This window comes from Brugia malayi (assembly GCF_000002995.4).
Source record: "Brugia malayi strain FR3 genome assembly, contig: Bm_v4_Chr2_contig_001, whole genome shotgun sequence".
NCBI lineage: Eukaryota > Metazoa > Nematoda > Chromadorea > Rhabditida > Onchocercidae > Brugia > Brugia malayi.
The window spans coordinates 9104615-9602174 of NW_025062476.1; the positions used below are offsets into that span (position 1 = coordinate 9104615).

A 497560-nucleotide genomic window follows, 5' to 3' on the forward strand; every position below is an offset into this window, starting at 1 on the left:
GTAAGAAATATGTTGTATTAACTCTTCGAAAAATAATGTCTATACTTTAAACTCTTTGTTTCCAATTTTAAGTTTAGGTTTATGAAGTTTCCATTTTAACTTCATACATTGTTTACACGTATCAGCTCGTTATTTAGTTAATCTCACTGTTGTTTCATCATTAATTGTTTAAACATACGAGATTAAACTTAAGTTGCCTCCTTTGTGGCTTGTCAACTAGTAATTAGATTTGCTTGTAAATCAGATCAACAAATCTTTGTTAGACTGATTACACTTTCGGAAGCTCAACTTCTTATTGTAAATCATATAGTTTATTTATGTATATTGCTTGTTATATAAAGAGCCAGGAGAGTTCAGCCATGAGGTAATCCGACTACAAAAAGGCATTTTCGCTACTTTTATCTCATTCTTTTTTATAAAATTTATTGTACTATTGCTTCTCTGCCATAACATCACCTTAATCTCATTACTAAAAGATATTAATAAAATAGCTAAAGTGAAACAAGTCAAAATGTCTAACAATCGATAGCTTAACTGATTTACCTTTCTAATCCGATTAATAGAATGTGGAGACCTGGAGATTGCCAATAATGAAAAATATGCACTAATTTTTGTTTCGCTATTCTTTTCTGTTTGTTTGCTTTCTCTGAGTAGTTTTAGAACAGTCACAGCTTTACATCGCAGATAGTTCAAAATGTCTTACTTCCAAAACTTCATTTTCGGATGTTAAATTCTCCTAAGTTATTCAAGGTCACATCGTTCCGCTATATCACCAGTTCTTCTACCAATAGGTATAAGACTCTTTCAGCTTATGAATTCACTTCTCATCATGGCCTGAATTGAAATCATTTATAAGAATCAGATTTATTGAGATAAGGTACCTTGACCAAATGAAATTGGGTCCCATTATACAACTACAATGATATCTTTGGAAATTTTGAAAGGTATGAATCTTTTTTTCCATGAATATCATCAAGGCATCTTTTCAATCCACCTTTTCTGTTAACGTTGTGACACAATGTAATTCGATTTATGTAGTATAATTTTTTCTTCCAATTCTCTAAGCATTGTGACCACGCAAGGAATATTTGACCCAAATATTGTTTGCTTGGCTCAAAAATTTTTTAATCTTTTTTCTTCCGAGTTAAGAAATCCACCTCGAATTTGAAAGAAAATAAAAAGGATTTTTCATTATTATTGTTATTATTATTAATTATTTTGGGCAGATTTCTGAAGTATCGCTTATGTCACCATATATAGAAAGCTTTTACTGCTGTAAAATAACCGATGATTTGCTTTTATTCAGAATTGTTTTGAGATTTGTAATCTCTAAATTTATCAGATGATGTAAAGTAGAAGCAGAATGTGACACTAAAATGCTTCATAGGTGGTTAGTGAATTAATTTTATAAATAATCTGTGCACATTTTTGTAATTTGAATTTTTCAACAATTACATATTGTTTTGCTCTACTTTTTTGTATAAATCATATGAAAATTTATAACATCGAAAGTGTCAGTTATAATAAATGTGTGAAAGGTATCATAGAAGACAGAAAAACTGATATAATAAATAAAAGATGCCTGTAGCGGAATAGTCTTGAAATGCAACTTGCACTAAAATTGATGAAACGCACTAAAAGTGATTGAAAAAAGACTTCAACCTTTCTGTAAAATGACTAGAATGAAACTGAGCGATTCTGAATTTGATGCCACAGTTCACCATTTTTAGTACGAGAAGTTATAATGTGATTACAAGATCTGTGATGAGTGATGCATGAAATAGTCACTGATATTAAGATAACTGATAAGACGATAACTCCGATTAGAGCCAAGAAAATGAGCTGCGGCATGCATTTCACCAAAGAGCGCCTCACAGTATCTGTAATGCCAAGAATAGTTGTGTCGTGACGAGTTCCAGTTAATGGATATTTCTTTTCTGCAAAAATTAATATGCAGAATGAAGGACTTTATTGCCCTAAAATTTAAGAACTTCAGAAATTGAACTTTCAGTCTAACTAGATGTGTTTGGCTAGTCCTCAGATATGTTTAACTTTTATGAGGTTATTATAACACATGCAGAGCTCATTTTATTCAGTATATAAAAAAGCACAAATTAATTTAAGTAATTTTTTTCGGCGTTTGGATGACTGTGAAGGATAGTATATTAAATCCATAAAAGTTGTTTTCCACCAGTATGTTCAATAAATAATTTGAGTTTTAGTATCCAAAAAATGAAGTAAAGTAGCAAAATGTTTACCAAAATAGGCAACTTGATTAGGTGACTCAAGAACTGTTATGACACCACTTACGTCATATGAGGAATAATGATTTTTTTTTGATGAATCCAAAAAAGAATCTTTTTTTGTTAATCTATTTGTGAAGGAATTTCGTTTTGCTCGTCGTTCATAAATGCTAAAATAGATAAACAAATACATAGTAATTTTTATATATTTCCAAGAAAAATACGGGAAACGGAATTAGATTCCACTTTTCTTTATTTTACTATAAGCAAATACATCAAGGTAGCTATATCTTACCTAGGTTCTACTTGTATTTCTTTTTCAGAGTTCCTTGGTAGTGGTTGCACGGATGGAGGCATCGCATCGCTACTCTCCGAATAAAACCCATAATCATCAGTTGCCGATATAAAAAACGGTTCTTCTGTATCCGATGATTCTGTGATCGTTGTCGTTGACAGTAAATGTTGTGGCGGTGTTATCAAGTTGAGCTTTCTGGTTGTTACATTCCAGGATCCCTTACCTGTTGTTATTTCGGTTGATTTTTCTTGTGCTGCATCTGCTGTTGATGTTCCGTTTGCTGGTATCATCGGGATAAATGCACCGCTCGAGTTGTTGCTCTCTCTATCATTTTCTTCTCTTCTTGGACATCGAACATATGGCTGAAAAAAAATTTTTTTGTATCATATTTGTTACATTTTCTGAATCATATTTATTACATTTTTCTGAATCATACTCAGAAACCGGAATATGACTGTTTGATGAAATTTAAATTATTACTTTTAAGAAAATTAACAAATTGAATAAAGTTAACAAAGTGAGATGACATAACTAACTGCAGACAAATGACAATTATCACTTGACGGTGCACAAATACGGATTTGACAAGTAAAACGGGTTATTGCCTTCCCGGCAAACTTGAAAACATGCATCACCTGAAAGATATCAATTTCGGATGCATATTGTAAAGTTATTTATAGTTATTTCACGAACACAACCAAGCATAATCAATGGAATTTTGTATTAGAGTAGATGCTGTAATTAACTATCATAAAATTACTATTTCTAATGTATATAATTAAAGCTAATTAGAATTAATTTTATATGATATCAGAACAATAACCACCAGCTTATCATTGCTGCAATTTATAAAGTCAATTTTATTTTCACTTGTGAAGCAGTTCGTCGGTCGAGTGAATATACAGGAGTTTGCAGAATATACTGATCAACACCGCACCTATATAAGTCATATTTTAATCGCTCTAGTTCTCTTTCCTTAAATATTCCAAAGTTTTCAAAAACTGTCATATATTAAATTTATATGAAATCTTATTACCCGTCACCACTGATAATTAAAATATGATTTCCTTCGCCATCTTCCACATAACAATTTTGTACCAGTATTTGAAAGTTTTCTGAAATATTCGATCAGAGGTGGGGAATTGAGGTTAAAAAGTAAAACGAAAAATATTCACGCTACTTACCACCATAACATTTCCAAACATGATAAACAGTTTCTCCAACTAATGCGTAACGTATAAGCGGTCCATCGATTGAATTCCGCCTGATCTGGTAACTGCATCTAGGTGTTACCAGATCAAATTTTGGCTCTAGATCAGATGATGTCGACTCGCTAAAACTTACTTAATTGGAATTATTTGACACACACAGAAATACTCACAATTATAAGAATGAAGATTGTTGTGAATAACTTTCTTCAACTCATAGATGTCAAATGTCGCGCTTACCTTACTGAAAGTGACTGTTGAAAATTCTCAATGATATCTGTACCCAGGTAAACACATTGGGCGCAATAGGAACGGTCATTATCAGTGATGAAAACAGGGTGTAGCTGTACAGTTATGCAAATCTTATAAATGACAGACGACGGGTTTTTCTGAAGTTGTTTAAAAGTCATAAAAAAAGAGAGTCCGCCATTTTCTTGTTTTCATAAAAGAAGTGAAACAGAATAATAAGTTGATTAAAAGTCAAAAAAGCTTCTCCAAGCAATTTTATACCGTTTTCTTGATTGTCATACCACAATTTCCGAGTAGCAATGTGAGCTGACTTGCGTCCCTAGTGGCACAATCCGGATCACCAATATGGTCTTCTGCATAAATATGCGACGGATTTGATTCATTCGTTTGGATCTAAGATAAACAAATTTTAACTAATAATTATTGCCGATGGTAGAAGATGACTAATAATAATTGAATTTAATATTCAAACACAACACATTAAAAATAGAACTTATTTGCAAATTGTATGACTTATAAAACAGAAGATCTTGGCCAAAAGCAGAAAATATAAGCTACCAAGATTAGAATCTTAGATTCGTATCTTTTCTATATAAGAATGTAAATTTCTAATAGCAAATAAATGAATTAGTGATAAAATTATTTTGCGATCGTATCATATATGTCAAATAACAAAATTTATTATTACCGAATTACTTATTTATATTAAAAAAGATACTTGAATATGAATTCTTTCTGGTTCGCATGTAACGATCGGTTTTTCCAGAATTGCATTTGAATATATTACGCTGAAGTAATTACTACTCAGAATCTGCAATTTGCGCTTCTTAAGAAAGAAAAAATAATTTATAACTCCATTCAATTCCAAATCTTAATGTGTTACTAATTATATTATTCAAATAATAACTTATTTCTATAGTATTTACCAACTACTATTATCAACTAATGTGATACTCATCAGACCATTATTATCAATTAACTTACTGTTATGCTCATCAGCAGATCAAGATTTAAGCACATATTGATAATCCTGAAAAACTTTACCAAACATGTACTTATTTGTTAATGGCTTCATAATTGAAGAATCATATTAAATGCCCAATAACTCAATTTTAAGCAAATATTTACTAATAAAGTAATCCAATATAACTAATTATTATCATTACAAGAATTTACAAGTGTAAACTTAAAATTCTTTTCAACGTTGTACATCAACTTTAATTCAAAAATAGATCATTGGCTTAATTAAAACAATTCATTAACGATATTTGAATTTAATAAAGTACAAATCAAGGAACTGAGGTTGTCACTTAAACTTTCATTGACTAGACTAAGCAGTGTTCCACGATAATATATTCGTGTCATCGCAAGAAATGCAAAAAAAGGCGTGCAATGAAGACCTTTTATAAAATCTTAATCAATTAAGGCAGTTTGTCCGAGCACTCATCAGGATGAATGCTACTACTTCAGAAATAAAATTCGACTTGTTTAGACTCGATCGAGAATTAATCTTCATCTCCATATCTCGTTCATAGCAATATGTAGGCATTACAACCTGTTATTTCATTATTATTATAAAGTATTTGAAGATGCTGTAACCACTTATATAAAAAGCAAGAATCTCTTCATCACCTTTCACATCTACCTTCTTTTAAAACCCTTTGAAAAATTTTCATCCCTCAACTCTTTATCTTTTGTATATCTCTTTCTTCTTCATTTTATTGAAGTACTAATATCAGCCATCCACATCCTCTTCTAACTTTATTAGAAATTCCTCAAATTCAATTGTATTAATCTAATAAACCCAAATTTTTTAATTTCTGCGTCTCAGTTCTTTTGAATTTTAGAGAAAGGCAAATGATTCCATCATTTTTTTTTTACATTATAATCATGTGGAAATTCTTGAAACTTTGTAGAGAACTTTGTATATTATATATTTCTGGAATTTTCGTTTTCTTAATTTCCGAATTGTGTAAAACCAGAAACAATGAGGTGCCATTATTTTTAATTAAAGAACAATCAATCGATTTTCTCCAGAATTTTGCTGATGAACTTGAAGATAACTTATGCTGTGACCTAACTTTGCTTTCATTGCAAGCCTTGTTTTAGCGGACAGATGAGAAAAACAGGAGATCTGTTACGTTACGTGGGTTCAGTTCACGTTTCCGAGAAACTGTTATTGTCGCTATGATTATGTGATAAAACTTTTTCTTACTCTTACAAGGAACGAAGACATTTGTTAAGTGAAATATTTGCTTAATCATTGCTTCTATTTCGTTTAGGTGTAAAATTCGCATTCTTCAAATTGTTTAAAGAAACGCCATTGATAAAAGTTAGCCAAACAAATTCTTTATCTCTCGAAAAGAGAACCGGACTCGGAAAAATTTTTAATTCTTATTTTGTTTATTCCTTTTCCGTTTCAACAAGTAATCTCCAGTCAATGGCTCAAGCAGTCAATAGATAAATGTAATTAGAAGAGAATTCTCTACTTCTGCCATTTTCTAAGAAATCTTCTGAATTCTCTCCGCTACCATTTTGTTATTCCTCAACGAGTTTGGACCGTTTTAACTTCTAATAAAACAGTGCTATAATCAAAATATAAGAATAATGAAGAATTTTTTTTTGAAAACAATAAATGAATGAATATTTGCTAGCGTTCTCAGTTTAATAAAATTAATGAAATTTGAAGATTAACGAATAAGTAAGATGACAATTGCCAATTCCGACATTCTAAAGAAATTAAAATGCTAATGGTAATATCAAAAAGAGCATAGATGTTTAAGATTTCAATTTGAAGGAAGATTTGTGACTATGCAGCACTATAAACTTTGTTCCTATAAATATGTACCTTAAGAGAATTCAAATGCAGAAACAGAGAAGCAAAAAACTTTGAGCAAAATGTCCTCTTAAATAAATTTTTATGAAGAATTTCACCTTCTTAACAGCATTCTCAATTTATATACTTAGTTTTTTTTTTTCAGAACATTATTTTCATCTTTCTATTAGACTTATAATATGAATGGATTTTCCCTTTTTTGCCTACTTTTCAACATTTCTAATCACCACTTTTTGCTGCAAACTTTCGTAAGCAGATTTTCGTAGTCCTCATTGATCGATACCAGGTAAATTTAAGGTGGTGATATTGCATAAAACTGAACAGAAGGAACACATGCTGATGCCAGTCAGTGTAGAGAATATCTCTGCTAATTTGAGAAGGACTTATTGAAGATCGTTGACGAATACTGAAAATAAAAATATGAATTTTGCTTTTTAATTACATTAAAATAAAATCAGTAGCTTTGAAAATATCGTACTTCATTGTCTTTTGCCATCCTTGTTTACTTTAATAGGATATATTATTAAATTGATGAAATGTTGAATAACCATTTTTTGTGAGCTCTCTTGAATTTAGTAGCATTTTTAAAGTAAAATGATAGTCGAAATATGTATAAATTATGCAAATTTCTTTCATTTCTTTCATAAGCATTTGTACTTTTTCTATGACAAATTAATTCAATTTAAACGTTGTTTACAAATTTCATTCAAAGAAGCGGTTAGTTCCTTTCCAATGCCACCATTAAATTCGCGACAAAAATTTCCACAAGGTATGAAAAATTAATTTAGGTATCATACATTGTATTCACATTATCACTGCCTCGAAAAGCAATGCAATTGTGAAATCTTAGTTCTTTAAATTAACTTAGGCATTAATTTAGTCGTAATTTAGAAACTGGTTGCTTGTAACTGTTAACAGGTAGTGCTTGAAAATAATGGGCCATTTGCAAAATATTCAATCTAAAACCGAAAGCGGAAAAAAAACAGAAGGCTTTTGTTGATAAGAATCGGACGAACGAAAAGAGTTGCCTAATGCTACTAAAATATATACTGTCATTATATTTTGTTCTATTTCAGAGAGCAAAGGTCAAAAGATTCAAAAAAGAAAAAATTCTTCTATTTTTCAGAAAAACTTCACTGTTGGTAATACATCATCAACTGTTTTCTATACTTTATAAATATTTCTAAAAACATTTAAAAAGTTTCCAAATCAGAGACTTTTGAATTTCTCTTAGAATTATGAATTAAAGTGAAAATTAACAGTCCTATTATTAGTGATGGTTTTACTGTTTCAGAACAAAAGAACAACAGTGGTACTACTATCAAGGCGATCCGAACGTACGTTTAATGCAATTCTAGTATTATTTTATTATTATTATTTAGATTCCATTTTGATGAATTTGTTTTTCTCATTAAACAATGGCTTTTAATTACTGATTAATTTATTTTGTGACTCTCTTTTTTCTGATTTAATACAGATAATTCATGAGTCTGAAACAGGCATGACTTATTTGATATTTTTAATTGGCTCTGCAAATTATTATCTCAAAATATATTTCTAAAAAAGAACTTTCGTGTTTTTTTTCTGATATTGTGCAAAGCAAGTTTGCAAAAATGATGCAATCATGCTTGACAAATCGAGCCCAATTTGTGTGGTTTTTTTTTAAAATTTCAACTGGACAATAACTGCTTATATTGGAGCAATATTGAATTACTGATTCCTAAAGAAAATCATCGATTAATTTTTTAAAATTTTTAATCGGTGATTTTATTTATCAAAACATTCAAATAGTTTCCCTTTGCGTTTGTTAAATTTTTTGGCTGTTTAAAAGCAAATATTTTTAACTTTTAAATTTATTGATATTTCAGTATCGATGAGCATTTCAGTATCGATGAACACCATGTTATCTATACAGGTTGTTGAGATTCGCTCAGTTTTCTTCTATAAGTATAATTAACTGTTGGCTTGAAATTCGGATATTGTCTTAGGAGAACGTCATAGAAACTTACCTATCATCTTTTCGATTATCATGATTAGTGATTTCAGCATTATTGATAATCACTTTCAGGTATCTCAAACGAGATTGCAACAAAGCTAGTGCTAATGTTGATGGGCTTTATGGTCACTCTAATCTTATTGTGCATATTTTTGATACTTTCTATATATATTTATTACAAAGAAAAAGATGAAGAGTTTTTTCTGGACAATAAGGGTGAACCAGCAAAGGTGAAAGTTGACAAAGGTAAAACTAGAAAAATGTGAATGCTATAAAAGCAATAAGTTTGAAATTCGTTTGCTGTTTACAATACGAATAATGTAGAAAATTTTTTTACACAACTTTGAATTAGACATTTTTTTGATGCCAGCACTGCAGAAATTTGTGTAGATGAATTTTAATTGAACCAGTCGATTTCAGCTCATTCGCCATATATTATAACTCCGGAACAAAAGATCACTCAACAATTGCTATCCACCGAGGTAATAAGAAAGAAAGAATTTAGTTCAAGAATTCCATTATAATTCCTATTTCTAAAGTTTATTGAATATTCACAGATGGTGACATCTATCGGGTGTTCAGTAGATGATATCGCTCAATTGTTGCGATACATAGCTTTATATGGTGAATTATCAGAAGATGAAATTTACCAAACTCCGCTAACATTTATCCGTTTAGTGGTGCGTGGTAAAACAAAATTCGATAAGGACGGTAGGTTCCATTTGCACCTTTGTGTTGTAATCTCTCATAGAATTATTAGAGTGACCATCTTTGACTGTAAGTGATTCTAATGGTCACTAACTCGTTCAATATTTTTAGTCAGTGATCGTAATTTTTTTCTTGCAAATATTTTGCTAATGTAATTGTTTTGAATAGCAAAATTTGTGACGAAATAAACTGAAGAGGTCATTAAAACGTTGACCTAACAGTTTTAAAAAATTCACAATACAAAGAAATAAGAAATTCGCTTAAAATTAAGATTTATTGTAATATTCAGTTCAACTACGCAATGAAAATTACAGATTCTAAAAGGGAGCAAAAACCAGTTCCGAAATCAGAATCAAAGCTAGGCTTGTATAATGACAAAGAGGTTCGCCTCCTCTCCATTACTGTATCTGTGCATTCATACTAATAAAGTAGATTATAAAATGCAGGATAATAAATAGTAGCGATGAATTTTCAAAAAAAAACAATAATTTCTTCTTTTAAATGCAATAATTTTCAGATTTCAGACACAATGAAGAAATGGAAAAAGTGAAATCACTTAATTTATAGCATCATTTAACTTTATTAAGCTCTTTTTTCTCTTTCTAAATACATTTTTTGAAGCTTTGCATCAGTTTATTTAATTTAATATACTCTGAAAAATTCTCAAATTTCAAATTTTTGAAAAATTTCGTGTTTTTTATTGAAAACAACAAAAGGAACGAGATTTTTGGTGAATAATTTTAGGTTCTATTTACAGAAACATGCAACAACGACAAGTTATCTCACCCTCTAAACCAAGTCTGTTTTGGCATTTCTGAAATTTTCTTTCAGTATCTTATCAAACGTTATAATACTTCAGCACGTTATATTCCGCAAAACTTTTGTAACTCTTTATTTCAAGAGAAAAAAACTCGTGGAAATGAATTATCCAACAGATTGATTAGTGACAATAAAGTAAAACGAAGCTCGAGAAGAGGCAATGCTATGGTAAATAATTAGTCTCGAGAAATGTTAGTTAGAGTTGACATGACACAGATAAGAAAAGAATTGGGATAAGGAGACCTTGTGGACATTTTACAAGACCCTTTGAAAAATAATGGAAAAAAAATAAGAAATTAAGTATTGCAATTTGTGGAGAAAAAATTGACTGTTAATTGCTTAATGAGTTGAGATTAATAGAATGAAACTGTTGATGTGAAATAATTTAAACTTCAGAGGAAAGGTAAAAGGAAGAAGAATAGGAAGAAAAAAAGTTCAAAGTTTGTTTCAATTTTATATTTGTCAGCATTGATCGATTCAACTATTTTCTTTAGTGCAGAACAATAATTGGTATTTGCTTGCACTAGCTACTTTTTTTCCACAAATTATCGTTTATTTACAGCTGCAATCCTCAATAAATATGAAATAATGCATTGCAGATCGCGACTAAGCCGCCAATTGGTTGAGGCGGCATCTCCACATGCGCACGAAAGAATGCTAAATAAGGGTTCCTCAATCCTTTATATTTTTTATCCTGTGTCACCTATGACAGCTATGCAACACAACAAAACAAATAATTTTTTTTTAGTGTATTTAAAAAAAATTTTAACTGCAGGGCTAAGGATGAAACGGTCAAGAAAAGTACGGGGTCTTCGTAGGAAAGAAAATGGTAAACATTTCAATAGTTGATTGTCAATTTTTTATTGAATGAGTAAATTCATAAATATTTAGATGATCAATGAATTTCTCTTTTCCAGGAAATTAATGTTAAAAGAATGAAAGTTTTGTTTATTCAGATGGAATACAAGTGAAAGCGAAAAAGCGCAAACATTTGAAGGAAAGTAAACATCGCAAGAAATACGAATTTCATTAAACGTTTTGTGATTTTCATACCGAAAATTATTGTTTGTACTTGAAACATGTTCGAAAAAGTTGTTCTGATGATAAAACAGAAACTTCGAGATCGACTTATTCTGATATTTTGCACATTAATTTAATTAGTATCATGTAGTGGATTACATTTCGAGGAGTAAAACTGTTGAAAGAATTATTCTGTTCTTCTGCTCCTTAAGTGATTACGGTAACCTCACTCACTCTTTATACAAATTTCGTTTTGAATTTGTGATTCTTCTTGCTTCTCTTACTTTTTATCTTATTAGCTGTCAAATACTTTATGTGAGACAGAATTTCTGAGTGGTTTTCTCATACAAAAAATACCTTCCTTTGATATAATAGATCATAACAGCTGTTGAAAGCAATTCATGGAAGTATCTTTTTCACTGATTTCAATTGATATCAAAAAAGATTTTAATTTTTCATTTGAATCCGTCAAGTTTGTTTATAATATTCCTTTTCAAAATGGCTGGAAATTCATTACCAAACAACTATAATTCCTTGCAAGCATAAGGCTGTTGGAATCAGTGATAAATGAATGTACAAAGTTGTCACCGACAAGATAAATACACCTAGCGATTCTTGCAATTGAGAAAACTATTAGCAGTATAATACGAAAGATTTTTTGATCTACTCAGTTTTAATAATTGCAGGTAAAGGCTTCAATTAATACAAATTAAAAGCGTTTATTCTTATTTAATCAAAATTCACTTTAGATTAATGGAAAGATTGCGAAGTATTTTTGCCAAAACTAACTTGTATAATTAACTTCCAACAAATGACAGTTGCAATTTTTGAGAAATCAATGGAGAGCCAAAATTCACATTTGTATCTTTAACAGGTTATTCTACCAAGAAAAGATGCTATTTGGAAGGAATGGTACATAAAAATAGATAAAAAAATAAAAAAGCAGATATTAAACTATGCACAAAAAGCAAAAAGAATTTTGTTGTAATTTGCATTTTTTGATGGACTATAAAATAATGCTAAAAATTGTTTCATAAAAACTATTTTCATTTGCAGTTATTGTAATATTCCAAAAAATTTTCTTTACTGAAGAATTAAAAGATGTCGGATAAAGAATTCTTGGAAAGCGGAGAGCAAGAGGGAGCATGCCCAAGTTATTTTTGGTACTTGATTGGAAGTTTTAGTATTACAGCGATAATAATCGTATTTCTGATCGCTTATTTGATCATGTATTCTGATCATTTCATGTGGGCATTACGACGAAATCCGAGACCGGTCAGTTTAATAATCAAAAAAAAGTTATTTAAACTGTTGATTAAATTTTCGGTTTTGATATTCATTATTACGATCTGTTACGTTATTTCAGTCTATAAAGACGAAAAGTAAGAGCAAGGGAAGCAAACATTCAAGTGACAAAGGTGAATCAACTACAAAGGGAGGTTAATACTTACTTCTTATTTGAATCAAAATATATTTGAAAGCAATACTGATTAATTATTTAGATTAATTACGTGTGGCAAATTTTTCAATTTACTTAATTAATTATAGTGAGCCAAATGGATGAAGTAAGCCAACAAACGAGCGCACAAAAAGATGCGCCGCGAGATGTGACAGTATAATTACTTCATTGGAGAGAAGAAAATGAGTTGTTTTCTGTTCGTTTGATACACATAAATTTGCTAATAATGTATTGTGATATTACACTTCTAGTGATAACGATTTACATTCTAATTGTGTTTAATAATACAAAGTTTTGATCGTAATCCAACGATTATAAAGAAAAATTGAAAGATATAGCTATTTGGACAGCACATATCAATAGATTGAACGGTTTAGAAACGGGTATTGAAAACAGATTAAGATTATAAGGACAGATTATTTTAAGGTTGCTAGGAAATTGCTTCAGTTTCCATGTGATTTAAATCTTTTAGGATTAATTTTCTAAACCAATGTAAATAAAACAGAATTACTGTTTATGGTTGCATATGAATCAAAGACAAGCTGAGAAAACATATGTGATTAAATTAATTTTAGATAAGATAAAAATTTCTCAGCTTGAATGAGAATAAAATTCGAAAATCTTCGAGATAAATCAAATGCCTTAGAAGTGGTCCCAAGTCATAGATTTTATAATTCTCTGCAGAAATCTTTCCTCAACCTAAGATCTAACCTATACCCTTAACCAATGATTAATGAATGCACTGCAAATTCCAATGTGAGATTTGCAATTGGTGAATTCAAAATATAAATCTCAATTTTTTACTTTGTCAATTATGACAAAGTAAGAAAGCTAGGATCGATGTCACATAACTTTATAAAAGCAGAAATTCGTACCAAATATAACAAACAACTAAAATGAGGTACAAATGAAATCTAGGTTTGACCTTGATATCTTGGTAATGAACGACCCAGCATGAAGTTCATCTGTTCATTAAACACAGATTGATTATAACTCCAGTAAGAAAAGCCTTGCACTCAATGCTCAAACCTTTTTCGTCGTGAAGAAAAATGCAAAGTCATATTCTTGGCACTTTCAATTTTTCAATTCAAATTCACTGCCCAAATGTTGTGATATGAGATTTAAGCTGTCTTGGAGAAGATCTAAGAAAGAAATCAAAAAATAGGAGATCCAATACTTGAAACTTTATTTATTTGATTGGTAAATCTTAATTTTTATAGTCAAATCTTCCAGTTAAAGTTTTGTCATCTTTGTGCAACGGTGTGTGAGATGAACAAAGAGTGATAGATCATTTGTATTATGTTATAAACAAAGCATTAGATATAAATTGGAAATGAATAATTTGCATTAGCATAACTCGCCACATTAATGATATGAGATATCATTATCACAGCATTACTAACCATTTCTGATCAAAGTAAACTGAAAGAAAAACGGTTAAAAATTATCTGCGACATTATCCCATTCAATATAATTTAAGATATTTTTTTCTTACGTTCATTGCTTTTTGCATATTTGCCAAGTTTCTCCGTCAACTTCTTTAGTAGCATTTGTTTCAGCACATCCATATTTAATGCCTCAACAGCTGATTTCACCGGAATGTCTAGTCCGAGATGTTCCATCGTGAACAAATCATCATTATTTTCATCAACTTCTGGTCCATTTTCTTGAGCGCTGGTTTTTTTCTCTGCAATTTTCCCATCTTCCACTGTATTCATTGTTTCTTTGAATTGTTCCGCATCCGCTGCTTGAGCATGTGTTGCTTCCGCTTCTTCCATGTCTTCTGCATCCGCCACATCGATTTCTGCTCTCTCCGTTGCTTGTACCTTTGCTGTATCCGCTTCTTCGATCTTAATTTTCTCTGCTTTATTTATCAACTGAGTAGTATTTTCTGTGTTTGAGGACTCATTCGTGTCACGTTTTCCTAAAGTTTTGTCACCTGGATTTTCTGCTTTTGTAATAACAGTCAGTAACAACAGCGCAACAAGAATCGAAATCTGAAATCCTCTTTCTCGCATTTCCGAAATACGAAAAGAATAGTACCACTCTAGTTGACTTCTTAAAACCACTTCCAAACAATGTAAAACTTGAAGCAATCGACTGCGCTCTTACAAGTCAGAAATGACAGTAAAGGAAAATTCAGAAGAAATAACTTTTATTCACTTTTTTAATTGGTATAACCGTTGATTGCTCATTTTAACTATAAAAGATGGTCCATTTAAACATATAGAACTTATTCTAATTATTAAGTTTCTTTGAGGCAGTAGAATTATTTATTAATAAGTATTATTTATTAATGAAATAATAAATTGTTCATAGCTTTTTGATATCTTTTTTATGCTAGGCTTATTTTAAAATTTATTTTGCAAGTAAACTTCATTGAAGTTAAAGTGGGATCAAAGGATATTTCTTTCCGGTGTAAATAGTGTATTAGATTTGCTGACTAATGATAACAGGTAAGAGCACTTACGAATTATACATAAAACTATCATTTACTGAACACCGAGTCTACTGAATAAGCTAATTAGCTGCTTAAAATAGAAATAGATGCCAAATTTTTAATAATAAAAGAAATGAAAAAAGAAGAAAGACTACACGTAGAGATCGTATAGATGTAGTAGAATCAGCGTGAGAGAACGCATACGATTGTGAACGGAATTGATAAGTTACAACCTTATGACATGGAACTGATAAAATGATCAGTAGAACGAAGAAGGTAAAGCTCAAACAAGTTGTTCTTCCGGAAAATTCATCAGGAAAAAGTCAAAAACGATTTTTCCATTTGAAGGTTCTTTGTACAGCAGTACTTTGTATTTAGTTATTATCGGTTTTCCTAACCAAATGTACTCATAAAGATCATTCTGCTGCTTTGCAACTAATTATGCTAACATTTTTCGCAAATATATTTGAAGATGAAATCTCAAGTTCGGCTACAAAAAGAAATTTACACTCCGGTACCTCAGATCGTTTACTTAAAACACATATTTTGTTAATTATCCATGAAGTTAACTTTATCAGTCAATCAGTACGGGACATCAATTACAAATTACAAAGCTGACTTTAAACGAATTACAAGTTGTCGGATGGAATGAGATTCAATTCTAATTTTGGTCGTTCCGATTTCTCATTTCTTCGATTCAGATTTCATTCCTAAAAATTATGATATTTCGTCTAAAAATTGAAGGGAAATTAAAATATTTAAAACACAAAATAAATATTGAAATACTAACATGCATGAAAATTTTTTATTTTATACATAAAATATGTAAAATATAAAACTGAAGTATTTCTATTAAGAAAATACAGTTTCAAATCAAAAAAATATCCAAATTTCGACCCATTTCCATACTAATATCGCTTATAATATCAAAGGTATTTCATCACAGCTATATTGTGTCAATAAGATGAGATCAAACTGAAGATTGGGGAGATATGCTTAATAATATCAAGTAATTAAGAGCTTTCTGGCATCTGCGAGGTCTAGAAAATTTTCCATCATTTCATCCTGCGACTCCTCGGCATTCTCAAATCAATGTTATTTTTGAATTACGATTTCTCTTAGATCATTATGATGTCTTCCATGCAAGAATTTAATTTTTTTTTTTGTATTCTCTAAAAAGGTTAAAAATATAAAAATAAAGAAAAACTAAGAGAGGAGAACTTGAATTATTGTTATAGTGAACAAAGTTAACCTTTCATATTCTTTCCATTGCTTTTCCTCCTTTTTCTTTTCTTTTTTTCTACATCATCGTTTCCTGATGATGATACTCTAAAATTCAAGTGGTCCAATGCATTTATTCTCACAAATTGAAAAAATGCAGGTTCATTTTGTTTTTTTTTTTTTGATTTGTATTTAGGATTTAAATGATTGTTCAGAAGAAAATTTTAAAACAAACGAAGTAATGAGCAATGCTGCTGTCTTAACATCATTTTCTGGCTTAGCTTGCTGAAAAAAATCAAAATGCATTAGATAAAACATTTATGTTGATAATCTCTCAGTCTACTAGTAATTGAATTCGAAATGATCATGGAAATTTTTGAATCTATTAGCCATAAATAATTTAAATCTGATAATCAAGAACCTTTCCTCTTTCGTTACTGCTCATCGGTGTTGTTACCTTAGATGTTTCTAACTTTTTCATTTCAAGCGGTGCAACCTTATTTTCCACAACTACTTGTTCGCCAAGTGGAACACTTTCAGTGGTCAATTTTTCAGCAGGTGACGATTCATTACTCACCTCAAATTGTCAGCTCTGTATTTAAGTAAGAATATTCTCAAAGTTAGAACAAGACAAATTTCTTAACTAAGCTCGATTTCAAGAAGCAAGGGCATCAAATTTATTGATAGTAAAAATAGTGAAAAAAGATGTCAAAAAGGAAAAAAAATATGTTATCTACGATTTTGAAACTCTGTTATGATGACAAATTAGTATGAGCTCATTTTTGTAGTTTTCGATAAATTGAATAAAGTATAGGAAATGAACTCTAATTGATGCTTTATAATTACTAATAGTAACCATTGTAAATATTAGTAATACAATAAATTTTTTTAATTTAAACTGGGTTAAAAGATCATTAACAAGTGATGTAGAATGAGAAATGCATAAAATTGAAAGCGAATCAGAAAATAATTGACGCCTGTGATTTCTCAAACAGTAATATGATAGAGAAATTAAAGTATATGTTATTTTCCTGTGTAATCTTTTACCCACCAAAAACTTGTATAATAATAAAGTTGAGGTGAAATAGATTATAAAGGTTAAAAGGTAACAGTTAGATATATTTCATTATAATCGCAAGCAATTTGCAAGCGACAGCTAGTAAAATACAAACCTCGCCAGCAGAAAGCTTTGAAGAGGATTTCTTTTTCTTTTTCTTGGATTTTCTCTTCTTTTTTACTGGCTAAAAGCTTTATTTTTTTTCGTTTTAAAATTACCGTTCATCTATTATTTCCATGAATAAGCAAGCATCATTTAACTGCGTATTTTTATGTTATTGTGACGTTTGTTTAATCGCTTAACTGAGTAAAATTTCAACTATGTATTTCCGCCACTCTTCCTTCAGTTGATGTAGAGGAACTCTTAGCCTTAATTTGTCATCACAAATTTGAATGAATTAACAGTTGGTACCACAGCCAAACGTATTTCGCCCTTTAACTCGTTTTCATCTTTCTCTTGAAGAATTGCTCTTAACTCATCAACCTGAGATGAAGTTGATTGTGGTGACTTCGTAGCAGTTAACGATTCAGAGTTTGGAATCGACTGAAATGATTGAAAGTCATATATTGCCGCGAGCTGCATGGATGGCTTCATGTAGTTGAGCTTCGATTTTTTGGCTTTGGCTACTGGTTAGAAAAATTCTAAATCGAGAGTTAGAATTTGGTTACTAGAAGTTCATCTGTTCACCTTCTTAAGGAAGTTAAAATGAAAAGAGCTTCAAGCGCATACAAATTAGAATATTTATAGCAGCTGCTAATATTCGATCTTAACTCTTCATTTAACAGGTGTTTGTCTACCTTATAAACTTTTTACACTCTACCTGACTTTGCTGTTGTCCTGGAACATTTTGCGTCCCTAATCTTCTGCTGCTCTAAAATTTTTCCCTTCTTTTGAAAATCATAAAGCTAATAGATGGCTTTGTACTTCTGCTAAGAATAAGAACAATAGTTCATTTCAGAATAATAATTTACCAGTTAAATGGTCGGTTTATATTCGAGTTAAATATCTGCACTCAAAATATATGAAAATGTGGTATTAGGAGATGACTGTTAATATATTTTATGAATAAATTTATATAAGAAACTTGATCTAAGTTTTTGGAGACTTAATTTTTTTGTATTTTTGTTATTTTTATATTGTGCAAATAATTTTTGTTATTTTTGTAATGCTTCCTGCAAAACAAGTCAGTCAATTGTACAGAAATCTTGAAGTTGTTGGCACTTGGATATTTAATTTTAGAAGTCAAATTGTCAGTTAAATGATAACTGACTTTAATGAAATAATAGCATGCAAAGGCGCAAGCTACAACAGCCACAACAAAAGCAGCTTTGACTTTTTCTATTTGAGGTAACCGTGCAGTCATCAAAAAAGATTTACAAAACGCCTAGAAAAGGCACTTTTCGCATTTAAGTAACATTCCTTGATCAATGTGTAATTTGCATAAAATTATTGCAACGATAAACTGTACGGAATGATTATTCTTTCTTTGAGTAAAATAAGTAAAACAAACTTTGATAAGAAAAAGTGACATGAAAAGATGGAGACGAAAGTACCACAGACGCTTATTTCTAATTTTTTCCAGAACCAATAGTGTCTTCAAATTTAATAAAGGGTATTTTGTTTCTGGCCTGCTGAATTAAATTTCCTCCTTCAGAGGTGAGAAGAATGTGAAAATAAGAATTTCAGAATATGCTGAATGTTTCAATAACAATTTTTTAACTTGAGCAAAATGTTTCAACCCTTATGTTTCTCTTAAATTTTTGGTAGGGATATATTTTTTTTCTTAAAGTATCGGTTGCTTAATAGCTATTGTTTAATACTGCTAATGCTTATGGTCTAAAGCCGTTCAAATTTGTGGTAAAGGCCATAATTCATTTCTTCCCGGTCCTTGCTTGAAAAGAAAAAAGAAGCGGAAAGAACAGCTGAAAGATTCATGATGACAGTATCCACTCTACCATGTAAATTACCCATTTAAAAGCTAGTTAAAAGCAAAATACCGCAATCGGCTATCCCATTCCGTTCATTAGCGAAGCACTTTTAGAGATGATGAAACAGTCAGGCGGGTGCTTCAAGTGGTTACTGAAATAGTTTCTGAGAAATGGAGATTTAGAGAATTTGAAATGAAAAACAATGAGCAATGAGTCAGTCAGTTAACTGCGGTTTTGAAATGATTTGCAAAATGGCAATCAATTCTTTTGGGTGATATGAGATCATTAATTATTAAAAAGAGTAGGGCATAAGACTAAACGGAAACGCAACCAACTGGGAGACACTCTAAATCATTACTTGTTATTAAGACTTTCAATAGCGATCGAGTCTCAAAACCTTCGAAGTGATACTTCCAAAATATAATTAAATATTTGTCTTTTTTAAATGCATCTATTTTGTTTATTGCTATATTCGCTTACCATTCTGTATTTAAGGGTATAAATGGATTTCAATCTTGAAAGAATCAATCCTAACCTTTTGAAAAAGCTGTCACCAAAAATCAGCCCATTCAAATTACTTCAGAGGTTAAAGAAAGGAAAACTTTCATCATGTCTTATTCAGTTTTACAGCCCTCACAGATAATCATGTGTACCATAAGTTGCACTCACCTGTAATTAGCAGGTGAATTTTATTCATTAGCTATAATACAATATTAGCACAATATTCAGGTTTTTCTCTCGAAATTCTTGTGATAAAAGAAGAAATATATTCTCTAATTAGATTTTTCGCAAATATTCTCCGTCTGGTCGCTAATGAAAGGTTAGAACAATAACAATTTAAAAGATCAAAGAAGAGTAGGAATGAATTAATCATAATGGAAAGGATGGAATGAAAGGTAGAAAGAGTTCAGAAACTGAGGACCATACCGGGAATGAAGTAAACAGTGGCTGTTGGACTCTTAGATTATAGGAACTGAATGTATAAGGAAATGACTAAGTCAATTGAGGAGTGAGTGCTATACATTGCAAAAATGACCAGCAATAAACATCGTCCATCTTAGGTCATACACATATATATATATATATAATTGCTGCAATGCATTTCACTTCATTATATTCAATAATTGCAATAAAAATTGTGATGTGAAATAAATTTTGGCAATGATTTCTATGAATATTTCAGGCTCTAGAAGTGCCTTTCATCCCATTACGCATGCAAATGTAAGTTACAACTTCGTTATTTCAATTACTTCATCGCAGACTACGACAAACCTATAACGAGAGATCTAGGAACAATTTTTATAAACAAGATATTAAGAATTATCCTTATAATACAGTAAAATACTATTTATACAAATTAACCTAATAAAATCTGTACATATAGACAGAGTAAAATATGAATTGGCACGTGTTACCTGCATCAGGCTTTGTACATTGATCTAGTTTTGCAGATTCACTTGCAATTATACTTGGACATTGATATACACTTTCATAATGAAAGAACAAATTGTAATACTTCATTATTCAACATGTTTACATAGCTTCTTGATTTACGAGTAGCCTTATTTGTTGATCGAGGAGTGGATCATGCTGTTTGTTTGCGAGACAGTTTGGTGAAGAAGAAGAGAGCAGGTAAAATGTGTTACCTGCTGTGAGTCTTTTTCCGATTTGCGGTATCACAGTATTTCGGTGCTACACTCCGACCGCTAACGCATTAGTTGCATTTCCTGTTTATACACTTCTTTCTTTCCGTTTACTTTTTGTAATGAAACCGCTGTTTTATTTTTCTAAATGTTTCTATTTCAACTATGCGACATTTAATGGATGTCACTTCCTTTCTTACCATTTATATTTTTATCAAAAAATGACGACAAAGTAATTAAACTTGAAGCATTTATTGTTTCAGAAATATTTACTTCCTTCATTAGTTAATAATTTGCCAATTTAATACCATATTGTCTGCACTTTCATATTCTGATTATTTTTGTATTCTTCAAAAGATTTGAGCGCCAAATATGCAACATATACTGTTACACATACTTCACACTTCCAGACTTTCCTCTGCATAGCAAAAAAAAATCTGTGATTTGAATTTTTTTTTTCATAGTTATTTATTGATATTATTTTTATAATTGTCACGTTTCGATTTTAAGGAATTCAGTTTTAACCAGTGAAAAGTTCTCTGTGTCCTTTATTTTTATTGTTTTCAAACTTACTGTTAAATTTTATTAAATTTTGTTCATTTGTTGGCATTTTATTTTAGGAAATATTGCTCACTGTGAAATGATAATAAATAAAAAACATCAAACTGAGTAACAAAGTAATAGCTACTGGAGCATATGCAGAAAAATTCATTTAATTTCTGTTCTTTTGTAGTAATAAAATTTATTTAAACAATATTTCTATATTCCATTTATTTATAAGGTTATGGTAGAAAATCATTCTACTAAAATTTTGTTTGATTCTCAACATCCTGAAGGTAAATAATTATGAAACAACATTTATGTTCTAATTGTTTGTACCGATGAATCAGGAAGTAATTGAATTAATGAAAACATTTTTAAAAAGATTTTGAAAATGTAGTCGAATAATATAAAGATTTTTTGCAATATTGAAGGAGTGATTTGGAAATGATGAAAGAAAGTTAAATTTCCATTCATTCAAGAAATAATTTTGCATTTCATAATTTTCACAAACCTCTTTCAATTGCTAATCTCTTAGTAAGTTCAAATAGTCGGCAAAAATTAGTTCCGTAATTTGGAAAATCCGAATTTTTCGTGCAACTTTAAAAATAATCGGTTTCAAATTGAGCGACAAATAATATTAAATTTTATAATATGGCATCAACAGTAACCTCTATGAGTTTAGCTTTATTTGATTTTAAGATATCTTAAAATCAATGGTTCACATAAATGTGCAACCGAGTAATTCGGATAAGTAAAAAAGTTTTTCCTATGGTATCAATAGAAATATTCGTATTAAATTGGACTTGATTTAAATTTTGTTCATTTTTGTATTACAATTAATACTCAATAAATCACTTCAGCATTTCATTTTTTTGGCTGTTACAAAAATTAAAAGTTAAATGAAATTTGGATTGTTATAAATCCAACAATAATGCACCATCCATTAGTCTCATCGTTTAATCTTATAAGGAAATTATAATGGAAAAAATTGCAGAAGGTAGAAGACAAGCACTCTATAAAATACCGTTGAAAAATAAATATAATTAGGATGTAACATTAAACATAAAAATGTGACATTATGCAGTTTAAGCATTAATATATTTAAAGTTATATTAAGAAGTCGAAGTTTTAGTATCCATTTCTTCTTCTTTCTAGTATCTTTTAATATCTGACATCGATAAAGAGAAATAATTATTGTTTGGCATTGAGAAATGAATGCAATTCAAAGCATTTTATCTTTAACATCAATAGCAGAAGCAATGCAAGGTGTCTAAAGCTTCGAGAGATTTAGAGGTTAGCTTTGGACTTAGAAAACCTCAGTACTTTTGATATTATCCGAGATGAAAGGGAAAAGAAAAGCCTAATTACCGTTCATTTTGCTGTTGATCCACCCCTTCCGCCAAGTCTGTACAAATGATTGGCTAGAGTTTGGCACTTCAACTGCTGGGCTAACGATATCGATAGTTCAGCGTGCTTTTCACCCCGCCCACTTCCGTAACGAACCACAGATATGGTGTGTCCTTCTTGGAAGATGGGTTGGTCGATCATAATAGTTTCCAAGGCTTCCGAGCCAAGAAAAAGAAGGAAATCAGAGGGGAAGGAGATGCCGGACGTTATCGCCGCAGTACGGGAAGGAAACTGACTGCAAATGGATTCAAAATCGGATGTTCGACAGCAACCAGCTAATCCTAATTCTGCGCCACTACTGCCTGCATTACAAGTGGCAACATCGGCTCTACCTGGACCAGCTACTAGTACAAGCTCATCAGTAAGCAAAGATCCACAGCCAAACATCGCTCTTACCAATTTTAATTTCGGCGCTTTTCAGGTATTGAAGAAAATAATCGGAAATCCCGTCTTAACTTACAATGTCTTTCTCATTTTCCCATATTGGCTAGTTTTTATTTTCTGCTTTACAAATAATTCTAAACATTCATCACTCTTTCCCTCCAATCTAACCAGATATCTAGCTCATTATAGATTTCACCTTGCATATCACTAACTTTCATTACTCTTTTACTCCACTTTAATGTATCTTATAACTTTTGCAGCTATATGTTTAAAACATTCTACTGTATTCAATACATATTACTTCAAAGATTATGATCAACTCCTTCAAAAGTTTGATTAGTTCAGATGCAAAAATATAGATAAATCTATATCTTTTTTTTTTTAATTTGTTCTAAATTATTAAAAAATAGCTACAAATGCTTGCGCTGAATGCATTTTTGATCTACCATAGTTTCACTTTCCCAACATAATTTTATGATTTGAAATCTATGAAATCATTACGCCTGTTAAAGTAATTGTAATTTCATGAAGCTGCTCTGATTGCTAGAAGTTGCATTTTATAACCCATAGAATTAAAATCATATTATTTAGTTCAGCAAAAATTTGCCGCATGATATTTAAGGGTAGTAAAATGCTGAGCATGGTTTGGAAGATCTCTAGTTGCAATTACGGTTATTGACCGTTGTTAGCTTTACTTCCGAATTAGCTATTTTGTTGTTATATTCTGGGAACTAAATCATTTTTCTGCACTTACAGTAATGATAGAATTTAAGGTTTCGAAATAGATTAGCAAAATAAATTAAAAATCAAGAAATTTTGACGGACTAAAATTAAGCAAAAGGCTTGTTTATAACTTAGTAATTATGTACCACTTAAGTAGAACTATTCTATTGATAAGTAAAACACGTCAATTCTCCTTTCAGTTATCAGCAACCAATGCGAACGTTAACACTACAGCAAATATGGTTCCCATTTCACAGAGGAACATTTTTTATGACACAAGCAGTACTTCGATACAAACGCATAAACAGCAAATCACTCATCAAACCGGTAATTTTTCTTATTCAGTGCTTCGTTGTTGCTTGAGCACTTATTAGTTTTTTCTTGAATTTTAAATTGATCCTTTCATTTTATCATTCATTTCCCAGATTTCATATTCACTGATATGTCTTGCAATACAAAAGAATAGGGAAATTAATGATGACACAACGATCTGTTACTGTAGATGTCACGGTAACGCGATACTTTATCAGTACAACATTCCTTTTGTAACCTCTCGAAGACTCAGCAAGTACTGTGAAATGCACTTAAGACTGATTCTTTTTGCGCATTATCTCGAAGAAAGCTTTTGGAAACTAATTTATTATATTAAGCATTCTTTTCTCAAAGCAATGACTTCTAGAAATTAACTTTCGAAAATAAGTCCTTCGAAATGAGTCTTATTATTGATATGGATTTCAATTAACTCGTTTTGTGTCTTCCTGGAAATGCTTTTTAATCCCTCTAATACTTTCGTGATATAAGTAAATTAAAATATTCCAATTGTCTAGTTTGTTTAATTACTTTTTCTGATTCAAGAATAAACAAAAACGAAATTCCCTTCACATAGCATTCAAAAATTTATTTAAACAAGATTCGTCTGCATAGAAACTAACTCTATTTATTATACAAATTATAGCATTCTCTTGAATAATGTGCGCTTGAGATAGCTAATGATTTGTAAAGAAGGGAATTTTGAAAAGCTGACAGTTTTATTGATTTTTAGTTGGATTTTACATAGACTTGGAGGATAATGGTTCTTGATTTCCCGAATTCCTATGTGAAGCTGCAATAAACTCAAGCAAACATGTCTTGTTGATTTTTGTGCAAATTTCTAGTGTCAATTTTCTTGGAGGGATATTTTAATAGCGTTATTATTTGAGAAATGAGAACAGTAGCAGAACAGCAAGCAAATTTCATTACAAAAAGTTACGTCTATAAATTTGAAGAAAGAATAATAGTCAATTTGATTGGAGCGGTACAAATTTTATTAGGAAAATTTTGAAGTTCAATAGCTATATTTTTCAAATTACTTTTATCTCGAAATTTATTACATTTCAATTGCAGAACATTAAGGTTAAAAGGGACTGAAAAGAATTAGGCAGAATTGAAAGCCAGTTCTCGGGCAAAGTAATAAACTGATTTCCTTCCTCGGAGGCAAATGTTATTGCAGTCAAATTTGTAAAAAGAACAAATAAACATTTATCGAAATTTTATTTTCCAAACTTTTCTTTGATCTGTTGAATGTTGTTTGAAATTCTGACTCATGTCAAAAGTATAAGCTTATTTATTCATATTTTTTTCTCTTGCTTTATTTTTAAGTTTAAAAAAGAAATAAGTAACAAAACATGCAAATGTTATAGCACATATCAGATCAGGGATTCGGATTTCGTGAAGCCTTTTTGAAATATCACATACTGATCTTTTATATTGAGTGAACATAAATTTGATTTTATTACTAATTACTTTTTACTAATTTACATTCTCATATTGAGTTACTGTTCAACTTTCTGACAATGTACTTGTTATTTTATCCTGTCCTTCCTTATAGGGATGAATTTGAACGCTAATTCATTTCATGCTACGGCACCAACTCATTCGTCGACAACGACCACAACTGTAAAGGAGGAGGTAAAGGTATGTTTTTAAATCATCCGCCAATTAATATTACCACAGATTGAAAATTATGCGGTGGTATTAATCGGCGAATAATTTAAAATATTTAGTATTAATTTTCAACTTTCGATTTTTTAAAACGGTTGAAAAAAATAATTGAAATTCAATCAGCTGGGATATAATTTTGTTGTTCAAGGTTGTGTAAAATTTTAGCCAACAACGTTAAATTCATCGTGCTTCAGTTGCTCATCATTACGACTACCGACGTGTCATACAACAGCATTTGGACAACCTGGTTTGTGTACATTTTATTACAATGGGATATGATCCAATAATTCAAAGCATGCTTTTAAGCGATCAACAGGAGTCAATTTATGCTAAGCATTACTCACCGTTTTTCAATTTCCTGTTGATTTGCTTTGATTGGTTTTAATTAATCAGTCACTGAATATTCTTTCACTCCAAATTATCATCTCAATTAGGAAGTCAAAGTAATTTTATAAACACTTGAAATCTATAATTTCAGTCTGATTTTCCATGTATTAAATCTAAAAATTTTTTAACATTTAGTATTACATTTATATACAGTTATTAAAATCAATGAATTTAGAAATTTTTTAAAGTTCTAGAAAGTTTGATTAACAATTTTAAACTAATTGTGGCAATTCTATACGAAGCATAGTTTGGTTCATATACCCAATTACTCATTCTTTATTATAAGTGTAATTGTTATAGCTCCTAGCAAGAAAAGCGAAACCGATAATAGGGATTTCTTAAAGGGAGCTATTATTTTGTGGTAAATATTGGCACATTGGCAAATATGTTTCGAAAGCTTATTGTCGTTGTGTAGCCTACATGTGCGCTCAAATGAGAGTGTAGCAAGCGCTATTACATAGAATTAAACAAAGAAAGCCGACAGGATTCAGCCCAAGATTGTGTTGATAGTATCAAGGGGGCCAATATCGTTTACCTCTATCCCATCCCGTCACTGCGCTGTCTCTTCCTTTCGTTGAAAGCACTCTATCATACCTTCAAAAAGAATGCGTAATGAGATAATAGGTTCATAAGTATTATGCAAATTACTGTAATCGATATGCGGTAGTTGCAATATAATGACAAGTTGCATTTCACTTAACATCTCTGTCTTTCAACCACCAAAATGAAACGAGAAGTTAACTAGATTGATTTTTTTAAATGAATGAAGTCCTTATAATTTGAGTTGAATTGGTTTAAAAACAAAATAAAAATCAGAAAAAGTCTGACAACGCATTGAAGCAAATTTTCAAATTTATGACGTATCTTTTTATTTATGTTCATTTTCCCTACCTGTTTGACCTGTGGCCTTCTACAGAAAGGTTGCTTTTGTATAATGCTTATGTCTGAAAGAAGAAATTGGAAAAGAAAAAAGTCTTGTTCTCTATGCAATATACACAATTTATTTTGTTAGCAACTGAATTCTCTGCAGTAAGTAGGAGTGAATTACCGATTTACACTGCTGTACAAGGTGTCACATCCTTGTACAGCAATCTTAAAAACAAGAGACATATCATGAATAGAGTTGTTAAGACCTCATAATCTAACTTGTATCCTTGTTCCATTCCACAAGTGCAATTTTGTTTCAATAGGATGAACTAAAGCCTTTCAAAAAGTGTATGGACACGGCAAGGCTTATTAAAAGAAATTTTTGTTCAAACATTGTTAGGTATTTGTGGAAGAGGGCAGAAAGGTCATCATGGATCAGTAAAATTGGCTTTAATCTTATAAAAAAGCTTTTTAGTCTCTGCTTTCAAACGAAAAGCATGGAAATGAATGGGTAAGGAAAGGTAGATAAATAAGTGAAATCAAGGAATGGCAGCTGCAGCAGTCTAACAAAAACATAATGAGCACGGCAGTACCCGTACGACAATTTTACTGAAACGTCCATCATGTAACCCTAGTCCTTAACCCCACATCAAAATCGAACACTAATTATTTCCCTTCAAGATATAATTGATAGAACAATAAATGGGGCAAATCTGTACAATTTTATTTACCAAAATCAAATTCTAATTATCCAAATGTTTAAATGGAAAAATATTTGGTCGTTTTTTTTCTTTTTTTTTTTTATACTTTTGAAATTTGAAAACAATTCATCAAGTTTTGATAGAGTTGCTGAATTCACATAATATCATTAGTAATATTTACTGTTTGACGTAATTTTTGAAAATCTTTTTGAGTTAATAGGCAAATAAATATAAACATGAAAAGTGAATTGGTCATCAGTAATAAGTATTTTCTTTTACTTGCAAAGTAATCCGATTGAAATAAGGCCAAGACTTGCTGGTTTATAATGCCGATACTAATTGCATACTTTTCAACTACCGTAAACTTGACTTTCTTGTTATAGTTTGCTAGTGTACTACTAAGCTAATTAAGACTAAACCCTTCAAAGAACAAAATGAGTTTCTGTTCTGACTGTCTTAGCTGTGTAAGAATAAAGTAAGGGTCAACTGCTTTCTATCCTGTTCTTCTTCCTTTTCTCTCTTTCCCTTTAATTCCATCATCTTCAATTTAAGGCATCGCTAACTCCAATGTTTTCATAGTATACTCATTCAGGAGTCTGCTCAGCCTCAAATTCAATAAGCCTAATCAGAGGCTTTCTGTCCCTTGCTCTTCCTTTTGCACCTCTTTAACGCCAAAACTTATTTCACATGTCTTGAAAGATTCCAAAATGGAAATCATGACTTCATTTGAATGAATTATACAAAGAATGAATCAATCAAAACAAATTCAATCATCCAAATGGCGGTGCACATGCACGATAAAATGATGAAGAAATGATCATCAGTGGAGCATTTAAACAAACTGATTTTCTACGATATCTCGGGATTGTCGGGGAACATTCTTGGCACGCTAAAACAAATATTGGCAAAATATTTAATACTTGAAGAGTTGGAATGATAGATTTGGACTTACTCATAGTGATTTGATGTTTGTGTCTACAGAAATGTAACAGAAAATTGTTACTTATTTCATCCATCAGTGATTTGGCTGTTATGCTAATATCAGTATCATATTTTACTGCAATTACCTGTGTGAAAAATATATGGCAAAAAGTATGTACCTGAAAATTAACAGCTTGAAAATAATATTTTAAATAAGTTTAATAAAGTCTTCAGATCCGTATCAAATCTTGGGTCCGACAAGTAGTCGACTGGCAAGTGCAGGTTAGTTTTCACAATAACTACTTTTGTTTCGAAAATATGCGGTGGTTGTTTTTCAAATATTTCGCTAAAGAAGAATTTTGTAATCTATGAAAGAACTGCAATATAATGATTGGCAATGAAAATTACAACATATTAATTTAAAAATTTTATTCAGCTATACAAATAAAAACTATCAGGTAGTGGACAAATTCAACTTTGGCAGTTCCTTCTGGAGTTGCTGTCAGATAGCCGCTATGCGGAATCTATCACTTGGGAGGGTACGAATGGTGAATTCAAGTTAGTTGATCCAGACGATGTGGCTCGTCGTTGGGGTGAACGAAAAAGCAAGCCAAATATGAATTATGACAAAATGAGCCGGGCGTTGCGATACTACTATGATAAAAATATTATGTGTAAGGTGCATGGAAAGCGATATGCTTACAAATTCGATTTTCAAGGTTTGAAAAGAAAACTGATACTTTATTGTCTAACAAATTTAATAACTAAAGTTACTGTCGCAATTATTTTTGAAGAACAGTTATTTTAAGCAAGAATAAAGAAGTTTCTTATCATTTAATTCTCTTGTCGCATAAATCAAATAATACCACGGTCTCCTATTTCGCTTAAGAAAATTTGAAAAGAAGTTCTGTAAATTTTAGAAAAAGTAAGACACTATAAACTAAGTTTTAGGAATAGCGCAAGCTCTACAACCGCAAACAAATACCACTTCATCAGATCTGTTCCAGCAATCACGACTACATTCTTCAGAATTCATCCATGCACCGTGGGCTACCGCAAATTATCGCACACTTATGACACCTCAATTCCAGGTTCACTTATAGCATTTGTGATAGTAATTAAAACGAAACTAAGATAAATACATTTATTTACATAGCTTTTATTAATGAGAAATTAAATGCAGTAGAGGTGAAATAAGACTATAAAATGCTATATTTTATAAAGACATTATCTTATCGCACTTTCTTACGATTATCTTTTTTCGTTTCCATGTTTACAATTAGAACTTTTGGATAAATATATTTAAACTATTGTTTAATATTTCCAAGATCCTGATATTTTAAGAATGCGAGCTTTCAGGCATCTGCTGCAGCAGGGGCTTTGTTCAATCCACCGGTTGGCTATGCTAGTTTTGGTACATCCGGTAATGGTGCCCTGCAGGCACGTAATTTTCCGCTCTATGCGTCATCCAGTTACCCTAAATGTATATAGTACTAGTCGATCGATGTAAGATAATAGTCAAAAATGAAAATTACTGTCCATTAATTCAATTATAGATCAAGAATAAGAAGATTATTTTCTGAATTCTGATTTTACTTATTAGATTTCCCCATTTAACTGAAAGATGTTTATATAGTTCTTACGTCTGTGTATTTGATATGAATTTTTCTTGTGCATGCGCATTATTCCTGTCGAAACACTGATTTGTCTTTGATGTCAACTTCATAGTATTATGTTTCTCAGCATTTGAAGATTTTATAAATGAGCAAAGTTTCAGAGTTAGCTTTAATAGCAGAAACCCTTGAATACAAATATACATCATCATCATTCGTTTTTTTTTTAATGTAGATAATCGATAGTCTTTTATTTTTTGCGAATTTATTTTGTTCCTTATAACCGATCTCACTGTAATTTTATTCGCTTGAAAATCTCTAATTTCTGACTTAACGTATTATGGCAATGTAATAACACAAATTGAGATTCCATAAAATTTTTATATAAAAATTCAAAATGAAAAAATTGTACAAATCAAGAGGAAGATATTCAATAGTTTGTTTTTTCATCAATTTTTCGCCAATTGGGTTTTGGTTAGTTCATTTGCTCGGGACGAAGAAAACCAGGTACCACCAAAATGGTATTCTCGAATTTATCTAAACTTATTTTGAACTTATTTTAGACCTTACTTTAGATTTTACATTAGATATTCAAATTTTAGATCTTTGAACTTATTTTAGCAAATTTTATCGCCTAGCTGTTGAAGAAAAATACATCTTTAGAGATCTTGACTCCGAGGTGGATGAAATTATCGAGTACTATCCAAAAAAACTATAATTTTCCCTTTCACTGAGCAAAAAGTGAAATTTTTGATGTCAGCTTCTACCAAACAAAATTCATCACAAATAAGTTATCATCATTCCTTTTATAAGTTGATATAAGCTAACCATGGATAAATTAAAAATGAAAATTGCAAGTACAGACAATGGTGTCAACTATGTGTCAAAAGTTAAAAGGTTGATCATCCCTAAATTTCATTCTGATATCAACAACTGATAACTGAATGAAATATGCAAATAAGGCCATCTCATAACATTTATAAATGCTTTCTTAATTCATGTTTATTTATATTTGTGTTTATTTATTATCACTCACATAATAAAAAGTGATAAAGCTGTAATAGAAATATCTCTTCCAACAGATTCTCAAAAAAACTAAAATTTCCGGGTAAAATTGCAGTTTGAAATTGTTATACTATTATAGCAATTAGGTAATGCAACTTCTCATGCATTTGTAAATAATTTCAAGTGTTGGCGCTAAAATTCACTTTTTTACATCACATAACGCAGTAAAAGTTAACCTTTCAGCACTTGTTTTTTTCGAGAAAATTTGAACAGAAAAGACAAAGGAAATATCTCTGAACGACATTTTCGGGTTCCTTAGAAAGCAAACACTGAAATTCATGTAATCGAGAGTATTCTCTTAATAGCATAATTTGGTTTAGAACACGATCATTTTCTTCATATTTTCCAAAGCGATTTATATGATATCCTTATCGGAGCAAAGACTCAGAGATTACTGATATATCAAACAAAAAAAAAAAAATCTTGCCAACCACATTTTCAGCGTTAAAGAAGATTGTCCTTTCAATTAAACTTGAGTTAAAAATTAACCAGCTGATATGCCCAATTTACACTACGAACTTTCTCCGAAAATTTTTTTTTTCTGACATCAAATCGAATAGATAATCTGAAAATGCAAATAAAGTGTTGGCTTATTTCGTGATGAGATACTTAATTTCATTGAGGGCCAGAATAAAACCAGTAAACGAGCGACTTACTGCTTCTGGGCTTTTAAATCGCGTTCTCATTTCTTATGAGCTTTTTTTTTTTTTTGTTTAAGGAATTTATTGGCTTTATACGGATTAGATGAAGTAGTAAGGTATAAGACAACTGTTGCTTAGAATCTTTCAGAATGAGAACTTCATGTTGATGTGAGGGAGCATTTCCGAATAGATCAACGACAAATTGCTGTAACTAATTTACAACTTTGTGATGATCTGTGTTGCACACCTTTTGTACCACGTTGCAACCCATATATTCTTACGCAATTGCTAGTAGGATGCAGTTGTGCAAGTGACTTACTAAAGCAAACTGCATGTAGGACTGTGCAGTTATTATTTAGAGTGCTGGATTTTGTCGCCCCATCCACCGATGCAAACTGAGATAAAAAATGAAGCGCAATTTCTTGTTATTGATGTGTTGATGGGCGGAGCATTGCACCGTGTTAAATTCTGTTAGGTTGCGTACATGCATGCATAAACGTATACGTAGTTTGTTAATATAATTGTGTTGAAACATCGAGCATTTTAACGTTTCTTTGTTAGCGATGATTGCAGTTGAGAGGTAGAATACCAATCAGTCATGATTCAGGGCTTCTCTTTCACATAAAACATCTTACTGGTAGTTCCACTGGTGTGAATTAATAGAGATTTCTGGATTGTGTTCTTTTTTGTGGTCATCACTGACTTTAATTCTCCCAGTGTGATATACGGACCATTCTTTTATTTTTGTGTTCCTTAAATGTCCAATTTACTTACATCACTTCCAGTTATTGTTATCTAGTGTTTGATAACTTGAATATGCTTTTTTTTTCAATTTGAACTTCTCTAATTTCTAATGCTGAATGAATTCGTTTTTGAAGCATACGTATTTTTAAAGCATAAAGCGAACTTTAAGAAAATTGATGAGTGCGGCAGATAACTCTGAAGTTGTTGGTGAAGGAGGAATGCAGCTGATGAAGCATAGCAATCCAGATGCAGCCCTTGTATTACTCTTCGGATGGGCTGGTTGCAGCGATCGATATTTAGCAAAATATTCCAAATTCTATGAGAAAAAGTAACATTATCAATCCCGCATATTAATAAAGGAAAACCGCTTGTAAGAGCTGAATTGTTTTCGAATGGACAGACAATTCTAGAGAACAATTCAAGATCTTAGCTATTTTTTAGTTGTTTGAAACGCAAACGTCTAGTAAACCGGACCCGTAACATAAATATTATGTCTATAACTGATTTCTCAAAATAGTGAGGGATATTTCTTTCATTATATATGGATAAAAATGATTTTATTAGGAATGGTGGAAAGATTTTACGTGGAAAAAGTGTAGCTGGGTCTTGCAAAGGTTATAGAGTTTCGCGCATTTACTGATGCTTAGCATCTCAGCCACTTAAGTTGAATTATCAATTTATTTAGTTTTCTCATCAATTTTCCCTTTCTAACTTTCAGTTATTTGATTTCAGTTACTCAGTCTTGCGCTTTACGGCTGATATTCAAAAAATCCGGTCTTTCTCGTCTTATCGGAAATTCGCATTGGATATTTATGAGAAGATCCTCGAAACAACAACGGCACTTTCCATATATTGTCACATGTTCAGCATGAATGGTTGTTCAACATTTTGCGCCTTGTGGGATCTACTAGATACTGTCGCGGATTGCGAAGCAATGAAGTCGAAATTTAAAGGCTTGATTTTTGACAGGCATGTTGAATAACTTTGTCTTGTTCGAATCATATAGTCTTTTTATAATCTGAAAGGGGCAGAAAATTTTGATTGCAGTAGAGGGCAAAAACTGAAAATGTCGTATGTCCACGCTTCGCTTTTCTTTGATTAATAACTGATTAAGCTGTAATTATCAACTATCTGTCATTAGAACCGATTATAGAGAATTGAGGGCCTTCTCTCAATCCATCATGCCAGTGCTAGAAAACCATTGATGATGCTGCTGAGATCGAGGTCACAAATCAGAACTGGTGTTACGTAAAGGAAATTTCGCGTTGTAGAAATTTTGATTGTTGCAAAACCGAATTAGCGGTTTTTGGAGCGATGTCCTTTTGATGTGGTTTTCTGTGTGTTGTTGTGTAAACTACTCTTCAGTCACTCTGTATTAAAAAGTTAATAGCTCATATGTTAATAACTGACATTAGTAGTACTGTTTTTAATCCTAAGATTGTCAATTTTTAGTTCTCCAGCATACGTGACACCGTGGCAGGCAGCAGCAGCAATATCATTTGCTCTATTGCCACCGTCCGCTTACGGCAAGACTTTACGTGAAACTTATCGTCTTATGCTAGTTGGCTATTTTTCAATACATCGTTCTGTGATTTGGCTTCGATCTCAGTGGGACAAAAATGTTTATGAACGGAACTATTCTTATTTCCGGATGTTGGCAATGAAAGACTTGCCGAAATACCAACTTTATATCTACAGCTCTACGGATTCCATCTGTTCAGCTGAAAGCATCGAGCAGTTTATAACGCATGAGCATGAACGAAATGCAGTAATTTCAAAATTGTTTTTCAACGACACACTTCACTGTCAGCATTATCGACTTCATCCTGAAGAATATGAACAGGCTTGTGTAGAATTTCTCAATAAAGTATGATAAATGGTAATAAAATTGTTAAAATCAATCCCTTCCCTAGGTAGCACTACTTATTCAACTTTAAATTTTGATCATTCCAATCTGATATTCATTCACCCAATATTTATTGTTTACATGAACATTAATTAGCTCTGATATTATTATTTTATTTGTCAAGTAAATGTCTTTAAATTGCTTTTGTATGATAATCACTGTATTGTTCATTTATAAATTTCGTATGACCATTAGAACAGTAATATACGGTTCATAGCATTGTATTTCTGGATTTCTTCTGACCACTACAAATTTCCAAATCGTTTCTTATTTTTTATTTAATGGAGATTTATGTTGCTTTGTGTTTGGTCACATTATGCTTAGTTAAATTTTAATGATTTTTGTTGATTTTTTTCTAAATATTCGACCTACCGTAAGCATAGCGGAGATTATATGAAATAATTCTAGATTATTCTAAGAAAAAGGCTATATGCTACAAATTAAAATTTTTTAAGTTATCGTCTGTTCGGAGAATTATTTTAAAGAAATTTCAGAATTGATCCTTAATGTACGCTACTGCGACGTAGGTAGGTATTGGATAGCGTCTTAAATTTTCATAATAGTGATGACTTCAAACACTCGATAAAGTTTGTTGTAAACAACCGATGTATATTTTCTGTAATTTTCACCATGTATATGCTAGCTAGTAGATGTTATTATATGTAATATTAGTAATAGTATGAGAGAAAGAAACAAAAGGTAATTATGTGTTATTTGGTTTTGGAAGTAATAAGAAATTTTTGGCTTCCATCTTGACTTCTCGATCGCGCAGGAAAAAAATTTAATGAGTTTTGTTTTTTCTTATTTTCTCATTTTCTCTTTATTTTACTAACATTTTCTTATTACTCAAGTCGTTGTTTTTTTGCTTTAATACAGTGTTGAATACTCATCAAATAAACTTTCATTCATTGATTTGGTCTTAAGGAAGGATGAGCGTTTCGGGATGCAAAAGTAGAGTCCAGGAAGAAATTCTCTTCATCATCGATTAGAAAAAAGATGGAAATAAGTCAGTTTTAGGATATAAAATTCAGAAGTCTTTAACTCTTTACCTGAGGATGGAACTTTACAAAAAAAAGAAATTTCTCGTATGAGTTGTCTTTCTGCATTTATGCTGATCTCAATTTACTTTAGGATTAAAACAATTTAGTCACGTGTAAACGCTTTTTTGTTCATACCTTCTTTAAATAAAGGTTCAGTTTGAACTTCTCATTTGTTAAATTATTGATAAATGTCTCTTAGCCATTGTCTGTTTGTCATTATTCCTTATCACCCAAGCGTTTTTACCGGTGATTTCTTTCTTTTTCACATTAGTATCAATCAACTCCTTTTGCAGTAAATATTATTTGTTTTTAATTCTGGCGACTGTTTTTTCTCTGATGAACATAGTCAAAAGTTTGATATAAAAATTTACGCAGATTTACTTTGCGAACTGCCTATTAGGAAAATTCCTGTAACATGAGTTAGTTCAGTCTACTTAGTTAACTCAAATCTTTTTAAAAATTTTTTCTAAAAATACAATTCTTCATGGAATGTTCGTTTGTGTCATCCCCATCATGTCTCGTAATCGTAACAAACAAATAGAAAGTAAAGGGTAGCAATGTATTTAATGATTTTGGAGGTAAGACTGAATAACTTAGTAAAAATAACACTACCACTGTTTAATAATTTGAAAGTTTGCAATAAGTCTATGGGAAAAAAAGGCTGGTTGCTTGAAAGGAAAAAAAATGTTTTGAGTGTCTAAATTCAGGACGTAATTGCTGACAGTTCCGAACAAGATATCAGAATTTCCTGCGACCTTCAAAAGAGGCACCATTTGAAAGTCCAAGTCAGAAATGAGTTTCTTGATAAGTTTTCAATAGTGGCCCACTGTTCAGTTATCTAAAATTCTTAGTGTATAGATTTCTTAGAACTTTATAACTTTAGGTGAACCAAACGTGTAATGATTCTTACGCTTGACAAATCCATCCCCTCGCAGCTATGATGTTGCAAAATTGCAAAAATTAATTTCTAATAATATTGGACAAGATAGCAATTGCAGTTATTAAACTATTAGGTAGGTAATTTCCCCTATAACCTACAAAAAGCACAGTGTTTGAAATTTTAAGTCATAAGTGAATATATTTACATTTCAAATGCATTTTGAGAATATTCCAGATTACTTTGTGATCAGGTTGATATCTCAGAAGCATTTCCGAAGGAATAATGTAGCGCCATACTTATTGGTGTCATTAACTATTTAAATGAAGATGAGAATATCTTGAAGCAATGATCTTTGAAAGCTCAGATTGAACTGTTGGCAATACTAGTAATAGTGACGTATAACATGAGAAACTATTCCATTTTATTTTATCACTAACTAAGGCAACTTGTGCTTTTGAAGAAGTTCTCATGAATGCCATCTATTTATTATCATCTTCGTTTGAGAAAAAAAAAACAATTAAGGAAAGAGCTGCTATGTGAAGATGGATTCAATGAATTCAAGTAGTTCCAGTGAATGATTCATCATCTATATCTAGTTTCTCTCAAAAAATATCCCTGCGGTAATATCCTGTTCATATTTGTCGCCTTGTTTAATTGTCATCATTCGACTTCCTCCTACATGTTATTCATACTATCCTTAACAACTTCATCCTGCACATCACATTCCACTTACTACTCAGTATGTTCGTAAGTTCATCTCTCATTCAACAACGATTTTTCACGAACAATATATATTTTAGTCTTGATAAACTAGCATTGATTACTAACTGTTTTTAGTGTTAGTATTTTTGTTCAGGATTTTTAAGATTACATACTTATTTATGGCCATATAAATAGATTGTGGAAATAACAATGAGCACCGCTGCAAATGGTTTCTATTTATTTTGCTCTTTTTTCCATTCAGACAACAACCACTATTAGCTATCGGTTTGCAGTCAAAAGGTTTTCACTTCGTTTACAAATTACATATGCATATAAGGCTGTTTAGTCACCTGACGACGAGTTCTACCCGGCAATGTCATCGATAAGGCCGGTCCGGTCCCCTCAAAGATTTATTTCGACAAACGATATTTCTGTTCGTATCTTCCTTTGCTTCTCTGTTTCTTTTCTACCTGTCTTTGTTTCAATAAAGTTTCGTGAAAGGTAAAACAGACGAAAAAACTTTTTCAAGTCCTTTTTTCTGCTTTTCATCGCCTAACACTTTGATTCCCCCCATGATGACGTGGCGCCATTACCACTGTAGTGATACAAACGTTGAAAAAATGCTTCGTGTTGCTCTTTCGAGCTACTGATACTTTCCTTATCTTCTACTTACATAGTTCATCAGTTTGAATGCTTTGATGGGCGTTACGAAAGAAATGTCTGTAGATAGTTTAAATAGATAGAATCATTTGATGTCTATATCGGGAATTCATGAATTATCATCAAACAGTTTTAGTAGTGGGATGAGGTGAGCGTAGCAGTACATAGCAGAATGGAGAGAATATATAATTGAACACAGCAGAATAAGTGATTGGTTTTAAAGAAATTCCCCGCATAGTAAAAATATGGTAGATTGAACTTATTAGTTTGAGGACGCAATATGCGCAGTATGTAACGGCATATGGTAGCACTGATCGACGATTCCTAGCAGTGTGTATGTCTACTTAGGTTTATCTAATTCAACAAAACTACACTGACATACTCGGTTACTACTGTCTTTATTTATGTTCCTTGCTTTTTTATAGATATGAATTTACGTCATTTTGATACGAGTAAAATAGACGATGCTGTGCAATGAAACAATTGAGCATCGTCATGTCATCTTCGTTTCATAAATACTCATTGAATCACTAAATCTCCGTACAGTGATCCTTTCGTCGCTCTCTAACTCATCAGTGATCTCTCCTCCATATCACTGATAACACCTCCATCTTCACACACATACAAGAAGAGATGAAAATTGGGAACGATAGAAGTGGGAACTGTTTTAAAAATGATGACGTCATGCGGAGAGTGTTGAAGAAGTGCGAGAAGGGGAATCGCATAGCTTGTAAGTAGAGTGTACCTACCGACCATACGAAAGATCGCATACTTTGTGGAGGGCACCAGAGAGCATGACTCATCCCTCCAACTGACTCCGCACTGACTCATCCCATTTCAGGCTGAACCGACACAGCACAGCACCAACCACCGTCGAGTATATCTCTACTGGTGTTCTCCAGTGAACTGTATGCGTGTGACCGACCATCTGCTATACGTATCCGTGTGAAGCATGTGTACGCTGACAGTGTTTTTGGGTCTCTTTTGACTCTGTGAAGCAAAAAGCATCCCGCTAAGAATGCCTGTTGCAAGTGTTAAGCTGTCATTTCCTTCTCGAAATAATCTGGCTGGCCATAGCTTTGCATAATGGACATCGATTTTTCATGCCTTTTCATTTATTTATTTAACTCTTTCATTAGGAGCTTATTACGAGTAGTAAATAAATTTCATCTTTCGTGAAACTTGTCTATTTTAAATATTAGCTTCATAAATGATATTCACGTTAAACTATTGACAGCCTAAAGAGATTTTTCGTTAGTTATCCGATACAGAGAGGAGCTTAGATCAGAGTGTTAGAAGATTTCAATGATTTCCATATATGTGACATTTTGCTCAAATCTCCTTCACCAAATATCGATGCATTTCCAACACAGCGAAGACACGGCCATCCGCGTCCCTGTAGCCGTAGCACACGCCAGACAACGTAAATGTCACGTGGCACTACGGGAAACCCCTGACAATACCAAACATCCATTTCCTTATTATTTGTTTACGTAATGATCAGGGCGAATAATGGGCCACTATGCAAACTGCCATCTCAGTGTTGTTATCTGATTTGATTACTTATGCTGGTGTAGAATCCCGGGATGAACTGAGTCAAGTTTTGCTTCTAATGCAAGGTGAGGCAAGAAACTGCTGTGATGACCTAATCAGATAGACATTATGGATTATTCGAGAGTGGAAGGTTTTCTTTCAAAACTTTATTAATTTCAAGCAAATAACTCTCCCTTAGTTTTCTATTTCATATGGTATATCTTTAATACGATAATCCATATATTGCAAGAAGATTAACTAATAGAATATCTAGAGAAGTTTCTTCCTTCATATGAAAGATTGATTTGACCAAACTTGAATATTTCTTTATTATTGTAATCTAACTGTAAGAAAGAAAAATTTTTAATTTTTTGTCTATAGTGAGGAAATTTCTAGTTTTGAAAACTCCTGCTATGTTATTGTTCATAATTTAAACATTAGCAACTGTTTTATCCTGAAATAGGGAATGTTTGATACTTTATATCCTTTCAAAATAATAAGCTAAGTATGTTGTTCTTGAACCTCTTCATTGATATCCAAGCCGTTACTTCGACGCCTTTCATACCTTCCTTATAATTTCTTGAAAAGACTTAATTTTCCGGATTTTTTTGTTACTGAGCACTACTTTGTCCGATGTTCTTAAATTTTTAGGATTCCTGAAAAGAAATGTCAACAATGCCATCTTCTGCAGCCGGAACAACTACCGATTTGTCGACAACGAATACAACATCATTAAAACAGCTAAAAAACAGCATGCATCTCGATTTCTCGTCTCCTACATCATCAAAAAAACAAGTAATTAGTGCTGACCTGTTGGATATCATCAAAGCATCACCAACGATAGGGAAAATGTTTTCCCAAGGTAAGATTTAATATTTTATTAATCTTTAAATGTTCGTTACTGCTTTATATAAGCTTTCGGAATTGGCTCAGAAAACTTTACTGGAATATATGGCTAGATGAAGTCAGATTTATAATACTATTAAAAATATATATAATATTATTGAAATTCATGTTTTTATGAATTTGAACATTTGCCAACCTACTGATTTGTTTTTAACATTGAACGTGTTTATTTGTAAAGTTATTGTTTACTATAGGTACAGCTACGCCGACCCCAACGAAATTATTGTATCCTTCTGAAGTTACATTGGCACAGCGACAGTATGCTCAAGGTTTTATTGGTAAGAAAATTAACTAAGTTATAATTTTATTGACTTAGTTGCCAAAACTTGAAATTCTATCGATTATTCCTATTCTCATTCTACTTTATCGCTGTTTTACAGTGGCAGCAGGTTGTTTGTTTTCTGAAATCTCCCTAAGAAGATTAAGGTAGTTTTCCTTCACAAATATTACTAGATTATATGGACTATTCACTATTTTGTATAAGAAGAGTGCGGCTTATTACATTCTACTGAACTATCATAAAATTAAAACAATATTTCCCATATGAAGCAGAAAAATTTGTTGATAGATTGTAGTATGAACTGAAGCACCTGAAGTACATTTGTCGGCGAGATCATATTCATGCTGTAGAAGAGTTTGTTATTTCTGTTAAAAAGTTTGTTTAAAAAAATCTTAGAAATGTGTCATAGATATATTAAATCTAATTTTATTTTTCATTATTATATTTACAACTAAACTTACGTCTACCATCTCCTAAATTGTTGTAGACATCGTTATCCGTTATTGTTATCAAATGTTTTTCTGTCACTTCTCTCGTAAGCTCAAAAGTGATTTTCGATGTGTTCGTTATCTGTTTCGTCGAAGTCTTGCGTAGTTCTCCTGTGATAATCATATAGACTAATTTGTTAGTGATTTTTTTTTTTTGTATTTGATACCGCTTGTTACTTTCTCTCTCTCTTTCTCTCACTATCCTTCTTGCTTAGATGATATTAACAATTGTCTTTTCCGGATCAGTTTTGAGGATGAAGTTTCTTTTAGTAGATTAAGGAGAAAACTTGGTTTTGGGTTTTGAGAGCTTAAGTGATTCTGACGACAGGTTGAAACATCCAAACTTTTAAAGATTTCCGATTTTGAAGTAAAATCAATTTGTGTTACTTGTTTACCGCTTTCAAAGTTTAGAAATAGCTTTGTAAGAGATACTTCGCTACTTCATTGCTCTCTAGGAACGATTGATTTTACTTTAAGAGTTTAGATATTCTATCACTTAGCGCACTTGCTTGTATTCAATTAATGAAATTCTTCATGTTTCTACAAAGACACTTCTCAGTTACTGCATTTGTTTTCATTGTCATTAGAAGTACAACAGCATCATTAATATAAATAAATCCTGGAAAGGATATTCTCTATTATACATGGATTGTTGGGACTTCCCATCAGAATGTTGTCATAGAGAGATAGGTGGATTATACAAATGACTTCCATTCTTGTTTTGTTGCATTTTTTCAAAATATTCGTTCTAGCTTTTTCAATTTTCAAAGATCATTGTATATCACTTTAACTGACTTTTTTTATCAAATTAATTTCATAAATAATTTGACAACAAATGAATTGGAATGAAACAGCAAAGCCTAGTGAATTTATTTCCTAAATTAAAAATAGAAAATATATTTCGATATATCACAGCATAGACATAAAGCTTGATTACTCAATCATAACACTACTTCGTTATTCTATTTTCAATTTTTGAAATAAACTCGAAGAACAATGACAATGGCCTGTTTGATGGTACTGTATGCTCAATCCAGCATTCCCCGCTCAGCTCTTTCTTCAAGAAAATCAAACTTTTGATGTTATCGAACGATTGAGCGGTAAAGGAAGCATTTAGGAGTACAACAAAGATGTTTCAGATGCATTGACACAGGTGCAACAGTTGAACGGATTTGTGCCATCACCAGCACTTCTCAATTCCCCGAGTTTTCTGGCTCCTTTATTTCAGTCAGTTGCCGCATCAACTAGTAGCAACGACCAAACGAAAACGGTTACAAGCCCTGTGCTAACTAGTCCAAACAGGTAATCTCAAAATTTTTGAATTCTGCCAGTTTTTTGGCTGGAGTTTGATTTCTTAAAGAAAACAAGCTGGCAAGAGAACTTGTTGCTGAAAAGGTTATTTTTCTCCTAATTACAATTCTCTCACTGGCTTCGTTTATTTAATTTATTAAGAATGTGTTTCCTTCTTTATTAGCTGCTTGTAAGCTGCTTCTACCCAGTGCTGCTGCACTTTTAAAGGCAGAATCTGTGATTTGATTTTGACAGCCATCTTAACTTTGCTTCTACTTAAATAATATGGAAAAAGAGACAGTTTATAAATGCATTTTATATTCAATGTAGAAATATTTATGTCTTCCAGTTATTGGTTTTGAAGAAATTGGAATATGAGGATTAAGTGGAGAGACTATATTATACTGCAGAAGTTCAGCGTAATATAGGCAGTGGTGAAAATGTTTTAGGATGAAATTCACAAGGAGTAAAGTATTTCTGAGATAACAATTTGTTCGAATAATAACATCAAAGAGTTATTAACCACTAGAGCAGCGCTAGGGGCAGCATATATGACGAGACTCGAGAAAGGAACGGAGATGTGACTGCTGTATTGTTTGTGCCTGTCAAGCGGGATTTTGTAGGAGACTGTCTAGCTATCGCAGAGGGGAGAGATGTGCTGTAGATGCTGCAGCTGCAGCTGTTGTTGGAGGAGGAAGAGAGAGGTACAAGGCAGGGTACAAGGGAACAGGAATAGCAGCATCATAACACACCTGTGCTGTGTATTGCTTGCTCGTCGCCCCCGCCTTCTCCATTCCATCCTTCCGCTCCGCCCGTCTCTCTTTGCACTCCTCGGAAGTGCGCACGGACCGTTCGAATTTCATTCTCCACAAAAACGCACACAAATGCATTTCTCCTCTGTTTTGGCTTGCTTTGCTTGATGAATCAGCAAGCAGCAACAGTACCAGCTGCAACTTTGCATGTTACACCTCTCCCTCATCTGGCAAAGACACTGCACCCATACCGCCTATCTACCGTTGTAGTGCATTGATGGTTCCATCCAGGAATAAGCTTCTTAATCTTGGCTCAAATATTTCTAATTATCTTTGAGAACTGATGACAATATGTCGCTTCTGTGCATTCTTAGTGCAGCATCATCTTTTCTGCTTCATATCATTGATATGTAGTCCCAGATTTTCACAACTGACTCTAATATGTATTAAGTTTAACGATACTTGCCTGGCCTGCTTATATTATCTGCTAAGTGACTGATACTTTCCTCTCTCTGCTTTTGCTTTTGTAATTACTATATACTTTTTCTCTTTATCGTTTACTACCTTCAGTCCTATTTAAGAAAAGTTTCGATTTTGATGGCTTGGGGAATCGTTTTAGTCATGTTATTTATGAAAAGTTGAAGGCGATTAACTTTTTTGTCACACTTTCGATCTTCACTTCTTGAATTATTCATGCATCTATCTGAATGGTAGATCTGATTGAAACCCATTTTTTGGAATAAACATTTTTCTTTCCCATTTTCAATTATCTAAACTTCATTTGAATGCTTGGTTTCTCGTTTTCTAAAAAAGATATGTGCTTCTTCAGTTAAACATTTCGCTGTCCTTCACTTATCCAGTCTTTAAATTGTGTATCCTTATGCTGTAAAAAGATTTCATCTTTTTTGCTTCTTTATCAAAGTTCTTTGTTTCAGGGAATCGTTGTCAGTAATAATGCAGGCAGCTATGAGTGGTATGGGCTCGCTTGCGGGTTATAGTTTTACCCAGTTAACTCCAACCCAACTTGCTACTCCTTATGCTGTGGCAACGTCGTCTACGGCAGCAACAACAACAGCTTCTGTGCATCAACAATCGGTTGGTTCATCATCAACCACTACAGCTGTTGTGTATCCTGATGATATAGCCATGAAAAATGAATTACCAGGTTCATTGTTAACTTATTAATACCGCTATACATACCTTTTTCTTTTTTTACTAATATTGTACGTACAGCAACCTTCTTTTGAATATGGCTTATACTATCAACTGCAACATTGTTATTTTCCTCCGAAACATCTTCGTAATTTCAGGTTGCAGTTCGGTAACATCCCTGCAGTCGGAAAGTATTAACGATGCATCAGCTTATGATGCTTATACAACTAGTGAAAGCAATCATGAAATGGAAGCATGTACATCATCTATACGTTCAAGTGCTAGTCCTAGAAGTCAAGAAGAACATGTTTTCATGGGTCCATTCTCGTACGTTTCCTTTTGCAATTTAATTTTCATTTTTGGGGCGAATCAAGTCTAGAAGTTTTTGTTTAAATTTTCTTGAATGCACTTGGTGTGAAACAAGTTTTTATTTTTATGCTCTTGACGGATGGTATATATATATATATATATATATGCTTGCTGATTTTTTTCGTTTTTTTGCTGATTTGATGTTCTCGTGATAGTTTCTTCCCACTTTAGCCTTCAATTTTCTATCTCTTTTGTGCATTTCTGTCTTAGCTTTAACTTTTATCAAGAAGCATCAGGAAAAACAAAAGAAAGTGAAATAATTAAGCTAGGCACTGCAGTTAAAACATGGAGGTAAAGTGTTTTAAAATGTCACAGGAGCATCTGATTAGAATGGAAGAAATAAAGAATAGTTCTAACTATGAAGATGCTCTTTGCAAATACGAAGAATGATAGTCTGCTTTAAAATGTAAAAAGCTGATCTTAAAGAATGTACCTATCAATATTTTTAATATTAATATGAAATATTTAGAATTTGTCCTTGAAATTTCTTTATTATAATATAAGCTTTTTTCTTGAATATTTCAACATAATAGTTTGAAACTATTATGTTAAAAGTGGACTTATAGGTCAGACCAATAGATCTGTAAGGTGTTTCTGTTCGGTTTTGTACTGAAGTTGGGATAATTTTTTTTGAAAATTTTTTAAACCGTATGAATGTTCTGGCTAAATATCATTCCATGAGCAGCAAATTCCTTATGTATTCAATTATATGGACTCAAATCCGTTTTGAGTTGGAAAAAATGCATTGGCTAAAGAAATTTTTGGTAGCGTACTGCAGCATAAGGAGTCAGTGATAGGTGAATATAAATATATGGTGACATATGTGACAAAAAACCAATTTCCAACCTGTCTTTCATAAGATAAGTTAAAAATTGTTGGGAAATTTTGTCGTCGATCAGATTCACGGATGAGCATCATTAATATACAAAGTTATATAAATATTTTTAACAAAAACTCCAGTACATGTGTTATTTTGATACCTGGTCAAGCTTGGTCCTTATCACTAATTAATTGTCCGTTTCACAGCTTCTGTCTTCATTCAAAAAACTGAAGTTCAATCGGAAAATGAAATCTGAAGTGGAGGATGGCCACATTTTGTGAGGTAATTTGCTGCATTTTTCCTGTAATGTGAGAAATCCGAATATTTAAAAGACAATACATTTTGCAGTGGTGATAGTTATGATGCACTGGAACAGGAGAAGAAGAAGCTGGAAAGAAAGAGGGCACGTAACCGTCTGGCGGCATCAAAATGTAGACAGAAGAAACTGCAAAAAATAAATGATCTCGAGAAACAGGTATAGTATATAATGATTATTATTTTTTTTAGAAGGCCTTTTTTATTTGTTTATTTTACTGACAAAGTAATTTATGCTTTTCCTCACTTTTTTTTTTTTTTTTTTTCAAGAATATGAATGTTTTTTTACTGTGACTTCCTCAAATTTGCGCGTGCTCAGAAGTTTGATATGAATCGAGTAATTTTACATCTTGGAAATACCAAGCCTATATGGATTACGTTTAACTGGAATTAATCTTTTCGAACTACCTTGTCATTCTCTACATTTTTTGCGGAGATCAGTGGAGCAGATAATTTCTACAATTAGCTGTTTGTTTTGTCTTATATTTAGACTTTCTAGTGGAATATCTGACGTATTCAGAAGCAATGAGTAGAATTAATGTCACGATAATAAATGTTAAGTGTTTAAATGTTTGAGATTGAGGGTGGTCGTAATTACGTTGAAATATCCTGCTCCAATATACAGAAAAAAAAAAAATGTTTTATGTGCTTTGTATGCTGAGTAGTGTTGCCACACACTGTATTACATTTTAAAGATTTTTTTGTTTATTCGATTTCTGAGTTTAAAGTGGACAAAGAAAAGATTAAATTTTAGAAACAAAAGCACAACAATTTTGTTGGTTGTCTGGTATCATTGCAAGTGTGTTTTTTATAAATTTTCAAAGGATTTATTTTGTTGAAGTGTGAAAGGATTTGTTTGTTCGTTTTGTTGCAGGTGGAGGAAGAGAAGCTTAGAGCGAGTCGTTTGAATGAGGATCTTAAACTTTTGGAGACATCTATTGCTCAGCTAAGGCAACTGCTTCAGGAACATCATAACAACGGCTGTCCTGTATCTGCTAAAGTGATCTCAACATAATTTTAGTTAGCACAGTTTTTTTTTTTTTTTTTGTCCCTGCTAGTTTTTATTTGTAGTTTCACCTTCGAGGTCATTCATTGTTTCTTATGAAGATATTGTTTGTGTTGAATAATTTTAATTTTTTGGATATTTCCAATTCATTCCAGCGATTGCGGACAGTTTTGAATGTTAAATATCTGATTACCGTATTTTTCGCTGTCACGAATTCGAGGTTGAAAAGGTATATGTCTTCATTCAGATTGGTAACAAAAAGGAACTTCTCGATTGTAATTTAACATTATCTTTAGCAGTGAAATTTCGGTTGTATGCTGTTGAATGACTCTTATTCCAACTTCTTTTAAAATAGTTTATAATTCTAGTTGAATTTGAAAATGAAAATATGCTCTCTTGGGAATTCATTGCCAGTTTCCTGATTTCATGATGCTTTTCATCTGTATTTTGTGATTCTATTTCTGCCTTATACATTATGCATTTTATTTGCCGAGAAGCAAATAGGTGTGTTTTTCTTATTACTTTTCTATGCTATCCGGAATCATTCCTGAAGAATTATAGCGATATTGAATTGTACTAAAGCGATACTGCAGTAAGCAGGTCTTCATTATTCGAAGCGAATTTTCCATTTTGCTTTTTTGGTCGGATTCTACTCAAACTTATGAATCATGCGGTCTATCGTTGTCTTTGTTAATTTCTATATGTTACTGGGCTAGCCTCTATCCTAACTGACATATTATTTCTCTTCTTTAATCCGGTTTTATCATCATTTGCATTTGTAGCTGTTTCCATAACGGAAAACTTTAAATTCTGATGTTGTGCAAAGCTTCACTTTGGTATTTTTATTTCAAGCTTCCTTATGTTCTTTCATAGTGGTAATGAAATGATCTTGCAGAAACGGTGGTTGAGGTATTAGATGGAACTTCTGGTCTCCAATAGTGTTTAACATTGATTATCTTTGGTACTTCTGAACGGCTTTGTGATTCTGTTTGTTGTCACATACTTGAAAATTGATAAGTGCTGATATAAGTTTTTCAAATGGATAAATTTTGGGCATCATGTTGTAAATTTTCACAAATGCGAATTTTTAAGTGTATCGAGTTGGGGTGATTTTGCATAATATCATCAATTTCTATTTATGCGAACTGCAGTCATTTCTCAATTTATATTTCTGCAAATATATATACTCCTTGTCAGTGTAATGGGGGAGAGCAACTCGAGTACTCCAGTTTTATTAAGGGGCAACTAGGGAAAAGATTGGATTGTATGATAAGCAATTTGAAGTCATGAAAAAGGTGATTCCATTCCACAGTATCTACTGTAATGTAATGGAAAGAAGTCAGATATTAAAACTGATTTTGGTAAATTGACAAATTGTTGGGTATTTCTCTTCTGAAAATTGACATTAACAAATAAGGAGTTTAGTGAAAGACGTGCCGATTTGGGAAATGAGTTAATACAGGCATTTGGTGAACACTTCCTTGCTGTTGAATATGCATCGTTTAATTTGAGACTAATTTCCGGACTGGGATAGACTAGAAGTCTATCGTGATTCCGTACTTTTTAATATAAATAAAGTTTCACGATTCATAAATTCATGACATTTTTATCAGAAATCAAATTTTTAAGAATTTCTTCAACATGTGTGTATATGTTTTTTTTGTTTGAAAATTTTCATATTTGCTTCAGTAGATAATGCGAGATAACTTGACGAGAAATCATAGCAAAGTAATTTCCAGATGCGTCATATATAGACACCTTTTCATATTTAAATCTCAAATTCCACTTTGTTTTGTGGGCATCGCTCAAATTTCTGTCTCAATTGTTCATTTCAAGCCATGAAATTCTACATACTGATTTTGTGGTATCATACCGTTGATCTGTTATATCATTATTACCAATTATCAAAATAATTTTATTATCCTTCGGGTGACAAAATTGACAGATCTTTTATCGATAATTGAAATATAAGTAGCATATTGAGATGAAAAAAGGATAAACTGCGCACAGGAATTTGAAATATAAAAAAAAAAAAAATACATAGCAATTAAATAGTTTTGAAATCATAATCCTTATCGCCTGATATCAAATCATTATGAAAATGTTTTATGGTAAACTCTTAGCTGAAAAATAAGATAATTACTGATCTAATCTTATTCACCTCACCTTCTTGGCGCCTGCATACTTCCTTCTAATTGCCTTGAGTTCCTTTAGTTTTTAGAAATTTGTACAGCTTGATTAAGCAACTTACTTTGTTGATGTTTTTTCTTAACTATTTATTGGCACTAAAACTGATGTAGTGATAAGTATTCCTACTTAAAGTATTGCTAAAAGAATTAAGTAATTCCTTCTTTTTTTTTATATGTCCTTTGCTCTTTTATTCTTTCAAATTAATCCATTATTTCAATTATGGTAGAATAACACTGTTCAGCAGTTGCAAATAATCACATTTTTATCACATCGTTATCGCTATCTTCGCTTTAATCATTACTTCAATCATAGCACAAACATTTCTTCAATCACTTTCTTTGAAAGTATTTGGAAATATTTCTTGAAAACTCGGATGAAACTGGCTTATGTCTAATTGTTTTCATTTGATTTTTTTGAGCTATAATGTTCATTCAGATGTATCCATAATATCTTACCCTATCTTCAAGGTACATCGGAAAGAATATGAATTATTTATTCATAAAATGGTAGCTGAGTAAATCATGAATGGTTTGACTGGGATCTTGAAAATAATCTGTTTATCCTAATTTGTTAAATGCGAGATTGAATGCTGCATCGATAGTAAGGACGAGAAAGAGTCTACAAATGCGACATTTCCACAGTTTTTTTAAAGTATCGGATTTCGAGGTACTTTTTAGGACAATATAACTTTGAGAGGCAAAAATCTGAACTTGTGATAAAGCTCTAAATTTCATATAAATTGGAGAAACTAAAATTTGGGTCTCTTTATATGTCCCAAAATCAACAATCACTTGGCCAGACATATCGTGGGTTCCCACAGACCAGAGAACTCCTTTTGTTCAATATCGTTGTGGGTGTGTCGGGTTGGATGGAGTTGGGGCGGAGTCTTTCACCTCCTTGACATCTTTGGACTATTAACTAAAGGTGTTGGGTTTGAACTGGTCAGGACTTCCTAGATAGAGATCGAATAGCCGGATGTTACTGATGATAATTCCTGTCCGGTTACTATTGCTATCATTAATAAAGGGAACACTAAGTTCTCATGAATCTCATAGCTGCGTATTTGATCCCGCGAAATTCAACGATTCGCTACAGAATGTACCACTTGTAATAAGTGCCACTGTATTAAATGTCACCACTGATCCCAAGGATAATCGCCTGCAGGTAATTTGAGATTTAATTAGTCTTTACCGCTCGTAACTTAAAGACTAGTTAGAACCGTTTACCGGGACTTTTGAACAATTTTTCTCTTTTTTTACTTAAATGCTTAGTTAAATCTCCAAATTAATTTTTAATTCAACTTATGTTGATACCAAATAACTACAACTATAATTTTCAAAAATCATTAAATCCATATCATCCAGAAATTTTTTAAAAAACTCTTTTCTTAGCTTCATGCACTGCCAATAGTAAAATAAATGGTTATTCTAAAATGACTCACTTCCCTCACAAATGTTCTACTCATTTATGGGAGAGGCTTTTTTCTTCGCTTCACAGAGCTATTTGTGCTTGTTGCTTATGCTAATTTTATCCGTTCAAACGATTATCCTTTCATTCTTTTTATCTCTAACCTTTGATCCACTAATTCTCACCTTGCTAAGTACCATCCTTTCCTCTCTTCCGTCCTTTCTTGGTTATGTTTCTCCCCCATTCTTTGACAAACAAAAAAGCTTTCGATAATACACAATATAGAACTGAGTCTCGTAGCAGTTAACCCAAATCAATAGGCGGTATGCTATACCGAAAGAATAAACTATTGATTTGAGTGCTTAAACTTTTAGAAGATCGAGTTATAGCAGTCATCCTGCACAACCGGATATTTATCGGGACGTTATCTGCCCCAATCAGGGTCACATAGTTGTTACGAATACTTGTAAAGGAAGATTCATTATTGGTTTTTTGTTTGGTTAAGGTTTTATTTTCAATTTAGGATCTTCTATTGATATCAAAAATATATGTTATTTACAGTAAATCCTATCCAAATGATATATCTAAAATTGGAAAGTTGCTCAGTTCATTGTGACTGCACTTTTTCTTCTATAAAAGCAGATAATTGTCTTCTAAAACCTAGAGCTCATCTATTCCTCATGAGATCAATGTCTTCAGCCAGCTATTATCTCTCTTCTGGATAACATGTTTGTAAAAAAAGTACAAAAACGGATAACAAATAAGCAAAGAAACAGTTCAATCATGCAAGTATTTAAAATAACAAATGCATTTATTTATTTATTTATTTATTTGAATACATTTTTGTGTATTGCTTGAATTAATTTATTCAGAAATAAAAAGGAAAATAATAATGGGTTCGGTTTTAGCACAGATGGATTCCCATAACTTACGATTGTCCTTGCCACCTTCTATTACTAACTTGTCGAGCAATTTATCATTGATCATCATCTTGTTTAAACAACACTTCTACTTTGTTTATCGCAAGCATTTTTATTTGCAGTTTATTCAAAAATTTTCTAAACTTTGAAAACAATGAAATGATGAATATTTCATTTTTTTATACTTCTACAGTCTGATAATTTTGATTGCAGAGATACAATAAAGTTAACTGCCATAATTATACATTCAAAATATTTTCACTTTATACAGTCAAACCATTCTTTTCTGGCCTATTTTCATTACATTAATTTCATTTCTTTGGTAATAGAAAAGATAATTTTCTTTGAATGCAACTGACTTATGCAACACATAACAATTATTTTTGTTCTATTTGCAGGCTGCGACAGTTAGAGTGAAAAGGATTTTTAAAGGTATCAATATTATCAATAATAGGAAGAAAATAGTCATTCATGGATTAGGCAATGTGCAGGTAGATATTTCCCTTTTGTATCTTTTGTCGAAAATTTCATTTTTTAAAAGCATTAAGAAAGAGTGTTGATCTTTTTTTTTTCTTTTTTTTGATCAATCCTTGTTACTGTAATTAATGATGTTAGCTTGCTTTAAATACATTTTGACTCGTTTCTAATCCTATTTTTCACTTTATCATTAGCTTAAGGATGGATTTTTAATTCTTTTTGTCAAATAGCATTAATAATAAAAATTTTTGAAAATTGCTGCTCGTATTTATCATTTTTCTGTATAAAGAACTTAGTTCAAGTAATAAAGGAGAATAAAAAGCAAATAAAATAAAATATGCAAAGAGAGAATAATGAGATGTTTAGTTGATTTATTGATAAATGGTAATATCAAATATATTAATAGAACCTTGATTCTCTTTTGAAATTTTGCAGTTCAAGGCTGGATTTGTTATCTGATTTAGTCTTTGTCTTTTTTTGTTTCTCTTAAGATATTTATTTATATGATTGCAGATCTGCCGAAGTGTTCTACATGAACGGGATACAAAGGTAATCCTCTTAAACGAACTTAATGGATTGTTTTATCTTAATTCATCCTTGGTTCCCATTAATCTGAATATTCTCGACCAGCTCAATGCTCGATTTCAAGGTAATCTTTTTTGTTCATTCCTCACTGTTTTAAAATGGACCGAATAATTGCTTTCCGGAAGCAACTGGAAGCAAGACTGATGCATTAACAATAATCTCGGTAAAACCAAACAGATATGAAGAAATTTTTATGAAAACGTGTGCCTTTTTATCCTCTTTTATTACTGACTGTTACCATTATGCTGAAGTTTAAAGTTAACAGTTAAGATGATCTAAGCAATCTGGTGTAGATTTTCAAAGAACCTAGTTGAAAATATCTTTTGAATAACTTGCAATTTTCTTTATCCATTTGCTTAACTATTTTGGTAGATGGAAAAATAAATTCCCTCAGTCAATGATTATAAAGAAAAAAACTATCTGCTATAAATCTTCCTTCCAACGAATTCTCCTTTTTCTATGTTCCACTTTTCGTATACTCAACATTCTGCAATGTTTCACTTCAATAGTTTTATTGCTTCTTTTCTCTCCATTTATCCTTATCCATTACGAAATAGCAATTTGCATAAATTTGTATTTGTTATTGGTGCCGAAGAAATATAGACAACAGCGCCTAATTATCGCAGTTCCCTACTTTTTTTTTTGAAAGAAATCGTTTTGTATCCATTTACAGCCGTTGTTCATTATTGACTAACGAATGATTGGTTCCTCGATATTTTGTTGCTTTTTCTTTTTTTTTTTTTTTTCGGTTCTCTTAATTGGATAACATTTGGAGTTATCGGAGGTATATTACTGGATTTTGTTTTTCCATTCATCTGCCAAATTTATAACAAATTTGAATTACGATCTTCTTGAAAGAATGAAAGGAAAGGGAAAATGCTTCTTTTTTGGATCTATTGGCAACTTTCTTTCTAGTGAACTTGAACTTTTATGACTGACTTTTGTATTCTCAGGTAAAGCAAAGAAAATAAGTCAGTGCCTAGAATGTAAGAATTCGAATATGAATAATTTTTCGAGCTTCTCTAAACCACTGTTGAAATTTTAATTAAATAAAGGCAATCATCAACCATATCTTTTTTATCCAGTTTAACAAGTGATAAATTGATATCTTCTGACAAATGATAAACTGATCTGGAAGAAATACTGATAGAGGTAGATTGATTGACCATGAAAATTTCTTTATCTATCAGCATCATCATTATTGTAATATAATCCTATTGCACGATATCTGGTTTAGTTCTCTGTAGTCATTAGGCATTAGGTCTAATTACTGGCCAGAGTAATTCCCAAATTAGCTCCAAAAAATATAGATTGAATAGAGCTTTGGTCAAATTTTATAAGGATTATCTCCTTGTATATTTTTGGTTTAAGTTTAAATCTTTTTAAATCTAACTTTGATCTCTCTAACTTTAAGGTTTAACTTTAAATCTCTCTCTTTAAGTCTAATTTAAGTCAAACTCAAGGTAATATGAAGTATTAATAATTACTTTTCTTAATAGAGACGTAAATACATTTTAGGATTATCTAGAGATATATATTTAGTATTCTTGGCTGCGATGAAATATTTGATTCCTTCAACTTTGATACTTGATTCATTATTCCATTATGCCTACTTGTGATTTTTTCAGGTTGGGTGCGCAAGAAGCAACGACACATAAAACGAAGTGAGGATTTTATTAAATACTCCAATTACCGGAAATTTCTGAACGTATTGAAATGAAAAATTGAAATTCAAAACGTATGATGGAATAAGGGAATTTTACTTAGAAGCAATAATCCAAATGAGTCGTAAACTGAATAAAGCAATCTTTTTCCTTGCTGACTTATTCCCTATTTGAAGCATTTTTAATTAAACATTTAAAAAAATGTTTGATTTGTGAATGTTTTATTAAACTGAACAATGATCACCATGTTGCTCAAAATCGTATGCATTTGATTAGTAAAAGATTTTTTCAGCAAAATGTGAAGAAGTACGATGTCCTTATGGCGCTAAGTGCCGGCCAAACAGGTTTAACCTTTCTGTAACCCTTAAAAATTTTGATAAATATTTGAAATCTGTCGGCAGCAGAACATTTTGGTGTTAAATATTATTGGTCTTTTATATGCAAGCTACCCAAATTAATGTTGATTAAGATCAAATTCTCAGGAAAAATTTAAATCTGTCAAAAAAACAACTGTTATCACAAAATACAACTACACGTACAGTACACTTTATAATGCAGACACACTTTCATAACTAAGTGTTGCACAGAAAGAGCAGTGCTAATATTTCAGATTTTATGAACTATTCGTTCAAATATTAAATTTATCTAGTTAAATAACTTAATCAAATGAGAAGAGAATTGCAGTGGTGAGTGCGAGTGTCGTTCTTTTTGTAATACAGCTGGTCCAACGGTGTGCGGTACGGATAGTGTAAGTTATCTCAGTGAATGTCACCTCGCCGTACGCTCTTGTCTTGCGCGTTCGGAATTGAAGTCGGAAATTAGAGTCAAACAAATTGGTGCATGTGGTGAGTCTTTCATTTATCGATGATTCCATTGGGAAATAGAACTAAACAAATTCTAAAGACAAATTGATTTTCTTTTACACTTCCAGAAATGAGAAGGGAATTATTGTATATATATATATATGGCAATACTACTTTTAATTATATCGTTGAAATTTCTCGATTTTTGATTTTTTACGTTGTGACACGAAGAGAATGACGATATCTACCTTACAGTCAGTCCACCGGTATCTATGTGAGTTTTACTCAGGAAAAGCTTTCTTACGAGATAGACGAGATAAATTATCCCACTTGCCATGGCCTTACTGATTTTTGTATTGCAACCTAAGTGGTAACTTTCATTTGTTGAGTGAAGGAAGTTTGATTTCTGACAAGAATTTTCCTTTTTTTTAGGTGCACACTACAAGAAGTGTAACAACTGTACTTTTTTCTTTAACTAAGTTTGAACTTATCGATTTTTTTCCTAGCCTTTAAATTTTATGTAATTTTTACTTGGATTATAGAAACGAAGGGAATTATAGAACCACTATTTTTAATTTCTGAGAGCTTGAAAACTTACTCTTTTTTGCTTCTTGAAAAAAAGAAATCAGATTTCAATGAGCTGAAAGAGTTACATAAAATAGTGCCTTCGAGTATTACTGAAGTCAAGCAGTGATTTCTTCTCAAACTGAAAATTAAAAAATTGAAATACTTCTCGTCTTCCATCTTATTAGGAATAGTCGGACGATGCATATAGCTAGAAATTGGCTATAGTTGTCGAAGCAAAAAAGCCCAGCAACTAACAACAACAACTTCTTCTTTTGGCTTCATCTTGCTGTAATCTCTCACTCCACTCCATTCCACTGCTTCAGTTTCAGAAATAAATGACTGAAGTGGAATCCTATTTCTTCAGTCAACAAAATATCACGTCCAATATTATCAATCTGAAATATCTTTACTAATATTTCACTTCAGCGCAATGGAATAAATTTTAAAATGATTCCTTTTTCTTATATTCAAAGTCCTATATTGTCTTCCTTTACAAGTAAACGATTTTCTACATTTGATTAGTAATTCATTGCTTATATACCATCTCTGTGTTCCGAGGATTTTAATTTTGATTCAATTCAGTGTTTTATTAAAACAACGCTGTTATTATCAGTATCAACATGTCGATTTACTGTATATTCGCTACTCTTTTTATTACATTGAATCTAAAATTAGTTCTAACTTGTTACAAATGGACAAATGGTAAGTTTTCGTATACCTGAACCTGACCTTAAATTGTTTTCATGCTACCGTACTTACTATCAGTTGACAGTTTTCCTCTTTTCTACTAGTCTATCGAGTTGAAATATCAACAGTGAAGTGCAACTTTGAAAGTATGGGCATAAAATATTACTCTTATATAAATTGATTATTTTAACTTTTCCGAAATATGAAATTAAGTTCTTTGCTTTTTTTTTTTTTTTACTTTTCCACTACCTTTTAATTGCTTATTTCAATATTGCATCGTTATGTTACTCACTTTCTGGTCAACCTCTTCATTACTTTGACTGAAGTATTCGTAGATGATCATTTTAGAAAAACGTAATCCCTGCGAAGATCTGCGATGTGGACCTGGTGAGCAATGTGTAATATCGGAGAATGGAAAAGGTTATATCTCAGCACATTGTGTATGCCCAGAACAGTGTGACAATTTTGGTGATAGTGTTGAATCGTCGCCTGTTTGCTCTAACGACGGAACCGATTATCCATCTTTATGCCATCTTCGAGCACATGCTTGTAAAACGAAACGTAATGAAAGTGTGAAATATTATGGTAAATGTGGTGAGTCCATCTTTATAAATTTTTCTAAAATTCGATTTTCATGTATTCAGGTCACTAAAAACTGGACAAAAAGTTTCTAAAAATTTTTTATGGTTTCCTAACTTGATGTCAAAATATTTAGGCAAAAGTGCAAGTAATGTTGGGATCTTTCGTGTCATTGAAAATATTTAAAATCGATCTGGTATTCGAATCGGTTCTAATTATTTAGGATCTTAGATTTTGATTCAGAACATTCTATGATATTCGTCTAATTTAGCTAGCAATTCCAAAATTTTTTGGATTTTTACCAATTTTAAATTATGTTAAATTGGGGATTTCAGATCCTTGCAAGGATTTCATCTGTTCCGTAGGTACAGTATGCAAGGTGACAGCCGATCGGCGTGCTGAATGTCGTTGTTCACAACAGTGCGCTATGCATTCTGATCCTGTTTGCGCTACTGATGGAAATACGTAAGTTATCATTAAGAAAATCAATTTCACAAAATACTTAGAAACAAATGGAAATGCAAAGATTTGAAAATGTGTGAGGAATTAAAATAAAATTTAAGTTTGTATCAGTATAAAATCGAAACAAAAACATTTACTTTTTCTGAATATTCTGAAAGCTGTCACCATGTGAAAATTGAATATTTTCAACAGTAACAAATGTTAAAGTGCAATTCATAATTTATATTGTTATAAGTCCTGATTTCTTTATCTGAGGTACGAAAATGAGTGTCTTATGTCAGTGTCAGCATGTCGCCATGATAATGAAGTCCTCACTTATCACAAAGGACGCTGCAAAGGTTTGTTTTCCAGCAATTGTTTGTCGCATTCAAAGTAACTTTTTGGTTTTTCATTTTTCTCAATACTGCTTATTCAAACTCTGACGCTTAGCAGAGGATATTATTGCCAAAGATCGGTTTATTTCCGCTTTCACTCTTCTTGGAATATTCTGTCAAGTGTCACGAATACACATCAAGAAGTTACGTCGATCTGTGTTATAATTCAGTTAATAGGCCTTTTTTTGTAGATGACAATCCATGTAAATTGATCCATTGCTCAGAATTGGAGACGTGTCACATTCAGGAAAATGGTAAAGCCGTATGCAGATGTATTGAATATTGTCCGCCTATTACGAAGCCTGTTTGCTCAATCGTTAGCATTTTGCTTAATATCAGTAAACTGAGTGTTTCTTAAGAATATTATTGATTTAGCTTTAGTGTCAGAGTCAACTACTTCAAATAACAAACATACATATAAAAAAATCTCAATAACAAATAACATTAGAGCTCATTAATCGTCTTCTCTTCATAGTTATTTATCTTTCTTAATAGACCCTTTTTTACAGATGAAAATCCATGTAAATTGATTTATTGCAAAAAATTACTCATAGTCAAAAAAAAAGTCATATCATATAAAAGAACTCTAAAAGAATCCTTTGCTTGAAAGGTTATTTACAATGTGCGCAGTTGTCAGACGCTTTTTCTTATCTTTTTAACCAATTTGATGACCCTTTTGTTAATATTCCAGAATGGGAAGACGTATGATAACGAATGTGTGATGCTACGTTCCGCATGCATGTCAAAGATGCATAATGCAGTACGGCATGCAGGTCCTTGTGGTAATTTCTTGTTGTTCTTGTTAGTAAATTGGAAATGCGTCTTTCTCTTTAAAAATATAAATTTGCTTTCATTGGAAGTATTAAAAAGATATTCCAATGCTTTTTCATAGAACTTTGAAGTAACAAGCAATAAGTGTAATTTTATTAATTAGTTTTTTAAGTGTAACTTTATTAATTAGTCTTGAAATTTTTGAATGTAGTACATTTTCTGCAAAAAATTAGGATAAATATGGAATTAGACTGAAGAATTTATTTGAAAAAGTGGCAAAAGAAATTGCTAGAGCCATTCTAAAAGCACTAAAACATAAATAATATGAAGATTTTGGTGTATGCGCTGGTTATGATGGTTGTCGACCATTCGAAATATGCATTGACCGAGATGGGCATCCAGTATGCGAATGCGAAACTTGCGACTCGCAACTCAACGAAGTTTGTGCATCCGATGGCATCACATATGCAAATGAGTGTAAAATGCGTCTCGAATCTTGCTTGACTAACAGATTCATTTATCAGAAGTATAGTGGAGTGTGTGGTCAGTTTGAGGAATATTTATTCATAAGCTACGAAGTATCATCGTTCCAGTTGTTTGTTTGCTTGCTTAATTAGTTAGTTAACTGAGAACCTCTAACAGCAAATTCTTTAAAACATGGATTCGCTCATGTATAAGTAACAAGTGTTATTTTAAAATAATTCTCATTTCTAATGAAACTTTCTGAGAATTAACCGATAAAAAATTGAATAACCTCTCAGTATTCTTCAGAAAAATGAGTGTTTTTATTCAATGACATGACAGCTGTTTTAGATTAGTTTGATTCCGAAAGAAGATCGTTCTAGAAAGGTTTAAATTATTGAAGCTTGAATTTCTAATGAAAAGTAATTTTCAAACTTAATTATAATAGATGGTTGCATCAATGTTCACTGTGAATTCTATGCTATCTGCGTGTCGGATGAAGCTGGCGGTGGTTCTTGCCAATGTCCAAATCAATGCGCTTATGATGATTCTGGTTTTCTATTGGCATTTTTAATATACTATAGGAGAAGATGAATTTGGAAATACTGTAAAAGAACCAGAATGAAAACACGTAACCTTAGTCTGACTTTCTATAATAAGTACTTAATCTGGTCGGATCTTTCTGATACAGATTTTCAGGAATAGTGTGCGCAACAGATGGTGTCACATATCGCTCAGAATGTCACATGCGCCAAGCTGCATGCCAGCAACAAAAATTCATAGTCATTGCTTTTCGGGGTCCTTGTGATAGTTGTTCGAACATCGCTTGTCTTGATGAACAACAATGTGATGAAAGCATTTGCTCTTGTCCAAGCAGCTGTCCGAATGCTACCGAAAATAGTATGGTATGATTAAGTCTTAAGTTTTCACTAGTTTAAAATACCGAAATCATAGTAACGTGACATCCAATTATGTTTAAATAATTCCACCCATATTCTTCACAAATGAAATAAAGGTACTAAAAACTATTTGTAAAATTCTTTGGCTGAATGTGATGCTCAATGCCTTGTTAATTGATTTTAAAGAGAATGAAATAATTTTTAGATATACAAATATGATCAAAATTTTAAGATATATTTAATGGAAAATTTCTGAAGGTGTGTGGGGCTGATGGAATGCTTTATCCATCGAAATGTCATTTGAAGATGGCAATCTGTCACAGTGGTTCTGAAATATCCCTCCAGAATCTCAACAATTGTAAACAGGCATTACGTAAAATTGGTTCGTCCGTTTTCCTTTTTTAATTAAATTTTTGCTTGTATGTAATACATCAAGTAAAGACAATAATATTGATGAAATAATTTAAATGAAATTCCTGCTGTGAAATCTTGGAGAGTATATCATTACAAGAATAGCGGCTGTTTTTAAATTTGACACATGGACTTAAAATAATCAGTGTTACACTCCCGGCAAAGGCGTTTGCAACATTTCTACATTAGCTTACATCATAATACATTGATCTGATTGTATTCGATTACAAGCTGAATGATTAATCCTTTGAATGAAGTTTAACAGGAATAATTGATAACATATGCGATGTGTTGGTGATATTATTGGTAATAGCATCTTTACTTTTCTAATCTCTTTTAATTTGTAAAAGTTCTTTTTTTTCCTATTTTTCCATCTATCTCTTTCTGTCTTTCACTTTTGTTGACTTTTTGAGTTTATTTTGATACAAAAATAACTGGCAATCTTCATGGTAAAATGATTATGCTGTTATATGGTGATTTATAGATAGATATGTGTCCGTCACGTTATTTCAGAGCAATTTCTCAGAGTTTGCAGACAAATCTTCAATGCTTTACTAAAAATAGTTCTTGCTAAAGTGACTTCATAACTTATTTCGAATAATAGCTGTAAGATTTAACAGGAATAGTAATGAGTCATGATGAGTCAGTATAACATCCCAACGAAAGGTGTGCATTGCTGTCTAATGTCCATTATGTTCAATGCTAATGTTTGATATGTTCTAATATGGCATGTAAAAGGGCGCTCATTGATTCTAGTCTTGGCTTCAGCGCTTCAAAATGAAACGTTTTTAATATTAAAAAAAAAAAAAAAAAAAATGAAATTTTTGAGGTGGTGGATAGCGATTCGACTAATTTAATTTAATGTATTGTCCTACTACAGTAATTTATGATCAAATAAAGGGATGTTTACAAACTCTAGCTGATAATTTTAAGCCAAAACTAATAGTAATGAAGTTAACTTCAAGTCATTGGTCTTCCTTTTGGCCTTCCTTTCTTCTAGGTTTTCATTTCTCTTTCTCTTTTATTTTTCTTTTCAGATGCTAGCTGTCAAGCCAAGTGATCTGCTAAAAAATTTCCATAATGTAGCTCCTTCGCACAGTGTGATTGTTTAGGTGAATTTTTGGCGATAAGTAGAAGCGACCAACAAACCTGTTGCTTCTGAAAAATTTGTGCAGTGCTTACCTAGAATTATCTCTTCGATGTATGCGTTGTAATTTCAATTGTCCCGCTAGAAATGATATGGGAGCCATTTGTGGCTTTTGTAGCTATGGAGAAGCCTATAATTGGACATGCTTCATAGATTTGGCGTCCTGTAAATAGCAAGAACCTATTTATCAAATGACACAGACACATCTTTGCATTATTACGGTAGCAGTAATACTGCCATGATTATTTCTGAAGTAAAATGTTGAATTAAAAGGAAAATTGTTGGGGAAAAGCAAATGATTCAAAAAAACCATCGTCAACATATTCTTCAACTCATTAACGTGACTCTTAAAATTTCATCACTCTTTTGTAGATTTCTTTAAACATTTATATCTCTAAGATCTTATAGCAACTTCCTACAAGCAAATTAACATCATTGTGAAATTTCGTCTTCACACATTTTTTCTGTATTTTTTGCAAATGTGCATTTCAACCGCCAGAAATACAATATGAAAATGCAATATAGATAGTATTGAATTAAGAAATGTCTTCAAGATATACTTTTAGCTTCTTCAATTGTTAATATGAAACTGATTAGAACTGCTGGAGTCTAATTACTATTAAGTTAGCGTTGTTTTACAATTCAAGATCTAGGAAGAACAGTTGTCGGGGAAGAGAAAAGAAAGTGAAAAATTGATGTGCAAAAGTTTATGGTTCGTTTGAGCTCAGACTGCATAATTTTGCAGATGAATGCAGCTGCAACCGCGTTGGATCTTACAGTAACATATGTGATCAGCATGGACAATGTCGATGCCTTCCAGGTGTTAGTGGGAAGAAATGCGATCATTGCGCATCAGGCTTCTGGGGACTGCATCTGATAGCGAAAGGTGCATTAGGATGTCAACGTAAGCTATTTTCTGTTCACGAAGGATATTTTTATTAAAACTTCATTCTATTCATTTCATCTTGCAGCATGCGGGTGTTCGGTATTTGGTTCTTCACGCTTTGACTGTGAGCAGTCTTCTGGTCGTTGTCAATGTAAATCGGATTCATATGGTATAAAATGTGACGCTTGTGATCCAGATTCTATTTTAACTTCAAGTGGCTGTTTGAAAAAAACAGAATTCCACGCTCCAAAGTAAGATAGCTTTTAGCAGCTGCAAATCTTTTTTTTCGACTTCAACTGGATAAAAATTTGAATAATTGATGCTTTATGTTTTATTAATCTCAGCGAAGTAAATTTCTGTTTTTATGAACTTTCAGATGACCTTTTTGTTTACTTATCAATAATAAGATACGAGGAAGATAACTGATAAATGGACCATCTTTTTAGTGACTATAATTTTAACAAAATATAAATGTTTGACTAATAGGAATAATAACAGATATAATGAAGTAGTGAGTATATAATCTACAATCAAAACTGTAATACAGCAATTAATGACTGATTATGTAGAGTAATTTGAAAATTATGATGAACTAAGATAGGAATTATAATTTAAGAGACTGCAGTGAACTAAGGTGTCATCATGGAGCTGTGTGCGTGATTACTTCATCGGGAATGCCGATTTGTAAATGTTCTAAGCAATGTTCACTGGACCACCTTGGAATAATAGCCGAAATGACTATTTGTGGATCCGATGGTAACACTTATGATAATATCTGTGAATTGCAACAGTTTGCATGCTTACATCAACTGGATTTGGTCCCTTCGACACTTGGAATTTGTTCACAAGGTGTCCCTTACTGTATCTATAATATATTTATATAAACTGTTGTCTAAAAGTTGTCGATTGGTTATCTCAACTTACAATAATGATAATAGCTACGGCACTTTATATATATATATATATATATATATATATATATATATAAAACAAGTACTTTTTAGATCTATGTGATAATGATAGCGAATTATTAGTGTAAGTGATAATAAGTAAGTACTGTAAATGACAGCATGCTAAACAAAAAACTTACAGGAATCATGCAAGGGATAAGAGTTACTGACCATTAATTTAAGTTTTCAGTGTGTCATATTTAAGATAGCAGAGAATCTTATTAGTTTTAATACTCCATTTTGCTAAATTGAAGGATATATTTCAGATGGTAATAATGAGATGCAACGCCGTCGAGAACGTAAATTAGATACAACACCAATTTTGGGAAATCTATGCGTAGATGATACTGACTGTCACGTTTTTAATACATATTGCGGTCAAGTGAATTTCTTAGAACTGAAGAACTGTAAGTGTAAGGAAGGATTCTTTCCGTCTAAGGATATGACGCAATGTATACAAGGTAAGAGGGCCTTTTTCACTCTGCTTCCTGATATTAATTAGTGTTTTCAAAATAAACTTTGATAAGTCTGTTTTATTTTGAAAAGGTAATATGAAGCAGGAGCTAAAATTTCTACTGTCTTCATTAGTGCTATCATTTTCATTTTATTACACTTTAATGATCTTTCCGTTTTTCAGTTTTCCAATCCGAAATTCGGAATTAATCCTAAAACTTGATGAAACAATATCTTAATTTACTACTCTTCCTTCGACAAACAAAATTAATGTTAAAATCATTGTACAATAATTCATAGGGCAAATATTAAATCATTGTTAGTTCTCTGAAATATTTTCTGGGTTGTAATTGTTTTAAAAAATAAGTGTTAAGTCCAGAGATCGAGATTTTCCAGAAATAATATTTGGAAAGAGAATGACACTATTTTTATAACACTTAGGCAATTTGTATTATAGAAAAGAATAATAGTAACACGAATTCATGGTTACTGGATGGATCTTCTGGAATGCAAATTATAATTAGGAAATCGTTGAATCACCTTTTTTCAATTCAAATGCAGGTGTGTGTTGTTTTTGAGGGATCACTCATTTGAAATTTATTAATGGTTAAGTAGAGTTGAGGGTTGTTTGCAAGAAAGTACGCATTATAAGTGCCTTTTTCAGTGTTGTAAGAAAATGTTTGATCTGTTATTGATTTTAAAAAGATTAAATCCTTGAATAGTTAAAGTTCATGAAAGAATCCTTGAGCACTGTGTTGCAGTTCAGCAGATTTAGTATAAAACCTTTTCTGAATTCGTCTTCTAACTTCAACAATCTAATTAATCAACAGGTTCAAACGTACAACACTTCGGGAGTGCTGCTATACAGTGGTTTGAATAAAATGAATGATTTCATCCTTTTGTTATTGTCAAATTTTAAACTTATATTCAGGTATTTTTTGGTTTTAATTAACAAAGACTTTTTAGTGATATGCTTTTTTGATGGTGTATACAACACCAAAAACACAAGTTTTCGTTTTGTATTCGAAACATTTCCACGTTATATGGTATTTAGATTCCACTCGAGTTAGCTACGTTTTATATTTGTCTTATGTTTACTGATGAACACAACTAACACTGAAATGTTTAAGTACAAGAGTACATTTTATTTGTTTTGATGAAGGGAAAAGTCTTACCCTGAAAATATCAATCGACAAGTTTCAATTGCTGCAATAATTTATAATTGGATGATATATTGGAGATTTTGTGGTCAAACAACCACTCTTTGTTACCATTATAATTTTTTATTGGTTAATCATCTGTCTATGTACAAGCCGTTAATCATCTGTCTATGTACAAGCCATCATCTGTCTATGTACAAGCCATCATCTGTCTATGTACAAGCCGCATCTGTCTATGTACAAAACGTATGCTTATTAGCATATTGATATTTATTTCAGTTTCTCTCTGAGTAATGAAATATTTGTCATGGAATGGAAATCATTATTGGACATAAATCGCTCATACATAGTTACACTTACTTTCTCGCATAATCAAATTTCTTTGATTGTTGATGACTTCGCTCCAGTAGTTTTCAAACTGCCACCTGCGGTCATCAGTCACCCACTTAAATTTGATACACCAGTATATCTGGGATACACACCGGTGCTGCTTCTCCGGTATGACTCATTAAATACAACTACTTGGTAAAACAAACCAATTTTCCAAAATCAAAAAGCATTTATTTTATAAATATCCTGTATGCTTCTCAGAAATTTTGTTAGATGAATTTTTTGTCGAGCAAGTTCTAAGGAAAAAGCGAGAAATTTAAAATTGGCAATTTCCTACACATTTTTCAATTCTTGGATTGGTTTTTTTTATGTGCCATACGTTTGGTTGCAGAAAATTTTTACTATAAATCTTAAATTACAGCTCGCATTCAATGCAAACGGCATTAAACAATTTTACGGGTTGTTTGTCGAATATTTTTATTAATGGGCGCGAAATATCGACAACAGACATAAGATTTTTGGGCGATATCGGTAAGATTGCTATATTAGACTGGGTTGCAACAAAGTTGTATAGGGAAAGAGGAAATTGAAGAGAATTCACATAAATTGTATTCATCGAAATCTTATTCACTATGTCATTTTCACCTCGTACAGTAACATTTTCTTCTATTGAATACTATTAAACTGGTCTGAATAAATAGAGTGTATATTCGTGGTGTAACAATTTTGAATATGGTATCTCAAAATGATACCAAAGAATCAAACAATCCGAGGGCGTATTGTGGGAGGTGCTGAAGCTAGAATATTAGAATATATTATTGCACGGTAACATTATTTTGGATATAATAACTGCTGAGTCACTATATGAAGTCTTTGTGCTCGCACAGAACTTGTATGCTTCGAGATTTCTCGAAATAATAGCTTCTGATTATTTGTTTTGCCAAATTGAGACTCCCATTCAGTATGACGTAATAAATCAATGTGGAAGTTTCGTTGTAATGATATATGACATGTTAAGATGTAAATCACCTTGCATAAGAAGGGATTAATTTTTGACTTTCTTGTTTTCAGAAACTTTCTTTCAGCTCATTGCTCACAAAATATATGTGTAAAAAGTTGCTTGAATGGTAATTCATGCCTGTTGGATGCGACAACTGATGATAAACCGTTATGTCAATGTATTCAACATTTTAATGGTTCTGTTCATTGACGATTTTCTTTGACTGATCCTGACATTACTTTTTTTAATTAGTAAATCTTAAACAAACTTCCCTCTCTCTTCACTAGCAACTGAAAACGCATAAATTTTGTTACAAAAAGTATTAGTGACAATGCAAATGTGCATTGCTTTATTGCAAGCACTTAAATTCCTAATATGCTTTGCAGCAATTTGATAAAATAAAATGTCTCCACTAATCGACCATTTTTGTTAGTAATATTTATCTTTTGCATGGATGGTTTTTTGTGATGAAAAGATTCATCAAGGTAAAAGAGTTGAAAATATTTGATTGAAATCGTATATTCTTCCCTTCCCTGACTTCCAAGCATCAACATAATCAGTTCATCCTGTCCTCAAATTTCCATCAAGAATTAAAATTTTAACTCTAAGAATTGCAGGCCAACTTTGTGAGCAGCAAATATGTAGAAGTAGTGAAATCTGTGGCGACAATTCATCTAATACCAAGATGATGAGTGAAGAACAATTAAGTTTGTTTAATTATTAAACCATTCAGAAGTGAAAATTTACAAGAAGTCCCAACGTTAATTCAGTGGCACGAAAACATGCAGAACAATACTATTGCATGATAACATTAATTTAGGATATGATAACTAATAACTTTCTGTTCGTATAGAATTTGTAATATTCGAGATTTCTTGGAATAACAACTCTTGGTTACAGATTAAAAAATTAAAAATTGATTTGTGATCAATTAGTTTGAGTTTTGTTGCAGATATGAAGTTGAACCACGCAGTTCCATTGTTTGCTGGTGATGGTTTTCTAAGCGAGAAGTTAGTGATGGATGTGAAAGAAAAGCTAGAAATAGAAATATGGTTAAAAGCAATGAATCCAGATGGCCTGGTATTTTATTGGACTAATTTAGACGCTACCACAAGGCAATATACGGACGGCTATTTTATAGCATTAGTGTTGATCTTTTCAAAGCCCCACTTCTTCTGGAATTTTGGCTCTGGGATCATTTATAGCAGGTTCATCAATATTTTATTCCTGATCACAATTAACTTTCAAAGAGCGCTCTTATAAATTTCAAATGTGCAAGGAATTATCAACCAAGTTGCATGTTAAGTTCGAAGATACCTAAGTGTCAGGATGTTCGGCATTCTTGTTAAATTGCATTTAGTTCAGAGAGCTAGAAGAAACTCTCTAGCGAGTTTCATCCTTGCTCCTTGATTCTTATAACAGAACACTTTTGATGAAATCGATAGATGAGTATCATTAAATTTGACTTATTCCAATCATTAGTTTATTCTCTGAAGGACTGATTTTGTCATGAAATTAAGCTGTCATTCTGTAAAATTGAGTAGCTGTGTCATTATCGGTTAATATAACCCGGTGAGTTTTAGTAGGATTATTTGTCTTCTCGATTATTACTTTTGGCATTATTGAAGGAGTCATCTAAAAAGAATTGATAAGAAACGAAAAGAAGTAAAGGCAGAACATCATCCAGTGACTTCACTATTTAAATAAAATATTACTGGACTATTGTTTTTGATTTAATATACTTTTTAGTATATTTATTATTTTTTAATAAATATTATATTATTTAATATATGTCGATCATTGAAACAGATTTACTAAATATTTAGATAGCTGAATATTGAGAATCGGCACTATGGTAATGATGTTTAGTTAGGTTTTATTTCACTAATTCACTTTTAAGTCGAATTTCATAGCTATCTCTTTCAAACTTATTTCGATAGTTTTAATGTTGCTTAGGTCCACTGCATCAGTTTTGAACGATCAATTCCACTCCATCCACTTTGAAAAATATTTCCGTAGTGGTTCGCTTCAAGTTAATGATGAGCAGTCTGATACCCGGATTTCTCAGGTTGTTTACTGGTGTTTATATTTTTTTTTTAAAAATGATGAGTTTTGAATCTAAGAATTGAATTATGAAAAAAATCGTTCTTCAAAACTAAAAATGAAGTTTTGGAAAATCTGGGTAGTAACAAATTTGCATAGAGTTTTCGATCAATTTTATTACGACTCATTTCAGATATTCGGTACAGATTTTCTCTTAGATCCACATATGAAAATATGCTTTGTTAGACGCCAAAAAATTTAATTCTCGAATTTGGGATCTTTAAGACTTACCAAGATTTCATATACTGTAACTTAGGTATTATTATTAAAAAAAATAATTGATAGATTGGCTATTCACCAAACAGTACAGTGATTTTCATCGGCGGTGTTCCAAACAAAACGATCCTACCAAGCGCGGTACCAGAACTTGGGATACCATTTCGAGGTGCAATACAACGACTGACTATTAATGGACATAGATTTTCTGAACTTTTCAAGGTATGTTGTGTAGCGCATATGTGATATTTTCGGACAAGGTTAAATTCTATTATTTCTTGTCAAGTTGATACAATGATATCGCTTTTTGTTCCAAATGAAATTACCTTAAATGAAATGAAAGATAACAGACAAGCCCTATTAGTAGTTGAAATAATTATATTGACTATTTTTGGCTTACTTTACAATTTTTTGAGCATAATGCCACACCCGTTCATTTCAAAAATTACCGAAACATAGCAAAAAAATCTTCAATCAGTGATTTCTCTGTTAGCATCTTTTTACTGTTCAATTTTTAGTTTTAAACCTTTCATGGGCCTCATGCAATTTTAATTAATTCTTGTAGTCTAAAAATCAATCAACAGCTAATGTTCAAATTTTATGTTCACGAAATGTTTGAAAATCCAAATTAAAATCTAACTTATTGTTTCACGGAAACGAAAACTAGACGTTTTGTTCGGCTACTACAAAACTTTTATTGAACAGGCAATGATCGATGAATAAAGGCTTATTTTTTAACTTATTAAGTAGCGGCAAATTTTAGAAGCTCAGACTACTATTATTGGAGTATTATTCAGATATACTAACTTTTATTAACTATAGAAGAAAGGCTGCACTTTAATTAGCGACAGTTAATTTGGAAGGGTTCACGTCAAATATAAGGACTTCTATTTACCTACGAATAAATAAAATGATATTGGAGATAATGTACATTGATTAATTGATGAGGTTTTTAAATTTTATTTTACTATAGAAATATAAATAATGCAAGTGCACAGCATCCTATCTTAGCAGTTATGGGTCTTTTTGAAATGATCCAAATTTTAAATTCAGAATTTCCTTTGCACTTTGTAAATAATGCCTTTGATTAAGGCTAATTGCTATTCATTTCATGAGACATTTGTAGGAATTTCAACGAACTGGTCGTATTATGCAGTATGATGATGTCCCATGTTCTAATGTTAAGAGTGGAAATAGGAACTGTCTACGGAATCTTAATAAATATGGTTGTCGATGCCTGAATGAATACCAACCACCGGAATACATCCAGCAAGGTTATTACACTGAACATGGAATAAGAATTGTAACAAATGGAAAAAGGAAAGAGAAAAATTCCTTGAAAGTAAACATAAGCTACCCTCTTCATTTTTTGTAGAAAGCCATTTTCAATCTGCATTAATATTGCAAAATGGCAGCTATATTCCTTCTTGATAAATTCTTCTTGAATTTCTAGAAATTTTTTTTTTTTTGATTTTTGTACAAAGCATTTTGAAATTCATATTTATTGGTTGGGTTTGGCAGTGCATAAATTTCATCTTTTTTCCACTTACCTTTCTTTCTTCTGTTTCTATTATAGACCATTTATTTTATTATTGCTAACTATGAAAGTTGGAGTTTTTAAAATTTTTAATTTGAATTTGGATTTTTTGTCAATTTCCATATCATTGCTTGGATGAAGGGAGTACCAAATATTTAAAGCACAATTAGTTTTAACTACAAGAAATTGATACAGTTATTTCTTCTTTACAACTCAAGTTCTGAAATCGAATAGTGAAATAAGGATGGGATTGAAGATTACTTCAGTATCCAATTTTATTCTTAAAAAATGGTAATAACTGGTTTTTTCCGTCATATTATTCTGATCAAATTTATCATTTTGCCAAGCATTGCCAAGAGGTCACAATTTTTATTTCGAGGTCTAAATCCTTTGATTTTTGTCTATGATCGTGAAAACAGGAAAAGAGGGAGCAGAGCTGTTATGAATATCTGAATTTTACATTTTTCAAGAAAAACACTATAAATATATTTGGAAATCTAAGTTTTCTTCTTACATCCATCGCTTATTAGATTTTTGGAAATATAGATTAATACCTGGATATATTCTACTTCCAATGAACGATAACTTATCAACAGACTTGCTGGGTCAGTTTTTTTCATATCAAAGTTCCAGTGTTTCAATTCTTAAAATTATTTCTAGATGAGAAAGCAGGTGCAGATCCGAACGATAGCCTCCTACTTGATGGACGAAACGAATATGCTTTAGTTAAAAAGATGATTTCAAAGTATGAATCATCGTTATTTGGTTATGAAATCATATTTTTTAATTCACTAGTTAAACATATTTTGCAGTGTTAAAAGTAGTACAAGTCTTATTGCAACCATCTTTTTTGTTCACAAAATATTATCCTGCGATCGAATGTTAGGAACATGCATTAAGTGTAGTATTCTCTACCAGTGTAATATGTAATCAGTTGATTATAGATTTATATTCACACATGAGTGAGTCGATAAAATAAAGTACTTGAAGTTAAAACCTGTTGACAAGTTTATTCCTTAACACTTTATAATTTCTTGGGATCGGAAATGACAGCAATGCTTCATGTTTTAGAGAACATCCATTTCCTTGCTGTTCTTGATAAAGCTTACACCAAACACAAAAATTTTTTTTTATCTCCTTTTTAGGAGACGTTCGAAAATATTGACAGACTATCAGTTTATGATCAAAACGAACAAATCAGAAGGTTTAATCTGGTGGGAAAGTAAGAGGCATATGATCCGTTCTAATTATATAGCAATATTTGTCCTCGCTGGACGACTTGGTTTTGCTATAAATTTGGGCAGCAGTCCAAAAGTTAAAGTAATTGGATCAAACACAATTGTAAATGATAATCGGTGGCACAGTGTTGCGCTTTTACGGTTTCTTTTCACTTTTCATTTTTACTCTTAATTTTCGGTTGAAAATTTCACTTATTTCTTTCATAACATCACTTATCCTGTGAGTTGATGTGACTGATCTTTGAGTAATTATGCACCATACTTTAAGTAATTTCAGGGAGAAGCGAAAGTCGTTGCTAATTGTGGACAATGAAAAAATAACTTATATTTCTCCATCCCGTACTGCGGAGTTAATGACTGATGGAATTATTTGGATTGGCAAGTTTCTTTCTTTACAGAAACTAAAGTTGTAACTCATTTTCCAAATTGAAGTTAATAAAGTTTTTAAGACTCAAAAATTTATGCATGTTTAGATTGTTAGTTTCATTTTGATGGTGATAATTGCTTCGCTTCTTCTTCCCCCTCGCTGTTGTTCATATCTGTATAAGATAGTTATTGCAAAGGCTTAGATGAACTTTCAGTTTCAGGTGGGAAAAAGAAAATACCGCGGAGTTTTCCAGTAAAAATACCGTACAAAGGGTGTTTACGAAACTTACGAATCTCGTCACAAGTGATTAATATACGACGGGAATTTTCATTAAACAAAACGTATCGAAGATGCGAAAATTAGATGTTCTATTAAACGAATAATTCAGCGTTTTAAGTTTAATAAATTCGGAAATAATATATTTTTTATGTCTGATAGCTATTGATAATTTAGGGTAATTTTGATCATGCTAAATATTTTTTTGGGCATTTCTTTCACTGCATTTCCAATTACATATGAATATTCAAATGATATTTTAATTTTTATTAAGTTTTTTTTTAAGTTTTTTTTTTTTTGTTTTTTTTATTTTTTTTTTTTATACAATTTTTTTTCATTTTTTTTTTCTCACAAATAACTCCTTCTTTTGAATTCATATTACATATATTAGCTTCAATTTATAGCAAAAACAATTAATTGGAAAGAGCAATAAATAAACAAATAGATTGAACAAGTGATATGATTAAAATTAAAGGTGACTATTACTATCCACGATATAATTTACAGAAAATTTTTGCAATGCTTCAGGCATAACATTTGCAGTCATTTTATCAGTTATTTTTCCATTCATTTATTTCGGTTATCATGTAATCATTTTACTGTTTAATTATAATAAGTATAAAATCGTTCTGATCAAAAAATCAGAATTATTGCTTGATAAATAGTACTTGTTTTATACATACTAGTTTAAAATATTTGATCTTTATCTCTCGGATTCTTCACCGATTTTTGTTTTGGATTTTTGCATGGTCCAACTTTTGTCATTTTTTTCTTCTATAAGTTCTTTATGTCTGTTTATCGTAATTTTTAAATTTTCAGCATAAAAGAACGTTTTGTTATTTATCATTTATTAGTGCTAATCAATGCGCTTATAAAGTTTTATTAAGTTGGTTGCTAATAAATTAACAAATTGATTGTTTCGATTCAGCCGTGAAAGAAATTTATGAGTGGCACATGAGAGATTAATGATTTGTTATGATGAGTAAATTAATTACACGACATGCGAGACATCAGAACTTATCCACTTTCACCTTTTATATCACTTTTGATATATAGATAGACTGTACAAAGGCAGTAAAACAGTAAAGCTGACAGTGATATAATTAGATGACAAACAGTAAAGCATTTTTGTTACACTGATAAAATGTGGTTTGATGACTCAAAACCAATTTAAAATATTCTGTGGTGATATTGCCCTAGCAGTTAATTGTCACGCTAAGGCAATTGTAATGGTTTTTATAAATTTCCTCTTTCAAATCAAAATCAATTATTACGAAAATACAGATAGGATAATTGAGTGCCCCGGTGCTTGTCGTTTTTGTAAGATGGAGAAGCAGCAAATTGAAATAAATCATTTTTCTAGGGAAGTAAATATTCCGAGTTAAGTAAATATTTCTTTTGAGCTGGTTTAAATAATAATGTTGTAAAATAAACTAAAAAAATCCGGTTTTAGAATCCTAGCAAAACTTAACCTTATTCTCTAGCTATGCAACACTTCTCATAGCTGACGAAAAAATAGCTTTTTCTTGTCACTCCATTTGAATCCATTTATTTACCAATTTGCTAACTTAAAAGCTACTGTTTTTGTAAATGGTTAGTTAATTTCAATCAATTGTAAAATTAATGATTAAAATATTTCCATTTTCAAACAGTCTGTTAAGGAAAAGTCATGAAGAAGAAATGAGGCAAATTCCCGTTATTAACTATAAGATAACTTTTATATCCAGTGCATTTGATATTTCACAGCTCATTTTAATGAAGTCCATCCTGTGTCGCTTCTATTGCAGGAAGTGACAAGTGATGCTACAGACATTCTTAGTCAACTTTCGCCAGAACAGGTTGAACGTATGGAAGTTTTCATAATTCTTTACTCAAATCATGCAAAGTTATTACTGTTATTATCAAATGCTCAAATGTCCATTTTCAAAATTCATTCAGGAACTAACTATTGAAACCTCTTCAAGTGCTATGCACGTTTCTTTTGCATACATTTAATAAACTAAATTTTATTTAGAATTTCGGAAATACTTCAATATGTTTGACAAAGAAAACAAAGGTTTTATCAAGGCAACACAGATCGGCCAGATTTTAAGAACTATGGGTCAGGCATTTGAAGAACGAGATTTGAAACAGCTTATTAAGGAGTTCGATACTGACGGTGCATCATTCATCATTCATAATTAAGATGACACATTGCAAAATATAGTTCTGAAAATTCGAACTTTTTTTTCTTTTTTTATCTTCTAGCATATATGAGGCTTATTCCAAAACTGAATCAGAATCATTAGTAATCATGTAGATGGGTGAATTAGCGGAAGAATTGGATAGAGAATACGACTCTGTTCAAAATATGCAATTGCTCTTAATTTGAATTGTGTTGTACATGCCGATTAGAAAAACTGATCACTTTCAAACTGGTAACATCTCCCTTTTACGAGATGAGTTTCAAAAGTCTTAAACATGCTTCTATTATTGGCGTCAATCATTAATTATAAAAAAAAATTATTGGTATCAGTTAATAAAAGTCAGAATAATTTAGAATAACTTTATTTTTTATATTTTTACAGGATCAGGTGAGATTGAATTCGAAGAATTTGCAGCAATGGTTGCTAGTTTTGTTGTTGAAGATGAAAATGCCGGTTTAGAGGAGGAACTGCGAGAAGCGTTTCGATTGTACGACAAGGAGGTAGTTAAGAAAACAGTCGATAACTCACAGTAGTAAAAAATTTTCGCTTTCAAGTTGAATTAATGAGGCGAGACAAGAATCTGATTATGAATTCACTTCAGAATTATGTTATTTCACATAAAACAATCCCTCTTCTTCCTATTTCTATTATATTGACCTTCCCAATAAGTATTTATAATTTTCAATATTTTCTGCTTCAATTCGTTAATCATAGCAGAAAACACTTTCACATACATAGGTTTAATTTCATATGCTTAACTGCAAAGGAATCCAACAACCAACGAAATGACTTCCGATATTGATTGAAATTAACTAACCATTTACAAAAACAGTAGCTTTTAAGTTAATTTTATCGTGTGGTTTTTGAATTATCCAATCATAAGGGCAATGGTTACATAGCAGTATCAGATTTGCGTGATATCTTACGTGCGTTGGATGAAAATGTCTCCGAAGAAGAACTAGATGAAATGATAGCTGATATCGACACTGATGGTTCTGGCACTGTCGATTTCGACGGTTAGAATTACATTACTGTTCTGTAATCTTTTTGAAATATGAATATGAAAGTAAATACCAGCGTTGTTTTATCGTTTACTTCCTACCTGACTTTTTAATATGTTTTCTCCCTTTGAACAATATACCTTCAGAATTTATGGAAATGATGTCTGGCGAATGAGCATTGTTCGAAAACATCGCAAATATAATGCAACACAGCTCTTGCAGTATATTATTGTCAAAGTCTTAAACGATGCAATAAATTGTTAAACGTAATCTTTGTTTCTGTTCTACTCATTCCACAGAATATCATGAAGTGTTACGGAATGCATTCATTACATCTGGTGGAAACACTCATACCTTTCATTTAGTTGCCATTCAGTGATTCCTAGATATCAAAGATATGCAATAATGTTGTGCTTTTCGGCTTCTGATTCAGTGAAGATAAGCAAAGAAAGTGTATTCAATTCAAATCATATCGAAATGAATCACTTGAACGGTGGAACTGATAGCAGCAATATACACTCTAGTCCTGAAATTTATTTAATCAAGACTATAGATTCCAGAAAAGGAGAGGAGAGTGCTAGACTCCTAATCATGCAATGCAAAGAACAAGAATAGTGACATGCTTATTAACTTATTCCAACATGAGACAAGGCTTTTTCAGTAATGGACTGCATTGAGATGACAGATAAAATCTCGGTTTGATTGCCGCTTTAATCTTTGGTTTTCGTCGGTACTGGCGTGATGTGTGTGAGTTGTTGGGGTTTTGTGGTAGTTATGAAGTAAGAGCGGAACGAAGGAGGTAGCTGCTTATCCATTAATTAGTTGGCGAGCTAAAGAAATGTTAAGGACTGCCACCAGACTGAAATACTCAGCTGGCAGACCGTCTATTGGTTTGGCATTATTTGGATGTAAAAATCGTCCTGCATATCGGATCGTTGTATTCCCAGACAAAGCATACGGACGTCATTACGAAGGAAGTATCATCGAAGAGGTAAATAACTGCTTTTTTTTTATACTGGTAACACATACACTCTGGAAGTGAACTTTTCATATCGAAAGTAGTACTCGTCAGATGTCATTTTTAAATGATGCAAGGAAATTGTTATCTTGCATCTATCCGCAAGAATTTAATGAAGTTAGTATGAATATATTTGGCAAACCTTTCAGTTTACTGTGGTTTGACTAAAATAAACATGGTCAGTTTATCGAAACTGTCAATTTAAGCTTGGCGTTTTCGATCCGTTGCCCAATTTTCGGAACGAGAAATTAGTTGCATGTGATATTACTCGTGTCAAATATTGGATTGGAGAACGCAACGCACATATATCGCCATCTCTTTTAGAACTTTTAGGTAGTGTCTTTAATTCAGTAATATATGTATTTTTTTCCCCTATTTAGTTACCATTCCATTTGCTTCAATCAACTCATGCCTATTTTAGAAATCAAACTTTCATATTTTTGTTTTGGTTTCTGTGAGATGTTGGATGGGAGATTCTAGAAGTTTTAGGACTTTGGGGTGTATTACCAATACATCCAAAGACATTCATCCGTGCGCGATATCATCTCGAAGAACTGGAAGAAGCCAAGTTAAAAGTTCATTCTTCAACATCTCAGTCAGGATCACCAGAAGTAGAATCGAAGAAAGAAACTGAAAAAAAAGAAAATCATCTTCGTAATTAATAGAAAATTCGGTGAACTTGAAAACCAGCAAGTTTCAAAGCGGATATTTTTAAAAGCGTAAAACAAGGTGGCCAATACTGATTTACATAAACTGTAGTGATATGTTACATATTGACGGTGGAAAAAAGAGAACCTCCTCGCCCATCAAGTATTTCCTGACAGCACCGTTTTATATATGGAGCATGTTTTTTGTCGATTACGCTTGTGCAGAATGTCAGGAAGAGGTTAAGATACTACCTCGCAGTTCACATGAGTTCAGAATTGTTCGAAGTCTTTATATTTTTGAAAATGATACAAAAAAGTGTGATGAGGCAGAATTTCTATTGGTACCATCCCGAGCTCCTTTTTGTGATTCCCATGATTTAAGTGTGACTTTTTCATCGGTTGCTGTGTTACCAAATGGAACCAACATGTAAGTTAAAATTTTTATTAAGGAGTGTAAGATTTCTACAAGAGTACATTTTCGAAAGTTATACAGGATAGGCATATGACTAATTTTTGGTGACTTTATTTTATCTGGTTCGAGTATTGGATTTAATTAAGCTATAAGTTCTTCTGAAGTAAACTGCAAATGCTTTAATTACATTGTTCCTCTTCACTCAAAACTTTATAGGCTGCCTTACATTTTACTTAATGTTTCCATTTGGGTTAATAATCCAGTCTCCTCTGTTTTTCTTCGTCTGGAGTGTTTGGGCGCTCCAAATATGGAAGACGATTATTGTCATAATCACGAGGTTTGTTAATGTTCCAAATAACTTTTACAGGAATATAACTATCACTTTATTTTTTCTTTTAATACTTATATAGAAGGTGGTGTGCAGTCCTTTTTCATTTGTTTTTCGAGATAATGTATTGTTTATGTCAAGTCTTACTTATTTATCAATATAAAAATTTGTTCGATACAGCATTTTTTTTTTCATTGTATCTTCAATTTAAATTGTTCTTTTTTCGGAAAATTTACTGTCAGGATTTTTTACATTAAAATTGCTGTGGAGCTCATAACTTTTCAGGAGCAGTCTCGGAGGTGGGGGCGTATGATATGGCCTTGTCGTTCTCTAACCCTTTCTGAACCCGATCTTGTCAGTTATCCATATTTTTTTAATTATCATTGTTTTCGACTTACTTCTTATTCACATTATCGTTTGAATGTGTCATATGCTCCAAATGCTTGCAGGTGCGTTATATTATTTTAATGAATAAATAAAAAATAAAACAATTTGGTAAATTAGTGACCATAGGCTGGTTTGTAAAAATCTCGGTCATTCAAGAGGTAATTCAGAATAAACTGCTGAAAGTTTCACACTGAGTATGGTGGATACTGGAATTTATTTTATTCGAATCACTATATTTACAGGAAATCGTTTATTGTCACAATACCGGAGGAGGCTCAAATGAACCCTGCTATAAGTCGTTTCTATGATAAAGATGCTGCAAGTGGTGGTAATTATTGGTCACCACTTGCTTCCGTAGATTTAACCTTGCGAGACGTAAGTTCATAGCTAAAGAATAGACGTTTATAATGATTTTTTGTGGGACTTCAAATTTCATATAATTTAAGGGTATATTATTGCTTTTGAAGTACTGTGTATGATTGTTATGGTTTCTGCATTTGTTTTGATTTTCATAAAGTGAAGATTCCACGTTTGAAACAACCTTAAGTAATTATAAACAATGTGTGCCATAAGGAGAACAAAACTGCTATTGCAGTAATGCGTGTCATGCGAACCATTGTTTTGATCTCTTAAGTTATTGCAGTTGTCTTTATTATTAAATTTCTTTAGCTGTAACAAATTGAGAAGGATTTTCTAGTCTTAAAAAAGTGTTTTTGAGAGAGTGGTTATTCGTTATGAAAAGCAGCCAGCTTTAGCGGCTACTCCAATCTCTATTGCTGTCTTTGAAACGATCGCTTCCTCTTCTGCCCATCTCTTTACGAATACATTAGATGCTGGCGTCGTTGAATATGCATGGAAGAACGTCCCAGCTGGGAACTTTACTGTATATTTATACGTTAGTCGCTTAGACTGTGATCTAATATGTAACAGCGATACTGTGGATAAATGTACTTTATGTCCAAGTACAAGAATTTATTTCACAGTTGAGGAAGATAAAATTTGGTTTTCGGCATCAGTGCATGGTTTATTATCTCATGGGACTTGCGTCGTTGGTTAGTTTCTGCTTTTTTAAATTGTATTAATTTCTAAGTTTGTTAACAAGTCAGAATTAACTAGTAGGAACAATGAAATTTAAAATACTGGTCCCACATTACATTCCAATATGTTATTCTGTATCTTCTAGGTTACAAAAGAATTTCTCCTATTTAAATCAGCACAGAAATAAGTTTGCTTTTAAGATAAAAGCACATAATTACAATTTTTGATGGAAATGCATAACGAAGTTCGATTCCGAATTATCGTCTTGATATTCGGAGAGCGTGAAACAGCTGAATTAATTGCCTTTTTCGCTTTATACTCTAGACGTAGTTTTTGTATGTATCTAAGTTTGTCTTTACTTTTTTTCAAGACTCTAGTTTCTCAGTGTCTTCTCTTGTTTCATTTGTCCTTCAAATCATCTTGTTATAGCGATTGTTACAGCGATTGTTTTAGTCAACGGGTAAGGTAAAGTCTTTAAATTTGCGTGCTTCTTTGAGAAGCTTATATTCACTTACATCTGATATTTAGTTATGGCATCTGACATTCAGCAGTACTACATGAATGTCATTCATTTATATCAATTGTTGTCTTTCATTGTTTAAGAATGTTTTCTTTTGGATGTGTTAGCGTTTTTTCCTCATCGTATTTTTTTCGGATAAAGTGAAATTATATTTCAGGTGCTTCGATGCTGTGTTTTGTTGTTACAATAGGTTTTTTGTTCTTTTTCTTGGCGATCAAATGCTTTCACAAAGTTCCATTACGAGAAGTATTACTTTCGCATCGAACAACAGTTTTTATCGCTTATGTAGACGACTGCAAACCACATTCTGATTGCATCGCTGTACTTGCAAAAGTATTGCAGCACAGTGCGAATGTAGATGTATTCATGGATCAATTTGAGTTGAAATATTCGGGTATGTACATTTTTTTAGTGCACTAAATTTATAAAAGTAATTTTTTTGAAGATAAAATGATTTCTTATTCAGACTTTTTGTGTTAAATGAATAACGAATTTTCATTAATTGTAGTTGAGTGCGTTTCGTTACTATGAAAATTCTCTCAGTCCTGATTTTTCTCTTGTTTGCTATTCTAATTTATCTTCATTCGATGCAGCAGAAATTTCTACTAAAATTAGTCGAAGTCTGGTTCAGTTTCTTTCTTTCTTTCTTTTATTTTCATCAACAAACTTTATTTGAAATTGACATATTTTAGAAACACTTCCATTGAGATGGTTCGTCAACAAATTTGCAGTAGCTAATCATGTAGTGCTTATTTTTTCTGAGGGAGCAAGTGTCATCCTTCATGGGGAAAGTCTTATTCAACGACAACCGTTTCCTGAATTCTTCTCTGTTGCGCTTAATATGTTGATAGCGGTTAGTCCAAAATAATATATATGTTTTTGGATTCTTGCGTAATACTTGCAACGAAATCTTAAACAATGCTTTGCTTAATCTCAAAGTACACTGAAATTAAGGAAATTCGATAAATTCATTACGTGTTTCTTATTACCTTCTTTCTTGAAAAATTCTAGGAATACAGTAAAGATGTCACCAAACAATCTGGAAAGTTACTATCAGAAATAAGGCCGCGCTTTGCATTTGCCTATATGACCTATTCTCCATCTTCAGTGATCCCCGAAGAGCTTACTACTTTACCGATCAATATATTTAAGCTGCCTGAACAGGTGTGCTTTTATTTTTAATACAAGTCTCTCTTTTCACTCTCTCGTTTCTTCACTTTTCCAAATGAATTTAGGTTCAGAATCTCATTTCATGGTTGCATAATCAACCGTCTGATATCTATGTAGATGTTTGTGTTGATATTTCGGATTTGAAAAGTGCCGTGAATGAAGTTGTGGAATACCGACGCAAGAACGCAATTTGGTTAACAGAAAGGTTGCAAGACAAGCACAAAGTAAAATTAACATATAATTCTATAGTAGCTATGTTAAAAATAATAAAATACTGTTAGTCGATTTCAATATTTTTGAGGAGATTGTTGAGTTTTATTGCAAATATAATTACAAATCATTGATTGATATTAATCAAAGTTTGACCTCTCTTCCTGTTTATAATCTTTTTTCACATGTTATGACAGAATTTTGGATCTGCTTTTGCACTACAAAATGTTCCTTTCCAATCAAACCGCTCGGTGTTAACACCTGAAGAACAAATTAATATTGCGGAAGTGTTGAATTTGGAGCCACCCGATATTCATTCCTCAATAGTTAGTTATTTCCATATGCCATTCTTTGATTTTTGGGAATTTATTTTTCGTGGTAAAATTCACTGGAATAATTTCTTCATTGCAGGAAGAAATTCGTTCTAAGGAAGATGACGTGTTTGCTTTAATAGGATCACCCAGTGATAGCAGCTTCGATTCTGATGATTCCACTTCCAACAGGAAGCATTTACAGTAATTCTTCACAGAAGAAAAAAAAAAGAATGGGTTTTTATAAAAAATCACAACCATTTCATGTAACGCATGTCATATGACTCTTTATAGCATTATTTTTTGTTAACAATTATACAGCGTAAGATATTACTTTTTCTATATTATTATTTTTTAAGATTTGTCTTTCGTTGAATTTTTCTTACATTGCTTTTTACGTGTACGTTTTAAAAATAGTTTTTATACTTTTTTATATGTTTTAGTTGACATGCTTGATCTCCTTATTTGAATTGTGCTGTTTTGTGCTTTGGTATTATTTCATTGTTTGAAGTTGTTTATTGTTAATGGAATTTTGCAATAGTTTTCAATAAATTCAAATTTAAATTGGTTATATCCTCTGTGTCTTACGGTATCTGTTTTCAAACTCATTACTGCTTCACAAACACCAGGTTGCTTAGTAAAACACTTGTGCTTATGGAATTAAAACTTATTTTAGATGAGCCGTGTGACAAAACATCGAAAAGCGATCGCAAAGCGGGTGGAGAAGAAGCATACTTGTCCAAGTTGCGATGCGAAATTTTCTTTTCCAAATAAATTACGGCTACATGTCAATTCAAATCATTCTTGTAAGTGTGTTGCGAAGTCTTCAAATTGCTATATGAGAATTTCAAACTATTTAGTGAGGTGTGTTTTGAGTGAGCGTTGTCCTTTTCTATTTCTTTGCAACAGACTACTGGTACAAGATAAGCAAATTAAAAAAAATTTTGTTATTAGCAAATTTTCATTTTCTTAGCATTCAAAATATGAATTTCATAGAATTTATGATTCTTAGTAGCGAATCTTTGTGAGCTGTGCCCCGAACGTTTTAATCGTTTCAATGAACTACGCACTCATATGCGTCGTGCGCACCGAATTATACATCAGTGTCACTTGTGCGCATACTCATCTAGTGTTAAGGCGGAACTGAGAAAGCATGTTGTCAAATGTCATGAAAATGGTGTTCGCTGCACAGTTGATGGATGTGTCGCAACGGTAGCTTATAATAGGTTTGTTAAAAGTTATATTTGAGTATAAATTTTTTCTTTCCTTATTCATGTAATTTTTTTCTCTTTTAATGGTGGGTTAGCAGATTCTTTGATGTTTTCTGTTGATGTGTGTGATTTGAATTACTTTGCACATTTCTTTTCTTGCAGATTGAGGCGGCACATCAAGGAAGTTCATTGCAATAGTTTTGAGGGTAATCTGATTCTAGATAATCACATATTAAGAGCATCGGCAGAATCTAAAAACGACCTCTCCGGAGATCTCCACACGGAGGCAAAGCTTACTCCGACAGCAGAGGGATCGGTTGCTACAAATGCTTCTTTTGGGATCGAATTCGTCAATATCCATGGTAGCCTTTCGTATGTTGTAATTAAGTTTACAAGTATAACTAATTACTGGTTTAATTAACTAGTTTTAACAATGTTTTTTTTTTTTTTTTTTTTTTTTTTTTTGTTTTTAACAGTTCATCTTTGAAGACTCGGAGGTCCTGTTGTGACGTTTAATCTTGATACTCATATTTTGTTGGAGTGAAACTGACATTTCCTTTTTTCCATGTCTTAAGCAAAAAAACCGTGGAGAATTTGTAATTTTTTATTTTTCAAGTTTTGTCTTTATTTTTTTGCAGAGATTAAACATTTTGTCAATAATCATGTTTTTCTGAAACCTTTTTTTTTTTTTTTCTGACTTTGCAGTAATGATTTCATAGTACATTTTCTACCACTATATTAGTAACTTTGTGGTAATTTTTTAAATTAAGATATTGGTAGTACTACGCTGTTTTATTCAGGTCAAATTTTTCCAATGTATTAATTTATTGAAGTGGTGGACAAGATGCAGGAACCTACTAACAGTCATGTTTCACCAAAAATACCATCACAGAATGCAGAGACGTCTAGTCATATATCCTCCGCAGTACAGCAGTATGGAGCGACATCTGGAAATGACTGCGGTGATTACTGTGGTGGGGCTAAATTTGGAAAGGTATTTAAAATGGAGCGAGATAATTCCAGAAATATCTGTCAGGAGAAATCTTTGGAAGTACCGACTCAGCTAGATAGTTTAGAAATGAAGGACCAAACAATGTCCAAAAAATTACCTTTCGATTGTACAGAAACAGGTATTTTTCCCTATATATAAAAAAGGAATATACTATTATTAATTTTCTCTTATTTTTAATTGTTTTCTGAATTAACACATGTAGATTCTCACTCAATAGAAAAGTTATACATTTTGACGTTTTTTCAACGGAAAAAATTAGGCAATTTCAAATGAACTGAGAAATGAGAATGATCTGTTTTAATCAGTTATAAGCATCTATTTTAAATAGTTATGTGGTTTTCTAAGTGATTTCAAGTACATAATTTGAGTTCTTGATTTTTTTGTTTAAAGGGGAATATGAATGCCAAAAATGTGGAAAGATTTTTCATAATATTTGTAATTCTCGACGACACTGGAATCGCGTACATCTTAAAATATATAAAGAAAGAGTAAAATTGAAAAAATATGCATGCGAAATATCGAACTGTATGCAACGTTTCTCATGTTCTTCAAAGCTTCAAGACCACGTATTGGCTGTGCATAATGGTAAATTTTTTTCATTTACCACAAAAAGTTACTGATGGAGTTTGTAATTTTAGGTCATAAAGGCTACATTAGTTGTTGTGGCTTCTGTTTGTGAAAAATGTAGTCTGAGCTGCAAATTTTCATGGAATTAAGGAGATTTGTTACACATTTCTAACAAAACAAATTGTCGCAATACCCGATTAAAATATTGGAACCCTTGCAGATCATAATGAGGCAGTGCATGTAATTTGTTTAATCGCTTGTAATGAAGTGAAGAAATCTTCTAGATTCATTTTCGAATTAAAAGTAAGAGTGTAGTTAAATTTATGTGTTTTGAGAATTTGAGAAGCATATACTTAACAGCAAATTTTGAGAAACACACAATAGCAAAACTTAAATTTTGGTATTCAAACTTAAATATTTCGTTGCAGAGGGTGTTCCATTCGATTGTGAAACATGTAGTAGAAAATTCAGCAGCCGTGCATCATTTGCTGTTCATTTGAGACGCTATCACTTGGCAAGTATCCGAGATGTACCACATGGGTTTACGGACAGAACTGTTGTTAATGCTACTAGCATCTCTGATGAAATTCACGTTACCGCTCATGATACTGTGAGTGAAATGGAGGCAGTTGCCGATAATATATTGGGAAAAGAATAATAAAGGAATTAATGGATTTATTAGCCGTTTCTATAATTTCTTTACTGGACTTTATGGAGGAAACTTTGTAGGAAGCTTTTTGTTCAATAGTTACCGGACATTTAATGATTTTCAAGGCTTCTGTAGAAATTCACTATTATTTGAAGGTTTTATACTGACAGATATGACTTAACATGCATTTCCACAAACAAATGGACCATTGCATGTTTTTGTGCTTAATGTCTATATAGGACTTTTGGTTTTATTGAGATTTAGAAAAATCTCTTTATCAAGAAGTTTTAAGAATGTTGGTTTCAGTTTTTTCAGCAATTTCTTAGCCTTTTCCGTTATGTAACTTTTTTAGCTTTCCACTATACTTCGTGCCTTCACCGGTGGTGCTGACTGTTTTTTATGGTACTGAAATTATGTTACATCCTCTCGAAATGTTATAATGAGAAAACCCCGATAAAAACTTTTATACAGTTTCTCATTGTAATAACATGTTCGATTCAACTAGTAGTTGTAAATGTAATTATTTGGTGGCATTAAAGAATCTGCTACTTTTAATCAATAGTGTAATGTTTGCCCATGAAGTCGCAATTTTTAACGTGTATGATCCACAACTGTAACCTTTCTTCTAATGAAAGTAAGGTTAACTGTGATCAATTTTAGTCCAAAAATGATACTGAGACTGAAATTATTGGATAAAAAGATGGATATGGAACTGAGGCTAATTGTTCTTCAAGGAAGCCGAAAATTTGCTGGATGTTTTTCAAATAACCTAAATGCGCAAATTTACATTCGACCAATTAATTTAAATTACTGCTTTATTAGACCTAGATCTCTCATGTGACCACATTATTTTTCACGGTCACTGACTTAACTAAAAGCACAAACTTGCAAAATAATACTCAAAAGGATCGAATTTCTTAAGCAAACCGTTTTGGAGCATAACAAACATCTCAAGCTGAATTAGGAAGAAGGACATCCTAACTTCTGTAAATATTACAAAAGTTAAATAGATCCGAACAGCATTCATCAAGAATTCAGGAAATTGAATTGGAAGAATCACAAATAACTTTATGTTTTCGAAACTTCTTCCAGTTTGAAATCCCTGCTGTATTCATCCAGTACCATATTCATTTTTATAAAACGTTCTAAACAACCCTGCAGTTGGAAGATAATAAAATAAAGAGAGAAGGTAATAGAAAGTTTAGAAAAGCAGGGCAGTAAAAAACAGTGTAATGAATAACTTTAAGGGAATTAGACCAAAACACTCTCTGTAAATAAGTTACTTCGGAACGATATCATACGCATAGGAAAAAGTTGAAACAAGCTTTTCTTTTCATATTGTCCGGAAAGGCTGCCATTATTATTATTATTATCATCCAATTACCCAAACTTACCACCAATACAATAGTAAAATATTAGAAAACGCACCTTCTGCTGGAACCGTTCCTCATATTCCAACTGTCTTTTCAAGAAGTCGCAGAAATGTTGCTTAGAGTGATTGTCAAGCTTTCCAAAATTTATTCTGAATTCATCACTCGTGAAATTACTGTTGTTTACATCCCTATCCACAATGTTATTCATAAGATAATCAAGGAAATATGAACATCCTTCGCTATCTGATGATAGCTGTAACGTCATCCGAAATAAAACGGACAAAATATTATACTGCCTCACATCTGTAAACGATGATTGATATTTTACTCTTAATTTGACTTCTCTATGTGATATTACTCGTCCTAATGAAATATTTAGCATGAGACCAAGAGCTATCTAGAAGTTCTCAAAATCTAACGACACTAAGTGATTAGTTAATAAACTATATGTAGCAGGCAAATGTAAGTTTACACTAAATCATTATCGGTCGGTTAGTTGATACGTATTGTAAGTAAAAATAACCCAGAAGAGTACTGCGTGGCTTAAGCTCAAGAAAGGCAATACATGAATAATAATAAATTCCATAGAAATCAAATAAGAATACGAATCGCTTGCTCGTTTTTGCTTAACAGTGCTCAAAAAGAAAACCAATCCTACGAAACATTCGATCAAGAAGTAACGAACAGAAACAAAATCAAATGATACCAGGTGCAACACTGATTGCTATATTTGTTGTAATTAGAACTGCTTTGTTAGCTACTCTTAAATGATGCGTATCTACTGCTTTCTGGAACACACACTCGATCCTCACTAGACCTTTTAGGTGATAGAACTGACTGAAAAAGACCAATAATTTTCAACTAAACTTGAATTTTTGGTAATAAGAAATTCAGATCTTAGTTATTTCTTAAATTTAGTTCTAGTTTAGTGCATAAGAATTAAATTTCTCATCTATTCTAGAAATTAATATCAACTAAACAAACACTTACCTGAATGCTTTTTCATGCCCCCGAACAATTGAGGATAAAGCGCTTAAAAATTTCACTAGCAAATCCTGCAAACAAACCAGAAGAATAGGAATAATTCGCAGCTTTAAAGATTGAAATTCTTTTGTTTTAAAAAGAAAAATGAAGCTACAAACTAATTGAGAAAAGGACAAAGTAACTTAAATAAACCTCAGATGCATTAATTTCTTCCAATGCATTTAACAAATAAAGCAATAAATCTGTTTCCAGCATAACATTCTGAACATACGGATTATTTTGTGCTAATAATGGTATTAATCGAGCCGCCTCACATCGAACTGGATCACAATCACTTTTCTGAAAGTAGCCAGAACAAAAGCTCGCACATCAATAATTTTGTTCATTCAAGGCCTACATATAAGTTAGATATGAATATTAGACCTCAAAACTCACCAAAAGCCTAATTACTTCAACGAGGCCACCCAACTTGCAAAAGTCTGCAGCGCAATCGATATCACAAATCAATTCTTCCAGATTATCTGCAATTTCCGCAACGCTATCAACGTCATTGTTTCTAATTAGTTTCAACTGCTCGATATGCTTTACCATATGTCTTACAGGATCTGCTGAATGCATCGATTCAGCCATAGCATTCTCGACGAATTTCTGGTTCTGAAAACTTTCACTACAAAGCATGCAGTAACCAAACAAGTAAAGGCATCTTCTCACTACAATATATTCAACTTAGATTTAGATTAAGGAAGAAAGCAGTACAAAATTAGCATATATTACTTGCTTAGACATGAGCTGATTTGATTGTCCATCATTTCCATCACTAGCAGACTGTGCTAAACAAAGGAGTTTCGTCCAACACTGAGGTGATACAATGTTTTGCTTGCTCATCCTTCAACTGTGCTTGTAAACATTAATACCTATTAAAATAAAATGATAGTTAAGACAATTTGAGGTAATGAAAAGAGTACAACAAATATTGCTACCTCTGGCAAACTTACTCCTTATTCATTAACTAATACTGCTACCCCTCATTACCGTTAATAGCAGTTACCTCACTAACATTCCCATAAATACACGTGACACAACCAAGTGCCAACACAAAAACTTCCTAGTGAACTGCGTTTAAACCTATTGGAAGAACTTTGTATGCTATCCTGCTCCTATTCAGTTCCCATACTCACTCATTTGTCTTTCGGTTTACCAGTCTCTGCTCGTTTTCTATTTTTCTCTATCTTCTCTATCTCGTAATGTTTTCATTTTTCGCCTTCTATTTTCTCCTCCTTATTATTGATATTATTTCAGTATTTCTTTTTTCGATTTTTATTTTTCACTGCTGCTAACTTTTGGAACTATATTTTCCCAAGTTTTTCTTGAACTCTCACTAAACTGAATAAACATACTTTTCACGCATTTTTAAATATGATTGAGAAAAGTGGGAGATTAAGCAGTTAATAGTACTCAGAAGCTAATATGTTTTGCTACAGCTCTTGCACTTGTTTCAGGAAGAACTACAATGAAACCGGACATTAAGGATCGTGACTATATGTATCGACTTATCATCGGGTAGTTAACGTTAATATTTGTTGTTGTTTTCAATTTATCCATTTTCTTTCTGTCCAAAGGATTAATTTGTTATTTTAAATCTTGTGTAATAAAATATGCCTTCTTATTATAGTAACCATTTCTCTAAAGGAGAGCCTAGAAAAGTTAGGTTGTTCGCTGTTTGTTCTGTAGTTATTCCATTTCTTCATACTTATCACTTGAGAACTAATCTAGCTGGCACTTTTTAACCTTACAAACGTCTGCGACAACTCCAGATATATAGTGATAACTGGTACGTAAGTAATAATGTAATAAGATTCTTTTTATTCTGAGATTGTCGCCTCAAAATGTAAAAGAGAATTTTGCATTTTTTATTGATTTGACTTTTTAATGAGGACAATATTTTATTCATATTCTGTTTGTAGACAGCTTTTCTATGATGGTCATCAACAGTTAGCGCTAAATTTAGCATCTGCAATCGGTTGTTCAGCGCAACCACCTCCACCTTCTGACAAACTATTTCGACTGGTGTCCATGGCGAAGCAGTTCGTTGATGAACCAGATCTGAAGGAGAAGGATGGTGTTATACAGGTAAGTCCATTAGAAATTTCTTTTCTTATTTGCGAAACTGTCGCAAATATTAAATACCGGCATCTATATAATACCAATTTCTCCAATCGCTCAATATCAGTGGTTGATTTTAGATGGATATATCCTCAGGTCTTGACCTGGAATATGATGCTGACATTGAGCCAACATCGCCAGAGCCAAGTATGTATGAAACAATTTATCTCACAGCCCATAAGTCACCATGTCGTGCATCGGCATTCAATTCTGATGGTATCACATTTTTTTCCTTGATTTTCATTTTTGATGATCCTACCTCAGTTCCTCAAGAGTTGTAGGAAACTGTAAAAGGAGTTAAGGTAAAAACATCAGACTGAAAAAAAAAAAAAATGAAAATATGTGAGGCTTAATATTTGTGCATAATTTTGTGACATTGGACATCTATTATGATTAGTCATTTTCTCGTAATCATTCCTTTGTAAGTTTAGTCGACTTGTTAGTTTCTTGGATATACACGCACCATTGTTTAATAAAATTACAACCTTCTTAATATCTCCAGGAATATCCAAATTGATTATTTCAACCTCCTTTAAAAGTGTAAAACTTCTTTACGTTTCGTCTGCCTTGGTTATTATTGGACTGATTACCTTTTATCAAATGTTTTTCCTCGATGCCTCCAAGATGTACGTGATCCTTATATTTGATATAATTGATTGATCTTTGCAATGGAAATATATACGTTTTTTTCTGTTGCAGTTGTTTGCCATATATCCTGATTAAAGATAGCTTAGACAGATTTCTCTTTCCAATCTTTATTTGAAACTAGGATAAGTTAAGCATTCATAAACACTTGTTTTTGTATATGGCTAAACTTATAATTCTTTTATTAGGTTTAAAATGTCTTTTTTTTTTTTTTTTTCGACTATATCTTTATCCTTTAATGAAGTCAAGACATGTTGAATATATTCTATTCGTTTTGCATTAGTAGTTTCGTGAAAGTGCCAATGTATAGCTCGAGGTGCATTAATTTCTCCTCGATAATTCTTTTTTCTGGCTTCATATGTGGACAGGTTTCTTCTGTGATGAGCATTTGATCCAACGGTATCAGATTCATTCCTTTGACTTTTTCAAGAAAGTTTTGTAATTTTTCCTTTACTAGTGGCTCGCTTTTAATTATAACAATAAGTATTCATGGTCGTAGCACCAAAATTTTAGAAAATAATGTATAAATGGTTTAAGGTATATACGTCAGATTGGAAATAGTATATACGTCAAACATTTGCACATAATTTTGCAGCGGAATTATCGGATACTTTAGAGTTTAAATATTTTAAAATTTTAGAGAGAGTTTTTTTACAATACTTTAAAGTTTGACCATTTTAGAATTAAAATTTAATATTTTAGAATTTTAGAGATATTAGAAATTCGCAATAAGAATAGAAATTTCATATTGCCTAAACTTGATTCACTACTTAAGATCTTCTAACTAATCATGATCACCTTAAATTTGTTTAAGAGTGTTCTTATTTCAGGAACGCTGTTAGCAACGGGATCAGCAGATTGTTCCATCAAAATTATGGATGTTGAAAGAATTATTGCTCGTGAAGTTAGGTACAGTTTCTTGATTCAAAACAAGTGTAATATGCGTAAAAATGATTAATATCAACCAATTCTTATCAGTTTGAAGTGTTGCAGAGGTGAAGTAAGTTTAACTGAAAATGGACCCGATGCGCAGCACCCAATTATTCGAACTCTTTATGATCACATTGACGTGAGTCTTTGTAATTCTCATATAAAAATTATTAATTTTTATATGAGAAATTTTTTTTTAATTTTTATTCAAATAATTTTTATTTACTCCACAAATAATTATAACGAAATTTGTTGTAGTACTAAAGTATCCATTTCCTTCTTGTATTTGTTATTTTTTTGGCAGGAAGTTAACTGTCTTGCTTTTCATCCGCGAGAACAGATCATTGTTTCTGGTGCTAATGATTTTACTGTGAAAATGTTCGATTTTTCGAAAACTGCAGTTAAGCGGGCTATGAAAACAATTTTTGTCAGTTTCTATTTTATTTTGATTTTTTTTTTTCCTAGCTCGGCTATTTAAAAGAACTGTTATTATGTGTTTAAGTCATCATCTCGATTGCAGAACCTTTTCACTTCATTTATTAGTTAGCACTCGCACAATTAACATGATACTTCGATAATACGTATATCTTCATATTTCTTTATAAGTTTAAAAGGCAGAAAATAGAGTGTTATTGTTTCAAGGAAGTGGAGCCAATACGAGCACTTTCATTCCATCCAGCTGGTGAATTTTTATTGGTAGCAACCAGCCATCCAACGTTACGTTTATATAACATCGAAACCCAACAATGTTATGTATGCAGTGTTCCTACTGATCAACACCGTGATACTATTATGGATGTTAGTTTTTTCATAATTATTTTAATTTTTTTCCAGAGTGAGATGCCAATCCCACATTCTGCTTATTTAAGACAAATTTGCAATTAATTTGTTTTGTAGATTGACTTATTTATGAGAACAAGGCATAAATTTGATTCTTTGTTCAGGTGAATTATTCAGAAAATGCCCGGCTATATGTGACGGGTTCAAAAGATGGGGATGTGAAAGTCTGGGATGGTATTTCAAATCGCTGTATTGAAACATTTCAACGAGCTCATGATGGTGCTCAGATATGCAGTGCTACTTTTACAAGAAATGGAAAAGTAAATTTTCGTTAATATTATATTTTGCTAGTTCGTTGTGCTCTTTTTCTAACTAAAAGTTCTAGATCATTAGCGAAATCAAATCCACTTCTTAGTCTATTCTTTTTTGATGAGCATACATTACAATTATTTATATTTTATATATCTAAGTTTTCGATATTTTTGGACAGATAATTATCTGAAAATATTATCTGCTGCAGTATATATTAACTAGTGGCTTGGACAGCATCGTTAAACTTTGGGAATTGTCAACAAACAGATGTCTTATAGCATATACGGGGGCCGGTGCTACTGGCGTACAGGAATATCCAATACAAGCATCTTTCAATCATAACGAAGACTATGGTTCGTATGCTTTGTTAATGTCTTCTTCTAAATTCTTCCTGGATTTAATATTTGTCAGATCTTCTTCATTACTATCCACAATACATGATGTTGGAATAACATGTGCTACTAATTTTGTAAAAAATGTACCTCGTTTTTCTTACTATCTGGATCGATTTTTACTTTTTTTTGTTTCATGTTTCCACGTAATTTATTGCAGTGCTATTCCCGGATGAAAAATCAGGCAGTCTTTGTTCATGGGATGCTCGTAATTCTGATAGAAAAAGACTTTTGGCACTCGGTAATTTATTTCCTTTTTGTACAATACTTCAAAATTTTGATTCATTTTCTCCCTAATTTGTATGATTTATGTGGTTCTTTTTAGGACATACAGCAGCAACAAGGACATTCAGGCATTCTCCAACGATGCCGGCTTTTATTACAGGCAGCGATGATTTTAGAGCACGATTTTGGTATAAGAAACTCGCATGAATTCTTGTGTCAGATTTGATCCATTTGTAGTAATTTTAAGTTTTTAATTTATTATTACTGTTTTTACCTTACTGAATACCTTTGAAGACTGTATATGTTCAAAAAAGTCACTAACAACAAGCTGGTAATTTTAAAACTTTGTTTTCGTAAATACAGATCTCTTCATTTTTTTGGTTTTTTGATTGGTAAGATTAATATTAGATTGATTTAAATTAAAATATGAGTAATTTTCGACTGTTTTAATTTCAAATGCATTTTGGGCTTTAAAATTTAGTACTTTATACTCTATCTACTTTTATATTTCCTCACGGGCAGTTCAAAAATTCTATGGTTCTTTTTATGCTGAATTTCTCTCCATTCACTTCATTTTCAACAGAAATTAAATTGTTTTTTCTTTGTAGCTCAACCTGTGAATATTTGATCTCTCTTTCCATTATATCTGTGAAGTCTAGAAAAGAAGTTTGTTGTTTGTTGGTTTTTGAGAGATTTCTTTTGGAGAAGTTTCGTGATCTTGGAGAAACTCTCTTGATGTAGATGTTGATAGTGTGTGGTGACACAGTAATATAATAATTCCTTTATTAACAGAAATAACAGTATAATAAATTTTATAAAGAAGAACTGAATTAACAGTAGTGGAAATCTTTTTATAAGTCGAACTGTCTTGTATGTTTCCATAATATACTTATATATAAGAAATAAACATTAAATCGAATGTAAAAACATATGATCTGAAAACAATTTCACATAAATTAATTTCAATTATTTACACAATATTCGCTACTCCTCCGAGTGGGAAATTTTAATGAGTATTTCCTGTGAAAGAAGTTGGCTTTATAAATAAGAGTGTGGATTAAAAGACGAGATTTGTTCTTTAATTATGAAATGAGTAGTAAGTTTGTGGGGAGAGTTTTTTTTTTAATTTGAAAATTTTATATGATATATACAGAAAATGAATCGGATTAATGTGAATTTCATTTAATAATAATCAGTATTGATATAAATATTTAATCAAGAGTAATTAATCTCAAGTGTGTAGTTGTTATTTTTGCATTAATTCAGTAGCCAGATTAAATTCATTTTCTATTTCTATTTGTTCTGCTAGTCCTTGTAGACTGATTTTTTATCAGACAAGTTCGCTTCTGTGTTGGTTTAACAATGGATTAATTGCTTCGTAGTTATGGACTAGTGCTTTCATTTCTGTCTCGATTCTTTCAATTTTATCCTTGTTTAAATTCGATAAATTCTGTATTGAACGGCCAGAACCCAAGTCAAAAGTATTTAACTTGATTTTCGATTTTTTTCCATGACCAGCCACTCGATATCTCCCATTAAATTTCGTTCTGCTTTTGTGAAGCCGTTTTAGCGCTTCTTCGTCATCATACCGACTAGGTCGTTCTTGTATGCTTATAAGTTCCAATTTCCAGAATCGGTCGATTTCTGGAATGTCAACATCAATAGGTGTAATTGTTAGTTTGATCTTCGTTTTGGATGCACAACATTTGGTATGCGTGCCATTTTGTTAACATCATGAAACTTCTCGTTGAAGTGATTACTAATCTATATATCTACTTCTAGCTACCACTGGATGACTACTGTGTTCCTGAATTTATAAGTTTGGTTTTCTGAAATGAAATAAACTTTAAAGAAATGGTCAATTCCAATTATTAAACACGCCGTTTCAACTTTCATTTTTCTCTTCAGTGGAAACTGGTTCGGAATATCTGTTGCATTGCATTAATTAATGGAGATTATTTTTCCTTACTTGTGAAATAGTCGTAGTTACGATAGGTACAATCTCTGATTTTAGATTTTTATTCCAATCCGTGCCTTAGCAAAAAAACGATTATGATAAGCGTTCTTATTATCAGATCCTACAAGTTGATATGCAAGCTGCTTGAGCACCATTATCAAATAAAACTATAATTTTTTTTGAGGCCTCAGGCATATTTAAATTAATTACTTTCCTTTCATTGTATCTCTATTGTTTTAATCCAACTTTGTTAAATTTGTCCTTTTTTTAATTTAGTTTAAATAAGATTTAATTTTAAATTGTTCTTTGTATTTATTATGAAGACTCTTGCAGTGACTGATTGTAAATGAACATAGCTTTGTTAATCTCTTTTGGGTTTGCTTTCGCTTTGTATTTCTATGCTGGTGGTGTCGTCATAACTAAGGTTGAGGTTTCTTCTGCAACATATAAAACTTATTTCTGGTTATTCTTTGTTCTTCCACAACACTAAGGGATTGTCTCTCTCGATTTCATTCCTTAGAATTAGTTTCACTAAGAACTGTCTTAGCTTAGCGACCGACCACATCCCTTGTTCCTCTTTTTGTTGATACATTCTTTACCAAATCCAAACAAGCAGTTTATTTCCAGTTATTACTTCGATGTTGGATTGTTCAAGGTTTCCGCTCACTGTTTCAAGTTGTCGAAGTATTCTTTCGATAACTTCGAGATTACTTTCTGTCCTCGGTCATTTTTCTCGATGGAATGTAACTCTCATTGTAGACTGATTTTTCAATGATGCGCGACTATCCAAATTTCTCAATAAAGATCTTTCGTATGACATCATAATTCCCTGGGGTTATATCATATTCAACAGCTAACATGGCGTCCCGGTTGAGACATGCAATTAAATAAATGAGTTTTGAATATCTTGTATATCTTATAAATGGACTGCAGCCTTGAAGCTACGCTGAAATCCTCTTCACAATTTTGAATTACCAATAAACGTCGGTAATGGTAGTTGTAGCAAATTTACCGTTGAATAACGTATTTCTTGAGTGTTGGTGAATTAGTTCCTCTTTCTTTTTATTTTGGTTTAAACATTGGATAATAAACTAAAAGTCATTTTGTACATGGTTGAAATTATAATAACTTCCTTAAAGTAAGAACATTACCCTTTATGAGGTTTAAAATACTCTGTTGTCCCCAACCATTTGGACATATTTGTCTTCTTCTTTCCTTTTCAACGAGGTCGAGACATATTCAATATTCTATCCATTTTTCATTAGTTATAGCTCGAGGCGCATTAGTTTCCCATCTATAATTCTTTTTCTGGCCATATTCTAATGTGAAAGTTGGAGTTCAGTCTGAATATAATATAATTTTTTATGCTCAAAGACCATCCTTGTTTGTTATTGTAGTTGGTGTAGATGAATGCATTGAATGATAGGTCTGTTGTTACGGTTTTATTTGCTAATACCCACAATATGTAGGGATTAATCTAAAGTAACAATATTGATAATTTCGTAGAATATCTACAAATTTGATGAAGAAAATGAATAAATGAATAAATTGATGGGGAAATGAACTGAGTTGTGAGTGAGGGAGAGCAGTTGAACTGTAGCTTACTGGTAAGGAAAAACTGATTGAGACAAAGGATTTAAATGTTTATACAGTGGGCATTGATTTGCAACAAAAGTATGATTATTGAGTAAGGGGCTATCAGATGATCTTTGCTCTCTATATAGTAAGAGATGGGTTTAGTACTGTAGTTTCCCGGTGGATGACTATTAGCTTAGAAGACCTTTAATATTTCGACATTGCAAGCACATTTGATTTGGAACAAAGGAGTAATTTTTAACATAACCTGTGTAAATACCCTTTGTTATCAGATAAAAATGTCTGGGCAAGAGATAAACTCAACTGCAATGGGAAGATGAGTGCTGCAAGATGATTGCTTACAATTTCCAATTTGAAATAGTTTTATATTTCTGGTGTTCATTTAAGACAAATTGTAGTATTATGGATTAATACAATTTTGTTTGATATATTTCGAGAGATTATTTTTGAATTTCGCGACATATCCTGCTGACAGATTTCTCCTCTCACCACTGTATGATTAGATCCGTACCTTTGAATTCTTCGAGAATTTTGCTTTGCTGGTTGTACGACTTTAATTGTAGCAACAGACATCCCGATTCGTGGCACCAATTTTATAATTGAGTTTCATGGTATGGGAGATTTGGCACTGTCGAAATTTGGTAAAGGTGAGTTGGATTTCTTTCGGAAACCTCCTGTTCTTGGGAGAAACAAGATGACAGACCGAGGAACAAAGTGGTGGTGATTGATGGAGTTTGAGAAACAAGGTGACAGAGATGAAGTGCAAATATTGATAATTCATTGAGGCTGATTTGATTACATCGTATCAAAGCATGAGATGATATAACTTAAGATGCTTCATTTCGGGCTCCAAATACAGCTCTGATTATTAGTTAGTATTTCGTGTTTCGTGTTCTTCATTATCTTGTGTTTTAGTAATTTGCATTTCTTCAGTTATAAAAAATTCCAGTTGAATCTTTCTACTCCATTTTTTTTTACATAATTTTTAATTCATTTGGTTTTCTTATCCCTGAATGAACAGGATAAGTTCATTCAGGACTATGAGCAGACGAAATTCCCATCCATCATTACATTTTTTCATCTGATCATTTCTTACTTTCTACATCCAAGAAATCTTTAATTATCGGATTTTAATGAAATCTTCCCAGTCCATGTTCAAACTTCATTAAAAGAAGCATAGATTGAGAATATTAATTTAACTACTGATCCTTTTAAGGTTGACCATTTTTGGCTATTCTAATCTATATCTGTTATTACGATATCACACAGTAGCTATCTGTAGTAAATATGCAACATTTTGCTCATCTTAATTTTACTCTCTTATTATAAGTTTATGACGTTAATGAATTATAATTTTGTGACTTTACTACCCATTAGTATTATCCTTTTTCGTTTATTCCATTGCATTTTTAATCCAGTATTAAAACGAACACTGCACACAAATAGTTTCCACTTAACTTTTCATTATTGTCTGAGAGCCTCTTGATGGGTTCCTTTTGAACTAATATCCATCCAGTTATCATTACAGAGACCGCCAAGATTCTCAGTTCGAATAATGTAATTTATCAAAATAAATGTTTGCTTCACTTTTCTAACTGCTCGCTTTTTTGTCCTCCTAAAAGACTGATCCTTTTCCCTTGGTTATCCACATTATTGGCTGAAATTTCAAAACCAAATTTTAACATAACTTTTCTTTGCTTGAATTCATTTCTGAACTAAGATTTTTTAATAATAATCATTTTTGTTTTTTCTTTGATCCAAATTTTGGTTACCGACAGAAATCCTTTTTCGCTAGTTGATAAATAATGATATTAACAATTTTTTAACACCGCTTAATTTTTTCTGAAGATTTGAGAATTGTGTACTTTCAATGTGTGAATTTGGATTGGAACTTTGTCAATCTGTAAAAAGTTTCCTGAAAAGAAATCGTCTGAACTAACATTAGTCTATTCATTCCTTTTAAAATATCAAAGTTTAATTGCTGAAATAAGTCTCGTTTCTTACAACAAAAAAAAATTTTTCCAACGGTATAATCTTTTACATCATCCAGAATGTTTTGTTGTTATTTTTAATGCCCTGCAAAAGCACCTTATTTCTTGCCTTCGTCCTGGCTCCAAGAGCTTGGAGCGCTCTGAACTGCACTCTCGAAAATGAATAGATAGAAGAGTGCCAGAGCGACATGAAGGAGTAGCCATTGTGACACTACATCAGAAGAGGAGGCCTCTGTTTCAACAACTACGACCTCATCTGTTCTCTCTTCACTTTGTCCCTAACTCCTGGTTATGAACTGAAAGCTCTGTTTCGTTGGTTAATTCATGTCTCGTGCACAATTCATGTTTTGTGCTTAAATCAATCAAATTAAATTACTCTTCCGGAATATTTCTTCTTGGAATTATTACTTCATCAGAAAATGTTGGGCACTATTGGGATAACAGATTACAAGAAGCAGTTCCAACGCATTCCTTCCATTCTTTGGTTAACTATTACCACTTTTTCCACTTACCCTTACAAAATCCATTCAATTACATTAACTTTTTACATTTAACTTTATCAAGCTCTTTTTGATTTAGAATAATGGTTGATTAATTCATTATTTCAAGAAATAAAATTCAGCAAGCAATTCGTATATGTCTAAACACGGCTCTTAAATGTAAGTTTTCCATATGATTCAGAATATTTGAGAGTGCATGTTATATGCATTCCTAGAAGTCTCCAGCAAAAAGAATTGACTTAAAACTTACTATGACGTTGAAAGTTTGCTATGATTAATATGTACCTTTATTTGATGTAAACCTGAATATCCACTTGATCTAAATCTTGTCAACTTAAACTTGAAATTTAGTTCTTAATTTTCATCCGTCCACTACGGACTATCTTTTGCCATTGTTTTTTCGTTAAGTTCATACGCACTTTGCCGAATGGCACTTTACAATTATGTAGAAATTATGGAATAAGTTGTGCTTTTTGTTTTTTTTCAAGGGAAAAAAGAGGGGAAGAGGAAGGCGATGAAAAAAGGGCTAGGCGTTTGGGTAAAGAAGTACCTTGGATCCTAAATTAAGGATTGGCTCGGAGTGACTAATTGGAGTTCATTTCTTTCCTGGCAGTTAATTTGGTAGAAAAAAAGCAAAAAGAAATATGACAATTCATGCAGTGAATCATTCACTCGTTCAACCATCACACTCACTTCGTTCATTTTTCAATCCGTTTCTCACTTGGGAAAAATATTATCAGTCATTGTCTACTGCGTAACCCTTCCCCTTTTCTCTCTCTCCCTCCCCCTCAGTCTCACTTCATAGTTATTTATTTCACGGAACAATGGAGGATTGTATTTTCTTTTTTCTTGAAAAAAGAAATTGCAATTACATATCCAACAAATTTCTTTTCCACACTTATCCTAATTAGGGGCAATTGTGCATCTCGGATCTTAACTAACTTTCTATGATAGATGAAATTTCTATTCGTTACTTGTTCGAAAACAAAAAATTAAATATACCATGCTGTTAGTTAAAGAGGTTTTATTATGTATTGCGATCAAATATATATCGTTTAGTAAAATTGCTGCATTTAATAAAATAATATTAAAAATAATTTCTAGTATCAACGACAAATAGAGTAGAAGGAATAAATTATTAATATTTTTGAAAATGTTACTTTATCTGCTAGTTATTGATTAGTTGACGTTTTTATATCTATAGATTTCCAACTCTTCGCTTTTCCTTTCTATTCATCTTTAATCAAATTTAATCTCTATTTTTTTGCTTTCTAATTGAAAAATTGGAAGAGAAGAGGTTGACGCGCTGTTTGTTATTCACCACTTAGAACAGTAATCAATAAAAGTATCTATGTGAATAAAAATTTTGTGAGAAGTAATCAGAATGTTTTTGGATGTTTGAAATCTTTTCTGCTTGGTAATTTATTTAAGGGTTGTTTGAGTAGATTTTGATGTTATTCTTTCTTTTGTTAAAAATAGCATGTAAAAAACGAGCAAGGGAATCACGTCATTTGAAAACTTAATTGGTTTATATTGAAAGCTCCGCATCATTTGTACCTCTTCATGATAAATGAATTACCTGTCTTGTAACAAAGACTTATCCCTTTGGTTGTAAATGGGTATTTTTGTTCCCATCAATTCTTTTCTTATAAGTCCACAGTTACCTGATTAAGAGTAGCTTCTACAGTTCACTTTTTTTTCATGCTATCAAAGAAACCAATGGTTAAAAATTATTCATTGTTTTTTTTGTGACCAATAACTGCTATGGATGTCACAACTTATTGTTTATTGTTTTATATAATATTTCAGGTGCAGATTTTCATATGCAACTTAAAATAATTGACTTTTTCTAAATGCATATTTTAATTTAATGAATTAAAAATCTGTAACTCAGCTCATTTCTTTCTTTTTTGAACATTTTTAAGCTTAGATCGTGCATATTTCCTAAAATTTTTGCAGAATTTATTCCGTTCTAAAGTTTTTGATACATCATTTCCTTAACATAAACATGCTTCTTTGCATGATACGATTGCAAATCTTTCAAGATTTCAGTTTTCTCATGACTGTTTAGCTAGAAATGCATTACTGTAAAGAAGTTCAGAAATTGTATGGACCAGGTAAACCAGTAAATATTGAACTTCGACAGATCAGAAAGGTCACACATTATCTTTAAAATTCTTTATAAATCTCTGGAACGTTCTTCAGTTTCGCCTCCATCTCTAGCAATATAGTTTCAGTACCGTAAAAGCAACTCTTCGCATAGATGCGACATTATTACGTTAGATCGGCACTTCCACTTATGTCATATTTCAGAGATTTATGTCATTATTCAATACAGTTCCGTTCAATTTTTTTTCCTATTTTTGTAATTCTTTCCAATTAAATAATGTTTCGGTTTATTAATTTCACAGGGAAGGCTTTCGCTTCCTTTCTTGTACTAATTAGTTTTCAATGTTAATTAAATTTACAAAAATTCCAACTTTGAGTTGTTTTGTTGAATCTAATTATGAGTGTAGTGAGAGCCGAATCGTTGTCGACTCATTTCTTCTTTACTAATTAATTTAGTATTCATATAATTTATATCCTTGCTCTCTGAAATTGCATGATATCATTTCATTTATTAGCATTATTTTGTATTACCTTATCGACATGACTTATTGGTATTTTACATTAATGCAATTTTATTTTTTCATTTTTGTTGCGTCCTCAGTGAACAAATATTTGTCCTCAGTTTTGAAAGGAAGTTATTACTATGCTTTATTTCTTTTTCACTTGTTGCAGCTATTAAAAGACAAAATTATATAAGGAAAACTGCAATTTCCAAAGTTGTTTGAGGCTTTCTTCAAAGAACCTCTTTATCACACTCTTTTTCAGAAAATCATTTAATGATTTACCAGTTCAAACTTATCATTTTTGTTTGAAAAATATTTTTTGTGTTAGCTTATCTTACACAAATGCAAGTTAGTTTCATTGCTGATCGCCATCAGTTAATGAACAAATGATGATGAATGACCTGTGAACTGTCGAACTGATCGAATTCCTCTCTTTCGGTTTATTTGAAAGCAGCATCATCGATTGTCCCTGTTCATTCGGATTTGTTGATGATGTAAGAAAAGAAGTTTGTTCCTCGACTTTAAAAAGCTTTTTAATTTGACAAAGTGCTTAGTCATGCAGCAATCAGAACAGTTATTTTCGAGGATAGTTGGTCTAGAAAATAATTGATCTCGAAATGAACTTCATTCTTACTGTAATCTCCACTTTCTTGTTCTTCAATCCCTTGAATTTCTCTTTCCTGATATAATATCTTTACATAAATCATTGCGAATTATAGATATCATTAATCTCAAATAGTTGAATTCCGATTTTTGGTTACTAAAAAATTAAACTTTTTTGATTCTTCCCACTCTTTCCTAATGCATTTAATTCTTCCATTGCAAATCTCGTCGGTTCTTCATAAAATCCGTAACTGATTTATTATGTTAATGAACAAAACTCCATGTTTTGTAAATTTGTGCTTAAATCGAACTCCTTAAAAATGTTTTTAAACTGCAAGTGTTTTCAAAATTTTAAATTAATTATTTTGCAGATTAATCTCTTTCATCTGAAACTTCAGTTTTAAGAGTAAAATTATCAATTTCAAAAGGGGTAATGATAATGAATTTGTATAACAATTACAATATTAACGATGGTGTAACCGGCAGCAACATCGATAATAACAACAGCAATGATAAGGATAGTATTGAATTTACCACAGTTGCTGCGGTGACCAGTTCACCGCGACCATCATGTTCTAGTATCAGTGTCATGGTTGAAGGGGGTTTGAAATGGAAAACAAGTGTGGTACCTGTTGGTGCCACTTCCACGTTACCCAGACGTGATTTTCACTTCAAGGTATCATTTTTTTTATTGGGCTGTATCGTTTATAGGGATGGGTGACATTCCACACAAAAATTAGTCGAAATGTATTCAGTGATGGGAGAAACAGAAAAAAAGTATCAAAACTTTAAGTATAAATACACCAGAAAAGGACTAATAAGAACTGATTTCCTGCAGTTTTTCCGAGCTAAGACCACTTACATTCAAAACTTAACATTTTAACCTTCCAAATATGATTGGTTATGACTTTATTATAATGGTAATGAGTGCATTTATTTTAATAAAAAGATTAGAGAAATGAGAAACTTTTCAAAAAGCTTGGAAAAACACAAATTTCGGGTTACTCTGAGAAATTTCAAATATTCTCCTTTTCTGCAAATTTATTACTGTTTAAAACAAGGACGATTACTTATCATGAGAAGTTACAATAATATATATAAGCAAAGAAAGAGAAGTTTAGGGAGAAAAGTGCTCACAATCTTTGTTAGTTAACGAGTAATCTTCTGTCCTATAAATCAGCATCTTATATAAATTGACATCATTTTCTTGCTTGTACTTACATTTTGAATTTCAATTTAAAAAAAAAAAAAAAAACAATTCAACTCTATAGGCCAAATGTCACGGAATGAGTATAATTTTCATTTATCCTATAAAAATTGTTGTACTTTTCAAAAAGCATCTCTTGCATGTGGCACATTTCATGATACCATCATAGTTTGGTGACACAATGTTCAATACTCATACTTCATTACAAACGCTTTCAACTTTTTCAAAATGAACAATTGCTTGTGACTGTTTATAACAAATAGAAAAACTTTGATTTTTGTTCTTGAACAATTATCGCTTAACATTTGATCAAAATTCGTTATAAACTTTTCTGAAATTTATAGTTCACTTAAAATAGGGAATGAAGAGCATAATGATGTCTTGCAATAAACATTTTGCTGGCCTTTGGCAGTTGTCAAGTTCCGTATATTGTTAGTGCCATTTTTAATTCCGAGGTAAATATTGGGAAAAGAACGAAATTCGGTACCCAAACTAATCTCAAATATTGAGTCACAAGTGAAATCCAGTTTTTCGTTTAAAAATTTTACTGTGACATTGGTAAGAGAAATTGTATTGTTTGACCATTCAGTTGATGATTGAAAGTTCTTAACATAAGAAATCTAATTTGGCTTTTTTTAAATAGCAAGTTTTTTAGAAGGTTTTTAGAATTTCAGATGAAAACCAGTTATGGTAAGTTATATTGAATGAATTTCAAAAAAAAAAAAAAATCAACTTTATTTAGTGGAGTTTTTCAGTTGTTGACTTGCTAGGCACATTATAATATATTCCAATTTTTCAATTTTGTAGAAGTCGAAAACTTCCAAATTTTATGAGGATTTTCATGAAACTTTATATTTTGCTAACTGTTAGTGATTATTGGAATTTGACATATGAAACACAAATGTGATAGACCTGCTATCACCAGTTAAAATAAATAATACGTTATCAAAAAATATAATACAATTTTGCCTTATCACTCATTGAGCATATCTGTGCTCATATGAAAATCAACAAAATAACCAAAGAATGATTCGAATAGACGAAAACAATAATAATCTGTAAACATTTCTGCAACACAACAAAAAGTTAAAAGATTAAATTGTTTGTTTATTAATAAATGAGCAATATTATATGTTAGCAATATTGGGGGGTTATAATGTTTAATTCTTTCTGGGAGTGTAAACGATTACAACACATCTACTACTATGTTTATACTAATAATAAGTTATCGTAGATTGGATTGTTTTTGGTAGTTTATTTCTTGAAGAATGGATTATTAAGATCTGTATTCAGGTATCTAAGACAAATATTGTTACTACTGTTTCAGCGCATTGAAGTTGAAGAAGCGCCGAAATGGTTTGTTTGGCCGAAACGTAACAAAGTGAGTAAATCATCAGAGAATGATATGATTGATGGTAATATATTAAGTTCATCTGGTAACAACAATCTCATTTTTTGTTCTGATATATTACCGTTAAAAAATCTTTCCTGTAGCAGTCTCAGCAGTTTCACATTATATAATGAAGTTGGCAAATGCTATTAACAATCGACAGCAAAACTTGGTGTGGCGACATAATTTAAGTCGCATGACATTGCTTCAATCTGAAAGTAATAATACACTGACAATAAAATCAGGTCAGTCTATAATTTTTCAAGATCACAAATTGCCATATGCAGGATAGTTAGTTCAAACCGATTAAAATTCCTTCCTTTCTTACAACTTTTGCTCATTTTTCACATTTGTCAGATATACGGCAACTTCAGATATCGACAGCGCCACGTGCTGTGATCGGAATACAGAACTTACTAATATATCCAATTCAGAACCAAGTTCTTATATTATGCGTTGCCGTATTGCAACCAAAGTTGATAGTGAATATCGTATTTCAGGATCTGTTCCAAACACCTCACAAACGTTTAAAATTTTGTTAGTTTCGAAAAAAACTTTAGAAAGCGGTGACGATGACGACTTAGATCTCGCAAATTCTGTCATTTTGAATTCGATGGTTACATTCCCACCAACATGCAATACTTTCGTCTTAACCAATAACAGCTGCTGATGCCATTAAGAAAGCTTACTGAGAAAATTGATATTTTCTTTTTTGAAGAACATTGGAATCATTAGGAATTCAAAGCCATTTTCGAACTTCATTCAGACCTAAAATCATGAAAATTTTTGATCATTTTATAAATCTGCGGTTGCCTTTTTTAATTTTGGTCGCAAATGTAACCATAAAATTAATAAATAGTTCATTGATCAAGTTTTATACTGGTTATTCTTTGATTCTACCGTTATTTAAGTTTTTAGTTTTTAATATCAGGTGCTAGATATTTGAAATTTAATATTGCTGCTCATATGTAGTCGTTATGCTTTTTATCTTCTCACATTATTCTTTTTACTGTATGTATTTTAACAGCTTTATGTTCACCAGAACAACATGATCACTTATTATAAGATACCATTTTCTGTTAACTTATTCATGTCTTGAAGTCTTTTCAGGTATTTTTTCGATTTCTTTCTCTGCTTTTGGTGATCCCAAATATGACATAGTTTTTTCTATTCATTTCTCTGTCTTTCGACGATCAATTGTTCTATTAAATTTGTTTTGATACTTTTATCAAGTTTTCAATTAATTCGAGGAACTTCAAAGTTCTGCAACCAAAGCAAAATAATTTATAAAAAATACAACCTGCACTACCTACTATCTGTCACTTTTTTTGTTTGTCTTCTCACTTTCTTACTTAGTAAGCCTTTTTTGTTCATACTATCCTATTTTCTATACTGTTTGTACGTCACATTTCCTTATCAAAAATTTGAAGTTTTTTTCTGATGGAACAGTAATGAATATGTTTGCTTGTTGTTCTACGACTATAGTACGTGGCATATGTTTCATGAAAAACCATTTTGGGATTACTAATTAGTGCTTCTGAGAATATTGTAGTGAGATGTCTGGATTCTTCCATTCCTCACTATTATTGACCAGACGAACTCCTTCTTGTAGGAGTTGTAGAAAAGTAGAGAAGGATAAGTTGAAAGGTCAAGAAATGATGCGATGAAAAGATAATGCTAGATTGCTAAAGAATTAAACATTAACGAAGGAGATTAAAAAGGAATTTCTGAAATTATCCAAAGATGGGATTTACGATTAATGAAGTGTTTATGACTAGCAGTGTTTTGTTTCATTAAATTTTGTGAACGTTCATTGAACATTCAATCATCTTCAATAAACATTACAAACTGATTCAAAGTAGAGTCTGCTTCAATAATGGATCAATCTCGAAATAATGTTGTCACGGCTTTCATCAGATGTCACTCATTTTTTGTTCTTAGTACTTTGTCAAATTTTTTCATTTGAGTAGATAAGAAAATACTTAGTGGTAGCCTTTTTTGCGCTCATAAATGAATCTGTATTTGATATCAATATTCAAAAATAAAATTAAGTTTTTTTTTAATTTGATATATTACTTTAGAGAGATTATTTCTTACTTCTTAAGGCATTTTATTACAGAAGTGCCTAACTCCTAGCAAAGAAGGACTAACGCAACTAAAGTCATATCAGCACTTGTTTGGTTTGCGTTCAGTAATTTCAATATGAAATAAAGCAAGCCTATTATCTTTTAGTTACCCTACAATAAGTAATTTTTTATTTTTACTGCACATTTTTTTATTGCACATTTTAACATTTGCAATTGTTTAAAAAGCTTACAAGAATATATTGCGTATAATTAACCAGTAAAATTCCTGTTTTGCAGTAAATATCTAAGAATTAGCAATATGTTGTCAAATCTTTTTCACTGGGAACGAAATTCTCCGAAATTAGAACAATTTGGCTGACGGTTTGCATTGCTGAAATGATTCATCTTAAGAAAAATGAACTGAATTGACAGTAATCAATAATTCATACATTTGATTAAACTACAAGAGATTTAATAAATCCTATCATACTTGATGTAAATCACAGTGGGACAGTGAACTTCTGCAATTTTTTTTTCAAATTACCTTTTTCGTCAAATTTGTATTCTCAAACAAAAAGTTTATCTTTGGGACAAAATAAAATTATGAGGAATGGAACAGTGATATGATGAATTCAAAGAGCAATAAATACAAATGCAAAGGCAAAATAAGTAAATAAAATAAATTCCATGAGCATATCAAAATTAGTTGATCGAAAATGGAGAGAGAAAAAAAGAAAGAATCATCGAGATAATCAGTTGAACATATTCTGTAACAAACATAAGGAAAGCACTAATCACTTTTTAAGGAGGGAAAGAAATGAGATTGAGAGCTGAAGAGTTAGATAAATTTCAAATTTTCATGACAAGGCAAAATCAGAAGTGGTTAGAAGTAAAGTTTAGAAAAAAAGCGAATTCTTCTTAGTGACATGCCTTTTTTCTCGTCTTCTTCGGCATTCTTTTGCAACAAATACACATTGCTTAAATATTTAACATGTCTAAATATTTAAACAATTGTTTACAATCTATTACAATCTAAGAAAATATAATCTATATTTTATAAATCATGAATATTCGGATTTACTACATGGTAATCCCGATAGCAGTTCTTGATACGATCAAAAACTTGTAAACAATCGATGTATTGCAATGTATTGTGTGGATTACCCAGATGTGTCGTACAAAATACCATGCAATGACCATTTCTGTATTCCTTGATACCATTTTTTATGCAACAAGTCGAATGATCAGCCTTCAATATTCTATAGATAATAAAGAGGTTAAATTTATACAAAACTACAACCTACCTAAAGTTCGTTCGACCCCGTTCGATTTTTTATTACAAATAAAAGATGAATAGTATGCTAACAAGTTTATGTCAACTTATTATATTTTATCTATTTATTGCAACGAGTGGATCAAAAGTGTCCTAAATACAATTTTGTTTTCAAATTGGAAAAAATACGATATAGTAAAGCGACCAATTTATGCTTCTGATTTGATTATTTAAAAACCTCTACTTGAATAAACCAACACACCCTCGAAGTGGCGCAATTAAATGCTGTTTCGAGCTCATAACCGGGACACTGATTTGATATCACCGCTGTCACAAGCTAAAATAAACTTAAATGTGACAATTACTGAATCACCGATAACTATTTGTCGGAAGTAACTCATTTACATTACTGTAATTTTAAGACTGCAATGTGTAATTTTTGTAGAAGTTTAAAAAGCGGTAAAGGTAATGTATAAAGCAAATTGAAAGTGTAATTGTATTGTGCCGACCAAATTAATGAAAAAAGTTATGTTGGCTAGAAAACAAATGTTTATTCTTTAACATTTATTTTTTGTTAAGACTCGATAGTTTTATCACTTCTTTAACTACGAAAAGTTTTTAAACCTTTGAATTTTTATATTTGTTTTCTAATCAACATTTAAATCTACGAGAAATTTAATCATCTAAAATTTGAAATAGAGAAACACATACAATTACAAATAAACGAAAACACTTACCGATCGATCAGTAAATGTGTCATAATTGCATAAAAGTTGGCAAGATGGTGAAAGATTTTGCTTTTTGCAACAAAGAGTAAGTTTTTGGTTTGGTGACAAGGGAGATTTCGTTGGTACCAATGTCAATCCTTGTTCGAGATCAAGGCCTTCAATAATTTTATCCAACTTTCAACTTGTAAAGCTATTTTTTCGAAAGGAATGACGGAATAAGGACCCCAATTATTCTTATATATTTATTTTTATTAAATAAGAAGCTTGAAAAATGAAAAAGTAATGTTACTTCGAGCCGATTGTGTTGTTGTTGAAATGAATAACTGTGGCTGTGGTGCAAAAAGATTTGGAAAGATCGACTTCCAGAACTGTAATTTTTCATTCCATTTTCATTTAAACGTAAAAGTCGAGGTGAAAAAAGGAGGCGAGGGTCTTAATCCGAAATATATTGATGATACTTTTGGATATGCTTGATGATGAAGTTGGTTTAAATCAGAAATTCTTTAAGAAAATTCAGTGTTTTGAATTTTTACATTACAGAAGAAAAAACAAGAAAAATGATCATCAAAACAAAAAAAAAAAGAAGAAAAAAAAGGAAAGACCGGATTATTAAGTAGTCCGAATGGATCCCAAGGATTGTAGTAAAGTGGTTGTCGCACAGTATCATATTCTTGTTTTCGAGATGAAGAAAAGGAAGCGGGAATATTAGGAGTATAAAAATGCTTCTTATAATGATAAATGTTCTGCCGTCTTTGTTGCTGATAAGGAGATAGCTGCCTGCAATATATAGGCTTAATAATATAATTTACAGTGATATCATAATAATTTAAACATGATTTCAAGAGAAAGCCATGATTCTATGAAAATCTATGAAATTTAGTAACATACGGTGAATTTAAGCTGTTGATAACTGGAGCCAAAGCAATTTCGTTTGAATTATCCTAAAAATTGCAAACCAAAATAAAATTCTGCACTAAACCCTTTCTAAGAGAAATAGAAGGCTCGTTTTATGTATGAATCTAGCAAGAGTCTCTAATTAGTCGTACAGTGAACAGTAATGATCAGACATATTAAATATATGTAAGTTAAGAAAAACGAGACACCAACACTTCTGAATTTTTTCGTCCTATGTTCAACTCGCATTTTTGGTAACTGCACTACACCTTTCCAAGGTATATTGGTCTCATTAATTTTTCCAGCACCATGTCTATTATCACCATTATCTACAAAAATAGAGCAAAAAATTATGATAAAGTTGTTGAAATTACGACAATATGCTAAAATTACGATGATTAGATAGTCGATTAAAGTGCATTAAACGATATGTGTTAATGAGTTATTAATTATTATTAGTTTAATTGAGAAAGCAAAACGGTACCATAAAGAGGAACGATGGTAGTTGCTGGTGAAATATATATATGAGGTGCATACGCCGCTCGCACTGATTGATTGTAGTATTTACTACAAGGGGAATTAGATATATTTCATACTTAAATTACTAATTTCAAATCAAACTAATTAATTTCTTTCATTAGGAATCGAAAAAAATGGATAGTAAACAAGTTGAACTTTTTTGATTATATTAATATTTAGCACTCGTTGTAATACCAGTGTGGAATACGCTGCGTTTAAAATTTAAATTGCTCTCACACTATGGTAATTAGTTTATCAAACGATTCGAAATATCAACAATTACTCTTTCTTTCAATGTGGAATTCGAAATAAAACCAACCGGTTTTGAAGGATTTTTGTACTTTGAAGACGAGAATTAAAGGTTCGCAGGAGGCTTCCGGATGATAATCCATAGGATTTCTTCACGAACGATGATGACTTGGCCCTTGGTGCTCCTTAATTTTTATCAAAGAACAGAATGAGAAATATCGTGGAGATCAGCTTTATAATTCAATGAAATTTCTGTTTAGCGGAAGTCTGCGATGACAGAGAGATTTGTAAGCAGTGACAACTCAAAGGGTAACGTGATGCCGGCCAGGATGAGACTCGAACTCACGTAGGGGAACTCAGTAGATTAGCAGTCCATCGCCTTAGCCACTCGGCCAGCTGTCCAACAAACTTACCAAACTCATTTGTTATCAATTGCCAGTTTCTTTTATCATCCGCATTATTTTTCGAAGAATAAGGTAGTTTTTTTATCCCATTTCGAACTCTTAGAGTAATATGAGTATTGTCCATCTGTAAATGATTGTTATCAGACTGTCACATGTCACAGCGCAAGGGGTCGATTGATTAGCATTAGTTAATAAATAAAGAAGTCAAACTGAACTTTCTATACTAATATATTACTCTTTGTATCTAGCTTAAAGTTAGAGTAACAATTCAACTTTTCGCAGTTTCAAAGATTAAATATTTTACTAATTCCTTGCTAGTTAGTATTCTACTAGTCTAGACTTTCTAAACTTTCTAAGCAAGCAACTTATTTATATTCTTTCTGTTTGGGAATACTTCAATTCTTCTCAAAATTGTCATAAGTTGCCCTGGCTAAATTTTTCTTCGGCAGCTACTGTACGACACTTACCGCCAATCCAATGCACCGTAAAACACAATAACTGGTCCATAAGAATAACGTTATAAGTGGTTGCATAATGTCGGATTAGTCGTGATGCTAGTAGATGAAATGAAATATCGTCTTAAACTGTTGAGAAGGACGAAATGATATTAGCTTACTGCATTCACCATCTGCAAACCAACAACTTTAATGATTAAAAAAAGCATAAGCAACGATTTACTTTACTGCAAATGAGACTTTAACAATGAAATTAGGATTTTCTCTCTAGCTAGAACTGAATATTTCACTAATCTAAATTCATTTCACCCCATTTTATTTTTTCTTATATTTACACAAAGTAAATAAAACTATATCGGTGGTGACGAGATGATGTTGTAGAAGACAAATATTACTTCTGTTAATGATAATATAAAGATTTTTAAAATATAAAGAAAGAATTTTCGCAATTTTTTGAAAATAATATCGCTTCACAACACGTTCTGTTACACTGGTGAATTTCAGCAGCAGAACTGTTTGAGATAATCTAAAAGATTTAGGGTGTTGAGGTGCTGTCATTAGGATTTCGGACTTGCGGAAAGAGGAAGGAAGGAATTTGTGTGATATCTGTGATGAATAATGCGTTGTTGTTACAGTGAAGATCATAAAATATTTTGTGCGCTATCGACACATCCTCAAGTAAATGATATTAAAAAATAGAAAAAACTTTAATGAGCGGAGGCAATTGATATAGGAATGCTGAAGGGACTGTATCTATTCTCTTCCAGATTCTGTAACTCTCCCTCCCCCACTCAAATCTGTTTCACTCTGCTGTTTCAATCTCCCTCTCCTGTCTCCTGTCACCTTTGCCATTAATCCTGTTCACTAAAACAGGTTATTTTAATAGTTAATTAGCAGAAATTCTTTTTTCTCTACTCTACAATGTATTGAATCCCACAACTCATTCGTTTTTTATAATTCTTGTTCCTAAAGAAAGGTATCTACCGTCCATCTCCCATTCATGGTGGACAAACTGATTTCATGGAAAACTTTTCCTTTCATGAAAAGCTTAAATTGATGTAGAACCTGTTTATGAGATAAAATGCAATCCATAAAAGAATATACTTGTTTGTAAAACTCGTCTCGGTAATGCTTAGAAAATAAACGATTATTGTTCATTTATAAACCTTAATTAAAATATATGGTTAAAGTTGAAAACAAAAATGAATAAAATCATAGAAATCAAAGACTTATTAACTTGCTTTTTTGGGCATATTTAATTTTTGGGACAGACCTGCGATTAGAAAACCACTCTGCAAATATTTCGGAAATATGATTATACGTTATCACAAATCATATTGATAGCCGAAAAGGTGACAAAAGATTCTTTACTTAATTAAGCTCATACCCAATTCTTGCTTATGAGTAATAACTTAAATCTTCTTGCAGTAAATTATCGTTTCCTCCATGTTTCGGTTTTCATTTCATTATTTGAGCTATCTTCGATTTGTTTTCCTCTTCGCTTCTAAAATTATCATGTTTTTGTTAGTTTTGCACTTAAGTTGAGATTTTTTTGATATCATAGCTACACCAACCACTACTACCTTTATTTTAGTTTCTTGAAATAACCATTGCATCTCATGTGATACTCTTTCAAAGTTCAAAGTGTTAATGGTCTCTTAATTTTATCTATATTTGATTAGTATCAATGTTTTAAAAGTAATATTTGTTAAGGCTTAGCACACTAAACAGAATGTTATCTTCAAAATTGGACAGAAGAATAAGTGTAGAGATGATTACACTCCCCTTTACATCTTGACATTTTACATGATCCAATTCTTCCACAATTGACTTCATTGTATATCCTAAAAACTCTTTCAAATTTTAAACGGAAAAAGAAAATATCCTGCACACACTTTACGACGATAAGATTAATGCAATAATTAAGATATTGAAATGAAATATTATTGATTAGAAAATTTATGCAGTCGAAAATAATGTTAGCTATGTTATGCTTTTCAGATGTTTTTGAAAATTTTACGAAAAACATTCTCACAAATTTCAGAAAAGTAACAGAATTACTTTTATTTGTCAGTGTTTTCATTAAACAATGCAAAATACTCCAATTAAAACAAATCAACTAAAATATTTAGAATAGAAGAACAAAGGACATTGAAGCTCTACTTCAATGATGACTTTGAATAATATCATCTATAAAAATCGACAAGATCATCAGAAGTATTTATAGATAAGATGTTCCAAGAATTTGAATGAATTGAAAATTAATACGACTTCGTTACGTTGATACAGTGTCTTGCACGAAAAGTGCGAGAATATTCGAAGGCCTGGAATAATAAAGTAGGATAAAATATTGAGATTTTGAGAGAATTATTCAAGCTGATTTGCTGCTTTCGACATTTGTACAAAGAAACGAGAGTGTATTATGATTTGATTAACAACAGTCAAGGAAGTCAATCATAAATTTCTGTATTAGTAAGGAAACGTCACTGGAATTTTTAGTAATTAATAGGAGGTAACAAATATTTGAAAGCTGAAATCGACACAGAAGAAAAAAGAAATAAGAACAATATATGTATCGGTGACACATAAAAAATGTTTCTCAGTGTTATTGCTAGATTGGAAAATCACAAGAAGAGAGCGAACAAACGTGACAAAAAAGAAAAAATGGACAAATGTGATTTTTTATTCACTCTGTTTAATCATTTTTTACAGGAGACAAACTTTTTAAGTAAAATTTTATTTTGCTTGCAGAAGAAGATAAAATAATAAAGTTTTGCACAAAATTTTCAGTGAATAGTGCTTCAATATCTCCACAATATATAGTAGAGTTTTAAATTTGAATGATTTTAAGTGCATAATGCTTTTAGAAAAGTTCTGTTGCAACAATGTTTGTATGAAATGAACAATAAAGATTTAAGAATCTAGGCGCTATTGCAACAGTTCCGCACCTTATCTTTTTGCCAATAGACTGTGATTAAGTTTTGATGCGACAACAGTTTATATCTCAGAGTCACAGAATCAGCAATTAGAAATAAAAAACATCCCCAAAAAGATGTAATGAAAGAAGACCATTCTCTTAAATACGGATTACTTGAAAAGAGATATTGGCAAATTACAAATTTAAGCGGGGTCAGGGATCATTGCAAGATGAGCACAGAGAAATATATTTACAAACATCAATATTAGTGCTGAATGAGAGTGCCGTTTTTAGGTAGAAATAAGATTTGAAAATTACGACGTTATGTTATCCAAAGACTAATCAATATCCATTGTTGTTTCATTCCAAAATTGTTTATGCATTTCTCGAAATTTCAAAAGGAATTTGAAGCTTATTGTTATTGTCGAATTTTAGGTTGAGCATTAATATGGAGTCTTTTAACATATCGCAATCGTCTGCAATATGTCGAATTTGTCGTAGTGGAGAACAATCGATTGCACATGACGACAAATCAGCCGCTCATGAACCGCTAATATCGCCTTGCTTCTGCAGGTAAATAAATTCTCGATGCTATTATTTTCTTCTGCAGTCTCCTATTCATCATTATTGATATTTAATTCCTATATATCGGTGCTTTTCTATATTTTACAAATGCAACAGATTTATATTTCCATCAGTCCTTCCGTTTGCTCGTTTAACAAACATCAAATAATTCTAAATACTTTAAAATAAAAGGAAAAAAAAAGAATTAGTTAGATTAAGCATCATAGTGAGCTGTGATGCGATATCGATAATTTGATTTTCCTGATTACAGTCACTTGATCAGATCTTTTAATTCTGTCGAAGTTTAGCAGTGATCCTTAGAATATTCTAATAAATCCTTCTTTCCAAACTAAAAATCACATTAATAAATTACCATATAGAGGAACGATAGGCTTGTGTCATCGGAGTTGCTTGGAACGCTGGCTTGCGTCATCCAATAGAAGTGTATGCGAAATTTGTCATTTTACTTATCAGACTGCAAGGTATTTGATCATCTAATTTTTGCTTTCTGGACTTTTGCTGTAATTTGCATTTCGAGCAACAGCAAAATTCAAATTAAACCTCAAATTACTCTTAATTTTTTGATTTTTCAGTCTTATTTATTCAGATCTTCACTGATTCGATATTTGTAAAGTGTCTTAAGAAAGAATTATAAGGGATGAAATTCCAAATTCTCCACACAATTTTAAATCAGTGCGATTTGTTTTCTACATAGCATACAATTACATTCATCTCTTTAAGAAATAATTTCAGAAAATGAATGTAATATTAATAGACAAGTTTGTTGATAGATAAATTGTCTCTGCGTCAATATGACATTTTGAAAAATTTCGCTTCCTATTATCATGCGTACATTATTTCTAGTATTGTAACTGTTTTTAGCTTCAAAATCTCATTAATTTAAATTTCTGAAACTAGGGAAAGATCAATTAATTTTATTGTAGAATTTCAGCTTATTTCAATTAAAATATTTGAAATCAGCAAAATTTCTGACTGTTACAGACGATATCGCACATTTTGTGAATTTATGGGAAGCACAGATTCTTATTTACAGCGTCGTAATTTGATTATCGATATTATTTGCTTTGTCTTTTTTACGTCGATCGTTATCTGTTGTATCATACTTTGCTTATCGTTAGCGACACAAACAAAAGGCTTTGGACTGCGGAATAATTCGAAAGGGTTTCAAATGATTAGTTTGTTTTTTATGAGTCGTTTAATTTTTTAGACAGATAGATGAAGAAAAATGGTCAAACAGACACAGATAGACATCCGACTGACATTACTTACACATTCACTATTACTTATATATTACTCAACATTACTCGTAGGCTTGTTGATCCTATCAGTTTCATTATCTGTAGTATACTTTATATGGCTAATTACCATTATTATATTTCATATCAAGACTTATCTCGATTGGCGTCTATTAAATGAAGTAAGTTCATGATTTTCTAGTATTACTACTATCACTACCTATGAGATTCGATTTACGATTTATTGATTTGAACGATTCAAATGATTTATGTCATTATTTATCAAAATTTCAAGTTTATTTAGAGTTAAAAAAAAACAACCAGGATTTATCCTATATTTCTGCGTAACGAAGCAATCAATATGAGGCGTAGAATTAAATTTGGGACACTTTTTATTGAACGCTAAACTTCGGGAAATATTTCGGAAATGGAATTCAAAACTTATCAAAATTTCAAGTTTTGTAGGAAGTATTGGTAGTGGATCAGGAATCAACGTGTAATTCATGGAAAACTATTGATAGAGTTAGGCGACAAAGAGCAAAACCTCGAATGTACGCGGTAAATTTTGACAGCTTGATTGAGAAAGTTTGGAGGGTCAAAAGTCAATGGATTCTTTGCTATTAAACATATTAATTGCAGATTTTGCTATTCATTCGCATTATTTATCAAATTGGCAATAAATTTATTTTCTGATTGATTTTCGTTAGTAAATCCTAAGCAAAAAAAAATTTCATTTCAAAAGCGTTATTTACTCCAGATGCGCTTGCTATTGTGCTTTGATTTGCACTCCATTCTACGCGACTTATGCAGGAAGAATTTGGGTGTTTCATCTGCCAGTAATGCAAATTCAGGTAAATTTTAATTGGATTGAAACTGATCCCAAAATATTAAGAATAAGTCAGTTTGCTTCATTTCTACAAATATTCTATCTTCTTTGCACAGTGTTATCCATATAATTCTAATGCCACAATTTTTTTTCAGATAATTCCAATTCTGCGATCTCTGTTGTATCAAGTAATGCGTTAAATATGAATTATGATGATTTTGTACACCATCTACATCCCAAAGATGGTGAAATTCCTGTAATCGATTCATGCCAACACACGATGGCCTCGACACCTGTAGCTAATGAAAAGGCATTCGCATCCCCTCAAATATTCGAATATCCTTCCGTGAATTCTCACTTCACGAGTTTTAACAATGCAGTAGCATGAAAATCAGAGAAGAATGATACACCTGCACATGTATACATATATAATTGCTATCTTTTTATTTGTTTACTCAGAATTCTTCTGGACCACTTTCCTCTAGTTTATATTACTGCAAGCTTTCCAGAATTGGATTTTTCTTTTTCTTATTGATTGCTAAATATATTTTACTTACTTAACAAGTAGTATGATACCAAACTTATGCATTTTATGCAAATACATGTTTAATATTGATAAAAGTTCTTTTTGTTCCATTATCTTTTCCATGGTTTTTTGGTTAGTAAATAAATTCGAATCTTACAAAATCTCTTTTAAAAATTCCTGGGATATGTAATTATATAATAAAGCAGTTAAATTAAATTCAACATAAATTTCAACGTGTAAACAACAGACTGGAAATTCAGAAGTGGAAAATGAAGCGATAGCTAGCCACCACATTATTACAAGAAATACTGCAAAGAGGTTGCGCGATTTCTGATAACTTAACAAGGTATAGAAATAAATAAAGGTAACTTAACAACACATTAGATATTAATTTGAAACCATTTGGAGGAGGTGGTGGACTAGGTACAATCAAAGAATGGTCTTTTCTGATAATCCACTAATCCAAGACTGTCATTTCTCTTTGTCGCTAATTGTATTTAGATTGCAAATACAAAATCGATAAAAAGGCATTAAAATTGCAGTAAGTTTGGCAATATTTGATTTCTGCTGAAGAGTCCACTCAAGATGAATACGATATTATAGCTTCATTAAATTTCCGAAAATGGGAATCAAATTTTCTGCTTTATTGATTTGCACATTTTGCTGTTTTCTATTAGATGCGAAATATTTTTTCTATCAGTTTTTATTTGCTGTATTTTGCTGTTTTTATTTGATGAATTTTGTGAGGTCTTATCAGTTGAAACACTTGCAAAAGAATTACATCATCATCCTAATCCAAAATTCAAATGTCAAATTTCCTGAAAATGAATATCTGTTAGATGTGGGTAAAGAGTATAAAAAACTGGAGTTGAGAATGACAAAATATGGTCATCTGGAAATTTTGAAAAAAGAAATAAAACAACTACCAGCTGACGTGCTCAAATCGAGCGGTAATAGCGATTGTAACTATGACTGTGTAATAAAGTTTTATTATTCTTTTTTCTGTTATGAGAGAAATTAATCCAAATTACCTATTTTGTTTTGGAAGATAAGAAGCGGTGAAATGAAACATCCATTTGGCTTTGCATCACTTATGAGCTCTTATTTTTCTAAAACCGGTTCCTTTCCGGAACATCCTACTCAATTCTTTTGGCAAAGTTTTGGCTACAAACATATAACAATTCAAAATTATTAACCATTTGATGAAAGTTCATTTCTGAATTGCCTCTGATTTTTTAACTCAAATAAACAGAAAGAACAAAATATCCATGCTTATTTTTTTCCCATTAAGGTTTCCTCGAATGCTAGACACTGAAAAATATTATCTAATGTTGTTGCTCAGTGTAACTATCACCATTTATTGTAGTTAACAGTTATACAACAGCAACACATTACAAACTTGAAAAGTGCTGCAAAATGGAAAGTAATAGAGAACCGTAATTAATATCAGCAAAAAAAAAACCTTTAATGAAATTTAAAATATCTCCGGGGAAATAATTTCAGCAACTAATTACAAGAAAAATAGAATATTTCAAGTTGCCGTAAGTATACAATTAATCAGGTCATATATTTTTCTGAAAACAAAAGTGAAAGGAAATTTCGTTGTATTTTTTTTTTCTTCATTCTAAGTTTGACAACAATATTTATGAGAATATAATTCTATTCAACAAATAATAACGGTTGAAGGACTGTCGCTAAAATCGGTTTTCAATGGATTGGTGGTACAGATCCATAGCGGTACAATTTTTTTGAAGACGACGAGTGCTCAATTCTTCAATCATCCACCAGATTCAATGCTCGACGAAATTAGGAAGTTTTGCAATAAAAATATCAGTGGAAGTATGATCATCAGTGCTATATTCTACTTTTATGTCATTTGTCTTGCTAGTCTTTGTTCATTTATATATTTATTGCAGCTATATGATGAATGCCATTACTCTCGAAAATATGACTGAACAGTACTCAGGAAGGATACTTACTGATCTGTAACAAAGCATTTTACAATGTAATTATCATCAATTACTAATGAATTACGATGAAGAAAACATTGCTACTGCAATGTGAGAGATAGAATCGGAGAACAACACTAATAAACAACATTTCAGCTAAATATTCATAGTACAATTTAGCAACAGTGATTCAATAACTCAATTGGCAAATAAGCAATGGAAAGTTGACTTCGCCCATATCAACAGAAACTGAATAAAACAAAATTTTACTAATGAAAAAAATTACATTAGGAATGTAAAGGAAAAATAAGCAACTCTGTTCACACTGTATAGTACACGAAATTCTGTGCTAAAGGAAATTTCGAATCTTTGCTTCATTTATGAATACAGTAGATGCATGCTATTATTTATACTGTAACACGTAACGTTTCACATCTTCTACATTATAAGTAATCCATAAAAGATTAATGGTTTAGAAGACATGTCATATTCAGCAAGTTATTTGCGTAAATTTGTATGAAATCATTTAATTTATTTTCAAACCCAAGTTTTGGACAATGACCACCATTCTAGACTTCAAAATATCATATCAAATAAGAAACGACTTTTTATCAGATATTCGCGATTCACAAATTTTCATTCCAATTAATAAAAACGAGTTGAAAAATAATTCCTTATTTCAGCCTTTTGCTCCGGCAACTTTTCCAATGTCTCTCCTTGGATCTATCTGAATAAAAGTCTATTTACTTGTGTGAAAAGATGTGCACTAACTGGTGAAACCAAACTGTATTAGAAATTAAAGAAGGAATACTATGTGCATGAGAATTTTTAGGAAGCCAATTGAGCATTGGTCAACCAGAACACTGTTTTGCTATTCTTAGGTTTTTTTCAAACCTCCAAATGCTCCTCAAAATTTCCCATTAAAATAATTTTTCTGAGTATCTGCTTATAAGATAACTGGAAAATAACTTTAGAGCATCTAACTAATCAACCAAATTTAAATAGATTCAAATTTCTTCCTACATCTTTCCGAAACTCAATTTTCAGACCGCTAAGTATTAAGTGATTGTCAAAATATTGAAGTGATAATTTAATAAACTAGGATCTTTTACTTATTTACGATAAAGTTGACTTCAGTCCCCGAAAAATCTTAATAAAATTCTGATATATGAACAGTTAGAAGATCAACAAAACATGCAAGAAGTATTTTGATTAATGGCATACGCTCATTCTTTTCTTCGTTTTCTCGGAATATTACTATCATTCTCTTTTTCAATACCACGTATTTCCATCGGCTCATCGATAATCCACTGATCCTTGTTCTCTGTACGAATTACTGTAGAGGTGCCATCAATAAATCGGGTTTTGAAAAGCACATTTGCGTGGTTGAACATTCCATCTTTTAACGATACTATTATAAACTGAAATCGCAAAACAAAATAAAGTCATGAATAAAATTATGAATTAGAAAAATAGAGGAATGAATGCAGAGTAGAAAAGCCCTAAATTAACAGGTTTTTGAAGATGAAATCAGAAAAACAATCTTAAAAAACAAAAAATTTTTGAAGAAATTTGTCAAAAATAATACAAGAAAATTTAAAATAAAAAAAAAATTTTAAATAAAAATAAAATACAAATCTATTCTGTTCGTTATTTTTCCATTCCCCAACTTTCAAAGTCTTATACAAGCATCCTCGAAAATGCTTGATGATATACCTGTGATTCTTTGAAATGTGTTTTGATCATGGCACCAATATTTTGAGTGTGTGACAAATCGAGCGCAGCATCAACTTCATCCAGGATATAAATTGGAGCAGGTTTGAACTTTAACATCGCTAATACTAGCGATAAGGCTACTAAAGAACGCTGACCTGAAATAATTACTTAACTTACAATTACTAAGCTAAGCTTCAGCATCGACAAGCTACAATTATTTACAAAATCCATCCAACATCTCGGAATACCTATTATTATTCAATATATGGATAAATAACCAGTTATCAGTAATGAACAAAATATTTCTGCCAGAAAAATGTAAAATTTTCAAAAATGATTTACGAGAAGATGTGATATAATAACATATAAAAAATAGCACATGTAATAACATAAAAAACCAACCACCACTCAATTCGCCAAGTGAATCTTTCCATTTGTTTCTGAAAGCAACTTTTACTTCCAAACCACCTAACGCGGAAGTGGCACCTGAAGGAGGTTCCAGTTTTGCACTTGTACCAGGCAGTAACGTAGAAAAAATGTTACCAAAGTCCTACAAAAGAAAAAAATTTAGTGCGAAGAATTATTTCCATAAATCCTACTGAATGTAAATTACAAAAAAGTACACGGTTCTCAATTCCTTATAACTACTTATGTTCTAAATAAAGAATTACCAAAAAGATACAAAGCAAATCCTCATTTCTAAAAAATATCCATTTAAAAAATCAATAAAATCCTTACTTACTCGATTTACTTTTTCATGAGCTTTAATAATTTCATTTTTCTTTTTGATATCCAATTTTTCAATTGCATCTAGCAATTTCGCTTTATCATTCATCAACTGCTCCATTTTGGCTTCCAGTTGTCGACACTGTAACCACAGAATATGACCAATTTCGAACAATACAATTTCGAACAATATATCAACTAGGATTCTTTGGGAAAATTATTGGAAATTTTGTTCCAAAATCACTAGTTCTTCGCTTTTTACTTTTAATACTTCATCCATTAATTTTACTAAAAACTCCCATACGGGAAAAGCTATTTCCAATAATCCACTAAAAAATTAATAATTACTTGCTCTTCCGCTGTTCCTAACATATTCATTGCTTTTGCATTGATACTTCTTTCCAGTGCATGTTTTCGAGTAGTCCTGTCCTCCAATTCTTTATGACCCTTTTCGATGGAATAATCGGTAAAATCATATGCAGTACCAGCTTGGCCAAAATGGTGTTTTTCTTCCATAATCCAACTGTGCTGCTTCTCTAGTCTAGCTGCCTGTAATTTATGAACCAAAATCATTTAGTCATGTAAATAACGTCCAAACAAGACAAGTTGAAGATCTCAAATGTTAAACATAAAATGATAATCATGGAACAGACCCTTCTAGAACAATCTTCTACATTCTTTTTCATATCCTGGATATCTTTCTGTAGTTGTTCTTTTTTAAGATCAGATTCTTTCAAGCTTTTCTTAAGTGCATTCACCATTTCTACTACAGATCGTATGTAAGCATCACGTTCACGCATTCTTTCCGTGAACTTCTGCATTTCTTTTTTCGCCTCTTCCGCTTCTTCCTAAAAATTCAGAAGGTTGGAGAAAACTGAAAATTTGATAGAATATTTCAAATCATTCTCTTAAAAAATATGACTATGTCGTCTTGCGGCTGAAGGAAGTAACAGTAAGATACCCAAACAGAGAATTGATAGGTAACGGCAGTTTACTGAAATTGAAATGACCTAAAAGACGTAATATTACTACCGAATTTATTTGAGTCATTAATTTGATGTTATATAAAATTAAGCTGCCAATTTTAGACTATAACTTACCTTAGCTTTCGCAACGTTCCCTTCCAAAACAGTCATCTCTTCGACACCCCGTTTAGTTTCCTTTAGAAAAACTGATAATTCCTCTTCGTCTTCAGCTACTGTCTTTTGCAATGAAGTTATTTCTTCTCTGCATAGTGGATAAAGATTATGGCAACAGTGGTAGGCAATACAAAGAAAATTTTAACGCTGTTAAGAAAAACATACGAAGAAACATAAAGAAAAGAAAAAATTTTTTACAACAGAGCAAAAATAACAACCTCAACGTCTCGAGAGAAACTCTTGCTTTTTCAAAACTGCTTTTCAAACTTGCTAATTCTTTTTCTGCCGTACCTAAATCTTTTTGAGCTTCTTTCTTCTCTTTTTCCTATAATTATGAACTAGAACTAAACACTACATTGATAATAACTGAGCAGAAGAAAACACAGATAAATAGCGTAAAATAGTTAAATCATATCTATAAATAATGCTGAATTGATTGTACAGTGATAATTCAAATTAGTAACTTGATGAAAAAAATAAAAACTAAAATAATTATGAATAATTTAGGATGAACGATAAATCAGAACAATTATGTCACCAATAATGTTAAAACCTTCCTTCTGAGTAAAGAAATTATTATTATTATTCATTTATTCGCAATTATGAAGAGAAATTTCATGAGCAAAGAAATTATACAGGATTTTTAAAAACAATTAGATTACCTGGAACATTTTTTCATTTTTTTTCCGCTCATTTAAAACAGTTATCTTCTCTTCTAGTTTTCTCCGTTCCACGTTGCCATTTTCTACTGTGTCTCGATACTGTGGAATTTCCTTACAAAAAGGTTTATTAATACCTTATGCTATCTTTACATCCTTATATCTTTTTATCATTTACACTATCATTATATTATTTCTCCATCTATTTTTGAAGCTCTTATCCAATTCTTCCCACATTTTATTTCTCTGCACAACAAAATACGCTTCTCTAATAATGACAATAAGTATTACTAAAAAGCAACTATGGAATAAAAATTCAGAAAAATAAGCTTTTAAGAATAAGAAATCTCAAAATCAGAAAAGCGTTCAACAGTGATAACTACAACAGTGGTTTTAGTTCATCAAATCTACTTCATCAACTAATTCTTCAACTTAAAGCAAAATAATTCTGCTGAAGTCAACAAAAAAAAATTACAAAGAAAGATACCGATTCAATGTCATTAATTTCATTTCGTAAAATTTGAGCAGCGCTGTGTTTCATATTATCTTTGATAGCTTGAAGACGTCTAGAACACTGTCCATGTTCGCCACTAAGTTCAATGTACTGCTGTCGAATTGGTGCCAATATTTTTAACTGATCTATAAATTTAACCTCTTAATGACAGGTAGCTATTTTTCGGTCAGATCTTCCCCGATATTCAATGTAGATCAAAAGTATTATTAGGCTGATACAAAAGTAATCGTGAGTTTTTTTTGTCGTTGAACTTTCCCACTTTATATACGAAAAAATATAGCTTTATTATAAAATTTTAGTCTTTTTTTTTTTTTTTTTTTTTGTAAGAATTGGTTAATTGCTATTTTATATTTATTTCAAACAAAAAAAAAAAAAAAAAAAATACAGGGTAAGGAATAAATCCGACTGATTTTTTATGGGAGTTTAAAGTCGTTCAAAAAACAGCGGATGAAATTTGCATTACTCTGATGGTAGTAAAGTCAATGAAAGTACAATCGAATGATGATTTAAAGTTTTCCGGAGAAACAGGAACTCTGAAGAAGTCTTATTAAAAGTTGGAAATGATAGAATATAAAACCTTCCATCATCAAAAACAAAGTTGATGAGGAATTCAAGGAATGAGGTAATCGTCATCAAATAAATCACTGTTTCTTTTTCTCTTATTCTAAATAGTAATAACAAATCAATTTCTAGCATTTCAGGAGTTCAGCAAATTGAACTACAAAATCTTGCTTCATTCATTGTATTAATCTAGCTACTTGTTAGTCGAATAATACTTCTTGAAAAATCTGGAAAAAGATGTTTTATACGAGCAAGCTTAAAATTCTTTCAAAACTGGTCGAATTTCTAAATATGGTTTTCAATGTTCAAGTAATAAATAAACTTATCATTCGTTGATAAGCATATAACGATTGCAAGGTTGTTATTTTAATTAATGAAGAATGTCAGAGTACAATTACAATTAACTAAAATGAATCATTTGAAAACACAATTATTTTTCCCTCAACCCAATAAATTTTTCCTCAGTAAATGAAGGTGCATACCTTCCAATTGATGTAAATGACAGTCGATTGCAGTGATACGCTCAATATTTTTTGTTGTGGCGTCCAAAGATGTTAAAAGAGCAGACTTGTTACTACGAGATCCTGAAATCGTCAATTTCACTAAACAACTATTAATTCTGAAGGAGTATTAAAATTAATTCAAATAAGCAATATAAATGAAAAGATGCAGGATTGGAGCATTGAAACCCACGAATATAAAAAACCTTCGATTTCTTAATTCAACTATTTCGGAAATGTTCAAACCAACCTCCAGTGAGCACACCACCAGGACTGAAATCACAACCAGCCAAAGATACTGATCTTGTATTAATCTGAGCATCAAATGTTACCTGAAATCATAAACAAATGAGTGTTTAGGCTTTCTTTGCAAAGTTGATAAGATGTACTGAACGACGATGCCAGACCCAGTTGACGATAGTCATCTATTTTTAACGGTGTCGTCCATTCAATCATAGAGGTTCAGAAATTTAGAATTCTTTCTTTATATTATCACATGATCTAGCACGAATAGTAAAATTAGAGAGAAATCATAGAGTAAGGAGAACATGAACTTAAAGATCACAAACAGAATGGATGTTTATAGTGACTAGATGTGTTAGTCATTAGTTTTTTGGAAGTTCCATTTCTATTTCTCTTTTTTTCTAGGAAAGAAATAAAATTTCTGGCCTTCCAACTTTATTATGAAACTTAATATCCAAGCCACGAAAGTTAAGAATTTTAGAAAGTTATGATTTTGTAAGTCGAAGATAAAAAAAAAAGCTTTAGGAAACATTGAAATCTTTAATAACTGTATTCAATGCTCCAACTTTGCATCTTTTCCCTTCTTCTCTCATAACTAAAAAATTTGACAAATTGTACTGGAGGATATTAAAAATCATGAAACTTTAGAAAAAAGATTCCGAAGTCGATTTTAACTTATGCATTTATACAAATAAAGTTAACCTTTTTTGCATCATTGTCACTTGTGCATATGAAGACATTGCCAAACACATGACGCATGGCTGATTCAAGTTCAGGTTCATATTCAATTAAATCTTTTGCTATGAAAACATTTTCCTTGCCAACCTGGAAAATCAAAATGAGAAAATGTATGGTAAGCTCACAAAGTAGCATTAAGTTACCAGAAAAAGTTATGGGAATCTACTATCTATAGACGATGTAAACACTAGAGAAAAAATTTTTCTACAAAAATCTGTAACACTAACCAAGTCCCGTGCTCGCTGCAATTTACGATTGTCAAGCGCTCGACCTTCGATTTTATCCAAAGGCAGAATAGTTACTCGATGTCTCAAATTACCACTTTTCAACAAATCCCGGCCAACTTTTGCATTTCGTACTATGATATTATACAGCTGAATGGAATTCCGTTACAATTCATAATTTTCCTGAGTACTAAGAGCGTTTCAATAAAATTCAAGTGTAGTTGAATCAAGAAAGGTAATTAAAAAATTGCATAATAAATCTCAGCATATGTTCCACGATTTTCAGCAAATATAAGAAATTTGACAATAGTAGTAGACTCTTCTAGAGGAAACTATTTGCAATTTCCAGTCTTAGAAAGGAAGAGCGGTGATATTCAAAACGATAAGCATTCTCATAGTCTGAAAAAATGAAACAAGTTTTTTCTTCTTTTAGTAATTTTCACCAGCTGTTATTTGCGATCCTTTCTGTTTTCTTTTTATTTGACCGTGCTGGTTGCAATCCTGGCAATCAAGCAAAAGATAGATTTTAAGAATTTTAAGCAGAAATATTTAGAGATTTTTCAAATGTTGAAAACATAAGCCATATTTCTTAAATATATTCGATTTTTTGATGCTAGGATCTATAAACACATCAAAGTAAGCTAAGGAACTGCTGACGAATTTCTTTTTATTATATTTCCGTTTTGATATAATTCTGTTTTGCCTAGCTTTATTTATCATTTTTAAAATAGCTGATCATCTCAAACGATTTTTCACTTTCATTTTCAACTTCATCTAAACACTCGTCAATTCCACTTTTTATTTACAGAACAACTAATCATAAAAAAAACGAGAAAAAGCGAATACATTAATAAGTTACTAAAGATGCAAAATGATGAAATGATCATTATCATTAGCCAATTCTGATAAAAATCATCAGCAAGAAAAAATATTTTAAAACGAATAATTTAAACACAAGTAAAACAGGAATCAAGCGATTAGTTTTAAGTTTATTTAGTATTTTCATGCGGCATTTGATTAAGAGGTAGCTATAAGATGATAATAATGAAAACTATTGATGATTAATCCTAGAAAAAAGGAAGTTAGAGAAAAAAGTAAGTTAAAATGTTTCAAATAGGGTAAAATTTTTAAGAAAAATGAAGAAAAACAAACATTTCATGGCTGGTACATCAAAATTATTTGTTTGTTATAAGACCAATTTCGAGAAGCTAAAACAAACAGTCATCTTAAACAAATAGAATAAAATGAAGAAACAAACCTACATGAACTGTTTAGTTGAACTCTATAAAAAAAATTTTGACAAGATTTGTTCAAAATTATGTTACACTTTGTTAGGAAGTTAATTTGTCTTAACAACCAAAAAACAACAAAAAGAATTACATAACTGATTTTTAAGTTTTTCCAAAGATAGTGCAGATGCTCCACTAAATCGAGTAAAATATTCTCATAAATATGCCATTTGTGTCTTCAATTTTTCAAAATAAAAAATAAGTGTATCAAGTATTTTTCTTCAGTTACGTCTTATTATAATAGTTCATAAGATGAAAGACATGCACTGCCCGCAGCAAAATAAACATTTCAGTAACATCTAATGCTTTTAAATATTTCAATTAAATACAGCACTTGAACAAAACTGTAAAACAACAGATCTGGATGGACACTACCAAGGATGCAAATGAAGAACACATACTTTTTAATGCTTCTTATAAAACTTAGTACTTCAATTCAATTTTTAAAACGATTCAACATTTAGAAATTAATTTAAATCATTTTTCTAGTGTTAAATTGCTTTTTCCTCTTTTGTCAAGCTTTGAAGAAAAAAGTGCAAGCTGAAGGGGAATAGTTCGAAATAATCTAAGCAAGAAACCACTACTGAGTAGGAAGTTATTACAGATAGATTATAATGTCCTTAAGCTTCAAGAGAAATTTATCATAAAATTTTCAGAAAAAAAAATAAAATTTTTTTTTCTCAGAATAACAGAGGGTTCATTTACGTATACTCAATAAAGAGAATCCATGGAAAAGAGTAACTGATGTTTGGGCTGAACTTATGAAATTATTTATTTTCCTATAATTATAAAATCCATTTTCTTTGTCATTTTATAAAATTAGCATATATTTCCACTTTCTTTTTTATTATTATCCATTAAACGAAATATATGCATCTACTGGATGAAATTTTTTTTTTTAACTAGAGTGGTAAACGAAAGCACGACTTTTTAAAGAAGAATTAAGATAATCAGATTCATAGATATATTATTCTGAATCTTATATTGCAAAAAGTCAAAACTTACGGCTCCACCACCAGCAACTTCCAAAGCAGTTGCAAATCGAAAATCACGAATTCGGAACAATTTAGCAACAATCCCATTAACTAAACGACGATCGAAATTTGGGTACGGATCCGAATAGTCGAATTTTAAATATGGATTCCTAGATAATAAAAATAAAAAGTAACAATAACGATAAGGATTGAATGAAAAAATTACCTTACGTTTGACATTTTTGACTGTGTGGAGAAGGAAATAAGAAATAGTCTAACAAAAATTGTTTATCCTGGATGTTTATTAAAAAAAGATAATATGATCCTAAATAAATAACAAGTATTTAAAACATCAATACCGAGCCTCAAAATCCATTACAGCATCGGCCAAAGCACTGCGTTCTGCAGCAAGAGTTCGACGTTCGTTAGCAATTTGAAGTCCAGTTTCTTCATTGAAATTTAGTCCATTTAATTTAGTCTAAAAACGATAAAACACAAGAGCAATGATTCATATGTATCAAAAGTTATGTGTGTTTTCATTTGAGGAAAAAAATATCATATTCTTAAAGAACTGTAAACATGAAAACGGTGACTGGTCAGACACGTCTTTAATATTGTATTATAACTACTACTACTACGATTTATTAATTTCGAGTTTTGATATTGAAAACTTTCGAACTTTATCTTAGAAAATAAAGCTACCATGACAAGGTCATCAAAACTTTAATACGTATGATGGAAATAAAAATTTTTCAATCTGAAATAACAAAGCATCTAGCAGTAACCTCTATGGATCGCATTTGCTGCTCCAAATTTGATCGTTCGCGTTCTTCTGAGTCGGCCTGATTGGTTATTGCATTTAATTCGTCTTTCTTTTTCGCTAACAATGGTTCTAGTTGTTTCAATCTGGAAATCTGCATATGAATGAATATCTCTTAGAACTAAGTTCTACATAGAAAAAAAAAAAACTGTTTATAAAGGAGATCACACTAACTGCATTGGTAATGACAATATTCTTCTCAGTGATTAGGTACGAGTAATGCTTAATGCGACTGAATAACATGAAGCTTCTATTACCTTAAGTGTTTATAAAGCAGCACAATCTTTCGAGAAAGGAAAAAAAGAGGAAAGAAAAAGAACTTCAACTATTGTAAAGATGCACCTCATTTGAGCTGTTTTTATCTTCGTTTCCAACGCACTTAGTGCGCTTCGCTGAGCTGTAAAACAAACCATGATTTATCATTTGTCAATTCTCACAACAATTAAAGCAAGTTAACGCTTAATCGTGCATGATAATTCTACGTAGTTCTGATAAATTACAAGCCAGTCTCACAGCATAAAAGATAAAACATACGATCGAACAATGAGTCCTTGAATAAAAGTCCTAATGGCCTAAATAAATCAAGGACATTGAAGCAGACCTGTTAATTGAGCATCCAAAGTAACGGCGTGTCCATCTTCATCAGTGATCATGCCTTTCGCCAACGCTTCCAATTTATTCCGTGCACGCTTTACTGCTTCCTCTGCTTCCTTACCACGCTTTTCTTCACCACCAATTTCAGTTTCAAGTTTTTTAAGTTCACGGCATTTCTTTTCTAATTCATTCTTATCCTGTAAAAGCAACTTTCATTTGATAAGGCTGGCGGAGTCAAAAGATCAAAAGATCTTCGTATCACTGTACTTATCCTATACAAAACAAAGCATGATGAATGCATAAATATTGCAAACTTATCACATCATCATCCATTAACTTATCACAAACTTATCACATCATCATTTGAACAAAACATTTCCAAAACCAAAAGACTTTTTTACATTTGCTTTATCGAAAATTCTAACCGACTGAATGCTTTTAGTTTTGCGGTCAATAGCTGTTCTCGTTTCTTTCTCTTTATCAAGCATAGCATCACGACCTGCTTCTGCTGCTGTTAATGCTGCCATAGCATTTTTAATACGATTTTCAATTTCCTTCCTTTCCCATCCCGTTTTCTATAAAGAGACAAATATTAAGACAAAGCCATTTACTTAAGTAACTCAAAAATTGGCTCTTCTCAAGTGTTGAAAATACCTCAAACCAAAATAAATATTTATGGATTTAATAAAGAATTGATAAACACATCTTTCTTTCTATGAACTTCGAGCTTTTATTTTTTTGTTTCCTCTTCGAGCTTTTTTAACTTAAAGAAAAAACTCCTACATTATTCTTATTATCTTCAAGTTCTTTAAGTCGGAGTTCTTTCCGATCCAATTCTTCTTTCGCGTCATAAATGTCCTTGTCTACTTCGCGAATTCGATCTTTCACGCTAGTTATATCGTCTTGTAACGTATGGCTGTGAGTCTAGAAATAATATAACATGCAAAGATAAATAAGAAAAAAAAATTGTTTTTTTAAAAACACTGCAGAGGTAAACAACAAAAAAAAATTTTTTTTTTTAAAAAATGTTTAAAGAATGGGACTCCTCTGTACATATCTTGTTGAACTACTTCCTTCATTCCTCAACTAAATTTCGATTTTTTTTTTTCAGTAAAACATATGCACCAACCAATGAGCTCATGAAATCAAATGCGATAAGCTTTCGTTGAAGTGCTTCCAACTCCCTGCCAATTTTCTGATATTCAAGGAAATTACTTCGGTCTCGTTTCAATTTCTCTACTTGTGGAAGGATGTCTTCTTCCATCAGCTAGAAACCAAACTATCTTTAAGATATTTCGAAAAACAATAGTCTAATGGATATAATGAACTGAAATGAAATACAATGCTGGTATAGAATGTATATCAACTAATCGCATTTTTCAGCAATGAATGTGAATTTTTTATGATGCCTGGAAGCATCTAAATAAAATGGCTCATAGCTTATATAGAACGTTAAAAAAAAAACGAACTTAGAATTCAAAAAAACACCTGTTTTATTTCAGCCATTTTGCCTTCTTTTTTTTCTATTGTACGTACAGCGCTTTGCTTTTTTGCTTCATACATTCGTGTTCCAGCCGCTTCTTCGATCATTCCAACGATCTAAAAATAGATTCTGTAATGATTACATCGATCTGCTAATTAAATGCAATCAATATAATCAATCTTCTTACACATGTATGCAAGATAAGAAACTCCCAAATCTTTTGCTTCAATTCTAGATATTGAAGATCAAGATTTTTATTTCCCATGGCTTATAAAGGTCACTGCTAATCAGAACTGAAGAAAAGAATAGTCAGATTATTTTTCAATGTTTCTAAAATTAAATGAAACTAATAATCCTTCCGAACCTCCATTGGTTTCATATTCAGGACCTTTGTAATACGTCCTTGCATAATTAAGAAATGTGGATTATTTACATTCAAACCAACTGTCCGAAACATATCTGCAACTCTGCTATTTGTTGCTGCAGCTCCATTGATGGTGTATGTATTTCGACCATTTATTACTATCTGCAATATGAATGTCTTTAATCAAGAAAAAAAACCGAATATAATTTATAGCCACTAATTATGGTCACTAGGTTTTTACTTTCTATGACTCACAAAAGTCATTGCTAGTCAGAATTGAAGAGAAAATAATAATAGAACAGTATAGCTCGAATCATTTTTCAAATGCAAGATAACACAATACTATGAGCTTATATTCGGATTTTAAGATAGACTTGAAAGCAAAGAATATCATGGCTTAAATTATCTAAAGGTAATGAAATAAGTCGAATCAGGATTTATTGCTGCAAGCAAGCTATATATATCAAATTATTTTTATTCTTAAAATTTCATGTCTCTTCTGAATAGATCCATTTAATCTTTATCCTTTTGATACTTCGATATTTTAAATAGCAGAAATAGAAATCGATCTCTGATTCATTAAATATTCACAAAAGACGCATCAAATATTTTATCATTAGAATTATATTATTAATAACTCTTATTAATAATATGATGATGAAGTTGCAAATATTAGGAAATTTCTGGTTCTTTTTCTACTGCCCCGCAAATTTAGATGCAATATTACAAAGGGATCGATGTTCACCCTCTCATCGACAAAGAGTTAAAAGTTTGTATACCATGTTAGAATTAAGATTTAAAATTGAGTTTAAACATTTTCTGAAACGAACTTGTCGTCGAACAATAATTTCATCATATTTATCAAAGCCAACGGGTCGATTAGAGGTGTCTGTGTTATCAAATGTAATTGTTACTGTAGCCTTACTAATACCAGCTTGGCCCTGTTTATAAACGAGATCCGAAAGCTGCGCAGCACGAACCTGCAGCAATACATTCGTTTTAATTGCTAATCTTCGATTATGCATTAAAACACATAACTTAAATGCCGAAAATAAGTGTTACCAATTTTTTGTGCATTAATCGCATAAATTAATAGGTTACTCACGGGTTTTTGCAAAAATTTCATCAAATTCATTTCCACACCAAACAGAAAGTAAACATTATAGACGGATTTCTAACTTTTAATAGCTTGCCTCTAACATTATCGTTTAGTGTTAATTACATGCCTATTCCGGAAGGAAATTTGCAAACTTTGCCTTTTTTTTCATTACCTGACTCAAATTAGAAATACCAAGGACGAAACAAATAGCATCGAGGATATTTGATTTGCCTGAACCGTTTAAACCTGTGATTGCATTAAATTGTGCATCGAAGCCATCAATAATCTGTCGCTGGGCATATGATTTGAAGCCATCTATTTCGATTCGTTTTATGCGCATTCCTGCAGTCATTACAACTGTTTTTAAACAAATATATCGCTTCTATCTTTATTCAGTTGTTTTATCTTCCTTCTCCACATCTTCATTTACATCACTTCTATGCTTCTTCAATTTTCTTTTATTCTCTTCCAATCTACATATCCCACCGCCTATTCTCAACTTCTTCTAGCCAACTTCTACGTCTTGAACTCTGCACCATCTACTTACAGAACCAATAACCAGTAAGCACACCAAAACAAGGATAGTATTCGCGCTCTTTCCTCCATTCAGCCGTATGCAATCGTTAAATACCGTCCATCAGTTGTGCTTGTTAACAAGAAGGTGCAGGACTAATCTGTTCTGTGAGACGCACACTTCATGAAGTTTTGATTCAACTACCCATAATGTTAATTTTGTTTTCCTCACTCACAATGAAAGCAGAGAACATCTAAAAAAAAAAATCGTTACGTATAAGTCAACTATTGCACTAATAATTAAGAAACTTTTTAAAGCACTTCCTTCCACCACTTTCATACTTTGACATTTTCCTGGCCGAACATACTCACTGACTCATGATATTCATAGTCTTCACATCAGTTACCATCTTATCAGGTATATATATTCCTTGCTTTACATTCCTTTGATCGTTCTTTTCTTGGAATTCACTTCCCGTTTATCTGATAAGTATGAGCCTCGCGTTTACATTTCGCAAGTTAACTGATAATATGAACTGTTGATAAAAGACTTTCTTCAGCACTTACTTAATTCATAAAATGTGCAAGGAATTGAAGAAATATCAAAAATGGCTCCAATCGATAGCAAGCAAATAAATTAATAATGCGTGCAAATAAGAATAATTTTTTTTTTTTTGTATCGTATGAACTCTTCAGGATACTAATAATAATCACAAATTACTATGTGAAATGCAACAGCAAGCACTTTGAAGAAACCATCGTTCCATGCACGGTTCATCCGATGTATGTAAGCGGACAAAAAATATTCTTTTCCTTTCTCTGTTCGTACAACAAACAATTATAATTGGAGTTTAAGCGAAACTTCTTCAACAATTATAAGATGCAATAAAATAGCTCTAGAATAGTGTAACGATACATCAGAGGCACAAAGACATAAACTTTTACATATATAAATATAAGTAAATAAATAAATATATGTATATATATATACTCGCGGAAATCACACAACGCCCACCTCCTTCAGTTTCACAATAAGTGATGGTATATCTTTAACGAAACCACCAGATTTTCGTACTAGAGGTTCCATAACCTAAAATAGAAATCCGTATATAAAATGATTTTAGTTAACAACAAAAAGATGACACAAGCCTTTAAACAGCAACGAAACTTTTATAATAAAGGAAAATAAAACACCTCAAGAATCTGTGTTTGTTGAGCAATCTCAATCCCATAATCGGAAGGTTTTTTCTTTTCTAAAAGTTTATTTTTTGCTTTCATGATATTTGGTAGTGTAGCATATCTGGGTTCGTTCAACCTTAGATCAGCACTTATCACAGCTGGTATCTTGATTCGTATCGACTCTCGACCTCCATCTACTTCTCTGAAATATTTTAATCAACATTAGATTATTGATAATTTAATATAATATAGAAATTCATAGAGGAAAACTGGAAAGAAATGTCCTAGCTTTGAATGCGATGCTCTAGAGTCAAGTTGGCTCATCTGTAATTGGTGATTACTGCCAATGTCGATCCACCATTACTACGGGGCACATCATTCTTTAGAATAAATTTGAATGATTACTTAAAGTTGTTTTGGTTGCTTAATATCACTTTATTTTAAAATCTACTCACAAAATTAAGTCCAAAAGGAGTAACAAATATGTTATATATGTTACCGTTTGTATGATACCACGACAAATACTAAAAAATGTGGGTTTCTCTCTGGAGGTATATTCAATGCTTATTTTAATATCCAACGAAAATTTAGTTACCTTGAAATGAGGATGGTAGTAATAACAAATTATATATTATAAACAAAAACCAAATAACCAAAAGAACTTTACCAGTTCCTGCACAATGACTGCACACATACGACAAAAATTTGAATCTTTAAACATAAGTGGTTTAGGAAGTTAAAAGTAAGCTTTGCTATTATGCTAAGATAAAAAATACCGACTTACCGTGTAACAATGAATGTCTTATCACTTTCTTGTTCAATTACGCTAGCATACATCGCTTGAGGCCAATTTAATAGACCAGCAAGAAGCTGAGCTGTCTGTCCGCAATCATCGTCGATTGCTTGCTTCCCAAGGAATATAAGATCTGGTTTTTCAGCTTCAGCTATTCTTTTTAGTATCTGAATCGGAATTAGTAATTACCGACTTGATCTGATAAGCTTTTGATTAAGCTTCAAGCTTCCACTGATGAATTTCTTCCTTATCTCTTCCTCAATATTCCTTCCAGAAAGTTTTATAATTGCCTCATTAATTTAATCCTAAGATCTCTGGGACCCTTTGTTCACATAATTTGCCTTCGTTTTTCTCTCTTTCGCAATTGCAAATTATTAACTTTGGCAGCAAGCAACGGTTCAATCTTTTCAGCCATGACTTCTTCCACCTCAACATGTATGGCTCTATCCGCACCTTTCGCTAATGCCGTGCGCAGCGTTTCCTGAAATGTTTTCTAAGGACTTATTCGAAATTCAAGAAAACTATGTAGGATCAATTATTTTCCATAGCCACATGGCGCCATCAAATGGTTCACTATTAAACAATGCTAATTAAATGAAAAAATAAGAAAAAAAGGAAACATCTCTCAGAAATCAGAAGGGAAAAACTTCTTGATTTTAAATAAACCTGTGATTTGAAAGGTCCAAGTGATACAGCTACAACTTCTTTAAGAATTTGCTTTTCTTTCAAGCGAACCGCTTCTTCTAAGGCAATCTCGTCGAAAGGATTCATCGAATGCTGCACATTTTCTTTGATCACACCTGTTTTGTCAGGTTTTACTCTTATTTTTATCGCATAATCGATCACTCTTTTAACAGCTACCAATGCTCGCATTGTTTTTGTAATACTAAACACATGACAATGTGACTTGAATTTGAAAACTTAATTTTAAAAAGTTTGTCATATAATACCTGTGTCAAGCAGTTATTCTAATAATTTCAAACTGATGAAAACACTACCTATTTTGATCAGAAACAAGAAGAGAAACAAGCTGTTGAAGACATTTCACATTTAAATACTTTACGAGAAAAAACCTCTAACAAAGGGAAATAAATGAGGTCATATTTAATGTAAACAATCTTGTACAATAGTGGAAAATCAAGGAAGCTCTCAATGAATGTACCACAGGACAAAGTCCGTTACATGCGGGTTCACACAGTCACAATACGATAACACCACTCTTTCTATACAACTGAACATCTATTTCTCACTTGAAAGTGACAAAATTGAATTTGAAGTCCTAAGTGTTTCTTCCTCTCTCCCCCTCTTTCTCTCTCTCTGTCTTTCTTTCCGTCACCATTCTTGCCCTGCTCCCTTGTGCCAGTTATCGCAACTCGCACAGGAATTTCTTCTGGAGTGCTTCATGCAGCGTTTTGATGTCGTCGCCCGAACTACTGGATGTTGCAGTACTCAATACCATCTCTCGGATTTCCAAGACGTTAGTGGTCTGAAAGTTCCTCACAGAGTTACTGTTCCCTTTTCACCTGACAATTCTTCCACCTATCTAAGCGTATGTTTAGTTCTTTCCCTCAATACATATTACTGTCAGTGCTGCCACTAGGATAGTACCATTGCAGAAGCAAGAAAAGCTTTTATGATTTCTGTAAGTGAGTGTATCCGGTGGACGGGTATTACGATTTTCGAAATTTGGCTCCATGCTGTTGGACTACTCACCTTTTCCGTTCTTATTGTAAGTACCTTCCACTATTCTTTATTTCATTCCGTGTGAAAAAAAATCAAATTATAATTCAATTACGAATCCCTGCAAAATGCTTTGAAAGTAATCTGTGGCCTACATATTTGAAAGTGAAAGGAAGGAACGAAGATTGTAACAGTGCAAATAATGTTGACAACTAGATTTACTGTCTTTTGCTGGTATTTTTCTTTAATGCTACGATAAGTTGTGTCGCGTATTTCAACGTGTTTATAATTTGCAGGTGATGAAAATTGAGATATATTCGAGTCTGACCTATTGGCATGTGTTTACACCATTGTTTATCGCCACCGCACTCAATTTGTATTTCCTGTTTATCGTCCTCATACGAGCAATTGTAGAGGAGAAACAGTGCAAAGATCCTATTTTGAAGTACTTTTTATCCCACTTGTTTTTTAATTCTCCTGCAACCGACCCCTTTTCCGTAAGCATATAGGTCAGATATCTTGATAGTTTCTTGGCAAGATGTGTGATACCATTACGCAGAAGAAATCTTGCCTTAATTAGAATCAATCCTGAAATCGCTGTAGTTAGTTTAAATGAAAAAATTTGTTTCATTTATACTTATTCGAAAAACAGAAATTTTCTAACTGCTGGTATTTCCAAAAATGATTCTGTCTAGGTAGATACAAAATAGCTCGTCTGTGTTTATGAAGTATTTTTTTTGGACAAATTTATGAAATATTTAGACAATTTCAGGCATGCATTTAGCTGGTTAAGACTTGTTATGATCGGGATATTTGAAGCTTTGTTATGTTACAAAGTGAACGGTGACTTAGAAGATGGGCAGGTGGCAGTTCAGTCTTCATATGGCATTGTTTTCTTGCCTGTGTGGGTGTTAATGGCTGCATTATGCTTTCAGGCATTTCGTTTGCTATGACAGTGCGTTTGTTTTAGATTTCCATGAACTAAATGTTGTTGTGGTATATGATATTATAGTTGGAAAACAAATGCAACTATTAGCTGTTTCAAAGGAAGGTGAACATTATGGGCACTCGATTTATTTTCATGTTTAAGAAACAAACTTTTCAGAAAGACTTTCTTGAGCAACATATAAATTATATATTCAACCTTGAATTATCTACTCTATACTCCATGTAGTAAATCTTGGGAGGCAGCAGGGGGGCATTTAACTGTGAGATGGACACTTTTCCATCACTTCTGTACATATAAAAATTTAGCCATATTAAATTTTACTGCTATCTAAGGTATAAAATGGCTGTAGCTAATTACCCAATTCAATTTCTAGCGGTATAGTATTTATTTTTTTAGTAGTATTAGTTTATCGTGTTTGCTGTTCTGTTCTACTCGTTTTTTGGGACATATATTCAGTTCTGGAAATATCTTCCACCACAGTGACTTTTAGATTATACAGAGCCAAAATGAGATTCCCCTTCTTTCTACACTGCTCATACATTTGTTGCATATGTTAAAACTAGAAGAACTATTGCATCCCATGAAAATGTATTCTGCTTTAACAAGTATTAAAATCAAAAACAGAGATCATGATTATTAAATGTTCTGGAAGACAATCCGAAAACACCGGAACAAACTTCAGTCGCTCTCATCGCATGTGTTACAGTCTAAATATTCACCACTGATAAACGAATCCCGACTTATCTGTTGTACTATATATGGAAGATTATTCCTCCATGATTGTCGATCCCGATCTTCCTTATTCATCTTCATGTTTGGTAATAGTTTTGCCTATAATCTGCATAATAACTTTGAGAAAATCAACCCATGATTCAATTAGATCCCCAATTCTTTCTCAAATCCAATATTTTTTTCCTTGAGAAAATTGTCTCTTTTTTTGACCGGAAACTTACTTTTTCACTTTCTTTAATTCGAACAAGTTTCTCGTTAACCTGGAAATATTTTCATTTGCGTTCAAAAATTATTTTTGACTTAAATCGAATTTTATACATTCTGAACCAAGTTTGGAAGCAATGGCAGAGTCTTACAAATCTTAATTTGTCCATTATATTCAAAAAACCACATCAACAAACGAAGAAAATGAGAACTTACCCTCAGCTCAGATCTATCTTCTAACATTTTTATAACAATTCTTGCAATATTTTTGGAATCATCGAGTCCAGAATGTTCGCGACCTTCAAATTTCATATTGAGAAATGTTAGCATTCCGCCTAGGTTAATCTTTTGCATCGAATACTCTAAAAAAATTTATTAACTGTTAGCGATCTGCTATATGCAGTGGAATCGAGCTACTTTAATTTAAAGGGAAGGACAATGACATTAATGTTCATAGAATTAACTGCCATTACTTTTACAATATTTATTTGCGAACGATCTTCGAATGTTGATATAAAAGCGGAAATCGTGAGGAACGGTATTTAATTTACTCTGCAAAATACAAAATAAGAGTAGTATGATATATATAGAATGCTTCAATAAAACTTTTGAACTTGAAATTAATAAAAAATATGCTAGAATTAAGTAACAGTACCTGGATGCACTGCATTTGAAAAAATTTAGCGATATCCCAAGGCCTATAAATATATCGAACATAAGGACAAAGTCAATACTGAATCATTAAATCGTTGAACTTACTGAATTACTAAACCAGTTTTTGTAGCCATTATTTCAGTTACTTGACAGTACGTGTTCTAGGATTCTTACTTGCATGTATTTAATTTCTCTAAAAAGATTACACTGTGAACAAACCCATCAGTTACGAAAGCATAGCGCATATCGTTCTGCCCTAAACGATGTAACTGCATCCACGTTCGAAAAGAATCCAAAACATCAATGAATGGTAAAGCTTTGTCAATCATTTCTTGAGTAATACCCGTAAAGGCTGAACAAAATTCACTAAGTTGCGGATTCGCTAGTGGTCGTACATATGAATGGAAAACATCGACCTGAAAAATACTTTTTGGACTTTAAAATACAGCAGAACAGAACATCTCTGAGAGAAATAAGTCGCTGTAACTTCATTCTGTTTGTTTTATTCAAAAAAAAAAAAAAATAGTTACATAGAAATAGAAAATTGGAATGATAAAAGAATCAAGTAGTTAGAATTAGATCGAAATATTGTTATTATTATCTTTTATTATGTTAGGAGAAATGTTACTGAGAGGAAATCTCAAAATAATAGTTAGAAATGTATAACAAATGTGTACAAATATAAAATCTTTTAAAATCAGTAAGTAAACACAGTGATCTGTGCTGCTTACAATTTCTTTTTTCCGTACATCAACAAGAACAGCTGGAAATTCAATAATTTCATGGTTATAATCATAGAGATCAGCTTCACACGTACATTCGAAATCTATTACCTGCGAGCAATCATAATTATTCATCTTTCCAAAATGCAACTCAAGAACAGATGAACAAGTCGAATAGTGTTTTTAATACAAGTATGATCATCAGGTAACAATATCAAGTAAGCACAACCATAACCCTTTTTCATGTTCATAAACTCTCGGTTTTTGGTCTAGTGATAAAATATTTTAGACCCTGATTTTAATTTACTATTTCTTGAAACTCTTACCACAAAATAGTCATAAAATATATTGGTTTTGCTTCGTAAGGGATCTGCGTTTTTAATAATTGTGAAATCTTTTCGGAAGCACTTCTTCAACCTACTGTAGAGCTGATTTCGTTTTCCGCTGGAGCAATATGATGATATCCAATGAGAGAAAAATCAAAAAAGAAATTAGTATAACACTAATTATGCGACTATCGATTTGTAAAAGACACTAATCTTACAATTATTTAAAAGTATCTTAAACCACTTTCAGTAACGACAAGGCTTCCTGAAAAAGCAATAACGTAAACGAAAAGTGAGAAAGTAATCCAGTAAGAGTGCTTAGAGGAATGAATGTGATGACAAAAAATATCGGTCTTTTGCTAATCTCTGCTAAATTCTTTTTGGACGAGACATGATGTGTAACACGGTAAAAACCTGTAAATCTACCGAGAATCGATATGTGCTTTCTTTAATTCCTTCTGCATTTCAGTTGTAGTCATAAAATGCAAACGCTGCATAACATGAAGTACATGTTTTGGGTTTTTCCTCAGTGGTTCTTTATAAAGCACTACTGGCAGCATGTATGGAGCATTATTATCCTCTGTTGCATTATTATCTTCATAACCTGTAAGGAACTAATCTATTTTTAAAACTTTACTGAAATTTTTAAAATTCTATCTTTATAACACTGAATTCGTACACAACCACAGTCTAAAAAAAATGAATCTTTTCACGGCCAAGAATTTTTGATCTTTTCTGGAATCGAAAAAATCCATATTTAAATTGCTGCACAAAAATTTCTCCAAAAATTATTTTGAAAACAATAGTAGTCGAAAGAGCACGATAATAATCGGAATTTAAAATAACCAAAATCGAATTAGTGCAATTTGGATTTAATGACAAAGCCAGATTAAAAACAAGGTCCAATAAATTCACTTACTGCCTCCATCTCTTAGATTCATTTCTTGTACCTTTTGCGATGCATCAATTATTAGCTCATAAAATTTCTCCAGTTCTTCGTTATGCGACACACTTTCTGCACTGAACATTGATTTATCCATGAGTGATAAACTGCAATAAATAATGCAATGAACATACATGAAAAAATTATTGCAATAAATAATGCTATGAACATACATGAAGCAAATTACTCGATGAAGACTCGACTATAAAAGATGAGAGAAAAGTTGAATGTGATGGATGAGGAACCTGAACAAGATAGAAAATGAAGATTAGAACCGTGCAAGCCACTTGATATTACCAAATGTGAAATATTTGTAGGATAGAGGACTGTAATGAAAGTATTTTTACATTCGCATATCAACTCACACCAAAAATCGCAAACTTCCCATCTTTCCCTTCCACTTTCACCAGAAGACCTATTCCTAAGGGGTTTGATGAAGAAATTTTATTTGCTGCACATTCTTAACTATAATTTTGAGATTTTCTCTCAAAAATATCTTTCTTTCGAACATCCCTCTCTCTCAAACATTGCAATAAAGTCACATTACTTACTCTCAATCGCTCACCAAACATTATCTTCCATGTTTTGTCAGGCACTTTTTCCAGATCTCTCTTTATATCTTTTATCACTGATATACGTTTTAAGTTCCAATGTGATGTGAATCCTACAAAGAGGACGAGATAATTCTTTTAAGTTGAATTTCGCAAGTTGTTCAGCTAACTAGTCCACTAATTAATGAACTACTCCGGACTGACCATCCACAGTATTTTTTCGAGATTATATTTGTCACAAACCACTTAAATGGCACATTTTCCAAACACGAACTGTACAGAAGTAAACGTTCAAGAAAACAAAAGTCCACAAACCCTATGTGGCTTCATTACTATCCCTTTTGGGACTCTACATTTTCACAGTGGCCAAAACGGCTGATCGGGTGGGCGTTGTTAATGTGACCTACGTGAACTGTTTGAGGATGGCGGGGTTGAGTATTCAGTTGTTTTGATAGGAGTTCCGAAGTAGTTCTCTGAGATTCAGGTATTCAGTGACAGATTCAATATGTACTCAGTGACAGATTCAGTATGTATTCTCATTCTCTTACCTCTCTGTTTTAATCGATTACAAGGAATTGTTTTAAATCTCTTTCCCTGGCTTAATTTTTGCATCAAAATGAGGTGTGCAGGATACAAGTCTGCAGGAGGATCCTTGTTGGATACAAGCAAATCTGGCCCACTGTCATTCTCGGGAATCTAACTGTCATGGAGCAAGAGCAAATAAGAGGTCTGACGGAAGAGTCGGAACTTATAAAATTCATGAACAGAGAATTTTGTGAATTGTATTATAATTTTAAAAAAAATAAGAGGAATAATGTAGCGATTTACAATTTACAAAGCAGATTCTGCATACAACACAATCACTGGGTGAGTTATAGTTAGGTCCTGTGAAAGATCACTTGATGTTCAGCATCAGCCGTATGTATTTGAATTGCTATCGATAAAAAACATAGCCTTCGAATATCCGGACAGGTATCTTTCTACTATTAAAGTGGATACATTTTTGTAGGAAATGCGTCTAATGTTGCAGGCGATAGCAGAATGTTGTAGATAGTATGAATATAAAGATACTTCCAGTTTATGAAAATTATGACAGGTTATAGATTATTCTTAATATAAAGGTATAAATGAGGACAGTTGGTGGCTTTTCTTTGTTATATTACAGTTTCCTAAATTATCTGTTTTTGTTTCTATTTGTTTATAAGTCAGTTTATCTACATATATTATTTCTTGTAACAGTGTATAATGTTTAGTTTGGTTAATTTCGCTTGTGAAAATTTGAATATCTTTCAGGGTCGTTCCAAAATAGTAATGTTGGTCACTTTTAAGACCATTGCGCAAGTGAGCTTTGAGATCGAATTGGATCCTCATTTAACGGTAGATTTTTCCTTGAATTCATAATCTCTACTGTTCAACTGTTTGTTTTAATAGGAAGGATATAAGTGCCAGAGATATATATGCCAGAGGCATAATACAGAAAGTTTTTCCTCTTCTTGTTTTACTTTACTTTTTCCTTTTACTTACTAAGAACTGACTTTAAAATATAGGTTCTTAATTATTTTAATTGAAAGTGTTATCGTAGATTGGCGAAGTGAAAGCAAAAATAGCTGAAGAGAAGGGTGAAGTGGAATATCCCACTGAATGCCAAAAACTTATCTACAATGGGAAAGTAAGTTCAAAGATATTAGTTTTTATAATGCTATTTCTTTTGTTATGAAATTAGTAGTAATTAATTAAGGAACCTATTTCTGATAAGTTTTTCAATGATTAGCTCAAAGCACTTCCAGGTTCTTGACGATGCTCAGACAGTTGAGGAAGTGATGATCGATCCTTCGAAATTTGTTGTCGTTATGATTGCAAGAGTAAGTATTACTAAATTTTTGAATATAATTTAAATTGTTCTCTACAAATTAGCAAAATTATTCAGCAGTGAATAATTTTTTTAAGTTGACTGCGTCATTTTATTTCTTTTGCTGCCTTGTGTTTAGAACACATTTAGAAAAAGCCTATCGGAGCTCCTGTCGAATCGACCCCGCAGCCGTCAAATTTGCAAATACCTGCAGGTGCACAAGTTACGACAGCTCCAGTTTCTGTAGCAGATAGTGGTCCATCGACGCCACAGAATCCAGGTTAATAGGCAGTTTGTAGCACTTATATTCAGTTAGTGGTTGTCTTCAGCACTTATGTTCAGGTTTATACACATTTGAAATATAAATGGTTTGTCAGTGTTTTCAGTATCAAAATTTCTTTCAGTTTTTAGATGAAATTATAGAATTTATTACTGATACTTGTGAAAGTTGATGACAAAAGAACTTTCTGACGGTCACTGCTAATATTAAATTTGAATGTTACATGCCACTTAGAACCACTGCACCTTGTTTTAGATTGTTGACGTTTATAAATATTTCAGATGATTTAACCCCCGAACAAGAGGAAACAGCTCAAGCAATTGTGGCAATGGGCTATCCTCGTGATAAAGTTAGTTGCTCTTAAAATAAAATTCTCTCCAGGGGTATTTATGTTTCACCTCTTAATGATTTAGGTGATTCGAGCTTTGCGGGCGTCATTTTTTAACGGTGATCGTGCTGTCGAATATTTATGTTCAGGAATACCAGAGGAAGAGGATTTAGGAGGTCGGTTGGTTTATCTTGCATAAATATTAGATATTCGTTCTTGTAAGTTCAAGTTATGTATATAATTTATTATTTGTATGTGCATTTACTTATTTGTTTATTTTTACTTTGCTAGAAGCTGTCTTGATTTTTGAGAATAGAGGGTTGCAAAAATACTGTAGATGAGGAGGGCAGAGAAATTGGGTGGAAGACTTAGTGGTATACTCTTTTTACTTTTTCATCACTGCCCATGTCTATTTTATAAATATTATGTTCCTAAAGGACATCAGGAATCAGCGGAACACGAGGAAGGAGAGCGAGCACAAGGTCTAGGTCTCGATTTCTTACGTCAATTACCGCAGTTTGAGCAGCTTCGAGAACTGGTTCAGTCTAACCCTGCTATTCTTCCCCAAATCATTCAACAAATAGCTCAGTCGAATCCAGCACTTATGGAGGCTATTCAAAATAATCAAGTGCTTATTTACAATTTTAAATATTATTTATTGGAAGCGAAAAAGAAGTATATTTGCATTTCATAGGTGTTTTCACTATACACTTTTTAGTGTTACATAATGTTACTTGTGGAAAATACTTCTGTTGAAATCGTTTGTTCAGAATATTTAACTCTTTTTTTTATTTGTCATTTATTTCACATATATGTGTTAAACAAATGTGCATATGTAACTCAGTAAATGTGGTAATTTCGGGATAGCCGGAACTTGATATTAATGTTATTTTAGGAAGAATTTGTCAATTTATTAAATAATGGTTCTGTTAGTAGCGGTGGTGGTGGTGTAGCACCTTCCGCTGGAGAACAACGCCAGGTTGCTATTCATGTTACTGAAGCCGAACGAGATGCAATTAATCGGGTATTTTTTTCACCCTTATTATTTTTCATAATTTATGAGTTGACGAAAATGATTCTTTAAATTCTTAACTTCTTAAGAGCATACTAAATCTTCAGAACCGTTATAGTTGATTGATGTTTTTATTCTTTTTTCAGCTAAAATCCATGGGTTTCCCAGAACAGTTGGTTATCGAGGCATATTTTGCGTGCGATAAAAATGAAGACCTTGCTGCTAATTATATACTGGCTCGTATGGATGAAGCAGCGGTAGCGCTTTTTGAAATTAGAATTAGATAAATTAATTTAGTTGTATTTTTATAAAGTGGAGTCGGAAATACAAACACCAAGATCCTATTTAATTGTAACATATATCATTACGTTAACATTAGAAATGACTTTCTTAACTCTTAAAAAATTTTACGTGAATAGATCCGCCCTGTTGAAGTTTTCTCAGTTGTGCTTTGTTGACCACTTTTTATAAATCTTTTAGAGAGAAATTTTATGTAATAGGAAAGTCACTGCAACAGCTGTTTTTGGAATCATTGAATTCATGGTAAGTATGTTTTAAAGCGCTGAATTTCGTGATTTATGAATGATTGCAGGCGGAACTTGATGCACTGGAACATCAAAGTGAAGAAAGTCACGGACCTTAGAAAGTGATCCGGACACAATCCGTATACATGGATATTATTACTACTGCATATGTGACGGGCTTCAATTTTTGAAAAGAAAATAAAATACCTTTTTTTCAAATAATATGGGGAGTCGTTTACTTCATTTCTTTTTTTTTTTTTTTTTTCTTTTTTTGATTTATCATAATCTTGTGAAAATATCAAGCTTCCCCTGAAAACTGTGCTTCAGTTGTTTACTTCCAGTAGTGGATTTTATTTTTGGTATATTTTTTGATTGCCAGTTTTTATGAAATGTGGTCTGAAGTATTCCTTTTACGATAGTTTATAGCAAGACTTTAGCTATTTACAACTTTGTTATCATTTTTGCATCAAGACTTCATGCTAAACTTATGCTAAGAAAGAATGTTGGCCTTTTATTTATGGAAGTAGTGAATTGTTTTGACTATGTATACTGTATCAGTCGAATTGTTAAAAGTGTAGTACGCTTTTTGTTTTTTCTTCTTTATTTTGTTCATTGATAAATGATATTATCTTATTTTCTTACTATGGTGGATAAGAATTTTGATTTGCTTATCTCTCCAAGGAATTTCCAGTACTGATGAAAAGATGAAATAAAGGTTTCCCTTTTGACAATTTATTTGGCCAGCACTAGCACAGGCGCTTTAGCAGAGAAAGGAAGTGTTGTTTGGTTTCGAGTGTTGAAATAATCGTTGTTAGGTTTTGCTTTTTTTAGTTTGGGAGAATGAAGTATCCTTTTTATCGCTATAATAATTTATCATTTCTGCTGTCGTTTTTGTTTCATATTGAGTCTTTTCTAGAGTCGTATTTCGAACTTACCATTCCTTTAAATAAAGATAGTCTTCGCTGTCTTGCTATCCTTTGTTTCTGCCTTATTTGTTTCAAAACTTTATTAAGAAGTTCTATAGCACCCGAAATGTGATACACCTTTGTAAACACATTATGTGCCTGATTCGATACCACGTAGATCAGTTCTCAAGCAGTCCGTTTTCAGTAGTGCTTCCTTATTGTCTCTTTGATCACATAAATTTTATGGTGTGTTTATGGAATTTGGATGTTTTAGAACTTAACCTGTCATAATAAGTTGTTTTCACCGAGCAGTACTTCAAACCAAGAAACTACTGGTGAGATGCTGCAGCATGATACTAATTATCTTTACCGGTTCTTCCAGAGACCCATAACGTCCCGGATATTTACTACTTAATCCAGTTACAGTTCTTCCCTCTTTAAGCAAACGTCTCTTCCCAATATAACCTTCTGATAAAGCATATCATAACTTGATCTAACATTTTAGAAGGTTGAGATAGGATTTGTCCGGTATAAATATCCTTTTCTATCATAATTCCACTTCATCTTTTCTTGCTGCATTTGCATTGGTATTCATATAATTCAACAGAAACATTGTATCAAGTGCAGCTTCTGCGTAGATGTTCATACAGATTATTGATGTAGAATCCTAAATTTGAATTAGTCATATGATTGTTTAAATAATATATATTAATGCATGAATAGAGATTCATTTTATTTATTGTTTGATTTGCGTAGATGTTTGAGGGAGATGTAAGCGAAGAGGATTTTGAAAGAGAGCAGGCAGAACGTCGAGAATATGTCAAAAATATCGGTATCGAATACAGATTTGGATGCTACGAGGTTCTTTGTGCTCCACTAAAGTGACTGGGCTTAAATTAGCAAGCTACTAGCTAAATAAATAGATTAATACATCGACAGTAAACAAAATAAATTAAACATGAATATCTTGAATTTCCAAAATCCTCAGCTTTCCATCATACCTTTTGAAAGCCTTGGTCTTTCCAAAGAGCAGAAATTAGCTTTAGTGTCTTTAGAGTTTAAGAGTCAGTTTTGTTTCTACAAAATTTTTATCCACAGGAGATTTGTTCCATAAAATTCTCATCATTTTTCATGTGTTTCCAGGAAAAGCGGCCTGAAATGTGTCAGTTGTTGGGGGAATACATGGAAGCTATCGAACAAAATTTCAAAGTTGCATATAACGTATTTAAGACGAATTGCCAAGAAAAGGGATTTCCGAGAAGTTGTTTTAAGTATGCTATGTATCTTCTAGCTGGAAGAGGTTAGCACTCATTAAAGCAAGTCATGATGCATCGTTAAAGAAGAAATAAATTAGAATGTAGTCATTCATAATAGATAAAGGGTGAAAAAATGATGTATATTATCAATTTGTGAAAAAATGAGGACAAACTTTTTTTATTGATAAGACTGTCATTGAAATGTATGGTATATAAACCCTTTTGATGAGCATCTTCCTCAAGTAAATCGTAGAAATCTCCTCCAACCTTCAGTCTGCAAAACATTAATTAAAATATTTTGTTTCGTTACTTTCTGTTTATATTCCTTATTAGCAAAGTAAATATTTCAATAATAACCCAACTTCACGTGTTCATCTTGTTTAAGAGTGTGAACGTAGCCAAAAAATGATGATCGAACCGCTGGAGAAATCATGTGAAGCTAATATGCCAGAAGGATGTCGTTTTTTATCATTAGTTTATTGGAATGGTGAAAAAGATAGAAAGCCCAATTCTGAACTGGCTGAGAAATATATGAAAAAGTAAGTTTTCAACTAATTCTTTCCTTTAAAACTAATATTCAGTAAGGACTGTGAACTTTACTGAATCAGAAAAAAAAAAAAAAAAAACCTTAGCTTGCGTTGATGATTTGGAAAAGTCATGAAGACATACTGGTAACGCATAATGCTATTTTTTTTTAGTTTTTTTATGTGTTGATAGAAATAGGCCTTGTAAGATATACTGATTTATAGCATTACAATTTAATTTTGATTTAGTCATTGTGGTGCTCCATATTAATGTGGAAATATTTTAGAGCGTGTGAGCTGGAAGATATGAAAGCATGTTGGTTGTTAAGTACTTGGTATATTGGACATGATGCTGAATTCGTTACTTTGGATGCAAAAAAGGCTGTAAGTCCGATATTTCATTTAATGAAGATTTTTTACGTTGGATTTGGAGCCTGTGAAATAGACTAATATAAGAAATCACCTTAAATCGATTTAAGTTGTTACTCTGAGTGCAGTATTTTCTTTTCTAGTTTTAGAACTGGCATTTTTTCTTTGGTACGTGTTTATTTCTCTGAATTTTTTGTATAAAAATATGAACACAGCATGTTAAATTAAGAACTGAATCAATAACGACAGTTTTAGATCTTAAAAACGAGTGTGCTGAACTTTTCTGACCTGATTTTAGTCCTGTCATTCTAGAAGCATAGTTCACACCTGGGAGAACTTCCACGAAATATCGATTTAGCTATCAAATATGGTATCCGTGCTTGTAATTTTGGTTGCTTCCAATCGTGTGGAAATGTTTCCAGGTTAATTCTGATTATTTTTACGATTAGTTTTTCAGCAATTTCAGTAGTGTTGGTATTCTGTGTGGACATTTTGGTCTTAGTCAATGACTAAGACAATTAATTTTAATTTTATTCCTTAAAACTAAGCGATTCTCGCAACTCTCATAACTACATACTGCGCAGTATTTAAAAATTACTAGCCGGTTTTTTTTTTTCATTGCAGGTTATATGGCCTAGGTGATGGAGTTGAGTATGATCCAGTTAAAGCGAAATTTTACTTGAATAAAGCAAAAGAAGCTTATAAACGTGCCCTGTCAGGTGATAAAGTGAATTTCACTGGTTAATTTTCAGTATTTTTAATACGCTTAATTCAGTATTAGACTAATTTGATTAATTTTTATTCATTATTGCTTCATTTACATTCCGCAGATTCAGTTCAATTTAGCAAGGTCCCTCAATTTAAACAAGCTGTTGTTTTTCTGTTATGCATATATAACAGGAACTGTATTCAATGAACTTTTTTTTCTCACAAGATGTCAATAATGGCCGATAGATATGCTATGTTATTTTTTTCAGTATTTTGTTAAAATCTGTAAGTTGCATTCATTATGAGGTAACATTCTTGCTAAGTATAATTTGTAATTCAGTAGGAATCACATCTTTATATATAAAATATCTTAAATATTACTAAAGTGGGTTTTTAAATTTAGCCATACTTATACTTTATAATCAGACATACTTACATTTATTTTGATAAATCTCAACTAATCTAGATTAGTTGAATAAATACACATGAAAGATTAGACTGAAATTTTTGCTAGGATCCATAAGTATTTGAAAATATTTTTTTGTTCCGGATCAGTTCAGGTTTTATTGTCAAAATATCGAATATAATTTTTTCTTTTTCTCAAATCATCCTTCATGATTATACCAAGGAATGAGTGTAATTAAAAAGTTAAGGCTGCCGAACATAAGACATATAAAGGCATTGATAAAAAAGTATCTAACCTTTGATTAGTAGCGTAACTCACTTCGGCAAGCAAACGAAATAAGCAAAGCTACTGATCATTTACTGAAAATTGGCAGAAGACATGCTCTTAGAAAAGATTTCTTGTCATTACGAAAAACAATCGGTAAGAGTTTTAAAGTATTACTTTAAAAAATAATCACAGACCACAGTGTTGGATTCGAGAGAAAAGTAAACGAAACTTTTACGGAAACGTCTCAAGAAAACGAATTGGTATACTCTTTTGAGATGTGGCTTAAGACAGTAGAAAAATCGGTTTCATAAATAATATTTTCTGTACAGTTCACAACTGTTGCAAAATATTTTTATATTTCTGCTACAGTAGAAAGAAAAAAAATTGAACAGTCGCATTTGTATTTTTTGTGGAAATGATGTTTTGATAATGTGACCAGCAAAACAGAGACTCGTTTGTAAATTATAGAAGTGAACTCTCATGCTGTAGCAGAATGAGCCAGTGAAATGATTCTGGCACAAACTGATTATAACAATTTCGCTGATGAATCTTCACTGTAAAACGGAATTGTAAGGTGCAAACGTTTGGTATCGGCGAATAAAAATTGATATTAAAAATAAAGGGGCATTGAATAAAGTTAGTGATTTTTAATTTGTTATTTATTAGTAAAATTTAGCAATAAGTTTTTTTTTTTTTTTTTTGAGTAAGTTCTTTACTGAACAGAGTAAAAATTTCTTTTGGTGAAAAAAAAAAAGAAAAAAACTAAAATTAATTTTTTAATCTGATCTTTTGATTCGAACTATATTTTTATCTGTCCCAGTGCAACTTCAGCAAAACTTCTGATAGAGTAGATAACTACCTCGGTTTTTTAAATTGATTTTTTCGTTGAGTCGTAAATTTCAAAATCTTAGTGGCAATCACATAACACTCTAAATTTTGTACTTAGTAAAGAGTAAAGTCTTCCACAAACTGGTAAATTAACGATGATAGAAAAAACGATTAAATATATTATTCATTTCTGCAGTGCTAAAAAGCTTCAGATTAATGTGATATGTAATTAGTATTGTATTAATATGGTAATGGAGAGGAGAAAACCAACTGATACGCATTATTTCAAAGTCAATCTGAATGTATGCATTAGTGGGTTGTTAAATAAAATTTAATTATCAATTGGTAAAAGTGATTTAAAACATAACTTGAACAAGGGCATAAAGTATTAAAGAAAGTTTGTAGGTTATTAATTTCAAAGATTCTGTCAAGATGAGCGTTATGTTTCTTAGGTTTACCAGTTCAGAAGTGATAAAATGAGGTTCCTTAGGTCTACTAGTTCAGAAGTGATAAAATGAGGAAAAAAATACATATAACTCGATGATAATTATCATCGAGTTATATGTATTTTTTTGTAAATTCTATGGGATTTATCATTCCATCGTAAACTTCAAAAGTTCACATTAACACTGATTTCATGCAAATTGAGAAGATATCCATCCTTCCAAATCACACATACATTTGTTTCTTGTTATTCTACTAGCAAAGCATGAAAACATGAGTCTTAAGTATTATTCTATTGCAAACTTTTCGTCTTTCTTTCATAATGAGTAATGTTTCTACGTTTCACAGCTTTGCAATATTCTGTTGGATTTACAAAATTATTTTCGTTCTCATATGCTTACGCTTCAACTTAAAGTTGAACTCAACAACTATGCTACATACTGAACGACTGTTATTGATGATTGAAATATGCTACAATATATAGAAGGATGATGACTTTTTAAAAAGACTAAATAGATAAAAGAATTAAGAATGGAAATATGAATAAATCATTTAGGCTTATAACTCACTTGGTTGGCCTCAGAAAGGAGATTAGATGAATGAAGCACTGCAATTTCACTATAACCGACAGTAGAACAAATGTGGAAGTGAAAGTCTGATGTTCGTCCTTCATTCCTGTTAACAATACTGCATCAGCAAGTTAATAAGCATTAGTACTTGAAAACATTGAACGCATTAAATGCTGGAAAATTTCAACAATTGACTTTTTAATATGGCTTGTAACCGTGTTAATACTGATTAAGTAATGGAAATGTCATTCCGAATTGTACTATGTACAGTATGACCAGTCGAGATGGTCTTGAGGAGGCCATAAGAGAAGAATGGCTGCACAGATTGTAAATCTGCGTGAGGAGAAAGGATCAGACGTAAGATTTTTGGAGGACAATATATGTCACTATCACGTATGTTATAGTACTAGTTGACAATGCAGTCCTCAAAAACTATTAAATGTATGTTGAAAGGATTATCAATCACGCAAGACCCTTATCTTCAAAAATTTCAGTTTTTCGGAAGGAAATTTTTTTCTTCGTCTAAAATGTAAGAAATCACAGAATTTTATCAATCGCTTTTGAGCGTTTGACTTGAACCTTCCCTCTAATACCTTCCTGTTCTTCTCACATTCCTCAGTCTAACATGTAAAGGTGGGGTGATTTTTTTGCATATCGTCCGCAGTATTCCAAACAAACCAACCTAAAAGATTCCGGGAAAATTATTAGCTAGAATCCTGCAGTTCGATTATGTAAATGATTAGGAGGAGTTTTATAGAATACCTTAACAATAGGTCTTTTGTGGTATGATATTAACTCTTAGCACGCTCACTTTACTGTCCACTTCCTACTGGAATCAAACTTTCGGCCAAAAGAGCCAAGGGAAATCGCGGTCGAAATAACATTTTTCGCAGACTGATGAAAACTGAAGTGACATTCGCTTTTCCTGTGATTTCTTTATATATTTATAGATTCTGATATCTGCTAAAGTTTCTGAAACTTGTTTATATCAGACCTTTTTTTACAGTCCTCTAAAATCTGAAATTATTTTTCGTTCGACTACAAAGGAAAAACGAATCTGACTTCGATGTTTGGCTAAAATATTTGAGGGACGAAAGTATCATTATTCTCTCGTTAACTCCCGTGATGTTGACTCAGTCAGATTAATTGTCATCAGAGTACTTGTCCTCTTTCATATATTCTCGATTTATTTGAACAATTTGAAAAATTCTATTGCAAATTCCGTATTCTGCGTAGATAATACACAAGTGTTTATGAAAACAATTATAAACACTATTATCGAAAAGAACTGAGTAATGTCTGCCATTGTTTACGGACTATCTTATGTTTTAAGTATATTGAAGCGTTCTATTTTATTATTAGTTTGGTGCTGTAGTAATTGTGCATCAAATTTTTAAGACGTTTCGCACCTTGTAAAGATTACTAGTAGGGTTGATATTATTTCTTTTTATGCTGTATGTATTGCTTGGTACTAGCAAGTACTAGCAAAGCTTATCTCTGTTCAAATCAGTCAAAATTGAAGGAGCAACTATATGTCGACATTAAAGTCACCAGGTGCTCCTGTGGATAACATACAGGTAAGTATTGATAGTTCGGAAAAAAATACTACCTCAACTCGCGTTTCCGCTTCGACTACAACTAATACTAACCCTGGATCGTTGGAAGAAATACATCGGAAATGTCGCGAAGTATTCCCAATGTGTTTCGATGGAGCAAGGATGATGCTTACGAAAGCAATGTCTTCACATTTTCAGGTTGTTTTTTTTTTTTTAATGGAAGTCTTTTATGGAAAAGATTCTTTTTCAGAAATAAATACTGCAATGAAGGATATCCTTGTTTTGTAGGGTTTCACCTTAACATAGGTTCCAGTTTGTATATAAGGAAGAAACCGTATATTGTAATTCATAGATATTAAAAATGATATATAGGTGACCCATACGTTATGTGTATCGCCACAAAGTACGGGATATCGTTTTGGTGCCACCTATGTTGGCACTAAGACAACGCAACAAGAAGGCGAAAGTTTTCCTGTGTTTTTGGCAGATACTGACATTTCTGGTAACACTTCTGCAACATTCTTGCATCAATTTGGCGATCGATGGAGAGTAAAAATGCAAGCGCAAACTCAAGGTAGCATTTCAAATTGGGTTTCTTTTTTGGTTTGCATGCACCATTTATGTCATTGTTATCTTAGTATATGTTTATCAGCATATTGCTTCTTGCACGTTTTGAGACACTTTCTAATGTCTGTAGCTTGGTTGACGGTAGTTTTCTATTATGCTTCCTTAATTTTTAACCGACAAAGGAAGCGAACATATCTCATGGTAATTGTTAGCATTGTTATGGTTTTGCTTTCAATTTTAGAAGTATCATCAAACTGGAATATCGCTAAAAGCAAGCAGTATATTTGCTTTTTTTATTTCTTCATACATTTTCGACTCTGCAGAAAGTTTTGCTTGTTTTTTCTGTTGACATTCTTTTTATAGTATTTTGAATAGGCTTCAAGGAGTTAATCATTTAATATCGAGGTTTCAAATTGTTGAAGGGAATAAGTTGACAACAACTCAAGGAGGGGTTGAATATCGTGGTCGTCTTACAACATTGGGATTGACATGTGCCAATATTGACATCATCAATGATTCTGGAGTTATTATTGCACAGTATCTACGACGCATAACCAAAAAGCTAGATCTAGGTGTCGAATTCATCCATCAATATGGGATTCCCATTCCTGGAAGGCAATTTTCAGTTGTAAACTATCAGGCAAGGTTGGATTTTTCATTTTTTTTTTTTTTTTTTCTGTTTTGCTTTTCCATGTTTCTTTTGTTGTTCACAACATAAAAAATAAGACAAAATAAGACATGTATATTTCCGTAGAACAATGATGTTTTTGCTTGAATTAGTCTTGTTGAATATATTGTTCGTTAGACTTCTAATGAGGATTGCTGAGACTTTGTTGTTATCGTTATTTGTCATAGATTTGCTACAACTCCCAATATTCTTTTATGTCTTGCAATTTTTTTTTTTTTTTTTTTTTTGAGTAATTTTGTAAGTTTTAGATATACGGGTAAAAATTTTATTGCAAGTGGGATGTTCAGCTTTGATGCCCTTCATTTGTGTTATTATCATAAGCAACGTGAAAATATTTCATTTGGTGTCGAATTCGAAAGTTCGACACGATCTGGAGAGGCTGTTACTACTATTGGTTACCAGGTGAGTAGGAATAAACAGTTTTTATAAAATTTTCTAGAAAACTTTGCGGTTGATTACGCTATTGCATACCTGTTTTCTCACATATGAGAATACTGGACTTTGCATTTAAAACTTGCAATTTTTTTAAAAATATTTCTCTTGTCTTCTAACTGTTGTATGCTTGCATTGACTTCATTAAAAGGCGGTTGATTGAAATTGTCGTTAAACCAGTTTTCAGGCTGAAATCCCGGACGAAGGTGTGATAATGAGAGCGTCAGTGAATACCGACTGGTCAGTTGGGGCAGTATTTGAGAAGAAACTTTCTAGAAATCTGCCGTTCACATTGGCCATATCGGGAATGCTCAACCACGTGAAGGGACAGGGGAAGTTTGGTATTGGCCTTATAATCGGTTAATTATCTTGTAACTGATTGACTGACTTCTTAAATGGTAATATATGTACCTGAAACTGTTATGTCATCTGCAATTTTTGCAATAAACTTGGCCATTTTGGCCTTATCTATTTAACTAATACTGTCCAAATCGTAAGAATATGTTTATCTTCTAGATGGAGCTTTTTAATTTGTTTTTTCAGATGCTGTTTTTGACAGGAGTAATGTTCTTAACTTAATCGCAATCAAGTTGCGTTTATAGATGTTTTTCCTATAACTTCTTGAAGTTTTCAAAAAAATTCCGGTATTTTTTTTCAGAACTTTTCTTTTTTTATTTCCAGTGTGACTTTAATTCATTAGCTGGCAAGGAAGGGCACTTTTCGCGGTGGTTCTAATATATTTTTTGTTTCTTGCAATCTTTATCTGTTAGTTTTTGCGTCATTTTGAAAGCATATTTATTTGGATTGATAGCTTGTTTACACAAAACTTTGACTCGCTGCTGCAATTTATTGACCTTTTTGCAAACGCTAAGAGCATTTTAAATTTGTTGATACTATTCTAACCTTTACATCGCGCTTGATGAATGCATTCCTGCTCGGGCTTTATACTATAATTGAAATGATATTCTTCTTTATACTTAATCAAATCTATCAGCCCTTTGTTCAAGAATTTGATGTAGAATGTTATACTTCTAACCATGTATGTTGTTATTCGGTTCGCTGATGTAATAGTTGTTTTTTTTTTTTTTTTCTTGCATCGATTTGTTTTCGTTGTGGCTTTGTTTATTACCGTGAAGAATAGCTTTTCTAAATGCTTTACCCTTAGAAGCAAAAGGTTTAGCAAAAGGTTTAATATTCTAAGGGTTTAGTATTCGATTTTTTCATAAACTTAGGTTCTTTTATATTTCTTCAAAAAGAAATGTGAATTTCTGAGGGATAGGTATATCTATTTGTTTCAGTGTTGTCCAAAAAATAGAACTTGCAGTTGCTAGATTAATAGTTTCTAATTTGTTAGGTACGTTTTTTGAATGCATTTTAAGGTTGCAATTTCATTATTTTTTTTTTAATGATAATTGTGATTGCACACCACTGTCCTTATTCACACTCAGATTGTGTCTTTATTGAAAGGTGAAGAAGGACAAAGTGTGAATGCACTTGTTTAACTATATAAATTGCATTGATAAGATGGGTATTATTGCATCGGGATTAAAAATTGAAAATGAGAGAAATTGGTAATTTATGAACTTTTTTAATTTAATGTGGCAGTTGTGTTTTACGCCGTCCAGTTTGGAAATTGATTCAGTTTTGCAGAACGCTCATAAAATTGACCATGGATGGGTCGGTCTATAAAAAGTAACCAATCCACCCATGGTAAACTGAATTTATGCCATTCTCAGCTGTGTTGTGACGGGAGAAAGAGCGTGTAATGGTGGTGTATCCACTCATAAAAAGAGGTTATGGTACCCGGCGCTTGTTAGTTCTTTCGGCGCTAACATGATTTTCTGAAAGTGTTCTGGCACTGTGATGTTCAAAAAACGCAGTATTTCTATTGAAGTTGGGGTCGTCTTCGAAAGAATTTTTAAAGGATAACACAGATTATAATGTTAAATGCGTCCGTGGGAGCAATAATCCTAATCTTTATTCAACAGATATCACAGATAATTGTAGGTGGCTGCTTGAATATTTGTAAAAAGTTCAATAATATTATAAATGAATGGATTATTGTATTAAGCATAATGTGCAGTCATTCAATTCCAAAGACAAATCACAGTGCCATACGGACTACCACGAATATATCGAAAATACACGCCTTAGTATACGAGTGCAAACCTGTGTGGTAAAGAAATATAGTTTGAAGTTCACAAGTTTATTACATCAGTCAGTGTAAGGTGTTATAATACAGTTTGTGTACGACATTACACTGCAAAATGACCTGAACTTTATTCTACTTGAATGATCGGATAACCGATCATTGAAAATTGAGTCATTATTCCACTTTTGTTTTATTGTAAGTCATTTCGATCTCGATTACAGCATTCAATTCTTACTCCTATCAACATCCAAGTATTCATTACTAATTTATAAGTAGTTTTGAATGCCTGGATGTTAATATGAGCAAAAGCCGAAATGTTGCAACAGTACAAGTAGAGATGAAGAACTAATCACAAAGTATATTACAAGACAAACACGACTTGGTAATACAGCTTTCTTGTAGAGTCGAACACCACTTTTATTGTTCCATGGTCTTCGATGATCATTTTACAAGAATGACGATTTCTTGTGTATGTCAATTATTCTGCAAAAGGTTGATTGTTTTCATCGAAGACATAATAGTGTTTGAAATATTCTCTATGAGCAATGCTGTGACATGTTCTCCGTTATTATTCTTAAAAACTTAATTGTTTCAAGCTTATCTCAGTTGACGAGGAATAAAGTTGACATTAATCATATTTTGTCTCCTAGAATTACTAATATTTTCCTAATAGCAATGAAAAGCAGGTAGAATTTTTGGGAGACAAAACATCAATGTTTTGACTGATATCATGTATTTATAAAAATTGTTCTTGCTTCATTTGTGACTTCAGTTGTTTGGAGCTGAACTAAATGAACAAGAGTAAATAGATTTGAAATAGCTTTAAAGTAAAATAATTAGTTTGAATTGCCTGAAAAGCATGCGCTATGAATTGATTACTGGTGAGATAATATGATTGATACGAAGGAATTCCAATTTCAATTTTCTTAAAAAAAAAGCTCAAAAACGTTGACTTAAAATTGATCTTTGATTTATATATTAGCTTGCTTCTCTGCAAAATAATTTCGAGTCTACCTGGAATATTATAAACATATAGCTCAGGTTTCAATAATTAACGATAAAGAGAGAAAATGAGATACCGGGAAGCATTTGCATCATTTGCACTGTTTTGCATTGCTTTAAATACATCATAATTTGTTGGGGACAATCTCAGTAAGTTATGATAAATGGCGTGGTATTGACTAAAAAGGGCAGGAGGAGAGATGGATGTTTCCGCAAAAGTTGTTAGTTACATTTGTTATGTAAACAGTATTTACATAACAAGTGTAAGGGAGTAAAGTTATTCTTCACATATAATTCAGAGAGTTATCATGCACATATTTAGACCAGAAGCCAAGAACTGATGTAGTTTTGCAGTTATATAGAAATTTTAGCCTTTACACATACGGACTCACTATCCAGTCGGGATAGTTTTTCAACCCCCCCAGTTATTTGCTAAGTACAACATAGAAGCTTCAAAATTAACGCTGCGCTATTCTGCACTACTTCAACCGGATCACTGATTGTTTGATGCTACCTGTTAGGCACGGTTTGCTTTTGTAATGAATATTTTGTCATTTCGGGCGTTAATTCAAGTCGGACTACAAAAGGTGATAATAATTAAGCGATTTCTGCAGTCGATCTATATTCGTTCTTTCATTTAGCAGGAGGAACTGTTGCTGTTAAGGTGACGCTTTGGGTGTCGCTCTCAGATATAGAGGGTAGCATATAAAACATGTCCTGATTTTCTTCTGTTATCATGAACAGTGGACATAGTAGGTTCAGTAAATTCCAAACATAATTTGAAGTATTTCGAAGTTTTTTGGACTTAAATTACAATCGTATTCGGATTCTTTCAGTACTCAGATGTAATCGTTAATTTGTTCACATTAAATCTGCTGTTGAAAACAATTATATTTATTTTTGGAAGCAATCTTATACTAACTTAGAATTGAATTTTAGCTTATAAACAAATGAAATTTACTTTACTGTATTCTGAACGCTTCATTTTAATAATGAAGAAAACACTTCAGTAAATGACATCCCAGAGAAGATCTTAATATACCTTTAAAAGAAATTAAAATCTTGTCACCAAGAAACTCTTTAAATTTGAAATTTTTGCTTCAGTTTGAAATTTGGGAGCCATGGGTGAAGATACTGTTTTCTCACAATCAGCAATCATAAATTTTAGACCGAATTGTCGAAATATGAACTGATCACTACGGGGCAATTAACAAGAATTTATGTCAAGAAATTTCTCTAGAGATTTGCATTCTAGTGACAATGCCTGGGTTTTTTTTACAATTTCTGTGAATGCAGTTTTGAAGGAAGGTGCTTTACGTACTATAAGTACTTTACGCTGCATGTTGATATTTGATGAAGGTGTATTTTGGGGAATTATTTAACCAAAAAAGTTAATAATTCTTACTCATCTGTAATTAACTCGAGAAAGATGATGTATTGCGAATGTATAGATTTGTTTCTATAATTAAGTATTGTGAATAGATTGTAAAATCTCGCTCTAAAATAAATTTGTCAAAACGTTTCGTTATGATTTTATTTCAATACACTATTTTATTTTTTTGCAAATTTTAGCGCAATAAAACTTTATAAAACAAGTTTGATAGCATTTTTGAAGTCTTTTTCATGATTATTTGATTATTGTAAGATCACAAACTAATTTTTTGCTTAATAAGCCTGAATATCATTCGATTTGCTTTAATGACAACTTACTCTAATGTCCTTTAACTTCAAAATTATCAATTCAAGACTGCATAATAAACTTCTTCAACTACTGCTTCCTTTTCAACTAACAATCCGAACATGCTTTAAATAATAATAAAGTCATTTCCATCCATTCATTACATTAGTGTCCACTGTTTCGATTCAGTCAACTTTGGCAGATTACTTACATTATATATAGAGAATTGGTATTAGGCCCGTTCTAGCAGTTGTTACTTCCTTAAAGGCACTGTACTCTTTACGCAGATTGGGAGATCCCCTCCATCAGCCTCTCGTCAGTTTCACTCAAATAACACTTTGAAAGGTAAGCTTCTGCACTGAATTCACATAAATTTCCTCTTTAAATCTTTATCAGTACTCTTGCAAAACTACTCGATTCAGTTCACCTAACGTGGGTTTGTATGCTTTATAATGATATATTGTGCATAAATGTTTCGAAAAGGTTAATTCATTTAGTAGATGAAATTATTCAGAAAGTTAAATTCTAATTACACGATCAGTAACCAAACAGTTTTAAAAATTTCCAAAGAACTAATTGCATAACTAGTCTTGTATTATGCTGACGTCTAGTATATATGTGCAAAGTGTCTTAAGGCCAAGCATGGGAGTTAGATGGAAGCCAAGTGAAGCGATGTACTTTCATTCAAGCTGTAAAATAACTCTCTTATTGAGCATTTTCTATTCTCCCTTACTACTACTACTCCCTCTCTGCCTTTTTTTCCTCTCAAATTCCCAACCTTAGAATAACTCCACTCTCGCTTCATCAATTGTCAAGCATCTTTTTTTTTCACTTCGAAACTTAATCAATTTTTAAAAAATAAAGTTCTGCAATTTGGTTTCCTGAGAGCTTCCATGCTATGAAATTGAGTGTTCTATTTTTTGGTTTTTAATATGAAATATAGCTCTTGAATTCCCTTTCAGAAGATTTTCAACTAAAAGCCGTAAACATAAATTAACACCCATTTGTCCCACTTCATTCCTCAGAGAGTTGTAAAAACAACAGTATATCTTTTCCTTGTAAGACCAAAGATATAATGAAATAATAAGCTGATAAATTTGCCGAGGTATTCAAAGTTCCATAAAATGAAAAGAGAATATTTAGTATTTTTAAAAGCACAAACAAACAAGATCCTTATCGAACAAATGTGCAACATATGCAACTGCGGCTGATCTTATCAGAACGAATAGAATAGAGTTCAATTTGAGGATTTGCGATCTATTTGACAGTGACTAAACTCGTTTAACTGTCCCATGTCCAGTTGTAGCAACAGTGCTAATAGAATTAGATTACGTCATTATCATTTAAAATTTAGCTGCAACACTGCTATTTAAAGGATAGATACTCAGTAATCGAAGGCACACTACTGATTGTTTTTCGAAATTTCAAAATAATCTTGAACTTCCAGATGTTACGTATCGCTAAAAGATCTAACGAGATTAAGCACAGCAAGGCGGGTGCTTTACCCACTGTTAGGGTCATAAATCTTTCTTTGTTCTAGGTCTCTTAGAGAATGGGAATCATTTTTTTTTCCCGCTACACAGAGCAATTTATGCATTTGAAATTTAGTAGCCACTTTCATGCTTTACAGGAAGTATTCATAGCGAAAAACGACCCAACTTTATTTCCTTTACAAATTACATTTTCAGTTTTAAAATCGCACATTTTTTCCACTTCATGGAATCACGAAATTACCAGAAGAACAACACGATAATCATAACAACTTTGTCACCAAGCTGAGCCTAACTACCTGCCTGATTGGTGTTTTCGATCTTAACAGTAGTACGACATCCTCCGAATACTCCGACCCCATTGCTACCTGCTCATATCTTCAATCACAAAGAACGGTCGTGTCTAGAGAGTTCGTCCAACGAACGTTCCGAAAATTCGGTCACACGTAAGGGGAGGGCAATTATCTGATTTGCTTGGCCGGGTGAGAGTAGGGCAGAGATGTCTTTTAGTACGTATATGTGTGAGGTCTCAAGAAGGAGGGTGGGGTAGCTTGTGCCTTTCTGAATGTGATTTGAAAAGAAAGGATAGCTCGTGTCATTCCGTATATGTGATTTCAGGAAAGAAAGATGGCTTATTTCTCTAAGGATGTTGTAATTTCAGGACGAAGAAAAATCAGCAGAGATGGGTCATCGTTTGTCTATTCATACGCAGGATGATAGTCTGGCTTCTGAAGGTAACTTCACGTTGAATTTATTATTTCATTCTAATTTTATAATTTTCAAAGTTCATTCACTAAATGATTGAATAACTTCTGACATCATTTGAGCTGTACTGTAGTGGATTAAATAATATATTCATTAATGTTGAATGTTCATCAGTTTTGGAAGTAAAATGGTGTTCATATGATTCATTTATATTGTAATTGAAAGTGTGACTTCTTATTCTCCAAAATAAAGAAAAAGGGCTGTGACTTTATCCCTGTTGGATGGAATTACAAGGTTTTTTCATTAACTACATGGCTATAATTGAATTGAAAATCATTGCTTCTTATAATTCTTTTTCGATTACGTTACTGTTTCTATTAACCATTGGAATCGGAATGATTCATTTGATTTCATAAAATCTTCTTATCTGAAATATTTTAATTTTATCATTGCCAAAAAAAAAAAATTTATTTGTGAATTTTGTAGTCTAGTATCTGCACTGCCAATATTCTGGAGAGAATGCACACTTTGATAAACTAGTTTCATCGTTGAAGGGCATCGTTTTTAGTTCTTTTAACAAAATTTTTATCGATCTATTTTTCCCTCGTTTTTAGGTTCCGTTTTCCCTCTTCGTCATTGCACTTTTCAATCTTACAACCAGTTGCTTCTCGACCTCTTTTTGCAAAAAGTAGGCGCCGATTCAAAATTAGTAATTTTAAACATATGTGCTTTGATCATGCATTCATTCCATTCATTCGGGATCATGCACTATCAACTATTTTTTGCTTTTATTTTGGAACTTTTTTGTATTTTCAATTTGTACAATAATTTGTCTTTCCAATTACAAGAAGCGTTTTTTGAACCTTTTTTTTTTGAACAGATGTTATAATTTTTTTTTTTCTTTCTTTTAGAATATTAAGCAAAAGAAGAGTCGTGAAAACTAAAATTCAAAAAGTGGGCATAGTAAGTAGCCCATGCCAAAGTTTGTTTATAGCACGTATCAATATTTAGTGTTACAAATCCCAGAGGTCTGAGATCAAAACCAATATTTTTTTTTGAAAGGGAGGATATAAATTTATATGCTTATTTTTTTGGCTTCTTTGTCTACTACTTTTGCATGACAGTAAAGTTATGCTAGAAAATGATTGATTATCTATAGCTATATGGTAATTATGACCTCTCCTGTCATCATTATCCTGTGTTTCCTGATCGAATTTCACTAAGATTAGTTCATCAGGTACAGTTTTATATTACATTATTCTACATTCTAAATCTCTTTCAATGCTGCAATTTATTCAGCTCTTACGTTATATTTTTATTTTTCGAAATTTCTTTCGAGATGATATAGCTGTGAGTAACAGATTCCTAATCTGCTTACGCCAGTTTTTTCATTTCAGAAATTTGCCAAGAATACCTAAGTGATCATTGAAATCCGAAGAATTCATCTGAAAATTGCTATCGTAGTCAATCATATTACTGATTATTTAATTATCCTGTGTTCAGTTAATTTATATACCAAGAAAAGAAAAAAATATTTGTAGAATTGAAAGTAAAATCCTGTATTTATTATTAAAGCCCCTCAATTTCTTCATACTGAAAGAAAATAAGAAAGTTGTAGAAACTGATCACAAAGCAGTTTGTTTGTATTGGATGAAGACTTTACATTAATTTGAATGTAACTTTCAGAAACGATTTTTTTTTTTTTGATAATGAAAACCTTTGCTTTGAATCAACTTAATATAGTTAAAGTAGGCTAATGTTATATAACCAAGTCGAATCATATCATTGTAAAATGTAACAAGCTTTCCATTCTTACCACACAAACGCTTTTTCTCCTTTTTATCGTGATCATGAGCACTGACATCAGATGTATCTTCTACACCTAGTTTGCTTACTAACTCTGATAGTATGTTCAGTTTTTATGCTGTTCAATCTCTCTCCTATAACTACCAAATTGTGTTCATAAATTTCAGGAGTTCTTTGTTTGTTTCTAACTGAAAAAATCTTTCACTAATTATCGATCCCCTATCAAGGAATAGTAAACTCCTTTATGGATATTAGATTAACTGAATTTCAAATTTGATTAACACAATATGTGGATGATGAAAACAGATAGATATGTTTCTTTCGCTTGCTTATCTGACTGTTGGTTCGTGCAGAGATTTCAATCGTTTTTTTTTTCCTAGACTTTTCCGTAATTTCTTTATCTCTTTTCTTTTTAATTTACACATTCCTCTGTGGCTGAAGATGATAAGTCAGTCTTTCAGGATTTTGGCAAATTTGGGAATATGTATTGATGGTGATTTCTTCCTAATTTTCGATCACTTTTTTTGGGAAGAATTAATAGTAATATTATGTTAGTTCAAGTTTATAAGTACTTATTATCTGAATTAATGAAACCATGAAAATACTAGTTGAAGTGGCGCTTACTATGAGGAATGAGAAGCATTCGCTAGTTGAAGCAGAAAAAATCTGAAAACTATGCTTGAAACATACTGTTTTTTGTGATATCCTGTTTCATAATTCATTTTTTTTTTTCGATAGTTGAGGCAGCTGCAACTGACATACTCAAATTATCAACGTTTCCCATATGCATTACTTTCTTTATCAATTAGATTCGCTTGAGTTTTCTCCAAGCTGCATCTAATGTTAAACATGATTGATAAAAAAGCTATAGCTGTAGAATACAGTGACGCTGCTACGTGTTATATTATCCCCCCGTCGTCATTTAGTATGCTTTCATTTCATACAAACATTCATCCCCATATATTAAATACATAAAAAGGAACTATTCATTTTATCTCTTTTCTGTTACGTAGAGATTGAAAGTTCACAAATATTTAATTCAACAATTTTAACACCTAATAAATGGTAGGTTAAAAACGCATATTTTATGCTTCAGCCAAATTTTTGGGTCTTTTGACTTGCTAAGAATTTAATTTTTTCTTAAACTTCATAAAAGCTTAAGAGGAGCTATAATGTAGTAAGTCTGAAATTCGTAAAGGTATACAGTTTTGTACTTCTGTCTAAGATTCCTGCCGCGTTGTGTCCTTTCAACTAGTTGTGTTTCTTGTCTTTTTTTATTCACTATTTCTGAAAATCAAAAATTTTTTACCACTTTGCTCATTTTTGATTTTTTTCTAAAGTGCTAGTAGAAATAGCGTATTTTGAAGAATTGACCATTCATATATCGTTTTTACCCCGGAAATCAAGTCAGTCTGAGTTGATTAATGCTGGATTAGGTCGATCAGGTATAATCATGAAATACCTGAAAAAAATTTATAGACGTACGATAGAAAAATTTGCGAAGAGCACAGCATGCTAAAGAATAGATCTATCTTTTTTAAAGCATTTTAAAACTGATTAATCTGATTTTCACTCATAGCTGGGTCTCTAGAAAGAGTTACAAAAATAAGACAAGAGTGATTTTCACCTTGATAGGTTTATTTTCAAGCATTATATAAGTATTTTGGACATGGTTACTTTCATGGTTGACCCATTGTGCAAGTTTCTGTATTTCTTTCGGACATATCTTCAAAAAGTTCTTTTAAAGAGATTTTTTTTTACATGAATTTAAAAGATGTATGAGGTTGATAATAATACTAAAAGAATTTGGCTGATCGTTGAAATTTTTTCCTTTGTTATTTTCAGCAAGCATTCACATTTTAACCTATTTTGATATGTACGTGATATTTTAACTTAGTATTAGTATCATTGTATATTATTCCAAGAATTAATTCTTATTAAATATTTTGATTATAAGAATTCTTATTAAACGTTTAGATTATAAAAGAAAATATTATTAAAAAATGTGATCATACTCTTCAAAATTTCATTGCATTTATCTTAGTTATTGCATAATGCCAAATCCTATGATTAGAGCTTGATATTTGTACATTCAAACAACATATTTGTTTCTCTTTTTGAATTTTAACTTTTTGGTCCTCAATTTTGAATAAATTCATTCACGCTTTTTTAATTTATATGAATCATCAGCTACCTTCTAATGTTCCCATTTGCACGTGCTTCGAGCGGGGAACTATAAAAATATCCGAAATCTTTCAATTTTCGAATTCAGTTTTTTTTTTTTACATTTAAATTGAACAGATATGAAAACATGTTGACGAATGTTATAGTTCGCGTCACTGATAGCACATCTTCCTTCAAAAATGATGTAGTGAAGCCTTTTCAAGATTTGCGTAAAAGATTTTTCTTTTTTCCACAAAGTTTAATTGTAAAATGAAATTCGGTAAAATCGTTATGCATTGTTTTTGAATTCATTCTTTTTCAAAATTATGTAATGATTTAATTCAGTTAGTAAATACGAATGAGTTGTGATTTCAATTAATTGTATATGGAAAACTTATATATAAGATCAATAGTTTGCTTGCGACTTTTCTGTCATTAATGTCGAATATATGAATTTTCCGATGGCTCTGATTAATTCTGTCCATTTTGATTAAGAAAGAAATGTAGAAGACAGCTAGAACCGTAGCGAAGTAGTAATACGAAGTGATTATGTTTAGAAATACTGGAATAGAATAGGAGGAGAATAATAAAACGTGGTAGGTCCTTACCAGCCTCATTTCCTTCCACACTCCATTCGGAATACCTGTTTGATTGAAGATAACACACTTCGTCATTCTTTATCATATCTTACCATTCTTGTTTTGAAATAGATTACATCTTTAATTGATATTGTTTCTTACAGCTATTTTCAATACTTCCCATCTTCATTTTACTTATCATTTGCTGCATGATTGTCAGACAAAATTTAATTCGTCCAGTTTAAGATTTAAGGCTCAAAAGGCACTTTTGTAGGAAATTTTTTTTTTAATTTTTTAACAACCTTCATTTTTAGTATATGGAATTTGTAAGTTTTGTAAATTTTATCGTTTCAAGCAAAATATTTTCACGTATGTATATACTGGACCATATACTGGACCGCATTACAAACATGCATTAACCTGCGTAGATGTACATCAAGATGTACTGTTTTCATTTGCCCATTTCTTTCAGTTTTTTCGCTTCAGTGTTTTTATGTAAGTAGCTTTCAATACAAATAACTGTTGAATTATTCTAATGTCAAACTTCTGTCTTTCATTTTACTTCCCATATATGTTGAGCTATTTTTTTTCAGTGATCTTTACCACAGTATTTCAAATAAAGAGAAGGTTCCTCTGTTTTTTCTGCAATAAAAATGCAGTTTTATTTTTTATAACTTTCTCGCAAGTTTCCGTTCATCGTTATATTAGCAGAATTCTTGTAGCCCATTTGTAAACTTTTGTCCATGAATTCTTGATTTTTATTTACTACATATCTCTGTATATATATTGTACATTATTCGCAGATATATCACCATGGTACACATGAAGAAATTTTGAATTAGAGGAACGTTTCGTAAGAAATTTTTAGTGTTAGAACTTTTCTTTTTCATTAGATTATGTAATCTTAAATTTGTGCTGTTCGTGATTTCTATCTTCGAAGTTTATCATTCATCACTATGAACTCTTCATTTACTATTGAAAATAAAGCCGGTTTTTCCGTCACTTAATGATTTAAGCCTTATTGCTATTATGATAATTACGAAAGACGCTTCTACATTTGGAGATATTTGGCATTAAAATGTCAACGTCTCTTGACTTATGTCTGAATTGCGTTAACATTGATGTGTAGGCATTAATTTGTTTTTTGTAACAATTTAATAAGCTTTCTTTAAGTTTTTTTCGCTTCAGATGTGTCATCACTAACTGGATCATTGCGTGATGATATTGTCGTTGGTAGTAGTGATGCAGTGGTATTATCATCCACACAGCAACCAGCCATTCGTCAAAATGTCTCAGCACGTCGAGTTGTACGTCCTTCACGCGAAACACAAGTTGGATCCAATATGACTGAAGAGTGTGTTAGCAGTACTGTTACAGAAATTAGTGGAAGTGGTAGTAGCAGCAGTTTACGGCGACAGCATCTTTTCAATCGTTCGCATCGTGCTTCACGTGAGCAAACCGTAGCTGTTCGCAACTTAAACTGTGCTTCCAGTTCTACGTCACACACTACAACTATGGTAGTAGAATTGAATGGTTCTCACTCACGTACCCAGTCGAATGCTAACCCTGTGGTTTGTTTCTTCACTTCAATTTACAAAATATGATACTGTACCAGATTTGATATCTTTCACATCGCATTTTAGTACATGCCCATTTATATGTTTATTTAATAAGTTTCATATATAATGAGTCTTCGTTTGACTACTCCATTTTTAGATTTTCTTAGTCGTGTAAATTAATCAAATTTTAAAACATCTTCAAACTCTTTTTTTACAGGGTTCTTGTTATGAGGACATGTTCCGTCCAAGTCGTTTTGACCAAATCATCAGTTCTTCGCCACCACCACTTGAAGTAATGGAAGCATATGCATGGAATCCAGATGATCGCTCACTGAATATTTTTGTTAAGGATGATGATCGATTGACATTCCACAGACATCCCGTTGCTCAGTCCACCGATTCCATCCGTGCTAAGGTGAATGAGCATTTAAAAACATTGCTTATTTCTGAGAATAAGCACTTTTCACCTATCGATTTACTTGTTTTTTCTCCTTTCCTGTTTTTGTTTTATTGATTTTTCTTCGATGTAAAAGTTACTTTGGATTTAGCTTTCTTCAAAAAGAGTTTCTTAACCAGATTTCAATTTCGAAGTACATTTGACCAATATTCATGTTGCGAATGATAACTATAAGCTAACACTGAGTAAAATTCAAAGGAAAGAGTATTAGTTCCATTAATTCGAATTTGCCTCAAGACAAGAAAAACGTCTCACGTTTTATTGCTCACCGAAGGCAGTAAAATATAATTTGTACATTTAATTTTTTAACATTTTAGTAGTTGTAACTCTATTTATCAATAATTTTTAAATCTGTTTTTCTGTGATAAGTTTAACTTTTGTTGATTTGCATTCTTAACACTTCAGCTTTACTGATGATTGCATTCTAATATTCTTAACATTTTTGTATTTCAAGATTGGTTTCTCGAAGGGTTTTCATGTTTGGCAAATTAAATGGCCACAGAGACAGCGAGGAACTCATGCTTCTGTCGGTGTAGCAACGAAGGCGGCATCATTGCATGCTGTTGGTTATACCTCACTTATTGGTTCGAATAGTGAATCCTATGGATGGGATTTGAGTTAGTTTTTTTGCTTCTTTTTATCTGCGTCCATTATTACAACTTTCTACCTATATCTGTGAGCTAGACTTGGAAGACTTGATTACGTTGTTGTGATTAGTTAATTGTTAGTTGCGGTGTGAGAGAACTGCAGTTCTATTTCTTAACTATGAGTGTTGCATTCACATTTTCTGTGAAAAGCTCTCCTGAATCTCTTCAGTCAGGATCTTCCGTATCATTATCTTTATTCGTATGATTATTTTCGTAATAAATTTGATTATTTTCTTGAAAACTAGTTGAATTGGAAGAATTATGTTCTTTGTTTATGTTAGTACCGTAAGAAATTCAAAAGCTCTTTTACTGGTTATCTAACTTGGTATGGATACAAGAAGACTAATTTTATCATTTCTGAGAGGATTAATTAATTTTAACAATGCATTACAACAAGCCAATAACTTACTGTCTAAAATATTTTTCTACTTTTCACTTAAGTTGAAATTGGAATGATGATATCATTTAAACTGGAATATTAAGAACAATTTTTAGTACGCAATAAGTGTTATCATGATTCAAAGAATACAAGTGGTTGGACATATCCCAAATCTATACTACTCGATGAGAATCATCTGGCACCTGATCAATTTTACTGCATTCTTGACATGGATGAAGGATACATGGCATTTGCTTCTGATGTCGATTATTATGGTGTAGCATTTACGGGTTTGAAGGGTCGAGAACTATTTCCAGTTGTTTCCGCTGTATGGGGTCATTGTGAAATTACGATGAAATACCTCGGAGGCCTTGATCGTCAGTTTTATAAACTTTTCAGTATTTCATTTTGTGACAAATTAAAAAAGTGAAAATTCTCAATTAAAATCAGTCTTGCTACCAGTATTATTATATAAGTAACGTTCATTGAAAATTGATTAGGACCAAAGCTGCATTTTCAGTATTTTTAATTGGTTGGAAGGCTTTTAGTATTAACCAAGTGTATATCAATTTTACTATTGTTTTGAATTTTTTTTTTTTGGTAGCAGTGATACTTTTCTAGTTAGATTTTGTTAAAAAAGCATTTCCGGTATTCGGAAGTTTCAAAAATACACGTTGTCGCATAACTGAATAACGTGGAATTTTAAATGTCATTCATCACATAGATGTATGTCAAGCATTATGTCAGGAGGCATAAGTTGTTTTTAGCGTTTTTCATTCCTCATACTTGTTTGCTTTTAATAGTATCAAAATCTTGTGATTTTTCAATGACGTTAGCAACAGAAGTTTAGAAAAGGTTATATTATTTAATGTCCACTAAAATTTCAAATTTGGATTTCTAGACATTGAAAAGCTCTTTTACCTCGAAATATAGAGCGATGAGTAGGTATAGAATTGGTCAGCATTCAGATAAATTAGTCAGTTTTCAAAGATCTCAAGTCTTTGAAATTTAAAAAATGATATGGTAAATAAATACAGTTGTAGTTTTATTCGGATACTTATGGGATGTTTTTATTTTCTGTACTAATTAGGGGGCTCAGTTCCAATGGTTTTTGTCTTTACTGCTTTTGGCGGAATATATTTTTTTAGTTTTTAATTTTTTTTTTTGGGCAACATCTGGGGCTATTTGAAATCTGTGTTTCCTTTTCTTCTTCAAAAGGAAAAAAGGAAGATAGTTTTCAATCAACTGTATAGCAAATTTTTGTAGAAGTATTTAACATTTTGTTTGTTTATAGCCGAACCGTTGACACTTTTGGAATTATGCCGACGATCGATTCGGACATATCTAGGAAAGGAACGTATTTGTCGAGTGCGAGAGCTGAGGTTACCAGCTGGCCTGAAAAAATATTTGCTATACAAATGCTAATTTTCTATGTCTCACTTTTTCCTGATTTCCTACATATTTTATCCATTATATTACGGGTTTTCTGCCAAATTAAAAACTGTGACGAATGAACTACTTTCGGAGATTTTGTAATTCATCATATTGTGATTTTATACCTTTTCGTAAGGTTTGTACTCTTAAACATGCATTTTGCAATAAATCATTCTATCATCATAATCGTCATTCAAAATTATAAATTAGTAATTGATTTGTAATCCGACATTTGTAGACAATTTGCATTATTTAAATTGAAAAGAGCATAGTTTTGACTGAATAAATAGCAGTTGCACGAACTTGATGTGTTTTTAATAGATGCCTTATCCTTGAAAAGGACTTTAAATTGACAAATTGCGTTTCGAAATCCAAATTCGAAGGCAAAATTGTCTCTAACTTTATTGTATTTTACATGTATTTAGGATATGTGTGTGTGTATGTTTAAGTGCTGTTTCTTGATTCCTGTTTATGCAATAATGCTTATCCACATTATTTCGTATTTTAATCTTTCCTTTTAAAAGGCTTGCTCACTTATGTTATAAATTCTAAAATATTGCTTATGTGTCGCTTTTTGTGCTTTTAGCGTATTTAGTGCGTTTTTCATGATGAAATTGCAATTTATTAGATGTATAATCTGGGTTTTTTCTCAACATTACTTTCAAAGTTATCTTACACCTAACGTCAGTACTCTCGCTGACTGATGGTGGAAGAAAGTGCTCAAATTCTTCCTTGATTCTCTTTGCTTTTCAATGTTGAATGGGAATAGAGATTAATCTTGTCTAACAATTTCACTTTTCCAAAAACTTTATTGAAGTGTATCTAGCCCGGTAATGTTTTGTTGTACCATTTTGTGTTGTGCTTCTTTATATGAAAGTGATGTTTATATACAAAATTATTTGGAAATTTTACAAAGAAAAGTCTGCCATATATATGTTCAGCAGTAGTAACAGCAAAGCTTTTCACAAGTACTAGTTGAAAATTTGATTGTGATAAGATTTCCATTACTTTGCCTGAGATGAGCTATCTGTTGATCCGATTGATCAGTTAAGCAATGGAGTAAGTGGGATCATTATCATGGATTACGTCGGGTTACCGATTTAGTTTAATTCGAGCTTATAGTATGTCAAGAGGATAATAAGTAGGGCTGACTTGATCCGTGTGGTTATTGTTATTAGTTATTGCATTTCTCACTTCTAATTTATATTGAAAGCTTAAGATTATGTGCACTTATTTTCAAGTTTTTGAAAAATCAAGTGAAGATTTTGTAGTTGCGACCTTAGGTAAAGACAATATAGGTTGGGCAAGAGTGGGGAGATCTATGCAAGGGCCAAATTTGGTCCAGATTTTCCATTCATGTTAATTATCAACATAATGTTTTTTGTTACACTAGAAAAAAGTATAAGGCAAATAATCTGGGATGTTCAAGAATGAAACGCAATTGATTTATAGTTTTTTTTTAATCACATAATCGGTCATTGTTCGAAGTGCTGATATCATTTCTTCACCTGGAGATAATTGCTTTCCGATGAGTTAAAATGGTACCTTTCTCAACTATAGAAATTATCATTGCAGTTTTTTTTGAAATTAATCTAATAATATTGATGCTTAAGAGTTTGCAGAATTTTATACTACCTAACATCGATTAGTGCTCAATTTCTCTTGTTCACATAAAAATGTTGCGAAGAATCAAACCAATTTTGTTCCATTCGTTTTTTTCGAGAATTGCGTACTACTATTGCATTGCAATTTTTTTTTTTGAAATTGAAAATAGATACTGGCAGCTCAATCGTACTTACAACTAACTCATCTATCATCCTCTTTAAAGATTTGAGCTACTATTAATACTTCAATAATTCTGGCTACAACTAACCAGTGGGTTCAATAAAGCGCGCTGGAATAGTGAATCCAAAGTTGTTATCTGCATCTTCAGGTCTAAGCTCGATACCGTAGATATAGGGTACACCTTTGTCCTGCATATAATCGATACTTGTTCCTGATGCTCGATCTATATTAATATTGATTTATATAGAGGAATTCAGAATTTGAAATGAATTTTAATCCAGTATTTTCAAGGTTGCACGTAAAATGTATTTTTAGCTCAAAAGTTATGCTGAAATAATTCTCTTGGGCTAGTAACATATGAGAAAACTAACACATTAGTTCGGAAATAGTCCCATAGTCATACTTTGCACCAGTTCTCTTCCGAATGGCCTCAACTGCTAGGCTTGCTGCTTGCTTCTGCAATAATCAACAACATGTAAATAATAACACATGCATGCTTAGACTTAGAATACGACGATATTTGCAGCAAGTTAGTTTCTCTCATTGCAGTAATCAAGGTATTTTTTATTATTTAAATTTGTTTATTGACAAGTCTTAGAGAACTCGGAGTAGTTTTGCTACTTTCTAGAAAATCTTTATTGGTATGCCTCGGATGGACAAGACTCAGGACTTAATTTTACAAGAACTCACCTGATCATGATAATTGTTGGGTCTATCATTTGTATAACCCCATGGTGCGAGGAATAGCTGTCCATAGCTATGCAAACTAACATAAACCTTGAGATCAAGAATTTGATATGTAATAAAATCGCGGATACCTGCTGTTTCTACTTCACTAAATGCTGTTGAGCCAGGGTAAATATTTGAACACGGACTACGATTTGCTCCTGCCTCTGTAAATTATTCAATTCAAGTTATTTAAATAGTTGTCCATAGCTATGCAAACTAACATAAACCTTGAGATATATATCTAAGATTTATTGAACAGTTGTTCAAAGTTAGAGAAATATATAATATAAGGAGCTTATTGCTTCGGAAATCCATATATCAAATAATAAAACAAAACTAATTGAAACTAACCTCCCCATCGATAACCCCAATTTCTGTTCGCGTCAGCACCAACGCACCACTTGTTAACTGTCACGTTTCTTGATCGTGTTTTTCTCCACAATCGATCCTAGAAAGTGATGCCGGACAAGTAGACGTAAGTCCTTCGATGCTGGTTCATGGTATCTTTCTGTCTTGGACTACCTTAAACTTTATTGTAACTTGTTCAAATCTCATTTTTAAAAGATGAAAGCCAATGCTATTGTCGAGGTAATGTTTTTCAGATCTTTTATATCAAACGGACATGCACTTTGCTGCTGATTTCTTTTCGTTTACTTTTTGATACTTCCTTAAGGAAAATGATTAATAAATATTTTCTCTTTTGGTACGTACTGCTTATGCAGAAGTTATTGGCTAGCATCTTTATCTTGAAAGCAAATGCGCTATAATGTAGCACATCTTTTAGGATATGAGTATAATATAAAGTTAATTGATTATATGTTCCTAAAATTCTTAGTGCTTTAAATTATACAGCTAAAATAGTCGAAAGGAATGGAAAGGCAATCGAATTAATACATAGACCAAAAATATCTTTTGCAACTAGAAGCATTCATTGCAATGTTTTTGGGCAATATCGATTCTAACAATTTGCATTTCACTTTTTTCATAAAAAACATTTCAAGAGATTCTTCTCTAAAGATTTTTTGAAACAATTAGCTTTTTTCATTTCTTAAACAGGCCAAGTTCAAAAGCTCTTTTTAGTGTATATATTCGCAATCTCATTGGACTATAATTGATGTGCTGAAATTGTAAACTCAAAATTCCCAGCGAGGGATAATATATATTTACACAATTTCAAATAGAAAAAAAAAAACAAGTTCTATTTTAAATTTGAAATTTTGTCAAATTGATGCTTTTGAAAATGAATCGAAAGTGCGCGTACAGTGGTCATGCTGTATTCGTATCCATCCGGATTAGCTACCGGGACAATATACCAGTCGAATTTATCTAACATATGTGTCAGATTAGAATCCTTCTGATATTCGGTTACAAGCTGAAAATATTATTTATTTAAGTTCCATTTTTCTTCAAATACACACATAATTACATTACTTTTTTAAAAGTTTATCGAAGATAATATTCCAAGATATTCTTTTCTAATGATTTATCAAATATTTTAAATGAAAATTTGACCTTAGTAATGATATAAAGAGCTACCGCGGGTGCTATCCATTCTCTGGCGTGAATGCCAGCGTCAATGAATATGGCGGGTTTGAATGAAGAACGTGATCCAATCTGTATTAGATATATAAATTATTTTGATTTTCATTCATTTCGAAAATACTTTGTTAGTTGATTTCCTCATCAAAATTATTCTTGTCACTTTGGTGATGTATGATATCAAACTTGAAAGCATATCATAAGGTCTTTTTGATGAAAAGGTCCACCACTTTTTTTCTGATTTCCTTATATTCACTTAATCGACAACTTTGAATTTCATTAACGAAAAAAAAAAAAAAAAAAAGAGAAACAAACTTTAATGCCAATTAAATCACGACCCTCATATGTTTTAGTAATGTTAAATATTTCAGCTAAGTTTGGATGTAGCCTGGACAGCTTTCTCAAGTAGTCCACAATCTGTAACATTCATTTAGATAATGATATGTACTGCGAGATAACGAAGTAATTAATTATGAGAAGGAGAACTTCTAAGGCATATGGATTGATCGATAATTTTATATATTATCAAACACGGTCTGCAAATGCAAGGAATTCCATCGAATTTGTTAGGGAAAAAGATTATATGTAACTCAACTCTACTCCTATTCAATCAGGAGATAATAGCAAACCTCATCATAGCGATGATAAGCAATAAGGTTGAAGTTAGCTAACGAGTTATCACCCACAGAACGTCGCGAACGATATTTCATTGCATAAACTAAATCTCTCCTCTCTCGATCTATTTCCCTGCAACTTTTCACGTCTAATTCCACTCTTAGAAAACACCAAATTTCAACTCGTTAATAACAAACCGATTTGATGACAAATTGCGCAGACTACTGTTAAGTGCAAATTTTGTTTATTCACTCTTATAAATTTCAGCCAAAAAAAAAATAGAACAGTTAAGAAGAAACATAAAACATTTAACAATGGTAAACATTCATCATCGCTGGAACAAGTTTCTGGAATATTATGATAAACTGGTTTACGTGAAATCTATTTGAAAGCAAAAAATATCCGTCATAGGTTCCTATTAGCACTTTGGAATGTTGATAACTAATTAAGCAAACTAAACAACGCCTTCAAAAATGTCGTTAACGAGATTTTCAGAAAAGCTTTTTATTTTTTAAAAATTCTTTCCAGTCAACAACTCATATAATTTTACTTTTTGTTATTGTAATAAATATGCAGAACAGGAAAATCCGTGTTGTCTTTGAAAATCTGTATCGAATTATTGCATTTGTTGAGAGTAACCTACTTTTGTATGTCATTTGCAACGATCTGTATATCGCTGATATCCCGCATTCTGAGTAAGGCCAAGAATGAATCCAAATATTCTGGTGCAACCAATACATCGGCATGGTTGCGATACATATTCGGCTTCGCCCATATATCAACAAGAATCCTTTTCGTTTCCAGAAAATTAATAACATCTTATAGTCATTGAATTTTTCATCAAGAAATTTTCAAAGATTTGCATTGATTCTTTTCTCAATCATGCCACCAAAAAAAGAATGAAAAATGAATCGAAGTAAAAATTTGGATTGTTAAAATTCAAATGATTGAAAGTTTAATGCAATGACAGTGGAACTGCAAAGCTTATTATTTGATGATCTCGTGTAGGACTGGCTAAAATCAATGAAGTTCAACTTGCATTATTTAAAGCAAGGCTATCGGCTTCTATTTGATCCAGCCAGTCTGTTGTTACTGTTGGAAATCGTAGTAAGCTGTATCTAAATTTGCTTCAAGTTGATAAAAATTGCAAGACTCACTTTATTTTATTTCATCCCACTATGCAGTTTTTTAATAATTATGTAACTTTGTGATAAATCATAATATGTCACAAATCATATATAGCACAAAATTTTCGGGAAATGCTGGTCACTTTTTTTGCAATTCAATTTATTCCAGTGCAATGAGATAAATTCAATTATCTGATACATGTGTAAAATATAGTTCGAGATATAATACTGTATAAATATTATTGCAAAAGATTTCAATGAAAGAATGAAATTGAAGGGAACATAAAGGCAAACTACCCGCGGTATTGTTGTGTTGCACTACACATGTACTCCAAATGAAGGGTAGTAAACAGAACAGCAAAAATAGCCAGCATCTGCAATTGTAGTCAGGGTAAAACATCCTCGCAGGAAATACTACACTTATAGCTATATAATATTACTGTATCCTTGAGAATGATATTTACATCTGGATGATAGAATAGTTGTTTGAAGAAAGAAAGTTATTAACTTTTCACTTTGAACTAAGTGAAAAGTCAATACTGAAAGAAGAGGGAAAAATGAAATCGAATTGCAACACCGAAAAAAGAATTGCATTATTATGTAGTATTATTATATGTTATTATTGCTTTTTTCCCATCATCATTATTTATTATTATTATTGTTATTATTAGTATTGCTGCTATTTCCTATTGTTATTATTAAATATTATTACGATATTATCATTCATTACTATTAATTATTATAGCTGTCTTGATGCTATTTAATCATATTGCTAATTCATATTATTATTATTACTGATTATTGCGCTATTATTATTTGGTTATTGGTGCCATAATAATTACTGACATTGGTAATTATTACCAATAGTAATACTATTAAATGGCTGGTCAAATTGTTTGTTGTCCAGCTTCTAAATTTGAATTTTGGAAACTAGCTAAGAATCACTGATATGTTTTAACGCAAATAGAGCAAATAAGGAAATAGAAAAGTAAAAGTATCAGTAAAGAAAAATACCGCATATGTCACTATATCTTTAGCAAAGGGTTTTTGAATCTCATTGTCTAATTCTGAATTGAAAGTTGTCAATAATGGACATCACGAGGCAGTTATCATTGTTTTCCTTAACCATATTAAATTCAGAAAAATAGAAGGTTCAGAAAAATATGTAAAATCAAGTTTCTTTGATGAATTTTGTGGAATAAGCGATAAAGATAAAACTATAAAATATCACCATTTCGTGTTGGGACAATGGCAAGTTATAGAACACTGCAAATAAAAATGATTGCTACGATGATAAGACGGTGGCTTTTCTTTTTTCTAAAGTAATTTATGCGATTTGAGAAAATTCTAGTTTTTTTTTTTTTTTCATAACTACGAATTAGTTATTCCGAAATCAATTGTTCCCAATAAATTAATCATTACAGTGCTAATACTTTGTTATCAATTGAAAGTGAGAGAATGATGTTGTAAATATGAAAGACAAGTCCCTCGTTTCATGTCATCTGAAGTCCAGGGTGTAATATTTATTTTCTGCTAGCTGTCATCGAAATTTTTCGATGTCCTATAATATCTCCCATAATAATCTCTTTTCCGAGAAAATGCTTGATTTATAAAATGAAATAAATTCTTCAGGGAATACATAGAAGTACGAATGATATAAAATGAAAGCTACTGATTGATAATTAATTAAGTACAGTACATTTAAGTTATGGCGGAATAGAAAGGACTGATAAAGCAGACAATTGAAAAAGCTAACTGTCATTGTTGATGTTCACTTCAGCAGGAAATCCAAAGTTTTGTTTATGTTTCCTTAGTTGAAATATTATCCGAAACCATATAAAATATGCAGTTTAGATAAAATTTGCGTTACAATCAATTCTGAATAAACAACCTTTTAGTAACACATTCAGTAGTATATTTCAGCACTATATTTATTATAGGATGATTTGATAGATAAATCTAATAGCTGTGAAAAAGTAGAAGCACAATGTAATCCTAATTCTCGATATTTGACATTGCTATAATAACTCAAAGATTTGAAAATCAATGTACTTACTTCTATTCGCTAGGTTTTCAAAAGCCGCAGTGTAGCAATATTCATTTTAGCTATCTATAAGGCTGTGAAACGTTCAATGCGCAGAACGTTCGAAGTTTTGAAAAAAATTAAATAGTAGGTTGAAGAAAAACTTGACTTTTCGTAAATTTCAATTTTATTTCCTGTCAGTTCCCACGATAATTATAGGATGACAAATATTATAAAATAAAAGAATAAAACAAAAAGTGTAAGAGAGGTATGACTGACAATAAAATTTGGGCGTATTTATGGCACTGATTATTAACGTAAATAAGACTCGAGTAATGGTAATGGTAAAAAAGAATTATAAGTGTACCAGTGATTATGGAATTTCATCTCTAAATGAGATACTTATGAAGAATTGCAATTGCATAACAGATAATTAAATTTGTGAATATGTCATGGAAGTTTTTAAAATAACATTACTAATGAATGTAGAATAAAGGAGAATGAAATGATTACAGGAAGGAAGGAAGGAAAGAAGGAAGGAATGGATTGCAGAAAGAAGGAATAAATGAAAGTGATACAAAGAGCTCAAATAAATCGACAGTTGAAATTCTAAAAATGTGCTAAAGAGCAAGATTTAATAAAAAAAACTGGAACGGTAGTGGCTTTAGACATTCAGACGTTTGCAGCTGTTCGTGAGTGATACATGCTGAAAAAAGTTCATTTTGCTGAATATTTAGTATCTTATAGAGATTGCTCTTCATAATTAGGGTTATATATTATCAAAATTGTAATTATAATGAAGAATCGAAAGTGTCATCTCCATACTGACATATACAGTCATTAATTCTTCAAATCTGTTTGTTATATCCATTTATGAAAAGGGAAATAATTCATCATCTGAGCCTGCATCAATTCCAAGAAATAGCAATCAAGTCATGTCTTGCATTTTTTTTTTCTCTCAATCTTTACTTCATCCGTGCCGAAAAGTTCCCCAAAACTTAATTGTTGACAAAATGAAATATGACCGACAATTTGGCATTATAGTATGTTATCAATTAAAAATGAAAAAATTGCTTAACCAAATAATCTCTGACCTCAATGGATAGGGACGAAACATGAAAGATTTTGTGTAGAAAAGAATGAAGAGATACTTGTAGTTTACCTTTCAGTCAGAAAAGTGATGTGAATCAAGTGCAAGAATCCAGGTAAGAAATACACCTTCTTTTTTCTCACATTTATACCATTCATACATTTGGTAGTTTTGGGGAAATCTAGTGGAATCAATTTAGGTCAAAGTCAACAATCGTTTGCTCTTCCATAAGTACTCGATTTGATTTGAAATGTCTATGCTATGACGAAATGCTGTCACAAGGATACGGCGACAGTCAACAAGGGAAAGTGCTGCAAACATGCTTCCTTTTACTGTCATTGTAGCAATTATTAACATAATAGTATCGGTAATAAGCATCGAATTAAGCATCGAACAGTAAGGTAACGCATTCTTCCCACATACTCAATTCATAACACAAATATATCCCTGTGTGACAATAAGGTAATCATAAAATAAATTGGAAATGCATTTGAGAATAATCGCACTTGACATTGTTCATCTAGATGTTTAAGATTACAAGTGACCAATGAAAAAGTTTGGAGAGATACTCTCGTCTGATCTGAATTTCGGAACAACTCATTTTAATCCTTGCAGTCGGTATACAAATTCCTTCCAAATTAGGTAATGTCACAAATCACCGCCACTCAGACATATCACCAACGGTTTGTATATTTTTATCGATTTAATCAAAGGGTGGCCCCTATCACAGATACACAGATAGGTTCTTTTTCATTAATTGTGAACTCATAATTGGTATCTGTGAAGGATTTCTTGAATGACCTATTTAGTAACAAAATATTTTATTCATAGTTGTAGGATAACGTAAAATCTGGAGAACGTGACCTGAAAAAAATCGAGAAGCAACATAAAAACAACATAAAACAAAGAGGATTTCAAATATTGTGGAAAATGCAGCAGTATCTAGGAAATATCAGTCAAATAAGAGGAATTCAATCGCATCGATCTTGTGTTTTCCATATTTGTTCATTATTTATAATCACGCAATGTGGCGATACTTCTCAAATTGCAATTGTCGCGAATCATAATTTCGTGAAACTCTAACTAAAATAACAAAGTTAATTCAAAGAAAAACTAATAAATTATTTTTTTCTTAAATTGTAAACAATTTTACAGTTTCACAACCATTAAACACAAATAAGTCATTGTCAACAGCCTTTTGCTTTATCTTATAACGTTATAAATCATTGTTAGAACTTTGATTTCTTATTTACTTTAAATACTAATCATTAATTTCATACTTTAAATTTCCATAATGTCATATTGTATCCACGCCCAATTCTCTACATACATAAATGCAATCCTGATAAATAAGATTATTATTGTCGACTATAACCGTCATAACCAAACTCAATTTCCCCCGATTTTTACTGCTCAGATTATTGATAATACGTTTTATAATAAACTTACGGTAATTTCACTGTGCAAATAAGAGCGTATTTGACACCTACAACCTTTAATTCTACGTGTGGAATACAAGGATTAACGCAATTTCCTTTTAAAATTTGTGTTTCACAAAACGACAACTTTTCGCGACAGCAATAGCAAGGAAGAAAACTCTGCATTTACATTAGCAGGAAATTTACAGTTTGTTCACTTTCTGCACCAACACTGCTTCAAAATTAATCGAATGTGTGGAGAAATGACAAGCGAAACATACCCAAAACAGAATTTGAAACCTAGATTCTCGACTTCAACGATAATTGCATAGCTAATTCACGGGAAGATAAAAGCAACAAATTTGGTGAAAGAATAGTCGAAAAAATAAGCTGTTCAATTTATGAGAACTTCTTGAAGCTACTCAGTACTGAAGCCTTAAATCATGAAAAGCGCAAAACACTGTGATTTGAGGTTAATTTGAAGTATTTTAAATTCCCAGGATATAAAAAAAAAAAAAAAATATCACCTATCCTTGCTTGCTGCACTTTTTTTCTCTGTAACTAAATCAAGTCACAATGTGAAATACGGCATAGCATGCACAATAATTTATTAGATGTCACAAGATCACAAATTTTTCTTAAACTGAAAAATCAAAACCTATGAAACAATAACAATAAGAATCTTTCTTAATTTTCTACATATTTATGTTCTTTATACAACAAACGTTAGAATAAGGCAACAAGAAAAAATCTACCACAACCATAAATAATCATATTTTTCTGGAAAAAAGATTCTTTAATATAAGTTTTTGTATCAAATAAATTCTTCACTAATTTCATGCAAATATTTAAATAACTTTTTGTTACTTAATTTCGTATAACATTAACAATTTTTACAAATCACTCTTTCAGTAATAATTCAACAAAATCACAATACGATTTCTTCACTGCATACTTCCGGGAGAATTCTTGAATTGCACGCCGACGTTTCGATGCTACCAGTTGATAGCTGCAATAAAAAAACATCATTCTGGAACAAAATCAGCTTAATATTACTATTGATTAGTGTTAAATTAAATTATTGTTGATTTGTTGAATACTTTTGTGTATCAGCAAACCTTCTAGCTTCATCAACAAAGATACTGATTATCAACACCGAGTATTTTGGACAGTCGGATATGTCCTAACATGGAATAGAAATATATGAAACTTTGCATATCGAATATACAGTTGATCATAGTTATAGGTAATAAAATTATTAACTAGACATCAAAAAGGTTAAAACTCATATAAATAAAGCAGCAATTGAAAAAAAAAAAAAAAAATTTGATAAACTTTTCGAGTTCAACGGTTCTTCGTCGAGCAATACTAATGACTGTATGTTTCAGAAGAATTGGTAAGGCGCTGCTCGAAACCAAACAACCATCAACCAGTGGTCCTGGTAAACCACATCTGAGACAAAAGTAAAAAATTCATTTCAATCTATTAATTGAAAATTTTAACCAACTCGCACAAATTGGAGAAGCCTAACAACTTACTTCGTCCAGTCTCCAATTATATTAATTCGAACAAGTTCGTTTTCCACTTCCGAAACGAAAATCATGATCAAGTCGGGTTTTGCATTATTGTCACCATTGCATAATGAATTATCCTTTGTCACAGGGAACATTTCTTCTAGAAACAATTAAAATTATAGATATTAAATCAAAATCATCGAAAATGAATATGCAATATCAAAATCCGTACATAATATAACTGAACATGAAAAAATAAACAACATTTAAATTTAAAACGAACCACATGGAAAATAATGCATGTCTTCGATTCTTTCCAAGAAAATCACATATACACGTTGGTCAAAACTACGCTTAACGAATGTAATCCTTTCCGAATCATCTTCTGAAATATGAGGCGATCCTAGAACGATACGGAAAACCACGGCGACTTTACATTTGAATAAAGTGTACACTTCAACCCGGAACTGAATTATTGCTACACAGCTTTCGAAAAAATGTATGGACTTGGTCAGTAGTTCAAATTTTCGTCTTAAGTTTTTTGAAACAGTTTTTTCTAAAGTCTTTTTAAATGACTTTTTGAGCTTGCTGCTCGAGATAACGTAAGCTACCTTTCGCCTCAGTGCCAGAATCAACACCTGAGCAACTCTTTTTGTGTAACGGCAGAAGCGTTTCTGCTAGCAACTTATTTGACCGTCCGCTGCTATTACCACTAGTTTGTCCAGCTGACCGTTCATCACTTAATATCCGACCACCTAAAAAAAGTTAACAAGTAATTGTTTTGGAAACTTCACAATTCAAAATTTCATTGCGAAAATAAACAAATGTGAATAAAATAACGAATAAATGGACAAAATTTGCTAAAATATGCGCATTCAAACTTATGACATTAATAGTATGATGCATTTCTAAATGTTCAAAGACAACATTTTAGAATTGAAAATTCTCCAAAAATAAATTCTTGAATACAAGAGAGTTGTATCCAGAATAATATGGATAAGCTATTCATTCCAAAAACGAACCAAAATCACGTTGTAACATCCTAGCGGCATGATCCGAATCACTGTGTTCATCAGAACTAATAACGGAAATATTCGTACCACAAGTGGTAAGTTCATTACACTTAGTTGCAGATTCCTGCTGCTTCCGGATGCGTTCTGTTGGTGTTGTGAAAGCTATTTCGATGTGTGGATCTGTCCACCATAGACAGTGAGTGAAGCCATCAATGATATAATTATCCAAATTCTCCTTCGCTTCTTCTAGCTCTAAATCTGAGAATTTTAATGAAACTTCAACAATGAACTGAAATTTTATTTTGAATTGCAAAATAGTACTAATTTTGAATTGCGTCTTAAATCGTGTTTCAACCTATTATTGGATTCATCAAAAGTGGGCTTGAAAAATTGTATGTCAATATGTATTTGAAACCTATTTCTTTTACATTGTTCTTCTAATCTGATTAAATTTCTAATACTCAATTCAAAATAAAATTTCAGTTCATTGTTGTATTTTCATCTTTATTTTCATCTTAATTCAAAAACCACTAAAAGTTATTCTTATATCATCAGATTCTGAAAACGTGACCTTTACATCAGCTATTTAGAAATTTTTTATATGGCTCCCAATATTAATCTAAGATTTATTACAGAAATAAATATTTACTACGTTCAGCGGAGAAGGCTGTAGTCCAATCACCAGTCCAGTGAGGATGCGTTTCCACTTCAACACCTTCTCCTAATTCCGCTAATAAACTACAGAATAAGTTGCTTGTATTTTGCAGATTCATCTAAAAATCATTGATATACTCCTCGACACTGACTAATATATATCAGTCAGTGATAATCTAAATTAAAAAGATCCTTCGACTAAATGAAAAGATCGATTTGGAAGGCATGTGTAGTGCTATCTTCTATTCGAGAAACTAAATCCAGTATTATTTTTCGAAATAAATTATTAAGCCAAAAAACCTACCGCATTAGCAAGAATGTCTACAGCACTACGTTGACCGTCACGAACATAGAATAAGCGAACAGTCTGCAGCAACTTTGTCGGTGAACGGTCGACCATATGATGTAGATCATGATAAAAATCAAGGCTGAAAGTTCCAATGATATTCATAATCAACATCATAATTGCTGTTATTCACCAACACAGAATTTAAATACAGCAAGAGTTAAATACTTTTTGACAAATATATCCGAAAAGATGCTATAAAAGAAAAAAAAAACATTTTTCCGAAAAAAAACACTTTAGTTCTAAACGAAAACTTACTTAGAAGAATCAAGAAGCAAAATATCACCAGATTCGTAACTTTCTTCTGAAATTAAGCCCAAATCATAAAGAAGTACTCGGCTTGCACTACAGTTAGTTGATGGCCTGGAAACTTCACTTTCTTTTTTTCAGAAAAAGAGAGATATAGATCTATGCTGAGAGATATACAATTCAGCAAAAACTTTTGCAATTATTTTATTATTTCAATGTGATCAATTTATTAAAAAGTGAATATAAAAAGATTTTTTTTTCTCTTGTGTCACATCGTAATTAGTCATAGTAAATGATATGAACAATTCGCCAACCCTGTAGGCTCAGCAAGTTTAGACAATTCCTTTGAAAATGGTTCACGAAGCCAAACATTGCGATCGTCCGAGGAACGCAGACAACTTTCACCTTGAGACATCCTTTTTCGAATATCAGTCAATTCAGCGATGACACGATCTGTATCCGGTGTTGGTTGCAGGGGAGGAATTACGGAGTCTCTGAATTGCAAAACTTGCAGAATTTTTATTTTCTGAATCATTTTTATATAACCAATCTATCGCTACGTGTCTCCAATTCTAATTCATTTTTTGGGCACCAACTTTTCAATTTGATTTATTCTATTTCAATTTCTTGAACTTACAATTTACAGTATGACTTTTCGAATTCGGATGGTATATGGAAAAATTTGACAGCATTTTTGGAATCCGTTGAAATTTTAAGACCATTCTGGAGATATCCACTTTCTTTATCATTACTGACTGTATCCGTATCAGTTGCAACCCATGACTGCAGTTGTACAAGCAATGTATAAGCTGTATGGTAAGGAGTGCGTATTACCAGAAACACCGATGGAAATCCTGCAATAAAAATTCTACGAAAACTATTTTAACACTATTCCGGAAATGATTACTCTTTATAATAAAAATGGCAATGCAAACGATGAAAAATACTAAAATATTAAGACAGTTATAATTTAAGAGAAAAAAAAATTTCAGTTACTTATAGCAGTGAACTGGATGTTTTCTTTTTATCAAGTTGTTGAATTAAAAATAATATCTTCACGTACCTTTAGAGATGGTAGATAATTTGGTGGCTTCATGAATTGAAATCAAAGTCTGCTGTCGAACAAGGAAGTGCCTAAATTTTGTGATGTCGATCGCCTGATTACCAAATTTATGCAATAACCTCTTTTCATCCATAATATCATCTTGTCTACCATGACCCTGCAAACGACCACACTGATAATGATGCCTGCAAGAAGCCGATTGCTTGACTACTCAGATAAACACCTAAATCAGAAATATAAATTTCTGACAGGTCTATAAAATTTCTCGCATTTCCTGAACATTTGAGGCGTACGAAAGATTTGTAGAATAATAAAAAAACAAAAATGATGCGAAAAATGCAACTTTAGTCAGTGCACGATATAGCAGTCACTCACCAAAGCTGAAAATATCATATACAACAAGCTTTCAGCAGCATCATCTACTCGCTTACTTGCTGCTTTCCGTTCCATTGGAGGCTGAAAAGTAACTGAAATTGTTAAAATCCTATTGTAAGAAAAAAAGTACCAAAGAGGCTATTGGTGAGTCATTTTTTCAAAGCTAAAGAAACTTGAATAAACTAAGTTTTCATATACTTCCACTCTCTTTCTAATTTATCCCAGTGCTTTGTTTAGTAACAATCTTTTAGTTATATTCACATTAGATACAGCGAACAAAACAGCTAAGTTTGTTCAAACCAACATCCATCTTCCAAAGGATAAGTTATAGTTTAAAACTTACAAGATTTTTTCCACCAGTCAAGCCAAGTTCGATAGTTTCAGCTACAGTTGTTAAACAAGATTCTGTCTCCAGCAATGTTGGAGCTGCACATAACCAAACAGATAATGAAAAATATGCTGCTACAACCTTAAGAAACAAAAATTCATGCATAACGATCACCTGATCCGAATATCCCAACAAATAAACTTGAGAGATATCTCAAACAACAGAGCATTTAGAAAAGAAGAATAAGCCTACCGAAGAATGCAAATCTTTAGAGTGTAACGGAGGAGGCTTCATGAGTTGAGCGTCAATAAACCGACAAAGAGAAGTAATTATCAGAATACCTGTCGACAGATCATCTGAAATAAATTTATAACCTATAATCCTAATCCGTTAACTTATGAACTAGAAAAGGGTTCGACAGAAAAATTTTAAAGCATATTTTTGCTCATAAAATGTTCAGAAATCCTATTCCTGAAGAAAGTTTTTATGTCTAATAAATATCTTGTACTCTTCCGACTGAAAAAATTCATAGAAAATATGGCATAAAGATATGAGGCTTACAAGGATATTACAACGAACTTTCAGAGAACAAAACAGATTGATGTATAGTAGAAAGGGCATTCAGAAAATCCAGTGCAGCTAAACACACTGATAATTCGGATGACCATTGAGGTTTGCATAAATTGTCGCACACTGCACTTACTATCGAACGCACTATTGATGCACAACAGTCTGCAATTTCACTTATTAACTGATGAAATTAAAAACCAAGCTTTCTGAGAAATTCTTAAACAGTGGAAAGTTTTAACACTGCCAGCTAATTGTCAAATTTCTTTCCAAGTTAGTAAAGAACACAATTAAAGGCAGATGTCCCAAGTAGTGCTACTTTCAAGTGTGATTAAATATATCGAGAATAACTTATCTTCTTCCGAACATGCAAGACTTTTCCGTCCACTTTTTTCCTCCTCGACATTCTTTTCTTCTTTTATATGTAAATCATATAAGCAACTCTCCTCACACAGTATTGTACACATAGCTAAAAAACATTTTTGATTTTTGTCACTTGAGGTGAAAGTGTTAACTAAACAGCGTTAACGCATCATATTTCAACTAAAGTGACCGACTGCAGTTTACTTAAAAACTTATTGATACATACTCATACCTTCTTTATCAACAATCTTGTAATAAAATAAACAATACTCAGAGTGAGGAAGAGATTCATGGGATCAACTTCATTACGGAGTGCAGTGATAAGAATACGATGCATCCATGGACGAACTTCGATGTATGTGAATGAGTTCTGATTTGCGCTAGAATGTGGATTTGAAAGATCTGAAATGAAAAGAGACTTACTGCTCATTCACATAATTTGCAATAACAAATTAAAAGCAATAATTTTCATCATAATCAATAACAATAATAATTTACAACAGTTTATAATCATTAATGATAAATAATAATCTATTCGAAATCGCCAACAACCGTATTTAGTGATAGATTTATCAAAAACTGAAAGTCAAAGAACACAAAGTTTGTGCTGATATTTTGAAACACCGTATCATAACTGGTCAAACAATTATTTTATAGATTGCGCAATAAACCATCATTTTTTATAGAAAAACTAATCTATAGCATCTTAATTTTATAAAATAAAATTAGAACAAAAACCATGAAATGTCAAAAATTTTTTGTTAAGTATCATCACTTCTGTTAAATTTTTTGTTTTCAACTTACCATTGATGAACATATTTCCAAATGTTGTAGGCCAACTGATGATAGATGACAGGGCATTCAAACAAGCACGACGCATTTGAACTTCATCTATAGATGGATGAAGCCTGGAACAGTTAATGCTTCATTTTTGTGCAAGTAAATAACTAAAATCTTAGTTTTGAAAAAAGTTCAAAATAAGAGATTTTTATTATTGATTTCAATGATCAAATAGTATTTCAGCTACTTGTACCATGTATTCCTAAAATAAATTAGAAAAGCAGACTGCATTGCTTCTTTGATGCAATAACTTTCACATCCTAATTAATTAAAATGTGCCTTCTCTTTATGATATTGTCCCTTCGCAAAATCCAAATTTAGGGCTTCTTTCATTTGTGATAAAAACGGTTGCATCATTCTGCTTACTTAGAATTTTAAATCAAACCTTGATTTCATAGACTCCGTGTAAATCATTTCGAGTGTTTGAACGAATTGTGGCAAAAGTATTTCAACACTTTTTAAAGATAGACGAAAAATACCACCACCAAAATAAATAAGTGCACAAAGTATTAAGCGATCCTTCTGAAGAAAAGGCAGGAAACGAAATTAAGTGCTTAAATTTTGCAAAAGTTTTTAAAAGCAATGAATTCTTGGAGAATTTTCCGCTTTCTGGTATTGGAAAACCCACAATTGGACAAGATTTGCAAACAAGCAGAACATTTTAAACATCTAAATATTTTCATTTCATCTAATTTGGGTAGCAACAGTTTGGAGCACCTGTTTTTAACAGCTGTGATTGTACTAGCATTTTGGTCTTCATATTGCATGCTTATATATTATGGAATAACAAACTAATAGTTGCTATGATAAGCAGATCTCCATAGGGTTTCTCTATTAATGGAAATGCTCTTCACAAAAATACCTCCAGTAGTGCCTCGTAAATAACTTTGTAGAATTGTGCTAGCTGAGAATCTGTTATGGTTTCTTTGCTTTTCTTGGAACATATAATGCGACAAAGGGCTCCCAAAGCAGCAGCTCGGCCTGCAGACACTCCGTCCACTTCAGGCCATTCAACTGAGTGCGACAACCCCGAATGAGCATCGCCAGATGATGTCATTGAATAGGCTGAAACAATAAGTATTGTTTTTATTCTCAAAATAACTGTTGTATATACTAAATATATACCATGTCATCATCTACAGCGTGGAGACAATATTACTTACTCCTAAGAATTTTCAAGTGGAATGCAAGACATGTTATATATATGATAGGAAGCCATGAATCTCATAATCTTTCATTTCCCTATTTGACGAGAAGATCTCAACCTTGTATACTCAAGTTTTAAAGTGGAATACCAAATGACAGTCGAGGAATAGCCGACTCATTCGCTGATGCAACAGCACTAGAGACACTTCCTCCATTATTTTCAGTACCACTTGTAATTGCCATTCGTTCATCCAAACATGGCGTCTCTTCAGCACTAATGGAACTCATTGAGCGTTGACTGATTGCATCTATAATGGCTTCAACAGGTTAAGAAACAAAAGAAATATAGAATTTATTTTTATTAGCATGTTGACAGTTTTCACTTAAGTCTGTGATACAATTTTTTTTACCATTTAGAATCCGTAGTACACAAAATAAAGGCCCAGAAATCAAACATATGTAGTAGATCTTGAAAAGAAGGAAAGTTTTCAAAATCACGAAAGTAATCAAATCTATATAATCAAATTAATATTTTTCACTGTACCAAAGAATAAACAGCAGTGCTTAGAACCAGAAAAAATTTAAAGAGTCAAAAATCATGAAAGTAAAAATTGAATTCAACACAACAGAATTTTGAATCAAATGTATATATTTTAACCATACACAAAACAAAAAAATAGATACGCACCCAGAACATAATAATAATAATCCATATCCGTCATAATTTAAGCCCAATTTCTGCCGATCATAGAATTTATAATAGATGAAGTTGCCTACACATATATAATTGCGATGCATGAGCACTGCAGTAATTGCCGAGTGTTATACTCTTTTGGAAGTTACACGGTGAGACATCTTGTATAACTTGCTGTCGATTGATTTAAAATCCAAATTAAGCATTTGAAGGTATTTGTTAAGTCCCAAATGATAAAAAATGGCCGCTAACTACTAATGCAATAAATGCTAAAATTACAACTGCTATTATCTTACTTCGTTAACATATATATTTTTTAAGAAAACAATACAAAACAAGCTATTATTCATTATCAATTAAAATATTTCCATACTTCGGCAGTTTTTGCCCTAAAACCTTCCAAGTAAAATACTACCCTGCTGGAAATAACCACTTACCCGATATTTCCTTGTTCTAAAAAGTCAGTGACATGCATATAAGCAGTGAATCAAAATTGGTGATTTTCTCGAAACTTTCGCTTCTGCAGAGATTTTCAGAGTCTTCCGTTTTTATTAGAATATTTAGTAATTTTACCTAGCGAAACCTGATGAAAAAACTAGCGCTTATTTCCCAAAACTACATTGGTAACAAAACCAACAAATATCCTAAATTTAGAGAAGTAAGGAAAAAATTTATAAACTATGAAACCTTAAAAGCAAACCCATTGGCATATGAAATCATTTCTCCAGTGAACGCAAAAAATTAAAACCATCATTACTAATAACATCAACTTCATATTCAATTATGATCTTTCAAGTGGGGAATATGGTGATACCTGTTGTTGGTTCGGATGGATTACTCTCTATGTAGGGAATTAAATCAGCGTCAACATTAACGACAATATAAATGAAGCAGCAACTGCATAGAAAGGGCGAATCATAATATCTCAAGGGAATTAATCATCGTCACTGGATTTATCATATATTCAGCAGAAAAAAAAGGGTAACATGCATGCTAAACTCATTTCTATACCTCCCTAAAGATCAAGATTAATTACTCAATCTATTTGATTATTTGATTGAACTATTCTAAAAGATTCAATGAGTATTCCTTGTTCCATCTCTCTATGCCTTTATCATTACTACTTTCATAATCACTATTATTTTAAGATATTCTTATCATTACTAAAATGCTTACACGTAACTATTCCAATCTCTGCCTAATTTTTTTACATTCTGTCCTAATATGCATTTTCTAAATATGAAACTTCAAATGTAATTAATAGCACATAATGATCAAATAAGTGTTCTTGGAATAATATCCTTTAGATTTACAATCTTTCTCGTAAAACCAAATCAAGGAAAGGACAAAATAACTACAGAAATTATGTTCGAAATACCTCTTTTTAAATAGCTAATGAAAAGTAGAATGATAAAACATTGCGAAGAAAAATTTTTCATTTTTTTTATTTCAGTACATCATTATCTAAAAATTTCACTCTTGATAACAGGCAGTTTCATTACGTGCCGTTGCCATTGGAGATAGGTACTTCGAGCATTCAGTTAACGGATTTTAATATATTCATTAAAATGCCTCAACAGAAAAATGTGTTCCACTTTTTTTTCGAATTTTTATTGTAAATTAGCATAATCCGGAATATTCTTCGTTTAGAAAATGTCTCCTTTCAAGTTCAATTTATTAATAAATCAAAAAAAGGCAAAGGCTCCAAATCTGCCTATCAGCTCATAGAGTGACAAAGAGAAATTATGCTAGGAAAGAAATAAAAAGTGAATGTGTATTTAAAAAAAATGTGAGTGTCGATTATCACATCACTATGAGTGTCGATTATCATATCACTATGAGTGTCGATTATCATATCACTACCACGCGTAACTGTGATACGACCTCCACAATGATGTAAATTTTTCACGTTATATGCCAACTACACTATCCATGCAGATTTTTCATAATTTGGTAGAAGTTTTCGTTTATATAAAAATAATTCAGTATAACCACCGATCAACCGGAAGAAATACTGAAAACGAAGCAAACTCTAAATATTTGCTGAAAAATATCTTACGAGTAGCTCTAATGGTAGCAAGACACCATAATCAGTTTACTATCTTTCCTCTTATAGTCTCTTATAGGTTCTTATTTTCCTTGTATAATGTTTTCCTTTGTCGAAAATTATTAGGTGAAGATATGAAATCAGGATCTGGATTCTTCAAACAACCATCGAATTTAGAAAAAAAAACTGCCAAAATAACACACGTAGCTATGTTTGTTTGACACATTTACCATTTAAATTTTATCTGTGTGTTGCTTGTTAAATTATATGGTTTAAAAAACCAGATATGGAAAATTATAGTTAAGAACTAACATTTTCAATGTTAAACTGATACAAGAGATAGTAATTATCCCTTACTAAGTACTAATTATTATTTATATATATATATTATTTATCTCTTACTAATTAGTAAGTACTTCTTAAAGACTATTTCACCTTTTTATAAGATGTTCTACAAGGTTCACAAGCATATCTTATGAAGGTCGGCAATTATAAAAGAAATCAAAACAGGTGAAAAAAAGCGAATCCGTGTACATATAAAGAAAAGCAGGAACATATGAATCAAATTCAAAAGCAAAAGAAGTCAGGAAGGACAAATCGAAAACATTTTAAAACATATGACGCATATGAACGATGGAAGGCAGAGCCTGAACAAACAAGAGCAGCATAATAGAATGTGCCCGTGCAGTATCTGTAAATGGAGACTGCATTTTAATGATAATGGTAACATACATCAGCAGTCTGGAGTGGCTTTTTAGAAATTTTGCGTGTTAATTCTCTATACTCACTGAAAATCAATTTATAAACTATTTCATAAAGCTTGTTTAGAAACATTACTTGATAAACTTGAAGTCGTATGACATCGTCTGTTAGACATATAACACAAATTAGGAACTATCAGGTTAAAATATGTTAAAAAGCCGACTATTCTAATTTAACAGTCAACAAGTTGATGAAAAGTGTAGGCAAAAAAGTAGACAACTGCCAAGAAATCAAATCCAATTTTGCATAATTAAATTACTTCTCTAAATCCAGTGAGTAGGAATCCTGATGGCATTATATTACAGTCCGCAAAACATAAATGCCAACATGTTTTACTTTTTAGAAAAAAATGGCCTAAACAGGGAAAACATTTTAAAATCTGTTGGAAAAACAAAAACCAGTAGGTAATGTAATTATTTGGAAAGTCATTTGCACCATCAAAAACAAGAGAATAAAACAATCAAATAAATGATCTTTTTTTGAATAGAAATATAATGAAATTTAAAGGAATAAGAATTCCCAATTTTTTGATTGTTGAAAAAGCTTTTTTGAGTTATCAAAACTTGAAATTTCAGGATTTTAAAATAAAATAAACTTACCACCTAGTGAAGATCGAAGAGGTCTCACGAGTGAGGACTGCACAAGCCAATCCATAAAAGTATCTAACATTTGTGCCACTTTCGGTTGATGGTCACCAACATATGGCTTATAAATCTTGTTACCTAAATTGATAAAATCCGACCAACTATCGTTTTACCAAACCCTCTCCACAAATTTGAATTTATGAAGATAACTAGAATAAAATAAAATTTCGATTTTTTAAAAAAGAGAAACCCACAATTACAGAATCGTCTAAAAAAAAATTATGTTATCAGTATCATAAAATGAATAAAGTAAAATAAAGTGAAGTTACTCTGCAAATAATGCCAAACAAATTGAGCTGAATTGGGTTTCGGAATCTCTAGCGACATTTCTTCAACAACACTTGCAGCAGGTGAGGACAACGGTATACTGGTAGCCAATGAACGTTCTGAAAGAAATTGAAGTCATTACTATAAAGCAACTGATTTTTTACAGTCGAAAAAATGCATTATAATATTCATACATTAACCGGAAAAACTATGAGCAGAATTTGAACTAATCCACATATTACTTTATTATTTTATTTTGTAATGGTACCTTTAACGTGCACATATGAATCTAATTATAATTTTCTTGATTCATTTAGTCAGTAAGCTTGTCAACTAATGGAATAACATAAAAAGGATTCTTTCATCAATTTAAAATAACATTTCAACTCATAATCTCTTCTAATAGTGGAGAAATAATTTCAAACTATGCAGAAACTGACTCACCGGAAGTGGCACGACTCTTTGACACACTAGGAATGCTAAGGGTATTTTTTAAATAACCACTGCTTCCTCCACTCATTACCATAGCTGACTGAGCTGCTATCAACGCTGCGTTATCTGCAGTTTTATCTCCAGAGCTGCTCGAGCTTCGTGGAAGTACCTAAAACTTACTGAAATCACCAGGAATGAAGTATTTAAACCTATGTCAAAATAAAATAAAAAGATATGGCTCATATCCATAAGAGATCTGGAAATGCGAAACTTGGGAAGAAATAAAAGCTCTTATACAATGAAAGTGTTAGTTATTTACTGAATGTTAATTGTTTTTACAACACTACCTGTTGGTGCCTTAGGCAATCTTCATAAACTGAGCGATTTAAATCAGACCAAAGTCGCATCAATTCATCAGATTCTTGGAAATCTATAGATACACGACTATCTCCTGGAAAAGGTATTACAATTTAAATTAACATTTCAACACTTAAATCAATCACAAAAGAAACTCTACCTTAATTTCTTATCTCTTTTAATGATTAGAAGTTCGTGTTCATTTCAGACGATATTAAGTCATATTTTTTTAAAAAGTAATTAACTAACCATAAAATATATCGACCAACTTCATTACGGCAGCAGATGTCATGAAAAAACACCGTTTTAAGCTACTGATAGTAAACTCAGTGAGTTCTTCATCAAACTTCCTAACCATTGGATTTCCATCACTGCTCACTGCACCACCTTTAGAAATTACCAAATTCATGTTACTCATATTGCTAAGGAAATCGTTCATTCTAGAAAACTAGAGTACATTTGTTTGATTTGAGGTCTACATTTTCAAAACGAAGTAAACGTGCTAACAAATTTTACTATCCAATTAACAAAAGGACTTTAGAATAATCTATTTTTAATAAGTCCCATTAATTTTAAATTAAGAAGAGAACAGCTAATTCTATGCATACTTGAAACCAATTCATCACTAGTAAACAACAAAAATACTGATCGATGCGTGAAAAACCCACTTACCAGTTACCATCATAGCATTGAGAATATTCGCTGGTAGAGTTCCGGAAGTGCGGGGCTCAAACGTAATTATTGATGCTGGATTACCAATCATATGCATTAACTGGAACCAACAAACATGCAGCACTGGCAACGTACCATTATTTTCGGCAGTTTTCTTGATATTAGCCGCAAATAATTTCACTTGTTCATCAGCTAAAAATTTAGTCATTACTATCGATTGAAAAATGAGTCAAATTTTAAAGTGCTATAACTCTATGCAAGTGTCACTAATTCAAGATGTCAAGCTGAATTAAGAAAATATTTATCTCTAGAAAGTATAGAAAAAGCAAATATTCATATATTCATCTATTTAAGATGAAAGTCAAAATACAACTAGGACAACTAATGGAAATGAAATAACAAAAATTACTAAGGAATAATCCAGCTTCTCAAATTACCGAAAATTTAATAAAACTAAATAAAAGCTAACTTATGGTGATTGGGCAGTAGCTTTCGCCACATATCTCCTGAACAATAATCACTGATAGTGAAACCACTTTTCTTGCCCAATTCTCGATGAAACTTATCTAAAACCTCCCATGTAATAAAGAAAATAATATGGATCATTACTGTAATTTTGAAACATGAAATCTGCTATAAAAATTCGACACAACTCTCTGCTTCATTGTATAGTTTTGCAAAGCTTTCAACCAAATCTCTTCATTTGAATTATGCAAATTAACCAAAAGTAAGAAAAAAAAATGAGAGTTATCCTGGTGTCTAAACAAATAAAGCAAACTAATCTGATGTCGCCAACGTTTGCTGAGGACAGAAAGTGTTTTCCAATATGTCGGAGAAGGTATTTGTTCAAGACGAGCGGCACACAGAAATACATCCAGAAGTGTTTTTGTGACTTTAGGGGCCATTAGAAATGTAACATCATCTATAAGTAGTCAATTTGAAAGTGTACCAAAACCTTCAAATCAGAACCTACTCAAAAGAAGGCACCTATCTAAACCTGATTCTGATCTAACCTCGATATTGTAAAAAATAGAAATGAGCGCTAGCTAAGTAACTCATAAATCTTTTTTATTAAACAGAAGTTACACTTTCTTAGCATAATGTCTATTATCTGTTATAATGAATGGTGAGATATACTATACTGCATTATGTGATAACTAATCTTTAAGAAAAGTTCAACTATGTATAACCTACCCACACATGTTTGTCCCGAAAGCAGTAAATCGGTAGCATTCAGCAAGAATTTCAAAACCGCTGGCCAGATTATATCTTTGTGTTTTCCATCATAATTCAGTAAACTCTGGACAATAGTTCGTAAAACATTCTCCATTTCGTGCGCCTGTTGTGTAGCGGTAACTGTCGTTTCCGAATCGTTATTCTTTCGAACAAAGAGAGTTCGCAGTGAATTAAGAAGAATGCTTAAATTAAGAAAAGATATTGATTAACTAGAGATCACAACTAAATTAGAAGACACATGTTCAGTAAAAAAAAAAAAAAAAAAAAAAACTGAATAAAAAAGAGCAAAATTCATAGCAGAGAAATCATCGTCAAGTCAGAAGAGCTCGTAGCATAGTTATAGAAATATTATAATGTGAAATGTTGGAGTTTATTATTTTATTATTATTACTATCATTATTATTTTTACAATTATTATTATTATTTATTATTAACCACTATTATTACCATTATCATTGTTATACAACCTTGGCATTTCTAAAACCTTTGACTATTTCAATGAACTCAACATTTTAGCATGTTTTTTGTTTTTTTAATAATCTGCCAGTGATAATGCGGAAATATGGAAAAAAAGTCGCTTATAAGATTTTTTTGCAATTTTATCACTTAAGAAAAAGGGAACCATTGTTATTTGAAGAGTGTTACACGTCACCTTAAATTAACCAGAAAGTAACTGTAATTAGTGACCAGAACAAAATAAATTAACATAAAACAACTGATAAAGAGCACTAAAAGAATATAACTTTTAGCAAAACACAAAAAGAACTGAAATTTTAAAGATGCAACAAACCATATGTAATTTCCAGGATCGCGTCTCATTGGACCAGGAAGATGCGCTACTACACCATTCGATATTGCGTCCAACCATGTACAGTAAGTGCGAACTGCAACACAAAGCGCTTCATGTTCTTTGCTTGTGGAATGAGACAAAGTCAAGGCGTAAGATATTACCTGAAAAGAACTACAGAAAAAGTGACCAATTCCATAAAATATATATGTAGGAAATATATAGATAATAGCTAAAGTTGTCGGGAGGTAATAGTTTATTAATTACCTTAATTCCCTTAATTTCAATTTTTTCTAGAAGAAATTGTAGAAAAAATTAAATGTGCAGCTATTTAGTGCAGAATTTAACCTGCAGAACAAAAAACTCATTAAGAAGTTATGTACAAAAAATATCCTTTTAAACCGATTTAGACTTCATATTGTTGCATTTTGTGGTGAAATACACAGACACATAAACCAGTGAGAATTCCACAATGAACTGCTCGCTTTAAAAGCAGACGTATGTGAAAATGATCTACATTCATTATCTTATGGCTTGGACATAGCTCAGCGTGTTTATAGTCATCATTCTATTCGCAAAACTATTCGATCCTGTGTTTTAACATGCTTAAAAAAAGTAACCTGTAAAACCCATGAGAGCTGTTCTTCAGTATCAATTTTAAGGCACATCCTTCCATTTAAATTCTCGCCAATTTCATGCAGCAATAATTTGGCTATACCATCGCTTGTCTTCCTGCAAAATAAAAACATATTAGTAGCAGGACTCTGAGATTTGGACAGATTTTAAAATATCAATTGTATAATTGTCAAATCAAAGAACGCTGGCCGAGGTTATGATAGTACTCAGAAAAAAATAAAAAATTTTCAAAAAAAAAAAAACACACTTTGAAAAAATCGATAAAGATGACTGGACACTATTTAGTGGAAAAAATTCAATCAGTGGCCATTCAGCATAGAGACCCATTTCTAAATCATACAAATTAGCAGTCCATACTGCTATTACTGCTACATTTTCTTCGATTCCATTGAGCAATCTTTAAATGTGACAGTGATAATAAAACTGTTATGATGGAAAATCACAAACGATCAGTTTGAGAAACATGTAACATTGATCCAGTTATGATAAACCAATCACTTCAATAGCTTCCGGAGGTTTATGGCACATCTTGAGAAATAATCCCTTCAGAGAAAATTGAATTTGTAATGGACAGCACCAACACCAGTGATATCTGATAAATGAACAATAGCAGTGACAAAACCTTCACCAAAATTGTTCTAATCATCAGATACTACGGAAAGTAGTCTGAGAAAAACTTCCAAAATGTTAAAAAAAAAAAAATTACTGACCATTACTTTTACATTTGAAGCAAAGCTATCGCAAATTATGTCTTAAGGAGGCTTCTGCTTTTCAAGTAAGTGTAAGAAAATGTCAGTCAATTCAACTGGCATAGAATTCTCGAACTAAAAGACTTTGAATATAAAGTCAAAACTTTCTTGCAAAGCTTTTATTCAAGGACTTAACAAAAAAAAAAAAAAGAAACGATAAAATGAGATTGATTAAACTAGAAATACAAATGAAAAGAATAAATACATGAAAAACGTTGGGCACAGAGATCAATGATTTGAAAGTTTTTTTTTTTTTTTTGATTTTAGATCCGTACAAACGATACCATAGCTAATCTGCGTGGTCAGTGAACCCATAATACCTAAGACCAAATTAAAGAATTTAAATTGAATTCTCACTCTTCTTTCATTTCAACACAATTTTTTAGAACAAAAACTGAGTTTTAAACGCATCAGCACTGGTAACATCAGTATGGAATCTAAAATGAAGCACCATTGCTGCGATCAGTAATACAGCCAAACAGAAGACTGGACAGAAATAAGACTGAAAACAATAACTTGAAGTGAAAAAGAAATAAAAGGTAAGACTGATATAACGGACGGATCCAAAAGAAACAAAATAAATTATTTCCAATACACATAATTTTTGCAAGAATTCATAACGGGATTTTGAAAAGGCTCTAACATGTTTCGGGAATGTACGCAAGTTCACAACAAATTTAGCAATTAAAAAAGAGGTTTTTCAAAGATCTTTGAAGTAATATGACATAATGCGGAGATCATCAATATACTCTACAAACTCCTGGATGAGCACTCAAGGAGAAGGGAATGAGTAAACAAAGTTAAATTCTCTGGAATACGTTACGAGCTGCATAGTGATAAAGTTAATACTATATTATGTGATCAGATTTTTAAAAATAAATTTCAGCGATGTTATCGGGATACAGGAAATGTAGTGGAAAGAGTAAAGAAACAAAGCGGAAACAATGCCACATTAGAACCTATAAAATAATCTGCTCATTCTAGTACATTTAGTAATATTTTCAAATACTTTACCGTTTTGTCAAAAGCTAAAAAATAAATAAATTAAACTTTCTTTATACGTCTATAGTTTAGACTTGCTTATCTGTAAATTAGAGTTGACGCAAACAAAAAAGCATTCCTATCTATCTCACTTATTCATTAATTCCTACTACAGCAAGCTATTGCTAAAAACAAAAAAAGAATTTACAAACACGAAAAGAATGTATTTACACATTGTCAATCTATCCACCGAACGACATTTTATCTTTACAAGGTGCATGAACTATCTGCAAATAATGGAGGCGCTCAGAATCGCGTAATTCTCGTTTCCGCTCTTCCTCAAACAACATCAAACAAATTTTCACTGTTTCGTCGATTTCAGGTTCTGCAGTAACAGTATTTATTAAATCATTGTTCTATTACTGGATCAGAAAATGGAAATGGAGCAACTTAAATAAAAAAACTTTCAAGCTTATTAAAAGCATGCGTTGAAGTGACTTCAATCTACAAAGCACAAATATCTCATGGTCAAACTTCTATTAGAGTAACACTAATATTTTCAGAAAAATGGCTGAAACCATAAATTTATACCGTCGAATCTGCAGTTTTCCATGAGATGACGTGCATGTAAAAGTGCTAATTCTCTGTCAAACAAAGAGGTGCCAGTGCCTGGTACGAAAGATAAAACCTAAAGCAAAATAAAAGCGATAAGATATTGTTCTAAATTTGCGAATTTCAGTGTCTTGGATCGCAGTCGAGAATTAACCAGAACTTTTAATATATAGGCATCTTTAAACGTTCTTATGTAAATGGACCTCTTCACAAAAAACATTTTATGATGGGATTAAATTCCTGTACAACTGTAAGGTATAAACAAATTTTAGTGAAAAAAATGCCACATGAATTCAATCTATGTAGAAATTAATTTAATTTAACTTACGTCATTACAGTAATCCAACGCATGGATAAAATTAGACGGTTCTCGTTTGGTGTGAACTACGTAATGCAAAAGCAGAACAGAATAACACATCAGCGTGATACCGACTAAATGGCGCCTCAATCCATCAATCACATTCACAGTATGTCTTTTTACATGATTTCTTTTAAAATTTTCAGAACCAGAATCCTGAAATCAATTTTAAAGCAATTTCCTGAAATAATAATCACAAACAGTCGAAAAAACTCTTATAATCAAAAAAGGAAAATGAACTTATGAATAATTGAGCCAAGAAGTGCAGTTTTGGTATTTAAGAATAGTTTGCATGTCGTAGCAGCTAAGCAGAGAGTTAAAGCATGTACTCCAAAAGCAAGCAGATCAATAACGAAAATACTATCCGTCAATAAAAAAGACCAAAACATTTGTAGTCATCAGTAATAAAAGAAATACTGAAGTCTTTTTCATGAATCACAAAGAGTTAAAAGAATATTTACACAAAAACAATCGTGAATAAGCACCAAAAAGAAAAAAAAAAAAAAAAACTACCGACAAATCGCCATCATCATCAGATATATGTTCACAATTGCAAGCAACACATCGTACTAGTTCCCAGGATTTTATTCCCTTAGCTCTTGCATGCTCCGCACGTGCCAATTCTGAAAATGTCTCCCAAAAAGTTAAAATTTCGTTTGAAATAATTCATACGGTTACAATAAATATTTTTAAAATAAAAATGAACTTTTCTTCCAAAAAACGTCGTCAATTTTTAATAACTTTGTATGTAAAAACAAAAAAATAAAACCAACATGACCATTGAAATTACCTAGTCTTTGATGCAGTATGTTTCTGGGTTTTAAAAGTTGCGAACATAACGACAGTTTCCAGAAAGCTACTCAAACTAATTCTAGATAAGAATATTCATATCATGAAACTACTACCTACTTGTTACGAATCAATAAATTTGTACTTTGTGACGTGTGTTTTTTTTTTTTGATTATAACAGGATATACTTTAAAAAATGATTTCTAATAACAATTTGTAATTAATATGTTCCTAAAGTATAAGATTCTGAGTATAGCATTTCAACAAAGAAGAAATGGAATAAAGAATACCTTCAAAAAGATCACTTGGAAACAATTCAATAACACGTACTGCGAGTACACCACGTCGAAGTGCATGGACAGCTAACCGAAAGGTATGTCTGTCTAGCGCCAATCTGTAAAAAAGAATATGAAAGAGAAATATTTAATTAAACCATTTAATTACAGTATCACAGCATTATTATTTAATTTTTGTCAATTAATTTGGCAAACCATTTCACTTGCTAAAAAATACAGTTCAGTATTTGGAAATGACAGAATAAAATGTTTTGGATTTGTTTTAAGAGGGCATTAAGATCGACGAAAACTTCTGGGATCACAGAAACCCCTTACAACATAATTGGGATGATGATTCTTACTTCAATCAATGCTAATAATCAGCCAAACAAGACAGGTCAAAGAACAATTAAGGGTATATAATTATGTAATATCAGACTTGAATAATTTCAGCGACTCCTGGGATATAGCTATCTCTACTTGTGAAGAATACAGAATACAAAATAATTGAATAATTATATGTTCATAGCTAAAAGCATTATAAGCAAGTTGCGTAACTAAATTTAAAGGACACCGCAGTTTGTGTGGGTGTAAAAACATGACTCTACTAGGAATGGCACAGTAAGAACTAGAGTGATTTTATTCGTAAGTATTGAAAATCAGGAAAGAACGATTGACTCACTTCGAATCCTCTCTTGGGCCAGAAAATAGGCCAATCGCTTCCAAAATGCATTTATGGGCTTCCTCCAACAGATAGCAACCTTGTGACACTGTTAGATCAATATCATCTCCAACATTAACATTACCATTCACGTTCATTGTTATCTGAAACCTTCCCATAAGATTACAGCAAACATGCGCCACCGAACGGAAGCAAAAAACGTGACTTAAACACGCAAACGAATGCATAACTCGACAACCAACTATGCTTTGAAGTATAAATGAAACAATTGAGCGCTTATAGGTGATTTTACCAAAATCTGAGGTAAGCAGCAAACTATACATAACTTTTAGTGCAACAGTGATCCTTAATCACTGGTGCGCCATCTGTTCCCATCACTTCGTCTCATCAACCTTCCTTCTCTGTAATCCACACTATATTCTCAGGTCCAATCAAATTCCCATCTCACAGAACACCTCCATCTATGACCTTTGACACCCTCTCTCGACCACTTCCAGGATATCAGTGACACACGCATCGGTAGACAAACGCGCATACGCACACAGGCAAATATACAAACACACATACATACAAATACACACAAACATACGGAACAGACAAACACACATTAACACCATTTCTCTATTCTCCGCATATTGCATAGCAGCGACATGCAAATTTCATGAACAATTGCATTTTACATTTCAAGGCTTTCATGACATTTCTGCTGGATGAATGTCAAATCATTCAGTCCATGAAATCGATCAAGTTCCAAATCTGTATTTGATTAGTTGATCTTATCACGTCACAATCACGACGACAGTGACATCTCTACGTGTGCTTCAATCAATGATTAGAAAATTTTCAGAATTACATCTGTAGTAATACTACTATGCCTTATTTATTTACAACTTGAATCATTTTTTTCATTGTCCTTTGAAATGTTTCATTCCTTCGAGATGTCGCCAATTCCATTCCATTACTTTCAGTCGAAGGAAGGGTCAACTAATGATGAATAACTCAGTTGTTTTCCCTTTTCATTCCCGCAGTTGTAGTAGCAGCCTTACTCGCAGACAGTAACATCTTTTAAAGTTTGCAGTCCAAAGTTAGACATACTTTTTATCAATCGCTCCTCTTTTATTTATTACGCTCACTGTAGAGGTATCTCTGATCGTGAAGAATCAAAGTATTGGAGGAAGGAAAAAGTGGCCTCTTCTCTGTTCAAGATTTAAGTAGTTTCAAATATTTGTTATTTTACTCCAAAAGTAATTTTCTTCAGTGTTGAATTTTGCCAACTATGAGTCACTTTCAGGATCGGAAACTTTTATTGAATTGCTGATAGAATGTAAGCAATGCTAATGACTGTTAGCTTGGTATTCAGACTGTTTTTAATCACAGCAATTCAGATAATAGTTGCTCCAAATGTATGAGATTTATTCTCATTGCATTCAACTCGGTATTTTTTGCGTTATTCCATTCTCCTTAGCAATCACTCATACTAAAATTAGTTTGACACACAAACTTCGGATTTCAATTGAAAAGATAGAATGAAGCTGATTCAGTTTGAAATGGTCAAACTCTGAATCTGTATCCGATTAAATACAATAATTTTAGTACTGCCTCTTTGACCAAACTTCTTTCATTTTTAACTGTGGTATATATAATTTTCAAAATATCAGTTTGGTTTCATCTCTGTTTTCTAGTACTTAAATGTAATTTCGAACCTTCAAGTATCAAACGCTGAGAATCATAAGTTTTTCAATTTAGTCAAGATAGAGCAATAATGATATGTTCAATCTAGGCACATTGTCGCATGCTGTAATATTCTTCTGCAAAACATGAGATGGCAATATATTCATAAAATAAATACTTTTTTCATTCTATTTCCATGCTGAGAAAAATGTAAAAATGTTTAATTTTATGCTGCAGAAACTAACAAAACCATAAAATCTGATTACGTTTTTGATATTTTTTTTAGCAACAGTTACATTCCAAAATCATAATCTATTATTGGCGGATTTCGGATTGCTAAACATCGTGCCGCTAATTTTGTGATAAATAATGTTCCGATATACAATGAAAATTACTGTTATCTATTCTCTTTTCGTACTTTTATGAGAAATGAGTGTTGAAATTGCAGGTGGCATCGAGGAAACAAAACTAATAAATTATTAAATAACAAGATTTTCAGTTTTACATGAAAAGTCATCCCCCTTTTGACTTCGTTTGAAATGTGCGGAAGAAGAGATAAATGAATCCTGAGTGCTGGAGGAACTTCTGAAGACTTCTTTTTAAAGAGCAAACATAACTTTATATGCTGGAGTACTTGTCGGTATATCGTTTATGGAAAAAAAATGAAGGACTGCTATCACCCTTTCCTTTAAATTAGACGCATCAACATAAGATTCCTTCAAACTACTTCTTAACCACTAATTTTTAGAATCATTCAGGTCAGAAAGTATTTTTAGCTGAAAACTCCTTTTTTATTGTAAATTAGAAAATAGCTGTAAAAAAAAAGCAAACAAAAAGACTTCGAGTTTGTAGTTTTTTTCCCTTATTCCTTTTCGGTCTTGTCGTTTACATCTTACCAAATTTCTTTCTCTCTGCTAACAAGCGTGTACATCCCGCTCGCTGCCTAAAATTCATTTCTTTTTCCCAGTTTTAAGAAATTAACATATATCTCTAATCGCTGTAAAATTTATTGGTAAAACGTATTTTCTTTTTCAAATCAATTTTGTTTTTAAATTATTTTGCCAATACTTATGAATTTATTAGGAGAATCTTCGAAGTAGCATTAGTTTGGAAACAATTTCTTCAACAAAAAAAATTTGAATGCAAATGATACCTATAAAGTGGTAATACTCTGAAAGGTTGACCATGACCAGGAATGATCCAGTCTGCTAAACATACGATCAAATTCGAATTTTGCCTTCTGATCAATGAATCCCAAACACTTCTGTCGAGGTCTACATTTGAATTCGTCTAAAGTTAGAAAGTCATGATCGTACTGAATTTTGATATTGAATAACCACTCATATTAATAACGAGTTATTTTAATATGAATACATGATTTGCATTCGTTGTTAGTGACTGAATTACTTTCAAAGTATGAAATTCTGTGATGATTGCCGCAATAGACATAATTGGAAGTTTTTAATATAGTCGGGTTAATATGTCTCTAATTTGTTAGACTAACTTCTTTTTTTCTTGCACTTGTAAACAACAAATGAAATGAAATATTTCTTTAAATGGGCATTGAAAGATTTTTGTGTTTTAATTCCAGAAAATCTCAAAGTATGTCAATCACAAAATTTCAATTAATATCTAGCAATGACTTTGTATGCATAATAAATTATCAACAAAGCCAAGGTACAAGATTAGTTTTTAAAATTGGATAAGATTGCTTCGCAGTTTTAATGAAAAGAACTACTAACCCTGTTGAAAACATAATCCTCTGTCGGTATCAAATCACCAACAACAGCCATCGTTCCATATCCCTCAACATTGTAAACCAATACACTGAGGCTCTGTTGCGTAGAACCAGGAGTTTTCCAAACTTCTACATTTTCCGTCAGTTTACGATAAGGCCTCTAAAATTAGGAAATTAAATTCAAATTATTACGGAAGAGTCATATAACTATTATCTTTTAATTAATTAAAACTACATTGCTGAAATGCGAAGTATTTTTAAGTCCCCCAATGTATTCAGTTTAGCTTTTGCATGGGAAATGGAAAATATCTGAATTTTTTTATTTGATAAATTTTTTACTTTACAGCAGTTCACAATCTGATTCATTTTTTCATATCATATCGTATTTTCCTGCATGGTCGTTTAGGTTCAGTTTTCTGTTTTTCGAAATTTTGTTTTGAATTATGGAATTTGGATGAATGTTAAGAAAAAAAAAGAACAAACATCTTTAAGTTCGCTGACAGTAGCACGCTGTTCCACATATTCCGTCGTGTGAAAAAGTGTTGGTTTCAGCGGGAAAAGATTAAGGTTACCTGTGTGACTCGGATCTCCACTTGTTATTACAATTACAGCAATTTCATTCATGGAAATCATTTCTTTCGAAAGACCTGAAATACCTCTTAAGTAATTTTGAATAGTAAATTATTGTTCTGTTCAAACATCTGATTTAACAGTCTAAACATTTACTCAAATCAAGATCATAATTAGTCAGAGCACAAATAGTGTAGTAGATAATGTCTAAAATCGAAATTTTTTCACTTCAGAGTCAGAACTATTTGAAATCTTCCAATTCATTCAAAAGCTTCATTGCAAAATCCTCAGAAGTTAACTGAAACCTAGAAAAGCGAAATAGTGTTTGAGTGATTAAATTGATTATCCCATATTTCTTCTCGAATATAAGCTTTTAGTTAAGGCTGAAGTCAGAAATTTTCTGCCTTTACATGGTGTTTCTAGAAAAGTTTGCTGAAAAATTCTTTACTAATTGCCATTTGTTTTTCTTTTAAATCATATTTTCGTTTCATTTGCTTACTAATTGGATCATGTTATCATTTTTCAAAATGTATCACTGAAAAGTTTTAATTTGATATTACACTGTTATGTTATGGATCTATAATGAATCTATCTATGAGATGTGGATCAGTTTAATATATTTATAATAGCAACTAACAAGCAAATTTCAAAATTATATTATCTACTTTACAGTTTCTATTAAAAAATGTTACGACACAGTTTACTTTATAAATTGAGTTGATTTCCGGGTTAGCAGATCTACAAATTTAATGCAAAATTTTAAGTTTAGAAAAATTTGTTTCCTTCATTCTTTTTGTTCTTCTTCATATTCCCAATAGCTAAAATTCTATTTAGATTTTTCCAACAACTTTAATGAATATGAGAAGCTTTGATAAATTATTTCTGCATTTCTTTTCTTAAACATCCATGAAATAAAATGCAATTATTATATCATTCAATTTTCTGCTATACAAAATTGTTTGCCCATGAACGGCTGCTCCTCTTTCAATTGCTAAATCTTACGAATCTGAATAGTTAAAAATATAAAACAAGTTTTGATCTCTGACTTCAGTTGTTCTAAAATATCACCTATTTTTGAGGACTCGATGATTGGAATTTATCTGATAACATTTGATTGACTACAGTGAATTTGATTGACTTATGTTTGGGTTCCAACAATAAGAGAATAAGTAGTTTGAAGCTCAGAAAAATTTAAAAGAATCTGTAAATACCTTGCAGGAGTGATTCGGTATCAGCAGCAGATCCGGTATCCACTAGTATTCGATAACCTTGATCATTAATAAGTGTAATTGTACCAACAATGAGCATTTCCTTATCAGTCAATCTCTTAATATTACCAATTTGAATTAAAGATACAGATGCTGGGTGGACGGTAGATGCCGAGGAGGTCAGTGATGGTAAAAATGTTGTTTGAGCTGATTTCATTGAAATTATGCCAAATTCAGATATATTGCGATGTGGAATTTCTTGTTGTTCAATAAGACTAAAATTAACAATTTTTCGGGTAATAATTAAAAATATAAATTTATGCATTACGGAAATAGCATAATAAATGACCATTTCCTTGACTGCATTCCTGTGGTCGAATTTTTCTTTTGTAATCAGAATTCAGTTAAAAGTTCTTTAGCTCTCTTTGAATTTAGCTAATTAGTTTTATTCCTTCCTTAAATTAGCAATGAATATTATAATCAAGGATTGGTACAAATGTGATGTCGTCAATTCTACAAATTTGCTTTTAACAATACAGACTTTAGAAGAGTTACCAGTGCAGAGAAATTACAAGATAAGAAATTAGAATCATTCTACCAGTCTTCACTTTTTTTTCTTTTTTTTTAATCAGAATCAACTCTAAAAAAGAAACTTAGCACTACTCGAAATCTTGGAACTTCTGAAAATGTAAGAGATAGAGACTATTTCACACTATGATAATTCTTGGGTCTCTGTATTTCATAGAACATCCATTGAAAATTGCTTGGGCTCTGTTCAATCCTCGTTTTCAAGGGAATTGTCATCATTTTCCTCTGTCACACGTGAACTCATTCTTGTCGATTAAAAAGAGATGCAAACAAATTCCCAAAAACTAGCCTTGCTAATTTTCTTGAAATTTGAAGTAAATTCGCCGTCGAAGTTATCGGCTTATTTTGGACACTTTTTTTTTCTTTTTTTTTTTAGAACTAACAATGTAATTTGTCCAAATCACTTCGTAATAGTTAGATATATTTCAGAATATTAGAAATGTTTTAAGATTGTAACATTACGGTAATAGAAGTGAGAAAGTATTTCATTAAAAAGCCTTTGCAGTTTCATAGTCAGTGATTTTGAAATCATTAAATATGACGTGTTTACTCTGAAATATACACGTTTTCTTGGAGACTGAACTATTCAAGACCTAACTGATTAGTTACTATTTGTTATATATAATCAAACCTGTCAATTATTAGTAGTAAAATTTCTTGAAATTTTTGAAAAAAGATTTACCTCAATTTCTAAATAATACAACGAACTCACTTCATTTTGTCAGCAGGACTGATATATCCCTCAATTGAGACCTCTTCGCTACCGGTACCTGCAGGTTCTGTTGAGGGTAATTCATGGCTCCTAGGTATCAGTGTCGTAGACGCAGTCATCGTCCTGGAAGGCACAAAGCTATGCGCAGTTCCATTCCACGAAGTTCTGTACAGTGGTCTTCTACAGCATATTACTTAAACTTCGCTTCAATCATTTTATCTGAGAAAATTTTTGCAACTGTTTGTTGACAAGTATTTAAGGATAGCAATATTGATTCGAGGTGAGATGGTAATTAATCGATCCATCTATTCAGTAGACTGATTTAATGGATTGAAGTATTTGAAATATTCTTCTATTGGATATTAAATATACCAAAATAGTGGGTTGAATTATTGATGCTTGACATTTTAATAGACAAACCTATTCCTGATGTACCAAGGTGACCGACGATTGGCAACTGTAGTTGACCAGGTATGTTCACGAGTCCTGATCCTTTCCATTCTCGATGAGTGTGTTGCTAAAAGAAGACTGCAGATTGAATCTTAAACATAAAACTTAAAGATAAACAATGCATGCAGAATTCAAACCAGTACCCATTTAATTGCTTAATAAAAAATAAGAGCAAAATTTTTTCACATTCAAAGTGTTCTTTAAACATTGGAGAAAATAAATTGTGAATTTTTGTTGTAATATTAACTTGTCGGTGGCTTCACTCTTATATTAATAATTGGTTCATTGCGCATATCTTGGCAGCATATTGACCGGCCAAGTACGAGGCTAAAATCGCAAACAAAACCAGATGGACATTCTCCAACTGTTGTTGGTTTGCAGTAGCTATATTCTCCAGATAAAATCAGTGGATCGGCATCGAAAGGACAGACTAGAAATAAACAGTAATTGAATTATTCACTAATTATTAAGTACACAAATATTCATCACTCTAAGCTTTCTCAGTGTTTGAAAATCGAACCTTGTAGAAGATATTTAGAGATTAAAAAGAGTTAGTTTCAGCGAAACATTTATCACACTGCTTGAACTGCTTTTATCTTTTATCTGCTGATTAAATCGGGCATCTTCTTCATTTAACTATTCTGCAGTTCAAAATGTTTCCATACTTCGCTACATTTTTGATGATTTATTCAACTTCACTTAGTTTAATTTCACGTGACTTTATGTTAATGTACTGACTCACCAGTAAGTCTCATATGCTTTAGATTGATAATTTCATTTTCATATTTAAATATAAATTATTATATATTCAATCATATTAGTCTTTTCTCAGCCTAGAACAGTAAACCACAATTTTAAACAGAATGGAACTCATTTTAGTGTCACTTCAATCTTTAAATTATTTTATCAAATTATTTCACACTATTCTTTACTGATTTAATATCAAAAAGAGCAATACATTAATATATTTATCAGATATTAAAGGGACTAGCTATTAGTGAATAAGGATTCCTCGTTTTTGACAAATAATTTGTGGTAATGATTGGTTGTCCAGTTCTCAAGTGATTATACAACATGAAGCACCCCTTCAGTCTAAAATCAACAAGAAGTGTATAGCCAAATAGAGAGAGAGAGAAAGGGAAAAGGAGAGGATGAGCAATCTATGAGTGATATAAATCGATTTTATTAACTTTGTAGATTATAGAGTAAGAGTAGTAATAGATATAACTTGGTACTGAAATATTGAATTTGCCGTAGCAATCCAATACGATATATTAGATAATGAAAAATTCAGATCTCGCATGAAATTCAGTTCTAGCCTAATTGTGGTTCTGAATACTCAAACTAAAAGTTATAAACAAAAAATACTTAACTAGGAACTAAGAGATCGATGAAGAGAATTGAATATGTAATGCACACGAAATAAAATATTTGTTTAGATGATTAAATTTTAAAATTTCATAATCAAGTCAAAAGTTTTAATCGTGCCTTCTCTGTCAGCAACTTTAATTCCATTACGTGAACTGGTAGGTGAACCGGTTGTTTCCGTGAATTTTGCTTCTGAAATTTTCGGTTCTGAACCAAAGCCAAATATTTTGAATATAGCTGTAGCGATATCACTGTTGCCGGATATAGACGAGATTAAATCATCGGTTATAGGTTGTGGGAAAGAATTACGATTTGTTTCAAGCCACTTCTTTAAATGGTTTGTTTTATCACCTATTGAATATTCTCCATTAACTAAAAATGATGCATTTTTTAAATGCTGAATAAATGCTTTCGAAAAGAATGATGAAATGGATACATCTTTTTTGAATATGAATAAATGAATTTTCGCATTTTCGAAACACTCTTATAGATGTAAACCCGAATTTTAGAAATGCAGAAGTGTTGCAGTCAATGCAGCGTAACTTCTATAAAATGAAATACAAAATACTTTAAAAACTAAGTATATTGTTTTAATCTAATTATGCAGATATGAAAATGAACTCTCCCTTCTATTAATTTTTGAAAGTGGGCCGATGATACCATGGAAATATGACGATGAATATTTTTGATGTTCCGATATTTTATACAATTTATTACTTATTACTTAACAAGTTTTACCGTCACGATTCATAATTTTAATAAAATTTATAAGGTTTTAAGTAAAATAATGGAAAGAGTAGTAACCTGATAATAACGTAAGTATTACAAGAAGAAAAAGCACAGCTGTTGAGTAACAAAGCATTTCGAATTGAGGTATTAAAATTTTATCCAAGTATAAATAGGTGTGCTGAGTTTTAAATAACGTTGGAAACGTGAGGAACAAGTGCGAATTTATTAAAGAAGTCGAGAGTGAGGTAGTGCCGGGTAACTAAATACTGCCCGGTTTCTTCCTTAGAATTACACAGTATAAATATACCAATCGTAATCTACAGGGAATCAACTTGTTTACCTACCTCTTTTCCACTTTACCAATACCTTTAGTTAATGATTAATGAACTCCACCTCCTCCAGTTTAGGTCACGAAATAGATTTTGTGTATTACAATGACTGAGAAAATGAATAATGAACTTTAATGAAGTTAGAGGGACGCGGAGCTGAAAAGCAGACTTGAAAGAGTTGCTCTGGTCATTTGTAAGACCTACTAGATAGACAAGTGAAAGCATAACTTCGTAGCGTTATATCTATTTAAATTAAAAAATTGTACGATGTGACTCTCTTGCTTATTATTATTATTTTTTTTTTTTCATTCATATTTTCATTAACATTAAACTCTTTCTTATTTTTGGAAAACTGTAAATGATTCATTCAAATTCTACAAAATATATTATTTCAACCTTTTAATGTATTATTTAAACTTGTTTACTTTTACGATTCACAAATACTTCCTTATTGCTGTCTAAATTTGCCTACCCATCTACCGTTGGATTAGCACGAATGGTAAACAATAAAAGATTCAACTAGTCATCAATGCCATTAATTTTTTCACAATCTTTTCTAGACGAAATATTATGAGAAAAGGAAGTAAATATGAATTCATTGCTTTGTTAAAAGAGCAAATTAACAAAATTATCGATATGAAAGTAAAATAATGATTGCTTTTTGTTGACAAACATTTGACTAATAGTTACACTGTAGAGACTTTGGTTATGCATGACTCGCTTGAATTAATGGTTTTTTGATGACGTCAGATATGGTTATCACAGTCCACTACTCTCCAATGATATAATCATTTTATCAACTCTAAGACTGATTTAAATCGGAGGGACACAGAGTAAAAAGTATCATTTTTTATTCACTTCTATAAAGCTCATCACTTCCAATGAACCTTTCAGGAATTTCAAAACTTTCAACTTTTATTCATATTTCTATATTTCTCCATAAGTTTTGCACAGACTACGGCTGAAAATCATTTTCCATACATTTTCTCATGTTAGGAATATTATAAACAACAAAACAGAAAAGTTTCTTTGGATTTGAATTTTTTAGTAAATAATCGAAACTAACTGTAGTAGTCTTCAAAGTAAGCATAAATTGAGTATGAATTTGAAATCAGAATGCTAAGTGACATGACTGGTTCTCTGAATTTAAGAAATAGTAATGAGAAAATTTTCAATGTGCATTAATACATTATACGTTTATTTTCTGCATATTCTCATCAGTTTAGCCTGAATTGAGGTAGGCAATTTTTCCAAGCAAACAATTTTACAATTTACATAATTGTTGAAATTTCAACTAACAAATAGAAATGATAATTGGTGAATATGGAAAGTGAGGTGTAAAAAAGTTTAAAAATTTTACTGAAGGTTACTTTTTGCTTAGAAAGTACTGGATCAAAACAACTATCTTTGAAACAAATAATGAAACAACTTGAAGTTTAACAGTCCAACAATATGAATATATTGTTTAAAAACTTTAATAATCTTATAAATTGCATTGACAAATAGCACAAGTATGTTCAGTTGTATTGTTTGACTTTCTCTTAAAATTGGAAACTTTTGCGCACCGTTGTGTTGTTTTGTTACAGCTTTTCCGCTCCTGAAAGGGAGTGAGTGCGCATTTATGTTTTACAGACTTGTGCAAAAACGATGAATCAAATTTCGATTGTGTCGAGTTGGTCGTCATCTCTTCTCATTATCCTTTCTCCCATAGAGAGGAAGGAAGCTCTATGGAAACTTTCTCACTTTTCTCTCTCGAGATTTCTTTAATCGAATGAACATTTTTAAAACTTTGTCATTCTTTTAAAAATCAAAATAGAAATAGAAAACAGTTACTAAGTATCAAATATGTAAATGGGTGGGATTAATAATTGTATAGTTGTATTTGTTGAGATACCTAACTGGAACGAGACCACCTATATTTTCAAATGGATCGATTCATGGGACAATGCTATTGGTTGTCAAACTTTGTCAACTGTCCTGGAAATATTGAAATGTGGTCATAAGATATTCATGAATTTTGATTAAATAAGGCACTGAAAATGGTGAAGGGAATTATCTCTTGTGAACATTAATATTCAAGGAAAGTACTGATTCCATGACCTGCCGATATGAATGCTATTGAGTCTACTGTTTATGAAATCATTTCAAATATTACAATTAACTTATTAATGCCATGATAGGTATTTTGTTACCAGAAATCTTTGGTTTTCTTTTTGTAGAGCACCGGATAGTTGAGGAAGGAATTGCACTAATGGTACACTTTCTAAATCCACTTTTTTTATATCATGCTTGCATTTTTTTCCTGATAAATGATAATCACATCAACTTACCTGCCCTCGATAAAGCCCGGGAGAGTTAATCTGTCTGCGTATTCCATTGTTCATAATAATTATAGGTCATGAAGGAAGATTTAAATGTACTGAGTGAGTCATTGACTCTCAGAAGATTTAAGTGCCTTGATTCTCATACCTTTTTTCTAGATGTCCTTCCCTTTCCCCTTTCTTATCACTAATGTATCTCTTTTCTTTGCTTGCAATAATCAAAAGCTTTTCATAGTTTTATTTGTTTTTCCAAGTGGATGAAGATTACTTTTGGTTTTAAAGCAGTACCAAACTCAAAAATAAAATGCTGTGAAATTCTTCCTGTAAGCACTTCAAATTGAAATATACTAAATGCTAAATTTGACCGCTCATCAGTTTAATTTTAGCAATCCCTCATCCAGTAATAAAAGTTTCACATTTTCCACCTCTACCATACTTTTCTTACAGTTCCAGTTTTCGAATTTTAAATTTATGACTAGATCTTTGCATGACACTACTAGAAACTTTTTAGCTTTCTAACTCACAACTGCCCAGTGATGTTTTCTTGATTCAAAAAATTAACTGTCGAATTGTGAGTGTCATTAATGACTTGTAGGATCGACGTGCATTAAGAGAAAGTCTAGCAAATTCTCATAGATCTAATTCCATCGCGAATAAAAGAGAGCTTTGAGCTACTAATTTAAATGTGAGTATGAATTAATGGCTGTATCAGTGATGACATTAGTAATGACAACAATAAGTGGCGGTAAAATCAGTATTTCCGCCTAAAAATCACAGAAGGCGGCATTCTGAACTGTGAGAAATTAAATTGTATTGCTGGGTAAATGATGAAATAAGAAAAACATCTATGCAAATTGATCAGAAAAATATGATACAAAAAAAGACCGAGAATGAGAAATAAGTGATACTGACGAGAACATCAGGCAATGCAATTGGAGAAAAAAATTTAAAAACTTTGTGGTTGCATTTTGTGATTTTGAATGAGAAATAAGGACTACGAATATTCTTGTGAAACGAGGCATTTCAATAGAAAAAAATATACAAATGACACATTCCTCATTACATAGGTCGTTACTGCTTGCCCAAATTTAAAGGAAAACTATTCTATTGCAAATTAGTTAGATTTAAATAAATTTAATATATTATTGGATTTGAACAGATCATAAAATTCGTTAGTCTTTGTATGTAAAACAACAGAATTTTGAATTTTTCTTTATAATATCTTTTTTCTAAGATTAATCGTAGTGTTATTGTTCCAATTTTTTTTTTGGAGCCATTTTTATTTTTTTATTTTTTATCTTTTTTGATCAGTAACGGAATTTGAAATGAAATTCAGTAATTTAAACATCACTTTCAAATTTTTTGAGGGGGCCTCAAGATAGACATGTTATTGAATCTGAAATGTATTTCATGTTTTATACAGTATATACTCCTCAATCAGTCTTTTATTTATTCATTCGTACATTCATTTTCAAATTATTCCAGTTAGTCATTCTGTCTATCATCGATAGAAATGAAGTGAAGAGTGAAATGAAATTGTTACGACAGATGTGTCCTTGGTGGGAATGATATTGTAAGCAAGCATCTAATGGCTTAATGATATGTTTTTGGGAATGCTTCATTCCTTTTAAGGCCTTTGAAAAGTTAATATTGCAGCGAGAGATTTACAATTGTGCCCATTCCTGGATGAAAGAAAGCAAATGGCCCACCTTCAACTGGCAAAGTAGTCCCCTGTCATTCCCCATTTAAATTAATTGAACTTGAAAAGCCAAAGTCATCCAATAGTCTCTTGTTTCTGGTGTATGTCGCTGTGTTTTCTCCAATAAATATCAAAATATATTTCTTAAAAAGGAGAAAGAAGTTCGAAATGATTCGGTATTTTAATTACTGAGAGCGCAGGAAAGAGATAAAGAGAATTAAAGTGTCAAGGAATTTGCGCTAATTCATTTTAATAGTATAAGTAAAAGGTTCATCTCTTTAGTTTTGTACTAACTTTTGAATCCTGAATATTAATAAACACAAATTTTAGTCAATTTTAAGACATGAATTTAATTACTTTGTTGGTAACAGTTGGTGAACAATTATTTGAATTCATTGAATTTATCTTTTTCGATGAGTGTCTAATTGTGTTTTAACATCATGTTCTAAATTTCTTCTAATTGTCATGATAAAATGAGCTCCATTAGGTAACAGTTTCTACATGTGCAAAATATTTGTTAGGTATTTCCTGAATTATATATGTCAAGTTTCGAGGAAGTATTTTGAGAAGGTTTTATATTCGATTCTGCTAAACTGAAGTTTTCACTTATCATTTTTGAATGTACACTTATCCTTAAGAAGTGATCTGTCTAATTTATCTGGGTTTCTAAATCACTCCTCAAAGACTGAATTGTCTTTAAGTATTTAATAATAACATTCGATGAAACAACCCTTTCTCAATGATCATTTTGTTGAAAATTTAATTTCTGCTTTTTGCAAACCAATGCAAATTATTTTGTTTTTTCAGTGAATCCCATTCACTGATTGTATGCAATTTTATTAATTTTGGACATTTTGATATTTCATTTTCATTCTATCATTTTAATAGGATTATTTGTTAAAAAAAGAAAATAATGCGAATATAGTTGGTATTTCCTACTCTTTGTCGTTTTAACTTACTTTTTGATCGGTTTGTTTTAATCAATTGAGAATTAGTAATTCTGTGCGTTCTTGAAACATCTTGATTAAATAAGTTCTTACATATAGTGCTTGCTGAAATTAAAAATAGAAACTAGTCGTGTCAGCCATCAAATAGGTATAAGATTAATAGGTCTATGGAAAACCGTACATCATTTTAGAAAGTATGGAAGTTGATGTTCTCACACTGTTCTCAACTGCTCTAATTATCAAGAGTAAAAATAGATTAACTTATTAAAAGTTGAACCTCATTGTAAAAAGTGGTATCCATTTACTAGCTTAAATATGTAAGTATCAAGGATACTTCATGTGACAATGATCTGACAGAATACTTCACTTATTTCTGCTAATATACATGACTTCAAGGTAAATTTCAGTAGATTTTAAATAAAATCTAATCTACTGAAATTTACCTTTTATTTCATCCACATTAATATTACTTATGACTTTGAATATTTTGATATTTGCGCAAAGCACAGATTTAATAGAAGTGATTTAAATCTAAGTTATTGAATAAGGCGCAGACAAATTTAGATTCAATTATTGTTCTTATATTTGACTAATTGCAAGGTATTGTCGTTGGCATTGCAATATAAACATAAAGATGAAACATTAATTTTGAGAAAATATATCCAAAAACTAAAAACACTACACTCTAATCAAACTTTAAATTTGTCTTTGAGCAAAAGAAATGACAATTAATATCAGGACCAGTTTCTTGAATTTTCCTGAACAGATTTTTTACTCTTATTCTTTTTTGCTTCTCTTTTTTTTTTCCAAAATTTTTGTTCGTAAAACTTTTGTTGTTGTTTTCTGAATCGCTGTCAACGAATTTAAACTTTTTTCAGAAAAACTCTTAACTTAATATTCTTTTCAATTTTTCTGATATATTCAGGAAAATGGTCTCTGATGTTTGCAGCATGGCGTAACGTTGACATTGTAATGATCAACACATCAGCATTTATTATTTTAATTGCATGTAAGAATTTGGTTGTTTTAATTTAAAAAAAAAAAATCATAAAATTAGTTAATTTTTTTGATAATGACAATGACATATTTGCAAGCATTTATATAATTGTTAAGCAATTTTTAAGCACAGATATTATTTTCCAATAAATGCAACCTATCATTTCATCGGTGAATTTGAATTACTTTACAGGTATTACTAGTACTATATGTACGGAAGGTTTTTTTAATGGTGATTGTGTGGAACCATGCATTAGTGAAATGCAACTTATCATGGAAAGTACGCCATTCAGTCGAAGTGACCATCAGGGACAGCTTTCTTGGACACAACTTTTACAAGTTTCTACCTTTTATCTTCCAAAATTCAACTTATTGCTAAAAATTATAATCGTATCTGGGTGAAGGAAAATATTAAATTTGGATTATCAAATGTGAAATAACTTAAGTACCAAAAACTTCATGTACACATTGTATGTCCATTTAATGTATGTTCATTTGACTGAAGCATATAAATTATATTTGCAAATTCTGTAGACTTCATTTTTTGTTTCATTCTATGCTCAGAACTGATTTTTGAAAAACCCTGGAAATTTCTTAACTGAATATTAATTAATATATTACAGAAGGTTCACAAGTATTGCAATTTCATGATTACTGAGTTCTGTTGAAGCTAAAAGTTTAACGAACTTTGGATTCTGTCCAGATTTGTTAGAAATCGATGAGTTAAATATCGTTTCAGGCGTCAAAAAATCGTCGAGTGACTGAAAATTCATTTCATAGTATTTGCGAGTAAGTCCACGGTTTTCTTTCTTTTTTTTTGCTTTCGAATTAATTATCAAAAATTAGGAGTGAAAAATGTTGAAATCACATAATGTTAGTGCATTTCAGTACAATTTTTCCCTTTCATTTGAATACATTCAGAGCTTATAAACGAGTAGATAAATGCTTGGAGGAATGTGAGAAAAAATCCCAACACAATGCCAGTATTCGACGGACATATGCCGGCTTACACTTCATTTGTGTTGAACAAAAGGAAGGTTTGTTCTCCGTTCATGTTTCTTTTGAATCTCTCATCCATGTTACAAATTAAAAATCTCGAATTTACATTGTGAACTTCGACAAACACTTATAAAAAAAAATTTAAAGGCAAAATTTTCATTAATTTCCGACAAAGAAAGAAAATGCTGGATAATGACGATGCTATTCTTGCATTGTTTAGTCATAAAAGAAGAATAGAAATATATCAACTATACAGCAATATATCAACTATACAGAATTTAGTCATAAAAGAGAAAAGGAAAGAGTAGAATAGAAATATATCAACTATACAGCAATAGTCTCAGCTGCATTATTTCTCCTTCGGGAATTTCTCATCCATTCATTTGTAACAATATGATCAAACTAACAATTCTGAAATATCTATTCATCTCTCACAAGGACGAGATGATCATACCCCTAAATTTGTTACATAAACAAAGATATTGATAAAGAATTAACATAGTGTAAAACTACAGATATTTACTAGATAATTCTAAACATTCATCCTCGAGTAAAATTTGGATAAAGCTCATTTATCTACTCTTCAGTTTTCACCCATAATTTCAAAAAAAAATTTCTACATTTTCCAATAGTTCCTAAAATTCTCCTCATTTTCTTAAATATCTTCACATATAATAATCTACTTCCGACCTGAATATATTCAATTCCCGACGCACGTACTAACCACTTCGCAACCCTATACGTTTCATAGCGAAGAACAAAACCAATTTGCACTAGCATCCAGCTTCACATTTTTTTCGCATTGAAGCGAGGAAAGCAGAATTTAACAGGTTATTGTATCCAATAAATAACTGCCATAAACAAAGTTGCAATTCCATATCGGCAGATACTGATGGACAATCAAAAGTTTGTTGGTCAAACTTGAGGATACTGGTGTCGAATTTTTACTTATTACTTAGATCTATTCATATAGAGTCCGTGCCGCAAGTGTAACTAACCTGGACCTGTAAATCAAATGGTATTATTCCTTAAAGAGATCAACTTTTTTTTCAAAAATTATAGAACTATACAAACAACGAATTGGGTGGACATCAATACGTGTAGACCAATGCAGAAAAGCGTTAACGCTTCAAATTTCAGAGTTCCATACGACCTACAATACATCCCACATACAATATATTATGAATGCATAAATAAATTTTAATTTCAGAGTTCTTCAACAATTTACCATGTCTTACTCAGTAAGTTTTCCACTAATTTGCACCTTCTAATTGAAAGCTTGGTTGATAGAAACTCCTACTTACTTTTTTATAAAATAATATTCAAGAACTCACTCCTCCACACCCTTCAATAATCAACAGGTACAGTACTACATATCGAAGTACAGGTATGAACCAGTGGCAATGTCAAGATGTCAACATGAAATTAATCAGTCGTTAGTGGGCAGCAATTCATTCAGCGCAGCTGTTATTAATCGTGAACAGCACAATATTCAGAATAGACTGGGAACGCTCTGCAGGTGAGTTTCATCTGTCTTGGAAATTTGGTGATAAAAGTTGACTGTTTTGTCTAAACATAAAAACAAAAAGCAGATAATTTCTGAGCTGCGAAAGAACTTTCTCCCTAAATTGGGTTTGAAATGTTAGGAATCGTATGAAGAATCAATATCTTTAAACATTGAACAACATAAAAACATTTCAAGAGACTTGGCGGATATGATCAAATGTATCGGACCAGTCACGCGGAGTGGCTGTGGAGAAGCTGCAGCTAAAATGATGTTCAAATTCATCACCGTTGGCTTTACAAGGTGAACATATCCATATCGATTCATTCGATTACTGCAAAAAGGTAGAATAACCAACCAAAATCTGAAAAAAGGTTATAGCAGGGCATATGGAGAAAATTACTAAATATATTTTATTGAATTTATTGAATTACTAATAAACCACTGCTTAAGTTTGTTTTTTTTAGCAACCGAAATTTAGTTTGAGTGTGTTTGATATGTTTTCAAGTCAACTTTAAGATTACAAAGGCAAAAAAATTTTTAGCTTTGAACAACTGTACAGTCATCTCGGTATAACTGACCAGCTGCCTCATTCCTGTCGGCAATTGCTTAACCTAACCACTGAAAGTCGAATTAATAATGGAAGATGGTTGGTTTTTTCGTCTTCACAATCGCACAATTCTTATCCGGAAAACCTCATGAATTCGGATGACGTTTCTCAAGCAATTCCGAGCATAACCTTTTCATTGCTCAGTATTTCATTTTGCTATAGCAAAATTCTTCCCTAATATATTTAAACAAATTCAAATTTTCGAAATTTTCTGAAAATTTTATCAAACTTACAGAAAAAATCCTTGTGAAGTAAACGTCCAAAAGATATGGTCCAAAAGATGGACCTACACTGGATAACTTACGTAGTTCTTGTAAGCTTTCTTGCTTATTTTCAAAAGCATTGCGCCAAGTTGTTTTCCTGGTCCTACTTCCATGAATGTTGGGAACTTGAAATCCTGAAATGCAATCCAAGTATGTTACATCATTTGTTAATGGGCCGCAAGCCTAATATCCTTAAATGACCTACTCCAGAAAATAAGTTTTCCAGAAGCAGCATGAACAACTCACAATTAAACATGTGCTCTTTATTCAACAATTAACAATGCATATAAGCAAAACAAAGTAATGTAGTATTTACTTGGTGTTTTGCATGAAGTAGTTGTTGGATCTGCTCCCATTTAACTGGTGAACAAACTTGCTTCACGATCGCTTCACGAATCTGTTTTTCGTTGTACACATGTAATTTACCTGTGTAATTTGAATAAATATTCACTCGTGGCTGCTGGTTAATTTTCACATCTGAAATATGAAACGAAAACAGGTACAAGAAGATATATAATTATAGCAAACTGAAATTAAGCACAATTACAGTTCGAGAAAATTTTAGAAGATTACTGAAGAAAAAAACGACAAAAACTTGAAACTTTAATTACTGTAACTAACCTTTCAGAGCATTCTTCAACGCATTAGCAGCATCTTTCATTAAAGTGGTGTGAAATGCGCCATTTACCTCCAATCTTTTGACCACCTGGAAACGTTAAGGTAAAGACGCACAAAGAAGAATGAAAAAAATATGACAAGCAATATATCAATATTTAGACAAAAAAGATTATTACCATTAAAATCAAAAAATTTACTGTGTCCGGATTATTCGCACAAAAATACCTGAAAAACATATTTCTCTTGATTACTGCTCAGAAAATCAATGCAATTTTCCGATGCTCCAATGACTTTCACACCGCAAACCAAATAATTGGCTACTTCACATAACGGCGGCTGATCTTTTTCGCTAAAATTTAGATGCTTTAAACATTACATGTTTTTTTCGGGAAATATTTTGAAGTTTTAATAGCTTTTAATTTACCATTCAGAAAGTTAAAATCTGAACTAAATGAAAAAATCTCTATTCATTTCAGCGTTATGCCATATGTATGCATAAACAGTGCAATGGTGTGGAAAGAAAATATAAATGAACCATGCGTAAGCTTTGGCGTCTTCTAACGCATCCTCCAGTCTTGTAGCCGCATTTACCCGTAGTGTTATCATCCCGGAATGATACCTCAAGCTACACTGCTGCATAGCCTCAGCGCGAATTTTTACCAGCCGAAGAGCTGTATAAAAATTCCAAGTTTGATAAAGTTTGTACTAAATCGTTTTGTTATTTAAAGCCTCAGTCATTTGGTATGCTAAGTAGTGCATTCAATAAGTTTCCAGTGTGCACTAAAATGTTAAAACTGCAAATACTAAAAAAAAGAAAGAAATTGTTATTTTAGAACAAGAAGCCAACAATGCTATTGAAAAAAAAAAAAAAAAAAATCGGGAAACCTTTCACCTAACTGGGAAAATGAAAATACGAATAAAAATATAAAACTTAACAGTATTCACATAGTGCAGCAAGAAAGATGCATACATATAAATTAGATAATAAAAGATACAAAAACCTCATGCCGATATTAAAGCAAAACTTACCATCCTCAAAAGAAAGTACTTCAGAAAGTACAAGTGCAGCAAATTCACCAACACTGAAACCAGCTACGTCAGTCGTACGAACACTCAGTGTTTCATTTTCTGCCTTTGCTTTTTCCCACGCAGCCAACGAACTGACGAAAATAGCTGGCTGAGCGTAAACTGTCTGGTCGAGTTTTGATTTTGGTCCTGTTTATGGAAGTATTTGATTTAAAATCTAATTTGAAACCATATTCAGCTTTAAAGCTTGACATAAAAATGAGTGCATAATCTTTTTTAACAACATAAAGATTAAATTTTAAGGAACCAGAGCATTAAATCGATTTAGGAAAATTATTTGCTAATAAAAATGGAACTGGAAAAGTTCGCTGGTCTTTTCTTTTTCGAAAATTTCCTACAGTCAAATAACAAAGCTTTTGACAGAATTAAAATTATTGAACGTAAGGACTCTATTATACAGACATACCTTCCAGACACAGTTCCAGCAAATCATATTGCAATATTTCTGATGCTTCCTTATAAATTTCAATTGCTCTTTCACAGTTCATTACCTAAATGTACTGAATTGAGATTTCAGTTAACATTTCGACTTTTTACGTTAAAGACTCAACATCAAAAATATAGCTCACTTTTTTACCCATGCCGACGTACTGAGTCCCTTGACCAGGAAATAAAACAACCACTTGTTCTTCGATAGGTATATGACTAAAATCAAGTTTCTTACTGCTACTTCTTTTGACAACAATTTTATCGTCATTCTTCCCCTTTATTTTCGGTATTTTTTCTAAAAATCGGTGTAATTCCTGAAAGTACACAAAGATTTTTGCAAAGGAATATGTCAGTAAGTGTTGACGTTTAGGATAACACTAAACAGCATATTGTATAATTGATCTGAACGTAATACAAAAAGAGTGCAAATATGAATTCCATTTAAACGAACCAAAGACTCGGTACCACTCGTCCCATATCATTGCCAAAAGGTCCAACAATATGGAACAAACTCAGTCAATTGAATATTTACCTTTTCCGGATACGGCAATGAAGTGCATGGATCCACAAAGGATGTTTGTATATCTGCATATGTTACAGCATCATCTAACCACTTAGCAGGTCCGCCCCTGTTGCTACTAGTAGCTCTACCACTAAGCCAAACTTGTTTTAACAAACACAGGGAATTATGCTTCTTAAAGAACGCCATTTCAAATATCTGAAATACAATGAGAATCACCCAACAAGCTTTTGCTGTACCTAAACCTTGTTGCTCAGTATCACAAGAACTATAAAAATGCAGTTCTTGAGATGTATCGACAATAATTACTTCAAAGTATCACTAAAAAGATGCACAGAGATATACAGCATTACCTCACAAAAATGAATCCTCGATGTATCAAACTTTTGATGACTGTAACTTTTTGGGCCAAATATTCTTACTTCAATGGTATTTTTAGTGACTTCACCGTCAATAATTTGTAAAATAAGACAATCAAATCATGAAACTTTATCAAAGTTGCTAAAAATTATAAACATATGCTACACACAACAGAAGTTTCTCCCGTGGAAGTAGAAATGAATCACCGAGTATTGTAATGACTAGAGAACACTGTACACAGCAAAGAAAAGATAGTAGTAATGTGAAATGCATCGCAGACGTACTAGGAAGGGAAACTGAAATTTAAAACAAAATATTCTTCAAAAATAAAAAAGAAACATAGAATTTGGTTTCAAAAAACAAGTAATCTACATATTTGTAATGTAAACTTCTTAAGAAATTGAAATCTTTGCAGAACTTTTATGAAATTTCAAAACTCAAAAACGTATGAACATGTTGGCTGTATTTCAACAGAAACATTCCAGAAGAAAAAAAAAAAATTTCAAAAATGAATTAATCATTTCATTAACTTATAGCTTCTCAAAAAAAAAAAAAAAAAAAACGCATTGTCATGGTTTCAAACGCATTTCTTTACAAGCTTTCGAACGTTTATGCCATATAATTATATCGATTTACCAGGTAGAAAATCGATAAAATTGCGAGAATATAAGTCCGGTAGCTGAGACGGCATCATCAACACCGACTGTTCTGGTTGGGAATTTGCATATGAGCGCAGGTGTATAAATAAATATAACGTCATTACGCATCCATGAAGCTATAGGTCTGAAACTCAAAATTACATTTAAAATATGTCCAGTTAATATTCAAAGCTAGCCTGATTTCAGAAAAGATAAAATCCAGGGATAGCTAACTCGCATCTTAAAAAAAAAAACCTTTTAAAAACTCTAACTTCTGAACCTACAGTCCCTCACTAAAAGTCAGAGATAAAAATACCTCTGTGGTTCGAAAACATATCGCTTTCCAATTTCCTTGTCAAGCAAATGAGCCTTTGATATTCTTACTTCCAAATTATCTGTATTCAAGTCATTTGTAATTTTACAGGACTGACGGGCTGCAACCTTGGCACCTGCCGCCAGACCAGAAGCCAAATTCGACCAGTCCGTCCCTTTATAAACCTTTAAAAGATTAGCAAGTATGCTAATTTACAATTCATTAACTTAATCAGATTTAATTTAAACTGGAAAGTTGAGCATTTTAGATTTGCAAATTAACATTTTAGATTTTTGAAAAATACAGAGCTTTCATATATTGCAACATAGCAAACATTGATAGAATGGTAGCAGCTGATAATTATCGCGACCTACCATTAGATGAAAGGTTAAGGAATGAAAGTGTATTCTGGATAGCCTATATTGGTAATTCTTTGATTCTGGATCAGTACTATCGTGTCCAAACTTCGTCAACAGCCAATACAACATTTCGACTACCTTCAAGAAAAATTCACACGAATTTCCAAGTGTTAAATGTATTTAATAGATTTGTATTAATGAAATGTAACAATATAATCCGACTGAACTGTAGAGATGCTTGATTAAACACTAAATTTCTACAAAAACTCAAAAATATCTCACTTTGTACACGTGTATTGCACCAGGGAAAACAGGATAAAGATCTGTGTATGGCCCATTAGCAACATGAGAGAAAAATGCAAGTTCTTGTTCGTTTAAACCTAACGAATCAACGTGAGGCACAATCTGAACAAAATTAAATAATCTTAACAAAATGAAATTGAAGAGCAAATAAAAAGAACAAAATGAAGAGTAAGTAAATAAATCTCCTGGTAAAAACGTAACTGGACTTTAAACTTAAGGAAAAACCAACGAACTCTATGAAGCACTTCAGCAACGTGGTCAGGATTGCCCATGTTTCCAAGTTGGAAATGAATAGGGATATTGTGTTTTACTTGCAACAAACTTCGCTTAATCAAGCGAAGTTTCTCCATCCGCATTTCCTTATTCTATAATGATCAAATATACATTAAATAGAAATGAGAAGTGCATGAAAAATGAAGAAAATTCAACATCAAAGTCATTGTATTACTAAAACTTCAAAGTTTTTGATAAAACTAATACAATAAAACAAACCCACCTGATTTTGCAGGAGATGAACACCAGCTAAAATTACCAGATCAGGATTAAACTGACTTATTGCTTTGAAAAACATTTCAATCACAACAGCACTGCCACTGAATTATAATAAAATATTGAGAGCAAAAAAATCGCAACGGCAAAAATAAAAAAACAAAAAAGGAGTTGAATTTCAGGAAGCCAACACTTTTCTAAAACCTGGCTGAGAAATAATTTAGTATATAAATCAAAATTTTGCCATATTTTTAAGAACCGACCTATATTGATCGTGCGAAGTAATGAAACGTGATGAAGCTGGTGCTACATATTCATCAAGAATTTCACCTTGTTTGTATTCTATAATGACATGTAACTCATCCTTTACAATGCGAGTTGAATTCGTACGAACTATTGATGGATGAAGTAAGACATGGCTTCGAGGTCCAATAGGACCAACCAGGTATGTCTGAAACACTTGCAGCAGGAATCAAATAAAAGTTTCTTTGCCTATCGAACTTATTCAGACAAGTTGATAACTGTTAAGACACATTTTAAACAAAAGCAGCTATTTTATATAATATTCATTATATTCAAATATATAACTGTGTACAACTTACAGTAGTTCTCGGAAAAGAAGTAGCTATCTTTTGGGCCATCAGAGCCGCATTCCCACCGATGTAATGATGAGGTCGATGACGAGGTTCACCCGCGAATTGTGCAAGTATTTGAAACATTTTCGGATCTGATATGTGTCTAGAAGAGTGAAATGGAAAATTCAGAAAGTTTCACTGATAAAAATAAAATAGTAGCAAAAGCTTGAACAAATAATCTCGCCAAACTTCGATAAAAAGTCACCTTTCGGCAGCAGCTCCTCGTGAAAAGAAGTAAGCGAAAGATTCATACAAATCATTAACATTTTTGATCACCTAAAAACAAATCCACTTAAACTAAAAATTTAATATTGGTTTGTCACTTCATGTTCCGATAATCACCAATTTTGTAACCTTTCAGTATGAATATGATGAGCACAGGAAGAATATTCTATTCATTCGACATGTTTATTTTCTCAGAACATGTGAAGATAAACAATTTTAACTGAAAGAGGCTTAGCGCTTCAATTATATTATTACTCACAAAGAGTGGTAGAGTGCTGCTGTATTAAGAGTTTAATCAAAAATCGTATTAAAAAAATATGCTAAATGTGAAACTTCATGGTCCTTTCGATTAGTGGAAGTACCATTTAGGCGTTCTAATAGACTCGTCCCGGTAACAACCATATCAACGTTGCAGTTAATCCTGAAATCTTCAAAAACCTATGGTAGAAAATAGAACAATTGATAATTGTGAAAATTATTTTCAATAAATCTTGAACAAACATTCGAAATACAGAATAATATTTTAAAGCATTTTGGGACAAGAAGCTCTAGTAATTCAAAAGACATAAAAACAAACCCGATCACCACTCGTCGAAAAAGCACTGTAGGCTGAGTTATTACTCTCTCCCATGCTAGCATTACAGCCTGTTCCACTGAATATGACTGTTTTCGATGTTGTTCGTTGAAATAGCTATAAAGCCATGGCACCACAGCAAAGACCAATGACAGATGGAGTACCTGATTGTAAGGTGCATTCCACCACGATAGTTTCATTCCTAGTCACTGTATCTCACATAAAAGATCCAAAAAGAGAGAAAAAAAAAGGCAACACGGATGTAACTAAGAAGCGAAGTAAGTCGTTCAATTAGCAATCGAAATATTAAAAGTTTCGATAAACAAATAACTGATTTCTGTCCAGAATTAACATGATTTTTAAGGTATATATGATATGGGACCGTAGATTAACAATTGCTAATAAATTAAAATCTTGTTGGGATCAAAACAAAAATTATATTCTACAGTGTCAGACTTTGTCAAAAACCTCTAAAATATCTGGAAATGTCATTTTTGTCAGAATAAAATTCCTACCAGATTAATTTTAAATTATTAATATCGGCCTTTCCAACGAGTCGATGAATTGTTGTAAAGACTACAAAATTGTTATCTAGCAATCCATTTTGTTTAGTTTATTAAGAACAATCTGTAAAGTATGGTGACAGTGCTTATAAATTCACGACTCTAATATACAAATGCAAAAGATCCTTTAAAAGAATTTGTAGACAATTCCTTATGCTCCAATAAATTATTAGAAATCAAAGCTGTCTCGTAATAAAAATTACTTTCTTTTTCCTCATCTTAAATTTCCACTTCCCCTAACAATCATTTTTCCATTCCTATTATTCTATTTTCCTCACATATATAACAATATTAGGTCCACAAAAAGTACCAAAACTTGAATCTTTGAAACAAAATAGTGCAAGCTTGAAAAGCCAAGTGAAAAATTTTATTTTTATAACTAATGAAGCAATTCAAACCAGTCAACAAAATCCATTTCATGATAGAAGACGAACTAACAACAAAAAAGAAAAAGGATAAGTAAAAACGAAGCATCTGTTCTTTTGAATGTCATTAAGTGAAACAACAAATGATGAAAAGATGCATAGCAAAATGTTCATACAGACAGGTGTTGAACAAAAACTGAACATATGAACAAATTCATATGAAATACTTTAAGGTAGATAAAGGTTATATACTAGTTAATGTAAGTCAAAGTGTCATTATTACAAAATTTGTGCCATCATATTGATGTCTCGTCCTCCCACATGCAAAGTTTGCTTTATGTATCCTTTAAATTTGAATGAAACATCTCTTTCGTTAACGTGTGGTATTTCGAGAAGTCAGAAATACAACCCACAAGAGATGCGAGAACTTCAAGGAAGAGAAATAAAAATGGTAAAACGAATGATAGAAACACCAAAATTTTTCATTAAACGAAATTGACTAATAATTTAGATGAAATCAATTCCTCAACCTTCAAATCAACTTCGAGGACTTCTCGTAAATTAGGCTCTTCAAAGGTGAATTATTATCATATCGTTTATCTTCCCAAAGAAATCTTTCTGTCAAAATTTATCTCTGCAAAAAGGACAGAAAGGAATTAAGCCAGACTTTAATTGATTACAGAGGAACAAAAAAGTTTCAAAAAAACAAAAAAGAAAAAAACTTCGTTTCTGATATTTTGGATTCTAATTTTCACACTATTAGTATTTTTATCAACATGTAATATATATATATATATATATATATATATATATAAAACCTTGAAAAAGAAATTCTGGTGCTGATATTTATCACAAACTCCTGCTGGGTCTAAATCTGGTTGGTGTCTTGAATAGTTTGCGAAAATTTCATTTGCTTTAACTTTATATTCTTATCCTTAACTTTTGCCTTATTCTTTTGTCTGCCTATGCTACACACCTTTTCATCAGTTTATTCTACAAAAAATCATCACGGCAAAGCCTTTCATAATAATTTTAGTGACCCCACAAGAGATGAAACAAATTGGGAGACAGTGACAGTAATGCATCAAATATCTAACTACAAGATGTAGGATACCAATGTCAATGTAAATATTTAAATTATGAATTTGAAATAAATTACCATATGATAATCAAGTTTTGAACGACTAATTTTCATTTTCTTTGCCTTTGGTTCGGCACTCGGCGTTCTCTCAGCACTCGAACTGCGTTCAGTGAACAATTCTCTGAAATCGATTTTTTACTCGGAATGTTGTTGAAAGAGAACAAAGAATCTGGACACATTGGCTTACCCTGCTACATCTGGTTTGGCAGTGACGTTGTTTCCAGACGACGAGCTTCCGGTGGTTGAGCCTTTCTTAAGAACGGGTTCACGACTAACAAGTTCCGCGACCGTCGGTAAAGCTAAATTTGAAAGACACACAGGTAAGAGTATGCTAAAATTTTGCAAATTCCAAAGTGTTGATAAAGAAAAAATGAATATAGTGAATAAGAGTGCTAAGATTTTCTAAAAACTCAAAAAATGTGAAGCTTTATGTGCCAGACAACCACGTAAAGGTGCAGTGCTTTAATGGGGGGATCAAATGGGAATGTAAAATAAACATTCAACAAAGTCTTTTCTATCAACTTACAAAAAGTAGAATCCATACGCGGTGAATTTATGTAAGGATCACTCGGGGAACCGAACGTTGCGAACTGTCCCGAACTTTCTGGGACGTCTTCGCTGTCTATACATAAAACAAAATAAATAAGAACAAAAAGCGTGAAAGCAGGAGAAAATAAAAAAAAAAAAATAAAAAAAAAAAAACAAATTTCCGTATTCCTTATACACTGCGCCATTTCATTTGCCCTAAATTTCGGTAAATTCTATATCCTTTTACCTTGCCAATTCATTTTATCAAAAATATCGAATTCTACTTAGAGTAAAATCGGGACATATGCAAAAAGTTTTCCGCCATACTTAAACTAAGTGTTTATTTGCTAATTGACAACATCGGTGAGAAATCAATAAACACTGAGAACAAAATTCAAGATATGACTCGGCCAAAATAAAAAGTAAGGGACGAAAATAGCAACTGATAATAACAAATTCATATTGTAAACATCATACTCAAACCAGAAATTCAAGAAAGGCAAACTACCTCCCGAATGTTGAGGAATAAAACCACTCTTCTGCAAATCTGCTGTGCTGGCGACTGCTTCTACACTGCTTAAAATGATTTTCTCTGTTTCAGAAGGTTCTGTAATAAAAACAAAATCAATCATCATATTTATTCATTAAGAATATCTCGATAATAAAAAAAAAAAAGATTTCCTTCATGTTCAGACAAACCTTGTGCGTTGCACAAGTAACATTTTTATAAGAATATCGTTCTCATACATATGCGATGATTAAATCATAATAAACCGTTTGGAGAATTATCTTCCAACAACGAGGCTCGCATCGATTCAATAATTTCAATACTGCTTTGTTGTGAAACGTAATCTTTAGCTTCCATTTGTCTGTACTGTGAAGAAACACGCACATTCATTAACTCTGGTCCATTATCTTCATCTTCTACGATTTGCTGGAATAACTTTGATCATCATATATTTAAAACATATATTTAAATATCCAATTAAATATTTAATACAAATATTTAAGCATTGTTTCTAATTCGAAAAAAAAAAAAATATTGGATAGGGGAAGGAGAGCTCCTGAATGAGGAGGGAGAGCTTTAATTACTTTATTCATCGTTTCTTTTGTTTTTCCATCATACTTCATCTTCTTTGGCTTCTGAAATTTAAAACCATGTCACAAAAGTCACAATTTGTAAAAACCATGAGCAAATCTTAAAGGAAAAATGGTCATTAAGCACAAACAATCAGCCTGTCTTTCTTCGGTCTACCCTTCGGAGTTTCGCCGATTATTCCTTTCAGCATCTGCAAAAGTTGATTTAACTTAGAGGAATACTGTTTTCGAACAAGATGATAATATTATCATCTCCCAAAAATTGTGAGTAGATGGATAAATTACGTATCTTATGAGTTTAGTGAATTCTTTTGAAGTTGAAGAAAATGAAACACACCTCTCTGATCGGAAACACTTAAAATATTTCAAGAAACATTAACTTTTTTTTTCTACTGAACAGAATCACTTCCCTTCAGTCATCCAAATTTACTAATAACAAAACTAGCGCTTAGAATGAATGGGGTTCCTTAGATAATATTATAAACTTCGCATTTCAACACGTAATCACTAGAAGAATACGCTAGTCGGTAAAAGAACACTGTGACGAATAAAAACGTGGTCCAAGATTTATTCTGACATATAGAAATCCCTTCTCTACTGTTTCCATTAATAAGTTTAAAGTTAGTGATGAAAAAATTCCTGGAAATCATGGTGTTAGTATACAGTACTTGGAAAAAATACAAGCACTAGGAATGACTAACATTCATTATCGATGAGATTTTGCAAAAGATTTAATTTTCATTGCAGAAGGGATATATGACCCGATTTTCTAAGAACTTACTTGTGGTTCATCCTTATCAATCCTTGAAGAATTCTGTTCATACTGTTCATTTGCACTCCCAAAGAAAACGGACTCCAGACACACAGAGCAACTAGAAAAAGAAGAAATTCTCTTAGACTGACTTCCTCTCTTAATTAATCTCACATTTTCAAAGTTTATATTAAGAAGCAATTGTGAAACGAAGTGAGATACATTCCTAAAAACACATCAGCCGAAATAATAACCATAATGTCTTTTCAAAAAAAAAAATACAAGATAATGAGCAAACAGTCCATCTTCTGCAATTCAAAAATCATGAGCGGAATCAGTTTCAATAAAGTTATTTTCAAATAAAACTTCAATTCCGTCTAACATCACCTGCGTCTTTGGTAAAGAACATCTACCTCTGAAATTTTGTACTGAAAGTGCCAGCTGATATTTTTGAAATGAAAGTCATATTTTTGAAGCGATATGTAGTTGATGACGGCTTAAAACCGGCTGGTTCATAACTATGTGGAGTGCCTGAAATTTGTAAATTGAGAAAAACATAAAGTTTCACAATATGTGAATATAGATTTCATTTCTTAGCAGTTAAACCAACCAATTGAGATTATAAGTTCCTCCTAACAAGTTAATTTTGTTATACCAATAGCAATGGTAGAGCATACGGTAATTGAAATTACCGTCGTTAAACTCATGAGGGCCGTCAGAATAGCTTCTTGTCAGATTAAACACAAAAATATATGGAACTCTTGAATATAAAAGTTAACTGATCATGAGCTTTGAAATGTAACTTCAATGAAATTAAAATACTCAATACTGAATATTGCAAAACAACAAACTTGTATAATAGGTAAGCTTGAAATACGGAAAAGCGCTCTGCGGAACTGGCGATAGTATATTCATAAGAACATCTAAGCGGTGTAGTAGGGCGATGACTTCCTTTCGCAATTCAGTGACATTTTCACATGAAAGCGCAATTTCGTGCGATGGACTACAATTACTGTAATAACTAGAATACCACGAATTTTGGCAAAGATAGCAATGTAAATAATATGATACGACTAATACATCATTTACATCATTTCCGAATATCGGTTTCTAAAACTTTATGAAATAAGTAAAACAAAAATCTTGGGTTCTTGCAATTTTCATGAATTTTCTAAACATTTTCAGAAATGTTTGAAAAGTTGCTTTCTAGTTATTTGACCGGCAAGAAGGATGGTACGATAGAAATCAATAAAAAGATTTCCAAAGCCATCTGGTGATGTATATACCCATCTGGTCATTTTTTAGAAGTTGTGGGAAACACTGTCTAAATGGTTATTTAGGATAATTTTTGAGGAGAAAAATCAGTGAAATTAAGAGATGAACCAATTTTAACTTACCTACGAAAAAGCAATCTACCGCCATCAGTATAAGTAAAAGTAAGAGTGTATGCTTCAACCACTTCATCCATGTTATCTGCTTCATCAGTTGAAATTAAAATAAAGAAATCATGTAGCTAAAACAGATATCTCATATTCAAATATATTAAAGAAATAAGTTGAAAAACGTACTTTATACAATATTTTTTACATACTTTATACAATATTTTAGCTTGTAAATTGAAGGTGTACTCTTGCTAACTGGAACTACGCACGATTCTTGTAAGACTTCAAAATGTCCTCAGCAAACACGAGGACAGTATTTTAATATTAGCAATATTAGTTAACTTACATAATGCTTTTCAATGGCTTCCGAGACAGCATAAAGAAGTGCAGATAATTTCTTGCCTAGCTCTGTATCCTCAGTGACGATGCAACATTTCAGGCCTTCAATAACATTTTAAAACTTTAGTTGTTAACATTAAATTCAAACTTTGCTAAAGCACTTCAAATGTCAACTTATAATCTCAATTTCAAATTTACAGACTTCATTTATCAAGTAAGTTAATTTAAATAATTCATAATTCTAGAGCAAAAGTATAACCATGTTCATATGGAAAAGTAGTAGTAGATAAGGAAAGTCAACTATCACTTGCCGTCAATTATGATGTCTTTAAAGGCCGAAGTTGGAATAAGCAGGCGTTTTTTGATGATATCTGACACTATAATAAAAAGGAATCTCCTCATGAAAAGCGTGGAAGAACGACTATCTAACGATGACGGAAAAAGCTTCATTTCTCGACCATTTCTATACTAAAATAACGGAAGAACTTCTAGAAGGATTAAAGTATATGAACATAAAAATAAAATTTCAGATCAAAAGGCATAGTAACCAATAGAGGAAAATGAACTATACTAAAATCTGATAACGAAAACGTTTAATTCCAAAAAACCTAGCAGTAATTAACTACTTGATATGAAACGACTGAGAGAACAGAAGAGGGACACAACATCCAATAGAACACAGGGATCGAAGTTAAAGCCACTCCAACAACCTGCTATAGATGATAACGGTAATGAAATGCGTAGACGGTTAAAAAAACTGATTAATTAAGAAAAGTTATACCGATTTTGTCTCGCCTCCATCTTTATTCATCTTCGAGAAGCTGATGTGTTGATTTATCTAAATCACAAATTATTTTAGAGATTAATGACCAAAGTCCAAAATTAAATTGGGAACGAGTTTTAGAAGAGAAATAAAAAAGTCTGAGTGAGGGAAGGCACCATAAAAAATAATCATCCTAGTAACTATCTGAGTGAGGGAAGGCAGTATAAAAAATAATCATCCTAGTAACTACCGAAACTACGAAGACGAAGACGACGTCATTGCGATGTACTGAAACAAACTGAAAACTGACTCTGAAACTGACGTAGTCACGTAACGCAGCAAATAATAAAGAACAGTTGCATGACAATACGTAATTCTTCTCAAAACCTATAATACTTTAGTGGAAACGCCAAACAAATATCCTAAATTAGGAAGAATCCCTGCTGAAACTGTGGATACGTGCAGAAAATAAAATTTTGGAAGGATCATTCCAGAAACTACAGACTGCAAGATTTCCCTCAACTTTTTTAAAATGAATATTTCTGTACTGCGTGAAGATCTAACAAAACTTATTGTCACATACACTCTAACGTGACAAGTCGATTTGTATGGACAAAACTAAATTAGTGCAAATGAATCATTAAACGAAGAGAACCTATCATAAAATAGTGGGATGACCATAAGATTTCCTTTACAGTATTGATCCTTTTCCTGCTCATATTATCGGGACTCGAGAAAGAAGCCATCACTTCTCACGTCCTTGCTAAAAGAATATGGTCTCACTCAACACTATTTCCCAACCTAATCTGTCAGAATAATTCCCAATTCTAGTTATATAAAAGTAATGAGAACCCGTCCAATAAAATCTCAGTGTCAGAGGTCGGTTTAATAGAAATAGAGGCCTCGAGATAATTGTTTCTATGATATGTATGATGTGTATGTAATTCTCAGCAAATAATACTAAGTGGATATAAGAACAAACTGAGAAAATAAGCAAACGGAATAGGAGAAACAGATGAAACAACAAATATATAAATAAATAATTAAAAGCATAAGGCAAGGAACTAAAAAAAACAAAATTTATAAAGTTACATAATTACTTGTGATTACTGTCAGGACTGGATAGAGTTCTGTTAATATTACAAGTTCTGATACTGACACACGTCATTTGTTGGATATCGAAATTCTTGTTTAACGAGGAAAATATCGGACACCGGATTGATAATACGGAAGAATAATAAAATTAAACTGATAGTGTCTCTATGCAAGAAATTTGTAAAGTGTTGCTTGTGTACAGTGGTAAAATTCTAAATTCAGGATCATTTTTGATAGTGAAGGACTTTGCGTTAAGGCTTTGTTATGCAGTTTTTTGCATTTTCAGGATTTTTAAAACAATGAAATTTGCGTGACATTTTCATTAGTAAGAAGGCTAAGGATTTCTCCCTCTATGCGAAATATTTTTTAATACTTTGACGTGGTTTATTTCCTGCGAGCATTCTTCCTTTACTTATTTATAGAACCACTTTATCAGCTTCTCACACTTTTCTCGAACAGCTGCATACATCATTACCCTATCACGTAGACACTAGATGCAGCGTTATTACCGCACCGAAATATTGGTCATCTGTTGAGGTTATAACAAATTGACGCATCAAATCCGCACCGTAATATGCAGCTAATGTTGATTGCTTTACTTTACCATCTCATAACTACTGACAGATACCATATTATATTTTTAAAACACGTTACTTAATAGTCCTAATATGACAAATCAATGATTAGTTGAACCCATAATTGTCACTATTTGCGACTTATTTAGGAGAAAAAAAAGGAAAAAAATGTGTAGAACAACACTTAACAATTATCAATTTAGAGAACTGCAACTTTTAGGAATTTTTCATACAGTTCTCTATCCTTACCATCCGGAAATGTTCTAATTTTAATATTTGACTATAGCACAAAATCGACTTTAAGTCGCTCTTAATTTCCAGCAACGGGAAAAACTACAAAATTCAATCAGCAGTCTTGTGTTCTTTTAGCATTCGAATCCATTATTTTTCTTTCCATCCTTTTAATTTCATCTTTACATAAGTTACTATAAACAAATTCGATAAAAGGTTTACGTTTTGTTTTATTTGATTATTTCCCGTATCACTTCAAATAATCAAAACAATATATTCACTGGAACTATTCAACAGAATTCAGTATAAATTGAAAGAACTATGTCATCAAACGCAGTTCCACTTATTTCAGAGAAATTCCCTTCCATGGTGAACTAATTTAAAGCAGAATTCAAAACCAACTGGTAATAGTAGGGAAACAATTAGAACAGATGATTAAAACATAACAGAATTTTTATTCTTAGAATTCTCAAATAAGTGGGAACACTTCTAATGGTTTCACGATACTGATCTTTAAACGGCAATTTTCATTGAATAGCTCAATAGATATATTTTTGATATCAAAAATAACAAACGCATGAACTTTTCCACATAAAAATTGCTCCTACACAATATTAATCTCACAAATGTGTGTTGAAAATAAGTGAAAGAAGAAAGCATACACAGTCATATTGAAGACTCCAGAAGTGCAAGGTTAAGCCTAAGCACAGTGTTTATAAACGCATTACAAAGTATGAAATGAACGCCCTCAACAGTGAAACCGTAAAAACCAGAAAAATATTACCATTTCAACTTTAAGAAAATTGCACAGAAGAAATCTTCCTGATCCGTTTATGAACAGAAATACCCGAGACGACTCCAAATAAATTGGAAGTTTCAAAAAATCTAGATTAAGTTCCATTCTCATGGAAGAAAAATAATGCTCTTGACAAAAAACAGAAGGCTGTAGATTTCATCTTTCACATGAAAAGATGAATCGGACTATAAAAAGACAAAACCTTAAATTATATAAGAAACAATTCCCAGAACGCTTTAGAAATTCGAAGAGCTGCTAAGATTTATTATAAGCAGTTAAAATATTAAGTTTAGGTAACATAACATCAAAAATACCAGTACCACCACGTAATAATCCACCAATCACTAATCTCGATGATGGAGACATTAAATGATCATCGTCACCTGAAATATTCGATCTTTACAAATTGAAATTGATTTTCAAAAACCTACTGCTTCCCATTTTTTAGCTGAGTATTCCTCATTATTGCTGAAACTGCCATTTACGAATTCAATAATCATACTTATTCATTGCAGCCTTTCAAGAACTAAGTATCAAAAATTGAAGAAATTCATTCGGAACACAAGTATGATATCCAACCATTTATAAGAGCATCACGCATGAATGCGATTGTTGTTTCGAACGTCATTCGCTGAAGCGGTGAAGCACTTAAACTCATTGCACCACGGCTAAACGGTTGAATTCTCCCCGTAAAAGTCATGTAATCAGCAGCAAGTGTTAAATGTCGCCAATTTACATCGATTCCATACGGTGTAAAAACACGAATTATTTCCTGAAATAATCAAACATTATATTCAAATTTCTTTAGTTCATGATAAAATCTTTAGAAAATAACAAAAGGATAATGCTATCTATACAAACTAGGAACAACTTAATACATTCACAAAATGCACTGTTTTCCGTCTTCCTCCTCCTACATCATCTCACTAGCTACGCTGTTCCTGCCTTATATCCAATCACTTTTGATTAAAATTTGAACTTCACAGTGTTAATCTTTTAATAAAATTTTAAAAAACCACAGCGTTAATCTTCGACAAATCATATATTTCTCTTCACTGTAATATTAATAAAATGAGACATAAGAGATGAAGTGAATGAAAAAAGGTTCGTCGCATAATGTTAATCTGTATTCCATAAGTTTCCTTTCCAGTATCCATTACACGGATAAAAAAATTTGATATAGAATATTTGGCAAGAATAATTATTAATTACAACAATTACTTATCAACTAATCATTAATCTACTAACTTTTACTAAAGCTCGACCACATGCTTCGATACCATAATTATTACACATCATGTTCAGATCATTAGAATATAACGTATTCACATCAAGCACATCCGAATGTTTCATCAATGCCTAAAAAAATTTGCTTTCTTCTTTTTAAAGAAATATCTAGCAGAAATATGGAATGATAATGCGATTAATAAATGAATAAGTCAGTTTAAGGGTGATATATTTTAAATGATTTGGTTCAATAAGCTGGCTTAATGCCTTTAATTTATTCACTCTTCTAAATAAATAGGGTAAATTAAACTAAAAGTAATTATAGCAACGAAATAATTATTCCATTTGTAACTAGCAGCAGTAAAGCAAAACTAAATTGATTTAAAATCGATAGAATAGAGGAAATTTTCATCAACTTTGAAGTTGCCAATTGAAAATAAAATATCAGGTGGAGGAAATGTCGAAAGCAATCTGGAAATTTAGAGATATCGTTATCAGTTGTGACAGTGACCATAAAATTCATCACCTGCACATTGATACCCTGCGTAGCCAAAACCTGGTACTGATCATCACCGCGATTTTCACAGCGAACAATACACTTCTCAATTCCCGGTGTTTCCCAGACTAAGAAATTTTCCAATTCTCTTTCAACCAAAGCACCTACATCTAATTTTGTTTTGGTGCTCAACGGTAGCTAAAATTATTAATAAACACCGGGAATAAATTACAAACATCATCACCATGGCCTAAGCCTAAGCCCTCCACTATTCAACAACTCAATTATAATGAAATTGACGCTTAAGATTTCAGTATTTGAAAGACAGTATCATAACCAGAAGTATTTGGGAAGAGTGGTTATTGTCACGAAAAGATGGCCTGCGAAAGAATTATTTTAAAGGAAATAAAAAACTAAAGAAATATTTCAGCAATGACCACAGATCCTAACACTGGTAATCTAGAAAGAAATGCTCTCAAAATGTTTTTGAAAAACATAATATAAAGAGTACCTGAAAAGTGACAGTACACCATCGATTGCTTTTCACATCGAATTTGTAATCTTTTACCAAAGGTGATGATGTAATGACACTCTGCAAACAAACTATTATCTAGGTTTAATATAAAGGCTGAAATTCTTCCTTAAAGAGAAAAAATCATAGTGACTAGAAAACGCAATCATGTAGGCAGACCAGCAGATGGATAATCTATAAAGCATTTATAAAAACCATATAAAATTCTAAAAAAATTATAAAAATTATATGCAGCTTATTACTTTATTTATGAAATCATTCTTGGATAAGTTATGATAAATAAACAGCAATTTTCACTAAAATACTTTCATTCGAAAATAATGCCGGAATATTTCGAGACTTAAAAACTACGTCATAAGAAATTGCTTTACTCCAATTAAAAAAATAGAACTTCACAGTTTAATGATGAGAAAGATGAGCCTATAAAATCAAAATGTGAAAAGCTATACCTGTATACGGGAAGCTTCTGCTTCCTGAGACCTTAATTGAGCATCAAGCGACGAATCATTTGCATCTGCATCTCGTTCCACTGTTGTTTCTGCATTTTCGCCTTCACTTTCGGTTGAAATTTCCATAAAAGTATCCTGAATAATTTGTATTATGATTAGGCAATATAAGCTGATAACTGACCAAAGTAACAAACAGTTGAAATCCTAAACATCAGATTAAAGAGATATGGGAAGCAATAAAAAGGAGAGGCAAAACAAAACCTCAACTTTCTGCTGCGATAGGACGATTCGCTGCTCATCTTCTTCCCCTTCATATTCTGCAGCATCATCTAAGTGACGTTTCAGAATACGCATTCCATCAGCATCTAGGTCAATCCCTCCACCATCTTCTTCATCGCTACTCAATTCATCATCCTTCAACATATATAAATATCAATTTCAATTTCATTTCATCAAATGGTCATCACTTTTTTTTCACTGTTTTTCTTCTATTCTGATCCAAAAATTTTAACATCTGATTTTAAGAAGTTTCATCACTGGAATATCCGGTTTAACACTTCTTCAAGAAAAGCGATGTGATGATTTAATCACACTCTCCCATTCCGAATGTCCAACTTAATTCTAAGGGGAAATCAGAATTTCTGTGACTTTAAACAATAACATATTGGGATGGCTACATTATTTCAATCTATTTAGTTAACTAACAACAGCCTGAAATGATTTATAGTAGTTATTACCTGTTTCTTGGGTTTTGATGTTTCTTTTTCGTCTCCAGTACCAACAGTCAAATTATTCAATTTCAGTTTTCTGATAACATAATCAAATTTAATATATATATATATATATATATACAAATCTACATAATTCTGATGAGTTTAAGTAAGAACTAAAAAAGAGTTAACTAAGAATTAATACCACTAAGAGAAAATAAACACATTAATATTATATTATATATTATAGAACATAGTAAAAGATGATAAACAAAACTGACTTATGTTGTAATGCCTGATGATCAGTCATCTCTCTGCATCGATCAGAAATACGCTTTCCAATTGCTTTCACGAATCGACGTTCCACTTCGGTCAATATCCGATGACGTGATATGTGTCGGATACATTCAATTCTTTCTTTCGCTCGTAATAGCTCAATACGAAGATCGTAGCAGCGCCATGTTTCTCTAGAAACGGATTATACAATTAAACTCCAAAAATAATTACAATAGAACTGTCATTTCTTAAAAAAAAATGCTTTATAACACCAAAATATCAAATAATTATGAACGTTTAAAAACTATATCCCATGTCCATCACCACTCTTACACTTTGAATTACAGAAAATGCTTCCAAAAGACAAAAAAAAAAAAAAAAAATGCAAGCTAGAGAAGACGAGTTAAGAGGCGTTAATATTAAATAATACACAAGATCGAAGACTTACTTTCCATCAAGATTAATGCGTTCATCAATTGTGAATTTCTTAATTAATTCTTTCAAATAAATTCGACCTAACTCTCTTTTGATAGTTTCAATGCGCTCCGACGAAGTACCCGGCTTTATATGAATCTGAAACGAGAAAATTCCTATTCAGGATTCCACTAGAACATAGTTCATAAAAATTAATTTGCCGATAATTAACTCTAAAGCGTTAAATGAATGAAGCAATCAATCAGCTCACTTTAATAATGAGTAAAGCTTTATCTTAATGTCAGGGCCATTACTTTAGCTGATAGAAAAAGAAGACTCCATTTTAACAACTAAAATTCGTCATCCAAAACTGCAATGAATGCAAATTCAAAATGCCATTAATGTAACATTTACTTTAAAATCATTACATGGTAATGTTGTACGAAAGGCTTATATATATATATATATATATATATTACAAAAGTTAGTTATATGGATCATTAAAGCACGCTTACAAAGTAATGAATTTTCAAAACGTTAACACTGAAGAGTTCAAAGTAAGTACAAATTTGCGACTCACTTCTGTACTGGGTGTTTTAATGTCATTACTAGCAGTCATCAAAATTTCGCGTAACCGAGGAATACCCAAAGTAACGTTCATTTCACCTCTTCCCGCAAAGTGGAAAGTGTTCAGGGTCATCTGAGTTGATGGCTCGCCAATAGACTGGGCCGCTAACAAGCCAACATTTTCGCCAGGATCCACCCGACAACGCATTCCTTCAAATAAATTACAGTTTCAAACAAAAACTAAGTTTAAATAAATTTGAAAGAAAATTAAATCAGTAAATGATGGATATTTCAAACGTAAGCAGCAATAATTTCTAGCAGTTCATGCTCTTGATATATTTATATAAAAAGACCTTTCCAATATAAAGATTTTCGAAAGGTATCAAGCGAAATATCAGCATCAGTAGTTGACTTCCTGCATATGTAGTCATCTATATCGTCAAGAAGTTTCTGCGGCAAAGCACCCAAAGAACGATTTGGATTCATCTTCTAGAAAACATAAGAAATAAGAAAGATGCATTTCTCACTTTATCTTGATTAAGTTTGTAGCTAAAAAAATTTGAATGAAACTAAAACAGAAAAAATACAAGTACACTAGAAATGAATTAATTACTAAACCGTATTCTAGCGACTAATAAATATGAGAATAAAATTCATGTTCAAGTCAACCCAAGGAATTCTGGAAAGGATCAAGTCACAGTAAAGTAAAAATAAACCAGTGCAGATGATATGCATTCGCAAGCAGTAAAAAGATATTATTCAAATCAATACCTCATCAACAGCAGTTGGGCAAGCTTTACCAGCCTTGCTATGATACTCATAACGCTCTTCATCAGTTAATTCAAACCACATCTTTTGAACTTTTTCTTTCGGCGTTCCTCGATACTCCTTGGAAAACTCCACATAACCACTCGTATATACTTTTCTTTTGTGTATGCCGTATTTACGACGCCATTTTTTGATCTTTTAAAAATGAACTGCGATTAACTTTTTAACGTGATTGCCAAATACACTCAAGTTAAAACAAGCCTAATCAAAAGTTCATATTTCAAACTCCATATCCTGATATCCTGATAAAAATTCAAATGATTCAGAATAAATATCATGTAACATATGGACGTTAACTGTGATCGAACATTCTGAACTATATTATTTAACGATAGTGGATGTTCTCAAAAGATTTCTTTGAATATTTCCAAAAAACTTCTTTAAACAACTTAATCAAAAAATTTCAGGAACTCTGACTCACAAGATTGACATAAATCTAAGACAACTGTGTCTTATTTTTTATTCTCCTGATAATGAAATTACCTTTTTGTACGCTTTTTCACATTTCTTCAAATCCCAATCATCTTCGTTATAATCTACCGGTAGTACACGTGAACGTAACACTTGCATGTTATCAGCCAGAAAATCAAATTGTTTAGAATCCATAAATGTGCTTTTACAGACATCCATCCCATCTTCGCCATATCGGAACTGTAATACATTACATATGTCTTGATAAAGACCGATACTTAAACAATTAGAAATGTTACATGACATGTCTAACATATGATCAAAACAAAATACCTGGATGATGCTACCATCATGGTCACGCACAGTGGAATCATATTGCGCTACCAGGCCTTCCAAATGTTTCACAATACAACGTTGCAAGTAACCAGATCGAGATGTTTTCACAGCCGTATCAATCAAGCCCTGTTTTTTCTCTTTTTTTCTAATTTTATAAGTGACTTGAAAAAAAAAAAAAAAAATTAATAAAGGTTATATCTTGCAAAAAAATAGAATATTTTGCCAAACTCAAAAGTTCAACTTGACGAAAATTTTTTACTAAAAAGACAAAATGCATTTGTAGAATGGAAATTAAACTTGATGCTTTGTGAAGAGTAACTAGTTTCGAAATCTATTCTAACACAATATTCACCTTCCAAATAAATTTATCTGGACGAACATCACATTTATCTGATTTAAAAATAAAATAAAAGTTCCTTGTGACTAGAATGCTTGATAATAAAACATAAAAAGACCTCTCGTCCAGCCATGGTATGGAAGAATAGTTCTTGCGGATTAATGCCTGTCAAAAACCGTTGATCGACAAAACCACCAGCACGTGGTGAAGTATCGAAAGAACGAAAAGATGGCAGTGTACGACCTGCATTCGTCATTGGTGGTCTATGTCCTTCCAATTCAATCTGGCCCAGTTCGCAGCTTATCTGTTAATTTTCATAATTCTGTTTTTCATTTAGCAGTGACTAATTCTATACACATCGCTGCTGTTAGGAGAAATTTTTCACTGAGATTCAAACATATTTCTGAAACTCGTCATCTATAATTAAAGTTAAAAGAAATCATGCTTATATAATTTTCAAAACTATTACAAACGGTTCTTCGCCATGCATTAGTCTAAGCAAAGAAGAACGATTAATCTATATATCTGACATGCAAATTATAGTAATTTGTGGAAATACCTGAACTGAATTGACCATTGTACCTTTAGCACCGGAAAGTATCATCAATTGCAATGCATTTTGTGGGAATAATTTTATCAGTCCTGCTGGCATACAGACACTGTAATATTTAATTTAAAGCTTAGAAAATGATGAGAAAGCATGTAAAATGAATTTTAAACGATGAAAAATTATTTTAGAAAACCAAAAATAAAGAAAAAAGAATTAAAAAATCGTGCCTATTTATCCTTTCATTGAACCGGTTCAATGTTTCTTTCATCTTGTAATCCAACTGTTGTATATAATTTTGCTCACCTTTCGGATTACAATACGCACTTGCCATTACATGTTTTATTTCCGATTCATCCGCATCCTCATCCAAATTGAAGCACTCTCTAACCACAGTATCACCTAACATTTCAAAATATTTCCAAAATCAATTTCTTCCAAATGGTTATTTTTTTCTCTATTTTGTCAACTAACTCAAATACTCCAATCTGTTTACTCTATTTTAAACTGCTCGCAAAAATGAGGACTGAGAATGGCAGAAAAACTTCCAATCCACAAATACATACCACATTTCCGAAGCGCTTTAATCTCTTTCTTTCTTTGCTTGTCTGCTTCTTTTCGAATAAGAATATCTGCGACGCCAAGAGTAAACCCATGATACTATAATTAAACAAAACAAAAAATATATAAATTAAAATATTATACAGATTTCTGCAAGAACGGAACTAAATAAATGTGTTGTAAGGTATGGCAACCAAAAAGAAGTGGCATTTTTCCAAAAAATAAATCAGAATCATGAAAGATGGAAAACCTGCAGATGAGTTGTAAAAAGACGTGAGAAACAGCTTAAAATTCGTGTAGCAAATTGATGACCATATAGATCCCAGCAACAGTGTATTAATCCATATTGTGTGCTTCCATAATGTTGTTTATCTAACACACCTACCAGTAATTCGGCCTGCCTATAAATTTACAAAATAGGAAGATTTATTTTATAATAAGGTACCTAACCAATGATAAATTCGAGAACAAAAGAGAAGTTCTGATATTAAACCATAAAATAAATCTATGCGCTTTCTTTGCAACAAAACATTCAGAAGTAAAAAGTTGGAACTGGTCTCTAATATTTCAAACTAACCAATATGAAGCACTCAAAGTTAGCAACAACAAATGAGGATAAACAAAGAAGTACAAACACCTAATTTCAAAAATAGACTCTGATTCTAATCTCTATGTTATAAAAATCAAATCTAAGTAAATTCAGGTACAAGGAAGTACCACTAAGAGAAAACAAAGTAAGCAGTGCACCTGAAAACAACTTCTGACTCACTCATATTGAACTTCGGTGCAGAATGATCCTCAACTTTCCAACATGAAAGTGGAGTCTTCGCCTTACTCCTTATATTCAGCAATGGTTTATGCAGAGGAATACAATTTCTTAATACTGTGCTTATTATCTGAAATTATACTCAAACTTTTTTATATGAATTAAAATAAATCATCTTCTCATGACAACGTTTCCTGAATTATTTTCCAAAGCGTTAAGGATCATGAGAGCAAGTACTGAATTTTTCATAGCACTGAAACGAAATCTTACCTGCTTTCCGCTCCATAAAACCTCTGGTTTTAACATAGCTGGAGGTGGAATGACCAACCGTTGCGTAGTTTCAGCGAAGGCCGAAAGTACCAAGTGCATAAAATCTTCTTTATTGAAAAACCGTCCCCGGATTGTTAACAAAACTCCTGACACTACATGATCTTGGATCAGACCCAATAAGGGCGTTCCATCTTTCGGCACCAAAAAATTTGATCCAACATTAGCTAGAAGCATTCTTTTGCTTACTGATGATTCAAAGATACAATTCAAACATTTTAGTTTCTCTAATAGACATTTCAGAACATCTATACCGACTAGATTTTTCGTTTCTTTGCAGCAATAACATTAAAAAGATTTTATATCCAAAGTTAAGGATGTCCATTAATTTCATCACCATCAAACATTCCAAAACATAATTTTTCATCAAAAAATGGTGAAAACTGAAAAAGTTGTTTTAGAACGAAACTCAAAGAAAAAAAAAAACTTACCAATTTCTGCAAGCTCAGTCTGCGCAATTCGATTTTGTACAAAATGTCCATTCATTTCATCACCATCAAAGTCAGCATTGTATGCTTTGCAGGGTGCATAATTCATGCGTAGTGCTCGCTGGCTTTTAAGCACCCGAGCTCTGTGACCCATCATTGATGGTTTATGCAAGGATGGTTGCCGATTCATTAGCACTAAATCACCTTTATCTAGATGTCGCAGAACCTAAAACTTCATTCCTTTTAGATGAACAAATTTCACTGCTAGATAAATTCAAGAGTTTTTGATTACCGATCCAAATTCAATTCCAATCAAAAAAAAAAAAAATCAACAATAACTGTTTCCTAAGATAACATAATTTCACAAAAATAACCTGAATAGGATAACCAAGATGAGAGCTACTACCCGGCTGAAGGCGTTTTGCAGCTGCATCGCGCTCATTTCTTTTATTTACCGACAAAACTTGTGTGTATCGACCTGGTTTTTGAATAAAGTTGGCACTGAAAGTTTAAATTTTAAAAGATTACAGGAATAAGTTCAATTCAAAAAATTGGATTATCAAAAAACGAATAACCTTCCACTATTTTTAAATAGAAGTAATTCATACCCAGGGTGAAAATTTGGACCGTTTTTGATCATTTTTCGTAATCTAACCAAATTCATAGCATTCACAGATTCGGTTACAGTAAGTTTCTTAGCGAAAAGCTCAGGTATACCAATTTCATCAATATCTAGATAGGGATCTGGGGTGATCACAGAACGACAAGCAAAATTAACACGTTTGCCCATCATGTTCATACGAAATAAGCCCTGAAACAAAAAGCATATGTCAAAACAAGATGAACTTTTTCCTATATGTCGATTACATTTTGAACCGTCTTTTCTAGAAAAATATATAGGTTCCAAATAACATAGAATATTCTAGTAAGACTGCTCTTATGACTGTATTACATTTACATCATTATAAATTCAATAAATTTTTTTTACATGTTACTAATTTTCCTAGCAAAAAGCTCAATTTCATAAGTGCGGTGGAGAAAAGTATGTGCTATATTACTTATTTTTAAATTATATTTAATATCAGTTAAAATTTTTTATGCAAGAAATTCAGCAGACATAACGGTAAGAAGAAAATCAAACCTGCTTCTTCTCTAAAATCTGCTTGATACCAGGGACCTGAATTCTTACATCTGTCCACTTGTCTAGATCTTGATCGAAAATGGCTCCCATACGTTGCTGCAGTATCAAATATGCATTATGCATTTTGGCTTGCATTGTTTGTCCAAGAACATTTTCTGACACCAAGTTCTAAAATTCAGTTGTTTATCAAAAGAACTGAAAACAAAGAAAAAACAGCAAACCAGTGAACAAAAACATATATGTTTTTTAACTATAAAGGTGTGCCGAAAAAGTTCTTACCAAAACAGCTTTTTCATTGTTCCCAGATAATGCTAACCGAATAGCTCGAATTGTTTCTGAAGCTTCTAACAATTTTCGAAGATTAACACTCTGTGGATTTTCAAATTTATCACCTTTGAAGATTCGAACTGGTCGATACTTCGTAGGTGGAACTAGCACTGCTTCACAAAATAGAACATCAAGAGGACAATGTCTGTCATCCTATAAACAAATGTTATTTTAGAAATACTAGGAATAATGAAATCTAACCATTTCATAGGAAGCTTTCACTAAATAATTACACATACATAATGAAGTTATTACATTTCATTATAAAAACCAATGCAAGAATAGTAAAAACGGTTATATTACATATCTGAAGATATTTTTTCAGGAAAGTCTTCAAGCGGTGTAAAGAAAATGTAGATAAATTGGAAAATCTAAGGTTTCAGCAAATTCAAAAAAGAAAAGATAAATTACTTCAGAATCGAACACAGGGAACACTTTCTTCAGTAGAGGCCCATCGTTTTGCCAAAGTATACGAAAATGTTCCCGTACCTCAGCGCCTCGCCAAGCTAACTTATCGCAATTTCCCCTTAGCACCCACTGCATCTGATCACGCAAAATTTGTTCTGAGGTACTCGCTAATGACCCATAAGCAATCCTTTCGTCGCTAAACTTTTTGTCTTCTGCTTTCATATCCTGACCTGAAGAAAATTTTATAAATCTAAATCATTGTGTGAATCTCACATTTCTGGAATACATACGGTTGAAACATATTTGAAAGTTTTAAACTTACCAGCGTCAATTTCCTGATCCTCGATATTTCCAATATTTTCAAGGGGTGCAGAACGTACCGTCCGCTTCAGTCGTTTCATACTATTCGTTCCACCAAAATCAATCAAAATGCAACGGCCACCATCGTTACGAATGATTCCATTACTTCGATTACATAATCTACATCGTCGCCGATGTTTGAACTGCAATAAGAAACAGTTAAATGTCTCCTCCCGACTAATACTTGGTCAACTAATACTTGCTCAAAATTTTATAGTCCTACTTACAAATTCACTTTATATTACAAAACATCATCATCCATTATTGTCAAACACATCAAGAATATAGTAAAGCTTCTTTAGTATCCATAATAAAAAATAAGAAAGGTAATGTAGCAACTTTAAAATGTAGAATTTTTACCATATAAAAAGTTATTAAAAGTGAAATAAACCGTAACTCACAAGCTGTTCTCTACAAAAATTTCGAATCAACGATCTTCTCAACTCCAAGGCATTTTTAACGGGAAAAGACCGATTTTTGTCAATGCCTGAACCCACTTGCTCATTGAATTTATCGAGAAAGTTATCCAGTTCTTTGCACGCATTGATTTCATCTGAGAGAATTGGTGCATTTCCTAGATTAAATAAAAAATTCTGTCTAAAAAATATGGAAAAACAGCCAAAACTATCACACTAAAAATCCACCAAATGTGACTTATTTTAGTTATAATATCCAGTATTTCGAATTTTAGAAATCACATCAACATAACTGGAAAAAATTTAGTTTGAACTGGCCCATTTCAAAAATTTATTTCACAAATGTTTACTGCAGATCTGTGTTTCCCTCTAATTTCAGAATCCGGATAATACTTAAAAATCTTTCACTTCATAAAAGCACTACCCTTTCGTGACGCTTAATATGTCACGTCCAAACATACAGGAAGCTGGTAAAATATTCATTCAAAAATATAAATAATTTTCAATTTCTCTTTGATTTATTTTAACTATAATATCTAGTATTTCGAAAAAATTTAGTTATAATATCCTACTCTATAATGAGCTACTTCTAATTTACTCCTAATTTTATGATTTAAAAAAATTAAAAATATGAACGGACCATCCAAAGTTCCAGTCCCACTTTCTGCAGAAAAATGATCTTTGATAAAACCATCAAGTTCTTGCGCGACTGAAACGAGACCAAGATCCAGTGCTCGAAGCTGAGCTAGAAGGAGTTTCGCTGGCAAACCAGATGAGTTGCACGTTAATCTGTGACACTGTACACACGTTCCATTCATTAACTTAAAGTAATTTTGTGGTAGATTAACAAAGAGATAGTTAATCCATCAGGCAACTCTTTGAACTTCAAAAAACTTGAACATTTCAAATATATTAGATGCAGATTACTTAGATATTATATAATTATTTAGCAATCTACATTTCCGTATTCAGAAAACCATACGTGTATATTTACATTTCGATTTGATAAACAAAGACTTTCTGGAAGAGACTTATGTTTTAGTTACTCAAATACTCTGGTCAGTCATTGGCTAACTAAGCATTTGTAATCAGAACATTTGTGATCAGAATCGATTAATCTTCCAAGAATGACTGAAAGTTAACTTACGGAAAAAGTGAAACCGAATAAAAGTGGATTGAACGCTGGAATATCGAGCTGAATATGGCCCATGTGTCCTGGACAATAAGTCCCTTGCTGATGACATGTCTCACAGGTGTCGAATGTCTCTAACGGGCCCAATCGCAAATCATATAAACCACCACTAATTGGATGTCCAATCTGATATGCGAAAGTTAGATTAAATCAACAGTACACAAATTAATAATCCGCTTTGATTGTAATTATTTCCATCCACAGAGATGTCTTGCATTTAAGAAATTAGTAAACAACAACTGACCAGTGCTGTAACTGCAAGCAGATCAATAGCATTAGCAAATATGCTTTACTTTTATTATTATAACTATAAATTTTGAGAAAAGATAGTTGTAAGATATTTTCATCATTACTCTGCTTGTCTATCAACTAAATGCAACGTTTTTTTTTTTTTTTTTTTTTCTCTAAATCTCTTAGAAATACTTTCAGTATGTCCATAACTACTTTTATATAATGAACTGCATTTATATTTGCAGTCAATTCATAATGCAACATCATATGAAAGTTGTATTGTCCACGTTACTTGCTGTGCGAATTATACAATCCTTACTCGACACAGAAATCATAGTGATTATGTGCTTGGAACTTCAACTACTACGCTATACTTGTGCAAAATAGCATTCTAAGGTACACTGAAAAGACAGACTTCATCGAATGCTTTTGTTTCGGTAATCCTTAGAACACTGATCCGCTCGATTTCGTGCGGCAGATAGCACCGTAATTGTAATCGATCCAGTATTTTATATGGCTCATGTCCCGGACCAAATATATCTGCCATTGAGCTAAAAGAAAGAAATGAAAATTAATGAACAGTAAAAGATAATTACGAATAAGACAACAACATATCACAATACGAGTATAAACCAACTATAAGGTTACCTAAAATCAAAAAGACAAAAGTAAAATTATTTCGGGTTTTTATAGCAGTCAAGTACTGCAATAGCAAAATCAACCACTCATAATGTTCTCCTGTTGTATGCTCTGCACATTAATAATATAAAAAATAGTAAGAGTTATTTGGAATTGCTGAAATGGCTACTGGTAGAGTTGTACTCACAGTTATTCAGGATAGCGCGTTCTGCATTCTCTTCGTGTCCTAAGTTACTCCCCCACTTCAAATCCAAATCACTTGACCATAATTTTCAATGAAAATATATCGATAAGAACAAAAACTTTACACACCTAACTCCATACTTGAGAACGGTCTATTGCACTATGTCACTGAGATACGATGATGATACACCAGTTTAGCAAACCAACGCCAAACCTACCATTTGACGTTGGTTTGCTAAAATTACTACTTATATCGCTAGAAGACTGTAGTGTGTCGGTAGCGTATCGCTGTTGCACAATTTCAGCAGACCATGTCTGAATGTGAGGTTTGGAAGAGTGGTCTTTGTTGTTGTTCTGCTGTTGTTTACCGGTGACAGTATACAAGTCAGTTCCACGAAGTGAAAGGGTGTTGTCAGCTATGAATAAGTAATCATACTGATAGGAGAGATAGTAATCATTTCACATGTTTAATGGTCAGTATCTGCAGAAAGCTTTTTATCTAGTTAAAAGTAAGCATAGATAAGATTGTTGTCACCATAATAATTACAATGCAGAACGAAACTAAAATCACGAATAACTTGGAAAAATACGTAGTTTTGCCGCTTAGAAATTTCGGAATAAGAAAACACAGTTTGATTGCTAATATCTTTTTATGGTAAAGCGTTAGAGCTTTATTAGTTATGAAAGTGTCCCCACCAATCCTTAGCAAAATTAGCTGAGTCAGTTAACATCGATGAATTATTGAGAACTGTCTGAGGCGGTATCCGTATGAATAGAATTATAATAGCTTTTTGGGAATTTAGCAATAATATCCATCATTTCCAAGACCATTTGTCGAAAATTTGCCGGTGGTAACAATGCGTACGGACTAGCTGATGCCGCGATAATAAATTCACGAGAATATATGACACGAACATCCAAGTGGCCATTCTGATGACGTCGAGTGACAACCTGGCTGCCGCCAGTGGGATCCACGTTCACAACACTGATCTGCAGATAAAATGAATCTTAGGTCTACTATTACATAATTGAATGACTTGAACAGGAGTCGATATCAATCTTATAGTGCCATAATTCAGCAGCAAATTTATTTGCCATTTGGTTTTATACTAATTGTTATGGGAACGTACGATTTTCACGGCCGATTTTATACTCTGGTTGACTGGTATCAAGGTCTGATCATTTCGTTGAGATGGTACCCAGATTGGGCTCAGTTCACGGATACGGAACGGACGTCGACGACGCTCTTCATCACCATGAAGCATATACTGCAATGAATTAACATTAACGATGACATATCCGTTACTGATTTTCGCAGCTCAACGAAATTTGAAGAAAATACTTCAAGTGCGAGTTTTATAGAGAAATACAACTTTTTACACAAAAATTTATACACAAATTTATATAAATAAAACTAACATTTTTAGGTGAAATGGATGGTTGCGGTGGCAGTGGTGACATCATAAATCTCTGGCTCAATAGCCAATTTACTGCAGGCATTGTCGACGCTGTATCCATTCTGTTCGAAATAACTGAAAAAAAGATAAATAAAATTCATAATTTAAAACATTTAAGCTTTGAGGTCCTTTAATATTCTTTACAGAATTATGAGGAATCCAAATGATGATTGGACATTAGCAAGGATAAATTTTGCAAAAACCAGTAACTCAAGCTCTCACCCACATTTCATTTATATAAAATAATGTAATCCTACTTAATATTTCAATTAAAATACTGTGAAGACGTCACCTTATCAGCAGGATATTATATAACACTGCTGCCATATTCATTTATGACGTTCTGATAAACACTTAAATTCACATGTCAAATGTAAATAAACGTGGTTTCGGACATTAAAAAATTTGCATAGCCTTATATTTAGGCTTTTCTGAAAACCTGCATGGAATGTTCAGCTGTAGAGTTTGGAAATGCAAAGAAAAGCATTTAAATTTTAACTTAATCCTAAATTAATTTATTTCCAATCAGTCGGTTTCATACTTATTTGAAGCCCGGAACTTCATTTGTAACCACCTTAAGTGCCCAGAATTTTACGTAAGGAGTGGATATAATTTATAGGACGTTTGCATTAAAAGTTTTCAGCTAATATATGCATTAAAAGATATAATAATAATTATATACTAATATATGTATGTCTAATATACATTAATATACTAATATATGCACTAATATATGCTTTTAATTTGCATTAAAAGTTTTCAGCCAATATATGATGTCTTAAGATGTAAAAAAGTTAGAGCTAAATCATGTTTTATTCAAAGCAGCTTTAAAGTTATGCCATTCGTTATAGTAAGCATCTGAATTGAAGAACTTACGAGGTGCACTAATAGGAGCCAAAGGTATATTTGGTTGATGGAATCCAACTAAGCCTGGATACATATCCACTTGAGTCAATTAGAAATATCACTCCAAAAAGAATAAAATTAGCTCCAAAAGCTTAAGAACAAAAAGGTGAATACTGAAAAACAGGGGTAATTGATGTCTTTATGTAAATCGTTAGTGATAGCGATTTATGCAAATATCGCGAATATCGCGAATCTTGAGAAATTAGCATAAATTTGTAGGTTTATTATATGTATGTTGCAGTAACGATGAAGTTAAGGAAGTGGTGTTTTAGTTTAACAAAACAAAACTGTTGTCCACATTAAGTCAAAGTTATTTGAAAACGAACAGTGGATTTTATGTTCAAATTGAGCATTTTTTGCGATTTTGAGATTAATCACCAAATTAACCTAACAGTTTGAAATGTTCAGCTTCAGCTTCATAAATGAAAACCTTCAAGACTGTTGAAGTTAACATTGAGAGCTTCCTTACATCATACCCCTAATTTTTTTCTAATTCTTCCTTAGCTATAATATAAAGGTTTAATATGAGAACATCGGTCAGTTCAACTATTAAGTATCTTTCGTATTTTTTGTATATTTTACCATCTATTTTATTTATTTGCTCTTTATTAATAGCACTGATTCATCATTTTATTTTATTTTTTTCTTGTATTTTTGGCAAGGAAAAGAATAATTCATATAATGACTTTTTGGTTGTACTACAAAGGAACATTCATTTATGCAAATCTATTTGTCCCTTTGTTTGAGGTTAAGCAAAATGCATATAAAAGACACATTACCACTAACATAAGTTGATACTTTGAGACGATTGAGATATGCAGTTTTGACCATTCCTTATCAGTCATACTCTACTATACTATTATCATTTTTTTTTTTTTTTGATAATACTAAACAAATTATTATTAATACCACTATCAATTGCTATATTATTTATAGGACTTTTCAGTTTAATTTAAATTCAAAATGTGTATCATTCTTTAGAATAAGTCATCAAGTCTCTTTGATATGTTATCACATTTCACTTTTCATTGTCCATGTGAGATATGTAAGCTTTGTCTGAGTAATCATTCTATCGATTTGTTAGACATATCAGTTAAACGTTAGAGAAATTACTCCTCGAAATTACTCTATTCCGGCCAAACAATTATTTTTTCCTTATTAATTCAACTCGATTAGTTAAAATAGAAATGAGAGAAGATGAAAATTTCACAAAGGATAAAAGACATAATGTGATATTATTCACATCAGCTAAAATATTTTCGCTTTAATTCACAACTCAAAAATTTGAGTTCAATTAGAACACAGAAGAATTCCGTTCTACACAAATAGCGAAACGAAAATAGAAGATCCGGAAACATCCGGAAAATTATTCTATTGCCTAATCAGGCGAACGTTTATTTGATTTTAGGAAAAACAAAGAGCATATGGCGCAAGTTGTGATGACTATAACAATTGACATCGGAATACTATTGATATGAATTTGTAATGTGATTTTATCATAAGGATTAAATCTTAGTGCAAAAATTATGCACTAATTTTACATGCATGCATGCATGTCCCATTTCTGCAAAATTCTGAATTAAGAGATAATAAATCATCCTTTAAATCATTCCCGTTATAAATCCAAACTATAAATTATATTTAGTATCTGACAAAACGTTCAATCCCACACAAAAAAAGACACACTGCTGTTGACAACACTACACAATATCTTTTATTGTCATCAAATACTAATACTGAAATGAGGGTCATGAGGGAAGATGGGTTTGGTAAACGATGAAATGAGCACAGTTCACGAAAGTCAGTTCAGATAAAATGACTGATTATGCTGCTATCAGAATCGATTCTTCTGCAGCAATAAAAACAACCACGACATAGAGCAAAAAGCAAAAAGACGTACAAGAGAAATTCATCTTGCTAATCAGTACAGGAGGGGTTCAAATTATATCAGAATTAAGTTTTGATTTTTCAGTGACTGAGATCTTAATGATTACTTAAAGTAATCGATTAAACTGCTCACAAGTAATAAGTAACAAAGCACTTTATAGTTGTTTATAGTATACTACTAGTAAGTCCTTACATTCATTCGTATGATGCATTTCTGCATGAATAATTAAGATTTTCTGACTGATCAACCTTATGTGAAAAAAGCTAAGATTTGAATGGCAATCCGTTCAGGTAAATTGAATTCTGTTAGGTAATTCAGTTCAGAATATGATAACATTTTAATAGATGTCAACATTTCAACTACATATGCATGATTAAATGCAACTAATAGTTGTTATAAAGAAATCTCCTGAAATTTATACACAATCAGCTCTACTGATTACGGAAGCAAAATTTTAAAGAAATTTATGTTTAGCAAAAGTATTCTTTTGATTTAGCAAATCAGAAAAATTTCTATAATAGTAGACAATTTCAAAAACAGTTAGCCAAACAGTTGATTTTTAAAAATACAAATTAAAGGTTACCATCACACACATATAACTAACTCGAAATATGATCTATGATGTAGAGATATAACCAATTTAAATATTCACCAACAGATAGTAAAAGCATACGAGCACTAAAAATGATATATAAATCATTCTAATGCAAAGTGATTACTTTTGTTAATCTTGTGAATATCTTGTTAATCGGTCTGTTGTAATGATTAACGAGGTTGACTTGCTCTTTTTGAGATTGTTTTTCATCAAAGTCATAAAATTCTGTATTTCATTACAGATTTTTAGTAACTGAAATATGTTATGAAAAATTCCTTAATTCTTAGAGTTTGCTAAGATTTAGAAAACCAATAGATACTGCAATCATTGAAAAATTTATGTAACTTGATGTCCAATGAATTCCAATGAATTTCCATTATCATTGAAATTGATTAAATTTCTCCACTGATAGAATCTATCAAAGATTGCAATCATTTTTTGTTCTTACATCACAAGTTCTTAAATTCTGTTATTTATTGATCTGGCATTTTTTTTTCTTTTTTTTTTTGAATATGCAACTAACGGAAGACCTACGAACCAGCCACATTCAAATTTTAAAATTTGGTAACAATAATTTCAAAAATAGTATTTCACAAAAATAGCAATTAATGAAGTATAGACAGGGTATTTTATTTAGAAAACCTCAAAAGTGTATTGACTGTTTGCTTTCAATTTGTCCGAACAGAACGGAAATTTTATTTTACATAAAAAAGAAGGAATGTCAAATCTTTCACAGTAATTCCAAATGTATTCAGCTTTGAACTGTCTACATTTTATGTCTTGCTCTATCTATCTTTGGCTTTCTAATTTTTCTGATAAAATCAAAAATTGGTCGTTTAGAAAGTAGCTCACAGGTAAATTGTCTTAAAATAACTCTTATAAATTGATTCACCCACGAGTTATTATTTCATAACAGTTCACTTAAATCACTTTTTTTTTTTCATTTTAAATGTGATAAACAAAATATCGATAAACAGCATCCCTAGAACTCCTTATTTTAATAGATAAATCACAGAATATATTCATTTGGTTAGTATTGTTATAAATCATCAATGTTTTTAGAATTCTATGACATCTGAAACAGAAGGCACTGAAACTGAATCGGTAGATGTGTCACAATTAATGGATAAAGTCAGTAAAGACAAGAAGGCTTGTTGATTTTACTTCCCTATCTGATCATTTATACTCGTATTTCATCTATAATCAGTTATTGGACTGTCACCATGTTTAACGGTGCCAATGACAACTGCTCCATTTTATTTGTAATATATAATTAGAAATTTCAGCATCAATCAATCAAGACTGATGGTACCACCACAAAAGCATTGAATTTAGAGGTGTGTAACGCTTTTTTAAAAAGATATCAGACAAAATGATATCCTGTAGATATAAAGCGATATATGAAAGTGTTTATTTTCCGTTTCTTATAATAAATTATTAATAACTTTAAATCATTTCAATCTTGCTTTGTTAGACTGTTGAATTTTCGATATACAGTAAATTCTGTTACAGGATTCCATACCAAGTAGATTAAAACATTTTTATATATCCTATCAGTTTAAATAACTGGGTGGCAAATTGAGTAATAATAATTAATAATGGGCTGAGGACTGCTGAAAAATAAATTCAACGTCACAAATTTCTAAAAGCAAAACTGAATTGAAGAGAAGGTAGGAGAATTTTTGAAGTTTCATGCTGAAATTTGAAGATGGAACTTGGAAAGAGTTCGGATGGACAAGAGAAGGGAATCAATTGGTTCATGGCTTCGATGTTCATTTTAGGCGACTTAGTCGGTGGTGGCGTTGTTGCAATGCCTGTCGCATTTGCTCAGACAGGTCTGACAATTTTTGCATAAGTTAACTGAATCAAAAATTTCTTCAATTTCTTTTTTACACATTTTGGAGAACTAAAAATTTTTTAAATTATTAAACTTTCTTGTTTTTATCACTTTTTGAATTAGTTTGAAATATCTCGAGAATCTTACACTACTCAAAGATTTACAACAATTAAATGATACTTTAAAAATTTAATGTCTTTTAAGCTTGTAGACTTTAAATGGATCATTACAGGATTTTTACTTGGCGTGCTGTTTATGATAATCATTTGTGCAATTTTTGTAACAACCGGGTGGCTACTTGCTGATACATGGGAAATTATGCGTAAACGATGGCCGGAGTACCGTAAACACTGCCGGAAACCATTTTCAGAAATGGCTCTAAGAAGCATGAGCAAGAAATCGGAGTTCGTTTAATTTCTCTCTTTGATTCTTTCGCTATTTTCAAAAATTTATCTTTTTTTTTTTTACTTTCGATTGTTCAAAAATTTTTTCTGTTCTATTACAATTTTTTAAAAACTTTCAATTGTTTGCTTTTTTTTATCTATTTTTTCTTCTAAACAATTGACAAATTTCCATATCCAGAATTGTCACCAAAGCGACTGTCTACTCAACTCTATTTGGTGCCACTGTGGTTTATATACTTCTTTCCTCTAAGATAATCCAGAAATTTATGACTAATTTCGACCTGAGTTTCAATTTTTGCTTGCTTCTTATTATCGTTTCCATATCTATATTACCCATAACATTTCTTAAGTCACCCGCTGATTTCTGGTGAGTTCTTTCCCAATTTATTTATATCTGCCCATTAGACTTAAGAACCTAGACAATGAATATTTTTTGTGTGTTCTGTTTGAGCAAAATAAGTCATGTACAAAATTACCATCCAGGAAATGGTCTTCTAGTTTACTCATACCTTAATTTCATTTACTCATACCTTAATATTCATACCTTAATTTTACTTTAGAAGCAATCTCAATAATTGTTCATTAATGCTAAATAGATGATTCATTTCCAGGTGGGCGATCCTTATTGCTGTTCTTTGTACTATTATAACAATCACTATGATATTCGTTGGTATTAGTTTAGATTTTCATGACTGCTACCATGAGGCTCACTATTCGGGTATTTCAATTGACGCCATCCTCGGTTTGGGCATTTTCCTGTTTGCCTTTAATGGTCACCAAGTTTTTCCAACTGTGCAGAACGACATGCGCAATCCGGCGGACTTCAAGAAATCGGTTTTAGTCGGATTCGTTTGTCAGCTTCACTTATTCTTTTTTTAAATTGTTCACATAAATTTTTTATTGTAATTTTTTTACAAGATTTGGAAGGTAAATAATTATATTATTACATGTATTACCTTGTGACTGATTTGAAAATTGGTAGGAAATATTAACGGACTGGTAATCATAACAACAATGTTTGTATTCTTCGGTGTTTTTATTTCAGGAATTTGCTTCATTGGTGACATCAGACTGAATTATAAATATTCTGAGTTTTAGTTGTGGCATTACTTTACATGCCTTTGTCCGCATATGCATTTCTTATATACGGTGACAGTATGGCCAATTCAGTGATTGATTCAGTGCAGACAACTTGGATTCGTTACGTGGCTGATTTATCCATAGCGATACATTGTATTCTTGCTATTATTATCACCGTGAATCCGATCAATCTGCAATTGGAAGACACGTTCGATGTGCCGCAGAGTCAGTTACTTTTCTTAAATTATTCGCATTCTCATTCAAAATATAATGTGATGATGAAGTACTGTCCCGGATTGAGAACTGTCCTCCAATTGTCGGAGCTTCCGCATTTGACCAACATTCTATTACATTACAAGGTAGCCTGAATAAGATATGGCTTGCAAAAATATTCCTGTTTTTGTCTCTTGATTTTAATGTAATTTATTGCAGAATTCTGTTTCAAACGAGTGTTAGTTCGCACAAGCCTATTGCTTACAGCATTATTTGTTGGCATGTCACTCCCCAACTTTGGTTCTGTGATGAATTTATTTGGAAGTACCGCAGTACCTTGTACATGTGTCGTTTTACCAACCTTATTTAATATTTATATTAAAGCTGCTACCTATGATAAAGATAATAACATATGGATTAAGCCGACATTTCTCGAGTAAGTGATGCATTTCTTTTGATGCATGACCGAGGTTAGAGATGAACTTTTGTCTCTTTGTTAGATCGTAAATGATTTACTTAGTTAACTTAGTCATCAATTATTGCATCTACAATTCTTTATCATTGGTGTAACAATATCTGCAAAAAAAAGTAGCAGCTTAAAATGTCAACTACTTGTGAAATTTCAGAGCGCTGCAAAAAACACCGAAAGCTCTACTTTCAATTTTAATACTTATAAATGGTATGTTCCAACAGAAAAAATTGATGGATTTTACAAAAAAAAAAAAAAAAAAAAAATACGAATGTAAATGTTATTGCTAAAGAAGGAATCATCCATCATTTCAATTTAATTTTATTCGAATTAAATTTTCAGCCAATTAAATATAGCCAATTTTGCAGTGCTAACTGTGATTTGTTCCGTGATCGCTACTGTATTGTCTGTTAAAGAAATATTAGGTGTGAGATTCACTCCACCGTGTTATATTCTGCCATTTCTTACTTATAAGAATAGAACACAGCTGGATGCCGATGTGCTCAACTGCTGTGGAATGTTTATGAACATTTCGAAATTCAACTTTCAATGTGGTGCTCGATCTTGACCGTATGCTTTTATTTCTGCGCTTTTGAATTAAATCTTACCACCGACAGGCTTTTACCAATTTGTCAATTTATTTCATCTTTTCACAAATAAGTTACATAATTATAATTTATTAGTAATGAATATGTTAGCACATTCATTTGTAATTATCACATATGATTTATTATTAGTCTACTATGTGAACAGATCATATTGATAATTTATTCATCGTAGCTTGACCAATATCAGCCAATTCTTAAACTTAAACTGATCTACTTTCAGCTGAAAGAAAGACGCTATGAATGTTCAGTTTATTAAATTCAAAGAATTTTCAAAACATTGTTTGTCTCTTTTCCTTTGTATTACCAGTTAGTACCAAGTAAAAGATTTATTTGCTTTATTCATGTCATAGAAACGACATGAACCAAATTCTAGACAATTTATGAAATAGTGTATCACTAATGTAGATTGGTGATTTTGCTTTTATTTATAAAATTGATAGATCTTTGTATTTCAAGCTTTTTGGTTTCAAGATTGCTCAATTTATTTTTATTTATTTATTTGTTTTTTTTTTCGTATTATTGAAGATTTGGCAATTCTTCCAATCTTTCAATCTTCGACTCTTTTATTTAATAAAAATTCTTCCCTCTCTTCTACCAAAATAATATGACTTTGTCACTTGTCGGAATTCAAAAATTACTTACTTTCAAAATTCACAGCTGAGTCATAACTGAATCGGAACCAAGAAAAAATATAGAAAATTTAACCGAGTATATTTTACAAATCGATGCGATTTTCATGAAATCAGTGTCTACTATCTTCTTCACTAAACAATGGCGGTGTTTACATTGTTTCACTCAATTTTGCACTGTGAAACAGACACCTGCAGATAAAATATTTTCATTGCATGTAACGTGGAAAGAGTTTAAAAATAATCTTTTGATATGGACATAGTGAACCGTTTCATTTTTTCAAGATTTGTAGAATTATGAAATTTGTTTCACAACGGAAAAACAACTGAAACACGCATTTTGTGAACGGAAGAAATTTTTCATCGTTATGAACATAAATTGGTTGTGATAGAGAATCGAGATCTTTCGGATTAGTAAATTTTCGACAGCTAGCCCTAATATAAATTATTGCTATCATGCAGAACAATTTTAAACAATATAGAAAAAACTGATTCAGAAGAAAATGTTGCGTAGGAAAAAAATATTTCCGAATAAAAACCGGTTCTTTTGAATTTATCAAAACAATTAAAACAAGATTCTTCATTAGTTGTTCATAAGGTATACGAGAATAAACCCGTCTTGTCTCATTATTTGTTAAAAAGTAAAAAGAAAAACTGATATTTTCGTTAAAATTCAATATCGATTTGATAAAACAAATCTTGGTAGCTTTGTCAAGGTATTAGTCAAAAGTACAAGCCTCAATAATCATATGATTAAGAAATGTTCTAATTATAGCTCAGTTTTTATTCCAACAAATCTTCAGCAGTCCGATCTCTAGGATCATCAAAAAAAGCCTAAATACTTAAAGCCTAAATACCTCTAAAACGTTGTTGTCGTCGTATCTATCCATGATTAGATGTAGCACAAGTTTTGAAGATTTAGTTATTATTTTGGGAGAGGTTGTTGAGTTCGGGGTGATTCGTTAGATGTAGGTGTAAAATATGTAAGGCACTTTTCAGAAGCCTAAAACTTGATTTAGATACTTTAATATAAGTGCGAAGGAATAAAAGTTAATTCTTTCAGATCTAAGTCAATTTTATTTCTATTGACAAACAAGGGAATTATAAAATTAGTGAATTTATTAATTGCTGTCGTAAATAAGATTGATATGAGTATAAATAAACTAGTGATAGTCTCTTATCATGCAATAAAATTTTGAACAGATCAAATAAACTTATTTTCAACTTTTATTTTTTGTCCCCTCGCATTATTTAAGTTACAATGCAGTGTAAGTATTGCTGTAAAAAGTAAAATATGATATATATATATATATATGAGAGCTCATGTATGTGTATAGTTTATTGGTTGTTTTCCACTCAGTGCAATATTTTATGCATTTCTAAGGCTGTTTTTTGCATTTTTTTGAAATGTTAACCATTGAATGTTTTGTTTTTTGTAGCTTTCAAGCACCTGGTAGAAAGAGATACAACCATTGAATGGAATTGTAATGTGATCTAGGAGAGACATCATAAAAAACACTAAGGACTGAAGTTGGTCAGAAGTGATCCTTATTTGCTATTTGATTTTGGAATACATTCTCTTATTGTTCAGTTTGCTTATTTTGTCATCTGATACATTACTAGATTTGTATTATACCATTATGATCATTTCTTTAGTTGAAAAAGGAGTCGACAATGCTTAAAATAAGTTGAAACCGGATTTTATCCTGAACAAAGTTATAGTATTGTAAAAAGTCGTAGACAATATTGGTGAGTTCTCTTTGCACGCTTGATACATATGCAAAATCAAGCGGTAAAATCAAATTTTATTTTGTATCGGACATATTGATCAAATTCTTCTCTTCTGCACATTATTTTAGCTTGTGTGACAACTCTGAACATCTGAGAAAAAGAAGGAAACTGGAATAAAATACTTTGCAAAAATATTTGTAGTGAAAACCTTTTATGAGACTAACCACTTTGCAATAAAGTAAGATTGCATTTCATGGATTGTCTTCTTGTCACTCTTCATTTCGTAGATTGTCTTCTTGTTACTCTACCTCATCATCATCTTTGAAACAGAGAATTGAATCTTTAATGACAAACAATAATTGTGAAAGGTATAATTGAGAATCCATTTGAAACTATGCGTTTCCTTGGAATTATATAGTATAGTCAATGAATCCTAATTTTTGATTTCTGATAAGGAACTAAAACATATTTTCTATGCTTATTTTAAATTCGTTGTTTATTTCCAAACTTTTAATGCAATCTCTTTTGCTTACATATCAAATAATGTCGAAAAAACGCTGACCTTTGCTTTTACTAAGCTGATTAAAAGCCAAATACTAAGTATTATTTAAAAAAAGCACCAACCTGTACACACATATTATGGCAAATGCTGAGAAAAATGGAACTTAAAGTTTGTATTCTTCCTGTAGTTTTTTCCCTTCCAATCGCACATAATTGCGGTTATTTTAATTTAGTAGCCATTTTCACTGAGCTGTTCTTGAAATTCATTCATAAAATGAACTGATTACACATTTAGCCATTTAATTGATCATTAAAAAATCGACCCTCCACATGCGATGACATGCGAAGTGCATATACCGTCATTTTCTTATTTTTCGACAGGTGAAATGCAGAATTTTGTAGAAAATGATCAATCTTTTGTGTCACATACGTGTAAAATGTTTAATGTTTCTACAGAATTTTTTTTTGAATGCAAATTCATTCTCAGATCGATTCATGGATCTGTGCAAATATTAGTCCTCATCAACACTATTTCCCAATTATCCATTACCTATACAACTTTTTTTTCATTAATTACTATTTCCTTACTGTTTAACCTTATTTACTTGCCAGCATAAGCTGCCTACAAGCACATCTGAGTTTTCATGAGACACTTTTAAATAGTTTTAAAAAAAAAATTGAAGTTAGAGAAAATATTCCTCGCCAGGAAATCATATCCCAACAGATTGATCAATTCAGAATTCATTTTACATTTACATAACTTCAATTCGTCATATTGCTTGCCTTTGTAACTAGGGCACATTGTTGTTTTTATCCCATATGCAGAAACTTTTTAATAATAATTTTAGTTATCACATAAATTGGTTTAACATAATTTACGTGATTGGCTACTTAAAATAGAATTTTGAAAGGATGACAGTGCTAAAAACTGGTAATGAATTCTCGGATGCATTTAGCGAACAGTATGAGCAAAGTGCTATCGATAAATTTATCAGTACGATTCTATGCAGGTACCAAGGGATCTGTTGATAAAGATTAATGAGGGAAAAATAATATGTGAAAGAGATGAAAGAAAATTTGCTCATAAATCTTTTAATAAGGAAAAGTTATTCTTTGATTTAAAAGGATTATCGTCATTTTTCATATCTATTTCTTTTGAAATTAATAAATATACTTATTTGAAATTAATAAATATTTAAGCTCTAAAATTGCTTTCAGAGGCGATTTTGCTAGGCAAAAACTTGACGCGAAGCCGGTTTCATTCTTTCAACTGGTATTTTCTACAATTATTTGGTTAAATATTTGGGAAGTTTTTATCAATTTATATGAATTATTTATGTCAAATAAATGAATTGAATTTGCTGTCCCTGCAGTTCCGATTCGCTACTACATACGATCGCTTCATGATGATACTCGGAGCCTTTTTGGCTGTAATTTGTGGTATAGGCCAACCGACGATTTGTTTAATTGGTGGTAAAATAACAAATATTTTATTAGTGACAAAAAATGTGAGTTTTCTATCTGTTTTTTATCTTTTCATACTTTTTGCCTCTGAAAAATTTCATCTCGGGTTTTTTCATTTATCATTCACTGTTAGTATTTCATCGTATATGGAGACTTTTAACTTCATGTTAAAACATTGATACAAGTAATATTTTTTACTGATAAAAGAGAGCTGGCTTATCTTGCTGCATAATTAAATATACATATATATATTTGGGAAAACTTGCAGTTTGAAAAATCTGACACATTTTGGTACCAGGCTTATGTATATATTTATCTTTATGCATCAATTGGAGTCTCGATGGTTATTGTCACCATCACACAAGTTCATTTTATTTATCGCAATTATTTTATCAAAAAAGAATTTAAACTTTGAACTTTGAAGTTTCAAAAGAAAGCATTGCTGAAATTAGTAAAATTGATCAATCCGATTATTGAAACTTAAATGATTTGAGCTCTAATCTAATCTTAAACTTGAATCTGTCAACTTTATGGCAATATTAATGCATTTCTATCTTCAGTATATTTGCTTAAAAAATGTATCATTAAATATAACATGCACGATGCGAAAAGAATACATGAAGTCATTACTGCGCCAAGATGCGACATGGTTTGATCAACAGAAGAGTGGAACACTGACTGTTCAACTTAACGCGTGAATATTATTATTGTACTACAAATCCTTACCTACTCCGGGAATGATTAAAAATAGAATGAAATAAAATTGCTTCTTATTTTACAACCATCTAACAGCAGATGATTCAATTTCAGGAATATAGAAAAGATTAAGGATGGTATCGGTGATAAGGTAGGCATGATATTACGTGGTGTAGCAATGTTTTTAACCTCTTTGGTCATTGGATTCATCTATGAATGGCGGATAACTCTGGTAATGCTTGGCACAGGGCCTGCTTCTGCTGCGCTTCTGTCCCTTATGGCTCGAGTATGCTTTTAGTAGCTTGTGAATATCTTCCAAAAAATCTGAAATAAGTCCGCGAAAATTTATGTAAAATGATTGACTAATTTCTCATTTGAAATTTATGCTTAACACCTAATTACTACCTTTGGGCCATCTGCAGCAAGTGGAACGTTCAAGTGGTCAACAAATCAGCGCTGATGGCCGTGCTGCAGCAATCCTGGAAGAATCAATCATAAATGTGAAAACAGTGGCTGCATGCAATGCGCAAGAAACAATGATCGGACGATATGCAAAAGCACTAAAAGCTTGTCGTAGATTTGCATTGCGTGCATATGCGTTTGCAGGTTTTTTCGACGGTCTCTTCTTCTTCATTTTGTATTTTTTCTTCGCTGCTGGCTTCTAGTAAGTTCCATTCAGGTTTCCTTGTTTAAAACTTGAATTTCATTTGAATTTCAAATACTTATTTCCTCCACTCGCATTCTTTCCGCAACTTATCACTTCAATTTCTGCTCTTTTATTTATCTTTATTTGTCCGACTTTTAAATTTCTCTAATTTAAAATTGTTTTAACTTCCCATATTTTTGTTTGTAAGTTTTCCAAATCCTTAATTTTTTTGTCAAAATTCAATTATTACTGTTTTTATTAGTTATTTTTGATCTGGGCATTACCAAGGACAGCACAGTAATTATTTAAGTTCCTGAATGAATCAAAAATCAAAATGTTAATTAACGAAGAAAATAAATGCAAGCATTATTTAAATTTGTTAAAAATTTGTGGATTATTTCATCACTTTTTAATATGTTTCAACTATTTTACAGCTACGGTGCCTATTTATATCAAATCCGTGCAGTAACCAATCCGGGATTTATATTTGCTGTTGCAAATGTCATTATGTTCGGTTCTTATTATCTTGGTGTACTCAGTCCACACCTGATGGCTGTACTTAATGCACGAGTTGCTGCAGCTGATATCTACAAAATAATTGATCGAGTAGGTTAACTTTCTCTGGCCGATGGCACATCGTTTATTTAGGTTTGTCGAAAATCTGAAAGTTTACTCATTAAATGACGACTTTGATGTTAAGCTGAAGCATGAAGGATAATAGCCATTTACATTTCTTAGTAATTAGATTGTCTATCATTTTCAGTAGTATTTATGCTTTTAGTGACTTCTTAGCACATGCTTTGTTGTAACTGATTGTTATTATATTTAGCTTAATTTTAATTTCGAGTTTCAGAAACCGTCTATTGATTCCAGTTCAACAGATGGCATAAAGTTGAAGGAAGTCAAAGGTCAGGTGGAATTCCGAAATGTTAAGTTTTCATATCCAACTAGCAAAGAACATCTGGTTTTGAATGGATTGTCATGGATTGCAAAACCGGGTGATACGATAGCGTTTGTGGGTCATAGTGGATGTGGCAAAAGCACTTCTGTTAGTTCATCATAAGTTTAGTTCCTGTGATATTCGGTATTATCATGTTCAGTACTATGATATTCTATATTTTAATGTTTCATTTTATTAGGTTAATTGCATTGTTTCTGGTAACATTAATTTGTAGACCTATATGAATTTGGCAGAAGAATGTGTACTCACATCTTTCTGTTAGGTACGTAGGTACACCTTCATGTATGTCATTCATCCCTATCAGATTTCAGATTGGTTTGCTTACTCGCTTATACACCTGTAATTCTGGTACAGTCTTGATTGATGGAATTAACGTGCTTGATATTAATGTCCATAGCTTAAGAAATGTTGTTGGTGTTGTACAGCAGGTTGGCATTTCATTAACTTCATAATTTAAAAAATTATTTTTTATTTTCTGCTATTTGTGTTCTTTTTTGCAGCATATCATAACAATCTGATTAATTCAAAACAGTCTTCAAACTATGTGAAGTACCTAATATTTATTGCTTTTTTTTATTTGTGTAGAGATTTAATTGCACTTCCCTTTTTCTGATAGTTCTGTTTTTCAAATTTAGGAACCGCTGCTGTTCACCGGCACAGTAAAAGAAAATGTACGACTTGGCAATCTTAATCTTACGGATCAAGAAATCATCGATGTATGCAAAACTGCGAATGCACATGATTTTATTAGTAAACTAAGTGAGGTAATGTGCGTTTATGAAATAACAATAGCAGAATGATTAACATTATCAATGTCACAAAATATTGACAAGCATAGTATAGAAAGATTATTTTAAAAAAAATATGATTTTTAAAAATGAAACAAAAAATAAATGAAAGGGCTATGATACGAAGATCGGCGCTGGAGGTATACAACTATCCGGTGGACAAAAACAACGAATAGCGATTGCGAGAACGATAGCTCGGAACCCGAAAATTCTGCTGCTAGACGAAGCTACCAGTGCGTTGGATGCTGAAAGTGAAGTAGTGGTACAAAACGCCCTTAAAAAGGTCTCATTAGGATTTCCTTTTTTTTTTTTGTTGTTATTTCAACTCTATTTATTAACAAGTTTCATATTTTCAATGTAATTTTATTTGCTCTTTATTATAAGCCGAATTAATTTACCTGTTTACATCATTAGCTCAATTTTGTTGATCTATCTATTTTTATTGTTTATTTATAATTTCAAGAGTAATGGATGCGTCCATTTTACAGCTATAAATAAATTATCTAGGCATCTATTGGACGTACAACAATTGTTATTGCTCATCGATTGTCGACATTGCGTGATTCTAACCAAATTATCGTTCTGGACAAAGGTCAGGTGGCAGAAATTGGTAAGTGCTGTGATTATTTGCATGATATATCCTATTTTCATTGGGATTATTTGCATCAAAAATTAGTTCACGGATGTTTTAAGTAATATTTTATTTACTGATTTTCAGTCAGAACTAATTAAATATTCCGATTCAGAGAAATCTGCTTATAAAGTAACATTGTACAATGCAGCAACAATCTCAGTTTCAAAGTTTGTCTTCATTAATTTTCGTGAACTTCTCTTCATTTTCCAGGAACTCATAAGGAGCTTTGCAACCGAAAAGATGGTATTTACGCATCACTGGTCAAATCGCAACAATTTGAGGAAAAACAGGATATGTCACCTGTTCCGGTTGACGAGCTTCCATCACAAGCATTTCATAGATCGTAAAATCTTTCTCTTTGATAATCATGTATTTGGGGTAAAAACTTTATAAAATTTTACAAAATCAACAAGTTGAATTAATGTGTTCAAGACACTAATTCCAAAAATGGCTAACAGCTTGAGCTAAGATTTTAGGATATTAGAAACGAGGGATTTTTGACAACTGAAGAATCAACTTATTTAAAGCTAGAATTTTTTAGTAATGGAAGTAGTCGCAATTCGTCAAATTACGGTATATTGTCATCTATAACAAGAGGCAGTATTATGAGTGGTGATGTAAAACGCACATCACTTATTAAAGAAACAACAGAAAAAATTATTGGATCGAATGGAAAGGTTGGCTTAATTAAGTTTCTTTTTTAGATTAATTTATTACGTCTTCATTCTTTTTTATTAATTATGTTTTTTCTCTTAATTGTGTTTACATTCAGAAGAAAGCAAACTATATCATGTCTAGTGTTGAAATAATTTAGCTAAGATTAACATTCTGAATTTTAAAAGTTAAATTTAGCAAATTTAAATAATTGGGCACATTAAAAAATACTGCTTTTGTTTATCTAAAAGGTGCAGAATGAATGAAATAAAACTTTGTCTGACTTGTCAGCTGATGACAACTAAAACAAAGAGCAAATAAAAAATTTAAAATAGAAAAAATATATCTAGTATATGCGCAATATGAAATATGCCTCAGCAACCATTGACATTGGCTCATCACACCTGATACTTGTGACTAGTTCAAATAGAAGATTTAAAGTAAATTAATTTCGTGGTAATACTTATTTTTGAAAAGCATTGTTCCCCAGATAAGTACTATTTGGGAGTTAAATAACTGATTTTTTTTTTTTGGATAGAAACTTTTGATTATGTTTGTTACGATGCGGATGTTTCTTGTTATCTTTCTCTTTGTCTTCTACAGATCTGTTCGAAATAATTCTTTTAATGCGCTTGAAGAATAAGTCACTTTTTATAGAAGGAAAATGAATCGAAAGGTTTATGGCAACTATATAAGAACTGTCACGGCAATTACGGTAAATTAATTTTGGCACTGCTGGCATCACTGCTTCGTGGAATGGAATTGCCAGCTTTTGTACTCATTTTCGACCTTACATTTGATGCATTCGCACAGACAGACTTGGGATTAATGATGCGGCGGATTTTGCCTGTTGTTATTATTTACATTGCATTAGGCGTTGCATGCGTAATTGTTCTCTTTGCTGCAGTAAGTGTTGTTGGAATTTTTATAAGAAACTTGAAATTTGCGAGAGTCTTTTTGTTGATCTAAACTGTTTTTGAAGGGTATTCGATTAGTTAGTGGTTAGAAAAATTAATTTGATTAGGCAGATGTCAAAGTGTTACTGTTAAAATGAAGTATTATTATTAACTTTGAATTATAGACATTTCTGTTTGGATGGACAGCGGAATGTGTTGTAGATTTCCTACGTCTTCGAGCCTTTCGAAATGTACTTTATCAAGATGCGGCATATTTTGATACGCCGTCTACAAGTCCCGCTGTAACAGTCACGCGTATATCTGTCGATGCTCCAAACGTTAAAGCAGTAAGCATCCCCGAAATGCTTTTATTCTTGACGTATATTTTTCCTACTACATAATTTTGGTTATAATTTATTTCTTTAGTGTCATATTGCGCATAATTTAACAGAATAACACAGCATATTTCTACTGCAAAAATTTAGATAAAGTTAAGATTTTCTTATTTTTTACAGGCTCTCGATTCACGAATGATGCAAATTATGAATAATGTTGTGGCAATTGTTGTGATGGTTATTGTTTCGGTAGTATTTAATTGGCAAATTGGCGCTGTTGGCACTGGGAATCTCCTAACACTCCTTTTGCTGCTATTGCTCATCGCACGTCAAATGCAGAAGTTAAGTAAACATGCCTTAAAAGAAGATCTTACCGGGCAAGTAGGTTATTTCCCTTGCACTCTTGGTCCATTTCTTCAAAAAATTCATTGGTTCATCTTATCATGTAGGGAACGTATGAAATTAGTCGAGTGAAGAAGTTTTTAAGGCTAAACGTTTTGTATGATTTATAATAACAAATGTTCGGAAAGATCCTAATGACAGAGTCCGCTGCAGTCAAAACAGGAAAAATCATCAGTACTAGAGTATTAATAAAAAAAGTGAGTTAATCATCTCAGAATCTCTTTCCTACCGTCAACACTGTTTTTCTGCATGCGCATTTTATCAACCACTTGAAAGGCAAAATTCTAATAATAACTAGTAATAATAAATAAATAAGTGGATGATAATAATAATGGCAATATAATAAATGCCAATAATAATGATGATAATATTAATAATAATAATAAATAACAATAATAATATGCAGAAGAAAGAAGATATTCAAGGAGTAATTGCTAGTGAGAATTGAGAGCTTAGTTCAAACATTAAATGAGTTGTTTAATTGTAATCATCAGGACGAAACAGAGAAGAAAGCATATTTTAATAAGTTTTTAATAGCTGGCGATCGAAATTGTGGAACAGACACGAACAATTCAATTGATCACAAGAGAAGAGCACTTCCACCAGGAATATGCCCAACAAATCCAGGAACTATTGCGCCTGCAGAAGAAAAGTGGCCCATATGAAGCAATACTTTTTGCGGTTACATCCTCCTTTATGTTTTTTAGTGATATGTTATCTTATGCAATAGGAATTGCCTTAATCTACTACGGATACTCTACACCGAACAACGTTTTCACGTAAGTTATACAGCTAATGCTCAACATCAAAAGAAGTATGTGGGCGCTATTGTTTTTCAAACGCCGCCATCCTAGTGGAAAAAAATTAATGGCAAAGACTGCAACTACATTTACTTTCATTAATACTTTTTTAACTTTAAGCAAATTAATATTTCAGAGCTACAATGTCAATTTCAACCAGTGGATGGGCACTAATTATGGTTGCTGGTTGTTTGAATACATTCGTCATGGCATCTCCAGCTTCTGATTCATTATTTCAGATCATTAATACTGGAAGTAATTCGAATGCTATTGATCAAGGAACATGTTCGGTAAACTTTAGCATTGCATTACCTTTGAAATTTATTAAATCTAAAGTATTTTAATATGTTTTAGATGAAATACCATTTGATTCTTTAAGTACTTAAAAATTAATATGCTTAAAAATACTATCTAAATATTCTTCTTTATTTCAAAAATCTACTTGTTAATTGAAAAATATTTTCAGGAAATAACGGGCGATGTTGAATTTAAGAAAATCCATTTCTCTTATCCAACAAGACCTCAGCGAAATATTCTTAATGGTCTTAATTTGACAGCTTATGCGGTCAGTTCAAATTAAAAATTAACCATCTGTTAATATAAATGCCTTCATAAAATCCATTTGAACATGAAATTTAAGGGACAAAAAATTGCTGTTACCGGGCCATCTGGAAGTGGCAAAAGTACTGTTATCGCATTACTGGAGCGTTTTTATCAATTTAATTCTGGAGAATTGGTAAGTCTGTTGTCACAGCTTAGACATGTATAACTTAGCGTATTTGTTATTATAAATTGCAAACTACCAAGTTGATGAAGAAGTCTTTTTATTATTTGTGGAAGAATGAAGGAGTTTGAGTTTTTTCGAACATTTTTAAGTATTATTAAAGATATGATAGAGCTGAATTTACTTACAATAGTGATTGTTCACAGACTTTAAAAACAAAACGATTCTTTTTCTATGGTGAACAGCAGGAATGACTATCGGTAGCAATAAAAACAGATAACATTGTAATACTACTTTAATTTCGTGCTCGCAGCAATACCCTACTTTTAGAACCTGGGTAATAATGCGATCACGAAAATATCACTTAGGTATTTACGTGAGCAAATGGCACTGGTTAGTCAGGAACCAGTATTGTTCTGTGGCACAATAGCAGAAAATATCTTGCTTGGCACGACTGGTAAAACAATGAATGACGTACGTGAAGCTTGCAGACTAGCTAATGCTATCGGATTCATTGAAGCTTTTCCACAGGTATTAAGGAGTCTTACTGTTTATAAATTTTTGCAACGATGAAAGACGTAAAGTTGAAATGTAAAACTCTGCTTCTAGTAAATACAAGTTGTTCAATTTGCTGTTGATTTCGAAGTATCAATTTAGGGCTATGATACGGAGGTTGGTGAACATGGTGGACAGTTATCAGGTGGTCAAAAACAACGTATTGCCATTGCTAGGGCATTAATTCGAAATCCGAAGATACTGTTACTTGATGAAGCGACCAGTGCATTGGACGCGGAAAGCGAAAGGGTTACTTGTTTTTTTGATTAGTAAAATCTTAGTTTCTACTTTCGAAAAATTCTACAGTTTTAAAGAGTAATCCGTTAAGTTCATTTGTTAATAAATTAGTAATTCATGAGATTTGGAATTTGTGATGACCGCCTGACAAAAATGTGGTTTATTTCAGTCATCAGAAAATAAATGATATTTAAATTTTTTCCAATATCTTTGTTCTTAGTCTTCTTATTTATCATTCAGACAGTCCAAGAAGCATTAGATACGGCAAGTACTGGTCGAACGTGTATTACGGTTGCACATAGATTGTCATCCATTCAGCATGCAGATCAAATATTTTTTGTTCAAAATGGACGAGTCGTCGAGGAGGGAACACATCAGGAGCTTGTAGAACTAGACGGGAACTATGCTGCTTTGATTCGTAAACAAGACTTGAAATGATGATTGGTCAACGAAAGAAAATGCAGCGGTGAATCTTAAAAAAGAAAAAAAAAATAATAGTTTTAAATGTAATGGAAATTTCCGACTGTTAATACGAATATAAGAAAATCATTACTAATTTTAAATCCTTTTGCTGCTTTTTTTAATTATTATCTGTATTGATGCACCTCTAAAAGAATGGTTGTTTGCTAATTTTTAAATTAACTATAAGATAAAAAAAAAAACAGAAGGAAATAAATTGGTTGGAATTTCTTTGTTTACGGATGGTCGAATTATTCCCATCTTTTGAAGTTTTCTTGCATTGTTGTAATATTCTTTTTAGTAAAGTTAGTATTTTCTTCATCGTCTAATTATTGTATCATTTTGTCAAATTTACACAATATTTGACTTCAATGAAATGTTTCCGATATGTAAACTTGTCTCCCAGACGGAAACCAGAATTATTTTAATTTTAGCTTAGATCACGATTAGAATTTAAGTCAATTCTTTATGCAGCATATACAAATATACGCAAAAGATGGAATTTTGAACTGAAGTACTTTATGTGACAATAAATTAAACACTTTATCAAAGAACAGCAATAATAAAATGCAAACTAAACAAGGGAAATTAAAATTCTGTTATTGTCATAAATTGATTTATTATTATAAATCGGTCATTTCCGCCTCTTCCGATTTTTAGAACTCTACAGCAAAACACTGAATAAGTTTTTCTATTGAACAGGCAATCTATTCTAAACTTTTATACACCATGCTTTAGAGAAGTAAAATCATTGGGAAAAAGAAATAGTTGACGTTTATGAGATACAAGTTTTTGTTATAAATTGATCCTATCAATACTGCAGAGAAGAGTAAAGTATAAATAAGGTGAATAAAGTGGTATGAATATCTTCTAAGAAATAATGAAACTACTCAATACAGGAAATTGACCTCTCTAGTCGTTATACATCATTTAGTATTTTTATAAGTAAATTTAAAATAATACAAGACTAAAAAATTTTTTTAGCGAACTAAGTGATAATAAACTATTAAACAAGATTCCATTAAGGTGGTCTACAGCACAGCCAATCATACAGTACACCTAACTTGATTGAGAGACGGTTTTTCAGATTTTAACAGCTCTGAATGGCTTGATTTTCAAAGATTTTATTTGTTACTTTGGTGAAATGACTGCCAATCATGGTGATTAAATTTAAATATGATATTAAATTCATTACTATGAGAATTGATCACAATATTTTAAATGTGTTTATTATATTACATAATTTTTCATTAAATATTCATCTTGTTCAAAAATACAGGATCACTAAATAGGAAAACATTTCCAAATCTAACTCAGCAGAAAGCAGAAAGATCTTAAAAAGATTCTGTTTGAAGAACTGGAGTAAGATTTCAAAGTTAGTAGAGGGCTAAAAAATTTAATCACCGACCTTCTATAATGACGTTATCACTTCGATTAAAAAAAAGTATACCTTAGGTAATCCAAGAAATACTAATCTGTATAGCTGGAAAATAAAAAACAATGGATTAATAATTTGTGTGGGGTTACCATCCATTTCATAAATCATAGGTAAATACTTAAACCTGATTTCGACTTCATAACAAATAAGGTATAACGTACTGTGTCATCATTCCTACCATCTGTCTCAGTGACTTCAAGGAATTCTTTTTCACTATTCATCTAACTTTCATGACAAGAATGATGTCAGTTGCCGTTCCGAATTCACCGGTACTGCACCACGAATATATATATTTGCTAGCGCATCACGTAACTGTAAATTTTAAAAGCAATCATTTGAATTTCATAAGTAGAATAAAATTTACTACGATTCTGGTCACACAATGCAACTTTTCAAATGGATGTAGTAAGAGGTAATGTCATTAAACAGCTAATTAGATTCTTGAACTAAATATTTTCCTCAACGACTATGTGTCATAACTGATTGAAATTTTTTAAACATTTTGGAAATAATTGAGATTTAAACATTTTACGCTACAGATATGACTTTCATAATCAAACGATCAAAACTTTTGCGCCTCACTCAAACGGAACTCTATTTCATCGGTTTATGAAACATGAAAGATAACCAAATCAAAATCTTACAAAAAGCAATTGATTTTGATTTAAACTATGCTATTTGGCAACATTATCCTAACTTTAACGAATAGAACGAAATTGAACATGCAAAAAGTACCTCTTTCAAAGCGATGACACCAATCAACCGCCCGCGATCGGTAACATATGCATGAGATAGCGCCAAAAGTGAAAATAGTGTATGCACCTGGAGTTTCATTTTGAATTAAACCTCTTTTACTTTCATCTTTTGTGTCTTTATTATAAAAAATTTGCGAACCACCTTGTTCCAACTCTTTTATTTTTGTTTTGAAAAATCTGCCTCTTATTTTCTCTGTTCTGAATTGTTCTGATCTTTTGGAAAAAATTAATTATGATTAATTTATACTCACTTTGTATAGCGATGAACCGAGAACAAGCTGAAATGGAGCTGAATCGATAGCCACTTCATCCAGATCTATCACCTGATCTAGCAAGTTATCTTTGCTGACCTTTGCTCTTCTCTTCAACTCATCGGCGGTAGGTTTTACAAATATTGCTGATAATGGTAAATCTGCAAGGCAAAACTTCCGAAACATATTTGTCACTCAATGCAAATAAAATATATTTCTAAACAAATATCATTTTTAAAACACCAATATTCACTTCGGTTCATGAAATAAGATCAATTTTGTTGCTAGTGTATCTTACAAAACCCATATTTAACATCAACCAAACAACAGGAAAATTTTTGCAATTCAGTGCTGAAACGAATTAAGTAAAATGTTTTCAGGTTGTTTAATGTGCCAATAGTGATAGAAAATGTATTTGATATTTTATGAAAACTTAATTAACATCTCTTCAAGTCATTTACATATATGAAATTGATTCTCTAATATTCTCAAGATTTATTGGCTTCTCTTTTCAAATAATGAATATATTTTCTCCACTTACTTCGCAATAATTCTTATAATGCTGTAAGACTGTTTGAATTAGATATCACTAGATGAATAGAAGATTATTAACTGAGGACGAATGAAACATTTAACATCATACTAAAAAATCAATTTTTTTTCTAATAAACTTAAAAACAATTTTTGAAACACACTTATAAACACGGCAATGAATAACTTTCAAGATATATGATTGAGCCACAGGTACAACAACGAATTCCAAAATCCCAAATTCGTTAAAAAAATAAATTGGTATGTTTTTTTATTAAATAGAGGAAAAACTCTTTGAATTCTTTGACGGCTTAGACCATAACATAACAAGATATCATAAGCTGAACGGAATTTCACTTATAGCAAAATAGCACCAATCTAATTTAAAACACAATTTTAGCAATATCAAATACTAAAAGTGTAGTACATAAAAATTTCGAGTAGCACACAAATTGTAAATTAAAAAATTCGAAGTGCTTATTTATTAATTGCTTATAAACCCCATTACACCATTTAGTTTTTTAATTTTTATCAAGCAACATTTGTTTCATTTAAAACTTTTTTCACAAGCATTAAAATGACCAAGCTATGACAAAAGTTCAGTTTCCAAGTGAAGCTAATGTTTACTATAAAATTCCATCAGCAAAAAGCTGATTAAATGATAATTTTGCACTACTCATAAACCAAAGATTAAAAACAAATAACCATGTGGAGCATGAAGAGGTGAAATTGAAAGCAACGTATTTCCAGTGATCGATCCTTCATCAGGCAAATTTTCCTTGGCGTTCGGTACCAATGGTACTGCGCTACTTGCGCCATTTGACTGACCTCGTTGTCTTTTAGACAATCGAAGTGAAGATCTGAGGTAAAATATGTATCTTTCAAGGTAAAAATGCTAAGTGCAGAAAAATAAGAGCCGACTGATGCCAATAGCTAAATGTCAAAAAATTTTTTTCTAATTTCTAAAAAACAAAAGCAACACAGTAATTTATAATATGAATTTTAATACAGTTAAATTATAAAGAAACAAGAAGAATACCTTTTTATGCTGTTAAAAATCTGTGCAGGAGTTCTCTTATTAGAAAAAGGATTGAATTCTGCATCGATCAACTGTCGCCTCATCATTACAGCCAAATATTTTTTTGCTACAGATCCAAGCAATATTTTGTATTCTAAATTTGCCGACAAAAACACCAATAGCCCTCAGTTCACGAACTGGGCACATTAAATGAATTAATTATATAAAACGGTCTTATCAAAGTGACTATGTGCATGCCAGTTCCGCCAGAACAAACATTATTATTAAGATACAATTATAAAAACTTTTTGTTTAAATTGTTCTTGAAAAGAGACCAAAATTCCAGAACAATTTGAGAAGCGACAGACATACTTCGATCAGTAACGACAGGGAAGCTTTTAAGCGTTGGCGCAAAGCGTAGTATTTCTTGAAGTTCTCTATAGGTTGTTGACTTTGTAATATAAATAATATCTTTAACCATAATTTGTTCCACTTTTATTGTATGCACACTATAATTTTATACTTGCACAGTTTGGAATAAAAAAATTCCATTGAAATTTTAAGCAATGAATTAATAAAAATAAATTACTGGTAAATTATTTTTAGAGGTTAGTGTTTGATTGTTTGTGATGGATATTATTTGATTTAATATTTAAATAATTTAATATTCTGATTTTTCAGTAGTTTGCCGTGGAGTCTTGTAGAAATTCTCATGTATAATCTAAAATAACCTGATTCGAGAAGGCGGCAAATCTGGTAGATATGGATATTTCTTGATTCGAATTATACTTTCATAAATAGACGGTTGCAAAAATTTGCAAACTGCATTACCCACCAGCATTGCTATCTGCATATTCAAAATCTTAGTGAATTCTTTGAGGCTATATTATTTATTTTTAAGAGAGAATGATACGCTATCTTTTTTACCTGGCAATTATTTCATTATCTTTCACTTCTCTAATCATTTGCTTCGGAAAATCGTTAAATCAAAATTCATTCCAAATTTCCTAATATTTCCTTACATTGAATGCTCTTTCCACATTATTTATATAACTTATAGATCTTTATTTGGCACCGGTATGAGAAATAATTATCTACCAACTGAAAAGTTAACGGGACCAAATGGTACCAGAACGGGTAGTATTGGAGTAAGTTGCCCCGTAAGCTCGCATATAATTACCGCTACAGAAAGCGTATGTGTTACTGCACCTGTATAAGCTGCTGCACCTAGAAATACATTTTCGTTAGACAGTCTGCAAACCCTACGAAGACAATCTTTTCATACAAAGAATTACTTCAATGTTAGCTAATGATGGTTTGAAAAAATTAACTAATAAATTATCTGATGAAAGGATTAAAGATAAATCAAACTCTTGCAGATACCAACAACCGCATAAAGTCCAGGAAAAATAGGTGGCCCATTCGGTCCGCGAAGACCTTCTGGAAAGAAAAGTGCCATCACTTCACCCGTCAAACGACCTCCAGCTGCTCCAATTACAAACGAAGGTACAAAAACACCTGCTGGCACATTGATAGATATGCAAATTGATACTAGGAAGAACTGAAATTTTCCACTTTTATCAAAATTATCACTTTTAGTATTTAGCACTAATTTATTATCAGAAATGCAAGTGAAGCCTATTCTAAAATACTGGTGTGATATGAATTTATTAGTTAAAAGGGTACAAACTTTCGGAAGGTCATACTAATTCTCATACTAATCAGATTCTCGCATTAATTTGTTCAAAATTAAAAATCAAGGAGATAGATGTGCATTACGTAAGTGATGAAATAGCACGTAAGTGAATGAAATATGGTTATTTGGCTTTCTGATGAAACACTGGTCCAGTGTTGAAGAAGCTTCTTACTGCACGGTTGTTTACTGGTATTTGTGATATGCATTGTGCAGTTGTTAAAAAAATCAGCCATCGTTTCACGGAACGTCAACTGAAAATTAGCATTCATTTATACTTTTTCTTTTTTTTAAATATAATACAATGTGACAATTAACATGATAAATCCAAATATCAATTTTATAAAGGCTAAGACCATTTTTAAGAGTGAAAAAAAAGTAACAAATGTCTCATATCGGTGCTGATGCCATACTTATTGCTTTTCCTATCTATAATTACGATAGTTGATATCAGACAGAATTAATCAGACAATTGTGCAAAATGCTTTAATATGGAATTTAAAACCCATTTTCCGTTTGGAATTCAGGTATTACTGTTTGTTGAGTTACTACCAATCTAAATATTAGAAACTCTAATCTAAATATTAACCAAATTAAAAATCATTTGCATAGCAAACCAAAAAAGAATTTCTAAGCGATGCCAGTAACTTTAAAAAAGATTATGCCAATAATTTTTATATTTAAATAATGTTAGCTTAACAAGAAAAAAAATAAAGTCGTACTTGTCCGGCAATATAACGACCAAAACCTTCCGGATAAGTAAGAATGCCAACAACTAATGCCATAAAAATTGTGAATGCAAAAAAGCTGTAACAGATAAATAGAAAATAAATAAAGCAAGAGAAAAGGTGACAAATTTAAAACAATTACAAAACTGTATGTTGTTCTTTGAAACACAGATGAAAGTAAGAAGTTAAATTTTAAAAGAATTCAAATTGCACTTTTTGCGGAAAATCATTCTGTAGATGCTGTTGTCTTGACGAAATAAAGTTATTTTTCTGTGGGTGAAAATAAATAGTGCTGCAAATAGGCCACCAAGTAATCTGCAAATGGCGCACAATGTGATTGATAGATTGATTGAGTAAACCAGTCAAAAGAATCATCACGTCATTCACATTACAGCGATCCAAGAGTCTCGTAGTCTTACGTGTTTTCTACAACCCGACTTGGTGGGTGTCTCGAAGTGGTTATTGGAATCTTCCAATAGCGTACCCTAAAAATGCGAATATTGGTAGCTCTTCCACCAAAAACGATTCAGTCGGAAAACTCGTCTGATAAAAAGCCATAATGGTTCCTGAAATGCAGTTAATTATAGTCTTCATTAGTAATACGAACAGAGTGGAATTTTAAAATTTATCAGACTACTTACCGGATTGTTCCGCAGTAACAAAGAAATTAGCAAATCGAAAAACAATGGCGCTGCAAGTAGCAGCCAGAAAACCACGCCAGTAATTTTTTACAGCAAAATATTTTGATGTGGATTCTATTGCATACAGTACTGCTACAAAAATTTTGCTGTTGAAATAACAAATAAAACTTTACAAGCATATTTTGCTAAGAAAATTTCAATATGAAATTAGAAATTAGATCGATAGTATACTGAACTGATCTTTTTAGAAAGAAATTCACCTCCTACAGGAGCTGAAAATGTACACGCAATACCAACAGCGCAGCCAGAAGAGAGCATTTCCATTTCTCGACCTTCATTTGCAAAAAATTCCGTATAATGACAACTGGTAGTTACTTTACTCAAAATAGTTGCCACAATTGCAGCCATATGTACAAATGGTCCCTGCAACTCGGAAATTTTCAGAACTAGAACTGAATTTTAGAGACTTAGATCTTAAGTTTCCAGAAATTTAGAGTTACTAGGAATTATTTAAATTCCTATATCAGAAAGGTAAGGATATAATTTTAGAGTACTGAATAAGAGAAATAAACCATTATTTTAGAAAATGATAAAAACTTCTTTTCCGATTGGGAGGCCACTACCAATTGCCAACGTTAATCCAATCATTTTTGCAATTAGTGTTTGAACAGTAAGATAATTCTCCATTTTAAATCCGTGCATTATTACTTTCACTTCTGGTATACCTGAGCCTAAATAAGGACGAAAATCAGTTTTTGCAATATTTCCTTTTCAAGAATAAAATCTCTTTCATTGACTTATTGACAGCGTAATTTATTTTTTGTTGTTGGTCTAATAAGTCAGATTAAATCAAGAAATAAACCGTTCCCCTATTCATTTGACTTGAAAAAAGCCTAATAAACAAACCAATGGCTTGCTTGGAAATCCATAAACATGAAGCAGCGGAAAGAAATGTTAATAGAACGATATGTAGAAGCCAATGTAACAAAGCCAAATAATGGTACCAATGTATTCGCAGAGTCTCATAGAAAGCCACGTGGCCTTTATTTGATAAATAGAACAAATTTATGTAAATGAAATTTGTAGAGTGTCTTAAATAAATTCTATAATTCTGAAAAACTGAGCTTCAATTCGTGAAAAAGAATGGATGAGATTTTACTGTATTGTAATTTTTCGATGCAAATATCCATGACAACAGATAAAATGGCCGTTATGATGCCAAGCATTGCTGAGAGACACCAATCTTCCACTAGGAAGTACAGAACATTTCTCATTTGTCCTAAAATGAATGCCCAATTATGGTCGGTTAAATGCTTAGTTATTTTATGATGAAAAATTTGAATCATTACAACATGAATTTTTCTGAATTTCAATTTTTCGATAAAGTGTGTACTTTTGCAGAAGTCAGCAAACGATTCTTTGCTCTGTTGCTCGTTTGCATCAATTTTGATATCCGACTTACTTCCATCCATTATAACGACTTTACCGTCTTCCAATAGTGAACTTTCCACATTAATCATAGCTCTACCCAAATGTAGAGTAACACTTTGAAGATTCACACTGGAACAACTACAGGAACGAATAAAAGATTGTAAAGTTTCAAAGGACAATAGAATCGATTGTTTTTTTTTTTTGTTGTTGTTGGGACTGTCACGCTGAAGCTTCTCGTTCTCCGTTATCTTTCAAACAAGTGACTAAGGACATCAGCGATAAAACTGAATCAAGAATTTCTATATGGATATGAATGCATAGTCAGAGGTTTCCAGAGTTTGATCGGAATTATACAGAGAAATTAGTAATTGTTTGAGACTGAATTGTCTTGCATTAAGACGGTTGCAGATCTCGTGGTAGCAGAAATTAATTTGTTGGATGAAATGTAAGGAAACTTGTGCTATTTTAAAAATCATGAATAACGTGAAAACATTTCAGAAGATTTAAAAGTTTTTCAATTTATAAATAAATTATTCAAGTAAGCATATTTTCTGGTAGACATCTTTTGATGCATACTATGTTGAAATAAAGAGTAGCTTGGATATGTGATTTCTTACTGACTGTCGAAGTAATATATTCATCATAAGAAAATTCTACAAAACAAGTATGATAAAAGCAAGCCAAGGAAAAATGATTTAATCCTTACTAGTGAGAAATATGAAAGCTGAAAATAATTCAACGTATGAGATGCTTTATAATAGCAGTTTTAAATACTAAGCGCTTTTCGACTTCTAACTTTACTGTTCATTTTAAATTGAAGCGGTTATCTGTTTTTTGATATTAATTAAAATTAATATAGTACTTATTGCATTATTCTTTTTAAAAATAGTGTCTACAAAGTGGTTCATTGGAGGTGCAAAGTTCAATTTTCTATACATTTGTAATTATTGCGATTGGCGCAAAAGGATAAGGAAAAAGGGAGAGGCAATAGAATGACTGCTTAAACACTTTCAAAATTCAGCATATCCTCTCATTATTTACATTAAACGTTTTATTATTTTCAGCTCTTCTTCACTAGAGAACAAGTCAATAGTGAAAAGATATACTAGAAAAAGTTCAAATTTTTCTCTCTCAAAATGTTTATTCAGACTTTTATAAGCGCAGAAATTTAACTAGCACTACTGATAATAAAATTTGATGAGAGCCAAATTAGGTGATAGCTCGGTTTGGCGAGACGAAAGTTAACAAAAAAATCAATTTCATTTTCTACTAATTGCTTTCAATTTATTGCAATTAAAAAAAATTGAAGATTAGGCAGTCATTGTATTATTTCTTTTCTGAAGACTATTTATTAGTCAGCGGAACAGTTTAAACATCTGAAAACTAAGTTGAAGTAATTGTAATAAAAATAAAACAAATATCATATGAAATTTTCAGCAAAAATTTTATAGGAACAAATGAGCCAATTCTCTTGACAAATTTGATTTAACAGTTAAACAGTGTCGAGATTTAGTAATAAATGCAAACAAAAATTGGAAAACCAACTTTTTATTGCAAAGTTTTATTATTACGAAACTAAAATTTAAAGTTTTAGGTATTATTCACATTATGCAAAACTGACAGGAATAGTGTTTTCGTGCACTGAATGCCATTTAATGATTCATCATTCACCTTGCATCATTTAAATAAAAGTCATTTCAATGTCAAATGAAGATTTATGTTGGAAAAATATTTCGTAGTTTATGAACCATAAACCAATAAATTCTTAATTTCCGTTTTTATTTCCAACAATCGAATAATGTGGAAACTAAATATATGAAAGCTTGCCAGGAAGAATTGAAAAACTGAAATTAAATAAATTCAATTATTTATTTTAAAGTAATACTAAATTATTACTATCATTTATGCTATATTCCTAACATAAGAACGAAAAACCATATCTGAATGCAGTTAGACCAAATAAAATATTTATTGTACAAGTAAGGTTGAAGAAAGAAATATGCTGAAGAATCTTTCATTTTATTCTTGAGACAGGTAATTAATTGAAATTTGACAGAAATAAGTGAAAAATTCTGGTTTTTTATTTTCAGGAATATTCAAAGATATTCTTTCTTCTGAAAGATATTTCTGGAAGATATTCTTCTGAAAGTATCAAATTGATGACACTGAGAAAGTTTGCCAAGCAGAAACTAAGCGCTTCGACAACATTGCAAGCAGTGTTGTAGCTTGCATCGCTTTTGTGTCAAAAAAAAAAATTTTTTTTTTATTTTTTTATTTTTTCCTATGTTTCAGATAGGACTTTTGAAGAGGCCAATTAACTACTTTTTTTAGAGGCAAAAAAATGTGACACATTATTGCCACAATAAATTTATAATATTTTTTACTGAATAAAATTTCACCTTTTTTTTCGAAAATTATTTTAAATATTTTGTCGAAACAACTTTCCCTTTCACTTATTTCAAAAACTTCGTCCCTTTTCATTTTCTTTTAATACTAGATATTTCAAAATTATTTTCAGTTTTTTCCTTCTCATTCCTCACATGCTTTTCTCTTATATAGTTAAAGCTTAATTATGAATTAAAAATAAACAATGAATGAGTCAGTAAGATTTTCGGTAGAGGATTGTAACTTAAAGGATTATAGCCTGATTAAATTCATGAGCAAGTCAGCAGTTATGGTTGTACTTCTTATTTTCAAAATAATCCATGCAAACAGATTCCATGAATTCATATGAACAAACCCTTTTGGAAGTACTCACGTTATCAGTGTTCGCTACCAATATCACTTAGAAATGATATCAAAGCTTTTCTCTTCTAAATAAAACATGATGATTGCTCCCAAAATTTCATTTATGTCTCTTAAAAATTGAAAAACAAAGTTCATTTGATTAGAACCCATAAGATTTACAAGACTTATCTAAGAGATAAACCAAATATAAATCAAACAAACACTTATCTACTAGTCTAATTTTTGATTTTAAGAAGTTTGATTGGATACATATAGTAGATTAAAAAAGAAATTTAGACTACAAAACGAATATATTGTTTTATCATGTCTAATACTTATAATTGCCAAGTAAATACTTATAAATGATTTAACTTTTTTTCATCTTCAGAAGAGTAAAATTGGAATTTTAATAAAGAGTAGAATAGTTCAATAAAGAGTGGCTTAGGATAAATTATTACGACACTCTAATGTTGTATTAAAATAGCTCAAACATTTTGTATTATTATTTACTGAGCGCTTTTGACTACAAAAGTTCTAAGTTTGAACTTTAGAGTCAAAATTAATGACGAAAAATCAATATTCCGAAATTCGAAGTAGTGGAATGAATCGGAAGAATAATAAACTGGAATAGACCCAAAAATTTTTTCAAGTATATGTTAGATGTGATTAAAAATTGTTGAAAAAAATTAAACAGAAATTAGTAAAAAAAAAAAAAAAAAAAAACATATTGATTAAAAAGAAGTTAAGTAAAGCTTTGAATTTAATTTTTTTTTAAAAGGTTGATATTTTATGAACCATTTATTTTATCAATTCCTGATAATTAACACTGATTATGAAGGCAACAAAAAAAGCAATGTTATGTTTCAATATCACAGCTTGCTTCATTCCTTGTTACACTTTTTTCTTCCATTCCACTCTTTATTGATTCATAATTCCAGCTTTTACTACTTCATAATCCACTACCTCTCTCTCTCTCCCTCTTAAGTCTTAACGTAATTTTATGGAACAACAAAACAATATATTAAACGACGAATAATTTTAATGCAGGTACTAGGTTAACTCAGTTAAAAACTGGAATAGCTAAACGAAAAGGTCAACGTTATTCATCATATATGAATGGGAGTGCACTTTGTCATACGTTCGCCTCGTGTTCGGACGGCTTTTTACTGTATTAGACAGGAAAGAGTAATGGACTGGATGACGAGCACGTTGCTAACACGTTTTGAGTACGTCTATCTCTGTATCATTTCACTTCTTGAGCACTTCACCATACTGTATATTTGGCAAAATGTTAAAAACGATTGAGTAACAGACAGGTGGAAGAAGAAATGACATAAATTTTTCTTGATGAACACAAATGCCTTGAAAAAGCAATTACTATTTGCCAATATACAAACAGTAAATGCCATATCAGAATTCACTGCCTAACTCTTCGCCTCTACGTACTTTCGGTTCAGTTCATCTTCTGTAGCTATTCTATGATCTGTTAAAAATTCATAAACCATTAATATTCCGTTGAAATCAAGAAGAAAAGCAAGCGACTGTGTTAATAAAATGTATATTTTAATAATGATTCGCAGTTAATAACGAATGACAATCAGTCGTTATGGTTTAGCTAAATTTCTAAGTGAAAATTTAAAAGATTTAACGCAAAATTTCTATTAATCATTGAAAAGGTTAACAGAAACCATCAATTTTCCCTTCTTTCTTTATCAACAAAGTTAAACATTAATATTATCAAGAAATACTTGCTGAATTACAGTAATATAATCATTAGAATGTGTAACAGCAATACAGAGAGAATAAGAGATAATCAATCTATTCCTGAAAAGCTATAAGTAAATACTCGGCTAAATATGTGACTGAAACAGCATCAAAGTTACATCAATTAACACGAAAGGACATCCATCGATCGTGATTGGACACAACTAGCAAATGCCAAATGAAACCACAAATGAGTAATGTGAACTCTTAAGGTGAAGAGAGAAATTGGTAAAATGTTTTTTTTTTTTTTTAAAAAAGACATTTTCTTGTTGTTTAATGTGAACTAACACTGTCGTAAAAATTTATCGAAGAATTCTTTTTACAACTTTTTCGTTGCATCCTAATCAATATTTTGCGAAGTTTATAGAAAGAAAAATAACACAATGGAGAAAACGAAGGAAACGAGAGTTCACGGGAAGCTTTATTGCAGCAAGCAGAAAGAGTGTGCTAACTTCGTCATGACAAAGATTTTGTAAATCGTTTTTTTTTTTTTTTTTGTTCTGTTCAAATGAAACAAAAGGACATCGAAATGGATAGAACGTACCTATAAATAAACTCTCATCAATAAAGGCAATGTACATACCTACAATGAACTGTAATGATATTTTAATAGAGACTTGTAACAACCGGAAATAGAACACCTCTCTTCAGGTATACTTTTATTGATCGTTTATCGAAAACCGTTAAAAAACACCGACAATATCGAATATTACTATACACATTCTTTTCCTTCTACCGGAATAGTCATTATTAATCTTCTCCATCCATACAAAAGTGTATATTCCAAAAAACGCTTCGCATTAAAAAGTTTTTAGTTCGATGTTTCTGGAAAAGCAGTTTAATTTGCAAGGAACAGAAATGAAAGTAATTTGTTTGGTTCCTACTAATTTTCAAATTAAATACTACATTAAAATTTTTCTATGATTAAAAAACTCTTCGATGCAGCTTTTTTTTAATAATAAAAAACGTTAAATTTTTTATGTGATCAAGAATGGAAATGGAAAGATGAGAAAGTTATTTCAGACCTGTAAAAGTAGAACTCTTCGTAATTCTCTAAATACTTTCATGTCTCGAATGTTTATGCACAATTATAATATAAATAGTATTTGCAATTAAAGAAATCATTTTTTTGTGTCTATATCGAAGTTGACAAAATGTGGCATTAAAAGACGGTGTATATTCTCCCAATAACAAACATTTCTTAAACACAAAATAAATTTTTCAAAATGTTTAAAGGATGGAAATTTTCTGCCATGTTGTTTATTCGAATTCTGATCGTTTTAAATTTCACTAAAATTGCAGCTTGAACACATTGCGCCACACTACTTTTATTTGGTTTAGAAAATTCGCTTATCACTTCGTGTGCCTTATGAAAGTTAGCTGATTGATTTTTTTTCTCCTATCTCGACTATCCGTATAATATAAAACAAACGCATTCAATTTTCTACGACAGAATGAAAGATATGCAGTGTTTATTAATTCAACTATCTTTTCTCATAAAACTAAGTTCATGACATCATTTAAGGGAATATTTTTACGTAAGCTATCATAATTAACTATTGTCTCAGTTGTCTACTTTTTAAATTTTATAAACCCTTCCAAATTCTGAAGAGTTAATTATATTTAAAGTCTCACGTGCCCTAAGCAATTGCTGACTAAATCCAAACTCTCAAAGTTAAAATGTTCAAGCACTACCTAAGAAATTACTTTTTGTAAATAAGAAAACAGCTTAAAATATCATAAAAAATCTGTTAACAATAAAAAGTCGTATTTATAGGATATAATATAAGTGATAATTTCGACTTAAATTTCTCGATGAATTCCTGGTTTCTTATATAAATTAGTTTACTTCGTGGATCAAAAAGTAAAAAATACATACGATTGATTGCTATAAAAACATTTGCAGCATTTTAGGGCACTTCTCCATACGATCGATCATTTGTCAAATGAATTAGGATGGTAAATGTTGTCATAATTTCCATTTTGTCTCTATGACAAATAACTGACTTTAAAATCATAGAAGCACACAACTTCAAAATCACACACAGCGCTTTTGTGGTTATTTATAATCTGAACGAAATTGATTTAAAGCCAAGAAAGATGTATGACTCAATGGTTAATAGTATCACTGATTTGTTTGGAATTAGAATAAATCTTATTTGCAGAAAAATTCCTTTTGCCCCTTATGCTTCTTTATTAGACGTTTATGTGATTTCTCGAAAAGTGATAGTGCTGAAGAAACCAATAAAATGAAGCATAGTTGCCAAGAAAATATGTCAAATGAATTAGGATGGTAAATGACTTTTAAACTTTTTTAAAAGTCACATAAATAAGATAGTTAACCTGAAATACCTTCATAAAATCAGAAATGATGACTAGATAAATCTGAAATTAAATTTAGTGTTTTGAAACAAACCACCTTTAAACAAAAATTTTTAAGAAAAACATTTACTTGCGCATTAACCTAAAAATTTGTGACTGCGCTTTGTATGCATTTAGAACGACAGATATTACATATATAAACTCAAATTTTTATTTTTTCATTCGAACTTTTGGTGAAAGGTTTTCAACTTATCCATTCAAGTTCGCTTCACTTCCGAGAACTTGCTACTTTTACTCTTAAGATTAATTGTTTCATTTTACATTTTGTGGAGCGTTATTAAAGTTTTCCTTAAAAATAGTAGCTTTTAAAACATTAAATTTTGGGATAAATTTTTGTTTAAAGATGGTTTGTTCCAAAACATTACAAATTTTGAGGAGTCAACATACCGGTTGGTGGAAATGTTTAATAATGCTTGGCAACATATTTGGCAGAGTTGAAGGGAACTTCCGGTGGAAGTTAGAATAGCAGGTGATTTATTTTAGATGAGGTCTAACTTTAGACTGAACATTCTGAAAGTGCTTCTCAGCATAACATTAAGACCTGATGGGTCATTGCTCTTAATGATTAGTATGATTTGATCTGGTAATTAGGATCAATGCTTCATGGTATCTTTTTAGCTAATTTAGATATTGTGCTTATTATAATGTCGATGATAAAGTTTAGGTGGCACTTGATGATAGAACAGATATTATTTGACATTTATTTCTATCTTCTCATAGAAGGTTTCAGTAAAGCTTTCTCTAAAGGTCACTGATAATTTGAATACAATTAAACATCTAAGTTAAGGATAAGTTGAATTTTTTAACTCCTACCAATGCTTATTTTTAGTGACACATTCATTCTTCTGTATCGCTGACAGAAAACGAGTTCCTTTGTGGAGGACTTTTAGAGATCGCATGCCATCACATTATCAATGTACTCCTGATGAAATAATGCTTGATGAAGGGAGGGAGGAGCACGAGAAGGATGAAAAACCGATCGTAGAAATGGGTCGACGACACGTGGAGACATTTCCTGTACTGACAGGCACCACTCTTCCTTCTTACTACGACCATACTGATTCGTAGGATGTTCGCTTCTATCGTTTCTATCGTTTGCAGTACCATCGTCTTTTCAGTGCTTTCGTTAAACTCAAACGCCGCATTCGATACTAAACAAATCTACACGAATCCACTCTCACACGGTTAGTGAATTATTTATGTCAACAAAAGAATTAATTTTAAAATTTTTGTAAAAAAATTAACAAGACTTTTTTATCGGATAATAATTCTACGGTGTCGTGTCGTAGCGTTATGCAGATATGTCATCAAAGACTTGCTGATGGTTAACTTCAACAACATCGTTAATAACTTCATCTGATATTTTGAAGGTTTTGGTGAAGACATAGATTGGGTGAAATGGGAAGATGCAGTGGAAATGGCGATGGAAGTAAACAAACCAATATTTCTGTTAATTCACAAATCCTGGTGTCATGCATGCAAAGGTTAGCTTTTCTTCTTACTTTCCATTTCTGGACGATTCGATCTCCTTTCGGTCATCGTTGTGAATTGTACAGTTATTTTTTTTTTTTTTTTCATGGAAAGATGAGGAAAGATTGCAGTATAAAGGCAACCTGAAACTCATTAAATCTTTTATTATTTATTTGTGATTCTGTTTGTTTTTAAAGCTATATCAATAAATTGTTAGATATAATAACGCTTAACAAAGTGCGCTGTTGACTAGTTTTATTTTAGCACTGAAGAAAACATTCCAACAATCAAATGCCCGGAAGGCTTTTAAAACGCTCTCTAAATATTTTGTCATGGTAAATACTGAAGATGATGAAGAGCCATATGAGGAAGAATATAAACCAGATGGAAAATATATTCCACGTGTTCTTTTCCTCGGTAAGCTATATTATTCTCTTGAAAGCCTATTTAAGCTGAAATAATGAGAAATAATATAGAGCAAATTGAACAAAATTAGCATATTTTGTAAAATGCTCAAAAATTCTCCACCACGTATGCAACGTAGACTGTAAAGAATAAACAAACAAATATGTGTCTATAACGACGCAGTAACGCTTACTTTAATAAAAGGGTCAAAGTGAAAACATTTTTTTTTCCTTAAGTAAAAATGCTGTATGATAAAGAGTTTTACGAACTCTATCTTACAGTAATTAGCTCAACTAGCATGTAAAGGAGATTTTTTCAAATTTTTAAAATTTTCATCATGACTGTATTTTTCGGTAGCAAATGATAAAATTTTTGGAACTTTAAAATGAATTTATTGCTTGCGAAAAAAAACTTTTCATTGGAATGTTTTTGATGTAATAAGCTAGAATGTGATACAAATTTCTTTTCTATTAAAGTTTAATATTATGAATATGTTTGTTATCCGGCGAGAAAATTATCAACTTTAGTCATAGAACTCGAGATCTCAGAGTTAGCAATTTTATCTGCAAAAAAATTTTTATTGCAGTCAATCATTTCTTTATATCTGCTTTATACTTCACAATCCCATAAAAAGATGGAATATGAACTGATCTAATAAATTATTCTTTTATTCTTCACTTTTGTCATTCCTTTATTAGCATTTGTAGTAGAATTTGTTTAGCATAATCAATCGTTTGAAATTTTTGTTTTAAAATTTATTCCTCATTGTTTGCTATCATTTCAGATAAAAATGGTGATTTACTGTCACAGTTTAAGAATAAGAAAGCAGAATACAAAAATTACGCATATTATTATTCCTCACCAGCAGATATACTCAATTCGATGAAGGATGTCATGCGATACTATAATATCGATGTAAATTCATTAATTGTTATATAATTGAACTGGTCGAATTGGTTTTTGAGTTGGTTGAATAATTAAATTAAGTTAATGAATCCTAGTGATTAGCTAAGAATGCTTAAGAAATGAAGCGATTGTGTTTAGCTAACACGATTAATAGCTCTAAAGTAGTAATAGTGTAATAAAATCAGCGCAAAAGAATCTGTCTCTTAGAGCTGATTTGTGAGGAATTCAATTGCAGAATTATTTGTTCTTCCAAGTAATTTTTTCAACGATATTTAGCATATTATTTTCACTTCACTGCATTTTAAAAAGTGTCTGAATTTGCACTACGAACAAATCTCTAGAACAACAATTGTTCAATTTCAGTATTGCAACAGTCAAAGTTTTATGATTAGATTCTATAAAATCTTTAAAAACCTCTTTTAATCGTAATCTTTTTATTGCTAAAGTTTCTGGACTGTAGTTTAATTAACATTTCAGGTTCCCGAAATGAAGAAAGGTCCAAAGCTGAAGCCAAACAAACCAGTTGATGATGAAGATGACAAGCCATTAAAGGACGAATCCACGAACGAAAGTACAAAAAACAAAAAACAAAAAAGCAGTAAATCCGATTTATAGCTATCCGGAAATTACAGAGTAAAGAAAAATACGAAATAGTTTCAAGAATAGTTTGAAAGTAATGACACATTCATCATGCTAAGCTGATGCATGCAGAATGCAGTGGTTTCTCTTCTGCATGCATGAATTATTGTGCACATGCTACAATTGTCTTGTTTGTCTATCTTGCAGTTTCACTTAAAAACGTGTACACAACGTGCGTGTGCTTAAAGACCTTTACGTAAACAATTTGTGCAAGCGTTTGTTCGCAACATTCAAGAAATTTTGCAAAGGATTAAAATTTAAATGTATTCGTAACTGATAGTGAGCTAATTGAAGTTATTGCTATTGCTATATTATGAATCACAGGACGGCGACGGTAATGTATGCTTATATCCGAAGGGTCAAAAGGGGTCAAACGTCGCTGTAATTATGTCCACGTTCAGAACTGATCATTGTTATTGTTGTTTGGGTTACTATTTTATGAAAAAATTCCTTTAAACAATATGCATTGCAATCTTTTAATCGCAGACATTGAATATTGTTATGAGAAATAAAATTCCTATATATTAAAAATTACAAATTCAAAAAAACTGCTTGAAAATGAATTTTTTATTTCAACCGCTTTTGACATTGGGTAGAATTACTTAGCACGAATTCAATTAATTAGTGACAAATTTCATTTGACTTTGACTACTTAGAGACATCTCAGCTCTGTTGTTTTGCTTCAGCAGTTTTGCTAAATAACAAAAAAGAAAATGCATGGTTTATGTCTTTTATTTACATTCTAGCTCCTTTACATTTATAGATTTATGCAGAAGTTTTTTTCTAAAGATTAAGATACCACCAAATAGTTTATGAATTTTAGAAAAAGACAATGTTTTCTAGTTGCCAGTTGAATTTATTATGAGCAAAAACTGACTATACCAAAAAGACTAGTAGTCCTTACTGGTAGAGAATTATATAATGTGCTGAATATGTCACAAATTTTTAGAAAACAGTAAGGAAGATGCAGAATATGGAGTAAGTTGTTCAATCTAAATGAAATATGAATGGTATTTCGAATAATATAACATCATCTTTCTTTCCCCTAAAAAAACTTTCCTTATTTAATTTAAAGCTTTTGAAAATTTGACAATACTTAGGAAGTTATGGCAGGTTTCTAACTTTTCCTTAATCGATTCTAACGTTTTCAGGATAAGAAAGAATGTTGTATTGTTCGATAAATAGTTAAGAAGTCAGGATCAAGATACAATTGACCTTTAGATAATCAATTAGAATCAATTAAATGTATTTCTTTACTTTCGAACGTTTATCTAGATAATATATAAGTAGTGAAGGTCATCCGGTTAGAATTATCCGGTATATGTACAGTTATTTCTACAATATCTGAAGCAATATGTCATTGTTATACAGACAGAGCGAAAAATGATCGACGAATGGTTTCCAGTTAAAGTGGCAATTCTCGCACAACACTTCAAATAATCTCATCAACACTTTTACCACCAGCTGCTTCCATTAATTTCTTCTTACATTAAAAAAAAAAAACTTTAAACTAGAAAAAATTTTATTTCTGGAATGAAATTTGAGACGTTGAACGGATTGTTGTTAAAGTATTGGATTAAATTAACTTTATTCATGCAAAAACTTCAGTCTTTTGGAGAATCAAAACAAATTTGTCGTACTGTTTAGAAAGAAAAAAAGGAGCTTGTCAAGTTCTCAGCAATGGTACCATTAAGGAATTGCCTGTCTGAAAAAAAAAAAAAGTAAAAGAAGAGAGAAATTCTGAGAAATAGAAAACTTTTACTGCTTTTTAATCCTTCGAGTATGTTTATGTAACTAATGCAGTTGTGTTTTTCTGATATTACCAACGATTCGATAAATATAAAACACTTATTCTCTTAATGTAGATTAACAATTGTAATTGATACTGGATCCTTTCTTCCGGAATATCCGTTCTCTTTTCACTCATTCAGTAGTCGCCGAATTTCTTTCACAATACTGTCACTCGAAATTTACAAATTGTGAGAGAAGAAAGTATGCGAAGGTTGCATTTGTTTCTAACACTTAAAGTATAAATCAGTTATTGAATTTTATGTAAATGCAAGATTATGGCTTTTTCCATATCCTATAGGTCATTCCTGTTATATGATAAGCTACCATCAACTTGACCTCTACTTTTTCTAACAAGATTACTACACATATATAAGACTAAAAAGAATTTCGAATAAAAAATAAAAGATTAATTATTTTTAGTTTCATTTAAATTTTTGTTTGTCATTTATGAAAAAGAACTTAATAAATTTTCTGCAATTAAAAATACGAAAAGAGATTAGCTTTACTACAGGTATGATCTGGCGATAAAGCTAGTTTATTTTGAACAGAGATGGAATATTTGCTTCTAACAATAGTAATTTCAGTAAAGCTAACTGAAAACTATTTGTACCACTTACTTTTATCACTTACTTATTAAAAATGAATGGTTAAGATTTCTTTTCTCTTCTTCATATCAACTGAAATGATTATGATCTTATTTTTTTAGTTGGGAAATAAAACACCCAAATTATTCAAAACATGTTCCTTCATTTTCGATCTGTACTGTCTGTCACATAAATAAATTTTCGATCAATAAGTCTATTACTATAACATAACCTTTTAGCATACTAAAAAGATTGTATTGTATTATTTAAAACTAAAAGTTTATAATATTACAAATTAGAATTTGAAGAAAAGAAAAATTCTCTCTCAAATTCACTCCAAATAATTTTAATTTTCCGATACAATTTCCTTTCAATCTTATTAAGCCTTTTTCTTCATCTCTCAAAAAAAAACTAGCATTTAATATTTGATCTATTTTAAGTTTTTTTACAAAAATTTATGAGATATGCAAAATGAACAGAATAGTTCTTTGATGTTTTATACTTTATATGCAATTTCTTAACATTCGATAATTATTTAAGCTCTGTGTAAGGTTGAGGATCTAACACTACTATGTGCCGATTGACCTCTAACCCCCTGCTGAACATTATTGCATCGTTGCATCATAAGCCATCATTATCCTTGTTGAAGTTTTCACGGTGCGGACTAAACAAGAAGAAAATGTTGACAGGATGAAAGCTTTAGCTTATGTTATGTTACCACCATTTCTACAATTTTTCTGTTCTTTACTGTTGGATGTTTCCGTTTATATTCCTGAATAATTCATATATTCAAGATTTCTTGAGTACCCTAAATTATTGCAAATCTCTGTTAAAATCATCGTCATGCTACAGTATTACTGTAACGATAGCAAAAGGAAGAATTCCAATTTTACTTTGATCATCCAATTTGAGCTCAGATGACACAGTTAACTTCCAATTTTGTTTTTATGAGAGAAGTATAAGATAACAAATCACTTTAATTAGTTTCTATCCAATACAAATCATTCCATCAATTAAAATGATTATTTCCGGATGTTTTGAGACAACAGATGAGAGTGAAGACAAAGAAAGTCATTCTGGTTCAGTGCTTTCAGAATTACTGATTCAGTTGCAGCCGGTATCATATATCTCCATGCCCTTAAGATAAGCTGTAAATAAAGTAGTGTGGGAGTCACTTTAGCACAGTACTTAATTGGCCGTTACTAATGTGACCCTTAATGTTGACACTTTCGCAAAATATCAACTAGAAATTAAGGTTAGATTGTCATATCTCCAAAATTATTCTGCTTTCCATATATATATATATGCTTCTGTTCATTCTAATTATCGCATTACTATTATATTTCCAGTGTCGCTCTCAGTTTTACAAACAAAAATATGGCCTGATTAGGCTAAGATAAGTTTATTTTATTGCTTTCTGTAAGATCGAACATCTAAAATTGCATATAAAAAATTTTAACAATCCAGTTAAAACTGTAAAACCTTACTTCTGCAAAAAGATAAGGTTTTACACTTTCTGATAGCAAAAGACGGATGAGTTAAAAGTGTCAGTAATGGATGACATCCTGCTGTGCATTGAACTTTGTTGTTGGAGTGCGAAGACCGTTACCGATCAAAGACATTTATAATTATCTGAGAGGTAAACAAAACATGAAAAAAGAAAGCAGTAATAATAGCGGGCGCACATGCATGAATAAGTTCGCCGACAAAATATGCTACGGACAATTAATTCACTATCGAATTACAAATAGCTCTTATTATATCGGTAACAATTTTTCATTAAACAGAACTCTTTTTATGTGACTTAGTTTGAGGACAAAAAAAATAGTAGAGCTAATCACTTCATCCATATTTCAAAAATGTGACCTTCAAGTAAATATTTATTGGATTGCAGATGATAAATATGTAATATACAATTCATTCAATTAAATTGCTTTTCTTAATTTAAAATCTTATGAAAAATGCAAAAAATGTCTCTAAATGACGGACTCAATGTTCCAGAGCACTCAACTTTCTGTCTACCGAGATATGAAGTGATGAGTTGTACTAATTGTCTCTTCTTCTTGACTACTGCTGAGGATCTGCCTCAGGGCATAAATATAATTGTTGGCCATTCGAAGAGTTTCTAAAGGAATGAAGTATTTATTTACTTGTTAGAAACAGATTGTACTCTATAAAAAACCCTAAAATCAGAACTCAAAACAAACTATTTGAACAAGAAAAAAAAAACGTATTCACCGATTTTAGTAAGCTTCGGTTCATCTGGAAGTTGTGGTAGTATTCGTCGTAATTTTTCCAATGCTTCGTTCAAATTATGCATCCGGCGACGTTCTCGAGCATTAGCTTTACTTCGACGAATTTGTTTCGTTCGTCGGATGGTTTCTGGACTTCGAACTCGACAACGATATTTTCGTTTTGTTCGTTTCACTATGTTTTCTCCAGTAGTTTTATTCTCTCGTGTTTGTTTTGACTGAATATTCTCGTCAACTTTTAGAAATTTTTGTTTAAAAAAAGAATTCAAGAAATTAATATATTTCATGTAATGATGTTTTGAACTTTTTCTGAAAATTTTGCTGATTTTCAAAATGTGCTAAATTTAAATAAAAATTATTAGAACTATAAGCCTAGTAAAGTTAAAATTAACGACAAAGTTTGTGCAACAAACTGCAGAGTGAATCAACATTAATGCTTTCTACATAGTTATTGAACTAATAGAATACTTATAATTTACTGCACAAATATTGCAAGGATAAGAAAGCAGGTAAATAATAAGCAGGTAGTAATGAATGGACTATTCATCAAATACTTTATGTTAGAAAAGTGAATGATTAACAAAAATTAATATGATTTAACTTACCTTATTAGTGATTGCAAATAGAAAAAAAAAAAAGCTGCCTATAACAAAATGTACTGAATTATGAATAATTCATTGTAAATTTGATAAAAGAAAAAACAGCGTAGCGTCACAATGAAACAACCTGAATCTGATGTCCACGTTTATACGTGGAAGTGGAGGATTTCTGACTGAGATACTTCGTAATCAGTGACTTTTCCATGCATGAAAACAAAACAGTCTCAATTGTAATTCCCTTTACTATTGGTAGAGTAATTAATATGGAAGGCGTGGTAACGGCTCGACACTTTCATCTATCGTTCATTAATTTACAGTATCCAAGAAAGAAAAGTAGAAAAAGAAGCTAAAGCTGTTTTAATCTGCTCAAATGCATGCAAGGAAACTGTTTCCAACAAAACTTATTTGCAATTAAAAGTAAGTGTATTGATTGATTCTTGGATATATTTTACTTCTATCGTTTTAAATTAGTTTTATTTTAAACAGATCGAAATAACAGGTAAACGAAAGTGAAATATGAAAATAAAAAAAAGAGAAATAGGGTCGACAAAATTTTGAAAGAGAAGGAAATAAAACGAAGCAATCAAAACTATTCCTGCTTTTGCTTTAAATTTTTATTTAAAAAATGTGAAATACAGCTGTGCTTTCTATATTTTCGATGCAATCATATTACATGCTATCTATAGTGTTAAATAAAATTCCGACTTGTGACCAAATTCTAGAAAATTTTAAGTGTTAGTCCAAAAGAGTTTCGGATTCAATTGGACTTTTCCTGTTATGCCAATATAAGTTCAATAAATCCTTTTCTTATGTACTTAAAAGGGACCAATTTAATATTCATAATTTAATGCTTTATTGATATTGCTTAAATACACATTCATTTCCATTCAGAAATTTTGCTACAATCTTTTTTTGGTTAGTATATAAGAAAATATTCTTTATAAGGGAAGAAAATGTGACACCCAATAATTTGGGTAAGTGAAAGCAGATGTACTGAACTGCTGTAGTTGTACTAATGTATCATTCCATTGACAGTACAAATTAGCATGAAGTGAGGGATGGAAAACGGTGGCAATTTGATCAGATAAATGGATTACTGAATTATATGGAAGGGAATAAAAGAGAAAGAAGAGAGGAGTGACAACCCAATCAGTGCTTATTCTTCAATTCCGGGAAATAGACATCCATTCATTGCGCAAGTAAACTGTGTTAACTAAAAATGAACAATTTTTCCTGCAATAACCATTTATTCCGGAATTTAAATGGGATTATGTGGATATATTTAAAATTAACTTAAAATTTATAATTGTTTCATTAAAATTCCCTTTCAATAACCACTTGTTTCAACTACTTATTTGTTCGACTCAAGAAAATACGATATGTAAAATGCAATTAGCGACACATTATAAAATATTTAACACAGAATATTGAAGACTAAAATTTGCAGAAGGTTACCTGCACAAATAAATGAATCGATTAAAAAAAGCTGGAGAATTGAGTGATACGCGGAAAAGTCCTTGAAGATATGATAAAAGTAAGAGAAAAGTTAGAACCAAAACATTTTCAGATCTCTTTGCATCTTCAAATATCAAACAGTTGCAATAATGAGTTTGTAATTCAAAGAATTGTCAGTTAGTTAATAATTATTAGCAATGAAATGGCACTGCTTCATTAAATTTGTAGTTCAGGATTTCAAAAGTTATTATAATTTGTTCACAATTTAACAAAAGTTCACTAGTTATTAAAAGTAGATCTTCTTAATGATTTGTAGAAATTTGAATTTTGAATTCTGCATAATCTAAGTTACTTTCTTTGTTGAACTCTTTTGCCAATACCACAACATTCAATTCATTTATTGAAGACAATAAAAATTGCATTGCAATGAAGAAAAGTGATAGTTAGGTTGACTTCTAGTGGTTACGACTGCAAAGTTTCACAGGTAGTCACAATTCCTTTTTCAAACATACAAAATGGTGAATCACTGAAGTCAAATTTAAACGGAAAAAAGGGCATCTTTACGAATATTATCTCTTGCATTGGACATCTAAATCTTTCTTAATAGTCTTAGGAAACTCAAAAAATTACCGCACATACCGGCGTTACGGACGTAAAAAGACTCATCAATAATTTGATACTGTCAAAAATCTTTTAATACCTTCGAGATAGAAGAAAGGTCGTTGAACATTTTCTTGAGAATTTTTTTCATCTCAACAATTAAGTTCAAAAGACCAAAAGACGTATGAGTTGAGTTTGAACTATTATAAAGTTTTATTTTATTCTAATTCAAGGAATCAAAAGATGCTTCATCTTTAATACTACTGTCATATAGTAGACTTTACAACAAAAAAACTTTCACTGAAATGCAAAACAAAATTTCAAATGATAAAAACAACATATATGAACAATCAATTATGGAGCAAAAAAAAAAAAATTTAAGACAAAAACAATTTGATTTTCCACAATAATTTCTATATTTCTTGAAATAAAAAAACTTCCATAACAATTGATAGATTTAAAGAGACTATTCTAGTCATAAGATAGTTATTTTATATCCTTTTTTTCGGTAAATTATGTCCATATCTGATATTACCATAAAAAATATTATGCCAGCACTCTACAAAATTATTTTTCAAAGCTTTTCAGCTTATTCAGAAACTATCAGTAATTAAACTGTAAATTCTTGAAGCAGAAAATGTTCAATACGTGGAAAACGCTATAACAGTAAAAATATAATGATAAGAAAAGGATAAGTCGAATCACTCATCGTCACGAACTCGCTTTCGACTACGTCCAGTTTCTAAAAAAGTTAAATTGCTAAAAGAATTTTAAAAATTTATGGAAATGTTCATAAGAAAAGCTCTACATGCTTCAAAAACGATAAGCAAGCATTTTAGCCATTTAAAAAATTTTGGCTAAAAGTCTGGGGCAAATTAAATATAAAGTGAGGAAGTCTGAAACTAGTACAAAACCATTCATCTTTATATATTTTGCATAAAATTTCTCAAATGCGCGTAGAATGGTTTTAGAAAAGAACTTTAGAACTCAGCAAATTACTATTTGGAATGACAAAACCTAGAAAGATTACTAAAATACCTTCGACACGAAATTTGAGATCGAATTCTTGGTCAGCTCCTAGGTATGAATCACAAATGAAGTATAGCTTATAATGCATCTTCCCTACTGCCAATGCAGTAAAATCAAGCGTCATTTTTGCTTTCTGATGGACTGTTAACCTAAAAATGCAGAATATAAGTTTTCCTTCTTTCTCAAACACAGAGAGGGAAACTTAGCGATATCAGATAAATTCAATTCACAACAAAAAAACCTATTCCAACTCTTTCCTATTCTCCTTATGCTTTTATATTTTTATCAAGACTTAACATCTTCGGATATTGAAAGCAACTCAAAAAAAGAACAAATTCAAAAGAAAAAAAAATTAAGGGATTTTCAAAACAAACCTTTTTATGGAAAACAATGCATTAGAAGAATGATCCCCAATAACCAACCACCACCCTTCTTCCTTCCGCTTCTGCGGAAAAAGGGGTGCTACTACAGGTGGAGCCATTCCATTCAAATCATTTTCACGTTCCATTTCTACGGTAACATTCACTGTATCACCCCTGGAACAGAATCAAATGGAAGCCGACGACGTTCAGATCAACATCAAATTTAAAAATTGAAGTCAAAAAACTCGTGAACTTTCAAAAAAGGTATCAATGTCGGAGATTTCGGCCATATCACATGCCGTATGAATGTGAAAGGAAACAGAATTGTTATTTTGATAAGTACGGAGAAAGAATGGGAATTATCATAAGAAACTGATTTCAGTGAATATGAAATGTAAAGCATTTACACAGTAATGGTTCCATTATTTTCAATTTTGTGTTCAACTTCAATGCTAGGATAATGATTGCAAAAACGAGCAACATCCGACATTTCTGCTGGAGTCATTTGTAAAAGTGTCTGTCGGACGTCATCTTCCAAATCCAGTAAATCAAATATTGATGATATTTTCTACAAAACATGCAAAAAATCCCATTAAAAAATTCGTATTACAATTTAAAACTGATGTGATTAGAGTAACAAATTAACTACAGAATCAATACTCATGCTAAATGGGAAATGAATGAAAATTTTGGAACTGAAAAATAAACGTTCAGATTTGGTATCATGTCATCTCGGAGTGACAAAAGATATGTATACTTTCACCCTACAAACAGAGAGAAAAAATGATGCACTTTCTCTCTCTCTCTCTCTCTCATTTTTCTGATAATCAAACTCGACTTCTTATGAAAATTTCAGTGAATTGAACAATCCTTAAAAATAGCATAATATTAATACTGACTTTTTCTTTGCATCGTTCAAGTAATGAAGTTGAGCAATGGGGTAGTTGTTTCAAATATGATTCACTGGTGAACATCGCTTGTGTTAACATTTGTGACAGTTCCATTGCATGAATTGCAGGCATTAACCAACCATTGCTGAACGAAAAGTAAACATATATATATATATAATTGGTAGAAACTTAAAAATAAAAATTTTCAAGTTCAGAACAAATTTTCTATGAGTGTAATATAATATATTTCTAGGATTTTCTCTCAATTAACGCAAAATACCTGCTTAAAACATCAACACATGCTTGCACTAGACGGATTGCTCTAAGAATGATAACTTCTGTATCTTTATTCAGTTCAGCTGACAATTGTATTCGAGCCAAGTGAGCATTCATTAATAAATTGACCTGAAAAAATCCAATGGACCAAAATATATTAGTGCACTCACTTAGTTAGCTTATAATATGTCAACAAGAATTTCGACGTTCAATTCGTGAATCTGCTTTTTAGTAAAAACAGTCAAAATGTTCATCTAAAGTCAAACTTAATAAAACTTCCAAAAAAAAAAAAAAAAAAAAAGAAAAGAAAGAACTCCCATGTATGATTAAATGTGATATTTGCAACATACCTTAACATGTGGATCTGTAAATTTCTGGTGTTTCTGCTGGCTTGATAATCGGTCAGCCAGTTGTTTCAACAAAATATCTTCTTTGTAACGTATAGGCATATTTGCAAATTCACTTGCATTACTGATAATTTCAATAAGAGCTCGCAGCTTAGTTTTCGCACTCAAAGACATGCTGAATACTTCTAGAAAAAAAATCTTTCACAAAATAAATGCCATGAATTACTGAACAAATCATTTTTATACTTTTTAATGATGATTTCTCTACTATCACCTACTCACCGTGAGCATAAAAAACTTGAATTCTATAAAATTTACTCAAGAAAATGTAACACAACATAAAATGAGACTTAGTACCAACATTATATGACTTCTTACTGATCAGCAATTATTAAACCTTAATTCTTTGAAAATCAGAAATTCATATTCTTAACAGTAATTTAGTGACAGAACTAACCTTTACTAAACAAGAACTGTTTTTTTTTTTTAAAACTTTTTTAAAGATAATCTAAGTCAATTGTGTCACATACTCATGCAAAGTTATGAAATTTCATTTTTTAAAAAAATGAAATAGGTACAAAACTCACCGATTGTTGTATAACTTATGTAGTAGTAGGCTGCAATCATTCCTAAATTAAGTGGCTGTGTGTCCATATCGTTCTTGATTGTAATGCATTTCGAATTTTCCAGATCTTTCAGCGTATTTTCTACTAGTTCGGAAAGACTGTCTGATAAATGACGATGCGTCACACCTTGCAAATTGTAATAATTTGGATTCTGTGTCATACGTCGATATAACAGAGTCCATGTAAGGTACTAAAATAGGATCACTTACACAAGAGAATATCGACAATTAATGAAAACAAGAAATGTCAATGAGCAATCATCAACAAAGCATTGCTTTACAGAGAGGTATGAATATATTTTAACATCTATTTTGAAAGATAAATTTCCAAAGTTTATTTTAAAGCAGCATATTTGTTCTTTCCAGAAAAGTTCTCCAGCAGCAAACTCACGTCGATTGCGTCCTGTTTATTTTCGATTGTTTTAGTCACAATTTCGGCATTAAAGTGATCATGAAGACAATGATCCAAATGTGACTCAACAGGAAGTGGTTCATAAAGGAACTTTTTGAAAAAATCCTTTTTAGAAGACTGACACATGAGGACACATTTTGCTGAAATGATAAATTGTCCGCGCACTTATCAAAATATGACTTGAAAGCATATTTGTTCTCTTCGAAAAAACTCCCCGACAGCAAACTCACATCATAACAATATTGAATATATATTTGTAAATATAAGAACAACTTGTAAAACATTTTGTAAAAATAAAAAGCCACCTTTGAAACCAACATTTTGTTTAGAAATTTTAAAACTAACGTAATATGTTTCGGAAACTTTCTAATTCCATCTAGCTAAATATGCTAATGTACACTAACATCTAATTAACTGATGATATAGCATTAATATCTGATATAATTTTGGCTGCAAAAATATAAATCACTACCATCGTCATCAATCCCGGGTCTATTCGCTAGTCCAACCATGTGCAAAACGTCGCCTATTGGATAATCTTCATAGACATGGTACTTTCCATTATAAAATTGTGTGTCCATAATGATTACGACATACGCACTCATGGAAATTTGATAGCACATCGTGCGCGGAACGATGCATACCTTGAATATCAGCACAGAATGAGTAATGCGTTAAATGTTTAACAAATAATTGGAGTAAGGTAACATGGATGTTATCATAAGCATCTCCAGAGATAACGCAAAATAAATGGCTGTGCCTTTAACGTAGAGGAACTAAATACTACATATCTTTTGGCCTTTTGGTGGATTATAAAGACCAAATTTCTGTAAAATTAGAAAATCTCGGTTTATATCAAATTTAATGCACGACTTATTGGTCTTAATGCTTTGTCTATTATTACAGTCTTCACATCATAAACGTATAGCTGAGCAAAGAGAGCAAATTTTAGCGAACCACTGACTCATAAAACACGTAATTACCATAATTTCAATTTTCTTGGTGCTACTTAAAGTCTGCACGTAAAAATCAATCACGATAACAAAATAGAGCTATATACGGAACTATAAAAGTATTAAGCTCTGCTCATTAAAAATAGAGCTTTAAAGTGCTGCCAACACAAGACAATGTTTTTTTTAAATAAATATATCCAAATATATAAACAAAAACGCATATACAGACAAACCTGAATTGCGCCACTTTGAAAAAGCTGTTCCACAACGGCCATATCTCTAACACCTGTACCTTCATGTAGAAAACCTACTCCACAAGATAATGTTTCTTTTAGAGTTTTATCCTACAAAATATGACAAATGCAAGAAACGTTAACCTGTATTGATAGAGTAAGAAAAAAGTTTCATAAAAAAGGACTGGTCAAAAAAGACTGAGAACATACCTGAACATTATCGAGCAATCGAATAAAACTTGGTTCTTGTGGATTAATATGCAAAAACCGCTTCGACTGTCCATCAGCATGTGCCATTGTAAGCATATCGACAGCAGTTGATCTCGACTGCCGTCTACTAGGCACAAAAACGAGTGCAGGGCGTGGACGCAACTTGCCACCATGTCGGACGACTGCTGCATAAACCGGTCGTGCCATTGCAGCCAGCCGAGAAGCAGTGTGAGATAAGTTAAAACCCTAAAAACAGTTTGGCACTTAAATCTGCAATGTTAATACAAGAGAAAATCTCGGATTTTTTTCAACGACAGCACTTTTCTTCAGAAGACTTTTGATTACGCAAAAAATGAAAGTTGTTATTATTCTTGAAAGAAAAAAACAAAAAATTGAACTGACTTGTATAAAAAGTTCTAGAGAAAGAGGTCGACAATTTGGTGCAAAATTAAAAGTAGCCTGTGAAGAACAACCAAGCCACTGTCCAACGTCTCTGGCATTAGCTAGTGATGATGAAAGAGCAACAATTCGAACTGTTGAATCCAGCTGTGACGACATGTAACGCATGCGTGAGCAAATTACTTCCAGTACCGGCTAAAAAATCAATTTATCAGCATGAATAAACTATTTGGTGAGGTAATAAAAAACAGATGGCAAAGAAATGTAAATTAGGGAGAATCCATCTTGAACAAAGGTTTCAAGAGACGCGTTCTCGATAAAGAATGGCAAATTCCTACGCAGTATTTCTCTATGGAACACTTGCGCTTCTCTATCAGTGATCATCTTTCTTTCTTCTACACTATTTATCAGTGGAATACACTAATTAACAGCAAACGGAGATAATTTGTTCTCTTAAAAATACCTAACGAAAGCATAAATAAGAGAAAAATCAAGATTATAAGGCATTGGAATGGTTAATCACTATATCCTGATGACAAAAAAAAATCCCATCTCGAGAGAAATGATGAGATGAGAAGGACAAAACAAGAAGATATAATTTAGCTTTAAAATCGTTTACGTCTTACTACATATTGTATGATCAACTAACCCCATTACTGCCTCCAATCATATGAAGATCGTCAACAATAAATAACCGCACAGCTTGAACATTCTTTCGCTGTTTCCAACGTCTACTAACATTGTCCCACTTTTCTGGTGTTGCTATGATCAACTGTCCTCGCTGTAGTAACTTCAGATCAGTCGATGGCTCACCCGTTAACATAACAACTGTTTTTTCTAGTGCAGTTCCAATTCGGTCCTGCCAGTCGGTGAACTTCTAAAAAAAAAAAACTTTGGAAGGAAATCGCTGTCATTATACGAAACATATTTAGTTGTCGAACTTAAGGCTTCTTAGTGTAATATTGTCTCTCATTATATATATAGTATATATATATATATATATATATATATATATATGTATATGTAAACTTTTTTGTAACCATTTTTTTTTGCAATGGTTTCCAAAAAAAAGTCAAAAATAGAAAAAACAACGAACTTTTTCAGCTAAATCTTCCATTGGCGTCACATAAACAGCTTTCGCGTCAGGCCTATTATCAAAGTGTCTAAGAATAGCGAACTCGGCACAAACAGTTTTACCACTTCCATGTGGTGCACCAATAAATACATTATCGTTACCTTCATAAACCGTTCGAAAAACTGAAACAAAAAATAAATCAAATTTCCTGATTTGATCAATAAGGAAGTGAAGCCACAATTTGTGCCTGCATAAATCGTATTTCGAAAATCCGCTCTAGTTTTATTTCGTTCTAAAAATTAGTATCTTTCCCTTCCTCTACATCAGAAATTTTGTATTTAATAAGTGCACTGACACTCTAAACAAAGGTTTAAACAATGAATTTCAAAAAGCCCATCCAGAATATTTGACAGATTCTACAAATAATTATATGCAATTGGTAGCATTTCATAATTGGAAATACCTTGTGTTTGAATGGGATTGAATACTGAGATGTTTTTTTGTTCGAATACTGACTGGAAAAGCTTGCTGTTCAAGGCTGATAAAGGTAATGGTTGCAAATCCAGTAATTCGGTTGGCGGTGGATATTTCTCGGGCAAAATCAAGTGTCGAAAAGATATCGGCAAAACAGTTTCACTACCAAGCCAACGATCGGAAACTAAAAGCACTGAATTCTATCTTCAATTTTGAGTGCGTGGTTTCTCAATTAACTTGATTTTTTCAGATATATTGTCAAGATGTTACCAAATTAATGAAAACAAATTTTCTAATTAAACAAAAAAAATTAAACTAGACCTATGCGTATAAAATATAATGGCGGCAGCGGATCGAAGACCGGTACGAACATCTTTACCAAATGTTCATCTTCGCAAAACTTCTGCTTCAAAAGGAAATATTCATGATGTAGAATCAGCTCTCCATCAACATCTTCAACAAATATCCAAAATCCTTCAGCCGTTCCTGAAGCCACTAATATTTAAATTCCAAGAACTCATTTTAAATTACTACAGCATTAAAAAACAATTAGAATTCGCAAGAAAACAAACCATGTACACGAGCATCCCACAGAAAATCGGGAGTAATTGTCAGTTCAATTCTTAAAGTCGATCGCGTTATCGGTTGGATTAATGCTGTCATATCTAATTTCGGTAACTAAAAAACTCATTTAATCACAATATTACATAATAAATCTGCAAATTTTGAGAATGGAGTAAAATATGTAATTAGTAAAATACATGGTTTTAAAATATGTTATTATTTCTACCTGGCGGATGAATTTGTACAAGGGCTTCCCCATTTTTGGCATTTTCACCAGCTCGCCCAGCTGATGTTGGTCAAGATCATATAAGCGTTCAAATGAAAGGTTCTTCTTATCGATGCTTCGTACAACCTTAAAATTTATTAAATCATTAGAATTTATACTGTTGAACATTTTTAATAGTGTAAACAAAAATAATAGAAAAAAAATTTATAATATTATAAAATAGTAATATTTCAGTATTTTATTTTAAAATAATACCAAAATAGTACTCTAAATCTTTTTTGAATTTATAAAATTAAATAGAATTATCGACTTCTGAGGGTATTTTTTTGAATTGGTGAAGAGGATTAAGTGACTGCCACTGTCGAGCACTTATCATTTTGCAAACGCCAAGAACTTTCTAAAAAAAGCATGTCAGTTACGAATATCAAGATTAAATAAATAAGAAATAAGTAAAAAGCGACGAAATTTTTTGTAAAAAAATATTAAAATGTAGAAAGTTTCAAAAGAAAACAAACGTGCCTGTGCGAGATGAGCCCAACCTCTCCATAATACGATTTCAAACAGTGCTCGAAACAGTCGTCCTGCCGACTGACTAATAAATACCATATCACTTTGAAGCGCGAACCCTTCCAACTTCAGTTGTGAGATGTAAGCCTGTAAAATACAAATAAACTGATACAGAAATCATTTTTTAAATTTTATAAACCAGTCACTTAAAATTCTGTACTTGATTTTTTACGATAACAAAAACATTAGGACAAACAGTAATAGTGACTATTTAATACAATGACTATCCATTCAAATTTGTAATGCAGAATGGAAAAGAAAACGTAATTGATAATACAATCAGTTGTCTATGTGATTAATCAATACCTGTAGAAGTACATTAACTTTCGCACTGCTCTCTTCTAAACTTTCTTTGATTGGAACTGGAACATGTTCAGCCAGTTTCTGTAACTCTAGCTTCTCCTCTTCACGGACCATGATATTCCGGAATTCTGATGACATTGAAAATATACGAAACAAGTCAATTTCAGTTGCTGTTGCCTTCAACAGCTGATTATATGTTTGCATCGTATCATGAGTGCAATAAAAGTGAGAAGCAATGCGACCCAATTCGGTTGCCTGGAATTAATAGAAATTGCAGTGTAGATTTCTTGCTGTATTTCTGTTCCCAATATATGATATATTGCGGTGTAGACGGTAAAAAACTTATCATGCTGTGCAGTAAGACAGGTTCAATAAAACTCATTACAATGTAATTAGTTCCTCAAATTTGAGGAATTTAAAAATTTCTACCCTAAGTCATTTAAAAATTTATAGCTTAAGTAAGAGAAAGAAAACATACTTGGATAAGTCCACTTCTACGATCATATTTGATAAGACTAGCTTTATCCAATTGTGCTGCAGCTGTATGAATCAGATCTGCACGACGCTGTTCCAGTAAAGGATCCAGTTTCTATAAAATGCCATATTTAGGCTTCATTTAAATATTTTTCATTTTTTTCAACATTTTTCAGACAGTTTACCATACCCCAAAAAGACTTCCCCAACAATGAAGAATTATTTATTTTCAAATTTATAAACTTGAATACCGTTTGTTCATGTGAAATCCCATACAGTGTTGGTGACTTAACCATGCGAACATACAAATATGTATAGCCCAACCAATTCATAGCATCACTGACATTGTTGATAGTTCCCAATACTATTTCGGCGTTTAGCGTATCAGCTAATTTTGAGATTAACTGACTTTCGATCGGCAACTATACATAAGCTTTAGGTAATTGAGGTAATTGAAGCAAATCGACACAAAAAAATGGTTAAATTCAGCAAACCTGTTGATTCATGAGTGATAAATAGTATTGCAACTCGGAGTGATGCGTTATCATAATACCCTTGCCTTTCGAATCATACTGAGGTCGACCAGCACGTCCAAGCATCTGCAAAAATTTAGACGGTAAAAAAACGAAACAGATATAAATAATAAAAAAATAAAATCTTCGAATAGCTCAAGAAAAGATACAAAATTTCAACAATCATAACGTAGCTTTTTTGTTCACGATAGAAATACCTTTATTTTGCACACAAAATGATAAAAAATAAGTTCTACATTCGAAAGATTAGAAGACACTTCATTTTCTTAAAAAAAAATTTACACCGGTTTTTTAAAAAAAAATTTATACCGTACCTGCATAACATCTAAAGCTCCCAATTCAGTCCAACGTCCAATTTCTGGACTGTAAATTTGTGTTCCTTTGATGATCACGGTATGAGCTGGTAAGTTAACACCCCAGGCCAGAGTAGCTGTTGAAACAAGTACCTATAAAATAAATCATCTTGAGAATTCTTAAATTCCCTCACGGAGAAAATGAAACAGGAATAAAACGAAAGAATACAATAGCAATTTAACACAGCTCATAAAAAGATATGCAATAACACAGTAATGCAAATAACGCTGTACCTGCAAGTGGCGATCGGCGAACAAGTCCTCAACAAGGGTACGGTCAACGCGAGTCATACCTGCATGATGAATTGCAAAACCATAAGGAATCAAGTCCCTCAAATCCGCATTTGCCACCTAAAAAAATGATATACAAGGAATCAAAGGCAAATGTACCAATGCAGCCAATACTTTTTGTTTTTTCCTCCTCCCCTTCAACAATGCATTATAAAACTCTATTTTTTTGAGCTACTGGCTTTGTAGGATTGAATCAGCCAAAAACAGATCGACGAACTATAATTGAAATAATTAAGCATTTTCTTATATTCGTGCTTTTTAAATGCATGAAAGCTGATCTTTTAAAGACATAAAGGCAGACAAGAAGTTGGAAATAACCTGCGATGCTTCACTCCGGAGAATTTCAGTACTTGCACTACCCTCTCGCATGAATGCACTTAAAGTATCCTTTTCAAGACAGGCATCACGTATAGCCTTTGCTGTTTTCGCTGTTTCCTTCCGTGAGTGTACAAAAATTAGAACCTGAAATGTTCAAATATCTAGACAGAAAAAGTGAAACAAATGGCTATCAGAAGAATTTGAGTTTGTTACATGATCTCTAGCTCACTAATAGGTCACTGAAAAAGAAACTAATTCAGACAAAAATATCAAGAAACCTGGCTCTTTCCCGCATACTCCATTACTTTGTCATAAACGACTTCATTCATTGCTTGATATCGTTTTAACGCTTTCTTCTCCGTAATACCGATATACTGCTGTTCAAGCGGAACAGGTCTAAAGCTGTTATCAAAGAAAAACAAATTTTGCGGCTTCACTCGCAGGAATGTTCCAACATCTTGATAGTTTGGTAAAGTTGCTGAAAGTCCGACTAAACGACATTCTTCATGGTTTTGTTCCATTTGTCGTAGAGTTCTGAAAAATATCAACATGGTTTTGATATAGTTTAAGAATTCCAAAAAAAAGTTTGGAAAAACAACGAAATCTGATAAAGTTATGCATACTAAAATTTTCTTTTGAAATAAAGTCACCTTACGACAATGGCTTCTAGCACTGGTCCGCGGTTGTCGTGCAAAAGATGAATTTCATCAATAATTAACAGTGCAACTAACTGACTGTATGCACGTTCGCCACCTGAAATATACATCAGTATAATTAGTTGATTGTGAATAAGGTATTGTACTTGCTAGTGTTTTAATTTTAACAGATTTTTTTTATAAACTCAAAGTTTCTCAATTTACCTTTACGAGTCACAATATCGTATTTCTCAGGCGTGCAAACAATCACTTGAGTTTGCATGAATTGTTCCTTGTTCATCTGCTGATCACCAGTCATTTCACCAACCTAAAATATGAATTTTACAAACGATTACAAAATGACAGAATAAGTACCCCACGAAACAAATGTAATCATACGCTTTTTTGTATCTCTAATTATAGATAATCAATAAAAAGCAGATTTATATTTCATTTATGATTTGAATTATTGAATAATTTCAAATTCGACCAAAAAAGCAATTCCGACTTACAGCAATTTTGTAAGGTGCTAAGCGTTTTGTGAAAGTTCCGACCATTTCCTGTACTAATGATTTCATTGGAGCAATGTAGATGCATTTAAATTCATCTATTCGTATGCTCCCATCAGCATTCATATGTTTTGATATCTCGCGCAAAATGCACAGTAAAGCAACATTTGTTTTACCAGCGCCCTGAAAATATTTACTTATTTTTTAAAAATTTGATTTAAGATACACATCACACATATGTTTCGATCTTAATGATGGAATGCTTTGCAAATAGATGATAGCTGATTCATGAAGCGAGCAAACGAATATATAAAAGAAGACTAATATACGAGTATACAATATTTATTATATGTATAGTTACTCTCCTTGAATATTACTTACCGTAGGTGCACATAAAAGCAAGTGTTCATCAGATTTTAAAGCAGAATCGCATAGTCTCGACTGGACTCGATTAAGTGTCTTGAATCCTTCGAAAGCTGGCTGTGCATATTTTGGCAAGTCCGTTATTGCAACCAGTTTCTGAAATGTAAACTCAATATTTGAACACGAAGATTTTGTCCTCACTAAAATCAAAATTTAATATTTTAGAAGAACTCACCTCATTTTCCTCGAATGGCTTTGGTTTAAGCGCCGGTACATGAACTTCTTCATAACTTTTTTTCTGCTTACGGTACGAGCCATCTGGCAAATGACAACGCTGTAATACAAACGAATAAATTTTATAAATAAATATGAATTCGAACATTTTTGAAGTGTCCATTGAATGATGAACAAATTAATATACTACACATTTTAGATTTAATAATTCCGAACAGAAAAATTGGGGCTCGAAAACATGCATCATTCATACAAAAACGGTTATCATTACCAAATAATATAGATAAATCTTGGCAAATCATGACTTTGGATCACTTTAAGAAACATTATATATTGTGAATTGTTTGCGCATCTTTTCAGCTAATAAACTATCTTCAATCCAAACAAAAAAAATTAACTTCTCGAAAAATAACAAAACAGCATATGTCAGATTTATTAAAAAGACAAGGAGATGAGCTGTACTTTTGTAAAAAAAAACAGAATAAAGAAAGAAATAAAACAATGATAAAGTGCCTTATTGCTCATTAAATGTGAGCCTTGTGAGAAGGCAAGGTCATCCAAATCAAGCACTTTACGTGATTGTAACCAGTTACCCACTGCTGTTCCCTCATCATTACCCCCTTCAGCTTCAGCTATTCTTCGCTGCTGCTGTACTCGTGCACGCTTTTCCCGTTCGGCCTGTAATAAAAATAATTTAAAAAATCTTTAAATAATCGCTCGTTGAAAACCAACTTCATTCAAATTTAATCCAGTATTTGTTTATTTACCTCAACTGTATCTGCACTTTCTGTCTCGTGAAGTTCAGCAAGAATATGATGTAATTCCGGCCGGCTCAGCATTTCTTTCTCGATATTTTCCCTTTCTTTACCTTCTTGTGCCTGTTTCAAGAGAGTACAGTACAGAATCATCTGGCGATGCTGGCGAAGCACTTTGATAAATTCAAACTGATCAAAACCAAGCAATAATACCAGCTGATTCTCACAATCACGGTCATCGGATGCCTCCTAAAAATAGGGTTTATGAATTTGAATACGATGAAAGACCATAATGCATTAAATTCCCTTAGACAAAAAACTATTCCACAGAAATAAAATGCTTTCTTTACCTTCAAAACTTGCAGCACTTCATTAACTTTCTGCTGTGCCACAATTGGATCTTTGTAAAATTTTGAGAGTGACCGCTGAATCCAATGCGCATCTATATCGCGAGCATGCAGATTTCCTTTTCGTTCACCACCCGCATTCTGTAACAAAGCGCATCAAGTATTCGTATAACTTTTGTAAACTAATCATTATCTCTTTCTCATCTGATCACTTTAATTTTAACAAATGTTTGATTATGTGCAGCATTAGACGAAGTGTTTGAGAATAAACATATAAGCAGAATTACTAGAATTACCAATTCACAGTCACCAACACTTACATAACTACAAATGCAAGCATCGGTTGATTGTGGCTTTTAGGTACACCTAGTGTTTAATTGTACATACCAACTTTAAGAATAACATGTTAAAAGATTTTTTGAGTAAGTGAAAATCTCAACCTGAAATATTTGAGAGATTTTGTAGCACATTAAACACCCAAAAATTAAAAAAAAAAAAAAAACCTCATCGTCCTCATCAACATATCGAGCCTTAAGTGTTTCTTCAAAAACAGCTTCAACACCACCTTCATCTTCCCCAGCTGAACCTTCTTCTTTTACTTCTTCCTCCATACCTTCGTCGCCCTCAGCTTCCTCATCAGAATCATCGAACTGTACATTTACACCGATTGTTTCATCTATTTCATCTTGCTGAAAAAAAGAAGAAAAAACATTAAAAAACTCCTCATAGAGATTGTGAAATTTCTGTAATGAAAATCTATCTAGTAAAGAAAGTTTTTACAAGTAAATTCTTGACAAAATGATTTCAACTACATAATTACATGAAAAAAGACTTGCATTGTCAAATTTCCCTTTTTCGTCATCGACTGAAAAATCTGTTATTTTCTTGGCAAGATTAATCAATACAGCTATTCTTTCATCCGTCAACAATCCAAGAAGAAGTTCTACTTCCTTCTTACGATCTTTCTCACGAATTTTGTCTGACTTCAATACTGCTAAGACTTCATCAGCTGCACCACACAGAATATCGCGTGGCTACAAGTAAAACTTCATGCTACTATGAAAATAAAATAAACACCAGTAGCTGAAAAAAGCGTTCAGAAACAAAATTTTTCAAGTCGAAAATCTTTCAAATGATGTATACTGGAGCAAAGTAGCCGAGAGAAATAATTTTTCGGTAGATTAATTGAACTTGCTGTAGGTGCAACTGCATAAAAATAAAGACAACTGAACTGTTTTCGAAAGTTTTGAAAATACTCGCTGTAACATCTTAACATTTCCAAATAAAACTACCTGATCTCCGATGGCATCTTGTATATAAGCCAATATTGCTTCATAGGTTTGCCTTGTTTCTTGCGTTCTTGGCTTGTACAAGCCCATCAGTTCCGTATTTGAATCTCCCAACAAAGTGTGCGAAGTCGTACTATTCCCTGTGACACTTGCATCAGTTCGCTTTTTTCTGCAAATGAAAAGTGAGGAAGAATCAAATTATAACAATTTTGAAGATATTAATAAGGAGCAAGCTATGGGATTAAGATTTCGAATTCCAAGAACAAATCATATCATACGAAAACGGTTCGAAATATCACTGGTAAACCTTTTTCCTTTCATAAGTTAATCCATTTATTTTTAGAAAATAGTTGATTAAAATAAACAATAATATTCCCCCCAATTTTTTGCTTGTTATGATTTTTTTGCAAATTACTTTCTTGCTTTTTTAGTATCAATTGCAGGTGCTTTGGCTCGCTGATACTTGTCGCCCATTTTAACACCAGCCAAAACCTCCTTAGTGAGTGGCATAACTTCACCGGTAGGTTCATCGCGACCACGACGATCTGTGAAATTGAAATCGACTTGCAGCACAAGGTTACTATTCTAAAATGATAAACATCTGATGCATTATGTTCATGAATTTGAAAATTATTGGTATGAACAGATAAAAACATAATCATGTAACTCGTTAACAAACTATATTTAGCAGGCCTTACCATTACATTAAAACAATTACATTTTATTTCTTAAAAATTATGAAGAACTCCTATATGAGAGTTACCTGTCGATACTCGTACTGTTGCACGCGAGCTATTTCGTCGGCCATACTAATAGCGAAATTAGAGACAACGTTTCAGTCTTATCACACTCCTGAAATCATGTTCAGAACTAATACATCACTTATTTCAGTTGTCATTCACTTCATTTTTGTGAATCGAATGAATCTTTTTCTACAATCACTCAACTGAACATTTTACCAAAAAACTCTTTGGAACATTCAGTTCTCCTTTATCCCTAATCTGAGGAAAATTCAGAACTTACAACTGAACTACAATGATAGTAATTGCAAACAAAAACATTATTCTTCACAATCCCTCATCAAATATCTCATGATTGTTTTACTTGACCAATCCTAATCACTGCGTCGTTATCTTCAAGCACTCACTCCCTCACACCCTTATAATTAATTCCATTCTGCAACTGCATGCTACAGCATGTGCAGGTGATCGCAGTGCAACGGATCGGGTCAGAAGGGAGACTACAGGAAATATTTGAGACAGGAAGGTGTTCGACAGAAAATATCCAAGCAGGAAGATCCTGTTGCGATTTCTCGATAACTAACTATTCCGAACAGTAATGCTATTTCCCCGACAGTTATTAATTTGGGAATTTGACTTACTAATCACTGCGTTACTCGGTTCACTTCTCAACAAGATAAGATTAAGGAACAAAGGGTTACGAATACAAAGCAAAGATTCAAGTTGGTTAATCACGTGTTACGTGCAAACCGATCATCTTTACTCAAAAAAATGTATGTTTCATTCGGTTGCAGGGACGAAATTTAACGGATCCCAGGTCTGATCTTTCATCTCAAACGGTACTAAACGATGGTAAATATCGTGATGGTGTGTTTGGGGACTGTGAGGGTGGGTAGTTGGTTGAGTAATGAAATAAGTAGTGTTACGTTGGATAATAAGAGACAGACGTGAATAAATAAAAGACAGACCGATGAACAAAACTGTTGAATTTCATAAACTTTATGCTTAACATGTTAAGTAGCATGTCTAACACGGATTATATTAGGATATATTGACGTAATTAAAATGTAACTGTTGTGTCCTACTGCATTCCATCCCAATCCTCTGTTAGTTTTACTGTTGATCCAAGTGAAAAGCAACCAATTTTTTCGGGTAAATTGCACGTGTATTGAATAGCTCTGTCTACTGAAATAGGAGCAACAATGTCGACCATGCTGAAGACGTTTTATGTCGTTTTGATATTAGCATCTTTCATCTTCATTGGCACCGGTAAGTTTTACTGCACTGTTGCATTTACTCCATTTTTGTTGTTTATATAGTTAAAATTAAAACCTTTTCACTGGTGTGATATAAACTGTTAGGTTCATTGTATGTGAAGTATATCAAATTATTTTGTCTCTTGTTCTTAAAAAAGAATTGAAGAGTCCTTCCCAGAAGCAAACAGATAAAAGTTTGGAATCTAATTCATGCTGAACTTTAAGTATCTGTTGTATTGCGGCAAACATTAATAAGAATACGGCGAGTGAGGAAATTATATTGCATATAAAGAAAGAAAATGAAATTAAAAATCAAACTGAAAAGACCAAACTAGGAAATATCAATACGGACATTATGCAAAATGGAGGATTTTTCGGTGACGACTCAGTTTAAAATCAATGAGCATGAGTAACTGAAGCTAAATTATACTTTGTGCTGATTTTTCAACCTATCTGAAATAACGGATTTACGTTCTGTGTTCTTTCAGCACTTTTTTTTATGTTTACCGAGCAAGGATATCGCTTTGATATCGCTTGGTTCCTGACAGCCACATCACCGCATATGTGGGCTGCTTTGGGTATTGCTTGCTCCTTGTCTTTATCTGTTTTGGGAGCTGGATGGTATGTTAACTTTTAATATTTTTTAATGACTTTGGATGTTAATTTATTCTAATTAACCTGATATCCCTAATCAAATTTGCACTGGGCTCACTTTTGTGCTCTTTTAAGAAACTTTTCAGGGGAATATTTACGACAGGAGTATCGATTTTAGGCGGTGGCGTGAAAGCACCTCGAATTCGAACGAAGAATTTAATTTCAATTATATTTTGTGAAGCCGTTGCTATTTTTGGTATTATAATGGCATTTGTATTCCTTGGTAAAATTCATGTAAGTCTTTCATTTCAAAGTTAGATGAGTAAACAGTCAAATTATATAAGAGAATTATTTCCAGTTGGTGTGCAAAAGATCTATTGTTCTCGCTTCTTTCCTTTTTTTTTCTGTTCCCTTGTTAATTGTCTTTCTGAAAGCTTCAAGAAACCAAAAATCAAATTTAACTGTAGTTAGTAATATCGTCTGATTTTAATTATAGACTGACAGGATTTTTTGCGTTAAGAATACCGCTAACTTTTGGCAACTATAGCTGAAGTTTGAGAATTTAAAGCAGTTTTGCAGCTATAAATAAATAATAATGAGCATAGCCATGCATTTTTGAAGGAGACTAGCAATGCATGACTTGTAATGAGTCGTATTTTTTGCATGGGAAACTGAAAACCAACATATTACGTTGCTTTTCATATTCCTTATGTTAATTTTGATGATTGAGAAAAGAATTCTCAACTATAAATATCATATTTGCAGGGATTCAATCGAGCTATCGCATCAGATGTGGTCCTGTCCAAAAACATTGCTAGTGGGTATATGATTTTTGGTGGTGGGCTTACTGTTGGTTTCAGCAATTTCGTGTGTGGCTTGTCCATAGGCTAGTTTTACTGCTATATGATTAAATTTTCATATTAATGCATATGAAAAAAAGATTTTTCATATTTTGCATGTAGTTATACTTTAGTAATGGTAGGAGGATTAAACAGACGCGCTTATAATCGTGGATTATATGAAATTCATTACACAATATCTATTTTTTAACATGATCTGTAGAAATCTCATAGTTTTTGGTGTGCAATTTTTCAGCTTTAATTACATTGCAGGCATTGTGGGCAGCGGTGCAGCTTTGGCAGATGCTTCAAATCCGGCTTTGTTTGTAAAAATTTTAATTATTGAAATATTTGCGTCTGCAATTGGCCTTTTTGGTATGATTACTGGCATAGTGCAGGTAAATGTGAATTTACTACCACTTTTTTTTTCCATATAGATAGGAAGGCAATTTTAATGTTTTTACAGCCTCATTTAAATTGAAAAAATGTGGTAGTAAGTAGCGTTTAATAATGTTTCTTCTTTGTCGTGGAAACCATTTCTCGTTCTTTTTGATTTTAACAATTACTGCTTTATCAAAATGTATGAAAATATATAAAAGCTATTTCTAGTAGCTTCGGTATTTCTTGATGAGAACAGGGTTGGGAGCCAAACAAAATTAAGTATAGAACATCTACGCTTTAAATTGAACTTCTAATTCTCCTAAAATAATGTATAACAAAAATTCACAATTCATAATTTGGATTTTATCTTTTTTATTTGCAGACAAATAAGGTTGCGATGGGTGACCAGATCTGACAGCGGAATTTGGAGTTTGTTTATCATTTGCAACTTTTAGCTGGGGTGTTAGCTTCTGTGAAAATTTTTCCACTTAATACTTCCTATGCACATAGGAAGTATATTCTTTGAAAGAAGAGGAAAATAAAAAACATAGGGAATTAGGCAATTAAGAAAGTTTAAGAAAGTATATTTGTTTAAAGGCATTAAGAAAGTACATTTGTTTAGATTTATTGATTTGTTGTATGTGTCAGTCCACTTTTTGGTTCGTATTGCTTTTGTACCTTTTATCTTTGCGTAATCTTTGTATTTTATAGTTCGTCCTTGCTGCTTTCTTGAACTCTTTATTATAAGTTGTGTTAAGCTCTGAATCAATGGTGAATTCCAGTGACATAGGTGAATTGAGTTCTCTTAGAGAAGAATTACAGTCATGGATATTGGGGATTTTTTCTTAGCATTTCGATAGATTTTTTTTTTCTTTCTTATTGGGAGAAGTTGAATGTAATGTTCTTTATGCGTGATATTGGTGATAGTCTAACTGTATTAATTACATGTCAGATATGAATATCTCACTTTTTTTCTTATTTCATTTGCTTACAACGAAATATATATTTTGATTTCTCTTAAAACCTGTAAAATTTATCCTAACTTTCATTCCCTCCACTCTAACTATGTCAGTGATACTATCCATTGTTTTGTGCTTCTTTTTATATAGTACTTTTAAGTAGCATTTATATTTTGTAATAAAAAGAAGCCTATACTGTACTTTCAACTCTTATGTTTCCCTTTTATCACAGCTTTCAGCACTGGAAGTAGCAATTAGAAACCTGAAGGATGGAATAACGGGTCTAATTAGTGGTGTGGGCTTATTTGGCTGGCGTTTTTTTTTCTTTTCACTCTTTTCTGCAGATACTATTTGTTATTAAATAATAAAGTTTGTATAATTTATTGGAGATTGGGTCCCACATATTGAGAACGGCTATATTTTGATTGGTCAGTTTTTGTTTGTAGGAATGAACGACTACATTTTTACCAGTTCGGTTATAAATTTCTAGATTTTAGAGGAGTCTAATTTGTGATCAAATTTATATGATGGTAATAAGACAAATGTTAGCAATATTTAAAGTGCAAAGTTGAAGAGAGAAAAGTAAAATTTGCAGGGGAATGCTGGGTAGCTGATATGTTTAAGCAGTTTGGAATTAAATTTCTTAAGAGCTACTTTGAGTTCTTAAGTTTTCTTTTTACAAATAAATTTGAATTTCTGACTCGAGCTTGATGTATGAAGTATGAAAACATTTTTTCTAGCAATATCTCTCGGATTTTTCCTTTGCCATAAATTATTTGTAATATTAAAACTGTTTGTTCCATCCGCAAAACCTCCTGTTTTGATGAAAATAAATGGAATTTTTGAGAGATTTACTTACTATGTTTTGCTATTTGAAAGCAAAGAACTGATAGTGTAGAACTATTTATATAATTGCATCTTTTAAAACAAATATAAGTAGAATGGAATTTAATCCTTTTCATCGTAATTAGATGCTTGAAATCAATGAACTTTTCCAAACAAAATGAGAAGACAAGGAAAATGTATGAAATGAATTTTGCAATGCCGCTTGCAAGGAATAAAGTTAAGATCATCAGTACAGCATGTAATTGGAGACGTTTAATTCAATCTTTTTCTTTGTTTTGTTACGATTTCCAAAATTTAAATTTTCAAAAAACTGAAGCTTTTCAGTAAATGCAACTACATAATAGTTGTAAAATTTCAGAAATGCAAAGTAGTAGCAAAAAAGCGCAATGTCGCATTGCTGAATATATTTCATTTTCTTAAATAATTCAAATGCTGGGTTAAATCATCGGAAAAAAAGGTTAGTGAATTAGTGATCGTTTCCTATGATATTTCGTAAATCATTCTTTTATAAATTTCTTACTGTCTTGGACATATTTTCTTGAAAATTTCGATAGCCGAGGAAGTGATATCATCTAGTACTTGAACAATTATTCATCACCAGTTGTTTTTTTTTTCTTTTCCGTTTGTTCTAAAGTTTATCAATTCCGATTTATGTTTTATTTAAGATTAATCTGCTGATACTTCATCATTCAATAATTTTCAAGAACCACAACATTTGGCGCTTTAATGATAAGCATTTTTCAGATCTGTTCAATGGAATTCAGTTACTACCTTCAAAAGTTTTGGGTTGAAGTGTGACCTGAAATTTTAATAGCGGTGGAGTATTACTCTTTGAAAATACATTTTCCAAACATTGAATTGAGGAAAAGGAAGGAGAAGTCTGAGAATGAAAGGATAATAGCAAGGAGAACAAGTAGAATTTTTTTTTTTTTTCATTTGCTTCGAGTTTTTCACTGACGATTTAAATTTGAGTGGTAATATTCACTCATTAGCTTATCATTAATACAAACTGTATGATCGTCTGACAATCGTCTTTGTGGGTGGCGCCTAAATTTATCACTGTTATCAGTAAGGCAGGAAGAACACTCCTATCTTTGTACACTGTTTTTCATTCCATGTCAAATTCATTGTCATGTTCTTTTAAATAAATTCTTCATTTATGAATTCGTCTTTGTTCTTTGTGCAAATTTCGAAATGAAACTTTGTTATAAAGAAGGGATGATGTGAGAACCATTTTTCACCCTGAAATTTTACATTTTTCAACATTAGTTATCAAGTATGTTAACACCGAATTCAAATTTCTTTAACTAAAGTAAAGGAGAAAGCTGGCAATTAATAAATTGTTATGTCATATAATTATCAATGTTCTGTTTAATAACACTGAATTTTTTATTTAAAAATTTTTGTCCTGAAAATTATGCAAAAATAAGTCTTTTAAAAGTATGCAAAATTGTTAGCAAGTTATATCTGGCAGTATAAAAATGCAGTTCAGCTCATTTAAATTCATTTTAATTTTGTTCAGTGTGGTTTTGGTATGATTTCACCTGTACGAGTCTTTGATTTTTTCAAGTTTAGTCATTGCTAACACTAATTTATATTGCCTTCATAAAAGACAATATAAAAGTACAATTGACTGTTTGGGAAATCCAAGGATAAGTAACATTTACTTCAATTTTAGTTAATATTGTAATAGTTGTTAGAGCTATGCTACGGATACGAATATTTCACGCTTAATGTTCATTTAGCAAGAAACGATGATTCCAGCGATGCATGAAAATGAAGCAATTGAAATGTCAAACTATAGCAATGTCACCGATGCTTCAAGCAGGTGAGCAGATGGAACTGCTTCCCAACACTGATAATTAAATCAGTGAGCTTCCCTTCTGGAGATTACTTTCTGTTTTAGTTGTTAACTTTCTCATTCGCTAAATTTTCGACTGCACTTTATCACAATGAAATTTTCACTTCATTCACAAAATTTTTGAACATTCTTGCAGATTCGCAGAAACTTATAATGATTCGTTAACTCTAAAGTTAAAAATTTGGTGGTGGAATTTAACAAAAAAACAACGACAGTTTTACATTAGTTCATTGTTGATCTTTGTTATATTATTTACAATTGTTATTATAACTATATTCATGCAACGTACACCCGATGATTCATATCAGTAAGTATATAAAGTTTAAAACCGCTAAAGTCTTTAATTTTAAGTCTAAATTTTTTCAACTTTTTAATTTTGATTTTATTGAAAATTATTGTAAGCACCTGATAAAAAAGCTCTCCTGATCTCGCTAGAAAGTTTGCAAGTGGTTTGGTTTTTCGTAATTCTTCGAAGATACGTAGACTAGTTTTAGGTAAAGAAAATATTTTCCTATCCTAATGAATTAATTTCTTGATACTGGGAAATGATTGTAGAACTTCAACAGCTACGTACACAACAACAACATCAGCAACTTCATCTTCGATAACAGTCTCTCCGTCCATATCAACAATTTCAACAAACACTTCTATTGTTACACTCACACTGTTAGTCCAAAGTATCGAGTACAAATTATTCACATTGTCCCATTAGTTCTTTTTTGCATAAAACTGAAATTATGACTTAGCTAGTGGATAATCACTAACCACTCATCTTTATCTCAACCTTATTGTTGTCCATATATTAATAGAATATGGAATCTGTGAAACTGTATGTCACTTCTTGAAGTGGTGTTTGCATGTTTGATTTTTTTTAGCACAGCTATACCAACCACGCCGATAGCTTCGATGAATTCCAACGATTCTCAATTATCCGTTTTGAAAGAAAATTCATCGACAGTGACGTCGACAGCATTAAAAATGATGAATTCGACGTCCATAAAATCGACAATATTCGTTAGAAATGACAAAACATCAGTGATATAAATAGCATTTCTAGCGATGATTATGATATCATGAAAGGAGCAGAGCCACCTCCAGTCAGTATTATCGTAAATCTTCTGATTAAAAGATTTTAAAAGATAGGGAAAAGAGATGTATATGAGAAGCTGTCTCCACACATTCCTGAGAATTCACAATGACTGTTGAGTTCTTTAGTGAGTCCTACACCTTTTTCAGTATTAGAATATATAAAAAATTTGATAGAAAAATGATGGCAAAAAAAAGCAATCACATATCAAAGCTTACTATTTAAAGATCTCTTAATTAAAAGCTATGGCGATCACCTTTTCTCATCGACTTTTTCCTCTTTTCTATCTCTAATTTCAAATACCAGAACAAATCCTTGTATATGTGTTAAGAATCAAAATTTATCAATTCCTTCATAACAATAAAAAGTGCCACGTATTATAGTAAGTACAGAAAGCGAAGAAAAAAATCTATATATTCCGATGTAATATTTCAGTATAGAAAAAAAATGATCTAAACTTCAATGACTAATTATGAAAAAATTTTTTTATTTCTATTTAAACCAGCCAATTCGAAGTACAATTACGATTTGATTTCTTCTGAAACATCCCTTTTTTACTTGAAAAAAATATTTTTCAGGATAAAAATACGATAATCAGCATCGACTTTTGATGACTAAAAAACCATTATTACAAATGACTCATTTGCTGAATACATATACAAATAAAAATGAATTAGGAAATGCCAGATTAGAAATAAAACTTAAGAAATAGTGGTGAGATAATACAATAAAAATTAAAAACATCAAGAAAATAGTAAATAACACTATCTTTTAAACATGCTGAATCTTAGATATGTAACCTGTTATGGATTTTTTTAAGTGAAAAACCACTGAAGAAAATGAAAAAAAAAAGAACTGAAACAATAACAGTGACCGTTCGTTACATATGACTGGATCCTGGTGTTCCTTCTTCATCGCTCCAGCGATCTTCTTGCAATCTCGAGATTTTTTCTGACTGTTGGTCTGGGAGCTGTTCGTCCATGTCTGGACTCCAGATATGTATCATACGATCATTTCCCGAACTGATAACCTGGACCATAAACAGTTATGTATTTCCAAAATAGCTTTGAAAAAAACCTATTTTTTAAAAAAATAATCAAGCGCCTTCGCCAAAGCTCAATATTCTCTTAGTTTAAAAAAAAAAAAAAAAACATCTAATGTCTGCAAACACTACCCTCTAACCTGATTATACTTTTGGCGATATACGCATGCGTTGACTTGTTGAAAATGACCCACAAGAAGGACGCGAAAGTTTTCTTGATCCCTCTTGTCTAGAGTTAAAATGAGTACTTCGTTACCCACAGGCGTGCAAGTACGTAAGACTCCATCATCCGAACATATATCGAAACGAATAGATGGAGCGATTTTGGTAGTATATTCTTGAGGTAACTAGAAAAAAAAATTCGAGCTGTAGTAAGGCAATGAATCTCTGTTCACTAGAAAAGTTGAAAATTTGTTACAACACCATCTGTTGTCAATACAAAGGAAGCTACGGTTTTTAAAAGAAAAACCTATGAAATTCCGGATCACATTTTTTCTTAATAAGTATACTATACAATGAGATTGAAAAAATGATCCGAGATATGTTCCTATTTTTGAAAAATCAAAAATACCCAAACATGGTTGATTATTTCCATTGTATGAGCTCTCCAGACGGTGAAAGTGTGATTCAGTGACAATGAAACAAGGTATAAGCCATCGTTTGAAAATCTCAAACCACTAATACATTCAGCACCAGAATCTTTACAATGACACGAAAATCGATTAGAAGGTGTCACAGTCATTAATTGGCTCCTCGCACTTCTGTAACTGACTTCAAACAGATGAAATGTGTGTGCAGTTGTATGAAGGTGGACCAGAGAAAAAAAACTTCCAGACTGATGCAATTTTGAAAGGATTTTGACTGATAGTACTATTTTTCCTGCTTTAGGTGTCCAAATTACACTAAACCAGTTAGAACGTATGTGAAAGCATTTAAAACTATGACAACGTCTAAGGCTAAAAATATAAAAAATGCTAGCATTATGGGAAACGTAATAAGATTGTAGATTACACCAATATGATCAGTTATAAGACATTTTAAAAACTGAATAAGAGAAGATTCAAGAAATACTATTTCCCAAAATAAATATCAGGAAATCACCTCTGAATATGTTAAGAAGAAACTACATAGAAATTAAAATTTCCAAGTGCGTTTTATGCTGAAAAGTAGAAAAAACTCTTAAATTTAGTAAGTACCAATCACATGAAAAAAATGTCTCAATTCCGAATTTTTCACCTGACATCCCAAACCGTAATGTTTCCACGAACAGAACCGCTAGTTAAAATATTTCCATTCTCTAAAGACCATCTCACCGATGAAACCCGCTCCTCTGGCCATCTCAAATTATGTGAAGAATCACCAACTCTGAAAAAAAAAGACATCATGACTGAACCAATTTTCAAAACGAGTTATGAAATATGTCAAAAATGCAAAATTACTGTGCTGGTCAAATTACAACCAAAAGTTATGGCTATGCAAAATTACAAGAAAGTTTCAAATAATTATGAAATCATATAGTTTAAGAGAATTGCTTTATGTTTTTAGTATAATTGACCGTTGCAATAACTGAAGCAACACTCTTCATTAACGCAACTAACAACACAAGTTAAATTCACCTGGGGTCTATAAGAATAATATTCGAGGTTAGATTTGCCACAGCTATAAGTGGATTTCGTATGAAAGCATTACACCAGTGCATTTCTGTTATTTCATTATCGAAGAAATATTCATCTATGACTTCAGCTTTATTAGCGTCCCACAGCTGAAACAAAAGAGTTTTATTGATGTTATTGAAATTTAAAAGAATAAAGGAGCATGAAGTAGCAATCATTTTTATGTAAAAAAATCAAGTATTCAGTGATTAATGAATTTGATATAACTTCCAATAGTTCTTTATTCAAAGTCAATTAAGACCACTATTTGTAGTTCTTTCGCTGATATTCCGGTTTCTGCTAATATGGCCTGTTTAACTGCGTAACAAGCTTATGAGAATATATATATATGTAGAAATAGAACAACCAGCTATGAATCAACTTCAAATTTCGCAATGAACTGAATACAAATTATACTCAACCAGCTATAATTTATTAATTTAAATGAAAAAAAAAAAAAGAAAAATGAAAACGAGCCTTCACTTTCCCAACTCTATCCGAAGATATAAATGTGCTCGTGTCCTGCGGATACCACTGACAGCACGTTATCAAAGATCCATGCAAACTGGAAAGAGTTCCAAATTAATACCAACTATAAAATGGAATTAAAAATCAGTGCAAAAAAGAAATGAACAAAAAGGAAAAAAAAATCGTCAAAATAACTTTTTAAGGCCAAATCCATAAATGAACGAACGGACCATGCTGCGCGGCACGGAGTAACCGTATGTTCTACCGGACTCCGACTATCGGTTGGGAACGGCCTTTCCAAATCCACGATTGATATTTCACCACGAGCTGCACCACATAACAAGCTATAAATTCAATTTTTCCATATTTATCACTATAATATCAACAAATTCTCAAACAAACACTTGAATGAAAAATTCATTATATAGTATAATTTAAATTTCCTCTAAAAATCCAACTAAATTTTGGCTGACCTAAAAAACTGGCCAGCACATAATTTGAGAAATAAACGAAACAACTTAATGCCATAGCTTAAGCAGATAAAGATTAAGCTAAACAATTTTTATATTTAATCTAATAAAGTAGACTTTTTGAGTCAAAAAAAAATTCAAAAGCTTACTATCGATTATCAACGGGATCCATATCCATGCTATGCACTCCTGATGCTAACGATGAAGTAAACGGTATTTGTTGTCGCCAGCTGATCCTAAATATCAATTACGTTTGAAGTATGCTCTAAGCTGTGCTCCAGCAACTCAAAGCAAATTATAGACCATAAAAACATTAGGTACACAATTACCTCAAGTATTTCATTCTTTTTTCAATTACGTGTCGTTGAAGGTCGCATCTAAGTAAACCTGGTCGAGCACTTTTACCCATTACATTGTGCCATAAGAAATAACGTGGCGAAAGACTTGAACCGGGAATGTTTTCTAAATCACATTAATAGTAAGGCCCAGAATCAGTTCAAATCTAACATTAAACCACCTTTTGTTCACAGAAATGATAGACAATGATACACTTTTTTTTTTTTTGCATTATCAAATCACCAAAGTTATGCAAATTTCAATGTGAACCGTTATGTCGTAATGAAATTTTGCCATTTTGCGCAATGACACTATTATGAGTCTTGAGATCAAATGGAGTTGAAAGCATTCGTGGCAAGTGTTTCTTCCGACGATGCTGAAATTCCGAATTTTAGTCAAATATCTCTTTCAAGTGAGAGTTGTCAGATCTCATTTCGTTCACTGTAGTGACCAAAAATATATCAAAAAAGCAGCCAAAATATCCAATGAAGCAACCTACAACTAATTCGGCTTAACTTTGCTCATAGAATTCAATTCTTCGATATAGTATAAAGAAATCATACCTTGCTGGAGATCATGTGTGATTCCTTGTGTCCTTTATGAATTGAACTGGTTATGAAAGTTCGTTACCAATTCATTTCTCCTCGATAATGTCAATGTTTAATGCTTAATCCACTTAATACTTACTTTAATAGCAACTAAAAACCCAAGCAGAGAAGAACGAATAACACATGACAACCTGTGCACCATAATTCCCTCTTTCCTGCCCGTCAACTCTGGCAATTTATGAAAATTACTCTTTCCACTTTTCTTTTCGCGACTGATCGTATTCTCTGTTCCCTACAATCTCGCATATTTCTCTTTGTCTGAAACTTTCCAACCTTATTTTCATATCGTACCGCCGTTTATGTTAGTTTCTTTTCCGGAACATGTTTTCTGGAGGGATTTCCTGTTACGTGCAATGGAATATGGTGGTGGGGTGTGTCTGGAACCGTTCAATGTTTCCTCGATACTTTAGAATTTCGATAGTACCATGGATAACAATAAAATAATGTGACAGGAAGTTCAGAGATGTACCCTTCACTTCAAATCGTCTGATGATTCTTGACTTAAAGTAAGGTGAGAGAGACATTGATGCCATCTGTCTGTCTTTCAAGATAACTTTCAATTCAACATTATTCACAATCTGATCTTTTCTATCCAGAAATAATCGACTGCTGCATGTAACTGTAGACAAATAAACTCAGTGCTTAGTATAAACTCTGAATGTATGTTAATTGGTGCTTTCACAGTATACTGCATTTAAAGGTCTTTGGCTACAGAAGTGGACTTTGAATTTAACATGAGATAGCAGTTGTTATTGGAAAATCGAAGAATCAGTTCTACATGATCATAACCCAACAGATTAAATGTAATGATAAGGTTAAAATAATCTAGAGAGTATTAAATTACAACGGAAAATACATATAAATATTTCCATTTCCACTAATTGATTAGCTGCTGTTTGTAACTACAAAATGACTAAAAGTGATAAATTAAATTCGGAATTGTGATGTCTTACTTAGAAGTTAGGTATATTCTATTGCAGAATTATGAAACGGATTCACACAGATTATAAAATGAGTGGAATGGAATATTCCAATCAGATTGAAAGCTTTATGTAGTGTAAGGGACGAATTCAGCTTTTGAATATTATTTACTTACAAATGTAAAAAGTGCTCTTTTTGCATTATTTATTCTTTTTTCCTGTTTCTTTTTTCTCTTTCTGTTGGAAGGAATTTAATAAATTGTTGAAAGGATTTTTTTTTCTAAAATTCTGATAATGTGTCGTGAAAATTCACTACTTTCAATTAGCTCAATGACCTACTCAGAGAGAAAATGGAATAATAGAAGCAGTTCTTTATCATTTTCATCATAATAACCGACCCTCATTTTATTTTTGGTTGAATCTATGAATCTAAAAATAAAGATGAAGTTCCTAAGATTTCAAAAATGGACTTAAATTCAAAGTAGAAAAAAGCTACCTTTTACAATGCATATTTTACTTTTACTCCTTCCTCCTTTACATCAGACTAGACATAAGCCATATTCCACCATCAAATCAAAAAGACTGAAAAATTTCTGCCAAGGACAGCTTAAAAGTGTTCATTATTGAAGGACAAATTATTGAAAGTAAGACGAAAAGTCATCAATAGGATTAGCATTATAAGGAGATGATTACCTTAGAAGCATTTTAAGGCGCTAATTTACAATTTGTGTTTGAGAACACAGTTACCTTATTAGCATCTACTTTTCAATAAAAAACAAATTACATATTAATTTGTCAAAAAATTGACGTAAGATTTGTTGTCACTCTACAGTTATAAATATTTTGCTAATGACCAACATAACACTCGCCAGTAAAAAATTAAAATTCATCAGTAGAATAAATACGACCACTGGTTCAGTAAAACTCAAATTAATTTATGTACAATACTTCCAAAATTTTCATTCTATAATTTCATATAGCCTAGAGTTTGTGTATTTTAGTTTCGCAGTATTTAAGTGAGAAGCAATTATCATATCAAATATTAAATCTTCTCAAATATAATTGGTTTTTTTTTTTTTTTTTTGTATGCTTCTTTTTTTAGCTTGAAGCAAAGAAATGGAAGAAAATCATAGGAGAAAAGACCTATGGCCGACAGTAAATATTCAAATTAAAAATTTATTTTCTTTCGCAGAAAACAAATAAAATAGAGAAAAATGCATTAGGATAATGCGAATTTTCATGAAAATTCGATGGAACAAATTTGACGACAGAATTCTATGAATATGCGATATTAATAGTTGGAATCAGTGATAAAGTTCAACAGGTTCTTCTTGACATTTCTTTTTTCTTTTAAAAGGATTTGATGAACTGCTGGATGACATAATGCATTTGCGGTGCACGCCATTGCGGTGCCATATGTCCAGCACCACGAACAGTTAGGAATGTTAGACCTTTATACTCTGTCTTGAAGCCAGCTATCTGAGAATCGAACATCCATGGTTCTTTTCTTCGTTTCCTCTGCAAACATTAGACTGATGTTGTGTCAACAAAATGAATGTCTCGAAGCAGCTCTACTATCAGCTTGTCATTCACGAATTTACAGTGATACTTATAACTGAATATTATTACTCATTAATGTAAGAAAGATTTAAAAGGAATACCGGCAAATTGAGCGAAGCAGAAAACTGTTGTCCCATGATGAAATTGCATGCCATGTCAGTGTCACCATAATACAACAACACTCGAACGCCTGCTTTAATTATTTCCTTTACGAAAGGAGCCATATCGCCGTATATTTTCTCATATGTTGTTGAGATCTGTAAAAAGATTTGTTTCTGATGAAAATTAAACCTTAAATGGGTAGCAACTGCTTATAAACATGGTCATTTGAAAACTTATGGATTGCATTATGTCTACCTCGTCACTACACACATCCCACTTAGGCAAATTCTCCGGAATGTGAAGCGCACGGCGCACTTCCGCATTGTTCATATATCGGATCATTGCTGAGTCGTTCATGCATGGTGCATCTGCAGAGAAGGAATTGATAGGCTAAAATGACATTTGATTGGTACAATATTTGCAAAATTTTGTAAAAATGAAAAGGAATTTTGTCATTTAAGAATTATGCGTTGGAACATATTTTAGTTATGAAAAGACACACTTTGTGGTTTTTAAATTTTAAAGTAAATTGCATTTTACAATTAAAAAAATAACAACTAAAATATATTAGTAAAGTCTGCAAAAAAATATGATTTTGTTTGATACGTTAGAAATAAAATAGTGGAAATAAACTCACTTTTAAATAGGTCAAAACAGATTTCAGTGATTTCTTTTTCTTCGCTGGCTCAGTAAGACCAAATTTCATGACACGTATTCGGGCTTTGTTTAGCTCAGGATTTGAAATACAGTCACGATACAGATCATACGGATTTAGATTACCAGACCATATAAATTGGAAAATTTTTTGGACCTTCAAAAACTCTGTTCGAAATTGGTAAAAAAATTAGTGCAATAATAAAAGAAGCAAACAAAATTACATCTTTTGAAGATCGTTCTGATGGCATTTCAAGATATTATTAATTGGTTCCTACTGGATCAGTTCCTACCTCACTTTACGGTATAATAGTAAAGTTGTAATGAGTCATTAAACCAATGAAAAATTTTGAAAACACTTCCTAAAAAATGACAAGCACTCCCCTTGCTTATACATTCCTTTTTGGTGACATTTGTCAGTTCACATGTATTAATACAGCCATGACAACACCGGTTTTGGAGCTCATTCCACGTTTTTTCATCAACCAATCCGTGGCTGTAAGCGAACTGTATTGATGTATCTATATTTAGCACCTCACTGACGTATCCATTTCCAAGTGCGATGCCCTAAAATTCTGTACATATAACGAACTATAAATTGTTTTGCAGTTTACATCTGGAAAAGAAACTTTAAATTTAGAATATTCATTCACGTTGATATTCTTCTTCCAATGATCATTTATCACTCAGTCGCCTCAATATTCATTTGTTCTGATAATTCCGCTTCATATTCCAATCACTGATGTGTTAAACGTGACCTTTTTTATAAGTACCATAGTGAATAATGACTTAATCTTAAATAGCAAGCAGTTCACAACTCAGAATATACTATAAATTAATAACGGAAGTCATTAAACTAGAAAAGAAGGAAAAATGTCAAGAAGAAACCTTTAGATTCATCGGGAATTCTGCGAGACCACGAATAACAAGAACAGTTAATGTCGGTACGTAAACGCCACCATAACTTTCTCCCATGATATAGACAGAATTATTACGGAAGTTTGGGAAAGCTTTGAAAAATTCTTTGATTGCCACATAATTCTCCTGCGCTGTCTAAAAAAGCTCACTGAAAGTTAAAATAAAAAATAAAGTTCGAAATAAAATTTTGAGATATATCCTTTACTTCACTCTTTACTATAAGCTATTTCACGACAAAGCAGTCAAGAGAATGATTTGTACAGCGTTATATTTTTTTGCGCCTTTGTTTTAAATCAAATGAATACTTATTCGAGTATCTGGTTAGCTTATTGAGTCACGTACTCGCATTAGTCATAAGAAGAAAGCAAACAAGTAGTGACATCAGCTGATTTACAAAAACGCCTCTCCAAGAATGCATTTTAATTCCATTAGAATCTCATAACTAATTAGTATTTCGAATTAAGCACAAATAAATAATATAAAGCAAACAAAGAGGGAAATAATAAAAGTGATTTACTCTTCGGATCCGTGCAGAAATTTTTATCGTCCTCCCTTCACTCTTCCCTAATTAATATAGCAGTAAATAAGAGTTATCTCAAAGAGACCACCGCTGATTATTGATTTGTCCCAACTCTCCTGGATTTCTTTCGAATGTAGATTTTCATCAGTCAAAAACAGAAAAACAGTACAGTTGATGGTAAATAAGAGCAAAATAATATCGTAATCAATGTGGTAATAAAAGCTGAGAAGATTTGAAGAGAAAATATGGTCCAAGTAAGTAATATATTAAGTGATATATGATATATGATTCATATATCACTTAATTTAAGTGATATATGATTCTGCAGTAATGATCGGTGGAGTTTCAGGGAATTGAATTGCTGACAATTTTAAACACAGAATAAAAAAGTTATTTCCAAATTGCACCTGGTTATCATCGGTTTTAATAATCCCATTGGTAGAATATGAATAACCGACTCCAGCAGGTGATTCTATATAAACTATAGAAGCCATCTAAAATTAATTTAATTAAGATAATGAAAGTTACTGAATCAATTTTTCATTTTTCCAATGCAACTAAAGAAAAAATAGTTTTTGAAAAATTATTTTATAATTGAATCATTCTAACTGGCTCTGGATACCTGATTCCATGCATGAGGATTGTGATGAAGCGTTTTTCCATCGTCACCGATAACATACGGACCCATTTCATTCAACAGACCATCCAACGATGAACAGCCCGGTCCACCATTAAACCAAAATATCAACGGATCTTTCATTGCATCATTTTGTGATTCCACAAACCTAATATGACATCCTTTTATTAGAGTCCGTTTAATTAAGTACCTGACCAGAACTTTTTATTCAAAATTGAACAACGCATTGACATTTCTCAAAGTCATTTTGCTTCAAAGATTTCTAGAATAATTCAGCTCTTACCACGTGAAAAATATCTGGAAAAAAATTAACTGATTAATTTTTTTTTTAATCATATATTTTAAAATTTTCATGATGTAAATTCAACAGAACCTACCAGTAATGCAAATGATGGGTATCTGAAACTTGAAAATATCCCGAATAATGTTTAAAGTTTATCTCCATATGCTGTGTTCCCGGAAGCTCTGTTATTTCTTCCGTGTTAACAACGTGAGCTAGAAGTATAAGCACCGCCGCGTGCAACATGATGCCCTACTAAACAATGAGAAGCAATATAGAGTCTGTCGACCCTTCAACACCTGTTGCTGATCAGAAATAAAAGAGCAAATATCGCAAGAAACACAGCTGTTGCTCAATCTAGCTAATAACCCTTAACCTTTGTCCTTCAAATACTGGTCTTATACGCCTTCATACTGACTTTGTTGCTCTCAGTGGTTTTCGGTAATCTATTTGATTCAGTCAAAAATGAAAACAAAATTTTTATTACTGTGATGGATTCAATTGAATGAATTTTTGCACAAAAATTTAAAAAAACGACTGAAACCAATGGAAGGTACTGAAAAAGTATTAATCATTCAATTATCTCTTTAAATTCTAAATAAAGCAAAATTTGAACATTGGATTAAACGAATGAAAAGAGCGAAATGAATTTATTCAACGAATTTTGAAATTCCTTTCTCCAAAAAAACTATTACTTATATTGAATTGAAGCAGAGAAAAAAGTATTACAGTACTGACACCACTCTTATCATTTTCCCACACACCAAATATTTTCTCTCTTTTACTAATAGTTTATTTGTACATAATAAATTTGTCTTGTTATCTTCTCGTTAAATTTGAAAAATTAGTGACTTCCTATTAATGATAAATGTTGGAAATGAACTGATAAGCACCAGCTCACTTTGAGAGAATGACTACAACATATAATTTTGACATACCATTTGCAAGAAGATTGCAATTATTGCTTTTTTATAATAGATTTCTATATTTCTTTTTAAATAAATCATTTTCAGAGGAAGATAGTCTATTCGCAGAAGAAAATGATAACAGATTTGTTTTTCCTTTTCTCCATTTTTCATTCATAATTATTCGGTGGATTTCTTATTTTTATTATCATATAAATGCTAATTGATAAAATGTCTCGTTTTCACCTAAAATTTAGATTGATAAAAAATACGGAAGTAAATTTCATCTTTTTTTTGTTTAAAGATAAGAGCGAATTGCAATGCAAATCTTTGCGCTCTTTCAGCACTAGCGAAGCTGGGCGGTTATCGAGTACTGTCTCCATAGTTAGTTCAAATGATATGCATAATGTATTCTTTGATCATAGCTGTTCGGGAATATTTTAAAATCATTATCGATACTCTGAAGTATTTATAATGATCAATCAATAAACAATATTTTCTTATTGATTTTAATGGGAATATTTCTTTCTTATAAGAGAACAATTCTGGTTACTCACAGTTCATTTTCGTTACCTAATTACACTTTAAGAATGTATTGCAGGATAATTTCGTATTTGTAAATGAGAAAAGTAAAAAAAAATGATTTTTGATTTTCAGAAAAATCAATTTAAGTTACTCAGTTAGAGTTTACATCCGATTTAAACTTCATTGCTTCCTCAGTTTTTAAAAAGAAATATGCAACGAAAAAATTAAAAGGACTGAACTGAGAACAAAAGACTTATTGCATTTTTTATTACAATGCTCAATTTTATTTGCTATCCGGTAATTAATGTAAAAAGAAAATTAAAGTTAAAATCTAATTGGATAGAAAGGTAAAACCTATAAGCAATAATTTTTCTCATTTTATTAATCTTTCTGCGTTTTTGATAAATTTGTTAAAAATTTGTCTTTGACAAAATCTGTTTTTTGTTTTTGTTTGTTTTTTTTCTTTGTTTCAGAGAATTCGTTTTTGCCAAATTTTTGAATTATATAAAATTTTGTAAACTTAAATATTTCTCAATTTAGATTCATAATGTAATCACACAGAAATGCTTAGTTTTTGCAATTTTACAAAGTTTTTATGTGTTCATTTTAACTTTGTATAGAAGATAAAATTAAACTGGAAAAAATTTTGAAGTTTTCTCAAGTTTAAATCCATGAAAATTCTATCTTGATAAATTTTTGGCAAGAATGAAGAATTGCAAAGACTGGTAATTCAAACATTAATCTTATGAAATTTCTATATCCTAACTTTGAAATTTAATGTAGTTAAAGTTTTTTAGAACAAACCATAGATATTCTATCCTTTGAATGCTACACTCTCAATGTTTGTTAAATGAAATCATTCACTTATCACTGAAATCACTTTTTCTGGTCTTAACTGAATACTTCACAAATTGATTGGTTTCGAAATTTCAACATGGCTAAAATAGTTTTTATGCTTACTCCACTACGAATGGTAATCTGAAATGCACCACTATCAATTAAATCAGTGATTATTATCACCAAATGAGATTACGTCAGGTCACACGTGGAAGAGTGAATTTTTAGCAAAGTTTCAGCAAAGGTTATTACTTTGATTTCAAAGTTTTTTTCTTTCTTTAATAGCAGTGCTGCATAAAAATTTGCATTCATATTTCAGGAGATTATCGAATGCGATCGGACCGAATTGATGTTGCGATCAGAGAAAGTGTAGTGGAAGGGAAAGGAGAAGAAGAAAGAATACGAAATAATATTATAAATCTCTGATGTCCTCCGTTCAGAGGAGATAGGAGAAGCACTGCGACTGTCATTTCATTCCCTCAGTACTTTATTTATCTTTTCCAGTCATCTTTCTTCTCTCATTAAATTTAAGTTTCGAATTTTTCTAATAAATATCTTGTCTGCTATTTTGGAGTAGAAAGGAACAATTACTTCCAATTGTTCGGTTTTGCTTAAAATGGCGCTAAGCATTACAACTTCATTGCAATATTTTGCACTTCAAGACAACCTTCTGAAGTTTACTTTAGTTTTTAGCATTGTTTTTAAATTTTAATTTTTATGGAAAACTTAGAAAAATAAAATTTGATTTTAATTTTAATAAAGCACACACCCCTAATTAATTATTTTGAAATCAGCCATTGTATGCTTGAAAATAGTGGTTCGAATTTGATGATAACTAGTTATCTTTTTGAAAAAGGATTTAATTATTTTTGTTTTTGTTTGCTTTTTTCGGACTTTGCTGCAAAAAGAAAAAAAAAAAAAAAAACTAGAAAGTCTGTTCTTTTTTGAGTGTTCCTTTGTTACTATTAATCAACGGTCAGATCCGTTTCTTCAAAAAATCGTTAAAGCGAAAATTTTCATTCTAAAATTTCTGTGCTGTCTTCAACATATTTTCATATAAATCAGTCATTCTTTCCTTTTTTCGTTTTTCTCTAATCGCAATTCGACAATATGAGCCATTGCTGAGCTGAGAATTCATTTCTTCTTGTGCTATGCAATTTCTCCTTCAAATATTTCAACATTTTCGGCAAATATTCTAATATAAAATAAAAATCTTCACCAACTGAATGGATTCTGTTGCATACAAAAAAGGAAAATATTAAATTTGCTTTTTTTTTAAAAAACATTTCTCGATGAAAATACTATTTTTTTCTCTTCCTGAAAGTATATTTCTCTCTTATACTTATACTATGCATTCAGAGATAACAATATGTGCAATGTACTCACAGACAAGCAAAAGCATAATAACTGAAAATAAGCAAATTTGCCGCCGATACCGCCGGAAGGCATTTTAAGTGCATCAGGATCCCACCCACACGTAAATAGAAAAGCATAAACATAAATTTTTGCATGTATTGCTTGCGATATCTATCGATGCTACCTGCTGAAGCAGAATGATGAACGGAATAACTTCAAATACGTCATGCTGAAAATCAGGCTTTTGTCCTGCAATGACAATTTATAAAAATAGTAGTGGGAATTTCAAGTTTTTTTTTTTCTTTCATACAAAAATAAGATTGGTTTTATAGTGTTTTCATTCCTTTTTCTTCAACTCATCTTCTAAATTTCAGAAAAACCTGGGATAAAATTCAAGAAACTTCTTGATAATAGTTTAGTAATAGGAACAGCTAAGTATTAATTTTTAATTTTAAAAATTTCTCTGTCAGCTTTTCTTTCTCAAATATTTTTATTCATCTGATACATAATGTACGAACAGGGTTGCAATAACAATTATCGTTGTTTCGTCTCATATATTATTTTTTATCTTTATGTGCGATGCCAATTTCTCTGCTAGCCTGTGGCCATTGACCTTTAAACTCAATCAATGTTCGTATCAGGTATACCTAAATGTCCTCGTATATATATATATAACCCAAAAGTCATCAAACTGAAATTTCCTCTAAGCTAGAACTTTATATATCAAATCCTTGGATTTCAAAACATTTAAATTAAACTAAACTAGTAAAATAATTCAAAAGCTTGGGGAATGAAAATCGAAATTGTAAAACAATGATAAAAAGCGGTTCCTTAACTTCCATTGCAATCAATGATAAGGACCAGATGAACTGAACATCAAAAATTTGAATCGAAAACATTTGCCGAAATTTATAATAACTGGGGTGAAATAAGAAATATAAATCTGAATCGAAGAGGAATGCAAAATAGCTAACCGAGAAAACAAAATGACATGTCGTTCCTTTGCGCCTCATTGGGATGCTGTTGCATCTCATTGAGCTCTATTTATGTGAGTGCTATTGTGCTCCATTGCGCTCCATTAACAGCTGCTTAATTAACAATGTTGAAAGTATGTCTTACATCAAAGAAACTTCGATTTACATAAGAAATTGTTGTTATATTTGCTAAAGATTTTCCCATTGCTCTGACAGCTCAATTTCATTCTTATGCATGAGTTTTAAATTGCATAAAATTCTCTATAAATGCCCCAGATTCCTTTGTCAAGAATTTTGCGCAAATATTTAGCTTGCACAATCTGCGCCAGGTAGCCACTTATTTTCATCATTTTATTTATGCGTTTTTTCCAATCTAATTGTTGATAGAGTCTTGATTAGAATAGTGAATAAGGTAATTGGGCACTGAATTCGATTGGATTCTAATTTGTTTTAATTTGAAATACAAATTGAATTTGCTCCTTTGTGACGCTAATTGCAATTGCAATTAAATAAACTGTAATTTTCTATATTTTAATTGCATGAAAGAAAAAAGAAAAAAAAAAGCAAAAAGTGGAATAATTGTAAGTTCTATAATTAATATCTAAATTGATTTACAGCGTTATTTATATCGCTTAATTTGAATCTTTCATACTAACTCAACGCATTGTTGGCCTTTAATTTTACTCAATAAAATTTGTGAGAACTCCATTCAGCATCTACTACCTTTTTAAAATTGCACTTTTTGATTTTAAATTTTTTACAACGTATTTTACCTCTGTACTTTATTTCTCAACAATTAACTGCTTTGCTCTATTAGACTATTACCTTGACTTTTCCTATTTAACACAGCGTATTTCTCCATATTACCTTTTAGTATGCGTTATTCATATAAATATGTTATTTTACTACTGCGCAAATTGACTTGCATTATAATATAGCGCTTTTGCGCTCCGTGTATTAGTTGATAGCTAAACATTCATTGTCTTGAGATTTGCACAACCGTCTGTTAACCTATAAGCTCAAACAAGGTGAACACATATTTGAAACTATTATTTCTTATAAGATTGTAATTGAAACCGTAGTGACACACTGTTAATTTAACTGAACAATTTATCAATTTCTGCGGAGTGATTTCAGCAATTTCAAAATTTTTATCCAATGGTAATTTTTCTTTTCGGTTGAATTATCTCTGAAGTTGTTTTCGAAAATTTCATTTAACATTTTCAGCACTTAAGTCAATTACTTTTTTTGAATTTTCCAAGGACACAGCTTTGATAATTTTTAGACTATTATCATAATAGAATTGCTTCACTTTTTTCAGAGGTGTGATTTAATTATATGAGTCACAGATGCAAATAATAAATTCCATTTTATTGGCCTGTTTTTAATTTCATTGAGTCGCTATCGTAATTAGAATTTTTCAATTATTTTGCTCAATCATATCTAAATTAAAGTAAGTCAGATGTTTTTTAATATTCAATACTATACACCATGTAAAACATTCTACTTATTGAAATAAGTCTCCAAATTCATTTTTTTTTTTTTTTTTTTTGGTGGATTTGATGTGCTACATTAAAATTATCGACACAGAAGATTTAACTAATGATTTGTGTTCGTTAAAAATTTAAATTCAATCTTGAAATTGAATGCAATAAATAAAATTTATAAGAGATTTATACAGATCATTCATTTTTATTTTTGAGAATCTAAAAGAATTATTGATCATAATATTGTTGCAGTATTTTCTTTCCAATATTATAATTGCGCTAAACTTTCAAACTTTTCATGCAATATTTCATTAAACTTTGAATTGTCAAATCTTTTTCAATTTCTTTTTTCATTTTAGATAAAATGCGATTTTTGGAAGGCATTTATCGCCGTTATGGACATTTTGTAGCCATACATCCTATTCCTTTTTTAGTAAGAGCTATCGCTTTACACATGTTACTTAATTTGCTTCACTCTTCTGACTAGTAGGAATTTATAATAGATAATTCTATCAATAGAAGAATTTGTTTTAACTTTTAATTTGCCGGAAGCTTCTTTTTTCCTGATAAGGGTGATAATGGATAAGATCTCTAGTTTGTCAAGAATTTTTTTATAGTAATGAGAAAAAAAAATTGCAAATCTTCAAAGTTAAGATTAACATGCAAAATAGATAATTGATTTTAATTAAAATTTAGCTATTGCCTGTTCTCACAACGTTTTTTTCGACTGTTGGATTGTTTCGCTTTCATATTGATAATGATATCTGGAATATTTATTCGCCGATAAATGGATTATCTCGGGCAGAGGAAAAGGCATTGGAACGTTTTGAATATGCTAGCGGTGTTCATCATTACAGAGTAACTATTTAAATTTAAAATGTGAATTAAGAAAATTAAGTGGAAAAGTTGATTTCTTACTTTCCTTACGTAAATTTTTTCTGTTTCAGTTGTAATTTATACCCTTTTCTATTATTTTAGTAAGAAACTGTATCATAACTCTGTGCCAGACAAAATTAAGACATAGAATTTCGAGATTTACAACCTTTTCGAAAGTAGTCCTCGCGAACCACTTTGAAAATTAATAGAAAGAATCTTTTGAATAAAATTTGTGCCAAGCTAAAGAGATCTAAGTTATTTAGTCTACTAACACTGTGCAGTAAAAATAACGAAATTTATGATCCTGTAAAGAAAGTTCTCTTTTGTTGAAAATTAATTGGCTTTCACTCGGTTAACTGAGACGTCTGCAATCATCGCAAAATGTTGTTCAGTTGATTAACGACGAATAGAGAAATAATAAGATGACCATTTTAAAGTATTTCGAGAATCTTAAATTTATCTTGCAATAAAAAAATGAATTTGTGATTTTCTTTGTGAAAAGATTATGGTGGAAATTTGCATAGAGCCACATACCTTATTGAAGACTGTCTTTTGTTTCTTTCTTTTTTTAGTATGAGAATTCTTCGGGAAGTCAATTACAATTGAAAAGAAACTGTTGAAAGTGTTAAAAACAAACATCGAAGATTCCCATAGAAATTTGTTTTTCTCGTGCGCTATTTATTGTGATATTGTGATGAGACTACTTTTAGCTACCTAAATCTGTGGGAATCTATAATATTTGACATAAATTTTATCAGTTGGTCAGATGTCGTCTTAATTAACATCGTACTAATACCTAGACTTGAAATTTCGGGATCACTCATCAGGAATTTTATGCAATGCATAATTAGATGGCTATTTTTTAAGACAGAAATGCAAAACAAGTCTGAAGTAATGATGAACTGAATTATAGTAGAGTGCAATCGAATGGTTCGTAATTCACCAGCAATCTGAATGCAAGTTATGAATTGCTTCAATTGGTTTTAAGAACAGAAAGTATGAAAGTACTTAGAAAGCTTCCGCGAAGAAAGGGATGATTTGTAGCAGAAATTACTTCTACTTGCACTAAAACGACACATTAGTTTAGATGGCTATTAATTACCACTACATTCAGTGAACTGTTATCTATCATTAAATTTCTATGCATTTTTACTTGTATTATTGAATTTTTAATTCTTTGATTTAAATGCAAATATTACTGGAAGTTTTCAGTTGCAAATTTTGGTAAATCGTAAAGATAGTGGTAATCTGATGAACGATAACAATACGGATAAGATATTAAAAATGGAAAGATTCATAGCCAACAATATAACCATCAATGATGGCTATAATTCGTTTACCTACCGTAACATTTGTGGTGTCTATTGCAATGACAGTAATGAGATCGTTCTCACTTTCATAAAGGTAATGAAGGTTTATTATCTATTATTTTACAGCATCCCACGTAAATGAACCCCTAGAAATGGGTCAGAGGTACGAAATAGTCGATGGATTAGAAATTTTCAACGTAATTTATTTTGATTTAAAAGTCAAAATTAAAATTGAGAAGTTCTTCTGATACATTTTATATATTCAGTTAAAATAGTTACATTTCTGTCCTCTAATGAAGGTATCAATGTCAAATTCCAGATAGCAATCAATATGGATGGTCGATCTTCATCATCATTAGCTTTCACATTTCCAAAGGCTCGAATATTTGAGAAATATATCTTTATGGGGTATGGACTATTTCTCACTTCCAACTAATTTTAAAATTTGATTGAAAATGTGAAGCGTTTTTATTTTGTTAAATTAGGAAAACGAATGCTATGTGTATTGAATGTTTTCTACAGTACTGAAAAAAAGTTAATGAAAATTTCCAAATTCGTGCATGTATTTTCAGTTTTAAAATTCACTTTCTGTAAGAGCATTTCTACATATTCAGATACTCCGTTGGTGAACTGCATTATTCCAAGCAGGATAGAACTGTTGTTGATGGCTTCAAACTCTTCATATTGCATTTTATGGTTAGAAATGGCACCAAAATTTAATGCTGAAAACTTATGAATTTATAACTTAAGAATTAATTTTTAATTTCTGAACAGGTAGATCTGAATCTTCCACAAGGTAAAAGAATAGCGAAGAATTTTGAATCACAGCTGCGAACATTGCTTGTGTTGGCTACCTATGAATCTGAGGTAAAGAAATATTGAATGTCTCCAAGAAAAGTTTTAAAATCCAGGGAAAATAAAATTGTTGTCCCATATAGAAAATCTAAAAATTAAATACAAAAACGAAAATGGAGTTAAAATTGTGAAATATCTTTTTGAGAATTTTATTACAAATGAAAGTAAGCTCATAAATAAATAAGGTTTTTACTATTTGGATTCTTTCGTTTTGCTCTAAAAAAAAAAAATGAAAATTTTGAATACTGAGACTTTTCAGAGATTTCAGAAATGTAAAACGGAAGTTTTAGGATCTAGAATATGCTCTATTCAGCAGAGATCGGGAAATTGAAGAACAGCAGCAAATAACTCTTGCTGCTTTACCATTTCTCGGTGTAACTGCTTTGATGTTGGTTGCATTTATGGTCATTAGCTTGACCGATTTTCCATTCAGAAATAGCCAACATATTGAGGTGAAATATTCCAAGAATTCTCTGAATAACATTCGCTATTAATTAGCATTATGATTATGCATGGATAATATTCATTTCGAGGTGATCATAAATTCAATCTTCGTCATTTCAGGCTATTTTTGCGGTGCTTTCTCCAGTGATGGCATTGGTTACTTCTTGGGGTATTTTATGGGGTGTTGGTTTACCCTTTTCCAACATTTTAACTGTTGTACCTTTTCTCGTCATCACAATTGGTGTTGATGATGCTTTTCTCATATTAGCTGCTTGGAGGCATTCAAAGTAAGCGTTTGCCTGAAATATTCCTTAAGTACAATTCGATACAACGATTGCGTTTGGAATTGAAAATCTAATATTTAAGAATATGACCTTAATTACAAGCCAATATATATATGTAAATGACTTGTAATGCAATATATTGCAGTCCAGCTTCTAATCTCGAAACACGAATAGGTGAAACGCTGACTCATTCCGGTACAAGCGTGACAGTAACTTCGCTTACCGATGTATTATGCTTCATGGTTGGACTGTTTTCGAATCTACCTGTTGTACGACTATTTTGTATTTACACTTCCGCTGCAATTATGATTGACTTCATTTACCAGGTATTCTGTATAAATCAATATTTATAATTTAGTATTTATACTTCCGTTGCAATTATGATTGATTTTATTTGGCTTAGAGAGTCTCAAATAGATGCTCAAACATTAAATAAAGAGACAAGAAATGAGATTAGTTTGGTGCAAAGTGATTACAGACGGAATAGAGCTATTTAAATAATATGAAAAGGCATACAAAGCATATGAAGAAATATTTGAGAGATAACTCTTTAGTGTTAGCTGGTCAAATCAAATGCTACAAATGATCACAGTGTATTCTTATTTTTCCCGTGACAAAGACTTGCAAATATTCAATTATAATTTTAACTTACAATTTTAAGCTTAACTTAATCTGTGGCTTGTACCGGAATTTTCTAAACAAAATTTTTTGAATTAATTATATTTAATTTCTCTAAAATGTTAAAAAAAGGTTTTATTACAGATTACATTTTTTATTGCTTTTGTTGCCTTCAGTGGAAGACAAAAAGTAAATCATCCCAACGAAAAAGCATTATATTCTAAGCAAGTAAGGCATTAAATTCTACTGTTAATTAGAAAGACACGTTTCACAGCAAAGGAATCGCTTAGAGATTTGACGTAACTCTCCAACTGTGATATAGCTGGGGAGTTATGTCCAGAAATTTTAACCCATTTGAAGGATTTTAATAACACTTTCGTCTGTAACATCGTAATCAGCGAAATCTTTGATATCTGATTGTTGCATAATTTTTTTGCAGAATCTTAAATCCAGAAACATCCTAGATGGATTATGGTCAAAAATTGAACATAAAGATTCTCATAAATTATACTCTGTTGACGTTAGTATTACAAAATATTGCTTGTCCGGTGATAATTCTTTATCACTAAAAATGATAAGGAAAACATCGAAGAAAAGTGAAATTATCCTACAGAAGCTTATCAATATCCTTCATCTGTCATTTACGAAATTCATTGTTGTTGCTGCATTTATTACTCATATTATTGTAAGTCAAGCAGAAATACTTTTTTTTTATATTTGTGCTTAAATCGATATTTTTTACGAAATGAGAGAAAGTTAATTGCAAGGAAATATAAATTCTTTTAAGATCCTTTCAATCGAATCCTTGTAAATACTAAGCCTTAAAGTTAATATTTTGAAGGTTGCGAAGTGCTAACGTTGAGAGTTCTCTTTAATTTGAATTCACTTTGCTTGTGTATTGCTGATTTCCTCTGAACTCCCAAATTTAAGTAGAACTTCAATTATAACTTTAGGTGGTATCATATCTTTGCACCAAAGTGAATACAGATTTTGATATGGAAAATTTATACATGGAAAATTCAAGCATGAATGCCATTTCGCGACAGCTACAACGTTTTACTCTCAGTGAAGCATTCGTCGTTAATTTTGCTCTTTATCCGATGCCGAATTTTGCTGATGTTTTTATCCGAAACAAATTCGATCATTTAATTGAAGAGTTAGAAACAATACCAAAATTTGGTATGGGACCAGATGGAACTGTGTTGTGGACAAGGGATTTTGCTGATGTTAGTAGAACGCATACTGATTTCTTCTATTCCTACAGCATTAAAATTTGGATGACAAAGTGATTGGTTATTGTCATTTTGTTATCTTGCAAAATATCCCGAAAACTGGTTGAGTAGCAAGTAGTCAAAAGAAAATATCTCATAAATAATCCGTTCCAATAAATTCCAACCGGAACTGAACAATTTAATTAGCTCCAATATCTAATCTCATAATAAATGTTACAATAGATCATATTCTGCAGGCAGTAGCATTTTGGGATGACGAAAGCAATTTCTGGAGACAAGACAAATTACTTTCAACATTTCGAGAATACGAAATAGAAGAAAAGTTCATCACCACTGAGTTAGTTTATAATTGATCACATACAAAATTTGGTGCGCATTCGATTCCAACTACGGATTAGTTAATAATTTATTTGAAACATAGCTTCTATAAAAATCTGAAATGATAAATGCTTTTAATTGGCTGCAGTTTTCTTCAGGAAAGGTTAGATTTTAACTTCACTTTTTTTTGGAATGTACATTTTTTACTGGAAGTCGCACTTGCTGAGTTTTTGGAAGCGTTTAGACCAGAAAGTTGTATTTCTGATCGCTGCAAGAAGTGAATCTTAGCCTGGGAAGAGATGAGAAAATTTTTCTGTGTCACCATTGCCCACTGCATGTGGTGACACATTTGTCGCATTATTATCATTGCAAAAAAAAAAAATTCAAATGTTTTGCTGTCGCTTATCTCTTGTTGTTTCCGTCTATGAAATGAACGATTAATTATGAATATTTTCTATCAAAAATAAAAATGCAGCCAGTAACAGGAAAATATTACACGACAACGATGTGAGGCTAAGCAGAAAAAGTGTCAACGAAAATTGTACCTAATTTAATGAATGAATAAGCATTTTTCAGGAAGAGGGCGGATGGTGTGGAAGTAATTTCCGGTTTTTTTTGGTCAATAACTTACCGCAATATGAACAACTTTTTGGATGTACAAGAACTCATGCAGCAAAGGTTTCCTTCATTTTTCATTTTGTTCGTTGCTGCTATTTCATCCACTTTGGTTGAATTTCCATTTCAACTATTTAGCACTTTCAAACATGGAATTAAGACTATTTTAAAATGTGTGCAACAAAATAAGGTTCCATTTCTTCTTTCTTCATTCTAGAAAATTATCAGCCCTGTAATGGTAGTAATTTACAACGAAGTGAAAAGCTCAAACAAGTTTAAATAAATTCTTATGATAAAAATGTGCAACGGTTTGCAAGATTGCTGTATTTATCGTTCTTCTTCGTCAGTATCAGACTGTTAACTTTTTATCAGTTTTAATTCAGGCGATCCATAATATCAAAGTATGCTAAATTCTTCAATGTTAGCTCTCATCATCCACTGGAAAAAGTTCCTACTGAGTCAGCAGCCAGTGCAGCAACTAATTTTATCCAAACTGCATGTCTGTTAACTTTTTTCTCAAACTTTTGTAATTAATTAGTGAAACACTCTGTATAGCTTTGATTTGACTTGAAATTCATCAAGAACATATGCATTCAATATAATAGAAAGTATGGAAAAATGGTTTTCATGAATTCAAATTTGAAAACATTTTTGCTTATAGTTAATTGTCATTTAGATGTGAGTAAGTTTACAGTTATGTTATATTTGTCAGCATTAAATCTAGAAATCATTGCAGTTTCTGCGGTGGTTTTAATGTCAGCCGTAGTTTACTTCTTTATCACTGACGTAAGTGCCGTAGTGGCCGTTGTTATTTCTATTCTGTCCATTTGCTTCGGAGCACTTGCATACTTGCATTTATGGAATGTACGACTGGATGCTATCTCTCTGATTAGTTTACTGATGAGTATTGGCTTTTCAGTAGATTACAGTGCTCATATCTGTTATCACTACCTCACACAAAAGGTAGTTCAGTATTCTGTTCCATCACTTCTATTTCCTGTCAGTTATGCATCAATCTTTTTGTTAATTTTTATGGAAAAGTCTGTTGACTTCAGAATTTTGAATCAATTTTAAATATATATTCACAAATGCGCAGGACAATAAGAAATCTGAAGAACACTCTCATCAACCCATTTCGATCATTGTCGGCTCAGATGCAAATGTCAAAGATTTATCGATATTACCATCAATTAATAACAGTATCCATTGCAATAAATCGAGTAATACTGATACTCGAGCAAGATTCTTGGTCACATTTAAAAGTGTCGGATGGCCTGTAATTCAATCGGGACTCAGTACTTTAGTAGGTAAGTGATACCTTTACTTTCGTTGGTAATTGTTGTGGAAAACCTTCGAATAACAAATTCTTACAATTTTTAATCAATTCTAGCAATATATAAGATTAAGGACTGGAATGTTCAAAACTTAACTTTAATAATAATGAACCTTTGAACTACCTAACAGTGTTTAAAAAATTTTCAGGCATATTACCCATGGTTATGGTGAAAGCTTATGTAGTTGCCGTATTCTGGAAGACAATAATATTATTAATTGTATTGGGGATCATTCATGCATTAATCTTGTTACCTGTAATTTTAATCATTTTTGATGACATAGAATGTTACATAAAAAAATGTTTTCGATCAAAATGATTTAATAGATCGATCCAAAAATGCTCGATTGAAATCGTTTACTGGTAAAAGTTTTAGAAGATTATTTCTGAATCGAATGACACTGTATAAAATCTTGTTTTCTTCTTTTAACGAGTGAAGGCACAACAATTGTGAGAAAAATATCTTTTATTGATGAGAAAGAAGTGGCTTTGAAAATGCAATTTTCTCTATTAACTTAAATAACCTTTAATTTCAAAGAGGCTTGCGAAAGATAAGAAATTGAAGTGCAAATTTAATTTAAACTTTTGGACTCATTCAAGAATTCAAATTCATTTAAACTATTTGAACTTCGAGGGAGTGGTTCTGTCTCGATCTACTGCGTTCAAATTGTGGCTAGTCATTTTAGATTCCGAAAAAATGGTTCAATTAAGAATTTGTTGCTCAAGTTTCATACTGATTTTCTTTTCCAGTAAATTTTAACGGAACCAGAGAATTTTGTTCAGAAGTAAAGAATTTCAAATACATCGCAAATTTATTCAAAATGCCAAATGGTAACAGAATCATCAAATCTGTTAATCCAGCTCACGTAGCTTTCCTGAAGAAACACATCACTTATATTTCTAATAAGTTTCAGAATTTATTTGTTTAAAAGTTATAAGTTAGTCTTTTTTTTTGAACGTATTACCAAATTACTATATTTAGAAAATATAACTAAGTGTTTATTTATTTGCCAAATAATAAGAAAAAAGTCTTTAAGTATTTTATTTCCAAGCATTTATCCCGTAAAGATTGTCTTCCAAAGATGAAATTTAAATCTAAGCATATATCTAAGGATATTTTCACTGTGTTAGATAAAATTATATCTATAAACAAGCCTAATTAATTTCATTGCCTTTACTTTTATCTTTACCTTTTACCAATCGATTATACTATGCACGAGTTACTACCTATTTTGAACGAAGCAAAGAAATTATTTCTGTCAGAACCAACTCTACTAGATGTTGAAGTGCCATGTGTCGTGATTGGTGATATCCATGGCCAAGTATGTCAGTTATTCCGCTTATCTTATCCTTAAGTCCATAGTAAATGAGTATTACTTAATTAGCAATTGAGAAAAATAATATAATGAGCGATAAATGAACTTCAAAGATCTCAGAGAGAGGAAAGAGACCATCGATGAGAAACAAGAAAAAAGTGTGTTTTCCATTCTCTACTGCATTCTTTCTTTTCGTATGATCAAATTTTTTCATTTTAATGATAGTTTGCTTAGGCAGAGATTATTTTAGTACGAAGATTTGCATCGAATATTTTCTGTTCTTGGAGCAGGTCGCAAAAGTGGGGCCGTTAAACGACGTTTTGTATTTCTCGGTGATTACGTCGATCGCGGTATGAACTCATTAGAAACAATTTGTTGCCTTCTGGCGCACAAATTGATGTTCCCAAAGATGGTAAATGATTAATAACCTTACGCTACTTGTAGTAGAGGGAATTGAATTTTTTAAAATTAAGATAATAGAGACAATTCCAGTTCAACATGTTACGTGGGAATCATGAATCATCGGACATTAATCAAACATATGGCTTCCAACTGGAACTTGAGCGCAGATTTCCAGCAAATAATGAAGGGCTTACTTTATGGAATGCCTTTAATGAACTATTCGCTTGCTTACCACTTGCGGCTATAATTCACAATAAAATACTTTGCATTCACGGCGGTATTGGACCGGAACTGAAATGCTTGAATGACATTAGAAAGGTTAGCTGAACTGCATCTAATGTATTTTACCGCTTCAGCGGATTATCAAGCGAATGACTGACGATGAATCATATATTCAGGTTCAATCTCTCCTGAAATTCCAGATCAAACGTCCAATTCTTGATCCAACGGAATTACCGCTGGCATGTAGTCTTTTATGGTCTGATCCTATGCTTGATTTGAAAGGTTTCATTAAAAATTCAATTCGCGGAGCTGGTTATTTCTTTGGTGAAGATACTGTAATTGCTTGTTGTGAACAGCTAAATATCGATCTGATTGTGCGAGCACATCAGGTATCTTCCGTTTGCATTTAAACCTATTACATATCATTGAGCTGAAATCGCTTATCTCAACTTATATGTTCCTTTTTTTTCTTTTTTTTTTTTTGATAAATTTGGATTTAATTTCAATTATTTCAATGAAAGTTTATTTCAATGAAATTTTGCAAATTAGTTTTTTGTTTTCCTACTGTTTTAAAAATTAAATGAGCAGAAATTGAAATAAAAAATTGATTGAATAAATTATTCTTACGCTTTAACTTTAAAATGAATTGCGCATATTTTCAGATGATAATGAATGGTTACGGTTTCTTTTGCAAAAGACGATTAGTTTCAGTCTTTTCAGCACCACGTTATCTCTTATCAAAGGTACACTTCTTAAATAGTTTATTAAATTTGAAATTTACACAGCCAATTGCTCATTATTTGAGTTTTACCATATTTTCTTCCTTTTTAATTTTTAAAAAAATAGAATTTTTAAACTAATTCAGTATTAAATTGCCAGAATAATAAATGTGCTATATTACAAGTGGAGAAAGATTTAAGAGTTGGCTTCATATTGCTTTGCCCGGTAACGCCTGAAACGCAAGGCAAGTATCTTTCCATAACGTAAGATTACGTAACAACGTCAAAAGTTTTATTAGTACAATGGAAGTTTCTGGCGCTGTTAATTGTACTGACTAATAGTTAATGAGTAATTTTAGATAATTTATTAATAAATAACTTATCTACGTTCTTAGGACAAGATCATTTCCGCAATTTTTTCACGAAAAACAATGACAATTCATCGTTCGCTTCACGAAAAGCTGCAGCAGAAGGTTTTATGTGCGAAACTATTGATAGTTTCCGCGGAAGCGTGAAGGCTATTACGTGAAATACTTTATGTTTTACTCAATCATACATAAAAATTATAATCTCCTTGAATTTGAGGTCAAAATTATCAGCCAAATTTGAATATAGTGTCTCGTGATGTCTTATATTTACAAACTTTTTACATATTTCTGATTTATGCCAATTAATTAAAATATCTATCCATCATGCTACACCGCAATGATTTCACACTTTCCATCTTGCGGGGCAATCAAAATGCACTTTCATAGACATATCGAAATTGCGAGAGGCAATGATCCGAATGATTCGTCCAATACTGGACGAAGGCAGAAAATATGAAAACCAGTTTTTAATTTGGCTCAGTCCAGCAGTTTTAGCAGGACTAATGATGAGAGGTATAAATCGATGAGTTATGGGGGAACAGTTTTGGATTTCTTTCTTTCCTTTTCTTCAATTTATTCATTCTTCATTAAATTTTGAGTTACTAATTTCCATAGTCTGCAGTTAATTCATCCTGAAACTCATTTCAAATTTATGGCATACTTAATTACTTACTCACTAAAGCATAATGTTAGAGGAATTACTCTACTAAAACGCTTTAATTAATGCTGCAATTTTGTTGTAAATTTTAATCTTTTTCTTCTGTGTACTTTAATACTTCCAAACTTTTTTTTTAATACCCAATTCAAATGAAGTAGGAATAAAAAAATGACGTTGAAATTTGTATTGTGGTTTTACCCAGCTGTTTTGCTCTTTGATTTTCCTGAAGTTGATCAAGTACTTACTTGTTCACTTCTTCACCGCTGTGAAAGTAATTTGTATTGTTATTTCTGGAAAGTTTTCTTATGGAATTCATATTTTCTAGACTAATTTGAACATTGATTTAATAATGGAAAATAAATTGTTCTATTTCAACAAAAAGTGTAGCAAAAAAATTAAAACATGTAATAATAATAATTATACTACTTGAAGTTAGTTTTAATTTTTGAGTTAGATACCCAAAATACTAATGATAAATTTTTGTAATAAAACTCTAGTGTTTTCTTGAAGTATTGCAATCTTTGTTTTTTTAATTTTATTTTTCTAATATTTCTAACTTGATTTTTCCTTCAATTTTTTTTGACAATCTTTTTATCATTGAAAAAAAGCACAAATCCATTTTTCAACTTTCAAAGTACCGTCAATTTGTTTTGATGGTAGTTCAAGAGGAGTGAAGAAACTTCTTGGTGTCACTGCTAACAAGTGATAAGTGAAGGAAATTCTTTAAAATAGCAAAATTTCTGCTCATTGTTTGATAGCTGAATTACTTTTTGCAAGTCTAGCAGTGTACTACATTGCATTGAATTCAATTTTGAGCGATATAATTTAAAAGAAATGACTACTATTAGGAGGTTATTTTGAGATTACAGTGCTAATTTTCGGTTAGTACTGCCTGCTATATGTTTTATGGATTTCATTTCCGGAAAAATGCTGCAATTTTCTTTCTTGTACGCAATGGAAGTTTTTAGCATTTAAATCATTACTGTAATTATTCATATTCAGTAGTTTTGTAAAAGCGAGGAGAAATTGATAAATGTCCAAGGGTTAAAGATTATTTCACAAGGATGAAGGAATGGTTGACAATAATCATTTGGTTAATAACATCTATGACACAAACAACTGTCAGTGTCAAGTGTGCAGAATGCGATTTTCTGGCTCACACATCTATTTCTGGTATCAGAACTTGTCCACAAAATTGTTATGGCGATGTTTGCTTTATTGGTAATCTATTTCTACCAGCAAATATTTTAATTTTCATTCTTTCGAGTTTTTAAAATTTAATTTTGAATTGCATTCAAAATTTAGAATTTTTTAGTTCTTCCAGTCAGTTGTTTCACAAGTTTTGAGTTTGTTGTGTCTATTTTCAGTAGTCAACAATTACTATAACGAAACTCTGGTATCGGGATGTGTGAATGTTGACATGGATACGCAAACATTTTTCCGTGATCATGCTTATTGTTATAAGAGAAATTGGTACACAGTCTGTGGATGCACCAACTCAGATCGGTGCAACAGTCCACAGGCACCCTTTTCTATGTTTACTTTCGTTACTTCACCTTTTCTCGAAGACTGTCAATTTATGACAAAGCAGGGTTTGTTTCCTGTCTACAGTCATCATTAAATCTATTCTGTCCTTTTATTTACGGTATGATTTTTTTGGAATGCGTGATTGATGGCTAAAAATGTCACCCGTTCATTTTAATCATATAATGGCCGAGTGATCAAGTGATTGAGCTGTCGCATAGTGATTGTCAATCGTCTGACTACTGCAGAAGCTTTTATGAATATTCATTTTAACAATGCCAATAAGCAAACAATTAGTAGTTATCAAATTTTGTACGCTGCACTTGCGGAGTGTTGGGTGCTCTCATCACTTTTCAGAACTTTAGTTGCAGTCTCCATTAACTAAAACTTTCCTTTTGTATTTAAATCATATTTCAGCAAATTAAGGCTTGCTAAAATTACTTGCATTTCAGCAGATAGGGACTGTAATCCATTTCAATTGAATATTACTTTGAAAGAAAATAAATCCGAAACAAAATTATTATTCAGAGAACAAACTGAAGAAGGTGAAAGAAGTAATATGTAAGTTTCTTGTCTTGAAATTCCTGCAAAATTTCGTATTTCATATTTCATAATCTTAACTCATCTTTTCATACTTACAATTTCCCATGGGCATGTTGCCAATCAGATGCCTGAAATCTATCCTTACTTGGCTTCTGCTTACTACTTGGTTTCTTCCTAATACGTAACGTTTCTTGCAATGATACTTATATGTAATTATTGCTGAACATAGCTCAGAATAATCTTCAACGTTAAATCTACAATTCCAACATGCGTGACACAGGTAGGTATACGATGACTTCGATTCCAGCATCGAAATGACAACAGAAAATGCACGGATCGACAATCCGCTATCTGTGATGACAACAACTTACCCAACGGTCAATAACTCTACAATAATTGGGATTGAATCGGCCAGTGATAAAAGCCATAAGGGTACATTTTGAAGCATATTGTCATTTTGAAGCATATTGTAGTATTTGTTTTCTTCAGTTTAGATAAATGGAACCGAGATGGTTGGATGAGCACCGCAAAAAAGAGATAACTTTTGATAAGAATCTTTAGAAGTGCTATTTTGGCGCAAAATAAATGCTAATAGTAATGTAATGACAAATTTAAACTTAACTTTATGATGTATGATATCATCAGAAGTAAAATTTCAAACTGCAAGTGCCTTACGTATCTTCATGCATTTTAAAATTACATAATAAATTCGAAATGTCATCATGTCAGTTTTAATATCATTCATTGTTGGATTTTATAGTAATTAATGGACTGGAATTCCTCAGTAATTAATAAACAATATTAGTAAACAAATAACTAAGACACAATAAGTGTACAAATTTAATTTCCAATTAAAAGGACAGAAAGTAGCAAAAAACCTAACTAATTTTGTTGTAAGACTCCATATTTGATTGAACTGCTTTTATCCTGTTAAACTTTTCATCTTGTCATTTGTTTGATATCCAGTTTTTATGAACACTTTTTTTAGATAACAGAAATGAAATAACTGGTGATTTTGTCGATAAAGTGATGCGTAGTTTACTTCCCAACACGGATCTTCAGCATTTCATGGATCCGGAAAAGGGTAGGAAACTGTTTTTCAGCAGTTGCTTTTCATTTTTGTTTTCTAATTTAGATCCGGAATTTCAGCAGTGACATACTTCATGTGATGCCTTTTTGTTTCTTTTTTTAATACCTAAACTTTTTAGGGAAAACACACAAAAAAATAAACATGAGATCTGATGGTAATAGCTCTAGCCGTCAATATGGAATATCCAGGATCGCCGTTTTATTAATTTTTTCTTTGCTTCCTTGCTTCCACCAATTACCTAAAGTGAATTTAAAAAAAAATAATATCTCATCTTAAGTAAATATTATAATAGGTTTTGTGTTTTATTTCCAACTTGAAAAGTTATTTATCTTCCTTAGAAACATGAACAATTTGAATCATTCTATTAGCAATTTATTCAGTAAATTTCAAATTCCAATGCCTGAAATATTTCTATGAAATCTATTTATCTTAAGTTTCGCTAATATTTAAAATTTTTTGTTTTGTTGTTCCTTTCTGAAAGTAATCAAACAATTAAAGAAGCTAAATTAATTAACTAATTAAATTTAAAACCAGTTCCTTCTTTACAGGCGTAAATTTTAAGTAAAATTGTTTGTTCGGTTCAATTTCATTTCATTTACTACTATGCTCTTTTCTATTCTGTTAATTCCATATATTATATTTCGCTGAAGAGTAAATTGCCACTGCTGCGGTATGACTCAGTGCAGTTTCTTCTCTTCTAATTATCTGAGGAATGAGTCATTTAGCTCAAATCGTTCTATCTTAACACATTCGCCTCATTCACCGTCCAAATTCAGAAAATATTTTCTTTCACTTCAAAAAGAACTGCGGAAATGAACAAAGAAAGAAATACGATGTGACGGAGAAATTTGATAATAAAAAAAATTTTCTTTATTTAAAAAGCATTAAATTAGTAATATTTTTAAGTTCATTGCCATATATAACAATGGTTATGTACAAAGATGAAAAGAGATTTGCTCTTTTCTTTCCATTTCATACAGAATTTGAACTTTTCTCTCTGTGAAATAGAAAAAGAATTACTAAACCATTGGAACTTTGAATAGTTAGTTATTAAAAAGAATGAAAAAAGATAATTATTCTTACATGAAAGACTACAGATGCATTAACTATCGAATTATTGAGAAAAAAAAAAAAAAAAAAGAACGAAATAGTGAAATCTAATGGGCTTGCATATCTGTAATCGGAGTTTACAGTAATGTTGATCTTAACTTGACTGATAATATGATAAGCAATAAACAAGTACATGCAGTCATTATCAACTGATATCTACAGGAAACTACACAGCCTTTTTCGATCAAATCTCGAAAAAAGATCGAAAATTTCTATCAATGGCGCCAGAACTATTCTCTTTTCAAATCTATTACCAGCAACACATGAACACTGTTTTCTATGAAAACTGGTTAAATCAGAATTGTTCGTCAGCAAATGGCAATTAGCTTCAACAAAAAGTGGAATAATAAAAATATTGGATGAAAATATTGGGAGAAATTTTGCAAAAATCAAAAATATGCGATGCTAAAATATGGATTGCAGACCGAACACTCTTTTCTATGAGAACTGGTTAAATCAGAATTTTCTTCGTCATTTCGAAGTGCTAATAACACTCAAAACCAGTGAATAAACGCTGTTTAGATGATATGAACAAACTCGTCGTTCCCTCTTTTTTAGCAACTAAATCTATTAAATGATGAAATTTGAACTTATCCGGAATTCGGTGCAAAATTCATAAGTGATAAATTACTATTATTATCAATCTGCATAGCATATCCGATATTCTTATACATATCGTCCATTTTCCTATCCTTTTGATCCTGTTTCACAAATATTCTCGTTCTAGTATTGGCGTCTGGTAGTAGGTATTCGCTTCAGTGACTGTTAATGGTCTAGTATCAATTGAATCAATTCGCTTCTTGATGCCAAGTTTTGTCCTAATTATCCTAAAATTATCTTAAAAACGGAAAAATGAATAGTTTTGTTTAAAATATTAGTTTCCAATTTGATTACCGAATGGAAACTTGACAATCTTGGAAGTTTCAAAAGTCAAGAATTTGGTGCGAAAGTATTTATGACAGACCGTGTGGTTCAGCTTTCCTTATCATCGTCCTTTCCCTTTAGATTAAATAATTAATACTTTCAATCCTGCTTGCCTGCTAATCGAAGAAATACTTGGAACATTGAATGCACTGCAAACGCCATCACTGATAAGCCGACTACGAATCTCCCACGAATACATCGACGGTCGACAATGTTTGTAAATCGCAATTGCTGTCACCACCTTTTTTGATTTTATTATTATCGAGTACAGCGGGATACTTCTCATTTTAAGCTTATCATCTTGTCTATCGCAATCAGCAAATGAAATAGATTACAAGAAAGTGAGATTTATAACGAAAAAAAAGTGTGCTGCGGCGCGATGGATCATATTTTGCAATAACTTAAATTAAGTTAGCAATGAACAACTTTGAAAGGTTTGAAAATGTTCCTTTACATTCATTTGCTTTCTTTTACTATAATAAGGGATCATCGCATAACTTATTGCATACATATTAATCAACATAAAAGTTATTGATTAAAATGACGATATAAATTTCTATATCGCTTTAAATTCGAATTTTTAAAATAATAAGACCTGGGGAAGCGATTTTTTAGGTTTTGAACCGCCAATTTTGCCAGGTCGGATTGAGCCCGTATCGCGATATCTGTACAAAACAAATTTTTTTAAGATTTAGTAAAAAAGAAAACTACCAGAATAAAAGAATTTCATATTTCGAAAGTTGGGTTAAAAGCGATGAGTTGTGTCCAAGCAATTTAAGACACCTGGACAAGATTTTTGAGACACAACCGTGTGATATTCGCAATTGTCGTGATATCTGACAAGGTTTAGTTCCTGAAGCAGCCATTTGGATAATACGTTCCCGAAGATGTACTGGTAGTGGACGTCCGTTAGCATATATACCACCTAACTGATTCGTACCCGTACGTGCTAAATATTCCTTCCATTCTGGATATGTAAACTTCGAACTATGTTAGTCTGTCAAATTTCCAACTCTTCAAAATAGGTTTCAAAATAAAATTTAAATTTTCTTTAAGAATGCTGCACAGATTTAGCAATAAGAAATGTTTAAGAGGAAAGTAAAAATTAAGCTTGTTAATTGTTGCTTGTTGTCATCATCGAGACCAGGTAAGAGACCAGAATTGTCATTCTGATCGTACCACTTCCATAGTGCTTGATCACTACTGATACGTTCACTTTCTTCTATGGTCTATAAGAATTAGTGCTGATTATTCTGCGTAGCACATATATCTTTTCTTGATAACATAATAAGTTTGCATTAAATGGTAGAAAAAAAATGTTTATATAATCGATAAAAGAGCAAACCTTGAACCATTCTTCAAATTTCCGACTAAATTCAAAATCACATTGGTTATTGAAATCAGTGGTACTAGCAGTAGTAACACCACATACTGTCGGTGATTTTATTGATGTTGCTGTTGTCGAATTATCACTACTGATAAGCATTGAATGCATGTCGGTCTCGCGATAGTACCTAGAAAGCCAATCATAACTTTACTTTAGTTTCTGACTCTTCTATTCAAAATATTACGCCTAGAGATATGATAAGAAAATGCTGGACGAAGAACACAAAAAGCTAAATGCTTACCAGAAGTTTTGAACAACCAAAAAGGAACTTCATTCTGTTATTGGATCTCTGATGATAAAACCGGTCTTCCAGGTAGCAATCTCTATCATCTCACGGTATTTCTTCCTATCTTATATTGACAAAGAGAAATAGAAACAGCTTTTTGATAAATTGTGCTATAAACAGACGAATAGATGGCAGGTTGTTCAATCAAAGCTAAAAGGTCAAAATGACAAAAGCGACATTCTCTCCAATTTATTCGAAATGGAGACGTACGGCACTGTCTTGGATATGTTTGTAATTAACCAATCAGCGTGTAATGTGGTTAATTAGCATTGCATATTAGCATTGTAGGTCATAATAATTATTATTCTGCTAAGAAACATATAAATATACTATAATATGAGAAGATGTAAACAATAAAACACGTCGTTCATTCCCAATCTTAAATTCTCGACTAAATAGAATACGTGCTTCTAACATTTTCGACCTGAAATGCTATACAGCACAACAAACTTCAGAATTCCCAGTATGCTGACATTTTTCAATAAAGAGCTCTGTTAACACCTAAATGCTTTATCGTTGTATGCTAATTTTACAGTATAAACTGATAAATGCTTTTAAACGAAGCTAGACAATGAAGCTAACAATAACAATAGAAGTGATAATGATGATGATAACTATTACTGAAAACATAAATGCTTTGTAATAGCAGTACTCAGTTACTTTTTTTTTTTCAATACTCAGTTACTTTTTTTCAATGATTAATTTTCTTTATTGGAAACAACGATAAGTAATAATTAAAAAAATGAATTGACTCTTTTTTTTGTTGACGAATTGCGCATATCATATACATACCACTTACATGATGAAAAGTTATCAGAAGAAAATTTATCAAAGAAACAAAGTTCATAAATTTTTTAATCTTCAGATAACTTAATTTTTTCTTACTAAAATTTAGCAAATGCCATTTCTGATTTCTTTTTTTTTAAATAATTAAACAAAATAAGAAAAAATTGATTTTATCTGCAACTAAAAATATTTGCACTTTTAGTAAATTCCGGAAGATTCTCTAATAGAATGAACATTGCGATGAAGAAAGAATGGAGAATAGTACAAATCTCACAGTATAATCAACCTTTTATTACGGCATTAAGAACAATAACGATACATTGACTGCCATCACGAAAGTAAAAAATAATACAATCAGCAGTAAAATTTAAAACTGAATTTTCAAGCGAATGATAAGTAAGGACCACGTTTTGCGAATGCAAAATTACGCGTAGGATGTATGGGAGACTCGAAATGCATTGCCTTTTTGTCATAGTAGTTCACATCCTGCAAAAATAGTTGATGATGGAATTAATTGTATTTAATAGCTCCAATCCGAAACCAATAATTCAGAACTGGAAACATAAATAGATGGATGGATGACAATTTTTACTAATGGATACCAGCGGAAAATCTATCTGAGTAAATTTGTGCTGAACTTTCCACCAAAATTTAGCATAAAGCGACGTTAGCGGGAATTGAATGTTGATACCCTCCAATAATCCTGCTTATTGTTTATTTTTCAGAAATGTTGACAACTGACACAAATTTAGATGACAGATTGTTACAACGCGTGTTTGGTTTTATATTAAAGTTTTTTACTTGGTTTTTCTCTAAAGTGTTATCACAAAAAAACTGTAATAAATCTTAGTTTACTGATAGCTTAAAAAGTATCGAAAGTGTTGCGTATAAATTATTTCATTTGCAACTTGCAAAAGGACTGGTTGCAGATTCAGAATAAGAATGTTTTACAAAAAGTAATTAGACAATAATAAACTTTAAATAAATTCAATAAAAGTAGCCCTGCTTAGAGCTCACCTCATCATCATATCGCTTAGCAAATGCAAATCTCGAAGGATGTCTTTTTGCAAATGCAAATTTGGCTCGTTTTCCAAATACTGATGAATCATGTCTGTCTAAACTTTCATCTGTTATCTGTAAATGATTTTGAAAAAGAAATATGAAAGTTAGATAAATTAGTAAATTCATTAGTTAACAATTTTTAGAAAAAAATGAAAATAATATTCTTCTTAATTAAATTTGCATCAAAGCTAACAGTTGCTATATTTCAGAAAGTAAATAGTACCAAAATGAAAAACATAAATTGGCAATTTGAATATTTTCACTTCGTATAGCTCTAACTAATGCTTTTCTTTTCCTAAGGCGATTAGTCAAATATCAAATTTTGTTAGGGTTAAAAAAAAGAATATATCGAGAGTGCTATTATGTAACGCGGTTTACGGTCTCTGATTAATGAAGCAAGAAAAAAGTAATACCTCTTGACATGGAATGATAGTGAGAAGCAGTGACATGAATATAACAAACACCTTGAAACCAGAAGCCATCTAATGTATCCTAAAAAGGGATTTCCGAACATGGTCAGAAGATATTTTATCAGCAACGACGAATGATCAGTTGAATGTAATTAGCATATGAAATGAATTTCAACTTGTTCAATATAAGATTTCAATTGTGAAGATTTTATTTGAAGTTACTCCTCGTTAATTAAGTTTGCATTATGTTGTCATACTGATGTCATTAATTTTTTGATTCTATGAGATGAGAAATATTTGGACCTAGAATTTGTTCATATGAATCAATGCTTAACATAAAATGTTACTTTTAAACATTGTCTTTACTTTAATTTTCATCACTAATGCGATATATTGAAAATGCTAATAATATTCTGTAACTATCGAGCAAATCATCTACTTTTGCCGACTTAAAAGTTAGCTCCAATCCTTCATTCCGGATACAGTCCCGGTATGCAATTTAGGGGTTAATGATTTCCAGTAGTATACGTTCAGAGTTTCGTAATATAAATTACGAGGATGTAAGCATTGTTTTCAAAAAATAACAAGGAGTGCAAGTAATCAGTCTATCAGATTCTTATCTTCTTGAAGTTATCATTATCCTGGTCCTTGATTGTCTTATCTTATTATCTCAGTTTCTCGTCGTTAGATATCAAATTCATAGCTATTCCAACGGTTGATCAAAATGCATATATTTTTTTGTACAGTATAAGATCTGCATTGTTAAAAATTATCACTAATGTTCTAAAAGATATAACACATGTAATCTAAATCAATCTATTAAATGATTAAGAAGCACAAATTCTGGTACATACTAAATTTTTGACAAATTTCGAAAGTAGTAGTAGTATTAGTAGACAAAAGATACCTTAAAATAAAACCTAAATCTTTATTAACAAAGAAAACATAATAATTACATGAAAAATGTTCGAGATTATATGCGCCACATATATGAGCTGCTGCGTAGAAAAAAATGAAAATTAAGGTATGGTATAATTTTCATAGAAAACTGAGAAGTGTATGGATAAATTCAATATGTGATAAATTGAAATTTATTCTAAATAACAGTTCCACAAGGAATTCAGATTTTTCTTTTTCGTTCCGTTGTTACCTAATTTTTCATTCTTTCCTGTTTTCAGGACCTTTGGTTACATCGTTGATAGCTAATTGATAGCAATATAAGAAATTTTCGGAAATTTCAAGTATTTTAGGGAATAAAAAATTTTGATGCACTAAATGAAACACTTCTGGCTGTTAATAGCTGACAACAATGACAAAAGTAAAACTAATTATCACCGAGTATAACGGCTAAATTGATATTAAGCTTGACTCAGCTAATTTCGCATAAATTTTTTCAGCCAAGTTTGGCTTCAAATTTCACAAATATTGATAGTTTTTTGATCCTTTCACATCATTTTTCCTTTCCTTTTCAGTTTCGTAACTGCGTTTTTTTTAATGAAATTATTTTGCATTGCAAAAAGACAAATCGACGAATTTAATTTGATGCTGTAGAATTTTTCTCATTAACAAACGAAAAAATGCACACCTAAACATAAATGATTTAGGATTCAACCAGAACAATGCTACTTTTTCCATTATTGATTCCTGTTGTCTATTAACAAGCATTGTTATCTTTTTCATTTCACCTTGACCTTGGATATGTCAAACTTTTCTCAGTTGCACACTGCAGGTAAACTCTCGAAATTAATTGTATTTGAAGGTAATAAATAATCGAAATTACTATCTATTATTTGTTTAAATGCCCTACAAGATAAGCTTTTTCTTTTCTTTCTTCGGTTCAGGCATGTATGACGGTTATCAATACAAAGAAATTCATTTAACGTCAATAGTAAAATTAAATCAAATCAGAATCAGCAAATTTCTATTTTGAATTGCGCTTAACGTTTGAACAAAGCAAATCATTTCTTCTAGATGCTTCAATGTGGAGGTTGAACAGATTTCCATTTCAAAATCTTTTTCACCTTGAAAATAAAACTTCAGCGCATCTGATCATCTTGCATGACTTCACAATTAGAAAGTGAAACAAAACTCTCATATTCCATCCTTCAAATTTTAAATGAAACTAAACGATATCAAAAGACTTTACGGTGACATGCGAATATACTATGACTATCTTATCAGTAAAGTTAATTTGGCTAAAGGAAGTAATTACAGTAAATCACAAAAACAAAAAGTGTTAAGTGATAATTTATCAAATGCTTTGTTATTGACATGACAGCTTCTCTTAAACTACTTAGTTTAGTGCTTGGTTATTAATAGTCCGTTGCTTCGGATCCTTAGAAGAGTAGTTACTTTTCAAACAGTCATGAAATATACTCATCTTCAATTGGTTTTCTTGACCAACGCTGAAAGGAAATTTTGTGGTCAATGTAGAATATAAGTTACTTATACGACCTCAAAATTTTTTAAAGTATGCTTTTTTCTCGAAGGGTATCGAGAAATTCTCTGGATTTCAAATTTTGACTTGCTATGTTTAAAAGACTAAATCATTTCTGTTTGTAAACCTAAGCAAATGGTAGTGAAATTAAATATCAAAATTTCCGAACGCCTCATGTCGTTGAATTAAATTAACCGGTATTTCTTGTTTTTATTCTTATCTTCAAATTGATTAAAATGAATAAAAAGAATGAAGTACTCCTAATAATTAAATATTAATAAACTCGGAAAACAGTGAAAATAAAAACTTTATTAAAAATTCAACATTAGATTTATTATTCCTTGCTATATTCTGTTATCTATAATTTTTCCCTAAACATAACCTTCCAACAAACAATGACTTATGCATTCAAAAAGTAGTCTAAAAATTTATTAAATTTTAAGTTAAAACAAATATGGATTTAAAATATAAAGAAAAGAGAACGTATTCGTGGAAAATTTAAATAGTAGCAATACCATATTTAGAAGACATTTCAAAAAGTGTCAAGAAATCATGAAAGAGCTTAAGCCTTTGATCAGTGTTAAGTTTTTTCCCATGAAAAAAGAAGATGTCGTAGAGTCAATATCATTCCATCTGCAGGTATATTCAACAAAAAGTTAAAAAATTGTAATTTGAATTTTTCTGTGAGCAATTTTAAAACATTTAATGACAAAGGCATTGAAATCATGAAATGAATGAATATTATTTGTCATAGAGACAGTATAGCAACAAAATGAGACAATGAATTTCTTTAAGAAGCCTTTAATAAGTAAAACCTTATAACCAAGCAAAAAAGCAACTTGTCATGGAGACCATTTGCAAACGAACTAGTGCAGCTAATGCATGCCTTCAACGATTACCGGTGAATGAATTTTTAGGGATGATTTAAAATTTTAGTTTAATAAAGATTTGGAAGCTATTCAAATAGCCAATGCTTTACATAAACTGTAAATGAAATGTGTAATTGGTATAACTAAGATATTCAATTTCTGAACTTTCCTTTACAAAACAAAACAGAATTTTTATCACTGAAGTCCAAGAAAGAAAATTATTCAGAAGCAAAATGAATCCATTTTGGGAATAACAAAATTAGTTAAACATAGATATTAGCTATGAATAAACAAGGGTCAAAAATACCAGTAAACTGTAAGAATAAAAATGAGTAAACTCGTTCGAATCTTTTCATAAAATATTTACGAATAAGATATGCTAAGATTATATTCAAATTAAAAGTGATGTCAAGTTTGCCTGAGGTAAGATAAGTCCTTTCTGTTGAATGATAAAGCAAGAAATCATTTCAGATAAGCTAGATGTAATGAAATGTGATTAAAGATATGTCAAGAATAATTCCATTCAAAAAGTATTCATGAAATTTTGCATAGAGGAAAATAAGGCTTGAGGCTGTGTATTTTTATAAGTATAAAGAATGTTTGCTTATTTTAGTTGATGTCACTACTGACACTAAAAATAAGGAAGCATTCCATCTGTGACATATGGAGAATTCGTTGTAAGTGAAACTTTAAAAGATATTTGCATTAGTAAACACTCACCGAAATCTGCTGTGAAAATGTTTTATTATTTATCTCAGAGATTGGTTACACCGATTACAAGGAGTTAAATGTTAGCTGAGAAACAGTGATAATGGTATAGTAATGAAGTTGAAATACATTTATATGTTTTTTTTTAATTCTTTGTAACAAATCTTTCAAATTTTTTGAGAATTTTTTGATGTTGTCAACATTCCAATAAGTTTTTTCTGAAGAAATAACAGAAAGTACTGTGACATTAAGAAATATTCCGAAAGGTCTTGCCGTTAGCATTGCAAATAAAAAGAATGACATACAAAGGAATTAATCGAAATGAATTATATTTTGCAAATCGATGACTGAATGAATACCATATGGAATTGGCATCTAAAAAAGCCAACAATTAATTTCCAGATCTTTTTGATTTTTGATTGAAAAACTAATTCAGGACGCAAAAGTTTTTTTGGTAATATAAAATTCTGAGTTCATTTTATACGAGTTCAGAAATATATAAACCGTTCGAAGAGCATTGTATCATCCTAGTCACTCAAGTTTAAGCTAAACAAGCAGACCTTAGCTGACAATCACAATGTCACATCCATGCCGATAATCGGTTGATCAGATAGTTAACTATGACGTCCGATGAAATCATGCAAGAATTGTATGACGATGGACGAAACTGTTGCATTCTGTCCATACAACGCACTTCCAAAATCGTTCAACGGGGGCGACAGGTGTGTGCATGTTTACCTATACGTCTGTTTTGTTTTACGTCTTTCCGTTGCATTGATTGCCCTGTCGAACGTTGAGAGAAGAAACACGTGCTAGTTTGCCACGACTCGTCAGCAGTTTACAATGAGTGACCAGAGGTAATTAATGAAATGACAGTTTAGATTTCAATCGAACATGCTTCGTATATCATCTATTTTGTGATGTTAAATCGCTTTAGATTATAATCATATGTCTCTGAGACTGTAGCTGATACCAGTAGGGATAGTCATTACTTTACCATTCACCATCACTTTCATGCTTAAAATCTTGAAATGCTATTTATGTAAGATGAAACATGGAAACTTTTGTTTTGATGTCAACAATTGTTTTTTGTGGGCAGGTGACACCCTTTTCTTTTTTTTATCGTATGTGGAGGAGAACGGTTTGCATCCATCCTATTTCTATAGTGTTAAATATACCAGAGAGGAAGAGTTTCATGTTATTTTAGCCTGCAAATGGATACAACCTCAGTGACCTTAAGAGCTTTGGAGAAACTCAAGGATCTTTACTGTGATATTGCTCAGGTAATTATTCGTAACTTATTTCAAGCTATTCATCGCAGTTATTTAGAAAATGTCGATTGGTATTCTTATTTCTGTATCAGCATATTGTTTGTTTTAGGTTCCGTTACCGCAAAGTGCTCGCTTACGACGTCAAGGAAAATATTTTGAAGTGTGTTTATCATTTCCGTATATTTGTTTTTATTACATTTCTGAATGTAACATTTTATGATCTTATTTGATATCATTTTTCGTTGCCTTTTTTATTTGTCCCTTTATTAGGATCTAGGGAAAATCATCAGATTGAGTCAGAATCTCACTATAAACATGTTTGTTTAAAATTTGTGTCTGTTAACGATGGAGAAAATAGTATATGGAACTTGTAAATAAATTAATGAGCGCCAATTTCTTCGGATTATTCGTCTGTACATTTTCATATATTCTTTCATATGTTTAGATTTCTTCAATTTGGACCAATAGTGCACTGGAGTTAAAAAAATCGGTGAAAATGCAGCGTTCAAGTTTGATCATGTCGAAAACAGATGAAGCGAACATATATGAACTTATTTCGACAACATCGCTACCTCTCACTAGCATAGAGTGTTTTTTACATCCCAACTATTATTTTAATAAGAAAGGAGAGATGAATATTAAGAGTTTTACTTTCAGTAAAATTTTTTAAGTAGTAAGAAATAAAAGAATTTTTGATAAAAAAATTTTCATTATCATTATTTTCTGCCTAAATCTAAAGAGATTTTTTATTCTTTTATTCAAGCATTTTTTTTTTTAAGGGAAGAACTAATAGCTTTTTCATACAGCGATTCAAGATGTGCTACACTTATCAGTTTGCATGATGGTAAGGAAAAGAAGCAATACATTAAGGTTTGTTAATTTTGAAAGTTCCTTTTATTGTCATAAGCAAGCTGAACAAACCTTAACTTATAATAACATAGGATTGGCTTACAGCATTTAATAGCTTTACTCTTGCCACTTTTTGAGCTCTGTGACATTTCTTTTAAACAGTTTGAGGAAAACAAGTAGACATCAAGGATGAAATCCAGTTTAGAATTTTATTGGATTCGGTACAGCTACAAGTCACATCAGATTTTTGAATTTTTAGGTATTTGATCAGAAAGAGCATATTGAAATTTGCTGTACTGATTTAATATCACCAAAAAAGCATGGTTTAATTTATAGTGATGGTAAGTGATCTTTTTTAACTCCCTAGAATTACTATTTAACCATCTTACTTTTTTTTTGTATTTCATTATGACAGTGAACATTTTCTGGTGTTAGGAAAATGCTTTTTCATTAGTCAATAAGAAAAATAAAAAAGATAACTGAATGAAGTACTAAATCAGTGAAATCCTTATAATTCGTTTTGGTGAAATTTATTATATTTACGTCTTTGTATGATTTTGGCATTGCAGTTATCGTGCTGTCGTTGCTTTTAATGTCATTTTGAAGCAATAAAAAATTGGGACCATGTGTTTCCAAACTTTCTTTTTCTCTTTCTCATTTTTTAAGTTCAATTTGTCATTGAATAAGGCGATACTTATTAGAAATGTGAAAAAAATTTCTTTCAGATGAATTTGGTGGCTTGAAATGGTCTAATGGTGAGGGTCATTTACTATATGCAGCTGAAAAGTTAGTTAAAAAAAAAGAATACTATGATACCGAATTAGACTGGACTAACGAAGAGAACTTTCTCGATTCCAATGTTGTGAGTGAACTCAACATCTATCGGCATGCAATTTCTCGACAATGTGCTTCATACTAATTGGCATTAGTGATTCTTTAGAGCAGATATATAGGGAATTCTTATAAAGGCTCAAGTATCAATGTTGAAATGATTAATCTTTAATCTTTTCTGTAACTCCTTGATCTTATCAGTGACAGCTTTCAGCCAATGATGATTTATATCATTACTATTGTTAATTAGATGTTACAATGTACTGGAGACATTTAAGGATTTAAATCGAAAGCGTTTTAGAATTAATAATCCAGAGTTTCTAAAAAACAGTTTCTTTATAATCAATAAAAGCTAATTGTAACAAGTCACTATAGCTATAATGAAACTGTTTTTCATACTGATTACACAATAACAATTTTAATAGGGCGACAAATATGAGCTTATTGAAAACTGGGGTGAACAGCGATACAAAATTCGGCAGCCAGTGTTATCTATATTTGATATTATGAGTGGCAGTATCACGGTACTGGATCAGATTCCTGACATTATCACTCCTACTTTTGTTAGTTTTAAGTTTCACTGCTTAATAAATCTTTCCGAATTTATTATTTATTGCAATTTGTCAACATCGTAGCGAGATCATAGTAAATTATGACTGTAATGAAGAAATTCATCTGTTATAGCTTCAATATTTTCGAAAAATGAAGCGTCAATGGTGACGTTCTGCGTTTTGTTTCAGATTATAACTCAAGACTGATTGTAACAACAAAGACTAGTTTTTGAGTCACAGATTTAATTCTCTAAGTAATTTTGAAATTTCAGTTTAAACTTTCCACTTTGAAGTAGCTATTATTATTTCTACTGTTTATATAGATCACTTTTTATGTTTCAAAATTGCAGTGTGTCTGGAGTCCAAACGATGAAGGAATTGTGTTCTTTGGGATTCATAATGTTCCTGTCAAATTGGGAAAGATATATTGCAACAACAGAGGGTTTGTTTGTTCATATAATTGTTCAGTTCCAGGTAATAGCTTCCAAGCTTTATTTTATATTGATTAATTTTCAGAGGAACATTATTCTATTACGAGCTGAGTTCAGCAAAATTAACTCCATTAAGTGATAAAAATGTCTCAATCGAAGGATTATCATTTTCTCCAGATAAATCTAAGCTGATTTATTTTCAACGTCAACCTGGAGGACCTCATTATGCTTCAGTTTCCTGTCAGTTGGTGAGTTCTAATTATTGTAAAATTGTTTTGCATATTAACTGATTTCTTATGAGTTTGTCCCTCATTCCATGGGAAATTATATTGGCAGAAGAACGATAACTTTAGTCTTGAGTTCTCGGAAAACGTATAGAAATTCCAGTGAAAACATTCACAAGTTTTCTGAAAATGTTTGAGTAGTTTGGTCTGAAATCTCGGTTTCTATGTTTCAAAAAATTTAAAGAACAGTTTAGTGTTCATTATTGCTAATTGTAATGTACTACAATCATATCTGTGTTTTGTTTGATCCAGTATTATGAAACGTTCTTGCATTTTTTGAACTACTTAGGATGTGTTAATATTATTCTGCAATTAGGTTTTTGCAAGAAGATATTAAATTTTTTCGGATACTTAGATTTTTTTAGATAAATTGGAATAAAACTGAACAACAATTACTAGTTCCCATCGTCAGTGCAGTAACCGGTACTGTTTTTGGTATTTTGTTGTAAAAAAGTGTCAGACAAATAGTGTGCATTAAATCGTTTTTCGAGTTGACTGTTTGTCATGAGTGAGACAAAATTATTAAAGAAACTAAAATTATGAATTTTTTTTTACTTTTTTCTATTTTATACATTATTGTGAGTCTTTTATTAGATCGTCAGCAGTTTCCTGGACTTTACGCTGTACAGTTAGCCGAGAGGCCGTGGTCCAGTGATAGTAAACGAATATTTGTTTCAAGTGTATGGGGTTCTAAAAGAGTGAGTTCCCTTTTTTGTAGAATTAATAAAATGTGAAAGCTTTCAAGTATATCAAGCTTTCTTCTAGAACCATCAATATGAAATTGTAGAATTAATTCCATATTCTTCATTTTTCTTGTCGACTTTCAGGAAATTATAACTATAAATACGGAAACAAGAAAGTTAGAGAAAGTTACGAATAACGGTATGTACAGTTTGCTTACTTAGAATTTATTTCTTTTCAGTTATTCTTTAGCGTAGAGATGAGTGAATAGCTAAAAACAACAGCAAAATGCTCTTTCAGTTGCTTGTTTTATTCATTCATACTCTAGTTTTAATAATTATCGTTTTAAAATATCATTACATTTAAAATATCATTTAAAATATCAACATGTTGAGTTACAATGATTGTAAAATGTGTTAGTCTTCGTTATAAGACATTTTTTAATGTGATGTATATATTTTTCTTAGTATACTTTAGGTACCTTCCATGGAAGTTGGACAGTGCTTGATGTAAATGAGGATTGCGTGGTAGCGGTTTGCAGCTCTCCAAATCGTCCCCCAACTATCCTTGTTGGTCATATTCCAAAAATTGATTCGGGAGAAATGGTAGTTTTTTTTTTACTTGTATTTGATTTTTGCTGAAGTAAATAAAATGTGTCCTTAAAGAGAAATGTTGTTAATTTGCGCGAGAAATTATGCGATTATTCCAAAATTTTGCAGTTTCACTAAAAATTTCAAAGTTATGAGGCATGATAGAGATGCTGAATGTTATACTTTTGCTGAACAACGTGCTGTCGTTTAATTACATGTGAAAAATCAACTGATTGTGTGTGAATCACCTATAATTTTACAGATTATATGGACCAAACTTGATAATAGCTCAGCTGCTGAAGTTCGTTTGAAATTACTTGGTTTTTCATGGCAGCTAGTGGATTTCGATAGAGGAGGTAGTGTGAAAAGGTTGCAAAAATGCATTTTGTAATTGGAGATAATTTTGCATAAGCAATATACCTATATATTGAGGGGACAAATAATGATATAGCTGATAATTGCTTTTTTTTCCTATCATTAAAGTTTCATTATTTTCATTCATCATATTTCAAGAAAATTATAATTTTTTCATTTTTCAGTTCAAGGTGCATATGAAGGCCTACTCTATATTCCAAATGAAACTGATATTGTTCCACTAGTTGTGGTACCTCACGGTGGACCACATGGTGTTACAGTTGCTTGGTGCCTTATTCCATTGTTTATATTATTATTGTTTCTTCTCCAAAGCTAACATGTAATCATATCTCTGCTTCGATTTTGTGTATTTGCAATGAAAAAATTCAGAAATTAAATTGGAGATGACAAGAAAAATAGAATTATACATCTTTTGTGTTGATGTTTGTCAGTATTTGAGTTGGCCGACTCGTGAGCTTCTTCTGTTGTTGAACTCCGGTTATGCGTTGCTTTTTGTAAATTATCATGGATCACTTGGATTTGGTAACGATTTTGTGAATTCATTGCTTGGTAATTGCGGTGATTTGGACGTTAAGGATGTTCATGTAAGTCAAGCTGTTTCTAGAATAACATTAATATAACGCTTCAGTGCGACTTACAAATTTTTAGGTCTTGATTTTTGTCAATGACTTATTACTTTTTTGTAAATTTTCATTAATATGACACTTGCGAAGTTTTATATTAAGTTTTTCCTCTCTCCACTCCTCTATTGGTTCATTTTTACTTTAGACTATTTCAGTTTGCTGTTCAAACAGTGTTGGACATAGAATCAAGGTTAGATCGTTCCCGAGTCGCAGTATACGGTGGTTCACATGGTGGTTTCATTGTCAGCCATCTGATTGGGCAATTTCCCGTAATTTTCACTGTCCAGTTTTGGTCTTTCCTGTTCTATTTTCAGCTGTAACGATTATGTTGTCGAAATATTGTTTTTATTTTTCTCGCTAGAGTTATTAAGTTTTTGAATTTCAGGACTTCTATAAAGTATGCGTTGCTCGGAATCCTGTTTTAAATATTGCAGGTATCAGTTTAATAGTCAATGATATCGCAAAAAAGTGAATTCTATAGTGGTGAAAAGTGTAGTGTTTCAGAATGAAAAATGGTCAGCGTAATAGTTGATTTATTTCTGATTGGTATTTTTGCTTGTTTATGTTGATTATTCCTTTATTTCATGTGTAAGATTGAGAGGTGTAAAAAGATTATATTAGAATAGCAAATAAATATATAAATACGTTGTATTAACAAATGTTCATTAAATTATTAAAATTTTCAGCGATGTACGATTTATCAGACATTCCTGACTGGTAAGTTTTTTTTTTTTTTAGAGCAAAGTAAAAAATTACTTTTGTTATCATGCATATATCTTCTTTCCACAGATGCTATATTGATCTCCATGCTTGATCAAAGAAAGAATTATCAATTACTGTTTTATTTTGTTTGAAATGAAATACACATCCTCTCAAAAAAAAACTTTCTGGGATTTTTTTTTCTTTTTTTGTGTTCATTGTTTAAATTTCTCGAACATGTCGAAATCCAGACAGTGCCGTGTGAATGGCTTAATAATTTTAAAAGATAATGTAATTAATGAGCATTTGTTGGCAGTATAGCAAACTGCATTTTGATATTGAGGTCAGTAGTGGAGGCTCTCGGTTGGAAGACAGTTGATTGGCGGAAAATGTTGACAGCAAAAGATCGGGAGAAAATGTATAGGAGTTCACCCATTGTTCATGTTGAAAAGGTTTTTAATTTTTTTCATCTTTTGTTTATGAAGATTCTGTGGATAATAATGTAGCACTTCTTATAGTCGCTTAATGAATAGTCGAAATAAAAAATTGTTGATAAGTGGGGACCAGTAAAATAAAAGTATCTGGAACATCTCTAGTCAAGCTGAATTGTTGCCCAGTCCTATCAATAAGATAATACTATATGGATAATACTGATAATTCCTTTTACGAAATTTTTGTAGAGTTTTTTTTTTTTATCGGAAGGAAAAGTGCTATTATTTAGGAATTAATGGTTTAGGTTGTCACACCATACCTGCTTTTGAATGGCGAGAAAGATTTACGTGTTGTAAATCATTATCGACCTTTCATTCGCAATCTAAATGCGCGCAAAATTCCTAATAAGTGAGTTGTTTAATGTTTGAAAAATGAGTTTCTTCTTTTGTAGAATTTTCGATGTTTTATCCTTTAGTCTTCAAGAGGAATAAAGTTAAGACGTATGCTTGATTTTTATTAAGTTTTTTGTGCCGGTATTTTTTCTAAGAAAGAAATTGTAATATTTAATCTTTAAAGTATAGTTAAAACACTGTTCCATTTACTGTGGAAATTCAGAATTCTATCGTATCCGGAAGCTTGCCATCCTTTGGAAGAAGTCGATATAGAGGCAGATTGCGCAATCAACATCGTTCGTTGGCTCGATAAGTATCTCCATCAGTGATCTTAATTCTTTTCTACAATTATCTTTTTTGCTGAATTTCTTAATTGCTTGGTTAGGTTAATTTGGCCGAAAAGAACTGAATATTTTGAATGTGATTTAACAAGTTACTTTTAAGCCATCAAGATTTTCTTGTAAGGAAGTTTTCTATGTTTGTTTCATGTTTTACAATTCAGTAAGATAACAATACGTTTAAATAGTGTTTTTGCCTCTTCATGGGAACTTTCTTCATTGGCAACGCTGACAATGTATCGGTGAGATGAGTGCGTTTGGAAAAACTATAAGTGCGCGCTGCTTGATAATTGTTACTTTCTATATTTTCTTTCGATACGTATCAAAATACTGAATTTATAATTCATGTATATGTATGAGAGGAACACAAACAGTGATATGTCGTGAAGTGCGTATTTGTAGTTTTTCGGTTATCTGAAGGAAGGAAATTGAGCGCTTGTCTAGTCTCATATGAAGCATCAGGCAAATGGATGCTTTTACCGTTGTGGAGACGAGGTAGCACGTCGTTGGACGTTTGTCGAAGATTTGTCTCAAGGACTTGTTCTAGACATACATATATCAATAAGCCACGTAGGAGACGTTTGTTGCTTAGTTTCATTTGCTATAGCTCTAACATTTGATGGTGGCATAACTTGGTGATGGGAAGATGTGGAGATGAGCAGTCAGTTGGGAGAGCTCCGATCGTTTAACCTACCTTACTGGGATGTGTTATTTTTGTAAATGTAGCAGAAGTTGTTGGGAACATTCAGTCTGTTATTTAAATGAAACTGTAAAATTTCATTTCTTTTAAAATGATAGCGTGGACTAGGGGCGGTGGAGGGTCAACCTTTATTTCTTCATTACACTAGTCAAGTAAGTAAAGATTCTTTGTGAAGAAATATTGTGTTCAGTTTATTTTATTTCCTATTACCTCTCCTTGGTTGAAAAACATGATTATAGCTAAGAATTAATTGTGAAAGTAAGTAAAGTGGAATAAAGAGTTTGAATTTGCATGAGCAATTTATGGTATATGTAGTAAATTAGTAAATAACAAAGGGAGAGGGATTCTTTATTATTTCCGTTCATCTTGGTTTTGTTTCTGATCTAATATGTTAATGAAGAAATCAAGATGAAATCATTTGGCAGGATCAGTTGGTTTCTTTTACAGTTGCGAAAAACGAAGTTCCTGACTATCGAATTGTACTGTTACAGAAGCTACTAATATTGATTTGATTTATATCGATGTTAGAATGGATACTGACATTTTTTACTTCGCCTATTCTTACAAGATGGGAAAATGTTGAGCAAAAATTCAAGATGTTCATCTTAACACTGTTTCTGTCATGCTTTTAGGACATGGAATAGAGTGAAAAACCATGAATAAATAGATGATGGGTAATAGTATTAGTGAACTGAAGAGGTAATTGCGAGTGATGATGGTACTAGTGATAACGATAGTGATGGTGATAATGATAATGGTGGTAATAATGGTACTAGTAATAATGATAGTAATGGTGATAATAGTAGTAATATCATCTCGGTAATATCGTAAGATGTCTGATGCTTAGAATTTTATGAAAAAGAGAAGTGTTGCTAGCCATTTGATCCCTCTGAACGCATCATATGAGCGAAAGTTGGGATACCACCGACTGTTACGAATAGTTGTTTGGAAATACAATACACACACACTCACACTCACACACACATACACATACACACACATGACCAATTATGAGATGCTACTAGCAGTAGAGAGAGCAGTGGAGTGAGAAGAGGTCGTGACAGTCAACAGTCAGTTCACTTAAACGATAACATAAATGAACGGATGGCAGACACGAGCAAGTCATGTCACACTGAACTTTCCATTGTTTATGTTCGGAGTCGTACTAATACTGATCTGATCTGTACACTTCTCTTCAACAAGTTGCGATTGTTACGAGTACATATCCTTTGTCTCGTTAGGTCATTAAGCATGTCATCCAGAATGACTTACACTAACAACAATAGAGAGGGCAATTCATTTCAGGTTTTAAATGTGATGATGGATAATGCTCAGTGGCTCTATATATGGATTATTCAGTCATTTATAATGATAAATTAATTGATTCACTGAATTGCAGGAAGAGTGGATGAAATTACTTCCTTGTGCTGTAGACTTTGGTGTTGTCGTTACCATAAAAAGTTGACAAAATTGGTTGTCTAAAAAGTTGACACTATATCTCATCACATCCTTCACTAAAGTACTTCACTTATTGCACAGTGCAGATGTTTTAGCATATTTTCCTTGCTAACACAAAGAAATAGTAAATAACGAATAACCAATGACGCAAATGAGTTCTAGTTTTATTGGACTGTTATATTTGTTGTTTCTCGATGACGTATGGCAATCTAACATAGTACATTCACGTCATCATGTATCGATGCTCGTTCATTGAATCTGATCATTGGTTGTTATCGTTAACCTTGTTAGTTGACTGAAGCGAGAGGTGGTGTGAGTTGTTTCACTGGAGTCACAGACAGACACACAACTGTGTTGTGCTCCAGTTGACAACAGCACGTGGTATGGATAGAAAGCTCTCCATGGCTGCACTGAAAAGTAGTGCGACAGGCACTTCCTCTACACTTCACACACCATTATATCTTTTCTTATCACTTGAAATGCAACCCTAATACTTATACCTTCTAAACGTCATCTCGTTACGGCCTTTTTGAAAAATGCTGGCTAATTTTATTCATATAAGAGGAAATATAATTTGCAGCCATGTACGTGCAGCTTTGCAGACAAGGAGGTCATCACATCGCTATCATATCTTGAGGTCATCACATCGCTATCATATCTTGAGGTCATCACATCTTCTTCCTTCCATACTTTCTTCACAGCCACTTCTTTTGTTCTTTTAAGTTGAACAAAATACTTCCTTCACTACTCTTATTGAAAATCTTTTCCTCATTCCTTCATCTATTTTCTTCTTTATTCCGCTAGAAGCAATTTTTAACTAGAAAATATGAGATTTTTAATTAGAAAAAAAACGCTGCTGTGATCCAATAAGGCAAAGGACAATAGTGATTTTACGTACATTACTATGACCATTAGTCCACTCACTCCTAATACAGTCAAGAAGTATGGCATTGATTCTTACCATTCAGTTTCTCTTGTTCCTGCAGATGACAGTCACAGTACCATGGAGTACCACATGATTGTCACAGTTATTGGCTCAGGGAGACAGTTTTCTGGGGACAGATGATGGCTTGCTCATATCTACTACCCCAAATTGCGGGAATCCACGAATAATGTGCTGCTGTGCTCTGTATCTGTCTCTCTCTATGTTCGTGTGTATGCATGTCTTTGCATATGCTGTTATGTGTGCAACGAAATTAGCGGTTACTGACCCTGTTCGCAGAGAACAAGCAGAACTTCGTTAGCCATGTTTAAGCTCACCTTTATTCTCCCTTGTCCCACTACTCGGACGCGTGTCCGTCACTTAGTGTGGGGGCACCTGTCACCTTCCTCGACGTCACCTTCCCATGTCACACATCTCACAAGTGTCAGTCGTCTAATTGAGTTCACGTTCGTTAACAAATCAATGAATCACTCAAGCACCCTCTTTACGTTGTTCCGTTCCATTCCATTCTCTAGTCCGTTGTGTTCCGCCACGTTTTATTCTTTCCTGTCGTACTACCGTTCCTTGTTGCTTGTATCTGTACCGGTTTACTCATCTTCCCTCCCACACTACTCGCAATTTCAATGTCTGTTCACAATAGCGAGTAGTCACTCTGAAGAATATTTCGATGTTTTCTTTTTGTTTTGCCTGTTCTGAATTCTTTACTGTCTCCTTTCTCCTCTCAGAAAGTTTCCCTTTTTACAAATGTTTGCAAACGATGGACTTCAATTGAAGCAGAATGTCGTTAATCACTGGTCAGCTGTCTAGCACACCTCTATTTACCTTGTGAGGAAATGCATAATGCATGTATGCAATATAGCAAGGCAAGGATCAAATACCGCCGTATGACGACTTTTCATAGACTTTGTTGCTTAATTTTACCAAAAGTAACGATTGTTTATTAATTTCAGGATTCGTTCTTTTTTCCGTTGTGTTTAGCGAAATCGATGCCATCAATATCTGCCCTCTCACCTCATTACTATAAATCATTTCGTCCTTTGAAAAATGACGATAAGGATTTGAAATTTTGTGACAATGGACATTCTACTTCCACATGTTACATAGATGCACAGCAATCTACAGAGTCCCTCTTCCGCTTACTTTTGCAAAGTCAGGTTTGTCTAAATCTTTGATAGTTTTGATGTCTCTTTGTTATCAGTATATGTTTCCACATTTAAGATTACGGAAAATAGCTGAACAGGGAATCTGATTACCTGAAAAGGTATTGAGGTTTAAGCACATAGCATCAGCTTATTTAATGTAATAATATGCCGTGTATAGATCATATGCTATGACGGATTTGTATATTCAAAACATTCAGTAACTTTCAGACCGCATATGCTCAATACGTGAAACTGATAACGTTGTTTATATTTGCTGTTATCCATGTTATATACATGGTACCATTCCTGAGTATTTTTGCTGCTGTGGCTTCTAATATTGATGTGACTTCTAACACTGAGTCGTTTCATTTCCGACATTTTGTTGAGACTCTTACCGATGTGAGTAACTTGTGTTGTTTAAAATTTGTCCAAAACCAAATTTGATTAAAATTATCGAAGATTACCTTTTATTATATGAACGGCAATATGCTAAAACTTAAACATACCATGAAATTAAGGTGTGCGAGCAATTTAATTCGAATGAATTAAAGCTATGAAAGTTGAGAATTTGAATGTTGTGATTTCTTGTGACATCACGGACTTATAAGTCGGATAATCTATTTACTTGCCTTTTCTTATCAGTACTTTTTTTCAGTATAACGAAAACATGTGGATAATTGTGAGTAGTATGTGTGTTGCGCTGTCCACTTCATGCTTCATCCTTATGCCGAATACTTCGTCGAGAAAGATTGCTTATGACATTGTTGTATTTTTTTCTTATTTCTTAGTTACACTTTCTTGCAATTAAAATTTCTTATGTAAAACTCTTCTTCAACCTCTTCCACAAAGAGTTTTTGTAAATGTCATTTCATGGGTAGAAATGGTTCAATAATTGAAAAGAATTCCGTTTTCGATGGAACAACTTTTCTTTTTTTAGATCTATACTGACCGTGATCATTTCCAATTTCAGATACGAGGAATCGATTTTCTGACTTTTGGTACTTTACCATTTTTCCTGGTTGCTAGACTGATACTGTTGAACAGCATCTTTGAACAGTTACCCATCGTGATTCGTGAAATTCAATTAACACAATATTCGAAGCAGTTGAGTGCCGCGCTTCACTGCTCGTTTATACCTGTCAAAGAGGTGAACAACATTAATTTACTCTGTACTGAAGTTTATTCTTTGATATCTCTATTGCTAGAAACTCCTTTTTCTCCGTCACATAAAAGGTGGCTTTGTTGAATATCCATGCAGAAATAATAAATTATAAGTAACAGTTCAGTTTCTTGTTTGTTATTTCTTTGCACCTAAATTTATTATAATTTAGGTTCCATTATGCGATCAAGTTATACGAAATGTGCTTTTCCCGGCATATATAATCAAATTTCTCACTATCTTAGCTATTTTGACAGTTGCTTACATGCTACTGGCTTATTTAATCGAATGGTGTCTGAAACATTGGTTTCCACCTCAGTGCAATCATTCCAAACACGCGTCTATCTACGCACCAATCGCCATGGTTGTTTAAAGTTTTGGTGTGAGGATTATTATGAGTGGATCAAGTTATTCAAAAAGTATTTATTCATTTGAAGGAACTTCTCTGTTCTTAAGATCAGTGAGGAGCAGTTTATCAGCTTAATTATTTGTTGTGTATACATTGCTCTATGCATATATGGATGTAATTCATATTGTTAATTTCCAGAGGTATGCTTTTTCTGTTTTGCCATTTTAGATTAGCTGTCTGGAATTATGCTTATTTCCTTAATGTATCTACCACAGAAATATTTATTTTTGATCCAGGATAAAGTTAAGTTGTACAAATCATCAAGCACATTTTGAAAGAGAAAAGTGCTGCTTTATGGAAATAGTTCTCTGAATGTGTTGCATAAAGGTAAGGTATGCTAGACTTGTTCTAATATTTTAGTCCGAATTTGTTTCTTATCATGAAGTAACACATGTAATACAGTTTATCACGCTTACCGAACTGCTTTTATTCTATAGCTTTTACTTGTTTCAGTTTTATGTCGAATTTTATCTATTTGCTCCGATACAAGAATGCAAGTCCTTATTTCTTTTGTAGAAAATTTGAGCTTGTCATATTTTGTACCTCCTTATGCTATTTTGCAAACACATCGTCTTTCGGTTACTTGATTTCGACTACATGTGGAATAAGCATTGCTGTCTCTAGCCACTTTTTCTTATTGTCACAGCGTGTTTTCCTACGTTTCTTTCATTTAACGAGTCATTTATTATCACCAAATCCCAAAGGATTTTCCATAATTTTAACAAGTTATCAGCTTGAACTTCTAAGCCCACAGGTGTTATAGGTTTCAAGTTAATCAGGAGTAATCAAGCTAGTACTGAGAAATGTTGCAGCGTGTTTAAGGGACAATGAGGCAATTACGAAGATCGAGAGAGCCAATCTATGAGTCTTTTTGGAGACTATAATAAATTCGTGCATCTTTTTATGTTCTCAAAATCTATCTTACTGTTATTACTTCCAAATGAAGCTTGAAGTATAATTTTGTGTATCACTAACTTTAAAAAACTTATCTTCAATATTAGGAAGGAACGGCTCTACAATTCCGGGAAGTCTTAATTCTGGCATTTTCGAAATTGTGTTTTGTAAGAGAAAGAGAATTAAACCGTCACGCATGGACGAAAAATAAAAGCCTCTTTAAACGTCCCAAAGGATAATCGGTCATTGAGAATTAGACGGGCCTTAGAACTGTACTGTGTACCAATGTTTCCGTTATTCGTGCATTTGTTTTTCTCATCACTTCAGGAAACATGCTTGGACAGATCACCACCACTGCTACCCTCATCTTCTTTACAGCACAGTTCGTAAAATAAAGGGGAATTTTTTTTTTACAATTTATAACCGTTCCTAAGCAACTGCTTATACAACTGTACCGTACACTACTGTACTGATTGGAAAATTACGTTATATTCTAAAGCTTAAGTGTAGTGGATTTAATACACCCAGAAATTTCGAAGATATAGACAATCTGGATGATGTCGCTGTTCCAGAATCCGGGGAGCAGCATAGTTTAAAGGATAACTGTGATGAATCAACAACACGACAATACCTTCCAGATGGATATATCCACCAGTCAGAGCAGAAATTCATGCGCTCTTATCAGGTTTAATAAAGACATACAGATGAAAGCGTACGGGATACGAGAAGTTGTGAAGCTCTGTACTGTATGTAAAATATGTATTCTCCGAGCACAATATTATATACATTTTTATCCCAACAAATCTTGAAGTAATATTGCTCGGTATGAAATCTTAAAGAGTAGTTGAAGAAAGACATTCCGTAAGTATCTACATGAGTCGGATTCGAGAAAACTTCCTATATACAGAATTTTTGAAAGCAACAGGATTATACAAAAATATGGAATATGAACATGACAAAATCAAAAAATCGCCAGAAAAAGTGGGCAAATTTAAAATTTAAAAAGTAACATGTGAAAGCTTTCCTAGCAACTTAATATTTTCGCCAATATATCGGCTGATTTAAAGGAAAAAACAAAACAAAAAAAAAACAAACCCAAACAAATAAATTCAGTATTCAAGACAATACATTCTTCAATATTTCCACAAAATATGGACATATGGTTATAGTAATTTCTTTGATTTTCATGTGCCTAGTAAAAGATTCGCTAACTCAAATTGTGAACACTTACGAAAAATTTTCATTAATTACTGCAACAGTAGAATTTTTCACATCTTCTCCAACACTGGCACGTTTTTTAGACAAAGGCGGCGGTGCTAATTTCAGTGGTTTCGCCGATAGGACCACAGATCTGGAATCTGTATTTGAATAGTAGCGTCCGCAATCATTCTGCAAAAAAAATTTTGAAATAAATTTGGTGCAATTACCAAAAAATAAAAATAATAAGGAGTTTTAAAATCAAATCTCCATTACAAAAATTTCATGCCTGCCAAGTTTTTACGCTGCATAAGCTTCCTTTTTTGTATAATCTTTTTTTTTTCCTAGATTTTGCTCCCTTCTGTTATTTTCCTCTTCTCGGAGTTTCTTCTTTTAAATCTACTTTTTTACTTCAAATGAATTATAAAAAAAATTTCGAGTTTTACTTATCCTTCTTTCATCAAAGCTTGAAATAATTTAGAAAATGAACAAAACGTACTACGGGTGTTGGAGTATTTAATACACCGGAGTTTTTGGAAAGGGGACTTGTTTGTGCCATAAAAGTTAGTGGGCTATGAACAAAAAGTGGCGTGTCCGGATTTGATCCGCTCGAGAAGCGAGAACTGCATCGTTCCCTACGCTGAAAACCTATGCTAATGAACATACAAGTATATGAATGAGTGTTCATGTATAGATATCATTTATTTATTTATAATATAAAAACTATATAGCTAAATAGCAATTTAGTTTAGCCACGATGAAAGCCAAATTTCTTCCTAACTGCTGTGAAGTAGGAAGTAATGCATAATTTGCTTTCAACTTTTCTTCTGCTCACTAAATAGCTGATAACTTTATATCTTCATAAACGCCTATTTTGTGTTGCTTCATTTAGTATCCAGAAACAAGTTTTCTCAAAACAATATGGTCCAAACAAACACAGGAAATAATAATATCATAAATATCCAGACACCAAAGACTATCCATAGGCTCATACCCTTTAACATTAGTTTAGTCTATTCACTACTCCCATGTCACCTGACCTTCTAATAACAAGTACATAAACAATCTACTAACTGTCACGTGTAACTCACTTCAGAATTAAGCTTTCGATTAATTACAGCCATATAATGCGATACAGCCTGATATACAAAGCGATACTGTTGTTCGGTCTGTACCATACCTGACCGCTGCTCACGAACCATTTGCACAGTACGTGGAATGTCTATTTGACAATGTGGCCCTAAGTATTAAATTTTACTATCCTGACTATCTTGTAGTGAAATTTTGAAATTTCAAACCTTACAAGCCATATAAAGTAAACGTCACGAAAAGACAAGTAGCAAAGGTGATGCAGTGAAATCCTGTATATAATATGAACTTACCTAAACGTTTAATTTGGCTAAGGAGAATGTCAATTACAATGAACGTTCCAGTACGACCTATACCAGCACTGAAATGATTTGAGTAATAATTGGAATAGATAAGAATGAATTCCTTACAGAACTCTGACCTCATACTAATCACAGTTGACAAGAATTACCCACATTTATATTTAATTTAAGTTAGAAAATTTTAATTGTATATTTCAAACTTATCCATTTATTTTACCTGCAGTGTACAATGATTGGACCTGCATTTTCGTCACATTGGTGTTCCTCACACTCATTCACTTTCTCAAGAAAATGCAAAACAGTTCTGGGATCTGTGGGACAGCCATGGTCTGGCCAACCAAGGAACTGGAAATGCCATATCAATCGAACCTCATTATCTAGAAAATTATAGAGAAATATATCCGGAATCTTTTTCTATTTCGTACCGAATGTTTAGACAATACTTTACAGAAAAAATGTTCAAAGAACAAAACATACCATAACTTGAATTCATGAACTGGATCAAACGCATTGTGTAGTCCGGATTTCCAACTTCCTATGAAATAACAAAACCTGAACTTCACGATTTTCAGTTATTTTTTCGTAAAAAGATGCCAATGTAAGAGAATGACAAACTCTAATGGCATTAATAAATTAGTCATAAAAAGAAGACGATACCTGTATCGACTTAAGGATCAACTCGCCACTTTTTCCGAACTTTTCTACCTCGTTTTTCAGAGGCCAATATCGGCAACATTTGATCTGAACAAACGAATTATTAGTTTGGAAAGTAAAACAATATCTATTACCTTTTCTTTTAAAAGAATTAAGTGAAGCTAAAGCAGAATTCACTCTACCGATTTTTTGTTACCGACAGCTCAAGGTCACCGTTCTATTTGCTTTATTTTTCAAAAAATGTAGGAGGAAGAATCAAATATTTCAAACTTCAATAATATAAGATTCAACATCTTAATTTTTCAAAAAAAATTTCCCCAACCAAATGTTAAGCTCAATAGCCCACTCCAAAAGAAAAAAAAAAAACTAACCCTTCCTCTCTCTATTTCTTTTGTTGTCATAACGATAATTCGTGAATTTTGCTGCCAAACCATATTCCAGAAATCATCAATAGTGTTCGGTAAGCAACCTTGTGTTGATATGTAGCTTCGATGCAAACCAGCAAAATCCTGATATTCATCGCCAAGAACCTAAACTATTAAAACAAAAAGTAATTATTCCAGAAGTTCATATCTTACCGAAGATTGCAAACCGAGAGAAGACAGTCGTTTTCGAAAGACAGTACAAAAAATCGAAATGAATTCAATCAGTTAATCCGCCTGTTAATAAAGTATTATCAAACAATTATTAATGATAAAATATAAAATAAAACCTCGATGTGATTTGCATTGATATAATCACTAGAATCTGCATCATTGATGTTTAAAACAATTCGAGTATGATCATATGGTATGATATTCTTATAGCGATTCTTACACACATTATCTATCTTTTTCCCTTCACGTCGGCTCACGAACTGAGTGGGTTCTTGATGTTGTAACCTCTAGAAAAACTTTCTTTAACGATTTCGTATTAACATAATCAGCAAAACATCCTTTTTCAAAAATCCCTAAGATTATTTTCCATTCCTGTCCGATGTCAGAATAATTACGCAATAATAATTCCTCAAACAAATTTCTGCACATTTTTTATTAAGATGACCAAAAATACAAAACATTTCCCATCGAGATTTCTGATCAAGATGACCAACCTCAAACTCGTCTGCAAATCCATCTTTTCCTGTGGCACGATTAATTTGCTCAAGTCGCTGGTAACGTATATCAATACTTGTTGCTGGAACACGAGTTGACGGAAGGAGCTAGAAATTTTATGTGAAGACGTAGCTTTAATCCAATAAAAGCGCGAGTAAATTTAACATTTATGTTTATATCATGATCTCATTAGATCATCTTAATTTTGTCCGAAAAATAGGCACCTGTTTAAGATTAACAACTGTTCCTGCTTGATCTACCATTGGATTCCTCGTGTAATGTTCCAAAAGTTCGCTGATTGTAGAAAATGTAGCTCCGCCACCAATGTCAAATTTATCACTCTACACAACAACTTTTGGTAGGTTAGAATATCTCGTTCTATATAATATTTGAAAACCGAAGAGAATGAAAAAAAAGGATCAAATTTATTTTTCAATATTCAATTAATAGTAACTTATTGCAGGTTTTTTTTTTTTTTTTTTTTTTTCATAGTGATTCTTATAAGTCAGTTACGTTTTTTATGACAGAAACCGAAAAAAGAAAAATTACCTTACTGTAAATCATTACGTGTATCACTTTGTCATCTGCAGCTTTCACTGAAATAGCGAATTGTCCTGGTGAGCTGTGACTTTCTCTCACCAAGTATGTTCCATGTTTGCCTTCAGCAAGAAGCAATCGTTCTGCTTCAGGTCCCGATAAACCTGCATGAAACCACCTTTCTGTGGAAGGACGAGAAAAAGCCCATCCGACGGCTTCCGTTGGAGGTATTACCAAAGGACATCTGAATGGAGTGCAATTTCAATATCTATTATGCCAATTACAGGCTAAGAAACGTTTTCTTTTAAAACAAGCTATATTTAGTTCATTATCTTTACATAAGCTTTTCTGCATATATGAAAACAACAACCATACTTTAAAACAATGATTTCACCATCCCTTTCTCGCAGCTGGCCTGGATTTTCGACGTAAAACTGAACAAGCTCTGAAAGTGATGCAAACGTTTCACCGCCGTATAAATCCAAGCAGTCTCCATTATTCTGTATTTTGACGTGTTTGATACGATCACCTCTGCTGAATTCGATAATTATTTTGAGTTTAATTAGATACTTGTTTTGAGTCCCCCTTGTTTTTGAAAGAAATTCCATGAAATTATTTTGGAATTCTATGTAAGTTGGATAAACGTACTGAACAGACAATGTGTAGTTGGATGGACTGGATCCACTGGGACGAGCTAGAAATGATCCTTCAGTACCACATGTATTCAATAGTCTTTCAGCATCCACTCCAGAAATTGGATAATAGAAATTTGATGGCCTGGAAAAAAGTTTATTTACAGGTGAAAAAATCAGAGATATCATTTTAATGCATTCAGGCATTAAAACTAGGTCTTTTTTATGGAAAGAATGTTACCAATTAAATTAAACAATTATGAATTAAGTACCTTTCCGAAAATTTTTCAGTAGCTTACAAATGACAAGGTGGAATGGATATTATTAGTACCTTATGGACATATGTGTTATCCGATGATCGAAATATGCAACGATTAATAAACATTTAATTCAGTGTTGACAGCAACCTTTCGCCAATAATTACACAAATTATTGAAATACTGAATTTGAACTGTCCCATTAATGTGATGCCCTCCTGAACATCTGGACAATGACTTGTTTACTCACTGAATTGTTCAGTAACTCACTGAGTCGCTTTCACGCCAGCATTTCACTTGAGGCGATGATAAATTTGATTTGTAAATCCGAAAAGTATGAATGAACGCAATTAGTAGAATGAACTTATTTTTAATACAGACCGGAATTTCTAACCCCACACGATTACCACTGACACCACGGGACATCCCTCATAAGCAAACCAACACCTTTCCGGAACGGTGGACTAAGCACTGTAAGCACCCTTAGCATATGAGTACGGTACTTGGTCAGTGCACGAGGAATGCTATGCAAATTCTTGTCTTAATAGTAGGGAATCAGAGATTTAAGTCTGTTTTCTGTTCATCAATTTTGAATTGTTGATTTCGTGGGGACGATAAGATGAACTTGTCAATAGTTGTAAATAGTAGCGACACATCCTTCACTACTGTTCCTTTTTTTCACCGCTTATGAATGATTTGAATTTGAACAGTTTTAATTCTTAACCATCACCTAATAGGATATTTTTGAGTTATGAATATATTTCGTCTTGTCATAGCATCGCAATGAGATGTTCAAATTATGTATTTTAGGACTATGATAAATGTTTGCAGGAATTCTATATCGGATTGATTTCCATTGTCCAAACGTTTTTTAGTTGTTTAAATCTCATAAAGTTATGAAATGTCCTAAATATTTCTTCAATCGATGTTAACACTCAAAATCGGAAGTCATCCGACATCATATAATTGAGAAGTACTCGGACAACGTCAAAATGATTGCGCATATGCTCTGTCACCCATATGTCCTTGGTCGCATCATTTCTGCTGATTTATTCTTGTAAGAGTGTGTAAAATCTCACTGTTCAATTTTGATTGCTTTTTCTCATATGATTTGCTAATATGTTTTATTGTTTTTCTTTTTGTAAATAAAAAATTCATGCAGGAAGAAAGATTAATTGAAGATGATTGAAATGTTAGCATACTATTTTCTAATTGAGAAGAAATAAACATAAAATATCAGTAATGGACGAATAGTTTATTAACGAATTAGATGATTTACCCATAAATTTTGTAGACATTTGAAATTTTATTTCTTTTCACTTTTTTCTTCTTTATCTTCTGAGAAGAAATAATGGAATAATGTGGCCAAAAATAAGCCTAGATTTGCTACTGCAGTGAGAAACATTGCTCCAATGATAGAATATATTGCAATTTTATCTACAATTAAATTACTTCTGGTGAATTTATTAAGAATTGACTTCTTACATTGATTTGATTCTTCCACATTTATTTGAATTTTTTTATACACAGCTGAATATCATTGTCTTGTATAATATGTCTAGCAAATTAACTTGAAAAACTTTGAAATTAATTTAAAAAACTATCATTTTAACTACGAAATTTGAATTAGAGTTTTCTGAGCAGAATTAAACTTTTTTGGAAGTTTTGTACAAAAAGTTTGAACTACTGAGTGACTCACCAGCTTTGCTGTGAATTGTGAAAAAATTTTTTGCAGTAAGCGTTCTTTCATTTTTTTGTTTTTGAGTGAGGGAGTGATGATAAAGAGTTCTTGGACTATTTTCAGAAATGACTTTTAAGAGATCAGTTTCTGGTGTTGGTGTGACGCTTGTTAGAACAGTGAATATAGCGCTTGTGATAAGGATTGAAGGTGCTCTTGAATGCGTACCTGAAAAGCACTTCAAGGTGTTCGAGACTTTTCATTTTACTTAGTGATGCATTATCAATTATGTAAGATTGCTTGTGAAAACTAGAGAAAGAGCAATCTTTAGCATCCTTCATTGAGCATTCAGTAGTTAATTAACTGGTTGTTTTTCTGATTTGACCTGAACAGAGTACCGAGAGAGCTCCTTTTAGGCAGGAAACATAGTTATCGTCTATTTTTGATACACATTAATGGTTGCATCCATAATAGAGACTCACTAGATAGGATCGGCTATCACATAATTGTAGTGATGTATGATGTAATTACTTTTACGATTAATTATTGAAGAAAATTTTAGCATAAAATGGGTTTAACAATTATATTTTAACAATAAAAGCATCAGAGTAATCGTTTGAACATTAATTAAGCTGCAATGAATTTTTCATAACAATATAGTTAGTATTAAGAAAAATAATAGATACGTATTGCACCTTCAATTGTTTGATGAGTTTCTGAATAAATTAAAATCAAAAGAAAATTTGTAATGCAATAAGAGGACATTGCTGCTTTGAACTATCTAAAAGTAATTTCATACCCTATTATATACAGAAATATCTTTTAAGTATGCAAATTTATTTGTTTATTCTTAAAATTCATTTTTTGAAAAATCAAATTCTCAAACGCACTAAAATAATTTGTTATAATGAGATTATATGACTGGATTATGCTTCCTATGTTGTTCGTAAGATCGAAACCAACTCCATATTTTCAATTCGATGATATGTTTTGTAAGTTTTCATCGACCTCTCATATGAGTAACAAAGTTTTTAAGTGGTTTTATAGTGTCTCATTATTCAATCACAATTTTATTTATTTGCAAGTGAATACGACTTTCGTTAAAAGTCACATTATCTTAGTTGTGAATATCGATCTCCATTTGAGATGTGGAATGTATTCCTACTGCTCATTTAAAAGATTATTTGTACTACGGCAATGTATCAACCTATATTCGTGGATCATTACTAACGGTCACTACTCCATTGTCAGGTCGATGTGAAGTTTGGAAAAATGTGATTAGCGCTATGACTAAGTGGGCAGTGGATAATGGTGTTAAGGATTATTGGTAAGAATTTTAAGTACTTTTAAAATAAACCGAAAACTAGCATGTTTGATAATTTTCATACTGCACGAGAACATGGAAAATAGTTGTGACATTTGATTCTGTCGGTATTTCCGTCTTCGCTAAGACATTACCTCTAAGAACTTTGTAAGATGTTGCTAAAATATAGCCCGTTTATGTCCATATATTCACATTCTGAAAATGAGCGATTATTTGATTTCAGATAAGATATCATTTAGAAGGTCAAATAAATTAGAAGAAATCCACATTTAGAGCTAAACTACTTCCATTCTATTCGTTCTAGTGCTAAATTCACTTTAATATAAACTTTTGCAGTTTTACATTTTATTCATTTTGGTTTTTTAAGTTTAGGGTATACCCAGACGAGTTCATGATTCACAATAATTGTCGAAATTTTGATTTAACACTAACGAATAATGATAACAATCGTCACTTGGCTACACACATGAAGATAATCGAGCCCAATGCGTCGGCCATAGGCCCATGGTGCTATGCTTACGATCCTGTTTGTTTCATTTTTCAGCATAAAACAAAACTTTTATCATTTTTCATTCATTTAATTACCCCTATAAGAAAAATAAAGCGCGAAAATAGATATCACGGCAGTCTTTCATTATCCTTGATCAGCGATATCTGTTTTAATTCAATCTTTTATCTCCTCCGATCTTCAGAGAAAATTCACTATTTATAACTGTAGTCAAAAATAAGGTCACTAAACGAAACGTCATGGTGTACTTAATAATAATAAAATTTAGTTGAATTCAGAACTAAAATTAATGATGCTGGCTTTTGAACAAATTAATATGCTAATGTGTAGATTCGTTCCGGAGATTTCTTAAAACATCGGCTATATACTTTAGTACTGAGCACACGTAAATTTGATAGATTCTAATTTCTGAAGTGCTAATTGAATAATCGATAAAATAGGGATAAAATAAATATGGATAAGGATAATAAATATTCTAACAGATTAGATTATATTATTGAAGATTATTGAGGAAAAAAAGTTGGAAGACTATTTTTTTTTTGTGTGCTAAAGAATGGATTGCTATATTTTTCTACTCGAATATTTCATAATATTTTTTACTTAAAGTTATTCAAGTTCTAATGATATTTTCCTGTGGAAGATATTATAACATATTTAAGGTTCATTCGAAATACTACGTGGCACGTTGCTTCCCTGAATGTATTGGAAGCAGCTATCAGGGTACAACAATTTCTCCTCGTAAGTTTGTCCTGATTTATACATGCCTTTCATCTCAGCTGTATCCTAGTTTATACCATTTTCATATTGTAGATATGATGTCGTCTCTGAGTTTTGCAGATCGCACTAGAATGGTAACTGCGGATACGAAACCAAACTACAATACGAGGCTAATAGATGCGATCGCCGTAAAGGCTTTTAGCAAATATGAGTGGGGGCCATCAGCATATTATGATTCCGTATGTTATTAATAATTTAATTCATTTTTAAATTTCTACATCTTGTTAATTATTTCGATAAACTTCATAGACCATTTGCTCAAGAAATTCTTTGGTGTTATATTATTTGCAAAGTGTTAGTGTTACGCTATAATAGATGATAATTGAAAAACCATCATATCTTAAGTAGTGTTATTTATTATAATGAAATTTGATGTGACTTCAATATGGCAATTAACTATGCTAAAGCTCTTTTTGACCTGAAATATAGAAAATGATTTGTTGATTGTTTCATTTTTTCTCTGTTTCTCAAAAACTCATTTGTTCACTCGTTTCGTTGCTTCCTTCTAGAATTCATTAATTGCATCATATGCACGTTATTTTTTGTTCAACTTCGAAAGCGTTTTTAGAGACCGTCAAATCTGTTACTATCGGCCGAGTTTGAAAAAAATCGTTACTCAATTTTCTTTGCTATGATTGCGGTTGGAATGATTATTATGATTTGCAGTATTTCATTTGTTATTACCCGAAGTTATATTAAAACTAAAGAAAGAGAGCTGAAACAGGTCAGTTACTCGAATTATATTTTTTCTGTTGAATAATCTTTCTTTCCCCATTTTCTAAAATTACTTCTGCCTCTGCTTCTTTGTAAAATTCTTCTGAATTATTTAACAAAATCTTTCCCACGTTCTTTTTTTTTAACTTTGAACAGTGGAATTCTTTAGGAAGAGATTAAGGAGAATATAGCTGAAAAAGTACAATCAGTAGCAAAGAATTCAGCAACACAAGTTGCTCTTCCGGTTTCAAATCCAGCCGAAAAATTGAAGCGAAAACTGGGAATGTCCGTATGAAACAGTTTGTTACATTTGTGTTCATTTATGGCAAAAAAGTTATTAATTTCAATATTTGTTGCAAGAAATGAGCTACAAGCAAATTTCTTTTTCGAAACATTATAAGGAAAAAAGCTGAAGTGTTTTCAAAGAAAAAATTATGGAAATGCATTCCACAATGCTGTTACAATTTTTTATCTATCCAATTTCGATCACCATGCTTAATTCGTCCATCGGAACTGCAAAAGTTTAGTGATATCAATGCGATCAATACATGATAAGCTTAAGTGAAGGAATCCGCAGAATTTGTAATTATTTTAAGTAAAGAAAAAGACATCGCTTGGGACGTCTAAAATATATATTTATTTTTGTCATTCTCAATTAGAAGTGATTGCTTTCGTCTCTCGAAAAATGAACACTAAGATAATACACCGACAGCCTTGTGATTGCTATCACATTAATATAGTGTCGAATGAGTTATTCTGGTATTGGAATTGGGACTGAACGAATTATCTGTGTCAATAACAGAAAATTTTTGATGTTCTTGTATTATGCATGTTTGAGTACGTTTCGACCACCTAAGCTGGATGTCTTGGTAGTCTTGCTACAGTTAGGTGATTTGAACAGGATGTTTGATAATGAGCATTTCTGGTTCTTCCTGATTGAGATATGTGTTGCAGTCACACGATTATAAAGATCCTATAATATTTTAATTTAAAATAAATAAAAATTATTGTAACGCTTGAGAAAGTGATATCAGACATATCTCAGAGATTGATATCAAACATACCTCAATTCTAATAGCAGAAACAAAACTGAAGGAATGCATCTGCAAATAATGAGTCATAGAGCAGCTGAATGGGACAAATAACTTTTAGTTTCATCGCAAACGACAAATACAGTAAAAAGAAGTGGATTTCTAATCATGTTATTAGTTTTAACTACAGGAAATTTACCGCCATAGGCCACTTAATTTTTTAAAAATTTATATAATGGGAACTTTTATCCAAATTATACAAGACGTCACTGTAATATCTCTTCAAAATTTGCGTAAAATGTTTTCATATTTAATGTTTGCGTTGCATTATCTTTGCACTTATTGAAGATAATGTCTTATAAGATTATGATTGGCTTATAAATGCTTAATTTTTAGTAAAAGATAACTGCTGAAATGTCCTACTCGCTTTGATTTATATAATTACAAGGGTTAATGTCGTCAATTTTATTCAGTGATTTGATAGCAATTCGATAGGTCTTATCGTTAGCATTGAACTTTTTTGATTTAATGCAGTATGATATATATTTCGTCTATTCCGATTGTCATCTCTTACATAACATACCGTCTTGGAATTCTGAAAGAACAATGACGGACAATCATGATTTCTGAGAAAAGCTATCGAGTCAGCATTTTAGTTTTCCAACCGATTATAATTTTTTTCGTGTTCAAATTACAAAAAAAATGCTGATTGTAGGATTTTCGTAATCAATTTATAAGATTAATTCAAAATTAAATTCAATGCAGTAACTATTTACACTTATTTTTAGATTCTTCATCTTCTGTTTAAAGTGAAGTTTGAAAATTCTTTTTTGTTTCGGAAATCAAAACTTCATTGTGAGGATGTGAGCAGATCATATCTAATGGGAAAGACATGTAAAAAAGTGCCAACCAAGTTCGAAACAAATTCCTTTATTGAATTTTGATTTTCCAACTTTAAAAAACATGAATCGGACTGGATTTAAATTTATTTCAAATTATAAAAAAATGATGTTAACCGTAAGGTTTTCATAACGATCCATGCTTGAATTATTATATAAAATTATCAAGAAGATCAATTATTCATTAATTCGAAGAATGTAATCGAAAAAAAATGTCAAAAATTTAGCATAAAGGAAGCTAACCATCCGATAGAATCTATTAAGTTATCATCTTTAGCTGCAGCACTGTGAACACAAACTAAGAACAAAATGTCATATTGTGATTAACTGGAAATTGAATTATTTTTTATTTTTGAAATTATGAAAAGATTAAAATAAGTTTGCTCGCTTCTTTTGCACACTTAATTTAGCTAAATTTTATGGGAGAATTTTTTTCTCCCATAAAATAATTTAGCTAATTTTATAGGAGAATTTTTTTCTCCCATAAAGCTAAAATTTTTTTGTAGTTAAAAAGAATTATGTACTTTTAGTTCCTGTAAAGATTCGTTTGCAATAGAATAATTTGTATATTTCCAATAAATTATCCATGTGATCGATGGATGAAACTTTAACCAAACTCTTTTATAGCTCTTTTATAAAAATTTTGAATTATCGAAAAAAATTGAATCAGTATTATACCAATTAATTAAATTTAATGTATCAATTAAATTGATTTCAATTATAAACGCAGCAAAAGCTTAATTAATGTAATTTTAAGTAAAGTTTAGTTGGAAAGATGAACTTCGAGTAAATTTAAGAAGAAAAAACAGCGAAAGAAATGAAAGCAAAACAATGGCACCTTCAAGTGGAGCGAACTAATTAAATTTTCGCGACGTTCCGTTGCAATGCACGAACAAATTCTTGGAACGAAATCCATTAGCGCTTTGGCTTGCTGCCAATTTCATTTTAGCGTCATATGGGAGTTATAAGCTTAGGTGGTTGACGTGGAGGTAGGCTTAGTTTTACCCTTCTTTTACGTAGGGTTGAGTAGCTTACGTCAGAGTGAAGTCTACTACGTTAGCATAAAGTATGCTGTGGTATGTTTGGAATAAGGTAGACGGTTAGTTGTGGGACGAAGCAGTGTTATCTTATACTTGAATTAAATTTGGTATTTTCACAATTAAAATTAAATAGTTTGTTCCCTGAAAATTTATGATATAAGATAGACTAATTTAAATTGTATATGTTATTGATTGCTATTGAAATTCTCATGTTGATACCCAGTGCACTGATTGATCTTGAATTTTGTGTAAGAGAAAATCAACAATGGAATTTTATTGTAGATTTATGGATGTGAATGTAATGATCGGTGGGATAAATCAGTAGTGATATTACAATAGAAATTGTAAAGAAGGTGCTGTAAAAAGGACGGAAAAGGATACTGATGTCAACATACGACGGTTTCAAAAACCATGTAACTTTATCCAAACATCCAACTAAAGGTAGGAGAGGAAACATATTTACAGGTTTTATTTGGTATCCTTGAGTACTTTTTTAAGTACTTGTGATGCCAGTGAGTTTTATATGTTGTCATCCGATTGTTTCTTTCAATGGTTTAGTCATCAAAATTGTTGATTCATGTAATACACCGTTGCCTCTGATACAAATGGAGTCAATCCCAAGCACAGTTGCTATATATCTCAATAATCAGTTATATGTTATTTAATCTGTCCGCTAATTGAGGATTTCGCGATAATTGGTTGAATTTTGCATTTGATCAATTTCTTATTGACGACAGTTAAAAAATTTTTTTAAGCAAAAGAGTTCTTGAGATCCCATTTTCACCATTTATATTCTCTTAGCACAGTTTTTGTCTTTTAACTTTTTGTTTTTCAAACAATATATTGTTGATGACATACACTTTTGTGCGCTTCATTTTCATGGTATTTTATGGTTTATGAATTGCAGATTTATATGATGATTGTACTATGGCGGTTAATTCATATGATTGTGATTACAATAAGCCATACTCGCCTGAATCTTCGGAACATGGTGACGAAATAGACACATCAACTTATACGCCATCACCGGTGCAACATTACAGTTCCGTTGTTGCCACATCATCTAATGCTCATGGATTACAGCTGGATGGCAAAACTGAAAGCAAACTTTCGTCATCGAGTATTATTATCGATCTGGACGACGGTGGAGATGATATTTCATCCCGTAGTGATTCACCGAGTTTCAAAGCTTCATTGCAAACGACGGTATTTTCGTTTTGAATTATGGAAGTGCAACAAGCCTTTACTGATATGTCGAGATTTGTTACTTTTAGAAGTCGGGTTTGAATATAGAAATTAAGATTTAATTCGGATTCGCTGACATATCAGGAAATCGAAGGAAATGAAAGAGTGATGGGAGAAGCAATAGAAGTGGACGATGATGGTTTAGAAGAAATCATTGCTAATGCTTTGATTGAACAACTGACCGGTAGAGATGAAAGTGAAGTGCGACGTCGGCCGTACAATTCAAATGGACCGGATTGTGATGAGTTGCGAAATATGCTTTCCGTTGCTGTACGACAGGAAAAGCAGGTTCGGGAACTTAGAAAGGTATTAATGCATTTGTGTTCATTTATTCCAACTTTTACTTGTTATGAATCATCTTTATTGTTCTAGCTTTTACTGAAGATATATGATCGCTTTCGAACTTACAAGTGATTTTGTATTCTTCTAAATATGATTACAACTTATGATTAGTTATAAATTGCGAGAAACAAATTTTTTTCACTTATCTTTTTTTGCAGCTAGACAAATAATATCCTATTTCAGAAACGATCTCATATGTCTGGTGTTGGTTGGTTAATTTCAAAATTATTTCCAATTAATACATCAGCGGAAAGCGGAAAAAAGGAAAGAGTCGTACTTGATCGGTATGGACGAAAATTGGATACCAACCGGAAAGAAAATCAACCGAGGAAGTGGGTGTATCACCCAGAAATCGTTCGTCCAAACGGTAATTCGTGCTTTTAAATTGGTTTTGTCAAGTAATTGTTATTCTTTCAGTTTCAGTCAAGTTCACGCTTTAAAATGGATCAGTGATTTAGTGAATGTACAAATGTGTTAATTTCAGCTTCATCAGATGCAACAACATTTCCAATACGACTTCAAGATGGTGTGCTTCTTAGTGAACTTCCACCTCCTCCACCCCATCCTACGGTTCCAGATGAGGTCCACTAATTTTGCATTTAATTTTGTTAAATTTGGGAATTATGTTGCCAGCTTCTTTGATCAGCACTGTAGGTAATTCTTCAGATACGGAAAGCCATACGTTCTAAAATGGTACGATGCAAAATTTGTAAAAACCGTTTTATTGAAAAGAATTTATATGAAAGACATCTACGAGACCGGCATTATACCGAATATTTGGCATATTTGATACAGCAAGAAGAGGACATTGCTGAACAAAGGTTCTTGAACTTCAAGGATTTCCGATTAATTATGTTATTTATCAAGTGTTTGGTAATTGAAAATGTAAATCAAGACTGTAGGAAGTTGTTTGTTTTAATTCTGTTAAAAACTTTAGGCAAGCCGAGCTTGAAGCAAATCGGATTGAAGAACTTGCTACAGGAGGTTACATCCCACCGGAACGCGAGATAGATGCGGAATCTTATGAAGTTGAAGTTGACAAGTAAAACACTTATTTTGAAGTGGTATTCCCAGAATTTGACAATTGATTTGTTTCAACCATCTTCCCTCCACCAAACTTTTCATCTTTCTTATCATCTGTATCTGTTGAGTTAGAATTATTTTGGCTCTTTTAGAATTCCGTTGCCTGGTGAATTAAGTGGTGGTATCCCAGCACGTTTCGATCGACATGGTTTCTTACGTCAACCAAAACGTTCTTACAAGAAAAAGGTAGGAATATCTGTGTTTCATTTCTAGAGCTGTTTAATTTTAGGCAACCAAAATTCAAATTAGTTACAAATTTTTTTGTCAGGTTTCTCCACAATGTCCGTTTTGTGACAAACGGTTCAGGAATGAGGTTTCCTTGAAGAAGCATTTTGTGAAGAAGCATCCAGAAACCGTTGATTTTGTTCAGTGTTTACGTTGTTTCAAAGCAGTGAAAACGAAAAACGAACTCTCAGCGCATGAATGTGACTTGGTGATTCCATTTTTGGATAATGAGAATTTCAGTTATTCCAGTAGAAAATATACAAATTTTCATAAATTACAGGAACTTGTGCCTTATTTCAGCTTTTTAATCAAGGAAGTATAAAATTTCGTCCAATTAACCATGCATTGATATGTGTAGAAGTAGTTTTGGTAAGCTAAGTAGTGAGAAAAGATAATGGGTAGTCCAATATACAGAAAATAACAAAGTGGTTGTACGAAGATTCAATAATTAAAAAAAAAAAAAAAATTGAGCTGTATGCGTATTCTACTTCATAACTTTACTTTCAGACATTTATCTGCTTTGAATGTACTCCTCTGAGAAATCTTTGCACACAACAAAGATTGCTTAACCACCGGGCTAAGTTTCATCGTGGTGCGAATTCGGGTTTCAAATGTAACATGTGTACATTGAAATTTCTTACACCGCGAAAACTCAGGAAACACAAGAAAATGGCTCACGTTTTCACAAAAACTTTCCCTTGCCACTTTTGTGACGAACTGTTCACAAGCGAATGTTCGGTCAGTTTCTTTTTCATATTTCTAACCCAAAGTTCTGGACAAAGGGGTGATTCAGGTTTGAAATTCAATGTAAACTCAGATAAAAGGGTAGTCGCTTTCTCACTCTAGCGCATTCATTGTGCGTGTATTTTAAAATTTTTAATATTGAATTTTACAACTGAATTTTAATATTCACATAAATTTTAATATTCATTTCGTGTTGTTACCTTATTCACTTAAAGGTGACAACACATGAGCGTATTCATACGGGTATAATCAAATTTGAATGTCGAATCTGTGACTTCAAATGTAATCGTTTTGTCTGGATGGAAGAACATCAAAAGGAAGAACATGGCTATATTTGCTCCGTATGCCAGCATAAGTGTGCCGAATGGGGTGCTCTTAAAGATCACACTTTGCAAGAGCATGGTGGCTATTTGACCAGTGAGTCGAATGCAGGTTTGACATTTGTTTTCTCATCTTTTGATACTTATTATGCATTTTTGCAATTCAGCTCAAGCGATAGAATTGGTGGCAGTCTAAGGAAAGCAAAAGATTTGTCGTTTTTTTTTTTTTATTATTATTATAGCTTCACTTTAATTAACGATGTTGCTGTTCTAACATTTAAAACATATTTTGCGGATATGGATAGGTGAAAACGGTGTTTTAATTGTCCTAGAAAAGTTCTTGGCAAATGGAACACAATAAAACATATGGATTTGCGTTATTCTGGTTATCCAAGTATTTCTTGGCTAATGTACAAAAGAGCTTGTTAAAAAATCTTAAAAAATAAGATGAAAATAAGATGAATTGCTTCCATTTCCTTATAAGTTCAAGTTTCAGTAAAATTTCGATAAGTTTGAAGTTGAATTTCAAAAAAGAAATTTCTTATAAAGAGACACATGCATACACAAACTCACACATATATATATACATGCACACTCATACACACGGAGTGAATTCTTCGAAGATTTCCTATATGGTTGATTGCAGAAAACGGAAAAATTTACTTGAATGTGTACTTCACCCGTCACATATCAATTTACAGTGTGATATATTCTTTCTATGAAAGTAAATAAAAGATTGGTATCATGATGTTTGGTTTGTTTATTTGTATGTAATTGGCACATTTGCGCTCCACTTGATATTACCTTTTTATCTTGTTCCTCCCAAGTAATTGTTCATTTCTGGACACTAATTAAGCCTTTCAGGTTATATCGATAGCCCACGTGTGTGGGTCATGTATAAGGGCGAATAAAAGCGCTGGGAATTGAAACGCCAGCTCAAAAGTGATAAGCTGGGTCAACCTTCACGTAAGCCATATTGGCTTAATTGTTTTGCATATTGCAATTTCAGATATATTTCCTCATTTGCTTATTGTGTTGTTGTTATTGTTACGTTTTCATAAGTCATCATCATTTTCTTGAATTTAACAAGTTAAAATCGCAACATTAATATGTAAAATTTGGTTTATATACGTCGATTTCATCCGGGATATGCTCAGCTTTCAGGTTTAGATTTGTTTCGATATTTTGGAAGTTTTTTCGTTTCTGTTTGTTTATATGGTTGCATCTTATACAAAGAATCTCATAAATACCTTAGATAAGCCTTTACCATTATTGCATCATCTGAAGATTTTCCCTTAAAATTGATAACATATTCGTTTATGCCGTTTTCCATTTTATAAAGAAAAGTATGTTATGCTTATTCTGAATTAAAGTACGACATTTTTCGTACTTGATGGGATATGCTTGAACATATGATATGCATACTAATATGTATTCACCGTATGAATGTATCTCCGAGGGAAATTAACGGATATTCGTCGCATTTTACCATCGCATTTGGGATGGATGTACCTTTTCACTGTTTCAAAATGTGTTGTAATTTTTATTGTTTCCTTGCTGTTTACATTGTTATGCTGTGAATTCAAAATTGCAAGATCTGGTGGTAAGCTCGAATTAGTCAAGCAAATAAAAAAATAACTAGTAAATTTGTGAGGTCATATTGCAACGAAAATGATTGGGAATAAATCAGTAAGTATGGGTCAATGTGATGGCAAGAGTGAGTGGTAGTTTTTTAATTTTAATGAGAAAGCGGTGAATCTGTCTTATCGTGATGGACGTGGTGAAATTTTAGTTAGGAAATAATGCATAATTTAAAATCAGGAATTGATTTATGATTTAAATAAGAATGAGACTTAAGCGTACTGTTGTTTAATTGTTATTACAGAAATGAGAGAGATGTTAGGGTGAGAAGCACTTGTACTTTTCTAAAGAACAGTATTGTCTGTAGAATGAGTGTTATGCATGACAATCAGTGATTAACAAATTCTCACCTAATTAATTTTTAATAAAAGCACAGTGCTACGATCTAAATGATACTATATGGGAAGTATAGGGATTCCTATGAGAAGAATTTACTAATGATATTTAGTAATTGTATTCAATTGAACAACTGAATATTGAAATCTACTAATGCAAAGGAGATTGATAGGTGATAATGATCGAGTGGAAAAAAAATGTTTCATTGTTATCAAATTTTGAGAAAAAGAAAAAACGAGGAGTGAAGCAATTTTTCGTTGTTCTGAAACATATTCCCTATTATAACAGAACTTTATCAATACAGTATTAGAACAAAGTTGACTTAATAATATACTGTGTGAACTTATTAGCAGCAATAGTAACTTATTTTAAAACTTTTCATCAAGAGGAAAAAAAGTAAACAAAGAAAACCAGTGGGATTTTTTTAATTTTGATTTAAATTAAAGATGTAATATGTAAATTGAAACATTACAAAGAATTGATTCGTTGTACTTCCATAATGAATAACTGAGAAATGTGATATAATTACTGTCTTTTTATATAATTTTCATTTGCATCAATTGGATAACAATCAATCATTAATAAGTAATCAAGTTTGTCAATTATATTATGTACACTAATCAACAAATATGCTTATTATTTAAAAGAAAAATACTAAAGTTTATATGTAATAGAAAATTCTTAATCAATTACGAAAACTGAAAAAATTTTTGCTACAACTACTACTTACTACGTAATACTTACTATTTACTGTTTGCTACTGGATGCATGATCTATAACAGTATGCAGAAGTTATAATACAAATCTATAATAATACATAATATTCTGTATATTAGGCAAGAAATTAGTGTAAATTTGAAGTTAAAATAGGAAATGAAATCTACAAACTAAATGCTTTATTTACAAAGATGCTCCTTTGCATATTCTAATTTCATATATGACATTTTCACTTTTTTTGATTAGATCAAAAGAAATGCTATTGTAATTTAATGGAAAATGTAACTGTTAAATTGAATGCAACATGTTCGTTAACTGTAATCAATGTTGTAGATGACTGAATGATTTTCTCATGTAACTCATCTTCGGTCATAAATATTACTTTAACAATACAATGATAGTTTGCTTTATTCATCATGGTATTTGGACCAAATTAAATATTTCAATTTATAATCAAGGATCAGAATAATTCATATACGAATTAGCGCAAAAAGATTATAGTCTTACTTTTTTTAATGTCCGAACAATAATAATTCTTTCATTTATTTTGATTATAAAGATGTTGTAGATATTTTGCAGAAAAAAAATTAAAATGTTTATTGAATTAAAACAATTTTTAAAATCTGATAGCATAAAATAAACAAAATTGCATCGTAAACAAAAATTTTGCATTAATGTGATCAACAGTATGGAAATGCTTCTTCCGATATGTGTTATTACAATTGTCCACAATCTGAAATTACTATATCTGCCGATGTTCGTCCACTTTGAGATCCTTTACTTTCGACTGCCTTCACGACATTCATACCTTCTACAACACGACCAAATACCACATGCTTTCCATCCAACCTATAAACACAGAAGTTATCCTAGATAAAAATCTAGAATGATTAAATCATAAATTCCACAGCTGAACAATCTTCCCATTTATTTGATATAACTTCAAGATATACATTTAAGAAAAAATGTGAAAAAAAAAAAAAAAAAGAGAAACGGAAAAGACCCATGAAAAGAAACCACCTCTTTGATATGCATCAGTATTAAAAATAAATTTGGTACCGGGTAAATCAATGATGAAACCTTTTTTGCTTTTAAAATTCAGACAAAATAAAAGATCATGTCAAAAACTGTCCAAAAAGGAAAAACATTTAAGGAAAAGAAGAAAATCTCCTTTCCTCATAAAAATTATGTCAATATGAATATATGTGTAACTGAATAGGCTATAAAGATTATTCAATTATCGAATTCTTGACTACAGAAGAGAAGAAGTTGAAAACCTACCACTCTGTTTTTGCAGTACAGATGAAGAATTGAGAACCATTAGTATTTGGTCCCGCATTAGCCATTGATAAGACACCAGGACCTGTATGCTTCTCCTGAAATTCTCAAAAATTTCATCCCAATCCTTCTTGCTACAATAATGCCTAATAATTTTGGATTTCATATAACTACCATTGACCTTTGTGTTTTATTCCATTTCTTAAAATTAAAGTGTTACATAATATATCTTTATATATGTAAACTTTCAACGCTAAGACAACATCTCACATGATAATTACATATTATGGATGAAATAAAATGACGAGAAATATATTACCTGGAAATTTTCGTCAGGGAATTTTTCACCATAAATTGATTCACCTCCTGTGCCATTTCCACGTGTAAAATCACCACCCTGAAAATGTCTTTTTGAAAATATAGTACAAAAAGCTTAAAATCGACAAGCTTTTTTTATTATCCTATAGGTTAAAGTATAATTTCTATGGAGATTAATAGTGGAAAAATTTATTCATGAAAAATGATATTCTAACAATTTTCAAATAACAATCAATCAACTGAACCTCATGATACACATATCTTATTACTTTTTTCTATTTAAAGCCCTACGTAACAAATATTTATTAGCAACAAATGATAAACCTGTAGCATAAAATTAGGTATAACACGATGAAATTTCGATCCTTTATAGTGTAATTTTTTACCACTTCGTCCCATACCTCTTTCGCCGGTACAGAGACAGCGAAAATTTTCAGCTGTTTTAGGTACAATATCAGCAAAAAGCTGAAAGAAAAATTCTTATTAGATGATTATAATTGGAAAAATCTTTTATTATTAATTTGGAGTTTTCTCTTTTTGTTTTCTCTCAAAATTTTTCAAACTTTGTTTACAATTTTATGTTATACAATTTAGTGCAAATATTTACAAATTTATGTTTTAGTTCTTATTTTACAATACACATATACCTCCATGACAATTCGTCCTGCATTACTTCCACCAATTGTAATATCGAAGAATACTTTAGGTCGTGACATACTGTCCTAAAGTTATTCAATTATTTTCTCTTAAAAGCTTAATCTTACGCTTTCAATTTTTTTTTAGATACAGAGAACAGTACCTTTTTTTAATGAACAAACATTTTACGTGCGATACATCTAATCAACTAAATGCAATGAAATAAATATATGAATGAGTATTAAAATAAAAGAAATATATGATGAAATTGTTAGTGTATACACCTAATTAATAACTATAAATCTCTGGACTGAATCTTATTCAATCACTGGACTGAGTGAATCATTGGATAATACCTTTCTTTTTCTTTTGGAAAGTTGAATTCTATTTATTAGGACTTAAATTTATAAGAACTACAAAAAATCAATTTAACATTACGATTAAATTGTAATGCACAGCATATGTGCGACGACACACAACACAACACCCAATCAATTCATCGATTTAACCAAAAGATAGGTGTGATAGCATATGCATGCAGACTGCTAGTAGCATATGCACGCAGACTGCTAGGCAGTCACTAACATCATCTTGCTGCAGGTAAGAAATGCAGGATTTGGAGGGAAATTGGTGTGGGAAATTTTTGAAATAATTTGCCTGAATAATCTTTGATCGGAAAGTGAAAAGAATGATGACGATGCATAAGTAATCGTATTTAAAGCAACAAAAATACTTTTTTTTTCCTCTTTTTTCCCCTCCATACCATACTGATGAGAAATCTGCTGCTGAAACTTTTTCCATGCTATCATGAATTAATATTAAAAAAGTATGGGATTTCATAAAGCAATAGTATGATGTAATATAAGCTTTCTTGTGTTAGATAATAAATTCGATTTGATTTAATGCAAATTATACAATTAGCGAACTTAGGTCGGAATACTTTACGAGTGGTATTTTGTTTCCCAAACGATAACTTGATGACAGTTCAAACTTCTAATATTATAATGTTTACTCTTTTTCATATATTTAAAACAATAAGCTATATGAAACAATGTATGTTCCATTCATTGTTGATTATAAACACCAAAAATTAGAAATAAAAGCCTGTTGAATGCAACGTAATTAACATTAACGACATATGAAACGGAAACAAGAAACAATCTAATCCGATCATTAAATCACGGTTTCTTCGTTCAAACACTTAACAGCCCAATTTTAAAGACTAATAGAAGGAGTATAACGAAGTTTTTCCTAATATGCAGGAATTGCACGACTTCAAGAACAATCAAGAACACTGCAACTTTTGAAGATTTCTCAACTGAAAACTGGTGGAAACGAATCTTTCTTAAGTAAACATGTAAACATGTGTTAATTATGTTCAAAAGAATAATTCGAACGACTCCTAATCTATCATAATAATATCGAGTGGGGTGTACATATGAATAAACGAATGCAGCAAATACAGTCAGTGGATGCGGTTAAAACTAAATGTTAGTATTTCGTACATGGATATTTGGGATGAATATCAAAAAAAGAATAATAATGGACAAAATGCTATCATCAGGATTGATAAGAAACAAAAAATCAATAGAATTATTTAAATTTTGGGGAAATAAAACCATGTATGAATACTACAAATCGCTAACTCTTCCTAAATTAAAAAATATAATTACTACAGGAGGGAATAAAGTTAAAGGATGTGATATACAGGAAAGAAAAACAGAAATAACACAATACAAATTGTCCACTATAAAAAAAAAGATCAAAAAATGCTCAAATTTTATTCCCATTCTCTCCTCCCTGGACTGTGCCAGTTTTTTCATTTCATTTACCATCCATCCGTCATTTGGTGGATTTTTTGATCGTAGCAACTGTTTTAGGTGTGCTCAGACGTCTGTAGAATGCTTCTCTTTCCGCTTCAGTTCGTCGGCGTGGAGCTTTACGGGCATCCTGTTTTGTTTGCCCTGTATTTGGAAGCCCTGTGAAATGAGTAGATGTAGACTGGACTTTCTGAAAAGAATAAAACATTAGTAAGGAAGAAGACATCCCACAATAACAGCCGGATAGTCAATTACAAAGTTAAAAATCGGTAAATTGTTATTGCCTTAAAGATAACTAAAGTTGGTTATACAAAACTGCCTTCGAGAGATAATCCAACATTTACAAACAACAAATCAAACTTATTTAATATAATACGGAAATGATCCATATAGGTTACTTATTATCTATTGTCAGTATATATTGCACAATTGATACCGGTTTCGTTATTATTATTATATTAATGTTATTATTTATTTTTATGGTGATTGTAGAATTTTGCGTTTGAAATAGAATTCATAATTAATGTTGACGAAATATTAGCTGTTACTGCAAGAGAAAAAACTACTGACATCGAGGAGATAATTGAAATAAATTCAAGCTTTGGCTTAAGTGAGCCGATATTCAAGTAATGGTTAACCAGTCAATAAACAATTTTGATGAAGATATGAAAGCTCGTTCCCTTGCAGAAGCTAAAATTAATGGGAATAAGCTCATACATTTGGTTGAAAGCAATGATAATCTTTCCACTGATAAAAATTTGAAAAATCTGTTACCAAACACAAAAAACGCCTTACAAGGAAAGGATTTGAATGAAATTAATAATTCTATCACTGAGCTGGAAAGCTCCTTTCTAGAGTTATGTGAATCAACAACCAAGTAGAGTCATGCAACCTTGTGTAATATATTGCCTAATCTTAGGGCAATAGGTATTCTGAAGTAAAAAGGCAATCAATAGACCTTCCCTAATTTAAACAATGCTTACACACCTGATTATGTTTTCCATTTGTACAAAATCAATTTTAGAAAATCTACTATCCAAAGAATTATTTCTATTGTCTTCTATAAAAACAAGTTGATTGCTAGGTACATAATAAACCAGAGTACCATATGATAGCTTACTAGAAACATCTATCAAAATCTCATGTTGCTTGCCACTATATAAGTAAGTTTGATAAGAATAAAGAGAAAAAGTCTACAATGACAGATTCTTCTGATTGCTCTTAAATACTAAAAGTTTGTTGGCACTTGTACCATCAATTTATTGAAAAAACAGTTGATTACGCATTTATTTTGGGCAGCTGCTTTTTAATTTTTGCTACTAAAAATGACATTCTTTTTTTACGAAAGTTCTTGCATCACTTTATAACTATTCTATCCATCGTTTTGAGCATGCATATCATCTGAATCTAACATCTGATCATTTAAACTGCATAAAAAGCGCAGAATTTTAAAAAAAGATGAATGTTTCGTTATAAAAAAGATCTGAATAAGTTAAAATCCCATTTCAATAACCGTCTTACTGAACTACGTCAGTTTTCGAAAAAAGAAAAAAAAAATAAAATTAGTCCTTACTTTTGCTGCAACACGACTTCGTAAACAGGATGCAAATTCGAGCACAGGTTCTGGTTTCTTCGTAACAACTGTCCAAATTTCATCTAGAAATTTTATCAGTTGTAGTCAACTATGAATAGCGAAAGATTCTGCTGAAGAGCAAAGAAACAAACTTTTCTAAATTTAAGTGTCATGCTGTCTGTGATGCGCAAAAATATGGATAAATGCAGAAAACTTCTATCAAAGAAAGTTCACCATTTTCCTTCCCTACTGCTTTAGTTACATCTCGGTCCAACGAATCACCTCCTTTTGGACGTCGAGTCAATGACTGCCGAAAACGACTTTCACTTTCGATTGGTGGAAGGCCATTCGCACCTTTAACTCTTCCTAAATTACATAAACTTGTGCAAATCCACCAACCAAATGTCAGTTAATTTAAACAACATGTAAAGATCTAAATTTTTCAACACTTTAAAGCAGATAATTGTAATGCTTACCAAGTTAAAATATTGTATTTAGAGCCTACATCAAGCAATAGTTCATCTTCAAATACAGGATTCCAAAGAGCTCTTAAATTCTTGTGGTGCGATAAACATTTTTTAATTAAAGAATGGAAGAAAAAAAGACCTTGAGTATTTCGAACACGAACAGGTTCATGAGCTTCACGAGTACGTGATCGTGATACGTGACCGCTTTCAGCGCTCTAAAGATGCGATAACATCAATCGAAAAAGTAATGACATAAGATTTATTAGGTAAGTCTATGAAGATAGGTAATTTTATTAAAACTAATTAGGATTTGGATGTTACAATAATATTTATCTAACATATTCTATAAATTCTTTTGCATCACTACCTGACAAAATAATTCTGTCTGAATTCTGCCATTCGGATGAATTTTACAACTGATTTTTTCTGGAGAAAATGAGTATAACAGAGGAAGAAAGGAGCCTAACGCAGTGCTTTCATTTCCCTAAAAAAAATTTCCCAAAAAGTTTTAAGATCTTTATTAGATTCCATTAGTTACGATCACGCTATACTTTCTTTGCTATGTTGTCATTCTAGCAACTGATGAAGATTACAAACATATAAGTATAGTATGAGGAATCTAAGAAAGTAGTCAAAGTTTTGCCCCGAAAAAAAGCTTTTTCTATAAACTACGGATCTTCATAGAAGCATCTGTGACCTCACTGACATTCCATGTCCTACCTCCGTTCGCATCTTTACTTTTCAGAGATCGTCAATAGCACTACCCAGTTACTCACTTTACCCTCTTACCGCAGGAATTCCTTTTTTCAAAAAAAAATCTGTAAGACGCTTTAACATCTATTCACGTATTTTCAAATAATGATTGCTCTGTAGTAATGGTAATTTCTACTGTCATAGCGGCTTATGCCTAACCATACAAAATACCCTTCATAATGAGGAAAAAACCTCTATCTCCTTTTCCACTAAACATCCCTATTTCTTAAGAGCTCTCTCCCACAACTAAAACCGCATCATTATTCATCGATTATACAATATTGTCATAAACTAGATTGATCCATAGGAAGAAAAATACTATTGCCAACCTTAGTATTAGATACAAGTGCAGTACCATTCCCAGAAGCGTTTCTTGAAATATTTGAATTCAACTGTGATAAGGGTCGATTATGTTCCGGCTTTATGATCATCAATTGCTTTGGTGTGCTCACGGTTGAACTGATTCTCATCACTTTCAAGTTTTCATTGCTAAAATAAATGAAATTCCTGCTTTAGTTAGTGATTTATTGAAATATGCACTCTTTTCTTCAATTAGTTTGTTCGGACCGTTTAAGGCTTCATAGACTTCGTAGTATAAAAATCATTACTGTAAAGCATATGCAACTTCAGTGAAAAATTTTGATTAGGCAGAACAATCACTCATCATAATCATCCAAAACTTCTGAATACTAACGAAGCTTTAATCTAATTGATCTTCAATGAAAATTCAACTAATTAAAAGCAAAGTAACGATCGTATCAGCTGACCTACTTTAATCATTAGTTGATATCTTGGTTAGTAATAAAATCTCAACTGAAATAAATCATTCATGCTAAATCAGTGAAAGCAGATCAGATAGGCTAATAAACAATTAAATGACAATTTTTTCAACTATTAACAAAAATATACCTTTGTTTTATTTTGGCTCGTGCTCTAGTTTCAGGTCCGACATATGGCAATTTTTTTGTTGCTCCTAGCTTAGGAACCGTATTTTCTGTATTCGTACCGGTTCTGGTGGTTAAATTAGCCTCATTTTGACGTTGAGATATCGTTATTTGGTTTGTCCTTACGGCATTTGCAGCATTTGTCGCAACATTTCTGGTCCTAGCAGCACTACTGCTGGAAGAACGAACACGTAATAGTCCACGTGGTTGAGTTAGCACAGTCGTTTCTGTTGCTTTCCTTGCACGTTTGAAATCTACTGCTAGTCTCTGGGTTCTGGGTTCAGCGCTTGATGCTCGAATCTTGATTGTCGGTTGACATTTCACTGATCCCATTCTTTGTTTCATTTCAGCAGGCTGTACACGACCTCCACCTTTATCCAGCGACTGTTGACGTGTCTGAGTCGCATGAGAAGCACTATAACGTAACGTCTTCATTGGCTTACTTGGACCACTGGAAGAGATTTTGGAAGCACGGTTTACCGCTTCCTTCTTCTCAGCACAACCGTTTGGGCCAGAATTTTCATTGCAACTTAATTCCACAGTAAATGTTGATAAGTGCGGTGTATTATTATCTATAAAATTTGAAATGTTTAATAGAATTCTTCAATGTTCATTCCGGACTAAAGTACATGCCTAGAATTTACAAATGAAAAGCTATGAAAAAAAAAAAAAAAAGTGCAACGACATACCATTTACACGACTATATACATGCGTATGTCTACAGTAACCTAAATATTTAAAATATACCTTCCCGAAGGATTACATTCGACCGAAATCCCGATGAACGTGTACGCGATGGATGACGAAACATTGCTAGACGATTAAGTCCAAATGAAGCATCATCTGAAATTTAATTTAACATTCCTTTTAATTTTTAGAAGAGCATAAAAAGTCAAGAATCATTTACATCACTTTCAAAGCTTCATATTATTGCTTGGATGACAAATTTGTTGACTGATTGTGGATTTTTAAATATTCATGTCGACACAAAAAAAGTTACCATGAATATTTCCGGCTGATGTGTTAAGGGTATTTACTGCTGTAACTCTAACAGTGTCAGTTATTGCAGATGTAACTGCAGCTCCAGCTGTTGGTAATTGATCAAATTGTTTTTCGATATTTGATGATGCAAGCTTACATTCATCACGTAACTGTATACAATGACTCAAATCGGCTTTCGATATAGTATCTCTTTGCAAAGATAACAAGTCCTGGAAAGAAAAAAAAAGATAAATAATGTAAAGAACTGAAAATGATTTATAGAATATATTAGTTTCTTTTTCCTTTTTTTTAGAAGAGATAAATATTTTTCGTCTGAAAATATCATTATTTAGCACAATACAGATCCCAGAATATTAATGCACAATACGGGTGCCAGAATATTAATTAACTAATGATTTAATTTTAAATCCCCTTCTTACTAAGCTCCAAATCACATATTGCATACAATGAAGCATCCATTAGACAGCACATATTAAATTGAAAGAAAAAAAAAAAACAAATTTAGATCAAATTTTTGAAACCACCAGTAAAATTTTTATGAAAAAACTTTCTCTTTATCAAAATAGAAACATACAAAAAATCGATCACCCAACGTACTCTCATCATCACCATCACCGCTGTCAGTTTTAGACCCAAATTTAGCATGACGAGGCACTGTTGCAATATTGAAACTGTCATCATCACACATTGTTAACTGAATAATATATCAATTTATATAAGACTAATCACTTGAATAATAACGCAATTTATATTTAAAATCAGATTCGTTAATTTAATAGTACATCAACTTATATTCGAAATCAAATTTTAATTCAAATTTGAAAAGGAAAGAATCAGAAGCAAAAGGTAAAACATCGGGGACAATTTTAAATATAGCACTTCGCGGCATTTTTTTTTCTTTTTGCTGACTTTGTTAAATTTTGCAGCTTTATTGTATTTGGTTTTACAATTTTGAGAGGGTTCTTTGAATTTTTTGGACTTTTTTTCTCTTTTAAAATATTTTGGTTTTATTAATATTAAATATTTTGTGGAAACGAAGAAGGATTTTAGCTAATATTTATTTGTATTTTTCTCCCAGTCGCTTTTTTCATTTAATTCGTCAATGTTGAATGATTTAATAACATAAAAATAAAATAAGAATGCTTAACAATTTTAAATACTTGCAAATTTTAAATAATGAAAATATAAAAAATTTCAATAAATAAATGGTTGTAAAAAAAAGGAAAAAGAGGAAAGCAAATCAAATTTAATAATATAATATTTTTAAAATTGATAGTATAAATAGAAACGTTTCCGAAATTGATTATAATTTAAATTTAACATATCATTATTTAGCTAGAAATTGATTAATAATAGTAGAAAAAACAATGATTTCTTTTTTGAAAATTGAGATAACAATAAATAATTCGAAAAAAATAGCTAAGTGCTAATTTGATCAAACTAAATTAACTAAACTATTCTGCATAACTATCAATTATAATCAAGCCAAGAATGATTTTGATAATTTTAATTAAAACTATTTAATATACAGTAATGGTTTTTTTTTTTTTATTTATTTTATAACAGTATAAATTCTCCTCTAATCTGTATTATCCTTCTAATTTAAATGTAGCAAAATATTTTAAATTTATTCTCTTGAAAAAATCTAATTGATTTAGCGGAAAAAAAAAGCAAAGAAAAAAACCTTTCGAATTATTATATAAAGTCAAGGAATGGTATTAACGAACTGCTCATGAAACTAATTAATATAAAGGCTGAAAAGATAATAATGGCATTTTTATAGAATAATTCTCTCCTTTTCTTTTTTCTTTCCTTTTCTTTCTATTTTCTCCATATTTTTCTTTTTTCCTTATCCCTTTCTTTTTCTTTCTCCCTCTCTCTACCTTATCATCTCATATTTTACCTGTATGAGATCATGATCAATAATAATGCAAATTACTAGATGATGGATGAAAACATGAGAAATGAAATATCAGCCGAGAAAATATCATCATTTTATTCCGTCATCTTCTTTGTCATCTTTATGATGGTGATTAGATGCTTAAGTAGCGCATTATACAAATGATAAGTATGATAATAACATTTAAAGAATTAATATTTATATATTTTTTATCTAAATCAGTTGTTTATGGTATAATTGTTAAGTGATGCTAGTTGTTTATATTATTTAATAATGATTTACATATAACTTATTATTATTGTTATTATCATAGTATTATTAGTATTGTTTATTATTATTATTATTATTATTATTATTATTATTATTATTATTATTAATCAACAATTTATTTTATTTTCAAATGTTTATAAATAATTATTTTTAGTGGTATCTTGCTTCTTAGTTTATTATTAACTTTAATTAATATTATTTTACGTATAATTTATTCAATAGTTTATTATCAATTAATTAATAATTTACTAAATATTTTATTATTTACTAATAATTTAGTAAATAATTCATTATATTCAGGTTATATTAATTGTTCCCCGTTGCATTATAATTTAGTTTGCTATTCGTCTTATTTCAGCAATTTATCATTCACCACCAATTTATTATTATAATATCTCAAATTCCAACTTTTCAATTTCATTTTTTGTTAAAATTTTAAAAAAAGATTTTTTCTTCAATATCTAAAGTTTATTTATTCAGCTACAGTTGTACTTAATTTCCGCTAACTATTGATGACTCATCCTAATCTTTTTCGAATTATACCAAAAACTATTCCTAATTAAAAAAAACAATCCTAACTTTTCTCTTATCACTATAATTAAAAGACAAAAAAAATTTAGGAGAAAAACTAAATTATTTATCTTATTATTTATCATTATATTCATATTATACAAGATGCTTCTTAATTCCTTACACATTATGAATCGATGATGCAAGAAGTACAATTTGATTTTTCCCTTTTCCTGAACAATTTAATTTTTTCCTGAATGAATTTAAAGAATCTAATTTTTAAGAAAGATGAGTGGACTTGTTAAAAGTAATTATCATTGATGATAGCATTAAATATAAATGCTAGCTTGAAATATCGCAGATATACTAACTGATTAGAATGAATTAATATTTCAGAACAATTAGGCTACCATTAAGCTATTCCTTAAAGAATATTTATTTATTATAATTGTTACATGGTATATTAATGATTACATCTGATTTTTGAATTTAATTTAATCTTATTTAACTTTTGGCACTTCTTCCTTTTTTATTTCGACTATGCTGAAATTATTTTTATCATCTGCTATTTTATTGTCCAAAAATTATTTCCGATCTTTATTTAAAATTATTTCCGTTATTCTTTCGCGCTCTCTTCTTATTCTAGGAATATTAGAACAAATTTTCAAAACTGTTCATTAATTATTTTATATCTCGTCTTCTACTGAGTAATATGTTCAAATTTCAGAAAAATGCCGAAAAGCTTAAGCGATGACCTGGAAGAAGGTGAAATATTTGACAGTGAGGAAACTGTTATTAACCAATCTAATGTTAATGAATATTCTAACAATGGAAGTAATGAACGAACAAATTTGACGGAAAAGAAATGCTTCCAATCCTTAAACTATGGCCATAATGGATCATTTCATTCAAACAACAATTTGAAAATTCCTGATCAGTCAGCTATATGTGCTGAATCAAATGAAGATAATTTGGAAGCATGTAATGATGAGAAAGAAGAAAATATGTTGGAAGATATTCATGATTATGAATTAAATGATGAGGAATGTTTTCTGGATCACTGGATGATAGACGAGGATGAATTGGAAGATGAATTGAATGTTGCTAATTTTCAAGGTATGATGGAATTTTTTTTTTTTTTTTGCCACTTTTTTGGTATGATTTCAGGAATTAAACATAAAATTTAATTGAATATACGGATTACAACAGTACCAATTAATATATGCCGTATTAAATTACATCTTCAATGATTATAGCTTAATTTTTTTTTTTTTTTTTTTGAATTTTTCAAATTTAATATTTTTATTTCTGAATAGCATTTCAAATAATCATAAATATTCACGTCTGAGCGTTAAGCAATTTTTTGCTGAGTTGCTGTACAAAAATATTTGATGTGAAGAGATGGAAAAGTTAAGGCAACTTTGTTGAAGATATTATTTTATAATTTAAAAAATATCTCTATTCCTTTAATATGATAGAGACATTATTTGAAATTATATCAAAAACCTGTATGAATTTTGCATTATCTATTTTGCAGAAAGGCAGAAAAGATACAGCATTTCTTATTCCGGTTTTCTCTTTTTGCCTTATTTACTTCACAATACTTCATTATAGTTCAAAGTACATTATTTGCTTCGTAAGCTTTAATTTTATTGATATTGCGATGTTTGCAATTCAAGATGGTCAGATTTCCTTACTAATGTTTTTTTTTTTTTTTTTTTTTTTTTTTTTTAACTTTTACTAAATCATATTGTTCTAGCAAATATTTGTATACCCTATTATCATTTGATAAAAATGATTTTCAGACGAATTAGTGGAGTATCATTCCAATTCTGACGACGACTTGGACGATGATGATGACAAGGACAGTAGTGATTTTTCCGGCAAAATTGTTTGTAGTGAAAGAATTACAGCAGCAAACAAATTTCACACGAAGATGAAGGCATTGGCTATGGATATGGAAAGTAGAACAAACAAAATTGCAATAGGAGATGAAAAAGAAATGCGGACAAATTTAGCAAAAGAGATGCCAGTTGACGACAGCTGGATTTTCCATTCATTAGGTTTGTTATCACAGTGTAAAGAGAAGAAAAAGGAAAGTAGCTGGATAAATTTTCAATTAATCACACTGATTTGCTAAGGATAACAACTTAAGAGAGCTCTCGATATCTCTATACTTGTTATTATTTAGCACCTGAAATTATCTACGATTCTCTACAAATGGCAGTTCCATGTGTACGCATGACTGTTTGAAAATATAGTGACGAATGTCACGATTTAGATGAAACGCCAAGGATAGTTATGCAGGGTAATGAGCCAATGGATTCATACATGCTATCAGAATCAGAGGGGAATTTAAAAGAGCAACTAGCAGAAATGGATCTTTCCAAATTCGAAGTTATGATTGATGTAACCGTATCTGGATATCTAAATTGTGGGTTTTCTCGAAAATGATATCATCATCCAAGTCGGTTCATTCGTTTGTCCATTTAGTTTCTACTGGATTTGATGTTTCATTTCCTTCTTCCTCTTTGTCTTCCTTCCTCTTTTTCTCGTCTTCAGTATTTCCTAAAATCCTACACTATCTCATTTCTCACAATTACAGGTGATGACAGTAAAACAATGGATGTTGCAAGGAATAAAAAGCAAATGTTGCATGAAGAATCAAATAGCCATACAAAACAAATTGTTGAATTAGAGAGAAAATTTTCTGAGGAGAAAGAACATTATGTGCGCAATATGTATTCTCTACTAACAACAGCGCGTACACAAATTGCAGCTCTCAAAAAGGAAAATGACAAGCTTAAAATGAAGTAATTTTATAATTTTTTAAAACAAGAAGTTAGAGCTAAGTAATTTTAAACCAGCTGTTATTTGGAAAATTTTCGGAATTAGCATTTCTATTTTTGAAAATAACGGCTTTTTATTTGAAGAGTTAAATTTCATATCATATGCCAATTTTTCGTGGCTTTTTTTATGGCTTAATTGCTGGCTGTGATCGCCATCGAACTCTGTTTTGAGACTAATACATTTTTGAAATAGGTTTCATTTGTAATCACCTGAATTCCTGATCTTAAGTGGTAGGATGATTTCCATTAGTTTCACTTTTATTGATTTGCATTATATTGACATCATTATGCATAAAAACTTCCTAATTTTCATCAGTCACGCTTGTCTACTATTTTTAAAGGCATGCTGGAAATATTGCAAATAATTTCTTAAATTCATATCGATCTTACATGAATATTATCAAATTTATTTGAAATGGAAAAGCATGTTGTAGTGATAATTATATAAGGCTATTAGGATGAAATATAAGTGGAATCTTTATTTTTCTAAAAAGTACTCGTTACATTAGATATAATGATAACAATGCTATAATTGTGATATTTTTATTGTGCATTAACTATCTCATTTCATTCTACATGGTAAGCTGCTGTATGCGTTGATTGGTTGTCTTTAAAAATTTATTGAGTGAATTTATACAGAAAGAAAAAAAAAAATATGTTAGTCAAAATAATTTTCAGATTACAAGCAAATTGCACAATGAATTGTCCTAAATGTAAGCATCAGATATGCTTAAGAAATAATTTATTGAAACCAAAATATATCAAAGTATTGAAAGGACGTTGCGCAATCGAAATGTTGTTTGATAATTTGGCAAAAATGGAGGAATGGCTTGCAGCGAATTATCTAGATATTAATTCAGATGGATTACCAGTAGTATTGGAATTACCACAGAAATCGACACTTACTTCTACAAACAGCCTTCTTGCTCTAGAAACAGTGTGTTTCTCAAAATAGACTGTTGCATCTACAATTGATAAGAAGATACTGACTTGTTTTTTGTTATTTTGTTTCTTTTTTTCTTTTTACCTCGAATGAATATATATGATAATGCTAATGAGAATGGTGATAGAGAAAAATCAGTATTACTTTTCTGAAATTTAAGATGATGATTTCGTTATTTTTCTATTAAATTTAAATATTTAATGACATTGGCAGGGCAGAATTCATGATATTCATCGAAATACGAGTAAAGTCATGCCGACCTCATCAAGTCTTCCTCAGAAACCAGAGAGTATATTTCCAGTGAAAAGAGGACAGAATATTCAAACAGTTAGAGCTGCTAGCAATTTCAGTAGTGAGTTGTCGTTCAAAAATATTTTTCCAAAATCCAGATCGCAAATTTTGTTTTTGAAATCATTGGTCCAGATTTTTTTAATTTAAAAAAAAAAAAAAAAAAACGAACGATTAGCGATCTTTTCAGTGAACGAACAAATTAATTCATTCTAGAACATTCTACGAAGCAATATGAGAAGTTAAATCATGTATTGCAAGGTGAAAAGGGACAAGAGAGGACCAGTTCTAGCATTGCATACGATTTTTATGGTAAACGAAAAAAGCGATCACATGAAAAAAAACGATCAGGACCGAATAAATGCGAAGAACAACAGCTTCATCATATCCTGTCAACGTATACATCACCAGATGGATCACTTGACCGTGATCAACGACGATATTTTAGCTCTCCTAAGCCATATAATTCTCATGTATCACATCTGAATACAAAATTAAACGCTGAAAAAAACATGACATCTATGTCAAATCGCCAAATGGCAGACCAGAAAGGTCAGCGTACAACAATAAATAATCTTGGGAATCGATTCGAATACCGAAGTCCTTCTGAAGAGTATCGTAGGGAATCAGTCAAGTCATCGGCATATTATAGACGAGCCGACGAAGGTTCTTATCGAGAATATTGGAATCATTCACCGAGACCGAGCCGAATAAGAAGCGTTGAACGAAAACTGTAACTACTTAATTTCATGTAGGAATCGATGACGTTGTTACGTAAATAATGAATTAGTGCTTTGCTTAAATACGTAAATAGCATATCAAAATAAATAGTATATCCGGCGAAATCAATAGGTGTTGCTTCCTTTTTCTTTATTACTTCAATCTTTTATCTCATAATCTTCAGCATTTCATTTGTATCTATCATATTTTTTTTTTTATGTTTGATTTGATTCACTTATGGATTTTCATAATTTAAAACTACTCGTTTTTTAATTGTTTATTCTTCATTTTTTTATTTTCATGTTCACTTGCTGTTCCGTTGTATTACTGTCCTTTATTCTGATTTGCCCAGTATAAAGAGAATTTGGAATACGGGATTTACGAATTTACAGAATGTATTGCTTGAACTGCGGGAAAATATGAGTGATCTTTCTTGGAATATTGAAGTATCGTGTTTAGTTTGATTAATGTCCTAAATCACAAATTTTTCAGTTTATTTTAAATTTAACTATTCTACGTGAATTGCAGAAGTGTTAAATGCAGACCGATGAATATTCACATCGGTTTATTAATTTCTTCTTCTATATGTTCATTTCTTTCTCGACATTAAAAATTATTTCTGTTATTTAACGTCTTGATACATCCCAGGATAGTGAAATGTAACATGCACGTCAAATGTCCATTATGCCTATTTAAATACTTTTTGCATTATTAAATTTTCTAATTGATATTTCATTTACTGCAGAATAAATTTATAATCAGTCAAGTTTTTGTGGTTTCAGAAATCTGATTGAACGGATCAATCGCCCATTATGATTGTTTAAATGAAAGCTTTCCAGTATTAAAGAATTGATGTTTTAAACGAATTTATCACAAAAAGTAGTGAATCATATAGAGGATCACGTAAATGATTTGGTGGAACATTTATGAACACGCGTGGTAAACATATAAACGATGTAGCAAAAAAAGATGATCACGTAAATTGTTTGGTGAGACATTTCTGAAGTAGTGTGATGAAAATATAAACGATGTAGCAAAAACAGTAGTCAGACGATCACGTAAGATTATTTGATGGTACAATTGTTGAGTTTATACCAAAATTGATATCAATTGCAGTATGTCATAACTTCATAGTTTATTCAATTAAAAAAAAAAATTACGGCTAACATTTGAACGTTTCTGTCAAAGTATAGCATCGCTCGAAAACACAGAAATTTCGGAGTGGTCATGCAAGAATTTAATAATTTCAATAAAATGCGAAACTAATCAATATTGATGAATTAATGTTTTAAAAAAATTATAATAAAAATTACATGTGTTATACATAGCAATCTATTTTTACATATAACAAAATCATTGAGAAAAGCACTGATTTTAATAAGATTACATATCTTGTATCTTAACTTTTCACGTGACACGTACGTTATTCATTTGTTGCATTGTAGTGTTGAACATATATGATTGTTATAATGCGTGGGAAATTAGTATTCATTGTGTTGAAAATGAGAGACGTATGAATGAATGATAAATAGATATTATTATAGTGAAGGAGGAAAAAAGGGAACGAGTCTATCCACTGAGGAAATGTTTTTTTTTTTTTAATTTGATATGCATGTAATTCTTATATTGCAAAATATTTTTATTTTTGTATTTTTTTATTTGATGAAAATTTGTTACCATGATTATAGATGTCCATGTTTTAAAAGATAAAAACAAATTTATAAAATTAGCTAATAGTATTAAACATATCTATTTGGCATTTTTTTTTTTTCATTTCAATTATTTCAAGTAATTAGAAAATTACAAATAGTAATGAATATAATTATATGCATTATTGTAAAAATTATCACAATGAATAATTATTGTTGGTTTGTAATTGGGTAATTGGGATAAAACAAATTCTTATCGATATGTGCTAATTTGAAAGAAAGTGAGATGAAGTGAGATATAGATCAGGTGAAAATCATTTTTTAAAAAAAAATTTTTTTCATCATTTTAAAACATTTTAAAATTTATTTAAAAAAAAAAAATATTTCTTTTTCTAGGAATTAATCTAAAACTCCTTTGTTACAATAGCAATAATTGCATAAATTTCCTATCAAAACAAATATTTTTGCACAGTATGGTAAGTTTTACTTGTAATTGTTGAGAAATATCAATCGTTTAAATTTCTGAATAATATCTCTAATTAATAGTATCTTTATATGGTACTCCGTCCTTTTTTGTCAACTTATTTGATTGTCAAATAATTATTTTCGTATGACAATAGAAAGAAAATTCCAAATTCTAAATAGTGCTTGTATGAAGTTTATGTTTTTATTATTAATCTATATCTAATAGAGAATTTTCAAATATTGTTCTAGATTTTTCGATTTTTTTTTTTTTTAATTTCTAAAATAATTAGAAATTAAGCAACACGCATACGCAAAAACACTTATTTGTTGGACTGTTTTGGCAGTTTCTTTTAAAATTTGGAAATTTCATATTTTATTGGTGTAAAATTATAAGTTTATTTAGAAATAGTTTTTACATGAATAATACTATCATGTGTTAAAAGATTTCATATTAAGGCATCGAGAAAGAAAGGTTTAACAGCTGATGAGAAACGATCCCGAATGTTGGAATTATTTTATGAAAGCAACGAATTTTTTCAGGTAATTTTCTTATTTTGATAAAATAGGTTTATTATGAGAAGTATTGAAACTCGTTATTATCCGTTATTCTGATCGACTTTTTTTAAGTCAAGAAAAAAAACTATGGATATAAAAAAAACTATGATTTAAATTTTTGTATGACGCTTTTATGTTTTTAAAGAAGTAAAAAAACGAATTTTATAAAAAACACGTAAAGCGTTTCAAAATTTTGTGGGTTACAAATTCAAGCAACCATATTGCTTTTTTAAAAACAAAACATTATCAGATAAAGTGATTTACAAAACTTTATTATTTATTTATTTGTTTTTTTTTTCAAAAAAAAAAAAGTTTAGATGAAAGATCTTGAAAAAATTGCTCCAAAAAAGAAAGGAATTGTTCCGCAATCGGTGAAAGGGATAACACAACTGTTGGTTGATGAAGGTTTGGTTGAGTGCGAAAAGATTGGTACTTTTGTTTGCTATTGGGCATTTCCATCACAAGCAGTGATTACAGTAAAAAAATTTTTTTTCTTCTTCGTTCTTCAAATATAAAGAAAATTTATTTTTCTTGTGTATGTGTTTTTTTTTGCTTGATTTTGAACTGAATTCATTGAAGAATTTTAATTATGAGAGCAATAAGCATATAAATTCTAGCAGTATATAGTAATTGAATAATGATGACTTCAGTCCATTTGAAAAACCTTGATTACAAAATTGGGAACTTGTAAGTTTTAAGCAATACGTTCGATATGAATTTAGTAATTAGCAAATGGTGATTTGATTTTGAATTGAATTCATTGAAAAAGTCTAATTATCAGAATGAGAAGCTTGTATATTTCAAGCAATATCTGTATATTTTAAGTTGTTATAGAATATATTTGTACAAATTTACACAGAAATAAATCTACGATAATAAAAGGTGAAATAAGAGAAATAACATAGATTAAACAAATTTGTGATAAAAAACAAATACCATTAGATATACTGGTATATTACCAAATTACTATAATATCTAAATTATTGCTTGGAATATTTAGTAGTTGATGGTTATTTTAATGACGTAAAAAGTTTATATGTGCATAATAAACCATATATTATCAAGGATATACAAAGTATTCCAGGTTACTTTCAATATTTTTTTCAACAAATAAGAAAGTTAATATTATGGTTATTTTTTTGTGCTTTCATTTTTAGCGCAAAAAGCAATTGCAAGAATTAGATGAAAAGATTTATAATTTGGAGACAAAATTGCAAGAATTGAAAACTGATGTTGCAGTAGCAAAAAATGGAAAGGAAGTTAGTTTTCAGAATGTTCTTGTTATATGGCTCCCAGCATAATGATTGGTCAGATTTTAATTGATTGCTTTATAAGCTAGCAAAATGAGTTTATAGAAATGAATAAATTTTATCCAGAGTATTATAAATTTAGCATCAAGAAGTAGTATTAATTGAGTTATTTTGACGATTTTTGAAAAATCATAAGAATTAGTAACACTAGATTATTATGTTAGTAATATGAAAAAAAATTCTGTAAATTATTTCTCTATTTCAATTCCTCAAGAGGACAATTTTTTGCAGGCAACTGCAGAGCGAGAAAAATTACAGTTGCAAATTAATGAATTGCAAACGAAGCATGAAACATTAATGAAAAAATTGGAAAAACTAAGTGAGGAAGGCCCTGAAGCTATTGCACGACTTGAAAATGAGACAGCTAAAATTCGTGATAAAGCAAATCGTTGGACTGGTGAGATTTTCCTCATTTTCATAGTTCTTCAGATGATTACTTCTTGGATTCAGGAAAATAATTCTTTCAATTCAGGAAACAAAATTTTTTGTTATTAATTAATTTAGCAAAACATATGAAAGTTGCAGCGAAGTTTTTGAAAAGCGGTCGAATTTTTGATTGTTTTTTCTTTTTTTTTTTTTGCAGAACCGTAATTTAAAAAAGAAAGAAAATTGAAGATGCAATTTTTGCCATTGTTTTAGATAACATATTTGCGGCAAAAAAATGGTGTAAAAAGAAGTTTAATATAGAAGAAAAAGTATTGAATGCGCAATTTGAAATACCGTCAGAACTTGATTATTTGGATTGAAGTTTTAAACAGTTTCATGATTTCTTTACCGTTTACGGATAATTTATCTTAAATTTGGTTTAAACAGCTTGATTTTCTTTTTTTGAACTCAAAATTTGGAATTCATCTCATTTTCTTTCTTCATCTATTATTCCTGTCTTTAAGTCCGTAGATTGCATCTGATCCTAATCCTCATGAAAGTATTTTGATCTTTAGTTTTTTTTTACAAATTATTAATTCTTATTAACTGTATCTCTTCTACATATTCAGCTCACGTATTTGCCATACAAAAACAAAATTAGTTGTGCTGGATATCATGAAGGTACAAAAGCTGAAATATTAAACTACAGAAATTTTAAACAAACCATGAAGTGTATGCTTTTTTTATTCTTGTCTGATTAGCTTATTCATTTCTCCATTGATTTCATCATCAGAAAGAATAACTAACCATTCAATCTTTTAAAGATAGCACTTCGGATTGTATCTCTTTTTTTTGAAATAGCTGAACTTACCTATATCAGACTATTTCATTTAATGCTTTCTACTTGGATAGTTTATTGCGTAAATTTATTGATAATCAAGTTAAAATAGTAAGTTTACATTAGTTATGAAAATATATTCTCAATAAGTGCAGTAATATATATATATATATATAATATTCTCTTTTTTGTAATATATCAAATTTACTTGATAAATGAATTAAGTAAAGTATTTGGATGAAATGCTTGTGAAATGATAAGATAAAATTAATGCTATAAATAATAAAGGAAGTAAGCCTGAACTACTGAATTTTAGATATTGTGCATATGACTTTATGAACACTGTCACAGTATCCTTCTGTAAGTTAATTAAAATGAACTTTATGGACTTTTTTAAATCTCTAACATCTATTTTATGTTATAAAATAAGATGCGATTACTAAATTATGCTTCATGCTAATGTAATTTTTGAAATTTATAATTTCAAATTTCTCCCCTAAATTAATTTGTGCTGTTCTCATTTTAACCGTCAATTTTTTATGAAATATATTTGTGTTCTGTTACATCTGCTGTACTTCAGTGTTTTACTAGTTAAGTAAAGTGCACAACTATTTATTTCATATAAAATATTAGGATTCCTGATATATATGTATGTATTTCGATGTTTTGTTCGTTTTTACACATTTAAAGTTCACGAATTGCTGTTAATTGTTAATGGTTCATTGTAATATCATAGACTGATTAATCTATATGAAACAGATGTTTTTTTTTTTCTTAATCTTTTCTGGATAAATATTTTGTTATATTTATTTGTTTGCTTATCAGATTTTTGAGTTATATTTACTCAAATGGAGTTATATGAAATAAAATTCTTTGCGAAAGTTAACATTGAATAATGGAAAAATATTAGTAATAACTAATAAAATTCCAACTAAGTTTTCAATTTCTGAAATGAAAATATTCAAAATTTTTAGAATAGTAAAAATGGATGATGAAGGACAACGTGCGGCAGCAACAATCGAGTCATTATCAATTTGCCGTAATCAACTGTTTGGAGCTCCGTCATTGACTGACATTCAACAACCAACTGATTATGATCCTCGGGATAAGTTCGATTTGACATTGTTATAAAAACAAATAGTCATCATTTAAAGGTTATTTCAAATATTATTTTATAGTCATTTGCTATTTTAGTACCAATTACGACAACAATGGTGAGGATGCATTTATTGACATGAGTGATGATATATTAACGGTACGTATTTATCAAAGGAACTGTTTTTCTTCTTGTTTCCTCCAACATTATAATTTTATTTCTTCTATGAAAGACAGCTTAATATATTATTTTTATTTCCTCTTATTTCAAAAGTTAAAAAAAAATTTTATTTTACGTTACTATTTGATAATGATAACAAATGATAAGTCCTTACTTTCATTTTATACTTCACTAATGCCAAAATTTTTCGGCATTGAATAATTAATTTCTTTTGTTTACTGGCTGTGTTGAATATGAAATTATAAAGGGAGAATTTTACAATACGTTTATAGCAATAGACATGTGCTGGAAATAAGTATCTACTGAAAAAAATAACTAATTATTGAAAACATTTTAGTTCAGTGTACCACCAGTGAATTTTGAGCGAACAACAAGTGAGAATTTTGCTGATATTATATTATCACAACTTGATAACAAAAATGTAAGTAATTTAACTGTTATGCAATGAACTCTATGTCATACGTCAATTGTCAGTTACATATTCACATATCTATTCAACTATTTGAATATTTAATTTAGGCGAATTTTCCTGATGATACTGATGCATTAAATGAAATAAATACTGAACCATTGAACTTAGTTCCGCTTTCAGCTATCAGGTTTTTAAATTTCTTTTTTTTTTCCTTCTATTTATTACAAAAAATAAAAATAAATGAAATTAAACTTCTAAACAAAGCTATAAGTTATTTATAATACGCAATAAAAGGAAATTATAGTTTATTCAGGTCGGAAGCTACTGCACTTCAATTAGAATTTGATGTGACAGTGGAAGGAGGTCGTCAAAGTGCTTATATCGTAAGCTTTTAAACTTTTATTCTTTCTCCACTATTTGAAATCATTTATTTGAAATACTTCCATCATTCTTAAGTTAATATTATTTTTTGCTCAGTAAAACATATCTGCTTAATAGTATTGCAAATGCATGCTTCATGTGTTTTGTATTTGGCTGTGGAAAAAGGTTTATTGCATAATTCATTTTAATTTGTTCATTTGATTAAGTTGTCAAAAATAGGTAACTTAATTATTTTTGTAGTTTCGAAATTAAAAAAATGATGAACTATTTATTTGATTATTAGAAACTTGCATTTTTATTTATTTTGGAATATAAGAAAAATTGAGAATTTTGAATATCTAAATGAACATAATTCATAATTTCTTTTTCATTTCCTCTTAAAAAATACTTTTTTTAGTTTAAAGGTCGCTCACTTTTTGCGAAGATGAATACCAATGTCATATTTGTAGTGAATTGTCCTGTTCCTCCTCCACCAAAATCATTTGTCCGGATTTGTGCTATCTATTCGGATAATATTTATGCTAATGTTCCGGTTCGTCGATGTGATTATCATCGTTTACGAGATAGTGAGTAATTTTCGTTGGAAATGTTCAATTGAACTAGAAAAGTACAAATTAAATTTATCTGGGTTAATTTTATAAACTCAGAAATATTCCTAGTAGTAAAGTATAAATTTAAATTCAGATGAACTCTGTAAACTCACAAATAATCCTAATTAGTGCGGAGTTTTTTCCTTATTCGTTTTTTGAAACAAAAAGCAAATATCTTTTATCATAACTGCAATAATATATATCATCACTCCAAGAATTATTTTATGAAATTTTTACAGGAAATTATGAAGAACACTTCTTAATTGTAACCAATAATTCTAAAGCACAACATTTGACAGAAAAAGTAGAAGGTGAAGAAGGTTTTCGATCATTTGCAATTGTACCTTTCGATGCAATTCATGCAAATAGATGCTTAATGCTGCAATTTCGATGCTATTCATCTTGTGCTGGTGGTATCAATCGACGACAAGTGGTTTTATGTTTTTCTTTGGAAAATGGGTAAATTTTTTGTTTTAATTTTAAATATACTAAATAATTTGTTCCGTAGGAATAACATCAAAAAATTTTTTTCGTGCATTTTTTTGACATTTTACTTTTTTGCATGCGTGAAATAAAATTTCAATTAATATAAACTTAGATTTTAGTGGTAACCTACTTGGGGACAGTAAAATGCATCTAAAAGTATGTTCACTTCCAAGTCGAGATGCAAATTTGGACGTTAATAATATGCCACGTATGCTTTCATTTTTAATATTGAAAAAAGAAAAAACTTTTGTTTTTAATTAGAGAAGAAATAACAAATGAGAACAAAAATATACTCATGTATAGCATATATTTCAATCTTTAACTATAATATCTGAAGTAAAATATTAACTTTGATTAGTATAGTTTATGGCTGAAATAGTTTTTTCTTTTTTTTGACATGTGTTAGCAATTGGTTGATTGGCTTGGTGGACACATGCATATTTGTAATAGTGGTCTTATGTGCTGATAAAAATATGCATTTTAGAAATCAGCTGACTTTAACTCTGATATTTATATAGCATTATGATCAAAGAAAAAAAATCTTTTGTTATTTGAATAATACTATAAATCATAAATTTGTTGATATTTTACATTAAAATTTATGATTTTGCTTGAATTAGGAATTAAAATTCTGGGTAAATTGAGAAAAAATAAAATTTTTGTGTACTAGGTTGAAGAAATATTTCGAGAAATTGTTTATTTAAGATTAAATTAATAATAGCTCCAAATTTGAATTATCGGTGATAGGTTGTTTGTGTAGACTTACGTTAAGCAACCCAAAAATTTGTAAAACTATAGGGATAATGATTTAAAGCGTTTGTTTACACTTTAGTATGGCATTTCATATTTTAAAAGAAAGAATAAAGCAAATTTTACAATATTCATAAAGCAATTCAAAATTTGTTAGATTATAAATTTTTATTTTTTAGTATGATATTTTATGTTTTTTTAAAAAAAAGAAAATTTAGTTGTCAATTTAATTTTCCATTCGTTTAGGGATGCAGTAATTGAAATAGAAGTTGAAATTAAATAGAAGTACAATAGCTGAAGTTGAAGTAGCTATAGTAGATGATGTTCAGTGATTGATTAAGTAAATGATTATAGATTTTTTATTATCTTTAGGTAACAAACGTCCGGCTGCCAAACATTATCCGGCAGTTGCAGAAGTTGTTTCCGTTTCAGCGAAGAATAAACCGGAACAACCTTGGGATGATGATGATACAGTTTACTCATTAGAGGTTGAATTTGTTATGATTAAATTTGTTAACAAAATAAAAAATGAAAATTTTTCTTTAAAATTTAAATTCCAGATTCGTGGAAGGCATTTGTACAAAATAGTTTGTGCTATCGTTGGTAATTTTGAGTTAACGAGAAATTTGCTGAAGGATAAAAATCAAAGAAATGATAGAGAAATGTTGACGGTGAGCGATAGTTCAGGTTCGCTATCGCAAAACACTCCTATTGATTCGTAAGTTGCAATTGTTTAGCTTTTTTTCTTCCTATTTTTCTCTTGGTCTAAGCATTTTTGTCAACTTATGGATTCTTCAATTTTTCTAGGTTTGTAGTTTTTCTGGGTTCCTTAACACTACAAAGTGGCACTGATTTTAATTTCAAGATAAGCCTATTCGGCTTATATTATTATTATAGGTGGCTGAATACACTGGAACTATCAAAATATAAGCATTTATTTGCGGATCGATCATTATATGTAATTGCTGATCTGGATGGAATTGTCAATAAAATGGTTTCTTTCTTTCATAAATTACTCTTTAATTTTACTTTAAAAATCAGAAAAGTAGTAGATTCAGGTGTTATTTAATTTATAAACTGAACAATTTTATGAGTGGAAAAAAAAATTAAGAATATAATTGTTCTGCATTCATAAAACAAAATTAAATCTTGTCAAGTTTTAGTATCTATTATCGATAGGTGTTACTGAAGAAGATGCGATAAAAATGTTAAATTCATATTTATCTTGGTTTAACATTTTCAATGCTCAGCGGTTGAGCAGTTTGTCATCTGATGGCTCTACGATTCGAGTGCAAAGAACCCGTGTAAGTGGTTCCATTCGGGCATCTCATACGAAGTAATCACGATAACCTTTCCAGTCTTCGTTTTTAATATGCATTCTCTGTAATGTTTTTTTTTTTTGAAATCATATCTGGAATTGGAATTTTAAATTTATGATTAATGATTATAATGCTCTTTTATTTTTGATATATGAAGTGTCTTATCAAATTTCTATCTTTAGAAACTTGTAAAATTTTATGAGTGTTACTTTGATCAAATTCTTGATGGAAACGGAAAAAAATATTTGCTGATAAAAATATAATCAGATTAATTAATGATTATAATGCTCTTTTATTTTTGATTTTCATTTCAACCATTCCCATTTACACTGTTTTCACTTAACTGTTATGTTTATCGTTTTCTTTTGTTTATTCATTCGTTTTGTTGTTGTTGTTGTTGAAGCTAATCAATAACTAGATTAACCAATTTCATTAAATTAGCTAACGTCAATCACTGACGAATGTTATCAATAGAAAAATGAATGTTAACAATGTCAACATTTACTAAGCGTTATCAATAGAAGAATAAATGCTAACATTGTCACAATCTGTTTATCATATTATGCTTGTTAAAGGGAATAAATTTTTTTTTATACATGTTCTTCTGCTGACTTTAAAGATTGAAAATTGCATTGATCAAATCAAATTTAATAATAAATTATTTTAAAGCCGAAAAAAAAGCTTTTTTTAATCATTAATAAAGTGATTTCAGACCATTCACTAATATTTTTATAACATTTTAAAACATCTTTTAACTCTAATAAAATCCATTCGTCCTTCTTTTTCAAGTTTATTTATTTCGACTTGAAATAATATATTAAATGGATTTGAAATTTTGTGAATTTTAACTTTTGATTGATTTTTATTAGCGCTTCTTTGTTGATCAGTTTTGAATGTTACTAAACAAATTATGTTTGAAATTTATATAAAATTATCGCCAAAGTAAGAAGGCTTTGTTTTTTGAAAACAAATGCGGGTAAGTGAAATTTTTATTTAAGCAAATTCTGATTAAATTATTGTGCTGAACAATTTAGATTTTAAAAAGTTTTTGTGATTTTTATTGGGTTGAAAATTTTCTAAACTATCACTTCTTCCATTTATTGTATTTTTCTTGAAATTAATTTTCAACGTTACTGATGACACTATAGTATGCTTTTCCAATACATTAACTCCACATTAACAATTTAACTAGGTTTTGCAACAAAGACTAATTAAGCTTTTTGTCATAGATCAAAAAACAAAATTAAAAAAAAACGAAGCTTGAGGATATTGCAGGAAATAATCACCGCACTCACTCTAAAATATTTCGTATGAGTAATACTGAAATACAAGTTGATAATTCATTTTACTCTATATTTTAAAGATGAAAATTTACTAAATTTAATAATTTTCTTTCTTGAAAATTATATATAAACTTAAGGAAATGCAAAGGGAAAAAAATTTATTAGAACTTACTAGATTTAAATTCCATAAAATGCACATGAAATGTGAACGTCAAAAAATAAAAAAATTGCGTCAACATTAAAATATTAAGTAAACTTGAGAAAGACTCAAGCCCGAAAAAATATTGTATCAACATTAAAATAATTGATATTTCTTGATGAATCTTCCTCAATAAAAGGATAAATCCATACCTTCTCTTTTACCAGTTTGATAGGATTAATAGATCAATAAAAAAATAATAAATCAAATAAATAAAAAGTAAATAAACAAATATAAGTATATATATATAAGGCTTGAGGAAAAAAACTGCAAATCTGTGTGTACGGATAAACTCACATCGTTCCTATAAAAGTCGAATCAGAAGAAATGTTATCATGGACATTGTTATCATCATCGTTAAGAAGTGAAGTTTGTCCGTTTGCAAATAAGAAATGTTGAGTATTTAAAAGAAATTGAAAATTCAAAAAAAAAATTGATTGGATCGGAAGGGAAATAGTGCAAAAAATCAAATGAAATGATTGCAGTTAAAAGGACAGAAAGGCTTAAATAACTGGGTGACTTGCTAAAGTTGTACTTCTTAATTAATTAAATAATTAAGTGAATTACTATACTAATATTTATTAACTTGTTAAAGAATATCAGTAATTTATCTAATAATGATAGTAGTATATATAACAATATAATGATAACAAATATTATGATAAAATGTGACATTTCCTTTGTAATCAATGATTATTTATCAAATTAATTGATTTAATTAGAGTTATTAGAAATAGAACATGTAATTGTTTAACAGCATCCCATGTTGATAATTTAATTGAGACACAATAAGTGAAAATATCTGAAATTTTTTTAAAAAAAGAAATTGATGGAATAAATGTTAATATTTTAAATAATAAAAAAAAATTAACATAGTGAGTATTGGAATTACTTAATATGCATATCAAATGATATTTTGTTTTCTTGATTCAAAAAGAAAAATTTTAGCTTTTCAAAAATAAAACTGAAAATCTCTTGAGAAAAAATTATACAAGGTTTTTTTAAATTGAAACTAAGATAGAGTTCGTATAAATTTTAAAATTTAACAAAATATTCACTAATTTTAAATTTATTTTTTTTGTAAAAAATTTGATATAGAATATATATTAGTCGCAAAAAAGGAAAAATGATAATATAAAATTTAATTTTATTAAGTAATTTAAAACTATAATGCAAAGATCAGAAGAATATGCAATAAAACAAAGCATCGAATGTGTGCTTATGTGTTAGCACTAAAATATTTTGCTGCCTTTTATTTTATTTTCTTTTTTTAATTTTTTATATTTCCATTTTTTTTTTTTTTTTTTTTTTTTTTTGTAGAAAAGAAATTTTTGCACTCATATTTTTGCACTCATATGGAATTTACAAATTCATTCTTAATGATCTATTATTAATTAAATGATCTATTAATAGGAATAAATGAATTAATTGCACGAAATCTAGAAACACAATTAGATGCTAAAGCAGACTACTGAATTATATTTCTGATGGTCACTTTTACATTTCATTGCATATTGATTATCAGTATCATTTATCAACTTAGTAAAATTAATTTGCGAAAAGTAAACCAATTTAAATGGTCGACAATTAATTATCAATTATCAATGAATTAATCAATGAACGTTTATATTACATACATTTACATTTTTTGAATTATTAAAGAGAAAAATGAAAATTTTAAAAACATAAATTTATAAAATTATGGAATATAATTGTTATTTTGAACTAAATGGTAGCATATAGATATTGTACACTTATTAATTTAAGCGAAAAAAAAAAATGTATAAATTTCAACGTTTTTCTTGGCTTTTATATAATGGATGACAAAATTTTATGATTCATAAATAATTTCCACTCAAATTTGCAAATTTTCACTTTGCTCATTTTATTGCGAAAAATTTCTATTCTTTTAACCTATTAGTTTACTGTATTTAATGACCTAATGCTTAGAATAAGTATCACTTAGAAATTGGAAATAGTTATGTTTATATCACAATCAATCGTAATCTCTTTTCATGATTCTTCTACTGGACGATTTAGATTGACTAATTTGATTCATTGCAAATTTATTGCGAATTTTTATAATATCCATGACGTGATGAGACCAAAATGCATCCATACAGCACGAAAAAAAAAAAAGCAAGCTAATATAAGCTATTTAAAAATGCACACGAAAAAGAAATGATAACAATAAAGACAAGAAATTAATAAGAAAAATCGCTGATTTAAATTCTACGAACGCAAAAGTTGCCAAAAATGTACGAAATATGCAGCAAGTTCTATAATGTAATACATTAATCCTAAAAATGTACAATTAAACAAGCAAAAGTGTAGATGGAATTTATAAAACTAAAAATTTTATAAAAACAAAAGAATTTTGAATTGATATTAAAAAAAAAAAGCAAAAAAGCTATGTAACGGATCTTACAAAATTCAAAACATAAATAGAAATTTTGAAAAAATAAATTTTTGGAATATTTCAATAACAAACAAATATTATTATTAAAATTCAGCGATACGAATTGCTTTTCTTACTATGATTTTTTACTTAAAATAAAAACTAAATTAAAAGCTTAAAATAGAGATCAAAATTTAACAACAGAAATGCTGAACACAAGTAAAAGCCAGCTTTGGAAGCTTAACATAAATGATGCAAAAGATGCAAATTAAGTAACATATTTGTATGATTACAAATAATTCTAATTCTTAATTATAATTTAAATACTTTTACATCTGTGGCAAAAATTTCAACTAACAGTTATATAATCTAAATTTAGTGTTTTATATGAAATGTTAAATCTTATACAGGATTACAGTTTTAAAGCATAGAGATAGTATGTTTCAAAAAGTTACAAATAGAATTATTTAGAATGCCTTCATAATAAATAATTCCAATTAATAATTTAGAATTAACGTTTTTTTCTATTATACAGGATTATAATTTCAAAGTAAATTTTAAACAGCAACAGCAATTTCCATTGATTCAGTTCTCTCTTGTTGCGCAATTAAATTACCGAAAAGTGATTGGAATGCATTTTTGTAAGCTATAGAATGTACACCTTTAAGCTGATGAATTTCAACAATTCTTTCTTCATTCTGCAACAAATAATTTAAAGCAGAAAAATATTACCATGAGGTGCCATTCAAGGAAAAAAAGCATATCATTTAAGAAGGATACTACATGATAATTGCATTAGAAAGAAATATTCTCAAAACAATCAAAAAAAAAAATTGTTGAAATATTAGAATTTATTTTTGTCAAGATTCGCAATAGTTTATTTACAGATTAAAAATGTGTTACCTTTTCATTATTTGTCATAACACTTTTAATGTTTTCAAAAATTGAATGGCACTGTCTGCTCTGATGGTATTTGTTACAGAATCGATATATGTCAATTTTTAGCTAAATAAAAAGACAGCATTTTTATGACGAGCTAAAATAAATGTAAAGAAAATGTACTATGTTTGTAAACCTATTAAATTCAAAACATATTTTCATCGTGTGAAAAAAAAAAAAAAGGAAAAAAATCTAATTTCTAAAGATAAATCACAGATTTAGAGTAATTAGTAATAAAATCGAATGAGTACAAGATTGACACGCTTAGTATTAATTATAACAAACAAATAATTCATACATTTTTAATATCAGTAAAAAAGAAACTTTGACAAGTCAATAAATTTCTGAAAATGAAAAAAAGTAGCAATTCAAAATACTTACACCAGCAATTCGTTGATTTATGTGTGAAATATGTTCAAGATACTTCCGTTTTTCCAACTGTTGCTTTACTTTTGGCTGTGACATATCAACAATATATGGAATTTGATAAAAACGTGAATCCTAAAAATTACTATAATATATAATAAATTTTTCATTGCTAAAATCATTTATTGTTTACATTGAGCAATAATAATTTCTTTTTCCACTACTTTCTTTTTTTTTTTTTTTTTTTTTTGATATCAGACTAACCGCTAAAATACTTTCCGCTCTTCTATACAATTCATCCAACTCATCTTTCTTTGAGACATGCATTGACAATAATGTTAATGGACCATTTATATCTGATGGGATCATTACTTCATCCATTGCATTCAACATTTGCATCCTTTCATTTGCCTTAAAGTAATGAATTTTTTACCTGATTAATTAACTAACGAACTAATTTAGAAAAGACGATTTTTTTTTTTTTTTTTTAATAATTATGTCTACTGATTTCCAATTCTTTACTCGTAGTTATTTTATTGATTAGCCAAACCATAAATACAAAATTATTTATTATACAAATATAAAATAAAGCCTATGTTCTAATGATTATTTATTGTCAGAAACAAATGTTTGAATATAAAAATACAAATATATTTAGAACTAAAACTATTATCAGGAATATTCAGATGGTAAGTCAATTTTCATCGCTCAATCTATTGTTATTTCAATTACAGCAAAGATATATGAATATACACTTAATTTTTCTCAAAAGATTATAATGTAAATCATTAAATCATTAACTCATTTAGTCATTAAATTACATCACTTTAAAATATAACACTAGCACACATTTATCTCTTATTAGATGTCAGAGATAAGATTATCTGATCTATATTATCTCAAAACAGCAACTAGTTTTTTTTTTTTTTTTTCATACCGAATATCATACGATTAGATTCTTATTGTTAAATTTCTAAATTTCTATTAAAATCTTACATATTAAAATAAAGGAGTGAAAAAAAAAAAATTACAAATCATTCTAACAATCAAACTTCTTCATATTATTTGATATTTCATAATTCATATATGAATTATAATGCAAAAATAAGAGAGTTTTGTAATACCTTTAACTGTCGAATATGTTGATAAGCCCATGCTAATGCTAATTTTGTCTCTTTCAATTCATTCTCCAGATAAGCCATTTCATTAAATTGTTCAGAAATTTGTAAGTTGAAATCGATTGGTGTAATTGATGCTTCTTGCATTTTAGGATGATTTGTAGCCAAATTCATTGTTTGCAATTGCTTAAATGAAAATTCAACTTTATAACATTTGTATTATCTTCTCTAATATATCTCAACACCACATATTATTAAAATTTTCATACCTCCCTCTCCTTATCTGTCTCTTTCTTTCTTTGTCTAAACAATATTTGCAAAATTAGCTAAAATGATTATTCAAAAAGTCATCTATTACTTTCATCATATTCTTATCATAATGAATAGCCAATTATCATTCTATTAATAATTCGATTAGTCAAACTTCTTTTGAAAATTAGGGGCTAATATAATTCGAATCAAAAACATATAGTGAAACATTCCTCACTGAGTCATAAAATTATCATGCTTAATCGATAACTTTTCTTATCTTTACAGCTAACAACATAACTAAAATGGTATAAAACTTATTGACAACAAATCATTACATGTAGCTTTCTAGGTAAAATTCACGATGTAAAGTTAATAAATGTAAATTAAATCAAATCAAATCAAAAGAAAAAAAAAACAAAGAATCATTCTTCTAAAAAAGTTCAATAAAGTTTAATAAATATAATACATACACCTAACAACACTTTTTTACTGATCGTTCTGGCACGATTTCGCAATTCAAAATTTTCTTTTTCACACATATCAATTTCATGCTGCAAAGCTTCCAACGTATCTTCGTATTCTCTGCAACAATAAAAAGCAAAAAAAAAAATAAGTGTAAAGAAAGAAAATGAAAGTAAAATGAATGACAGAAGAGTGAGTTCATTTAAAAGAAATACATGAATTAATTAAAATGGGCTTATATATTACAAATCGATTATAAAATGTTACTTAAATTTAAACTTCAATTATTAGTTAGTGAAGTGATTCTTTAGCAAATAAAAGTAAGAGCAAAAAGACCTCTTTTTTCAAAAAGAAAATTGAAAATTTTCGATTAATCTAATATTTAATTAGCAAATGAAATATTTAAGGATAATTTGATGTTAAGACGGTAAATCCTATCATTTGCAAAACTGTTTAATCAAAATGGAAAGTGATAAAAAAAGATACAAAAGTGAAGTGATTTTTTAGCAGATAAAAGTAGAAGATTTTTTTGTTTATTTTTGGAATAAAATATTATTTTATACTCTAGATATAAAAAGGAATAATATTTCGTCTTTCATTAATCAAATGTCTCAGTCAGGAAGTTATCGTCTCAATCTTTGACCTTATTGACTCTCTCCATTTTTTTCCATATAGTATGCATTACTGTGCATTTTTTAGTGCCATTTTTAGTATAAATAAATAAATATATATACATAACTATTTCATTTGTTATTCATATCAATCCATACTAGCCACTTATTCAGAGCACAAATGAATTTAATTCTTCATAATCATAATCGTAATTCGATAATTCTTTTGACTATTTCTTTTTCAGGGTTTAACGCATCCACTTGGTTAAGTAGATTTTATCACTAGAGAATTATTTTAATCTGGTAACTTACATTTTTGCTTTCCGTAACTGATCACGTAAGTCTGCATTTTGAGAATGCAATTTTTGCACTTCAATTTTTTCCATCGATTCTATCTTATTTTCAGCTAATTCCAAACGTACCTTTAAAAATAATGTGTTAAACAAAGGTAACTGAACTGAAAAATTAGCTGCTTATTGTCATACATTATATGTTATATATTAGCATAATTGAGGATCAAAGTTAAGCGTTAATTAAATTCAATTACATTAGTTAGATATTTTTTTATTTTTTATTCGTATATTAAGCAAAATAAGATTGGTAAGCAACATAAGTTTACAAATGAAGATAATATGATAGTTCAAGAAAAATTGAACATACTTTGTAGTTGCTAATATCATCAAGCTTAGTTCGAAGATTCAGTTTTAGTTCCGTTATTTCATTTTCTTTTTTTTCCAAATTCCAACGAAGCTTCTCAGCTTCCAATGCATCTTGTCTTCGAGCATTTGCTCGTTTCAACAATGGTGATAAAAGAGACTATAATACAATTACTGTTATACAATAAAAGAATATTAGCCATTCTTAATTATCAAGATTACGTTGAAGTAGCAATAAAATTTTTAGTGCACTATATAATTAATCCAAGTGTTTATTCTAAATAATATGTAAATAAAAGTAGAAAGAAAAATCAAAAGTTACAAAATAGAAAGACAAAAAAGAATAAGAAAGTTCCTAACACTACTAAGGTAATGTAGATTTAGCATTGAAAAGTATAAAATAGATAATGCATTTGATAGAATTAACATTTCAGAGAGAAAAGTAATATATTTCTATTCATAAATTAATCAAACCGTTAATCTATTGATTTTAATTGAGCAATTAATTTCTTTATATTGAAAATTAACATACAAAAATCAAATCTTGACATAAACAAACCTTATCCATCGGACTGTTCAATAGCTCTTCATTATCAAATTTGTCAATTAAATCACTGATAACATTTTGCACAGCTCTCATATATTCACTGAAAATTCAAAACTGATTAGTACTGGAACTCAAGGAATTAAAATTTCCACATCCAAAATTTATTTTCATTTGATTCTTTTTTTAATATTATTGTTAATATCATCATTTTATACTTTTACCACTATACTCTTCTCCATCATATTTTTTAAATTAATCAGTCAATTTCACGATTATTATTTCCATTTTCTTAATTAGCACTGGCTGTCTGATCCCTCCTTATAGTACTATGGACGTTACAATAAATTAGCTTCTTCTACTCTAACCAAATCTCACATATTGCAACCTACTTTATAATCTTCGTAGCTTCAGCTCCATTTAAAGCGCCATGCACTTTTTCTACAGAATGCAAAAGAGCTTCTTGAATGCAATTTTCTTCCAAACTCTCGACTTCTAAATATTCAAGAATAAACGAAATTAATTTACCTGATCCAATTTATTATAAATTTGGGGACAAATTGTTTCTTTGGCAAGAAAATAAATCTTACAGCAGTTGCCATTATGGATATAGAGAGAAACCTAAAAATGTCAAATAAGTTCTACAAATGAAAGAGACCTGTTATGGTGCTCAATTGAATAGTTGTAATACTGCACACATTGTCAAATATTAAAGTTAAATTTTTGAATGGTGTTTTCCAATTTGCTAACTGAATTTCCAGCTGAAATAAATCAATAATAATTAGTAGTGTAAATTTTAATGAGTATAAAAAGAATTTTTTGAAAGAATTTTTGAAAGAAATACATAATGAGAATTTTGAAATTTGTAAAATTTAGGCAAGAAGATTTTATAGCAAAAATATGAAGAAGATAAAAAACAAACATCTTGAGTGAATATTAGATTTTCGTCAATTGAGATATGATTTTTTAAACGCATGCAAAGCTGCTCACATTTTTGTACCCATATTAACACTGATTCCATATATTCATTAGTATTACTCTTAGTAGCATGTGATGACTGAAATAATCATAATTAGGAATACGCAAAATGATAGCATCCTTCAATGCTCAAAAGAAAATATTAAATGTATAAAACTTACAAGCGTAAAAATAACACGTTGCACATTAATTTTTACCCAAAATAATCCTTGAAGATATTGTAAACAAATATCCAAAAATAATTGCTTCACATCATACCATTCTCGTGAAAAGTAAATAGACAATATATTCTGTAACACATTATTATATCTAATAGATGAATTATAGGTATCCTTCAAACGATTAATAATTGTTGAGCTATACCTGATAAGTAATTCTATCAACAATGGTTCGAAATAAAAATTTTTCTGGAATCAAAATCCTTCAGACTTTAAGAATGAAACCACCAATACTTTCACAGTAATACTATTATGCTATAGTAAGTAAAACTTGTACAGTACTGTGATGAATGTTCCAACATCTCCGATATCACAATCCAAAAGTCATCCAGAATTTTAAATTTGCACTCCATATTAGATTCTGATTAATGGAAAAGCAATGAAAAAAGCATTTTTTTTTTCATTTTTTTAAAAAATGACTTATTTATATAGTGATGAAAACTATATGTCAGCTCAAAATTTCGAAAGTAAAATAAGCTCAAATTTTTAAAGTCAAAATCAGAGCATTTCAAAATATATAGTCTTCAGAATTCTAAAGGTAGATAAAATCAAATATTTTAATCCTTAAATCAATCCTTTTATGCTAAATATTTATACTAGATATTGTGAAAAGGTTAACGAACCTCCAAATGATTGATTGCCTTATTAATAGCGTCGGTCGCAGTGTTTTCATCGAATTTATCACTTTTAAGTAAATCAATGTAATAATCAATCATTCGTTCCTCCTTTGCAATATCACTTTGCAACGGTGCCAAACGTGACAATCGCTCTACCGTACATCGACAAACTACACTAAAACATTTTTCATATTAATTATATTTTAACTCATAACAAGAAGATATTTGTTAATCAAGATATGCAATGCAGAAACAAACACACTTGAATTTCAGATGTACTTTCAAAATTTAAACGAAATTTACTTAAATCGCTACCTAAAACAAAATATGCTTTGGATAAAACTCAACAAAGTTTACCTTTCACATTGCCGAACAGCACAGCCAAAATTGCTTAACAAGAATGAAAATTTTGCACAGTATGCCCACTGTTCCGCTTTGTGGCTTTTCGTTACGTGTTCACGACGTATTCCGCCAGATGCAGGTGGGTACTGCCAAAATGCATTGTTTCAAAATTTGAGGAAAAAAAAGTAAATTAAAATCTATATAAATTGATATCCTACATACATAAGCAATATTTGGTGATACCTTAAGATTAATTAATTTTGCCAGCAGAGTTGTTTTAGCCGAAAGACGAGAGCAGCAAACAGTTAGCAAAATTGCATCATTGTCGCCTGAAAAGCCAAAAATTCGAGTAACAAAAATTTCAATAAAACAGAAACAATAAAATCCTAACTGACCTCCAGGTTTTGTGAAATTATCAGGCAAAAATGCTCTCAAATAATTCGACAATTCAATTTCATATTTTAATTCTAGAGCACACACTTCCTTATCTACAATCTGAAATTATTCAAAAATTAATATGTAGAGATTTTCAAAATTTGTTTAAAGAAAAAAAAAACTTATAGAAGTTAAATTTACATAGAAATTTTACTTCAGCAAATGTTCGAGTAGCTGTAGTAAGTTGTATACTTTGCACCGACATTACATTGTTATCTTCTTCTCCTTTCAGTTGTTCGTTTAGGCTAATGATCTGAAACACAAAATAATTTGTAAGAAACAGGATCTCATGTAACCAATAAAACTGTCTGTAAAAATTGAATAAAAAAGAGAGAACAGAAATGATAAAATCGTTAGTCTTTTTCAGATAAAGAAAATAAAAAGACGATATTAATTGATAAAAGGTGTGTATTTCGATACATATTTTTGAAGAGGACTAATACAATGTAATTCAGCAATTAAAGCATAATTGAAATGTGTGCAGGAAACAATAGCTTTGTGCTATTTCATTTTTCATGAATTGGAAGGAAATCAGTCATAAGTGATTTACATAATTTTCAAACTTACTTCATCTTGCCTTTCCTGAATTTCTTCGTTCAGTTCACTAATTTTCCGTCGAAATTTCATGATCATTTTCTCGTATTCATCTACTTGCTCACCGTATACTTTGATTTGTATAAGAAGCTGAAATGTAAGGAAAAACATATTTACTGATTAAGCTTCTAGAATTTACAAATCACAAAAAAATCATTTGGAATTAAAAGCTCATTGTCTCACATTATTCATTCGACTATTTGTCAAATCCAATTCCTCTCGAAGTTCTTTTTCAGCTTCTCTTTGTGTTTCAAGAATTTCTTCATCCATTGATCTGATTGCCTCATAATCTTCAACGGTTTCTTCTAAGGTACTGCAATTTTTCCTGAGTCTTCCTTTCTTATTAGTAAATCATACAAAGCAGTGAACACAAAATCAGCATACTGATAAAACGCTTCAGGTTTTTTTCGAGAAATAATAGCTTCTTGATAGAAATGAGGTTTAAAATACCAATTCAAATTTGCTAACTTTAGCTTTTTTTCCAAATCCATATTTTTATCTGTCAAAATCTCGATCACTTTCTCACTTTCCGCTGCTGCATCAATCTAAAAACATATTTTAAAGCATTAGTAATAAAATAAATGCATTCCACGTATTAATTATATAAAAACAGTGAAGAGTCCGAAACAAATATTATCCATCTGAACACTAATAACAACAATTTCCCATTATATGAACAAAAGCATAGCTAATTGAATATCACAAGCAATGTGATGAAGCAGGAAAAAAACAGTGACAAATTGGATTTTTATACTAAATTTAAAAACAGAGCTAGTAAACCGAAAAAAACAAAAAAGAAACGCATGCATACTTACCCTTTCGGTTATATCAGTCAACTGCAATAATTGGTAAAATATTATAAGCAAAATTTTGAATAACATATATAATATATAATGAGAACGAGAATGTCTCAAAATATTAAAAATTAAATAATACTAACGTGTTCTTTTAGTATAAATATTGTCCGCTCGGCTTTCTGAAGTTCGTTTCTTAAATTTTCACAAATTTTGACTAACGTAGCAGACTCATTCTTTAGCGTCTCATTCTCTTGTGTCAATTCTCGTTTATCTTCCGCCAACTGACCGATTACATCGCGCATTCTAAACAGTAATATACACCTGATAAAGTTTGGATAGACCAAAAAAATTTGCGTGACATTTCAATTAATATAAAAAATACCAAATTAATAAGCCATGTACACTGGAAACTTCAACCAAGCCTACCTTACTATAGCTTCGCGCAATTTCATATTCTGACATCTCAACATTTTGAGCTCTATTCCATCATCCTTTAATAAAATATGCATTTCTAGAGTACCAATCTTGAAATGAACAATGTTTTTAGAATTTCATTTTGCAAATCTCAGCAACATCAATTTAATTTAATTCAATTCAAGTTCGTTATTAAATAATAAATCTATAACTCATTAGATGAGTAAAGGTTATCATTGGAACACAACCTTTGGCATATCATCTGCACTTGGTTTAATTTCACCTCGAAACAAATCCAATTCTATTTCCAATTCTTGTATACGCTGCTTCTCATTCTCAATGTCAGCCTTCAATAATTATGCTCAGTTAAAAAAAAAAAGTTTGGATAGAATTCCAGCTTTCATCGAAGAATTTTAGTTTTCAAACTGATAAACAAACACATATTTCACTTGCAAACAAACCTGCAGAAGATCTGCTTTCTCTTCAGCCATTTCCCTCTCTATTGTTGCCATTTCGAGTTGTTCTTCAAGTTCTGATAATCGTTCAAGCTTTTCTTGATCTATTCTTGATAGTTCAAGCAATTCCTGAATTAAGGCTAAATTTTGAGTTTTTCGAGCAGTATTTAAGAAAAGGAAATACGGAGGTTTATAATCATCTTTTTTCCTACCATTTTGAATTTGAATATGAAGTACAAAATAAAACAGTAACACTATGTGAATTTTTTAAAAAGCCTAAAATCTTGAAATTTCCAGTAATTCGAAAAAAATTTTCAGAAATTTAGGTTTGGCTAATGTACCTATTCTTCTTTAATTCTTGTTTCATTACATATTTATATTTAAATTAATGTAACAATTAGATTCACCGTCCATTTAAAGATCTGAATTGAAATCCAAAAACCATGTCATTATTTTTCATAAACACAAAATATACTAGACAGATTTTAGGGGACCAAAATTTTTTATGGAATAAGAGTGGAAAAGTAATAAACAATTCAACCAAACCTATCTACAAATATGAAGTATCATTACTTCTACAAATATATGAAGTATCATTACTTTCTCCTTTTCTTGCAATTGTCGCTGTAATTTTGAATTGGCTTCAACTAATTTAACTTTAAATTCACGTAATGCTTCCAGTTCGGCCACATTTCTCTCATATTCCGTAAGTTTCGGATAATCATCCTTCCGTTTCTGCCTTTAAAATTTTGAAATTTATTAATTAATTTATATGTTGAATTTAAGTCAATATAACGGCAATGATATTTAATATCATAAACCACAATCTGAAAACCAAAGCAGGGATTTCGAAAAACAAATTCTAATTTTAGAGTGGATAAAATGAGTTCAACTACATGAATTCTGACTTGAGAGCAGTAAGTTATGAAAATCTTGAAATTCCAAAAGGGAACAAATGACTATCTTAAGAATCAATCTGAAAAATCATTAGTGAAATAATAATAAATATATTAATTACTTTAATGTTTCTAGCTTTGTTGTTAAATCTTTGTTTTCAATACGAAGCAATTCTATTTCATTCTTGTTCTCATCCATCAAGTTTATTCTGAAACAGTGGAATAATTTAAATAGACTGAAGAATACAGTCGACATGTTTAACTTAAGAAACATTATGGTTTGATTTTAATTATTTATTTAACAGTCATTAAATTGCTAATGATAGTGAATTAATAAAAAGAAAAGAAAAACATCATGGAGTTAAGGGTAAGAAAAAATTATGGCAATAGTAGCAGCTTCAAAAGAAAACCACAATGAAATATTATAATTGGAATAACACTTAGCTGCTAGTTATATTGTAATTAGAACAATAGTTAGTTGCTAAGTTATAATTCTAATGAATAATTAAAGAAAGCAATAATTAAATAATTAAGAAAAAGGAAAAAATTAGATATTATATAAAAAAACAAACATTGATAAATTAAATAATTTGCGTATCCAGTAAATAAATATAATATATAAGAAAGAAAAAGACTTTTTTTTTCCTTTTTTTTACGTTCATCCTTTAAATATGAATAGATTAGTGACAATATACTATCAAATCAACAAATTCATCTCCTTCATAAGAAACAAACACTTTTTTTTTCCACTTTTGGCTAAAAAACGAAGCAAACAACAAAGTACCAGAACTTTGCATCTTAATGACGTGTACTTTTTTCACGGACCGTTATTTATTTTTCTAAACGTATGAGTGATTTACGTTGATGTAAGCGTGGGTGGGTGCGTGAATGATGTACGGGTGTAGTGTAAGTAATAGTAATTAAGTCTTCCTGAAAAGGTATGTTAGTGAAAAATAAATTTTATTATTAATGATGAAAATTTCATATATTAGTGAAAGCAAAAAAAAAGTAAACACGAAAACAAAAACAAAATGAAAAGAAAATGAAATGAGAAAGAAAAAAGAGGACGGAAGTTGGAAGAGATTTTCAAGTTATTATTTATCATAAAATAACACGGTCAAAGAAAAACAAGCATTAACAATAGCAAAATAATGTTTATTATTTATAATTTGAATATATTATTTAACTTTTTTTCTCTGCATCATGTTATGAAGTTGGCATGTACAATATATGACATTTGTCTTTCCTTTTCTTCTTTTTTCTTACTAGGATAAGATTTTTTAATGCTTTCTCTTTTTTCTCTATATCGTAGATAAGTTAGTTATGTAGCGGTTTAAATGTTTTCATGAAAAGTTTATATGAATATAAAGTCTTTTTACTGGTATTTTGCACATGTCATCTTTATTATTAATGATATTTTTGTTCAAAATATGCTATTATCAGATGAAAATTGCACCAGTTTTTATGTTGCTTTTAATGTATAATATATAAATGCATATGTCATAACTAATAAATATGGTACATTATATAATTATTTTATATAAACTGCATATAAATTATATAATAAACATCAATACTGGACAGAAATATATTTCTTAAAATTTTGAGAATATTTTTGTTTCTAAAATTACAAGAAGTATTCAGCGCAGTTGCAAATATTTTGAGAATATTTTTTATTATCATTTTATCATCTGTTTTTTTCGTTTGAATTATTCATGTATCACTTAATATTTGCACACTGTTTTCATTTCAGTACGTGAAAAAAAAATCCAGATATTCGATACTGAGCTAATACTTAATTAAATTTGGCGGTGGTACTGCGGGTGCTTTCATCCTGCTAGTAGCAAAATGAATAATATCAATTCGGTTCCGGTATGTTTTGAGAATTCTTTTTTGAGAAATATTTATTTTGATTAAATTTTTAAACTTCAACTTCAGAATTAGGAAGTTTATTGAGATCTCTTGGTTTGTCATGAAATATAGGCTAGAAAAAAAAGCAGGCCTGAAAATCACTTCTTCGCTAAAGTTTCTACGCGACATATGGAATCATTAGAATATAAAATGCCGAGTGAAAATATCTATGTAAGTTTGAAGCTAAGTTGTCCCGCGGAGTGCACGTGGCAACATAAATAATTTTGTTGACAGTGCTGAAATTTTGGAATGCGAAGTGGTATTATTGCTGTGAAATAATATATTTTATAGAGTTTTCTCGATTGAAAAATTTTGCTTCAAAATTTTCAGAATTCTCCACGAACTACCAGTTCGCCGGCTATGTCAGCAAATACTCAAAATACATTTTATAACCAACAAATGCTTCTACAGCAACAATATATGCAAATACCATCTCTTTATGGTAGTCAACAAACAGGAGGAATTGTAAGTTTAATTATACAAAATTATGAATGTTGAGTCTCTGCAAGTACAGTAATATGATGACGAATGAAAGAATAGCTGTTAACTCAGGTTTTTCTTTCGAAGAATTTCTGATAATAGATGCTATATTTTGCTTCTTAAAATATTTTTAGGATTTTACATTCTGATTATTCGGAAAATATTTACTATATTTTAAGTTACTTGTTGCAATAAATTATGACACTGTTGCAGATGTTACAACAACATCCGATGGACATTCAGGCATTTCAACAGCAGCAGCACCTGTTACAAGTTATGCAACAACAACAGCAGCAACAACACCAGGCATTGCAGAATCATCAGCGTACTTTAGGACTTCATGATTCACAAGTAAGTTCTGGAAAGTAAATTTTATTGAGTTCAGAAGAAAGGGTAATTCAATGATAATTGATAAGTCTTTTATCCTTTATCATTTAATTCTGATTAATTTACTACTTCAGTAATCCTGATGTTGTACGTAATTGTTACCTGAACTATTAGTTTTATGTTCTAAATGCTTTGCTAGATATAATGCTATAATTTCACGGTTGATTTTAACACCTGGAAGTAAAGATTCTTTGCTGTTATTTTAAGACGCAGTTAGCAAGTTTAAATTAGGTTATGAAATCAGTCGTTACTTTTCCATCGGTTGTAAATTAAATCATATTTAGCGAGCGGATTTTTTTTTTCTTTCAAAAAGTTATGATTGATAATTTATCTTAATTAGTGAGAAGAGATCCTGTTGAGAATTATTATATTATTTATTTGATCGGATTATTTGTCTGATTACTTGCTTCATTTGATTAACTGTTCATTAAATAATATCGCGTTTACTATGATTAATTAATTTATTGATTTTCTGACTAATTTTTAACTAATTAATTTTCTACCGTTTGTAATTTCATATTTTAATAGATTATCAATATTTTGATTTAACGTCTTCTGTTTGCAGACTTTTGCGCAACAGCAGGTAGTACTACAGCAGCAACAATATCAGCGTGCATTACAGCAAGCAGCACAGCAGCAACAAGTTTGTATTTCTATTGTTGAAACACAGGTTTTGTTTATATTTATTCATTTGCATTAGGATTTAAGTATAAATATTATTTAATATATTATGGCTAATGTTGAAGTTAATTTTTGCCCATATTTCTACTTTAATTTTCGACCTTTACATTCCCAGCTTGCCGCTCTCATCATTTTGTATTGATGTTTTTCAATAGCGTTACTAATAGTGTTCAGTTCACTTATGCCGTTAGAATTTCATCATATCAGTTTTAATTTTATGATTAAGCTAAAGTGCAGTACATTTTAACACGTACGATATAATTGTGTCTATTTCAAAAATTTTCCATGTTTTAGCAACAAAGGCAGTTGGAACAGCAACGTCTATTAGAACAACAACAACGGCAACTTGACCTAATGCATCAGGAGCGTGAGGCAGCTCGATTGCAACAGCAACAGGATGAAGTTAATTCAATAATTTTCGAATAAAGAATTCTTAAAGTAAAAAAAATGTTCTGAAAATTGAAGGAAAGAGAAAAATGATTTCAAAATGTAACTAGCTTATTAAAATTTCTTCAGTTGTTACGCCAAAAAGCAGAAGCATTGGCACGTCAGCAGCAGGAGGAAGCAGCACGGTTAAAGCAGGAAGAACTTCGGCGAATAGCTTATCAAAAGGAGCAACAACTTAAGCAGCAACGAGAAGCACATGAAAAATTACGTTTGGAACAGCAACGAATTTTGGAAGAACAGAAACGGCAGGTAAAAAAGTTTTCATTTTATAACAGCGGTTTTTCCTAAAAAGAAAAAAGTGCTGATTAGTTTAAGATCTCATCGCTTAATTTCAGCTTTTCAATCTCAATTAAACTTAGTTTTTCTCTCCAGGTAGTACTACTGATAATAATAAAGATCAATAAAATGTTTTTTGATTTCTTTAATCAGTATAGGTTGCGACTAGATAATATACCACAACTAGACAATTTGGATGGTTCAAATACATATTTTGACCTTCCGTTATGTTTTAATTTTTTTTTTTTTTTTTAATTTTAATTTTTGAATCTGAATATGAAATAATGATTCTTAAATTTGATTAGTAAGTTTTTCATTTTCTTCAGTAAATTTTGATCGTTTGCATTTTTCTCATAGGAAGAAACTCGAAAACTTGAGGAGCAACGCAAAGAAATGGAAAAAGTGCGTGCAATACGAGAGCAACAAAATCGAAAGCAACGTGAAGCACGTGAAGCTTTCAATGTAATGAAAGAAAAGGCCGATAGTTTTCCCATTCCCATACATCTGGCTGGTTGTCATACACTTACCAAATGTATGATTTACTACCAATTTTAAGTTCTAGGGTACTATTCAATGTAGTGAAAGAAAAACTCCCATCCCCATCTGGCTGATCATATACTTGCCATATGTATAGTTTACTCCCACTTTTTGCATATGCATTTGTATATACGAACGAACGAGATGTGGCATCCTGAAAATGGATCTTATCCATCACTCTGATCTAATTAATCACCTCAGTCAAATTCCTCTTACTTTTAGAGCTTAATTTCAGTAATTTTTGTTTCAGATATTTCCATTTTATTGACATGATGAGCATGTGTAGTCTTTTGGGAATTAAATAAAGAAATCGAGATATCTTTTTAAGAAAAATATTTACTTATAACAAATGAATCAGTTGTTATTTCATATTTCACGGAAAGATTTTGTTGCAGTGGTGAATCATCTACCATTTCCGTCTCTTTATTTACCTTATACGAACAACCTGAAATGTGAAACCATAGGTCTACCACGAATTGGACCTACACAGAAAGAAATTTTAATACAAGCGATTGAAGCTATTTCACAGATTGAAACTTCCGATGTGTTAGTTTTTTAGCAAAAATTTTCCTATTATTAAACAAAAACAGTCTAAATAATTTCCATTTTCTTTTTTTGTTCACTATCATATACTGCAGTCATGTCTATAGTTCCACTATGTGACGAGGGTAGTTTTTTATCCAATTACAAGCTATTGTACCCTGTACACAGTTTTTTGACTTAGAGCTAGCTTACTGTTTATTATGCTGAAATAACTGTGTAGTTAAATCTTAGGTTATTGAAACATGAGGATGGTGAAACGAATGATTTTGATGTACATGCGGCACCGTGTTTTGTGCGTGAACTATATGAAATCAACCATCAGGTATAAAATTGAAGTGTTTCTTAGTTACATAAAAAACAAGATTATGGATTTTTTTACAGCATTGTCGTGGAAATTTTGATAATTTAATTTATTGTTTTGGGAGAGGTTGTTGATCGCAGGGAGATTCGTTGGATGTAGTTGTAAATATGTGGGGTAACAAAGGAATTTAATAATTCCTTCATTAATAGAAGCAATAGTACAATAACTTGATAGAGAATTATTCAAATTGAACTTTCCTGGTTCTTGGTTAAAAAACACATTGCCCTTTCGACAAGGTGATCTCCTTATATAGCAAGCAATATGCGTAAACAAAGTATGTGATTTACAATATCAGGTTGACTTGCCGAAGGAGTAATCGGTCTAACAAAGAATTGTTGACCTGGTTTACAAACAAATCTATTTACTAACTGACAAACCGCAAAGGACATCAGTTAAGGAAAAGTTGTTAACCTCATAGATTCGAAGATAATTTAATTAGTGCGACACAGTGATGTCAGTAAATAAGGAGCTGATACCTTGTAAACAATGTGTAAAAGATTTACAGACTAAACGTAAGTTTGGAAACAGAGAGTCCAAAGAATAAATATTGTTGCAAATAATTTCCTTACTCCTTACTCATATTCGCAACTCTCATCATATAATATTTTAAAGTTTCGCTGTATTAAAATACGCAACAAACATGATTGTTTAGCTTTTCATGCTAGATCATTAAAAAAAAAAATTGATTTACTTTATTTTGCTGTTTTATACAATTCTTTAATCTCCTAATAGCATAATTGAGTGGATTGTGCTCATAGAATTGCTCATTGTTCAATATTTTGCGATACTTGATACCATGATTTCAGAGGAACATTTCTCACTTATTAAAATTTTAAATAATTGCAGGCATTTGATATTGACATTCCTCAAAATGTCGTAGCTCCTGACATAATAGACGTAGCAGCCAGTGCTTCGATTGAAACTGAAACGGATGTTATGGTGGTATATTATTTCCTATTTTTATTTGATTGATTATATCTTCTATAAATTTTGAATTTCTCAGACTACTTTTGACAACAGTAACGACTGAAGAAGTTGCTTGTTACACTTATTTTTAAAGGAAAAACCAGCGGAACCTCAAGAACAAATTACACTTGCCAAAGAAGATACCGCGAAAACAAATGCCACAACCAAAGTTGAATCGCTAAAAATGGAGGCAACAAGTGTTTCCGAAACACATACCCCATCTTTCTCAAATACACCGAAATCAACTACATTACAGGAAGATGAGCAACAAGTCCAACTACGCCGACAAATTGTTTCTCTTGGAAAGCAACCAAAAGCTCAGCAAATACGTAGGAAAAAGGATATGGTTAGTGGATTAAAATTTTCAAATCTCTCCACTTAAAAGCGAATAAAAATGATATTCCCACCTAAACCGAATAAAAAAAGTGATCCTCTTAGATTGTAACAGTAATTTTCTATGCATACTGTATTGAGTTAGTGATTTCATTTGCTAAAAGAATTAAGTTATACGATAAGCTTTATTTTATTTCCCTTTTGTAGATCCATGTGGCAACTGAGGATTACAATTTATTTTTTTAAGCCTTATTGGAGCTTGACTAAATGGTATGATGAATGATAGTGATGAACACAAAGTTCCTTTAATCCACATTTTATTTAAGCCTGCTTTACTACAGGTTGAATCGTTGTTCGACTCTCTGACTGGTTATTTTGATCCAAGTGAAGGTCGACGGCGCAGACAGCGAACAAAAACATACGAGGAAGAACAGAACGAGAAAGTATGTTTCATTTTAAAATGAATAATTTCAAAGTTAATTTAAAACTTTTGTTTATTTTTTAGTTTTTGCAACTAAATTATATATAATTAAATTATTCGTGGAATTGCTGAAAAAAGAATTATTAAGTAATTTTCTTTAAAATGGTAGCATCAACAAATTTTGATATCTTAACAGTTAATTTTGCTTTTTTTAAATTTCTTATTTTTGCAGGTGCAAATGGAACTTTTTGCACAAATGGAGAAAGTAGATACTAATGAAAAAGAAGAAAGTAATCCTTATAAGTTTATAAACTGCTTTTCTAATCTATCGCAATTTCGGTAAAACTTATTACCTTTGTTTTCCAGAAGGACCTACAAAAATTGAACACCGTCCGGATCATGCAGGAACATCCAAGGAAGGATCGACGGAAAATGATGACAAACCTAAATTTTTTGAAGGACATAAAAGAGGTCGTAAAAGAGTTCGAGAAAAAACCGTAGAGCAACCGGAAAGACCACCGACACCAACGGAAGGTTTAAATTGATGAAGTATTTTGCTCATTTGTTATTCATCTGAACTGAAACATTCTTTTCCTTGTGTATTTAACTAACTGCTGAAATTTGTTTTTCAAGTTTTCTTATGCTATTTCGAATTACAGTGATTCAACAACGGGAATTGGAGTGGCGCGAACGCCAACGTAAACGGCGTGAGAAGCACAAACGTCGGCAAAATGAATCGGAATCTGAATGTTGGAATAATGAAGGTTTATTTGTGTATTATTTTTGATTTTTTTTTTTTTTTTTGTGCTTTTTTTTTTACGTAGCATAGCTTTTTTGCCTGAAAGTTAGAAGTAATAAAAAGACGCAGGTAAATAATGCAGTTAAAAAAATAAAAAAATTGCCATAAACTAAAATACGATGTATCTTTGAATACGTAGTCCACCTAAACAAGCGTCATTAAATATAATTATATAAATATCTATAAGGCAAGCTCATTCAGACATAATTCCAGTTATGGCAGAGAAAGAATCGTATATAAAATTCACGACTATTATTGATCAAATTTTTGAATGTATCGACGAACAAGATTTCGTTCCAAATACAAACGGTTAGTGTGACTTATTTTTCTAAAGTCGTCTAATCATGATCTAAAATTTGAATAGTGGTTGAGACGAATTTGTTTGCTGTCGAATTGAAGTCTGAACTTTAAACCGATTCCTTTATTTTGATTAGTTATATCTGATTTCGAATGTATATTCCACAGTTATCACATGTTACTTGCCTTATTCATTTCTTCACCCGCTTATCAATCTCTGGAACTGACATTGAAGCTTCCCTAGTGATCTCCAGCTTAATATGAAGTGTGTTGCTACGAATTTTAGCAGATGATGATACCGGAATACCACAAGATTTTTTGGACAAAGATCAGCTCGAAGAATTGCGGCAAGAAGCGCAGAAATTGAAATCGTGGAAAAAAATCAATAAAGTACGTTCTTCTAGCGATGTGAGAAAACGATTTTGTGAAATAATATTTGAATTTTTTGTGGTTTAATTATTTATTACTTTATTCTTTTCTATCAAAGGAGATTTATGTGAAAATATAATCTAGGTCAATCCGGAACGTCTGGTAAAGCTTTTGACAATTCTGGAAAAGAATATACGTGACATAATTGGTGCAGAAGGGGAGCAGTCACTCATTACTCTTTTTAATGAGGTGATTTTTTGTTTTTCGCTTCTTTATTTCAGTTATGAATTTTTACATAAACAAAAATTCGTTGAAAATATAGTTTTATTCATTTTACCGCCACATTTTTGGGTTTTCTTGCTTATTGGTGGGTAGTTTTAGCAAGATGGAGAATAGCGGAATGACAAGTGAATTGACCAAGTGTTTAGACAGTGTACTCCCAAATATTTCAAGAAATCTGTACACTATTACATAAATAGCATGCTTAGCTCGGCTTAATCCATTGTTTATTTCTTTTTTAGGAAGATGAGGATGATTCAAGTGAAGCATATCGTGAAGCAATTGGTGATCGGATAATGCGTGCAGCTGATGCATCATGTACAGCAATGCTTATAATGACATCTACGAAAATGCCCAAACAAGTAAAAATGTTTACAGATATTTTTTTTCGTTTCAGCAATTAATAATTCATTATTTCATGATTTTGTTCTTCACATGGTTAAATTGTTTTCTTTCTCCTGCGGTTGCATGCAGAGGTGTATTTTTATAGCATGACATATAATTGGATGTTCGCCATCATAGTTTTTTTTTTTTTTTTTTTTTGGACAGATATTTTGTGAATAGTTTAACAAATTTTTATAGCTTTGCTTTTAATCCTTCCAGGTATTTATCGAAGACCCAATTGATCGTTCTATACAACTTTGTAAGCAGTTTCTTAATAATATTGTGTATCCGACATCCGATAGCTCATGTCGTACTTCTAATAAAGGACGAAGAAATGGTAATTATAAATTAGAAATATAGAAATTCGGAGTTAAGTTTTGAGTTATAATATTCCTTGATTTATTTTTTACTGCTTTGTTTTCAGAAGATAGGAAACGAAAGAGATCTATGAGTATTGCTCGATCTCGTGTCATCAAAAACATTTACACTCGTGTTACTGAACTTGTCGGATGCTTTGCTGAGCTTGTAAGGCACTTTTTTTTTTTCATTAAAATTGAAAGAATAAAAGTTATTTTATCTGCTTTAAGATATATGCTTTAGTCCTAAAAGGTTCAAATTCATTTGAGACAGAACAAGAAGGTTCTGAATGGAAATCTTGTTTTAGAAACTAGAAATATTCCAGTGGAGCAGATGATTTCCTGTTATTGATTTTGAAAATTTATTTAATTCTTTCCAGTATAAAGCTGTTAAATTAAGGTTCAGATTTTTTTCAATTTGTGAAATAGATCTGAAATAATTTTTTGCTCCTTTTTTGAAGTGAGGATTTTTTTAAAATAATATTACATCCTTTCATTCGTTTGTATTTATCCTTAAAACCGTTTTTATAAACTTCTTTTAAGTAGATTTCATTAAAATAGTCACCTTTTTTCTTTAAAATTTCAGGTTCGTATGCAATCTTTAACAGATACGGCCATTTTGCAGCTGTGCACTCTGGCATCCGGACCATTCTTTGTAGATAATGTTGGGGAATTACAGATGCAATCAATTAAACTTCTTTCAGCTATTTTTTCACGCTATGAGAATTTTCGGAAAAGTATTATTCAAGTTGGTGACAATTACAATTATTTTTCCAGTGTGTGTTTACTTTTCCAGTTTGTGAGCCAAGAGAAAATCTTTGATCTTCAAAAATTTCAAGGATTTGCTCAGTTCTGTTCATCGTCTACCTCCGACAAAAACTTCCAAAAATAGTTATCGTATGACTGCTGATGAATGGATCAGTAACATGACTGTTCTCATTATGCAACTTGTGCAAAGTGTTGTGAAGGTAAACAGTAAACTGTTTTTAATTACTTTTTTATATTGTTTGTTATAAAAAGAAATTGTTTTTATTATCTCCGTCTTAGTCATGTTAAAGGAGTAAGTGGACATTTGGTCTATTTTTTTACTTATTATGAGAGAGCACAATGCATTTGTTGTTACTAAAGGTTTTGGTTAAATACAAGAAGTCAAGAAAATATGGTTATCTAAAAATTGAATTCAACATTTAAGGTTCCACGTCGGCGGCGCTCCGATGAATCTTTTGATGTTGGTGAAGAAACAACAGTCGATGATACTATAGTAAAAGATTCTGTGGTTGAATGCCAAAAAATTGCATCTTTGTTTCTCAGTGGATTCCTAGCTAAGTAAGTTTATTTTTTTTTTTTTTTTTTTGTTTAACCGATAGTTTTTGACTGACAAATTTCTCGAAACTTCAATTTTTGAATCCGCAAGGGAGATTTCATGAATTAATGTTGCATTAATTTCTCTTTTTTGGGTAAATGAATTTTGAACTTAATACATAGATTTTTTGTAGTTTATTATACCTCATTGTTGTTTCGGATTCAGGTGTACAGCCAAATCCGAGGAAGATTATCGACGCCTTTTTGACCAGTTTGTTCATGATTTGCTCACTGCTTTGTACAAACCTGAATGGCCTGCTGCTGAAATGCTTTTGACATTATTGGGCAATGTCCTGGTTACTTTTTATCGTTCGAAAAATGTTGACATGTCACTGAGAATTGCCAGGTATCTTTAAAATTAGCTTAAATTTATAACAAATTCATAAATACTTTATAATCATATAAACCGCAGAGGTATGACACAAAATACGGGTATTTAAAATTCCTTGGTAAGAGTAAAATTTTCGGTGCATTGTAAATGTGCATGCATGCTTCTGTTTTATATTTTCAAATTCTTTTTGTTTATTTTCATTCTACTTTATAGTTTGGATTATTTGGGTACAGTAACTGCTTCATTACGTAAAGATATGCAGCAAACTATATCGGATGATATCCGGCTCGATGTAGTCGTTAAAACACTGTTATACGAAGAGCTTGAGGAAGAGGAACAGACGGGCGATATAGATACTATCGATATCAGTCATGTTAGCTTTTCTTATTACAGCCACCGGTGCAAGTTATTTCTACCAGTCTTACCGGAACTATTTAGTTCAGTGCGTTCCCATACCAGTGTTTAGTCGATTTCTTCAATTTTGATTTTTTACTTTCATCTGACCATCAGATGCATTTTTCTTGACTTATTGAAACTTTTGAAGTATGTATCATCCTACCCATGCATTTACTAACTATTGTCACTCCCATGTAGGATATCGAGATGGACTTCCGTATTTCTCTCTATTTTATGTTTATTTTATGTTATGAAATTTGAAGAATTCACTTGTAACATTTCATTTTTCAAACTCTTTTGTTATTCTTAATATTGTATTTGAGTTCCAGTTATTTGCAAATTGTAGTTGACTTCAATAAAAGTAATTTTAAATTTTTACCAAATTTTTTTGAAAAAATTTCATTTTAAATGTTCTGTTTTTCAGATGTCATCAGCAGATAAGATGAAGAAAGTTCAACGAGCCTTAATTGATTATCTTGTTGAAAGAAGAGGTGACGCTGATGTTTCCATCGAGGTATTTGGTTTTTTTCTTTTTTTTTTTTTTTGGCATATTCCGTGTTTTTCCAAGTAGTTCTTGCCTGATAGTTTATGCTGTTTTATAATGCAAAAGTTTTTCAGTATTTTGACATTTCTTCTTGTTTTTGTGATTAATGTTTACTGTCAAATTTCTAAATGCGCCAGAAATTTTGATTTGAAATTTCTAGTACGCAGTAATGTTTTATGTGGGTATTTGGTATAAGGAACTCTATGAAGAAGCAGAGTCAGCAAAGCAGAAGCTAAAACAGATCATGAATAGTTGCGAAATTAGTGACAAAGAGAAGCGAAAATTTGAAAAGAAATCTGCCAGGGTTAGCATATCTTGGATTTCGAGTCATTTTAATAATTTATATTTGTTATCGATGTTTTATTTAGTTTTTAACTTTATCATCTAAATATATTGACGCATTTGTTAGATTTATTTTATACTGTTCATATTTACAGTCGGATAAGGGCATAAATCATGATTAAGACTTCTGATAGACAACACACTATTATCACTGCACAACTGACTATTAAGTAGAAAATAATCTTAATGAATTGAATCGGATTTTAATATTTTTTTAAAGGGGAAATATAAGGAATTTTTTCATACTATTTGTAAACGAATTCAGGTCTTGGAACGATGTCAACTAATGAAGATATTTCTCATCAAAACTGCTGACAAAAAGCATATCAGAAAACGTGCTGAACAAATCGCGTATGTTTCGAATTTTTTCAATCATGCAATGATTATATATTGATTTGAATTGATCTCATAATTTCAAAAGCAAAGCATGAAATTACAACTAGCAAAAATATTCTTGGTCATAATTTATTGAAATTTTCTTTTATTCTGATTCTTTCAAATTTCGCACAATTCTTTTTAAGTAGATTCTATTTCTAATTTTTTTTTTTCTTTTTGCTTACTTTTGATAGGCAAACTTTGTTCTGTGTCATTATCTAATTTTACTAAAAGGAGTTGATGGGAAGGGAAGAATTTTTTCAATTAGCTGCTTTTAGCACTCATATGTACTTCCAAATCATATGTTTAATTTTCTGTCGTTTTTGCATGCGTCTAAAAAAATATGCGTAACAATTATTTTTTCAGACGAACTGGCAGCATTCTGATGGATAGTGACGCATCATGGCTTGTAAGATTCTTGGCTTCAAGTCGAGAATTTAGCCAGTCATTTTCGACATACCTTAATCATGTTAGTATATTTTGAAGAAACTTATGCTTATTAACAAGACTGCTAAAGTTCTTATAATGACTTGAAAGTTTCAGATTTTATATGGCATACATGCGGAACAGGCAGTAGGTTTAAGGACCAAGGCAATGCGGTGCTTAACTTTGGTCATTGAAGCAGACCATGCAGTTTTAAAAATTGTAGGTTTTTTTTATTGTATAAAATACCGAAACTTTCCTGACGGAAAACGGAAGTTTCTATTTGCAAAGCTTTGCAGTTTTGGTCGTTCCACATAAATTTCAAAGATCGTGATTTAGTCTAAGCATGTCATTTGAAAAAAACAATTCATATACCTTTCCAGCCTGAGGTACGAAAAGCAGTCCAGGCAAGGATGATGGATCCAAATGCAGCAGTTCGTGAAGCGACAATCGAACTTATTGGGAAGTACTTGATTGCAAAACCTGAATATGTCCCGCAATATTACCCATTATTAATTGAACGCATAAAGGTTACTAGTTCAAGCGATGTTTCAAATTTAAATGAAACTCAATATCCATTATCTATCATCTGTTTGTTTGCAGAATTAATTTATAGTTCAAAAACTCTTCTTGTTTGTGTTCATTTTAGCTAAACTTAATCTTTTTTTTTTTTGAGTTCTTTGACTCTCATTTTCAATTTAGGATTCTGGTGTGGCAGTTCGAAAGCGTATAATACGTATACTGCGTGAAATTTGCGAGAAACAGCCCGATTATGAAAAGGTGCCAGAAATGTTAGCTCGAATAGTGCGTCGTATCTCAGATGAAGAAGGAGTAAAGAAGCTAACCATTGATACAATGCAGACTTTATTGTTTCAACCTACTCGTGAACGTGATTCTATTCAACTAGTCAATAAGTTATGAGCTTATCTTCTGTCTGTTATGAAATATTTCAAATAGTTACTTTAGGACGAAAGCAAATAAAAGCATGACAAAAGGTAATTTGTCTTTTTTTTTTCCTTGTTTGGATGACTTTTCATTGTTTTTAGGTGATGACTTTAACTGATATGGTCCAAATATGTGTCAAGGAAAATACATTGGACTTTTTTGAACAACTACTAAACAGTTTACTTAAAACCAATGATCGAACATTGCTATTTGCTTCACGACAAATTGTGGATACATTGGTAGACAATGTACTTACGTTAGATTCAAAAATGGCTTCAGGTGATTCAGTTTTTTGGTTGTACAGCTTTATTTTGAAAAAAAAAATTATGTTAGCTTATGTTTTAATTGCGTTGTGTTTATGCATTTCTTTTTAATTTTCTCAATTAGTAATCTTCAAAAGGCGTGAATTGCTTTTATTTTCATATGATTTGAGGTGGTGGTGAAGTAATAAATAGTTCCGAAGAAAGCACTTCTATGAATGCAGCGGCAGCTCATAAGGAACATCAAGAACGAATGCTGGCATGTCTGTCTACTTTATCACTGTTCAGCAAAGCGAAACCAGATTTGATGGTCAAACATGCCGAAACATTGCAGCCGTATCTATCAATGAATATGAATGGACCATCAGAGCAACAAGTTATGAATCAGGTTTACAGATTTCATGAAATAACTATTTAAAGCGACTTGAAAATTCTGAAACTCAATAAGAAATCCTCTGAAACTCCGAATAATTTTTAGTTAGATTCGAATATTTTCAAAAATGTCCCTATTCTGTTTACAGTTTGCATATATATATTGAAGGTAATCAATATGCTGGAAAGAGTGGTTCCACTGATGGATCATCCATCAGAATCATTTCTCAAAACACTTGATGAAAGCTTATATCAGCTGGTCAAAGATGGTGGTATGCGTATCATTGCTTCGTCATTAGCATGTAATGCAGCTATATACAATAAGTGGAAAAAACGAACTCCTGCGATTATTGAGACATTTTTCAAGTATTTGAGTAAGTTTTGTGCTTTTCACAAAATTGTCATAAAGGTCTTTTTCAATCTAAAATAAAGAAAATGTTCTCAGTGATATTTTATGTTGCTGTCTAAAGTCATTATATAGATTTTTTGCTAATAAAATGATTTGGGGTTGATGTGCATATTTGTATTGTTTGTAGAATACCTGCATCAAATAAAGGAGGATGTATTGCGCAAACAAACTTCTGGCATCCTACCAGTAAGGAAACCAATGGTGCTAAGGTATAATACATGATAATAATTTTGTCATTTTATAACCTTACTAATTTATCTGTAAATATCTTCTCTTTCGTATAGTGTTTATTTATTTATAAGCTAATTTCTTTTCTCTATTTAATGCTTAATTTTGAATTTATTATTTTTTCCAGGTCATTGTTTTCAGTCGGGCTGATGTCACGCTATTTCGATTTGGATGCAATATTGGAAAATGATGATGAAGCAAAGAAATTTCTAGATGCGAATGCTTCCATACTATCGCCGTCCTCTCCATTAACAGAAGTAAATGAGGAGCATGATGAGGAAGAGAAACAATCTGCAAAATCGAGTCCTTTTGTTGAAATGATTTTCCAAGTTTTGACAACGTTCTGTAAATATCGTGATGGTGATATTCGACTAAAGGCTTTGAATGCTATTGGTTAGTGCAATATTTAAATAAGAAAAGCAAAGAGCTTGTACAATTTATGTTTGATTAATATGAAAAATATTAATCAAATATGAAAAATCTTTTGTAAACTTCTTTCTTTTATTTATATTTATAGGAAATTTCACCGCAACTAATTCGGAATATTTGACACGAACGGAGCTACGAAATATGTATATGACATTATTGGGAACTGAGGATAAAGAATATTTGGGTTTGAAAATACAAACTTTGAAGAATTTGGAAATATTTTTGAGTGCTGAAGAAACAAAAATGGTCAAGAATAATAGTGAATGTAAATTTTTTTATGAAAATTGAAAAGAAAATTTAGACAAAAATTGTATTTGAAATTCGTCCTGGATTGATAACGACTAAGTGACATGACAACACATATGCTATGAAATACTTATGCTTACGGACATTTGTTGAGGTTAAAATCTGGTGTTTTAAAACTTCGGGTTATGTGAAAATTTGAACTATATTGGTAGCTGACATCCCAAATCTAGAAAGTATTTATAAATATTAGTTTAGTTTTGCATATCCAAGTATTTTCCGTTTTCATCATAATATACAATCGTAGGGCATATGTCAAAAGAAGAACATGATTTGAAAGAAATGGAACTGGCAAATTCCGGATTAGCTTCAGCGATCATACAGCTTTACTGGAATGCAGTACTGAACTCATATTACAATCCAGGTGATGCTGTACGAACTGCTGCCGTGCAGGTGATCATGAATATACATTTATCTGGTGCTTTCTGAGGCGCTAGTCTTGAGATTAATTTTTGGATTTTAAAATAGTTCATCAGTATTAGAAATTGAAATACCGAGGATTCAAAATTTTTACCCTTTTATTTGAAAAATTCTATGTCTATATTTATTTGAAAAAATTCCATTGTTTTTATAAATTTTATCTTATTTGTATATTTTTTTATAAATTTTATTTATTTTTTTATTTGAAAAAAAAAAAAAAAAACTCTATGTTTTATAATTATTAAGTGATGGAATTGATATCTCTGTAGTAAAAATTTTTTTAGGTTGCAATTCTAACCCTAAGTCAGGGGTTGGTGACGCCAGGTTCATCGATTCCAACGTTAATCGCTATGTCCACTGATCGAAACACTCTTATTCGGAACAAAGTGGAAAATATTTTGAGGGATATCGACTCGAAATATGCTGGCATGGTTCCGGTTCGTGCTCTCATTATTATTTTTTCATTCCTAAACTTTTATTAGCTAATGATTCAGCAGGGATCAATAATATCTTCCTTGAAGTAAGCTTCGATAAAAAATCCTTATGATAGTTATTGTGCCCCTTCGTTTGATGAATGATTGCACTGAAAATTCTAACTAATATGGTTTCATTCTGAAATTTGAAAAATTTGAAATCAAATTTGAAAAAGTTTCAGAGTAAAGCAGTAGCAGGTATACGATGCTCATTTCGTTTGCATATGATCATAAAGAAGGATCCGGAATGTGTCCTTCGTGGTATTCGAGTCTGCGACCAAGCAGTAATTGCTGCAGGTAGTTTTTATTTGAAGGACCTTTGGTTCTTTTCTTCACCAACAACGTGTTTTCTCTTTCCTATTCCAGAAAAAAATATGTTATTTTTCTGACTTTCTCATTTTCAGGTTCTATTGACAACCTTAAATTAGTAAACGGAGTACCGAAAATGACCAACGACGGACAAGCATTGCTCAGTGGGCTCTATCAAAATCTTCGTGGTAATCGACAACAGCGAAGAAGCTTTTTATCTTCTATTCTTCGATTATTTTCCGAGGATTCCCGAGAGGTTTTCATCAAAGTCTTTTTTTTTTAATTTAGTTGTGCTAAATGTCTTTTTTTCGTTTTTTTTTTACCTTTTTGATACATTACAGAAATTGACATTGGAGGAGTGGTTATTCGTTGCTGATAATCTGGCAATGTTTCCATATCAGGTAATAGATGAGCCATTATATGTAATCCGTCGAATAGAATCCATCGTTTCCATTAGTGGACAAAATATAATCAATAATTTTATGGGGCAACTTCTTCCGCGACCAAGCAGTGTAGAAAATGATGATGAAGCTGAATATACACCAGAACTTATCTACAGTTAGTTTCAAGCCGTTCTATTTATGTTTTCACTGTTATCAATACTTATTATTTGTATTAATATTATTGTTATGATATTACTATATGATAATACTATTATTGTTGTTACTGTTGTTATCGTCACTTTTATGCCATTAGTCAAAGTTTTTATTTTATAGCTATTTACCTACTTTTTAAACTTTTTGGAATGAGAGGGATCAAGAGATCAGCATGGATCACGTCTTGTGATTCTTTGTAAGCAGTTTAACGTAAAATTATCAAGTTCCGACTATTTTTATGTCGAACGTAACTGAATCATATCTGCGCAATGCAGAATAGTGGTTTGACTGCCTTTAGAAAAGTGTTGTTACTGAAATTATTACTGAAAATAAGCAAAAAGTTACCGAAAACAAAAAACAAAAGAAAAAAAAAAAAACAAAGTAGTAATGGTAATTAAGGAAATGTTGAGGATATTGGATTGGAAGTCAGAATTTGGTGGTTCAATGTAATTATCTCTCATTTTTTGTTTGTTTTTTTCGTCTGTAAAAATTATGATTATAACTTTAACTTCATATACATTCTTCATTATTACAGGACGATTTCCAGAAGATAAGAGCATGCTTCACGAATGTATGAAAAATAGTCAAGCATGCTTTATATTACTCTATCTGAAAAATTTTTTGATGAAACTTTATGGGTTCAGTGATGCGTAAGTAACTTCTATCATCGAATTTCTTTGCATATTCTCTTCTTTCTATAGAGTTAGTAGTAATTGCCAATGTACAATTTCTTGTTTGATTGCCTTGTTTTTTTTTTTTTTTTTTTTTGTCGCTTTTAAATTTTACTTCAACTTATTTTGCTATATGAACTATCCTCTGATAATTTGGCTGATAATTAAAATGATGTACTGTTTTTATTTTTCTTTCTTATACAATTTCTTCAAATTTTCTTGCTTTTTCAGAAAAGTACAAGAGTATAGTCCATCAGAAGCAGCCAAAGTTTATGAAAAAGCTGTTAGTAGTCGGCGTAATATGTTGATGTTCAATCCGCATTCAGCGCTTCAAGAACTTCGTCCAGAAACAGCTCAGAAGCGTGATACGGTTAATGGTCATATCGAAATGGCTAATCAGATTGTAGCTGTAAGTTCTTTTATAGCGATTTTTTTTTTACTTAAAATCGCAGAAATTTGAAAATTTTTCTTTTAAAAAGGAAAAAATTAACGTTTTTTAGTTCCGTAACATGTTGCTTTCTTTGGATCGTGATAATGGTGATGAGCATAATGGAACAGATAGTACAGGATTCATGGAAACAGTTCTATCAAAAGACACTAATAATACTATAACGGAAGATGAGGATCAGGATATGCATATGACTGAGAGTATTTCCGATACTACCAATCTTAATGAAGTTGATGCTAGGTCTGCGTAAAGAAGTTCTTCAATTATGTATTCATTCAATCTCTTCGAGTGGCAAGAAGTTTGCGAATTTATTATTATTTGCCTAAATCGAATTTATTATTATTTGCCATTATCGAATTTATTATTATTTGCCATTATTATTTGCCTAAATCATGTTTATTATTTGATAGTTTTTTTTTTTTTTTTCTTTAAAATTATTCTCAGGAAGTATAGTGTACTTATCCACAAATTTTTTTTTATTTTTCGAAAATTCTTCTAAAGCGATCTGCTGACTTTATTTTTTTTTTAAATTCCCCTATTGATTTTTGTTATTATTTGCCTGTTGTCTACATGAAATTGTGATTCATAATTCTTGAAGTTCATCTTTTCCCTAGTTTTATTGAGAAGTTAGTGTGGTCATTGGAATTATCTAAGGCATCGTATATGAGATGCAATTCTATATTTAAGGCTTTCAAAGTCTTTAATTGAATTAATTTAATAGATTTATTCTGATGGTATAAGGTTATAGGGAATAAAAATTTTTTAAAATTAGATATTGAGAACTGTACGCGCTTCATCTTAGCAGAAAAAAAAAGATAAAAGTAGCTTTTAAAATGTATTTAATTACGGACAGACCAAGACTGATTCCCTGGGATTTGTAAATTATTTGAGTATCGTTTCTTTTTTTTTTTCGAATCGGGCATCTTAAAGTAACATAAGAATTCAAGTATCGCAATTATGCACGTACCACTCCACTAGGCAAAGTGTTTCTCCATATAAAGCATAAATCTGAAATGGCAAGAAAATAAAAACTGCAGAATAGAGAATAGTGCATTTATCAATTAAAAACCGAAGTAGTGCGGAACTGTAATTTATTGATCAAAATATATCGATGGCTGCTGCATTTACATGATTTTTGACAATTAACATGTTGCTCTGATATTGCGACCATAATCAAAATGTATAAACTATGTACCTGTTTGCATCCACCATAATATTGGGATTTCCGTATTACAATTTTTTAGATTCCGTTAAATTCAATGCATTTTAGATACTCATTTATGTTTAGTTCAAAAGATTTCTTAACTCCGTCTTTCTTTGTTTTATTTTTTGATGCCCGGTTGCTATTATCATTACTAAAAATTTTTCTTCAACTCCCTCATTCTTTCGTGTAATTCTTTCCTAATGTCCCACTTTTTAAATTCTAAAAAGATTTCACATATCCTCACCTGGCATAACAAACGAATCAATGCGCCTCATGCACTTTGATGCACATATTATTGTTTCATGAATCGGGCATTCCCATTGTTTTAAATCATGCTGTGCTTAAACTGTTATTATTATTATTGTTACTGTAGAGCTGCTCTCCCTCATAACAAATTTTTAGAAACATTTTGTCTTTTATTTATGTTCTAAAATTCCTTCTCTGTGTAAAGTGACAATCATTATGAGTGATAAAATTTGATATAATTATGGAATTATTGCTAGTTTCTTATTTTTGCATGGGTATCACTAACCAAATGATAATGGTCTGGAAAAATCGAGAACATGGAATTAATGTTCAAGTACAAGATTACTCGAATACCAGGTATATTCATGACAAATAATTGTGGAAAAATATAAAATCAACAAAAAAGAAGAACCAACTCACAACACCCACTATGTTATGTGATAAAACAAGCTTAATATGACCAAAGGTACAGTATTAAGTAATCAAGTATTGGGTTTCAATCGTACAGAAATTACCCATATTATTATTATAACACCTAGAAGTGGAATTAGTTGATGTGAGGTGTGTGACAGGTCCCTTCATTCTCTAAGTATTCAATATGAACGGTTGATCGAGGAAGAATTTCTCATGGTTCTTCCTTCCCACTGATTACTGCATGTAACATATTATGCCTTATCAATTTTAAACTTTAAAAGAAATTTGTGTTTTGAATTTGTGCAGATATTTCATAAATTTGACAGGGATAAGGATTTTTGAGCAATTTGATGGAAAATTGTAATTGAGCAAAAGTTTGGAGAAAAAATGTTGAAAACTAATGAGATTAACGAAAATGGGTGGGAAATCCAATGTACTCATATGCGAGTGCGATTGGGTTAAATTCCTAAACCCAATTCAAGAATCTTTTCTTCAAAATAATCTTTCTAATATGTTGATAAAAACAAACGCTCTTTCTAGAAATATTAAAATTTAAATCGACATTTCGTTACTTTTTGTCATTCATTTCACTTTAATAAATGAATTTACTACCTTTTACCTGCAAATTATCTTTCGTTTGAAACTGGTACTGATTTCAGCCGGTTAACTTTTGCCATAAGTTTTCAGGGATCTTTTCCATCAGTACTTATCTAATCTACTCCAAACTTCACTCTCCATATAAGAGCTGGCAAACCAAACTGCTAACAGCTCGATATCTATGTCCGAATCAGTTTGGTTATCAATTAACTGATCCAATCATATTGAATCCAGCTATTTAAAGTTCATGGTTTTAAAATGCATTTAATTTATTATAGAACAACTTTGAACAGAAATGAAAAATCTGAAATAATAAATCATAGTTGCAGCGTGAGAGGAGGTATGGAAAACACGTCGTTTTTGTTCTGATTATATTATTAACTAAATTATTCAGAAAGTAACCCAGAAAAGTTATAAGGTACAGTCCGAACGCTTTTAAATTTTAAAAGTATGCAGTGATACCATTGGAAGATTTATGATTCCAATTAGGCATCAGTATCTTGGAATGCAGAAAATAATGATAAAATGAGAAAAGCAGTAGAGAGCAAAGGTCGCCAAAACAAAACATGGGTCATGAAAAATGGATGGAATAAATTAATGAATTGAAGTTTCTGCATTAAAAAATGCATAAATGAGCAAATGTAATTAATATTAGAACGATTGAAATAGAGGATAAAGAAATAGTCATAAGTGAGCTATAAGTGGCTATATTTTAAATGAAGAAAGTAGGACGAAAAAGGAGATAGCAGAAGATGAAAGAGTCAGGTAAATTTCGCTAGGTAATTTAGGAAAACCTTTTAATTTCTAAAGCATGAATTAACTTGTTGATGACCAAGAAAAGTTTTAACTTGCAAGTTCCCAGCGTTTAATTTAAATACAATAAGGTTTTTTTGTCTGGTCTAATTAATCATAACAAGAGTATGAGCTACCCGTGCATACTTCAAGCCTAATGCATGCATGGCAGTAATCCTTAACAAAGGTGTCGTATCATTGCTGATAACCAAATGCTTGATGAGTGGCGCTGCTGTCCAACTTGTGTCTATTTGAACCTCGTTCTCGTGATATATCAGATAACTCACTTGCTGCTACTTCATACTGCTTCTCATCTTGTAATGATTTTCTGTCGTCTCCTACCTTCTCGCTTGACACGGAAAGCAAATCCGGTTCTTCTAAGCCTTGATATCCCGAAATTTCTTTTACTCTTGACTCTTGTTGAACATTCCCATCAATTATTTCCTGCTTGCTCTTCGTCTTTTCTGTATCTGGTTGTCGACGAGACATATCGGCTATAACTACCTCCGTATCCTGACATACACATGTTCCAGGAGTTCCTAAACTTTCACATTACATGATATTTCTAGAGTTCTTTTCGTAATATTTTGTAATGCTTTCTCTCTTGACATTTCATTTTAGTTTCAAAACACCAGTATTTAGAGTAAAGTTAAAGTCAATCGATATCGGCTTTTTGTATGGAACAAACCTGTTGGTCCTTGCTCTCCCCTAGGTCCTGGTGCACCAGGTGGTCCGATTGCACCGGGTGGTCCTGGTGGTCCTGGCCAACCCTTTTCACCTGGAGGTCCAGTATAGCCATCTTCACCATTTGATCCTGCAAAATCGTTAAGCCTTTCATAACTTTTCGTCATTTCAAAACAAAGAAAAAATAATATTAATTCGATGCATTCTTCTTAATGACAAATTCCTATTCAAAATAAACAAACCTGGATGACCGGGTGGTCCCCATGGTCCCGGATCACCTGGATCACCTGGAGGACCAGGAATAACATGTGCATGAGGAGTGAAACCTTTATCACCAGGTGGTCCAGCAGGACCTTCTGGCCCCGGGGGACCTGCTGGTCCATCTTCACCAGGCTTACCACGCAATCCATCAGCACCTCAAAAAGAAATTTAGAAAACAATTTTTATTCTCCAAACTACTCAAATTGTATAAAATAAATACTTATTTTCTAACACAAATTGTAAAATATAACTCTAAAATGCCACTAAAAAATAGCGAAGTTACCGGGTTTCCCAGGTATGCCAGGATCTCCCGGATCACCTGGGAATCCAGGATGCCCAGGTACACCACGTGGACCTTGCGGGCATGGAAGACAAGGTGGTGGTTCGAATATTCTTTCTGGAATACAAGATGCATTCGGTGTGGCACCAGGCCTGCCAGGTGCACCATCTGGACCAGGACTTCCAGGAAGTCCTGGTAGACCAGCATCACCTGGTGCTCCTCGCTCACCAGGTATACAGCATGCTAAAAAATGATGAGGTATAGTTTTCTCTTTAAAATAATTTTAATATTCATTTCCATTATCTTATCATAGTAATAATTTTTTATCAACAAATAATCTAAAAACTAAAACTATGGAGAATTGAAAAATTTTTGTTTGTGCTTGTGCATCACTTCCAATGCAATTATATGCATTTAAAATTGACATTAAACTAGCAAACTTTTTATACATTTCTAAAGAGATGAATAGAAATGACAGAACAGAGACAGACCAGGACATTCCTGGAAAGAGACGTGTTCCGTGAAAAGTGTTGTTGGGTTGAAACCGCTGTAATGAGATACATCTCGCCTTGTTCGATTTGGATTCACTCTTTGTATCGTTGATAGCTCTTCCTCCAAATCGTGTGTCGCACTCTGTAAATATTTACTCTTTCTTTAAATTTTAATTAAATTTCCTTAATATTTGATTTAATATTCAAGTTAAATAATTAATTGAATTCAAAATGTTATTTCCATTTTTTATAAGTACAAAAAAGAAATCTTATTTCTCAAATTTAGTAATTTCTACACTGAGATACAAATATTCTACATATTGCCAGAAAAATTAATGGAAAGAAGTGGTCAAACAGAATTCCTGAAGGTACTGCATGCCTCTACTTTCTTCTAGTCTATTTGATTTAATATCTTTCACTTCGTAGATGAAATCAAGAACTTCAGAATATTTCATTGAATTTTCTCATTTGACACACTACCAGTAACCCAAGAATTCCAACTGAATTCTTCCGAAGAAGATACTGGCAGAAATGTGACAAAAAATTGAATTAATGAAAACATTAAATCAATGGTGATTATATCAAGTCTTATTCACATTCATTCATTTTTTGACTGAAAATTTCTAATTTTCTGCTGTTCTTAGCCGAAAAGTTCACTTTCAATCATTACTGTTTCAATCATTACATTTCAGTAGCACAGTATGTACGAACTGCGTTGCTTTTTAGCTTCTATTTCTTTTGAAATCTGTTAATTATTAATCCTCTTAGACTGATAAGCTTTGGACAGTTTTGAGAAACAGAATGTGTTAATTATTTAATGGAATCAGTTTCAGATGTCTGTTGGGAATAAATGCTTTATATAAAAATTTTATAAGAAACAAATAGATGACTGATTTCAAAGTTGTATCAATCTAAACATACTTCGCAGAAGGCGAAATCCTGTCTGGTGAATGTTCCCATGTTGTCGACAAAATTATACGCGGATGGCGCTACAAGACAAAGGGTTAGCAAGCTGGAAATACTTAAGGTACTTGCAACAGAGATAATACATTTGAAGGCACGTTCACGACGAACTTCTACCACATTGCTATTCACCATGTCGCATTTGATGTCACTCGAAATACCAGACAGACGTTTCACATAGACAGTGTCACTTCTTGGCTTCATCTCCCTCTGCAGGGAGTTCGTAGTTCAACAGTCTTGCTCCTAGAAATTTCAATTAAAATTTTCTTACGATTTCAAAAATATATCAGTAATGTTTCACGTATAATTGAATACATTGATATTAGTTAGTTTTGTCTGCAATAAAATTCAATTCAAGCATTTGAAAAATCATTTAAAATGCTATGACTGACGAACTATTGAAAAATCGGAAAGTAAAAATTGACAATTAGTAATTATAAGATTTTACCAATACAATGAAATAATTGTTCGGTATTGTACATAAAATTTTATTTTTCTTACTAATAACACATGAAACAATTTTGATGATAATAGCCGATGAGAGAAAATTATGAACATGAAATTTTTTTTTTTAAAAAATAGAAGATTGTTGCACTGTTTTTTCTATCCAATTTTTCGATTTTGCAAGTATGAATGTAAAATGACTTTGTTAAGAAAACCTTATTTTACATTGCTCTTGATTCTGTTATAAAAATTAAAAAATTCAAAAAAGTTTGTAGCGATAATGGAGAAGTAATGTTCAAAGTGAAATTTGTTCCAGCCAACAAATTGCTCTCAGTAAAATAAGATACAACAATAGTTATTAATTTCTGTATCTCAGTTTTTAACAAGTTATGACCCATCCATACTAGCAATTGATGCTAGAGAATAAGGCAAAAAATGGTTTCTGTATTGAATTCATATTTTGAATTTTAAATTATTCAAAATGGCATTGCTCAAAAAGTATATTTTGTTAAGGAAAAATTCCGCGAATTAACGTAATAAGGAAGTATTGACTCCGCAAGTTTTATTTGTAATAAATATCTAACAATTATTGTCCCACAAGAAAAAAGGTATGCTTTTTTTGAAGAAAGATCCATTTCAAAAAAAGAAGAATGACTGTTCGGATTTGTTACAAATCATTACTGCGCCTGTCCACCGTTCATTATGTGATCGCCTATTTAGTGGGGAATTACACCATTTTCTATTTGGGTATTCTTTCTTTTCTGATTCTTTGCTAGAAATGCACTACATATCAAAAAATAGGAGAAACCTCCTATTTTTTGACATCCTAAGATTAATTTTGGTAATCATAAATTCTTAAATGATCTCTTGGTAGCTTTCTGTCACCCTGTAATGTGACATCTATCACCCTCTTTATTATTTCTATTCAACGAAAAGAGCGGTTGCGGGAACTGTTTTACTTGAAAATTTGAAATAGCAGTTGTGTATAACTGTCAGACTAAATATTGTCATCGTAGGCATAAATTTAAACTCTCAAAGAAACAGAATAATGTTGAAGTTTAAAACTCAATCAATAATTTCAGCAGACTCGCACAGTAATCCGTCAATACATGTGAACATAATGGTTGAATGAACTTTACCCATGAAATCCGACTTAAGTAGTTCTCATATGACAATTATATTGCAGATAGGTCATCCGGAAACATAACTGTATATTTCTGGAAGTGTCTGATGATTTTGTGTTAAAAGAAGCAGAAATCTGTTTATGTTCAGCTTCGATCTAATTAGTAGATAACACTTGGAAGTTAAGATTATCAACACCTAAATAACCTGAAGTTCTTCTAAAGTTAATTTTTTTAAGTTTGAACTTCAATATGCTGCTAATTTATTAGGGTCAAGTAAGCGATAAAAAGAGGACAAAAATAGAATATGACAGGTTCGAAATGAACAACTAAAATTGCGGATGCCCAGAGCAGTTAGGCGAGAGTAAGCGATGAAGAACGGCCTAAAAGCAAAATGGATGCATGGATGGATGGATAATCATTACGGTTTCCTTTGCTCTTGCGTCTTCTGTCCCGCACCAATTGCGCTGATGACCTATAAAGCAGTGGCAGTAATGTTTCGTCATCCAATTCGGGTGTTATCTTATCCAAACTGATAGTCAGCCCCCTTCCTAAACTAAATCAAAGGGCCGATGAACTGTGTTTGCACAAATAACGACCCCTAAAACAAAGTCATTTGTCCTATCACATGACAGCAAAAATCAAAAACTACTCCTCCAATCTCATTTTCCCTTCCTCACATTTATTTTGATTTATCAAGAAACATTGCATAAACACAAACAGAAACATTCATTAGCTATACCATAATGATTCATTAATCTAATGTCACCTAAAATACTCCAACAATATCTAATTTTGAATTAATACAATTATTCTCATTTGTTATTAATTAAATGATAGAATAGCTCCTTACTAACAGAAAAATTTTTGGTTTAATATTGTAAAAATGAGTAGTTCCATGTTTTGAGTAAAATGTTAGTATATCACTCAGTTATGCCTGGTAAAAATATTGATACTAGACATGCTACTTTATTGATCACTGGAAATGGTCTTAATATTTATTAATATTTATAAGTCCAATTGATATTATCAGTTTTGAGATGGAATCTTTTACAAGCAACATTTCAAAGAGCATAAATTTGCGTTCTTTGAAACAATTTTAGAACATGGCTAATGCAAATACATATTTTTAGCTCATTATGATTCGACTAATTAAATAATTTATTGAAAAAAAGAAAAGTAAAAGAGTTCAAACATTAACAAGTGAATGGACATGATGGAGTGAATTTCAATTTTAATTGATAATTTAATTAACAATTTTAACTGAAGTATCAAAATATGCTCCCCCTTCCACATGCGGGAACGCACAGAAGGAGAAAGGTAATAATAATGTGACAGTGATCAGCCCAGATGACCTTTACTTTAAATTAAACCATGCAATCACTGATAATGGCTGAGTCCGTTGTACGAATATAATATTGTCATCATTCACTTATCATCTCTCAATGTATGTGATAATGGGAAGAATAGATTTACATAGCATTAGAAGAGAAAATCGATTCAGAAGATAAGACTTAATTCTATGATGGATCAATGTCCCAATGACGAAATGAATTATCGTTTAATTATTTAATTGAAATCATTGTTTCTCTCAAATAATTTAATTAAACATTGCTACCGTTATAATTTTGAAGTACTTCAAAGACAGTTTCGAACAGCTCTATAAATATTTAATAGACTTTATAAAAATGGAAGGAAATAAGTGCAATTATAAAATAAACTTTATTAAATTAAAATTATTAAATTTTGCAAAACTGGTCTCTGTATAATTTCTCCATCATATTTCATCTAATAATGAAATACTAATTTAACAACTGCACTAGCAACTAATTTGATGAAAATACGATGTGATATTTTTGTAAACTATAAATGTGATATTTTGTTAGTTTATAATTTGCAGATTTTCCATCGAGTCTATTAAAAATTATAATTTATTTTATTGCAGTTTTTGATAAAATTCCGTAAATGTTGAATTATTTGTTTTGTTATTGGTATGTGTAACGATGACAAGTTCCATGCACACAGCACTTCTCATCGATGACATTTTCGATTACACGTCAGCCTGCATGGTTTGCAAAAATGTCTCTTCAATGACTGCTGACTTTACTGCTTTCCTTACCACTTCTCTTCTCTTCCTCTGTCATAATTCATGTGCTTACTTTCTTTTAATAGTTTTCTTTTATGCTATTGACATGCTGATAACATCTAAAAAATTAATCACTTAAACGCAAGTAATTAATTACATAAACATACCATCTGCGTGCAATTTTCATATTTTCTACAAAATCATTTTGTAAAAAATTTATTTGAAGTATACGGTCACTCGTTTTCGTATCACAGACTTATAAAACAATCTCGAGGGTAAATTTATTCTATCATTCGCAGGTCTCTGCTAAAATATATGTCATTGTAATATGCTATTCGAAATGGGAAATAAGATTATAAACCTGCAGTATTGTTCATATCATCAATTTCACTATTGCAATTCATTTGTGCACACGTACGTTATACTTAATTTTTACGTAATTTAGATTGTGACGATGGCATCATCATCCAGTATGAAAGATACTTCTTCGGTTGATTTACCCTATCATATTGATATACTTTTAAGTAAAAAAATTTACAATCCTGGTGACACAATTCATGGTGAAGTGATCTTTACACTTGAAAGAAATCTATCTTGTGATCTAATTAATGTACAGCTTTTCGGTTTAATTCGAGTTTTTTGGATAGATAAAAAGGCAGGTTTTTTGAGTTGAGAATATTAATTAATTTGTATCAATTTTGCACTATCCGAGTGGTCTACTTTCGCATATTTCTTTATTTAATAAAATTTTCTCACTTTTTTATTCAATCACTGACCTAATCAATTATCCGCCCTATAATTTATTGATCCCCAATTTATAAGTTTTAAAATTAAATGCTTAGATAGGCAATGGTTGTTTCCGTCCTCTGCCTCGTGAACAAAAAAGAGTTCTGATAGACGAAACCGTAATATTATGGTCCGAAGAAAAAACAAATTGCAAAAGACCAATCCAGCCAACTGTTAGTTTCACTTAATTTAGAAGAAATTTCATTCTCAAAAAATTGTCTATTAAATATCGCATTCTTTCTTTAGATATGTAAAGTTTAGATAAATATAACACAGAAAATAATATAAGATTTGAATGTATACCGAATACTTGAATCATATTACACGTATTAGTCGAATATCTGAATTTCTATTAGCAAATGCTTAAATAGGGCAGTATCAATGTGGCATGTCAGTTTCTCATCTAAGTATCTCATTTTAAAATTTTGTATTAAATACTTGAATCATATTACTCATTTTAAAATTTTGTATTAAATACTTTAAAACTGACTTATTAATAGGATTCTTTTTCAAACTACAGCTTAATGATATTTTACGACTGTCAGCAACAATCGCAATAAGAACAAAAAAATACGAACGGAATGGAAATTTTCGCGGAATCGAAACTGGAAGTCATAAATTTGAATTTACATTCCAATTACCAAAAGAAGGCCTTTACACATCGTTTGATCTTGGGAATTGTGATGGACGTGTGCGATATTGCATCAATGCAAGTGTCTTTGAAGTTTAATCCATTTATTAAAAATGCAAATTTTCAGCAATTTACTGCACTTATCCCAGTGCAATTCCATATTTTAGGTGCAATGCTTTTCTTATGGTTTGCTAGTACTTAAGCAAACATTGGTGTTTCCAGTCGTATGTCCAGTTGATCCGTCCCAATGTATGGATGCACTCCAAAATAGTTATAATAGAAAAAGAATGGAATTCAAGAAGTGAATCTTTATTTTACGATTTCTTTCAGTTACTATAAAAATTCAGTTTAAATTTTCACTAGATGATATCAATTTTGCTTCTGAGCTATACTTGACTAATTTTTCATGCTAAAGGTCATAATGAAATATGTCTTTCTAAATTCTTTTAGAGGTCGTTACCTTGATGTTGAACTGTCAGTCTCAAAACGTTGGTTGGTTCCTGGCGAGGCAATACCTGTTCAAGTATATATTGATAACAGGTATTTAAACTGATGTTTGGAATCTGTTGAAATTCAGAATGACAGGTTTTTAATTTGAATTTTTGAGAACTGGGCCATTCAATAGTTTTTTATCTGTGAAATGTTTAAAGAAAAATTTTGCATAGATCTGGCAAATCTATAAAATTTTCTCATTTATCGATACAACAACATGTTTTCTGCATAGCGACACATCCGTTGAAATGTGCTAAAGAATGGTTCCAGGATACGCTTGGTAAATTCATTACTATCTTTTAACTTTTCTTGCTGCATTGTAGTGACTGATCGATACTTCAGTTCGTTTAGAAATCATTTTTTTTTTTCTTTCTTATATTAATTCTATTTAACCATTTCACAGCAACCGCCTAATTCCACTTTTATAAAATTGATAGCAGGTGTTGGCATGGATGCACATAAAATACCGAATGGATCAAAGTATAAATATACTCCAAATTTCAATGTACCAGCTTTGGTACCCGGCTTCGAGATCAGTGGATGTATGACCCTCGAGTATGACCTCAAACTGGACGTTGGCTTTGATAGGATTACAATGAGCAGTGACATGAAACATATCATCTGTACCTTGACAGTCTGCTTTTTTTTGAACTTTTCATCTATTGTAAATATTCATATTGCAATCAATTATCGAATACTTCAAAACAACTGTTAGTTAAGTAATAAATTAAATGATTCTCAAGCCTGGTTAAGGCTATCTATATGTAACAACTAGTTTCTCGTGATACCTAATACTTGCTATCATGTGCTTATTAGTATTCTTAATGAAATATTCTCTTATCTAATTTTGAAAGTTGTAGAATACTTTAATATATTTTTAAAAGCACCGAACTATTTAAAACTTGAGAGTAAACATGAATATTTTATCCAGATACCAATTTTCATCGGGACAAGTTCCATAACAGACACAAATATTTTACAGAAATCTAAATTTCGAAAAGGTAAAGCTTTCAAATTTTCAAGTACCGAAGCCAAACAATGATTTGTTTTATGGGCATAAAGCAATAAAACATTATTTTAATCAATTGCAGAAGAGAAAATATTTTAATCAATTTTAGAGGGTACGATTGCTCATGTGAGATAAGAAATGGAAAGATAAAAAAGATTGAATTTTTTGAATTGAACCAACTAGAAGTAAGTGTGATGGTCACTTCTACTTAGAATGAAATTTCCAATCCAATTTATTTTTTATTTCCGTCAATTTAAATGAGCTAAAACTAAAAACATTTTATAGTATCTCTGTTACCGCCAAATTACTACGACATCCCACCACCATCTTATGACGAGTGCTTTTCAAAGGATCTAGTTATCAACGAAACAGTTGACTAGTGGTAAGCACCATTAGCTTCTCCACTGATATCTATCAAATATAATAGCTAGAAAATGTCCAAAAAAAGTTTAACCTTTCGTGATTGTTTCAGAAAATGTTATACATCGATACATATTCAATGATAATTAGATTTCGTATTGTGAAGTGGTCAGAATAATCAGAATATTAGCGACAATAGTATCATCAAGAAAGTATTATTTCTATGCACGTTTCATCCCAAACTTATGAAAATTGTTTTCAAATAAGTGATAGTATGTAAATTTTGGTCTGAAATAAATTGCTTATCGACTAGTTACAGTTAATCAGAATATTAGCAACAATAATATCTTCAAGGAAGTGCGCAATATTCCATTCTTTTGAAACAAATATCCTTATAAGGTTGCAAGATACGCTGAAATTAGTTGTGTTATACGTAAATGGATTTTGATTATAACAAACTGTGATAGATCATAAGATGACATGGGTCGTATAATTCAAATAACTTCTGAAAATATTAATTTTAGTAACAAAAGGAAACCGTCAAGATTTTAAGCAGAAAAATGTTTAACATCAACTATTTTAATATTTTTAATTTGAGTTGAATATAATTTGCTATTAAAAGAAAAAAAAAATATTACCAATAAATGAAAGTAATTTAGAAAAATATCGTTAAAAGAGCTAAAAGTGGAAAGAAGAAATAACTAACAAATATTTTCACTCATGTTTTGTTGAAATTGATAACTAGCAAGGAATTTTAATGTTGACAAGCAGAACGTGTTGATATTTGTCGTACCAAACTGTGGCAAAGGAATAAATGAAGAAACTGTCGTTGTCACATTAAATAAATTGTCAATACACTAGAATTTAAAAATAAGAAATAAAAAAGTGGTGATTAATGTACAATTACACCATTTCAGTAATAGAATTGATTGAATTTGACAGATTGCTACTTTACTTCCAATCCATTCATTTTGTTTGATGGTAAACTTCGATCCATGTATGTTTTTATTTTTCTTTCTTAAGCATTCGTAGTTCTCTTAGTTTCTATTTAAGTCAAAAATGCTTGCTTGCTGAGTAATTATTTTTTAACACTTTATTCATCTGATAATGCAAATAAAAATGCATTCGGCTTTTTTTTTATTTAAAAAAATACTTTTGATAACTAAGAGTTGATAATAAAGTTATTAATACAAATACAAATTGAACTAACTATGAAGTTTTAAGGTTATTCAGAAATTTTAAAATTATAGCTTCTGTAGTTTGATCCTAAATGTATATGTCCTAATTTCATGTCAAAAGTAAACTGATATTATCGGATTCATCGTACAAACAAAAAGAAATGTTCCGGTTTTTACGAAACATTTTAGTGAGCTTTTATTTTTTATCCCATCTAATTGCATTATTAAATGGGAAAATTTCTCATGCCAACAAATATATGAACGACAACGGTACCATTGAAGAAAGGTACGTTCTCCAATTACAATATATTATTAACAACTTTACAAAACTAAGTTAAATACGTTTAAACGTACGTTATAATGATTTATGTGAATTATATTAAGCGAAAAATATGTAAGGAAATCATTCTAATATATATATTAAATATACTATTTTCTAGGTACTTTTTATTTGAAGCTTTCATGTTTACCATAATTTTTTCTTCTATTTCACTACTTCCCTAACAATTTTGCTTCCAAAAAGTAGCAAATCTAGAATCACTTGAAGTGATCAGAAACCACTGTGGAATAATGAAGTGATCAACAACGATCCCAGCGATAACGTTATTGAAAGAAATGTCAGTGCCAATCTGTTTGCAAAAGGAAACGAATTTGATGCAAACAATGATAATGAAAATAGTATAACGAAGTTGCTACGAAGCAATTTGATTGATGGTGAAAATAATTCTGGTGATAATTTTACTGAAAGAGCTGTTAATGAGGAAAGCGAAATAAGTGGTATCACTTATCTATTTAATAATTTATGACTACGAAAGCACTGATTTGATTATATTATTGTGTCTGTATCAAATTCTTCTCTATTCTACCCAAACTTTCTTACAACAATTATTGCTTGATAGAGTCAGACTATTCTTGATTTCCTATTTATTTGAAACCATTTCAATTTATGGAATTTGTCAAGTTATAATTCTTTTTACTAGTTTGGAAATATTCAGAAAGTCAATCTAAATATCGAAATACTTGTACTAGTTCTGCCTTTATGATACGGAGTTCAAGTAATAAACTTAAAAAATAATATCTTTGAGTAAATTCATTTTACCTACTAATTAATTCTTTAAAGGAACATTTTCTTCTCTCGACCATGATAATTCCATTGAGAGTGAGAAGAACACTTCTGAAATTTATGACTACGATAGCACTGATACTAAACCAATTTTATGGATAAATACAACTTACCAAGTAAGTTTACGTGCAGCAATATCGTAAGTAACAGACACGTGTGAATGTTTTCTGTACAAGAAGAAATGCATATGAATATTCCGTGTCGACTAATCAGTCCTTCCTTCATTGCTGCAGGCTTACGATATTGGTTTAAATGTGACAACGATGGTTGAATGTGCTGTGTGGAATGTGTCGATGCTAATGAATATCACTGATACATCAGAGGTAAGTTCGGATTGTTTATATTCAAGAATTCTTTTTTCTTTTCATTCTTTCTAATTTTTTAGTTCCTTCTTTAAAATGCTTAGAGCAATATTTTGAAAGATGTTTCAGAATCAAATGAATGTTACCGACGGCGGCGATCCAAGCTGGACGATAAGTGGTATAGAAATTATAAACACAAAAGAACGTCTCGAAGAACTAAAATTAGATACAAATTTACTTGATCAGTATCGGGTCTGAATTATTTTACTGTAAAACTTCATAATAAGCATATTCTTTACGTGGATACATTAATAACTTTAATTTAAATGCTAAATAGGTCTATTTGCATTGTTAGTTAGTGGTTAGGAGAACACTTTAGGCTACGAATCATTTCGTACTCAATAAAGCACTCCGAATCATTCGGAAACTATTACTAATAACGCATTATCTGAAAAATATTTCAAGAAAATTATGATTGTCTTCGAAGAGATTTGTAAAAATTATCCACGGGAATTATGGTTTTCAACAGTTGAAGATGCGCGACAACTGGGAATAACAAAAACAGATTCATTTATCTGCGACCCATTCAAGGTATTCTTTACCACTAGAAATTGATATTTATGGTTAGGAGACGTTAATAATTTTTGGCAGAAACTATTGCTTTCTGCCAAAAATTTTTGAATTTCTGTTTTGATAAGTCGGAAGAAATGCACAGAAACTGTTTTCCCCTTTGCTGCTTTGAAATATCAACAACTTTTCATTTTATTAAGCAATAGATCAAAACTGTTTACTGATATTCTAATTTATTAGTAAAAGCAGTTTGATTCAATTCGTTGTAGGAAGAATTGCATCCCAGTGAAGAAAAATTGCAGCAATTTGAACAACTTTTAAACGAAATTGTGCATAATACCACTACTACCTTAAACGGTATGTTTTATATTCGTGAACAATTTCAGGACTCACTAAAGCAATTAGCTATCAGAAAGAAAATAGAATTTTGGATTAATAAAGATGGGAACTTTTTGAAGAAAGACAGATGACTCTCCAAATTAATATTGTTAAAAAATAAAATTAATATTGTTAATTCATTGCAACATTAGCTAGATAATTCTAGAATTGTCTACGATAATTAACGACAATATAATGTTTGAAACAGTTACACCGATCACTTTATCGAAGAATAAAAGGTAATAATTGATGTAAGATTGATGGCAAATGGGCTACTGAACAGAAGGTTCAGACTTGAATTTCTTTGTGCATATCTTAGACGAAATATATAAAGAGCATATAGTACGAGTTCACTGCAGTACAGAAAAGGAATATCAGCTTGGTAAACGCAGCTTGGTTCGATATCTCAGGGAGACTTCTCAGAAAGACAGTGGTAGTGATGAAGCGTCTGTCGACAGTAAGGATGATTCAGTATATCTGGATAAGGTTTTCATTTTTCTGAATTCAAATAGAGGCACAAACTACTTGAATTCTTCGCTAAATAAATCTAGTGTTTGGGACACTGAGGATGGAATTTGTTCTCATCTATTCGTTTGTTTTAGGATTCATGGACAGATACTCAAGAGGATTCTGACGAAATGATTAAGAAAGAGACTCCGGCTGCCAGTGATGATCGTAAGGGTTTAAAAGCGCCAGTTGTAATCAAAATAGATGCCGGTCAACAGCAGTAAATCCTTTTTAATTTAAATTAGAGTAATCACAACTTTTACATAACTTGATAAGGTAACGTGAAATGGGATCTGATTCGAGCAGATTGTAGAGTCGAATAGTTTGTGGAGAAGGAGAGGTTTAATCAGTCTTTATTTTATTGGAATTAAAGATTATCGTTGATCATACTTGTTGAACAATACTAGAAAGATTGAGGATTTGGCTGTAAGGCAATGAGTGCCAGATCGTTGTCCAGAAAACCTCACCTTGACAAAGGTAAGCATTAGTAATCATTAGTTCCTAACATGACGGCAAAGGAGTCAGCTAAACGAAAACCTTGTCAAATTCGAATATAATTTATAGTTAACAAGAATGACAAACAGCAGAAGAGGTTAGTAAATTGAGAACTGATAATTGTAAACAATTGGGGACCAATTCCAACACATATTTTTTGTTAACATATAATGCAAATATGCTCAGATACATGGAAGATGAATATTAGATAAATGGTTTCTTATGTGACATTAGAACATTTGTCCAAAAAATGTTCAAACATCTTTAATCTATAATTTTATTTCTGTACGTTGTAATTCGGTTTTTCTGACATAGGATAGTAGCGCTTGGATAGTTTGTTTGTTAGAAAGTTAAGTAAATGGGGAACTATTTCCGAGTTGACCGAAACAGATGCACGATTCAGATTACTGACAGTGGTGGATAGAATGAGTAGTTCATTATTAGTAGAACGAGATTTGGTGAGCAGAGGCAATTATTGATAAGAAAGTTTTGTTACCTTAAGAGATTGAATTACTTTCAATTGCAAAATGACCTCATTGCAGAGCTCGACTGATTATAAATAAGTGGGAAGCAGTTCAAGCATTACGTCTAAGCATAGCAAAACACGTATTTGAACGACATCAACTTATTGGCTTATTCCTTGACGGTATTTGTGCTGATTTCGTGCCAAGCGCTGTTGATGAGTTCAATGCAACCGAGTTTGAAGGTTATGCTTTGTCTCATTTTGGATAGAAATTGTACGAGGTGAAAGTTTTTTATGGATTTTAGTGAATAAATATCTTTTCTTGATTTTAATTATTATCTTTTTCATTAGTAAAATTGCAGGAGTGGATATTGAGGGCCCGATAGGATTGAATATAACAACGTTATCATTATCTGGTGTTAATTTAACAGAATTAGCTGAGAAGTTACGGAACGATACTGAAGTCGATATGATACTTAATAGAACAATGTCCGAGAATGGGTATATTCATATTTATTCAAGATTTTACAATGATGTTTTTATCATACCTAAAATCTGTTTGGCTTTTATAATGTACTCAAGTAATTAGGAAAAAACTGGTACTAGTTAAACAGCCAAACTTTAGATTTAGATTCTTATTGACTTTCGATGTTATCTTATCGGAATTATTAAATATTGCCATATTTTTGGTAGCTGACATCAGAGAGTGTTGTAAATACACCGTATTAGAATAATTAAAATTAAACCTTAATTGAAAAATATCCAACTTTCTTAAAAAGGCATAAATGACTGTTTTTGAATCATCCGCCTTACAATTTTCAGAACTCTTGGTGGTTCATTCATTTTGCCAGTTCTTCAGAAGAACAAATATGATCCGTTTTCGGCACCTATTGTTTTTCAAGGTAGTGCGGTGGTTGTTCGTTTCGGAATTTATATTGAGTCGATGAGTAATTTTCAAACTTCTACTATGGTATCATTTAATTTGATTTTCTATACAAAAGATAAAATATGTTTTATTGATAAACGCAACTTATTCTGATGAATCAATAAATGCTGCTCGAATGCAACTTCCAGTTTAAAATTTTGTAGGTTTTTTTGAGTTTCAATTTAAAAATTCATTACCTTTATAAAATAGACGCTTGCAGTCTACTTGCAGGATTATGATATGGATATCTTTTTGATGATGGCTTGGCGTGATGCACGACTGGTAAATCCATATGAGAAAGCTATTCTTGTTAAAGAGGAAGAAATTTTGGAGAAAATTTGGCGACCTGATCCATTTTTTGCTAATGCTAAGGAAGCTTCTTTCCATGAAGTTACTTTTCTAAATTTTCTGATGCGAATTTATAACGACGGCTTAGTTCTCTATGAGACAAGGTTTGCCTTTTCGGATCTTCATTACAATTTTACTTTATCATATCATACTTAGATTATATCACTGCTACCAATCAAAATACATATGTGACTAACTTATAAAAAGACTATTGGTTGAACAAAGAAGTCATTTCCTTCTTATTTTCAGAATTAAACTAAAGCCATCATGCAATCTTGTGCTCTGTAAATATCCGCACGATAGGCAAACTTGTGAATTGAAGATTAAATCTTGTAAGTATGTTGAAACTATCTTTGTAAAAGGTAAATAAAAGTTTTTTAAAAGATCTTTTTTCCTTTAAAGTTCAAGCAAGAAAGCCAAGAGTTGATTGGTAATATTGTGATAAAAATATTACAAGTATTCGCTTAAATATGGCATAATTTTAGTTGCATATCCTACAAAAACTGTACGATTTGAATGGTTTTCAAATAAACGTGACGCAATTGACAAGAATCCAGACGTTACGCTGCCTGAGCTTTATATTCATCGTTACGAACCGACGTATTGCGAAAGGACCAGAAAATCAGGTATTTGAAATAAACTATCTGAGCAAGTTTCGATGATTGCAAAATCTCTTTAAAAGGCTAAAATTTGAAGAATTCAAGATTTTTCATGCATTCTTCCAAACTTTAAGTCGCCAAGCAATGAATGAACTATTATGGTATTTAAAATACTAGCAACTGAAGGCAAAAATTTACCAAGTAATGCAGTATGCAACAAGTTTTTAAATAAAATAACTCAGCTAACCTGACTACTTTTTTTAGCCTTATAAAGGTCACTGTTGTCCCTTCTTAATAATTACGTTTTATCTGTATAGTTTGTTCTTCATTAGGAGTCTCTATTTCTTAATTTCCATTTCCACACAATTCGTCGTATTTTCAGGTCATTTTTCCTGTTTGAAGGCAATTTTTCGATTAAAACGCGATGTTGGTTTCCACATTGCTCAAACTTACATACCAACTTCACTGGCACTAATGTTTTCATGGGTACTTTTGCTATTGTTTGATGAAATATTTGGAATCACTGTCAGTTCATAAAACAGACTTTAAATCTGATAGGTTGGTGTATGGCTTCCCGAAGAATTTATGGAGGGACGTATTGGTGTGGCAATCACTGTACTCCTAACGTTATCGACGGAATCAGCCGGTGCTCGTGAACATCTTCCGAGCGTTTCTTACATGAAGGTTGCTTTATTTGCTAAAAGTGGACTATACTTCATAAAAAAAAATTAGAAATTCTCTCCTCCATGCAACAAAATGCTTTTTTCAGGCAATCGATTTATGGTTTGGCTTTATCACAGCTTTTGTGTTTATCACGCTTCTCCAAACACTTATTGTTATTGCATTGGATAAACGAGCCAAGCAATTGGTCAGTTGCTAGATAGTTTGAGTTTTTCTTGCAATCATTACCAACCACAAATTACGTAAATCACAATAAGACTATGTCTAGAGGAAATCAGCAGCGAAGAAGAAAAGTGAATTAACGGAACAATCGCGGGAGCTTATGTTGGCTAGAGCTGAACAGTACCACAAACGTGGCAGGTCAGCGAACAATTATATAGTCAGTTTAGCTTTTCATTAGTCAATCGGAAAACAAACTTCCTTCCTGCTTTTCATAACTACATTCTTCAATACAGCCTAATTCAATTTTCGCATCAAAGTTTTGTTTCTAGGTATTTGGACAATTTTTGTCGTTTATTCTATCCACTAGGATTTTTGATATTTCTAATTGCATATTACTTCGTGTTTACCGAAGGACGACAAAACGATTGCGTTGTAACTGGCCGACAAACTTGATAGCTTGTATTTCTAAAATATATTTAGATTTAAATGTGATAAGAATGCAAGATTATACGGCACGCATGAATCTGTATTATGTGCCAAAAATAGAGTATTAACAAAACATTATCAGCTACTTCATTCTAATAACATAATGCACATTTCGTGGATGAGAATGAAAAAAAATTACAATTAAAATAAAAGAACAAAAATGCTTAAGGGAAACGTTCACAGTATCCATTCAAAAACTTCTCTTTTTCCTTCCAGTTACAGATTTTATTTTGAGCTCCTTTGCTTCTTACTGCATGACCAAAGTTTGCTACTTATATTTTAGGTAGTTCATGAAATAAATGAACAAAAAATACTTTTTGGTGGTTAAAAGTTATTTTTGTATCACCAAAAATTTGTTATCCTCAACTGTTTCAAACTCAGTTTCGCTGTCAGCATTCCTTTGTTCATGCAGCAGTGAATTTGGTGTATTTGGTGGTTGAGCAACCTGAAAATTGAGCAACTTGGTCAAATACAATTTCTTCAGATATTTCAGTGATCTATTTGGGAAAAAAATAATGTTTGCTATAAAGAATTGAAATATAAGATTTAGCAATTCATTTTTCCTTTTTTGCTAATTCGGTAAAACTCTGTTTGATTATATATCTACCTCACATCCATTAATTCGTTGTTCCATATCCAAACGATTGGGAAGTGTACGGTGTGACAGCTTTAGTGTTGGTGCCTCAGTAAGAAGTGTAGAATCAATCATGTCTGGACCCATGACCGATGCATAGTCATTCTATAATTCGAATTTTTAAAAATGAAGAAAAACATGAGAAATGATCTGAAAACATTAGGAATTAAAGCTCATCATAGCAAGAGTAGAGCCATGTTATATGAACAATATGACATCTATATGACCGTTGAGCTGCCGCAAAAACTTTTTCGCTGCTCGCTTGATGTGATCGTTAAGTGAGGCCAAGACTGATCAAATATAGCTTTTCCACCAAGTGTATTTCGTGCACTAGTACGAGATAGATGTGCTGGTGCTGGTGAACCAACATAGGTCACCTCGGTAGTAACTTCAGCACCGGCTTTACCCAACGAAGAATCCGATTTATTTTTGTTACGAACAGAAAGTATTGAATCTGAAAAGAAAGGAATTTCGCAAACAAGAAATTGGTTAATATAATTCTAAAAGAATCTAAAAGATGTAAAATAATGACTCTAAACAATGCACATCACGACTTGTTTTTATACATTTTCTTTCATAAATTTATTGTAGCAATAAAAAGTATCGAAAATATATTGTTTCAAGTTTTCCAGAATAAAATTACTAAAGTTTTTTAAAAACAACTAACACAACCTTCAAAAATATAATAGCACTTCTCCGTAAATGTAAGTTTATTAACAACGTGTCTAATATGTCCCTCTGCTAAGAGCTTTGATGCATAGATACGCGCTGCTTTACGATCCGTAATACCGTGTACGTGTTCCATCAACCAATCAACAAGGTCACAGCCTTAAATCAGTGTTAGAACTATATGTTAGATGAGATAGCATTAAACATCTTCTACAGAAAATCATACCAATGAAAGACATCGGCACAGGAATTTTCAGCCATTTTCGATTCTTTATTTGCAGCCCTGAACTAGGTAAAGCCATATACTTTAGAATGATCACCGGATCCATATCAACATTTAGGTTATCCAATTGCTGTTCTGTAACTTGTACGCAGTAAAACAAGCAAAAAAATCGGCCAATGCCGCTGTCACATACGATACAAGACAATGCCCAGCATTTCGTAACCGATTGAGAATGGATTCTTGAAAAAAGCTTACAAAGTCAGTTTAATTTTCGTTTTCAATCTGTATGTTAACCAAATTACTAATATTTTCAAGAAAATTAAAAGCAAATTTAGCATAGCATGGGAATCGTTCTTTGTTTGTTTTCAAGCATAATATCAAATATTTACAAACCATTTTCTTCATTTTCTCGTCGTCTTGCAATATCCTCAATATTCAATGAAGTATTTAAGTCGGGTGGATTCAATTGCTTCAATTTCACACAATTCTGAATGCTTGGAATATGTCCGTTTCGTCGCTCTGCATAAGCACCTTCTAGATCAGTTTCAGCTTCCTCAGCGACAAGCGTAGCGTCACCATCATTGACCGAAACCATCTCCTCAAGACCTTTCGGTGGTCGCACAATATTGTGTCTGAACATCCATTTCAGAATGACGATAAAGTTGAGTGCAACATTTCATAAATTTCATTTGAAAAAATAAAAATGTGAGTCAACGATAAGCATTGAAATAATTTTGAGTATTAAGAAAAAAAAGATTTACTTAGTGCTCTCCACCCAAAGTGATATATCTATGGGCATCGTTTCCGAAGCAATCCCTGAGAGTATATCTGCTCGCTTATCTGAATTATTGCACGTCCTTTTGGCAACATAAAGTGTGATTGGCCTGAAATAGTATAGCTAAATAAAGCACCAGTAAAATGACGCATTTCGAACACTGATATTCGATAAAAGATGTTGAAAGCAAATGAGGAAAGATAAAAGCTAAAACAGCTAACTTTCGACTAGCTGCTGCTTTACGCAATAAATCAACCGCTTCAACATCGCTTAAATTTTCGAATGAACTTCGATTCACTTGCACAATTTGATCACCAACTTCAATCCGACCATCCAAATCAACTATTCCACCTGTGACAGTAATGATTGAAGTTTTATGTAGGGAACATGAGTTTCAATTTTCTTCAATATCCTAAAAAATAATTTAGAAAACGAATAAAATAATAATAATACTAACCACTGTGAACATCACTAACAAAAATGCCACCATCGTGACTTAGTACAGAAATTCCCAAGAAAACTCCATTTTTCATTGGTAGCGTTATAACATCGATTCGAGGAAGTGAAAGAGAAGTCATACTGAAGAATAACATTTATACAACAAAGTAAATTAATGTGCCACCAAAATACAAAGCTATTGAGAACAATTAAGCAGATTATCGATTGAAAATCGGCCAGAGATTTTCCATTTTAGCTTCCAAAACCAATTTCATATATAACCTGCTTTCAGTTACTGACGAAATTGTGCTTGGTACATAAGCTTTTCGATATCTTTCTTTGCGGGGACGTCTTTGACGGCGAGGACACGGAAGTACCCCACTGGGACTAGCAAGCGGTGAAGCAGGAAAGACTGGTGCACAAGCACCAGGATGTTTGAAATATCTGTAACGAAAAAAATCAGACGACAGTAACTAAGCTGTTTGATGTTTTTAAAATAAGTCACAAAACTACCTTGAATTCACATCTTCTAGATGGTATGGATCTTCTGAATTTGATGCATACAATTCTGCCAAACCTTCACCAGCTCTTTCTGAAATTATTGCTTATTTTCAAACCCAACAAACAAGCAAATAGGATCCCGAAAGTTCTTACGATTACTAATTATAAGAAAAAATCACGAATTTGAACTTCATAAAACATTATGACCTACAACACTCTACAAAAGTAAGAATTATCAAAAGTGAGAAAATCAGCGATTCATATTCGCTAAATTATTAAAGTTTCAAATACTCTGATATTATTTCATATCCCGGACGGACATAATTTAAAAGATTGAAATGATTCATTTCATGCTCCACTGCATGTAGCACAAATTTCAAGACAATAGAAAAGAACTTTTGTAATACCAACGATTAAATTTACTTAAAGAAATATAATCTGCGTCAGCAAAACCAATCCTTCCTTGTCTTCTGTTTTTAAGTGGTTTCTCTTAGGTTAAGTTAATTCTCTTAAGTTAGTCACTACTGTAAGTACTCGAATTTTAGTGAAATGAAAAAAAGGTTTACCTACAGTTCATATCAGAAAATTCACTTACTACTAATCACTGTCGACAAACTGCTTGCCGTGATGCTGTTTTCATCACTTTTGTTCCGATGTATACGCAACAAATCACGATTTTCACTAGCTAGATCATGCAAAGACCTTCGTTTTCTCAAATTGAAATCCTTAAAATTTAAAACAATTTGATTCAAGTAATAGCTTTCAAAATCAGCTCAATCGTAATTCCATATCTTTTTCCCGAAGTTTCTGAAACCTGACAAAAGCACATTATACCTTCAACTTAGCACCAGTGAGTTGTCCTTTGTTTGTTTTGTTAGATACTCTTGGTAATGTTCCTGAACAGTGAACGTTATCGGATGAGGAAAGAAGAACCAATTCGATGAGTCCATTTGCTGATTTAACCAATTTCGTCGAATCATCTCGGATTTCTACTTTTACTTCACTAAATAAATTATATATTTATCTCAAATATATCGAAAATATGGAGGGACAAAAATACATATTTAAATGGAAATTTCAGATATGTTTTATACAAACTTCAAAACTCTGCCTAAAATAAAGTGTTTTATACAACTGTATCAAAAATGATATTCGAAACATTAACCATCCAACTGCTTCGTCCAGCTGTTTGCAAAAATACTTGTACCCTTTCTTGTTAAAAACTTTCTTAAAATCACCAAGCGTAATGGCATCATCTGCAACGGGCACTACAGATAAATATGGAGTACTGTCGTCCAAATAATAATACACCTAAAAGATGGATTATTAAACTCCATTTTTGAGGAATACATCTTGCCATTCCGCGTGCAATAATTAAACAACCCTGCATAAAGCAACAAAAATGCCAAATGATGAATGAAAATAAAATAAAGAAAAAGTGCAGATGAGACAAAGTTTCAAATTTAGCTGAAATAATCGACAAATGTGAGTTAAACAAGTATTAAGACATGTAAACTTCTATATCAGGAAAATAAAGTTAAAATTAACAAATACGTAATAAAATTCTATCATGATGACAGCTCTTGATTTTATACATCCGGTTATTTTCCAAGTCGGTTTTAATTGCTAAATGATCAGTGCGCAGCTAATAGAAGTCATAAATGAATGCAAACCTTAGTGGATATAGCAGCAGCTTCCTCCCGCATCACTTCATTAATTCTGAAAAATAACGATTATTCCACAAAAATAAGCATGATAAAAACGGATAAACATTTCAAATTTCTTCCATAAAATCCTTGTGACTCTATGTACTTTCATGGCTTAAGTCTTATTAGGAAATTAAAGTCCAGCCAACTAAAATTATCAGTACCCTCTTACATTCGTCCTTGAGAAAGGAAAAGAAAAAGAGAAAGGGGAAAGCACCTTCTTGTTCTTCAAATGCATAACATTAATTGTCCTTGACCTGAACCACAGTACGTCAAGCACAGTTTTTTTTCCTGTCACAGCAAAAACAGGCGCTGAAGCAAAGGATTTACACCTAAATGAAACTCATTTGACAAAGCTCATGACAGTCATTAATGTTACTGCATGAATAATCGATACATTTTTGCTGTTTAAAAAAAAAATGGAAAATCAACCGAATTCAAAATCACCAATGAGATTCCAGCTTTAAATATTATCGGAATGACTGCGACTTTAGGATTAATTTAAATTTCGTAGAGAAGAAAAAAAAAGGCGCGTTGACACTCAAACTGTATTTGTTTCACTTACTATGTAAATAAGAATGTTGCATCATTCAGTCACTTCTGTTTCTGAAAAACAGAACTATGCAATGAGGTAGGGGAGAAACGATTTCTTGCATAACCCTTATCATCACATAAATCATTCTCCGTCCGAAAAAGGGTAATCTTTTTTTTTTTTTGTTTTTTTTTTTTTTTTTTTTTGTAGGACATTTATCTTAATTTTAATTTATTAAAACACCTCCAAAACCAATGTTGTTGAGCAGTAGAATGCTTTCTCATCTTTCCCCACATTTATAAGCTTTCTGTTCTTCGATAGTTCCAAAAAGTGAGGAATGAGGGAATTACTACCAGGCTCTAAGTTCACTGGTAAGCAAAGGTAAAGAAATTCTCATATTTAATGAGGTAGAATAATCCAACCCAACAAATGACCCCAATTCACTAACATCAAAATCTCGGTGTAATCAGACCACGAGATCATCTATCTAATGTGGCAGCGACTTGCAATCACTACGTCTCATGTACTCATGATTTCACAAATTTCTGTTTTTGACAAAGCCTCTTGCCGATCAGTGATATTTTCCCGTTGACCTGCAGTTTTCCAGTGCTTTACGCGACATCCGCGAGTTCTTCTATTGCTTTGGAATCAATCATACCAACGTTTTGAAAAGTTTTACAAGTGCATCTATCAATTTTTCAATTTAGTAAATTGCGTTCTAATTTGCCAAATTGAAATATTATTTCATATAATTAATTCATATGGAAATAAAATTCACTAAATTTATGTAAAATATTCTCAAAGTTCTCTGTTACCATTGTCAACCACTTTCACTTATTTCTGCGTGAAATATTTCAGATATGAACTGTGTTTATTAATGGCTTTTCGTAATTTGAATGAGTTTTAATTTTAAATAAATGGTTTTTAAATAAATACATATAAATGGTTTTTAAATAAAATTTTTTTTTTTAAATAAATACAAAGAAAGAATAGTATGGATCACATTAAGTTACAAGCTTTCTTATGCTTAAATTTCGGATTGTTTGAAGTACTTTTTATGCAATTATATAATGATTTCACACTGCGCTGAAACAAAATTCCACAATTTTCAGCTTTTCACAACATCAACATATTTGACAGCAGTTGCTGAGGTAATGATGATTTAGAATAAATTATTGACACTTATGGCACCATGCTGGCTCGCATCATACCTTATCGAAGATGGAGACATCCATTTGTGTAAGGTGACTGTTGCAAAAATTGAAATCATGTTGAAACATTATTTCATGCATGCCGCCACTACATGTACATACTTCAGAATTGTCCAATCCGCATAAGATGATTGGCTTTCCGGGAAACATATTCATAAATTCAGGAATCCACTGTAAAAGAAAAAAAAAAAACTAGCTTTTATGATTTTCTGACGTACTTTTGACTAAGTTATAACTTAAAATTTATAATTACATGCAACTGAAGTGAAGTTAGAACAAAAATTAAAGTAATAGTGAAAAATTATAAAAATAATGATAGTCACGGTTGAGTTTGTAAGCAAAAATTTTATGAAATAAAAATCAAAAAAAATGTTTTTATTGAATTTGCAACAATTGTGATGATTTTAACTTCTTCGATGACACTCCGATAAGTTTGTCCAGTTGTTATCGAATAGCATGCTACACAGCAATCGATGCTTTCGGTGCACTGTTTGCAAAACATTTCAAAATTATGCAAATCAACAAAAAGCCACATCTGCATCTCACGTCCATCTTGTGTTACTGTTGTACAACACTCGGCATCCTATACATCATTCCAATTCATTAATAAATATTTTATGTAAAAAAGGGAGATAAGTTTTTCAGTGTAGAAATTTCATTTACATCTTTTCAATCATTTGGTCTACTCAATCGTCTCTTTGAAATCAAGAATAGATGTTGTTCCTAAATATTAAATATTCTAGACTGGATCCCTTTTTTATGACATTAATATGAGAGACGACGAAGACATTGATTATGATTGAAATTTGAAGAAATACTTGCAGAGAATGGGATTTCTTTAAAGCAATTCAATTTTGCTAATTCACTTCTTAGCAAGCTAACACCACTGGAACAGTCACCAAGCATTACTATTCGATGTGGAATTACTTGCATTTCTTCATCACCTCTTACTGTCAACGCCAGATATCGTCCTTTAGATCTGCCAAACAATAATGAAGACTCTGAAGTGTAAGAAGCGAATGAATTGAGTGAAAATCTTACTTACACTATAAATGGATTATGTAATTTAAAGAAGTAATAAAGATGCATGGATTGCAAAAGTTCAAAGTGGCACTAAAAATGTGCTATAAGAAAGTTGTTTCAATGACGAATTTTGTTATTAAATGATTTAAAATGCTTGAAATTTTATTAATTCTACTTACTAGTTCCTTTATAATTCTCACTCTCTGTATCTCTTATTATTGATCATTTAATTTCCAATCTTGACAGAAAAAGGCATTACCTAACTTACCTGACCATAGTGATGGTGTTGCGAATTGTGCAGTGGTAGATGACGAAGTGCCGCTCTGCCGAGAATCCGAAGTTCGTCCACATTTCTTCATTGTTATACATCCACCTGTTGTCAGTCATACAGCCATTAACAATCAGATATAAGCGAATAAGTTTCATCCTTTAGTTAAGAAGTTTTGTAATACCTGAACTGTCACGCATATATCACAAGATAATTAAATATACGTTTTAGGATTATGCAAATATTTAATTATTTATAACTGCTGAAGTAAATAAAGAGTAATTCATGTCACCAACATTCTTCTCCACTTCACTGAAACTTTAAACTCTATTGCGAACAAATCTTCTGAAGAATTTTATTTCTGTACCTTCTAGTATCTATAAGATTTCATTCAGTTGTTCTATTCCATTTCAATGTCGAGAATAAAAGTCCATTATCATTTCAAGTTCCAATATAATGCTTCATATTATAAAAAAAAGTATGAAAAAAATAAAGGAATATATTTAAAACTGAATCAAATAAAGAAGTAAACTTTATTGTGGTTTAGGAAGTGTACATAAACAGGAATTGCGTTTCAAATGTAAAGTGCAGCATGCTTTGAGTTTTGATTTCATTATATAATTATAAATAAAATGTTTATTTTATTAGTGCGGCGAATTAAAAAACCAAACAAGACAAGACGAAACAATTTGGATATAAACCTAATTAAGACTGGAATTTTTCGTTATCAAATTTCTGAGTACTTAATATTCATTTAAGGAAAACAATAAGTCATTGCGCCTATAGTTGGATGACAAATTGATTTATACTGGAAGCTTTCCTTTTCATTCAAACAAACTATTTACTTCATTAGTGCAGCGAATTAAAAGTTTATCAAAGCAAGAAATAAAATAATGTAAATTCTTAATTAAAAATTTCCTAATGGAAGTAGAATTTCGAGTGCAGCTTAAAATAGAAACAATTCATTGAATAGTTCTCAGTGCTATGAAATGGGACAAAAAGGGAAAGAGAAAGGTAGCTGATAGTATGTCTTATTATTTCGGTTAACTATTGACTTCGGTTCGACTTTTCTTGGGGATTCCGAACCAGGACTACATCTTTTTCTGACACTACCATACCATAGTATAAAATAATCTATTTACAATATTCCGAATTTCAGGTGCTTGTAATAATAGTAAAAGTAAAGAGATTGCAGAACGCATACTGACAGCAGGAACCGGATAAATCTATTCCAGATTGCTATTCCAGAAATACATTATGCTATTTGATTAAAATCAGTACTAATAGTGTAATGGATCGGGTATTTACATATTTGGAAGTTTAACCTTTCAAATTCTCATCGGCAGTTTTTATTTAAATAATTCAGTAAGTACTAAGATTCAGTAATTATCTTAATTGAGAAATGGAAGTAACTTTACTTTGTCAATATGTTTTTAAGTAAAGTGACGTATATGAATATGCATGAAAAGACGTATGAATTTGGATTTTGAAATGTAAAAGCGTGTGTCATATGCATAGGTTTGTGACGTCATATACAACACGTGAAATCAAGCGGACATACGTCATATCCATATGGCACAGAAACGTGTCATGTACTGTTCGTCAACAGAAAAAGTCGTGCAAGACAAGGGGAGCAAGGATCGCTCGTCCAGAATCGCACTTAGCCCGCGCACCTGGAGTGTACTCACGAGCGATTGGCGCTGAATTCATATACTTGAACTTGACCTCAAGGACTCCTCCTCATCGAGCAGTTGTTCTCTGTCCTTTGGCGATGTTGTTTTAGTCTCTTTCTGCATTACCTTATATCAATTAACTATTTTAGAAGTGTAGTTAGTGTAACTTCCAGTAGATAAGCATTAATTATCATACAAAGATGTAGAAATTGATCGAGTTTTAGTCGTAAACATTGTTTTTGTCTTTATACTATTTCTATAGATTAATTTTCATATCATTTTACTTATAGTTATTTTAACAGTAATTATTTGGGAAGGAATGAGTAAGAAAGGAAGAAACCACAGTCAAAAACACCAACTTTTCAAGCCATCAGTACGTGGCAAAAATATCCATTTTTGGGGCAATGAATGTGATGAAACTTCAGATGACGATAATTCATGGTACTCAGCTAAAACTGTGAATTGTAAGACATGCCTGAAACCGAAGTATGGACGTCGTAAGTTTGTCTGAAATAATTCTTTTTAGAAATATTTTGATAACTAACTTTTCTACATGATATATGCCTTGTAATTTTATTTTAAAATTTGCGAACTACCTTAATATATAGGATAACATGCACAAGCTTAGATAGCATATACATTTTTTTTAGTATTTCTACTCATTTATCCTTTAATTATCTACACTTTTCTTAAAACACTCCACTTTCAGATCCTAATAAACCAGTTGGCAAAGAAATTATAGAAATTTTCCGTAAAAAAAGACCGTCATTAGAAAATATTCAACGTGCTTTACAACTTCTCAATGTACTTGTTGACAACTTTCAATCACCAGTTGATGAGATATATCGTCAAAGTTTGGATGTGCTTTTGGTTCAGGGGATTCAATTTCAGGTTTATTCGTGATGTATTTTTTCTTAAAATAAAAATAAGATCAGCACTTCTTTTATTACCAAGATCAGGAGTGGAAACCTACGATTTTCTATTTATTTTTCTCTACTTGTTACAATTTTGTGACAGTGCTTATTATATTATGTATTAATAAGTTTGCTGCAGAACCATACCATCCAGTATTATTCGATACATGCTTTGTCCATAGTTGTCGTACATATGGATGAAGATCAATTGAAAAGTTTGATACCGCGAGGACTGTTGACAGGCCTTACAACTCTACTTCAAAGCGAAGTACTTCGCATCGTTCAGAAGGTATAGAATGTGACATATAGGTGATTTATAATTATGAACTAAACTATGTTAGGGTTTTCAGTTAGTAAGATCGAAATTTCTAATCAGCTTCTTTATTAATCATAAAATAGTTCAAAGTATTACTAACATTGCAATAGCACAAAACTCTGTTACGTGATGAATTTTCAGGCTATCGACGTTTGCTCGTCTATCACTATCAAAAGTGCTGCTATGCGCGACATCGTTGCAGTTTGTGGGTCATTGCACATACGCGAATTGCTGTCGAAGCACTATCAAACGATTTCCAAAGAATTTGCACGCGTTGTCACAACCTTTCTGCAAGATTTGTGTAGTCCTAAGCCAGTCCCAGAATTCGTCTTGAAATATGTTGCCAGTAGTGCTCGTTATCTTTTGCGGCATGAGGTAGACTTCTTTTTCTAATGTATATTCTACCCGCAGGTAAAATTGCCTTGAAAATTGCACATTTTTCTCGATTGTCAGCTCATCTTGCATTTTCTTGTCCATCTTAAACTTCCATCCTCTATCTGTAACGGATTGCTCAATTCTTGACAATGCTCGATTATTCTATAGACCGTTTTCTTATTCGAAAATCTCCTGAATATTCAACTAATATTAGTTGTAGTTAATCATTACAGTTTCTTTATTTTACATGGAGTTCACGCTCTGCTAACTCTTTTCATGGCTTATTTTTGAAGTAACAAATGGTATTTAGGAGAACGAGATCCGAACAAGTGCTCTGAGAGCTATACTGAATGTGGTTACTAACAAGGATTTTACTCTCACTTTTGAAGATGATTATGTGGAGCTCATTATGAGATTTCTCGATAGTGCACGCAATAATGAAATTAGAGCCTCGTTTAATATCATTGAAGTGTTTGCAAAACAAAACAACTGCAATACTGATGTAATTATTATTCGGAAAATCACTTTTTTTTATTTAAATAAGTTTGGTAGTTATACACTGTTTGGGATTTTTCGAGCGTTCCGCTGTCGACTTTTGAAGATTTCTAAATTTCGACCTCTCAGACATTTGGAGTAGCTATCTCTGCAGCGTGTTTATAAAAAAAAAAAATCACGAGATTTTTTTGATGAAAGCATGTTTCCGAATATAAATATCTTAGATTTTATAAGATGATAGTGCAATAAAATAAAAGATGCATAAGCAAGCTAAAAGTATGTTTCCCACTTAAATTTATATCCGTATTATAGGCAATCGTTAAAGCAGGAATAATAAGAAAGTTCATGTCTCTTCTTCAAAATATGTCTTTAAAGTATGGTCTTGATATTTGTGCAGTGATCACAAGTCTTCTGTCTAATAAGAAATACATAGAACCCGTGTTGGAATCAGGATTTGTACTGTTGCTTCTTGGACTTATGGATCGGGTAAGTTACTATAATGAAATATTTTGAGAAAAGGTTGGTAAACTTGAGGGTAAGTAAGGATCATCCAGAAAAAAGTATAATTAAAGAATGCATTTCATTAAAAGGGTAGATATAAAAAATCGAAATACAACAAAAAAATTTCAACGAACTTAAATCATAATTCTTAAATGAATTTGTTATACGCATAACGCTTTGACAAGTTGCTGCATTTAACAGATAAATGTGCTACGAAGATTTTCTTTTTATTTTTGCTTAAAATATCTCATCTTAAAGAAGCGGTTTGTAGTTTGTTTATTGCTTCCTTCGTATATTTTTAAGTAATGTGAGTGAAAGAGTAGCTGAGCTGTAGATGGATTGAAATGAATTTGAGCTTTAAACTGAATCAGATTTTTCAGGGTTCTTCACATTACAAGAAAGAAGCATACAGAGCGTTAACATGCATGTGTAATAATCTTGAGCGAAAGAATGCCAGAACATTAGCTAATCGAACATACCTTGAAAAAATATGCAAAATTTTCAAAAGCGAGAATAATAGTTATATAGCATGTTCTCTTGGCCTTATTAATTGCATGTTCAAAGCGTGTTCAAAGGGGAGAGCTAAAAGACGGTTAAGGATAGCAAAGGAATATATTAGGGTTCGTTGTTAAATGAAATTCTGTTTTTTAAATTATCATAGTTCGACCTCTTTAGAAATGTATATATGTAAACAGTATTATCGCAGTAAACTGCAAAATTTCGAACACCAATTAAAGTTTTGTGAAGTATATTTCTGTCCATTTCAGGAGTCGGAAGCCTTTGAACTTATTAGAGAATTTATGAACAGCGAATATTACAAAGTAAGAAGTTTGGCTGACAGAATATACAGTGAATATCTGACCGACGACATTCACTAAACGATAATGGCGGGATGTAACGATATAAAGTGGGCCAAGCTACAGATCTTTAAAATCCAGAACTACGTTATCAAAGTTGGAGCGGTGAGAAATTTGTGGCAAGTATCGAAGAAAAACGACTCCTAGTTTATCGAAAAGAGACTTTTGTTTAATATCTAATTTTTTTTTTTGTTTGGAAAATCTGTATAAATTGTTAAATTGTTTATGCATTTTCTTTCTCCTCAATAGAAATACAAAGTAATAAACCATTGTTAAAATTATCATTAAAATTGAAGAAACTGTTTGACCTGACTGGTTATGATGCAACAAGTGTTTTCTTCACTTATTATTGTTTTCCAGGTAAAATTATTGTTTCCATTTCTATTTCTTCTATTTGCTTTGTCTTCAAAATTCCCACACTTTAAAATTAATGATTCTTCAAATGCAATGTTTTCATTTACTACCAATGCTTAATTTTTGCTTCTGTTACATTGAATCAAAGAATTGTTCTTTTAACAATCGTTCGAAATTTAACATTGGACTTCTCAAAATCGAAGAAGAATTCATTTTTATAACACTTATATTTAAGGAGTGCTTTTCACAATGCTTTGTTTTCTTGTTATACTGCTTAATTTCGAAATATTGTGGTACTCTCTTGGAAAAAATTGAATCAAAAGTTGTCTGTTTGCTTCTTTTGTTTTCAATAATTCTAATTGTTAATCTTCCTATCTATATTTATTTTTAATACGAATCATTTGACATATATTTATGTTCATCACAATTTTGCTTTCACTGCTGTCATTTTTCGGCTTTTTTCAGTATTCTGTAACATAAATCTGATCTTCCATTGTTTTTAAAATATTTTCTTGCTTCTTGCCAAAACAATCACTTTTTTCACAATGAAGCCAAGTCCGTTTTATCAGGAAATAAAAAATTTTAATGGAAATGTAACCAATCATATGAAAGAAAATTTTTTACAAATGATAGCGATTACTCGATCAAAGAAACAAAAGATGATTGTGAGCTACGGACTTTAAGAACTTTAAAATTGAAATAGGAACTCGGAAGCCGAAACTAATGAAGAGAAATACATCCTTGAACATCGTCCGGCCTATAAAGTTTTGCAGCGTAAGATAGAATAAGAATAGGCTATCATTTGAAATATTCATAATTAATTGTAGCAGAGCAGGACAACCAATCATTTTTACTATTCACATCTCTTAAGAATAACCTAAGATTTTCAAGAAATAAAATTCAAAAAGTAATTTATGATTTAGCATTTTTGTCATTCAGTATAGGTTCATTTCGTTTTTATTAAATGAAAAGCCTTGCATATAAGATAAACTATAACAGTTTGCAACACTTTAGTGCAATTTTTTAGAAGAAATTATAATAAGAAACAACTGAAACTATTAAATTTCTTCCGGATTACTCCTTTTTTGCAAATGAAGGATCCGGAATTGCTGTCGTACCAGAATCGCGAAAGGCAAAGAAATGTAAACCATTTTAAGGTTAAAGGAGAATATAATTCTCAGAATAATAAGAAACAATTCTACGAATCAGTTGAAACTGAATTTTATTGCGAATTTGGCAAGAACCGAATCAAAGTTTCTACTCGTTGTTTAATCTTTTTCCCACTATCATTCCATCGTTTGATTTAATTCTAAGTGTGTGCAACATTAGCAAATCTTACGCTTACATGTTTGACTCTTTAGAAAATTTGATAGGATCAACTCATTTTAAAATAGAACAAATCCAGGTCA

General features: G+C 31.3%; 76 protein-coding genes and 2 non-coding genes across 109 annotated transcripts; 39 read left to right on the top strand and 39 right to left on the bottom strand.

Annotated features, from left to right (window-relative positions):
* Window positions 1-1677: 1677 nt before the first annotated feature.
* On the bottom strand, window positions 1678-3546 carry Bm8954 (Uncharacterized protein; the record flags this gene model as incomplete). Its single annotated transcript, XM_043078997.1, has 5 exons — window positions 1678-1937; window positions 2259-2413; window positions 2539-2900; window positions 3075-3173; window positions 3409-3546. The coding sequence occupies 5 exons, from the start codon at window positions 3544-3546 to the stop codon at window positions 1678-1680; spliced, it is 1014 nt and encodes a 337-aa protein (XP_042934931.1).
* A 24-nt stretch (window positions 3547-3570) lies between these two features.
* Bma-cutl-5 (Uncharacterized protein) lies at window positions 3571-5015 on the bottom strand (the record flags this gene model as incomplete). Its single annotated transcript, XM_001900101.2, has 6 exons — window positions 3571-3653; window positions 3723-3871; window positions 3987-4135; window positions 4257-4388; window positions 4714-4806; window positions 4980-5015. The coding sequence occupies 6 exons, from the start codon at window positions 5013-5015 to the stop codon at window positions 3571-3573; spliced, it is 642 nt and encodes a 213-aa protein (XP_001900136.2).
* Window positions 5016-7050: 2035 nt separating this feature from the next.
* On the bottom strand, window positions 7051-7314 carry Bm1185 (Uncharacterized protein; the record flags this gene model as incomplete). The annotated part of the gene is made up of 2 exons (XM_043078998.1): window positions 7051-7237; window positions 7310-7314. The coding sequence occupies 2 exons, from the start codon at window positions 7312-7314 to the stop codon at window positions 7051-7053; spliced, it is 192 nt and encodes a 63-aa protein (XP_042934932.1).
* Window positions 7315-7563: 249 nt separating this feature from the next.
* On the top strand, window positions 7564-11203 carry Bm8953 (Uncharacterized protein; the record flags this gene model as incomplete). The annotated part of the gene is made up of 12 exons (XM_043078999.1): window positions 7564-7600; window positions 7908-7973; window positions 8126-8168; window positions 8700-8746; window positions 8900-9073; window positions 9248-9309; window positions 9385-9538; window positions 9850-9917; window positions 10367-10522; window positions 10751-10794; window positions 10954-11021; window positions 11130-11203. 12 exons carry the CDS (start codon window positions 7564-7566, stop codon window positions 11201-11203), a joined length of 993 nt encoding a protein of 330 aa, XP_042934933.1.
* A 1272-nt stretch (window positions 11204-12475) lies between these two features.
* Window positions 12476-12993, top strand: Bm8952 (Uncharacterized protein; the record flags this gene model as incomplete). Its single annotated transcript, XM_001900099.2, has 3 exons — window positions 12476-12649; window positions 12741-12813; window positions 12923-12993. The coding sequence occupies 3 exons, from the start codon at window positions 12476-12478 to the stop codon at window positions 12991-12993; spliced, it is 318 nt and encodes a 105-aa protein (XP_001900134.1).
* A 1315-nt stretch (window positions 12994-14308) lies between these two features.
* Window positions 14309-18914, bottom strand: Bm8950 (Uncharacterized protein; the record flags this gene model as incomplete). The annotated part of the gene is made up of 8 exons (XM_043079000.1): window positions 14309-14940; window positions 16526-16602; window positions 16730-16779; window positions 16916-17071; window positions 17667-17735; window positions 17963-18094; window positions 18372-18422; window positions 18822-18914. The coding sequence occupies 8 exons, from the start codon at window positions 18912-18914 to the stop codon at window positions 14309-14311; spliced, it is 1260 nt and encodes a 419-aa protein (XP_042934934.1).
* A 4399-nt stretch (window positions 18915-23313) lies between these two features.
* On the top strand, window positions 23314-30526 carry Bma-ast-1 (Uncharacterized protein; the record flags this gene model as incomplete). 4 transcript variants are annotated; one of them, XM_043079002.1, is made up of 8 exons in its annotated part: window positions 23314-23493; window positions 24380-24506; window positions 26047-26132; window positions 26325-26406; window positions 29270-29317; window positions 29494-29754; window positions 29987-30126; window positions 30395-30526. In XM_043079002.1, the coding sequence occupies 8 exons, from the start codon at window positions 23314-23316 to the stop codon at window positions 30524-30526; spliced, it is 1056 nt and encodes a 351-aa protein (XP_042934936.1). The 4 variants fall into 4 exon arrangements, with proteins under 4 accessions (XP_042934936.1, XP_042934935.1, XP_042934937.1 ...); XM_043079001.1 differs by having other exon boundaries at window positions 26047-26126; XM_043079003.1 differs by lacking the exon at window positions 23314-23493 and having other exon boundaries at window positions 24419-24506.
* A 2748-nt stretch (window positions 30527-33274) lies between these two features.
* Bm5995 (Uncharacterized protein) lies at window positions 33275-34971 on the top strand (the record flags this gene model as incomplete). Its single annotated transcript, XM_001900095.1, has 3 exons — window positions 33275-33426; window positions 33831-34037; window positions 34551-34971. 3 exons carry the CDS (start codon window positions 33275-33277, stop codon window positions 34969-34971), a joined length of 780 nt encoding a protein of 259 aa, XP_001900130.1.
* A 4142-nt stretch (window positions 34972-39113) lies between these two features.
* Bm8948 (Uncharacterized protein) lies at window positions 39114-39760 on the bottom strand (the record flags this gene model as incomplete). Its single annotated transcript, XM_001902700.1, has 2 exons — window positions 39114-39276; window positions 39612-39760. 2 exons carry the CDS (start codon window positions 39758-39760, stop codon window positions 39114-39116), a joined length of 312 nt encoding a protein of 103 aa, XP_001902735.1.
* A 734-nt stretch (window positions 39761-40494) lies between these two features.
* On the top strand, window positions 40495-47481 carry Bma-jun-1 (Conserved hypothetical protein, putative; the record flags this gene model as incomplete). Of its 3 annotated transcripts, XM_043079004.1 has the most annotated exons (8): window positions 40495-40681; window positions 40920-41003; window positions 42633-42795; window positions 44471-44700; window positions 44846-45014; window positions 46225-46351; window positions 47066-47191; window positions 47353-47481. In XM_043079004.1, 8 exons carry the CDS (start codon window positions 40495-40497, stop codon window positions 47479-47481), a joined length of 1215 nt encoding a protein of 404 aa, XP_042934938.1. The 3 variants fall into 3 exon arrangements, with proteins under 3 accessions (XP_042934938.1, XP_042934939.1, XP_001900129.1); XM_043079005.1 differs by lacking the exon at window positions 47353-47481 and having other exon boundaries at window positions 47066-47206; XM_001900094.2 differs by lacking the exons at window positions 40495-40681; window positions 40920-41003; window positions 42633-42795; window positions 47353-47481 and having other exon boundaries at window positions 44490-44700; window positions 47066-47206.
* A 2881-nt stretch (window positions 47482-50362) lies between these two features.
* Bma-agr-1 (Kazal-type serine protease inhibitor domain containing protein) lies at window positions 50363-72205 on the top strand (the record flags this gene model as incomplete). Its single annotated transcript, XM_043079006.1, has 33 exons — window positions 50363-50551; window positions 52113-52205; window positions 52705-52840; window positions 54405-54440; window positions 54733-54784; window positions 55125-55285; window positions 56846-57091; window positions 57412-57541; window positions 57794-57876; window positions 58104-58228; window positions 58604-58694; window positions 59014-59226; window positions 59594-59698; window positions 59845-60050; window positions 60303-60426; window positions 62348-62506; window positions 62574-62739; window positions 63105-63337; window positions 63705-63899; window positions 64349-64452; window positions 64722-64822; window positions 65331-65549; window positions 65803-65912; window positions 66467-66577; window positions 66999-67088; window positions 67334-67589; window positions 68338-68449; window positions 68770-68922; window positions 69827-69974; window positions 70898-70982; window positions 71383-71616; window positions 71753-71853; window positions 72063-72205. 33 exons carry the CDS (start codon window positions 50363-50365, stop codon window positions 72203-72205), a joined length of 4710 nt encoding a protein of 1569 aa, XP_042934940.1.
* A 1503-nt stretch (window positions 72206-73708) lies between these two features.
* Window positions 73709-75480, top strand: Bma-tnc-2 (Uncharacterized protein; the record flags this gene model as incomplete). Its single annotated transcript, XM_001900089.2, has 6 exons — window positions 73709-73711; window positions 73906-73963; window positions 74133-74276; window positions 74686-74804; window positions 75188-75320; window positions 75452-75480. The coding sequence occupies 6 exons, from the start codon at window positions 73709-73711 to the stop codon at window positions 75478-75480; spliced, it is 486 nt and encodes a 161-aa protein (XP_001900124.1).
* A 663-nt stretch (window positions 75481-76143) lies between these two features.
* Bma-mrps-16 (Uncharacterized protein) lies at window positions 76144-76985 on the top strand (the record flags this gene model as incomplete). Its single annotated transcript, XM_001900088.2, has 3 exons — window positions 76144-76296; window positions 76530-76656; window positions 76813-76985. 3 exons carry the CDS (start codon window positions 76144-76146, stop codon window positions 76983-76985), a joined length of 453 nt encoding a protein of 150 aa, XP_001900123.2.
* A 182-nt stretch (window positions 76986-77167) lies between these two features.
* Window positions 77168-81554, top strand: Bma-ilcr-2 (Uncharacterized protein; the record flags this gene model as incomplete). The annotated part of the gene is made up of 11 exons (XM_001900087.2): window positions 77168-77397; window positions 77599-77719; window positions 77996-78159; window positions 78340-78472; window positions 78816-79149; window positions 79813-80049; window positions 80348-80508; window positions 80667-80819; window positions 80891-81049; window positions 81233-81361; window positions 81447-81554. 11 exons carry the CDS (start codon window positions 77168-77170, stop codon window positions 81552-81554), a joined length of 1929 nt encoding a protein of 642 aa, XP_001900122.2.
* Window positions 81555-82022: 468 nt separating this feature from the next.
* On the top strand, window positions 82023-84794 carry Bm264 (Uncharacterized protein; the record flags this gene model as incomplete). The annotated part of the gene is made up of 6 exons (XM_043079007.1): window positions 82023-82152; window positions 82359-82572; window positions 82720-82919; window positions 83391-83687; window positions 83960-84154; window positions 84565-84794. 6 exons carry the CDS (start codon window positions 82023-82025, stop codon window positions 84792-84794), a joined length of 1266 nt encoding a protein of 421 aa, XP_042934941.1.
* A 1059-nt stretch (window positions 84795-85853) lies between these two features.
* On the bottom strand, window positions 85854-88027 carry Bm8947 (Uncharacterized protein; the record flags this gene model as incomplete). The annotated part of the gene is made up of 7 exons (XM_001900085.2): window positions 85854-85940; window positions 86214-86461; window positions 86865-86995; window positions 87149-87213; window positions 87335-87481; window positions 87578-87796; window positions 87917-88027. 7 exons carry the CDS (start codon window positions 88025-88027, stop codon window positions 85854-85856), a joined length of 1008 nt encoding a protein of 335 aa, XP_001900120.1.
* A 625-nt stretch (window positions 88028-88652) lies between these two features.
* Window positions 88653-92796, top strand: Bma-cpf-1 (Uncharacterized protein; the record flags this gene model as incomplete). The annotated part of the gene is made up of 11 exons (XM_001900084.1): window positions 88653-88702; window positions 89107-89272; window positions 89386-89521; window positions 90781-90859; window positions 90944-91019; window positions 91185-91307; window positions 91523-91678; window positions 91825-91980; window positions 92181-92325; window positions 92525-92605; window positions 92690-92796. The coding sequence occupies 11 exons, from the start codon at window positions 88653-88655 to the stop codon at window positions 92794-92796; spliced, it is 1275 nt and encodes a 424-aa protein (XP_001900119.1).
* Window positions 92797-102287: 9491 nt separating this feature from the next.
* Window positions 102288-105115, top strand: Bm8946 (Uncharacterized protein; the record flags this gene model as incomplete). The annotated part of the gene is made up of 4 exons (XM_043079008.1): window positions 102288-102524; window positions 104383-104470; window positions 104550-104690; window positions 104820-105115. The coding sequence occupies 4 exons, from the start codon at window positions 102288-102290 to the stop codon at window positions 105113-105115; spliced, it is 762 nt and encodes a 253-aa protein (XP_042934942.1).
* A 2450-nt stretch (window positions 105116-107565) lies between these two features.
* On the bottom strand, window positions 107566-111111 carry Bm6761 (Uncharacterized protein; the record flags this gene model as incomplete). The annotated part of the gene is made up of 11 exons (XM_043079009.1): window positions 107566-107760; window positions 108047-108121; window positions 108522-108667; window positions 108802-108880; window positions 109115-109289; window positions 109401-109453; window positions 109620-109735; window positions 109891-109973; window positions 110245-110359; window positions 110588-110702; window positions 111046-111111. The coding sequence occupies 11 exons, from the start codon at window positions 111109-111111 to the stop codon at window positions 107566-107568; spliced, it is 1218 nt and encodes a 405-aa protein (XP_042934943.1).
* Window positions 110496-110576, bottom strand: Bm14562. Its single transcript has one exon. It is a non-coding gene; the product is annotated as a tRNA-Ser (tRNA).
* A 3287-nt stretch (window positions 111112-114398) lies between the features above and the next one.
* Bma-marc-3 (Uncharacterized protein) lies at window positions 114399-116984 on the top strand (the record flags this gene model as incomplete). 2 transcript variants are annotated; one of them, XM_043079010.1, is made up of 7 exons in its annotated part: window positions 114399-114523; window positions 114895-114996; window positions 115517-115710; window positions 115846-115952; window positions 116236-116328; window positions 116528-116621; window positions 116752-116984. In XM_043079010.1, the coding sequence occupies 7 exons, from the start codon at window positions 114399-114401 to the stop codon at window positions 116982-116984; spliced, it is 948 nt and encodes a 315-aa protein (XP_042934944.1). The 2 variants fall into 2 exon arrangements, with proteins under 2 accessions (XP_042934944.1, XP_042934945.1); XM_043079011.1 differs by having other exon boundaries at window positions 116236-116321; window positions 116752-116796.
* Window positions 116985-120297: 3313 nt separating this feature from the next.
* Window positions 120298-133066, bottom strand: Bma-mix-1 (Uncharacterized protein; the record flags this gene model as incomplete). Of its 2 annotated transcripts, none has more annotated exons than XM_043079012.1 (26): window positions 120298-120492; window positions 120788-120942; window positions 121190-121337; window positions 121530-121655; window positions 121862-122062; window positions 122167-122361; window positions 122614-122740; window positions 122871-122977; window positions 123315-123425; window positions 123799-123950; window positions 124869-124970; window positions 125137-125218; window positions 125832-125954; window positions 126095-126241; window positions 128386-128524; window positions 128714-128832; window positions 129140-129260; window positions 129517-129571; window positions 129776-129965; window positions 130194-130343; window positions 130552-130692; window positions 130898-131035; window positions 131257-131367; window positions 131685-131777; window positions 132446-132595; window positions 132887-133066. In XM_043079012.1, the coding sequence occupies 26 exons, from the start codon at window positions 133064-133066 to the stop codon at window positions 120298-120300; spliced, it is 3558 nt and encodes a 1185-aa protein (XP_042934946.1). The 2 variants fall into 2 exon arrangements, with proteins under 2 accessions (XP_042934946.1, XP_001900116.1); XM_001900081.2 differs by having other exon boundaries at window positions 131616-131777.
* A 1161-nt stretch (window positions 133067-134227) lies between these two features.
* On the bottom strand, window positions 134228-136072 carry Bm14024 (Uncharacterized protein; the record flags this gene model as incomplete). The annotated part of the gene is made up of 5 exons (XM_001900080.2): window positions 134228-134317; window positions 134422-134608; window positions 135191-135366; window positions 135579-135680; window positions 135866-136072. The coding sequence occupies 5 exons, from the start codon at window positions 136070-136072 to the stop codon at window positions 134228-134230; spliced, it is 762 nt and encodes a 253-aa protein (XP_001900115.1).
* Window positions 136073-136601: 529 nt separating this feature from the next.
* Window positions 136602-137832, top strand: Bm5635 (Uncharacterized protein; the record flags this gene model as incomplete). 4 transcript variants are annotated; one of them, XM_001900079.2, is made up of 4 exons in its annotated part: window positions 136637-136676; window positions 136816-136928; window positions 137176-137324; window positions 137652-137832. In XM_001900079.2, 4 exons carry the CDS (start codon window positions 136637-136639, stop codon window positions 137830-137832), a joined length of 483 nt encoding a protein of 160 aa, XP_001900114.1. The 4 variants fall into 4 exon arrangements, with proteins under 4 accessions (XP_042934948.1, XP_042934947.1, XP_001900114.1 ...); XM_043079015.1 differs by having other exon boundaries at window positions 137642-137663; XM_043079014.1 differs by lacking the exon at window positions 136816-136928 and having other exon boundaries at window positions 136602-136748.
* Window positions 137833-138506: 674 nt separating this feature from the next.
* On the bottom strand, window positions 138507-141506 carry Bma-eri-1 (Uncharacterized protein; the record flags this gene model as incomplete). Of its 2 annotated transcripts, XM_043079016.1 has the most annotated exons (10): window positions 138507-138659; window positions 138782-138820; window positions 138981-139126; window positions 139238-139316; window positions 139420-139462; window positions 139638-139834; window positions 140150-140251; window positions 140467-140584; window positions 140893-141070; window positions 141386-141506. In XM_043079016.1, 10 exons carry the CDS (start codon window positions 141504-141506, stop codon window positions 138507-138509), a joined length of 1176 nt encoding a protein of 391 aa, XP_042934950.1. The 2 variants fall into 2 exon arrangements, with proteins under 2 accessions (XP_042934950.1, XP_042934951.1); XM_043079017.1 differs by lacking the exon at window positions 140150-140251.
* Window positions 141507-143271: 1765 nt separating this feature from the next.
* Window positions 143272-146072, top strand: Bma-rad-23 (Uncharacterized protein; the record flags this gene model as incomplete). Its single annotated transcript, XM_001900077.2, has 10 exons — window positions 143272-143337; window positions 143543-143629; window positions 143748-143822; window positions 143960-144089; window positions 144371-144438; window positions 144503-144593; window positions 144855-145045; window positions 145313-145441; window positions 145576-145686; window positions 146022-146072. 10 exons carry the CDS (start codon window positions 143272-143274, stop codon window positions 146070-146072), a joined length of 999 nt encoding a protein of 332 aa, XP_001900112.2.
* Window positions 146073-147614: 1542 nt separating this feature from the next.
* On the top strand, window positions 147615-149752 carry Bma-coa-7 (uncharacterized protein; the record flags this gene model as incomplete). Its single annotated transcript, XM_001900076.1, has 6 exons — window positions 147615-147719; window positions 148002-148158; window positions 148500-148653; window positions 148926-149022; window positions 149320-149429; window positions 149632-149752. The coding sequence occupies 6 exons, from the start codon at window positions 147615-147617 to the stop codon at window positions 149750-149752; spliced, it is 744 nt and encodes a 247-aa protein (XP_001900111.1).
* Window positions 149753-153761: 4009 nt separating this feature from the next.
* Bma-tomm-40 (Uncharacterized protein) lies at window positions 153762-155836 on the top strand (the record flags this gene model as incomplete). Its single annotated transcript, XM_001900075.1, has 5 exons — window positions 153762-153983; window positions 154158-154359; window positions 154775-154997; window positions 155289-155442; window positions 155660-155836. 5 exons carry the CDS (start codon window positions 153762-153764, stop codon window positions 155834-155836), a joined length of 978 nt encoding a protein of 325 aa, XP_001900110.1.
* A 6640-nt stretch (window positions 155837-162476) lies between these two features.
* Window positions 162477-171513, top strand: Bm6578 (Uncharacterized protein; the record flags this gene model as incomplete). The annotated part of the gene is made up of 6 exons (XM_043079018.1): window positions 162477-162528; window positions 168235-168617; window positions 168823-169020; window positions 169517-169679; window positions 170205-170465; window positions 171383-171513. 6 exons carry the CDS (start codon window positions 162477-162479, stop codon window positions 171511-171513), a joined length of 1188 nt encoding a protein of 395 aa, XP_042934952.1.
* Window positions 171377-179079, bottom strand: Bm6935 (Uncharacterized protein; the record flags this gene model as incomplete). 6 transcript variants are annotated; one of them, XM_043079019.1, is made up of 13 exons in its annotated part: window positions 171377-171483; window positions 173396-173530; window positions 173679-173763; window positions 173998-174200; window positions 174388-174484; window positions 175298-175408; window positions 175573-175650; window positions 175891-175992; window positions 176205-176322; window positions 176834-177008; window positions 177226-177308; window positions 177615-177691; window positions 179074-179079. In XM_043079019.1, the coding sequence occupies 13 exons, from the start codon at window positions 179077-179079 to the stop codon at window positions 171377-171379; spliced, it is 1377 nt and encodes a 458-aa protein (XP_042934953.1). The 6 variants fall into 6 exon arrangements, with proteins under 6 accessions (XP_042934953.1, XP_001900108.2, XP_042934954.1 ...); XM_001900073.2 differs by having other exon boundaries at window positions 175549-175650; XM_043079022.1 differs by lacking the exon at window positions 171377-171483 and adding an exon at window positions 172969-173030.
* Window positions 179080-182748: 3669 nt separating this feature from the next.
* Window positions 182749-199167, bottom strand: Bma-hgap-2 (uncharacterized protein; the record flags this gene model as incomplete). Of its 2 annotated transcripts, none has more annotated exons than XM_043079024.1 (34): window positions 182749-182857; window positions 183184-183300; window positions 183387-183522; window positions 183646-183747; window positions 183974-184117; window positions 184385-184627; window positions 185025-185148; window positions 185334-185457; window positions 185634-185738; window positions 185939-186118; window positions 186262-186478; window positions 186688-186844; window positions 187063-187143; window positions 187406-187531; window positions 187643-187746; window positions 187970-188122; window positions 188277-188426; window positions 188591-188722; window positions 189125-189228; window positions 189546-189682; window positions 190023-190225; window positions 190456-190614; window positions 194409-194531; window positions 194723-194839; window positions 195165-195321; window positions 195500-195603; window positions 195759-195896; window positions 196182-196373; window positions 196651-196747; window positions 196904-197103; window positions 197376-197599; window positions 198208-198368; window positions 198825-198936; window positions 199088-199167. In XM_043079024.1, 34 exons carry the CDS (start codon window positions 199165-199167, stop codon window positions 182749-182751), a joined length of 4812 nt encoding a protein of 1603 aa, XP_042934958.1. The 2 variants fall into 2 exon arrangements, with proteins under 2 accessions (XP_042934958.1, XP_042934959.1); XM_043079025.1 differs by having other exon boundaries at window positions 184385-184633.
* Window positions 199168-200812: 1645 nt separating this feature from the next.
* Bm8945 (Uncharacterized protein) lies at window positions 200813-203423 on the bottom strand (the record flags this gene model as incomplete). Its single annotated transcript, XM_043079026.1, has 6 exons — window positions 200813-200955; window positions 201162-201258; window positions 201511-201696; window positions 202054-202163; window positions 202620-202723; window positions 203287-203423. 6 exons carry the CDS (start codon window positions 203421-203423, stop codon window positions 200813-200815), a joined length of 777 nt encoding a protein of 258 aa, XP_042934960.1.
* Window positions 203424-205842: 2419 nt separating this feature from the next.
* On the bottom strand, window positions 205843-212453 carry Bm2328 (Uncharacterized protein; the record flags this gene model as incomplete). 6 transcript variants are annotated; one of them, XM_043079027.1, is made up of 10 exons in its annotated part: window positions 205843-205900; window positions 206111-206247; window positions 206700-206855; window positions 207179-207342; window positions 208477-208748; window positions 209774-209896; window positions 210194-210290; window positions 210471-210653; window positions 211712-211783; window positions 212396-212453. In XM_043079027.1, 10 exons carry the CDS (start codon window positions 212451-212453, stop codon window positions 205843-205845), a joined length of 1320 nt encoding a protein of 439 aa, XP_042934961.1. The 6 variants fall into 6 exon arrangements, with proteins under 6 accessions (XP_042934961.1, XP_042934963.1, XP_042934965.1 ...); XM_043079029.1 differs by having other exon boundaries at window positions 209774-209938; XM_043079031.1 differs by having other exon boundaries at window positions 209774-209953.
* Window positions 212454-213557: 1104 nt separating this feature from the next.
* On the bottom strand, window positions 213558-213779 carry Bm263 (Uncharacterized protein; the record flags this gene model as incomplete). The annotated part of the gene is made up of 2 exons (XM_043079033.1): window positions 213558-213610; window positions 213716-213779. 2 exons carry the CDS (start codon window positions 213777-213779, stop codon window positions 213558-213560), a joined length of 117 nt encoding a protein of 38 aa, XP_042934967.1.
* Window positions 213780-218555: 4776 nt separating this feature from the next.
* Bm2864 (Uncharacterized protein) lies at window positions 218556-221903 on the top strand (the record flags this gene model as incomplete). The annotated part of the gene is made up of 8 exons (XM_001900067.2): window positions 218556-218625; window positions 218806-218951; window positions 219352-219401; window positions 219534-219649; window positions 220822-220852; window positions 220999-221130; window positions 221314-221418; window positions 221660-221903. The coding sequence occupies 8 exons, from the start codon at window positions 218556-218558 to the stop codon at window positions 221901-221903; spliced, it is 894 nt and encodes a 297-aa protein (XP_001900102.2).
* A 108-nt stretch (window positions 221904-222011) lies between these two features.
* Window positions 222012-224830, bottom strand: Bm2866 (Uncharacterized protein; the record flags this gene model as incomplete). Of its 2 annotated transcripts, XM_043079034.1 has the most annotated exons (9): window positions 222012-222122; window positions 222305-222465; window positions 222610-222694; window positions 222832-222955; window positions 223142-223277; window positions 223636-223821; window positions 224099-224183; window positions 224262-224435; window positions 224654-224830. In XM_043079034.1, 9 exons carry the CDS (start codon window positions 224828-224830, stop codon window positions 222012-222014), a joined length of 1239 nt encoding a protein of 412 aa, XP_042934968.1. The 2 variants fall into 2 exon arrangements, with proteins under 2 accessions (XP_042934968.1, XP_042934969.1); XM_043079035.1 differs by lacking the exon at window positions 224654-224830 and having other exon boundaries at window positions 224262-224273.
* Window positions 224831-225633: 803 nt separating this feature from the next.
* Bm2865 (Uncharacterized protein) lies at window positions 225634-228602 on the bottom strand (the record flags this gene model as incomplete). The annotated part of the gene is made up of 11 exons (XM_001900066.2): window positions 225634-225784; window positions 225956-226137; window positions 226327-226449; window positions 226594-226716; window positions 226848-226979; window positions 227111-227207; window positions 227367-227554; window positions 227706-227841; window positions 227944-228014; window positions 228297-228384; window positions 228541-228602. The coding sequence occupies 11 exons, from the start codon at window positions 228600-228602 to the stop codon at window positions 225634-225636; spliced, it is 1353 nt and encodes a 450-aa protein (XP_001900101.2).
* A 1995-nt stretch (window positions 228603-230597) lies between these two features.
* Bm8944 (Uncharacterized protein) lies at window positions 230598-236213 on the bottom strand (the record flags this gene model as incomplete). Its single annotated transcript, XM_043079036.1, has 12 exons — window positions 230598-230727; window positions 230794-230905; window positions 231133-231228; window positions 231643-231741; window positions 231909-232068; window positions 232364-232423; window positions 233014-233104; window positions 233397-233514; window positions 233835-234004; window positions 234381-234496; window positions 234712-234806; window positions 236123-236213. The coding sequence occupies 12 exons, from the start codon at window positions 236211-236213 to the stop codon at window positions 230598-230600; spliced, it is 1338 nt and encodes a 445-aa protein (XP_042934970.1).
* Window positions 236214-238419: 2206 nt separating this feature from the next.
* On the bottom strand, window positions 238420-251998 carry Bma-rpoa-1 (Uncharacterized protein; the record flags this gene model as incomplete). Its single annotated transcript, XM_043079037.1, has 33 exons — window positions 238420-238547; window positions 238744-238936; window positions 239413-239523; window positions 239918-240085; window positions 240399-240479; window positions 240869-241003; window positions 241130-241282; window positions 241606-241675; window positions 241860-242045; window positions 242303-242427; window positions 242849-243045; window positions 243189-243324; window positions 243607-243798; window positions 244147-244314; window positions 244408-244536; window positions 244866-245051; window positions 245307-245406; window positions 245546-245696; window positions 245861-245954; window positions 246106-246256; window positions 246603-246751; window positions 246892-247115; window positions 247380-247602; window positions 247751-247877; window positions 247985-248187; window positions 248518-248685; window positions 248797-248997; window positions 249256-249482; window positions 249575-249755; window positions 250014-250186; window positions 250669-250849; window positions 251176-251346; window positions 251867-251998. The coding sequence occupies 33 exons, from the start codon at window positions 251996-251998 to the stop codon at window positions 238420-238422; spliced, it is 5214 nt and encodes a 1737-aa protein (XP_042934971.1).
* Window positions 251999-253011: 1013 nt separating this feature from the next.
* Window positions 253012-254670, bottom strand: Bm18205 (Uncharacterized protein; the record flags this gene model as incomplete). The annotated part of the gene is made up of 4 exons (XM_001900062.2): window positions 253012-253263; window positions 253404-253541; window positions 253693-253805; window positions 254607-254670. 4 exons carry the CDS (start codon window positions 254668-254670, stop codon window positions 253012-253014), a joined length of 567 nt encoding a protein of 188 aa, XP_001900097.2.
* A 2615-nt stretch (window positions 254671-257285) lies between these two features.
* Window positions 257286-261970, top strand: Bm3489 (Uncharacterized protein; the record flags this gene model as incomplete). The annotated part of the gene is made up of 12 exons (XM_043079038.1): window positions 257286-257297; window positions 258182-258250; window positions 258406-258456; window positions 258828-258954; window positions 259189-259360; window positions 259539-259727; window positions 259972-260213; window positions 260459-260665; window positions 260873-261089; window positions 261280-261332; window positions 261491-261676; window positions 261951-261970. The coding sequence occupies 12 exons, from the start codon at window positions 257286-257288 to the stop codon at window positions 261968-261970; spliced, it is 1545 nt and encodes a 514-aa protein (XP_042934972.1).
* A 3533-nt stretch (window positions 261971-265503) lies between these two features.
* Window positions 265504-274821, top strand: Bma-pgp-11 (Uncharacterized protein; the record flags this gene model as incomplete). Its single annotated transcript, XM_043079039.1, has 25 exons — window positions 265504-265601; window positions 265810-265864; window positions 265965-266099; window positions 266324-266419; window positions 266616-266749; window positions 266866-267037; window positions 267174-267415; window positions 267832-268003; window positions 268251-268445; window positions 268670-268786; window positions 268994-269122; window positions 269259-269429; window positions 269654-269756; window positions 269991-270123; window positions 270322-270457; window positions 271092-271340; window positions 271516-271677; window positions 271846-272046; window positions 272605-272846; window positions 273004-273157; window positions 273334-273432; window positions 273508-273603; window positions 273922-274122; window positions 274249-274395; window positions 274624-274821. 25 exons carry the CDS (start codon window positions 265504-265506, stop codon window positions 274819-274821), a joined length of 3837 nt encoding a protein of 1278 aa, XP_042934973.1.
* A 1687-nt stretch (window positions 274822-276508) lies between these two features.
* On the bottom strand, window positions 276509-283417 carry Bma-clh-2 (Uncharacterized protein; the record flags this gene model as incomplete). 6 transcript variants are annotated; one of them, XM_043079041.1, is made up of 19 exons in its annotated part: window positions 276509-276592; window positions 277016-277102; window positions 277287-277447; window positions 278523-278677; window positions 278857-278962; window positions 279208-279344; window positions 279567-279682; window positions 279965-280062; window positions 280219-280396; window positions 280615-280782; window positions 281251-281335; window positions 281470-281571; window positions 281741-281822; window positions 281898-282029; window positions 282158-282320; window positions 282495-282628; window positions 282804-282938; window positions 283057-283176; window positions 283291-283417. In XM_043079041.1, 19 exons carry the CDS (start codon window positions 283415-283417, stop codon window positions 276509-276511), a joined length of 2370 nt encoding a protein of 789 aa, XP_042934975.1. The 6 variants fall into 6 exon arrangements, with proteins under 6 accessions (XP_042934975.1, XP_042934974.1, XP_042934977.1 ...); XM_043079040.1 differs by having other exon boundaries at window positions 278857-278989; XM_043079043.1 differs by lacking the exon at window positions 281898-282029.
* A 7853-nt stretch (window positions 283418-291270) lies between these two features.
* On the top strand, window positions 291271-293597 carry Bma-txdc-12.1 (Uncharacterized protein; the record flags this gene model as incomplete). Its single annotated transcript, XM_001900058.1, has 5 exons — window positions 291271-291385; window positions 291572-291685; window positions 291936-292088; window positions 292861-292991; window positions 293460-293597. 5 exons carry the CDS (start codon window positions 291271-291273, stop codon window positions 293595-293597), a joined length of 651 nt encoding a protein of 216 aa, XP_001900093.1.
* A 4417-nt stretch (window positions 293598-298014) lies between these two features.
* On the bottom strand, window positions 298015-299052 carry Bma-ngn-1 (Uncharacterized protein; the record flags this gene model as incomplete). Its single annotated transcript, XM_001900057.1, has 3 exons — window positions 298015-298121; window positions 298235-298466; window positions 298975-299052. 3 exons carry the CDS (start codon window positions 299050-299052, stop codon window positions 298015-298017), a joined length of 417 nt encoding a protein of 138 aa, XP_001900092.1.
* Window positions 299053-301603: 2551 nt separating this feature from the next.
* On the bottom strand, window positions 301604-316756 carry Bma-snrp-200 (Uncharacterized protein; the record flags this gene model as incomplete). The annotated part of the gene is made up of 42 exons (XM_043079046.1): window positions 301604-301644; window positions 301941-302080; window positions 302306-302467; window positions 302701-302861; window positions 303193-303328; window positions 303464-303588; window positions 303810-303991; window positions 304394-304622; window positions 304823-304983; window positions 305316-305487; window positions 306030-306140; window positions 306240-306485; window positions 306642-306833; window positions 307288-307515; window positions 307735-307895; window positions 308177-308371; window positions 308509-308673; window positions 308760-308865; window positions 308978-309103; window positions 309288-309374; window positions 309497-309631; window positions 309851-310102; window positions 310326-310436; window positions 310573-310743; window positions 310816-310920; window positions 311169-311300; window positions 311442-311558; window positions 311817-311960; window positions 312095-312350; window positions 312467-312569; window positions 312677-312779; window positions 312964-313143; window positions 313342-313479; window positions 313559-313657; window positions 314071-314235; window positions 314325-314561; window positions 314663-314800; window positions 315163-315348; window positions 315496-315693; window positions 315952-316117; window positions 316364-316533; window positions 316712-316756. 42 exons carry the CDS (start codon window positions 316754-316756, stop codon window positions 301604-301606), a joined length of 6477 nt encoding a protein of 2158 aa, XP_042934980.1.
* A 1134-nt stretch (window positions 316757-317890) lies between these two features.
* On the top strand, window positions 317891-320173 carry Bma-vha-4 (Uncharacterized protein; the record flags this gene model as incomplete). The annotated part of the gene is made up of 6 exons (XM_043079047.1): window positions 317891-317957; window positions 318433-318565; window positions 318685-318832; window positions 319304-319409; window positions 319651-319775; window positions 320141-320173. 6 exons carry the CDS (start codon window positions 317891-317893, stop codon window positions 320171-320173), a joined length of 612 nt encoding a protein of 203 aa, XP_042934981.1.
* A 3144-nt stretch (window positions 320174-323317) lies between these two features.
* Window positions 323318-324468, top strand: Bm8943 (Uncharacterized protein; the record flags this gene model as incomplete). The annotated part of the gene is made up of 4 exons (XM_043079048.1): window positions 323318-323391; window positions 323561-323731; window positions 323980-324090; window positions 324300-324468. 4 exons carry the CDS (start codon window positions 323318-323320, stop codon window positions 324466-324468), a joined length of 525 nt encoding a protein of 174 aa, XP_042934982.1.
* A 923-nt stretch (window positions 324469-325391) lies between these two features.
* On the bottom strand, window positions 325392-329057 carry Bm8942 (Uncharacterized protein; the record flags this gene model as incomplete). The annotated part of the gene is made up of 11 exons (XM_043079049.1): window positions 325392-325541; window positions 325694-325900; window positions 326125-326314; window positions 326790-326918; window positions 327170-327315; window positions 327689-327770; window positions 327904-328017; window positions 328293-328379; window positions 328473-328605; window positions 328750-328855; window positions 329043-329057. 11 exons carry the CDS (start codon window positions 329055-329057, stop codon window positions 325392-325394), a joined length of 1359 nt encoding a protein of 452 aa, XP_042934983.1.
* Window positions 329058-331357: 2300 nt separating this feature from the next.
* Window positions 331358-334924, bottom strand: Bm3985 (Uncharacterized protein; the record flags this gene model as incomplete). 2 transcript variants are annotated; one of them, XM_001900053.2, is made up of 9 exons in its annotated part: window positions 331358-331525; window positions 331669-331824; window positions 331925-332059; window positions 332307-332480; window positions 332735-332890; window positions 333212-333376; window positions 334169-334255; window positions 334384-334546; window positions 334776-334924. In XM_001900053.2, the coding sequence occupies 9 exons, from the start codon at window positions 334922-334924 to the stop codon at window positions 331358-331360; spliced, it is 1353 nt and encodes a 450-aa protein (XP_001900088.1). The 2 variants fall into 2 exon arrangements, with proteins under 2 accessions (XP_001900088.1, XP_042934984.1); XM_043079050.1 differs by having other exon boundaries at window positions 332681-332890.
* Window positions 334925-337042: 2118 nt separating this feature from the next.
* Bm13385 (Uncharacterized protein) lies at window positions 337043-337371 on the top strand (the record flags this gene model as incomplete). Its single annotated transcript, XM_043079051.1, has 3 exons — window positions 337043-337081; window positions 337174-337189; window positions 337265-337371. The coding sequence occupies 3 exons, from the start codon at window positions 337043-337045 to the stop codon at window positions 337369-337371; spliced, it is 162 nt and encodes a 53-aa protein (XP_042934985.1).
* A 3755-nt stretch (window positions 337372-341126) lies between these two features.
* On the top strand, window positions 341127-348966 carry Bma-ptr-20 (Uncharacterized protein; the record flags this gene model as incomplete). Its single annotated transcript, XM_001900052.2, has 18 exons — window positions 341127-341195; window positions 341459-341620; window positions 342851-343042; window positions 343268-343356; window positions 343563-343644; window positions 343723-343815; window positions 344094-344255; window positions 344368-344534; window positions 344677-344857; window positions 345294-345377; window positions 345589-345834; window positions 346103-346375; window positions 346618-346718; window positions 347276-347377; window positions 347698-347813; window positions 348051-348277; window positions 348411-348621; window positions 348797-348966. 18 exons carry the CDS (start codon window positions 341127-341129, stop codon window positions 348964-348966), a joined length of 2727 nt encoding a protein of 908 aa, XP_001900087.2.
* An 892-nt stretch (window positions 348967-349858) lies between these two features.
* On the top strand, window positions 349859-351835 carry Bm6763 (Uncharacterized protein; the record flags this gene model as incomplete). The annotated part of the gene is made up of 7 exons (XM_001900051.2): window positions 349859-349969; window positions 350214-350375; window positions 350456-350683; window positions 350788-350976; window positions 351250-351330; window positions 351467-351551; window positions 351702-351835. 7 exons carry the CDS (start codon window positions 349859-349861, stop codon window positions 351833-351835), a joined length of 990 nt encoding a protein of 329 aa, XP_001900086.2.
* A 1561-nt stretch (window positions 351836-353396) lies between these two features.
* Window positions 353397-355554, top strand: Bm5572 (Uncharacterized protein; the record flags this gene model as incomplete). Its single annotated transcript, XM_001900050.2, has 5 exons — window positions 353397-353553; window positions 353700-353924; window positions 354309-354417; window positions 354707-354831; window positions 355388-355554. 5 exons carry the CDS (start codon window positions 353397-353399, stop codon window positions 355552-355554), a joined length of 783 nt encoding a protein of 260 aa, XP_001900085.2.
* Window positions 355555-357305: 1751 nt separating this feature from the next.
* On the bottom strand, window positions 357306-359018 carry Bm9831 (Uncharacterized protein; the record flags this gene model as incomplete). The annotated part of the gene is made up of 6 exons (XM_043079052.1): window positions 357306-357426; window positions 357637-357764; window positions 358119-358188; window positions 358307-358490; window positions 358668-358752; window positions 358869-359018. 6 exons carry the CDS (start codon window positions 359016-359018, stop codon window positions 357306-357308), a joined length of 738 nt encoding a protein of 245 aa, XP_042934986.1.
* A 1345-nt stretch (window positions 359019-360363) lies between these two features.
* Window positions 360364-361526, bottom strand: Bm9830 (Uncharacterized protein; the record flags this gene model as incomplete). Its single annotated transcript, XM_001900048.1, has 3 exons — window positions 360364-360468; window positions 361000-361116; window positions 361458-361526. 3 exons carry the CDS (start codon window positions 361524-361526, stop codon window positions 360364-360366), a joined length of 291 nt encoding a protein of 96 aa, XP_001900083.1.
* A 5156-nt stretch (window positions 361527-366682) lies between these two features.
* Bm5352 (Uncharacterized protein) lies at window positions 366683-373806 on the top strand (the record flags this gene model as incomplete). Its single annotated transcript, XM_043079053.1, has 22 exons — window positions 366683-366751; window positions 366849-366899; window positions 367185-367327; window positions 367519-367609; window positions 367848-367929; window positions 368314-368450; window positions 368845-368982; window positions 369321-369412; window positions 369487-369649; window positions 370051-370108; window positions 370280-370383; window positions 370513-370567; window positions 370844-370971; window positions 371219-371312; window positions 371496-371598; window positions 371771-371915; window positions 372110-372223; window positions 372340-372388; window positions 372641-372671; window positions 372997-373105; window positions 373390-373493; window positions 373701-373806. 22 exons carry the CDS (start codon window positions 366683-366685, stop codon window positions 373804-373806), a joined length of 2166 nt encoding a protein of 721 aa, XP_042934987.1.
* Window positions 373807-377902: 4096 nt separating this feature from the next.
* Window positions 377903-379590, top strand: Bm3432 (Uncharacterized protein; the record flags this gene model as incomplete). The annotated part of the gene is made up of 5 exons (XM_043079054.1): window positions 377903-378070; window positions 378287-378457; window positions 378714-378821; window positions 379029-379205; window positions 379390-379590. 5 exons carry the CDS (start codon window positions 377903-377905, stop codon window positions 379588-379590), a joined length of 825 nt encoding a protein of 274 aa, XP_042934988.1.
* Window positions 379591-381747: 2157 nt separating this feature from the next.
* Window positions 381748-386364, bottom strand: Bma-ptp-2 (Uncharacterized protein; the record flags this gene model as incomplete). 2 transcript variants are annotated; one of them, XM_043079055.1, is made up of 15 exons in its annotated part: window positions 381748-381909; window positions 382217-382357; window positions 382809-382957; window positions 383100-383167; window positions 383326-383485; window positions 383586-383643; window positions 383766-383849; window positions 384134-384292; window positions 384475-384645; window positions 384853-384960; window positions 385078-385194; window positions 385403-385634; window positions 385766-385921; window positions 386039-386167; window positions 386354-386364. In XM_043079055.1, the coding sequence occupies 15 exons, from the start codon at window positions 386362-386364 to the stop codon at window positions 381748-381750; spliced, it is 1905 nt and encodes a 634-aa protein (XP_042934989.1). The 2 variants fall into 2 exon arrangements, with proteins under 2 accessions (XP_042934989.1, XP_001900080.2); XM_001900045.2 differs by having other exon boundaries at window positions 385766-385924.
* Window positions 386365-387585: 1221 nt separating this feature from the next.
* Bm17528 (Uncharacterized protein) lies at window positions 387586-388722 on the bottom strand (the record flags this gene model as incomplete). The annotated part of the gene is made up of 3 exons (XM_043079056.1): window positions 387586-387716; window positions 387979-388185; window positions 388653-388722. The coding sequence occupies 3 exons, from the start codon at window positions 388720-388722 to the stop codon at window positions 387586-387588; spliced, it is 408 nt and encodes a 135-aa protein (XP_042934990.1).
* A 521-nt stretch (window positions 388723-389243) lies between these two features.
* Bm9828 (Uncharacterized protein) lies at window positions 389244-391575 on the top strand (the record flags this gene model as incomplete). Its single annotated transcript, XM_043079057.1, has 6 exons — window positions 389244-389284; window positions 389654-389807; window positions 390449-390527; window positions 390627-390745; window positions 391135-391290; window positions 391450-391575. The coding sequence occupies 6 exons, from the start codon at window positions 389244-389246 to the stop codon at window positions 391573-391575; spliced, it is 675 nt and encodes a 224-aa protein (XP_042934991.1).
* A 3058-nt stretch (window positions 391576-394633) lies between these two features.
* Bm4291 (Zinc finger, C2H2 type family protein) lies at window positions 394634-399120 on the top strand (the record flags this gene model as incomplete). The annotated part of the gene is made up of 12 exons (XM_001902594.2): window positions 394634-394691; window positions 395158-395456; window positions 395580-395801; window positions 396021-396204; window positions 396322-396419; window positions 396504-396658; window positions 396775-396879; window positions 397013-397106; window positions 397189-397353; window positions 397653-397883; window positions 398105-398321; window positions 399074-399120. The coding sequence occupies 12 exons, from the start codon at window positions 394634-394636 to the stop codon at window positions 399118-399120; spliced, it is 1875 nt and encodes a 624-aa protein (XP_001902629.2).
* Window positions 399121-401619: 2499 nt separating this feature from the next.
* On the bottom strand, window positions 401620-403215 carry Bm7143 (cyclophilin-type peptidyl-prolyl cis-trans isomerase-2, Bmcyp-2; the record flags this gene model as incomplete). The annotated part of the gene is made up of 5 exons (XM_001902593.2): window positions 401620-401752; window positions 402185-402279; window positions 402501-402578; window positions 402824-402964; window positions 403147-403215. 5 exons carry the CDS (start codon window positions 403213-403215, stop codon window positions 401620-401622), a joined length of 516 nt encoding a protein of 171 aa, XP_001902628.1.
* A 1762-nt stretch (window positions 403216-404977) lies between these two features.
* Window positions 404978-410382, bottom strand: Bm9827 (Uncharacterized protein; the record flags this gene model as incomplete). Its single annotated transcript, XM_043079058.1, has 9 exons — window positions 404978-405145; window positions 406529-406611; window positions 406763-406894; window positions 407135-407210; window positions 408078-408237; window positions 408658-409264; window positions 409440-409535; window positions 409693-409903; window positions 410269-410382. The coding sequence occupies 9 exons, from the start codon at window positions 410380-410382 to the stop codon at window positions 404978-404980; spliced, it is 1647 nt and encodes a 548-aa protein (XP_042934992.1).
* A 2723-nt stretch (window positions 410383-413105) lies between these two features.
* Bm2869 (Uncharacterized protein) lies at window positions 413106-417191 on the top strand (the record flags this gene model as incomplete). The annotated part of the gene is made up of 7 exons (XM_043079059.1): window positions 413106-413490; window positions 414180-414437; window positions 414656-414808; window positions 414980-415187; window positions 415902-416160; window positions 416380-416518; window positions 416671-417191. 7 exons carry the CDS (start codon window positions 413106-413108, stop codon window positions 417189-417191), a joined length of 1923 nt encoding a protein of 640 aa, XP_042934993.1.
* Window positions 417192-419789: 2598 nt separating this feature from the next.
* On the top strand, window positions 419790-421899 carry Bm9826 (Uncharacterized protein; the record flags this gene model as incomplete). The annotated part of the gene is made up of 5 exons (XM_001900041.2): window positions 419790-419828; window positions 420161-420319; window positions 421001-421102; window positions 421385-421550; window positions 421793-421899. 5 exons carry the CDS (start codon window positions 419790-419792, stop codon window positions 421897-421899), a joined length of 573 nt encoding a protein of 190 aa, XP_001900076.2.
* A 1409-nt stretch (window positions 421900-423308) lies between these two features.
* On the top strand, window positions 423309-427592 carry Bm9825 (Uncharacterized protein; the record flags this gene model as incomplete). Its single annotated transcript, XM_043079060.1, has 12 exons — window positions 423309-423466; window positions 423552-423612; window positions 423971-424054; window positions 424153-424232; window positions 424359-424428; window positions 424824-424992; window positions 425256-425475; window positions 425622-425710; window positions 426625-426740; window positions 426813-426970; window positions 427150-427246; window positions 427416-427592. The coding sequence occupies 12 exons, from the start codon at window positions 423309-423311 to the stop codon at window positions 427590-427592; spliced, it is 1479 nt and encodes a 492-aa protein (XP_042934994.1).
* Window positions 427593-432008: 4416 nt separating this feature from the next.
* On the bottom strand, window positions 432009-442344 carry Bma-dnc-1.1 (uncharacterized protein; the record flags this gene model as incomplete). 2 transcript variants are annotated; one of them, XM_043079061.1, is made up of 28 exons in its annotated part: window positions 432009-432149; window positions 432355-432456; window positions 432772-432891; window positions 433021-433167; window positions 433881-434060; window positions 434597-434708; window positions 435512-435621; window positions 435860-436015; window positions 436415-436502; window positions 436792-436894; window positions 437058-437160; window positions 437322-437456; window positions 437539-437667; window positions 438219-438387; window positions 438570-438700; window positions 438798-438883; window positions 438950-439049; window positions 439144-439242; window positions 439557-439673; window positions 439767-439896; window positions 440052-440128; window positions 440399-440419; window positions 440524-440683; window positions 440807-440871; window positions 441043-441141; window positions 441256-441378; window positions 441850-441988; window positions 442268-442344. In XM_043079061.1, 28 exons carry the CDS (start codon window positions 442342-442344, stop codon window positions 432009-432011), a joined length of 3219 nt encoding a protein of 1072 aa, XP_042934995.1. The 2 variants fall into 2 exon arrangements, with proteins under 2 accessions (XP_042934995.1, XP_042934996.1); XM_043079062.1 differs by lacking the exon at window positions 440399-440419.
* A 1649-nt stretch (window positions 442345-443993) lies between these two features.
* On the top strand, window positions 443994-461858 carry Bma-pqn-85 (Prion-like-, putative; the record flags this gene model as incomplete). The annotated part of the gene is made up of 47 exons (XM_043079063.1): window positions 443994-444017; window positions 444387-444521; window positions 444750-444887; window positions 445489-445566; window positions 445899-446006; window positions 446121-446300; window positions 446685-446859; window positions 447260-447410; window positions 447639-447729; window positions 448615-448710; window positions 448829-449080; window positions 449409-449510; window positions 449721-449778; window positions 449855-450022; window positions 450148-450252; window positions 450501-450596; window positions 450871-450974; window positions 451098-451202; window positions 451475-451594; window positions 451836-451953; window positions 452041-452141; window positions 452559-452720; window positions 452812-452940; window positions 453165-453298; window positions 453501-453680; window positions 453879-454038; window positions 454486-454575; window positions 454766-454909; window positions 455213-455298; window positions 455689-455791; window positions 455866-455967; window positions 456129-456275; window positions 456448-456651; window positions 456792-456969; window positions 457124-457338; window positions 457492-457696; window positions 457859-457940; window positions 458087-458352; window positions 458477-458653; window positions 458939-459084; window positions 459396-459548; window positions 459767-459881; window positions 459989-460149; window positions 460235-460451; window positions 461025-461139; window positions 461392-461569; window positions 461661-461858. The coding sequence occupies 47 exons, from the start codon at window positions 443994-443996 to the stop codon at window positions 461856-461858; spliced, it is 6552 nt and encodes a 2183-aa protein (XP_042934997.1).
* A 2069-nt stretch (window positions 461859-463927) lies between these two features.
* Bm16824 lies at window positions 463928-463994 on the bottom strand. The gene has a single exon (XR_006228114.1). It is a non-coding gene; the product is annotated as a small nucleolar RNA Bm16824 (small nucleolar RNA).
* A 1062-nt stretch (window positions 463995-465056) lies between these two features.
* Bma-dpy-2 (Cuticle collagen dpy-2 precursor, putative) lies at window positions 465057-467744 on the bottom strand (the record flags this gene model as incomplete). Its single annotated transcript, XM_001900855.2, has 6 exons — window positions 465057-465400; window positions 465550-465675; window positions 465788-465961; window positions 466090-466329; window positions 466578-466719; window positions 467499-467744. The coding sequence occupies 6 exons, from the start codon at window positions 467742-467744 to the stop codon at window positions 465057-465059; spliced, it is 1272 nt and encodes a 423-aa protein (XP_001900890.2).
* Window positions 467745-471645: 3901 nt separating this feature from the next.
* On the top strand, window positions 471646-474489 carry Bm3635 (Conserved hypothetical protein, putative; the record flags this gene model as incomplete). The annotated part of the gene is made up of 9 exons (XM_043079064.1): window positions 471646-471846; window positions 472034-472150; window positions 472498-472686; window positions 472776-472909; window positions 473059-473148; window positions 473274-473380; window positions 473541-473734; window positions 474032-474101; window positions 474395-474489. The coding sequence occupies 9 exons, from the start codon at window positions 471646-471648 to the stop codon at window positions 474487-474489; spliced, it is 1197 nt and encodes a 398-aa protein (XP_042934998.1).
* Window positions 473485-473721, bottom strand: Bm12566 (Uncharacterized protein; the record flags this gene model as incomplete). Its single annotated transcript, XM_043079065.1, has 1 exon — window positions 473485-473721. The coding sequence occupies one exon, from the start codon at window positions 473719-473721 to the stop codon at window positions 473485-473487; it is 237 nt and encodes a 78-aa protein (XP_042934999.1).
* A 681-nt stretch (window positions 474490-475170) lies between the features above and the next one.
* Window positions 475171-475466, bottom strand: Bm1310 (Uncharacterized protein; the record flags this gene model as incomplete). Its single annotated transcript, XM_043079066.1, has 2 exons — window positions 475171-475326; window positions 475425-475466. The coding sequence occupies 2 exons, from the start codon at window positions 475464-475466 to the stop codon at window positions 475171-475173; spliced, it is 198 nt and encodes a 65-aa protein (XP_042935000.1).
* Window positions 475467-475808: 342 nt separating this feature from the next.
* On the top strand, window positions 475809-482653 carry Bma-lgc-45 (Neurotransmitter-gated ion-channel ligand binding domain containing protein; the record flags this gene model as incomplete). Its single annotated transcript, XM_001900853.2, has 21 exons — window positions 475809-475933; window positions 476195-476424; window positions 476768-476886; window positions 477004-477093; window positions 477202-477324; window positions 477538-477663; window positions 477912-477999; window positions 478187-478259; window positions 478380-478506; window positions 478623-478747; window positions 479565-479728; window positions 479848-479986; window positions 480308-480455; window positions 480642-480862; window positions 481008-481090; window positions 481244-481384; window positions 481740-481843; window positions 481916-482041; window positions 482127-482225; window positions 482307-482398; window positions 482530-482653. The coding sequence occupies 21 exons, from the start codon at window positions 475809-475811 to the stop codon at window positions 482651-482653; spliced, it is 2667 nt and encodes an 888-aa protein (XP_001900888.2).
* A 364-nt stretch (window positions 482654-483017) lies between these two features.
* On the bottom strand, window positions 483018-487632 carry Bma-mig-5 (DIX domain containing protein; the record flags this gene model as incomplete). Its single annotated transcript, XM_001900852.2, has 15 exons — window positions 483018-483131; window positions 483294-483425; window positions 483548-483774; window positions 483993-484148; window positions 484216-484347; window positions 484606-484844; window positions 484974-485096; window positions 485209-485338; window positions 485445-485566; window positions 485708-485869; window positions 485939-486017; window positions 486522-486651; window positions 486761-486929; window positions 487092-487237; window positions 487600-487632. The coding sequence occupies 15 exons, from the start codon at window positions 487630-487632 to the stop codon at window positions 483018-483020; spliced, it is 2094 nt and encodes a 697-aa protein (XP_001900887.2).
* A 1531-nt stretch (window positions 487633-489163) lies between these two features.
* Window positions 489164-490757, bottom strand: Bm9822 (Uncharacterized protein; the record flags this gene model as incomplete). Its single annotated transcript, XM_001900851.2, has 5 exons — window positions 489164-489250; window positions 489376-489546; window positions 489785-489958; window positions 490258-490376; window positions 490667-490757. The coding sequence occupies 5 exons, from the start codon at window positions 490755-490757 to the stop codon at window positions 489164-489166; spliced, it is 642 nt and encodes a 213-aa protein (XP_001900886.2).
* A 1901-nt stretch (window positions 490758-492658) lies between these two features.
* Bm9821 (Uncharacterized protein) lies at window positions 492659-495818 on the top strand (the record flags this gene model as incomplete). The annotated part of the gene is made up of 8 exons (XM_001900850.1): window positions 492659-492836; window positions 493049-493230; window positions 493393-493542; window positions 493711-493944; window positions 494255-494446; window positions 494752-494925; window positions 495321-495560; window positions 495708-495818. 8 exons carry the CDS (start codon window positions 492659-492661, stop codon window positions 495816-495818), a joined length of 1461 nt encoding a protein of 486 aa, XP_001900885.1.
* Between the last annotated feature and the right edge of the window lie 1742 nt (window positions 495819-497560).